The 576,716-nt window shown below is 43.3% G+C and overlaps 1 protein-coding gene across 3 annotated transcripts; it reads left to right on the top strand.

Annotated features, from left to right (window-relative positions):
* Positions 1–231,305: 231,305 nt before the first annotated feature.
* Positions 231,306–490,423, top strand: SEMA3D (semaphorin 3D). 3 transcript variants are annotated; one of them, XM_030216329.1, is made up of 18 exons: positions 231,306–231,698; positions 348,998–349,182; positions 376,009–376,169; positions 398,684–398,746; positions 401,814–401,933; positions 404,181–404,274; positions 411,756–411,884; positions 412,567–412,709; positions 438,715–438,829; positions 439,801–439,870; positions 442,627–442,771; positions 456,083–456,305; positions 463,398–463,486; positions 469,537–469,578; positions 471,478–471,635; positions 476,784–476,848; positions 477,608–477,747; positions 489,672–490,423. In XM_030216329.1, the coding sequence occupies exons 2-18, from the start codon at positions 349,026–349,028 to the stop codon at positions 490,095–490,097; spliced, it is 2,340 nt and encodes a 779-aa protein (XP_030072189.1). In that variant the 5' UTR covers positions 231,306–231,698; positions 348,998–349,025; the 3' UTR covers positions 490,098–490,423. The 3 variants fall into 3 exon arrangements, with proteins under 3 accessions (XP_030072189.1, XP_030072191.1, XP_030072190.1); XM_030216331.1 differs by lacking the exon at positions 231,306–231,698 and adding an exon at positions 289,722–289,741; XM_030216330.1 differs by lacking the exon at positions 231,306–231,698 and adding an exon at positions 316,984–317,288.
* Positions 490,424–576,716: the final 86,293 nt, after the last annotated feature.

Raw genomic sequence — 576,716 nt, 5'->3', positions numbered from 1 at the left:
ACAGTAGCAAGTCCAGAATCAAGCAGAGGTCAAAACCAGGCAGCAAATAGTAGCAAAACCAGAAGCACTGCAACTACCCAGGAAACTGAATAGAAGCCAAAGCGTGGAAGGACTGGAGGCACGGCTTTAAATAGGACAGGAATTAAGCCCAAACACATAAAGCTGTCTTCAAGATGGCTGCCCCCCACTGGAGACGCCCTCAAACCCAAATATGGGCTTCCTTCCTGAGGCTGCCCAGCTCCAAGATGGCCGCCCCATCCTAAGGCGCCCAGCTCCAAGATGGCCACCCCATCCTAAGGCGCCCACCTCTGAGATGGCTGCCCTATCCTGGAGATACCCAAATCCAAGATGGCCGCCATATCCTCAGATGCCCATACCTTGCGTAAACAGGGAACATGACACCTTGTTCTTATTTTATAGAGAGTAGCGAGTGAATATTGTTCTGGAGTTTGTTTTGTTGTTGTTGTTGTTGTTGTTTAGGAAGCTTTATCAAGTTTTTTTCTCCAGTTTGATTATCAAAGACATAGAGGGGATAACCTGCACAAAGAGGCAGGACCAACCATATTGGGGGGGGGGGGGGTTCACATGAACAGAGTGGAAGATACAAACCTAAGCAAAGGCATGGGGGGGCTATTCTGCACAGAGTGGCAGGATCAACAGTAAACAAAGGCATGGGGGGGGTTAACTTGTACAGAGTGGCAGGACCAACCATAAACAGGCGTAGAGGAAGTAGCCTGCACAGAGTGGCAAGTAGAAACCTAGTCATCTTTCGGGTCAGAGTAGATTAGTTACATTCATCTTATCTGCCATCAGTTATTATGTTACCATATATTTCTGAATTTATTTGGAATGTGCTAAAATACTTTCGCAGCTGTAGAAATTCCACTCAAGCAGTAACCTACAGATGTGAAAAATGTTATACTCTGTTTTCTTACAGAAGATACTGTTCAGGTGGAGTTTTTCTTTTCCTTTGCTATTTGAGAATATAGAAAATCGTTGTCTTAAACAAATGAGTATTTGTTTTACTGCCGCAATACGCAAATATCATTAGATCTCAACATGTCCAAATACTAGAGTGAACATACGTAAAGCATTAGCTACTCATTAATCTGCTATTCATGCCTAGATTGCTTTTTATTTATGCTTCCAAGAGCTCTCTCTTTGGCAAAGACGTGAGACCTTGATGCCAAAATAAGAGAACAGACTGGTAACAGCCAAGTCTAATGACACCTGCAGTCTGTTACCTCCTTCCACGTGTTCGATTTTAATGTAAATCTTCACAGATCTGGTATTCTCCAAGTCAGTGACATTATTAAACCCTAAAACCGTTGGGTTTAATAGTTTAAAGTTCAGCTCCAGAGAAGATGCTGGAATATGTAGAGTAGAAGAATTTATTGAGGAGCAAATTCACCCAGATTCAGGACTTTCCAGAAAAGATATATGAGTGAGAGGATATTCCTGAAGATTCTGTCAGGTCAGGAGGGGGGGAGGGAGTTTGGGTTTTTTTTAAAATTTTAGTTACATTTGTACCCCGCGCTTTCCCACTCATGGCAGGCTCAATGCGGCTTACATGGGGCAATGGAGGGTTAAGTGACTTGCCCAGAGTCACAAGGAGCTGCCTGTGCCTGAAGTGGGAATCTAACTCAGTTCCCCAGGACCAAAGTCCACCACCCTAACCACTAGGCCACTTCTCCACTCTGCGTCGCCTCAGACCTGGTGGTAAGTTATGCCCTTATGGTAGACATCAGGGTACAGCTCTGCATTGCTGTGGGGGTAATTAAGGGACTCTTTATTATACATGTTGCCTACTGCAGGAATTAACTTCTTACATACAACGGCCGCCGTTAAGAAGCTCATTAAGCAGGAGCTGCAGCAAATAGAAGCCTTCTGCATCAGCCTCTTTTGTTAAGGCAGCACAAAGGTTATCCTAACTTTATCTGCCAAGCTACTGGGCACCGGGCTGAATGTCAGCTAATGCCCAGTTAACTTCTCAGTGACCGCACTGACCTGTATGTTCAATGCCAGCGTCCAGGCATAACCCTACATTGCATATCTAGGCTAAATTCAGCCCACAACTGTCAGCAACCTCACCACTACCCATTGACCTAGCGGTAAAGTCTCACACGTTAACCGGGCAGTAATGCTCTATGCGCGAACAATGCCGATGACCTCCCAGTTAGCACAATGCGCACTTAGTGGACGCACATAAAAAATTTAATTACCACCCGGGCCACGAGGTAGCTGAGCGGTAGTTGAAAATTGACACGCGTAGGACATGTTTGCATCTGATATCAAGTTGGATTACAAATTGTTCCGATTTATGCCTGAAAGGATTATTGAACTGCCTTTTTGCAGGATCTTCAGTAATGCTTGGTTTGTTTCATATAAAACTCTGGACTGGAGTCTTTTCTTTGCATGATAGTGGGAACTTACTTACTTTCTGGTGTAAACAGAGAAAAGTGAGCACAGTGATATAAAGAGTAAAACCCCTGCTTAATACCCTATGGCCTTCCGGGTTTTTATCTGGTCCTGGTCTGCATCCGTCTCGGTGTGTGTGTGTGACTAGAAAAGCTGCAGTGCTTTTGAATGAATTGATTTCTTTGTGACCCTGGTCTCGGGTGCCTGGACTATATCTGGTAAGACCAGGGTTGAACTTAGATTACTTTTGAGTCTATCCCCCCTTCAACTTCATCTTATGCCCTCTCGTTCCAGAGCTTCTAAAACCATCATTAGATCGCCCCCCAATAGACCAAACCCCCTCTGAGAAGAACCACCCCAAACTCTCCCTCTGCTATTCCTACTACCCTCCCAGGTAGTCACCGAGGGTTTCCCTGATAATATAGTGGAAAAGGATGGGAAGGTCCCCTTCTGTTTCCATCCCATCTGCCCCTGGGAGTCAAATGGGCCCTGATGACCCCTGGCATTAATCTCACAGGCCCTTCCCAAGATAAGCGGCTAGTGTGGGAATTTTACTGCCCCGGCCGGTTTTAACCACGGTAACATTACTGCAGGGTCTGCACTGTTGTCTGTTGTGTAGTAAAACCTGTACTCCTTGCTTAACATGGTTTAATAAAAGTGTGCCTTTGCGTCTTTCAAGGGATAAAAACACGAAAAAAAGGAAATGAATTGAGCTGAAAGGTGTCAATAAAGAAACCAGTGCAGTTCCAGTAATTTAAATGGGAATCTGTTCAGGTCTTTCTGCACAATGCGCAGATGCTTGATGAAATGCGTTCTTTAACTAAAAAAAAAATCCCCTTATATGAAGAAATTAACTGCAAATCTTTATACTGCTATTTATTAGGGGAAGTGGTAAATTAAGCTGAATAAGCCATAATTCAGAGTGTCTGAGGTAGATTGTTCCAGTTCAGCTTACCTATTCCTACTTATGTTATTTCCAGCAGCACTTACTGGGAAAGAAATGCACCAGCTCTCTGTTACTCTCCCCTTCTCCTGGAAACTAAACTTCCGGGTGTTAATGCTTCGTTCTAAGCTTCCAGGGACGGGGGTGCAGGAACTTTAAAATATGCACTTTCTTTTTATCCGCAGGGGAGTACAGATGTTGTGTACCCAAGACTGAGTCTCTCCATCTTTAAGAAAGCAGGGACGACTTTTTTTGATTGGTCCCAATTCCTTGCAATGTGCCCCCTCTTCAGGTCTCATTGGGAAATAAAAGTTATTCCTCTTTCAATAAGCCTTGATTTTAATTGTGGATGGTTCTGCTTTTGTCTTATTTAGAAATGGGCATTAAGGAAGTTTCATTTTATTAGGCTACATTTTAAAAATGTTTTATTCATAGATCTTGATTAATATGGGCAAACAGTTAAAGACAGGTGGAGGGGAATTTTTGATATGACGTCTAAGTCCAACTTTGGGCGTTTTGCTAAAAACGTCCTCAATTCAAGTGGGGAATATAGCCATTTTCAAACATTTTAAATGAATATTTGCTAGATGTTTTTGTGCTCTGTGCATTTATCTTTTTGGCCCATTAAAAAAAAAAAAAAGTCCAAGTGAATATGCACAAAATCAAGCCATTGGGATGTAGGAGAAGCCAGAATTCTTAGTAGACTGGCCACACAGACATCCCGGCAGAGCAATGGGGTACCCTAGGGGGCAATGCACTGGACTTAAAATAAATGCTCCCAGGTACACATCTCACTGTTGCTCCCTTATCTTTTCTGCTGAGCCCCCCCCCCCCCAAAAAAAAACCCATTATCCCCAACTTTACACCACTACAACAGCCCTTATGGGTGAAGGGGGCACCTATATGTAGGTACAGTGTGTTTCAGGTCAGTTTTGGAGGGCTCACAGTTATGTTTTTCCTCTTTGATATATCTATATTTTTACATATATATTATTGAATGAATGAATGTTCTTTGACTTGTACTTTGTATGAGCAAAATGAACCCATTTGGGGACATTGCACAGGAGGGAAAACCACTAAAAATTTGAAGATTGTAAAATAGAGATATAGGGAAAAGTAACTGTAGGATTTCATAAAACCAAAATGATCATATTTCAACACAAGCCTGGTAGAGGTGTTTCAGATATATTATGCACAGCTTTTCCCTTGTTTGGCACTTTCCTCTTTCTGGCAAAATATGAAAGAAAAGAAACATTTCCAAAAAGGAAAAAGGTGGATGCTTGGAAGCCTTTGTTTCAGCAGTGCTGATGGAGATGCATGCCACCTGGTTGAAGGATGAAAGACTACCTTGGAAAGCCTTCAGAAAAGCTTGCTGCCGATGTTGCTCCAGGCTTGGTGTCGTTAAAGACAATCCAGTTTACTCAAACAAACTCAGGCGCATCAAGAAAGCACAGAGTTTCCCAGCCTCTGCCCTATCTTCAGTATCCTCCTCTTAAGACTCAGGATATCCTTGTAAATGAAGGGAGTTAAAAATCAAAGCCTCAGCTTCACTTTTACATTTTTATCTGCTGCAACTTGAAAGGAGCTTCAAAGGTTTTGCAATATCGAGAGTGAATATTCCATGGTGTCTCCCTTTCTGTAGAATGAATAGGTCTGTTGAGGAAAGGGTGGTAATAATGTGGCCACTACATCATGAAGATGCGGACATGCAGAAACCCTAGTAATGTTCATGCCTTATCTTATCGTGCACTGAATTAAGGCCTGTAGTAAAAAAACACTGTCTCTGTCCTCTATTTGTAGACATTGCACCACTGTTGTCAGGCAGAAGGTGAGCTTTTGACTGGAGTGTAGCTGTGGTGAATTCGGACTCTTGTCTTTCAACATTACTTCTTCAAATTGTATGAAATTTACCACTCCAGTTATAATTAAGTGTACTTCTACCCTTATCCTACTCTGTATTGCTCATTAGAAGCTGTAGTCCCATCCCCGAAGACTTATCAGCCTCATTGGGATTACTTACTGCTACTATAATCATTTACTTCTCTCTATATTGTTACTATATATTCGTCCCAGAGTTGTATTCTCTTTTCCGGAACCTTATCAGCTTCCTTGCACCTACTGTTACTCTGTTTTCCACTCTGTATATATTCCCAGAGTTGGTACTCTCCTCTCCGGAACCTGTAAGCCACATTGAGCCTACTGCTATGCGGGAAAATGTGGGATACAAAGGTAATAAATAAATAAATAAACATAACCATTTACATAAGTTCAAATTCTAGGACCTTAAGCAGAGTTTGTTTAGAAGGGTTGCAAAGGAGTGAAAGGTTGGACAGCATGAGAGGGGACATTTATTCAGGGAGTCCAGAGATCCAGAATGGACTAGATGAACCCTAGTATTCTTGGGTAACCCTCCGCTTCTGCTCTACAAGTTTCTTTTGCTTGGTTCATTCTTTCCTTCTCCGTTCTCCCCATTGCTGGATCCTTTTCCCCTTCAGCTTATTTATGGTTCGCTCTGAGTTATCACATTTCACTTCCTTCTAGTTAGGTCATCCCTTCACCTGGTTGCTTTTGCGCCAAGTACAATAGGGCCTCAACGAACCTCTGTGTTAGGTGAAACATAGGAAGTTCTGCTGTTTATTTACAGGTGTATAATGTAACTATTTATTGTATAGCTTTTTTGTTATATCATATTGTTGTGTATGTTTAGTTGTAGCTCACCATGAACCTTGACAAGTTGGTGGAAAAAGCAGGTTGATGTGCTCACATGCCCTTTTCCTCTGCAAGGACTTCCTATTAGCAAAGAAACCCTGCAGAGGGCGGGGCAAACCCAGACTTATGAGTATGCACACTTATTTATCGACCCTATGCTGGCTGTTTTATTCACTATTGCTGGAAGATTGTCATGGGGAGATGACACTGATTTGCAGCTCCAAGACAGAGGTTCGTTGAGGCCCTATTGTACTTGGCGCAAAAGCAACCAGGCGAAGTGATGACCTAACTACAATGAAGTGAAATGTGATAACTCAGAACGAACCATAAATAAGCTGCCTGTGCAGCCTGAGGACGCAGCTTGCATTGAGGTAGGGGACATGACACTGGATGACTGAAGGTGAAGATAAAAGGTTTATGCTGTATATCTGTGAATTGATTATATGCTACACATTAATTTTCTTATGATTCCCTAACCACACCCTTTCCAAAAGGCTTCACATAATGTGACACCCACCTGTGCTACTCCATCTCTAGAACAATGCCTACGTTGTGGAATACACTCCTTGAAAGGTTTCACTCACCGCAAGACTATCTCTACTTCAGGATACTGGTGAAAGCTTGGCCCATGTCCCAAGCCTTTAATGGAAGAAACAACTAATTTGCTAGTCTTACCCACAAAAGGATTAAACTGGCTGCAAATACAGTACTACAGCTTATCCACTCCTGTCCTAGCTGAGATCATGTTCATGTACTTTTCTGACTCCACGTACAACTTTCTCTAAGAGGTCCTTTTACCAAGCTGTAGTAAAAAGTGCTTTGCGGTAGCGGCAGGGGTCAATTTTGCCGTATGCCAGGGCCCTTTTTACCACAGCTAATAAAAAGCCCCTAAAATGACATGGCCAAGCGGTAAGATTATTCTTACTGCGTGGTCATGGGGGGGTGGGGGGTGGTAAGGGCTCTCGTGGTAACCAAGCATTAACTGGCCCCTTAGTCCTGTTACTGTCTTATGTGTCTATATGTTCCATCTCTGTTTAGACCCTCTGCTAAGATGTTTTTGGAGCCCTTTACATGGGACTTTCCTGTGCTCAAAGGCCAGATTTAACGTGACAATTTTTAAGTGTCTTTTCTTTTTTTTTTTTATTTGCAAGTTCTGCACTTATGTCCCCATTAGTATACAGTACCTGCAGAAAATTAAAAGTGCTCCTGCATTAACTCTATGTTAGTCGGTTAGCAGCCCCTAATGGTGACACGCTGGCCTGTTAATGTTCCACATCTATGCTTCACCCATCCTATGCCTCTCCCAAGTACAGAAGTACCACAAGCTGCCATAAGAGGTCATAGCTGTCATTTTCTCAAGACAGACACAAGGGGTAGTAGTGAGTGGGCTTCACTCCTGCCCCCCATTGCCCCAGTGGACCACCAGGATGGGGTTCTGGAGGTGAGGGTTGTACTTAAAGGCACAGTCTGGGGGAGAGGGAAGAGAAGGAAGGGGGCTCCCAGGGATTTTAGCTCTTTTATATAGTTGTACTAGCCATTGAGCCCGTAAAAACGGGCTAGTATAGGAAAGGGGGGGGGGTTGAAAGCCCCTTCCCGTCGCCGCTGCAAGGCCCCCCCGCCGCCGAGCTCGCCCCCCCGAGTTGCCGCCGCAAGGCCCCCCCGCCGCCGAGCTCGCCCCCCCCCGAGTCGCCGCCACCCCTCCACCCGGCTGGGCCCTCGCTCCGCTATTGAAACAGCGAGGGAACGCAGCACACAGCTGTGCTCTGCTGAGCTGCTGTTGGCCTTCCTTCTTCTTCTTCTCTGCCTGAGTCCCGCCCTCGTGTGATGTAACGTCGTTGAGGGCGGGACACAGGCAAAGAAGAAGAAGAAGGAAGGAAGGACGGCAGCTCAGCAGAGCACAGCTGTGTGCTGCATTCCCTTGCTGTTTCAACAGCGGAGCGAGGGCCCGGCCGGGTGGAAGGTGGGTGGCGGCGGCGACTCCGGGTGGGGGGAGCGTTAGTGACGGTGATTTCATCCCTCGCAAATGTGCAGTAGAGACCCTCTCTGTTTCGCCCCCGTCATCACGTATTGATGCGGGGGCGGGGCAGAGAGGGTCTCTACTGCGCATTTGCGAGTGAGTACGACACTCGCCATTTATATGTTTGATGGGCACTAGGTAACCATAGCTACCCCAACGACCCCATGTAACCCTCTTCACCTACCAACACAGCATGACTATGATCGAACAGGACATCACGCAATCTTCATCCATTCCGACCCTCCACTTATACCTCATACGATCACTATACAACTTTGTATTTGTTATCCAACGACTGGGCAAACGCCTTTGACGATACTATGTAAGCCACATTGAGCCTGCAAATAGGTGGGAAAATGTGGGGTACAAATGCAACAAATAAATAAATAAATCTATCTTTTTCATTGCTTCTGTCTTTTCTAATGTTGTGGAGTTCCTTTCCAACTTGTAAACTGCTTTGACCTGCAAGTTTATAAACATTTGCTTAGCTGTTCAGATTAGCTGAGGGCCAGCAGATTGCTAAGAGTTTAATAAATCCAGGCAGCAAATATAGTCTGAGGCCAGAAATTTTACAGCACACGTGACTTGCCTTTAGAAGTTGCGGCAATTGTATTCAGACGTACAAGACCTTCCTCTGTGGCAAAGGTTTCCAATACTATCCTGGGGGAACCCCAGCCATCAATGTTTTCAGGATATCCACAATGAATGTGCATGAGATTGATTTGTCTAACATTCCTGTATTGTTTTTAGATTTCCTCTTAATATTCTGTCCTTAAGGTCTTAAAAAGTGCTAAGTACATAAGTAATGCCACACTGGGAAAAGACCAAGGGTCCATCGAGCCCAGCATCCTGTCCACGACAGCGGCCAATCCAGGCCAAGGGCACCTGGCGAGCTTCCCAAACATACAAACATTCTACACATGTTATTCCTGGAATTGTGGATTTTTCCCAAGTCCGTTCAGTAGTGGTTTATGGACTTGTCCTTTAGGAAACCGTCTAACCCCCTTTTAAACTCTGCTAAGCTAACCACCTTCACCACATTTTCCGGCAATGAATTCCAGAGTTTAATTACACGTTGGGTGAAGAAAATTTTTCTCCGATTTGTTTTAAATTTACTACACTGTAGTTTAATCGCATGCCCCCTAGTCCTAGTATTTTTGGAAAGCGTGAACAGACACTTCACATCCACCTGTTCCACTCTACTATACAACTTTGTATTTGTTATCCACCGACTGGGCAAACGCCTTTGACGATACTGTGTAAGCCACATTGAGCCTGCAAATAGGTGGGAAAATGTGGGGTACAAATGCAACAAATAATATAAATAAAATAGCTAAACAGCCAAAATTAGGACGGCTCTTGTGCTATATTAATTCCAGTCACTTAGCTATGCAGGTCCCGACACTATTGCTGGCACTTGCATAACTGCCAGCTCCTTGCTAATGCTTCCCCCTGTACTGCCCCTGACCTGCCCACATTTTTTTTGAGGGGGGGGGGGGAGAGGGTACCAGACAGAGCAATATTCAGCGGCACTGCCTAGTTAAATGCTGCTGGATATTGGCAGGTGGGAGATTTGAGTGGGAACCTTAAATCGCTCTGAATATCGGCTGGCTGGTAAATCCTAATAAATAAATAAAGCATTTGAACATAAGCTTGGTGCATTCAGGATTTTATTGATTTTACAAAGCACAGACTTGAGAATAGTACAATGTGGTATTTTTGTTGTATGGATGACACCGTTCTAGGAATTTTCAGGTTTAATTTCCATTTCATACATCGTCTACAGGAAATCTAACTAAGCAAGTTCAGACTATTGGTTCAAGCTATGACCTTATCTAGATTGGATTATTGTAACATCATTTACAATGGTTGTATGAAGACACTCATTAAACATCTACAGTTAAGTCAGAACATGGTGGCATGGCTGATTTTTCCAGCCAGCAGATTTACATCAGCCACTCCATTTCTTGTGAAGTTATGTTGGCTTCTGGTCAAAGCCAGGGCTCAGTTTAACCTGTACACCATCACGTTTAAGATTATTTATGGTGTTGCTCTGCTTTACCTATGAGGTTTGGTGCAACTTTTAATCTGTGATTGAATGTTAGTAAAATTGTATTAGATTTAGGAAGCTGTTGGACTCCTCTCTTCATAACCTACAAAACCACCGCACCAAACTACCCAGTTATTAAAACACACCTTCTAAACTATCCTGCCTAACACCTTCCTTCTCTCCTCCCTTACTTAATCTTTGTACATTACTAATTGTATCTGATATCCTAGAATGACTATCCTGCTTATAATCGAATGAGAAAAACGCCCAAGTTCCGACCTAAATCGGGAGATGGACGTTTATCTCACAAAAACGAATAAAGCGGTATAATCGAAAGCCGATTTTTGGACGTTTTCAACTGTAATCCGTTGCGGATGCGGACAAAGTTGATGGGGGCATGTCAGAGGTGTGGCGAAGGCGGAACTGGGGCGTGGTTATCTGCCGAACAGAGATGGGCGCATTTCACCGATAATGGGAAAAAAGTATGCGTTTTTAGCTAGAATTTAGGACACTTTTCCTGGACCCTGTTTTTTCACGAATAAGGCCCCAAAAAGTGCCCTAAATGACCAGATGACCACTGGAGGGAATCGGGGATGACCTCCCCTGACTCCCCCAGTGGTCACTAACCCCCTCCCAGCACAAAAAATGAAGTTTCTCAACTTTTTATTTTCACCCTCAAATGTCATACCCAGCTCCCTGACAGCAGTATGCAGGTCACTGGAGGAGTTGTTAGGGGGTGCAGTGGACTTCAGGCAGGTGGACCCAGGCCCATCCCCCTTACCTGTTACAATTGTGCTGCTTAATGCTTATTAGTCGTCCAACCCCCCCAAACCCACTGTACCCACATGTAGGTGCCCCCCTTTACCCCTTAGGGCTATAGTAATGGTGTAGACTTGTGGGCAGTGGGTTTTGAGGGGGATTTGGGGGGCTCAACACACAAGGGAAGGGTGCTATGCACCTGGGAGCTCTTTTACCTTTTTGTTTGGTTTTGTAAAAGTGCCCCCTAGGGTGCCCGGTTGGTGTCCTGGCATGTGAGGGGGACCAGTGCACTACGAATCCTGGCCCCTCCCACGAACAAATGCCTTGGATTTATTCGTTTTTGAGCTGGGCGCTTTCATTTTCCATTATCGCTGAAAAACAAAAATGCCCAGCTCACACATTGTTGAATAAAACATGGGCATCTATTTTTTCCCAAAATACGGTTCGGTCCGCCCCTTCACGGACCCGTTCTTGGAGATAAACGCCCATGGAGATAGGCGTTTTCGTTCAATTATGCCCCTCCAAGTCATAACAAAAGTCTGCAAGCCACATTGAGCCTGCAAATAGGTGGGAAAATGTGGGATACAAATGCAATAAATAAATAAATAAATAAATAAATAAATTATCAGATTGTTCTACTTGCTTAAAAATACTCAATTATTTTGTAGAGCTCTCAAAATGTTTTTATTTCAGAAATATTTTGGATAATTAGAGCCTTAGGGGCCATTCTACTAAGCCACTTAAGCGTCTACTTGCGCCCAATGCATGCCAAAATGGAGTTACTGCGCAGCTACCGCGTGGCTCTTGCAGTAATTTCATTTTGGCATACGTCCAATACGCACGGCTGAAAAATAATTTGTATTTGTGGACACACAGACGCGTGCCAAGTGGCATTTGATGCGCGTAGGTCATTACCGCCCAATTACCGCGTGAGTCTTTACCACTAGGTCAACGGCTGGCGGTAAGGTCGCAGACCCAAAATGGACGCGTGGCAATTTTGCTTTTGCCACACGTCCATTTTCAGCAAAAATTTTAAAAAGGCCTTTTTTTTTAACAAGCACTGAAAAATGGATCAGCACCTGCCCAAAACCCGTGCCTACACTACCGCAAACCATTTTCAGCGCACCTTAGTAAAAGGACCCCTTAGGATTTATGCTTACAACTGTAAAATATGTTTCTCTCAGTTTTGAAAGTATGTACTTCCTGAGGTCATTTCTCGGTGCTCTTAATTTGTAACCCACAATGAACTACAGGGCCCTTTTACAAAGCGGGCTTACTGCACGCTCAATGTAAACTACCCCTGGCCCAACATGGCTGCCGGCGGTAGGCCATGTCCAGCACTCTGGAAATATTTTATTTTTTCTAGTGCGGCGCTAAGCCGATGGTAATCGGTCACCGCCACATGCTGCCCAGTTTCCACTGGGTTACTGTGGGAGCCCTTACTGTCTCCTTAATGGGTGGCGGTAAGGGCTCCCCACTGCATGGCCATTTTTTGTGGGGGCTTTTTACAGTGGCGTAGGAAGGGCGGGGCGGTGGGGGCAGTGCGCCCCGAGTGCATGCTGCTGGAGGGTGCAGAGAGCAGCTGCGCGCCTATCGGCTCCGCTGGTTCTCTGCTCCCTCTGCCCTGGAACAGGTTACTTCCTGTTCTGGAGCAGAGGGAGCCAGTGGAACCAACAGGCATGCGGCTCCTCTCTGCACCCTCCAGCAGCCAAGAATGCACCCGTGGGGGGGGGCTTGACGCACTGGGGAGGGGGATGTCATTGCACCGGGGGAGGGCTTGATGCACTGGGGAGGGGGGTGTCATTGCGCCGGGGGGGGGGGGGCGGTTGTCGTGCTGCACCCTGGGGGTCAGACACCACTGCACCCGGGGGGGGGGGGGGGGGTGTGTAGCGGCAATCCGCCCCGGGTGGCAGCCGACCTAAGAACGCCACTGGCTTTTTACCTGCTGCAGTAAAAAAAAAGGCCCTGGTGTACAGGAAAAATGGCCCCTGTCACTACCGCAGGGCACTTTCCCCCCACATCTTAGTAAAAGGACCCCTAAAATTGGCATTTGTGGACAAGAAGCCCTGTATAGCGTAACATAACATAACATAACTTTCTCATGAAATTTAAAATAGTAAGAGTGGAAGGAGAGAAGGGGAAGAGAAAGGGCAATTGACGGGAGAGAATATAATAGGGGGAATTGGTAGGGTTGAGTGTCATCGTTTTCTCATGTCATAACCTGCTGCAATCCTGTTGAGTAGAACTAACAGCAGTGAAAAAGTGAAATGTCATTATTTGTTAACGATTGTTCTTGTTGTCTTGTTACATTTTATTATTTTCTACAGCCTGTAATTGGGAGTCCTCGATGAGTGATATACATTTTTATTTCATGTTAATGCATATTTAGCACATACTAAATAACACCAAATCTTAAATAATGTGCAGTGAAATGAGAAAAAAAACATATTTTATGTTAACACATGTTCTTTGTATTACTGTGTGCTGAAATGAAACATTATGCACAAGCTGAATGAAATAAAGTGAACACAAATTTCCCTTCTGCACATTCCTATCTGTAATGCCATTTACGCCGGATGCAAAGAACAAATCATTAAGAAACTCCAAACCGCCCAAAACACTGCAGCCAGACTCATATTTGGAAAAGCGAAATACGAAAGCGCCAAACCCCTAAGAGAAAAACTACACTGGCTCTCACTAAAAGAACGAATTACATTCAAAATCTGTACTCTGGTTCATAAAATCATTCATGGCGAGGCCCCAGTATATGTGTCAGACCTCATAGACTTACCAACCAGGAACACAAAAAGATCAGCACGCACATTCTTGAACCTCCATTACCCCAGTTGGAAAGAAGTATAAATCAATATATGCATCTAGCTTCTCCTACATCAGCACGCAACTATGGAATGCACTACCAAATGCCATAAAAACAACGCACGACTTGACAGCCTTCCGGAAATTACTAAAGACCAACCTGTTCAAAAAGACATACCATAATGATCCTTCATAAATGACCTGACATCAAAACTCTACCAGAACCAGACAAAATAGAACTCTCTATACCTGTTAGATTCAATCAATTTGTCACTAATGAACGTTAATGCATTACCCCCTTATTTCCCACGCCTGAAATGTACTGTTTATCTAACTTACTTTACAATTTATTTTAACATTTATGAACTTTAAATGTAATACTACTTTGTATTTCTCTTTCCGGAAATGGCAATCGCCATTACGGCATAATGTAAGCCACATTGAGCCTGCAAAAAGGTGGGAAAATGTGGGACACAAATGCAAAAAACAAACAAACAAACAAATAAATAATAGCAGAGATAGATTGTAAACGTCATGATTTTCCTACCTCGCACTTGAAATTTGAAAACCGTAGGCCTGCATTGTTGACGATGCAGGGTGAGCTAATATTTCATTCCTTCAATGTCAGTAAGGTACAACAATCATTTTCCAGCCTGGATAAATAAACCAGAGGCAGAACATTTCTGATATCAGATCGCAGACGATTTCAGAATTAGCACAGCTGAAAAATGACCGTAAATCATTTTGAGAACCGAAGTTGTCCATTTGATCCTTTCAAAACAGCATTGGGAAGGCCTGAAAAATTTGGACACCGAACACCGTAATATATTTTATAGATTTTCCAAGTGTTGTTCTCAGCTGGTTAGGAGACGTGATGTAAAATTATAAAAAAAATGTTTTGTTGTGCCTGTTACAAGATACAGTTAAAGCTGTGAGGTATTAGATTTCCTTCAGCAGCGACCTACAGTTCAACTTAATATACACAGGCATGTTAACCGCTAACTTGCAATGTTTTTATCATGAATCAAAAAGTTTAATAAAAGACTTTAAAGAAAACACCTCCTTCCATACATTACTACAGGGGAACGGTACAGGAATTTATCACATGTAAACCATATTTTATGAAGCCATCCATCAAAATCTCACCAGAGCTCCATATTTATACTGCCTCCTAATTCGTCTTTGACCAGAACAGCTGGTTTTAAAAGACTAAAGAATTTACAATGTAAAGTAACGTTACTGAAAGCTGTCCTACAGTGAACTCTCAAAGGCAAATGTTTTATCATTCCTCTTGTGCCCACTAATATCACCTATTTATTTTGTTATTTTCATGAAGTGATAGACCGCTTCCCCAATCTAACATCTATCTAAAGAGAAGTACAACATAAATAAAAATGATAAAATACACACAAAAACAATGCAGTTCAAAGAGAGTTCAAACCTCCCTGATAACAAGTTCGCAACTCCACTTCAACTGTGGTTAGGAAACAAAGAGACTCGATCCTTCTACCTGAATACCAGGAAGGGAATCCAGAAGCATTCTGTTCGGTACCTCTGGTATAATGGTCGATAGGGTTCTGGCTTTCAGGATGATCCATTGCATAAGTCTCAGTATGAGAATCTGCAAAAAGGAGCAATGATTACTTATATATTTGTTTACCGCCTTTTTGAAGGAATTCACTCAAGGCGGTGTACAGTAAGAATAAATCAAACATGAGCAGTAGGCAATTACAGCAGTAAAAATATTCAAATAACAATACAAAGTATGGCACAATATGTAATAGCGTAATTTAGGGGGCGTAATTTAGGGGAAGCCAAAGTGGACTTCAACAGCGAGAGACATGCAGTAACGTCTAAGATAACGTCTAAGTAACGTCTAAGATAAGTCTAAGTTTTTATCATTATTCTTATTTAGAGCACGTACACTTTTGGGCACTAGTGAAGTGTGTTTGCAACAGCACTTAACAATGGTTTAATAAGGGATTCCCCGATGAAGAGAGACCACGCCACTTGGCAATAAACAATGAAGTTGCCTTAAAGTGGTATTGTCCGAGGGTTCCCGAATAGTATATTTTTATATATATATAAAAAAACAAATATATAAAACAATTAAAACAACTAAAGAAATATTAAAAAGTTTTTGTTTTATATGCTGTTTTCACACACTTAGTTCTTTTCTTTGGATATGTGAAAAGCTTGATTGTAATTACCAAAGATTGTGAGATCGGAGATTTCAGTGGTTTCAGTTTTCACAATATGTAATAGAACATTTGAATTGACATGAAGTGTATAAGCGAAGATGGAACATATAGATAGGTAAGAGAGTAAGAGGAGTTGGAAAGTAAGGCAACTAATTTAACAAAAAGTGCACATGACGTCTGAGAGATGGTTAAATATTATCTCAGCTAGGGTAGGAGGTTGGATAAACATGTCCTGCTGCAGTTTGTACAGCCTGTGTCACACCTTGTGTGTGTGAGTGAGACCAACAAGTTAGTTACTTCTTCCATTGAAGACCTGGTTGAAAAGCCAAGCTTCCACCTGCTTCCTGAAGTAGAGATTATGTTGCAAGACTCAAAAGGCTAATGCTAGAAGCTTGAATTTGGTACATTCCACCCTAGAGGGCCCATGAACATTGACTAACAATGGATGTGCATCAAAGAAATTTCAAATACAGATCATTGTAAAAACTGGCCTGGCGCATGCCAAAAACACAAGCCCACACTACCGCAGGCCACTTTTTGCCGTGGCTTAGTAAAAGGACCCCTTTATGTGGTAACTCACAGCTGGTTAAGTGCTGAATATCTCATTTAACCAGCTATGCACCAGTTGGCTCTGGAATCCTGGACATTCAATGCTGGTACCCAGACTTGACCCAGCATCAAATTTCTGGGCTTAATGTCAGCAGCGGTCAGCAAAAGGTTGATTGCCGCTGGCTGAATATTGGGACACTATTTCGCCCAATAAGACATTTGATTCTCCCAAAACTAGACTATTGCAATACAGTCTTTCTATATTTACATATAACCTATTTAGAAGATCTGCAATTGATGCAACAATATTGGTTACAGGTTATATATTACTACTACTACTTATTTCTAAAGCGCTACTAGACGTACGCAGCGTTGTACACTTGAACATGAAGAGACAGTCCCTGCTCGACAGAGCTTACAATCTAATTAGGACAGACAGACAGAACAAACAAGAGATAAGGGAGTATTAAAGTGAGGATGATAAAATAGGGGTTCTGAACAAGTGAATAAGGGTTAGGAGTTAAAAGCAGCATCAAAAAGGTGGGCTTTTAGCTTAGATTTGAAGATGGCCAGAGATGGAGCTTGACGTACCGGCTCAGGAAGTCTATTCCAGGTGTATGGTGCAGCAAGATAAAAGGAATGGAGTCTGGAGTTAGCAGTGGAGGAGAAGGGTGCAGATAAGAGAGATTTACCCAGTGAATGGAGTTCCCGGGGAGGAATGTAGGGAGAGAAGAGTGTGGAGAGGTACTGAGGAGCTGCAGAGTGAATGCACTTATAGGTCAATAAGAGGAGTTTGAACTGTATGCGGAAACGGATAGGAAGCCAGTGAAGTGACTTGAGGAGAGGGCTAATATGAGCATAACAACCCTGGCGGAATATTAGTCGTGCAGCAGAATTTTGAACAGATTGAAGAGGAGAGAGATGGCTAAGTGGGAGACCTGTGAGAAGCAAGTTGCAATAGTCTAAGCGAGAGGTGATAAGAGTGTGGATGAGGGTTCTGGTAGTGTGCTCAGAAAGGAAAGGGCGAATTTTGGTGATATTATAGAGAAAGAAATGACAGGTACATATTCAAAATATATATATATATATTTTGAACATATTACCCCTCATTTGCAGAATCTTCATTGGCTCCAAGTTCCAAGTCAGGTACAGTTTAAAGTCTCAGGGGGTCTTTTACTAAGGCATGCTAGCGTATTTTGTGTGTGCTAAAAATAGGCACACACAAAAAAACGTGCCTATGTATTCGTATGAGCATCTCTAGCATTTAGCGCGTGCCTATTTTTTTAGCACGCACTAACCCCCTTAGTTTTGATATTCTGGAATATTTGCAGTGGTTAATGAGCCCATATGTTCCTGGGTGATTTTGCTCTCTGAAGAGAAGAGACTGATGTGAGTTCCAACCTGTACAGAAGCATGGTTGTCTGTTACTTGTGTGAGGGTTCTTTTGGTATCATCAGAGACCCTTTCATGGCACAGTTGGCCCTAGGTTTTGTGAGATAAGGAGGATTTATTGGACTTTCACAAGAGTGGCCAAGTGGTTAGGGTGGTGGACTTTGGTCCTGGGGAACTGAGGAACTAAGTTCGATTCCCACTTCAGGCACAGGCAGCTCCTTGTGACTCTGAGCAAGTCACTTAACCCTCCATTGCCCCATGTAAGCCGCATTGAGCCTGCCATGAGTGGGAAAGCGCAGGGTACAAATGTAACAAAAATAAAATAGATACTATTGGAGATTCTACGTGGAATGTTGCTACTATTGGAGATTCTACGTGGAATGTTGCTATTCCACTAGCAACATTCCATGTAGAAGGCTGTGTAGGCTTCTGTTTCTGTGAGTCTGACGTCCTGCACGTACGTGAAGCAGAAGCCTGCGCGGCCACATTGGTGATCTGCAAGGGCCGACTTCTACATGGAATGTTGCTAGTGGAATAGCAACATTCCATGTAGAATCTCAAATAGTAGCAACAGTGGAGGAGTGGCCTAGTGGTTAGGGTGGTGGACTTTGGTCCTGGGGAACTGAGGAACTGAGTTCAATTCCCACTTCAGGCACAAGCAGCTCCTTGTGACTCTGGGCAAGTCACTTAACCCTCCATTGCCGCATTGAGCCTGCCATGAGTGGGAAAGCGCAGGGTACAAATGTAATAAAAAATTGAAGACTCACTTCTTTGTAAAAGTTTTTGGGGGTTAATTTGAATAGTGCTAGGAAGGGAGGGAGGCTGGATTCATGTTTTGCTGGTCTACTTTTGATTTTTATGTCTGAGCTGTGTGGTTTGATATTTGACTTTTAAGAAGAGAAGCACAGAAAATAATACCAGATAAAACTCAAAAATTGAAGAGAGAACTATGGCTATGGATGGAAGAAAAAATGGCTAAACAGGTAAAGATAAGTAGTAAGATTTTTTTCTGATATATTAGTGGAAACTTTATTATTTGGACTTTACAATTTTGGTGTTTTCCATTTCTCCATTGTTGTTCGAAAACAGAGGGTCCCTATATAGAAAAAGGATGGAATAAAGGCAAAACTTAAATGACCTTCACACTTTAAGCAGGACTCTGCGGGGTGTAAGAAGCTCAAAGCAGCAGGTATAACTCTTGTTGCCTTCTTAGGTAGTCTGGATGGACCAGACAGGTCTTCATCGGCAGTCATTTGCTATGCTTCTATGTGTGTTCATTTTTTTTTTAAATTATTGTTATCCACTGAGAGAAGGATGATATATTTTTCTGGATTGGAGGGCTATACATTTTCATTGAATATATGAATAAATAATAAATTACATTGTTTTGAGTCTTCAAATTATTAATAAATTGTATATTATCGAACATCCTCCAGATTCTGGTATCCTTGGTCGCTCTCCCACTTTTTTTACATTTCTGTTTTTACCGTGGGGTGTTTGAGTTCTCCGCTTTTCTGCCGGTTTTTCCCCCCCCAAATTACATTTGTTGGCCATAAACTCTCCACTGGTTGATTGCAAAGTCCTTACAAAATTCAGACTCTTAACACGCATTGAGCAAACATTCTTTAACAATGATGACATACTAGAAGTATCTGACATGGCTTTCATGTGGTTTTAGCATTCCTATCTATGTTTTCGGAATGACTCGGAATATGGTTGCTTCTTTCCTGGTAACTTACCTCAGTTCCCTGGGGCTTGCAGAGCTAATAGATTTCATTGGCATTTCTTTCTATATATTGCTCAGGTCAGATCTACGCTGAGCTTCTCTTATTCACTGGCATTCGTAGGAAATTACTTTCAAACGCTTTCTGGAATGGGCTTTTTTCTCTTTACAGTCAAACAGAAAAAAAAACTGATCTTAGTTGATGTGTTTTTAACTGGACGCAGCTGGGGTAGTATTGTTTCAATTCTATCCAAAATAATTTGCGCTCATAACCAATTCCATTGAAATTTCAAACATATTTTGAAACAATGCAGTGGGGATCTCTTACCCGTACCATCTTGATCGCATTTAAAACTCATCTTTTCGCCAGTTTTATTTCACTGTCCCAATGTGCCCTTTGGAAAATGGAGTAAACACCTTTGGTGAAAAAGTTAATTGAAAACGTAATTATGTTCATTATTTTATTGGGATGTGCTGGATGCTTTTATCTTACTGTGTTTATGAACTTAAAGTCATTCTTATAAAAATAAGATCTATAAATTCATACTTTAGGTGTAAACTGTCCAAAAATATATATATAGCACCTTAGTACCCCCCAATCTAAACTCATATGCAATACCGTGTCTATGGGGCACTTTACTACAGCTTAACGTGTGCTAAAAGATGTTAGCTCTTGTTAAGGGGCACTTTTACAAAGGCGTGTAAGGGCCTATGCACGTGCAGTGCACGTCAAATCGGCATTGCCGCCCGACTAGCACATGCACCTGGCAGTAATTCCGAATTTGACATGTGCCAAAAACCTACGGTAGAAAATAATTTTCTGCTTTCTATTGTGGGGTCCTTCCCGGCAGTGATCGGCAGTGGATGTTTACCGCACAGGTAACGTGTGAGCCCGTACTGCTAAGTCAATGAGTGGCATTAAGGGCTCAGGCCGTAAATAGGCGCACGCTGGTTTTCATTTTGCCATATGTCCATTTCCTGCCCCCTCCAAACCTTTTTTCCAGACATGCTGGAGAAATGGTCCAGCGCGCATTCAATACACACAACCACAGGCCAATTTTTGGTGCACCTTTGCTGAGCATCTTCTTTTACACCTGCGCGTCATGTGACACTTAGCACATGCTAGTATCCATTAGCCCATCTTATTAATTCCCTTAACCTTAGTTGCCCTGTTTGTCTGTCCTAATTAGATTGTAAGCTCTGTCGAGCAGGGACTGTCTCTTCATGTTCAAGTGTACAGAGCTGCGTACGTCTAGTAGCACTTTAGAAATGATAAGTAGTAATAGTAGTCTTTGGGATTCCGGAATCTTGCTACTCTTTGGGGTTCCGGAATGTTGCTACTCTTTGGGATTCCAGAATCTTGCTATTATCCTGTTTGTCCTAATTAGATTGTAAGCTATGTCGAGCAGGGACTGTCTCTTCATGTTCAAGTGTACAGAGCTGCGTACGTCTAGTAGCACTTTAGAAATGATAAGTAGTAATAGTAGTCTTTGGGATTCCGGAATCTTGCTACTCTTTGGGGTTCCGGAATGTTGCTACTCTTTGGGATTCCAGAATCTTGCTATTATCCTGTTTGTCCTAATTAGATTGTAAGCTCTGTCGAGCAGGGACTGTCTCTTCATGTTCAAGTGTACAGCGCTGCGTACGTCTAGCAGTGCTATAGAAATGATAAGTAGTAGTAGCCCGCACTAAGCTTGAATAATAGTGCCTCTAGGTTACCCTAGGTCAGGGGTCTTCAAATCCTGTCCTTGAGGTTCTCAACCCTGCCTAGTTTTCAGAATTTCTACAATGAATATGCATGAGATCTATTTGTATTCACTGCTTCCATTGTATGCAAATAGATCTCATACATATTCATTGTGGAAATCCTGAAAACCAGGCTGGGTTGTGGACCTCGAGGACTGGATTTGAGGACCCCTTCCTTAGGTATGTGAGCCTACAATCTTCATAAGAACGTAAGCATTGCCATACTGGGACAGACCAAAGGTCCATCAAGCTCAGCATCCTGTTTCCAACAGTGGCCAATCAAGGTCACAAGTACCTGGCAAGATCCCAAAACAGTACATTTTATGCTGCTTAACCTAGAAATAAGCAGTGGCTTTTCCCCAAGTCCATCTTAATAATGGCTTATTGACTTTTATTTCAGGAAGTTATCAAACCTTTTTTTAAACCCTGCTAAGCTAACTGATTTTACTATAGTCTCTGGCAATGAATGCTACTGAGAAACTCCAGGGCAGGCTCACCTCCCTCCAAACTGCACAGTTGGGTCTCCTGAAGCATTGGTGAAGGCATAGTACTGGCAAAGAAATGAGCTGTGTATACTGTGGAGAATGTGAAAGGGTATAAATGCTTATTGCTTCTTGTTCTTGTAATCCTTTCACCAACTTCTCTCCTTGTGAAAGTGCTTTTAATTTTAGAGAAGAAGGGACTGAAGGAGAGGAAGAGCAGAAGGAAGAGCCACTATGGAAGTCATAAGGCACATTTGCTCCTTCAGACTCCCTGCAGCCACGACAGACTCCCTGCAGCCACGACTACCTGTTCATTTATAGGGTATTAGAGTTTTGGAAGGTTAAATGGTAGATCTGGGAGTCAACAAAAGATACCTATCTATATAAAAATAATTCTCACCTGGAACATTCTGAAGCTCACTCTGTGGGAGGGAAACACTGAAGCCCTGCAGTCTTGGTAGGCTAGGCTGTCAGCAACACTCACTCTCACTCACACTCACTGTCAGTCATAGACCTGCCCTCAGCCACGCCCCATCTGCACATAATTCGCAACCCCAACGTTCTAAATGAAGCCACCACTGGAAGTTGAGGCGTTGAGATATCCCCTTTGCCCATGAGTGTTTGCCCCACCCTCGCGTCACTACATGAAGACGACAAGGGCGGAGCACTGACACTTGACAAAACGCCAACGGACCCCCCTTCCACGACCCTGTCGACCCCCCTTCTCGGCGAAAACCGTCCCCCGCCGCCATCCACTACCTGTGCTGATGGGGGACCCCCGTCAGCCGAAGTCCTGTGCTGGCCTTCGCCGTGCTCCTTCTTCAATGATCTTCGGTTCAAGTTCCTCTGCGTGCGTCTCACATCAGACGCACGCAGAGGAACTTGAACACAAAATCATTGAAGAAGCAACGCCGCAAAGGCCAGCACAGGACTTCGGCTGATGGGGGTTGGGGGTCCCCCATCAGCACAGTTACTGGACGGCGGCGGGGAACGGTTTTCACCGAGAAGGGGGGTCGACTAGGTCGCGGAAGGGGGGGAAACGGAGGGACGGCAGAGTCTGGAACAGCGAGGGAGGGTGGGGGATGGCCTTGCTAGTGCCCGTTTCCTTCCCTTTTGAAACGGGTCGTTTTTTACTAGTAGAACAGAAAGACCCAGCATCTCCAAAAATATTTTCTATTAAAGTTGTAGGCTTACGCATCTTGGAACATGAGGAGTGAGGCTTGTAGCGCTAGAGAAATGCTAAATAGTAGTAGTAAATAGTTATAATTTACAACAGCAACTTGAATTCATTATAGGCAATTTACCTGGTAGATGAAGCTAACAATATTATTAAGATCTTCTGAGGTGATAGTGCATATTAGATATAAGAACATAAGTATAGCCAGTATCCTGCTTCCAACAGTGGCCAATTCAGGTCACAAGTGCTTGGCAGAATCCCAAATACTAGCAATATTTCATGTTACCGATCCCTGTTATCGTTTCACTATAAGTCACATTGAACCGAATATCATTTGGATAATGAGGGATATAAGCATCAATAAATGAAATGAAATGTCCATCTCAATAACAGACTATGGACTTTTCCTCCAGGAACTTGTTCAAACCTTTTTTAAACCCAGATACACTAACTGCTGTAACCGCATCCTTCGGCAACGAGTTCCAGAGCTTAACTATTCATTCAGTGAAAAAAATATTTCCTCCAATTTGTTTTAAAAGTATTTCCAAGTAATTTCATTGAGTGTCCCCTAGCCTTTGTACTTTTTGAAAGAGTAAAAAATTGATTCACTTCTACTCGTTCTACACCACTCAGGAATTTTTACGTATCTCAATCGTATCTCCCCTCATCGGTCTCTTTTCCAAACTGAAGAGCCCTAACTTCTTCAGCCTTTCCTCATACGAGAGGAGCTCCATCCCCTTTCTTTGGTTGCTCTTCTTTGAATCTTCTCTAATTCCACTATATCTCTTTTTGTTTTAAATACAGTGACCAGAGCTGAACGCAGTACTCTAGGTGAGGTTGCACCATGGAGCAATACAGGTGCATTATAGTATTCTCAGTCTTAATTCCCATCCCTTTCCTAATAATTCCTAGCATCCTGTTTGCTTTGCCAGCCACATTTGTTAGCTCACATTCCTTTAAACATTTAGCACCCCTTTTATTAAGCTGCTAGTGTGGGTTTTACCACACGGTAAATATTAGCACAGATCCATGCTGATATGTAGCATGCATTAAAACCAGCAGTGCAGGCGTGTACCCATGCTAGGTGCTTAATGCTGATAGGAGTAGGGAACTGGGCATGACATCGGTAGATCAGAAGTCTGGTCTGTGGTAACAGCTAGCACACAGGTCAGTATCGGTCGCTAGCTGTCACGACTTCTGATTAGCATGACTGCACTTACTGCAAACTTAAAAGGAGGCAGCAGGTGCAATCGCACAATCATCAGTCTGGTAATAAGCTTGTTCTGTCCCAAGAAGATCTACAATGGTGATCTCCCTCCAATGCTCAATCGCTCCTGATATACTCCACACATCCGATTCCCCTATGGCACTCCCCATGATCTCCGATCCCCTCTGCTCAAACTCCTGATCTCCAATCCCTCTCTGGCTCAAATCCTCACATCCCCATCCCCTAAAAGTCCAAACCCCACCCCAGATATAAGTGCTACCCCCCTTGAGTTGCAATCCCTCTCGATCCTACCTGGGACCTAATCATGGTTACCATTGGTGATAGAGTGTAAACTGGATAGGAGCGGTACTCTTCTGCTCCCACCCAGGACTGTTCTGAGATCCAAGGTGACCACTAAGACCCCTAGCCATAGTCTTCCGATACTACTTCTAGTAAGCATTTGTCCATATAAAGCAAACTAAGGCAAAAGAAATTTAAACCTGATAAGCTATCTAATACCTATGTTTAACTATTCTAGGGCTATACCAATTACATTTAAACTAAGAGAAAAGAATTTTAGACTGTTTAAACAAGCTAATACTAACGTTTGTTTTTTAAAATGAAATTAAAACTGATTTATCAATAAACTTCAATTCTTCAAGTAAAGTAATGTTCACTTAGCTAGAGAGGCTTCCTTTTCTCTCCAAACTCCCTAAGGTGTTCCCTTCCCCAGATGGGTTTAAGGTGTGCAAGGCAATAATGTGCATTTTTAAAAGATGTACATTATTTTGGTTGTTTAAACTACTTGCAGTATGATCATACCTTCCTTTTGAAAACTGGTGCAAAATCCCTAAGTGAAAGTAATCACAGACTTGGCAGAGTTTAAAAAAGGGTTTGGACGGTTTCCTAAAGGACAAGTCCATAGACCGCTACTAAATGGACTTGAGAAAAATCCACAATTTCGGGAATAACATGTATAGAATGTTTGTACGTTTGGGAAGCTGCCAGGTGCCCTTGACCTGGATTGGCCGCTGTCGTGGACAGGATGCTGGGCTCAATGGACCCTTGGTCTTTTCCCAGTATGGCATTACTTATGTACTTCTGCTTATGCCATTTTGAAAACTGCACCAAAAATATTTTCACTTCAGTATTAGTTTTATTTTCTAACTTAAATTTTATTTGACATTTTACTTGGTGGTACAATAAAGTTGAATTCTTCAAACACATTACCCAACAATAAGCTGGTATATTCTGGGGGGGGGGTTGGGGGGGATAAAGGAGATATGTATATTTGTTAGTGAGGCTACTTCTAAAGTTCATAATATTTTATGGTGCTTCAAATCTATTTTATCTTTTTGTGGTACAAATTCTCTGTAACACTTCTAAGATTCTGATGGAAAGCATTGTCACAGAAGAGGGGGGAAAATCCCCTTTGTATTTTCCTGACCTAACGCTGAACCCAGGTGGTAGTTGGCAAGCTGATGAGCCGGAGAGTGTTGTACATATGTTATAAGCATGAGCAGTGGACAGAGATGCACAGCTTCTGCCTCCTGGGTTCATGTTTAATCACAACACACTTAACGTGAAACAGATTTTATGAGTGAAGTGGTGAATGAGTTACGGATGTTCTCCACTACGATCCATTATGAGCTAAGGGTGGGACAGCTCCTGGCCAACTACAATACTATCTGTAATTTTCCAGGTCATCATTCAGCAGGGGGGTAACATGGGATTTGCTTTTCTCCTGGGGAAGAGGTCCTGTTTATCAGTGCAAGTTATACAATCCATTTGCCGTGGAACGTTTACAATATTTGTAAAATGATCAGGACCAATGCACTGATCAACCTAAATTATGCACAGACCTTAGGGTCTGTGGACTAATCTTTCATGCATCACCCTACCTTTGTTAAAAGTACAGCTGGAACAGTCCTTTCAGATATTTTGCACTGATGACTCTGAGAAATAATGCGTCAATCCATTTTTTTAAACAAAATGTAGCCTCTTGTGGGCTTTACCATATTTTCATCATTTCACTCTTTACTTCCAAATAGACTATTGCAACGTCATCTATCTGGGTTGTCCTAAATATCCCATCTAAAAAAACTTCAAACTCTGCCGAACACCACCATCCGACTTCTCTGCCGTACATGCCATACAGATCATGTTTCTCCACTGCTCTGACAACATCATTGGCTTCCCATTGAACAACGAATTGTTTATAAAACATGTCTTACTTTCAAAGCCCTTTGTGTGGGCTACCCTGATTACTTGTCCTCCCTTACCATCCCCCTATGCTCCTTCACGCCCCCTCTTTTCTGTAAACGATCATCGCCTTGTCCTCCCAAATCCCAATCAGACAATTCTAGAATCTACCAGACATCAAACTTTCTATTTCGCAGCACCTGCCCTCTGGAATTCCATTCCTTTAACACCTCGTGCTGAATCCTCTTTAAAACACTTTAAAGTTGACCTTAAGACTTGGCTCTTCAATCTTGCGTTCCTGCTGGACTGCGAGTATACTGTCTTAATTCACAGGGAATTTTGCCTTACTTTTGTTATTTTTTTCTCCTTCTTTCTCAAACTTAGTTTATTTCTGCTTTACTACATTTTGCTATTTGTTCTCTATATTTATTTTATTTTTTTATTTTTGTTTTGTTACATTTGTACCCCACACTTTTCCACTCATGACAGGCTCAATGCAGCTTACATGGGGCAATGGAGGGTTAAGTGACTTGCCCAGAGTCACAAGGAGCTGCCTGTGTGATTATTTTGTTGTTTTTTAGGCGACCAGAATAGTGAAAGTCACAGCTTGAGGAACAGGACATTGGAAATTTCACAGGGGGTGGGGATTGGGAGAAGCAGGCAAGACTGAGCTGAAGGACAGCATCTGAGAGTCAGTCAGAGCAAAGATAATTTTGTGAGCCACGGCATAAGGAGAAATTGTCTTGTTTTCCACAACGAGTCCTTGGGAAGGAGGGCGAGTGGAGTCTTCAGTCTGCTATTTTGTATTTAATGGAACATGAGAGCGGAGCTTGGCAAAGAACAGAAGTTTACTGCCCCTCACCTCAGTTGACTGATATCTGGAGCTGAATCACTCAGGAACTAACTGTAAAATTGTATTCCATTTCTTTATTTAATTATTTTGCTAAATGTATATTTCACTTCATTCCAGAGACTCAACTAGCTTCCTAAAGCAGGAGTAATCCTTTCAGAGGGGAATTACAGTTATTCCATCGTTTATGCATATAACCACCTGCTTTTCCCAGACTCCACCCATGTGCACATCCACCTTCAGACTTCGCACCATAGCATGTAGGTGCTATGTGTATCCAGAATGTTGGCATTTACTTGGGTATCTATACACATACACACACACGCCACTTAGATTAATTCTCTGTGCTTCCTTATAGAATTAGCCCTAAGCGCTGTTAATCCAAGGATCGGAGAGGCCACCTGGATATACAAGGTTCTAGTTTTATTATAAAGATATACTTTTCCCGCCCTATGTACTGCTTTCAATGTAAGCAAATCATTTGGAACATTACCCTGGTTTCAATAAGGAACCAATGTAACTTCTTGAGATGTTGTAGGGACTTTTATTGCAGGTTGAATATACAGATTTTGCTTCTCTGGCTCATTAGAAGGAGTTTGAGGCAGTCTCCACACTCTAGCTGGGTTAGGGGGCACCCTAGAATTGGACAAGACAGTAAGGTACTTCCCTGGATTTGGGGGGTGCAATGGGGAAGGTCCTTGCACACTTAAAAACATGAGAAAAGTCCTGCTGAATCAGACCAAGGACCTTCAAGTTCAGCATCCTGCCTCTCACAGTGGCCAGTCTAGGTCACCTAATGTAGATCTGTTCCCCATAGCTCATTCCTGGGATAAACAATGATTTTCTCAATTCTACATATCTAATAATTTTTTATTGACTTTTCCTTCAGGAACTTGCCCAAACCTCTTTTGAATCCCTCTCTTTTAGTTGTCTTGGCTACTTCCTCCAGGAACAGATTCCACAGCCTAACTATCCACTTTGAAAACAAATCATAGCTTTTGTTAATTTTTTTTTTTAACAATCTGCTGGTCATAGTTTCATGCAGCGTCATCTTGTTTAACAACTTTTCCAGTTTAAGCATTCCACCCCAGTCATAATTTTATAAACTTCTCCTTGCACTGAAAAGCTCCAGTCTGGTTAGCCTTTCTTCATGATGGAGCTGTTTCAAGCCCATTATCATTTTTGTGGTGACTAGAACTGCACACAATATTCAATGTACAACCACTTGAAGAACTTAATGATACTCTCAGATTAGTTCTCCACATGTTTTCAGCTAATTCATTACACGCTAGTTTCTTTCTTAAAATCTGCAGCTTATTGAGCTGAAAATTTTAACGTGTTGTCCGCAATGACTCCAAAATCTTCTTCTTGGGTGGTGAGTCCTAACCCAGAAGCCTGTATTTATACCTCGAATTGGAACTGCTATTGGTGCCATCTTGTCAGCAGTTCAGATTGGAGCGATACTGGTCTTCAATTTTTCATGCTGTTGGTCCAGTGTTGTGGCACGTGTTGCCTTCTGAATTATAGCTCAGCTCTGATCCAGCCTCCTTTCGTAAATAGCAGAAAGACCTCTTGGAGGTTTTCCATAACTTTGTACTTAATTGAGACCATAGCTTCTCACAACTCTCAATATCTGAACACTTTGGAGGCCCTTTGACAAAGTTGCGGTAAGCACTAGCGCATGCTTACTGCAGCAAAAATGGCGTACCTTGGGATGCGTTGAGGTATTCCATGGTAATTTTGCCATGCATATGCTACCCACCTGAGGGCAGAGAGTAGACATGTACTGGGCTAATTGATAACCGCAGCTACACTGCCACGTGCTGATTAGCGCAGGTTTAGCATGTGAATCCCTACCTCCTACAAAATAGGTGGCAGTAAGAACTCACATGCTTAATGGCCTCATTCTAATCAATTCCAATCAGAGGTAACGACTATTCTTCATAGACCTCTGTATATTCCAGTACCAATAGACAGTGTTATGGTGTGAGCTGGTAAACCTCAGTAACAACGCACTGGGTTTAGTCATATAAACGCTACAAGGCGTACGCAGTCATCTATAGTCATCTATAGCGCTACAAGGTGTACGCAGCACTGCACAAACATTCCATGTAAGAGTTCTAGGCCAGACGCCGTCGCAAAGTCAGACACTAACTAAAAAAGGAAAGGCCTGCGAAAATAAATGAGTCTTAAGGAGGGCATGAAAGCAGGGATAGGGTAGTTCAACACGAAGGTTACTAGGAAGGGCATTCAAAAGTGAAAGAGCTGCACAGAAAAAGCCAAATGCTGGGTGGATTCTAGACGAGAACAGTGAACAGGGGGAGGCTTAAACAAGAGGTAAAAGCTGAGCGAAGAGGCCTAGGAAGGGTATAAGGAGAGATACGAGCAGAAAAGTAAGATGGCTTCCCTGAGTAGAGGACCTTGTGAACTAGAGTGAGGATTTTAAATTGGATACAAAAAGACAAAGGAAGCCAGTTGGGCTAACAGAGGAGAAATGTGGTCAGATCTGTGTGTGAGAGAGAGAGCAAAAAGATATCTGTGTTTTGGACAGTCTGGCGTCGTTTAAAAGTGGACTTGGGAAGGCTGGAGTAAACAACATTATAGTGATCTAAACGTGAAGACTCTAAAGCATGTAATAGGGTAGCGCATGAATTATCCTGAAGATACGTGTGAAAAGAATGGATACGACGAAGTGACTGTAAACAAGCCCTGGCCATAGAGGAAATGTGACAATTGAAAGACAATTGAAAATCCAAGTCAACACCTAAGTACATGAAAGAGGACACTAATTGGAGGGGAGTAGTAGGAAGAGAGGCCATTTTGTCTCCTGCCTCTTCTTAATGTGAGTACTGGGAGTTTTTCCCCTTTTCTAAATAGCTAACAACATTAATGTTTGTCTGCTCTCCTTGAGGGTGAGACAGGTAGGGACTTCTTCACAAAATAAATCTTCCAGAGCAGCATTTAATTTTTGAAAGCGTGAGTATGACAAAATAAAGGAAAATGTTAAAAAGAAGCTGAAAGGGTTGGCCACAAAGGCTAGGACTTTAAGTCAAACATAGATGTTGTTTAAAAATACCATCGTGGAAGCCCAGACCAGATGTATTCCACATATTAACAAAGGTGGAAAGAAGAGCAAACGTCAGCCAGCATGGTTAAAAGGTGAAGTGAAAGAGGCTATTAGAGCCAAAAGAGCAAAGAATGGAAAAAGCATTGCTAAGCTAAATGCAAAACACTGATAAAGAAGGTTAAAACAACTTGCGGTGGAGACAAAATCTCAATCTCATAGTGGCACCTTTTTCAGGTACATCAGAAGCAGAAAATCTGTGAGGGAATCTGTGGGACTGTTAGCTCATGAATGAGTAAAAGGGGCAGTCAGGAAGAGCAAGGCCATTGCGGAAAGATTGAATGAATTCGTTGCTTTGGCCTTTACGGAAGAAAATGTACAACCTCTACCTGAACCGGAAATGGTTTTCAAGGGACGGAAAGAAATCTTGGTGAACCTGTAAGACGTACTGAACAAAATTAAGAAAAAGAATGATAAATCACCTGGACTTGATGCCATATACCCAAGGGTAGTGAAAGAACTCAAACATGAAATTGCTCCATCCCTCCATCCTACCCCCCAAACATCATGACAGGCCCCCCCCCCCTTCCAAGATCCCTCCAGGTCTACCTGCCTGATCCTTGATGTTCCGTCAGGAGTGGGGCATTGCTCCTGCCTGTTCCCCTTCTAGACCACCAGGGATGGAGCACTCAGGCCTGGAGGGATCCTTGGGAAGGAGGGGGGTGAGTCAGGACATGGCCAGATACCCTTATGTGGGTCCTTGCTGATATTCAATGGCTAAGGTAGTTTTAATTAGCCCCAGATATTCAATGCCGGTACCTGGATATATCCTAGCATTCAACATCGAGGGTTAATTCTGCCCAAAGGGTCAGTGTTAAAAACCCCAAAAAACGCTGACTTGAGCAGACTGAATATCCACCAGACTGATGTCTAGTAAACATTTTGAACTATTCTTTCCCTAGTGGTCTTTCTATTGTACTTACTTTCTGTTTCTGGGATTTAAATGTGTATTCTCTGAAATACAATACTTTAGGGTTAATGTCTTACTATCATTTGGTGGGTTCTATTGATACCTATATTCCCTATCGTGAATAATATTGAGGGGACATAGAAGATGTGGCCTAATAGACATCAGAGAATCACCAGGGAAGGAATCAAAAAGATGTAAATTATAGTATGTATTAGAATAAAAAGTTTTTCATTTTTAAGTTATTTCATTTGACAAATATTTCCAAGTCTTTCTTACAACCTATTCCAACTTCAAGGACATTTTGACCATTTCATTAACGAGGGGTTATGAGGACTTACATTAGCTGCACATTTTATTTTACCAGTAATGCGGACAATAGAGCAGAAGAATCTGTTGCTCCCCCAGACCCTCTGCTATCATATGATCTCCTGGCAAATGAAACTTTCATTTAACACTCCATGAAATCACATAACTCAACGTAATCAAGAAAAGCAAAGCCTGGATAGCATTTGACTGTAGATCCTGAAAAAAAAAATCAAGACTAGGCTGAAATTTGATGTTGATAGAGCAGACCGTAAATGATCTGCTCAGACAACTCATAATTGTTTCAGCTGTTCCTCAGCCAAACCTTTTAGCACTTACATTAGACAGTTTATGAAAATATAAAGAAATGTAGACATATTCAAGGATGGAAATGCAAAACAAAAACCTGAGCTATTCCTAAAACATTTCAATCTGTTTCAGTTTCATGATTTGATCTCACTCTTTGAAATTATACAACATATTACAATGTACATCAAGATCCTACACACAAGAGCTAATTGTTTGAACGTTTTTGCCTGGATTGGGGCAAGGCACTGATCGGACTGTTTATGAATTAAAAGTACAGCTTTTTAGGAGGGTGGGTGGGGGTGGGGATGTGTAGGCTAGCTTTGGCATGGTAGACAAACTGTTCCAGGTAGGTAATGATTTCAATTACTCTTTCCATCTATCAGTCCCTCTAAGACTCATTGGAGCCGACTCTGTGGGTGCTGTGGGTGCTTGAGCACCCCCAATATTAAGACAATTCATTGTATGTGTTCAGGGAGGGGTTATTTCCATTGGGCTTAGCACCCCCAATAATTTTGAAAAGTTGACTCCTATGCAAGACTAAGATTCTGCAGAAGTTTTAGTTTGCAGTGGAAACTGGTTGAAATCTTGGCCTTCCTAGTTTTGGTTTGGGTTTAGCCTGATGTGTCTTATTCCTATTTTGAACAGGATTACTCACTTTTCAAGTTTGTAATAACTCCTGAGACTTTTTATATTTTTTCAGTGGTGGTGGTGGCTGTGCAAGGAGTTTCCAGAGTTATATCGATCTGAATTTTTTCTTATTTTACATTTCTTTATTAATTTATACGTTTCAATTATTATATTCATCAACAAATATGAATGAAATCATAATAAGAATGGAGTGGAGGAGCGGCCTAGTGCTTAGAGCACCAGTCTTGAAATCCAGAGGTGGCTGGTTCAAATCCCACTGCTGCTCCGCCTTGTGATCTTGGGCAAAGTCACTTAACCCTCCATTGCCTCAGGTACAAACTTTGGATATTTCTCTGTCCCAGGAGGGCTCACATTCTGAGTACCTGAATGTAACTCACCTTGAGCTACTCCTGAAAAAAAGGTGTGAGCAAAATCCAAATAAATAAATAAGAATAAACTGGAATTCATTATGAAACAAAGGAAAAAGAAATAACCAAAACTTAGCCCACAGCACCGGGGGTCAAGAAGAAGAAAAGGAAAATAGAAGAATTAGATTAGAACAGTTGGTAAAGAATTACAACAAGGTAATGCTCATCACAAGCTAACAGGATTTCCCCTAGAATTCAAAAACTCAACAAGCTGGTTTAGTTCGAAGAACCAAAAAAGTATTACAACCATGACATACAAAATAATAGCAAGGACATTTTAAGATAAAAGTCCCTGCAAGGGATGGACATTTTAATATAAAAGTACTTGCAAGGGCAAGAGCCTCAGTTTCTTTTTTATTTTATTTTTATTGCTTTACTTATATTACACAAGTAATAACTTGTTACATGCAACACAGGGAAATAATACAAATTCAATATGTCTTCACATACAAAGAAAGAAAGGAAAAACTTTTTGACTTCATTTTTGTGTCGTATTTAATCCTTCCTTAGACCACAAACTTGGGGAGTGACCAAAACATTTAAGGAAATCAAAGTGGAATACAATAAACAAGGAAAGGCCCAGCCCACCCTACGTTAAATCATACACCCTATTTAACAGTTGTTAATTCCCCTGATACCCTCTTTAGGTCTATGAAAGCCCTAAGCTGATCTGGTACAAAAAAAAAACCATATTTGATTCCCAAATATTTAACTATGCATTTACAAGGGTAAGCTAAAAAGAAAGTAGCCCCCAATAATTTTGTTTCATCTCTCGTATCTAAGAAACCTTTCCATTTGTCTTGAGTAGATCTAGTGACATCTGGATATATCCTTAATTTTTGACCACAAAATTTTTGGTTAACATTCTTAAAGTAGAACTTAAAAATGGCATTGAAGTCTTGTTCAAATATGAATGATACCAATAATTTGGCCCTTTTTGTTACTTCTGATAATGAGTCCTCCAAAATCAAGGAAATATTTCTTAAATCATCCAATTTCTCCTCTTCCTGGACCTGTTCCATTTCTTCATAAGAACCTACTTATCTCTTCTTTTCCGGAAAAAAGAATAGGAGAAATATTTTGACCTGAAATTTTCAAATTTTCAATAAAGTATTCTAAAGTAAGAATTCCAACAGGCCTTGGGAAGTTCAATATCCTCATATTTAGACGTCTGTTATAATTTTCAATTTGTTCTATTTTTTGACATATAAGCGTATTATCTTTCATAACTGCTGAAACATTGTCCTTAATAGTCACAACATCAGTTTGGTATTTTAGTACCTGATCATTGAAGTTCTGCTTTAATTTATCCATCGATTTGGAAAGCTGCTCCACCGTTGAAACTATTGTTGTTGTTTCCTGGGTTGATTTTGTAACAGAAAAATTCAGTTTCTCAATTGCCTGCCAGAGGGCGTCAAGGGTTACCACCATGGGAGAGTTCTATACACCCTTCTTATCCAAGGTCTCCACTTCCACTGCCGGATGCCCTGATGAGGAGCCGCTACAACAGGGCCCAACTCCAATGCCTTCTGCGTTCTTGGGACCCGTCATCTCCACCCACGACTCGGCAGGACATGGTGATATCTCGGCTTCCTGGGGGGGGGGGGGGGGGGGGGGGGGGATAATGTTGTTTTATGATCCAGGGGTGTCGAGGTTCCTCCCTTGGCACATACAGCGGAACTTCCCCTGGCTATAGTCCATGGGCACTGGAGTGCGAAGCTGCCGAGGGTTTGCTGCTTCAGGGAAGACGCAAGGACTGGAAGCGGTAAGGACCTTACAATCCCCTTTTTTTTAGTATGAGGCATAGCGGCAGTGGTAATCAATTCAATTCATAAGTACATAAGTAATGCCACACTGGGAAAAGATCAAGGGTCCATCGAGCCCAGCATCCTGTCCACAACAGCGGCCAATCCAGGCCAAGGGCACCTGGCAAGCTTCCCAAACGTACAAACATTCTATACATGTTATTCCTGGAATTGTGGATTTTTCCCAAGCCCATTTATTAGTGGTTTATGGACTTGTCCTTTAGGAAACCGTCTAACCCCCTTTTAAACTCTGCCAAGCTACCCGCCTTCACCACGTTCTCCAGAGTTTAATTATGCGTAGGTTGAAGAAATATTTTCTCCAATTTGTTTTAAATTTACTACACTGTAGTTTCATCGTATGCCCCCTAGTCCTAGTATTTTTGGAAAGCGTGAACAGACACTTCACATCCACCTGTTCCGTTCCACTCATTATTTTATATGCCTCTATCATGTCTCCCCTCAGCCGTTTCTTCAAACTGAAAAGCCCTAGCCTCCTTAGTCTTTCTTCATAGGGGCAATTCAGATTCAGGTTATTAAAGATTTAGAGGCCCTTTTACCAAACAGCGATAAAAGGTGGCCTTAGTCCGTCCTTACATAGGTCAATCCCATGCACTAACGCCATGTTTACTACTGGGGTAAAATGGCCAAAATTCTTGTTTTTGGTATTAACGGTCATGCATTAATTTTGCCATTAGTGAGTGACCATTATATAGGCCGTAAGGATTCACATGCTAAGCACACACTAATCGGTTAGCATGTGGCAATGTAACTAGTTAACTGATTAACGCAGAATATGCCCATTATTCACCCTCAGACACGCCCCATATGCCAACATTTAAAAACATATTTTAGCACGTGGGTAGCTTGCACACATGACAAAATGAATTGCGAAACGCCTCAGTGCACCCTGTGGTATGCCATTTTTTGCTGTGGTAAGCACACATTAATGCTATGGTACCTGTTTTTTTTTTTTTTTGTTACATTTGTACCCCGCGCTTTCCCACTCATGGCAGGCTCAATGCGGCTTACAAGGGGCAATGGAGGGTTAAGTGACTTGCCCAGAGTCACAAGGAGCTGCCTGTGCCTGAAGTGGGAATCGAACTCAGTTCCTCAAGACCCAAGTCCACCACCCTAACCACTAGACCACTCCTCTACTAGCATTTGTAAGTAGTTTGCACATAATTAGCATATGCTAATTAACTGATCACTTGTCTAACATCAATTCAAGAATAGGCTAAACACAACAAACTTTGCCTGAACCCAAGTAAAACCGAGCTTCTCTGGGTCCCTAACACAAGTGGATACATACCTGACATCAAAATCCCTTTTGGGAAGTATGAACTCCCCCTCAAATCACAAGTTAGAAACCTTGGAATACAGTTAGATTCAACACTTACTCTGATTCCCCAAATCCAAGCAACCTTCAAGAGCTGCTTCTACTATTTGCGACAGCTACACTGCCTCTCTCCTTACATCGAGAAGGTAAATCTTATCTCAGTTGTGCATGCCATGGTAACATCAAGACTGGAGTACTGCAATGCACTATACAATGGTCTGACTACAAAGGGCCTCCACCAGCTCCAGCTGATTCAGAATGCAGCAGCAAGACTCATAGAAGGTTGCAAGCGACGTGACCACATCACACCATTTTTGCAAAAACTTCATTGGCTACCAGTACAATACAGGGCTAAATTTAAAACTCTATGTCTGATCTTCAAGGCCCTGAAAGGAAATGGCCCCGAGTATTTGAAGAATAGGATGATCCTCCACACACTGCCAAGGACTTTCACTAACTACACCCTCTCCAAAGGACATCACACGATGTGATACCCACAAGCGAGCCTTCTCCGGAGTAGCCCCCACACTCTGAAATGCATTGCCTGAAAGGCTCCGCTTAACACAAGACTATCTGTACTTCAGGAAGCAGGTGAAAGCTTGGCTCTTCAACCAAGTCTTTAATGTAGGAAGTAACTAACTTGTTAGTCTCACTCACACACACAAGGATTGTGCAGCGGGACATGTTTATCCACTCCTAGTCTAACTGAGATAATATTTAACCATCTCTCTGACCTCATGTGCAACTTTCTTCAAATCAGTCACCTTACTTTCAAATTCTTCCTACTTTCTTACTCATCTATATGTTACAACTTTACCTTACCCTTCACTACCAATTATAATGTTCTAGTACATATTGTGTTATCATTGCAAGTAGTATACCATGCCATACTTTGTATTGTTGTTCGAATATTTTTACTGCTCTAATTGCCTATTGCTCATGTTTGATCTATTCTTACTGTACACTGCCTTGAGTGAATTCCTGCAAAAAGGCGGTAAATAAATCCTAATAATAATAATGCAGATAGGACTAGATTCTATATATAGTGCTTGAAAAATCGGCAACAGAAATATTTTTACCTAGGTGTATTCAGTAAACTGAGCCTAGATTTAGGGTTGGTTAATAGAATACATATAGTGGCCATATCAGTGCCTAACGCTAGGTGCGTCCATTTGGCGTAAATACCAGTGCCTACGTTAGAAGTGGAGCAGGTATATTCTATAACCATGCGTATAGATTTTCAGAATGCCCACAGTCCGCCCATTCCACACTCATAGCCACACCCCCTTTTTGGCAGCACACATTAGAATTAATGCGCACTGCTTTACAGAATATGCCTAGCACGTTTTGTGCGTAAACTCTAATTATTTCCAATTAGTATCAGTAATTATTCGTTAAGTGGCAATTATCAGCATTGATTGGCTTGGTAAGTAATTAATTTGCACATAGAAATCCAGAATATGACCAGATTTGCGTGTACCATTTCAGTCACGCTCTACAGAATCCGGGGGTTAATGCACAAGGACGCTGTTACCACGCAGGTGTGTGCGCTAATTTAAACGCTAACTGATGCCTTGATATGGGGTGAGAATTGGGCAGGGCAAGTGTTGGCCACACCCACCACAATTGCTGCACAGGCTTTGCAGTTCCTATGCATTAATTTGTGCAACTGACGCATAGTAATTGCAGAACTTTTCAACAACTATTTTAAGACAGAGAGGATTTGATTTGAATTGATTTACCCTCTTCTACTAACAGCATTTGTGGGGATTTAATTGTATCAGACTTTTAAAATGTCAGACATTCCCAGTTTCTCAGTGAATGACAGGCAGATTATAAATGACTTTAAATAAATAAATATCAAACGTCAGGCAACAATTGTACCGGACCCCTGGGTCTTACTGATTCATGGCAATTTTCCTAAAATCCATCTGATTGCCCAAGAAATTGATTGCAAATTCCTAGCACAACATGTAACAGCCTCACCCAGTTTCCCCATGACTCCATTTGGTTGACCCTGGATTCTTCTCCTTCATAATTTCTTTCAACATATTGCTCAGAACCTTGTATAAAGAACAAGGTTTTGAATGCATCGGAGAATGAAGCTATGCATGTTTCAAGGGTCTGCGATTTTCTGGGAGAGAAGAAAGAGTCCTAGGTACGAAATTTAGATGATACACCAACAGGCCTTTAAGACTGAGGAATGGAGTGGGGGAAGGTAACTGGAAGACTAGAGTCGTTCTCATTAGGAGTGATGAGAGCGGGGCAACAATTTTGGTTCTTTATATCTATTTTTCCATATATTTGTTTTAACAAACATTTTAAAGCATGTTACATGTTACAGCTTTTTAACACATTCTAATAATCGACATACATTTTGCCCCTATATGGTAGGCTTCCCCTAGTGGTAGTATCATGGTACTTCCACTAGGAATCAACAGGTGCAATTTTGCACTCAGAGCCAGATGACGAGGGCCAGACAGTCCTTTACATAAGGGTCTTGAAGAACATTTTCCACAGAGTTCGGTAATGGACCACTAGTATCTGTAGGAAGCCCTAATGATGTGCATTTTGGCTTGTTAAAGTACCTTAAAATCTTAGGGGCTCATTCAAAAGAGAAAAAACTTTTAAAAAGTGGCATAAACTGGCAGATGGATGTTTTTCTCACCAAAAAGTCCAAATCGATATTTTCAAAACCCATTTTAAGACATTATTCTATACAGTTCATCTGCAGTGCATCCAAATGTCAAAGGAGTGTTTCAGGGGCGTATTAAGGGCAGGATTTGGGCGTTCCTAAGACGTGGACTTATTTCAAGCAGAAAAAGAGTAGAGCAATGAAACCTTTCACAGATGGTGTTCAAAAAAATGTTTATTGATGAGGATGACCCGACACGACTCATGTTTCGGCCCTACAGGCCTGCATCAGGGGTCTAGGAAACTGCCATTCAATTTATATTCCTAGATTTAGTTGTCAGGGAATTAAACTTCCACTCATTGGTCAATCAGAGCGGGGTTACAAAAATGCAGCAATGAATGCTGTATCTGTACATTAAGAGGAAAGGGGTAGTTAGGATGCTGCCCTTATTCCAGCCTCGGATCGACCAGTTCATCATCGGGTCCTAAAGGGTGGAAAGTGGGACTATGAGTTCTGTATTGGGGGAAGGCAGAACTGTTTTAATAATGACTAATCCATGGGGAGGAGTCAAGATGGCATTTTCCTCTTTTTTCTTGATTTTATGCCACACACTAAGAGGAAAGGGGTAGTTAGAACTCTGTCCCGATTCCAGCTTCGGATCGACCAGTTCATCGTCGGGTTCTCAAGGGTTGAATCTGGGACTGCGAGATCTACACAGGGGGAAGGCAGAGGAGTGCCTCCCCAACTGGAGCATGAAACATCTCTTTCTCCCCTGGCTGCGGGTTCCCCACCATTTCCAGCAGCAAGAGCGAAGGCCCAGAGTGCACTGAGCACTGGAGATGAGGTGCCATCGGTAGCACAAGGTGGGGTTGGAGAGCTGCTGGTGGATGGGTCGCCTAGTGGCTGTTTGCAGGCCTCTGCGGTGGTAACTCTGGAGTACATGTGGAGCAGGGGCATAGCCAGACCTCACGGTGGGAGGGGGCCAGAGCCCGAGGTGGGGGGCACATTTTAGTCTGTGGCCCCGCCCCCACCACCTCATCGCTCCCCCCGCTGCACGCCACAGCAGCAAATACCTTCGCTGGCGGAGGTCCCCAAGAGCTGCCAGCAGAAGTCTTCTTCAGCGCCGGTCTCTGGCACCCCTGCTTTTGCTGCCCTTTCTTCCTCCTGACGTCATGTGCACGCTCCTTTATGTAAAATTGAGCATGCTCAGTTTCACTTAAAGGAACATGCAGGACGTCAGGAGGAAGAAAGAGCACAGGGCAGGGAATGTGGCGCGCCGGAGACCGGTGCTGAAGAAGGCTTCGGCTGGCGGGGGTTGGGGACCCCTGCCAGCAAAACTAGGGACCTGGATGAAATTTTATGGGGGCCCAGGCCCCCATGACCCCACCTAGCTACGCCACTGATTTGGAGTGCTCTGCACACTGTGAACTTTACCATAATGAAGACATCAACGGAGGTAATGACTTTGGTTGGAAAATTTGATCCCTTAAATAAGGTGGTCGAAACTTTAAAGACTGATTTTTTGGAGGCTCCTGCCCCCTTAAATTGCAGGTCAGAGGCGATACAGAGGGCAACACTGAGGAGCAGCCTGCAGTTAAGTGGGTACCAGCAATTTTCAGCCTATAGAAAATGGTTGCCATGACCTTTGGCAGCACCCTTGTGTTACTACACAAGTACCACAAGCTGCTGTGAGAGGTCATGGCAACCATTGTCTGCAGGCAGCCACAAGGGGCAGGAGCGAGTGGCCTTTGCTCTGGTCCCCATGCCCCCATGCTAAGATAGGGTGGTCTATTGGGGGCATCTTATTTAAGCCCCCCCCCCCTCATGACCATGCGGTAAGAGTAATGTGTTTTTAGGAGCTTTTTACCCCCTGCCACTACCGCAGAACCATTTTTACCACAGTTGGTGAAAGGGCCCCTATGGAAGGTTGAAGAATTCTATTGCTTGCACTGCAGACTATAGCATTCCTCTCTCTATTTTAAAAAACAATGATTTAATTCAGAGTTGTACAAATGTTGCTATTATTTTTGCTGGCTACGAATGCGGCATGCACAGTTGTCTTCATCCCTCTTCTTCCCAGTTGATGTGTGTGGGGGGGTCGGAGGTCAGTTTTGATTTCCTGGCCAGGCGTTGCTATGTTTGATCTTGAGCCGGTGGAAGGAATTTTTCTGGACTCTAAATAATTGTAAACTGGTCTATATAATTTTAGTCACATTGACAATACATCACGTCCTTTTCATATGCCTGCCACTCCGAACAGCTGCAATGACCTGAAAATTTAACGAGCATTAATGTTCAACCCAAAATTCTTCTCTTTCTATAAATGTCCTCCTAAGTCTGTTTGGGAAAATAAACACAGCAACTGTATTTTAAGGTCAAACTTTGGAAGAAAAATAAATTACCTTGTTTCTGAAATCTGAGATAAAAGACCACTTAGCAGAGAAACCAAAATAAAGATGATTTACAATTGATTTGCAATCCTAGCGCTAGGGGTCCCACCGAGTTCACAGCAAATAGACTTAATACTTCTTAGCTGAGTTTCTACAGTATTTCAGTGTAAATCACCTCGAACCTACTACTGAAAAGGTGTGAGCAAATCCAATGCCCTTTTCCTAATGCTTTCGAGTCATGATTAGTAGATTTATTCCTACGAAGAGTCAATTTCTTGATTTTATGAGAAAGACATCCGACTCTTGACAGGACAATGAAGGAGAGTTTGTGCACCAGCACTGAAAGAGATTGTGTCATGGCTCCTGGCCACGTGGTGAGGAAATGTCATGTCATGGTTTATCCCAAAAAAGACGGACAATGAAGGATCTTTCTTGCAGCATTATTATCAAGGGTGCAGTGCAGGGGTACTTAGAGGCTCTCAGGAGCCCCTTGTTAAAATGTTTGCTGAAAGCAAAGGCTGTCACACACTGAACAGAGAACAGCTGGTGGGAGACTCTTGAGAAGAATTTGGTCCAGTATCTCTGATTATTATTCTGAGAAGCTGCACCGAACGACAGTGGGATCAAGTCACCAACTGTGAGCTGATTGAGCACAGTAATGTAGAGACGGCAGACGCAGAGGAAGAATTTAATACTTTTTTAAACAGCCTAACAAGATGGTTCTAAGAAAAGGCATTTATACAGCAACAAGAGTTGTGTAGTCTTCGGCTAGAAAGAGGTTTATTGACAGATGAAAGCGCTGTTTACTGGACCTCTTAATAAAAGGAAAAATAATAAAAATTTCAAAAACATTATATTCAGTACCGACAGAAATTGATTGTAGAGATGAGCTATTTTTTTTGTAGGTAATGCATTTAAGAGAAGATAATGGACTCTTTGTAATAACGTGAGCGTTACACCAGGAAATCCAGAAATGAGAAAAGCGGGACCAACCACATTGTGAGGCCCTTTTACTAAAAGGTGGTCTGCGCTATGACTAGTGCGTGGGTTTCCCCGCATGCTGAGGCCACTTTTAACGCAGCTGTAAAATGGCCGATTTTTCATTTTCTATATTAATGGCCACGCGCTAATTCAGGTCAAATAACAAAAGATAATCCTCTAACTGAAACATAAACAAAAAAATTTTGGGGAAAAGTTTTTTGAAAAAGGAAGGAAAAAGCCTCAAACAGCTCAAAATATTAACAGATTTAGGGGCCCTTTTACTAAGGTGTGCTGACAAATGGGCTGCACTAGTGTAGGCGCGTGTTTTGGGCGTGCGCAGATCCATTTTTCAACGTGCCTGTAAAAAGGCCTTTTTAAAATTTTTGACAAAAATGGACATGCGGCATGTGGCACGTCCATTTTGGGCTTCAGACCTTACCGCCACCCATTGACAGTGGTAAAGTCTCACGCATTAACTGGGTGGTAATGGTCTATGCACGTACAATGCCAATTACTGCCCAGTTAGTGCCATGCGCCAGAAATTTTCCAGTGCGCCTAGCAGACACGCATAAAAAATGAAATTACCACCCGCGCCTCGTGGTAGCCAGGCGGTAGATCAAAACTGATGCACGTAGGATGTGCATAGGTGCCTACACGGCTTAGTAGAAGGGCCCCTTACACAGCTAAGCGAATCTAATTGATCTCCTCTTCATCATCGGCAAAAAACCTTCCGAGCAAAAAACTTTATACTTTTTAATGATCGGTTTCCGTTCTTTTATAACACAGTCTTTTGCTTTTTGAAATCTTTAATATGCAGAGTACAACAAAGCGCTTATCTCAAGAAAACTCATGTAAAGTGCAGGATCAAGCCAACATTCATCGAGCTATTCACACGCCCTCGGGCCAACGATGACCAACGTTTCGCTTAGTTGCTTCAGGGTCCCAGACAGCGAGGCATCTTTTAGCAGCACTCTTAATCCTCTTCAATTACTATAGTACTATAGCGTTAACTTACATAAGTATTGCTATACTGGGGAAGACCAAAGGTCCATTAAGCCCAGCATCCTGTTTCCAACAGTGGCCAATCCAGGTCACAAATACCTGGCAAGAAACCAAAAAAGTACAAAACATTTTACACTGCTTATCTCAGAAATAGTGGATTTTCCCCAAGTCCATTTAATAACGGTCTATGGACTTTTCCTTTAGGAAGCCGTCCAAATCTTTTTTAAACTCTGCTAAGCTAACCGCCTTTACCACATTCTCTGGCAACGAATTCCAGAGTTTGATTACACCCCATTAGTGCAGGGGTCCTTACCAATACCTATTTACTAGGAGGTAAGGGCTCCCACGCTAACCATGCGCTAATCAGTTGGCATGCGGCAATGTAGCTGCGCTAACCGATTAGCACTGAGCACGCCTACTCTCTGTCCGCAAACACCCCCCCAGCAAGCGCATATGCCAAAACTACCACAGGAAGTCTGAAGTCGCCTCATGGTAGTGCATTTTCCTGCATGGTAAGTACTTATTAGTGTAACAAAAGGACCCCTGTGTTTGCAGAAAAGCCACATCCATTTGGAAAAACGCACAAGTATCCAGGAAGCATCAAGCACAAGTCAACTAACAAAGGAATCTGTATTTCCCTGTCACTCCACTTGCCAAATGTTCCTCCCTTAGAGAAACCACAGCGTGTGTCTCTTAGCACTTCAGCCCATCTGTGCATCTCATTCCACTGATCTGTGCCTAGAATTTGGAATCTGTTGCTCCTTTTTTTTCCAACTTGCTCATAAATTTCTGCATAAATTTAATGTTTGAGATCTGTTTTTCAAATCAGATCAATATGCTTTCAAACTGTCCCCAAATGTTTCTTGACTTGGGTCCAAATTCAGGCACTTATAAAAGCAGCGACACCACTGCTGGACCCCCTTGTGCCCTGCATGTGCTTATGGCAGTGCAGAATTATGTGGATGTTGCAAACTTTATGGGTGTTTAAAATGGAATGTGGTCTAGGTATTTCCATAGCACAGGCATGGAAATACTCTGGAAAAAGCGGATGCATGTGGTTCAGTTTGGCATACGCTGCCTATAATATCACTCCACCCAAATTGAAATATGCAGTTACATTTTTATAGCAATTGCATATTTATGGAACAGAAATTCAGTATCTGAGGTACACAAGAACATAACATAAGAGCAGGGCTTTTTTGAGGGGGTACTTGGGAGTACTGAGTACTGGCACCTTTTCCATTGTCTGTTAAAATTGACCCATGGTCCCCAAGTTTTAATAAAAGAGCTCAGGCTCTACACACCAATTCTGCCTTGCCATAGATTCTGAGACTGGTTGCAGGGGGCCTGGCTATTGTGGGGTGGGTCCCTCAGTGATCTAGACAAATCCCTCCTTTCAGTACCCTTCTCCACCACCACCAACTCCAGGCTCCGCCCTTTCTGCCTCGCCTCACCTCAAGCGTGGAACAAACTCCCTGAGCACATATGCCAAGCCCCCTCCCTGCCCATCTTCAAATCACTGCTCAAAGCCCACCTCTTCAATGTCACCTTTGGCACCTAACCACCACACCTATACTCAGAAATCTAGACTACACCAACTTGACATTTTGTCCTTTAGATTGTAAGCTCATCTGAGCAGGGACCGTCCTTCTTTGTTAAATTGTACAGCGCTGCATAACCCTAGTAGCGCTCTAGAAATGTTAAGTAGTAGTAGTAGTAGAGATCACCCCATCCCTGAAGGGTGGCCTGGCAGTTGAGTACTGGCACCTTTTTTGCTAGAAAAAAAAAAACTCACTGCATAAGAGTAGCCATTTTTGAAAAAAAAAGATGGGCGTTTTTCTGTTTTGAAAATGGCTATATTCCCCACTTGAATTCAGGACATTTTTAGCAAAACATCCAAAGTTGGATTTAGACGTCATATCAAAAATTCCCCTCCACATGCTATGGGTCCATGACCACAGCATAATTTAAATACACGAGGAATTTTAGATAAACCTTTGAATTCAATAACAAATTAATCATAACTATTATAGCTCAGTTATCATGAAATAGGCACATGGCCAGTACTGTGTTTTCTCTCTCACAATGACAGCATATTGCTCTAAAGCAGGAGTTCTCAGCCCAGTCTTTGGGACAGATCTAGCCAGTCAGATTTTCCGAATACCCACTGTACTGTTCAAGGCAAAATAAAGAGTAGCTTTAACAGCCAGCTTAAATCATCCCCAAGTAGAAACTTTACCGGTAGACGCTCAATTCTTAAGCAAATCTTATTGTAGTATTCAGAATGAAGAAGGAAAAACCAACTTACGGTTCAGTTGCTGAGACAGAATTGTTGCCTTCTGCACATAGGGGGTCTTTTATAAAGGCACGCTAACATTTTTAGTGCATGGTATTGATTAGCGTCTGCTAAAAACGCTAGCGCAGCTTTGTAAAAGAGGCCCATGGAGTCTGAATCTAGCCAATCCAGAGGCAAAGAGTTGGCCAGCTCAGCTGAGAGGAAAAAGCTGTACCTCTCAAAGGAAAATAAGGGGGAAAACTCATGGAAAATGAATGGGAAATGATTTAGGGAGATGGTGAAAAATAGAGAAAGCTCACAAGGTGTCAGTCATAGGATACTGCAAACTTTTTTTTGGGGGGGGGGGGGGGAGAGCCCCAGTCCACAGTGCTATCTATACACAGACAATGCAATTGAATACAAGTAACATTCATATTAAATATACATAACAATACAGCCTACCTTTATGAATATGGGGGCTGATTGGGTCTGTTGATATCGCAACAAAACAATATTTAAGGCCTATAACCAAGGTTGCCACCATTATCATTACTGTTTTCAGTCTTTACAAAGGTCTTATATTCTTACATATTCATATGTCATCACTTGTGCATTCTTCACGCTGGATTCCCATCTTGTGTCAGAATACATTTAAGAGCTTCACTATAGTTCACTATCGACTTTTAAATACATTACGTTCACTAGGCCACAAGTTCAACCTATGTTCCTGCCTGTTCTATTGTAGTTCCTACTCAACAGAATAAAGAAATAAAATTTGCATAGTCAGCTACAGAAAGAATCTTAAAACTTATTGTTCAAACAAACTTTTATGAAATATACAAAGAAGATTTTTCAGGATTACAAAACCCACCACCACTTAGTTATCACAGGTGATCCTGATGTCAGGACTGTACTAAGTGGTCCTTTTACTAAGGAACAGTGGCGTAGCTACCTGGGGCCATGGGGGCATGGGCCCCCGTAGATTTGGCCCTGGCTCCCCCTGCCGACGACCCTCTCGACCCCCCTCCCGCCGCCGCCATCGCCTTTGGGTACCTTTGCTGGCGGGGGACCCCAACCCCCGCCAGTCGAGGTCCTCTTGTCTGGCTTGGCCGCGTTGCTGATCTGCAAGGCTTCGTTCTGTTTCTGTGAGTCTGACGTCCTGTACGTACAACGTGCAGGACGTCAGACTCACAGAAACAGAACGAAGCCTTGCAGATCAGCCAGCAACTCAGCCGCACCGGAGAAGAGGACTTCGGCTGGTGGGGGTTGGGGGTCCCCCGCCAGCAAAGGTACTCGACAGTGACGGCGATGGCGGTGGTGGGGAAGGGTTGGTGGTGGCGGGAAGGGGGCTCGAAACATCTATTTGATCTAACATATGTAGCATTCATTGATCTTGCAAAAATGGTGCTTTTGAAATGCTGTTTTTAGAGCAAATGTGCCAATCTGATTTAAGCTTACTCTTGAAACATAGTGTCTTGAAGCGTCTATTTTATGGTAAATGTACCACTCTAGTTGGAAGATTCAGGGCCAGGGGTATGCAATCATTAAAACGATATTACCTTTGACAATATGCAGCAAACATGTCAATTGTCTATTTAGTTTTGTCTGTAATTTATACTTACCCACACCAAAAGTACATTAACTACCAAGGCTCAGACAGCAAAAGCCCTGTTATATCAGATACATGAATGCCAATCCACCTCTCTCCTAGTGGCAAAACAGAATAGGTTTCTGCTGCAAGCAAAGTATACCCAACACCCCTCCCCCTGAACTGGTTCATCTGACACGGATAGGGCAAGAAAGAATTCTTCCGCTGGATTGGGAACCAGGCTATCACCCCACTCAGCAAACATCACCCACCTCCTACCCCAACCCCACTCAGCAAACTAATGTAGACGAGGCCAGGGTGAGTAACTAGCCGGCACTACTGCCAGGGTAATGTCCAAGTGCCAGCAAAGTTAGTGGACTTCCGTCATCACATAAGAGTTGCATTGGCTCCTAAAACAGAATACTCTGTTGTGCTAAGCTAATACCACAGAGAGTGAAAACTAGTTAGGTTCTCTCTATCTTCTAGAAAGCAGGATAGGCCATCTTATTTCAAAGAATGAAGTATTCTGCATGTAACTCTTTCTGTGGAGCTAGTGGTGCGATAGTTTAGTGGTTACAGCACTAGACTAACAGCTAGGGAAGCTTGGTTCTGATCCCATTCGTGTTCCTCGTGAACCTTAACCCTCCATTGTGAATTTTCAAAGGACAGGACAATACGTGGAGGGGCATAATCCATGGGCGTTTATCTCCGAGAACGGGTCCGTGAAGGGGTGGGCCGAACCGAATTTTCGAAAAAATGGACGTTTTTGAGCTGGGCGTTTGTTTGTTTTTAGCGATAATGGAAACTAAAAACACCCAGCTCAAAAACGTCCTAATCCAAGCCATTTGGTCGTGGGAGGGGCCAGGATTCGTAGTACACTGCCCCCCCCTGATATGCCAGGACACCAACTGGGCACCCTAGGTCAGTGCGGTGGACTTCAGAAAAAGCTCCCACATGCATAGCTTCCTTACCACGGGTGCTGAGCTCCCAACCCCCCTCCCCCAAAACCAACTACCCACAAATTTACAACACTACCATAGCTCTTAGGGGTGAAGGGGGCACCTATATGTGGGTACAGTGGGTTTTGGAGGCCTCCCATTTACCAGCACAAGTGTTATAGGTGGGGGGGGGGGGGGGGGGGGGATGGGCCTGGGGTCACCTGGCTGAAGTGCACTGCGGTACCCACTAAAAGTGCTCCAGGGACCTGCATACACGCAGGCCTCTAGGACTGGTTGCTGCTGTATAACATTGGCACACCAGTTGACACCTGAAGACTAATCTCTCCAAAAACATCCTTTATTGGAATAACCGCGTTTACTCACAGTTAACTGCAGATCAGAGGTTGTGCCCCACTGGCAACAAGTCTCCCTGGTACTGAGATTAGCAGTAGGTCAGAGCTGGCAGATTGCTGTACAATGCCCTCTTTCAGCCACATTCAGGGTAAGAACTAAGTTCTCTAACGTGGCTAACACAGGAAAGGGAACTAAAACTGGCTTACAAAAATGGACACTACCGCATGGACTACAACAGGAAACACAACAGGGCACACTCTGACCCAGTAGGCAGGGGGAAAAGCACCATGGGAGAAGAGCCTACCAACTACCAACATCGTGAGACTGTAACACAAGCTAATGAAATCACGGAGCTCAATACCCTACACCCACCACAATGCAATGCTGATGTGACCCTGTACTGCACCCGAGAGCCACATCTGACCCAGGGAAAGACTGTGACAGGATCAAACACATTCTGCTGTCATGGAGGTGGGTACGGCATTTGAGGCTGGCATACAGGCTGGAAAAAAGTTTTTAAACTGGGGTTTTTATTGGTAGAAGGGGGTTAGTGACCACTGGGGGAGTCTGGGGAGGTCATCCCCGATTCCCTTCAATGGCCATCTGGGCAGTTGGGGCACTTTTTTGGGACCTGTTTGTGAGAAAAAAGGGTCCAAAAAAAGTGACCCAAAATCGCGGTCAAAACGCCTTTTTTTCCCCGATTATCAGCTAAAGACGCCCATCTCTCCTCAGCTGATAACCACGCCCCAGTCCCGCCTCCACCACGCCTCCGACACGCCCCATCAACTTTATTCGTTTCCGCGACGGAGTTCAGTTGGAAACGCCCAAAATTGGCTTTCGATTATACAGATTTGGGCGCCTTTGCGAGAAAAATGCCCATCTTCCGATTTGGGTCGAAATATAGGCGTTTTTCTTTTTCGATTATAAGCTGGTTAGTGTACTTGAGGGTAAATCCCCTTGAGCAACAACTGAAAAATGGGGGTGAGCTAAATACAAGTAAGCTAACCCAGCAATGTAGCAGTCTATTCTGTTTTCTAAAACCTAGATAGTACTTCATTTTTGGATATGGACTTTGATGACTTCTCTCTTTGCCTCCCATATATAATTGTCAGCAGGAAATCTGAGGTTGATTTGATTTATTGGGGGGGGGGGGGGAGCAAGAGACCCTTATTGGGGATTTACTGTAGGAAAGTTCTTGAAACCCATGTGGTGTCCATAACTGGGAAGAACCATGTCATCTATACAGGCATTAAGTTCAAAATAGCCTCTTTGAAATTTAATTCCGAAGGATAGGTTATAACCACAAGAACATCAGAAATGAACTGGAAAGTATTACTGAAATTTAAAGCGCAGCTTAAGGTGTTTGATCTTTGGGTCACAAATCATGACTGAAATACACAAAGGAATTCAGGAAACAAGAGAATAAACTTGGAGACATGAAATTAATTTGCGGTAAAACATTTTTTTTTGTTGCCACCCATCTGCAGTACTGTAACTGAAAGGACTGTTTGCCTCGCTTGTACAGACACTGACATATTTTCTCTATGGTCTCAAACTTGCCAGATCTTTGTAAATCTGATTTTATGCACAACAAAGTTGAATGACATCAGTATGTATAAAGGCAATAAAGCCCAGGATTTGAAGCAAAGTAATACGATGGGAAATGAGTACATGAGGTAGCATTATGGCAAGGATCAGAGCTCTCAAAAAAAAGCGCCATTCCAGCTAATGAAAAAGGATGTATTTGTTTAAAAAGACTGAAACCAAAGCAGAGTGCTACCTTGAAGATACATGACGGACCTTATAGATCTGCCAATAAGAAACAAAGTCAAATCGTCAAGATCCCACCTAAAACTACACTACCCAAATTGCAAAGGACTGAAATACAAAACAACTTACGCTTCCGGCTTCTCCTACATAAGTGCAAAACTACGGCACGGCCTCCCAAAAGTTATGAAAACTATACACAACCACCTGAACTTCAGGAAATCACTAAAAACAAATCTCTTCAAAACGGCCTACACAAACGACCCCCACGTAAACCTCCCATCCAGCAACACAACAAGGCTATAATCGTACTGGACAACACGCAATCTTCATCCATTCCGACCCTCCAATTATAATTTATACGACCACTTTATAACCTTGCATCTGTTATTAACTGACTGGGCAAGTGCCTTTGACGATACTATGTAAGCCACATTGAACCTGCACAAAGATGGGAAAATGTGGCATACAAATGCAATAAATAAATAAATAAGATCAATATCATACAATATATTCAGAAGGAGTGTATGATCTACGATGTTAAATGCTGATGACATATTTATTTATTTATTTATTAGGATTTATTTACCGCCTTTTTGAAGGAATTCACTCATGGCGGTGAACAGTAAGAATAGATCAAGCATGAGCAATAGGCAATTACAACAGTAAAAATATTCGAAAACAATACAAAGCATGGCATGGTAGACTACTTGCAATGTCAACACAATACGTAATAGAACATTATGATTGATAGTGAAGGGTAAGGCAAAGTTGTATCATATAGATAGGTAAGAAAGTAGGAGGAGTTAGAAAATAAGGGGACTAATTTAAAGAAAGTTGCACATGAGGTCAGACAGATGGTTAAATATTATCTCAGCTAGGGTAGGAGTGGATAAACATATCCTGCTGCAGTATGTGCAGCCCGAGTCACTCCTTGTGTGTGTGTGTGTGAGTGAGACTAAGAAGTTAGTTACTTCTTCCATTAAAGGCCTGATTGAAGAGCCAAGCTTTCACCTGCTATCTATCTAATCTATCTAATGGGGTCAAAAGGACAAGTTTTCCCTGCTCAGTATTAGTATGAATGCACTTGGTAATGCTTGACAGTGTCAACTCTGTGAAGGAAGAAAACCAGTTTGCCTATGGCGGGGGTTTTTCAACCTAGTCTTTGTGACACATCCAGCCAGTCTGGTTTTCAGGATATGCCCCCTCATCCAAAGCTTCCTTTCAATTGAAAGAGACTCTCCTTATGTTTGAGATGATTTAATACCTATCAACGGGCTTTAGGTATTATAATACTGGCAAAAAACGGATTGATGTGATTGAAGAGTGTTTGTCTTTTCCAAAAAGTCACTTAATTGGCCAAATACTATCTTTCCAGAGAGTTTGGATATGAATGAAAGATTAGCAACGGGGCGATAATTTGCACAGGAGGTGTGACTCTGTTTGGGGTCTTTGATACGTGGAAATAAGCAAAATTTCTACCAAGAGAATCTGAATGCAGTAAAAGTTGCATCTGATGTCTAACAGACTGGGGCTTCCCTTGAAAAGCCTGTACACAGGCCTCAGGAGAGATGTGAGGTGGAAATGAAGGGCCTGGCTGTGTTAGCTTCCATTAGTATGCCAAAAAATATCCCTGGATGAATACCCTAGTTGAAGTGAAATAGGTCCGTTTTCCATTATGCATTGTCTAATCTGCTATATTTATTTGGGGATGTTTGTAAATTGAAATTATTTAAAAACTTAGGAACCTATGTTCTTAGCCACTGCCGCACACTGAGCAGAGGGTTTCAACGTATCATCAACGATGACATCTAGATCCCTTTTGTGGCCAGTGTCTCCTAATGTGGAACCATGCATTATGTAGCTATAATTTGGGTTCTTCTTTCCCACATGCATCACAGGGACAGGACATTTTTTAGATATGTTAGTGATAGGAGGAAGTGCAAAAGTGGCATTTTAAGAGTCAAAGGTGAGGGGGAGGAATACGTAGAAGCTGATAAAGATAAGGTAGAATTGCTTAACAAATATATATGTTCTGTGTTCATAGCTGAAGGGTTGGGAGCAGGACTGAAGAAGACAAAAACAAATAGGAATGTAGGGGTGGTAGTCCTTGAATGATTTTCAGAGGATTGTGTTTATGAGGAGCTGGCTAAACTAAAGGTGGACAAAGCGATGGGGTTGGAAGGCATACATCAGAGGGTACTGAAGGAACGTAGGGAAGTTCTACCGACTCCTTCGTTTGACCTTATTTAGAATATTGTGTCCACCTCTGGAGACCACACCTTCAAAAAGATATAAACAGGATGGAGTCGGTCCAAAGGACAGCTACTTAAATGGTCAGTGGTCTTCATCATAAAGTGTATGAGGACAGACTTAAAGATGTCAATATGTCTACTTTGGAAGAAAGGTGGGAGAGGGAAGATATGATACAGACATTTAAATACGTATGCAGAATAAATGCAGAGGAGGCGGGTCTCTTTCAATTGAGAGGAAGCTCTGGAATGAGAGGGCATAGGTTGAAGGTGAAAGGGAATAGACTCATAAGTACATAAGTACATAAGTAGTGCCATACTGGGAAAGACCAAAGGTCCATCTAGCCCAGCATCCTGTCACCGACAGTGGCCAATCCAGGTCAAGGGCACCTGGCACGCTCCCCAAACGTAAAAACATTCCAGACAAGTTATACCTAAAAATGCGGAATTTTTCCAAGTCCATTTAATAGCGGTCTATGGACTTGTCCTTTAGGAATCTATCTAACCCCTTTTTAAACTCCGTCAAGCTAACCGCCCGTACCACGTTCTCCGGCAACGAATTCCAGAGTCTAATTACACGTTGGGTGAAGAAAAATTTTCTCCGATTCGTTTTAAATTTACCACACTGTAGCTTCAACTCATGCCCTCTAGTCCTATTATTTTTGGATAGCGTGAACAGTCGCTTCACATCCACCCGATCCATTCCACTCATTATTCTATACACCTCCATCATATCTCCCCTCAGCCGTCTCCTCTCCAAGCTGAAGTAACCTGAGGAAATACTTCATAGAAAGGTGGTGAATTTGTGCAATGGCCTTCCAGTGAAAGTGGTGGAGATGAAAACAGTATCTGAATTCAAGAGAGCTTGGGACAACTACATAGGATCTCTAAGGGAGTGATAGGGACAGTAGATGACACGGATGGGCAGACTGGATAGGCCATATGGTCTTTATCTGCCTACATTTTTCTATGTTTCTGCTGTAAGAAGAAATCTACTTTTAGCAAAGGCATTGCGACTCAGGAGGTCTGGAGCTGGCATTAAAGAAGTGTCTTTATTTTAGCAGTCTCACTGATTCATTGTGGTATTATGGTTTAGTAATCAGAAACAGAGTTAATCTTTCCAGAAGTAGCCGAGGACGTAGAAGGAAGCAGGACCGTATCAAACAGTGGGATTCAAACATACCACCTACTATCACACATTCTATGAATGCTGAAAATGTTGTTTGGATGCCAGCATTCAAACCTCTTACATTCATTTTCCAAAACTGAAAACAGAAATGCACATTTCAACAGATATTTATCTGGATTTTAAACTTCGCCAGACCACATGAAAATATATTTCTTATGCAAGAAATATGATCTGACACCAGTAGTGCTCATTCTGTGAAGGTTGTCTTCAGACAGATTGCTTAGAGCTTCAAAAATGATCTCTTTTGTTTCAAATTAAATGCTTATTTTTTATTTATGTATTTCTACATACACACTTTTTCAGTGGAAAGTAATTTATGAGGCTTATTTTATAAAAAGGTTCTCAAAGAAAAAGTAAAAAACAAAACAAATGGAGGGATAAGATATCTATATCACTGAGATGAAGCTCTTTGGATTCCGAGGGCTAGGTGTTGACTTACTTGACCCCCTGAAACCATAAAATCTAAACACCGTTGTGACATGTTGGAAAGAAAAGGTACATTGCTGACGTCTGGATCACCAAAGGGGGATTTTCCAGCAGTGTTTTCCAGAAAGGAAGCTCTTTGGACAGCTAAGGCGTGGTGTCAGCTGATTTAGGTGTGTTCATGTGATTCTGCCTCCCCCCCCCAAGAGCTTTAAAGTCTACATGCCAATGTGGCACATGGCTGCAGGGGCTTGCCTTAAGGGGCACGCCCAAAGGGGCACACTATCCCTTTGGAGCTTTGTTGGAGTACTGATGGAGTTTGTAGTAGATTATTGGAATGTTGTCCAAATACTCCATGAGGAATGTCAAAGTGTTGACCTCTTTACTTTGGCATCGGGAAGAGCAAGAAAAAGATTGTGGATCCATGGGTCATCATCATAGCCATCTCAGCCACTAGGTGAACTAGACATCCACCTAGTGCATCAGAATCTGGGGGGAGGGGGAGAGAGAGTAGAGACATGACTATGGTGCATGCCAGAACCTTCCCTTCCTCTCTTCTCAGTGCCAAGGCTGGCTGCTGCCCCGTACCTCCTCCCAGGACATCATAAAGATTAAAGAACCATCAATGGAGTGGAGGAGTAACCTAATGTTTAATGCAATAGCCTGAAAATCTGGGCAACCGTGTTTGATTCCCACTGCAGCTCCTTGTGATTCTGAGCAAGTTGCTGATCCTTTCACGTACCTGTATATAATATGTAAACTGGTTTGATTGTGACCACAGAATGGTGTTATATCAAATCCCATCTCCTTTCCCCTTCCCCTTCAAAGCTTCATATAGCTGCACTGAAGTGTGCTTCATCCCACCCCCCTCTGACAAAAGTTTTGCCTGGGGGTAAGGGAGGGTAGACAAAGTGGAACACCAGCACGGGCCTGTGCTTACAAAGTCCCTGCAGCACTGACACTTTTTAAACCATTGCCCACAACAGCTGAATAGCACATGGATATTTGGTGATATCTGGATTTCAGCCAGTGTTAAATATTCAGGCAATGCAGCTATGTTTCCCTTTTAACTTTTTTTCAGGTAGTAGTCACCACTTACTGGATAATTCACCACTGCACCCTCATTCTAACCGGGACACTATCCATATAGTGCTAAGGAGGTCTGTGAAGATATTCGGAGACATTATCCGGATAGTAGAGAAGGAATTGTGAAAAATTACAAGAGGACCTTAGAAGACTGGGAGATTGGGCGTCTAAATGGCTGATGACGTTTAATGTGAGCAAGTGCAAAGTGATGCATGTGGGAAAGAGGAACCCAAATTATAGCTACGTCATGCAAGGTTCCACGCTAGGAGTCATGGACCAAGAAAGGGATCTAGGTGTCGTCGTTGATGATACATTGAAACCTTCTGCTCAGTGTGCTGCTGTGGCTAAGAAAGCAAATAGAATGTTAGGTATTATTAGGAAAGGAATGGAAAACAAAAATGAGGATGTTATAATGCCTTTGTATTGCTCCACGGTGTGACCGCACCTCGAATATTGTGTTCAATTCTGGTCGCCGCATCTCAAAAAAGATATAGTGGAATTAGAAAAGGTGCAGAGAAGGGCGATGAAAATGATAAAGGGGATGGGACGACTTCCCTATGAGGAAAGGCTAAAGTGGCTGGGGCTCTTCAGCTTGGAGAAAAGACAGCTGAAGGGAGATATGATAGAGGTCTATAAAATAATGAGTGGAGTGGAATGGGTAGAGATGAATCGCTTGTTTACTCTTTCCAAAAATACTAGGACTAGGGGGCAGGCAATGAAGCTACAAAGAAGTAAATTTAAAACAAATTGGAGAAAATATTTATTCACTCAATGTGTAATTAAACTCTGGAATTCATTGCCAGAGAATGTAGTAAAAGCAGTTAGCTTAGAAGGGTTTAAAAAAGGTTTGCATAGCTTCCTAAAAGAAAATTCCATAAGTCATTATTAAAATGGACTTGGGGAAAATTCACTGCTTATTTCTAAGATACTAACTGTTAAATAATTGTAGACCGTCACTCTGTCCCATGAAACAGAATAACAAAAAATATACACAGAGTGTATGAATGCAAATATAATACTCCTAAGGGCTATTTAACTAGGGTGAGGAAGAGTCTCACATGTAATACACGATGATATTTGTGCAAGTCACTTCTTTGTTAGTACAATTAGGACGGTGGAGGCTGAGTCAATGATTAAGATATGAACACGAACAATCGATTCACCTGTTGAGTGAAAGAAATATCTTCCTCACCCTAGTTAAATAGCCCTTAGGAGTATTATATTTGCATTCATACACTCTGTGTATATTTTTTGTATTTCTAAGATAAGCAGCATAAAATGTATTGTACCTTTTCTAATTCCACTGTCTTTTTTGAGATGCGGCGACCAGAATTGAGCACAATATTCGAGGTGCGGTCGCACCATGGAGTGATACAATGGCATTATAATGTCCCCATTTTTGTTTTCCATTCCTTTCCTAATAATACCTAACATTCTATTTGCTGCCGCAGCACTCTTAGCAGAGGGTTTCAAAGTACTGTCAACGATGACTCCCTTATCCTTTTCCCGGTCGGTGACTCCCAATGTGGAACCTTGCGTTTAATATACCTGTGTGTAAATTCTAATTAATGCCAATTAGTGCTGATAATTGGTTATTAACATCCAATTATCAACACTGATTAGCTTGTTAACCAATTAGCTTATGCACATTGTTATGGATCATGCTTCGATTTCTGTGTGGAAATCGAGTAACGAGCCAATCAGTGCTGATAACTGGCCAATAACAACCAATTAGTAACACTAACTGGGAATAATTGGAATTTACGTGCACGTCATTGTAGGCATATTCTAAAAAAGAGAGATGCGTAAATTCTAATGCGCTCAGCTGAAAAGGGGGCACAGCCATGGAAGGAGTGTGGGCATGTCAGGGTTATTCCTCAAATTTATGCATGCGGTTATAGAATTTGGGGGAACGTACCTAAATTTTGGTTTTCACTGGCATAAATGGTTGCACCTTAACGTAGATGAGTTCCCCAGCCCTATGCGCTATTCTATAAACCGAGCCTAAATTTAGACGCGGCTTATAGAATTATGATTTTAGACGTCATTTACAGAATCTGGTCCATTGCACCTATTTTTCAATGCTGAACATAGTAACATAGTAACATAGTAGATGACAGCAGAAAAAGACCTGCACGGTCCATCCAGTCTGCCCAACAAGATAACTCATATTTGCTGCTTTTTGTGTATACCCTACTTTGATTTGTACTTGTGCTCTTCAGGGCACAGACCGTATAAGTCTGCCCAGCACTATCCCCGCCTCCCAACCACCAGCCCCTCCTCCCAACCACCGGCTCTAGCACAGACCGTATAAGTCTGCCCAGCACTATCCTCACCTCCCAACTACCAGCCCTGCCTCCCAACCACCGGCTCTGGCACAGACCGTACAAGCCTGTCCAGCACTATCCCTGCCTCCCAACCACCAGTCCCGCTGCCCACCACCGGCTCTGGCACAGACCGTATAAGTCTGCCCAGCACTATCCCCGCCTCCCAACCACCAGCCCCGCCTCCCGATCTTGACTAAGCTCCTGAGGATCCATTCCTTCGGCACAGGATTCCTTTATGCTTATCCCACGCATGTTTAAATTCCGTTACCGTTTTCATTTCCACCACCTCCCGCGGGAGGGCATTCCAAGCATCCACTACTCTCTCCGTGAAAAAATACTTCCTGACATTTTTCTTGAGTCTGCCCCCCTTCAATCTCATTTCATGTCCTCTTGTTCTACCACCTTCCCATCTCCGGAAAAGGTTCGTTTGCGGATTAATACCTTTCAAATATTTGAACGTCTGTATCATATCACCCTGTTTCTTCTTTCCTCCAGAGTATACATGTTTAGTTCATAGTTACTTCACCTCAGCAGCTCATTATTATTCCGCTAATATGATTGCCATGATATTCTTATGCACCTTATTCTGTATCTATATTCTGAAATTCTTATTCTATTAATGTGAATGTCGTAACATTTTGTAAGCCACATTGTGAGATACAAGTGCAGCAAATAGATAAATAAATTAACTTTTGTTTTACATAACATTTTGCAGTCATAAACTTATACACATAAGGTTGCTATTTGCAAAACCAAAAAAAAAGTTGGAAAAATTGGTTTTGCATGTAAAAAGGGGTTGCAATTATGTACCCGAGACCAACATGCATGTGTGCATGTGATGTGTGGACAATTTCGTATCCTTTTCAACATCCGTCTCTCTCATGAGGTCTTTAGTATCTGGTATCTTCTAAAGCACTACATCAGATTTATAGCATAGGTCATTAAAAATCCTTGGCATTTTGAATCTATGAAGTCAAAAGCTATTTCAATCTAATTTCAGCAGTAGAGCAGTTTCAAACTCAAATGCAATGATGCCATAATCCATCTGTTGTCAGGCTCAGGATTTGATTGAATGGTTTGTTTTCTGTTTGGCTACTTTGCCTTGTTTTAATATGTATTCATTAAAAAAAATGAGACCGCGTTGGAAATAGGAACTCCAGCAGAAAGCGTGCCGTAGAAGGGACATCTGTTTTAATTTGGGGAAATAGGTACGTTTCTAATAACGTTTAAAAATAGTTTCCATCTGTGCCTCTCAGGGTTCTTGAACAGCTTTCAACTAATTTTCACTCGGTGTTTATAGTCTGAGTTAAAATGAGTTTGTGATTAAACAGTCCTTTGAAAACCTTTTTAAAAGAATGGGGCTTATTGAAATTCGAACAGTTTAAGGTTCTCTTCTGTCAACTTGTCTGCTTAATTGCACGAAGAAAGACCCTGCATGTGTAAGGATTGTTTCCATTAAGTCAGAAAGAAGGATTGTTGACAACTGCAGCTTCTAGATATAAGGTGAATTATGAATATTTGAAGACCAGTATTTATATGTTATCTTAATTAGATTATTTAAATCTATAGGCATTGGAGATACTGTTTTGAGATTTTCTCTTCATTTTCATCTCTTTATTTATTCATCTTTTGTAGCCTTCGGCACCTAACCACCTACCTCTATTCAGGAAATCTAGACTGCCCCAACTTGACATTTCGTCCTTTAGATTGTAAGCACCTTTGAGCAGGGACTGTCCTTCTTTGTTAAACTGTACAGGGCTGCGTAACCCTAGTAGCGCTCTAGAAATGTTAAGTAGTAGTAGTAGTAGCCTAATGGTTAGTGCAATGAACTAAGAACTAGGGGAACTGGGTTCAACTCCCAATGAAGTTCCTGGTGTCTCCGGGCAAGTCACTTAACCCTCAATTGCTCCATGTACAAAATAAGTACCTGTATAGAATATATAAACCGCTTTGATTGTAACCACAGAAAAGCAGTATATTAAGACCTATCTCCTATAGAAAACAGAGAAAAATGTAGGCAGATAAAGACTGTATGCCCTATCCAGCCTGCCCATTCATGTCATCTACTCTCCCCATCACTCCCTTGGAGATCCTATGTACTTGTCTCAAGCCTTCTTGAATTCATCTCTACCACCTCCACCAGGAGGCCATTCCACAAATCCACCATCGTTTCAGTAAAGAAGTATTTCCTCAGATTTTCCTTCATCCTATGCCCCCTCTGAGTCTATCCCTTTCACCTTCATCCTATGCCCCATCATTGCAGAGCTTCCTTTCAATTGAAAGAGAATCGCCTCCTGTGCATTTATGCCACTTAGGTATTTAAATGTCTCTATTATATCTCCCCTCTCCTGCCTTTCTTCCAAAGTAGACATATTGAGATCGTTAAATCTGTTCCTGTTCACTTTATGATGAAGACCACTGACCTATCCCCTCTTTTTGCCTGCAAGAAACATTTATGTTGTAAAAGCACATCAGCGAGCTTAAGCACCATACGGATTGTTTGCTCTGCTTTTTAACATCTTTATGTGCCCCCTTGGTAAGTTATTGGGTTGTTTAGGACTACATTATAAAATTTATGCCGATGATATTCAGTTTTTTGGTATTGATAAATCAGTAGGCGAGAGCATTTATTTTTTAAAGCTATGTTTACATTTTGGTTGATGTTCGATGAAAGCAAATCATTTGTAACTCAATATGGCAAAAACCCAAGTATTGGTTTTATCTAGCATGCTTATTTTTGAAGGAGAAGGGCAGTCATCTTCCGACACAAATCGGGAGATGGCCGGCCTTCTCCTAACGACAGCCAAATCGGTATAATCGAAAGCCGATTTTGGACGGCTTCAACTGCTTTCCGTCGCAGGGCCAGCCAAAGTTCAAGGGGGCGTGTCGGCAGTGTACCGAAGGCGGGATGGGGGTGTGGTTAAGAGATGGCCGGCCTCAGCTGACAATGGAAAAAAGAAGGCCGGCCCTGACGAGCATTTGGCCAACTTTATTTGCCCGAACTGACCAGATGACCACCGGAGGGAATCGGGGATCACCTCCCCTTACTCCCCCAGTGGTCACCAACCCCCTCCAACCCAAAACAAAAAAATTAAAAAACATTTTTTGCCAGCCTCTATGCCAGCCTCAAATGTCATACCCAGCTCCATGACAGCACTATGCAGGTCCCTGGAGCAGTTTTTAGTGGGTACTGCAGTGTACTTCAGGCAGTCAGACCCAGGCCCATCCCCCCCTACCTGTTAAACTTGTGGTGGTAAATGGGAGCCCTCCAAAACCCACCATTAGTTTCCATTATCGGTGAAAAACAATGGCGGCCATCTCTAATGCTGGCGATCTCTAAGGGCGGCCCAAATGTTGAGATTTGGCCGGCCCCAACCGTATTATCGAAACGAAAGATGGCCGTCCATCTTGTTTCGATAATACAGTTGGGTACGCCGCTTGAAAGGGCCGTTATCAGAGATGGCCGTCCTTATAGATGGCCACCCCCGTTTGATTATGCTCCTCTAGGTGTCCCATTCCTGATATCCCTTTTATGTTTTGCTATTGATAACATTACTATTTCTATTTACAGGGTGAGTGTGATGCTTGACTCCTCGTCATCTATGAGATGTCATGTAAAGAAAATTATTCAAATAGTTTTTCAAAAATTGAAAATAATTAGATGTTTGAAAAGCTACTTGAATTTTTAGTACAGTTCTTCAAACCATGTTGTTACTCACTTTGATTCCTGTAATGGATAGTTGAGAGGACTGCCCAAATGAATTTTGAAATCTTATCTTAATGGAATCAGTGAAGGTTAGTGGGTGTGGGCAGGCGCGATGCCCGCTGGCTCCTGTCCTCACGGGCACCCAAATCCAAAATGGTACCGATGACCCCTTGCAATAGTCTCACAGTACTTTCACTAGTGGATCAAATTTCATATTGGGGAGCTACACTGGCATTAAGGATTTCTACTATGCACTGGGACCCGGTGTGAAGATTTTTCGGATATGGTGAAAGTGCTATTACCACCCAGGTGGAGAAGCTAAGTAGAATTAATTCCTTTTCTTTTGTTAGGCTTTTTTGGCAATATGGTTGAATAGTTTAGAAGGGTCTTTGTAGTCGTCAATACTAATCCTTGTGGAGATTTTGCCGTTTATTCTGTTCTCTTGGTTTTTTTTGTTTAGCTCCAGCGAGTTTTTCTCCCAAAGTAGTAAATTTAAAACAAATCGGAGAAAAGTTTTCTTCACTCAATGTGTAATTAAACTCTGGAATTCATTGCCAGAGAATGTGGTAAAGGCAATTAGCTTAGCGGAGTTTAGAAAAGGTCTGGACGGCATCCTAAAGGAAAAGTCCATAGACCATTATTAAATTGACTTGGGGAAAATCCACTGCTTATTTCTGGGATAAGCAGCATAAAATATAGTGAACTTTTTTGGGATCTTGCCAGATATTTGTGACCTGGATTGGCCACTGTTGGAAACAGGATGCTGGGCTTGATGGACCTTTGGTCTGTCCCAGTATGGCAACACTTATGTGCTTAGGATTCTGAATGGAATCTTGCTACTCTTTAGGGTTCTAAATGGAATGTTGCAATACACTTTGAAATTCTGCATAAAATCTTGTTATTCTTTAGAATTCTAGAATCTTGCTACTCTTTGGGGTTCTACGTGGAATGTTGCTACTCTTTGGGTTCCTGCCAGGTACATGTGACCTGGATTGGCCACTGTTGGAAACAGGATGCTGGGCTCGATGGACCTTTGGTATTTAGGAGTTGTTTATCGCTGAAGTTGGTTTTCAGAGAGCAGTTTAAAACCGGTGATAAGTGCACTGGGCTATTGAAGTTTCTTTTTTTCTTGAACATATCTTTGTCTGCAATCCCTTGGGTTACTATTGTTTTTTTTTTTTTTTTTTAGCAATATTGGATGTTATTAAGTAGTATACTATGCCATACTATGGACTCCCAAAAGCTGTGAAAACAATCCACGACCACTTGAACTTCAGGAAATCACTAAAATCAACCTCTTCAAAAAGGCCTACCCCAACGACCCCACGTAACCCTCTTCACCTACCAACACAGCAACACAGGACAACACGCAATCTTCATCCATTCCGACTCTCCACTTATACCTCATATGATCACTATACAACTTTATATTTGTTATCCACCGACTGGGCAAACGCCTTTGACGGTACTATGTAAGCCACATTGAGGCTGCAAATGGGTGGGAAAATGTGGGGTACAAATGCAATAAATAAATAAATACTATGTCATACTTTGTATTGTTATTTGAATATTTGTACTGCTATCGCTCATGTTTGATTTATACTTATTGTACAAGGCGGTAAATAAATCCTAATAAATAAATCCTATATAATAAAAAGCACCTCCAACATTCTGAAGCCAGCAGCCTTGCAGTGAAGCCTGAAGTGTTCGTAGGCATCATAATAGCTCCGCCCACATTCTCAGCTGATTCCATAAAAAGCACCTCCAATGTTCTGAAGCCAGCAGCCTTGCAGTGAAGCCATCATAATAGCTCCGCCCACATTCTCAGCTGATTCCATAAAAAGCACCTCCAATGTTCTGAAGCCAGCAGCCTTGCAGTGAAGCCATCATAATAGCTCCGCCCACATTCTCAGCTGATTCCAAGGCAAGGGGAAGAATAGGGAAACTCCTCCCCCTGCCTGGGAAACAGCTGTCACTGCGCCGCTCCCTGCCACTTCAGAGCAAGTGGCAGGGAGTGGCGCAACAACCTCCCCCCCCCCCGCTCGGCGCATCAACAAAGCCGTCGCGTACCTCTGCTGAGCTGACGAATCCGAAGTTCTGTTCTCGGCTGCGGGGCTTGGCTTCATGATTGAGCATCAGTGGAAGTTTCTGTGCGTGCGTCTGATGTCAGACGCACGCACATAGTCTTCAACAGATGCTCAATCATGAAGCCACGCCCCGCAGTCGAGAAAGAACAGAACTTGATCTGTCAGCTCAGCAGAGGTACGCGTCGGCTTCAGGGGAGGTATTTCGGAGGAAAGGGTGGTGTACAAAGGGTTGCGGTAGGGGGATGCAGGGGACATTAAAGCGGAGGGGGGGTTTTGAATGTGAGGGAGGGGGTAGTCTGGAATGCGGTGGGAGGGGCTTGACGGCCCTTGAACTGGGAGGGACATATGTGTAAGTGGATGTGTGGATGTGCTTCGGGTGGGGCCCTTGAACTGGGAGGGAGGGGGGTCTGCAACTCGGGAGGGAGGGAGTTCTGCAACTCAGCAAGGAAGGAAGGAAGGGAGGGAGAGGGGTATGGAACTCGGGAGGAAAGGAAGGGAGGATGGGTGGGAATTTACCTTGCTAGCGCCCGTTTCATAGCGTTTCGAAACGGGCCTTTTTTACTAGTAAATAAATAATACAGCATCCAAAAATAATGGTGAGCAAAATGCCAAAATGGCTTAGCAGCTCTGGATCCAACACAACTTCTCCTCACACCATCACAGACAGACTCTGCAGGGAAGGCCTTACCCACCCATAAAATCAGTCTTATCTATGTTTAATTTAAACCTGTTTCTTCCCAGTCAGCTTGTTATGCTAAACATTCACCTAGTAAAAATTTTACAGAACTTTTTTTAAAGACAGACTTAGCAGTAAGAAAGGTCTGTGCATCATCAGTACAGATGTACATCTTCAACCCCAGGACTCTAACAATAAAGTCGAGGGGCTGAATGTCTACATTAAGGTTCCTTTTAATTCTTAACCCCTTATCTACCTGTTCAATACCCATATTGAGGGGCATAATCGAAAGGGACGCCCAAGTTTTGTTGAGGATGTCCTCACAAAATGTCCCGATGGAGGGGCGGGGAAACACGTATTATCGAAACAAGATGGACGTCCATCTTTCATTTCGATAATATGGTCGGGGACCCCAAATCTTGAAATTTTGGTCGTCCTTAGAGATGGTCGTCCCTAGACTTGGTCGTTTCTGATTTTCAGCGATAATGGAAACCAAGGATGCCCATACTACTACTACTACTAGTACTTGACATTTCTAAAGCGCTACTAGGGTTACGGAGCGCTGTACAATCTCAGAAACAACCAAATGCAAGCCCTATGGTCATGGGAGGAGCCAGCATTTGAAGTGCACTGGTCCCCCTCACATGCCAGGACACCAACCGGGCACCCTAGGGGGCACTGCAGTGGACTTCATAAAATGCTCCCAGGAACATAGCTCCCTTACCTTGTCTGCTGAGCCACCCAAACCCCTCCTAAAACCCACTACCCCCAACTGTACACCACTACCATAGCCCTTACAGGTGAAGGCAGACACTTAGATGTGGGTACAGTGGGTTTGTGGTGGGTTTTGGAGGGCTCACTGTTTCCTCCACAAACGTAACAGGTAGGGAGGGGGATGGGCCTGGGTCCACCTGCCTGAAGTGCACTGCACCCACTAAAACTGCTCCAGGGACCTGCATGCTGCTATGATGGACCTGAGTATGACATCTGAGGCTGGCAAGAAAATATTTTGAAAGATGTTTTTTGAGGGTAGGAGGGGGTTAGTGACCACTGGGGGAGTAAGGGGAGGTCATCCCCAATTCTCTCCGGTGGTGATCTGGTCATTTCGGCCACCTTTTTGTGACTTGGTCGTAAAAAAAACAGGACCAGGTAAAGTCATCCAAGTGCTCGTCAGAGACGCCGTTTTTTTTCCATTATGGGTCGAGGACATCCATGTGTTAGGCATGCCCAAGTCTCGCCTTTGCTACGCCTCTGATACGCTCTTTTGAACTTTGGACATCCCTGCGACTGAAAGCAGTTGGGGACGTCCAAAATCGGCTTTCCATTATACCGATTTGGACGACCCTGGGAGAAGGACGCCCATCTTCCGATTTGTTGAGAAAGATGGGCGTCCTTCTCTTTCGAAAATGAGCCTGATTGTCTTAATCATTTCCAAAATAAATGTCAAATCCTTTATTTGTCCTGTTTGTCTGTCTTGAATAGATTGTAAGCTTTGTTAAGCAGGAATGTCTTAGGTGTCTATACAGCAACAGTAGTAGCAGAATAAAACAGGAGCTAGTGGAGTCTCCATGATTTGAACATATCAACCACAATCTTCTTCCAAAACATGAGTCAAACCAGCAATCAACTTTAGAGGTAATTTGATAAAGTAGACAGGCAAGGTAGCCCCATTTTGGTCATTTTGGACAGGTTGTAGAAATAGGAATTGAGATGTGCAGGTCAGTGCACCTCAAGTTTCATCAGTTTTGTAGAATAAAATTTGGCAATCTAGAGTCTGTTCTAAAATACAGGAGAAATGGACGTTTACTCACTGGGTGCATGGAGTATACACACCCATTTCAGAAAAATAAACGTCTATGATATCTTTGGGTTCAAAACTAGCTCATAGTCAGTTAGCCTGTTATTGAGATGGACATGGAGGAAGCCACTGCTTGCCCTGGGATTGGTAGTATGGAATGTTGCTACTATTTGGGATTCTGGAACCTTGTTACTTTTTGGGGTTCCGGAATGTTGCTACTATTTGGGATTCTAGAATGCTGTTTCTAATTGGGTTTCTGCCAGATAACTTCTGACCTGGATTAGCCACTGCTGGAAGCAGGATACTGGGCTAGATGGACCACTGGTCTGACCCGGTATGGCTACTCTTATGTTCTTATGTAAGTGTTGGCACATGACGTATCTGGTTATGTTGTACAATGTTCATGGAAGAAAATCCAACAGAAGGACTTCAGTCAAAGGTATATATGAGAGTGGAGTATATATTGCATTGTTCCTGGAAGAAAGTGTCTATGAACAACTAGCAAGACTTAAAAGTGGACAAAGCCATGGGATTCGATAAGATCCATAGGAGTATATTGAGAGTAAGAAAAGTGCTGGCAAGACCAGTGGTTAAGTATTTGTTTATGCTTGATTATTATGAATGTAATTTTTATAACCCGTTCAGAGTGTTCTTGGGAGGACAGGCTTAAAAATAGAATGAATGAATTCATAAATAAACAAATAAATAAATAACTTGCAATTAGTGGGCAAAATGTTGTAAGTAACATTGCTAGACTGTTGGATTAATCATATATTGATAATATGGTATTGCTTTGCCAGATATTTTGCATTGCTGCTTTGGCACCTTGAAATTGTTTTCCTACAGACATTTGCCGAGGAGATTAAATAGCATATTCTCTCTAAGCCGCTAACTCTAGATTTCAGTGGACATTGCTTTTTGCTAATTATCTGCAGCTTTGTTCATTTTAGTGTCTCTGCGCATTGACTAATACCGGGTCTCTTGGATATGGTGTAAGGAGACACATTTCAGCTGTCGTGGAACCAGAGACATTACTGAATTTGGAGCCTGTCACTAGATTTCAGATGACTGTCTACTCCTAGAGATCAGGGGTTAGATGGAGAAGGTTCTTTAATCCGAAGTGTGGGTCAGATCAAGTTGGTAATGTTAGTTATATATTATTAGAGAATATTTGATACTTTATTTTTTGTCTAAGATATAACTAATAGTGATGTTACGATTTTGCAACAGAACTACTGTTAGGAATTAGTTTCATGCTTTTATTATTTACTAGTAAAAAAGCCCCGTTTCTGATGCAAATGAAACGGGGGCTAGCAAGGTTTTCTTCAGAGTGTGCATGTGGGAGTGTGTGTGTCCCTGCCCTCTGCCCTCTCTCCCTCCCCCTCCCCCCTTGGAGTCCAGTCCTTCAGTGTTAAGTTTCCTGCTGTTCTGTGTTACAGAGAGAGTGAGGGCATCTCTCTCCCCTCCCCCCTCTGAGTCCTTCACTGTTACAGAGAGAGGGATTTCGTGCTGTGCTGTTTTCCTTCACTCATGGGGAAACTGGATATCTCTGGCGCTTCACACTTCCGGCTGGAGGCTTCATAGAACGTTGGTCTTGCCTTTTATATATATAGATGTTGTTATGATACATTAATAGGCTCATAATCAAAAGAATAAAACATCCAAAACAGGCATAAGTGGCAGACGGACGTGTTTCTCACATTTAAACTATATAATCAAACTTTCAAACCCATCCAAAAAATGTTTGTCTGATATTCGCCAAAAATAAAACGTTTTCAGAAGGGGCGTCTCGGAGGCATGCCATGGGCGTGAGATGGCTGGCATTATGTGATGTGGATATAGCAAAAGAGAGGGAACGAAGTACAAACTAAAGTCCAAACAAAAAAACGGCACCACGGGCCTTTCAAAATGGAACACAGTTCTTTAATGAATGAGCCTTGACAAAAAGACCCGACACGCGCTGTGTTTCAGTGACTAGCACTAGGAAAGATGTCAGGAAGTATTTCTTCACAGAGAGGGTGGTGGACGCTTGGAATGCCCTCCCGCGGGAGGTGGTGGAGATGAAAATGGTAACGGAATTCAAACATGCGTGGGATATGCATAAAGGAATCCTGTTCAGAAGGAATGGATCCTCAGGAGCTTAGCCGAAATTGGGTGGCGGAGCAGGTGGGGGGAACAGGGGTAGGTGATTGGGAGGCGAGGATAGTGGAGGGCAGACTTATACGGTCTGTGCCAGAGCCGGTGATGGGAGGCGGGAAATACTGATGGGCAGACTTGTACGGTCTGTGCCCTGAATAAGGCAGGTACAAATCAAGGTAAGGTATACACATATGTTTTTCTGCCGTCATCTACTATGTTCCTATGTTACCTGCATCAGGGGTCTACATAGAATACATTATGTGATGGACATTTTTTTTTTTTGTGATAACACATATCAAAATGACTTCCTGGGGCTAGAAATAAAAACGTCATGATTTAGAGCTGCTTTAAAAGCATCCAGGTCAAGGCCAAACCTGTATTTGGACTCATTTGTGAGTTGGAGAGTGAAGAGGTGGAATTGGTGGCTTGTGAGAAATAGTGGAGGGTTGCTGAGTGGTTTGTTTCAGTCTGAACCTTTTCACGATCGCATTTCCTGCCTTGCCTCCTCTGTGTCTCACCTCCTCAAGTCCTTGCCTGCACCTGCTAGTCCCCCAGCCACACCCATCCCTTGCTCTGTATCTGGCTCCCTTCCCCCACCAAACCTTCACTGTCCCCAAACCCCCACATCTCCTATTTTACCTTCCTACCTTCTTGTCTTTTGTCTCTCATTGTTGCTCTGTTTGTCCAATCCCAGTTTGTCACTGAACTGTATGGTGCTGCTGTTTGTGTGAGGGCTGTGTGCTGTTGCTGGGAGAGTGACTGCTATGCGCTGTGTGCTGGGTCTCGCTAGGTACAGTAGGTGGAGGTGTAGATAGTGGTCTTACTGGGGTTAGTGGGTTGCATCTGTGGTAGTGTTGGGACACCTGCACGTTAATCATGGATACGCTGAATGCTTTTGTGGCTGATGTTTTTCTAAATGTGGAGGGGAATTCCTGGAGGAGATACCCCTTCCTGAGAGTATTTAGGCCCAGGGCCTGCTTTCTGGACCTCACTGACCAGGAACGCCTTACTAGGTACCGCTTTGATAGGGCTGCCATACAGCATCTCTGTGACCAGCTATAACCCCTCCTCTAGGTCAGGACACTCAGGAATAATCCAGTGCTAGTCCACGTTAAGGTCACAGCCTCCCTCACCTTTCTTGTCACTGTCGCCTTTCAGTCAGTGCCTGCAGTCAATGCAGGCCTCACCCAGCTCTCCATCTCCAACTGTCTTGCCCAATTCCTCGATGCCTTCTTCACCGACACCTCACAGTATATTATCTTCCCCATTACCAGACAGGCCCTCCAGAACAACATGGCCCAGTTCTACACCATAGACTGCTTCTCCTCAGTCATAGGCCTCATTAACTGCAGACATGTCACACTCAGCCCCTCCCTCAGGCGCATGAGGACACCTATAGGAATAGAAAATCTCCATGAACATGCAGGTTGTGCGTGATGCCCAGGGCGAGATTGTGGATGTGTGTGCTTGGTATCCAGGGTGCACCTGTGATGCCTATATTCTCTAGCACTCAGGAATCTACCGCAGGTTTGACAGAGGGGAGATCACTGGTGGCTGGCTTCTTGGTAAGGTGTATTGTAAACCCCATATCCACTCCCCCCTCTTAACATCACCACATTCTCTTCTTCAAGATGTCCACACAGCCTACACCCATGACCCAAACTCCACAAGATCCCCATACCCCACATCCCACACCCATGTCTGTGATTCCCGTACCCCCCCCCCCCCCCACAGGTGACAGAGGCTACCCCCTGCAAACCAGGCTCATGACACCCATTGTGAGGAGCAATACAATAAGGGCCACTTTTCTCTTTCTCTTTTCCTGCCTCCCCCTTGTATGTATGGTTGTATCTTTTCCTATTTTAATTGGCGTTCTATTTCTCAAGATTTTATGTGGAATTTGATATATTGTTAAATGCTTTGATCTTCCTTTTTAGAAAAGGCAGTACATCAAGTTTTATAATAAAAATAAAGATAAACACCCACACCACTATCGAACGGACCTTTGGCCAGCTCAAAATTAGGTTTCGATATCTCGATCATTCCAGAGGGGAGCTCCTCTACAGCCCAGGAAAAGTTGCCAAGATCTTCATGGCCTGCTGACCAACTTGGCACATCAAAGAAGACAACCCCTGCCAGATGACACACAGCAGCAGCAAGACCCAAAGGATGATGACTCCCCCCCCCCCCGGGACCATGACAGCTGGGGGTCTGTGCCAGGCAAACAGCCATACAGAGAAATGTGTAGTATTTATTTGTGTTCACTGTATCTTTTATATCATCCACCACCACCATCCCCATCCCCTGCACACACCCCCACATACCCAACACCCGTCCCCCCAGCACAAACCCCCTACTCTCCTCCTGCAAACCCCACCACAGCGTGTAAATTAGGTGCCTCACACCCTTACCTCATCCTCTCCATCACTGTCCCCCTCTGGGGGCCTCCTCTGCCACCCCTCCCTCTAGCTGCTGGAGATGGTCCAGGCCTTGCAGGAATGTTTGATGTAACAATGTTTTTATTTTATAGGTTTTTCTCTTCCCCACTCAGAACTGTGGATGGGCAGCTTGTAAATATTTTACCTAAATAAATAAATATGCTCTGGCTTTTTTCTCTCTTTCCTTTTTTCTTCTGCTCTACTCCTGCTTTTCTTTTTGTTTCCCAAGCTTTGTTAACTGCCTTGAAGTCTATTTTATACAGGCAATAAATAAAATCCTTGGAAGTGAATAAATAAATGGATATATTGCAATGACCTGTGGAATAAAAGATCAGAGTTGAACCCAGATCCTTCCGCAGAGCTTTGCTGAGACCCCACTGCTTCCAGTGAATTCATTCGGCCCTTTCATTTAATTTGTCAGGTGTGGAAGTCACAGTAAAGTGTACAAGCTAGCAGCATGTTTCAAGAGATCTACGGTCTACCATGTTCATTGAAGCGGAGTTCATGTGAATATTTAATCATGGTATTTACAGTGAAGCATGTGTCAAAAGATTCATCTTTACATGTCCTAGAACATGCTTCCTTCATGCAGGCACATGACCTGTGACCTTTATAAACGTTTCTATGAGACTATAAGTGCATTCACTCTGCATTCACTCTGCTCCTCAGTACCTCTCCACTCTCATCTCTCCCTACATTCCTCCCCGGGAACTCCGTTCACTGGGTAAATCCCTCTTATCTGCACCCTTCTCCGTTCCTTTTATCTTGCTGCACCATATGCCTGGAATAGACTTCCTGAGCCGGTACGTCAAGCTCCATCTCTGGCCGTCTTCAAATCTAAGCTAAAAACCCACCTTTTTGATGCTACTTTTAACTCCTGACCCTTATTCACTTTTTCAGAGCCCTTATTTTATCATCCTCACTTTAATATTCCCTTAACTCTTGTTTGTCCTGTTTGTCTGTCCTAATTAGATTGTAAGCTCCGTCAAGCAGGGACTGTCTCTTCATGTTCAAGTGTACAGAGCTGTGTACGTCCAGTAGCACTATAGAAATGATAAGTAGTAGTGGTAGTCTTTGGGATTCCGGAATGTTGCTACTCTTTGGGATTCTGCATGGAATCTTGCTACTCTTTGGGATTCCAGAATCTTGCTACTCTTTGTCCTTATCCCTTATTTGTCCTGTTTGTCTGTCCTAATTAGATTGTAAGCTCCGTCGAGCAGGGACTGTCTCTTCATGTTCAAGTGTACAGAGCTGTGTACGTCCAGTAGCACTATAGAAATGATAAGTAGTAGTGGTAGTCTTTGGGATTCCGGAATGTTGCTACTCTTTGGGATTCCGGAATCTTGCTACTCTTTGTCCTTATCTCTTGTTTGTCCTGTTTGTCTGTCCTAATTAGATTGTAAGCTCCGTCAAGCAGGGACTGTCTCTTCATGTTCAAGTGTACAGAGCTGTGTACGTCCAGTAGCACTATAGAAATGATAAGTAGTAGTAGAACTAAATTTTGCATTTGTCTGTCTCTCATCTTCTTTGTATAACAGGCCTTTATTTTTCAAACACTTTATGAGGCTCATTTCATGCTAAATTCTGTTTGCGTTCCACCTCCATGAGGTTATGTCATAGAAATCCCTCCTTCCAGCTCCAATAACACATCTCGTCATGCTGATATTGCTTTTAGCTGCTCAACGTTTTGGTCACAGGTCCCTCCTAAGGAATTTAATTGGCACTAAAGCTACAAATCAATTATGTGGAATTAAGCATCAAGTATAGGTTAACAATTCATATTGGGCATTTGCCTGAATGTATATTTATTATTCTCATAGATAATTTACAGTCATAAGAAAATACAAGCAGGAAATTTGTTTCTCTGTAGGAAGCAGTGATTTACACCATTATGTGTTTCTTCCCTTTGTAATCTCCATTCGGGCTTAGGATAATCAGTTATTTTAAAAGCTACACTGTAAGAAAACTGGATTGGAGCTCTCTGGAGTCAGGGTGTGACTGTTCATGTTGGAAAGTGCATTGTGTGTCCACCATCAAGAGCAATGCAAGAATGTTTGTTTTATTGAGCTCTATAAATTCCTTGCATAGGAGGCGGAGTCAAAAATGAAATGTGTGTTAAAACCCTGCTTTCCAATGAAATAAAGTACACTCCAGCTCTCTTCCTGTACACAGCTGCTGCTTTCTATGTGTTCCTGAATGTTATTATTGTTGAAAAATTCTGAAATCAGTGGTATCTTGGAATTCTCTACCCTTGGGAATTTGCACACATTCTAACCATTTGATACCATCAGCATCTTGGTATTGTAACCCGCATTGAACTGTTCATAAGTACATAAGTAATGCCATACTGGGAAAAGACCAAGGGTCCATCGAGCCCAGCATCTTGTCCATGACAGCGGCCAATCCAGGCCAAGGGCACCTGGCAAGCTTCCCAAATGTACAAACATTCTATACATGTTATTCCTGGGATTTGGGATTTTTCCAAGTCCGTTTAGTAGCGGTTTATGGACTTGTCCTTTAGGAAACTGTACAACCCCTTTTTAAACTCTGCTAAGCTAACCGCCTTCAGGTATATGTGGGACAGAAGGTGATGCATAACATAACACATATTAACAGTCAGCTGACCTAATGAGTTACAGACCATGGGCTGAACATAAGTCTAAGAAACTATTAATGCTTAACCTACCACCATCGAGAATGCTGTGGAGATTCACTTCCGACATGATATATATCAACATCTTGTTTCATCCTTCATTTCACTGCCTTTCCTTTGCTTCCTCTTCAATCTACGAGTTTCACCCCTAGCTACTACTACTTAACATTTCTAGGTATCGGCCTGCTTATCCGACATTGCTGCCTGGATGTCCAACCGCCACCTGAAACTGAACATGTCCAAGACCGAGCTTATCGTCTTTCCACCAAAACCCACTTCTCCTCTTCCTCCACTTTCTATCTCAGTTGATAACACCCTCATCCTCCCCGTCTCATCTGCCCGCAACCTCGGAGTCATCTTTGACTCCTCTCTCTCCTTCTCTGCGCATATCCAGCAGATAGCCAAGACCTGTCGCTTCTTCCTCTTTAACATCAGCAAAATTCGCCCTTTCCTCTCTGAACACACCACCCGAACTCTCGTCCACGCTCTCATTACCTCTCGCCTGGACTACTGCAACTTACTCCTCACCGGCCTCCCACTTAGCCATCTATCCCCCCTTCAGTCTGTTCAGAACTCTGCTGCACGTCTCATATTCCGCCAGAACCGATATACTCATATCACCCCTCTCCTCAGGTCACTTCACTGGCTTCCGATCGGATACCGCATTCAATTCAAGCTTCTCCTTCTTACCTACAAATGCACTCAGTCTGCTGCCCCTCACTACCTCTCTACCCTCATTTCCCCTTACGTTCCCGCCCGTAACCTCTGTTCACAGGATAAATCCCTCCTCTCAGTACCCTTCTCCACCACCGCCAACTCCAGGCTCCGCTCATTCTGCCTCGCCTCACCCTATGCTTGGAACAACCTTCCTGAACCCTTACGCCAAGCCCCCTCCCTGCCCGTCTTCAAGTCTTTGCTTAAAGCCCACCTCTTCAATGCTGCGTTCGGCACCTAACCCTTACCGTTCAGTGAATCCAGACTGCCCCAATTTGACTGCCCCTATCGGACCGACCGTTCACTTGTCTATTAGATTGTAAGCTCTTTGAGCAGGGACTGTCTCTCTTTGTTAAATTGTACAGCGCTGCGTAACCCTAGTAGCGCTCTAGAAATGTTAAGTAGTAGTAGTAGTAGTAGTAGAGCGCTACTAGGGTTATGCAGCGCTGTACAAATTAACAAAGAAGGACGGTCCCTGCTCAAAGGAGCTTACAATCTAAAGGACGAAACGTCAAGTTGGGGCAGTCTAAATTTAATGTCTGCTGTATCCAACACAAAACCAGCAGCCATACTTTTAAAATTCTCTCCGTAAAGGTTCTACTCAATAGTTTTAACCTTTTCTAAATATTTAAACCTCAGACTCAGGGTAGGCACAATCAGGTTAGCAACCTCCAGCCTGAACCTAGCTGAGGCTGCTATATTTCCTCTCCAGTGGGGTGGAGGATGAGCTGATTGTCGTAGACATGGCTTTGGGTTTAGATATACCCTAGTATTACTGGAATATCAAATATCGATTTTATGAGGCAAACCATCAGAAAGCATTTAGAATGATGTGAACAGAAATGAGTGGAATGTGGATAAGATACAGAGGTAACGGAGAAGGTTTGCATTACAGGAATGCAAGCCAGTATTTCTTCTAGTCAGGAAACCTACAGGGATTTGGTAGGATGGGGGGAAACAGAAAACCTTGACACTGAATTTGCTCTTAAGCTCAACGGTGCTTATCTAAGCTGTCTTTTTTTTCCAATTAGGACTATGCTATAAAAATGTTATCAATGAATGTATATTTATTTTCCGTGATTGTAGATAAAAGTCAGTGTAACTCATTTTCATGAATCCCCCAATTTGCCAAAACATTGGTCTGCTGACTAAACCCCTTACTGTTAACCTCTAACTGATGATTTCATAATTCGTTAAGGGGCCCTTTTACTAATGCGTGCCAAAAAAAATGACCTGCGCTGGTGTAGGCGTGTGTATTGGATTCGCGCAGGTCCATTTTTCAGTGAGCCTGCAAAAAAGGCCTTTTTTTTGCCAAAAATGGACGTGCGGCAAAATGAAAATCAGCACGCATCCATTTGGGACCTGAGACTTTATCGCCACCCATTGACTTTGCGGTAAGATCTCACGTGTTAACCGGGCGGTAATCGTCAGCATGCGTACACTCCCGATTACCGCTCGGTTAGTGCCACGTGGTAGAAAATAGAAATTATATTCTGCCATGCATTTTGGATATGTGTCAATATTAGAATTACCACCCAGGGCACGCAGTAGCCAGGCGGTAGCTCTAATTTGATGTGCGTTTTAGTAAAAGGGCCCCCAGTTTTCTACTCTCTTTTTACCGGTCAATATTCAGCCATTGGCAGGGAGTCTTTTTTCAAACACTGACTGTTCTTGGCTAATGAGACAAAGCCAACATGGATTTAGTGACGGGAAATCTTGCTTAGGGACCGCATCTCGAATATTGTGTTGAATTCTGGTCGCCGTATTTCAAAAAAGATATAGTGGAATTAGAAAAGGTGCAGAGAAGGGCGACGAAAATGATAAAGGGGATGGGACAACTTCCCTATGAGGAAAGGCTAAAGCGGCTAGGGCTCTTCAGCTTGGAGAAAAGGCGGCTGAGGGGAGATATGATAGAGGTCTACAGAATAATGAGTAGAGTTGAACGGGTAGATGTGAATTGTTTGTTTACTCCTTCCAAAAATACTAGGACTAGGAGGCATGCGATGAAGCTACAAAGTAGTAAATTTAAAACTAATTGGAGAAATTTTTTCTTCAGTCAACGTGTAATTAATCTCTGGAATTCGTTGCCAGAGAATGTGGTAAAGGCGGTTAGCTTAGCGGAGTTTTAAAAAAGTTTGGACGGCTTCCAAAAGGAAAAGTCCATAGATCATTATTAAATGGACTTGTGGAAAATCCACTGCTTATTTCTGGGATAAGCAGCATAAAATGTATTGAACTATTTTGGAATCTTGCCAGGTATTTCTGACCAGGATTGGCCACTGTTGGAAACAGGATGCTGGGCTCGATGGACCTTTGGTCATTCCCAGTATGGCAATACTTATGTACCTATGTCTGCCCAGCACTGACCTTAATTCCCAAGTACAGTTTTATATTGTTTTCATCTTCTTTCTACATAGGGATCGTCTATGTTTATCCCATATATTTCTGAATTCTGTCACTGTTTTTGTCTCCACCACCTCCGTCAGGAGATTGTTCGAGGCATCTAGCACCCTTCAGTGAACAAGAAGTCTAGTTGTACTACTTCTTTGTCTCTGGAAATTCCAGCCTTTGCAGCAACAGGTCTTGGCTAGGAAAACGAGCACCAGGGCTCCTTCTGGATCTCTGCAATCAAGAGCTTTAAATCCAGCCACTAGGTGTCACCATTGCACAATGACTATATAAATGCTGAGACCAGAGGCCAAACCAGAAAGTGAATGGCCAAAGCTAGAAGTCAAACCCAATTCCCTCCACATGGAAGTAAGCGGCATTACCCTGGAGTTTTCTGACCCAGCCCAATCATGCTATTTCTCCCTCTCCTTCCAAGAGCAACAAACTGGCACCGATATCAGAATTGTCTCATCAAGCTAGAGACAGTCCAATATTCGCTAGTTAAAATATCCTATATAAACAAGCAGCAGGTCCCACCTGGGTGCCTGTGGTAAGAGCGGCTGCCAAGCATTCGAAGAGTGGCTTATTGTGCTTACAGTCTGGATAGTTTTGGAGGAAACAAATAATCCCTTCTTTTATTCATGTCAAAAGAGAATGGTGAGAGAGATGCCAAGCTAATTGAAGGTTTAAGTGCATAATCATGTGATCTCATCCAACCATTCACAGTTTGGTTTACATGACTGTCAGAGAAGAACAAACTTCAGGCCAGCAGGACCCTGAAAACCATCACAAGCCCCTATATATAATTTCTTCTGGCTTCTCACAGCTTCTGCGGTCTCAATAGCTGAGGTGATGTGAGATGCACAGGAAGCATACAGGGTTGGTTTCCTTCTTACTTTATTTATTTGATGCATGCATTTTGTATCCCACTGTTATCCAAAAACATGTTCGGTTCAGAGTGACTTAGAAATTACATTCTGGTTAGCAATTACAGTGTTTGCTTACATTTACAGTTTAGTTGTGAGTAATAGTTATGCCTTACAAGTGCCTGTTTATTTGAAAACCTCAATTCAATTTACTCAAGTGCATGGGACAGCTAAGGGAGCAATTCTGTAACGCAGGGGCAAACATTTCTGTGTGTAACGTTAGCATATATATGCACATATGTGTGATCTTACATGCACACGTGCCAATTTTCCGCCTAAGCACTATTCTGTAAATACATGTCAATCTCGGATAGTGAATATTTGCAAGGGCGGTGTACATAGGGGAGGACCATGAGCTGGACCTCTACTTACATTTATAGGATGCTAAAAATTGTGCAATATCTCCAGTGCAAGCATTTACCCCAGCTTGCACCTAAATTTAATTTAATTTAATTTTGGCATTTATAATCCGCTTAACCTTTTAAGATCTAGGCAAAGAATAAATCCAGATTGGAAAGAGTTTGTACATTGAAACTGTAAGACAGATGAGATCTTTCTTACATTTGTTTGTGTGTCAAGTCCAAGTATCACTTGGTAACTGAAAAGAGAAAACAAATGATTGAAAATGGTTCTGACTCTTGGTTGTACAGAGTTTTTAATTATCTACCCAGCTATATCAGAATTCTGTTAAGGAGAGGAGGCACTTACTTTCATTCACAGAACAGGCTCCTTCCAGGCACCCCTGTTATAGAAATACCCTGCATATGCTTGAATTATTTATTTTATTTATTTGGATTTATTTACCGCCTTTTTGAAGGAATTCACTCAAGGCGGTGTACAGTAAGAATAGATCAAACATGAACAATAAATTACAGCAGTAAAAATATTCAAACAACAATACAAAGTATGGCATTTTATACTACTTACAATGTCAACACAATATTGACATGAAATCACATGAGAAACATTTCGTAATGAATAAAGGACCATGAAGTGATTAATCTAAAATGGTTTGCCCCAATACTGCCGCAACTGTCAGAGATGCCGTAACACAGAAGAAAGAAATCACAGGGTCATTATAGCACAACTGTCAATCATTTACTAATCAGACAGACCTGTTTACGCTTTCCAAATATACTAGGACAAGGGGGCATGCGATGAAGCTGCAGTGTGGTAAATTTAAAACGAATCGGAGGAAATGTTTCTTCACTCAACGCGTAGTTAAACTCTGGAATTCGCTGCCGGAAAAGGTGGTTAAGGCGGTTAACTTAGCGGACTTCAAAAAAGGGTTGGATGGCTTCCTGGAGAAAAAAGCCATAGAATGTTATTGAATGGACGAGGGAATAATACAGTATTTCTAGGATGGGCTGAACAAATTGCTTGTTCTTTTGGCCACTGTCGGTGACAGGGTGCTGGGCTCGATGGACCCTTGGTCTGTCCCAGCACGGCGATGCTTATGTACTAAAGTGATAAACCATGAGTTTATCTTGTTGGGCAGACTGGATGGACCATACAGGTCTTTCTCTGCCATTATCTACTATGTTACTCTTTGGGGTTCTACATGAAATTTTGCTACTAATTGGGATTCCAGAATCTTCAGAACTTTTAGTACAAGAACAGTGCTGGGCAGACTTTTACGGTCTGTGCCCCGAGAATGGCAAGGACAAATCAAACTCAGGTATAAAGTGTAGTATAGTAGTTAAACTCTGGAATTCTCTGCCAGAATAGGTGGTTAAGGCGGTTAACTTAGCGGACTTCAAAAAAGGGTTGGACGGCTTCCTGGAGGAAAAAGCCATAGAATGGTATTGAATGGACGAGGGAATAATACAGTATTTCTAGGATGGGCGGGACAAATTGCTTGTTCTTTTGGCCGCTGTCAGTGACAGGGTGCTGGGCTCGATGGACCCTTGGTCTGTCCCAGCATGGCGATGCTTATGTACTTATGCACCTAAATCACTAATCTGAAATGCAAGTGACTAATTACAGGGATGTTGAGATAAAATAAGCACAAAGACTATATGGGATAGGAAGTTATGGACTCTCTACTTTTAACTGAAGAAAAAAAATTAGTTTAACCCACGTACCTGCAAAAGCAGGGCCAGTTGTTCTGGCTTCCAGAACAATGGGAAATATTTCTGCATTTGTCCATCTGCCATTTGGATGCTCGGCCTTCCAGTTTCCTAAGGTCTTCCTGCAGAAATATTTCCCACTGGTTTGGCTGCCAAAGGCTTGATCAAAAAGAACTTCTAAGCATACTTGCATAAGTTACCTATACTTGATGCATCTTATGAACTCCAGAAAGAAGTTCTCTATGGCACGATGCAAGTAGTACGGCAGGCATTAGTGTTCTGCCCCTATATTCATGGAGGCAGGGTGCAATGTTATATATATATTTAATAATATGAGTATTGTTTGTATTCAATTGCATTGTCTGTGTATAGAGAGCACTGTGTGCTGGGGCTTCCCCCCCCCCCCCCTATAATTTACAGTATCCTGTGATTGACTTATTGTGAAATTTCCCTATTGGCTGTCAGATAAGGGTCAGCCCTCCCTCTCTGCCCCTGTGGGCTCTGTAACTACTACTACTTATCATTTCTATAGCGCTACTAGACATACGCAGTGCTGTACACTTGAACATGAAGAGACAGTCCCTGCTCGACAGAGCTTACAATCTAATTAGGACAGACAAACAGGACAAACAAGAGATAGGGGAATATATTTATTTTATTTATTTGTAGCATTTATATCCCACATTTTCCCACCATTTGCAGGCTCAATGTGGCTTACATTTGCCGTAATGGCTGTTGCCATTTCCAGGTAACAGAATTACAAATGGTATTGTGTTAAGAGGTGCATACATACATGGTAATATACACGGAACGTAACATACATGGAACAGATCATAATATATGTATATAACATATGCATGCATACATGGCAAAGGTTCCTGAATGGTATATTGGATTGTAACATATGTTAGGTCTTCGACTATAGATATCATAGTCAATATAGGGATTGAATTATTGATGGTTGTTCATTAATTAATTAATTAATTAGTGAATCCAGACTGCCCCACTTTGACTGCCCTATCGGACCGACCGTTCACTTGTCTATTAGATTGTAAGCTCTTTGAGCAGGGACTGTCTCTCTTTGTTAAACTGTACAGCGCTGCGTAACCCTAGTAGCGCTCTAGAAATGTTAAGTAGTAGTAGTAGTAATAGCGAAGAGGATAATCAGTCAAGTGTTAAGATTTCGTTATTATCTGGATCGTGTAGAGTCTTATTATATAGTATTTAAGATGGGTGTTTATGGTATGCCTTTTTGAACAGATCAGTTTTCAATAGCCTTCGGAAGATAAAATAAGGGTTTTGAACAAGTGAACAAGAGTTAGGAGTTAAAAGCAGCATCAAAAAGGTGGGCTTTTAGCTTAGATTTGAAGAGAAGCCCAATCTTGCTAGCATGCTTTGTGATCAGCTGCTGTTTTAGGGGGCTGATCCCTCCTTAATTTACTGTAATTCCATCAAGATTGTTCACCATCTCTCCAAGTCATTCCCCTTTTATTTACCCTGAGTTTCTCCCCCTTATTTCTTTTGAGGGTGACAGCTTTTCCTCTCAGTTGGGCTGAGGTTCTGGCCAACTCCTTGCCTCTGGAGTAGCTAGATACAGATTCTATGTGCAGAAGGAAACAATTCTCTTCTAAACAACCGAACTGTAAGTTGGATTGTCTTTGTTTATTCTGAGTACTACAATAATGAAGATTTGCTTAAGAACTGAGAGTCTACTGGTAAAGCTTCTACTTAGGATACACCATACTTTGCCTAGAATAGTACTGTCAGCAGTAAATTTGAGAGATTGAGATCATACTTCACATGCCCTGGCTTAAGAGTGAGGTTCATTCCTGTCATGGTAATACACAAAACTAACCTATCTGGAGAAATTGCCCCTAAGGGAAACCATTTGTGGCCATTCATGGTCACACTATGGAAGGGTAGTGTGTTTTGTGTCCCACTCTATTGGAGGGTTGGAGCCCAATGGTCCTAGGCTGTTACTGGTGACCAAAGGGGAGCCGGAACTAGGATTGTGGCAGCTTTCACCATTCAGGTGGGCAAAGACCTTTATTCGATATTTGGGGGTGAATAGTGCTCTGTCCTGGCAGATGTTAAGTGATTTCAATTACATACTTTTGCTACACAATACAATTTGGAAGTTATGCAGATGGAAGGGTCTCTATTTATCCTGGTTAGAAAGAGTGAATGCTGTTAAAATGTCTATATTACAGAGACTTCTGTATTTGTTTCAAACACTTCCAACTCCATGTCTACTGGTTTTATTTAAGAGATAACATCAAAACATTTATCTGGATGAAATGGAGACCAAGGGTTGCCCGTATTATCTTACAACTGTCCTGTTTAGTGGGAGGTATGGGTTTCACTAACTTTCAAATTTACTATCAAGCTGTCCAACTTTGAGCACTTAAGGCAGGGGCGTAGCTAGATGGCCAATTTTGGGTGGGCAAGAGCCCAAGGTGGGCGGGCATGGAATTCACCACCACACCACACCCCCCGGTCCCCCTCCGGTTTTCTCCTCTCTCCACCCCTCCCTGCCCATGTGTGAAAACTGAGCATGTGCAGAAGGGCCAGTTCGTTGTCAGCTCAAGGCTGACATTTGGAAGAGCGCTGGCTGCCCAAGGAGAGAAAATTTTCAGCTGGCAAGGTTTGGGGATCCCCACCAGCCACAGCAAATGTCACAATTTTGGGTGGGCCTGAGTTCAAAGTGGGTGGGCCCTGGCCCACCTGTAGCTACGCCACTGAAAAGAGTGGATCAGCCCAGGACCTAAATTATGGGTGTGTCTAGAGCAACTCTTTGAGAGATGCACAGAACTTCCTGTGCTGCTCTGGCGACCTTCCTCAGATATGGACTCTATAATAACTAAGTACCTTAGGTGTAGAAACTATTTTAGAGACACATATCGCTAGGATTTATTTGACTCCCCCCCCCTCCCCCGGGATGCATGATATTGGATTTTGGAATTGGAAAAATAAGGAGTTTAAAGTTTTGGGGCAACTTTTAGAGAATACTGAGGACAGAAATATTTGTTAAAACAAGTCCACCTGATCTTTATCAGCTTCTACATATTCATCCCCCCAATTCACCTTTGAGTCTCACAATGCCACTGTTGTACTTCCTCCTATCACTAATATATCTAAAAAAAATGACTTGTCTCCCAATTTGGCTGTTTTTCCTTCCATTTGTATCTTTGCTTTCCTGACTGTCTTTCCAGCTTCTCTGAGCTTTTTCAGGTATTTCTTTCCTCTGTTCTTTTTTCTGTGATGTCTTGTAATTTATGAAATCTAACCTCGTTTTCTTTACCATTTCAGCTACTAGTCCCTTCCCTGTGTAGCATGTGAGGAAATGCACTTTATTTTTCTGTGCTATATGTTCAGTTTACATATCGCTGAGTTTGGCGTGTGACTATGGCCTTAATGTTCCGTGTAATGGTTCCCTGAGGAAGGATTGCGAAACGGGACCGTCGGAATCTACACGTAGGAACAGGCTGTGTCCCAGGCCATCAAGATTAAGATAAGTAATGGCTGATCCTTTTGGGCACTGATGATCATACGTCTACACGCAATTCAAAAGGATAGTTGTGCATAAGTTTTATTTTGAATTAGCACAAGAAAAATTTCAATAAAATGTTTTTTCAAATGGGTTTTTTTTTTAGGCGATGATGACTTGTTGTGTGAGCAAACATAATTGAATGTCAAATGAACTTTGCAGTTGCCGCACTTGTTGAGACTTTTTCCCCCTGTTTTTGATTTTTGAATTTAGACAGTATCACGCTGCTATTGAGGTTTTTTGCTGTGCTATATGTTCAACCACTTTGGAAATGCAACAGAACTGCATCTCCTGATAATGTTGCCACATGGCATCTGTTTTTATTGCCCTTCATGCTGGAAAAAGGCAAGATCCTCCATATTCTAATTTCATCCAGAATGGTTTGTCTTGATCCAGTCAGCATGACATTTTCCCTCTGCTCAAATGCAACTTTCTCTGAGTGGAGTATTTACACTTTTCCATCAGCATGCCTAGTTTATACAATTCCTCATTTTAGACCATACTCCTTAACGAACTTCTGAAAAGGTTTCACAGATGGTACAGGAGGGGGTGGGGAGTGGGGAATTTATAAAAGAAGCAAAGTTCAAACATTATGTTTCCATCTTTCTGATTAACCGGAGAGCCATGCATCTAACACAGGTCATGAAACGTTGATTGATGACTTTTCCGAAGTATTGTCTTAACAGAATACATAATGGAGCATATTGTGCAGGTTTCGGAGTCTGCTGTCGGAAGCAGGAACAGCTGAAAGCAGTTATTTCCCCATGCCGCATTTTCGGTGAGGGAGGGGGCATTTTATCAGGAAAGTGTTTCGTGGTGAGCCTGGCTGAACTGTGTTGCCATAGCCCCCGTTGAACTGGTGTGAAGCCTCGGGCTCCTGTAACTTGTGCCCTGCAGGAGCAATAATGTATGTTTTTGACTATGCCTGTAAAAGCAGTTATCCTAGCAGGCTTCTGGAAAGAAAATCATGTGCTTTTATTGCTGTATAACTCCGGGAGATTACATTCAAATATCGGCTTAGTGTGATTTCTTCTCTCTTTGGAAAACATCTCATTTTCTACCAGGTATAGGAATGATGGATGCTCTTTCTAGTAGATGAACATGGCTTTAGCACTTCTGGGTGCATTGGTGTCTTCTTTCGCTACCAGTAATCTGGGGATTTTTTCTCAGGTTCCTTAATGACCTGCTGTGGTGAGAGTATTTATTTATTCCGCCTACAACAAAGTGGATTACAAGAGCACATACATAATCCAATTTAAACAAATAAAAATCAAATCAATACAAAACAAAAATATAACAAATTGACCTAAAACATACAAATGTAGTCTCAGCAAATTAAATAAAATAAAAACTATGTGACCGCAGCAAAGTAGGTTCTGGCTGGTTAAATCTCTTGTTTGGGGCACTTAACTGGTTATTTGGGGGGGGGGGGTAGTCTGTGGAAAAGTCAGCTCTTGGCTGATTAAGTGCCAATATTCAGCACTTAATTGGCCAAGGAAACTGCACGAATAGGACCACATAAAAGTCAGTCCTATCTTTATGCTGTTCACCATTTAATGCGTCTTAGTAAAAGGACCCCAGGATTCCGTGCCGAAAATATTCGCGCGGAACAGTATTCTATAACGAGAATTCTGGGTGCTGGTTAAGTGCTGAATATTGAACTTAACCAGCTCTGGTCTAGCCAGCTCCATAAACCTGGAGATTCAATGCTGGAGCCTGGACATGACCCGGTGTTGAATTTCCAACCAACACTCTCCCTGTTGGACAGCTCTGCACAAGTACCAAGCTGCCCCCCCCCCCCCCCCCCCCGTTTCAAAGCCCCAGCTCTGCCTGCCTGCATGGAGAAGGGGCAGAATCCTAGTTACACTGGAAAATGTGAGAGGACTATGGAACTATAACACACTCTAAGAAAGGTGTCATGGAAAAGTATTTCTTAAGTATGAATCTTCTCCATCCTTCCTAGGGTCTGCTGGAGCTCACAAGAGGATGAACCCAGGGACATAGAAATGAGACCCTAAAGGGCCAGGAAAACTTAGGAACCTGGAAAGGAGGCCAGGGTGAGAGACAAAGAGAGAAAGGGGAATTGAAATTGTTTTACAATAATTCAGTCTGAAGAAGAAGAGAGAAGACGCTCAGTGATTCAGCTCCTTGTCCAGGCCAATCCTGCCATCATTCAGACGTCTTCTCTCTTCTTCTTCAGACTGAATTATTGTAAAACAATTTCTCTCTTTGTCTCTCACCCTGGCCTCCTTTCCAGGTTCCTAAGTTTTCCTGGCCCTTTAGGGTCTCATTTCTATGTCCCTGGGTTCATCCTCTTGTGAGCTCCAGCAGACCCTAGGAAGGATGGAGAAGATTCATACTTAAGAAATACTTTTCCATGACACCTTCCTTAGAGTCTGTTATAGTTCCGTAGTCCTCTCACTTTCTCTAGTGTAAGATGGCAGGATTGGCCTGGACAAGGAGCTGAACCACTGAGCTACTAGACTATCAAGAGTTTACCAGAGTCTTGATAACATATTATGGTGTCTGTTTATTAAGCCACGTTAAAAAGTGGGCCACGGTAGTTTTGCTGCGTGAAATTGCTGCTCACCAGGCCACTTTTTACCACAGCGGGAAAAAGGCCTTTTTTTTAAAAAAATGGAGCATTAAATAGCCGTGCGCTAATATTAAAATTAACGTGCAGTCGTTTACCGCCTGAGCCTTTACCGTCACCTGTTTAGAAGGCGGGACGGGCTCACATGCTAACCCGACAGTAATCCTCTGGCAATGCCCCTCCCTCCCGCAGAACTACTGCCAGGCGCCTGGGACTGTCCGCCGGTAGTGCTGTTTTGATGAGCAACCCTTGTGGCAGCCCTACTGCGACTTCGTAAAAGGACCCCTATATTTCTAAGGGGAATTTGAGTTTCCTCAGATCTATCCAGGATACATTTGATTTTCATTCTCCTGTGGAGTGAAGGGGATGAACCGTGGCAGTAACAGTCCTGAACAATCTTGGCTTTGGCTGTATTGTTCTTTGCATTTTTTCTACCACTAAAGGCTACATAGTAACATGAGTAACATAGTAGATGACGGCAGAGAAAGACCTGCACGGTCCATCCAGTCTGCCCAACAAGATAAACTCATATGTGCTACTTTATGTGTATACTTGACCTTGATTTGTATCTGCCATTTTCAGGGCACAGACTGTAGAAGTCTTCCCAGCACTAGCCCCGCCTCCCAACCACTAGCCCCACCTCCTAAACACCGGTGCTGCCACCCAATCTCTGCTAAGCTCCTTAGAATCCATTCCTTCTGAACAGGATTCCTTTATGTTTATCCCACGCATGCTTGAATTCTGTTACCGTTTTCATTTCCATCAGCTCCTGGGGGAGGGCATTCCAAGTATCTACCACTCTCTCCGTGAAAAAATACTTCCTGACATTTTTCTTGAGTCTGCCCCCCTTCAACCTCATTTCATGTCCTCTAGTTCTACCGCCTTCCAGCCTCCAGAAAAGGTTAGTTTGTGGATTAACACCTTTCAAATTTTTGAATGTCTCTATCATATCACCCCTGTTTCTCCTTTCCTCCAGGGTATACATGTTCAAATCAGCAAGTCTCTCCTCATACGGTTTGCAACGCAAATCCCATACCATTTTTGTAGCTTTTCTTTGCACCGCTTCTATTCTTTTTACATCCTTAGCAAGATACGGCCTCCAGGTGGGGCCTCACCAAGGACTTGTACAGGGCTATTTTGTGTCTGGAATTTGTTCATAATTCTGTTCAACAGCACTTGTAGATTGTAATCCCACAGAGTTAGGACTCTGGAAAGTAGCTTCCCGCTTATTTAGAAATATCTCTAGAAAGAATAGGGTGCATGGTGGCCCTAGAAACTGCCCTGTAGCCACAATGTCAAAAAGAAATATGGTCCACTAGCTACAGGTGCATCGGCCCCTTCACGGTTATACAGGTTGATAGCAATGGCGGAATTTTCCAATGACCTGGGCATCGCTGCTTAAATAATCTGAGGAAAAGACATTGTTACAGCTCAAAGGGATGGAATACTAAGGTCAGGTCAAATGCATATTACAGCTAAAGAGAAACAGGGGGATATTTGGCTCAGATGAAACAAGTGACTGAAGTTTTTTGAGTTAGACTTGCCAGATATAACAAAGTTGTTCTTGCCAACATTTCATATTCATATAAGCCATCCTGGAGTAAAACCTGGCAGGTCCCCAATGACAACAACCAAGAGCAACCAAAGAGACTACATGATAAAGCCAAACCACTTTCAGGTCAGTTTCACAATGTCTGAGGGATACTTTATCCATGGAGCCAATGCCATGAATGATTCATGACCTTGTCAAAATGACCATAAAGATTACATTGTAGAGGCAAAGCTAAAGAAATTAACCCCATGATGAAGGGAAATCGGTACAAGATAGTGGGGCCATTGATTCTTAGCAGCATTTCAATAGATACCTGGAGAAAATTTCTCCTTACTTAATGGTGGAAACAGAGGAAAAATCAAATGGTTTCTCACTGCATCTGAATGTAGCCTCTCTTCTCAGATTTATGAGGGTGCAAAGAAATACAGTTCCCTGCTCCCCTGAGTGTGTGGGAGAACCTGGCTTGGATTCTCTGACATGGAGAAGGATGAATCCTCTTCAAGACCCAGGCTGTAGCACTTTGACTTAACAGAGATGTGTGGTGTTCCAAAATTAAGTCTTTACTGAAATACTTGTTCAAAGAAGGTTCCAATACAGTGTAGATCACAACAGTGTAATCAGATGGCAGATTTTGGGTGATCCTACAGAAATAATATGTGGATATAAAATGTCCTCTCTGACCCCTTCCCTCAGTCTCCCTCCACTCAGTTTATGAGCTGGAGACCTTCCCCTGGCAGTTCCCAGAACTCTGCAGTACTATGAACATAATATTAACATTCGCACATCGTCATTCACTTTCCCCCTCCTTCACCTAACTTCAACAAATAACAGTACCAGTGTTTCTTGCATAAATTTGGCCGCAGCTTTATTAAAATTATATAATTCTGTGATATTACTTTAACTTTAACACAATACATGAACTTCTTCCGGTAAAATGTTGGCATCCCCAGAGCGGTTTTGAACAATTCGGAGCCATTCGGTAACGAAACTACCTTATCCTCAATTACCCCCCTTCAGTCCATGTGACTCACAGAACTGTCAAGCCACAGTTCACTCATGGCGGTTCCGCCCACGAGTTACTCTTTACTCAAACATCTTTTAACCACTGCATCTGGAGCCTCTTTCTCTTCTCAAATCCCGCCGACTACAACTGCAATTGACCCCCCACCCCCAAACCCCAGATAAGAAAATTCAAACTCAACATAATACTAATCCACCCCAACCCACTACCACTCCTAACACCAGACAAAACATAACAAACCAAGACAACAGAAGTATAAGACCAATAGGGTGGGTAGGGTTGGGTAAAATTTCCTAACCACCCCAGCCACCCACACCCGCTCCTGCCCACCCAAAGATTAACAAAAAAACTGCCAAAACCTTTCAGCTTTCCCCAAGCCATCTCCATGCCAACCATCAATCAAACACCATTCATAATCCTCCAATCCGCTTCTTTCTAGTTGCTATCTTACTATAATGTACCATTAACCCTTTCAACCCTTCCTTCCCATTCCACCTTTCTTACCCACCCACCCCTCCCTCCCCACCTTTTCCATACCTATTATCCATCCATTCCTTCCTCAGGCTCAGTCAATGTTATACAACCTTACAGTCAAAACTGTGGGGTCACCAGCAGGTAAGAGACAGTTCCTGCTCGACAGAGCTTACAATGTATTCAGGATAGACAAGGAGGGCAAATAAGGGATTAGGGAGTAATTTATTATGGAAATGATTAAAACAAACATAAGTACTGTACAGGTGAATAAGGAGTAATATTTTGCTTACCGCACAGCCATTTACTGCTCCTCCTGAAAAAAGGCCCTTTTACTGACAGCAGTGAAAGGTGACCTCGGCGCACAGGAAATCCACACGCCAATGCCACCATGGACAACCTTTTACCGCCATTTTGGCAAAGGGGCCCCTTAATGCAGTCCTAACTATGCCTGGCTACCTATCCAGATATTGCACTGAATTTTAGCAGTACCCGATAACTACCAAAGGTTGATGAACACTACTACTTAACATTTCTAGAGCGCTACTAGGGTTACGCAGCGCTGTACAGTTTAACAAAGAAGGACAGTCCCTGCCCGAAGGAGCTTACAATCTAAAGGACAAAATGTCAAGTTGGGGCAGTCAAGATTTCCTGAATAGAGGTGTAGTGGTTAGGTGCCGAAGGCGACATTGAAGAGGTGGGCTTTGAGCAAGGATTTGAAGATGGGCAGGGAGGGGGGCCTGGCTTATGGGCTCAGGGAGTTTATTCCAAGTATGGGGTGAGGCAAGGCAGAAAAGGTGGAGCCTGGAGTTGGCGGTGGTGGAAAAGGGTACTGAGAGGAGGGATTTGTCTTGAGAGCGGAGGTTACGGGTAGGAATGTAAGGGGAGATGAGGGTAGAGAGGTAATGAGGGGCTGCAGATCGAGTGCATTTGTAGGTTAGTAGGAGAAGCTTGAACTGTATGCGGTACCTGATCGGAAGCCAGTGAAGTGACTTGAGGAGGGGGGTGATATGAGTATATCGGTCGAGGCGGAAGATAAGACGTGCAGCCGAGTTCTGAACGGACTGAAGGGGAGATAGATGGCTAAGTGGGAGGCCAGTGAGGAGTAGGTTGCAGTAGTCAAGGCGAGAGGTAATGAGAGAGTGGACGAGAGTTCGGGTGGTGTGCTCAGAGAGGAAAGGGCAAATTTTGCTAATGTTATAGAGGAAGAAGCGACAGGTCTTGGCTATCTGCTGGATATGCGCAGAGAAGGAGAGGGAGGAGTCGAAGATGACTCCGAGGTTGCGGGCAGATGAGACAGGGACGATGAGGGTGTTATCAACTGAGATAGAGAGTGGAGGGAGAGGGGAAGTGGGTTTGGGTGGGAAGACAATAAGCTCGGTCTTGGCCATGTTCACTGATGTAATTCTCAGCAGGGCCGCCAAGAGACTGGGCCCGCACCGGGGCAAGGCCGCCCCCGGGGCACTGCTGCCCCCCTCCGCCCACCACAGGGCCGGACCCCCCTGAATTCAAATCATAACGCCTCACCTCGACCTCGCTCCATGTGAAAGAAGCGCAGCAGCAGCAGTCTGCAGATCGCCTCCCTTTGGGCCTTCCCTCCCTGTGTCCCGCCCTCGCACAAGTTATGTCAGATGAGGGCGGGACACAGGGAGGGAAGGCCCAAAGGGAGGCAATCTGCAGACTGCCGCTGCTGCGCTTCTTTCACACGGAGCAGGGTCGAGGTGAGGCGCTATGATTTGAATTCAGAGGGGCTCGGCCCAGTGGTGGACGAAGGGGGACGGGTGGAGGGGACTGCGGCGCCAGGCCCCCCTTGGAGGCCCAAGCCAAGGGAATTTTGTCCCCTCTGCCTCCCCCCTCTCAGCGGCCCTGATTCTCAGTGATGCTCAGCTCTATCAAAAGTACTGACCAAGTGGGTTGAAGATCCGGTGGTGAATATTTCCTGCTATTTGCCCTACAGATGATTGTAAGAATTTTTGTATTACACAAATGGAAATAGATTCCATCAACCATGGTAGCACATTTTACTTCTACATCCAGTTGGCAATAATTGTGCTCAGCAACCTTAATTACTGTCTATTTCCTTGTAAATAAACCTGTCAGTAAAAATAATTGTCTAGAGCACATATGGTTTCTTTTCCTAGAGTTAAACTAGAAAAAAAAAAAGAAAAAGACCAGTAAACCATTTACAGGTGTGATTATCTTATTCGGCCAACTAAAGATTTGCAATATATTTCTTTCATCAAGTCAGTGGAAAAAGTTAATGTTGCACTGACCTCATGAAAGGAATGTACCTCTGAAAGGCTAGTTCCAAATGTAAAAGATTAGTCTTCAAAAAAGCCTTCGCTTACTGTTTGTTTATTAACCTTATTTCTATGAATTTAAGAGGGGCAAAGAAGCAGCTCTCACTTTACCTAAAAATTTGATTCCAAGGGCTCCATTATGCACTGTTGATGAGGGTAGCTATCCAAATATAGAGAGCTGCTTTTGACTTGCTAACCCTTGCCCTTCTGAATTCGTGCATAATTATGTCTGCTGTGTCAATGTTTCTGAGGGGAAGTCTTTAATTAATAGTGTCAAGCTGAAACCTGGAGCCTTTATGAAGCGAAGACCTTTCTTAACTCAGAGTTGAGCAGAGTCAAAGCACAGCAGGAAATTGTCTTTTACAGACCTGGACTTTTTCAACTTGAGCTGTTTAGGAGGAGATAATTATAACAAGTTTCATTTCAGTAGTATGTCAATCAATGACCTAACTGCCAACCTATGTAAAAACTACCGATGGTACCAAATATACAGTATACACTAACATTTCACGTAGAAAAGTACAAAGTGAGGTGCATAGGGAAGAATAACCCAAATTGGGCTGGATTCTATATATGATGCCTGAAAAATCCACATGGAGTAAATTTCCACCTAAAAGCAAACACAGCCACGGTAGTGGAAAGGACGACAATGTCCCACGAAAAGTCACAGGAGCAGGAGAAGCATGAGAACAGAACCAGGCTCTTCACAAAACAGACCAAAGGCATCCAACATAGATATAAAAATGACTCAACACGGTACCATGTCTCGGCACTAAAAGTGCAGGAGTCTTGGTAAACGTGTCAAACAATCCTTATGGAGAACAACTTTTTTTTAAAAAGCGTCTGCTTACGCTTTCCAAAAATACTAGGACTAGGGGGCATGCGATGAAGCTACAATGTAGTAAATTTAAAACGAATCAGAGAAAAGTTTTCTTCACTCAACGTGTAATTAAACTCTGGAATTTGTTGCCAGAGAATGTGGTAAAGGCGGTTAGCTTAGCAGAGTTTTAAAAAGGTTTGGATGGCTTCCTAAAGGAAAAGTCCATAGACCATTATTAAATGGTCATGGGGAAAATCCACTATTTCTGGGATAAGCAGTATAGAATGTTTTGTACCTTTTTGGCATCTTGCCAGGTATTTGTGACCTGGATTGGCCACTGTTGGAAAGAGGATGCTGGGCTTGATGGACCTTTGGTCTGTTCCGGTGAGGCAACACTTATGTACTTGGGATTCTGAATGGAATCTTGCTACTCTTTGGGGTTCTAAATGGAATGTTGCTACACTTTGAAATTCTGCATGGAATCTTGCTATTCTTTAGAATTCTAGAATCTTCCTACTCTTTGGGGTTCTACATGGAATGTTGCTACTGTTTGGGTTTCTCCCAGGTATTTGTGACCTGAATTGGCCACTGTTGGAAACAGGATGCTGGGTTTGATGGACCTTTGGTCTTCCCCAGTATAGCAATACTTATGTAAAAGTTGTTGTTCATTTACCAAGGGGTCTTTTTACTAAGATGCACTGAAAAATAGGCTGCTGTAGTGTAGGCACATGTTTTGGGTGCGCACAGATCCATTTTTCACTGCGCCTGTAAAAAAATATCTCTTTAAAATGTTTTGCCGAAAATGGATGTGCAGCAAAATAAAAATTGGCACGTGTTCATTTTGCGCCTGAGACCTTACCACCACCCACTGACTTAGTGGTAAGGTCTCACGTGGTAACCATGCGATAATCGTCTACACGTGTAGAATGACGATTACCACCCGGTTTCCGCTGCACACAGGAAAATAAAAATTATTTTCTAGTGCATGTAGTGGACGAGAGTAAAAAAAACAAAATTACCACCCAGGCATGCAGTAGCCGGGTGGTAACTCCAAATTGACAGACGCAGGGCACGTGTATGCGCCTATGTGGCTTAGTAAAAGGGCCCCCAAGACTTCTGAAGAAGGCAGTTTTAGTGCCGAAACATGGTACCCTGTTGAGTCATCCCTTAATAAATATGTCATATCTGCGTTAGACGCCTTTGGTCTGTTTTGTGACAAGCCTGATTCTGTTCCCACTCTTCTCCTGCTCCTATAAATTTTCACCTAAGCATATTCTATAAGCAGTGCCTAGATTTAGGCACGGTATAATTATGCTTAGTTGATATCCCAGCGCCTAGAACTACACGCATTCATTTACAGTAAGGAAAATGTGGCGTAAATACCGGTACACAGATGTTGCCGCAGTGGGCCATATTGTATAACAGTGTGCATAAATTTTGGAATGCCCATTTCTCCGCCTATAGCCATACCACTTTTTGGTTCCAGGCATTAGAATGTAGGTGCTGTGCGTTACAGAACAGTCTTAGTGAGTTGTGCGTGTAAATTTGAATTATTGCCAATTAGTGCTCATTATTGCTTGTTAAGTGCTGTTAAAACACTGATTGGCTTGTTAAGTCAATTAAGTTATGCACATTGTTATAGAATACGCTGGGATTTCAATGCAGAACGCTAGGCACGATATATAGAATCTGGCGGATTATGGCTACACAATAGGAATCACTACTACTTACTACTACTACTACTTATCATTTCTATAACACTACTAGACATATGCAGCACTGTACACTTGAACATGAAGAGACAGTCCCTGCTCAACAGAGCTTACAATCTACTTAGGACAGACAAACAGGACAAATAAGGGATAAGGATAAAGAGTAGCAAAATTCCGGAATCCCAAAGAGTAGCAAGATTCCAGAACCCAAATAATAGCAAGATTCCGGAACCCAAAGACTACTACTACTACTACTACTTATCATTTCTATAGCGCTACTAGACGTACGCAGCGCTGTACACTTGAACATGAAGAGACAGTCCCTGCTCGACAGAGCTTACAATCTACTTAGGACAGACAAACAGGACAAATAAGGGATAAGGACAAAGGGTAGCAAGATTCCGGAATCCCAAAGAGTAGCAAGATTCCGGAATCCCAAAGACTACTATTACTACTTATCATTTCTATAGCGCTACTAGACGTACGCAGCGCTGTACACTTGAACATGAAGAGACAGTTCCTGCTCGACAGAGCTTACAATCTAATTAGGACAGACAAACAGGACAAATAAGGGATAAGGACAAAGGGTAGCAAGTTTCCGGAATCCGAAAGAGTAGCAAGATTCCAGAACCCAAAGACTACTACTACTACTACTTATCATTTCTATAGCGCTACTAGACGTACGCAGCGCTGTACACTTGAACATGAAGAGACAGTCCCTGCTCGACAGAGCTTACAATCTAATTAGGACAGACAAACATTACAAGGTTAGCATTTTACAAATATATACAATAGGAATCCCAGAGAAATTAATTCTCCCCAAAATGGCCCAAATTTCTTTGAGAGATGCTGTCCAGCTTCCACAGTATAGAAATTAATACATAGAGGTTAGGGAATTGCTTCTTTCAAACAGCCTCTTCCCTTTTTCATCAACCAGAAAAAGAATCTAGGCATCATCGGTAAAGTCTCATGTGGTAACTGGGCGGTAATGACCTATGCGTGCCAAATGCCACGCCATTTAGAACACATCCGATAGGCGCAGCTGTACGTATTGGATGCGTGCCAAAAATGAAATTACCACAAGAGCCACACGGTAACCATGCGGTAACTCCATTTTGGCGCGAGTTGGGCGTGCGTAGATGCTTATACAGCTTAGTGAAAGGGCCCATTTGTTTGCCTGTGATTGGATAACTCTCTAATAGTTGCCAAAAGTAGTTCAGTAAATGTTTTTTTCTGAATCTTTTTTTTCCTTCTTAGGAAACTATTGTTATGAACAACTTTGTGCTGACGATATAAATTTCAGTGGAGATACTGTTTATTTTATTTATCTGGGATATTGCTCCATTGACTTCACTTTTTTTGTGGATGTTAAGAATTTATAAGCCAGCGTGACTGCAAGGATCAGAAATCTTTTATTGATTGCTTATTCTGTCAATCAATGTCATCTGACTAAAACACAGGCTTGTACCTTTTTGGCAGCTGACTGGTGGAATGGAATATAAAACCTGAAAGTATTACAGAGGTTAGAAAAAAGTTAAAAGTCTGGCTATTAAACAAGCACTTTTAATGTATGCAAATTTGGTGAAATTAAATCATTTGTTATTATTGTATGGTGAAGGATAATTATGGAGGTAGAGAACAGGGTTTTTTTTTTGCATGTGGGATGCATTATATACAAAAACAAAAAAGAAGAAACATCTCCTATGAAAGGAATGTTAAAGGACAGGAAAGTAGAGGTGGACCAATAAAGAATGAAAAATGAATCACAGAACCTTGGAGTAAAATCTGATAAAACATAAAGTTTATTGTAAGAAAAAAAGACTATAGGTCAAAAATAATATCCCCCAAAACAGTAGAAATTCAGAAGGTACATGCGACACGGTGCCATGTTTCTATTCTATTCTACTGTAGGTATTTATATCCCGCTAATATCAGTAGAATCTAAGCAGGTTACGTAAGTTAAAAAACACACAATTAAAATCCAAAAAGACCTACAAAATTATTCAGTCAAATATGAAAAAGATAGGTGTTCAATCCTTTACGAAATAACAGGTACAGAATTCCACAATTCACTGGCTTGAAAAATAAAAGAACCATCGTGAAATCTCTTATGGTGAATTTTTTTGATTGATGGAAATCTCAACAATAAAGTAGAACAAAAACAGGAACTCATTTGAAGAGCTGAGTAAGATATCATCTGCTCAGTAGGATATACGGTGCAACCACACCTTGGAAGGAATTCTGGATAGGTCGACCAAAGTTATGTGCCAGGATGATCCATGCTAAGTTAATATTCTATAAGGTAATTCATATGGAACGGCCTTTATAGAACTCTATTTAGTATACATTTCCATGCCTGTCAAAGGCTGGTGTAAATGCTCACGCCTAACTAATGGCAATTAGGTGAGGAAGTTTTCTATAACTCCGCCCCTGCTGCCCATGCCCCTCTCCTGGTCACACTCCCTTTGAAGTTGTGCGTGAGATAGGTTAGGCATTCAGATTATAAAATAGAGCCTAGGGCAGATCCATGCATCACTACTAATCACTGCCAATTGCACTTGGTAACATTAGCAATAAAATATTGTTACCTACTTAGCTAATTAGTTTACAGGCAGCTCTACGATCCATGCCCCAAATTGCCTCTCAACTTTTGGCGACCTATACAAAATCCAGGGAGTTCTGGATGCTTCATCTTAAAAAAGATATAATGAAATTAGAAATGGTACAGAAAGGGGTGGCCAAAGTGATAAAGGGGATGGAATGATTCCCTGATGAAGAAAGGGTAAAGAGATTGGAGTGCTTCAGCCTGGACATGAGACAGCTGAGGTGAGATATCGTAGAGGTCAGGAACAGGTAAACAGGTAAATGCAAATCAAATGTCCATGCTTTCAAAAAATGGAAATAGATAACACCAAAAGACAAATTGATATTCCAAGATTTATTAGTGAAAATACGTTTATAAAGAGATGGCCCCTGAAATGATCTTTTTCACTCTTATTTTTTTTTTTTTGGGGGGGGGGGGGAGAGGTAGTTTACTCATTTTGGTTTGCTTTTTGTGTTCTTAGTTTCATTTGTTGGTTATTCCACTTTGATGATAAATCTGATTTCTATACAGTAATTATATTACTATTTTAGTGCTGCTTCACTCAGTTGTACTCACTGTGGTTATTTCTGTTTTGATGATTAACTTGATTTGTGTTTTATGATTTTATTATTTGAATATAATTGTGTCATGCACTTCAGGGCCAGCTCAAGTGATTGTGGCTCACTGGATCAACTTTTCTTTTTGCGGCCCATCCACCATGCTTCCACCTCCCACCTGTCCCAACCTCTGTCTCGCCCCCTACAATTTCTCCCTTGCCCTACCCCCGAACAGCAGCTTCCATGATTCTACCCCCTCCCACCACAAAACAGCAACTTCTACGATTGCATTCCACCTCCCTCCCCTCTATGGCCACCCCAGGTTCTCTCTCCCACCCTCCTTCCCCCCAGGTTCTCTCTCTCCACTTCCCTCCCCAAGGCCATGCGAGGTTCTCTCTCCCACCCCCCATGGCCACCTGAGGTTCCCTCTCTCCCCCTCCCACCACCCACAGCCACCTGTGGTTCAGTTAACTCCCCCTGTCACTGCCCGCAGGTGGGCCGGCACCTCTCCCCACCCCCCCAAATGCCAGTGGCTCTCTTTTCCCTCCCCTTCCCACATAGTTTTATCTTTTTCCATCTTCAGCAAAATCGTTGGTTCTGCAGCTGCGGCAGCGGTACTGAAAAGCTGCCTACAGCCTGCATTGGTTCTTCCATCTGACTCATCCCAAACAGGAAGTTGCGTCAGAAGGCCAAGGGGGCATGATAGCTCAGAGAGAAGGCCCAGTGCAGGCCGCAGTAAGCTTTTGAATACTGCTGCCGAGGCTGCAGGGCTTAAGATTTTACTGAAGATGGAAAAGGTAAAATCGGGTGGGAAGAGGAGAGAAGAGAGAGCCACCGGCGGTCGGGGGGGAGAGATGCCGGACCACGTACAGGTGGGGAGGGAGGCAGGCAGAAGGCAAATTATTAATTGTGATTACATTTTTAATTGAGATTAATAATTAATGTGCAGCGCTAGTAAAAGCTAAGCTTAATATATGGGCCAGTGACATCATGGGCTTGGGTGTTTGGTGCAGTGGTGTAGCTACGTGGGACCAGGGGGCCTGGGCCCCCATAGATTTGGCCCTGGACCCCCCTGCCGACGACCCTCTCGACCCCCCTTCCACCGCCAACCCTGTCATCGCCGTTGCCTGCCTTTGCTGGCAGGGGACCCCAACCCCCGCCAGCCGAGATCCTCTTCTTCTCACAAAAGGCTTCCTTCTGTTTCTGACGTCCTGCACGTACAACGTGCACGACGTCAGAAACAGAAGAAAGCCTTTTGCGAGAAGAAGAGGACCTCGGCTGGTGGGGGTTGGGGTCCCCCACCAGCAAAGGAAAGCAACGGCGAATTGGCGGAGGGGGGGGGGTCAAGAGGGTCATCGGCAGGGGAGGGCAAAGTTGTTGTTGGTGGCGGGGGGGTCGGCAGCACCGGGGGGGGGCTAAAATGTGCCCCCTCACCTCGGGCTCTGGACCCCCCTCCTGCCGAAGTCTGGCTACGCCTCTGGTTTGGTGTCCATTAGCGCCAGTGCCCTGAACCAGAGCCTCACCTGGTCCATAGGTTAAGCCGGCCTTCTGTGCCTTGGACACGTGCCTGGGAAGGCGAGTAAGCTAGCAACAGAATACTGAGCGAGATGGATTTTTGGTCTGACCCAGTATAGCATTTCTTATGTTCTTCTGTTAGTAAATATTTTAACTGTATAGTCATTGGCTGCTGTGAACTTATCCCACATTATTTGAGTTAGCACTTCAGGCACCTCCTTCCTCTGCAATCTGGTTTATAATCATTTCACATTTATCAATACCGTTTCCCATCATATATCCATCTCCTTTCCCTTCTTCTGCAGATGCCGAGCAAAAGAGTTTATTGATTTCTGCCTTATGCCAGTCCCATTCCTCACATTTTTATGTATTTAGGGCCAGCCAGTTAAAATAATGAAATACAACCCTAAAGAATGGAATGTGCAGTGATAGGGCTAATAAACACACCCTATGAGATGTACAATTGTCTCTTTTGGACTTTGACATTTCTGTCACGCTCGTTCGTAATTGATTCAGCGGTTGTCATATGATTTATAACAGCTTAAAGCGCCTGCAGAAAGGATGGTCCAGGAAAGAACTTTATCTACGAAAATGCACACAATAAAGGAGGGATAATAGCTCAGTGAATCGTCATGGGAATACTAAGTCTGCCGATCACCTGGTAAATCAATTTAAGGTTGGATATGAGCAAAAGTTATTGCCAATGAAGAACTGCTTAATGTCATATGATGTGAGTTGTGGTCTCTGTCTACTTCCTGGGGTACATGGGAAGACCACTTCTGAAAGAACTGCATGTCAGTAGGAAGCCTTTGCAGTAAATAGACCTAAAAACTGAATTACCCTTTGACCTCCAGAAACTATTTTACTAGAAAAGGACTGAAGTATACTGGCAGTCTAATTTGTGGAGGCTTTTTAGAGGGGCTTGAAGGGGTCACCTGCAGTGGCGTACCAAGGGGGGGGAGGTGGGGATGGTCCGCCCCGGCTGCACGCCGCTGGGGGGTGCCGCGGCACGCGCCTGTCGGCTGCGAGTTCGAATCGCTACACTAAATTCTCTCGTTCGCTGCAGCTCCCTCCCTCTGCCCCGGAACAGGTTACTTCCTGTTCCGGGGCAGAGGGAGGGAGCTGCAGCGAACGAGAGAATTTAGCGTAGCGATTTGAACTCGCAGCCGACAGGCGCGCACCTCAGCACCCCCCCTAGCGGCGTGCACCCGGGGGGGTGTCATTTCGCCGGGGGGGGGGGCGCTGCACCCGGGGGGGGGGGGGCGCATCGGCGATCCGCCCCGGGTGTCGTCGAGGCTAGGAACGCCACTGGTCACCTGCCCCTGATTTCCCACTTCGAACTCCAAACCCTATGCTTATCATTTTGTTGAGCCTGGAATTGACTTCCTGAGTTGGTTTGTCACCTAAAAGTCTACCTTTCTGATAATAGTCTCGTCAATTTCTTTTTATTTCTGTATAATTGATCTCTTAAAATCTCTTGTATGGGCTGTATTTGTGTCTTAACTACTGTAGATGGTAAGCTCTGTGGAGCAGGCACTGTCTATTACATTTACCGGTACAGCGCTGAATTTTCAGGTGGCGCTAAAAAATGATAAGTCAATGTTGTTGTTTAACTCCCTTTGGTACATCTGCACTGATGAAGGGGGGGTCACTGCAGAGCTTCTGGGATCTGATGTAACCCAGTGCAAATTATAAATTCATTCTGATGCAGAGGAAGATGGTCTCTAGGCCATTAGGCTCAATCTTTGAAATTAGGCTCAGTGTTTTTCTCATGCAAATAAACTCCCCAGATTGCTGCAAGCAAGGATTGGATGATTGCAAGTGTCCTACTGGGCCTTCCTAAATGCCAGAAGGGAGCACACCTTGCCTGATGCAGGTGCTGGTGCTGGTGGGTGTGGTGGGGATAGGGCAGAGTGGAGGGAGATCACTGTGAGTAGGATGTTGGAAGTGGAGGATGACCAGGGGCAGTGGTCACTGTTTCTTTCCCTCTTTGCCCGACTGGGTGGCACCTACTGCTTTGCTGATCACTAGCCTGAGGGTGGCTTTATCCAATACAGCAGCAAGTTTGAACATATCTGTGGCTGTCAGCAGAACTGTTTACAGGAAGATGGACAGAGAGAGAGATGGTTGGACGAGATTGCACCTTTTGGGGGATTTGGATTGGGATCTCAGCATGAGGAAAGATGGATGAGAACTGATTTCCCTCTGTGAGGTGTGGGCAAGGGTTATTTGGGGATCTCTGAAAGAGGCCTGAAGGTAAATTGAAGAAAGATTGAAATCACTGGAAGGGAAAATAGACAAAAAAACACAGAAAATTACTGTTCCGTGCTGTTGAAATGAAATCAAATCTCTGCCTATCTTTATGAGGTTTTGTTTGAATACATACATGAGTATAAATCATGTGTTGTGTGCGTGAATATGTGTGAGCCCAGAGTTCCTCACATGCCTAATGGTTAGAGCAGCAAGCTGAGAACCAGGGGAGCCCAGTTCAAATTCCTCTATGACCTTGGGCAAGTCACCTAACCTTCCATTGCCTCAGGTACAACAGAGCCTTCCAGGGACAGAAAAATACCTACTATACCTCCAAGTACACTGCTTCAATAGCTTAAATAAACAGGTGCATGTTGCACTTAACTTGCCCTGGGGTTGTATGTATGCAGATATATGTGTAATATTATAGATGTGAGCCTAGGATTAAATTGATAACTGGGCTGCTCCATAATCTTGCTCTAGAAACACTGTGTCATGAAAGCTCCTGAGTTCCACAAAAAGCAACTCCCAATTAGAAAAGGTGCAGAGAAGGGCGACAAAATGATAAAGGGGATGGGACAACTTCTCTATGAGGAAAGGCTGAAGCAGCTTGGGCTCTTCAGCTTGGAGAAAAGACGGCTGAGAGGAGATATGATAGAGGTCTATAAAATAATGAGTGGAGAACGGGTAGATGTGAAGCGTCTGTTCACACTTTCCAAAAATACTAGGACTAGGGGGCAAACAATGAAGCTAGAAAGTAGTAAATTTAAAACAAATTATAGAAAATATTTCTTCACTCAATGTGTAATTAAACTTTGCAATTGCTTGCCAGAGAATGTAGTAAAAGCAGTTAGCTTACTGGGTTTTAAAAAAAGGTTTGGAAGGCTTCCTACAGGAAAAGTCCATAGACCATTATTAAATGGACTTGGGGAAAATCTACTATTTCTGGGATAAGCAGTATAAAATGTTTTGTATTTTTGGGGGATCTTGCCAGGTATTTGTGACCTGGATTGACCACTGTTGGCTTGATGGACCTTCGGTCTGTCCCAGTATGGCGATACTTATGAAATCTCTTAAATCCAAAATCCAAAACTGAAGGTACGTCTAAGCTCCCTCCCCCTGTGGGGAACTTATTTAAACAGCCAGAGGAAGTTGCCTTAGGGAGAGCGGAGTTTATAGCATTTTCATACAAAGGTTCCTTTAGACCGAGACTTGTGCAATGGAAAGATAGCCAAACTTAATGACTGCAGAAGGCATTTATCACATCATTCCTTGCTTCACAAAAGACAAATGCTAAATTCACATCCTCTGAATGACACAAGGCCTGATCTAGATCCAGAATATCATTTTACAAGGTAAAACTAGAAACTACGTGCATTTCGCTTCTTCCCTTTAACCGTGCAGACCTAAGATGTTACTTGTTTTTAATGATTTTATTGTTTGTGTATGAATTGCATTTTGTTGATGGAGTCTGTAAAACGTTATACAAGAGTTTGAGGTTTTCTTAATAAAAACAAGGATTGATGGGGCTTTTTTTTTTACAGTGTGCTATTAATGTTTCCTTTTGTTAATGTTGATTATAGAAGAGGGGAAGTACAATCCAAGCAAAAACAATGCCAAAATGAACCATTTGTAGACAGCTTTAAGGCTCAGAGAATCTCTTTCTTTTAAACTACAATTGGAAGAATGTTGAATGTTTTTGACCTTTTGTAGCTGCAGTCCTGTTTATGTCAGGAAACTGAATTTTCATGCTTATCAATCATGATTTTTCATGCGTTCCCTTCCACTGTGATCAGACATAACACGATCACATTAGAACTATGAAATACCACAGTCAGACCACAATAAAATGATAATGTTCTGATAGAAATCGATTGAGCAATAAGAGTCATTGGAACTTCTCACGAGAGATATAACGGCAATGGGGTACAGAGGGTGGATACAAGAAGCTTGACTAGATGAAGACCAGTCAATATTCAAAAGGCACAATCAGATTAACTAGGTAAATTTCGGCCAGGGGACTATTCAGCAGCCGTAACCAGAGAGAGCCGCTGAGTACAGTATGATGCTGATTATCCGGGCTATCCTCGGCTATCCTCGCCGATGACACAAAATTATTCAGGGTCGTCAAGTCGCAGGAGGAATGTGAACGATTACAGGAGGACCTTGCGAGACTGGGAGAATGGGCGTGCAAGTGGCAGATGAAGTTCAATGTTGACAAGTGCAAAGTGATGCATGTGGGTAAGAGGAACCCGAATTATAGCTACGTCTTGCAAGGTTCCGCGTTAGGAGTTACGGATCAAGAAAGGGATCTGGGTGTCGTCGTCGATGATACGCTGAAACCTTCTGCTCAGTGTGCTGCTGCGGCTAGGAAAGCGAATAGAATGTTGGGTGTTATTAGGAAGGGTATGGAGTCCAGGTGTGCGGATGTTATAATGCCATTGTATCGCTCCATGGTGCGACCGCACCTGGAGTATTGTGTTCAGTACTGGTCTCCGTATCTCAAAAAAGATATAGTAGAATTGGAAAAGGTACAGCGAAGGGCGACGAAAATGATAGTGGGGATGGGACGACTTTCCTATGAAGAGAGGCTGAGAAGGCTAGGGCTTTTCAGCTTGGAGAAGAGACGGCTGAGGGGAGATATGATAGAAGTGTATAAAATAATGAGTGGAATGGATCGGGTGGATGTGAAGCGACTGTTCACGCTATCCAAAAATACTAGGACTAGAGGGCATGAGTTGAAGCTACAGTGTGGTAAATTTAAAACGAATCGGAGAAAATTTTTCTTCACCCAACGTGTAATTAGACTCTGGAATTTGTTGCCGGAGAACGTGGTACGGGCGGTTAGCTTGACGGAGTTTAAAAAGGGGTTAGATAGATTCCTAAAGGACAAGTCCATAGACCGCTATTAAATGGACTTGGAAAAATTCCGCATTTTTAGGTATAACTTGTCTGGAATGTTTTTACGTTTGGGGAGCGTGCCAGGTGCCCTTGACCTGGATTGGCCACTGTCGGTGACAGGATGCTGGGCTAGATGGACCTTTGGTCTTTCCCAGTATGGCACTACTTATGTACTTATGTAAGAGGTGGTCCGGATAATCATAAATCAGGATGATTGGACAAACCAACATGGGCATCCGGTTGCATTGTCTGGTTCCTGTGCCTCCCTGTTTCCACACCTCTTGTAGTTCTCTCTCTCCTGTTCCCCTTACCTCCCCCATGGCCAGCAATCTGGCATCTCTCATTCTCCATCCCCTGGCGACCCTCCAAACCTGCTTTTACAGTCAGCAAGCATTGAACTCGGTGCTTCTCTCTAGCCTGGAGACTCCCTCTGTAGCGTCCAACATCATTTGATGGAACTTCCTGTTTCCTGCAGGGAGGACAACAAGATAGGGAGAAGCAGCACGAGTAGAAGGAGAGAGTGAAAGGGAGATGCCGATTCAGATAATTGGACATCCGGTTCATGGACATTCAGATAATCGGTGTTGTACTGTATTCCCTCTTTGCGCCTTATCATTATCTGGACAGTGCTTGGATGGCCCATGTACAGAGCTCGGGAAAAGCCAATCTAAATATTGCTAATTAGATAGCAGATCAGAAGTTAGGAGAGCTGCCCTGTCTTTATTCAGTTAAATATCTGGTTAGAGGTCTGAATATTGCCGCTAACTAGATAGCAATGTTGGCCAGCGCCAATTCCCAGATATTCAGTCGTGCTCAGTATTTGGATATTATACTATAGTGCGCTATACAGTATATATTTCTCTAAATATTTGTATCTGTAAGCCAGATTGAACCTAAACATTGTTTTGGAAAATGCGGGATATAAATGTCAAAATAAATAAATACTGGCCCTGCAAATCAAGTGTTTTTTCATCCAAGGCATTTGGTGCTTTAAAAAACATTGACCACTGCCACAGTCTTAATATCGACCCCATCACATTTTTCTACCAAAGGGGGAAGTTATCAACGTGAGCTTCTATGAAGATGGGTTATTTTATCACTAACTCTTATGCAATGAGACCTAGTTCCTAATAACCTGGGTTAGCAGGAAAATAATCTGTCGTAATGGTAGCCCACGTTGATAACTTTCTGGTACATGTGCTATGGGAGCTGCTCTTGAGCGCCTCAGCAGTGTCCCCTGCTGGAAATCGGAAGGGCTGCAGATTCAGATCCTGAGATCCCCAGTTAGAAAGAGGCTGAGGTTCAGTAAAGGTGAAACTGTTGCACTTGACCATTTTTTATAACTATGCTAATAAAAAATGTTTTAAAGAAACGGGAACTGTATGACTAAGATGCCCTCTGTATCCTGGAAAAGTTGCCCAAATAATTTCCCCTGGTGAGTTAGTTTTAAAAAGACAGCATGTCGGGGCTGAGTTTTTCATTGATGGCCACGATGAATTACATACATAGTAGATGACGGCAGAAAAAGACCTGCACGGTCCATCCAGTCTGCCCACGATAAACTCATATGTGTATACCTTACCTTGATTTGTACCTGTCTTTTTCAGGGCACAGACCGTATAAGTCTGTCCAGCAGTATTTCCCGCCTCCCAACCACCAGTCCCGCCTCCCATCACCGGCTCTGGCACAGACCCCGTATAAGTCTGCCCTCCCCTATCCTAGCCCCTCAACCACCAACCCCTCTTCCCCCCGCCACCCAATCTCGGCTAAGCTCCTGAGGATCCATTCCTTCTGAACAGGATTCCTTTATGCCTATCCCACGCATGTTTGAATTCCGTTACCGTTTTCATCTCCACCACCTCCCGCGGGAGGGCATTCCAAGCATCCACAACTCTCTCCGTGAAAAAATACTTCCTGACATCTTTCCTGAGTCTGCCCCCCTTCAATCTCATTTCATGTCCTCTCTTTCTACCGCCTTCCCATCTCCGGAAAAGATTCGTTTGCGGATTAATGCCACATTGAGCCTGCAAAGAGGTGGGATAATGTGGGATACAAATGCAATAAATAAATAATAAGATGTGGGAGAAACACTAGAGCCTGAAATGGTATTCAATACTGATGAATCTAAATCTAAAAAAAAAAAGAGCTTAAAAGGATATTTATATAATGATAAACTCGTATAAACTTCACAAAATATCCTTATACTTTCCTGATGTTACTAAATAATTGTTTAACGGAGGAAAAAAGCCTCATATTTTAAGAGAACACTCCATCATTGGTAAACCAATATTAGGGAGGTCTCCTAAATCATCATGGGCAAAAACCTCCTTATATTTTAATATCGTGTGTGAAAATGTGGCTGCTGCTCAAAATATTTCTACACATAAAGCCGTCTAATTATTAAATCGACGGATCAAGCACTTATCTTTTTAAATCAGCAGTCTGTTAGACACCCTCCACGGCCCGACTTCGGCCCAAGTTTCGAATCCTTCATCAGGGTCCGTGGTGTCAGACTTTCAAATTCTGTTGAAAAACAAAAAACATCAGCTAGTTTTCAAAACATGAACTTCAAAAATGACAAACTTCTTCATCTAGAAAGATCTTACAGGGTGCTCCGCAGTCTCTTTGCTCCTACATAGTATTGCTTCAAACATCGCCATGCTTTATCTAGGTTGACGTCAGACGCCATCAATTCAACTTCTCCCTCAGAGATGTCAATCACAGAGTGGGTGTGATCTGATTTGCGATCGCCTAACATCTTCAGAAAAACTGATTCCATTCAATTCTGGTATTAATGCCAAAAGGTTGTAACGTATTTAATCTACAAATCCAGCGCTGTTCTTGTCTTAATAATAGAAGTTTCCTATCACCTCCTCCTATATGCCATGTAGGACGCTGAAGCATGAAGCATTTTAAGCTCTCAAACATGTGTCCTTCTTTATTACAATGGGCTGCCAAAGATGCAGTGGTTTTATGGATATTGATATCACTCTTATGTTCTGTTAATCTCGTAGAAAGTTTATGGGAAGTCTGACCTATATATAATTTAGTGCAGCTGCATATTATACAGTAGACAACCCAATCTGATAAACACGACGTGTTTTGTTGTAAAAAAATATCTCTTTTTAGATTGGGGATCAATAAAGACTTGTATATCTAACATGATATTGCACATCCCACACTGATGAGTCAGAGAAACTGAAACAAATCTCTGTAAACCTGGAAGATGATATGGGGCAATTTGACAAATTAACGAGTAGCAAATCACCTGAACCAGATGATATATATCCAAGAGTACAGATAGACTTGAGAAAAGAACTTGAAGAGCTATTGTTAGTAATATATAATTTATTTTTTAAATTAAGTATGATACTGGAAAATTGGAGGATGACTAACGTAACACCAATTTTTTAAAAGGGTTCCAGAAGTGATCTGGAAAATTATAGACTGGTGAGCCTGATGTTGGTGCCAAGAAAAATGGTTGATACTATAATAACAAAATTACAGAGTATATACATAAGCATGGATTAAAGAGACAATGCCAACATGAATTTAAGCAAGGGGAATCTTGCCTCACCAATCTACTACATTTCTTTGAAGGGGTCAATAAGACACGTGGATAAAGGTGAGCAGCTCACTTTGAATGGGCTGTGTTGGCATTGCCATGTGGCAGTCGCTAGAGCAGGGTGGTAGGAGTCACCACCCAGGAAAAGGATTTAGGTATCATCATTGATGATATGTTAAAACCCTCTGCTCAGTGTACAGCAGTGGCTAAGAAAGTAAATAGAATGTTAGGAATTATTAGGAAAGGAATGGAAAACAAAAATGAGGACATTATAATGCCTTTATATCGCTCCGTGGTGCGACCACACCTATGTGGAAATCTGGTCACTATACCTCAAAAAAGATATAGTAGAATTTGAAAAGGTACAGAGAATGGCAACAAAATGATAAAGGGGGTGGGCCGACTTCCCTAAATCTACCGCTTCAAAAACTACATGAACAAATATCACCAAACTCTACAATTGAACACAAAAGCTGCCACTACCTTTTCCACTTCAAATCTATCTCTTCAAAAACTCTAGGAATAACCACACGAACTATAGATGCCCTCTCAACGTTGCACAACACCATTTTAACTCCACCAAAATGTAAATTGTAAGCCACTTTGAACTGAAACTAGTGGGATACAAGAATGTATAAATAAAATGGCTAGGGCTCTTCAGCTTGGAGAAGAGATAGCTGAGGGGAGATATGATAGAGATCTATAAAATAATGAGTGGAGTGGAACGGGTAGACGTGAATCGCTTGATTACTCTTTCCAAAAATACTAGGACTAGGGAGCATGCGATGAAGCTACAAAGTAGTAAACGTGTGTATTTTTGTTGGTCATGCGTTTATGTGGCCATATTCCTGCACAAATGATGAAAATGGCTCCAAAATCGGTGTTTACTTTACTTTTTAAACTATGCATCCCTCCTAGTGCACCTCAGAGCAAGTGTAGCTTTATGTACTACTTACTACTACTACTTAACATTTCTAGAGCGCTACTAGGGTTACGCAGCGCTGTACAATTTAACAAAGAAGGACGGTCCCTGCTCAGATGAGCTTACAATCAAAAGGACAAAATGTCAAGTTGGTGTAGTCTAGATTTCTGAGTATAGGTGTGGTGGTTAGGTGCCGAAGGCGACATTGAAGAGGTGGGCTTTGAGCAATGATTTGAAGATGGGCAGGGAGGGGGCCTGGCGTATGGGCTCAGGGAGTTTGTTCCACGCATGGGGTGAGGCGAGGCAGAAAGGGCGGAGCCTGGATTTGGCGGTGGTGGAGAAGGGTACTGAAAGGAGGGATTTGTCTTGACAGCGGAGGTTACGGGTAGGAACGTAAGGGGAGATGAGGGTAGAGAGGTAGAAGTTTTAGGGTGGGCCATTTAGTAAAGCTACCTGGGCATATTCATGGAAAATTCATCTCCCTGTTATTCAGATCATGCATAATTAGGAGAGGTTTGCTGGCAAGAAACCAAGAGGCTCATTTTATTACACTCTGCCTAGTTTGGGTGACAAGTCTGTGCAGAAGTTAGACCAGTTTTGAAAGGGAAAATATGCTAATACTTTCCTTTGAAAATTGTTCCACTTTGGGTCTTTATAAGCTTGAAATAAATGCCTGTTTGGCCCCCAAACCTAGGCAACCTGTCATAAAGTTGCATTCCACATGTTCTACTTTTTCTGTTGAAAAGTCAGCTAAATTCCTTCTGGTCCTTGTCAATGAGTTTACAGTGCTTTTCTCTTGCTTGGTCCCCAGAGGTTGTGACTCACTCATCCCTCTTTATTCCCGCTGCTCTCTAGCATTCAGTACAAGCAAACATTGCTCCTTTCTGTTTTTAATTCCTTCACGTGCCCTCGCCTCATGGTTTCATGCTTGCTTCATTTGCTATTTTGACAGTAAGTGCATTTTTTTAAATGCAGTTGTTTCGTTTGATCGAATAGCTCATCGCTTCTGCTTGGCAGATTTCGTTTCACCAAAACGCTTGAGCCCCTCCTGCTATTAAATGTTCCAGAACTCCATATGGAGGGGATTTCAAGTGACTTTGAAATGTCACATTATGGATTATACAGACGTAGACGCCCATAAAATTTGCTCCGTCCTTGTAAACATTGTCCATCTTTTGTACAGTATTACCAGAGACCCAGTGAAACAATGGACAGAATCCTTCATTTCAGCTGGTTATCATCAACTTTCTGTCTTTCTCTAACCAAAGCGCATTTACCATCCAAACTTTACAAACAAGGACTTTCAAACTCAAAGACAAGAAATGGCCGAACGAGAGCTTGAAAAGGACAGAGGGGTCACTTTGCTGGCAAGTGCTTGAGGTCACCTTGAGAGCACTGAGCCACCTGACCCCGAGCCCTTCTTAAGAACTATTATTTAAGAAGTGCTGTATCCTTTTAACAGTCGGTCCCTTGTATTTGCTTTGAATCCAGTCTAGTGCTGTTGAAGGGTATTACAACAAGCATTTTCCCACTAAATTTCATCTCATGCCAAGCCCAGGGGTGTCTTTACTCTGTCAAAGTTGCACCAAGTTTACAAGTATTTTTTCTTGAAAAATGAAAAACAAAATGGTTAAAATGTCATCATAACCCATCTTTGCATTTTGCCAGTATGTCACTAGTCCCACCCCAGGCTCTCTTTGCAAATACAACGCATGTTTTTCATTAGCTTTCATGTCCTTCTCAGTGGCACAAAATGTAAAATGTTTATTGAGAGGGGAAAGAATTCAGAACTGCCAAGGTGTTACATCCTATAGGTGTATCTGGTGATATTCTATATAGTGTGATATGCAGTATAAAATGTTTTGTACATTTTTGGGATCTTGCCGGGTATTTGTGACCTGGATTGGCCACTGTTGGAAACAGGATGCTGGGCTTGTGTCTTGTCCGCAAGGAAGGTGAGCCCTTAGGTCCCGTAAGGCCCCGAAGGACCTCAAAGGACAGCCGTGCAACCCCAAGTATTCACCCGCGGCGACCGCCGTTCACCAAGGGTTGAGCTCCCAGCTGCAGGCGGTCAACGGGACTTCAGGAGCCACGGGGTTGACGGACTGACCTGGACTGGACCCAGGATAGAAGCGGGCAGATGGAATAGAGAGTCCACAAACAGGCAGCAGATCTGGGCAGGCAGCTAACAACGTGGTCAGAGTTGGGCCAGAGGTCGAGGCAGGCAGCTAGCAACGTAGTCAGAGTCAGGCAAGAGGTCAAGGCAGGCAGCTAGCAGAGAAAAACAGGAAGCAGTCCAAAATCAGCAATACCAGGAAATCAACGGAACACAGGAACCACGGAGACTGGCCTCGGGTAACAGAACCTGAAGCAACCTCCTACCGCAGACTTATTCCTTAAATACTGTTCGGCAGTCAGCCGCCCAGCCCCTGTAGGCATAGCCGGCCAATCAGAACTTGGTTATCGACGGCACTCTTCTGATTGGCTCTGACCGACCTCCCAGGCGGGTCTATCGTGCTGGCCTTCCAGTCTAACTCCTCTGAGGCGGAGCTTGGGGTTCCCGCGCCCAAGAATGAAGGGAACGCCGGCCATCGCGCCTCGGCACCATTTCCCTTACTGGCGCAAACACAGCCCCCGTAGCCGGCGATCGATAGTCCGGCAGCCGCGATCGCCGGCCTCCGGCCTCGGCGGCCATCACCCCGGCGAGCCCCGGTTCCCCTCTGTGGCCTCAAGAAGGCCGGCCTTCGTCATGGAGGACGCCGGCTCCTGCTCCCCGCGGAGGAGCAGCCGGAGGGAGCGACGGATGTGACAGCTTGATGGACCTTTGGTCTGTTCCGGTGAGGCAACACTTATGTACTTGGGATTCTGAATGGAATCTTGCTACTCTTTGGGGTTCTACTTGGAATGTTGCTAGTATTTGGGTTTCTGCCAGGTATTTGTGACCTGGATTGGTCACTGTTGGAAACAGGATGCTGGGCTCGATGGACCTTTGGTCTGTTCCGGTGAGGCAACACTTATGTACTTGGGATTCTGAATGGAATTTTGCTACTCTTTGGGGTTCTACATGGAATGTTGCTACACTTTGAAATTCTGCATGGACTCTTGTTATTCTTTAGAATTCTAGAATCTTGCTACTCCTTGGGGCTCTATATGGAATGTTGCTACACTTTGAAATTCTGCATGGACTCTTGTTATTCTTTAGAATTCTAGAATCTTGCTACTCTTTGGGGCTCTATATGGAATGTTGCTACACTTTGAAATTCTGCATGGACTCTTGTTATTCTTTAGAATTCTAGAATCTTGCTACTCTTTGGGGTTCTACATGGAATGTTGCCACACTTTGAAATTCTGCATGGACTCTTGTTATTCTTTAGAATTCTAGAATCTTGCTACTCTTTGGGGTTCTACATGGAATGTTGCCACACTTTGAAATTCTGCATGGACTCTTGTTATTCTTTAGAATTCTAGAATCTTGCTACTCTTTGGGGCTCTATATGGAATGTTGCTACACTTTGAAATTCTGCATGGAATCTTGTTATTCTTTAGGATTCTAGAATATTGCTACTCTTTGGGGGTTCTACTTGGAATGTTGCTAGTATTTGGGTTTCTGCCAGGTATTTGTGACCTGGATTGGTCACTGTTGGAAACAGGATGCTGGGCTCAATGGACCTTTGGTCTGTTCCGGTGAGGCAACACTTATGTTCTTGGGATTCTGAATGAAATCTTGCTACTCTTTGGGGTTCTACATGGAATGTTGCTACACTTTGAAATTCTGCATGGACTCTTGTTATTCTTTAGAATTCTAGAATCTTGCTACTCTTTGGGGCTCTATATGGAATGTTGATACACTTTGAAATTCTGCATGGAATCTTGTTATTCTTTAGGATTCTAGAATCTTGCCACTCTTTGGGGTTCTACTTAGAATGTTGCTAGTATTTGGGCTTCTGCCAGGTATTTGTGACCTGGATTGGTCACTGTTGGAAACAGGATGCTGGGCTCAATGGACCTTTGGTCTTTCCCAGTATGATAATACTTATGTACTTATGAAATCGCATGCGCAAATCCAGTCATATGGTGGATTTGTGTGTGCAATTTAATTACTTAAAAAGCCAATCAGCACCAATAATTGCCACTTAACAAGCAATTATTGATATACTAATTGGTATTAATTAGAATTTACATGCAGAATTTGCAGATAAAGTGGTGCATGTATATTCTAATGCGCGCTGCCATAAAGGGGGTCTGGAATAGGCGGATCGGGGGCATTCCAAAAATCTATGCGCATGGTTCTAGAATGCACCTGCTCTGTACCTAACTTAGGGGTCCTTTTACTAAGGTGTGCTGAAAAATAGTCCACTCTGAACCCGGATATTCAATGCCGGGCCGTTTCCGGTGACAAGCATTGAATATCCGGGATTTTTTCAGGTGGTACCTATTACTATGTAAGCCGCATTGAGCCTGCTTTTAGTGGGAAAGTGCGGGATACAAATGTAATAAATAAATAAATAAATAACCGGCTATGTTGATATTCAGACATAGCTGGTTATCTTTGAACTGCCCAAATAACATGATAGCCAAATCCGGTTAAAAATCATCAGATAGCCGGTTATATGGTGTGATATAACTGATTATCCACCAGTCGCTAACTGTGGATATTCAGCAGAGGATAGCCAGTTATTCCCTTGCTGAATATTGGCAGATAATCGGTTAAGTGCTATTAACTGGTCAGCATCCATTCTGACCAGTTAAACAGTGTTAAATATCAGACAGACAGTCTCTGATTCTCACTCAAATATCACCTTCTCACAAAGGTGAGTCAGCAGTGTTTCAAATCAAAGACTGAACACACTTACCCCCCTTTTACAAAGTCGTGTTAGCAGCTGCCAATGAGGTAATGCTGACATAGCCCATTACAACACAGGCACCAGTTAGTGTGGCTTTGTAAAAGGCGGGGCGGGGGGGGGGGGGGGGGGTTAAGAGTCTTGGTGATCTCTCTTGCAGATGAGACAGCTCCTAAGTCTGAGACAGTTCTCTCTGGAAATCTGGTACTGAAGTGATAAAAATGGTTATACACCGACTTAGCTAAATTTCTTCAAAAAGGCGACAAATAAATCCTAATAAATAAATACATAAATAAATATACTAGTATTCTGTGATGGAATACACCCTCCTTTCTCGAATATGCTACAAATAAGCGGCCTCTAATCACCTAAATGTAGGCACCCCTTTTATAGAATCACCCTCTAGGTGTCACCATTGAGCAATGGCTGAGGCATCCTCCCTCTTAGGGCTGTGAAAGCTGTCTCTGCTCAGTTGGTCTAGGAAGCAGAAGGTCTGGTCGTAGGAAGAGCCTGAGTGCTAACCAATATGATGAGCGACCATACTAAATCAAGTACTAAAATGTAAGATATCGACTACCTTAAGGTAAAACTGGATTCCTAGGAGTAAGTTTAACAGAGGGAAAAATGAATCCAGGAAAGTGTCATGTTGTTATTTTAAAGAATGCAGCAACTTCAGTCCTTTATTTTCTACCTTAGTTAAATATTTCTGGATGGAAGTACAGAGAGAAGTCATTAGAGTGTTCTGGATTTAGGCACACTTTGTAATTAAAAGGTTTCCTGGAACTCTCCTCATGCATCGGCAGACTGCAATGCACAAATTCCTTTCTGCTTCCCTAAATTCCATCACTGAGGCTTAAAACACAGGATGGCTTATTTGGCAGCTGGGTGAGGCAAACTCTTTTGGACTGACTAGGCTAAACTTGACAAGGGCTTGTTGCTGCTGTGCTGATAAACACTGTGTGATCTCACGATTTAATGGGAATACTGGTATTGCTGCACTGCTCCTGCCCTGGAAACTGGGAAGTCTGTGCACTACAACAGTGTTTCCCAAGTCTGGTCCTACAGTATCCCTTGCATGGGCGTAGTTTGACAATTTCATTTGGGGGGGGGGGGGGCATGGCACATTAACATATTCATTTGCATACAAACATCTTATACATATTCATTATAGTTTTTCGAAACACACACAAGCCAAAACACTGAATATGAAGCCAGCATATATGTATATGTGTGTATGTGTAGATAGATAGATAGATAGATAGATAGATAGATATTTTGGAAGTATGAAGTCCCCCTAACATCACAAGTCAGGAATCGTGGGCTACTGCTAGACTCATCACTCACTCTGATCCTACAAATTCAAGCAACCTTCAAAAATTGTCTCTATCACCTGCGACAGCTACGAAATCTCTCTCCATATATAGAAAAGACGAATTTGACCACAGTGGTCCATGCCATGATAACATCACGACTAGACTACTGTAATGCCCCGTACACTGGCCAAACCCAAAAGAGTTTCTACCAGCTCCAGCTAATTCAGAATGCTGCAGCACGACTGATAGAAGGCTGCAAGTAGCGTGACCATATCACACCCTTCCTGCAAAAGCTACACTGGCTACCAGTACCTTACAGGGCTAAATTTAAAACTCTCAAGGTCCGCAGACAAAATGGGCCAGAGTACTTAAAGAACAAGTTAGCCCTTTACATACCTTTAAGACCTCTAAGGTCCTCTCAAGGATAATCACTATTTGTACCTTCGTCAAAAGAAATTGTACGATGTGATACCCGCCAGCGAGCCTTCTCAGGAGAAGCCCCCATGCTCTGGAATTTACTCGCAGAGGGGCTACATATAACTTGAGACTACCTCTACTTCAGGAAGCAGGTGAAAGCCTGGCTCTTCTCCCAAGTCTTTAATACATAGGGTGACTGAGTATACACCCATTCTGCACCTGGACTAGCTTGCTACACACATTGTAACTTAGAACAGTTCCTTATCTCTTGCTTAACTATACAACGAACTTGCCTTGAGTTTAGCCAACCATCAAATTATCTTAACTAACTCTGTAGCACGCATCTTGTTCCCATCATATATCTGCTCTTGGTCCCTCCGCCGTATTGTAGAAATTCTTTAGCATCATATCTATGTTAGTTGAATGTTTTAACGAATGCTTATTAGGTGTATCATTAGTATTATGCTAACATTGTATTATATCTCTGGTATTTGAATTCCAGTCCTGTTAAATGTGTATATTTTTGATACTGTTTCACGGTAGTTCTATTATTAGGTTTCAATTTACTGTTTTCAGGTTTACCTCATTTATTGTATTTATGTTTATTCTTGGTTATTTTACTATTGTTATGCTGTTAACAAAATTATAACTTTTATGTTAAGCTCTACCTACTGAACTCCGCTAGGGGTGAATCTCTTCATAAAGGCGGTTAATAAATCCCAAGAAATTCACAGGTGTGCGTGGGTGTGGGTGTAGGGTGTCATAACTGCATCCCTCACATGCTTGAGGTAGCTGTAATTTTATGCAGGTTCTTACATTTGCCTGCCTAATCAACCTAGCAGAGTAAAAAACTTTCTTCACAAAAAGGCAAATGCATTTTCAAGCAATATGTTCCCAGAGGACAAAGGGAGAAAGTGTAGCCAAAGACCATAATATGTGTTGAAAGACTTAAGGCTTGAAAAACATTATCACCTCCTTGCCTACCTTTTCATGGACTGTGAGCTTGGTGATCACAAAGATATTCCAAATATTTGAAGAGCTGGCATGGAGCACAGGGATTACAGTGATGTAGTATTTAGAAATATCACTTTCTCTCTATGAAGTGATTCATTTTTGAACTCCTGAGGACAGTAAATGCCTTTTTTTCCCCTTTAGTTAATTCAAAAGGGGAAAAATAATGAGTCAAATTCAATGCAATGAAAAGCTGGAGGGGCAGACCTTGCTGCCTGATGACATGGGGACAGATATCCACTGGCATCCTGTGGGCACAGCTGGTGTTTACCTGGACGGCTCTGGCAGCTGCCACATCATAAATCTTACTGCATAAGTGATAATAAAGACAGAAGCATTGAGTTTTCAGCCATCAACAAAAGATAAAATCAAAGGAGGGGGGGGGGGGGGGGGGAACCCTCTCAGAAAAGAAATATGGATAAACAGCCCAGGATATTTATTTTTTAAATTTGCTTAATAGTGCAACATTGATGGTTTGGAATCACCTCCTTCACAGAAATGTACATAAAAAAGCCAGGCAGGAATGTCAGTTGATTCTGGGGTTATTTCATTTAATATTTGCTTGGTAAGATGAGATTTCATTACCGACATCATACATTACCTGGGACTAAGAACTCCCTGAGTTGTATGAAAGCTCTCATCAGCTTGCTCTAAAGCTGGACTCCTTCGATGGGCAATTAGCCAATTCAGTTGGAGCTGTTATTTCTAGCACTAAAATTAACCAGCAAAAATAGAAGAGAAAAAAATTGACCGTCCATCTGTTTTACCTACAGCCGTTTTCAAGCTGATCCCAGAGGCTCGGCACAGCGTAGCCACTTTAAAGGAAGCAGGAATCTGAACTCAAAGGGTCGCACATGTGTGTACAGTGTGATGCGCTAAACAGGTCAGCCCAAATCCGGCAGCGCTGAGGGAAGTAGCCTTTGAAACTGAAGCAGGAAAGGAAATGATCCATGCCAGGTTGGCCCAGACCGGTGCACTTTTTATCCTGTTAAACATTCTCAGCTTGAATAACATTCTGCGTGGATTTGTATTAAAGATATAATTGTTCTTATCTGTCAGATGTGTGAAAGGTTTTCGCCAATTAGAAGTCAACATACAATCAGATATTCAATGCCAGTGCTTGGACATTAGATTGTAAGCTCTGTCGAGCAGGGACCTTCTCTCACATAGTAACATGGTCTTTGATGGCAGATAAAGACCTGTGTGGTCCATCCAGTCTGCCCAACACGATAAACTCATTACACAAGGTATGTGATACTTCATATGTATATCTGTCCTGATCTGACCTTACCATTTTCAGGGCACAGACCGTAGAAATCTGCCCAGCAATGTTCTTGTACTATAATTTCTGAAGATAGCATTAAAGCCCCTTAAAATGTACACTCCAGCCCATCCATATCTATTCAGACACGATCATGCTTCCCAATTACCAGTGTTGCCACCCAACCTCCGCTACGATTCCATGGATCCATTCCTTCTAAACGGGATTCCTTTATGTTTATCCCATGCATTTTTGAATTCTGTTACCGTTTTCATTTCCACCACCTCCCGCAGGAGGGCATTCCAAGCATCTACCACTCTCTCTGTGAAAAAATACTTCCTGACATTATTCCTGAGTCTGCCCTCTCCCCCTTCAACCTCAATTCACGTCCTCTAGTTCTACCGCCTTCTCGTCTCTGGAAGAAGTTTGTTTGCGGATTAATACCTTTCAAATATTTGAACACCTGTATCATGTCACCCCTGCTTCTCCTTTCCTCCAGGGTATACATGTTCAGGTCGGCAAGTCTCTCCTCATACGGTTTGCAATGCAAATCCCATACCATTTTTGTAGCTCTCCTTTGCACCACCTCAAGTCTTTTTACATCCATGACAAGATACGGCCTCCAAAACTGAACACAATATACAGCACTGAATATGTCTAGTAGCAGTATAAAAATCATTAGTAGTAGTAGTCTTTGGGATTCTGGAATCTTGCTACCAGGGGCGTAGCCAGACAACAGATTTTGGGTGGGCCTAGGCAAGAATTGGGTGGGCACCAGTGTTCTCCCCCCCCTCCCTCCAAAAAAAATTATCTCAGCTGGTGGGAAAACACTTCTTTCCACCTTGGCAGCAGGCATGCACTGAAAACTGAGCATGGGCAGGTGCAGGTGTTGTGAAGAGTAGCATTTTTGTTACTATCAGGGGGAAATTTTCAGCTGGCGGAGCTTGGGATTCCCATCAGTTACCACTAAACATGTGCTACTGTTGGGTGGGCCTGAGCCATAAATGGGTGGGCCCTGGCCCACCCAAGCCCACCTGTGGCTACGCCACTGCTTGCTACTCTTTAGGATTCTACATGAAATCTTGCTACTCAATGGGAATCCAGAATCTTGCTACTCTTTGTCCTTATCCCTTATTTGTCCTGCACTTAGGGAGTAGAAATCTACGGGAGATGTATGTGTTAGGCGGGGAGAGTCTGATAGGTACCGATGGGAAGAGGGATCTTGGGGTGACAGTATCTGAAGATCTGAAGGCGACGAAACAGTGTGACAAGGCGGTGGCCGTAATTAGAAGGTTGCTAGGCTGTATAGAGAGGGGAGTGACCAGCAGAAGAAAAGAAGTTTTAATGCCCCTGTATAAGTCGTTGGTGAGGCCCCACCTGGAGTATTTTGTTCAGTTCTGGAGGCCGTATCTTGCTAAGGATGTAAAAAGAATTGAAGCGGTGCAAAGAAAAGCTATGAGAATGGTATTGGATTTGCGTTACAAGACGTATGAGAAGAGACTTGCGGACCTGAACATGTATACCCTGGAGGAAAGGAGAAACAGGGGTGATATGATACAGACGTTCAAATATTTGAAAGGTATTAATCAGCAAACGAACCTTTTCCGGAGATGGGAAGGCGGTAGAACTAGAGGGCACGATACGAGATTGAAGGGGGGCAGACTCGAAAAATGTCAGGAAGTATTTTTTCACGGAGCGAGAGGTGGATGCTTGGAATGCCCTCCCGCGGGAGGTGGTGGAGAGGAAAACGGTAACGGAATTCAAACATGCGTGGGATAAACATAAAGGAATCCTGTTCTGAGGGAATGGATCCTCAGAAGCTTAGCTGAGATTAGGTGGCAGAGCCAGTGGTGGGAGGCGGGGCTGGTGGTTGGGAGGTGAGGATATTGCTGGGCAGACTTATACAGTCTGTCCCAGAGCTGGTGGTTGGGAGGCAGGGATAGTGCTGGGCAGACTTATATGGTCTGTGCCCTGAAAATGACAGATACAAATCAAGGTAAGGTATACACAAAAAGTAACACATATGAGTTTATCTTGTTGGGCAGACTGGATGGACCATGTAGGTCTTTTTCTGCCGTCATCTACTATTATGTTACTATGTTGTCTGACCTGATTAGATTGTAAGCTCTATCGAGCAGGGACTTCTCTTATATGTTTCGTGTAAAGCGCTGCATACATCTAGTAGCGCTATAGAAATGATAAGTAGTAGTAGTAACAGTAGTAGTATTATTGAATATCCAGAAATACAGCCAGCGGGGTGATTTTCAAAGACATTTTCAGCAGGTAAAACAGAACTTTTAAGAGCCTGCTCTGCTTGTTTGCAAATGTATATATATCAGGGATGTGCATTCATTTGAAATAAGATAGGAAATGTCGTTTCACATCATTTTTATCCTCAAACAACAGGAAATAATCTGAAATATCAGGGGTTTTCCTGTGTTGAAATCAGTTTGCATTCTTCCTTTCATTGCCCTTGAAACAAAAAACAAGCAAAAAAACAAAACAAAATTTCCTGTGAGCGACATGGGAATCAAAACATTTTGTGCTGTAGCTGTACACCTCAAATATACATCCAGCCCAGGTGTACACACTTATGCAACCTGTACAGGGGTGGGAATGGGAAAGGGGTAGCATTACTGCACGTGCTTTATAAGATATATTCATAAATTAAGCTGGGAAATTTGTATATACAGTAGATTCCGGTTAATCGGGGCAGCCGTTTATTTGGTCCAAAATGGGCAGCTGCGTTTGCATATCCGTGGTACTGCGGAGTGTGTCGCGTTCCACCTGTGGTGTGTGCATTTAAAACTCCTATGAAAGATCTAACACTCGCAGACAAAATTGGCTTGCTTGAGTAACTGAAAAAAACAACCGTCAAGCACCAGAGTCAACGCCAACTGGCAGAGATTACCGGAGTGCCAGATTAATGCTGTTTTCAATGAGTACCTGTATTTATCTGTGCTTTGCAACTTTTGTTTTTTTCATTATCTGGGTTGTGTTCGACTTTTGTGTTTGATAAGTTGTGTTTCAGAATAAATGAAAAATGTACTTTTATCTCATGCTTGCAGTGTGCTTATTTTTCATGATACCCTGACAACTTTATTTGGGGCAGTTGCTTAACTGGGGCAAAATATAGGAGTCCCAATGTGTCCCAATTAACCGGAATTTACTGTACTAACAAAGGGTGTGCATGTGTGTGTATTCTGTAGGGTAATTTTCAAAAGGAAGATTATGTCAGTGGCGTAGCTATACACCCAATTTTGGGTGGACCTCAGCCCAAAGTAGGCAGGCATTAGAACCCCCCCCCCCCCCTGCAGGTGATCTGGTGTCTCATAACATCCCACCAATGTACCTTTTAAACATTTCAGTTCTTCTTCGGTCTGGGTTTACCCTTTTTGAGGACGTGTCCGGGCAACCGGGCGGGTTTTGCCAATCTGCCTGTTTGTCCGGATTTCTGGACAAACGGGCAGGCTGGTGGGCGGACAAATGGGCAGATTGCTAGCCTCCCCTCCCCTTACTTACTACTGCCCTGGTGGTCTAGTGACCTCTTCCGCCTTTGGGGCAGGAAAGAGCCCCCTCTTTCCTGCCTGGAGCGCTGCCCTGCATGCAGCCTTCCTGTTGCTGATCTCGGTGCTGATTCAAAATGGCCGCTAAGAGTTGAAATGACCTCGCGAGACTTCAACTTTTGGTGGCCATTTTGAATCAGTGCCGAGATCAGCAACAGGAAGGAAGGAAAGAGGGGGCTCTTTCCTGCCCTGAAGAGGTCACTAGACCACCAGGGCAGTAGTAAGGTAAGGGGAGGGGTGATGGGGAGGGGGGGTGACAGGGTGTGTGACAGGGGGAAGGGGAAAATGTGACAGGGGGCAGAGCGAGGGCGTGAAAGGGGCGGGGCATGGTGTGTGGTGGGGCAGGGCATGTGTCCTCCTTTTGGGGGGACAAAATATGGTAACCCTATTCTTCAGCAGTAAGCCTTGGATTTGGTCATTTTTGAGATGGCCTCCTCGGTTTCCATTATCGCCGAAAACCGGGGACGACCATCTCTAAGGTTGACGATCTCAACATTTAGGTTGACTATCTCTAAAGTCAACCTAAATTTCCAGATTTGAGCGTCCCCGACTTTATTATTGAAACGAAAGATGGACGTCCATCTTGTTTCGATAATACGGGTTTCCCCGCCCCTTTGGTGGAGCATCCTTAGAGATGGACGCCCTTAAGAGATGGTTGTCCCCGTTCGATTATGCCCCTCCACGTAGCTCTGTTATTTGAATTTCAGTGCTGTTAAATGTGTGTATTTTTGATCCTGTTTCATGGTAGTCTTATTATTAGGTTTCAATTTGCTGTTTTCAAGTTTTCCTCTTTCATTATATTTATACTTGTACATTTTACTATTGTTATGCTGTTAACAAAATTGTATGTTTGATGTTAAACTGTACCTACTGTACACCACTTTGGGTGAATCTCTTCATAAAGGCAGTTAATAAATCCCAATAAATAAATAGGTATTAAAAAAAAAAAAAGGACTCCCAACTGAAGAACCCCTGAGTGCTAATAAATAAATTCTCTCCTTTGCTTTTGAGTCTCTCTTTTCTTAGTACATAAGTACATACAGTAAGTAGTGCCATACTGGGAAAGACCAAAGGTCCATCTAGCCCAGCATCCTGTCACCGACAGTGGCCAATCCAGGTCAAGGGCACCTGGCACGCTCTCCAAACGTAAAAACATTCCAGACAAGTTATACCTAAAAATGCGGAATTTTTCCAAGTCCATTTAATAGCGGTCTATGGACTTGTCCTTTAGGAAACTATCTAACCCCTTTTTAAACTCCGTCAAGCTAACCGCCCGTACCACGTTCTCCGGCAACGAATTCCAGAGTCTAATTACACGTTGGGTGAAGAAAAATTTTCTCCGATTCGTTTTAAATTTACCACACTGTAGCTTCAACTCATGCCCTCTAGTCCTAGTATTTTTGGATAGCGTGAACAGTCGCTTCACATCCACCCGATCCATTCCACTCATTATTTTATACACTTCTATCATATCTCCCCTCAGCCGTCTCTTCTCCAAGCTGAAAAGCCCTAGCCTTCTCAGCCTCTCTTCATAGGAAAGTCGTCCCATCCCCACTATCATTTTCGTCGCCCTTCGCTGTACCTTTTCCAATTCTACTATATCTTTTTTGAGATACGGAGACCAGTACTGAACACAATACTCCAGGTGCGGTCGCACCATGGAGCGATACAACGGCATTATAACATCCGCACACCTGGACTCCATACCCTTCCTAATAACACCCAACATTCTATTCGCTTTCCTAGCCGCAGCAGCACACTGAGCAGAAGGTTTCAGCGTATCATCGACGACGACACCCAGATCCCTTTCTTGATCCGTAACTCCTAACGCGGAACCTTGCAAGACGTAGCTATAATTCGGGTTCCTCTTACCCACATGCATCACTTTGCACTTGTCAACATTGAACTTCATCTGCCACTTGCACGCCCATTCTCCCAGTCTCGCAAGGTCCTCCTGTAATCGTTCACATTCCTCCTGCGACTTGACGACCCTGAATAATTTTGTGTCATCGGCGAATTTAATTACCTCACTAGTTATTCCCATCTCTAGGTCATTTATAAATACATTAAAAAGCAACGGACCCAGCACAGACCCCTGCGGGACCCCACTAACTACCCTCCTCCACTGAGAATACTGGCCACGCAATCCTACTCTCTGCTTCCTATCTTTCAACCAGTTCTTAATCCATATCTGGATAAACTCTAATTTTAGAATTCATGAACAGTATGTATGTATACTTGAAAAAAAAAAAAGATGAAGAAACCAATCTCTATCACAGTGGATCCCAAACTTGGTCCTGGAGGCACCCCAGCCACTCAGGTTTTCGGGATATCCACAATGAATATTCATGAGAGATATCTACATGCATTGCCTCCAGTCAGTGGCGTAGGAAGGGGGGCAGTGGGGCGGTCCGCCCCAGGTGCACGCCGCTGAGGGGTTTCGGCGCCTCGCTGGTTCCTTGCTCTCTCTGCCCCGGAACAGGTTACTTCCTGTTCCGAGGCAGAGAGAGCAGGGAACCAGCGAGGCGCCGACAACCCCCAGCGGCGTGCACTCGGCGGATTGGCTCTCCCGCCCGCCCCTCACCGCCTTCCAGGTATGTTCTTCTCGGGGGGGGGGGGGGGTGCGCTCCGGAGGGGGGAGGGGGCCCCGCGCCGCCCCCGGGGGGGGGGGGGGGTGCGGTGACCCGCCCCGGGTGTCAGCTGTCCTCGCGACGCCACTGCCTCCAGTCCATGCAAATCTCTGTCATGAATAGTCACTGTGGATATCCCAAAATCCTGCCTCCAGGATCAGGTTTGGGAACCACTGGTCTATCAGTTTTCAGGGCAAAGGTTACAAGTAATGTTGAATGAGCCAGAAGTTTCCAGAATCTCTGAAACATTCAAAGCCAGTGTATCAGATTCAGACACAATATTACCTTCACACCTCTTTTTCATTACTGGGGGAAAAACACTCTTGCATTATAGGAGGCTAAATAGTTTCTGAGGGGACTTTCAACACTTCAGGTATATATTGAATCATAAACTCACGAAGAAATCTTAAAGGAACCTTAAGGCAATTAATCATGCGGAGTTTCAAAATCCTTGCTTGATTCTCCAGAGCCTCTATCTTTAATTTCAAATAGTATTAACTTTAATTAAAGCACTACCCACCTCGTGCAAAGCTCTTGTATTCATCTTACATTCCTGGATAATTATATGTAAATCTCTTACTTGTAGGTCTACAGCATTTGGGGTTTTTTTTTCAATCATGCTGCTGCAGTTTATGATTTCAAGCGTTAATTGGTGTAGAGAGCGCTTGTCCCAGCAGCATAATCACAGTTCAAATCGCTGCCAAAGTAAATTGTGACTGTCTCTGGGAAAAGGTGATTAAAATAGCAGATGCAAAATGTTTAGTGTGGCTGATTTTTCATGTCATAGGCTCATAAGCAGCCTGCATAAGTTACATGTTTGAACTTCTGTAACTTTCTTATTTTTTCACGTTAAAGGATATGGTTTAGACTGTTCTATTACAAATTTTTTTTCTGGAGACTTTAGAGGCCCTTTTACTAATCCGCGTAAGTGTCTACGTGTGCCCAACGCAAGCCAAAATGGAGTTACCATACGGCTACCGCGTGGCTCTTGCGGTAATTTCATTTTTGGTGTGCGTCCGATGTGTGCGTCTGAAAAATATTTTTATTTTCGAGCGCGCAGAACGGACGTGTGCCAATTGGCATTTGGCGAGTGTAGGCCATTACCGCCCAGTTACCGCGCGAGACTTTACCGCTAGGTCAGTGACTGGCGGTAAGGTCTCAGATCCAAAATGAACGCACGGCAATTTTCATTTTGCTGCACGTCCATTTTCGGTAAAAATGTAAAAAAAAGGCATTTTTTTACAGGCGCACTGAAAAATAGATCGACACGTGCCCAAAACCCGCGCCTACACTACCGCAAGCCATTTTTCAGAGCGCCTTTGTCAAAGGACCCCCTTAGTTACCTTTTCCCAGAGATGATCACAATTCTTCAGTTCGCAGGGGCTGAAAGCTGAACTGGGGACAAATAAACAACTGACCTTGATTTAAAGTAACTAAACTCGAATGAGCTGGTAGAGATTCCATTCATAGCAGAGAAGAGATCGTGAAAGGAAAACCTGCTAGAGCCTTCCCGCGTTTGAAAGCACGGTCTGCAAGTTTCCAGTCGCCAAGGAGCTCCGTTCAAGATCCTCTCCCCAGGCCTCTCAGCAATATTGATAAGCTATTGCTCAGGTCTCACTTCATTGAGGAAGTCCCAGGTTCCTAAGGTGGTGTTCACTGAACCGGACTCAATCTGGATTCAGGTACCTAAAAGTTCAAAGCAGTGCCCGATGAAATTCACGTGGCGCAGACCCTCCGGTTCTCACAACCAGGAATACTGAAAGATCATCACGTACATTCCTGAATCTCCATTACCCCAGCTGCAAAGGACTAAAGTATAAACTAACATATGCATCCAGCTTCTCCTACATAGGCGCGCAACTGTGGAATGCATTACCAAAAGCCGCAAAAACAATACATGACATAACTAATTTCCGAAAATTACTAAAAACCAACCTGTTCAGTAAAGCATACCATAATGACCCTTCTAAATACTAGACAACAAAACTCATACCAGAACTGGACTAAACGGAACTCTCTATTCTTGAATGCCTAAGTTACTCTGTCACGATTGAACCTTAACGCATTACCATTTTATTTCTCATCACGAAAAGTGAATTCTTTTTACTTGATTGCCTAATCTACTCTTCCATCTACGAACCTTAATGCAATATAACTCTGTATTTTTCCTTCTGGAAAACAATGTAAGCCACATTGAGCCTGCAAAGAGGTGGGAAAATGTGGGATACAAATGCAACAAATAAATAAATAAATAAACTTGAGGTCCTCCATGCGTAATGCATGGAAACTGGGGCAGCACAATGAGAGAACCTGTCAGGACTAATCATGGCGTATTAATTGCAGGTACTACAAGCATTCCCCCCTCCCCCCTCCTCCCAGCAGTTTTCATGACTGCAGTATAGAAACAATGGTACATTCATTGGTGTTATTGGATGGAAAATACAGGCAGCCTGGAAGACTAAGGAGATCTGTAGCTTGCTGACTGCAATAATATGACATCTGGTATCTATTACATAATTAGTACCAAGCCCCACCACTTAATGTACATTCCAACTACTGAAATTTTGACTAGTGCAATTTCAGTTCATGGCTAATGATAATTTGAGTTGACTTTAAGGTTTGGGCAGAGTTTGACTTCTACCATTGACCACTGAGTGTGGAAAATCTGTTTGACTGTGAACCTTGTCTCTGCCCTCTTTGCCGATGCCTCATGTCCTTATTTCTAGTGTTGCAAATTTACAGCTAAATCCCTGCCGCTGTCGTTCTACTTGGGTTTTATGATTTCGGTTTTTGGCAGAAGGGGCTTTAGAGAGATCCATAAGAGAGGAAAATGCTAACACATGGACAAATGAACTATAATATTCCTTCTTATTAATAAGAAGGGCTTTGTGCTCTCTGATTCAGGCTGTTCAGCTCTTCTTCATAGGGAAGGTGTTCAATCCCTTTTTGTTATTGTTTTGGCTTTTTTTGTATAATTTCTAATTTTATTATATCTTCATTTGAAAAAGGAAACGTAGAACTATACACAATATTCAAGGTGAGTTTCACTATTTAGACAGTTATGCAGGTCCCAGATGAATATCGGCCGGGACTGGCATAATTGTGAAAACCTTTTGTAAAGCCCTCTGAGCCCTCTCTGGCCCACAGAAAGAGGCCCCTCTTCCCGTTCCCCCATCCCGTGAACTGAATGATCCCACTCCCACCACCACCCCTCGAATGGTTCCCCCCAACCCCTGAGATCTTGATAGGCCCCAAGGCCTACCTGCGAGCGTTGGTAGTCCAGTGGGGACAATGGGGGTAGAAGCGAACCCCCCCCCCTCACTCCTGCCTCTAATGGCAGCATCCTGAAAATGGCAGCCTCGTGGTACTTGGCAGGGTCAGCTATGCGGGTCCCAGAACAGGATAACACCAGTACTCAGGGCCGCCGAGAAGGGAGGCGGGGGGGGGGGGGAATTCTCCGGGCCTGGGCCTCCAAGGGGGGCTGGCGCCAGGGTCTCTCTCTCTCTCCTGCTCCTGATGGGACCCAGGTGATCACGTCCCAACAGGAGCAGGAAAGAGAAAACTCCGGCACTGGGCCCCCCTCGGAGGCTGGGGAGGACCCGGAGGAGCAGACACTGCAGGTCTTCCTTCAGCGCTGCTTTTCCTCTCAGGCCACTCATGCTCGGTTTTGAAACCGAGCATGCGCTGAGAAAAATGCAGCTGCAGGGGCAGGCAAGAACAACACTGGAGGAAGGCCTCTTCTGCTGGTGGGGCCTCAGGATCCCCGCAAGCCAAGGTAAATTTGCAGTTGTCGTGATCCGGGTGGGGGGGGGGGAGAGGGGGCAGCGGCGATTGTAGGGGGTGGCAGCGGTGATGATCATGGGAGTTGGGCCAGGCCTGGTACTTGAGTGTGTATGGCCTTGTAAGAGAAACTGCTCTTTACAAAAGCTCCTGCTAGGTGTGGAGAAGACCTGCCCATTGATGATTGAGGTTGATTTTGAGTTACTTGAGCTATCTCTTTATGCCGATGGATCCAGAGTTGCCATTTGATACAGATTCAAATAAAGTTCCAGTTATCCTTAAATCTCCTGGAGTGTTATGTGGTTCCTGGACTGAGGAGCTTCAAGGAACCAGACTATAAGCAGTGTCTACCCAAAAACCCCAGCTACTATCCGGACCAGTTTGTCTGTTCGAGAGAAAGTTGGGTGTGCATGAGAGTGTTCTTGCGTGCTGCGGGTCCGGAGTCAACCTATGTGAGACTGGGGTTGCATCTACACCCCCCAAGCAGTTGTAAAGAAAAGAAATTAAATGCGAAGCTTATATAATACCAAATAACTGCAAATTAGTGTCAATTAGCACCAATCAACTCCAATGATAACCAACTGATTTTTAACAATGATTACTGCCTAAATTGAACAATTAAGGTACTGTGCAAGTAATTTTGCACGCTAAGCACAAAACTTGAAACTCAAGGTATGGCATTTGCCTCTACACAACAGATGAATTTTAACGGGGGAGATTGATAGTGGCAACAAGCATTTCGCAAGACCAAATTTTCACAACCAGCAGCAGGTATGTTTCCTGTTCAAGCCCAAAGGAGAAATTTGACTGCTAGACGTCTGCTCCTTTTGTCTCAAGACATTTCCAGTGACCTCAGCCTTTAAGTATCTCTTAAGTATGAGAACAAGGGGGGTGTCTTCAGATCCTGAAGTAATTTGCACCATTCAAAGCCCAGTTCTGTCAGACAGAAGATGTCCAGTCTAATGTGTTATGTATCTTCATTACTGCTTGAGGGTGTCAGGGGAATAAAGTTGGATTCAGAGACAGTAAAAACAGATTTTAAGCTTTTTTTTTTTCACTTTGATCTTTCAGCAGCAGGGGGCCAGAAAGAGTTCATTACCCAGGCCCCTCACTTGCCCCATGTCAAGAATCATACTGAAAGGACTCAATATTTTAAATTGTTTCTGCTTAGATAGACTTGAAATGTCGGCATGGTTATGAGAATTCAATCAGAAAACTTAGCTTGGCAGATTAATGTCTTTGATTCACTTCCTGATGTTTCATGAACAAATAATTTCCCGGGTATTAAGAATCACAAGATTGATAGTTCATAAAACTGATGATTTTGTGTTTTATTATTAACACAATCCCGATATTCCATAGGGTTTCCCATAACAGCAGCAAGATTTTTTTTCCAGTAGGAAATACCTTGCAATATGGGCTAGATTATATATATAGCAGCTGAAAAATCCACGTGGAAAAAAATATATGCCTAGGTGTATTCTCTAAAGTACGCCTACATTTTATAGAATAGGCTTAAATTTCCGCATCGTATATACAATACGCCGAGCACTTCTCCATTAGGCCATATTTTTCTTGACGTAAATCTTGATGCCTATATTGGGTGCAGAATGAGTTGATTCTATAATAATTCACATAGTTTTTATGCCCCTTCTTCAATTGTGCGACTTGGAATTTACGCGCACAATGTTACAGAATATGCTTAGCGATTATAATGGGGCTATATGCACGGTGCAGGACTTAAGGCGTCAGAAATAGATGATCACACTACGAAGGCGCCGGAGTCGACCGGCGCTGAAGAAGACTCTTTGACTGGCAGGGATTGGGGACCCCCGCCAGCAAACAAGGTACCTGATGATGCGACGGCGGGGTGGGGGACCGGTGGCAGCGGGGCAGGAGACGGGCGGCGGCAGGGGGGGGTGTCAAATGTAGAGGGGGCCAGGCGTAATCTGTGGGGGCCCATGCCCCCGTGGCCCCACATAGCTACGCCCCTGGTGGCAAGGCTGTTGCCGCCCACCACCCTTTAGTAAAAGGGCCCCTTAATGCTGCTCCTATTACGGGGCGTGTCCAGCATTTCTTTAGCAGGTCACATGTTAAAATAGCGAATAGCATGTGGTATCCTGGTCGCAGATAGCACACCTGCACTTTACGCTCCTATTTAGGAAGTGCTAAGTGAACCCTCCCTAACTGCAAAATTTGGGGTTAGCATGTGGTAGTTGTCATTCACTAACTGCAATTTATTCTCTACACCCATATTTTCCTTAGGGCTTCTTTTACCAAATTGCAATCGCGATTCCCAGTGTGGCAATGGACTTTGCCAGTATTGCTGCGTGGTAATCGATAGCTCAGTTTGGTAAAAGAGGCCATTAGTTACTCCTTGACACAAAATTATCTACGATGAAGCCCCAGGATAGATGACAGACCTGATCGACCTAGCAACTAGAAACACATCCGAATCAACACGAACGTACCTAAATCTCCATTACCCAAGCTGCAAAGGATTCAAATACAAATCAACTTACGCGTCCAGTTTCTCCTACATAAGCACACAACTGTGGAACGCATTACCATAAGTACATAAGTAATGCCACACTGGGAAAAGACCAAGAGTCCAATGAGCCCAGCATCCTGTCCACGACAGCGGCCAATCCAGGCCAAGGGCACCTGGCAAGCTTCCCAAATGTACAAACATTCTATACAAGTTATTCCTGGAATTGTGGATTTTTCCCAAGTCCATTTAGTAGTGGTTTATGGACTTGACCTTTAGGAAACCGTCTAACCCCTTTTTAAACTCTACCAAGCTAACCGTCTTCACCACGTTCTCAAGCAACAAATTCCAGAGTTTAATTATGCATTGGGTGAAGAAACATTTTCTCCGATTTGTTTTAAATTTACTACACTGTAGTTTCATCGCATGCCCCCTAGTCCTAGTATTTTTGGAAAGCGTGAACAGACGCTTCACATCCACCTGTTCCACTCCACTCATTATTTTATATACCTCTATTATGTCTCCCCTCAGCTGTCTCTTCTCCAAGCTGAAAAGCCCTGGGCCTCCTTAGTCTTTCTTCATAGGGAAGTCGTCCCATCCCTGCTATCATTTTAGTCGCCCTTCGCTGCACCTTTTCCAGTTCCACTATATCTTTCTTGAGATGCGGCGACCAGAATTGAACACAATACTCAAGGTGCGGTTGCACCATGGAGCGATACAACGGCATTATAACATCCTCACACCTGTTTTCCATACCTTTCCTAATAATACCCAACATTCTATTAGCTTTCCTAGCTGGAGCAGCACACTGAGCAGAAGGTTTCAGTGTACCAAAAGCCTTGAAAACTACGTACAACCACCTAAACTTCCGGAAAAAAACTAAAAACTAACCTGTTTAAAAAGGCATACTCTACCGATCCAACATAAATACCTGATCTGTGCAACACAACAAAACTAAAGAACGTAATGGACATAACACAACTCTTCCGTTGAACGATTCCCTAATGTGGCCATGCTACATTAACTTTATCTTACCACAACATCACCTTGTATTTGTTCACACTGGAGTCTGCAAACGCCTCTCTGGTACTATGTAAGCCACATTGAGCCTACAAATAGGTGGGAAAATGTGGGATACAAATTTAACAAACAAACAAAATGTGTTTAATGATCAAATTAGGACATGTTAATTGTAAAATTAATGCAGTAGCAGTTACCATGTTTGTGGAGCAGCTGTTATTAATATGGCCCTTAAATTAGGCTGGCAGCGTTCAATGTTTAAAGAAATGCTGACCTCTGCCAGCTTAATATTGGTCATGTTATAATTTTTTTCCTAAATTAATCATAAACGTAAATGAGATTAAAATTGATTCCTTACTGTAGGGTTAATGTACGTAGAATAAATTAACATTGTTTTTCTAAATTTAACCTAAAGCTGCCGAGGTGCAAATTCAGCAGTTTCCAGCACCGGAAAAAATGAATTGTAAGATGTCTGGAAATAGTGGATATTTTTGTCCAAAACCAGCTATTTTCTCTTTGATGTACAAATAAGCCTTTGTATAGAATAGCCTGGGAAAGAGGAAAAATATCATTAAAAAATGGCAAAAAAATGAAAACCATCTTAGCAAAAAAGATTTGTTATGTATTTTGATATCTACTACTACTTAACATTTCTAAAGCGCTACTAGGATTACGCAGCGCTGTACAGTTTAACATGGAAGGACGGTCCCTGCTCGAAGAGCTTACAATCTAAAAAGACAAATGTACAGTTAATTATATAGGTCAGACAGATTGGGGCAACCTATATGTTCGAAAGGTTAGGTTCCGAATGCAGCATTGAAGAGGTGAGCTTTAAGCAAGGATTTGAAGATGGGTAGGGAGGGGGCTTGGCATAGGGATTCAGGAAGACTGTTCCAGGCATAGGGTGAAGCAAGAGAAAATGAGCGGAGCCTGGAATTGGCAATGGTGGAGAAGGGTACTGAGAGGAGGGATTTGTCATGTGAGCGGAGGTTACGGGCAGGAACGTAGGGGGAGATGAGGGTAGAGAGGTAGGGTGGAGCAGCAGAGTGAATGCATTTGTAAGTAAGGAGGAGAAGCTTGAATTGGATGCGGTATCTGATCGGAAGCCAGTGAAGCGACTTGAGGAGAGGGGTGATATGAGTATATCGGTTCTGGCGGAATATGAGACGTGCGGCAGAGTTCTGAATGGATTGAAGGGGGGATAGATGGCTGAGTGGGAGGCCAGTGAGGAGCAAGTTTCAGTAGTCGAGACGAGAGGTAATGAGAGCGTGGACGAGAGTTTGGGTGGTGTGCTCAGAGAGGAAAGGGCGAATTTTGTTGATGTTGAAAAGGAAGAAGTGACAGGATTTGGCAGTCTGCTGGATATGCGCAGAGAAGGAGAGGGAGGAGTCGAAGATGACCCCGAGGTTGCGGGCAGATGAGCCTTTTAGCTCCAATAAGAGACTTCAGAAACCTGTGTAAGGACTAAAGTTTGGTCAGGTTGTTGCTGGTAAACAGACGGATTTGCAATGCACTAATTAACTATATAAACTTTGAGGAGTAAATTTCAGCAGGATTTAGGGCCGTAGCTACTAACGTGGGTTACTGTTAAGCACGTGTGATTTTATTGCTAACCCCAGTTAATTAATTAGGTCTCATTGTATAAAATGGGACCTGTACTAAAATTGCATGAGTTAGTGGTAAAATAACCTGTCTCAACAGTGGCCACGTTGATAATTCCCCCCCCCCCCCCAATTAACGTGAAGAGTTTCGGTCTCTGGTAACCAGAGCTGATATTGCGATGTCATAATGCCTCATTCCACCACTAAGAGCCAACCTCATCAGTGATGTCACAATGGCTTGATTGTCCTATACTTGGTTCACGTTTATTATATATAGCCACCGGGCCGGGCCTTCTGCATTGAAATCACAGAGCCTCTCACCTCTGTGTGAAAGTGCTGCAGGCAGCAGCAGATCGCCTCCCTTCGGGCCTCCTTCCCTCCCTGTGTCCCGCCCTCGCGGAAGTTATGTGAGACGAGGGCGGGACACAGGGAGGGAAGGAGGCAGAATCCAGAAGCAGATGAAAGCCAAGGCTTACATCTAACATCTACCCTCTCTTACCTATTTATATGTTCCATTTTTGCTTATATGCTACGCTGTCTATTAAAATGGTTTATTATGTACTGTGTTGACATTGTAACGTATTGTGTTGACATTGTAAGTAGTATAGGCCATACTTTATATTGTTATTTAATATTTTTACTACTGTAATTGTCTATTGCTTATGTTTGATTTATTCTTACTGTACACCGCCTTGAGTGAATTCCTTCAAAAAGGCGGTAAATAAATCCTAATAAATAAATAAACAAGCGGAATATAAGCAAACCAACAAATGCACAGGGCTTCTTGCTGCTCCCCAGAGAAAAGCAGTGGCTCAACCAGCCAGTAGGAGTTCCCAGGACCCCCTCAACAATTACTAGGTTGTGATCACTCCCACTCTTCTTTCTTTCTTTCTGAACTGTCCCTAAGGATGGGGCGGCTTTAGGGACGGCTTTAGGGACCTCGCTCTGGGTCCCGGGACTGCTGTTACTTACTCAGCTGTGTGACTGTGTGTTTTCCTGTTATTTCGAAGGAGTTCCTTTTCCTTTTAGCACTTTAGTTTGACTTGTTTGTGTTACTAAGGTGGTATATTATTATTATTATTATTATTATTTATTGCATTTGTATCCCACATTTTCCCACCTTTTTGCAGGCTCAAAGTGGCTTACAATATATCATGGATAGTGGAAATGAGAGGGGAGTAAACATTTGGTATTACAGAAGGATTTGGGGTTACATGGCAATGGAATACATAATAGTAATATAACAGAAGGCATTATTAACATTTCTGGATAAATGTTTCACATGTTTTGATCTTTGTGGTATGTCTTGTCGAAGAGATGGGTCTTTAGTAGTTTGTGGAAGTTGGTCAGTTCATAGGTCGCTTTTAGGTTATGTGGCAGTGCATTCCAGAATTGCGTGCTCATATAGGAAAAGGTGACACATGCATTAATTTGTATTTCAGACCTTTACAGTTGGGGAAATGAAGATTAAGGAATGTACGAGATGATTTTTTGGCATTTCTGGGTGGCAGGTCTATCAGGTCGGACATATATATCAAATCCTAATAGATGATCATCCATAAACACGCAGAGCAGGGCTGAGAAGGGAAAGGGAGGGTGAGGAGGCAGAAGACCTCTATGATTAATGCTATTTTCTTGGTTGACTCTTTAACCACTATGTCCGACTTTCTTGCATCCAGATGGGGATGTTTCAGGTTATCAAACTCTCTAAGTAGAAATAGGTGTGCACATAATACCATTAATTTACACACACACACACACACACACACACACACACACACACACACACACACACACACACACACACACACACACACACACACCATTAGTCCCTCTGCCCACCCAGCCACACATCCCCTGCTACCCTCCTGAGACACCCATCATTATGGCTGTTCCAACCAAACCACCCACACAGACATTCTCTTGCCTGCAAATGGGAGGAAGGGAAGACTACCGTTGCATTACCCTGTAAGTGCACACCTTACAACTCGTTTTGTATCTACTTTCTACCTGAGATGAATAAAACATAGGGGTCCTTTTACTAAGGTGCACTGAAAAATGGCCTGCGCTAGTGTAGGTATGTGTTTTGGGTGCGCCTGTAAAAACAAGGCCTTTTTTTGGCTGAAAATGTATGTGCGGCAAAATGAAAATTGGTGTGCGTCCATTGTGGACCTGAGACCTTACCGCCACCCATTCAGTTAGCGGTAAGGTGTCAAGCATTAACTGGGCAGTAATCATCAGCATGTGTACAAGGCCGATTACTGCCACGCGGCGCACCAGAAAATAAAATCTATTTTCCGTCGCGTATAGTGGATGCATGTAAAAAATGAAATTATTGCCCGGGCCACACGGTAGCTGGGTGGTAGTTCTGAATTGGCGTACATTGGGCGCAAGTAGATGCCTACGTGGCTTAGTACAATGGCCCCATAATTATTAATAATCGCAGACTACTGAAAATGATTTTGTGGTAAAAAGTAACTGTAGGTGATCTACTTTTCAAGGAAAACACAGGGAATAGTTTTAGTTCTGCCTAAAGTCGAGGACGTGAGAAGGAAGGGAAAACCAGGTACTCTCATAAAACAGTCCCACGTAGATAACTGTGATATGGACTGACCAAACAGCCTGCCAAATCAAGAGCTGGCCCACTCCAAGAATGTTAATTATATGGAAACAGAAGCCCTAAGAAAAAAGTTCATAAGCATAAAATAGACTTGCCGCTGGCTGATTAAAAGGTCCCATTATGTCGGCTGTTAACAATGGTCCTATTTCAGTGGAAAAGACTTTTAGCGTCTGGAAGGCAAACATCTGAAAAGAATGCAAACAGCAGCTGTCATAAAAGTTGATATTTAGATTTTTGGGAGACATTATTCAAACAAGAAAAATATTTGTCACAGAATAAGAGAAATATTCTGAGAGCAAAGGAAGAGTGACCGCTATGTTGTGTGAACTCACACCATTTTCTCTTTCTTCACCCCAATGCAAACCCTCAGACATGCCTCAAGTACCGGCAAGGCTGAGCTGGGTCACTGCCACAATTCTACAGCTCTTATTACTTCTTATAGAAGAGAGGTTGGCATTTGAAATTTATTTTTTATTTTGTTACTAATCACTGCCTCAAAAACACAGCCCATAAAACTTTTTAATAAGCTGTGTTTAATTTTAAAATTAGTACTTTCAAGCTGTTCCCACGAGTGTAGAGCCTACATACATTTCGTGATACCTACAAGCTTTTACACTAATTTTCACAGGGGGACTTGATGGTGAGCAGTATACACACAAATTTACACCTAATCTTTTTATGGGTACTTTGTCCAGGTAAATGTCTATACAAATCCCTGTGCAGCGCCCCCTTGTGGACATCTCTGGTAGGAGTCCCCCTCTAGCAGGGTCTGTCAGTCCATAAAGAGATGGTTCTTAGGGCCCCTTTTACTAAGCCACGTAGGCAGCTATGCACTCCAAATTGGAGTTACCGCCCAGTTACCGCATGGCCCTTGCGGTAATTTAAATTTTGGTGCGCGTCCGCTACTTGCGTCTGAAAAAAAATGTATTTTCTGGAGAGCGTAACGGATGCATGCAGGTCATTACCACCCAGATTCTTTATCGGTAGGTCTATGGCTGGCGGTAAGGTCTGAGACCCAAAATGGACACGCAGCAATTTTTGATTTTGCTGCACGTCCAATTTCGGCAAAAAAGAGGTCTTTTTTACAGGCGCGCCAAAAAAATGGATTGGTGCGCACCCAAAACTCGTGCCCACACTACCACAAGCCATTTTTCAGCATGCCCTTTTGTAAAAGGACCCCTTAACTTCTAAGTAACAAAAAAGAATTTTTTACTACCTTATGAACCTCATCACCTAGAGAAAATTGACTATCCACCTCAATTCCTTTAATTCTGGAGGTACCCTCTAGCTTGACCTTTAAGTTGTTAGCCTGAAGCAGGTTGTCATCCAAAACCAATGGTGGACTCACCCATAACCCAAAATATAGAACAGGAAAAGTTCTCTACGATGACGAATCACAGAAGGCAAAAGTAGAGACTAATAGACGATTCACCACTGGAGACGTGAGTCCAACAGTCTTTATAATAAAGACTGTTGGACTCACGTCTCCAGTGGTGAATTGTCTATTAGTCTCTACTTTTGCCTTCTGGGACTCACCCATAAAACTCAGTTTTCTCTTTATCGTCAATGTATAAGTGAGAACCTATGAATTAACTAGATCTAAACATCTACTGAGATCAGATTAATGTACTATATATCAGTGTTTCCCAAGTCCAGTCCTAGAGTACCCCTTGCTAATTAGGTTTTCAAGATATGCACAATGAATTCACATGAACTTGATTTGTATACACTGCTTCTATGATATACAGATCTCTTCCATATATATTCATTGTTGATATCCTGAAAACCTGACTGACAAGGGGTACTCCAGTACCGGAGCTGGAAAACACTGTACTATATTACCTTTAGTAAATGGTAATAACATGGTGATGTCATTCGCATAGATATATGATTGAAACTTAGAGTTGTCTAATCATTGCGCTAGTGGCTGTGTAAAAATATTAAACGATGTCAGAGATAATGGGGAGCCCTGAGGAACCCTACAGGTTGCTCCCCAAGACTCTGCAATTTCTCCAAGCACCTCCACCCTATAAGACCTATTTCAAAAGCCCCAATCCATGTCAGAACCAGAAATACCAAAGAAATCCAACAGATGAAACAATATATCATGATCCACCAAGTCAAACATGCTCGATAAATTGAACTGAATTATAAGGGAAGTCTGACTTTGATTTAACAGGTTCTGACCTGAAGTAATTAGAGAAGTAATTACAGTTTCAGTACTGAAACCCTTAAGAAAACTGGACCAAGATTGATCTAATATCTGGAACTTTTCCAGACAAAAGACACCAGTTGCTCGATAACCCAACCTTCCATCAGCTTAACCAGTGAAGGAATAGACGCCACTGGTCCATAATTAATTATTTCTTGGGTATCTTCTTTCATATTTGTAAAAATAGGAGTAAGCACAATCTTGAACTTGTTTGAAGCTGTGAATTAAGCCAGTATGTTAATGATCTCACAAAAGATAGACTACGGTGCTCATTTTCAAAGCACATAGACTTACAAAGTTTCATAGGTTACTATGCAACTTTGTAAATGTAAGTGCTTTGAAAATACACCTCTAGGTGTTTTTAATAAATATGCTGGAGCAATATCCAATAAACAGTGAGAGGTTGCATTTTTTTTTTTAAATAGTCCTTTGATTTGTTAGGTGAAATGAGACAAAAAAAAAAAAAAAAACATCCCAGGACCCTCTGTTGGGGTGTCCAGAAAATTTGCAGGTAGATATTCATAAATTTTTCCCCATCACTTAATGTACATCTAATGGTTTCTACTTTTGTCTTAAAATAAGCAGCTAGCAGGAGCCATAACACCACTACCTATGTTTAGAAGAATCCAGTTTATCTAGTTGAATCAGGTTGGAAAAGTAGGCTCTCTTAATATTAGTCAAAGACTGTTTATACACAGAAAGTTTTGACTTCCAAAGCAGCTTATGCTCTATTGTAGGGTACTTCTTCCATTGTCTCTCTAACTTCCTTCATTCCGTTTTTAATGCTAATAATTCCCCCATGAACCATTTATCAGATTTCCTGACAAGCTTATGTTTTTCAGTTATTGGTGCTATCTCATCAAGCATGTTCTCACAAGTTTGCTCCCAATCCTCAATCCATTTCTCGCTATTGTTAGAATCAATATGCTGAGCTTCTTCCATTTTCTTCCAGAATTCCAGTAAATCCACTCTACCTCTTATGCTAATCTTTTGTTTATGTTTCACTTTAGAAAAATATTTTTGATCTTTCCAATTTAGCTTTAGTTCAAAGAGATAGTGATCGGACCAAGACACCCAATCACATAAAGTGGTTGATAAAGAGGAATTCTACGAACAAGAATAAGAAACAAGCTCAAGATGTCTTTTTTTTTCATGGGAACAACTTAAACCTGGACATGTAAAACCTAAATCTAAGACAGTTGGGTATGATGTTTGCTCTAAATGTAAATTAACCTCACCAATCAATAAATTATTCTCATACCCCCAAATATTTTTGTTAAGAAAATCCATAAAAATATCGTTTGCTAAATTCCATTTCCCAGGGGGACAATAAATGAAGGTAAAACATTGCGACCCTTTAAGAGGTTCATCCGATGCTACACATGTCAGAGTTTCCAATTGTCGAGAACTCCAGGTATCTAAAATTTTGAGGTTGAAAAAACTTGTATACAAAATTGCAATACTTCCCCCTCATCTATCCAATCTAGGCAAATGAACAATCTTGTAACCTGGTGGACATAGTTCATTCAATCTTGGATCTTCATTCAAAGACAACTAGGCCTCAGTAATAATTTAAAAAAAAGCCTGGTTGGTTTAATTAATAGAAATCCTGATCTGGAATTTATATAATAAATTGGAATGGGTGTAAATGTTGACGGGTCAGAGTATGTAGTAGCAATATTAATTAAATTCTGAATAACATTGAGCCTATTATTTCTAGGAAGGACATGATTATTTCTTCTCCAGGAAAGTAGAGGAGTGTGGTAGCCATGTTAGTCCACTCTTAAGGTTATCACTAGAAATCAAACAAAATAAAACATGGAAAAGAAAATAAGATGATACCTTTTTTATTGGACATAACTTAATACATTTCTTGATTAGCTTTCAAAGGTTGCCCTTCTTCGTCAGAACAGGTTCTACATGGAACGTTGCTACTCTTTGAGATTCTGCTGTGGAATCTTGTCACTCTTTAGCATTCCGGAATCTTGCTATTCTTTGGGGTTCTACATGTAGAGAGGTGTGGTAGCCGTATTAGTCCACTCTTAAAGGTAGTCAATAGAAATCAAACAAAATAAAACATGGAAAAGAAAATAAGATGATACCTTTTTTATTGGACATAACTTAATGTATTAAGTTATGTCCAATAAAAAAGGTATCATCTTATTTTCTTTTCCATGTTTTATTTTGTTTGATTCTCCAGGAAAAAATACTTTGAATATACTCCTTTGCATATGAGCTGAGCAGTCCACTGAGTGGGTCTTTTATCCATAGGGATAAAATGGGCCCTGCTGCAGGTAACTTGAGTTAATCTTTAGTAAAAGAACTCCTAATTTATGTTGTAAACAAAATGATCTCACATTCTCTTTTAAATGTCTGCTTGTCCCAAAACGAACATGAATAAACCACCTCCCAGCATTCTGAAGAGGGACTGTATGAGATACACCAACAATGTGAGCAACAGCAATAAAAACTTATACCAATCCATCATAGACATCAATCCTTAATCATACGCAAAACAAATAAATAACCATCCTTATTACAAGATAATCAATATTACCTCTTTAAAAACACAGAAACCTACTCGTATTCCAGACTTTATTTACTGAATTGTGTGCTAAGTTGTGCACTAAGGGGCAGGGCATGCCCCTTCAGCAAGATGCCGGAGGTACGATGCCTCAGAAACGGTGTCTCTTAAATAGAGGCTGCTGATGTCATCCACTGCGACCCCGGAAGTATGACCTTTTCTCCTACCCGACACAGATGAAATATACACAGTTCAGTTTTCTCCTGGTGCTATCCTGGGAGAAGAAACGCTGCAGTGTGCTGAGTAGAGTCGGTAGATGATGGCAGTTATATGTGTATGTTGAAAAACAACACGTCCTCTTATAACATATGTTGCTATACTCAACTTCAGTTACTTATCCAGAGAGATGACCATAAAAATGGAGGAAAAATCTCAACAGACTCCGTTATTGTATAGGCAAAACTCAGCCGTGGCGAGTCAAGGAACACTGGGCATCCACATAAGATAAGTCCCGATTCATTAAACTAAGAAATAAAGTTTTCCAGCTGTGGAGGTTTTTGTCAGTGATGACAGCGAGTATGCCATGAGAGTTAACGGCTAAACGCCTATACAATAATGGAGTTTCTTGAGGCTTTTCCCTCCATTTTTATGGTCATCTCTCTAGATAATTACATTTACACTTTGCAGAAAGAGCAGTATCACTTCCGCGTTTCTGTCTGAGCTTCGTTGGATAAAACAAAATTACGTGCTGTTAGGATTGTAAACTTTCAGGTCTTTTTCAAGACCTCACAATCTCTCAGACGTATTCCTTTTATCTTCATCTCACAGAGACTCCTGAGGCAGGCCTGCAGCCGAAACACGGATCTGTGTTGAGTCTGTAATAAAGGTTTTCTCGTTTTACCCTCTCGTCCCAGTTTCTGGAGTCATCGGTCCACTTCCCACTCCTGTTGTTTTGGAAAATAGGCACAGCATAAGCTGAGTGTGCGGCGGCTAATAAGAAAGCAAGTAGAACGTTAGGTATTATTAGGAAAGGAATGGAAAACAAAAATGAGGACGTTATAATGCCCTTGTATCGCTACATGGTGTGATTGCACTTCGAATATTGTGTTCAATTCTGGTCACCACATCTCAAAAAAGATATAGTGGAATTAGAAATGGTACAGAGAAGGGCGACAAATATGATAAAGGAGGTGGGACAACTTCCCTATGAGGCTAAAGCGGCTAGGGCTCTTCAGCTTGGAGAAAAGACGGCTGAGGAGAGATAAGATAGAGGTCTATAAAATAATGAGGTAGACGTGAATCGTTTGTTTACTCTTTCCAAAAATGCTAGGACTAGAGGGCAGACAATAAAGCTACAAAGTAGTAAATTCAAAGCAAATCAGAGAAAATATTTTTTCACTCAACGTGTAATTAAACTCTGGAATTTGTTGCCAGAGAATGTGGTAAAAGCAGTTAGCTTAGCCCATAAGCCATTATTAAAATGGACTTGGGGAAAATTCACTGCTTATTTCTAGGATAACCAGCATAAAATGGTTTGTATGGTTTTGGGATCTTGCCAGGTACTTGTAGCCTGGATTGGCCACCATTGGAAACAGGATGCTGGGCTTGATAGACATTCGGTCTGTCCCAGTATGGCAACACTTATAAGCCCCTCTGAGCTTTCCCTGCCAGGGTGCCCTGCTGTAAAATACCCTTCACAAACATGCAACTATCACCCTATCTCTCTTATCCTGCTTGAAGCCTCATTTCTCTTCCACTGGGGTGTGTTTACATTATTATGTAATCAGTGAAGGCCAGGCTGGCAGGGGAATGCAGGGCCAATTAGAACTAGGATGAAAGCTGAAAGATGTGATTTCGGAGAGCTCATGCTGCACTCCTTTCCTTTCTAATCCATGTGCAGAGGACTCTCCTGCACAAAAGTTTTGCTGTGACATTTTTTTCATGAACATAGTGGGATATTTTCACTGAGGAATGTGGAATAATTTTTGCATTGAAACAAAGAAGAGTAAGGTTTGAGAAACTCATTATTAGGAAAATAAAAAACATGAGGAGATTGAGGGGTCCTTTTACTAAGGTGGGCCGAAAAATGGCTTGTGCTAGTGTGGGTGTGTGTTTTGGAAGTGCACAGGTCCATTTTTCAGTGCGCCTGCAAAAAAGGCCTTTTTTTTTAAAGCCGAAAATGGATGTGCGGTAAAATAAAAATTGGTGTGCATCCATTTTGGGTCTGAGACCTTACCGCCACCCATTGACTTAGCGGTAAAGTCTCAAACGTTAAAGGGGCGGTAATCGTCAGTGCGCATACACGGCTGATTACCGCCTGGTTAGCGCCACGTGCCAGAAAATAAAAATTATGTTCTGGCACGCATATCGGATGTACGTAAAAATTAGATTTACCACCCGAGGCACGCGGTAGCCGGGCGGTAGTTCTAATTTGACATGTTGAACGTGCGTTGGGTTTCTACACGCCTAGTTCTCAGTACCCTCAAATCTGAAAGCAAAGTTTCACAGGAAAATGCTCTGCAGAACTTCCCTTTAAAAATCTAGTGTGATGGGAATCGCAAGTACTTGGACATTGCACGATCTCAGTAGTAGATGCAGGGATTCCAAAATGATGTAGTAGATGACGGCAGAAAAAGACCTGCACAGTCCATCCAGTCTGCCCAACAAGATAAACTCATATGTGCTACTTTATCTGACCTTGATTTGTATCTGCCATTTTCAGGGCACAGACCGTAGAAGTCTGTCCAGCACTAGCCCCACCTCCCACCACCGGCTCTGCCACCCAATCTCGGCTAAGCTTCTGAGGATCCATTCCTTCTGAACAGGATTCCTTTATGTTTATCTCACGCATGTTTGAATGCCGTTACCGTTTTCATCTCCACCACCTCCCGCGGGAGGGCATTCCAAGTATCCACCACTCTCTCCGTGAAAAAAATACTTCCTGACATTTTTCTTGAGTCTGCCCCCCCCCCCTTCAATCTCATTTCATGTCCTCTAGTTCTACCGCCTTCCCAACTCCAGAAAAGGTTTGTTTGCGGATTAATACATTTCAAATATTTGAACGTCTGTATCATATCACCCCTGTTTCTCCTTTCCTCCAGGGTATACATGTTCAGGTCCGCAAGTCTTTCCTCATACGTCTTGTAACGCAAATCCCATACCATTTTTGTAGCTTTTCTTTGCACTGCTTCAATCCTTTTTACATCCTTAGCAAGATACGGCCTCCAAAACTGAACACAATACTCCAGGTGGGTCCTCACCAACGACTTATACAGGGGCATTAAAACCTCTTTTCTTCACTTCCCTGCCTCACCCCTATTTGCTATGGCTCAAAGATCTAAGTGTTGTGACCATAGCATGAAAGCTTTTGACTGCAGACAGAAGGGCAATTCTCAGTCTAGATTATAATTTGGGGGTAGGGGGTAGGAGTACAGTAAATTTATGAATTATTTTGATCATCTCTATACTCTCGAGATGCTGTTTAAATGCATATTCTTAAATATCTCTTATCTTTTTAGTATTTAACTCGTGCCTTTCCTGTGGTAGTTCAAGGTGAGTTGCGTTCAATTATCAGCAAAGATTATAAGAAATGGAAGCCAAGTTCCACCTTGGAGAAGGAGTACAATCTTAGGATAGTGAGTAAAATGATCTTTGTAATGTATCCAGCAGACAAACCTTGAAGGAAATGCATAGTGGATAATTGCTATAAATCCTGAGATTGATACCAAGTATTAAACAGTGGGCTCTTTATTACCCGTGAAAGCAAAAATGCAATTTCAGACCATTGTTGAAATAAATGTGGGTCTGCCCTGCTGTGTTAGGAGATTTGAACAAACCGTCTCCAAAGATTAGAGACCCCTTCACAAAGAGCCTAAAGAAATGAAAGAATAAAAGGGCAGGTCGCATGAGACAAGCTAAACAGAAAACATTATCTTGCCACCCTTGATATGAGGAAGGACTGTCAACACATTTTCAGTCTTACAGAAGCAGCGAAGTCACATAGAAGCTGCGATTTGTTTCTAATTATGCCGTCTACAAAACTTCTTGATCTGTGCATTAAGCATCTAAAGGCATTTTTCAACCTAAGAGCCCAGGCACTAGAGTTTACGTTACAGCCCCCCAGTCTATAAAAATAAGAATATTTTTAAAAATAGTTCTACTGAATGTATTTTTTTTAATCAAGATATATGCAGGGCTGTACAGTGGTGATAAGCATAATTTAATTTAAACGTGTTTTTATATCCCAGGTTACAATAAAAATAGACATAAAATTGGAAAGACAAAGAGAAAGCAATGTAAACATAAAAGCAATCAAGCATAAAAACAAACTTTCTTAAATACCATATGTCTGCTCTCCAAAGAGCTAACGGTCTATATGGGCTTGTCAGTGGCTGAAGCACGATTTGATCCCTGGCTTCCTTGGTTCTTAGCCCTAAACCATTTCCTTTCCTAACTTAGGGACGCTTTTACTAAGCTGCGTAGGTACCTGTGTGTGCCCAATACGCATCAGTTTTGAGTTACACCCCAGCTACCGCTGGCCCTTGCAGTGATTTAATTTTTGACATGCGTCCACTACACTCGCTGGAAAATATTTTTTTTCTGGCACATGGGCGGTAATCTGGACACGCATAGACCATTACCACCTGGTTACCGCATGAACCCTTACTGCTAGATCAATGGCTGGCAGTAAGGTTTCAGACCCAAAATGGCAAAAATAAAAAACCCTGAAAATAAGGCTCTCTAATATTGACATAAGCTGTTGATAAATGCTCAGAGATGCCTTGAAAAGATGCTTATGCAGTGTAACCAATTCTTTTTTAAATTTTTGTTTTATATTTGAAGACCTCAGTCAAACGGAGTTGTGGACCTGTGAGATTTCTTGGCTCCCACTCTCCTTTCGTCACTGGCCTTCAGTTTTTCAACTTTGACTTTTTTTAGTTTTTGAAACTTCTCAAGTTATATTATAGAGTTCACCACAATCACTTTTAGAGATTTCAATGTTATAAAGAGATTGTATTAATCGACTGTCAGCGGCATAATCAAAAGAGAAGGACGCCCATCTTCTGACACAAATCGAGAGATGGGCGTCCTTCTCTCAGGGTCACCCAAATCGGCATAATCGAACGCCGATTTTGGGCGTCATCAACTGCTTTTCATTGCGGGGATGACCAAAGTTCACAGGGGCGTGTCGGCAGTGTACTGAAGGCGGAACGGGGGGTGTGGTTAAGAGATGGGCGTCCTCAGCCGATAATGGAAAAAAGAAGGGCGTCCCTGATGAGCATTTGGCCGACTTTACTTGGTCCAATTTTTTTCACGACCAAGCCTCGAAAAGGTGCCCGAACTGACCAGCTGACCACCGGAGGGAATGGGGGATGACCTCCCCTTATTCCCACAGTGGTCACCAACCCCCTCCCACCCCCCCAAAAAATGTAAAAACATTTTTTCCAGCCTCTATGTCAGCCTCAAATGTCATACCCCGCTCCATCACAGCAGTATGCAGGTCCCTGTAGCAGTTTTTAGTGAGTGCAGTGCACGTCAGGCAGGCGGACCCAGGTCCATCCCTCCCTACCTGTTACACTTGTGGTGGTAAATGTGAGCCCTTCAAAACCCACCAGAAACCCACTGTACCCACATGTAGGTGCCCCCATTCACCCCTTAGGGCAATGGTAGTGGTGTACAGTTGTGGGGAGTGGGTTTTTGGTGGGGTTGGGGGGCTCAGCACCAAAGGTAAGGGAGCTGTGCACCTGGGAGCAATTTGTGAAGTCCACTGCAGTGCCCCCTAGGGTGCCAAGTTGGTGTCCTGGCATGTGAGGGGGACCAGTGCACTACGAATGCTGGCTCGTCCCACGACCAAAGGGCTTGCATTTGGTCATTTTTGAGATGGGTGTCCTCAGTTTCCATTATCGGCGAAAACCGAGGTCGTCCATCTCTAAGGTCGACCATCTCAACATTTAGGTCAACCATCTTTTAGGTCGACCTAAATGTTGAGATTTGGGCATCCCCAACCATATTATCAAAATGAAAGATGGATGCCCATCTTGTTTCGATAATACGGGATGCCCCGCCACTTTGCGGGGACGTCCTCAGAGATGGGCGCCCTTAGAGAATGGCGCCCACGTTCGAAAATGCCCCTCTGTGTCACTTATCTTATGGAAGACAGTTTTCAATGGGGATTTTTATATTCGACATGGTGTCATGTTTCACCCAGCGGCTGTATCAAGAATCACCCCCAAAAAAGATTTCTACCATCCGTGCCGGCAATGTACTTTCTTGGCTTGGCCTTTTCAAGACATCATTGAGTAAAAATTTAAAAAAGGCATTTTTTACAGGTGTGCTGAAAAATGATTCTGCGCACGCCTCTACACTACCGCAGGCCATTTTTCAGCACGTCTTTGTAAAAGGCCCCCTTAGAGATCTGAGCCTACTAAACTGATTCCAGAAAATATTATTAGCTATGTACTAGAATTAACTTGGTGAGTGTGCAAACAGTGCAGGAGGAAGATTGTACCATGTTATTTTGCATACTAAAGCCTAAAATTTAACACCTGCTTTTTTAGTGAGTGTAAAAATTCTTTTAATGCACATAATATTTCAAGGGCTCAGTGCAAGGATACATTGGGAGGTATTGCCTAAGGATATTTCCCTGGGGGTGGAGTAGAGGACAGGGGTGGGACAGAGGACAGTGAGAGCAGGAGAGAGGAATTTGTAGCCTGTGGCTATATATATGAATAAATTCACTTACTCCCCACAGGTTGGCAGCTACTGAAGGCACAAGAAGAAATGTAATGCCCTGTCCATGATCACTCCCGCCTTCACTAAGGCCAGCTGAGGACAGGCAGGAAGAAGAGCAGTCCTGGCACAAGTGATAGGAAAAGAGCCACCCAAGTCAGAAATGGTGGCAGCCACAGCATCAAAAGGGGGTCAGGGCAGCAGCTGGAGTGAGGGCAGGGGAAACACCCTGCTGTGGTGACTGAAAAGAGAGCTGTGGATGTGAGAGGCTGTACAGAAGGTGACCAGTCCTGGGAAACACTAGTGTGTGGAAAAAGTGGCCTGAGTCAGCTTACAGGGGTGTGCGCAGCAGAGAATCCTAAAGGAGCAGCTGAAGCAGAGAGGTAGCCGGTAACTAAGCTGAACTGGAGAATTTCCAGAGACGCTGCTCAGAATCTCCTGGATTCTATAAACTTGAGTGCACAATTTTACGTTAACTGCACAAGGTTGTGCACTGCAAGGTATACAATAGTGTCAGTTACACACCTAAGATAATTAATAATTAGATGCTAATTGGTGTTAACAATGAATTAGTTAACATGGAAAAGAAAATAAGATGATACCTATTTTATTGGACATAACACTTCCTTCCATTTCCATGTGCACAGATGCTATCGGGATATATATATATATATATATATATATATATATATATATATATATATATACAGTACAATACAAAATAAAATCGTATATACCACCAAAAGCTTGATCAACATGGTTACATAGAAGAAAACTAGTACAAAACTAGAAATAACAAAATTAATATACTATTTCCACTATATATTTAGCCGAAATTGGGTGGCGGAGCCGGTGGGGGGGAAGAGGGGTTGGTGGTTGGGAGGCGAGGATAGTGGTGGGCAGACTTATACAGTCTGTGCCAGAGCTAGTGGTGGGAGGCGGGACTGGTGGTTGGGAGGAGGGAATAGTGCTGGGCAGACTTATATGGTCTGTGCCCTGAAAAAGACAGGTACAAATCAAGGTAAGGTATACACATATGAGTTTATCTTGTTGGGCAGACTGGATGGACCGTGCAGGTCTTTTTCTGCCGTCATCTACTATGTTAATTCTTAAGAGCTAAGGTTATCAATAGAAATCAAACAAAATAAAACATGGAAAAGAAAATAAGACGATACCATTTTTATTGGACATAACTTAATACATTTCTTGATTAGCTTTCAAAGGTTGCCCTTCTTCCTCAGATCGGAAATAAGCAAATGTGCTAGCTGACAGTGTATATAAGTGAAAACATTCAAGCATTACTATGACAGTCTGACAGGGTGGGAGGATGGGGGTGGGTCGGAGGTATGCATGGGGACATCAAAGCATATCATTGATATTCTAACAGGATGGGTGTGGATAGGTGAGGGGTGGGGTGATCAACAGAGACATACAGCTTTATGGTTTATAATGGGCTAGGAACCTCTACTTAAGAGGTAAGGAAAGGCAGAGGGAGGCCGTGTGCTAGGAACGGGTCTCTCATGCTACAAATGCTCCTGATATATGAGCATAATATAGTGAAGAACACTCATGTATCTGTTGTGGAACTGGAACACTCAGAATACTTGGGGGACTCAAAACATTCAGAACACTCATGTATATTTATAATAGAACTTGGAACCCTCGGAATGCTTATGTATCTGTTGTGGAACTCGGAATGTAGCAATAATTATTTGCAGGCCTTTCGTGAATTTCACAGAATCAAGGTCAACGCACATATTTCTTTGTTTTTCTTTTTGTTGGCTTGATTTTTTTTTGGGGGGGTGGGGGACTTTTCCATGAGGAAGCACAAACTCCCTGTCCAGAAACCTCTTAACTGGATAAGGCTTGAAGAAATGTTTCAGTGTGTACTGGAAATCATAGAAAACCAAGATAATGGCAGCTAAATGTTAAGGAAAACAAACTTTGATTTCTACAGTGTTTTTTTTTTTTTTTTAGCAGCATCAGATGACATAATTAGTCAAAGGAGGATTTGGGGAATTGCTTCTGTCTGTATGACATTAATACATGCCCCCCCTCCCACCCCGCAATAAACAGCAAGGTCAAACAGCCATGTTAAGACAGATTCTGAAGCATTCCATCTATAGGCTGAAGCAGCCTCATGTCTGGATATTCCACCGTTCACTGACCCATCACAGAGGTTAGTCAAATGTTTTGAATAAGGGGAGTAATTTTTTTTTCTTTGAATTCCAAATGTTTTTAGCCCTTATTAAGAGAAGGAAACACAGCAGAAATTAATGAACAAAGCCCACATACTTGGGGTTGCTTCTGCTGTGGTAATCCAATAATTAAATTCCATGTGGAAACTATTTAGAATTCGCCAGGACTTTTTTTTTTCTTTAAGAATTAAAAAAAACATTTACCCTGCCCTTGACACTGCTTCATGATCATTTAGTGCTGTGACTCACAGGGTAAGGAGTGTACAGTCCATTCTACCTTCTAATAGATTCCTCGACAAAAAAAATCCCAAAGGCTATCAATTTAAATTCAGTGGAATCACTTGGTCTTCACTGTTGGCCAACAGGGAGCAACCTTGGAAAACTGGATGTGGTCAAAGATAGACAGTGCATTAACTCAAAGAGCATGCAGCCTGGTTAGATGCACAGCAAACTGAATTATGCTTTCTAACATGATAAATCACTAAAGAAGTCTCTTCAGGCTCAGTTCTGTCAAATTGCAAAATAGTTTCCTCCATGAATAAATCCTGAGACGGCCCAAACCTTCTCTGCAGCATGCAAGGAAAAAAAAAATGTTCTGTCTGAATCACCACATTAGCCGTTTGTCGAGCAGTAATTAGTCATTTACACGACTTGTACATGTTTCTAGGTTTGACACCAGCGTAAGAATTAGAATAACATATAGTAACATAGTAACATAGTAGATGACAGCAGATAAAGACCTGCATGGTCCATCCAGTCTGCCCAAGACAAACTCATATGTGTATACCTTACCTTGAATTTGTACCTGTCCTTTTCAGGGCACAGACCGTATAAGTCTGCCCGGCAGTATTTCCCGCCTCCCAACCACCAGTCCCGCCTCCCATCACCGGCTTTGGTACAGACCGTATAAGTCTGCCCTCCCCTATCCTCGCCTCCCAACCACCACCCCCTCTTCCCCCCAACTGCTCCGCCACCCAATTTCAGCTAAGCTCCTGAGGATCCATTCCTTCTGCACAGGATTCCTCTATGCATGTCCCACGCATGTTTGAACTCCGTTACCGTTTTCATCTCCACCACCTCCCGCGGGAGGGCATTCCAAGCGTCCACCACCCTCTCCGTGAAGAAATACTTCCTGACATCTTTCCTGAGTCTGCCCCCCTTCAATCTCATTTCATGTCCTCTCGTTCTACCGCCTTCCCATCTCCGGAAAAGGTGCGTTTGGGGATTAATACCTTTCAAATATTTGAACGTCTGTATCATATCACCCCTGTTCCTCCTTTCCTCCAGGGTGTACATGTTCAGGTCAGCAAGCCTTTCTTTATACGTCTTGGAACGTAAATCCCATACCATCCTCGTAGCTTTTCTTTGCACCGCTTCCATTTTTTTAATTTGAAGCTGTATTGAATGAAGTTACTAGATAATTTTTAAGAATGCACAATAATTCAATTATATACTAAGGGGCCAACTTTCATAAAGAGCATACCAAAAAGACCAACCCAAGTGACTATACACTACACAACTCGCCTATTTAATTTCAGAACTGTTTCTTAAAATCTGCTTGTATGCTACCACTTTGTTTTTATCATCATACTAACCAAAATCATGCAAAACTAAATGTTTATATTACTAACACTCTTCCACTACTCATTATGTATTGCAAGCCACTTAGAGCCAGCAAAGAGGTGGGATAAGGTGGGATACAAATGCAACAAATAAATAAATAAATAAATTTAAAGTCCGTGGCATCCATTTTTACTTGCAGACTTTATTTCAAGTTTTAAACAGGAAATTTTCCATTTGAAAATTGACTCAGGAAAATTACACCCACAGATTTGCACTGGCAATATGTGAACATTCTCATGCATGTTTTTGGAAATCTGAAAAATGTGTCTAAGTGCACTCTCCACCTCGGTGCCACTCGCAGCAACATGTGCCTGCATGGTTCCTGTCCAGGTTTACAATCAGCCACTGCTGTGCTGTTCTCTTCCTGGGTAATGCTGTGCCTGTTATCGTCACAGTGGTGGATTGGTGAGCCAGGCTGTCATCCCTTATAGCCCATGCTCCAGCTGTTTGGCTGTATGAGTATGCAGATACAGAAGAAACAGCCAATCAGATGGGATACTTGGAGGGGCATAATTGAACGAAAACGCCTATCTCCATGGGCGTTTATCTCCAAGAACGGGTCCGTGAAGGGGCGGACCGAACCGTATTTTCGAAAAAAATAGACGCCCATGTTTTATTCAACAATGTGTGAGCTGGGCGTTTTTGTTTTTCAGCGATAATGGAAAATGAAAGTGCCCAGCTCAAAAACGAATAAATCCAAGGCATTTGTTCGTGGGAGGGGCCAGGATTCGTAGTGCACTGGTCCCCCTCACATGCCAGGACATCAACCGGGCACCCTAGGGGGCACTTTTACAAAAACAAAAAAAAGGTAAAAGAGCTCCCAGGTGCATAGCACCCTTCCCTTGTGTGTTGAGCCCCCCAAATCCCCCTCAAAACCCACTGCCCACAAGTCTACACCATTACTATAGCCCTAAGGGGTGAAGGGGGGCACCTACATGTGGGTACAGTGGGTTTGGGGGGGTTGGACGACTAATAAGCATTAAGCAGCACAATTGTAACAGGTAGGGGGGATGGGCCTGGGTCCACCTGCCTGAAGTCCACTGCACCCCCTAACAACTCCTCCAGTGACCTGCATACTGCTGTCAGGGAGCTGGGTATGACATTTGAGGGTGAAAATAAAAAGTTGAGAAACTTCATTTTTTGTGCTGGGAGGGGGTTAGTGACCACTGGGGGAGTCAGGGGAGGTCATCCCCGATTCCCTCCAGTGGTCATCTGGCCATTTAGGGCACTTTTTGGGGCCTTATTCGTGAAAAAACAGGGTCCAAGAAAAGTGTCCTAAATTCTAGCTAAAAACGCATACTTTTTTCCCATTATCGGTGAAATGCGCCCATCTCTGTTCGGCAGATAACCACGCCCCAGTTCCGCCTTCGCCACACCTCTGACACGCCCCCATCAACTTTGTCCGCATCCGCGACGGATTGCATTTGAAAACGTCCAAAAATCGGCTTTCGATTATGCCGCTTTATTCGTTTTTGTGAGATAAACGTCCATCTCCCGATTTAGGTCGGAACTTGGGCGTTTTTCTCATTCGATTATAAGCAGGTTGGTAACATAGTAACATAGTAAGTGACGGCAGATAAAGACCTGAATGGTCCATCTAGTCTGCCCAAGCATAAAGACACAATTTACTCCCCCCCCCCCCCCCACACTTTCAGCAGTTCTCTTTCCCAAAGCCTCAAAATGCTCTTCCCTTGAAGAGGTTGACAGGCTACCAATCCACAGCAGTGCAGAGCCCTGCAGGGCTACCACAGGAGGAGTAGAGGGAGGGACCTGGCCACCTGAGTTTGACCCCCTCCCCCCAAGGCTTAGGGAGACCACCACGGGCCTCAGCCTCCAGACATTGCAAGAGACATAGAATAAAGTTACTCCCTACCCCGAACAAAATAACAATTTATATGCTTAATTTAAAAAACAGCAGAAAAAAAAAAAAAGAGAAGACAGACTGAAGGGCTCACTCACCACCTTCCACCTGCTGGAGACAGAGAATACAGAGTCTAGTTCCAGATAGTCAGGGCTTTTATTGGCTCTATGTAGAGTCAGAGTTTTCAGTCTCCACCTGCTGGAAGGTGTGCACAACACATCAGTCACATTCTGGGCCGGACATTAAATGAATACATAAATCCCTGACACCTCATTTGAAATCTTAATTCCCAGGCGGAGGGGGGAGGGGGAGGACCAAACTGGTCTGCAGAGGGACCTGCAGTTACTAAGGCTAATGCTGATACTTTTCCCAATGTGGATAGAAGCATTTATGCAAAACAAAAGTATATTAGTTTCTTCCACTTTGAAAAATATTCAGGGAATTTGTGTTCATATACTTTCAGCCAGTATTTGACATACATAGATTTCCTGGAATGATCTGGTTTTATAAAGTATGTGTAAAATGCAAATTCCTCTACAGTTCTGACCCCAGAAAAGCCTCAAGTCAGCCCCAGTAAACTTATGTCCGTGCAGGTAGGGATGGCAGCTAGAAAACGTTCTGCAAATTTTCATTTTCTTCAGGTGTTCCCGGCCATGTTGTCAGTTTCCAGGAATAGTATGGAAAGAGGGCACGGTATTTCAGAAAGAGGGTTCACTCTTTTCCTGATAGGGTGTGCATTTATGCACAATTATGCAACAGAGAATGAAGCCCAGAAAAGTCACATAAAAATAGTTCTTTATTAAGAGCAGTACCCGATCTGGTCCATGTTTCGCCCAACAAGGGCTGCTTTGGGGTGGGGGGTTAACACACATACACTGTAAAGCAGCTGTGACAGTGCTCATCAGTACCAGTCTGACAGCAGCAACGAGAATGTTCTGTGTCTGTATTGCTCTTAGAGGCCCGTTTACTAAGCTGCGTGGAGGGGCGTAATCGAACGGGGGCGCCCATCTATAAGTTCACCCATCTCTAAGGACGGCCCCGTAAAGCAGCGTCCCCGACCGTATTATTGAAACAAGACGGACGGCCATCTTTCGTTTCGATAATACAGTCGGGGACGGCCAAATCGCAACATTTGAGTCGACCTTAGAGATGGCCGACATCGGTTTTCGCCGATAATGGAAACTAAGGGCGGCCATCTCAAAACCGGCCAAATCCAAGCCATTTGGTCATGGGAGGAGCCAGCATTAGTAGTGCACTGGTCCCCCTTGTTGGATTATTTGTAGTAAATAATTAGCAGATTTTAGTACACACAGCTTCAGCTTTAGAAATGTTAATTTCTTTCTTCATCTCTCTCTCATTCACCCCTGAATAATTCACTGCTGAGTCACTTTAAAGTTGAAGTAACAAAACATCTGTTTACTCACAGTTTGTAGTTAGATTATAATCAGACAGGCTTATATATACATATTACTATACATTTGTATTATCAGCTCCTTCCATGTGCTTAGATGGTAATGGATGCTCACACCACCATAGATCCTCTCAGGTTAGGAGAGATCATGAGCTCCATGTGCTCCATGTGCTGCATGTGCTGCATCTGCTGTGTCTAACCCCCACAGGAAGTTGCATAGCTGTGTGACCTCTCTAAGTATTTCACATCAGAGGTCACAGAGTAATCACAGAGAAATAATAGGTGACAGGCAATGCATGTAAAATACAATTACATTCCAACAAACCCCTTCTCATGCATAACTGTCATGCAATTATTTATTCATACAAAGTCCAAGCTTTATACGCAGATTCACAAAATGTTCTCTGGGTAACGGTTTGGTCATGATGTCAGCTGTCATCTCACTGGTGTGACAATAGTGTAGACTGATGACCCCTTCTTTCGCCAACTCTCGCACGTTGTGGTATTTCGTTGCGATGTGCTTGGTACGTGACTGAACCTTGTCATTCTGTGACAGTCGGATGCAGCTCTGATTATCTTCCATTATCTGGATTGGTCTCTTTTCTGCTATTCCAAAATCCAGCAAAAGTTTTTCAATCCACATCAGTTCTCTGCACGCTTCCGATGCGGCCACGTATTCAGCTTCTGTAGAAGACAGACTCACAATACTTTGTTTATGACTGGCCCATGAAATTTGTACATTTCCATACATAAACACATATCCACTTGTGGATTTATAATCAGAATGATCCCCTGCCCAATCTGATTATTGGTAACATATTAGTTTTGGATTACTATTGGCTGAAATCTTTAATTTACAATCAATGGTACCCTTTAAATACCTTACCATCCTTTTAACTGCAGTCCAATCTGATTTGGTAGGTGAGCTGACCCTTCTGCTCAAAATTCCTACTGCATTTGCTATATCAGCCCTGTATGTGGTAGCTAGATATAAAAGCTTACCTATGGCTGATCTATATTGGATGTTATCTGGTAAAGGTTCTCTTACTGTTTCATCCTTCAGAAAATCAGTGATCATGGGAGTGCTTACAACTTGGGCATCTTGCATACCTAAACTTTCAATAAGCTCATTTATTTTCTGCTTCTGGCTTAGAAGATAAGAACCATCATTTTGTTTCTCAATTTCTATACCAAGATAGTATGACACATTACCAAGTTCTTTTATCTCAACATTCTGGTTTAAACACTTTACAATGTCCTTGTACTCTTGCTCACTTTTGCTTGCAATGAGCAGATCATCAACAAAAGCTAAAATGTATGCATATTGTCCATTTGTGCACCTAGTGTACAAGCATTTATCTGCTTCACCTTGCTTAAATCCTAAATTTGTCAATATTTCATGCAATTTTCATTCCAACATTTTGCACTTTGCTTTAATCCATAAAGACCTTTGTTTAATTTACACACTAGCTGTCTTTGTTTTGTATTTATGAAACCTGTTGGCTGTTCCATGTACAAGTCTTCAGTTATATCTCCGTGAAGAAATGCTGTTTTCACATCAATGTGGTTGACTTGCATGCCTTTTGAGACTGCAATGCTCAGAAGTGTTCTGATTGTCGTGTGTTTCACTACAGGTGCAAACACTTCATCAAAATCTTCTTTTGAAGATATCCCTTTGCCACTAATCTGGCTTTATACCTCTCCACTTTTCCTTGTGCATTCCTTTTTAACTTGAATACCCATTTGCATCCTATAGCTTTCTTGCCAGGAGGTAATTTTGTAAGAATCCAAGTATTATTTTTATCCAATGCATCAATTTCTTCCTGTGCAGCTTTATGCCATTCAGCAGCTTCTTCTGCTGACATTTTCTCAATCTCATCCCATGTTAAGGGCTCTTGAGCTTCTGCTGACTTTGTTAGGTAAGACAGTCTTGGGGGTGGAACACCTTTGTTTTCCCTGGATGAGCGTCTGACAACAGGTTGGTCTGACCTTTCCGCATCCTCTAAATCTGAGAGTTCTTCTCCAATTGATTCCCCTTCTCCAACTGTACTGTCTTCTTCAATGATCCTTTCTGTGTCTGCTTCCTCTGCCTGTTCCTCGTTAGATACAGATGAGTTGCTTTCAGACATCTGCCTTGGTATGGCATTTATATACACTGGCATGTCTATTATGGTTCTAGTTTCATATTCTGGATGATAAGGCTCATCTGGGATAATCCAGCCTTTATCAACCCTTTTGTTTTCATCAAAATATGTAACATGTCTTATGCCAACAATGCCAGTTTTCAGATTCAAAATTCTATATCCTTTGTGTCCTGGAGCATAGCCAACTAAAATGCCCCTTTCTGTTGTGGAATCCAGCTTATGCCTTCTTTGTTTTGGTACATGAGCATATGCTGTACTTCCAAATGTTCTTATGTGTGACAGGTTTGGCTTCCTACCATGCCATGTCTCATGTGGTGTGCGCTCAGCGCCTTTAGTTGGCATTCTGTTTTGTAGGTACACTGCTGTGAGAATGGCTTCCCCCCATAGTCTTTTAGGGAGATTGCTATCTGACAGCATACATCTGGTCATTTCCACAATTGACCTAAATTTTCTCTCTGCAACAGAATTTTGCTCTGGTGTATAAGCTACTGTTGTGATATGCTGAATGCCTTCTTGTTCTAGAAATGTGCGCATGCTTTGTGAAGTGAACTCACCACCATTGTCGGTCTGAAGAACCTTTGGTTTTCTTTCAAATTTATTGCTCACCATGGCTACGTATTTCTTCAGCATGTCTGTGACTTGACTTTTCTCTTTCAGCAAATAGGCCACACAATATCTAGAGAAATCATCCAAGAATATTAGCACAAATCTGTTATTTCCCAATGATGGGATATTAAACGGTCCACATAAGTCACTGTGTATTAAGTCCAGCACTTTATTACTCCTATTTCCTGTGTATGCAGGAAATGAGGGTCTCACACCCTTTTGAGTAACACAGTCTATGCATTTCTCCATTTTACCAGCATCTGCACTTATCTGAATGCCAGTGGCTAGTTGCTTACTGTAAAGATCCTGGATCACCTTAGAATCACGATGTCCCAGGCGGCGGTGCCAGATTTCCAGACTACATTTACCATCATTCTTCCTTACTTGCGCCATATGTGAGGCTTCACCTGAAATGTTCAGCTTATAAACATCATTATGCATAAAAGCTTCAGCATACACTTCATCATTTTTAGAGATTGTGCACTTACTGTTTTCAAAATGAATCACAAATCCCTTCTTATCTAATGTAGATACACTAAGCATATTGCAAACTGCTTGGGGAATATACAAGACATCACTTACAGGAATTTCTTTAACTTCATTAGACACTTTGCATTTTAAGAATCCAATACCTTTTGCTTGGATCTTAGCAGTCCCTGCGTTTGCAGTTTTAAGAATACCTTCCTCTGGACACATTTCCTGAAAGAAATCTTTACAATTGGTTAAATGGCATGTGCTCCCCGAATCCAAATCCAAGTACTTTCATTTGAATTATTATTTACCATAGTCAAAGATTTTTCTGCCATTAGAAAGCCCTTGTGTTTATCTTTGTCCTTCATACATTTCCTGGTTTGAAAATTCTTTAGTTCCATTGGCTTAGGTGAGCTAGAGGGAGTGTTTTGTGTTTCCTTACACCATTTAGATACATGTCCCTCCTTTCCACATGAGTAGCAAATCAGCTTGCCCTTGGGTGGAGTTTTCCATAGCTCCGCCTTCCTCTGTTCTTTGCCAAGAAATTTGTTTCATTTCTCTCTGACTTGCTTTGAGAACACATCTCCTCAGAATCATTTATTATGCATTCCTGCCTTAGTTTTGATGTTGTCTGTTCAAAAGATTGCCCTTCAATGGCCTCATTTACAGACCTAAAAACATCAAACTTCTTTGATAGTGAGGTAAAAAGAAATGCTCTTTTCAATGCATCACACATGGGAATTCCTGAAAGTTCTAACTTTTGAAATGAAGACATAAGATGCATAATGTGATCATTACATTTACTTTTATCCCTTAATTTGGTTTCATTCAACTCTGCCAACCAAATTGGTTGCTGCTTTGCATATGTAGTTGCATACATAGTTCTCAGTTTATATAAAATGTCCTTTGGTGTATCTTTTCCCTCCACTAATATGGCTTGTTTCTCTGAGAGAGCTTCCAAAAGCATGCACTTCACATAATAGTTTGCACTGTCCCATTCAGCCATATTTTCAGCTGTTCTGTCTTGGTCTAAGCATATATTTAATCCTTTTGCTCGAAGGAGACATATGAATCTTAGTTCCCACTGCCGATAATTAAACTCAGTTAATCTAGGCACCTTGAGAGAGTAGAACAATGGTGAATTTCTTCCCTCAGCCATTTTCTTAGCCTTCTGTCTGCTGTGTGGGGGGAGAGAGAGACAGACTGAATCTTTCCTTTAAAACTTAAGAGAAAATGTGGCCTTTTTTTTCTGCCTGGTAATATTTCTCTTCTTTTTCAATTCCTGGACCCTGGGCCCATAACCCTTTTGTTGGATTATTGTAGTAAATAATTAGCAGATTTTAGTACACACAGCTTCAGCTTTAGAAATGTTAATTTCTTTCTTCATCTCTCTCTCATTCACCCCTGAATAATTCACTGCTGAGTCACTTTAAAGTTGAAGTAACAAAACATCTGTTTACTCACAGTTTGTAGTTAGATTATAATCAGACAGGCTTATATATACATATTACTATACATTTGTATTATCAGCTCCTTCCATGTGCTTAGATGGTAATGGATGCTCACACCACCATAGATCCTCTCAGGTTAGGAGAGATCATGAGCTCCATGTGCTCCATGTGCTGCATGTGCTGCATCTGCTGTGTCTAACCCCCACAGGAAGTTGCATAGCTGTGTGACCTCTCTAAGTATTTCACATCAGAGGTCACAGAGTAATCACAGAGAAATAATAGGTGACAGGCAATGCATGTAAAATACAATTACATTCCAACACCCCTCACATGCCAGGACACCACCCTAGGGGGCACTGCAGTGGACTTCACAAATAGCTCCCAGGTGCATAGTTTCCTTACCTTGTGTGCTGAGCCCCCCAAACCCACTCCCCACAACTGTACAACACTACCATAGCCCTTAAAGGGTAACGGGGGGCACCTAGTTATGGGTACAGTGGGTTTTGGGTGGGTTTTGAAGGGCTCCCATTTACCACCACAAGTGTAACAGGTGGGGGGGGATGGGACTGGGTCCGCCTGCCTGACGTGCACTGCAGTACCCACTAAAAACTGCTCCAGGGACCTGCATAGTGCTGTGATGGAGCTGGGTATGACATTTGAGACTGGCTTAGAGGCTGGCAAAAAATGTTTTTTAATTAGTTTTTTTGGGTGGGAGGGGGTTGGTGACCACTGGGGGAGTAAGGGGAGGTGATCTCCGATTCCCTTCGGTGGTCATCTGGTCAGTTTGGGCACCTTTTCGAGGCTTGGTTGTGAACAAAAAGGGACCAAGTAAAGTTGGCCAAATGCTCATCAGGTCCGGCCTTCTTTTTTCCATTATCAGCTGAGGACAGCCATCTCTTAACCACGCCCCATCCCTCCTTCGGTACACTGCCGACACACCCCCTTGAACTTTGGCTGTCCCTGTGACGGAAAGCAGTTGAAGCCGCCCAAAATCGGCTTTCGATTATACCGATTTGGGCGCCCTTGCGAGAAGGCCGCCCATCTCCCGATTTGTGTCGGAAGATGGCCGCCCTTCTCCTTCGAAAATAAGCTGGATAGGTCCCTATGCATGCCCAACATGTGCCAATTTTGAGTTACCACCCAGCTACTATATGGCCCTTGCGGTAATTTCATTTTTGACGTGCATCTGTTACGCGCACCGGAAAATAATTTTTATTTTCTGGCATGCAGCAAAAACCGTTCTGTATTTGCCATTCTTCACATGTAGATGATTACCGCATGGTTACCGCATGAGACCATACCGCTAAGTCAATGGCTGGCGGTAAGGTCTCAGACCCAAAATGGGTGTGTGGCGGTTTTTTATTTTTCTGCACATCCATTTTCGGCAAAAAATTTTAAAAGTCCTTTTTTCACAGGTGCAGAGGTTACCCCCCCCCCCCCCCCCCACCAAGACCCTGAGGGGGAGTCCCAGAACTGAACAGGTGAATCCTGAGAGGCCTGGATAACATAACCTCTGCTGGGGGGGGGGGGGGCAGAAGGGGTCTCTGGTTGGTTTCCCAGCATGGGGATTTGTGTGAAGGAATGATTGTCTGGTGGGAAAGGACACCCAAGGTGGGAGGGAAATGGGCACGGAGGAGCCCCACTCCCAGCAGTATTGGGGATCCCTGATCTGGGACGGGCTGGTCTTGTACTGATTTGGACGCACTGTATATGAACTGCATATAGGAAAAGAATTTGTTCAAATATTGACAATACTTGAATGTATTTCCCCCCCCCAAACCCACCTCCCCGCTCCCCCCGTTTTCTATTTCTGTTGATGGCTCTCTCATTCTCCCTGTCTCCTCAGCTCGAAACCTTGGGGTCATCTTTGACTCTTCTCTCTCCTTCTCTGCTCATATCCAGCAGATTGCCAAGACCTGTCGTTTCTTTCTTTACAACATCCGTAAAATCCGCCCCTTTCTTTTTGAGCACTCTACCAAAACCCTCATCCACACCCTTGTCACCTCTCGTTTAGACTACTGCAATCTGCTTCTTGCTGGCCTCCTACTTAGTCACCTCTCCCCTCTCCAGTCGGTTCAAAACTCTGCTGCCCGTCTTGTCTTCCGCCAGGGTCGCTTTACTCATACTACCCCTCTCCCCAAGACCCTTCACTGGCTCCCTATCCGTTTTTGCATCCTGTTCAAACTTCTTCTACTAACCTATAAATGTACTCACTCTGCTGCTCCCCAGTATCTCTCCACACTCGTCCTTCCCTACACCCCTTCCCGTGCACTCCGCTCCATGGATAAATCCTTCTTATCTGTTCCCTTCTCCACTACTGCCAACTCCAGACTTCGCGCCTTCTGTCTCGCTGCACCCTACGCCTGGAATAAACTTCCTGAGCCCCTACGTCTGCCCCTTCCTTGGCCACCTTTAAATCTAGACTGAAAGCCCACCTCTTTAACATTGCTTTTGACTCGTAACCACTTGTAACCACTCGACTCCACCTACCCTCCTCTCTTCCTTCCCGTTCACATTAATTGATTTGATTACTTTATTTATTTTTTTGTCTATTAGATTGTAAGCTCTTTGAGCAGGGACTGTCTTTCTTCTATGTTTGTGCAGCGCTGCGTATGCCTTGTAGCGCTATAGAAATGCTAAATAGTAGTAGTAGTAGTAGTAGAATGTAATATTTAGGAAGCAAAGGAAGAAAAGGTATGCCTGGTATCGGTGGCTGGTGGCATCGAGATAACACCCCTATCATGATCTGATCATTTTCTCATCAAATTTTCTATTAAGGACTACATAAAAAAGATGGTCCCAACCACAAAGCTTGGAAGGAAATTTGAGACACGAGAAATCTGACTTCTGATAACTTCCTAGAGGCCTTGTCCTACCCCCATGTGAATGAGAATATGATGGCAGAACAAGTCGATATCTAGAATGCTTGCTTAGCAATGTCATTAGAAAAAAATGGCCCCTTCTAAAGAAGATCCTATGCCAGTGGTTCTGGGGAGAACCTTGGAGAACATTTGAACATAGGACAATGGTTCTCAAAGCTGGTGCACCCCAGCCAGTCAGGTTTTCAGGATACCCACAATGAATATTCATGAGAGAAAATTGCATGCACTACCTCCAAGGTATGCAAATCTTTCTCATGAAAATTAATTGTGGGTATCCTTAAAAACCTGGCTGGCTGGGGTGCCACCAGCACCAGCTTTGGAGAACCACTGTCCTATGCTCAAATGTTCTCCATGGTTCTCCCCAGAACTATGGGTCCATAAGCGTGAAGGACATCAGTTTGAAAGAAAATGGCATAAATGTCACCTAGATGAAGATGGGGCTCAACTGTAAGAAACACATAACTGTGTACCGCCAGGCCTTAACAACAGCCAATATTTCTCTCAACCCATAGAACAAGCTGCAAATTCAACCAAGCAACTATTTAAATAGTAAACAGCCTACTGCAAGCCCCACAACAGGACCAGCCTTCCCAGTCACAAAAAAACACATATTATGCCAACAAAATTAAAGTTCTCCATCAGGACCTACAGACAGTCCCATCAAAGCTCCAGCGAATGAGTAGAACTCTCCCCCTCCCCCTAAATGCACTTCCATCTGGGACTCATTCAACCAGGTCACGGTGGAAGTTCTTGAAAAACTCCTGAAATGTCTATGGCCCACAACCTGTCCTCTTGATTCCTGCCCAGTAAAGATAGTACAGTGAGCGAGTATAGGCTTCGTTGAAGAGGCCACTAAAATTGTAAACTCCTTTCTTGTGGAAGGGTAGCTGCCAACAACACTAAAAGGAGCTGCGGTACGTCCCCTACTGAAAAAGAGCCCCCTGGAGCAGGATAACCTCGAAAACTACCTACCAGTCTTTAACATTCCTTTTCTGCAAAACTTATAGAACAGACAGTCTGCAATGAACTCAACGACTGGTAAACTGAAAGTTATTGGCTAGACCCATGTCAATCTGGCTTCAGACCTGGGTACTGAACAGAGGCAGTCCTTGTGTCCGTTTGTGATGATCTGCACAGAAACCATGCCAGGGGATCTGCTATTGTTATTCTGTTAACAAAATTGTAGGTTTTATGTTCAACCGTATCTGATGTATTCTGCCTTGGGTGAATCTCTTAATAAAGGCGGTTAACAAATCCCAATAATAAATAAATTAACTGTCGTCTTAAAGTCTGAGTCTGAATTTTACAGTGTGCTGCAGGAACCTAAGAGTCTGCAGCTGAGTTTCCAGTCCAGATTCAATCACTTGGTGACATTTGTCCGTTACGCAACGCAACGTAACCAGAATGACAGTGGAAGAAGCAGCCAGAATGTGTATGATGCATTCCATCCTTCGATTGCACACCAGACAAAACCCTGATAATATGAGTAAACACTTGCAGCGTCCGGTTCCTTCCCTTACTTACTTACTGGGAATTTTCAATTTGCTTTTCACAGTAAACAGAGAAGCCTGACATGTAGGCTATGGTGGCAGTATAGCAGCCTGGCTGATGTCAGGACCTCAGGTTCTTCAGGGTCCTCAGATAAGCAGAACAAACAGAACCATTTCAACCTTTCACTTCGAGCGGATTTTATTCCCAAAAGAAGAACAATTGTAGAATCTCAGAAAAGAGTCAAAACACATGACGCAAATAATGAAATTTAGCTTGTAACTTCGAGGTCCTCATATCATGTTGAACTGTACAAAGATCTTTCCTGAGTTTAGCCACCCATGTATCACCCATTTATTTATTTATTTTGGACTTTTGATATGACACTGCAAGGTCTACACATCTGAGTGGTTTCCATAAAAAGAGAAAGCAGTGTAGAAAATCAGTAACTGGCAGCATTTTACAACAATTCAAAAATAAATCAGTGTTAGAGAGAGAAGAGATGGTGCTGGGACCCTGGCTACATTGCAAGAGGACCTCCATCTCCTGCATTTGACAGGTCATTGTTTTTGACAGCCTGGACCTGTCAAAGAAGTGAGGAAGGATTTGTCGAGCAAGGACTGTCTTTTCATGTTCAAGTGTACAGTGCTGCATACGTCTAGTAGTGCTATAGAAATGATAAGTAGTAATAGTAGTCTTTGGGATTCCGGAATCTTGCTTCTCTTTGGGATTCCACATGGAATCTTCCTACTCTTTGAGGTTCCGGAATCTTGTTATTTTGGGGTCCCGGAATCTTGCTTTTCATTGGGATTCCACACGGAATCTTGCTACTCTTTGTCCTTATCCCTTATCTGGCCTGTTTGTCTGTTCTGATTAGATTGTAAGCTCTGTCGAGCAGGGACTGTCTCTTCATGTTCAAGTGTACAGTGCAGCATACGTCTAGTAGCGCTATAGAAATGATAAGTAGTAGTAGGATTTGGCACAGTCCTCCTACAATTTTCCCCCTATGATCAGAGTTAATAACGTGCCTAAATTTGCATGCTATTAGCTTTGATCATAGGGGCGTTTTAGCCTTGTGCTTTTCCGATGCTAATTTTAGAGTCTTGTTTGGAACAGCGCAGGGCCTTCCGATCATCTGATCCTCTGCACTGGGGAAAATAGGGGTCGATTTTTTAAAAGTGATGGTTACCTGGCAGTAATCGTGCAGCACCGCGTGCTACCTGCTTACCACTGGGTTAGCATGGGAGACCTCACTGCCACCTCAATGGGTGATGGTAAGTGGCCCCCCTCCCCCCGCATGGCCACATGGGCCCCCTATTTAATAAATAGACCCTGTTGACAATAATGGGGCATGTGCTAAATGGCATACATCATATTGCATTAATATGTGTTATTATGCATTAATGTGTGTTAATGTGTTCAAGAGACCTAATTGAAAATGTATGATTTTAGGTTTAATTCATGTATGCAAATATTTCTGCATGAATTGTGCAGTTTGCAGTGTGTTTTGACTTCCATAAAACAGCTGATTTAGGAAATGTACCATAGAGCTATCGAGGAATTCACATATTTCTATGGAGATGTTAGTGATGAAAGTCTACAAAGGATATTAAAAGCTGGTGTGAAATAGAAAACAAGAGCGTTCTGTCCCTCTTGTAATCTACAATGTGTATAGTAACCATTGCTTTATTGAAGTGCTAGAAGAGGACCTTAGGCCTTGTTGTTTCACTGAAATACATACGGTAATAATCTAACTTATGTAAGGTCTTCTATACTAGCATTTCTTTCATACTGTGCCTGCCAGAAAATTCCTCTAATCCATCAAGCCATGGAGTGGAGTCCTCTAGCTGTTCTGGATGATCCCAGAGCTTTCATCGGCCCTGCTCCTAAAGAAGAAACTCCATTTCTTTGATAAAGCTTTATTATTGAATGTGCTATTCCAGCTGGCGTCAATGAACTTTAACTTAGTTCATGGTAAGAAGGTGAAAATCTGAAGCAAGGGTTGCGTGTGGCACATCCTGTGGTTGAAGTTTAAGAAAGAATGAAATGTCCTTCTCTGCGTCTTGTCCAAGGACTCCAACTCTTTGCCGTCTCCGATGAAGCGTTACACTGGGAAACTCGCTCTCATGGCCAACACTGCGGTTGGTTGCTGGTAGAGATAGGCAGATGTTTTATTTTTATAAAGAGAATACAATGAATGTTATGAACAACATCTGACATTTTCCCCTCCTACCATGTGGTAAAGTTTGAGACAATCCAAGCTTCTCGCTTTAAAGTACTTCCCTGTTGCTTTGGAATAGATTCTCTTCGATATTACACTGGAAACCTCTCTTCAGAAATTTAAACATGCTACGTTACATAAGCATTGTGGGAGGCTGTGATAAAATATCCCATTGTATCACAGTGAAATTTACAGTGCAGGTCACTGATCTGTGATATCTCGGTACCAAAGGTTGGTGAGTCGCTCAATAAATTTCTTTTTCTGTTGTTGCAGTTGAGAACACTTCACATTTCTGGCTACAGCAATGCAGAGAGTCATCCCAAATCAGGCCTGCTCTTCTTTAAATGGGAGGTGGTGTAAACAGACCTACCACCTAGGTAAAGGGTCATGCATTTACCTCCTTTCTATGTATGACCAAAGAGTTTACATATATTGTATGCAGGTACTTTGTCTGTAGTGGGCTCACAATCTAAGATATTTTTTTGTACCTGGGGCAACGGAGGGTTAAGTAACTTTTCCAGGATCACAAGGAGCCACAGTGGGAATTCAACCCAGTTCCCTAGGTTCTCAACCCACTGCACTAACCGCCACTCTGGGCAGACACCCTGGAAAGTGTGAAAAACATGAAGAGGAATCTAGTGAAGTTTGAGGAATGGTCCAGAGATTGGCAGCTCACATAAGAACATAGAAACATAAGAATAGCCATACTGGGTCAGATCGATGGTCCATCTAGCTCAGTATCCTTCTTCCAGCAGTGGCCAATCCTGGTCACAAATACCTGGCAGAAACCCAATTAGTAGCAACATTCCATGCTACCAATCCCAGGGCAAGCAGTTGCTTCTCCCATGTCCATCTCAATAACAGATTATGGACTTTTCCTCCAGGAACTTGTCCAAACTTTTTAAAACCCAGATATGCTATCCACTGTCACCACATCCTCCGGCAACAAGTTCCAAAGCTTAACTATTCTTTGAGTGAAAAAATGTTTCCTCCTATTAGTTGTAAAAGTATTTCCATGCAATTTCTTTGAGTGTCCCCTGGTCTTTGTACTTTTTGAATGAGTGAAAAATTGATTCACCTCCACCCGCTTCACATCAGTCAGGATTTTGTAGACCTCAATTATATCCCCCTTAGCCATCTCTTTTCCATACTGAAGAGCCCTAAACTCTTTAGCCTTTAGGAAAGATGGGGTATAGGGTAGACCAAGGGGCAAGGGAAAAGGTAGAAATGTCATACCCTTCAGGATCACGCTGAGAGCTATCTTAGGGGATACCTTGCTGCAGAAGAGTGGGCATAAAGGAAATGTTAAGTAAAGGCATCATTAAATAGGGTTTTCAGATCAGGGATGAATTTCTCTAAGGAAGCCTGTAACCATAAATGGAGAGGTAGTGCATTCCAAAGGGTAGAGCTGGTGACAGAGAAGATGGAATGGCAAGTGGTATCATGTTTAATGTGTCTGAAAGAGGAGACCATCAGGTGATGTTTTTGTGGTGACCGAAGTGCTCGTGGTGGAGTGTTTGCTGCCAATAGATGGGACAGAAAGAGTGGGCAACCTGTGGTCTGAATTTTAACAACCAGTTAAATAATTTCGTAAGTGATTCTTTGAGAAAGGGGTAACCAGTGTGTGGCCTTTTGAAGAGGGGTGATTATGGTCAAATATCCTGGCTCCATTAATTTAATGGCGGTATTTTGTATTAATTGCAAAAGGTGCAGATCTTTTTTTGGAGACCTTTATACAATGTGTCACAATAGTGTATTTGGCTGAGTATGAGAGCTTGAATAAAATTTTGAAGGGCAGATTGTTGAAGCAAGGGTTTAATTGATCTTATCATGCATGGTTCCAGAGGAGATCCGGGAAATTATAGACCGGTGAGTCTGACGTCGGTGCCGGGCAAGATGGTGGAGGCTATTATTAAGAATAAAATTGCAGAGCATATACAAAAACATGGACTGATGAGACAAAGTCAGCACGGATTTAGTGAAGGGAAGTCTTGCCTCACCAATCTAATGCATTTTTTTGAGGGGGTAAGCAAACATGTGGACAATGGGTAGCCGGTTGATATTGTATATCTGGATTTTCAGAAGGCGTTTGACAAAGTGCCGCACGAAAGACTCCTGAAGAAATTGCAGAGTCATGGAATCGGAGGTAGGGTATTATTATGGATTAAGAACTGGTTGAAAGATAGGAAGCGGAGAGTAGGATTGCGTGGCCAGTATTCTCAGTGGAGGAGGGTAGTTAGTGGGGTCCCGCAGGGGTCTGTGCTGGGTCCGTTGCTTTTTAATGTATTTATAAATGACCTAGAGATGGGAATAACTAGTGAGGTAATTAAATTCGCCGATGACACAAAATTATTCAGGGTCGTCAAGTCGCAGGAGGAATGTGAACAATTACAGGAGGACCTTGCGAGACTGGGAGAATGGGCGTGCAAGTGGCAGATGAAGTTCAATGTTGACAAGTGCAAAGTGATGCATGTGGGTAAGAGGAACCCGAATTATAGCTACGTCTTGCAAGGTTCCGCGTTAGGAGTTACGGATCAAGAAAGGGATCTGGGTGTCGTCGTCGATGATACGCTGAAACCTTCTGCTCAGTGTGCTGCTGCGGCTAGGAAAGCGAATAGAATGTTGGGTGTTATTAGGAAGGGTATGGAGTCCAGGTGTGCGGGTGTTATAATGCCGTTGTATCGCTCCATGGTGCGACCGCACCTGGAGTATTGTGTTCAGTACTGGTCTCCGTATCTCAAAAAAGATATAGTAGAATTGGAAAAGGTACAGCGAAGGGCGACGAAAATGATAGTGGGGATGGGACGACTTTCCTATGAAGAGAGGCTGAGAAGGCTAGGGCTTTTCAGCTTGGAGAAGAGACGGCTGAGGGGAGATATGATAGAAGTGTATAAAATAATGAGTGGAATGGATCGGGTGGATGTGAAGCGACTGTTCACGCTATCCAAAAATACTAGGACTAGAGGGCATGAGTTGAAGCTACAGTGTGGTAAATTTAAAACGAATCGGAGAAAATTTTTCTTCACCCAACGTGTAATTAGACTCTGGAATTCGTTGCCGGAGAACGTGGTACGGGCGGTTAGCTTGACGGAGTTTAAAAAGGGGTTAGATAGATTCCTAAAGGACAAGTCCATAGACCGCTATTAAATGGACTTGGAAAAATTCTGCATTTTTAGGTATAACTTGTCTGGAATGTTTTTACGTTTGGGGAGCGTGCCAGGTGCCCTTGACCTGGATTGGCCACTGTCGGTGACAGGATGCTGGGCTAGATGGACCTTTGGTCTTTCCCAGTATGGCACTACTTATGTACTTATGTACTTATGATTTGAAGAAACAACATTGAACTATATAAGAGAACTGAGGGTGAAAACTAAGAGTGAAGTCTAATGTAACTCCCGGTACCCTTAAGGCAGATACCAGGGGAACTTGGAAGTCACAAAGAAGGATTGGTGATGGAAGAGTCATATCAGCTGGGTCAGAAAATAGACGAGACTTCAAGTTATTAGGATTCCGTTTCATTGAAAGGAAAGAGGATCTGGATGTTATCTACATAAATGTAGGCTATAAAGCCTATGGACTGTATGAGGGTCAAGAAGAGAGCCATAAAGACGTTAAAGAGGGTAAGTGCTAAAATGGATCCCCCTAAGGAACACCACAGGTGGTTAAATATGAGTCTGAGAACAGTGGGGAATGGGAGTGGGAATGAGATTGTGGGGTTGAGGGGAAGACATTTATTTTTTATTATTTGGCGAGGGTCAATCTGTAGTCTATGTGTGACTTTAAAATCAGTGGAATTATCTTGGGGTAGATCTGGGGATGGAGCTTGGACCCTCCAAACAAACAACATTCCACTCCCCCTGATTTAAATAACTTCAAGCTATACATTCACCTGTCAGGAGTGTCTCTCAAGAGAAAGGAACGAAATAGAGGGTAGACTCGGGAGTAATCTGAAGAAATATCTGTTATTTTACAGAAATGCTGCTGGATGCAAAGAACTGCCTTGAGAACTGTATCTGAATTCAATACAGCATGGGATTTATCTCATGCTTATTTATTGTGGATATCCTTAAAATCTGACTGGCTGGGTGAGTCCCGAAGACTGGGTCGTGAGCCCTTGGAGAGAATGAAGCCGATGCAACATCTCAAGAGCAATGCCAAGTCAACCTTACAGTCCTAAACATAGAAATGCCTTTCTAAAGGTTAGCACCCTACCCAGCCATAGTAACATGGTATATGACGGCAGATAAAGACCAATACGGTCCATCCAGTCTGCCCTAAAGATAAACTCAGAGCCTCGTAAACCATAACCTGCAATGAACAATATATTACTCTTCTTCTCTCGATTCGCTAATGTTCTGTAACAACATCACTCTGTATTTGTTTCATCATTGGAGGTGGCTAACACCTCACGGTACTATGTAGGCCACATTGAGCCTGCAAAGAGGTGGGAAAATGTGGGGTACAAATGCAACATATAAATAAATAAATAAATAAGCACCGAGGATGGGAGGGAGTTAGTGGTATATAAGAAACATATCACATCACATCATATATCACAAAGAAGGGAGTGTAGATACTGGACTGTCAATCTGTGTTGGCAGACTGGATAAGCCAGATGGTCCCTCTCTGGCATCATGTTCTCTTTTTATTCGCCAACCTGTTATCGGCATCCAAACAGAAGGATGAGACAGAAAACGAATGAATGAAATGAAGTGGAAATACTGAACAGTAATTGAATCCAAATTAGAACATGACTTATTACTGTTCATTGGGGTCCTTTTACTAAGGTGCACTGAAAAATGGCTTGCGATAGTGTAGGCGTAGGTTTTGGGCGTGCACCGATCCATTTTTCAGCTGAAAATGGATGTGCGGCAAAATCAAAATTGCCGCGCGTCCATTATGGGTCTGAGACCTTACCGCCAGCCATTGACCTAGCGATAAAGACTAATGCGGTAACTGGGTGGTAATGACCTAGGCGTGTCAAGTGCCACTTGGCGTGTGTCCGATATGCGTGTATTACTGCAAGAGCCACACAGTAGCCATGCGGTAAGGCCATTTTAGCGCACATTGAGCGCATGTAGACACTTACACGGCTTAGTAAAAGGGCTCCATTTATTTGTTTATTTAGATTTTGCTCACACCTTTTTCAGTAGTAGCTCAAGGTGAGTTACATTCATTGTTTGTTATATTACATTTGCCGCTATCCCTGTCATTGTTCATGCAAAACGTTGTATTAAATAAAGGGCTGATATTAACACATGCTGTAGTATCAGGGCCACCTTTAAATGTTCATTTCTATGTGAGAAGTATTTGAAAAAGTCTCCGAATCATTGACCTTAAATCAGTGTGGAATACAGCGTTGGGCACGAATATTTATTTTACTAGACTCCTGGAAACTTAAATATTTGCTGAAAGAATGCTCTAATGTGTTTGTAATGTCCAAGTGCCAAGATTAAACATATAAGAGCAGATCAAAACCCTCCTTTGTTAATCTTAGTTTCCCCATTTAAGTAGAAAAGTGCAGGAGAGTCCCTCATTTATTGTCCGGAGTCTGCGTCGGGCACAGGCAGCCATATACAAGCCTAGACCACACAGCCTGTCCGGAGTGTCTGCTATGACACAATGTCTGGTTCAGAAAAAAGCCCTTCATATTTCAATCTTGGAAGCTGTGCAGAATCTGGATAAGTGGGGTTTAAGCATCTCCCTCTAATCAATCCAAATAAGGTGCTAACTTTAATCTAATCTAAGCTAAAAACCCACCTCTTCGATGCTGCTTTTAACTCCTAAACCTAAACCAAACCCTTCAACTGTCCCCTATCCCTGATATGTCCTGTCTGTCCTGACCCTTATCCCTTACTTGTCATGTCTGTCTGTCATAATTAGATTGTAAGCTCTATCGAGCAGGGACTGTCTCTCCATGTTCAAGTGTGAAGCGCTGCTTACGTCCGGTAGCGCTATAGAAATGATAAGTAGTAGTAGTATTTTGCACTTACCTTGAAAGGTCTGCTGCTTATCTTGTTAGATATGTTGGGGAAAATATCCAAAGGGCAGGAGATGTTTGATCAGCTAACTGGCTAAGGGGGTCTTTTACTAAACTGTGGTAGAGTTTTCAGCTTGTGGTAAATGCCGAGATACCCATTATATTTCTATGGCGTTTACCGCTACCTGATTTCTACCGCGAGCTAAAAACGCTACCGTGGCTAAGTTTACTACCTGCTAACATCAGGAAATATCTGACTATTGCCGCTAACTGGTTAAATACTGGATCCACCCAAGCTCTGTCCTGCACTGACAGAATAGTTCAGGGGTCATTAAAGCTGACATTCAGCAGCTAAGCAGGAATGAGCTCTGTATGGCATGAAGATGAAACGAAAATATAGGGTATTTCTACTCACAGGAAATTTAGTGTCTTTGGCAAAGTATGAAGGTTTGAATTTCAAGCTGAACTGTTGAATGGGAGAAATGGTCAGGGGCTATTTTGAGGGAGGACTTGGGGATACTGAATGCCGGCACCTTTTTCGTTGTCTGCTAAAATTGACCCATGGACCCCAAGTTTTAATGAAAGAGCTCAGGCTCAACACACCAATTCTGCATTGTCATAGATTCTGTGACTGGTTGCAGGGGCCATGGCTATTGTGGGCTGGGTCCCTCAGTGATCACCCCACCCCTGAAGGGTGGCCTAGCATTTGAGTACCGGCACCTTTTTCACTAGAAAAAACGCACTGGAAATGGTACTGTTATTCCGGTTGATGATAATATGATTGAAGGTTGTTTGTTTTCTGGGGGGGGGGAGGGGGGTGTATTTTTTTATGTGTTCAAATAGTTTTTATAGAGAAAAGTAGAAAGAAAATACAAATAGGCAACAAGCCTAAAACATAACATCAGCTAAATATGTTAAATGTAATATATACAAGCAACACTATAACATAATAAGGAAAAAGAGTAAAAATAAAATTGTCCCTACAGTATTAGACACACAACAGTATACATATAACATACAAAATATATGAAGCAACAAATAAAGAATTATTAATCTTCAGAACAAAAAAGCCACAGGGTCCCACACATTTTTTTTATATCTTGATACACAATTATTTCTAGATACCAGAACAGATTCCTATTTTAAATAGTACATACAGAGTTCCACCAAAAATTAGAATTTACTTTGCTGTTATCTTTCCACACTGCAATAATAGAATTTTATCTAACTTCCCCAGCTCCCCTTCTTCCACTGTCTCTTCTCAGCTTCTTCTGTGCATCCATTTGTCTCAAACCCAGCTTTCCTTCCATATCTTGTCTCCCCAACTTATCCCTCTACCATAATGGGCCCCCTCCCCCCAACTATGTGGGGCTGAAAGAGAGATGTAGTAGCCCACCCCTCACTAAATATGTGCGGACAGTGAAATCTGACCAGTATCTCTCCCTCCTCCCCCAAGTCTGAAATAATGTCATGGGATCTTTAACTTCCACTTGAAATAAATCCCCAGAACAAAGGAACAGTAGCCTTGATGAACTTCTCAGCTGACTGACACCTCTCACAACTGCGTTGACCTTTGCCTTAACTGTCACCAAGCCTTTCGGTCTACGCTAAAAGATTCCTTCTTATCTCTGCTTCAGTTTCCTCGTTCATCTGTCGTTTGGTTTTATCGTGCATGTTACAGACCAGTTATTTTCATAGCCACATTTCAAGTGGCTCAGAAAGTTAAATGTTTTGCCATGTATAATACGTGATGACAAATGAGCTGTTAGTGTCTAATGTGGGTAAGAAGGGCATGAAAGATCTTCTGAAGTGACTTCTTGCTGTTGTGTTATCAATAATCTAATTATCCACAGCAAAACTAATCCTTCGGACTCTTCAGTTTTAAACAGGGTCTTTTCATTACCTTTTCATTACGTATTTGTTGGGAAGCTGAACATGTACCATCAAAACAGATCTCAAATAAGCCTGTTGATCCATCCCCCCTCTTACTTCCATCCACCCCAAATGTCTGTCCCAAATGTGTCTTCCCTTTTTTATTTATTTATTTGTTACATTTGTATCCCACATTTTCCCACACATTTGCAGGCTCAATGTGGCTTACATAATACCGTGAAGGCATTCGCCAAGTCCGGTACGGGATAAGTACAAAATGTTGTAGTGGGGTAGAGAAGATAAGATTCAATCAAGTTGGGTTTGAGGTAAAAGGGTTTGTCAATGTTCAATACGATCTTTGATAGTGAAATGTTGTAGGGTTGAGTCACTTAAGTTGGGTCATTTGGATATGCCTTTCCGAATAGGTGAGTCTTTAATAATTTTCTGAATTTTAGGTGATCATAAGTTGTTTTCACCACTTGTGGCAGTGCGTTCCACAGGCGCGTGCTTATGTAAGAGAAGTTGGACACATGGGTTATCTTGTATTTTAGTCCTTTGCAATTAGGGTAGTGGAGATTCAGATAAGACCGTGATGAACTGGTAGTATTTCTGACAGGGAGATTGATTATGTCAATCATGTAACCTGGGGCTACACCGTAGATAATCTTATGGACTAAGGTGCAGATTTTGAAAGAGATACGTTCCTTGATAGGAAGCCAGTGCAGTTTTTCACGGAGTGGTGTGGCGCTTTGGAATCGTGTCTTACCAAATATCAATCTGGCTGCTGTGTTTTGTGCTGTCTGGAGTTTCCTTGTGAGCTGTTCCTTACATTCCGCATAGATTCCATTGCAATAATTAATGTGGTTTAATACCATTGATTGAATTAAATTACGGAAAACATCTCTTGGGAAGAAAGGTTTTAGACGCTTGAGTTTCCACATTGAATAAAACATTTTCTTTACGGTGGAGTTGACTTTTTAAAATAAAGAAGGAAACACTACACATTTTTTTCCGATAGTGGAACATTTTTTATCGATAAGGCTGCAGCACATGTTACAGTCATGATGGACGTCTAACAGAATCAACCGCACATCATTGCAAACAAGAATGTCATATTAAATGTTCAACGAGGAGCTATTTTTTCTTTCCTACATCCTTAAATATAAGGGGTCCTTTTACTAAGGTGCACTGAAAAATGGCCTGCAGTAGTGTAGGTGCGGGTTTTGGACACACACAGATCCATTTTTCAGCGTGCCTGTAAAAAAATGCTTTTTAAAATATTTTTACCGAACATGGACATGCGGCAAAATCAAAATTGCTGTGCTTCCATTTTGGGTCTGAGACCTTACTGCCAGCCATTGACTTAGTGGTAAGGTCTCATATGTTAACCGGGCAGTAATGACCTACGCGCGTAGAATGCCACTTGATGTGTGTAGCTGACGTGCGTCAGAAAATAAAAATTATTTTTGGAATGTGTATAGTGGACATGTATCAAAAATGAAATTACTACAAGGGCCATCCAGTAGCTGTGTGGTAACTCCAAATTGGCACACATTGGGCACGTGTAGGCGCTTACGCAGCTTAGTAAAATGGCCTCTAAGTGACCTTGAGCCCCTGCATGGGGGCCACTGGCACACCTTTAACAATATTCTACACTCAAAACTCTGGGGCACAAATCATTCTGATAGGTAACGCCATAAAAGCAGCTTTTACCATTGGTGGCCAATTTCTTTGCCCTGGGTTGCTGTAATAAGCTCACCTTGCTCAATATTTATTTATTATTACATTTGTACCCCGCGCTTCCCACTTAAAGCAGGTTCAATGCAGCTTACATAGTAATAGGGATTACAAAGTATTGATAGAGAAAATATAAGTAAAGTATAGCAGAATAATAAAAGAGATAGATAGGTAGAGATGGGCAGGGGTGAAGGGAGTAGGAGAGGTATGAGCAAGGGTAGGTGAGCATTGGAGGAGGGGTAGAGGAGGCGGGAGGGGGGTGGGACACGGGATAAGCAAATGGAAATCTGGTGGGAGATGTAGTCTAGGTCATTGTCGTTGTTTCCTGGATATGTGTTGGGTAGATGGGTACATAGGATTAGTCTGAGTCTTTTGGTTAGGCTTGTTTGAACAGACTTGTTTTTAGTGATATCCCCTGACCGTCCAAGTCAAGCAGGATGTGGCAGCTTCTACAATCACCACATGCAACACTGAGTACACACAACAATAAAAATACAAAAAAGCACCAAGGGCTCTTCAGGCATGCGATAGTCAAGAGTCCTTTATTGATAGACCTGACGGAAGAGTCTATGTCTGGGATCAATAGAAATCAGTCTATTTGAAATAGTAAGCTACAGGCTCATATGTTCAGCAAACCAAAGCTGATTATAGATCTGCCATCAATAGAAAGCAAAAGCGCATCATCGCACACCAGTGTCTTCAAATTGGCACCAAACCAATGAAACATCTAATAAGTACACATTAGATTATTCAAATAGCATATATATATATGATGCTAATGCCTTTCTACAATACAGCTTATCATGTAGCTGAGGAGCCAAGTGCAGATGCATAGATGGGGACAAGATGGGTGGTACAGTTGGGATAAATAGATAGGTGGCTAAACTCAAGTTCTTTGTACAGTTAAACAAGATATATTTATTTTATTTATATTACATTTGCAACCCACGCTTTCCCACTCATGGCAGGCTCAATGTGGCTTACATGGGGCAATGGAGGGTTAAATGACTTGCCCAGAGTCACAAGGAGCTGCCTGTGCCGGGAATTGAACTCAGTTCCTCAGGACCAAAGTCCACCACCCTAACCACTAGGCCACTCCTCCACTATATAAGGAACTGATCTTAGTTACAGTGTGTGTAGCAAGGCAGTCCAGGTGCAGGATGAGTCAGTCGCCCTATGTATTAAAGACTTGGGAGAAGAGCCAGGCTTTCACCTGCTTCCTGAAGTCTCGAGTTAGATGTAGCCCCTTTGGGAGTAAATTCCAGAGCATAGGGGATACTACTGAGAATGCTCGCTGGCGGGTATCACATCGCAGAATTTCTTTTGCTGAGGGTACAGATAGTGAACATAAGAAGATAAGAACATAAGAGTAGCCATACTGGGTCAGACCAATAATCCATCTAGCCCAGTATCCTGCTTCCAGCAGTGGTCAATCCAGGCCACAAGCACCTGGCAGAAACCCAGTTAGTCAGCAGCTTGCAAATAGCCGGCTATATCGCTTCATATAACCCATTATCCGCTTATTTTTAAAGCCGGTTTAGCGGCCATATTTGTCTGTGTGAAAACGTAAGATAACTTTGACCGGTTTAAAGATAACCAGCAAAGTCGGAATATTGACATAGTCGGTTATCTTTAAACTGGCCAAAAATAAATTGCATATTCAAAGCTGGTCTCTGGAAACGACCCGGCATTCAATATCCAGGCCCAGCACCGACTGAGGGAGTTAGCTGGTTTAACTCCCAGGGTCTGAATATCGGCCCCAAGGCATTTCAGTCATCAGCAGATCTCAGAGTCCTGATAAGTTTGTACACTTTCAGAGTTGTTGATAACACTGAAGGTACTTCATTTTTTAGAATCTTAGGGGTCTTTTACTACGGCGTGCTGAAAAAACGGCCTGCGGTAGTGTAGGCATGTGCTCTGGCCATGCATAGGATCATTTTTCAGCCCACCTGTAAAAAATGCCCCTTTTTTTTTGGAGCACAAAATGGACGTGCGGCAAAATGAAAATTGAAAATTGGCACATGTCCATTTTGTGTCTACTACTACTACTACTTAACAGTGTCTGAGACCTTACCGCCAGCCATTGACTTAGCAGTAAGGTCTCATGCGTTAACCGGGTGGTAATGCCGATTACCACCCGCATGCCAGAAAATAAAAATATTTTCTGACGTGCGTATCGGATGCGTGTCAAAAATGCAATTACCACTCGGGCCATGCGGTAGCCGGGCGGTAACTTGGAATTGGAGCATGTTGGGTGCACGTAGGCGCTTATGTGGCTTACTAAAAGGGTTTGTTAAAAACTAAGAGATACATATTTTTTTGTCACAGGTAGTTTCTCCCTCTGCCTATTCATTTTCACCTTTTCAACCATTGCATTAGTGTCACGATATTTGTTTGGACACAGTATGAAGTTACAAGTTCAGCTGTCATGGGTGAACTCTGGTGGTTACTTTCCCATGCTTCAGCTGATCTCCCAGGCCTCTCATCTTCACAAATGCGGACTCGGGGGGGGGGGGGGGGGGCTTTCAAAAGTGCTTTCTCAATATCACTGTCACATATCCTCTTCAAGGAAGAAGCCTTCTTTCTGACCAGCGAGTAACTAGTCTTTTATCCACATTCCAAGAATCCATGATGTTTCCATGCATGATCTGAGCCCTGCGTGACCTGAGCAGAACTAGCCACGGTTACGCTACATCACTACATTCTCAAAGAAAGCAGTCGCTTTACACCCTCTATTAGCTTTCAAGGCAATTCCGGCGGTGAGGAAGTAACTAGGCAAAAATCTCTAAACAAAATAGAGAAATGTCTGCTATTTTGGAACATGAAGATGAACAATAAAAGTAGGTTTACGTCCCTTGCAACCAGTCCAGATTCTCTCTCTTTCTGAACATTTTCTTTTGCCAGTCAGTTTTAAAAAAGCAGCAAACGTACCAAAAGAGAGAGAACTCTGGGCTGGTTGCTAGGGACATAACTACTTTTGTGTTACTTATCATATGCCAATATAGCAGAGATTTCCGTTTTCAGAGAGGAAAAAGTGAGGATTACATAAGTACATAAGTAAGGCCACACTGGGAAAAGACCAAGGGTCCATCGAGCCCAGCATCCTGTCCACGACAGCGGCCAATCCAGGCCAAGGGCACCTGGCAAAGCTTCCCAAACGTACAAACATTCTATACATGGTATTCCTGGAATTGTGGATTTTCCCAAGTCCATTTAGTAGTGGTTATGGACTTGTCCTTTAGAAAACCTGTCTAACCCCTTTTTAAACTCTGCTAAGCTAACCGTTCTCCCCAACGAATTCCAGAGTTTAATTATGCATTGGGTGAAGAAAGTTTTTCTCTGCTTTGTTTAAATTTACTACACTGTAGTTTCAATCGCATGCCCCCTAGTCCTAGGTTTTGGAAAGCATAACAGACGGTTCACATCCACCCTGTTCCACTCCACTCATTATTTTATATACCTCTATCATATCTCCCCTCAGCCGTCTCTTCTCCAAGCTGTATAGCCCTAGCCTCCTTAGTCTTTCTTCATAGGGAAGTCGTCCCATCCCCGCTATCATTTTAGTCGCCCTTCGCTGCACCTTTTCCAGTTCCACTATATCTTTCTTGAGATGCGGCGACCAGAATTGAACATGATACTCAAGGTGCGGTCGCACCATGGAGCGATATAACGGCATTATAACATCCTCACACCTGTTTTCCATACCTTTTCTAATAATACCCAACATTCTATTCGCTTGTGACCAAATATTGTATTGTAGGTCTCTGATATATATAATATACCAGGGAACCAGGGAAATCGAATCCATATTCCTCTGCTCCACCTTGTGACCTTGGATAAGTTATGTAACTTAGATTGTGAGCCCTCCAGGGGCACAGAAATATCTACTAAACCTGAATGTAACTCGCCTTAAGCTACTACTGAAAAAAAGACATGAGGTAAATCCAGAATTAATTCCCTATAGAGAATGTGCCCTGGGGATCATCTCACCAGTCATTGTACTACCTTCATATACGAAGAACAAATCATAAAGAAACTTCAGACGCCCAAAACACAGCAGCCAGGCTTATATTTGGAAAAACGCGTTTTGAAAGCGCCAAACCCCTCCGAGAAAAACTGCACTGGCTCCCTATCAAAGAACGTATTGCTTTCAAAATCTGTACAATAGTTCATAAAATTATTTATGGCAAAGCCCCAGGATGCATGACAGACCTCATAGACCTGCCAACCAGAAACACCACAAGATCAGCACGATCATACCTAAATCTCCACTACCCAAGCAGCAAAGGACTCAAATACAAATCAACTTACGCATCCAGCTTTTCCTATTTAAGCGCACAACTGTGGAACGCACTGCCAAAAGTAGTAAAAACTACGCTTGACCACCTAAATTTCCGAAAATTCTAAAAACAAACCAGTTCAGAAAGGCATACCCCACCGAGCCAACATAAAAACCTGGGTACCTGCGACATAACGAAACCAAAGACCGTAATGGACATTTCCTAACTCTTCCTGTTTCTCTCTAAGTTCCCCAATGTATCAACCATACATGAACCTTATTCTACCACGATATCACCTTGTATTTTTTCATACCGGAAACTGGCAAACGCCGTTATGGTACTATGAAGCCACATTGAGCCTGCAAATAGGTGGGAAAATGTGGGATACATATGTAACAAATAAATAAATATATTTTATCCTCTTCTTCTGTCCAAAACCAAACTGTTCAAAAATTCATACACTAAAATCAGAATAAATAAATAAAAATATGAATAATAATATATACAAAAATATAGGTAGCCATATGGGCGTCTCTAGCATTAGCGCACACTCATTTTTATCCCGTGCTAAAAACGCTATTGCACCTTAGTAAAAGGGGCCATAACTTTGGAAGCATTAAAAGCTTGATCTTCACGGGTTAGGTTTCAGGGATTGATTGGTGGAGTTATTTTCAGTGCTCCAGATTCCTTCATTCCATCTCCTTAGTTTGAGAGTGAATTTTAAATGTAAAGGCTTATAACAATTTGATTAAAAACTTGTACATTTCATAAATGCATTACCAGTAACAAAAAAATGTTTGATTTCATTTCGAAAGGCAATCAATAGAAATAAAACAGAACAAAATACAGAAGAAAAGGAAGTTATTGCTTTCAAAAGCTAATCGAAAAAATGCATTGTTAGTCCAATAAAAAAGGTATCATCTCATTTTCTTTTTCATTTTTGTTGTTTTACTTCTATTTATTACTCATTAGGAATCACAAACGTTACAGTAATACCTACAAGTGCTGACAGCTCCGAATGCCCACAAGTCTTGAAAGCGACTTCAAAGATGAATAACTACTCGGGATGCAAAAGCAAAGCACAAGACAGGGCAGCCTGCTACGGATTATTGATTATTATTGATTCCTTTTTCAAGCCTAACACAAATTTTCAGCTCCCATGGCACAGTCTGATGATTTGGGAAGTGAGCGGAGTTAGTGATTTCATTTTGTGGTGAGCTCAAATACTTTGCAAAAAATCCTCAGTGGGTCCAGAATAGAAGAGAAAGTTTGAAATCCATTGATGAGGAATAACCACATGCCCCGACTCGCTGAGCCAATGCAATGTTTGTTTTGGAAACTCTCAACATCTATTGAAGGCCTGGTGCATCTGAATCCCTGACTCCCACATTGCCACTTCAGCTTCTACATTCTACTCCAAAATAAACCTGACATGACCGTTTCTGTATCCAGATGTAATTTACCATGTGCAACGTATCTGGGAGTCTGGACTTGGTTCTGGAGTGGAGCCAGAAGACTGAAAGCACTACAATTCCACTGTAGATCCCTGGACAGATGAAGATTATGTCCAACCCAGATGATAATCAACAATTTATAGCACAGAAGGGTCTGTTCCTTGATTTTCTTCCATCTCTCCGCTCCTTTGCATCAATGTCTCTATAATTTATATTTCCAGAAGAGGTGTAGATGGATGGACCAGCTTCACGGGGGAGGCGACAGAGGCAAAAGCCATTCCAGAATGCAGGAGAGCCCAGGACGGGAACAGACGATCTGTATTAGAGAAGAAAAGAGAAACTGGAGATGAAATTGGAATCTGTGGTATTCTGCCAGGAGGCAAAAAAGGCAGAAGATAGATTAGGTGGACATCATAGTTGAGTCTATTTACTTATATAAGTCCATAAGTATTGCCACACTGGGACAGACCAAAGGTCCATCAAGCCCAGGATCCTATTTCCAACAGTGGCCAAGCCAGGTCACAAATACCTGGTAAGGTCCCGAAAAAGCTCAATACATTTTATGCTGCTTATCCCAGAAATAAGCAGTGGATTTTCCCTAAGTCAATTTAATAATGGTCTATGGACTTTTCCTTTAGGAAGCCGTCCAGATCTTTTTTAAACCCCGCTAAGCTAACCGCCTTTACCACATTCTCTGGCAATGCATTCCAGAGTTTAATGGGCATTATCATGCTACGTCTTAATGTGGTAACCCATAGCCACTTAAGTGCTGAATACCCAGGAAATAATATGTGAAGAGCATCAGCAGGTATCTTCTTACCACTGGAAAAGTAGGTGGGATCTGGTCAGAGGAAGCAACAGTGTGTGCAGTTTTAGATGTTTATATTTTCAGAGCAATTTTCAAAGAGAAAGTAATTGCTTACTGTCCATTTGACAATTGGTACATAATCTACAAGTGAAAGAGCCCAGAGATTTGCAGCAAAACAGAAAGCTTTGAAACTTGCTATTAAAGCTGTCCCATAGGCATGAATAGCAGCTGAGTAGCTCCAGAATACTTGAAAGCTACTAATAAGCATTCAGATCTTTTTCAAAGATGGATGAAACTACAGGGAGGGAAGCTTAAGAGCAGCATCAGGAAACGCTTCAGAGAGAGGGTGGTGGATGCCTGGAATGCTGCCCATGGGACAAAACAGTGACAGAATTGAAAAAGGCATCAGATAAACAGAGAGGATCACTGTACGGAAAGAGGATGGGATCCAAGCAAAACCAATGACATAGAGGGGGTAACCTGAGCGGAGAGGCAGGTGTTGGAAACAGGATGCTGGGCTCGATGGTCCTTTGGTCTTTCCCAGTATGGCAATAGTTATGTACTTATGTACAACCCTAAACAAAGGCATAGAGGAGGGTGACCTGTATGCTCTGTACAAAGTGGAAAGTACGACTCTAGACTTTGCTGGGCAGACTAGCAGGCTTAGTTTCGAAAGAGAAGGGCGCCCATCTTTCGACACAAATCGGGAGATAGGCGTCCTTCTCCCAGGCTCACCGAAATCGGCATAATCGAAAGCCGATTTTGGACGTCCTCAACTGCTTTCCATCGCGGGGACGACCAAAGTTCACGGGGGCATGTCGGAAGCATAGCAAAGGCGGGACTGGGGCGTGCCTAACACATGGGAGTCCTCGACCGATAATGGAAAAAAGAAGGGCGTCCCTGACGAACACTTGGCCGACTTTACTTGGTCCTTTTTTTTTTTACGACCAAGCCACAAAAATGTGCTCTAAATGACCAAATGACCGCCGGAGAGAATTGGGGATGACCTCCCCCTACTCCCCTAGTGGTCACTAACCCCCTCCCACCCTAAAATAAAAACTTTTAAAATATTTTTTGCCAGGCTGTATGCCAGCCTCAACGGTCATACCCAGCTCCATCACAGCAGTATGCAGGTCCCTGGAGCAGTTTAGTGGGTGCAGTGCACTTCAGGCAGGCGGACCCAGGCCCATCCCTCCCCTACCTGTTACACTTGTGGTAGTAAGTGCGAGCCCTTCAAAACCCACCACAAACCTATTGTACCCACATGCAGGTGCCCCCCTTCACCCCTTAGGGCTATGGTAGTGGTGTACAGTTGTGGGGGTTGGGGGGCTCAGCACCCAAGGTAAGGGAGCTATGCACCTGGGAGCAATTTGTGAAGTCCACTGCAGTGCCCCCTGGGGTGCCCGGTTGGTGTCCTGGCATGTGAGGGGGACCAGTGCACTACGAATGCTGGCTCCTCCCACAACCAAAGGGCTTGCATTTGGTCATTTTTGAGATGGGCGTCCTCAGTTTCCATTATCGCCGAAAATCGGGGACAACCATCTCTAAGGACGACCATCTCTAAGGTCAACCAAAATTTTGCGATTTGGGCATCCCCGACCGTATTACTGAAATGAAAGGTGGATGTCCATCTTGTTTTGATAATACAGGTTTCCACGCCCCTTTGCCAGGGCATCCTGCGAGAACGTCCTCAGGAAAACTTGGGCGCCCCTTTCGATTATGCCCTTCCACGTGGATCATGCTGGTCTGTATCTGATGTTTGCTCTGATGTTATTGTGTTAGTCTGGGGGGGAGGGGGGAGCTGCACATCACCATTTCGGGTCAGTGTGCGAGCCCTCAGTACTTGCCTGGGGCACCGTTTTGTCCAGAAGCTGCCCGGGTGGGTTTTGGTAGTATGCTCATAAAGGACAGGCCAAATTTTGTTGATGTTATAGAGACTACAGGTTTTAGTAATCTGTTGGATATGTGTGGACAGAGAGCGAGAGAGAAGTCGAAGAGGACCCCAAGGTTACGAGCTGATGAGACAGAGAGGATGAGAAATGCTATCTACACAAACAGAATGGGGGAAGAGGAGGGGTGGGTTTAGGAGGAGAAAGGGTAATAAACTATGACAAATTCTTGTTGGGCCCCAGTTCTTTGGTCAACTTCTTTGTTGCCTACTTGAAAGGGACCATGAAATACTAACAATGTTTTTTAGTTTCACAAAACCTGCTCCAGGGACTCGTTTATTTCATCTTTTTCACATCAGTGGCTGCCGGAGACTCTCTGCACTGAATCCTCTGCTCTGTCGATATAGATCAAGGGAATGCTTCCAAAGAATGAGTTCCATTTGTTTTATCTGGATTGATTTGTACCTTAGCATCACATATTTTCTACTTCTGTTTTAAAGTCTAGCATCAGGAAAAAATTAAGATCATTATCACTTAGTTCTGTGGAGAGAGAGAGGGAGAAATATTAATTCATTAAACCTCAAACATCTTTCATCTGCATTACGTTTGTGCTGAGTATTTAATTTATGTTCCTGGACAGGACTTCCAAATGTGTTTTAATGGAGGCTTGTAGAGGTTTGGTGCTGTACATACGTCATCTAGTTCATAACCTTTCAAATTGTGCTTTTGTTATTTGGAAATTCACTTGAAATTTTTGGCACTTAGGGGGTAAATCTATAAATGAGGCGCTAATGTGTACGCAATGAATACACACAAAGATGGATAATTAACAACAGATATATGCATGAATGCTGAAACTCCAGTTCAGAGTGGAGGAGTAGCCTTGTGGTTAGGGTGGTGGACTTTGGTCCTGGGGAACTGAGGAACTGAGTTCGATTCCCACTTCAGGCACAGGCAGCTCCTTGTGACTCTGGGCAAGTCACTTAACCCTCCATTGCCCCAGGTACAAATAAATACCTGTTTATACTATGTAAACCGCTTTGAATGTAGTTGCAAAAGAAAGGCAGGTATATCACGTCCCATTCCCTTTCTCCTATGTAATAAAAGTGAGTCAAGTACAGGACAATCAAGCTATTGTGACATCACTGATGAGGTTGGCTCTTATTTTTGGAAGCCATTATTGCATTGAAGATGCGCTCGGTGTGTCCTGCACCATACCCTGACGCAACATATTTAGAAGAACCTTTTTGGATTTTTTAAAATTTTTACCACTGCAGAGTATTTTATTGACCCCGGTGTCCTTTTGCACTGAAACACGGCCCGTGTTGGGTCTATTGCATTAAAGGATTATCCATTGTTCCAGTCTTGAGGGCTCATTTGCGCTTTTGCTTGTTGTTCTGAAACATGGGCACAACACATTAATTGTAGAGGGTACTAGTCTTATATAGTGTTCAATACTTATATGCATTAAGGGTGAATAGCCACCTGTTTTCAAGGCCTCAGTTTGTGAACCAGTGAGGACAGGAAGAGCCACAACAGCTGTGGAGGGCTGAGATGCCCTGCTTTTCTTCCTATTGGTGTGCGGAGTAGAGAGTGTCCATGCAAAATAAAAAAGTTTGTGTTGTTTAGATTCCCAGGTCATTTATGATTTTTGTTCCATTTTGTATTGTTTTTTTTTTCAAAACTTTTCATTTCAGAGCAATTTTGGGGTATTCAACATGATTTAATGGCTAGAAATTGCTTCTGGCTGGTTAAATCACCTGTCTGGGACTAATAATTATTTTACAGTGGCACTGAACTGGCTAGCTCCGCTGAAAAGAAGCAGTTTAGTGCCGAACTCAATACCGGCTATTTTGGGGATGTTCAAGGGGAAGGTTAAGTGCCAATATTCATTTTATAAAATGACCCTGTGACCACTGACTAAAGCCCATTTTATAGGCAATAAGGGCTGATGCGGGATCAGTGGCGATCCTAGGTCGGCTGCCACCTGGGGCGGATCGCCGCTGCGCACCCCCCCCCGGCTGCAGCGGCATCCGTCCCCCCCCAGAGTGCAGCACAACACCCATCCCCCAGCGCAATGACACCCCCCGGCGCATCAAGCCCCCCTCCCCGGTGCATCAAGCCCCCCCACCCCCCCCCCCGGGGTGCATTCTTGGCTACTGGAGGGTGCAGAGAGCAGCCGCGTGCCTGTCGGCTCCACTGGTTCCCTGCTCCCTCTGCCCTCGAACAGGAAGTAACCTGTTCCGGGGCAGAGGGAGCAGGGAACCAGCAGAGCCAACAGGCGCACAGCTGCTCTCTGCACCCTCCAGCAGCGTGCACCCGGGGCGGACTGCCCCCACCACCCCGCCCTTGCTACGCCGCTGTGCGGGATTCCTGCGCTGATCAGTTAGTGTGGGCTAATGTAGATGTGGTAACTTTTTAGTGCAGGAGTGTCTATTCTGTACCCCCCAGCAAGCCCTCTCAATAGTTTTTACAGGACATCTGAGCGTTGTCCCACAGTAGCACCTAACGCAGCAGAGTAAAAGGACCCCTTAAAAGCAGAACTTTGCAGCTGAAGATTCATCTTAATTTAGGAACTTAAAAGTTATGCTCATAAATTTAAATCTGCCAAATTCATTTGCCTAATTTATGAGCCTAGTGCTGAAAATCAGTGTTAAGTTCCCACCTTTTCCTCCCTTCCTAAATCTGACCCTGTTGCCACCCACTTTTTACGCTACTAAATTTAGGAATTTAGTGAAATTTTGAGTATAATTGATGTACTCAGCCCTAGTAAAGTTTCAAAAAGACCAATTAGAAGCATCTCTCTCAAAGTTGGGAGCATAAATCCTTTGAACATCAGTCCTATACTACTAATACTACTAATAGTAATAATTGAAAGGCTTATAGCAAGAACCCGCTAAGTCCATATTAGTTGCATTGGACTTAATGGGCTCTGGAAATAATTCCTTCACTTATTATTAGTAGTATTATTTTAGGATTTAGCTCACAGCTTTCCAGTACTAGCTCAAGGTGAGTTACCTTCAGATACAGCAGGTATTTATCTGGCTCCAGAGGACCTTATGATCTAAGAGCTTCTTTTACAAAGCCGCACTAGTGATTCCAGCGTGGTAAATGAGAGGAAGCCTTTTCAGTTTCTATGGGCTTCCTCTCATTCGCCATGTTGGAATCATTAGTACAGCTTTGTAAACGAAGCCCTTTAAGTTTGTACATAAGTATTACTATATTGGGACAGACTGAAGTTCCATCAAGCCCAGCATCCTATTTCCAACAGTGGCCAATCCAGGTCACAAGTACCTGGCAAGGTCCCAAAAAAGTATAATACATTTTATACTGCTTATCCCAGAAATAAGCAGTGGATTTTCCCCAAATTCATTTTAATAATGGTCTATGGACTTTTCTTTTAGGAAGCCATCCAAATCTTTTTTTTTAATCTTGCTAAGCTAACTGCTCTAACTACATTCACTGGCAATGAATTCCAGAGTTTAATTACACGTTGAGTGAAGAAATAGTTTCTCCGATTTGTTTTAAATTTTCTACTTTGTAGCTTCGTTGCATGCCCCCTAGTCCTAGTATTTTTGGAAACAAGTGATTAACGTCTACCTGTTCCACTCCACTCATTATTTTATAGACCTCTACCACATCTCCCCTCAGCCATCTTTTCTCCGAGGTGAAGATCCCAAGCCGCTTTAGCCTTTTCTCATAGGGAAGTCGTCCCATCCCCTTTATCATTTTCGTTGCCCTTCTCTGTACCTTTTCTAATTCCACTATATCTTTTTTTTGAGACTCAGTAACCAGAATTACACACAATATTCGAGGTGCGGTCACATCATGGAGCAATACAGAGGCATTATAATGTCCAACTCCAGGCTCCGCTCATTCTGCCTTGCCTCACCCTATGCCTGGAACAATCTTCCTCAACCTCTACGCCAAGCCCCCTCCCTACCCATCTTCAAATCTCTGCTTAAAACTCACCTCTTCAATGCTGCTTTCGGCACCTAACCTTTCAAGAAATATAGTATGCCCTATCAGATCGACTCTACACTTGTCTTTTAGATTGTACACTTGTCTTTAAATTGTACACCTGTCTTTTAGATTGTAAGCTCCTTTGAGCAGGGACTGTCCTTCCATGTTAAATTGTACAGCGCTGCGTAACCCTAGTAGCGCTTTAGAAATGTTAAGTAGTAGTAGTAGTAGTGTTTTCCATTCCTTTCCTGAAGAGAGTAGATGATACAAGAAGTGATCTACAAAAAATTGGAATAGTCTAACGTCTGGCAGACGCTCCACATCGACCCGTTCCATTCCACTCATCTTATAGACCTCTATCATATTTCCCCTCAGCCGCCTTTTCTCCAAGCTGAAGAGCCCCAGCCTCTTCAGCCTTTCCTCATAGGGAAGTTGTCCCATCCCCTTTATCATTTTCGTCGCCCTTCTCTGCACCTTTTCTAATTCCACTATATCTTTTTTTAGATGCAGTGACCAGAACTGAACACAAAATTCGAGGTGCGGTCGCACCAGGGAGTGATACAAAAGCATTATAACATCCTCATTTTTGTTTTCCATTCCTTTCCTAATAATACCTAACAGATTAAGGGGGGGGGGGCTTTTATTTATTTTTTAGTTATTAGGATTTATTTTACAAAGGTGTGCTAGTCTTTTTAGTGCATGCTGAATGCTAGAGACACCCATATACTCCTGTGGGCGTCTCTATTGTTTAGCATGTGTTAATTATCAGTGCACGCTAAAAACGCTAGCAAGCTTTACAAAAGCACCCCTTAAAGTAAGAGCCAGTAGAGAGCCCTCAAATGCTTACGTACTGGAAGAAATTCTCCTGCTGTCTGGCTATCTAAGCACTAAAGAGCTAAAAGAAATTTAGTAAGGCCTGCTGACTGGAACGCTTTATTATGTCCTGTCTGTGAAAATGCTCCTGAGGGACACTAACTAGAAATGGAGCAATCCATCACTATGTTCTCAGACACTGCCTCACAGCTGGAGACTGAGGTGCAAGTGGCAGAAGAAAGACGTGACAGGGCGGTGGAAGAAACGCAGCCAATGCAGGACTAGATAAAGACATGAATCAAAGAGAGAGAGAAAAGGTTGGGTTACATATTTCTTTATTTATTGGGATTTATGAACTGCCCTTTAGGAAGAGATTTGCCCACAGCGGTGTACAGTATAAACAACTTTTCCTTTGAGAACCACCAGACAGGGACTTTTGGAATCCGTACACTGTCTATTCTTTTAGTTTATCCAGCCATTTATTTATTCCAACTAACTCTGTACCACCCATCTTGTCCCCATCTATATATTTGTATCCCACATTTTCCCACCTATTTGCAGGCTCAATGTGGCTTACATTGTTCCGTAATGGCGATCGCTAATTCCGGAAAGAGAAATACATAGTCATAATGCCGGTGACAGAGTGGGTTAGGCAATCAAATTAAGAGGATTCATTGTCGTAATGAGAAATAAACGAGGTATTCCGTTAAAGTTCAATCGTGATAGGTTAACTTGAGCAGTCAAGAATAGAGGGTTCGATTTTGTACAGTTCTGGTATGAGTTTTTGTTGTCTGGTATTTAGGATGGATCCTTGTGGTAGGCCTTATTGTCCAGGTTGGTTTTTAGTATTGTGAAGCGCTGCGTACGACTGTTAGCGCTACAGAAATGATTTGTAGTAGTAGTAATTTTCGGAATGTAGTTATGTCGTGTATTGCTTTTGTGGCTTTTGGTAGTGCATTCCATAGTTGCGTGCTTATGTAGGAGAAGAAGGATGCATATGTTTGTTTGTTTTAGTCCTTTGGCCCCTCAGCTGTATCGTAGAAAAGCATTTGCATCATAGCAATGTTATTTGAATGTTATAATTGTGTGCTTATTAAATACTCCATCGCTGTTATGCTTACAACATATTATATCTCTATTTGAATTTCAGTGCCGTTAAATGTGTATATTTTTGATCCTGTTTCGTGGTAGTTCTATTATTAGATCTCAGTTTGCCGCGTTCAGGTTTTCCTCATTCATTGTATTTATGTTTCTACTTATTCATTTTACTATTGTTGTGCTGTCAACAAACTTGTACGTTTGATGTTAAACTGTAGAACGAGTATAAGTCAATCGATTTTTTACTCGTTCCAAAAGTACAAAGACTAGGGGGCACTTGAGGAAGTTACATGGAAATACTCTCTGGTAGTCTTTTCTGGAGGATGTGGTAACAGCGGTTAGTGTATCTGGGTTTAAAAAAAGATTTGGACAAATTCCTGGAGGAAAAGACCATAGTCTGCTATTGAGACAGTCAAGGGAAGCAACTGCTTGCCCTGGGATTTGTAGTATAGAGTGTTGGGTTTCTGCCAGGTACTTGTGACCTGGCTTGGCCACTGTTTGGAAAACAGGATACTGGGCTAGATGGACCATTGCTCTGACCCAGTATGGCTACTGTTATATTCTTATGTACCTGCGGTACATCGCCTTGGTTGAATCTCTTCATAAAGAAGGTTAATAAATCCAAATACATAAATAAATAAGTAAATATTTGGTGTTAAAGGGTTTGTGCAATTGATCCCACTAGGACTGTAGAGGTAGATATTCAGCTGGTGACTGTGAGTGACTTTTTAGCTGTTGCCGGTGTTATTCCCAGATATTCAATGCCGAGCCATGTCCAGAGACCAACACCCTCAGGGGTCTGGTGAACCTCTGATGTTATAGTAGAAATGCTTAACAATGAGATTGTGGATGAGGTTCTTGCTGTTAAATCCTCATGATATCCTCAGTGGAACAAAAGCGCTGGAAGAGTGACCGTCCAAACGGCGAGAGTTAGTGCCGCAAATTTGGACGGCCACTTTTGTTCCGCTGAGGACATCATGACGATTTAACAGCAAGAACCTCATCCACAATCTCGTTGTTAAGCGTTTCTACTATAACATCAGAAACTCATCAGACCCCTGAGGAAGGCCCTTTTGGGGCGAAACACGGTCGTGTTGTGTCGTCTTTTAACCTGTTCTTCCAATAATAAAACTACTTGATACCCTTCTTGGATCTACCTTCCTTTTCTTGGCTTGTTGTTCATGTTCACGTAATGTTTGCTCCTCCTTTCTGTTTGTCTTTGCCCATCATTTTACTGAACTCTCCCTTCTTGGAAATACTAATTACATAGAATTGATGCTAGATGAGGGGAAGAGCATTGCTGTTTTTTTCACTAGACATGTCAGAAGCTTTTGATTTAGTGGATCATTCGATTCTTCTCTCATGCCTTAGGCGCCTGCGAATTTCTGGGCTGGTGTTACGAAGTGTCGTGTTACAAAGTGTCATGCATGCTCACTTTCACTAAAGTGCAGATGACAGCGCTGGAGAAAGGCTTTAACTGGTGGGGGATAGGGACCCCTACCAGCCAAACCAGGGGCCACGGATCCAATTTGGGGGCCAGGCCCCCAAGGCCACCCATAGCTATGGCACTGAGTTTATTTATTTAGATTTTGTTCACACCTTTTTCAGTAGTAGCTCAAGGTGAGTTACATTCAGGTACTCTGGATATTTCTCTGTCCCAGGAGGGCTCACAATCTTGTTTGTACCTGAGGCAATGGAGAGTTAAGTGACTTGCTCAAGATCACAAGGAGCAGCAGTGGGATTTGAACCAGCCACCTCTTGATTGTATGACCGGTGCTCTAACCACTAGGCCACTCCTCCACTATAGCAACATTCCATCTAGAATCTCAAATAGTGGCTACATTCCAGAATCTCAAAAAGTGGCAACATTCCATGTAGAATCTTCAATAGTTGCAACATTCCACATATTTATTTATTTAGATTTTGCTCATACCTTTTTCAGTAGTAGCTCAAGGTGAGTTACATTCAGGTACTCTGGATATTTCTCTGTCCCAGGAGGTCTCACAATCTAAGTTTGTACCTGAGGCAAAGGAGGGTCAAGTGACTTGCCCAAGATCAGAAGGAGCAGCAGTGGGATTTGAACCGGCCACCTCTGGATTGCAAGACTGCTGCTCTAACCACTTGGCCACTCCTCCACTAGCAACATTCTTTGTAGAATCTCAACTAATAGCAACAGAACCTCAAATAGTAACAATGTTACGGGACTCTTCTTCCCCCTTTCCCTCCCTAAGTTCCCCTCAATTGTACCTACCATATATGTACCTCATTCTACCACAATATCAGTTTGTATTCATTCATACTATGTATTTGTTCAGACCAGAATCGGCTAACACCGTAAACGGTTATATGTAAGCCACATTGAGCCTGCAAAAAGGTGGGAAAATGTGGGATACAAATGTAACAAATAATAAATAATAATAATAACATTCCATGTAGAATCTCAAATATTATTTAATTTAGATTTTGCTCACACCTTTTTTCAGTAGTAGCTCAAGGTGAGTTACATTTAGGTACTCTGGATATTTCTCTGTCCCAGGAGGGCTCACAATCTAAGTTTGTACCTGAGGCAATGGAGGGTTAAGTGACTTGCCCAAGATCACAAGGAGCAGCAGCGGGATTTGAACTGGATACCTCTGGATTTCAAGACCTGTGCTCTAACAACTAGGCCACTCCTCCACTCCTAAATAAATTCTTTAAAGTTAATCTTTAAAGAATTTATTTATTGGGATTTATTAATTGTTGTTTTAAAGAGATTCACTCAAGGTGGTGAATAGAGTGACCAAATGTAGCTCCCTACTGAAATTAGGTGATTATATTTTTTTTGTTTCCAAAGGCTTGACCAGTCTTCAAGCTTTTTTGGAAAGCTTTCTTTTTTAGGTACTGTACAGATAAAATGATGGATATTTGACATTAACCACTGTGAATGAAAATCATTATGCTCATTATGCTGAACCAGTCAAAAGTATTAAACACCTTTGGGATAATTCTATACATTGGTATAGCAGTTTAGATAACCCAACACCATGAGCTTAGCGTAAATTTTACAACAGCGTCTTGGCACCAAAATTCAGTTCAAGAATACTAGCATAATGTTGGCATAGTCATGTTCAGGCATGACCTCTTATGCCGTGTTAATTGCAGGCAGTAGTGCGACAAGTAACGCATGTAATTAATAGCATCTATAAGTGAGATGGCGATACTACTACTACTACTACTTAACATTTCTAGAGCGCTACTAGGGTTACGCAGTGCTGTACAAATTAACGAATAAGGACGGTCCCTGCTCAGAAGAGCTTACAATCTAAAGGACGAAATGTCAAGTTGGGGTAGATGAGATTTCCTGAGAGGAGATGTAGTGATTAGGTGCCGAAGGCGACATTGAAGAGGTGGGCTTTGAGCAATGATTTGAAGATGGGTAGGGAGGGGGCCCGGCATATGGGCTCGGGGAGTTTGTTCCAAGCATGGGGAGAGGCGAGGCAGAAGGGGCGAAGCCTAGAGTTGGCGGTGGTGGAGAAGGGTACACGCCCATAGCCTACCCAGGCTCCGCCCATGTGTACAGTCCCTTGCAGTTAGTGGTACATAAGTACATAAGTAGTGCCATACTGGGAAAGACCAAAGGTCCATCTAGCCCAGCATCCTGTCACCGACAGTGGCCAATCCAGGTCAAGGGCACCTGGCACGCTCCCCAAACGTAAAAACATTCCAGACAAGTTATACCTAAAAATGCGGAATTTTTCCAAGTCCATTTAATAGCGGTCTATGGACTTGTCCTTTAGGAATCTATCTAACCCCTTTTTATACTCCGTCAAGCTAACCGCCCGTACCACGTTCTCCGGCAACGAATTCCAGAGTCTAATTACACGTTGGGTGAAGAAAAATTTTCTCCGATTCGTTTTAAATTTACCACACTGTAGCTTCAACTCATGCCCTCTAGTCCTAGTATTTTTGGATAGCGTGAACAGTCGCTTCACATCCACCCGATCCATTCCACTCATTATTTTATACACTTCTATCATATCTCCCCTCAGCCGTCTCTTCTCCAAGCTGAAAAGCCCTAGCCTTCTCAGCCTCTCTTCATAGGAAAGTCGTCCCATCCCCACTATCATTTTCGTCGCCCTTCGCTGTACCTTTTCCAATTCTACTATATCTTTTTTGAGATACGGAGACCAGTACTGAACACAATACTCCAGGTGCGGTCGCACCATGGAGCGATACAACGGCATTATAACATCCGCACACCTGGACTCCATACCCTTCCTAATAACACCCAACATTCTATTCGCTTTCCTAGCCGCAGCAGCACACTGAGCAGAAGGTTTCAGCGTATCATCGACGACGACACCCAGATCCCTTTCTTGATCCGTAACTCCTAACGCGGAACCTTGCAAGACGTAGCTATAATTCGGGTTCCTCTTACCCACATGCATCACTTTGCACTTGTCAACATTGAACTTCATCTGCCACTTGCACGCCCATTCTCCCAGTCTCGCAAGGTCCTCCTGTAATCATTCACATTCCTCCTGCGACTTGACGACCCTGAATTTAGATGATGTACCTGGTGCAAAGAGACACCTCACTGTAAATTACTGGTACCTTTGATGCTATAAGCAGTGCTTCCCTCTAGCCATCAATTTATAGAATTTTTATATAATCCTTGGATTTTTAGAAAACTTTTGCAAATGCTGAATTATGTGGTTTCACTGAGTCGTTCAATTGATATGCAAAAAAAACCCCTTCTAGTCTAAATATAATTTTCCATTAGGTTTCCAATGCTATCAGATCTTTTGCTTAGTTTTGTTGGAGGTTGTAATGTATAATTATCTCCTTTTTTATGGTACATTAACTGAAATTGTGAGCTGGAAGCTTCACCAGAAAGGATTGTTTTCCTTTTTAAAACATGATACAAAAACAATTTTTCCTGTGGAAAGATTAATGTTATATTAGATTAATGGATTTTCTCTCTCTCCCTACAGCAATGCAGGTATATAGTCACAAGTTGGACTGAATAAAAACATCAGTTTAACAAATTCAAGCTTCTTGAAAATATTGACATTGGAACAACTATCTGTGATGATAAACCAGAGGAAGGTAGGAAGTTTCTGCAACACTTTGACCAATAAAAGCACAGAAAAATAATAATTCTTGATGCCAAGAGGGCAATCAGAGGAAATCCCCAGATCAGCATCTGCCAATTAGGATGTCACCCTATCAGAATAACCACAAATACTGATGAAGCCTAGAAATTCATTTTCAACGTTTAATTAAATGCCCACAGCTGTCTGGACTGGCAGAATATGCCAGAATGTGAACAGTCTGTAGTAGACAGCTCTCTGCGAGATCTTCAATCTGTTTCTAGTTAACGGAAATGTTTTAACCAGGATAAGCGTTTTCTGAACGCTCCTGACATGACTCTTCCACATTTTTCTACAAGGTGAACAGACATTGACTCTGTCATTTCCCTTCCAAAAAGCTCATCCAGAGTTGAAGTAGAAGGATCCCTAAATCAAAAGCCATCAGTTAAAAATGATATATCCTCAGTGGGGCAGATATCAACTAAAAAAACAGTGGTATGCAGACTAACACGTAGGAAAATAGTGCTATTGTAAAATTATTTTCTCCATATTTTGGACTTTCCATGTATCAGTACATTTGTATTGCCACACTGGGACAGACCAAAGGTCCATCAAGCCCAGAATCCTGTTTCCAACAGTGGCCAATCCAGGTCACAAATACCTGGAAAGATCCCAGAAAATAAGCAGTGAATTTTCTCCAAGTCCATTTTCTATTTTAACTTATTTTATTGAATTTTAACAAACATAAATCACAATAATGCTTGATAATACACAAATCAGAAACTTTTACATTTACATTAGGATTCAAGGAAAAATTTTAACTTAAATATCGACCACTAGTTAAAGAAATTTGGTCCAAGATGGAAGATTATATACTATAATCTAAAAGAAAATATATAGGAAATAAACAATAAATGATGCACCTATCCCGGGTAATTCCTCCTAGCTCGAATAACAGTGAACGTATGGGACTATACCTTTACATTTACTTCTTCCCTGCTGACTAGAAATTCCTCCAGCTGATTGGGGTCAAAGAATTGAAATTGTTTAGACTGTAACATTATTCTGCATATACAAGGAAATTTCAATAGGAAACTAGCTCCTATTGCCACAGTTCTCGTACGCAAAGCCAAAAAGGCCTTGCGTCTCCTTTGGGTTTCTCTCGATAAGTCCGGGTAAATTCTTATTTTAGACCCCAAAAAACTTGATTCTAAATGTCTCAATGAGAGTCTTAATACTGCATCCCTATCTAATTCCAAAGCGAATGAAACCAATAAGGTTGCCCTCTTTGTTACAACCTCCAAAGATGATTCCAAGAAGGCAGTCAGATTCATCTCTCTGCCATCCTGAGGTGTTACTCCTGCTACACGAGGTGTATCCGTTTGTAGATAAAAAGCTCGGGTTATAGGTGGCAAAGAGGAGTCTGTCATACCCAAGATTTCAACTAAATATTTCTTCACCATTTGTACCGGTGGAATCAAAGGGGAACTAGGAAAATTTATAAATCTTAAATTTAATCTTCGAGACTGATTTTCAAGGTGTTCCAACTTTCTAGAAGTAAAGTTCTTGTCTTTAAGAAATGTCTGACCCACCAGTTCCAGTTTAGAAGTTCTTTCAGCGAGAGCTTTTACTTCCATGTTTTGAGAATCAGTCTTTTCTATTAAGGTTAATGCAGTTTCAGATAAAGTCTTTATAACTATTGCATTCTTAACTATTAAAGATTGCAGGGAAGTTTGTGTTGTAAAAGTCAAGTCCCAAAGTGAGTCTAAAGTCACTAAGGCTGGTTTTTTCAAATTCCCCATTTCAAACTCAGGAAGGGGTGCTTTAGCCGCCTGTTCCAAAATACTCACTGTCTGTGGTAGCAGCACAGGAGACGATGACCCTTTCGGATTTTCCAGACTGGCAGCAACCAGATCTAAACTTGTCTCAGAAAGGCTCCCTCCCTGGTCTCTCCGAGGTCCATTCCGGGCTGGAGTACAAGGGCTCTGACCGAGACTTTGACTTCCTGGTTGCGGGGGAGCCTCACGTTCAGCAGGGCTCAAAGAAACCCCGTTTACACTGTCGGAGAGCGCTGAAGCGCCAACATCCTCGGGCGGGGAAATATTCCTCCCGGGACCCTTCGCGACTCCATAGTCTTCTATTTTCATCTGACGAAGCTGGTTTGCCCCGTCATGGAGAGAGGGATTCTCCCGGACTTTGCCTCGCCGTTTTCCCATACTGTGGGAAAGGTAAGGAACCTGCTTTGCCAAGTTAATAAGAAGAAAAGGAGGCGCGTCTGGTGGCGCGTCTCAGACCGCGGCCATCTTGTTCCCTGTCCTCTCTCCAAGTCCATTTTAAAACCCTGCTAAGCTAACCACCTTTACCACATTCTCTGGCAACAAATTCCAGAGTTTAGTTACACGTTGAGTGAAGAAACATTTTCTCCGATTCATATTAAATTTACTACTTTGTAGTTTCATTGTGTGCCCCCTAGTCCTAGCATTTTTGGAAACAGTAAACAAGCGATTCACGTCTACCCGTTCCACTCCGCTCATTATTTTATAGATTTCTATCATATCTCCCCTCAGCCGTCTTTTCTCCAAGCTAGGCAGGGCCTAATGAGCCCTGAGCACTAATAGATACCATGACGGCGTTAAAATGAACATGCACTGTCTCAGATGTTTCCTCCTTTTTAATGCTTAGAAATCTGCACTTTGTTTTAAAAGTCTGACGTGTATTAGAATGCCTCAGTTGCAATGTTTAAAAGAAAGATTTGATACTCCCGTCTGTGGTGTGTGATCTCTTTCATTTTAAAGATTTCTGATGAAGTCACAGATGTTAGCAGATGCAGAGTTAAGGACGTTATACTTCTGAATACGTTGAAAGATGCATATGGATAACATAAGCCACAGATGTCGTCAATACAGTGTTGAGTTTCCATGGTTGTCAGGGTCGACCCTATCAGTGAGTAATTGTGTTATTTGCATTTTGAACCCTGTTCAAACCTTATTGACATGGAAATGAGGCCTTTGCACATGGCCCTCCATTTCCCCAGCTAAAATATACTACTTAGATTCAGTCCAATTGGGACAGTGCCAGTACTTGTCAGAAATCGTAAACCGCTTAGGTCTAGCTGGTATATAAATACTGAAATATATAAATAAAATAAATGGCCTCATGCCCCTCCACAACCCCCTCAGGCTCTCCTTTGATGCCTCTTAACCTTTATTTCTGTGTGCTCATGTTAGACTAACATGGAAACCGTACTACTTTCTCTAAACTTGTTTAGAATCCATTTTAAATCCTTTAAAATTATTCACTTCCTCAATCAAGGTCAATATTTATCCATGGAGTTTGTACGTAAAAAGAATTTGGTAAATGATCTGCATTTAATTCCCTCATTGGACTTGAGGCACCTCCACTGGACCTACTTTTTGAGTTCAGGTTCAAAGTCAGCTTGAAATTTAAATCTAGGAAAGTTTGCTGAAAAATGCATTCACTTGTGAAAATGAACAATATAAAACTACTACTACTACTATTTAGCATTTCTATAGCGCTACAAGGCGTACGCAGCGCTGCACAAACATAGAAGAAAGACAGTCCCTGCTCAAAGAGCTATGTAATAAAAGTGAGCCAAGTATAGGACAATCAAGCCATTGTGACATCACTGATGAGGTTGGCTCTTATTGGTGGACTGAGGCATTATGACATCACAATATTAGCTCTGGTTACAAGAGACTACTACTACGACTATTTAGCATTTCTATAGCGCTACAAGGCGTATGCAGCGCTGCACAAACATAGAAGAAAGACAGTCCCTGCTCAAAGAGCTTACAATCTAATAGACAAAAAATAAATAAAGTAAGCAAATCAATTAATGTGAACGGGAAGGAAGAGAGGAGGGTAGGTGGAGGCGAGTGGTTACAAGTGGTTACGAGTCAAAAGCAATGTTAAAGAGGTGGGCTTTCAGTCTAGATTTAAATGTGGCCAAGGATGGGGCAAGACGTAGGGGCTCAGGAAGTTTATTCCAGGCGTAGGGTGCAGCGAGACAGAAGGCGCGAAGTCTGGAGTTGGCAGTAGTGGAGAAGGGAACAGATAAGAAGGATTTATCCATGGAGCGGAGTGCACGGGAAGGGGTGTAGGGATGGACGAGTGTGGAGAGATACTGGGGAGCAGCAGAGTGAGTACATTTATAGGTTAGTAGAAGAAGTTTGAACAGGATGCGAAAACGGATAGGGAGCCAGTGAAGGGTCTTGAGGAGAGGGGTAGTATGAGTAAAGCTATTGTAAAGGCAACAAAAAGGTTTGTTGCCCTTACAATAGCTCCTTTCAGTTTTGCCCTCGGCTTTACTACTACTACTACTACTACTATTTAGCATTTCTATAGCGCTACAAGGCATACGCAGCGCTGCACAAACATAGAAGAAAGACAGTCCCTGCTCAAAGAGCTTACAATCTAATAGACAAAAAATAAAGTAAGCAAATCAAATCAATTAATGTGTACAGGATGGAGGAGAGGAGGGTAGGTGGAGGCGAGTGGTTACAAGTGGTTACGAGTCAAAAGCAATGTTAAAGAGGTGGGCTTTCAGTCTAGATTTAAAGGTGGCCAAGGATGGGGCAAGGCGTAGGGGCTCAGGAAGTTTATTCCAGGCGTAGGGTGCAGCGAGACAGAAGGCGCGAAGTCTGGAGTTGGCAGTGGTGGAGAAGGGAACAGATAAGAAGGATTTATCCATGGAGCGGAGTGCAGGGGAAGGGGTGTAGGGAAGGACGAGTGTGGAGCGATACTGGGGAGCAGCATAGTGAGTACATTTATAGGTTAGTAGAAGAAGTTTGAACAGGATGCGAAAACGGATAGGGAGCCAGTGAAGCGACTTGAGGAGAGGGGTGGTATGAGTAAAGCGACCCTGGCGGAAGACGAGACGGGCAGCAGAGTTTTGAACCGACTGGAGAGGGGAGAGGTGACTAAGTGGGAGGCCAGCAAGAAGCAGATTGCAGTAGTCTAAACCAGAGGTGACAAGGGTGTGGATGAGGGTTTTGGTAGAGTGCTCAGAAAGAAAGGGGCGGATTTTACGGATGTTGTAAAGAAAGAAACGACAGGTCTTGGCGGTCTGCTGGATGTGAGCAGAGAAGGAGAGAGAAGAGTCAAAGATGACCCCAAGGTTTCGAGCCGAGGAGACAGGGAGAATGAGAGAGCCATCAACAGAAATAGAAAACAGGGGGAGTGGGGAGGTGGGTAGAATGATATGTTTTGAGCCTGAAATATGACCCATAATATGGATTAAATGGAAAAGCTGTCAATGAACTTAAATAAAATATCAGGGTGTATAATACCTTAAGCTAACACAAGCTGCACAGTTCTGAGTAGATCAAAGCAAGAAGCAGGAATATAACCTCTGCAGGATCAGCAAACTGCAAAGGGAAGCGTGGCAACCAGGGCTTTTTTTGAGGGGGGTACTTGGGGGTACTGAGTACCGGCACCTTTTCCATTGTCTGCTAAAATTGACCCATGGACCCCAAGCTTTAATGAAAGAGCTCAAGCTCTACACACCAATTCTGCCTTACCATAGATTCTGTGACTGGTTGCAAGGGGCCTGGCTATTGTGGGTTGGGTCCCTCAGTTATCACCCCACCCCTGAAGGGTGGCCTAGCATTTGAGTACCGGCACCTTTTTTGCTTTAAAAAAATGCACTGGTGACAACCAACAACGTGGCATAAAATTTTATTGAAGAAAGACTTGACTTGGCCAAGTTTCGGTAACAGTCTTCAAAAGGGAACAGAAATTATGTACACAGTCTCCCAACTCATTCCACACTGTCTCAGCTCAACTTCCTCTCTGAAAAAAAAAAAATCTGTTGTCATTCCTCCCTTGGATCACCTTTGCTGTCTTTTGGTGCAGTTCTGACTAGCTACCTGCATTACGGTGACTGATGTGGGATGATTGGTTTAGTCTGTGGTTCTTTGTATCACTGACAATGTGGATATCAAATTATCATTAGCCCAGTAAATTAGTTAAGCTTAGACAGCCATGTCTTTGATTTATGATGGACTCTTAACAAACATCCTGAACATGACTCCTTCTGTTTAAGTATTGGGGAACAATGATCTTGTCAAGGCAAAGGTTTGTTGAGAAGAAGGGAGCAAGCATTCTTCACTGTTACTTAGGTATAAATTTCCATGAGTTTGTTTAAACTCAATGTAATGTTATATTTTGAGGGAAGACAAGATTGCAAAAGCATATCTAAAACCCAAGAAAGATGAGCATTTTTGCAACAGATTAATAAGAAAGAACAATGCATGAAATGGAGGAAGGAAAATTGAGACCTTCCTTTTTTTTTTTAAATGACTTTTTATTAAACAAGACGGATGCAGTGGGGTCTATAACCACATTCAAGAAACCTTTATGCATTCTTCCAGTATTCCAAAGGATTACATTCTATCGTAACATGGGGCATGCGCATGTGTCTTCAGTTTCAAATGAGAGGATTTTTCAAGTCTTTCCATAATCTCGAACAGGAAATGCAGTTATCTGTGAGTATCCTGAACTTCTTTAAATTAAATCTGGCAACGTTACACACAGTTACTGATAAGGCCCCACTATTAGCCATCTCGGCCATTCATGCAAAGAGAAGAGCGGTAAATAACAGCATCAGCTCAGGCCATGTGTGGCCTTGTTTCATTAGGAGCAACATTAGAATTTTAATCCTAGGTCAAACTCCTGGCTTTTTTTTTTTTTTTGGCACCCACAAGAGAGTTGAACAGTTTGAATGAAAGTTTTAGTTAAGTCTTCAGTGTGTTTTAGTGACATTGTTGAAAATATCTTTTGTGGCCTCCTAACGGATGTTTCTTCTTTCATTTGTATAGCTGAGTCGCCTTTGTTTTTCACATAGAAATGTATTTTCAAAGCACTTAGACTTATGAAGTCACATGGAGGCCTATTTTCAAAGCACTTAGACTTCCTCCTCTTCCCTTTACCTTATTCTCTTCCCCTTTTCTTCCTTCCTGTCCTCCCTGCATTCTTCCCTTTTCCCCTCACACTTGCACTCATTCTGTTCCCATGTGCTCTGACTTGTACTCACTTCTCCTGCACCTCCTGGAACTTCCTTTTATCTCCTGGATCTTTTGCTCAGAGCTGTTGTGACTACAGGGTGCAAGGAAGGCAGGACACCGAAATTGTGTTCCTTCCATTGCTTCCCCTGCTTCACTGTGATGTAGTAGGTGGGACAGAGCACTAGGGGGCGTGTCATACACAGCACGTTTCCAGCTTAGAACGCTCCTGCTTCCATTCTTCTCACATGGCCAGGGGTGGCAGACTTTCTTCTTCCACTGGTGGGTCCCAAGGGCCCTGACATCGTGCTAATTCTGCCACAGCTCAGGGTGATGCTCCTCATCTTCTAGTACCAGGCCAAGAACTCTCCAAAACTATGCCACTTCTACTGTGGTCTGAGCCAGCTGCTCTTCACCTTCCATGGCAAGGCTCAGGCTTCCCACCACTTCTCTCAGGTAGCTCCTCCATCCTTTGGATGGTGGGGCCTGACCACCCTGAAGATCACTGCTCCTGGCTGTCTTTTTTTCTGTATATATGCTGGCCACACAGATCCCCCCCCCCCCCCCCCCCCCCCCCCGAATTTGATGGTCCTGTCATGCCTCATGATGACTCCTTTATGCAATAAGGTTACGTTTGTGTCCCCCAGCCATGTTGGGCATGATTTTAACTCGACTAAGTAAATTCTTCTAAAGATTTTTTTCTACTTCTCTCCATGTCTGCTACAGTTTTCTTTCTTTTTCTTCTCTTTATTCGTTTGTGTGCACATGTGCAAATAGTTATATCCAGACAGATGGACAAGAAGACGGCATACAGACAGATGAAGTGATCATGTCTTTATAGGGCGCCCAGATTTACGCTTTTATGTGAAATGCGCCTGAGAACCTAATTATAGTTATCTCATCCTATTTCAGAAAATAAGAGAATCTGTGTTGGGTCAGTCTAAGGTCCATTGAGATCATTGTCCTGCCTCAGTCTGGGTCACGAGTTCCTGGGTCCACAGATTCCCAACATGTACTATAGATCTACTTACAGCTCAATTTATAAGTCAGAATCATCTCAAGTCGAACTGGATAATATTTTTTATGGACTTTTCGTCTAGGAATTTTTGCTGTTAGATCCCTCTAGCATCAGATTAATTATACGCTGCCCCAAATAATACCCTTCTGACCCCCCTAACATGCCACCATGCCTCTGGAATAGTGAAGGCCATAGGCCCCATCTCCTACCTGAAGCCCTGCCAACATGTGGTCATTTTAATCCAGTCCCTTCTAGTACCCCCATCACCCCTGGACCTTAACCAGAGGTGATTATCGGTGGGAGTGGTCCCTTTGTGCTCCTAGCTGTCTGGCTCTGGCTCATGAAATGGCCAATATGACCATGACTACTAGGGGTCATGGTGATCAATTTGTGAGGGGGAGCTAGACGGGCAGGAGCAGAAGGGGGGTATGCTTCTAGGTCGGTGGTGGAATGTCTTGGGGAAGAAAGGGAATTGGACCTGGGGTGTTGGTGTTGGGAATTGGATATTGGGTGGAGGGGATTGGATGGGGAATTGGGTTGATTTTATTGATTGGGCTGTGGCTGTGTTACCAGACTGCCTATAACATTATTGCATGTGCTAAACTACATCCTCTTACAGTGGCTGTAACTGTAGCTACACTACCTGCAATCATGACAGCTAGTACATGGTACCAACCTACATGTTAGCTGTTAGATGGCCACACCTCTGCTTTACCTTTAAGAACATTAGAGCATAAGTGTTGCCATACTGGGACAGACAGACAGTCCATTAAGCCCAGTATACTGCTTCCAAAAGTGTCCAATGCAGGTCACAAGTACCTGGCAAGATCCCAGAACAGTAAAACGGATGCTTATCCCAGAAGTAAGCAGTGGATTTTCCCCAAGTCCATCTTAATAATGGCTTTTGGGCTTTTCTTTTAGGAAATTATCTTAACCTTTTTTTAAACCCTGCTAAGCTAACTGCTTTTACCACATTCTCTGGCAAAGAATTCCAGAGTTTAATTACATGCTGAGTGAAGAAATATTTTCTCAGATTCATTTTAAATGTACTACTTTGTAGCTTCATCGTATGCCCCCTAGTCCTAGTATTTTTGGAAAGAGTAAAGTGATTCTCGTCTACCAGTTGCACGCCACTCAATATTTTATAGACCTCTATCATATCTCCTCTCAGCTGTCTCTTCTCCAAGCTGAAGAGCCCTAGACGCTTCAGCCTTTCCTCATAGGGAAGTCGTCCCATCCCTATTTTCGTCGCTAGGTCGGAATTTTGTCATGTTGACTGTTTTCACATGTAGGTGCATACTAACGACTTACGCATGGTAAAACCCACACTAGCTGCATAACACAGTTTAGCGAACATGTAGCTTAGTTTAATTATTATTGGCATGTGACAAACTGTGCTATACGTTAATGTAATGTTTACTTCTTTAGTACCGCTAAAGCTGTACTTCACCTTTAGGGGTGGAGTCAAGTTTAAAGGGAAGCTAAAAAAATCGAGACTAATTTGGTAACTCTGGGTTCCATGACAATTCTGGTCCAGGCAGCTTGAACCAGAGCACCCCTGGCATCCCAAACAAACACTGGCCTAAGCACTCTGAATTCCCCTGGCTCCTCAGCTGAGGGACAACCTCTGACGTAAAAGCCCTCAAAAGCACCTGCCCAGGTCTCCACTGGCAGAACCGTAGTGCTCACTTGGTCTGGGGAATCGCTGTCTTTAGACACTTCTTCTGCCACCATCTTGGAAAATGAAGTCGGTTGTATCAGGTTGGGAAATTATCCAACATACTACTTATCCATAAGAAAGACCTTCAACATTGCTCTTGAAGGCAATCAAAGTTCTATAAGAGAGTGTTAACCATGCAAGTCAAGGAAAAAAATGAACATGGATTTTATTATTGATCCATAAAACTTATAAATACAAAAATGCAGCTGTTTGAGCTTGGTAATCTGCTGTCATTTTCTGTGTTTCTATGGCAAGTTATAAATGAATAATAGCAATAATCTCTCAATATATGATAAAATTAAACACTCAATATCTTTAGGGTGAAGCTAAACAGTAGATAATGCGATATCACTTTGGGGAGTGAATTTTGTATAGTATGTCTTTCTGCTTCCTAAAAAAGGACCCAAAATGACTGAACTGACAATAAAAATAAGAAGGAATGACACAAGAAGATGTCCTCCGCTGAGAACTGGAAAGATTTGATTTTTCTCCAGGGAAACAATAAAACAAATAAGTGCTTTATATGGAGGGAGGGAGGGAGGCATTTTTCTTTAATAAGATACAAGTGTACTCCCAATCCTTATAAATCACAAACAATACCCAATAGTAATCAGAGAATCAAATCAGATAGAGCTTCCATGAGCTCCAGATTTCTGTGTGTGGATGTGGCTAACCAACCATGCAGGCAAGTTAAGTCTCTAGGCTCTGTGGGCTTTAATTGCTGTTATGCGCTGTCTGCAAGAAATAAGTGATGTATACGAATGTAAGAGTTGTCTTCCTTTGCTTAAATGCAATTATACTCAACCACATAATTCAGAATAATTAGACTATGTAGATTATTTGGTAAAAAAAACAAAACATAGTTGTCACAGGACGTACAGTGCAGCTGAAACAATTAAAAGAAAAAGGTTAACATGTCAAAGGCAAGCCAAGTTTTGACACATCTCAACGTAGACTTGGAGGAAACTTGCATATTCCTCATTAGAATAAACAAATACACGAAGCTTCCCTTCTTTGCAAAACAGCTTTTCGCTCTAGAAATCACACAAAGGATGGCAATTCATGGGCTGACCTCATCACACCTGACATTATATGAACCCTAAGGCTTCCTTATATAACCCGGGTCTCACCTGTTCGGTAGCTCCGGACCCAGGCCACAGAACGGATCTCAGTTCGGTTTCACATTCAGGTCACAATCAATCAAGTCCTGTCAGGAGCAGGAGAGAGACCCTGGGGCCTGACCCCCCCTTTGAGGCATGGCCCTGGGGAATTTTTCCCCCACCCCCTCTCAGCGGCCCTATATCACAGGAACCAATTCTGTACAACCTGAACAAATATTTCCTCTTTACCTATCTCGCAGGAACCAGTTCTGTATCATCTGAGGAGGTATTTCCTTTTTCGTTATACCACAGGATCCAGTTCTGTATGACATGAGTAGGCAGAGGGCTTCCCCTTGCAGTGTCAGTTCACATGAGGGCCCGACAGTCCCTGTACAATCTGGCTTCCCATTGGAGGTCCAGTTTAAGCTATCTGAAAATGTTTCCTTAGGATCTCCTACAATGTCAGAATTCCTTTCAATCATCACATCAATAAATATAAAACAAGAATACATCACAAATAGCTGAAAAGTCAACTCCAGAGACTGCATTTTGTAAAAGCAGGATATGTTTGGCCATAATTAAAGAGAACACATTTCAGTTTTTATAAAATAGAAACAAAGCAGATTTGTGTGATAGTTACTTATGTATTGGGATTTAAATGTGCGCTAAGAGAATAATGCAAGATTTTTGCAATTTAACAAATGTTGAAAGGCAAAATCGTGCATTATTTGCTTTTAACACATGTTTTGGCAGTGCTAAAGAGATACAAAATATGCAAATGTGGCAGGTCACGGCCACCATTTTGAGAATGGACAGGAGAGACTGAGGATCACTCCTGTCCTGGAGAGGCCACTGGACCACCAGCCAGCTTATAATCGAAATAGTAAAATGCCTATATTTGTGACCCAAATCGGGAGATAGACGTTTATCTCACAAAAACGAATAAAGCGGTATAATCGAAAGCTGAATTTGGACGTTTTCAAGTGCACTCCGTCGCGGATGCGGACAAAGTTGATGGGGGCGTGGTGAAGGCGGAACTGGGGCGTGGTTATCGGCCGATCAGAGATAGGCGCCTTTCGCCGATAATGGAAAAAAAAATATGCGTTTTTAGCGAGAATTTAGGGCACTTTTCCTGGACCCTGTTTTTCCACGAATAGGGCCCCCAAAAGTGCCCTAAATGACCAGATGACCACTGGAGGGAGTCGGGGATGACCTCCCCTGACTCCCCCAGTGGTCACAAACCCCCTCCCACCACAAAAATATGCTGTTTCACAACTTTTTATGTTCACCCTCAAATGTCATACCCACCTCCCTGGCAGCAGTATGCAGGTCACTGGAGCAGTTATTAGGGGGTGCAGTGGACTTCAGGCAGGTAGACCCAGGCCCATCCCCCCCACCTGTTACACTTGTGCTGGTAAATGGGAGCCCTCCAAACCGCCCCCCAAACCCACTGTACCCACATGTAGGTGCCCCCCTTCACCCCTTAGGGCTATAGTAATGGTGTAGACTTGTGGGCGTGGGTTTTGAGGGGGATTTGGGTGACTCAACACCCAAGGGAAGGGTGCTATGAACCTGGGAGCTCTTTTACCTTTTTTTTTGTTTTTGTAAAAGTGCCCCCTAGGGTGCCCGGTTGGTGTCCTGGCATGTGAGGGGGACCAGTGCACTACGAATCCTGGCCCCTCCCACGAACAAATGCCTTGGATTTATTCGTTTTTGAGCTGGGCGCTTTCATTTTCCATTATCAGTGAAAAACAAAAACGCCCAGCGCACAAATTGTCGAATAAAACATGGACGTCTATTTTTTTCGAAAATACAGTTCGGTCCGCCCCTTCACGGACCCGTTCTTGGAGATAAACGCCCATGGAGATAGACGTTTTTGTTCAATTATGCCCCTCCAGGGCTTCTAAGATAGGTCCTGGGAGGGCCTATGGATGGCGGGAGGCCTGGGGAAGGGACCAGCTTTCTGCTGTGTGTGGGGGGGGGGGGGGGGGGGGGGGGGGGAGGAGGCTGACTGTTTCGGCTTTACTTTCAGCCAATAGCCACAGATTCAGTTTACTATGTAAATACTGGCTGATAATTAGAGAATATTGCTTAGCCAGAAAATAGTCATCAATGCAAGCAGTGCTCACACATGGGTATCAATGACTAGGATACTGCGTTTACAAGTGTTCTTCCACCTAAATTTAGACGGCCTTTTGTCATGGCCTTGAGAAAGTTACTGTCTCTCACTGCCTCAAGTTCTTAACTTGGCTTGTAAGCCCTGTGGGCAGGGACTCAAACCTATAGGTAATTTGTTTTAAAGTGCCACGATGCATTCCAAAATATATTTTATTTCTCATATTATTATCAGCGCAGAGAGAGAAAGGACACCAGGCCAATGCCAGAATTAATGGAGTCATGAAGCAGAGGAGATAATATTCTGAGTAATTAAAAGAGCACAGCTGCATGCAGTTCTGGGGTTGTCAACAGATATCTAAAGGGAGGAACTGTTACTGGTTTGTGTTAGCTGTGCTAGCCTGCAGGGACAGGAGAAGAGAGCGTTTTAATCCTTTATCTCATCAGTTCAGCCTTGTACACTGTAATTTTAACAAGAAAAGAGGGTGGGGTGGGGCAAAATGTCTTTTCACACACTTTAGCCTCAAATGGCAGGACGGGTAAAATGGAACGGTAAAGGTTTATCCGTTGATACCCTTCTCCTGCGAGATTCCGAATTAAACGGCACTCTAATGTATTTCCATGACTTGTTAGAAGGAGAATTTAACCTTTTCTCACCCTGGAACAGTCCTTCGTGCCTACAAAGGTGAGCAAATATATAGCTTATGTGCCTTCTTATGGAGCAGTTTTCAAATAATTCATATTGTGTGCAAATATGAGTGATCCCAATGAACAGACCTCTGGAACAGTTTCACAGAAAAGCTACTGCACTGGGCAAAAACCATTTGTCCTATACTAAATTCAGTGTGCGTATTCCAAATCCGAAGTCAGAATTTTGTTATGCATACGTTTGCCCAAATGAATTAAGCACATTGAATAATTTTTTACAAAACGAGTTTTACTCCAACAATTACCTGATCTACATCAAAGTTTTCGTAGTAAACAGTATATGAAAATGTAATGGAATAACAAAATTTCAAAAAAGTCTCATATTCCAGTTTAAAAGTCTTACTTCAGCAAGGCCCAGTACTGTTAAAAGTGCTTCAGGCATCTGCTTTTGCGTTTGTGACCGGTCATATAGTCCCCCATCATGTTGGGATTCCAGCGGCCTTGATATCTGTTCTCCATTGTAGAAATGTCTTTATGGAACCTCTCTCCATGTTCGTCACTTACGTGTCCCAAATTGGGTGGGAAAAAGTCAAGATGGGAATGTAAGAAATGCATTTTCAATGACATTCGGCAGCCAAGTTGTTCGTATGCTTTAAGCATGTTGTCTACTAGTTCAGCATAGTTTTCAGCTCGTCTGTTCCCAAGGAAGTTCTGCACTACTAGCACAAATGCATCCCAAGCAAATAGGCTTTGCAAGTATAACTTAAAATCTAGACGTGTCAGGCAAATTCGGAGTTCATATTTGGAATCGGTGGGTTCAATTTGGTATAAATCACATGTTTTTCTCTCAGTAGCAAAATCATTGTTGCATCAGAAGATGAATATATCTTCCGTATAGGGGGACATATTATCTGCTGGAATCTTCAGCATTTCTTCAAAAGTTCCTTGAGTGAAAACCCTGGAACTTTAAGGAGAGCTCAGTAGATGCAGATTTAAACATCTGTTATAATTCTCAAGTTGTTATACTTTCCAATGTGTTAAAGCCTTATCTTGAATAAAGGCAGACTTTTACTTCCCCCAGATCTTTCTCTAGAATGTCAATACATCCCACTTGCTCCTGGCTCCAACCATCAACCTGCTGAGAGCTTCTTAATCTCCCCAGTAAGGGTGTTCAATTCAAGGCATAAACAGCAAGAGAAGAACTCATTCTTACCTGTTTAACAGGAGCAGGCTGATCCCTTCCTTTCCCTCTCCCCTTCCTCCTCATGCTTTTTTTTTCCCTATCCAGTATGGTATATACCCTCTATTTTAGCTTTGTGCACTGCTTAGATCCTGATCTGTGGTACAGTAAATTCGAAATAAACTTGGAACCTCAGCTGATTGTGGAACACTAGAAGCTTCTAAATATCTGTCCTGCTCAGCTGAGTTAAGCTCTTGTCTAGGCATCACAGACACTCCATCATTACTCAAGTGGAACCTCCTCTAGCTCCAAACTGCAGCTTATAGACCGATGCTCAAAACTCCAGAAAAGAAATAAGGAACAGCACCGGAAAATACCGCGGAACCAGCGCACAAAAATAACATCTCAATGCTCAACGTTAACAGCATGCAAATTATATGTGGAAGGGGGAGGAACGTGCCTGGCACTTGCACAAGAGTTTTGCGGTAAGCACAGCGCTTGTGCACATGCTCATTCAAACCCTGAAGTGCAGGCACACGTCAGCACTATTCTTCTGGTCCTTAAATATAATCTCTTCGTGTTTTTTTTATCCACTTGAAAAGCTTATATTTAAGCGTAGAAAACAGGTGCCAAAATGTAATTCCACTTTTGGTTTTGCTTGAACTCCCATACATTTGTTCCTCCCACCAGTGCACAGAAGCTTGCATGGGCTACTTTTTGCTTTTAAATAAAATAAAGCCCAGCAGAAAATCATTAGAAATCCTCTCTTCTTACCCCTCAATGCAACCTCGGAGCTGGTGGTAGATTTCCAGCGTTAGGGCAGGATTTTTGTGTGCTGTTTCTCTGAGCATTGGGAATGAATAGCGAATGACCTCATTTGCATCTGTTTGCCTACATTTAAATACAATTTGTGCTTATCTTTGGTGCACGTTTCCTGCTCTAGAGTCTTCTGCACATATAAACGCTGATGATAGTCTGGCGCTAATTGCCTCCAGCTCGGACATTAGGTTTTGATCAACAGCTCATCAGTTTCCAGTCTGGGGATATGAAATCATCAACCTGCGCCAGCCTAACCATTGATGCCAGTGTATTCAATCCTCTAAAAGGCTGGGTTAACTGAGCAAGAGGGCTCTGTCTGATCTTCAAGGCCCTCAAAGGAAATGGCCCCCGAGTACCTGAAGGGTGATCTCTACTTACCACCAAGGATAATAAGGCCATATAGAATATGGGACACATTTTTCAAAATGGCATGCAGTTCTATCAGGAGCAAGTGGAATTCTAAAAGGGATGGAAAACAAACACGAGGATGTTATAATGCCGTATCGCTCCATGGTGCGACCGCATCTCGAATATTGTGTCCAATTCTGGTCGCCCCATCTCAAAGATATAAAGCAATTGGGAGAAGGTGCAGAGAAGGGCGACGAAAATGGTAAAGGAGAATGGAATGACTTCCCTATGAGGAAAGGCTGAGACGGTTAGGGCTCTTCGGCTTGGAGAAAAGGCGGCTGAGGGGTGATATGATACAAGTCTACAAGATAATGAGCGGATTAGAGCGGACAGATGTGAAGCATTTGTTTACACTTTCAAACAATAGAATCAGGGGACACAAGATGAAGCTAGAATATGGTAGATTTAAAACAAATAGGTTTTCTTTACTCAGCGTGTAGTTGGACTCTGGAACTCGTTGCCGGAAAATGTAGTGACAGCAGCTGGCCTTACGGAGTTTAAGGGGGGTTTGGATAGATTCCTGAAAGAAAAGTCCATTGAACATTATTAAAAATTAAAAAATATATATATATTTTTTTTCTTTTGGTTTTGACGGGTTCTTGAAGCCTGGATTGGCCGCTGTCGGAGACAGGATGCTGGGCTTGATGGACCCTTGGTCTTTTCCCAGTATGGTGGTGCTTATGTACTTATGTAACAGGGTGACTCATCAAATTTTGAGACTCTAAACAATGGGTTCAAGGCTGTGTTCTGTAAAGTTTGCAGTCGTTTCTGTACACTATGGGCTTCTTTGCATTCCGTTCCGCTAATCAGTAGCACAGCTTTGTAAAAGGAGCCTTTTATGTCTTTCCTTGACCACCTGACCTCACAGTGCTATGGGAGGGTAAATCAGGACAGGAGTTCATTTTTGTATCCTTCCCAGATGAGGTTAAGCAGCTCTGGCACTTTCTATACCAGAGGCTTCCTTTAGGAAATGTTCAGCTATTCTAGACTAACAGGGCTAGATTTACCACCGCAGTAAATTCTAGGAAGACTTTTTCCCATCATCCGTGAGTCCCTGTGACTGTAAATTAATCTCAGAATCATCAGGATTTACCATAGAAAGTCCTAAACAAGGTTTGCATTAAATTCATATCCATTCTGAAGCGGGGATACCTTCAATTTAATTCCATTTTTTCAGTCACAATAAATTCTGGATTAATTGAATTTGAAATAAGCCTAACCTATGTGATATGGTTCAGCTAATCCAGTTCCATCTGAGACTGACACACACTCGGAGCTTTTGGTCCGGCTCATTGAGCATGTGAAAGTAATCCTCCCACCATGGCTAGAAATAACTTCTATCAACTTCCTGTCAAACCCTCTCAGTTTGCTGGGTAAACTGGTCTGCTATTAAGTTAGCAGTTAAATTGCAAGAGGACCTGGAAGATTGACACCTAGCAGAAGTATCACAACTCCACAACTGCCATTTTACACCTGAAGCCAGCATGGGAAGGAGCGATTGGGGATTGTGCCTGAACAAACAATCCCCTAGACCACCAACAACACTAAAGAGTTTGGGGGGGGGGGTTACAGGAACATGGGGAGTCTGGGAGAGGGTTTCTCTTGGGGGGGGGGAGCAGCTTCAACCCTTCTTCCAGAAAGATGACATTATCTTGATCATTTCTAGAGGGACACCTACAGTATCATTTATGTCGAAATGTAGGCTTGATGACTCTCAAATTCCTCTTAATGTCTCAGATTTTGGCACCAAGCATACAACACACTTCCCAGAACATCATATCTTGGAGGTGCATTGGTTGCTGTTGCAACAAACATCTTCCATCTATTGGAGACCATCAGCATGATCTGACTTGATTAGAGCTCTCTCTCTTCCATACCATATCAGTTTTCTAGACAAGTACCTGGGTCCACCTCTCTCCTCTTAAAACTCTGAAGATTAGTGTCAGCAATTTGAATTTGGGGTGTGTAGCCTAAAATTTTCATTTATTAACCATAACTTGTTATACCACCTTTACTAACTTCTACAATCTAAATAAAACATACAATATGAAGAAAAGGAAAATGGAACAATAAATTGAAAGGAAAGTAGTCAACATTCAATTCCAGATAAAGTAAAAGGATACACAAAAGAGGGGGCTAGAGGTAAGGGGTAAAAGGGAATTAGGAAATGGTTTGGCAAGGAGGGGAAATAAGGGAAGTTGAATGAAGCAGCAGTGGCAAACAACAAATACCTATTCTGAGAAATTAAAGCCTTTAGAGCTGGCTTGAATTTTTTGAAGGACAGTTCTGCAAAGAAAAAGGTACAGTGTCTGGTGGATTCTAGTCAAACTATAATCATTAAATGATCTTAATAGACATAGGGGTGAGTATGGAATGGTAAGATTAGCCAGGAATTATGGGAGACCCAAACGGAAAGCCTTGAAGGTAAGAATTAGGAGTTTGTGTGTTCTTTGCTTGATGGGAAGCCAGTGGTTCTTTTGGAGCAAGGGGGAATCATGATCTGACCTTTCAGTGTGACAGAGAAGCTTTAAATGCAGTGTTTTGTAAAATCTGTAAACACTTTAAGGAATATCGAGGAGATCCTAGATAGATGATATTACAATAGTCGATTCTAGAGATAAGCAAAGAGAGGATAAACGAGTGAAATGTCATAGACAAAATACGTTCTGGCTAGCCTAAGCTGTCTAAAAATGAAGAAACCTGTTTTATATAGTTAGGATATCTGGGCAGAAAATGTAAGGTGTGAGTTCAGGATGACACCTAGGTACCGGAATGTTCTACTGGCAGGATTTGGATTCCGAAATGGTTTAAAGGGGTGTTTGGTGTCGAACATCCACACAATCAAATGGGGTTCACACTTTCCACAAAAACGAAACACAACAGCAATAGGGTGGAAAGAACCCAAAGTCAAATGATCAGTCTCCACAGCAAGGTAAGATGCTCCAAAGGAAGCCTTTATTACGACCCAACACAGTCCGTGTTTCGGCTAAAATGCCTTCCTCAAGGGTCTACAAAATTGTAAACATCTAAAAACATAAGACAAGTATATAAAATCATTCATTTACATAATTTTAAAAAACATACATTCACATAATTAAAAAAAAATGTAATATCATATATTTAGTAACTATATTAAAAAATATATACTTATATGATCATTTGACTTTGGGTTCTTTCCACCCTATTGCTGTTGTGGTGTCGAACATCCACCAGAAATCTAACATGCTATCGTCTTCTCTTTTTATTTAAAACCAGCCATGTTTATGGGAATTTTAATTTTGTTAATTTTGTTTTGTGGGCAATATTGATAGTGCTGTGCACTGTCTCAGAAAAGCACACTCTTAGTATTGCATAAATGCACAAATGATGTGCATACATCTGCACTATGGGGAAACAGTGAAAGTTCACAATTTTCTAAGTGTGCACTCTTTCAGATGACCGGCAATGTTCTGTATTAAATGAAACTTATAGGTATTCTTTGCTGGTAAACCCACATAGAGGGTATTGTTATCTAATTATACTACAACCAGTACATTATATCACCTTCTTAAATGCCTCCTTATCCAGATCTGATAAATCATCCCATAAAAATTAATTTATTATAAATAGAAAATTCACTGAACAAGAAACAAGTAAAATGTTTAAACTTTAAACCTACCATTACTAGAAGATCCAGTAACACTAGATTAAAGAAAGTCCTGGGTGATTTATATGTTCTACCCCCAAATTTATACCTGCCATGTCTTTCCACCCTCCTTATTCATTATCCTTCCTGAGCCCATACACCCTGACACGTACTCAATCACATGACCTCTGAAGCCCTCCAACAACTAAGCAAATCTTCAAACACACAATTTCCTCATAACTCAGTCTCTCTCCCCACAGAACCACCCTCCCAAAAGCTTCCAAAGGGGCAACTGTGCTGTGCTTAATCTTTTGATGAGCATCAACTGGTTTCTTCTGATGACTTTATAGAACATAGCAGAAGGTTCCTTCAATGCTGGTACTGCTCCAGGAGGTAGGAATGTCCAGGGCAGCCACTGGTCAAGTTCATTCCAGATCCCAACAGACTTGGAAGGGCAGTGCACTCCTGGGAGAAGGATGAAAGCTTTCAGCAGTGGGGTCTCCAGTTATAAATAAATAAGTAGAAGAAGAATCTTAGGGATAAAAGGGAAAGGGAAATGGGACTTGATATACCGCCTTTCTGTGGTATTTTGCAACTACATTCAAAGCGGTTTACATATATACAGGTACTTATTTTGTACCAGGGGCAATGGAGGGTTAAGTGACTTGCCCAGGATCACAAGGAGCTGCAGTGGAAATCGAACCCAGTTCCCCAGGATCAAAGTCCACTGCACTAACCACTAGGCTACTCCTCCACTCATTCCACCAATAAGAGCCAACCTCATCAGTGATGTCACAATGGCTTGATTGCCCAATACAGTTCCCCAGGATCAAAGTCCTCTGCAGTAACCACTAGGCTACTCCTCCACTCATTCCACCAATAAGAGCCAACCTCATCAGTGATGTCACAATGGCTTGATTGCCCGATACTTGGCTCACTTCTGATATTGTGATGTCATAAGGGAAGGGGGAAATGGGACTTGACATACCGCCTTTCTGTGGTATTTTGCAACTACATTCAAAGCGGTTTACATATATACAGGTACTTATTTTGTACCTGGGGCAATGGAGGATTAAATAACTTGCCCAGAGTCACAAGGAGCTGCAGTGGGAATTGAACCCAGGTCCCAAGTCTGCTGCACTAACCACTAGGCTACTTCCTTTCCCTTGCCTAAGTACAAGGCTCTGCAATAATGTAAAAGGCTGAGAATACTGAGGCCATCGTTAAAAAAAATTCATCTTTCGAGGTCCTCTACTTACCTGATGGTTATAACCAGCTTGGGAGTGCCTCCATTTTTAATTACAAATCTTGCAGCTTGCACATAACAGGAAATGATCTCATTCATAGGTTAGGGTATATTCAGTACAATCTCAAAGGGAAATTTTTCAAATTATGCTCTTGGATAAAATGGCCTAAAATTCCTCCTCCTCAAATGTGTCTAAAAGTACCTATGGGTGACATGACTTGAATACGTTTACCCCCATTAAGAAGAGGGGTCACTGTGGGAATGTTTTCAAATATACGGCTGCAATTTTATTCCTGTTGCTCTTGCAAATTATCAAGGAGAAATGACAAAAAGTGGTTTTCCTTTGAACATTTTGCACAAAGGGGGGAATTTCTATAAATGGTCTCAAAAATTGGTGCCAGAATAAATCTGCTCAAAGCACAGGTTGAGCGACCTTTACAGAATAAAACTTCGGCATTTACATCAGGTTTCAGCTGCCATAAATAGCAATGATCAACTCTGGATGTAGAAATCATCTCGTTCATCTCAAGGTATTTTGGTACATAAATGGCGCGATTCATTTTTAAATGAACAGCAAAGGAAATATGAGCGTAAGTAGACAACATTATCCAAAGGACAATAAGAAAAAGAAACATTATTTCATACATAATATCAACTCAATTGGATCACAAGTACATAAGTGTTGCCATACTGGGACAGACCGAGGGTCCATCAAGCCCAGTATCCTGTTTCCAACAGTGGCCAATCCAGGTCACAAATACCTGGCAAGATCCTGAAAAAATTCAATATATTTTATGCTGCTCATCCCAGAAATAAGCAGTGGAGTTTCCCCAAGTCTGTTTTTAATAATGGTCTATGGACTTTCCTTCAGGAAGCCATCCAAAGCTTTTTTAAACCCCGCTAAGCTAACCACATCACGAGAGGAGATAAACAGCGTAAGAAAAATGTAAAGAACTCCAAAAATAAGACTTCACTACTGCAGCACAATCAAGTCTCCTGAATGAATCTGATAAATCAGCACCATTAAGATCTTATTTTAAGATGTCGTCTTTGTTGTTTTGGGGAAGGACTGTACAAGGTCTTTCCGGATGTGTCATGGAGCAGGAAAGTTTTAAAAAGTAGATTAGCGACTCTGGGAGCCACTTGTTTTTCTTTGTTTCCCAGGTAAATGTTTGATTACGTTTCAGGAGAAACAATATGATTTTCTTTGACTCTATAAAGGTAGAAAAGTTTTTGCAAGAACACGAGACTGAATTCTTATTTTTGGAGTTCATTGAAATATCGAGCTCAGAATACTAAAGATTCTTAAACTTTTTGATAAACTCAACCAGAATAAGAAAATTTTAATCTCCTCCCATGATGTGGGCTAATTGCGTTGATATTATGTATGAAATATATATTTGTTTTCTTATTGTCCTTTGGATAAAGTTATTTGCTTTTGTTCCTACTTCCTTTGTTATTGAGAAATGTGTAATTTCTAAAAGCAAATTAAAAATGTTATTCTATAACACTGCATTGGGGGCGCCTTTTACCAAGCTGCGGCAAAAGGGGGGGGGCTGCGCTGGCATCAGGCATCAGCACATGTTTTCACATACACCGAGGCCCCCTTCTACTGCAGTGGGTAAAAGCAGGGGGGTAGCCAGACAACAGATTTTACTTGGGCCTAGACAAGAGTGGAGGAGTGGCCTAGTGGTTAGGGTGGTGGACGTTGGTCCTGGGGAACTGAGGAACTGAGTTCGATTCCCACTTCAGGCACAGGCAGCTCCTTGTGACTCTGGGCAAGTCACTTAACCCTCCATTGCCGCATTGAGCCTGCCATGAGTGGGAAAGCGCAGGGTACAAATGTAACAAAAATAAAATAGATACTATTGGAGATTCTACATGGAATGTTGCTACTATTGGAGATTCTACATGGAATGTTGCTATTCCACTAGCAACATTCCATGTAGAAGGCTGCGCAGGCTTCTGTTTCTGTGAGTCACAGAAGCAGAAGCCTGCGCGGCCACATTGGTGATCTGCAAGGGCCGACTTCTACATGGAATGTTGCTAGTGGAATAGCTTAATAAAAGGGGCCCTGAATTTGTTGGCACACCCCAACTTGTCAATATTTCTTCCGTGGCCACGCAACTTTTGAGTTGCACATGATCATAAGACGATAAGAGTAGCCATATTGGGTCAGGCCAATGGTCCACCTAGCCCAGAATCCTGCTTCTAACAGTGGCTAATCTAGGTCACAAGTACTAGGCAAAAACCCAAATTTACAGATTCTTTTACAAAGGCATGTTAGCATTTTTAGCACGTGCTAAAAATAAGCATGCGCTAAACATGAGATGTCCATATATTGCTATGGACGTCTGTAGCATTTAGCGTGCGCTAATCAGAGCACACTAAAAACTTTAGTATGCCATTGTAAAAGATCCCCTTATGCACCCAGCCAAAACCATGTGAAAATCATAATTAGTGCCAATTATTTATTTATTTATTTATAGCATTTATATCCCACAATATTCTCAGCCATGGGCAGGCTCAATGTGGCGTACAACAGTCTATAAAAACATAGAACAATTCAGCAAACAAACAATTAAGTGCTTAAGTCCAATAATTAAATCTTTGGAGCTCGTGAACTAATTATTTTGCTCATAGATCTGGGATCCATGCCCAATTTTGGGTGCATTGTATAGAATCCAGGGAAAAGCGTGTGGTTTAAAACAATCTACGCAGTTTGTAATGATGTGGGTGGATTTTAAAATCAACTCCTTTGTTAAAGCTACTGATAATGACACAAGGCCACTCATTCCTTCTATAGACAGGATATTTTCTTATGTCAGTAACCAGTGTTGGTGAATTGAAACATTTCCACTTCGATGCTTTCCTACCTCATGTCTTCACCACCCCAAAATCACAAATACTGCATGTCAAAACACTTCCTAGAGTATCTTATTGCAGTTAAAATGACTGTCATTATTATAACCGAGTGAATTTGTTTTAACGTGATCATTATTCTTACAGAATCAATTTGTTCTTAGCATACTCAAGGACAAGGGACATCAGCGATTTGGAACAGAGTTTTATTGAATAGGCAGGGCTCTTTATCTTGTTACAATTTAATACAGGGTGTAGGGTAAGTGTAATGGGGTTTGATATACTGCCTTTCTATGGTACAACCTAGTTTACATTTATTATATGGAGGTAGCTTCTCTGTCCCTAGTGGGCCCACAATCTAAGGTTTTGTAACTGGGGCTTTGGAGGGTTAAGTGACTTGGCCAGAGTCATAAGGAGCTGTAGTGGGAATTGAACCCAGTTCCCCAGGATCAATGTCTGCTGCACTAAACACTAGGCTCCTCCTCCACTAGCAATGTTCCATGTAGAATCTCAAATAGTAGAAACAGAATGTCAAATAGGAGGGAAAGGGAAATGGGACTTGATATACCGCCTTTCTGTGGTTTTTGCAACTACATTCAAAGTGGTTTACGTGGAGCGGCATTTTCGAACGGGGACGCCCATCTCTAAGGATGCCCATCTCTAAGGGTGCCCATCTCTGAGGATGTCCCTGTGAAGGGGTGGGGCATCCCGTATTATCAAAACAAGATGGGCGTCCATCTTTCGTTTCGATAATACGGTTGGGGATGCCCAAATCTCAACACTTAGCTTGACCTTAGAGATGGTCGACCTAAATGTTGAGATGGTCGACTTTAGAGATGGGCGACCTCGGTTTTCACCAATAATGGAAACTGAGGACGCCCATCTCAAAAATGACCAAATCCAAGGCATTTGGTCATGGGAGGAGCCAGCATTCGATTTGTGTCGGAAGATGGGCGTCCTTCTCTTTCGATTATGCCGCTGATGGTATATACAGGTACTTATTTGTACCTGGGGCAATGGAGGGTTAAGTGACTTGACCAGAGTCACAATGAGCTGCAGTGGGAATTGAATCCAGTTCCTCATATTCTCAGCCCACTGCACTAACCACTAATCACTAGACAGGGAAAACAATAACTAAACAGAAAAGTAGGTAATGCACATCACAAGACTCCAAAAATTAGAAGAGTGCCACCTGGTGATTTTAAAATAGATTGCAGTCTTTAATATCATAGACTTTAACTTATGGCTGTTGTATATTTCAACAACAGTAATACTTTTAGAGCTGTACTGAACATTCATCTACTATAATAAAAGTCACCCTCAACGTTCTGAAGACAACGTTCTGAAGTCACTCAGTCACTCCCTGAAGGGTTCATGGATTCATGGTGGTGAAGCCACAACACTGACCATGTCTCTCTGCCCCGCCCTCGCATGACGGTCCAATCAGAAAAAACACCCTCAACATTCTGAAACACAAAGGACCATCACAACACCGTTCCCAGGCAACACTAGGCAACGTAAGACGGACCAATCAGAGGAAACTACGTGACAATAAGGGAGGAGCATTCCCCAGCAGAATGGCTCATTATCTGTGCAGCACGGAGAGCACAGAACCACCGCTGGAATGAGAGAAGAATATTCCTGCTGTGGGTATGTGCAAAAATAGACCTGGGGGGGGAGGGGAGAAATTTTTAAATGCCTAATGCCAGTACTGAAGAGTGCCAGAGGGCCTATAGCACAGACTATATTTGGGATCGCTTGACATGGAGTCAGAGGAGCCGGAAAACAACGTGCCCGTCACCATCTGGGACGTGGGTGAACAGGACAAGCTGCGGCCCAGCTGGAAGGATTATCCGCGACCCAGCCAGCAGCAAACAGCGACCAAGGACAGCACAGCACATCCCCCAACCCCCAAGCAAAAAACAAAACAAAAAAAGACACACATCAACAACCTGCACACACACACACACACACAAAATAACTCTGTGACACATACACACACACACACACACACACACACACAAAAAAAACCACATGCTAGCGCCCATTTCATTGGTTTCGGAAACGGGCCTTTTACTAGTATTAGCTTAAATGAGAAACTTCAGAAACCAATCCTCCTAATATTGTATAACGTCAAACAGCAAGTCATACTGAAATAGTGTTCTGAGCGTAGAAACCAACACATCTTACTACACATCATATCTGAATAATGAAAGGATGAGACGACATCCACCCAAACCACAATCTCAGGGGTTGGTAGCCAAAGTATGTTGAAGGCAGAAATTGAGACTGTGCAGGCTGGTCATTTCAAATTATAGTAGCCACAGACAAGTCAGTGAATGTCTGTCTGTGGACAAATGCACGTGTTTTCAATTATGCTAAATTTAATAATTCAAGCAATTTTTAACCTAACCCAAGAGACTGTCAGGCAGCCAAAAACACCACATCTTAAGAAGCTACTCATGGAAACTCAATTAAGTTTAGTGAGCAAAGCAGCTGCTTTGTACGAATCAATATGAAAAGAATTCTAATCAATGCTGTTGAAATATTGTTATCTTTGGTGAAAAATGTGTTCAGAATTGCAAAATAATATTGACTTTTTTCCTATTTTATTGCTATACATAGCACATTGAACAGCATGTTGAAGAAGCATTTGAAATATAGGAACCTTCGAAGAACATTAAAGATTACCTAGAAGAGAGACTAATTTTAGATATATTGACTGCAAACCCCTATAGATACTAGAAACAGCCAAAAGATTGGTCTTTCCGCATCCTCTGTCTATCTAAATGATTCTAAACCAAGCTATAATTGTATTTCTGCCTGCTTTCTAATAAACCAAAGAATCTCTGGACTTTCAGAAGAGCAAGATGATGGGGCCTGTTTAATAAAGTGAATTCATGCCTTAATATAGATTTTATATTAGCATTTAAGTACGTTGATTAAAATGCAAAATGAGCTCATTTAGATGTAACACAGTTTGGGAGAATGGAAAAATCCATGTCCATTGTAAGTACAAAACATTAACTAGACCACTGGATTAAGAGAGTTTAAAAAAAACCCTTTTTGGTAGTATATTTTATAAAGACACATGGGGTACTTTTACTAAAGGGAGCTAAGCCCTTAATACCAAGTTACGGCAAAAAGGGGCCAGTGCTGGCATCGGTGTGTGTTTTACACGTGCGCTGAGGCCTCCTTTTACTGCAGCTGGTTAAAGGGAAGTCTTACTTTGCTAAAGGAAATGGCCCGGCAGCAAGTAAAGCACGTCCCGTGCGGCCATTTTGGGGAGGGGGAGCCCTTACTGCCACTCATTGAGGTAGTGGTAAGGGCTCCTGCATTAACCTGGTGGTAACTGGGCAGCATGTGGCACCTACGAATTACCACCGGGTACACTCGGGCGCTATAAAAATAAATACATTTTATTAGCATCAGAAATGATGGCGTGCTAAGGGTGGGAAGTAGCACCAGGCTGCTGCGGAACCCCGGCGGTACTTCCTGTATAGCGAGTGGTAAGCCCACATTGGGCTTACTGCCGTTTAGAAAAGGAGCACTTAGTGAGTAAGAGCAGGCTACCACACAAATATGTTAAAGCAGTTTGGGGTCCTTTTCACTCAACAAATATCTGATTTAAAAAAAGGTTTGGACAAATTCCTGGAGGAAAAGTCCACAGTCTGCTATTGAGATAGACATAGGGAAAGCCACAGCTTCCCTGGGATTTGTAGTATGGAATGTTGCTACTCTTTGAGATTTTGCATGGAATCTTCTCAGTCTTTAGGATTCCAGAATCTTGCTATTCTTTGGGGTTCTATATGGAATGTTGCTACTCTGAGATTCTGCATGGAATCTTGTCACTCTAGGATTATAGAATCTTGCTATTCTTTGGGATTCTGTATGGAATTGTCACTCTTTAGGATTCCAGAATCTTGCTATTCTTTGGGGTTAAAGCCAAACAGAGAGGGTAACCAGCATACACAAAAAGTACACAAAAAAGCAACACTGGGCTTTCAAGACTGAGACAACAGGCGTGTTTATTAGTGAATGACCCAACATTTGTTTTTGCAGAACACGAGGCTGAAACAGGTGGTTTCTGTTAAATCGCTGCTGTCCGTTGTGACAGCTTTTTTGGCTGCATAGATTCTCTCCGTTCAATCTTGGAGGCATTGGGTACATACACAGTTCACATAATTCATGCCCAAACTCTGAACCCTGAGGCAGGCGTTGTTTTACGCCGAAACACGCATTGTTTCCCGCAATAGAGAATATTTTTCTATTTTCCACTGCATTGGCATTCCTGGCAGTAATCGGCAGTGTGGACACATTGGTTGGTGTGTGTAGCACATGAGCCCTTACCACTAGGTCAATGGTGGCAGTAAGGACTCAGGCAGTAAATAGCCATGCGCTACTTTTAATTCTAGTGCACGGCTATTTACTGTCCCCATTAATAAAAGCCTTTTTCATAGCTGTGGTAAAAAATATCTTTAAAGTTCAAAGTTCAGACACAATCCTGACGTACTGAGCCAAATTCACAAGTTAAAGAATAATAAATCACCTGGACCAGATGGCATACACCCCAGGGTACTTAAAGAACTCAAACATGAAATTGCTGATCTGTTAATGATCTGTAACTTGTCGTTAAAATCATCAGTAGTACCTGAAGATTGGAGGGTAGCCAATGTAACGCTGATTTTTAAAAAGGGTTCCAGGGGTGATATGGGAAATTACAGACTGGTAAGCCTGACTTCAGTGACAGGGAAAATATTGGAAACTATTATAAAGAATAAAATTATGGAACACGGAGACATACATGGTTTAATGAGACAGTCAGCATGGGTTCAGCCAAGGGAAGTCTTGCCTCACCAAATTGCTTCATTTCTTTGAAGGCGTGAATAAACATGTGGATAAAGGTAAGCCAGTTGATCTAGTACATCTAGATTTTCAGAAGGTTTTTGACAAAGTTCCTCAAGAGAGACTCCTAAGAAAATTAGTCATAGGATAGGAGGCAATGTCCTTCTGTGGATTAGGAATTGGTTATTGGACAAAAAAGAGGGTACATAAGTACATAAGTAGTGCCATACTGGGAAAGACCAAAGGTCCATCTAGCCCAGCATCCTGTCACCGACAGTGGCCAATCCAGGTCAAGGGCACCTGGCACGCTCCCCAAACGTAAAAACATTCCAGACAAGTTATACCTAAAAATGAGGAATTTTTCCAGTCCATTTAATAGCGGTCTATGGACTTGTCCTTTAGGAATCTATCTAACCCCTTTTTAAACTCCGTCAAGCTAACCGCCCGTACCACGTTCTCCGGCAATGAATTCCAGAGTCTAATTACACGTTGGGTGAAGAAAAATTTTCTCCGATTCGTTTTAAATTTACCACACTGTAGCTTCAACTCATGCCCTCTAGTCCTAGTATTTTTGGATAGCGTGAACAGTTGCTTCACATCCACCCGATCCATTCCACTCATTATTTTATACACTTCTATCATATCTCCCCTCAGCCGTCTCTTCTCCAAGCTGAAAAGCCCTAGCCTTCTCAGCCTCTCTTCATAGGAAAGTCGTCCCATCCCCACTATCATTTTCGTCGCCCTTCGCTGTACCTTTTCCAATTCTACTATATCTTTTTTGAGATACGGAGACCAGTACTGAACACAATACTCCAGGTGCGGTCGCACCATGGAGCGATACAACGGCATTATAACATCCGCACACCTGGACTCCATACCCTTCTTAATAACACCCAACATTCTATTCGCTTTCCTAGCCGCAGCAGCACACTGAGCAGAAGGTTTCAGCGTATCATCGACGACGACACCCAGATCCCTTTCTTGATCCGTAACTCCTAACGCGGAACCTTGCAAGACGTAGCTATAATTCGGGTTCCTCTTACCCACATGCATCACTTTGCACTTGTCAACATTGAACTTCATCTGCCACTTGCACGCCCATTCTCCCAGTCTCGCAAGGTCCTCCTGTAATCGTTCACATTCCTCCTGCGACTTGACGACCCTGAATAATTTTGTGTCATCAGCGAATTTAATTACCTCACTAGTTATTCCCATCTCTAGGTCATTTATAAATACATTAAAAAGCAACGGACCCAGCACAGACCCCTGCGGGACCCCACTAACTACCCTCCTCCACTGAGAATACTGGCCACGCAATCCTACTCTCTGCTTCCTATCTTTCAACCAGTTCTTAATCCATAATAATACCCTACCTCCGATTCCATGACTCTGCAATTTCTTCAGGAGTCTTTCGTGCGGCACTTTGTCAAACGCCTTCTGAAAATCCAGATATACAATATCAACCGGCTCCCCATCGTCCACATGTTTGCTTACCCCCTCAAAAAAATGCATTAGATTGGTGAGGCAAGACTTCCCTTCACTAAATCCGTGCTGACTTTGTCTCATCAGTCCATGTTTTTGTATATGCTCTGCAATTTTATTCTTAATAATAGCCTCCACCATCTTGCCCGGCACCGACGTCAGACTCACCGGTCTATAATTTCCCGGATCTCCTCTGGAACCTTTCTTAAAAATCGGAGTAACATTGGCTACCCTCCAGTCTTCCGGTATTACACTCGATTTTAGGGACAGATTGCATATTTCTAACAGTAGCTCCGCAAGTTCATTTTTTAGTTCTATTAATACTCTGGGATGAATACCATCAGGTCCCGGTGATTTACTACTCTTCAGCTTGCTGAACTGACCCATTACATCCTCCAAGGTTACAGAGAATTTGTTTAGTTTCTCCGACTCCCCCGCTTCAAATATTCTTTCCGGCACATTTTCTCAATGGAGGAGGAGGAATTCTTGACTGCCACAGGAATCTGTACTAGGACTAACATATTTATAAGTGATGTAGAAGTGGAACGAGTGAGGTGATTACATTTGAAGATGACACAGAACTCCATGTGTATTTTGACAACTTTGAACTATTCAAAGTTGTCGAAACACATGTGGATTGTGAAAAATTGCAGGAAGACCTTGGGCAACTGGAAGACTGGGCATCCAAATGGCAGATGAAATTTAATGTGGACAAATGCAAAGTGATGCACATTGGGAAGAATAATCCAAATCATACCGTGTTTCCCTGAAAATAGGACATCCTCCGAAAGTAAGACCTAGTAGAGGTCTTGCTGCAATTTGAAAATATAAGGCCTCCCCCGAAAATAAGACCTAGCAGGGGAGGCCTTATTTTTCCGGGAAACATCGGGGTCACCCCCCCCACCCGAGATCGCCAGCTCCCCCCCTCGATCGGCGGCTCCCCCCGCCCTCAATCGCTCCCGGAACTATCCTCTTAAATGCTTCCTTTCACCTTCGCACTCGCCGCAAGCAGCAGGGCTGGCCACTCCTTCCTTCCTTCCTTACGTTACGTCAGGCGAGGGCGGGACACGGAAGGAAGGAGTGGCCTGCCCTGCTGCTTGCGGCGAGTGCGAAGATGAATGATGAAAGGAAGCATTTAAGAGGTTAGTTCCGGGAGCGACTGAGGGCAGGGGGAGCTGGCGATCTCGGGTGGGGGGGGGCGACCCGATGTTTCCCCGAAAAATAAGGCCTCCCCTGAAAATAAGGCCTAGCAGGTCTTGGGGAGCAAAATTTAATATAAGACAGTGTCTTATTTTCAGGGAAACACAGTAGTTACCTGATGCTGGGGTCCACCTTAGGAGTCAGAACTGAAGAAAAAGATCTAGTTGTCATTGTAGACAATACGCTAAAATCTTCTGCCTTGTGTGCAGCGGCTGCCAAAAAAGCAAACAGGATGCTAGGAATTTATTAGGAAAGAGAAGCAAAATAAGACAGAGAATATTATAATTCCTCTGTATCTCTCCATGGTATGACCTCACCTTGAGAATTTCATTCAATTGTGGTCACCCTATCGCAAAAAAGATTTAGCGGAATTAGGAAAGTTTCAAAGAAGAGTGACCACAGCAGAGGCATCTCCCTGGGGGTTACATGCAACAGTATCGAGCAGCATCTACATTGTTTATAAAACCAGGAAAGAGGAAAACTTAATTTTAAGATGTCATAAACAGGTCCCTTTAGCATAGCTCTCTGGGCCAGGAACACAGCATCTCTCCTTTATCATAGATGAGGCTGCCCTGCTCCTTTCTCACTACATCTCCCAGACTGCTTGTCTCCAATAAGTGCTTTTTTTCCTGCTTGACTACATCTCCCAGGATTCTCATGACCTCACTTATTTCCAGAGTTCTCCTGTGTTCTATGGAGGTTTCTCATCTAGAGCCAAACTGCTGTATACACAGTGTCATGCTACCCAGTGTGCTACAAAGGCTAGTTAGGTCAATATTTATATACCTTCCCTCTGAAGACCTTGCTCTCCAATATAAATGTTTAGTAAAATACTATTATTAATATAAATACACAGATTCCTTTACTTATCAAAGGAAACTGAACTAGGTCTTGGTTCTATTGCAGAAAATCTCCATGTGTATGAATACATAAGAACAATTGGTCATAAAGTTCAGCCACACCCTGTCCTTACGCATTCACATCATCTTCCCAAAGGACCTCCTATGCTAAGCTTAATATCCAGCAATAATTCCTAACGAAACTTATGTGTACTCAGAACTCACATTCAAAGCAGTCCTAGCAAAATCACAGATGTAAAGGTGGATTTTAGATAGAATGTAGATATCAGAATTGAGACATCTAGGTGGAGGGGACTGCGGTGCCGGGCAGGGGAATTTTGTCACCCCTGCCCCCCCTCTCGGCGGCCCTGAGCTGATTCAGTTCTGAATATCGACTTAAGTAGTCACGTGTTAGCTGGTGCTGCATGAACCGGATGTTCAATTCCAAAGCCCAGACATGACCCTGACATCATCTAACCCCCCCCCCACCCCCAATATCGCCCTTCCCCAATATCACCCATCTCTCTGACAGTTCACCCTTCCGCGACATCACTCACTCCTCTCTCAGTAAAGTCACTCCTTCCCAGAGGCCCCCACATGTGAGCATAAGCCCAACACTTGGCAGCCTCTCCCATATCCCCCCCCCCCCAGTATCAAAAGAAGGGAGCTCTGTGTTGGCGAAAGGTGATGTTATGTTGGGGGGGGGGGGTTGAATGATATCAAGGAGGGGAGTGACTTTGTGTTGGCTGTGCTGTTTGGAAGGGGAGTTGGGGAAACCCCCATTAGGATAGGGGTCACATGTATAGATTAGGCTCCTAATAGGAGATCTGTTATAGGTTAATTCTACGTGGAAATGCATGAGATAAGCGGTTGCTTTGCAGCCTTGAAACTTTGCCAGAGTATTTGAGGCAGGAGACAAAAGCACCTAAAATTGCAAAAGAAGCTTAAAACAGTACTATTGCTTGTTTATAGCTTTATTTTGGAATTTAGGTCTGTTTTGACCATGTGGTGTTTTATGTGCTTTAGATTTTAATGTTTGAATGTTGTGTATTTGTGAATGTTGGATTTCTATCTACTTTGTACTGAGTTGTCAGCAGAGTGAAATATAAATGCCACATTCAATTAAATTCAAATGGGTTTTTATCCATTGAGAAGCAGAAAGGCAACGGGCCCATAATAACATTGTAGATGACGGCAGATAAGGTTGGCCTTGTCACCTTCATCTCTGCTTGTCTGGCTAGATGACCATACAGTAAAAACAAGATTTTCAGTCCTCAACCTCTCAGCCCTCTTCCAATCACCGCACTTGCTATATCTCTCCCAAAACACGTTTAAACTCCACTTGAACGCTGATGTTTTTCTGCACCTTTTCAAAATAAAGACATTTAAGAACCCATGAGGTCGGCAAAAATGTTTATACTGCAAATGATGTTAAACATTTTTTTAAAAAGATTGAATGAATTGTTTTTATTCAGTGGTTTCCCACATCCAGAAATCAGCCAGAGTCAATGTTGAACTTAGAAATGTATTCTCCGGGAAAAGGAACCAGGAAGATGGATTTTGGTCTGGTACGGATATGGCTTCCCTGTTCTACAGATCTCAGATGTTAAAAAGCAGAAGGTGCTGAAAGTCTCTTCCGACTTCAGTGCGTTCTTTAATGGATTATTTAACATTTATTAAACATTTTTTTATTTAAGAAAGGAGGAGGAGTGGCCTAGTGGTTAGGGTGGTGGACTTTGGTCCTGAGGAACTGAGTTCAATTCCCAGCACAGGCAGCTCCTTGTGACTCTGGGCAAGTCACTTAACCCTCCATTGCCCCATGTAAGCTGCATTGAGCCTGCCATGAGTGGGAAAGCGCAGGGTACAAATGTAACAAAAAAAAAATGTGTGGGTTGATTTACAGTTTAAGATGTGTTGGATTTGTAATTGCTAGATAAATTGATCCGGTTACTGTTACTGTGATCCACATGGAGCTGTATTGTTTTTCGTGGAATATAAAACCGATATGTAATGTCATGTCATGTAAAAATGCAAATATCTGCATTTCTAACATGTTATGGCATCGGTTCCGTGAATTGGTGCTTCCTTTTGGTGGCCTGATACCGTTACAGAATACTGATGCAAACTCACACTGGTATAGCGAAAAGAGAGCGCGCCCACTTATGCCAAGTCTAGGGCAGCCATTGGAGAGCATGATGTCAATCAGTGTGCACATTGATGGGTGACAACGCCCATGTCCCGCCCATGCTCCTCCCCATGTATATCCACTTTTCCACTGCACACAAGCTTACAGAGTGCGTGTATAATGGCGCCTATTCTGCGTTTACGTCTGACAGATGTACCATATATCGAATTGCTCTCAGTATATGTTTATGTTGCATTACAAGTCATAATTCTGTTGCTGTAATCCCACCCTTTGGTTCTCAGAATCATTTCATGTCAGCAGTTAAATGGTGCGTATCGAGCAGGAGTTAGGAGTTAATCCACAAACAAACTACAGGACATGAAATTAGGTTGAAGGGGGGGCAGACTCGGGAAAAATGTCAGGAAGTATTTTTTCACAGGGTGGTGGATACTTGGAATGCCCTCCCATGGGAGGTGGTGGAGATGAAAACAGTAACGGAATTCAAAAATGCGTGGGATAAACACAAAGGAATCCTGTTCAGAAGGAATGGATCCACAGAAGCTTAGTGGAGATTAGATGGCAACACTGGTAATTGGGAAGGAAAACTAGTGCTGGGCAGACTTCTACGGTCTGTGCCCTGAAAATGGCAAGGACGAATCAAGGTCAGGTATATATATATATATATATATATAAAGGAGCACATTTGAGTTTATCTTGTTGGGCAGACTGGATGGACCGTACAGGTCTTTCTCTGCTGTCATCTACTATGTTACTATATAGAGGACAACATGTCAGCATCAAAAGCAGTTTAAAGTCTCAGCCTTTCTATCCATAACAAAAACTCCAGTAGAGGGCAGTACAGAAAGGTATCCTTCTGCGTGTCTTGAACATGTGGATTCATAGGAGCCCACTTTTCAAAATGATCGGGGGTGCTAAACTAGTGGCGTAGCTACGTGGGACCGTGGGGGCCTGGGCCCCCGTAGATTTGGCCCTAGACCCCCCTGCTGACGACCCTCTCGACCCCCCCTCCCGCCACCAACCCTCCCCCGCTGCCGCCGTCGGCTACCTTTGCTGGCGGGGGACCCCAACTCCCGCCAGCCGAGGTCCTCTTCTTCTGGCGCAAGGCTTCGTTCTGTTTCTGTGAGTCTGACGTCCTGCACATACAACGGCTGGCGGGGGTCGGTGGGGGTGGGGAGGGGGTCAAAGTTGTTGTTGGTGGTGGCGGCAATGGCAGGGGGGGTCAGCGGCGCCAGGGGGGCTAAAATGTGCCCCCTCACCTCGGGCTCTGGACCCCCCTCCCGCCGAAGTCTTGCTATGCCCCTGTACCCAATGGAAATTACCAGTCCCTGGACACTGAGTTTGCTCAATAGTGGGAGTGGCTCCTATGCATGGATTCACCTCTTAACTCCTGATGAAAAAATACACTGGGTCAGACGAAAAAATTTACAAAAAAATGTTGTTTGTACATGCCTGCTAGAAACTGGTCCATTGTGCGTGTGTGTGTTGGGGGGGGGGGGGGGGAGGGGAGATGGTGTACCTAATGTTATACATTAAACATACTATACAGATGTTATTAGGGGTCTGCAAAAGACATCACAAAACCCCACCCACAGCTGCACTCATAAAGATTCAGTTACCCAAATGTTCACTGGCCTTTTCTTTTCCTCCTGAAACTCTCACAGCTGAATCCACCAGGTCAGAGCACAACCTCTGCTAATTTTTTTGGGAATCTTTATAGCACATATCAAGCTGCTAGTTAAAAGATGGTCCTCCAGCAGGCTTCCTCTCCTCTCCTCTCTGACTTTCACCTGCCCTCCACTCTCTCTCCCCACCATGTGCCAGGCTGATCCAGGACTCTACTCCCTTTCACTCTAAGCACAGAAAGGGTATATCAAGTCCCATTTCACTTTCCCTATTTGAGATTCACTTAACCCTCCATTGCCCCAGGTACAAATAAGTACCTGTATATACTGTGTAAACCGCTTTGAATGTAGTTGCAAAAACCCCAGAAAGGCGGTATATCAAGTCCCATTTCCCTTTCCCTATTTGAGATTCTACATGGAATGTTGCTATTCCACTAGCAACATTCCATGTAGAAGACTGCGCAGGCTTCTGTTTCTGTGAGTCTGACATCACATCAGACTCACAGAAGCAGAAGCCTGCGCGGCCACATTGGTGATCTGCAAGGGCCGACTTCTACATGGAATGTTCCTAGTGGAATAGCAACATTCCATGTAGAATCTCAAATAGTAGCAACAGTGGAGGAGTGGCCTAGTGGTTAGGGTGGTGGACTTTGGTCCTGAGGAACTGAGTTTGATTCCCACTTCAGGCACAGGCAGCTCCTTGTGACCCTAGGCAAGTCATTTAACCCTCCATTGCCCCATGTAAACCGCATTGAGCCTGCCATGAGTGGGAAAGCGCAGGGTACAAATGTAACAAAAATAAAATAGATACTATTGGAGATTCTACATGGAATGTTGCTATTCCACTAGCAACATTCCATGTAGAAGGCTGCGCAGGCTTCTGTTTCTGTGAGTCTGACGTCCTGCACGTACGTGAAGCAGAAGCCTGCGCGGCCACATTGGTGATCTGCGGTATGTCAAGTCCCATTTCCCTAATTGGTTGTAAGCCTCCAATGATTGTTGGTCATTTATGGCTCATTATCCATTTAAGTTGTCTGCACACCTTGGATCAGTACCCAAATTTGGGCGTAGGAATTTGGACACCATAGATAGACTCCGAGGGATAGTCTGTGTTTAACTGCTTGAACTTTATACACTTGCCTTGCACGAGCACTTATATAAAACTCTAATGTTTTGTTATTCACTACTGCCTGGAGTTGGCAAAGAAAAACTTACAAAAGTTGGTTCTCCATGAGAGATTTGTGCAAAAGATTTTTTAAAACATTACACACTGAGCAACCAATTAGGCAACTGAGGCCCCGATGCTCAAAAGTCACCATTAAATACCAAATGCATCTATAACCGCGGTTGAAAAGACTGATTTTGAAATACTACTACTACTACTATTTAGCATTTTTATAGCGCTACAAGGCGTACACAGCGCTACATAAACATAGAAGAAAGACAGTCCCTGCTCAAAGAGCTTACAATCTAATAGACAAAAAATAAAGCAAGCAAATCAAATCAATTAATGTGTACAGGAAGGAGGAGAGGAGGGTAGGTGGAGGCGAGTGGTTACAAGTGGTTACGAGTCAAAAGCAATGTTAAAGAGGTGGGCTTTCAGTCTAGATTTAAAGGTGGCCAAGGATGGGGCAAGACGTAGGGACTCAGGAAGTTTATTCCAGGCGTAGGGTGCAGCGAGACAGAAGGCGCAAAGTCTGGAGTTGGCAGTAGTGGAGAAGGGAACAGATAAGAAGGATTTATCCATGGAGCGGAGTGCACGGGAAGGGGTGTAGGGAAGGACGAGTGTGGAGAGATACTGGGGAAATAGCAGTTAATGCTCAAAGAAAATCCCATGAAAATGAGATGCACGGAAATTCTGCAAGCAGTTCGGTAGGGAAAGCGCTTTACACTTGCGCAGAACAGTTTCTCAGTAAGCGTCGATGTTCTAGGCATGCTTAAGAAAAAAAAAGTGACAACTTTGTCATAGGTGTGTGTCCAGTGACGTCAAATGGAGTGTCCTATTTTTCTCCCCAATAACTTTTTAACGCTAATGTTACATGCGGGACACACACACATATACCCCTGGATTCTGTATAGCATGACCAAAATTACGCACGCAAACCTTTATGCGCACAAACTGCTAGGTGTATTCTGTAAAGTGGAGAGCGTAAATTCTAATGCATGCTGCTAAGAAGGGGGTGTGGCCATGGATGTGGAATGGGCAGACTGTGGGCGCTCTGAAAATCAACGCACATGATTAGAGAATACACCTGCTCCGCGTCTAACATAGGTTCCGGTATTTACATAAAATTTGACTTGGCGTAAATAGACGCACCTAGCGTTAGGCACTGGCATGGCCACTAGGCGTATTCTATAAACTGTGCCTAAATCTAGGCGCAGTTTACAGAATACGCCTAATTGGAAATATTTTCAGCGCCAATTTTTCTGGTACCATATATATAGAATCTAGTCCATAATACATACACATGATGTATTTCACACATACGTGTAGATACTATTAAAAAAATGCAAGCAGACTGCTCCACCGAGAGTCGCTCTCATGAAACGACACCTCCAGACCGGCGGAAAATTTTTTGTACATTAAAGTTAGACATTCCTTTCTGTGCATTGCATGGAATGCTCATTTTTGTTATAATATATTGGATTATCGGTAGCTGTTAGCACAAACGGTAAAAGCAACACAGAACCTCTTTGAGCATTAGACGCTGAATAATGTATGCGCTAGGCTTGAACTGATCTGAATCAAGCACGGTAAGCTTTGAGCATCGGGCCTTAGAGAGGAAGCGCTCTGTAAATTTCCGTCTGTCTGGGCTTCTGGAAGGCTGGCTTAGGCGATCTCCAGTTACTGCACACCGTCCCACCTTGCTGAGTGGCTGCAGTGTGTGTGTCTGCTGCCTGCAGAGCCTTACACACTGTAATTAGAGTCGGGGATTCCTGGGGCTGGCTGCAGTTTGTTGACAAAAGTGGATGAATGAGTTGGACGAATACCAGCCCCTGCTCACTGGGGAGACAGATGCGCGTTTGCGAGCGCTGGAGAACGACAGCAACTGCAGGACGCTGGACAACGTGCTGAACATCCAGTCAAGTCCTTATTTCACTTGGTAGTTTCAGCTTAATTTCAGAGGACGCCCAGGGACTCTCAGGCTGCAGCGCCCTCTGCACAGTTCAGTGAAATAGTCGTCAGTCTATGGAAGGGACGACTTTCACACCCAAAGACTCCTTATCTAACCCAGGACTTTTATTGCTCTGGAACTGCTTTAAGAAGAAGGTAAGGACACATTTATCTGCAGTTTTTAATTCCTTTCATTCATACAGTTTCAGCTGATGGTAAAATCCCTCATTAGAAAGTGTCTGTTTTTTTTTATTTGTAGCATTTGTAGCAATTTCTGCTTGGAGTTGTCCTGTAATACACATGGATGTGGCTCTCACTACACGTATGTGCATGCCTGATGCTTGTGTGGCTATGATCTATGCACATGGACATTTAACTGTGTAACATGTATGTTTGTTATAGACTGTCCTGTACTGGGCAGCATTGGAATAACTGCTACTGCTCTTCAAAGCTGAATGAGAGGATGGAAAAGTTGCATAATCCGATGGGGCACTTCAGTGAGGTTCTGTGTAATTCCCCAGGAATTTTCTGAGCCACTGATGTAACTTAACATTATCATATCAGAGCCCAGTTGAAAGGAGGAAAGGAATTCTTCTATCTATGGACATTTTTTTCCCCTGTAGTGTATTACAGCAGATGCAGGATATTCACTAAATAAAACTGGAGTTTAGTTTTTGTTTTTAAATTACCGCCTTTCAAATGGAGTGATGAATTCTATACAGGCAACTCGTAAATTTTATGTATGTATTTTTTATTTTATTTGTTGCATTTGTATCCCACATTTTCCCACCTATTTGCAGGCTCAATGTGGCTTACATAGTACCGTGATGGTGAACGCAAATTCCGGTATGACAGAGGTATTTAGACTATGATATGTTCCTGTTGCTCCAACAGACAACCCCCTCCAAAGGATTTCATGTGATAGACCCCTAATTCTATAAAGGTTGCTAAAATTGTGCGTGCAAATTTGGGTTCACGCAATTTATTTGAATAACGAGCTAATTAGTAGTGATAATTGGCTTGTTAACCAATTACTGGCACTAATTAGATTTAATTGAAATATACATATGTAAATTTAGGTGCGGGATCCGCGTCTAAATTTTATGCATGAGTTCAAAAAAAGGGGTGTAGGAATCAGATGGTCATGGGCGGAATGGGGGTGATTCTAACTTTTATGTGCATTGTTATAGAATGAGGGGGGAGACGCAGCTAATTTAAGTGCATACATTTGAACCATGTTTCAGTTGGCACCAATGGCTGCACCTATAGTCAGCTGTGATTCCCAGGCATAAGCGCTGTTCTATAAACTGTGCCTAACTTTATAGAATAGCACTTTTATTTTTGATGGTAGCATGTCCCAGCTCTGGGGGGGTTAATTACACTAGTGTGTATCAGGAAACTTAGCAGGAAAAGTTTTTACTTATAGGGGATTTCTGGGAGAGAGAACAAGGTGAAGTTTATCCTGGTTTCACTTCAGGCAAGGTTTGCATGTTTCCTATCGGTTATGGCAAACGTCTGATGCTATTTTTCCTAAATGTCAAAGTAAGCCAAACGTCAGTGGGAAACTTTCATGGATTTGCCACAGTGACAAATTTTCAACAATTCTTTTCCAGAAAAGGAGGCATTATTTTGCAATTAGGTGGAGGATTCGGAGTGGTTTTTAAGGCATTTCTGTTGATGCTGGGAGGTAGAAATACTGTTCCATTTCCTGGGTCTACAAATACCTTATGGTATATGCTTAGGGAAGCAGTCAAACATTTTAAATTTAGTAGGATTTATTTACCGCCTTCCTGAAAAAATTCACCCAAGGTGATGCGCAGCAAGAATAAGCTGAACATAGGCAACAGACGATTACAGCTGTAAAAATATTCAAATAACAGTCCATAGTATGGCACAGTCTGCGACTTAAATTGTCACCTTGCTCTGTACAGTCTTTACTGTGCCTTTTGTATCCCCTTTCCTCCCTCATTGCAGCATCTGTGCACACCTTCAGTGAATGAGTAGCCTAGTGGTTAGTACAGTGGGCTGAGGACCTGGGATACTGGGTTCAATTATTCAAACATCAAATTCTTTACTAAAATGCGGATATGCGATTTAGATGCTGGACTCCATCCTTGCAATATGTTCAGGGCAGAGCAATGAGTATATTGCAAGGACGGAGTCTAGCTTAGGTGTATTTTCAAAGCACTTAGACTTACCAAGTTATGTGGTAACCTATACAACTTTGTAAGTCATAGTGCTTTGATAATGAGACCCTCTGACGCTATGATGCCGCTTACTGCAAAACTGCTGGCCGCTGGAGGTAGAAGGACCAGTTGGGAACCTCTAAAGATAAGTTTCCCTCTTATTTCCTGTGAAGGTTTTTTTCAGAATTGCATTTATAATTGTGGAGGGTTTTTTTGCCAATAAAGTAAATACATAAGTCAATTCAATATACATGATGAGTTCTTGAAAGACTTCAGTTGAAATTCTGAGGCTTTTTTTCCCCCTCCACTTAAATTCAGTAGTGTGGTGTAATGCCCGTATTTTAATGGAGGATTTGATGGCTGAATAGTTTAATATACTCCACTCAGTTCAGTTCACACTGCAGCATCTTGTGATCCTGGGCAAAGCCACTTAACCCTCCTTTGCTCCAGGTACAAATTTTAGATTGTGAGCCCTCCAGAGACAGAGAAAGTACCTGCGTATTATAAATGAAAACAACTTTATTTATTACATTTGTACCTCGCGCTTTCCCACTCAAAGCAGGTTCAATGTGGCTTACATAGTAATAGGGATTACAAAGTATTGATAGAGAAAATATAAGTATAGCAGAAATAATAAGAGATAGGTAGGTAGAAATGGGCAAGGGTGAAGGGAGTAGGAGAGGTATGAGCAAGGGTAGGTGAGCATTGGAGGCGGGAGGGGGTGGGACACGGGATAAGCAAATGGAAATTTGGTGGGAGATGTAGTCTAGGTCATTGTCGTTGTTTCCTGGATATGTGTTGGGTAGATGGGTACATGGGTTATACTACAGAAAGGCAGTATATCAAATCCATGACCCCCTAAAAAAGTGGTATCTCTTGGGTGTCCCAATATCGATTCTCCTCCATCACTGTACAGGGTCTGAAGTGTGCTTGGTTTATCCTATACCCATTGCCAGTTCATGATGTAGTATGACGCTGGGCAGACAGTGAGTATGCCACGTTATCAACATTGGTGGGCACAGGGTAAGCAAGACACTCTGGGCCAGATTCTATATATGATGATTAAAAAATTCAAATGGAAAACATTTCCACTGAAGCGTATTCTATAAGCGGTGCGTAGATTTAGGTGTGGTATATAGAATATACTTGGTATCCTAGCGTCTAAAACTATGCACATCCATTTGCACCAATGAAAACGTGGTGTAAATCCTGGCAAAGATTTAGGTGCAGAGGGCCATGTTCTATAACAATGCGTGCAAATTTTGGAATGGCCACAAAATGCCCATAACCACGCCCCTTTTGCTTGCACACATTAAAATTTAGGTGCAGTGCATTACAGAAAACACTTAGGGAGTTGTGCGCATAAATTCTAATTATTGCCAATTAGTGCTCATTATTGCTTGTTAAGTGTTAACACTGATTGGCTTGTTAAGCCAATTAAATTACGCACATTGTTATAAAACATGCTTCGACTTCGGCACAGAACGCTAGACGCGCTAAATAGAATCCGGGGGGGGGGGGGGGGCTATGGGCTGGATCCAGTAAATGGGGCCAAACGATATTCTACAATGGGCATTGCAGATTTGATGCCCTTTATGTAATAGCACGTAGCACCGGGATCCGCAGCCAACTTTGGCGAAAGGATTTACATCATCTGAAAGCTAGTGTAAACTAGGCGCAGATCTCCATAAGTACATAAGTATTGCCATACTGGGAAAGACCAAAGGTCCATCAAGCCCAGCATCCTGTTTCCTACAGTGGCCAATCCAGCTCACAAATACCTGGCAAGATCCCCAAACAGTACAAAACATTTTATACTGCTTAGCCCAGAAATACTGAATTTTCCGCAAATCCATTTAATAATAGTCTATGGATGTTTCCTTTAGGAAGCCATCCAAACCTTTTTTAAACTCCGCTAAGCTAACCGCCTTTACCACACTCTCTGGCAATGAATTCCAGAGTTTAATTACACGTTGAGTGAAGAAAAAGTTTCTCCGATTTGTTTTAAATTTACTACATTGTAGCTTCATTGCATGCCCCCTAGTCCTAGTATTTTTGGAAAGCGTGGACAGACGCTTCACATCTACCCGTTCAATTCCACTCATTATTTTATAGACCTCTATCATATTTCCCCTCAGCCACCTTTTCTCCAAGCTGAAGAGCCCTAGCCGCTTTAGCCTTTCCTCATAGGGAAGTTGTCCCAGCCCCTTTATCATTTTCGTTGCCCTTCTCTGCACCTTTTCTAATTCCGGTATTCCATGCATCTTTAGTGAACACCCCTGACCAACCCATGGCTCTCCACTGGCTACAACCCTTTTGAATTGCATGCTATAAGATTTCTGTGCAGATCTTTATAGAAGAGTGCCTAGCAAGATGTGCATGCAAATCAATTGAGTGGTGTGTGCAGCATTTGTAGAATCTGGCCATTTATACACAGCGATGTGGGCAAAGCATAAGTATGGCTCACCCAAATCTTGAATAACGATGGTGATGGGGGCACCAGATAAGCAGGACATGCTAAAGACATTGGCCCTGATATTCAGACTGTGGGAGATGGACAGGCTGTCTCTCGTGGTCCGTGCTGAACCTGACTATTCAACGCCGGGCTGTTTCCTGTGACCGGCATTGAATATCTGGGTTTTTTCAGCTGGTTATAGATAACCAGCTAAGTCTGAACATTGACATAGCCAGTTATCTTTAAACTGGCCAAAGATATACCAGGGTTTGACATGACCAAATATGACCACCAAACCCGGTTTAAAAATCAGCAGATAGCTGGTTATATTGTGCGATATAAGCAGCTATCCAACAGTTGCTAACCATGGATATTCAGCAGAGGATAGTCTGTTATGAAATCAGCAGATAGCCAGTTAAGCGCTCTTTAACCGGTCAGCATCCATTCTGACTGGTTAAATAGTTCTAAATATTGAGTGGATTGTGCACTGATGACAGACAAAGGGGTTAGCATGACACACACTAAAGATATGTGCTGAAGGCAAGGCCAGGATGGACATATAGATATTGTGCAGTGATGGAGATAAGGGTAAGTAGGTTATACTGTGGACATCTTTTTAATAGACAAAATGTTTCTAATGTCCAGAGACGTTGTCACCTGTGCTCCAGAGGTTAGCAGACAGTAGTTTATAATATCAAATCCAAAGTAAAGTAGAGTTACACAATGGCCATTATTTCAACGGGTCAATACGGAGCTAATAAAAATGAGAAATAATTGTGCAGATCTAAAATGTGTGACTAATTCTAAATTCTACCCCGGGTTGAGCTCATGGTGCTTAGGTAAGCCTGCCATTGAGATGACACAACTCTAATACTCATGTGTCTTCATGTTTTTCTGTCATTATTTACTAAAACCAATTGCTGAAGTGAGACTAAATTGATAAATGTTTATGTTCCTCCGGGGACATTTCTGTGGGCTGGTCTCCAAAACCATTTGTAAAATGTTAATGTAATGTTCCAGTTAATTGATTCATCACTGAGGGTGATTTTGTTGCTTTTGGACTAAAGGGTGGAAGTTAAGAATAATCCTGAAAGAATGTAGAAGGATAGCATTGAAGCCTAGGGAAAATGAGTGTGGAAGACACTGGCAACCATGACAAGAGGGTGTAACCTTCGGTTAAGGGTGAGTTGGAAAGGAAGATACTTTTCATACACTTAATGTGGGCTATTTTAGTCTATGATGACTTTTTACTGTGTGCAATCATCCATTGAGTTTTCGCCACAGTTTGAGACTTTTCCTCCCTATCCAGTATAGACACTGTTTCACTGCGAGTGTGGTTTTTTTGAGATTATCAACATTATCTGCAGTAGAATTGATCTGTGTGGTGTATTATTCAAAAAATAACTGAACAAGTCAGAACCTGGAGATCGCCCTGACCTAACTTTACACACCCAACTGGTTGCACATGTGAAAAGTAGCATTTTCCCCAAATAAAACCCATGTTGATGGTGAGAATAGTGGAAACCTGAGATCTGCTGAAGATTTTCATACTCCCAGGTTCACTGGGCAGGTGAACTGGTGACTCTTAAGATGTGTCGAGGATGAAGAAAAGATTCCTTTACCCCACTTTTCCACAGTCTGAGGGCCTTTTGTAAGTTTTTGTCCTTGGTCCAGGTTTACAGTATCAGAAAGGACTTACTTGTTCCTCTTTCTTGCTCTTAGCATTAGTCCATGAGATTCCAAAACACCCTTAAATTAGAACTATGGGAAATTTTGCAGTGGATGGAAGCCAAGTACATCTTTCTTTCTGACACTGAGTTTGTACACGTTGTGGGTTAGATTCTATATTTGGTGTCATAAAAATCGGCACTGAAAAATTATGCCTAGGTGTATTCTATAAACTACACCTAATGTTAGGTGTGATTTATAGAATACTCCTAGGGCCCATCTGCGTGGCTAAATCTAGTTGTGAATATTTATGCCAAGTAAAACTTTGCTGTAAATACCGGCAGCTAACTTAGATGCGGAGCAGGTGTATTCTATAACAGCGCGCATAATGTTTAGAACCGCCCATGTCCAGGCCCTCTCTTCAGCAGCACGCATTTGAATTTCCGTGTATCGCTTTACAGAATATGCTTAGCAAGTTGTGCTTGTAAATTCTCCCTGAAGCCATTTAATATCAGTGGCACCATTTTAAAGCCAGTGCCAGCAAGGGGCACAAGCAACTGTGGACTAGACACCAGGGATTTTGCCAGGTGGGCCAGGGAGTCCTTTGCAAGGATAGGGGAAGATTTGGTCATGGGGGGTGGTGTCTATAGGAAGGGGCTTTTGGATCAGCTGGAGCATCAGGAGGGGGGTTTTGGATTTTGAAGGTTCTTCAGAAAGAGGAATTTGTTAGGGGGTATTTGGGGGAAAGGGGTTTCTGATTGGGGGGGGGGGGTTAATCAGCAGCTTCCTTGCCAATTTTCTGACCCTCTTAAAATGTGTCCGGGAGCATTGGACCATGGCTTGTGCCCAATGCTGTTGGCCAAGACAAATAATGCCAATTTTTTGCTGGTGTTATTTTTACAGGAAAATCTCAGCTTGCGATGTTCATGAAAGCTGTATTATTCAATTATTCAGTTGCTTTGAATTTTATTACTGATTATCCCATAGCACCTTAATTTAATGTGTGTTATGGTAATCTAATGGACGCTATTACCCTTGTGACATGTGCTAAAAGTCAGATAATGCATGTTATGGTTGTAGCACATTTTAATAATCTCAGATACCTTTGCAAGGGATGGACAAGCTCAGCAATTGTCCTGGGGATCAAGTATTAAAGGGGTTTTTTTTGTGTGTGTGTGAGGGGGAGGAGATGTTATGAGTCTGCCCTATTGGGTTACTTTGAGTATGCTGTCACATAAGCCCTTAAAGGGGGAGCTGAAAGCAACCTTTGCCCAGAGCATTGTTTTCACCATTGTCTACCCTGGATACCTGTCAGTGAGTGACCAAAAGGAGGTTGTATTGTAATGTAGTGAACTCCTTTAGGGCAATAGTGTAGGCACGTAATGGAGTCTGGATTAGAATTTGAGGTTGAAAAATTAGCAGCACTTAAAAGTACAGATTTGTTTGTTGGAATTCTTTGAAAGGGGGCAGGAAGAATTTAAATGGAGATGCCTTTAGAGACAAGGTAGAAGCTGTCATTGGAGATAGATTAGCTTTCATAATAAGAATCAGATCCTGAATTGGAAAATAGTAGAGTGAGAATGGAAAAGGGTTTCTCATGACCCATTCTTTCTCTAATCCCTCTATTTATCCTCCAAACATACTGGGGTTTGCTCACTTGAAGATTAGTGTGTGGTGGATTGGGAATGGGATTTACTCAGGAACTGCCATGTAGGTGGCAGGAATGTGCATCAGCAGACACACGGTAACCGTCACATACACCAGAACACACAATGAACCAACACATCTCTCCACTGAATTTCACATTCCCTTCACCAGTTCTCCTATCCCCTCTTAATGTTCATCCTTATTAATGGAAGCTAATGTTACAGGTGTGCGGATGTTATAATGCCGTTGTATCGCTCCATGGTGCGACCGCACCTGGAGTATTGTGTTCAGTACTGGTCTCCGTATCTCAAAAAAGATATAGTAGAATTGGAAAAGGTACAGCGAAGGGCGACGAAAATGATAGTGGGGATGGGACGACTTTCCTATGAAGAGAGGCTGAGAAGGCTAGGGCTTTTCAGCTTGGAGAAGAGACGGCTGAGGGGAGATATGATAGAAGTGTATAAAATAATGAGTGGAATGGATCGGGTGGATGTGAAGCGACTGTTCACGCTATCCAAAAATACTAGGACTAGAGGGCATGAGTTGAAGCTACAGTGTGGTAAATTTAAAACGAATCGGAGAAAATTTTTCTTCACCCAACGTGTAATTAGACTCTGGAATTCATTGCCGGAGAACGTGGTACGGGCGGTTAGCTTGACGGAGTTTAAAAAGGGGTTAGATAGATTCCTAAAGGACAAGTCCATAGACCGCTATTAAATGGACTGGAAAAATTCCTCATTTTTAGGTATAACTTGTCTGGAATGTTTTTACGTTTGGGGAGCGTGCCAGGTGCCCTTGACCTGGATTGGCCACTGTCGGTGACAGGATGCTGGGCTAGATGGACCTTTGGTCTTTCCCAGTATGGCACTACTTATGTACTTATGTAAGGTGAAAAGTTGTTTTATTGTCAAGATCATCTTGACCTATTAGGCGGCTATAGTACTGACGTTCTGAATCCGCGACCTTCTTTTTGTAGTGTCAGAAGACTGACTTCCATTTGGATTTATCAGTAGTATCTTTATTCTTGATTGCATGTAAGATCTTGTACAGTCTGAGGCTCCTCTGCTCTCCAAGCCTCTTATCTCTGGGACCTATGTGGGCCTTTGTTGTGTGACTTTTCTTCCTCACGCACAGTACAGGCACAGATTCCTCCTACCTCTTCACCTGCATGGGGCGGATGGTGCCCCCTCTAGTCTTGGAATGGGCTGGCACCATGCAAGTGCATTTTGTTAGCATTTGCAGCAGTGTAACAGTTCATTCCAGTCGATTTCAGCAAATACCTTATCAAAATTTATGTACAGATGTTATCTGATAGATTTAGTGTCAGTCCTCTTAAATCCTTTTGAATATCAACCTTACCTCTTTCAAAATATGGTTCACTTTAGCAGGAACTGCATAAATTGTTTATGCTAAAAACTCGGGGTCAACCTCATGTAACTTTTGGTTGCCATTTTGATATCTGTCAAAAAGTTATGCATTCAGGAGGGCACAGACAGGGAGATATTCTGGGCTGTAGAGCCAGTGGTTAGTTGACTAGGAGGCATATTTTCAAAGCACTTTGGGAGGCTAAGTTCCATAGGTTTCTATGGAACTTTGGGAGGCTAAGTGCTTTGAAAATGAGCCTCTAGTTCTGCTTTTCAACGCTATCCGTGTAACTTTATCCATTAAGAGTACAATTACATTTTCAGCATTTCTACTTAAGATCCAGTGAAACATGACCACTGAACAATGATCTGAAAATGTTTATCATAGCTCATTGTATTTCTTAAGCAGCACATGCGGTAGTGAAATAACACCAAAACCCAGAGCAAGAACATTTTCAAATTCCTTATTTAGTCATGCGGGTCATGCTGCATTTTTTACAGCACAAACTGCAGAAATGGAACTGAGACGACCGATTTAGAAAATCGATCTGATCGGTTAATGCGTAGCGAAGCTGTGCATGCATCACTTTTCCTGAAAGTGCTTTTATGTCGATTCATCTTTCACAGGCAGCTGTTAACAGACAGAGAGCTGTGGAAAATGTATTATAAGGTGGTTACTGGCACAAAGCCGTCATTTCTCCCAAAAAGCGAAGGAGAGACAGCAGCTTTTACCGGTGAGAAAGCTGCAAGGAAGTGGCATGTTATCTGATTGGCATTTAGCAGATATAACACCACACAATTTTAATCCTCAGTACAGCTTACAGCAGCATTTTGGGGTATTGGACCTGATTCTAGCTGACGATGAATTGACTTGCTCAAAGTTATTCGAAAATGATTACACGCAGGACCTTTATCAGGCTTGGCCTTTGTCAAGAAAATAACTCAGAAATCAGTTTGCAAGCAGTTTCTTTACAGTCACAGCAGATGCCATAATGGTATCTTTCTTACCCTGTAGCCCAGTGAGAAGACCAGACCATGTTAGCTAGTGTAAGAGCCAAAAGATGGACTGATGGAAAAAGGGAAATACGTTTGAATTGATAAGTTTTTAAAAACGTGTATTTACATGAATAGTCCTGGTTAAATCTGCAGTTCACAACTTGTTAGTAGTAACTAAGAAGAATTAACTAACTTGTTAGTCTCACTCACACACACAAGGAGTGACACGGCTGCACATACTACAGCAAGACATGTTTATCCACTCCTAGCCTAGCTGAGATAACATTTAACCATCTCTCTGAGCTCATGTGCACCTTTCTTTAAATCAGTCACCTTACTTTATAACTCTTTTTACTCTCATACCTATTTATGTGTTTCATCTTTGCTTATACCCTACACTGTCGATTAAAATCTTCTATTATGTATTGTGTTGACATTGTAAGTACCATGTTTCCCCGAAAATAAGACACTGTCTTATATTAATTTTTTCCCCCAAAAATGCGCTAGGGCTTATTTTCAGGGGCTGTCTTATTTTTCGAGGAAACATCGGGGTTGGCCAGCCCGCCCTCCGTCGCTCCCGGAACTAACCTTAAACACCTCCTTTCACCTTCGCAGCAAGCAGCAGCAGGGCAGGCCACTCCTTCCTTCCATGTCCCGCCCTCGCCTGATGTAACGTCCGCGAGGGCGGGGCACGGAAGGAAAGAGAGGTTTGCCCTGCTGCTGCTTGCTGCGAAGGTGAAAGGAGGCATTTAAGGTTAGTTCCGGGAGCGACGGAAGGTGGGTGGAGAGGGGGGCCCGGCAACTTCGGGTGGGGGGGTGGCCCGGGGGCGGCCTTGTCCGGCTCTCGGTGGCTCTGCTTTCAAACAAAAATTTGCTAGGTCTTACTTTCGGGGAAACAGGGTAGTAAACTATGATAGGGGGGGAGAGGGAGGAGGGGGAGGGGGAATGCACCACCTGTAAAAAAAAAAAAAAATTTCAGCACCCCCCAATCATTTTGAAAAGTTGGCTCCTATGACACAGCCTGCTCTAAAATACATGTGAGATGGATGTCCATTACTGGGAATGTCCAGAATGAACATCCGTTTTACAAACTGAAATGTCTAAATTATAAATGGGGGGGGGGGGGGGAACAAGAGACATGGACGTCTGTGTAGTAGCATTGGAACCTCCATTTAATAAAATGGTTACAGACATCTTGGGGCGAAGTAACCTAATGGTTTAAGCAGCCACCTGAGCTCTAGAAGTTGCTGGTTCAAGTCTCCCTGCAGCTTTTTGTAAATTTTATTTTTTTATTTTTTTATTTCTTATTCTTATTTTTTTTTTAAATTGTGAGCACTACAGGGGCAAAAAGAAAAGAAAACTACTGTGCACTGGCGTAGCAAGGGGGGGGGGGGGCGGGAGGGGCGGTCCGCCCCGGGTGTCAGCTGGGGGGGGTGCTCCCTGCCAGCTCCCCCCCGACCAGCTCCCGCACCCTACCTTTAAAAAGAATATCGGAATCCGAGGCGAGGCGCAGCGCCTCGCGCCTGCCCTGCACGTAAAAGAAATGTGGACCGTCGGGCCTTCCCTCGCTCTATCTGTCCTGCCCTCTGCTGACGCAACTTCCTATTTCCGCAAGGGCGGGACAGACAGAGCGAGAGAAGGCCCGACGGTCCACATTTCTTTTACGTGCAGGGCAGGCGCGAGGCGCTGCGCCTCGCCTCGGATTCCGATATTCTTTTTAAAGGTAGGGTGCGGGAGCTGGTCGGGGGGAGGGGGGTGTCGATGCGCCGAGGGGGGGGATGTTATCGTGCTGCACCTGGGGGGGGGGTGCAACGGCGAACCGCCCCGCCCCGGGTGGCAGCCCCCCTGCTACGCCACTGCTACTGTGACTTCTTATATGTCCATTCAGTGGAGAGTTGCTCAGTCAGAGCATCTTTCTATAACCTGGACATGACAAGTACCAGGTCTAGATAACAGCATCCATCCTTTTAGACATTAGACGTTTCTTCCCCTTCTGTGATCAGTATCAGATATCCATAATTTGGGCCCTCCCTAGTCCCACAACATGACCATTACCCTATGGTCGTACTGTAGTGTCGGATGTCCATATCCTGCCTTTGTAAAATTGGGATTTGGATGTCCATGCAATATTGATGTCTAAATGCCAGTTTTCAGATACCCAAGACACGAATAGAGCTTCTAAAATAATTATCATAGAGCCAGATTTACTTACGTGTGTTAATTGTTTGCACACTTATTAATAATGCATGTCATTCGCATTAACCAACATTAGTGTGCATTAACTTGTGTTTAATGTTTAATAAAGGCTTCATATACTGTCTTTCTTAGAAAAAAACAAAGTGGTCTACAATATTATACGCATCAAAGAAGGAAAGGAACTATAATATCAGACAGGACAGAAAGCGAGAGGAAAACAAAGAATTACTCAAACCCGAGGGCTGGTCTCCTGACCAATCACCTAAAGACTAGAGGGAAAAGCAAAGGATAATAAATGCATTTTGAGGGTCAATTGAAATGAGGTGGATTTGTTCGGTTCTAATATCAGGTGGAAGGGAAGGGCGTTCCAGACAGTTGGAGATCAGATCGGCAGAAAAATTCTCAGTGTCTTGTTGACTCAAGATGAGAGCAAAAAAGGGGTGGGGAAGATAATCGATTAGCATAGAAGGAGCGAAGCAACCAAAAAGGGGCATAAGGGATAATGACAGAAGCAAAGTAAGCAGGAGTACTTAGATGAAGCACCTTGTGAGTTATAGTTGAAATTTTATGTTGGCTACAAAACTGAATTGGCAGCCAATGATATTGAGCCAGGAGAGGAGAAGACCGTTCAAAGTGATGAGTACAAGCTAAAAAGTCTAATAGCAGTATTTTGAACTGTTTGAAGCTTCTGTAGAGAAGAAAGTTGAAGACCAGAAAAGGACGATGTTACAGTAGTCCAGACGAGAAGTGACAACGCATAGAGTAGCATAGCGCAAGAAGAATCATCCAAGTAGTAACAGAAAGAGCAAATAAGTCGTAGAAAGAAAAAACATGACTTAACTGTTGAAGAGATATGACTTGAAAAGGAAAGCTGAAAATCAAGGATGACACCAAGATATTTCATAGTGTCAACTAAGAGTAAGGGAGAACCCCTCAAGGAGTGAACAGTGAATGGGGGAGGGGAGATGCCTAGAGACCCAGAGAACCTTCGTTTTAGAGGGATTCAGAATTAATTTGTGAGAAAGCCAACAGTCTGTTGCCTCCAGACACTTCTGTACGGTGGACACGTCAAGATTGAGGGGGTTCTGGGGGAAGACTAGCAAGATTTCAGTTATACATATGTGTGAGTTATACATATAAAAGCACACCACATGTGATTAAGAGCAGCTAAAGGACTAAGGAAAAGATTAAAGAGGAGACAGCACTGAGCCTTGAGGCACCCCAGAAATCAGGTGGAAGAAATCAGAACTTGAAGAGGGTTAAAAACTTATAACGAACGATCAGAGAGAAAAGAGGAGACCCAATTCAACACGTAGCCGTGATCCCAAAAGTGAAAAATTAACATCTTAATTAATGCATATTTGTAATTCTAGCATTTGATTTAGAATCTACATAGTTTATAGCTATATGAGATATTTGAAACTTACTCCAGCAGGTTGAGCTCTTATCACTTATGAAAACTTGAATGATTGCCGAAAACCCTGAAATACAGATAAACCAGCAGAAAGCTCAGTTGAGTTTCTGGTGCAGTGCCAGAAATTCCAGTAGATATTTGGTTTTAATCTCCCTTTTTCCAGCTAGAGATACTCTGTGGTTATCGTAGGCTGTTTTGAATTCTGTTAACACTTTTGGAGGCAGTGCCATAGAAAGACACGCTAGAGGGTACTGGACTGGTGCCAGGTCTACAGCAAAAAGCCATAACCTAAGACTTAGGGACCTAAAGATGAGGAATGTGCATGGAGATATTTTGGTTCATTTTTTTAACCTTTGCTCAGCTTTTTAGACATTGTCTTGGTTTTGTTTCATAGATTTGTTTTAATAAAAAGTTTTAAACATGTTAGAGGTTTTTAATGCATATTAATTGACTTATCTTATACTAGTTCTCAGGTTAATGTGAGTTAATTGAGGGGGTCTTTTACTAAGGTGTGCTAGCGTTTTTAGCACGTGCTAAATGCTAGAGACGCCCATAGGAACACATTAGTGTTTCAAGTGTTTAGTGTGCGTCTTCATAAAAGACCCCCTCAATGCAGTAATGAATACACATCCTACTAAATATTCATATTTTATTTCGATTTTGCTCACACCTTTTTCAGTAGTAGCTCAAGGTGAGTTACATTCAGGTATTCTGGATATTTCTGTGTCCTAGGAGGGCACTGCAGTGGACTTCAAAAATTGCTCCCAGCAGTAGCGTAGCCACAGGTGGGCCTAGGTGGGCCAGAGCCCACCCACTTAGGGCTCAGGCCCACCCAACAGTAGCACACCTTTAACGGTAGCTGGTGGGGATCCCATGCTCCACCAGCTGAAGACTTTTCCTTAATGGTAGCGAAAACGCTACTCTCCATGATACTGGCACCTGTGCATGCTCAGTTTTCAGCACATGCCTGCTGTAGACTGCCAAGGTGGAAAGAAGGTTTTCCCGCTAGATGGGATATTTTTTTGGTGGTAGTGTGGAGGAAGGGAGAACACTCGGTGCCCACCCACTTCTTGCCTAGGCCCATCCAAAACCTGTTGTCTGGCTACGCCCCTGGCTCCCAGGTACATAGCTCCCTTACCTTGTGTGCTGAGCTCCCTAAATCCCCCCCAAAACCCACTCCCTACAACTGTACACCACTACCATAGCCCTTAGGGATGAAGGAGGGCACCTACATGTGGGTTGTGGGGGGGGGGGGGGGGTGGATGGCTACCATTTACCACCACAAGTGTAACATGTAGGGGGTGATGGGCCTGGGTCCACCTGCCTGAAGTGCACTGCACCCACTAAAAACTACTCCAGGGACCTGCATAGTGCTGTGATGGAGCTGGGTATGACATTTGAGGCTGGCAAAAAATGTTTCTTAATTTTGTTTTTTTGGTGGGAGGGGGTTGGTGACCACTGGGGGAGTAAGGGGAGGTGATCCCCAATTCCCTCTGGTGGCCCTCTGGTCAGTTGGGGCACTTTTTGGAGGCTTGGTCGTCAACAAAAAGGGACCAAGTAAAGCCGGCCAAATGCTCATTAGAGCCGGCCTTCTTTTTCCCATTATCGGCCGAAGCTGGCCATCTCTTAACCATGCCCCGTCCCGCCTTCCATACCCTGCTGACACGCCCCCTTAAACTTTGGCCTGCCCTGCGATGGAAAGCAGTTGAAGCCGGCCAAAATCGGCTTTTGATTATACCGATTTGGCCGGGTTTAGGAGATGGCCAGCCATCTCCCGATTTGTGTCGGAAGATGGCCGGCCTTCTCCTTTGAAAATAAGCAGGATAGTCACTTAGGAGCTCTTTTACTAAGCCGTGTAAGCGCCTACGCGTGCCCAACACGTGCCAAAATAGAGTTACCGTCCGACTACTGCGTGGCTCTTTCGATAATTTCAGTTTTGGTGCGCATCCACTACACACATCTGAAACATATTTTTTATTTTCTGGCACGCATAATGGACGCACGCCAAGTGGCATTTGGTGCACGTAGGTCATTATCACCTAGTTACCGCGCGAGTCTTAACTGCTAAGTCAATGGCTGGTGGTAAGGTCTCATTTTGCCACACGCCTATTTTCGACAAAAATTTAAATAGGCCTTTTTTTAGAGGCGCGCTAAAAATGTATCGGCACAAGCAGAAAACCTGCACCTACATTACCGGAAACCATTTTTAGCACACTTTTGTAAAAGGACCCCTTAGTAAAAGAAATATTACACAGTTGCCAGTGGGCTGTTTTTGACTACAGTTTAATAGTGAAATTTCAGCAAAAAGAGCTATTTCTTGTGAATAATTCACTAGGGAAGAGCTGTCACTTTCTGGCGTTTTTTTCACTTCTGAGGTTTAAGTCTTTAGCTGTCCACATTTGTTAAGTTTGAAATCTGTCTGGAATCTGGCACAGACTTTTGTATAACGCTGCTCGCTGGACACACCTGCCGCTTGGCCTTCAAGAAGATTCTATGGAAGTTGTGAATCAGCTTTAATCGGCACAGCAGTGGGAGGAGGGATTCTGGGTGGAAAGCAAAAACAGGACACGCCAACATAGGATAGCTCTGAAGGGGCTCTTGACTCCTGCTTTGCTGCTCATACAAGTGATTCATGTCTTGGCCAGAACCTTCCTTGTGCAGGGCACAGGGATAAACTGTAGACCAAGTCGGACCTGCAAGAGATTTTTAAAAAAACTTGGTGTTATCTGAGTTCCGCTTTTATTTCCTAGTTCTAGTCCTGTTGCACTGAAGTTTTTGCTGATCAGAATTTGTATAAATAGACATGGTGAAGCCTTTCTTCCTCCTCCTCACTGCGGTAAAAGATTTAACTTTGGCCAAAACTCATTTTGTCACTGGACCAGGTGCCCAACCTCACACTGTGATCATGGTGGGTCTTTAAACTAAGATGCATTTCTAATGACCGGACACTGTGGTTGCTGGTGTTGTTGTTTATGTTCCATAGATAAGGAACAAAGGATGTCCCATCAGAACAATCATTCCTTCTGGATTTGGTCACTTAAAAAAATAGATTCAGCTTTCCCAGAAATTCTTGTATCTGTAGCAGTACTTCTGAGAATAAGCAGATGCTGAATGAGATAGCATTTAAGTACATTCTGATATGATGCCATATTTTGGGGCTTCCTTTACAAGCAGTGCCTTTTTGGAGAACCGTTTAATACTCTTGACACCCTTACCTGCCTGTCACCTGTCACAGGTAGGGAGCACTGAGGACTGATGTGCCTTTGCAGCTGAAAGTTTTGCTGTTATTCTTGGGGGATAATTTGATAACCTTTTATACATGTAATGCATGTTTTACATGTAGGAAAAGGCTGTTATGAGTGCATTCATGCATACAGGTGCATGCGTCAAGAAGATCATGCATGCGTTTATGCTAACTAGGAGTAGATGTTGTCAGAAGTGTAATTTGGGTGGTATTGCAAAGGTATTACTAGTATATTGTGAAAGGGGTAAACGTCTACCGCTTACCTTGGGTGCCTGCCTGTCTGCGCCTGGATAAGTGAAGCCAGGGTTCACTGCCCTCAATTCTGCCGTGGGGTTCACTGACTCGGTCCCATCTGGGGTGCCATTGTGAAAGGGGTACACTTCTACCGCTAGGGTGAGGGCGCCACAAGGCGTGCTGCGCCCGAACTGCTGGAACAAACACTGCTGACACAGGAACTCAGGAACAAGATGGATTTATTAGCAGGGGAGTTCAAACCCTTAAACTAGGCTATAATGTCCCTCAGGGTAAGGCCCCCCCAGGCCTTACCCCCCCCCCCCCCCGGTTCAGAAAAATATAAACAAAGAAAAGAATAGGACAGGCAATCCTCAGGCTATAACCTCTCCTGATAGAAAACACAGTCCTTGGAATGCAGTCTTCCCAAACATTCAGTGTTAAGCAGGCCCAAACCCTCAGCAAACATGCAGCTCCCCTAGAGTTCAGGCCCCATAAGGGTTTTTAACTTCTCCCCTTTCCGCAGGACAGTTCACCATCCCACAGTCCATCCAGTCTCCCTGGCTGCTCCTTGGTTCAGGAAACAATACATCGTCCTTAATAGTCTCTGCCCCTGTTCAGAAATAGCCAGCCGCCTGCCCTTTCCTCCATCTTGGATAACTCTTGGGGTAAGTAGGGCGGGCAGTTCCTCCGCATCTCTCAAGGCCTCCTCCTGTACCTTCGGTCTCCCACTCCATGGAGGCTGCTCTAGGGCTGGACTCTTCCCTTCCTCTACATACTCCATGGCCTCTCTTTCCTCATATGTCTCTCCTTTTTTCTCTCATGACCCAAAGCCCTCCAGGAAGTCTTCCCCCCCTCCCCCGTGTCTCACAGCTGGGGGGAATCATATATTGACGGTGAAGCCAGGGAAACTGAGCTTCATCCTTCCATCTCCCTCTAGTGGGGGAAGGAGTACCTAGCTCACCCGGCCTCAAGCCCATGCTCCCCCTGCTGGGCATGGAGAGACCTTCCCCTTTTTCCGGATTTCCCTCTTCTCTGCCTCTTGCAAGGTCTTCTGGGACCTGTAGTTCAAGACTCAACTGCTTCTTTGGGGAATACAGAATGTCAGCCTTGTCACAATATGTATTTGTGTATGTTATACAATATATATTATCTACACAAATTATTGGGCCCTTTTACTAAGAAAAATGGCCTGCGCTGGTGTAGATGCGTGTATTGGATGTACGCAGGTCCATTTTTGTGCTTGCAAAAAAGTCCCCTTTTTTGCTGAAAATGGACGTACGGCAAAATTAAAATCAGCGCGCGGCCATTTTGGGCCTGGGACCTTACCCGCTACCCATTGACTTAGCAGTAAGGTTTCACGCATTAACCGGGTGGTAATCGTCAGCGCACATACACTGCCGATTATCGCCCGGTTAGTGCCATGTGGTAGAAAATAGAAATTCTTTTCTGCCGTGTGTTTTGGACACAGGTAGAAATTAGAATTACTGCCAGGGGTACACAGTAGCTGGGCGGTAGTTGTAATTTGACACAAGTTGTACGCGTGTAGGTGCCTACACATCTTAGTAAAAGGGGCCCTAAATGCAGACACCACACCTGTCTTCACGTTTGGCAGAATTATTTTGGAAGCCTATTTTAATAAAGGAACACATATTGGGGGAAATTCTAGATATGTCACCTTAAAAATCCATGCCGTAAAACCACACGCTTAGCGTGATTCTATAAACAACGCCTAAAGTTAGGTGTAGCTTATAGAATACGCTTACATGCCATTCTTGCTCCTAAAATTTAGGTGTACCCATTTAGGCCATCTAAAATCAAGCCTAAATACCTGCGCCTAAGTTAGGCGCAGATCAAGTGTATTCCATAATATTGCGCATAGTTTTATGAAACACCCACAACCCACCCATTCCATGGCCATGCCCCCTTTTTGAATAGAATTTATGCACACCACGTTATAGAATACGCCCAGAAAGTTGTGCATGTAAATTGTAATTGCCAATTAGTGCTGCTAATTGGTTAAGTACCAATTATCCACGCTGATTGATTTGTTAATGAAGTTGTGTGTGTGATTTAGCTATGTGGCCAAATTAGTATGCCCAACCAACTTAAGGCACTATATATAGAATTTGGGGGATTCCTTGCATAAAATATATGCGTTTTAAAAATGTTACTACCCCATTTCAAAATTCCCCCGTTGAGAATACTGTAAAGTCATAAGAACATAAGCATTGCCATACTGGGACACAGTGGTGAACCTAGGTCGGCTGCCACCCAGAGCGGATCGCCGCTGTGCACCCGCCCCCCCCCCCCCCCCGGGTGCAGCGGCATCTGTCCCCCCAGGGTGCAGCACGATGCCCTCTCCCTGGAGCATCAAGCGCACCCCTGGTGCATTCTTGGCTGCTGGAGGGTGCAGAGAGCACCCTCCAGCAGCGTGCACCTGGGGCAGACCGCCCCCACCGCCCCGCCCTTGCTACGCCACTGCTGGGACAGACTGAAGGTCCATCAAGCCCAGTATCCTGCTTCCAACAGTGGCCAATCCAGGACACAAGTGCCTGGCAGGATCCCAGAACAGTAAAACAGATTTTAAGGAAGCCCAAGGAATTACCTGAGGGAATATAACTTTGGCATTACTCTAGTTGAAGTGTATGCCATCTGCATAGTCCATTTATGATGTAGGATGGGATGAGGAGAGGGGGTGAAATGAAAAAAAAAAAGGATTAATGGCATGGAAATAATTTAAAGTTTATGCATGTTATAAGAAGGAAGCTTTTAATAGGACTGGGAGATCCAAGTAAAGTTAATTAATTGATTTATTTGGCGCCATTGGGTATAAAATTAAAATTATATTAAAAGAAATTGGAATTAAATTAAATACATTTAAGAAGAGGTTTGGGAAATTTAATGTGGAATTTAATTAAGGGTATTGGGAGGTGAGCTGAGAAGGAAAGGGTTAATTGGAGCTGGGATGTGATTGGAATTCTGGGAAGGAGGAAATAAAACATTGAGGATGAGGAGATATTCTGTGATGAAGGGCTAGAGCGGTGGGTGGTTGGAACGGGAACGTGGGGGTGTTAAATTTGATCATTTTGTTTCCATCCAGCCCGCCCCTTTTGGGGGGTTATTAGTTTCATTTTTGAATTTTGCTGGGGATTATGTGTTTAATAGTCTTGTTTTTTGATGTGTTTGTATTGGTGGGATTGTTTCTTTTGGGTTGGGGTTAGGGGGTCACAGCAGCAGGAAAAGACAGTGAACAATTGGCAAACGACCTGCGTTTCTGATATGAATTACTATTTTCTTTGTGGTTTGAAATACTTCTGTGTGAGACGTCCACAAGCCGAGTCAGGCCTCGTTGACACCACAGGTCTCACTGGAATAGAGACGATGAATAACTAAATATATTTTATTTATTCGTTACATTTGTATCCCACATTTTCCCACCTATTTGTAGGCTCAATGTGGCTTACATAGTACCGTAATGGCGTTCGCCAAGTCGGTTGATGGCAAATACAATGTTGTATTGTGGTGGAATGCGGTAGGTGTGTATCAGGCAACTTGAGGGTCGAAGGGAATGAAGATTGTATATTGTCCAGTACGATCATTGGTAATGCTATGTTGTTAGGTGTGGGGGTTTACGGTAGATTGGTGGGCTAAGCCTTTTTGAAGAGGTTGGTTTTTAGTGATTTCCTGAAGTTTAGATGGTCATAGATTGTTTTCATGGCTTATGGAATTTGTGCAGCTAGTTCGGTGCCAATTAGTAACTTAGATGGCAAAGTCATTTGAAGATCACTTGTTAACTAGTAGTTTGTAATTTATTTTTTGATTGGTTGATATTGAAATAAAGCTGTGGCCAAGTTTTCTTCCATGAAAGATAGCAGTTGTGTGGTTCAGTTTGCAAGTACTGAATTGGATGCGAGTGCCAGTATTATGCTGCTTATCCTAGAAATAAGCAGTGGATTTTCCCCAAGTCCATCTTAATAATGGCTTATGGACTTTTCTTTTGAGAAATTATCCAAACCTTTTTTAAAACCCGCTAAGCTAACTGCTTTCACCACATTCTTTGGCAATAAATTCCACTTTGAGTAAATAAATATTTTCTCTGGTTTGTTTTAAATTTACTACTTAGTAGCTTCATTACGTGCCCCCTAGTCCTAGTATTTTTGGAAAGAGTAAACAAGTAATTCAAGTCTATCTGTTATCCACTCTGTATTTTATACACCTCTATCATATCTCCCCTCAGCTGTCTCTTCTCCAAGCTGAAAGCCCTTCAAAAGCTAATCAAAAAATGTATTTAGTCCAATAAAAAAGGTATCATCTTATATTTTTTTATTCTATATATTATCTTTAAAAATGGACTAACATAGCGCTTCTATAGACATGTCCCTCTGTTATAAAATTACCCTTGGCTCTCGCATGTGAAATGGAACAGATATCAAAAGTTTCTTTCCTTATCCTGAATGAACACACAAGATTTCTGTTTACAGGTAGAAGGGTAAACATTGGTCCAGACAGGCATCTCACAAATGAAGTGTTCATTCGGTCTGAAGTATGCATAGCCTGGAGGCACTGGAATCTTACTCCAATTATCTATTCATTTCGAAAGAATGCACGCTGGAATATAAATACTGGAAAACAGATCTAAGCAAGATGGATAAACCAATGCCACACCTGAGAAAAGCAGCATCAAAGATTAATGCCACGATAGGCACGTTTTCATTTCATTTCTCAGGGGTTCCACCCATTGCCCTTACCTAGGGTTACCATTTCTCTGGATTTCCCCGGACATGTCCTCTTTTTGAGGGCATGTCTGGGGCGTCCGGAGGGTTTTGCCCGCACGCACGTTTGTCCGGATTTCTGGACAAGCGTGCGGGAGGGCGTGCATGCGGGAGGTCGTGCGTGCGGTTTACAATCCATCGGCGCTGTGGCTCTCCCCTCCCCTTCCTTACCATCTTCCCTGGTGGTCTAGTGACATCTTCAGGGCAGGAAAGAGCCCCCTCTTTCCTGCCCGGAGCGCTGCCTTGCCCATCCTTCTTCTCGGTCTCGGCTGGGGATTCAAAATGGCCGCCGAGAGTAGAAGTCTCGTAAGGCCGCTTCAACTCTCAGCAGCCATTTTGAATCCCCAGCCGAGACCGAGAAGGATGTAGGCAAGGGCAGGCAGCGCTCCGGGCAGGAAAGAGGGGGCTTTTTCCTGCCCCGAAGATGTCACTAGACCACCAGGGAAAATAGTAAGGAAGGGGAAGGGAGGGGAGCATGTGATGGGGGGAGGGGAGTATGTGATGGGGGGGGGGGTGCGGGGGAGGGGACTATGTGATGGGGGAGGGGAAAGGGGGTGGAATGAGGATCCGAAAGGGGCGTGGCAGTGGGCATGGCGGGGGCGGGCGGGGGTGTGACTTGTGCCCTCTTTTTCAGAGGACACAAAATGGTAACCCTAGCCCTTACCTTCTTTCACTTAGAAGTTTCTCCAGGTACCAATTTTGCCAAAATAATGCCTGAACAGTAAGGTCAAGTATGGTCAAGATGTTCTTGAGATGCAGCATCTTCTAACGGCCACCTGCATTCAGGGCAGGATTCAGATATACACAACTAGACATTGCCTAGGGTGCAGAAGTTTAGAAAGAACCTTTTCAAATATCTAATTCAGTGGCTCTCAAAGAAAATGTTTTTCATGACATGTCAACTTCTGCTAGAAGGTGGGGTGGGGGAAGATATCGATTTTTAATTTTCAGCCCTGTGAATTGTTTTCTAGTTGGCAGGATGAGTCGTCAGGCAGCAGCTTCTTACCTTTTGCTTCTTCCTCTGCTGGTTTTCCTCCTCAGTCAAGGGTCTGTTTGTGGGATCTTTAAAATGTGTTTATACATTTGATTGCCTGGGGACCACTGAAGGCTTAATCTTGCATTTACTACTCTTTCTACTTATCATTTCTATAGAGCTAGTACATATACACAGCACTGTACACTACACAGAAATAGGAATGAAAACTCATATGTAGCAGATTTTAAGCTTAAAAAACATGAAATTAACCGAGATTTCCTGGGAGAAATCCATCAAAAATTATTCCGTGGATCTGCATTTATTACTGGGGGTTTTTTTTTTCATTTTTAACTGTATTTTTTTAAAATAACAAAATTCACATGTGGTTACGTAAACATTAATCCCTCCCCCCCATAATCATGAATCTCCAATGAAAACATCAATTACATTCTTCTCATATTCACTCCATATTAACACCCAAACCTATCTCCCCACGTCCTTTCCTCTAACATAACTCACTGTGTTCATCTCTTGTACCAGCTCTGATACCTCAAAAAGTCCCGTTTCCCATGCATAATGCACCAACTCAAACTCAGGCTTCGTATCCTTAGCCAAATATATAACTTTGGTGTGTATCATGGTTTCTGGTCCCTGTCTTTTCATTCCTTTCTTGGCTGCCAGTACGGTAATAGTCACCAAATATTTAGATTTTTTTTTAAAGATATTTTTATTGAGCCTCAGAACTTTGGCTAGCTACATGCATATCAGTGACTTCAAGTGTAGCGTTGCCCATTCCTCAAAGGTCTGTTTTATCTTTTGTTACATCTTCTCAATTTCACAAATCCAAAGGAAATCTTTAATGACTCATTGTTCATATAATATTGTTAAAATAATTAAGGTGTGGGACTTAGCTTGCAAAGCATTTCTTTCAGTACTGCAAATTGGATCCTCTGCCAACATGGCCAGGTTTTGAATACTTCGTCAGGGTAGGCGTCTGTCTCAGAACACTGTATTATTACTTCTTCACAGCAGTACAATGGTGGCGGCTTCTACATATACAGCATTATGAGACGGATATCCAGTGCATTTGTTATTGCAAAAAAGGTGCCGGTACTCAAATGCTAGGCCATCCTTCAGGGGTGGGGTGATCACTGAGGGACCCATCCCCACAATAGCCAGGTCCCCTGCAACCAGTCACAGAATATATGACAGGACAGAATTGGTGTGTAGAGCCTGAGCTCTTTCATTAAAACTTGGAGTCCTTGGGTCAATTTTAGCAGACAATGGAAAAGGTGCCGGTACTCAAATGTTAGGCCACCCTTCAGGAGTGGGGTGATCACTGAGGGACCCACCCCCACAATAGCCAGGTCCCCTGTAACCAGTCACAGAATCTATGACAAGGCAGAATTGGTGTGTAGAGCCTGAGCTCTTTCATTAAAACTTGGGGACCCTGGGTCAATATTAGCAGACAATGGAAAAGGTACCGGTACTCAGTACCCCCAAGTAGTACCCCCTCAAAAAAAGCCCTGCAGATATCTACCCTGATGAAGCATTCGAAACCTGGCACTCATTAAAATTTGCATGCATCTGGCTGTGGGTATCATGCCTAACTCTACTAGTACATAACTTAAAGGGCAGTGTGGCCATGGGCTCGTCAGGGGTGTTCTGAAAAGTTGGCATGTAGTTATAGGATACAACCTTAGCACATCTGACTTGGGTGCTAGCATAAGGCACCCAAATTAGGGGTGGGAATCAGCACCATGCAATTCTATGTAGGGTGCGCGTCCTTTATAGAATTGCACACAGCGCTTAATTAATTCCAGGGCTAAATTTTGAGCACTGTTTTGTTTATTTGGATTTTGCTCACACCTTTATCAGTAGTAGCTCAAGGTGAGTTACATTCAGGTACACTGGATATTTCTCTGTCCCAGGAGGGCTCACAATCAGGGGCGTAGCCACGGGTGGGCCTGGACGGGCCCAGGCCCAGCCACTTTTGCTCCAGGCCCGCCCTGCCTCTTCTGCCCGCTCTCCCCGTCCGCGTGGTCTGCTCACTTTTACTGCCCTGAAGCGCCGTTCTCCCTCCAGCACCGGCGATTCTTATAGCCAGCCTACTCTGCAACTTCCTGCGTCCCACCTTTGCGGAAAACAGGAAGTTGCAGAGTAGGCGGGACACGCCTGAGAAGAGGCTCTGACGACGCTCGCTGGCAGAAGGCTGGCTATGGGAATCGCCGGAGCTAGAGGGAGAACGGTGCTTCAGGTCAGTAAAAATGACCAGAACTGACCATGTGCGAGGGGGGGGGGGTAGTGGGTGGAGAGGAAATGCAGCGGCGGCGGCAGGCGGATGGAGAGGAAATGCAGCGGCAGGCGGGGGGTGGTAGCGGGTGGAGAGGAAATGCGAGGCCTGTGCCCACCCAGTCCACCTCCAGGCCCATCTAAAAATTGAACTCTGGCTACACTACTGTCACAATCTAAGTTTGTACCTGAGGCAATGGAGGGTTAAGTGACTTGCCCAAGATCACAAGGCGCAGCAGTGGGATTTGAACCGGCCACCTCTGGATTGCAAGACCAGTGCTCTAACCACTAGGCGACTCCTCCACTTTGCTAGAGTGCTCTCCTTTATGTAGAGCTAATGAAATCCAGCGTGAATCTTGTAACTGCAAAGTCCCTTGGAATTCTTGTTTTTTGATAGCTTTGCCCTTTAAAAGAAGTTTAATAGACTAATTTGATAAACGTTATTATTGCAAAATAGTTTTGTACAGAAATAGAGGGTAACAAACAAAACGTGCCTTTCTTATTGGGCTCCACTGGACTCTGACAGCTCATGCTAACAAACACACAGTTTTCCTTCTATGGTAATCTTTTACCAGGGATGAAATATACGCTTGTCCTGAAGGGCTCCTCTGGACCAATTTCCAAAAGCCATTTAAAACGTTAATTGGTTCTTTATTGAAATAAAAGAACTTTTAAAAAATCAGCCTCCCTCCCCACGAGTCCAAGACACCCAAGGGTAATTCCATATGGAGGTGTCAGCAGGAAGACACATTAATGGTAGTTTTCTAGTCACTCAAAAAAGAAAGAGGAAAAAAAAACCTTCTTAAAATGTGAACACTGACAAACAACCACAAAGAATGTAACTTAACTGAAAATAGGGAGAAAATACCTCAAAAGTTGATGGCTACCACAATTAGGACCTCTTTTACCAAACCGTGCTAGCGATTCCCGCTTGGCAATGCCAATGAAGCTCACCCAAAATGAATGGGCTTTGTCAGCATTGCGGTACTGTCGCTAACATGGATTAGTAAAAGAAGCCCTTAAACTCTACTCTCACTCAGTCTAAATAAAAAATACTCCCTTGGCATCCGTAACAAACCTCTCTGTGATATTCATGTCATTTTTTGAGTGTGAATATCACACAGAAGTTTGGCGTGGATGCCATGATATTGAGCACATAACGATATCCCCTGAAGAAACCCAGTGGGTGAAATGAAAGGTCCCGTTGGGACTTTTTTGGATAATTCAATAAGATAAGCACTCATTTTTGATTGATGCATTCATGGAGAATAGTATTATTTAGTAATACTTTTGAATAAAGAGTTGTTTGATTATTAATGGAGTTTTTTAGACCAGCGAGTGAGAGCGCGGTCTAATTGTGGTACAACACGTTGAGAAATTCTACTACTACTTATCATATCTATAGTCCTACTAGATGTATGCAGTGCTGTACACTGAACATGTAAGAGACAGTCCCTGCTCGACAGAGTTTACAATGTAATTAGTAGAGACAAACAGGACAAATAAGGGATGAGGACAAAGAGTAGCAAGATTCGTACGGAATCCCAAAGAGTAGCAAGATTCTGTGCAGAATCCAAAGAATAACAAGATTCCAGAATCCCAAAGACTACTACTTATCATTTCTATAGTGCTACTAGACACGTACACAGCGCTGTACACTGGATATGAAGAGACAGTCTCTGCTCGACAGAGCTTACAATCTAATTAAGACAAACAGGATAAACAAGGGATAAGGGAATTCAAAAGTGTTGCGATAAACTTCTGAGGTCTTTTGCTCTTTCCCCCCCTATTTTTCAGCTAAGTTGCCTTCTTTGTTGTTGTTTGTCGGTTTTCTAGTCGTTGGCATGCATAAGTGGCTTCTTACAGAACACCACCTAGCAAAAAAGTGTGCAGTATCATTTGACGGTGCGTACTTTGCCAGTGGATGTGCACATGGGCATACACAAACTATAGAATTATCTGATTTATACATGTATATGTTAACATTTAGGTGTGAACATTTACACCAGTTATTTACATCAGACATTTGCTTGTATTCTATAAAGAAAAATAGGTGCTTATTTTCTTTATAGAATAGGCTTAATATAGATACCATAACTGGCACCAATCTGGGTTATCTGTGTAGATTAACCCTAATCGTCCTTAAACACACTCCTATACTGGGTCACATTAAGAGGCTTAGAACTGAGGCGCTCAGCCAGGAAGGTATGGTTCTGCCAGGGCAAATAAAAAGCCAAGGGCTGGGGAGAGAGAAAGAGGCCCAGGGAGAAGAGAAGAGAAGGGACCCCCCCCCCCCCCCCCACCCAGGACTGATCCCAGGATTACTAGGACCTACCTAAGCAGAGGTTTTCAGCTGTGTATCCAGACGACTTGCTCTACATTTGATCTTTAATCAGATGAATATTTTTTTGCCTCTGCACTGTTGTTTGGCTTTGTGTTTAAAGGCCCCCCTGGCCTTCTTTGCACACACATATTACCATACCATCCCATTCCAAAACTCAGGAGTTGGTATTCATCATGGTTTAAGCAGGCAGGAGGGCCTCAGTGGGCTGTCCTCGGATATTTAGCAGCTGTTAATCAGTACTGCCTCTGAATATTGACTCTAATTGCCTTGGCTCTGCCCAGCTAGTGCCGAGGTGATCCATGAGCAGAGTCAGGAAGGAGCAGGCACTTATGTGGGCACCAGCCATACTCAGTGTCCATGTCTGCATAGCTATAAGGGCAGATAGCATCACACAAAAGGCCAACCTATCTTTGTTTGCTTAGCTATGTGGGTGCCGGCCAGGGCCGCCAAGAGGGGGGGGACAAAATTCCCCGGGCAGTCCGGCCCACCCGCCCTCCGTCGCTCCCTGGCATTGAACAAGTGCCTCACCTTCGAAAACGCAGCAAGCAGTGGCAGACCACTCCTTCCTTCCATGTCCCGCCCTCGCCTGACGTAACTTCCGCTAGGTTGGGACACGGAAGGAAGGAGTGGTCTGCCTCTGCTTGCTGTGCTTTCGAAGGTGAGGCGCTTAAGGTCAGTGCAGAGGGCCCGGGGGTGGAGAGAGGGCCCGGTGGAGGGGGAGCCCCGGGGGCGGCCTTGTCCTGGGTCTGGCCCAGTCTCTTGGCGGACCTGGTGCCAGCACTGAAATCGGCTGAAAACTGCATAAATTCTGAGACTACAACTGAGCCAGAATTTAATTCTGCCCATGCTTAAAAGTCACTGACCATTGTGTGGGTTGAATATTAGCCCCACGTTCTTTTTTTTTTTTACCCAGAACGAGTGGTGGCTTTTCCTGGGGGCAGAGATAAGGCGGCAGGTGCAAAAATCCCATCATTTGGAATGGTTTCAATTGAAAACGGAGGCCCAGAATGAGCAAGCACAAATGTCCGTGGGTGTATTTTCATTGAGAAACTTTGCAAGCAGTCTAGACTTGTAGAATATGTGGGTGGCACATTTTTAATAATAATAATAATAATAAAAAAAACTGTCCACAGGTTAACATACCCAGCCAGACTTTGCCTTCTTTATTTTCAACACAAGATGCTCACATACTAATTAGCATCGCTGTAGAATTAAGAGCAGATTTTAAGCAGAATGACATCTGAAGTGCTTCCACCCTTGGTCTGCTGTTTCAAACCCAAAACAAACTTTGCAATTCCTACGCCATGACATGTTAAACTGCTTCTGAAAATAAAGCACAAGTGCTCAAATTACTGCAGTTGAAATAGTCCAGGACTGTCCTGTAAAATGCTCCCCTATTAGTAGCTAATTATCACTCCATTGTTTATGCGCGTTTTAGCTTTTATAACACCATCCCTGATAGACAATGGGAATTTGTTTAAACAAAAACGGTTTAACGGCTCACTACTCAGACTTTAAATGTCATCTTGGGAGTTTTATCCCAGTTCTACCGAGGATACTTTAATTACCCCATAACGTATTTGGCAAATAAATGAATTTTTACAAGCAGGATTTTTATACATTTTAATTACTTTATGAAGACCGCTAACTACACAGAGATTCAGAAGGGGCAGGAAAGGGGATTTGTTATAAAACTCAAAACTCTGCATAAAAACCTATTAAATACATCGTCCTGCTCGTTACTGCTGCAATTTTAAAATGACTGGAAAAACACAACACAATGTGTTTCCAATCCACGTTGCTGGTGAAAGAATAGGCATTTCATTTTCATCTGTTATTATTATTATTTTTTAATCAGACTGCGTGCTAATATGAAAAGTGAGTATTTCATGATACAAGTAATAAGTAGTAGTAGTAATACGGGTCAAGGTAATATTCAGCTCGTGGCACTTGGGTGAACTGAACCTCGATATTCAATGCTGAGCTGTGTTCGGGCATCGAGACGGAATATCTGGGTCACAGCAGCCCGGGCACTTGGCGGTAGTTTTGTTTTTGCCGTGCATCATTTCCTGCACCAGATAATTTTGTATTTTCTAGCACGGGGGGGGGGGGGGGGGGGGGGGGGGAGGAGGCGAGGAGTAGGTGTGCCGGGTGCCAATCGGGCAGTGCCGCATGCTGCCCGATTACCTCTGGGTTAGTGTGTGAGCCTTTACCGTCTGCTAAATAAGAGGCTTAGGCAGTAAACGGCCGTGCACCAATTTTTGTTAACGCACAGCCATTAATGACCTCTGTTTTAAAAATAAACTTTTTTTCTCACTGCAGTAAAAAGTGGCGTCTGGCAATTTCACATGCCCACAGAACTGCAGGCCACTTTTTACTGCAGATCGCTGAAAGGGCCCCTTTTTACTAAGCGTCGGTAAGCCCAATGCGGGCTTACAGCTCGCTAAACAGGAGCTACCACTGGGCTACCACAGCAGCCCAGCAGTAACATAGTAGATGATGGTAGAGAAAGACCTGTACGGTCCATCCAGTCTGCCCAACAAGATAAACTCATGTGCTGCTTTGTGTATACCTGACTTTGATTTGTATCTGCCATTTTCAGGACACAGACCGTAGATGTCTGTCCAGCACTAGCCCCACCTCCCACCACTAGCCCCGCCTCCCACCACCAGCTCTGCCACCCAATCTCCGCTAAGCTTCTGAGGATCCATTCCTTCTGAACAGGATTCCTTTATGTTTATCCCACGCATTTTTGAATTCCGTTACCGTTTTCATCTCCACCACCTCCCGCGGGAGGGCATTCCAAGTATCCACCACTCTCTCCGTGAAAAAATACTTCCTGACATTTTTCTTGAGTCTGCCCCCCCTTCAATTTCAATTCATGTCCTCTAGTTCTACCGCCTTCCCATCTCCGGAAAAGGTTTGTTTGTGGATTAATACATTTCAAATATTTGAACGTCTGTATCATATCACCCCTGTTTCTCCTTTCCTCCAGGGTATACATGTTCAGGTCCGCGAGTCTCTTCTCATACATCTTGTAACGCAAATCCCATACCATTCTTGTAGCTTTCTTTGCACCACTTCAATTCTTTCTACATCCTTAGCAAGACAGGGCCTCCAAAACTGAACACAATACTCCAAGTGGGGCCTCACCAACGACTTATACAGGGGCATCAACACCCCCTTTCTTCTGCTGGTCACTCCCCTCTCTATACAGCCTAGCAACCTTCTGGCTACGGCCACCGCCTTGTCACACTGTTTTGTCGCCTTCAGATCCTCAGATACTATCACCCCAAGATCCCTCTCCCCATCTGTACATATCAGACTCTCACCGCCTAACATATACGTCTCCCGTGGATTTCACACTCTAGCACGCCATCATATCCAGCATGTCCAGAGTATACCCGGTGGTAATCACTGCCTGGTTACCACCGGGTTAGTGTGGGAGCCCCTACCACCACCTTAATGGGTGGCGGTAAGAGCTCCCCCCCCCCCCGAAATGGCCACGTGGCAAGTGCTTTACTTGCCACATGGCCATTTCCTGCAGGAAAGAGAGACTTCCCTTTTACCCGCTGTGGGACCCGACGCCAGTACAGGTACCCTTTTGCCGCAGCTTGGTAAAAGGGGCCCTTAATTGGTTAGTGGACTGAATGTTGCTGCTGACTGTTTAAACACTGGCTCTACCCAATCTGTGCCCACAGACCCGCCCTGATACTACTACTACTACTTAACATTTCTAAAGTGCTACTAGGGTTACGCAGCGCTGTACAATTTAACATAGAGGGACAGTCCCTGCTCAAGGACTGTCTAAAAGACAAGTGAACAGTCAGTCCGAAAGGGGCAGTCAAATTGGGGCAGTTTGGATTTACTGAACGGTAAGAGTTAGGTGCCGAACGCAGCATTGAAGAGGTGGGCTTTAAGCAAAGACTTGAAGATGGGCAGGGAGGGGGCTTGGCGTAAGGGCTCAGGAAGGTACTAACTGGCAGTGCCAAGGTAGTCAGGACCAATGTTTCAAGTGCAACTGAACATCAGTTACCATTTAACCAGGTGCTGCGGGCCCCTCCCACACAGGAACAGGAAGTTTGTGTCAAAGGGGGACAGGATCGGCAAAGCCTGGAACACGATTGAGCGGAAGGGTCCTCAGAGCATCACTTGCCGAATATGATCTTTTACGCTCAAGAAAGGGTGTTCTGGGGGCTGGGGGGAAGGAAACGGAGGGGTGGAGAATGGTACACGGTGTGTTGGAGTGGGAGGCGGAAGCCCATGTTCCATTCTCTTTTGCCTCATCTACCCTTGTTTATACCTCTCGTACTCCCTTCACTCTTGCCCATCCCCTTTCGCCTCATCTACCCCCCCTCCAATTATTAACCTACCCTTCTCCTACTCCCCTCATTCTTGCCTATCTCTACCTATTTATTTCATTTATTTTCTTGATAATACTCAACTTATATTTCTTCATCGATACTAAGTAATCACAGTTACTATGTAAGCCGCATTGAACCTGCTTTGAGCGGGAAAACGCGGGGTACGAGTGTAATAAATAAATAAATTATGAAAGAGATGCAGTTTTAGCAGTTTATAGAATTCTACACAATATTCTAAATGTACCATTTTAACTTTTTAATACATCTTTATAATAACATGTGCAGCACAATGTTTTCAAAAGAAGAAAATGTCATGGAAAAATGTGTTTGGTTGCTTTTGGTAGTCCTCTGTGTAGCCAGAGGCCATGAAAGCATTAACAGTGTCACATCAGTGAGTGAAATGAGATTTGCAGCTGTCTTGCCAGGGTCAAACCTCTTAACCACAAATAATCTGTATACAGTGATAAATTGCACTCTAAATCGTATTAAGGCATTGGATGAAAAACTAGGCAGAAATGCTTTGCCTTTTTTTTTTTTCTTTCTGATAAACTCGTTTTCTTTTACTAGAGAATATAAAAAATGGATTTTAAAGGGTGGGACACACTTTTTCTAATGATGTCAGAGTAATTTTCTCTGCAAGCTGTGCAGGCATGAATCATGCAGGAAGCATAAACTGATTTCGTGTGTTAGCATGTGGGGCAAGGTTAGCTGTTAGAAATCCGGATCCTCTTTTCCAGCGGAAAACTTTGACTGTATGGCTGAAAGCTGGAAAACACTGGAAAATGGGTTTAGATCAACTTTGGAACATACCCGCCACGTTCTGCTGCAAAGAAACCTTATGCTTCTCATATTTTAACTCTTTCCTTGTTTTCAGAAAACGGTTTTAACTAACAAGTATGCAAAGGAAGGCAATGACAGAATCTTTCATTTCTTTCCTAGGTGCAAATATTAGGGGCTAATATTCAAAGGGAATTAAATGGTCAGAAATGTCTCCTGACTACTGCTTAGTGAGCAAGCAGTTAAATCATAGTAACATAGTAAGTGACGGCAGATAAAGACCTGAACGATCCATCCGACTGCGGTCTGAATATTGGCCCCAGTAAGTGCAAAGCCTCCTATAATTTGGTAAAATGACCCCTGAGTTACCAGTGCTGCAAATCGGTGTTAGCTCCTTAATTTGTCTCCGCAGACCTAACTATATCTCCAGCCCTGCCCTTTCTCTCAAATACTTAAATGTGCGCATCCTTTTAAATTAGGAAGTTGCATTTAGCTGGTCGAAAGGAGAGGGGACCAGAGGGGGCTTTTAACAATGAGACTTGACCATTTAAGTCTTGCACATTAGTAACATAAACATTGCAAAAGTTCAGCCTCAAGGCACTAATTTAATTAAGTTAATAGGACTAGCAAGGAATTGTTTAAAATAATTCTACTAATATCTAAAAGAAAAACAAAACAATTATTCCATTCAGCTTTTATTCTGTTCTTGACAAAATATTAATGTTACCTTTTTCTGACAGTACCTGTTCAAAATACCAGAGGGAAAAAAGGGCATGACATAATGTGCATGGGCTCACTTTATAGACCACTGCAGTTCTATACAGTGTGGGTGGGGGTGGGGCAGTTGATTGAGTTTGTCCTCCACTTAGACTATCAGCTTATGTACATGGCTGTACTTGGTCATGCGAGGGAAGTGAAAATTTACTGAGAGTTTACTAATCCTCCTTCACCCAAATCGAGATCATTGGCTCAAAAGGCCAGAGGTCAAATCCCAGTGACACTCTTTCCGATGTTCTCCAAGTCACTTAACCCTCCACTGCCTCAAGCGCAGACTTAAGTGTATAAGGCCTTTGGGGACAGATAAATTCATAGTGTACGTGAATGTACCTGACCTTGAACGATGGCTGAAAAGGTGTGAGTGAAAAAATGGACCAGTAGCTTTGCTTTTCATAAGAAATTCATAAATCAGGACTAGCTAAACCTGCTTCGTAGAGACGGACAGTCTCAAAGGATCCTGCGTATCCACTGGGTTTAAAACTGGAATGTATCGGAGCTGTTAAGAAGGTGGACTTAGGAATAAGGTACAGAAATGTTTCTTTATAGAAAGGTTGGCGGATATTCAAAATGGCCTCCCGGTGGAGGTGATAGAGGTGAGGACTGTGTCTGAATTAAAGAACGCATGGGTGAAATACCAAGGATCTCTGATGGAGAGGAATGGATTGTAGAGCTTAGAAGTTGGTATGGATGCTTTTTTATCTGCTTTCATTTTTATATTTTTCTCTGTTTCTGTATTAGTGTTTACAGCACATGCAGCGGTGATTTCAAATGTAGAATCTGAGCTGTAAGCTCAAAAACTCACAGCTCCACCTCTGGCCGGATGTGCTAATGTCACCAGCATTCATTCCCCCCCCCCCCCCCCCCCCCCACCAGCAGTAGTTTCAATAGCAAGGCAGGCTGAGCTTGAAGATCAAATGAAGCTAAGATCTGAATGTCAGCAGCATAGATAAATGGAGTAAAGTCAGTTATGAGGGTCACTAGTGAAACCAAAAAAATATTGAATAGGAATGTTGCCAACAAGGATCCATAGGGCACCCCAGAATGTACAGGAGAAACATCAGAGCAAGCATCACGCCATAGAACAGTAAAGGAACTGTTACTCAAATAGGATTGGAACCAAGACCGCACCATAACCACTCTAACAATATGACAAGATCCACTAGTTCGAATGTCAGAGAGATCAACTGACTGTAGCAAAACAGCTTTGTAACGGGATAGGTAATCAATAGAACTAGAATAAAATAAAACATGGAAAATTGGACTAACAATACATTTTTTTGACTAGCTTTCGAAGGTAGCCCTTCGTCAGATCAGATGACATTTGCTTATTTCTGATCTGACGAAGAAGGGCTACCTTCGAAAGCTAATCAAAACATGTATTGTTAGTCCAATAAAAAGGTATCATCTTATTTTCTTTTCCATGTTTTATTTTATTCTATTTCTATTGATTACCTTTAAAGTGGACTAACACGGCTACCACATCTCTTTTCGGGATAGGGAATTCCTCACTATATTAAGGACTATCCACTCACTTTGCACCTGGACTAGCCTGCTACACACACTGTAACTTAGACCAGTTCCTTATCTCTTGCTTAACTATTCAAAGAACTTGCCTTTTAACTAAATTATCCCAACTGACTCTAACACGCATCTTATTCCCATCATATATCTGCTTTTGGACCCCCAGCTATATAGGAAGCCGTATTGTAGAAAATCTTTAGCATCATATCTTGAGCTACTACTGAAAAAGGTGTGAGCAAAATCGAGTTACCAATTTATAGAAGGACCTCCTAAATGCTGCCTTGGGTGAATCTCTTCACCAAATTCCAATAAATAAACTAAAAGCTGGGATTTGCAGAAATGTGAATGAAATCTAATTCACTCCAGGGTACTTTTCATGGAACTTCTCACTCCTATGTGCTTTGAGTGGAAAAGTTTTCTGTACACCCAGCTCATGCTGCCCTCCTCGGAAAATAGAATAATCTCATGCAATATACTAACCGTCTCCCAACAATCTAGATGCATCATTGGTAATATTTCTTTAGTGGACTGATGACTTTGAACAGTGTGATGCCTTTTTCATCATGTCATTACACCGATATTTAAATCCATGAAATATGTAGAGGACATAGAGCAGACACCAAATCACCAAAGCCGTAACCAGCTGAGAGAAGATTCCCAATCAGCGTTCTTATTTTTCTCTAGGGTTCGCTGGTACTTGGCTTCTAAATGAGAAACCCAAATGACACTGAAAAACGCCTCCAAAACATCTGTAACCTTTTCAGAAGCAAACTTCCTTTCACTTTTTTTTTCCTCTGGGTTGCTCTGTTTCAAAGTGCCCTTGTATTCAACAGAGGGCTATTCACAGGGGTTCTGTCTGATTAGGAGAAAGGATGCAGTGCTAAGACAATATGCCCCTGATAGGAGAGTTTATTTATTACAGCCGCACGTAGGCTGCTCTTTCAAAGAACCGAAAGGAATAATACAAGATACAGTATTTTCTGTGGTCTTAGAACAATGTGCCATTAGGCAACTCTTAGCTTCATCGATCCCTGTCGCTTGTTCCCATTTCCTCTCCCGCCCCCCACCATAAACTTATTCGCATTGTTATATTCCCTGATTGAGCATAGAACATACAAAGTGACAACTGATTTTGATTGCTCTTTGAATGTTTTATTTTCAAAAGCTCTTTTAAAATCAAGCAGGGGTATGTAACAGGTGCTCTTGGTCCATAGATCAGTCTAGTTTCAGGGCAACCATGTGATACAAATTAACCTGTTTTTAATATATGCCAGTAGAGCTGATAAACATTTATTGTGGATATTCTGAATATTAGAACTGTCTGAAGTCTTGGAATACCCAAGTTCTTTCAACCCTGTCTTCAAAGATGCAATGATATTACTTAATCCAAGCATCTCAGCAGTGCATCTACTATATGATAGGGCAATAATGACTGTTCCCCCCCTCCCAAGGGTGGCTGTAGCAGAAGTTACCCTTATAGAATGGCAACATGGGTTTGAGATGAGTCCAATGGCCCGTTTATATAGTTAAGGTAAATATATTGGGCCCATGCATGGGAGGTTGTAGCCTGTCAGGGAAGGCTAGATGGGAGGTGACAAGGGGGACTGACCCTTTTGGATTCTAGTGACACAATTCCTTGAGTGTGGAGAGTGAGATAGGAATACTTAGCAACTGAACTAAAGATACATTAGCATCTCATTTGCATAGGAAGCTAGATGGTGGACATTGCTGGCCAATAAAACCTGGGAAGGGAGAAAAGGACCCTGTTGTGCCCTGAAAAAGGACAGGGGAAGGGATATTTGTTTACCCCGGACTATAAAGGACTAAAAGGCAATTGACTGCTGGGGATCCCGGATGCACCATAACTGTGAAGGGGGACCCAAGTAAAGACCCTGCAACTGGCGCGCTTAAAGAGTTGGGGGAGGGGGGGGGGGGGGATTGAGCTACTCTTTTTTAAGCTTGTTGAAGCGTTATCCAAAATTCAAAACAAAGCACAGGTTTACAAAAAATCCTCAGAGTAAACACCAAACCTGAAACACAGTAAGTGAGGCAGAGACAAAAAAAAAAAACTCTTCAAAGATTATACATCAAGAAATCAGGAACAGCAAAAACAACATTCTGTAAACCACTTCTGAGATTTAAAGGTTTTCTCATGCATCTTTTGGCATGAACCTAATACCACTTTTGTCACCCTTCTCTAGACTGCTTCAACTCTCTTTATGTCTTTGGTGAGAGAGAGTCTCCAAAACTGATCACGTTACTCCAAGTGGGACCTCACCAATGACTTGTACAAGGGCATTAACACCTCCTCTTTTTTTCTCTCTATGGAGCTTATAGCGTGTAACTGCAAGGGGTGGTGCGGACCTGGGAGGGGCACAGGTGGGTTTGGGCCATGCCTACAGGTTATAGAATGTTGTCAGTTACACACCTCCTCGACAGCAGTTAGTTGCAAGTGTTTACACCAGCCGTTGAGTTCGAATAAGTGTTCGTACCTAAAGGTAGGCATATTAATGCACATTTACACTAGTATCCCAGGAGGGAATTCACGCTTAGTGCACATCACTGATAAGACGTTGAATGCTTCTGCTCAGTGTGCTGCAGCAGCTAAGAAAGTGTACAGAAAGTTGAGCATTATTATGAAAGGGATGGAAAACAGACACGAGGATGTTATAATGACGTTGTATCGCTCCATGCTGCGACCGCACCTAGAATATTGTGTCCAATTCTGGTGCAGAGAAGGGTGACGAAAATGATAAAAGGGATGGAACGACTTCCCTATGAGGAAAGTCTGAGAAGGTTAGGGCTCTTCAGCTTGGAGAAAAGGCGGCTGAGAGGTGATATGATAGAAGTCTACAAGATAATGAGCGGATTAGAGCGGACTGATGTGAAGCGTTTGTTTACACTTTCAAACAACAACAAAACCAGGGGTCACAAGATGAAGCTGGAATATGGTAGATTTAAAACAAATAGGAGAAAGTTTTTCTTTACTCAGCGTGTAGTTGTACTCTGGAACTCGTTGCTGGAGAATGTGGTGGCAGTGGCTGGCCTTATGGAGTTTAAGGGGTGTTTGGACAGATTCCTGAAGGAAAAGTCCATTGAACATTATTGAATATATATATATTTTTTTGGAGGGGGGGGGGGGTTGCCGGGTTCTTGCACCCTGGATTGGCTGCTTTTGGAGACAGGATGCTCGGCTTCATGGATCCTTGGTCTTTTCCCATTATGACGGTGCTTATGTGCTTATCACCCCAGCACCTTGCTCTAGGTGACCAGTTGAGCATTACCCCTGTACTCTCATATTATAGAAAATATGCATGCCCATTGGAACTCCATCTTTACTTTATAATCCTCTTATGTAACCAGAACTATGGAAGCTGGTGACTGCGGGATGTCACCCCCAGTAAAAGCAAAAGTATGACAAAAGTGGGGGAAGATAATTATATGAACAAACCATCTTAGCAACTCATTTATCAGCAGCAAAGTAGAAGGGGAGACAAGGCAAAAAGCTATACAGAAAATGAGAGCCAATAAAATACAGCTGTAAAGCAATGAGCATGAACACTTTCAGTCTAAGTAACAAAGTTCAGGATCCGCAAGCACTGACGTTAGAGGCAAACTTAGATATTGTTGCTATCACAGAGACATGGTTCAGTGACTCCCATGAATGGGATAGAAGCATACCAGGCTATAATCTCTTTAGGAAAGCGAGAGATGCTTGAAAAGAGGGAGGAATAGCTCTGTATGTGAAAAGCAATATTAAAGTGGCTGAAATGCAGGGGGCCTAGCGAAATGAGGAAGCAATTTGGATAGTCATGGAAAGAGAAGATGGAATCTTTTTCCACACAGATGTGGTCTACAGATCTCCAACACAGAGAAGCTGGATAAAGATTTGGTCATGGATATCCAAAAGTTGAGAATGAAAGGGGAGGTGCTGTTGGTGGGAGATTTCAGCCTACATGTCAGACCTAATAGACTTACCACCCAGGAATGCTAAAAAATTCCTTAATCTTCACTTCCCAAATTGTAAAGGTCTCAAATACAAACTAACGCGTGCGTCAACCTTTTCCTACCTGAGTACACAATTCTGGAATGCGTTGCCGTGAAACCTAAAAACGATCTATGAACAAGCCAACTTCCGAAGTCTATTGAAGACCCATCTCTTCAACAAGGCATACAACAAGGATCAACGAATATGAACTGCTGTACACATACCCAGAACTGCCCTTACAATATCTGACTGCCAAATCACGATCATGTTTTTTCTCTATTACTAAATGCACATTTTCTATATAATTCTTATACAATTCTTAAATATTTCTTACTATGATTGCTTGCTAATATACTATCATGTTCTACCATTCATGTTACCCAAAATCCTTCTGTTATACTAAATGTATATCAGGGGCATATCTGAACTGCGGCGGTAGGGGAGGCCAGGGCCAGAGTGAGGGGGCACATTATAGCCCCCCCCCACCTCTGCTGCCATTGCCGATCCCCCTCCCCCCAGCCGCTGCCATTGCCAATCTCCCCCCGCCGTTGCTGTCGTCTACCTTCGCTGGCGGAGGAGCCCAACCCCCGTCAGCAGAGGTCCGCTTCCTCCTGCCGCTGCCGGCTGCTTTTAAAAGAATTACTTCAGCTAGCGGGGAACCCCCAACCCCCGCCAGCCAAGCCAAGGTCCTTTCATTTCTTCCACTGCAGTCTGCAAAGCTGGCGCCGAAAGTTTCTTCTGAGTCTGACGTCGCTGCACGCAGACTCAGAAACAGAAACAACGTGCAGCGACGTCAGACTCAGAAGAAACTTTCGGCGCCAGCTTTGCAGACTGCAGTGGAAGAAATGAAAGGACCTTGGCAGCGGCAGGAGGAAGCGGACCTCGGCTGGCGGGGGTTGGGGTCCCCCGCCAGCGAAGGTAGGCGACAGCAACGGCGGGGGAGGGTTGGCGGCGGTAGGGGGGGTCCAGGGCAAAATCTGCGGGGGCCCAGGCCCCTGTGGCCCCACGCAGATACGCCCCTGATGTATACTTTCTCATGCATTCTCACTATTCATGATGTATTGTAAGCCACATTGAGCCTGCAAAAAGGTGGGATACAAATGCAACAAATAATAATAACAACTAGCTAGATGCAGAAAAGGAATGTCCCATCTGCAAAATCAGAAAGAAGTAGAGATAATGGATGCCTTTCAAGGTACTCCACTCAAACAAATGGTGATGGTACCTATAAGCAGGGCTTTTTTTGAGGGGGTAATTGGGGGTACTAAGTATGGGCACCTTTTCCATTGTCTGCTAAAGTTGACCCATGGTCTCCAAGTTTTAATGAAAGAGCTCAGGCTCTACACATCAATTCTGCCTTATCATAGGTTCTATTACTGGTTGCCGAGGCCTGGCTATTGTGGGGTGGGTCACTCAGTGATTACTCCCACCCCTGAAGGGTGTCCTGCCATTTGAGTACCGGCACCTTTTTTGCTAGAAAATATGCACTGCCTATAAGGGAAATGACAGTGCTGGCTCTAGTATTTACAAATGGAGAAAGTGGGTGCTCACCTAGGTAGTTGTGATGATCACATGATATGAGTTGATGTAACAGCTAAAGTGGAGGGCTGGATTTCAAATATTTAAAATGCTGACTTTAGTAAAATGGGGTGAGGTGTGTGTATGGGAGGGAGGGGAAGGAAGGACCTGAAGAAAGAAAGAGCTGATATGATGGGAAGACTTATGAGAAGTGGAAAGACTGCAACCCAAGCTGAAAGGAGCTATAAAAATGGCTACAAATATTTATGTAAGTAAAATAAATAAAAGCAAGAGGAAAAGGAAACCAATTTGGTTTTCCAAAAAGTAGCTAAAAAATAAACACAAAACTCAAAGAAGCAAAGAGAGAGATATGGCTGGCAGAAGCAGCAGAAATAGTGGCTACAGATGTACAGATCTTTTCAAGTATGTTGGGGAAAGGAGGAAGGCTAGAAATGGAATTGTGAGACTGAAAGATGCTGAGAACCACTAAGCAGATGAGAGAAAAAAGTGAATATGCTAAACAAATTGTTCTGTGTTCATGGAAAAATCTCCCAGAGAAGATCCACAGTTGGTTGATTAGAAACTGGTTGACTGACTGACAGAGTGTGGTGGTAAATGGAATTCACTCGGAGGAAAGCAAGGCGAGTAGTGGAGTGCTTCAGGATTCCATCCTGGGCCGTCTCTATTCAATATATTTGTGACCAGTGTTGCCAAAAGGAAAGAAGGAAAAGAACATAAGAACATAAGTATTGACATACTAGGACAGACCGAAGGTCCATCAAGCCCAGCATTCTGTCTCCAACAGTGGACAATCCAGGTTACAAGTACCTGGCAAGAACCCCAAACAGTACAATATATTTTATGCTACTTATTCTAGAAATAAGCAGTGCATTTTCATCAAGTGGACTTTTCTTCTAGGAAGCTATCCAAACCTTTTTTAAACCCCACTAAGCTAACTACTTTTACCACTTCCTCTGGCAATGAATTCTGGAGTTTAATTACATGTTGAGTGAAGAAATATTTTTTCTGATTCATTTTAAATTTACTACTTTGTAGATTCATTGCATGCCCCCTAGTCCTAGTATTTTTGAAAGAATAAACAAGCAATTCACATCTAGCTGTTCCACTTCACTCATTATTTTATAGACCTCTATCATATCTCACCTCAGCCGCCTTTTCTCCAAGCTGAAGAGCCCTAGCCACTTTAGCCTTTCCTCACAGGGAAGTTGTCCCATCCCCTTTATCATTTTCTTTGCCCTTCTCTGTACCTTTTCTAATTCCACTATATCTTTTTTTGACACGTGGTGACCAGAATTACACACAATATTCGAGGTGCGGTAACATCATGGAGCGATACAGAGGCATTATAACGTCCTCATTTTTGTTTTCCATTCCTTTCCTGAAGAGAGCAGACTATACAAGAAGTGATCTACAAAAATTGGAATAGTCTAACATCTGGCAGTTAAAATGTAAAGCAAAGAAATATAGAGTGAGGTACCTGAGACATAGAAATCTAAAGAAGCTGTATGTGATAGGTGGCAAGAGGCTGATATGCAAAGATCAGGAGAGGGATCTTGGGGTGATGGTGTCTGAGGATCTCATGGTAGCAAAATAATGTGATGAAGCGGTGGTCATGGCTAGAACAATGCTAGGTTACATAGAGAGAGGAGGTGTTAATGCCCCTGTACGTCATTGATAAGGCCCCACCTAGAGTAATGTGATCAGTTTTGGAGGTTATATCTCGCCAAGGACATAAAAAGAGTTGAAGCAGTTCAGAGGAAGGTGACAAAAATGGTGTTAGGTTCACGCCAAAAGATGCAAAAGAAGAGGCTTGAATGCCTAAATATGTCTACCCTAGAGGAAAGGAGGGACACAGGAGATACAGTATGATACAGACGTTTAAATACTGGAAAGATTTTAATATACAAACAGATCTTTTTCAAGGATGGGGAAGCAGTGGAACTAGAGGACATGAATTAAGGTTGCAGAGTGGAAGACCTGGGAGTAACATCAGGAAATACCTTTTTATGGACAGAGTGATAGATACCTGGAATACCCTCCCAGTGGAGGTGGTAGGGACAAACAGTGACTGAATTCAGAAATGCGTGGGATAAACATGGAGGATCCTTATAAGGAAAGAAGTTGAAATCAGAGCAAAACTTAAATGACCTTCACGTGCTAAACAGGACATAGAAGGGTGTAACTTTCATGGGGCAGCAGATACAACTCTGACTACCTTGTTGGTCAGACTGAATGGATCACACATTTACTACGTTACTATGGGGCTCATTTTCAAAAGAGGAAAACATCCAAAACTTATCATAGTTTATAGTATATTGAGATTTGCTATACCACCAAGCCTAACTGGCAGATCTAGGTGGTGCTCAATAAATCAAAGTTATCAGAAAGGAACTATAATATTTGATAGGAAAGTAACCAGCATACAGGATGACAAGCATACTGAGGACCAACCACACCGTGTAGGGAGGGAAAAGAAAAGAGGAGATGGGGGGAGGGAGGTTAGAAGCAGAGAACAATTAAGGGGAGGGTAGGAAGGAGAAACAGTGTAAGGAAATATGGAAGGGAGGGGAGCCTCTAGCAGCTATACACCAGATGAACCAAAGGCCTGGACAAAGAGCGGGCCTTTCAAGCCGGATTTAAAAATCTTGAACAAAGGTTCTACACAGAGATATAAAGGGAATGAACTCCAATGGAAGGGAACAGCAAGGTAGAAAGCATGATGTCTCGTTGATTCTAATTGTGCTAACTTGCACAAGGTAAGACCATGCAGTGGTCATAAAGCAGCATTTGGACGTTTTTCATTTCATAACGTCCAAATCGGTATTTTCAAAACCTATTTTATAGATGTTTATATGCAGTGCGCCCGAATGACAAGGGGGTGTGTTGGGAACATTTCAAAGGCGGGCTAAGGGTGTGCCTAACACTTGGACATTTTATAGCCATAATGGAACAAAACGAAAACGTCCAAGGTGAAGATCTAAATGTTTTGGTCTAGACCTGTTTTTTTTTTTTTTTAAACAAATAAGACACAAAAAGGTGCCCTAAATGACCACTGGAGGGAATCAGAGATGACCCCCCCCTTCCTTCCTCAGTGGTCACTCATCCCTCCCACCACCCAAAATTGTGAATAAAAATATTACTTACTAGCCTCCATGACAGCCTCAGATGTTATAGCCAGGTCTATTAGAACAGCATATAGGTCCCTGGCGTAGTCTAGTGGTCACTGCACTGTAGACAGGTGGTCCCAGGCCCATTCCACCCGCTACCTGTTACACGTGGTAGAAACTGTGAGCCCTCCAAAACTCACCAGAAACCCACTGTCCCCACGTATAGGTGTCTCCTTCACCCATAAGGGTTAATATAGCGGTATACAGTTAGGGGTAGTGCATTTTTTGTGGGTTTTGAAGTGCTCAGTAGACAAGAAAGGGAGCTCTTTTTTTCCTGGCTCAAAAAAAATCAAAACAGTGCAGAAAATGGAGGGGAAGAAAACATCGGTAAGTCTTCTCCTCCTACCAAAGCTTAGTAGAAAAATTATGCCAGGCAACATACTTGATTGGTCTGCTTTAGTAACCCATATCCATTGTCTTCATCTTTTGACCAGCTCTACTGCTTGACAAATGTGTTAACTCTTCAAACATGAGCACGATCCAGTCCACTGGGAAAGCTGAGTTATAGATTCGTCATAATTTGCCTGCAGTTTTCTAGGTATCACACATGAATGCTGACACCCTCATACCTTAGCAGTGGTATGACCTGAAAATAATCAGTCAGGGCCAGATGCACTAAACTTAACGAGCCATTAAGGAGCAAGTAGTAAACCGTGGCATGCACTAAGGGCTTTTCCGAGCCATTTTCCGAACACGGTAGCAGCTAATGAAAACGGAATGCAGATGATCCAAAGGCTATTATAATGAGCTGCACTACCATTTTCCGATCCCCTTACCGTGGAAAACCTAACGGGAGGTCTACACCTCTCGTTGGGGCAAAGGAAAGAATCGAAAGAAAAAAAATGTCGTCAGGGACGTCCTTTTTGGACGTCCTTCACCTGTTTAAAAAATAAAAAAACACTCCAAAGACGTTCTTTTTGGACGTCCTTCACAATAATAATAAAAACCCACTCCAAAAAGACGTCCTTTTTGGACGTCTTTCACTCAAAACACTAACAAAAAAAGGACATCGTACTTCTCAAATTTAACAAAAAACCAGTTGGGGGAAAAAAACGTCCAAGTGCTCGTCCGGGACGTCCTTTATGAATGTCCTTCACTCAAAACAACAACAAAAAAGGACGTCGTACTTCCTAATTTTTACTCTCGCTCTTCTGTTTTAAATCTTCCTTTGAGACATTTTCCCTTCTTCATCGGCAGCTGAAGAGAGGGCTAATGGACGATTGTGAGGCCCCCCCCCCCATGGCCTCTCAGCCAATTGCAGCGCGTTTAGCTTACACCCGTGACAGCTAAATGCGCTGTGATTGGCTGAGAGAGACCTGGAGGAGGGGCATAATCGAGCACCCTTGAAGAAAAGCCCGTCCTGCTCGTCAGGGACGTCCTTTTTTTGGTTTAGTGAAGGACGTCCATGTTAGGCACTTTAGAAGGATGTCCCTAAAAAAGCCAGTTTGCCTTAGTAAAAGACCCCCCCAAATCCACACTAAGGAATCCACATCTCCACTTGCCTGCAGCCCAAGTCTGCTGCCATATTGAAACAGTTTGAGCAATTGGGGGGGGGGGAGGGGGCGGTCGGTAGGTCACTGTGGAGTCATCACTGTCTTTCACAAGTCCATGTCTTCCTACCTCTTCAGCACATCTCCCCAACCTTTGTTCTGCTGAAATGCTGCTTTAAAAATGATATATTGCTCTGTTCATCTATAACCTATTTTGTATATACTTACTGTCAACTTAGACAATAATTATGACATATAAACTTTTCACTGAAATTTCTAAAGTTGTAAACTATAGCGTAACAACAAAGATTTAACAGCTGTGGTTTCCCTTAAGGAAAAGCAAAGTAAAACAGTTTTGTACTCAGCGAAGCTCCCCCTAAGGGGACGGTAAAACCTTTTTACATTTCTGCAGTTTGCTTTCCTGGTGCTTTTAAGTAAAGAGTTGCCCAGAAGCATCCATCTTTGCAAAGTGCTTCGTCATTTGTGTTTAACCCCTTCATTCTACGTCTTTTGTCAGCTCTTTGTTACTAGGTAAGATAAGCAAACTCTCCGCAATCAGAAATGAACCAGGAGATGAGGGTTCAAGACATAAACATGATAAAATCAGGTCATTGGGGCAAAGTATTACAAAAATGAGCTACATTTCATGGATTGATACGTAAAATTCTTGGTGAAATGAGCTAGCGATGATATAGAATGGAAATGGTACAGTCCTGCTCCTGTCTGGTTTACACTAGGATCAATATTCACAAAGATATATGGGTAAGGCCATCATTATATATTCATAGAGATGTTAAGAGGTCAGTTTTCTAATGGCTCATAGATGTTTGGAGCTCCACTAGACTACTACTACTACTACTATTTAGCATTTCTATAGCGCTACAAACCATACGCAGCGCTGCACAAACATAGAAGAAAGACAGTCCCTGCTCAAAGAGCTTACCATCTAATAGACAAAAAAATAAAGTAAGCAAATCAAATCAATTAATGTGAACGGGAAGGAAGAGAGGAGGGTAGGTGGAGGCAAGTGGTTACGAGTCAAAAGCAATGTTAAAGAGGTGGGCTTTCAGTCTAGATTTAAAGGTGGCCAAGGATGGGGCAAGACGTAGGGGCTCAGGAAGTTTATTCTAGGCGTAGGGTGCAGCGAAACAGAAGGCGCGAAGTCTGGAGTTGGCAGTAGTGGAGAAGGGAACAGATAAGAAGGATTTACTAAATGAAGAGAGAGATATAACAGGCATCTCAGAAACCTGGTGGAAGGAGGACTACTACTACTATTTAGCATTTCTATAGTGCTACAAGGCGTACGCAGCGCTGCACAAACATAGAAGAAAGACAGTCCCTGCTCAAAGAGCTATGTAATAAAAGTGAGCCAAGTATAGGACAATCAAGCCATTGTGACATCACTGATGAGGTTGGCTCTTATTGGTGGCCTGAGGCATTATGACATCACAATATTAGCTCTGGTTACAAGAGACTACTACTACTACTATTTAGCATTTCTATAGCGCTACAAGGCATACGCAGCGCTGCACAAACATAGAAGAAAGACAGTCCCTGCTCAAAGAGCTTACAATCTAATAGACAAAAAAATAAATAAAGTAAGCAAATCAAATCAATTAATGTGAACGGGAAGGAAGAGAGGAGGGTAGGTGGAGGCGAGTGGTTACGAGTCAAAAGCAATGTTAAAGAGGTGGGCTTCAGTCTAGATTTAAAGGTGGCCAAGGATGGGGCAAGACGTAGGGGCTCAGGAAGTTTATTCCAGGCGTAGGGTGCAGCGAGACAGAAGGCGCGAAGTCTGGAGTTGGCAGTAGTGGAGAAGGGAACAGATAAGAAGGATTTATCCATGGAGCGGAGTGCACGGGAAGGGGTGTAGGGAAGGACGAGTGTGGAGAGACATCTAAGTGCCAGTTTTATTTCATTTTCAGGAGACACACAGGAAAAATGGTCATGGCAGGGGTATTCCGTGGCCACGAAGACAACGATTTAGGGCCCTTTTACTAAGGTGCACTGAAAAGTGGCCTGCGCAGTTGTAGGCTTGTGTTTTATACACGCGTAGGTCAATTTTTCAGTGCGCCTGGAAAAAAGGCATTTTTTTGTGGCCAAAAATGGACGTGTGGCAAAATTAAAACCAGCGCGCGTCCATTTTCGGGCTGAGACCTTACTGCTACCCACTGACATAGCGACGTGAGAGGAAGCAGGGCAGGCAATACGCAGAGAACAGTGCTGGAGAAAGGTTTCAGCTGGTGGGGGTTGGGGACCCCTGTCAGCCAAGGTATGTGGGATTGCAGAAGTGGTGGGGGTTGTGGCAGGGAAGCGGGCCAAACTTTGCCCTCCCACACTTTTGCATCCAGACTCCCCCCCCCAAACGTTGAGGTCTGGCTATGCCCCTGGACCAAACAATGGCAATATCTGTATCCCTGCTACTTACGTGGTCTGACGTGGATGGAAAAGATATAAAGGTAATAGCAGAATATCACTATTGTCTGTATAACATTAGACCCCACACCAGAATCCTTCAGGCCCCTCTTCTGCGTATATGGAGACTGTAAATTTGGGATATGTGGAGGGGCATAATCGAACGGGGCGCCCAAGTTTTCCTGAGGGCGTCCTCGCAGGACGTCCCCTCGAAGGGGCGGGGAAACCCGTATTATCGAAACATGATGGGCGGCCATCTTTCATTTCGATAATATGGTCGGGGACGCCCAAATCTTCACATTTAGGTTGACCTTAGAGATGGTCACCGATAATGGAACCCGAGGACTCCCATCTCAGAAACGACCAAATCCAAGCCCTTTGGTCTTTGGAGGAGCCAGCATTCGTAATGCACTGGTCCCCCTGACATGCCAGGACACCAACCGGGCAACCTAGGGGGCACTGCAGTGGACTTAAGAAAAAGCTCCCAGGTGTATAGCTCCCTTACCTTGGGTGCTGAGCCCCCCCCCAAACCCCACTCCCCACAACTGTACACCACTACTATAGCCCTTAGGGATGAAGGGGGGCACCTAGATATGGGTACAGTGGGTTTCTGGTGGGTTTTAGAGGGCTCACATTTACCACCACAAGTTTAACAGGTGGGGGGGGGGGGGGGGGATGGGCCCGGGTCCGCCTGCCTGAAGTGCACTGCAGTACCCACTAAAATTGCTCCAGGGACCTGCATACTGCTGTCATGGAGCTGGGTATGATATTTGAGGCTGGCATAGAAGCTGGCAAAAATATTTTAACATTTTTTTTAAGGGTGGGATGGGGTTAGTGACCACTGGGGGAGTAGAGAGCGGTCATCCCCCATTCCCTCCGGTGGTCATCTGGTCATTTAGGACACATTTTTGTGGCTTGGTCGTAATAAAAAAAGGACCAAGTAAAGTTGGCCAAGTGTTTGTCAGGGACGCCCTTCTTTTTTCCATTATCGGCCGAGGACGCCCATGTATTAATCAAGCCCCAGTCCCGCCTTCGCTATGCTTCTGACACACCCCCGGGAACTTTGGTCGTCCCCGCGACGGAAAACAGTTGAGGGCGCCCAAAATCGGCTTTCGATTATGCCAATTTGGGCGACTGTGGGAGAAGGACACCCATCTCCCGATTTGTGTCAAAAGATGGGCGCCCTTCTCTTTCAAAAATGAGCCCAGTATTATCTTATGCTCTTCCAAACATGCTCAGGTTCATCTCCAGTCCCACCTCTACTTATACAGCTAGATTTTAAATATCAAGTTATGCACATATCATTTAGATGATGGAAGAGACAAGAACTTCAAACGTCAGGGTTTGTCTGGCTAATTTCAAAAGCCGAGCAGACAAACCTTTTGAATATTGCCCCCTGAGATTTTGTAATGTAAAATTTAGGTGAATTTTCAACCAACAATGGAGGCATCTAAGTTAGAAACTGAACATGTTTGAAAAATTAACCCTTACTGAATTTTGTCATGCCTGCCTGGCCTTTCAGGTTTGCAGACAGAAATTTTTCTAAGGATGAAGAAATCTTCCTGAGTAATATGTGATCCATTTTTACGTGAGCTCCTTGGGGTTTCCTGATTTCTACTCCATACACATCATCGATCTTGCATTGTTAGCTCTGATTTCTTCTCTGTACACGGCATTGATCTTGTGTTATGAGCTCCTGTCAGGTTAGAGCATTACCTGATATGTAGCAGAGACTGGAAGAGCAGCCAGTGCTTAGAGCAGTGAACCAAGAACCAGTGATTTGAGGATTTGTATCCTTCTCCCCACTGACCTTCCTGCTGACTTTGTTCAAGTCACTTCACCCTCCATTGCCTCAGGTATAAGTTCTCTGGGCAGGGAAATAGCAACAGTATGTGGATTTCAACTCACCCTGAGCTAAGATTGGGAAAAGCAAGAAATGAAATGTTGGCATACAGACCGATCCTACAAATCATGGATGCAAGAAAGTATTTGTTTGAGGAAAATGTATATATTGAGCTACAAAACCTTACTAAGAACTACTGACAGACTATCTGGTATTCTTCCAGTGACAGACAGACACCATTACCATGGCTTTTAAAGCCTTGAATTTATTAACCTCTGAAAATATATTTTCCAGTGGATAGGTAACAATTCTTTGGCATGTCACAGAAAGCTCTCTAATTCATCCAACCACAGTCACATCTGTAACACATGCATCTGTTCCTCGGTCTAAAATGCTTGCTACATACCTACTGGAGGTCTCTTAATAGTGCATATTTTGCTAGCTTAGTTAATATATTAATTCCATATGCCATTACATGGAAGATATGTATCCAAAAAAACCTTCTGAAGAATCTGGTACATCCGTGAGGTCTCAGGAGTCTTCGTCTTGTAAGAGAAATGAAGCTTTCTCCCGAAGAGCAGGGCCAAGGTGAAGTTTTTTTTCATGCTAATTCTCATCTGCAAGGCTTTTCAGCTGAACTTCTTTCCCTTGTGCAATCCACTACCCGACATTTGCACGGCCAACAAAATGCCAGTAAAACTAAAATAAGTTTACTCTAGCAACTGCAAAATGTAACTTCACTATATCAAAGTGTGGAGCGTTCTCACAATCTGTATTAGAAACTTGCAAAATGCACAAGCCAGATGCACGCTGTTTATATAATTTATCTATCTCACTATAAACTTTAGAATTTAGTGGTTCCGTGGAGACTGTCTGGGGGTCTTCTTACTCTACCCAGCCACCCCCAGTCTCTGCTTTCGGACTGAGTCCTGATTTCCTGCTGCTTTACTCGTTGGATTACATGGTCCCTCTTTGAACAGCAGGCCTTAGCTGCTAAACTCCGAACTTTTGTTTCTTTCTTGTGTGTAGGGACTGTCCACCATGGAGAGAACTTTATAAAACATTCCCATGTGTAAAGCCTGTTTTATATACGGAAAGGGGCTCATTTAAACACTGCACTGGCTCCCAATCAAAGAACGTATTGCTTTCAAAATCTGCACCCTGGTTCATAAAATTATCTATGGCGAAGCCCCGGGATACATGACAGACCTCATAGACCTACCAACCAGAAACACAACAGGATCAACACGAACTTACCTAAATCTCCACTACCCAAGCTGCAAAGGACTCAAATACAAATCAACCTATGCATCCAGCTTCTCCTACATAAGCACACAACTATGGAACGCATTACCAAAAGCCATGAAAACAATTTATGATCACCTAAACTTCCGGAAATCATTAAAAACTAACCTGTTCAAAAAGGCATACCCTACCGACCCTACCGACCCAACCTAAACGCCTGAACCCTGCAACACAACGAAACCAAAGCTCGTAATGGATATATAATAACTCTTCCTCTCTACGATTCTCTAACGTGTCTGTACACACAAATCTTATTCTATCACATTACTGTATTTGTTCATACCGGATTTGGCGAACGCCTTTACGGTACTATGTAAGCCACATTGAGCCTGCAAATAGGTGGGAAATGTGGGATACAAATGTAACAAATAAATAAATTTCTGCAAGGGAATACATGCTTAAAAAGTGGGCACATAGAAAGAATGTGCCTATCCATGCACTCTGGTGCCAATGATTGAAAGTAAACATGGGCACTAGAGGCCATTAGCGCTGTACCAGAACCCGTATTGACCAGCGCAGAATGATCAGAGGGGTCTAGCGCAGCAAACAATGAGTGCAGAAATCATGCAGGTGCAGTCGAGCTCATTTAAATGAAGTCATTTTGTATTCCTCTCCAATGATCAGGAAAGTGTGCCCGAAACAAAGGTGCCTTAATGCTGTAAAAATAACGTCAGGTCCGAGCAGGTGTTAGGGTGTTGGAAGAGAGGATTCCCCGTGATTCTCATGCTTCTCTCACGATTCTTTCTGCAAAATCTACTGGTTCGATTGCTTTTAGAAGCAGAAGGAAGCCCATGCAAGGCCTTGATCGCTGGTTGTGAGAAACAGCAGACCCGAATGTGAAGCACACATTGGAGATTTTGACCTGCGTCTAAATTTAAAGCGGCCATGCTTTAAAAAAAAAAAAAAAAAAACACACATTGGTGTCTGTTAATTGCACCTAAATATAAGCATCCAGAAAAAAAACATTTAAAATGCTTATATTTAGGCTGCAGAAAACAGACACTAATGTGTACTTTACATTCATGTTTTACCAGGCGCATGCGCACAGGAGCTGAGTTTACTGTTGAACACTTCTGCGCATGCGTCAAGCACAATCCTCCCGCTGAACTCCCTAATGCTCAAAGCTATGAGCGTGCCTATACTTGCACCTCATTAACTTTGAAGATTAGGGCATTTTTCTTCTGCACTGTTCCAGCGATATTTTTATGGCATTATTAAGAAAAAAAATCAGATCTCTCCTTTCCTGCCTTAGACAGGGCTGAGGCAGAGTTATGATGAAGGTTCTGTAGATTCTCTGCATTGCCTGCCTTACAGGAAGATGGATTTGGAGGTTTAACCTCTGGGTTTGTTAAGCACTCGTTATATCTTGCTGCGCTATTATGATTGTATGGGTAGATATTCAGCAGAGACTGCATTGAATCAGGGCCGCTGAGAGACTGGGCCGGGCCCCCCCCCCCCCCAAGGTCGCCGCTTGCCCCCCTCCGTCTGCCACCGGTCCGGGCCCCCTGCATTGAAATCACAGCACCTCTCAACTCCGTGTGAAAGAGCTGCAGGCAGCAGGGCAGCAGATCAGTTCCCTTCGGGCCTCCTTCCTTCCCTCCCTGTGTCCCGCCCTCGTGAAACTTACATCAGAAAAGGGCGGGACACAGGGAGGAAAGGAGGCCCGAAGGGAGGCGATCTGTTGCCCTGCTACCTGCAGCGCTTTCACACGGAGGTGAGAGGTGCTGTGATTTCAATGCAGGGGGCCCGGCCCGGTGGCAGACGGTCGATGACGGAGAGCGGGTGGGACTGTGGCGCCGGGCCCCCCCTTGGAGGCCCGGGGAATTTTGTCCCTCCTGCCCCCCCCCCCCCCTCGGTGGCCCTGCATTGAATATCTCTTATGATATTCATCACTTAACCGTCTATGTGAAACTGGATAAAAACAGGACTGAGTTTTATGTGGTCCGATTTGGCCGCTTAACTTATAAGTACATAAGTACATAAGTAGTGCCATACTGGGAAAGACCAAAGGTCCATCTAGCCCAGCATCCTGTCACCGACAGTGGCCAATCCAGGTCAAGGGCACCTGGCACGCTCCCCAAACGTAAAAACATTCCAGACAAGTTATACCTAAAAATGCGGAATTTTTCCAAGTCCATTTAATAGCGGTCTATGGACTTGTCCTTTAGGAATCTATCTAACCCCTTTTTAAACTCCGTCAAGCTAACCGCCCGTACCACGTTCTCCGGCAACGAATTCCAGAGTCTAATTACACGTTGGGTGAAGAAAAATTTTCTCCGATTCGTTTTAAATTTACCACACTGTAGCTTCAACTCATGCCCTCTAGTCCTAGTATTTTTGGATAGCGTGAACAGTCGCTTCACATCCACCCGATCCATTCCACTCATTATTTTATACACTTCTATCATATCTCCCCTCAGCCGTCTCTTCTCCAAGCTGAAAAGCCCTAGCCTTCTCAGCCTCTCTTCATAGGAAAGTCGTCCCATCCCCACTATCATTTTCGTCGCCCTTCGCTGTACCTTTTCCAATTCTACTATATCTTTTTTGAGATACGGAGACCAGTACTGAACACAATACTCCAGGTGCGGTCGCACCATGGAGCGATACAACGGCATTATAACATCCGCACACCTGGACTCCATACCCTTCCTAATAACACCCAACATTCTATTCGCTTTCCTAGCCGCAGCAGCACACTGAGCAGAAGGTTTCAGCGTATCATCGACGACGACACCCAGATCCCTTTCTTGATCCGTAACTCCTAACGCGGAACCTTGCAAGACGTAGCTATAATTCGGGTTCCTCTTACCCACATGCATCACTTTGCACTTGTCAACATTGAACTTCATCTGCCACTTGCACGCCCATTCTCCCAGTCTCGCAAGGTCCTCCTGTAATCGTTCACATTCCTCCTGCGACTTGACGACCCTGAATAATTTTGTGTCATCGGCGAATTTAATTACCTCACTAGTTATTCCCATCTCTAGGTCATTTATAAATACATTAAAAAGCAACGGACCCAGCACAGACCCCTGCGGGACCCCACTAACTACCCTCCTCCACTGAGAATACTGGCCACGCAATCCTACTCTCTGCTTCCTATCTTTCAACCAGTTCTTAATCCATAATAATACCCTACCTCCGATTCCATGGCTCTGCAATTTCTTCAGGAGTCTTTCGTGCGGCACTTTGTCAAACGCCTTCTGAAAATCCAGATATACAATATCAACCGGCTCCCCATTGTCCACATGTTTGCTTACCCCCTCAAAAAAATGCATTAGATTGGTGAGGCAAGACTTCCCTTCACTAAATCCGTGCTGACTTTGTCTCATCAGTCCATGTTTTTGTATATGCTCTGCAATTTTATTCTTAATAATAGCCTCCACCATCTTGCCCGGCACCGACGTCAGACTCACCGGTCTATAATTTCCCGGATCTCCTCTGGAACCCTTCTTAAAAATCGGAGTAACATTGGCTACCCTCCAGTCTTCCGGTACTACACTCGATTTTAGGGACAGATTGCATATTTCTAACAGTAGCTCCGCAAGTTCATTTTTTAGTTCTATTAATACTCTGGGATGAATACCATCAGGTCCCGGTGATTTACTACTCTTCAGCTTGCTGAACTGACCCATTACATCCTCCAAGGTTACAGAGAATTTGTTTAGTTTCTCCGACTCCCCCGCTTCAAATATTCTTTCTGGCACTGGTGTCCCCCCCAAATCCTCCTCGGTGAAGACCGAAGCAAAGAATTCATTTAATTTCTCCGCTACGGCTTTGTCCTCCTTGATCGCCCCTTTAACACCATTTTCGTCCAGCGGCCCAACCGACTCTTTGGCCGGTTTCCTGCTTTTAATGTATCTAAAAAAATTTTTACTATGTATTTTTGCTTCCAACGCTAATTTCTTCTCAAAGTCCTTTTTTGCCCTCCTTATCTCCGCTTTGCATTTGGCTTGGCATTCCTTATGATCTATCCTGTTACTTTCAGTTGGTTCTCTTCTCCACTTTCTGAAGGATTGTTTTTTGGCTCTAATGATTTCCTTTATCTTACTGTTTAGCCACGCCGGCTGACGTTTAGTCTTTTTTCCCTTTTTTCTAATACGTGGAATATATTTGTCCTGAACCTCCAGGATGGTGTTTTTAAACAGCATCCACGCCTGATGCAAGTTTTTTACTCTGCGAGCTGCTCCTTTCAGTCTTTTTTTCACCATTTTTCTCATTTTGTCGTAATCACCTTTTCTATAGTTAAACGCTAGCGTACTTGATTTCCTAGTTTCACTTCCTTCAATGCCAATATCAAAACCGATCATATTATGATCACTGTTATCAAGCGGCCCTCGTATCGTTACCCCCTGCACTAGATCATGAGCACCACTAAGGACTAAGTCTAGTATTTTTCCTTCTCTTGTCGGCTCCTGAACTAGCTGTTCCATGAAGCTGTCCTTGATTTCATCAAGAAATCTTATGTCCCTTGCGTGCACAGATGTTACATTAACCCAGTCTATATGCGGGTAATTGAAATCCCCCATTATTATTGTGTTGCCCAGTTTGTTTGCGTCCCTGATTTCCTTTAACATTTCCGCATCCGTCTGTTCGTCCTGGCTAGAATGTTAGGAATTATTAGGAAAGTAATAGAAAACAAAAAAGAGGACATTATAATGCCTTTGTATCACACCATGGTGTGACCACACCTCAAATACTCTGTGCAATCTGGTCACTGCACCTGAAAAAAGATATAATGGAATTAGAAAAGGTACAGAGAAGAAGACAAAAATGATAAAGGGGATGGGACGACTTCCCTATGAGGAAAGGCTAAAGCGGCTACGGCTCTTCAGCTTGGAGGAAAGAGAGCTGCGGGGATATATAATAGAGGTCTATAAAATAATGAGTGAAGTGGAACGGGTAGATGTCAATCACTTGTTTACTCCTTCCAAAACTACTAGGACTAAGGGGCAACAATGAAGCTACTAAGTAGTAAATTTAAAACAAATCAGACAAAATATTTCTTCAGTCAGTAATTACACTCTGGAAATTGTTGCCAGAGAACGTGGTAAAAGCAGTTAGCTTAGCAGGGTTTAAAAAGGGTTGGATAATTTCCTAAAAGAAAAGTCCACAAGCCATTATTTAGATGAACTTGGGAAAATCCACTGCATAATCTAGGATAAGCAGCATAAAATCTGTTTTACTGTTATGGGATCTTGCGGGGCACTTGTGACCTAGATTGGCCACTGTTGGAAACAGGATACTGGGCTTGATGGATCTTTGGTCTGTTCCAGTATGGCAATGCTTATGTTCTTATGTCCAAATTTTGGCACTTAGTTGCATAATTGCTGACTCCACCTCTTAACCATGCACAAAAATTGCCGGTTTTCAGTTTAGTGGTCAGTGCTAATATTCAGCAATACCTGCTTGCAGTGGCGTACCAATGGGGGGGGGGGGGGGGTGGGGGCGGTCTGCCCTGGGTGCACGCTGCTGGGGGGTGCTGCGGCGTGCACCTGTGGGCTCCGACTTCGCTAACTTCGCTCGTTCGCTGCAGCTCCCTCTGCCCAGGAGCAGGTTACTTCCTGTTCCGGGGCAGAGGGAGCTGCAGCGAAGTTAGCGAAATCGGAGCCCACAGGCGTGCACCCGGGGGGGGGGGGAAGTGTCATTTCGCCGGGGGGGGGGGGGGTAAGGTGTCATTTTGCAGGTGGGGGGGGGGGGGGCGCTGCACCCGTGGGAACGCCACTGCCTGCTGGTTAAGTATCACTGAATATCTCAAGCGATTTAACCGGCCAGGTGCTGTTACATCACTTTGAATATCAACCCTGTTTCTCTTTCTGCTCTTTCCTTTTCCTATTTGATTTATTGTGTACAGCGCTCAGAAAATTTTCTAATGGCAGTATATGAAATAAGACATAAACATGAACCTTGATGTATACATATAGAGTGGCTTTTTAGAAAGGATGCAAGAGTCAGAATTGAAATGTCTGGGTTGGATCTATAGAGAATTACTCTATAAAGTCCGTACACATTTATACTTTGTGCAGTCTAGAATTTTTCAAATAATCTACTATTTTAGGCACACAAATTAAACAAAGAAAGTGCATAGGATCTATTTATTTATTTATTGCATTTATACCCTGCTCGGTAGCAGGCTCAGTACGCCTTACACGGTATGGAATTACATAGTATCACAGAAAGAACACAGAGATAGGTTGAGATAGGTGAAATGGGCAGGGGATGTAGAGGTAGGAGTGGTGTAGAGTGGGTTCATAGGTTAAGTCTGGTCATTTGGTCATCTAGGGAATGGGACTTTTTATACTGCTTTTCTGTAATTACATTCAAGGCAGTTTACGTGATAGTATATACAGGTCCTTATTTGTACCTGGAGCAATGGAGAGTTAAGTGACTTGTCCAGAGTCCCAAGGAGCTACAGTGGGAATTGAACCCAGTTCCTCAGGATTACAGTCTGCTGCACTAACTACTAGGCTACTCCTCCATTGGCAACACTCCATGTGGAATCTCAAGTAGTAGCAACAGAATCTCAAATAGTAGCAACATTCCATGTAGAATCTCAACTAGTAGCAACAGAATCTCAATAGTAGCAATATTCCATCTAGAATCTCAATAGTAGCAACATTCCATCTAGAATCTCAATAGTAGCAACATTCCATCTAGAATCTCCAATAGTAGCAACATTGCATGTAGAATCTACAAATAGTTTCAACATTCCATGTACAATCTTAAATAGGGAAAGGGAAATGGGACTTGATATACCGCCTTTCTGAGGTTTTGGCAACTACATTCAAAATAGTATATATAGTATATACAGGTCCTTATTTGTACCTGAGACAACGGAGGGTTAAGTGACTTGCCCAGAGTCACAAGGAGCTGCAGTGGGAATCAAACCCAGTTCCCCAGGATCAAAGTCCTCTGCACTTACCACTAGGTTGCTCCTCCACAGGGATAGTAGGTGGCATGGATGCACATCTGCCTTAATTTTTCTTTGTTTTCGTGTACCATCTTGCTGCTTACATACAATTTGCATTTCATAAAATGTGCTCAAAGTGTTATATACATAGATTGCAATGTTCTAGGTTGCCTGTAGAGTCTTAAGATGGAAGCAAAACAAAGTAGGACATTCTTGTCCAATGCCTTGTGAACTAACATTCATACTTTGAACTGTAGATGTCGGCAAACAGTTGAAATACACTGGCACCTCAAGCCCCACTCAACAACCCTGCAGGTGAATATTGGAACATGGGTATTTGTGTGCTACTGGAGCTGGTTGCAGGTCCCTATTTTAAAGAGTCTCTTACTATAGCCACCTTTTCCAACTTGGACCTAGGGTCCTTGATACTTTATTCCATTTGAAGGTAATTACAAATACAGGAAAAATTCAACCAGAGAAAGATGTCATAATAATAACATAGCATTCCCCTCTCTGTGGTTTTGTACGACATTGCCCACATGATATGCACTCATACAAATACTACTAATAATCTATCTGTATAAACATTAACATCACATTCTTCTCTTACATCACTTGTTTTTCTTTAATCATTGCAGTATATGAGGGAGTGGGTGGTACAAGGCAGGGCTTCCTTGAAAACACTACCAAACTGAGGTTCGAACTGAGCTACCCCGAGACAGGAAATAGCTTACTCAGCCTGCTGAGTCAGGAGGGTAGGGCTCAGACCGAAAGGAAGTTAAAAGCCCAGAGTAGAACAGGAACAGAACGGGGAGGTCCTAAGCAAGGATCCTCCTAGGGTGTTCTGGCTTGGCTGCAGTACCTGAGTGGAGGTCCAAGGAAAAAGACTGGCTCTAGCTCAAATGCTTTTACCCTGTGTTATAAAGAAACCTGCAAGTCTTCACCTCAAGGGATTGTACATGAGATAACTGAAACCGGCCAAGGTAGGCCAATTATCCTTTGGTTATAACTGTGAAGCCATGTCAGGGACAGTCTGTTGGAACTGTGATTATGCTTGAGAAGCTATTACGTGGAGGGGCATAATCGGACGGGGACGACCATCTCTAAGGGCGCCCATCTCTAAGGACGTCCCGGCGAAGGGGCGGGGAAACCCGTATTATCGAAACAAGATGGGTGTCCATCTTTCGTTTCGATAATATGGCCAGGGACGCCCAAATCTCAACATTTAGGTCGTCCTTAGAGATGGTCATCCCCGGTTTTTGGCCATAATGGAAACTGAGGACGCCCATCTCAGAAACGACCAAATCCAAGCCATTTGGTCATGGGAGGAGCCAGCATTCGTAGTGCACTGGTCCCCCTGACATGCCAGGACACCAACCGGGCACCCTAGGGGGCACTGCAGTGGACTTCACAAATTGCTCACAGGTGCATAGCTCCCTTACCTTTTGTGCTGAGCCCCCCAACTTCTCGAAAACCCACTCCCCACAACTGTACAACACTACCATAGACCTAAGGGGTGAAGGGGGGCACCTACATGTGGGTACAGTGGGTTTCGGGTGGGTTTTGAAGGGCTCCCATTTACCACCACAAGTGTAACAGGGGGGATGGGCCTGGGTCCGCCTGGCTGAAGTGCACTGCACTCACTAAAACTGCTCCACGGACCTGCATACCGCTGTCAGGGAGCTGGGTATGACATTTGAGGCTGGCATAGAGGCTGGCAAAAATGTTTTTTTACATTGTTTTTTTTTATGGTGGGAGGGGGTTGGTGACCACTGGGGGAGTCAGGGGAGGTCATCTGCTCAGTTCGGGCACCTTCTTGAGGCTTGGTCATGAAAAAAAATGGACCAAGTAAAGTTGGCCATGTGCTCGTCAGGGACGCCCTTCTTTTTTCCATTATCGGCTGAGGATGCCCATCTGTTAAGCACGCCCCAGTCCCGCCTTCGCTACACCTCTGACACGCCCCCAGGAATTTTGGCCATCTCCACGACGGAAAAGCAGTTGAGGGTGCCCAAAATTGGCTTTCGATTATGACGATTTGGGCAACCCTGAGAGAAGGACGCCCATCTCCCGATTTGTGTCGGAAGATGGGCGCCCTTCTCTTTCGAAAATAAGTCTGATAGTGAACTGTGGAGCCATGTCTGGGACAGGCTGTTGGAAATGTGATTATGCTGGAAGAGATTTTATTAGAAGTACAGTCTGTGAAGAAACAGGGCTGACTATTTTGCTTTGTGTACATAAATAAAGTGGTTTGACCTTTCCCTGCAACCTCTGTGTGCCCTAGCTAGCTGTGACCCTGCAGCTATCTACTAATCCATGCTACCGCAGGGTCATGTTGCATTCATGGTTGCTTACCAAAATGGTAATTTTTACATCATCCAGGCTTAGGGTTACCATATGTCTGATTTACCCGGACATGTCCTCTTTTTGAGGGCATGTCCGGGCAACCGGGCAGGTTTTGTCAATCTACTACTACTACTACTTGACATTTCTAAAGCGCTACTAGGGTTACGCAGCGCTGTACAATTTAACATAGAAGGACAGTCCCTGCTCACAATCTAAATCTAAATCTAAATCTAAATCACAATCTAGAGCTTACAATCTAAAGGACAAATGTACAGTCAGTCAAATTGGGGCAGTCTAGATTTCCTGAAAGGTATAAAGGTTAGGTGCCGAAAGCAACATTGAAGAGGTGGGCTTTGAGCAAGGATTTGAAGATGCCCATTTGTCTGGATTTCTGGACTAACGTGCAGATTGATAGCCTCCCCTCCCCTTACTTACTAGTGCCCTGGTTGTCTAGTGACCTCTTCCACCTTCAAGGCAGGAAAGAGCCCCCTCTTTCCTGCCCGGAGCGCTGCCCTGCATGCATCCTTCCTGTTGCTGATCCTTGGCACCGATTCAAAATGGCCGCCGAGAGTTGAAGTGACCTCGCGAGACTTCAACTTTCGGCGGCCATTTTGAATCGGCGCCAAGATCACCAACAGGAAGGATGCATGCAGGGCAGCGCTCCGGGCAGGAAAGAGGGGGCTCTTTCCTGCCCCAAAGAGGTCACTAGACCAACAGGGCAGTAGTAAGGTAAGGGAGGGGGGAGACGGGGAGGGGGGCGACGGGGTATGTGACAGGGGGGAGGGAAAAATGTGACAGGGGGCGGAGCGAGGGTGTGCAAGGGAGCGGGGTGTTTGGTGGGGACGGGGCATATGGTAACCCTATCCAGGCTGCTCAGGGGAAAAAAGGACCCACTAATGCCTCAGTATAGGTCATTGCTGATCCCCACCCCCCACCTGGAGGCTGGACCTATGAATACGCAGACAGAGTAAAGGCAGTGCAGAGAGAGGCTTCCAAAATCTTGCAATGTCCATACCTAAAGCGTTATGAAATGAGATCTAAAGCACTAAACATGTGTACATCCTAGAGGAGACAATACAGACTCAAAAATATAAATAGCAGAGAAAATCATTTAAAAGACATTCTAGAAAAAGAGATCATGATATGGTGCTCAAGGGAGACCAAGTCGAGGAGTAACTTTAGGAAATATTTCTTCATGGAAATTATGATGGAAGCATAGAACAGGCTCCCAGTGGAGGAGATGGAGAGAAAAACAAAAAACAGATTTCAACAAAGCCTGGGAGAAGTACAAAGGATCCTTAGTTGAAAAGAAATGAAAGGACAGCCAAGACCAGAATTACCCCTGGCAGGAAACTGGGCAGATTAGATGGGTTGCATTGCCCATATCAGCCATTATGTTCTCCGTTTCTATGGAAACACATTGGTGCATCAGATTATAACAACATTTGACTTCATTCTCTGTTCAGTACAATGATACCTCTTCTGATGTAATCTAGATATTGGAAAATTTGTTCTGCACCAGAACGCGAAATTGGTTGATTTAATTAGCTGCTCCAAACTTTTGCAGTACATGAAGTTTCCATTTTGCTAGGAAATACATCTTGAAATGTGCGAATCAAACAATTCATGTAAGGTCTGTTTCCTCTCCTAACTGTATTTAACCCTGAAGCGCATTATTCGACCCATTAACTAATTCGAGTAGTGTGTGTAAATTGGCCGCATGTACAGTTTAAGTGCGATGCTCGGCATGCCATATATAGAATCCGGGGCAGTTCTACACAGTGTCCGTGAAAAATGGGACACCTTACGTAGTTTCAAAATACTTTTCAACTGTTTAAACATTTAGTAGGTGCTTTGGAAATACATTAGTTTAATGGGTTTTTTTCTTACTTAATCCATAACTTCTGTTCCAGTTGCTCTCCTTTAATCTTGACGCATTCATGAAGCCTTTGACACCACTGAGCTGTTAGCTCAATGAATTCTGGGGTTTCATTAAGAGCTCAACTGTTTTGCGAGCTCGATGTGCTGGAGCTCCATCCTGATGAAAAATAAAGGACCCCGAAGTGTCTTGAATTTCAGGCAGATGTTTTTGCCGCAGTGGGATGTTTCTGGATTATTTGGAAAAATGTTGGAGGAGGTCCTTTTTTTCCCGACACTGTTTATAAAGTAGGGCCTAAATGTAGGCTGAACAGAGAAGCCTGCCTAGTGCCAGTTCCATAATGGTGTTGAGGCATGCCTAACCTTTAGAGAACAGTAGCTTGAAGCTGCTTTGGTGGGGAGTGGAGGAGTGGCCTAATCTTTAGTGTAGCTGGCTTTGACCCTGGCAACCTGGGTTTGATTCCCACCACACCTCCTTGTGACCTTGGGCAAATCACTTTAACCCTCTATTGCCCCAGGTACAAAAATTTAGATTCTGAGCTCTCTAGGAACAGAAAGGTGTGGTAGCCGTGTTAGTCCACTTTTAAAGGTAATCAATAGAAATAAAACAAAACATGGAAAAGAAAATAAGATGATACCTTTTTTATTGGACATAACTTAATACATTTCTTGATTAGCTTGCCCTTCTTTGTCAGATCGGAAATAAGCAAATATTGGTAGATGACAGTATATATGAGCGAAACATCAAAGCATTTCAGTGACGGTCTAACAGGATGGGGGTGGATAGGTGAGAGACAGGAAGAGGGACAGGTGAGATATGTATGGAGACAGAAGGGTGTCACTGGAATGCTTTGATGTTTCACTTATATATACTGTTATCTACCAACATTTGTTTATTTCCGATCTGACGAAGAAGGGCAACCTTCAAAAGCTAGTCAAAAAATGTATTAAGTTATGTCCAATAAAAAAAGGTCTAACAGAGAGAGGGGGAGCGAAGCACAAAAAAGCCAAGAAATAAAACAAAAAGCACCAAGGGCCTTCAAAAAAGGGGGTTAGAGTCTTTAATCATATATCTTGATGAAACAGTGCTTAAGTGGACCCATTTAAGCATTGTTTCATCAACATATATGATTAAAGACTTTCCCACTCATGGCAGGCTCAATGCGGCTTACATGGGGCAATGGAGGGTTAAGTGACTTGCCCAGAGTCACAAGGAGCTGCCTGTGCCTGAAGTGGGAATTGAACTCAGTTTCTCAGGACCAAAGTCCACCACCCTAACCACTAGGCCACTCCTCCACTCCAGTTCTTGACTCTATCCACACTCTACTACTACTTATCATTTCTAAAGCGCTATTAGACGTACGCAGCGCTGTACACTTGAAAATGAAGAGACAGTACCTGCTCGACAGAGCTTACAATCTAATTAGGATAGACAAACAGGATAATAAGGGATAAGGACAAAGAGTAGCAAGATTCCGTGCGGAATCCCAAAGAGAAGCAAGATTCCGGAAACCCAAAGTAACAAGATTCCGGAACCTCAAAGAGTAGGAAGATTCCATGCAGAATCCCAAAGAGAAGCAAGATTCCGGAATCCCAAAGACTACTACTACTACTTATCATTTCTATAGCGCTACTAGACGTACGCAGCGCTGTACACTTGAACATGAAGAGACAGACCCTGCTCGACAGAGCTTACAATCTAATTAGGACCGACAAACAGGACAAACAAGAGCTAAGGGAATATTAAAGTGAGGATGATAAAATAAGAGTTCTGAACAAGTGAATAAGGGTTAGGAGTTAAAAGCAGCATCAAAAAGGTGGACTTTTAGCTTAGATTTGAAGACGGCCAGAGATGGAGCTTGACGTACCGGCTCAGGAAGTCTATTCCAGGCATATGGTGCAGCAAGATAAAAGGAACGGAGTCTGGAGTTAGCAGTGGAGGAGAAGGGTGCAGATAAGAGAGATTTACCCAGTGAATGGAGTTCCCAGGGAGGAGTGTAGGGAGAGATAATAGTGGAGAAGTACTGAGGAGCTGCAGAGTGAATGCACTTATAGGTCAATAAGAGGAGTTTGAACTGTATGCGGAAACGGATAGGAAGCCATTGAAGTGACTTGAGGAGAGGGCTAATATAAGCATAACGACACTGGCGGAATATTCTACTACTCTACTACTATTACTACTACTTATCATTTCTATAGCACTACTAGACATACACAGTGCTGTACACTGGACATGAAGAGACGGCCCCTGCTCGACAGAGTTTACAGTCTAATTAGGACAGACAAACAGGACAGATAAGGGAATTACTAAGGTGGGAATGATAAAAATGGGTACTGAACTAGTGAATAAGGGTTAGGAGTTAAAAGCAGCATCAAAAAGGTGGGCTTTTGGCCTAGATTTGAAGACGGACAGAGATGGAGCTTACCTTCAGAAATGCCTACATTAGAATTGATTACCTCTAATCTCCCCTTATCCAGAGCAGAGTACATAAAAATGTACATAAAAACATCAAATACGATCACAACCACATAACACCAATCTACACGCACATGTGCTAAAGTATGTACCTTCTTATCATTTATTAGGCCTCAATATACCACCAGATCAGCACAGCTCAAGGTGGGTTACACAGCCAAACCAAACAGAAAACAACGACAACAACAACAAAGAACTGTAAAGCTGATAGGATAGGAGAAAGAAACAAAAGACGAGAGACTCCCCCCCCCCCCCCTCACCCATCAACAAAGACAAGGACATAGCCAACTCTCGGGTACCTCACTGCTCACAGGTGCTAATGTAAAGAACCATATACCTTAGAAAACAAAAAATGTCTTTAGAAGCACCACAAACCTTTTAAAGGCAACCTCAGACCACAAAGACCATGGGTCATTCCAAAGAGGTGGGGCCAGCCAAACAATTCACTAGCTTGACTAACACTAGGTGAGCCAAAGAAGGAGTCGGGATTACATAAGTACAAAAGTATTGCCATACTGGGTCAGACCAAAGGTCCATCAAGCCCAGCATCCTGTTTCCAGCAGTGGCCAATCCACGTCACAAATACCTGGCAAGATCCCCAAAAAAGCTCAATACATTTTATGCTGCTTATCTTAGAAATAAGCAGTGGATTTTCCCCAATCCATTTTAATAATGGTCTATGGACTTTTCCTTTAGGAAGCCGTCCAAACCTATGGGCCGATGATGACTGAAACTGCCTACCTGGAACATAAGGGGAGAGCAATTGAGCCAGATAGGGAGGAGTCGCAGAGTAGAAAGCCTTGAGCGCCAGATTAAGTACTTTATGACTTTATGATTCAATATGACTTATAACCAGAAGCCAGTGATACTGGATGTACAGTGGAGTTACATGATCATGAACGCTCACCTTCCTGAACAGCTGAATCAGGGAATTTTTGGAATGTCTGCAGACGTTTCACCACTTTCTGGCAAATACCTCATAGATTATTGCCATCACCTTCATACTTTTACACACATAAACCTGGTGTAACAGTGTTTAGCTGTGGGAAATCGATTATTACAATTATCCTCAATGGTCTTATGTGCATGATAAAAATAGCAAAGCTATGGAGAAATATCTTGCTGTTGACGTTTGCAGGAATGTTCTATGTAAATGAAGGTTTAGTGTGTTCTTATAATATAATTCTGGCTGTATTGATGGCAATTTCAGTCAGTCAGTTACTGATAAGGACATAAGAATAGCCATACTGGGTCAGACCAATGATCCATCTAGCCCAGTATCCTGCTTCCAACAGTGGCCAATCCAGGTCACAAGTACCGTATAGAATCCCAAATAGTAGTGACATTCCATAATACCAACCCCAGGGCAAGCAGTGGGTTCCCCCATTTCTGTCTCAGTAGCAGATTATGGACTTTTCCTGCAGGAAATTGTCCAATCCTTTTTTTAAACCCAGATACGCTAACCGCTGTTACCGCATCCTCCAGCAATTATTCTTTGAGTGAAGAAATATTTTCTCCTATTTGTTTTTAAAAGTATTTCCATGTAACTTCATTGAATGTTCCCTAGTTTTTGTACTTTCTGAAACAGTAAATAAATCGATTCACTTCTATTCAGTTTATACCACTCATGATTTTGTAGACCTCAATCATATCTCCCCTCAGCCATCTCTTTTCCAAGCTCGTATAAATGGGTTTGAACATTTCCTCAGGGTAAAACTTTATGCTTTGGAATTTTGCACTAAAATTTCTGTCTTGTCTGAGGGTAATGACTGGGGAAAAAAACATGTAAAAAGATAGATATGCAGCAAAAGAAGGAAGAAAATGCTTACCCATGATCTTAACGAGTATGAAGGTAGATTTGTCAGCGAAGAGTTTCCATTGAATTTCTTCACTCTGCATAGAGATGTCCACAGACTCCAAATCACCCACATTCAAATCATTTTTACTTGATCTAACAAATTAGGGAAAAAGAATAATTAGGCTAAAATTCCTCAGACTTGACAAAAGGTTTTCTTCCACATTTTGTTTCTATACAATATTTTCTCTTGCCAAAGCTGGTCAAAAGATGCCTGGGTAAGGTTTCAAACGTGCAATAGGCACAAAGGAGTTTTTAGAACTATTTGAAACTTGCAATCATCAAGGCATCAGTCCTGCCTAATGTCCATTCCTGCATCTTTTATAAGCATAATTCAATCATCTAACAGAAAACTATTTAAAGTAAACCACATCATACGCTTGAATCAGAAAGGATGGGGCATTCTAGCGACAAAGTCTAGAGTCCTTAGGAAACTGTACGTTGAGTAGGGGAAGGGGATTATAGGGGGATTATTATCCAGGGAATGAGTGGGAAGAAGGTATCAAACACATTACATAAACTGTGATGCTCTCGTAGCGATTGAGAAAAGCATTGCAAAAATCATAAACTCTGCAACATACTTAAAATTACTGCAGACGTGCAGCAATAGTCAGAAGCATCCTATTGTTGAATGCTTCTTTTTGGAATCTTTATTGTATTGGCTTTACAAATTTAATTGCAAAAAAAAAAATTACTGCAGACAAGTGATGTTCTCAGCTGCTCTGGAAATTCATTTCTTGAAATTTAAGAGTATCCTCAGCACCTATGAAGAATACACCCAACTAACGTGGAGGGGCATAATCGAACGAAAACGTCTATCTCCATGGGCGTTTATCTCCAAGAACGGGTCCGTGAAGGGGCGGACCGAACCGTATTTTCACAAAAAATAGACGTCCATGTTTTATTCGACAATTTGTGAGCTGGGCGTTTTTGTTTTTCAGCGATAATGGAAAATGAAAGCGCCCAGCTCAAAAACGAATAAATCCAAGGCATTTGTTCGTGGGAGGGGCCAGGATTCGTAGTGCACTGGTCCCCCTCACATGCCAGGACACCAACCGGACACCTTAGGGGGCACTTTTACTAAAAAAAAAAAAAAAAAAAAGGTAAAAGAGCTCCCAGGTGCATAGCACCCTTCCCTTGTGTGTTGAGGATAGTGGAGGGCAGACTTATACGATCTGTGCCAGAGCCGGTGATGGGAGGCGGGACTGGTGGTTGGGAGGCGGGAAATACTTGATTTGTACCTGCTTTTTTCAGGGCACAGACCGTACAAGTCTGCCCAGCAGTATTTCCCGCCTCCCAACCACCAGTCCCGCCTCCCATCACTGGCTCTGGCACAGACCGTATAAGTCTGCCCTCCCCTATCCTAGCCTCCCAACCACCAACCCCTCTTCCCCCCACCTGCTCTGCCAACCAATTCTGGCTAAGCTTCTGAGGATCCATTCCTACTGCACAGGATTCCTTTATGCATATCCCACGCATGTTTGAATTCCGTTACCGTTTTCATCTCCACCACCTCCCACGGGAGGGCATTCCAAGCATCCACCACTCTCTCCGTGAAGAAATACTTCCTGACATCTTTCCTGAGTCTGCCCCCCTTCAATCTCATTTCATGTCCTCTCGTTCTACCGCCTTCCCATCTCCGGAAAAGATTTGTTTGCGGATTAATACCTTTCAAGTATTTGAACTGATATTACACGCAAAAATGTACGCACACGTATTGAACACATATATTTATTTATTGGGATTTATTAACCACCTTTATGAAGAGATTCACCCAAGGCGGTGTGAATTAGGTACAGTTTAACATAAAACTTACAATTCTGTTAACAGCATAGCAATAGTAAAATAATCAAGAATAAATATAAATACAATAAAACAGTAAATTAAAACCTAATAAACAGTATCAAAAAATATACACATTTAACAGCACTGGAATTCAGATATCAGAGATATAATACAATGATACACCTAATAAGCAGGCATTAAAACATGATAACCTATACAAAAAGATGTTGAATTAGTACAAGCTGAGTCTTGATAAGTAGTGGCAGAATCAAGGCTACGACCCTGGCTACTGAATTGCAGGTTTTTTTTTTTTTTTTTTTACCGTAAGCATTTCCAGAGCATTTCACAGAACATTAGCTGAAATATGTGACTCTTTTTGCAGCTTATCTAAGATAGACATAGGAGCTGGTAAAATATCTGAGTGCCCTGTACTCCTATAGGTAAAAGCAGGTTAATCAGCACAGGCGGGTGGGTGGGATCACATTACAGCTGACTCAGGCCCCCACCCCCCCTTGGGGAGTTGAATCACTCTTTATTCTGAGACTCCTTGTCCTAATCAATTCTGACGTTTTACCAAAGCTTTGAAAACCTAGATGGTGTTGCAGGGATAGAAATGTGACCTTCTCCCCTGTTGATATTATTAAGAATTATGAGCATCAGAGCACGTTGGGGGTTCTACGAAGACATCTGTGCTAACATAAATATTGCATTTCTAATCTGTTTTACAGGGGTAACGAGCAGAGCGTCTGTTCTGAAAAGAAGTATGTCCTAGACTATAAATGCTGATCAAAATTGGGGTCCTAAATATTGAGCTGACGGAGAATGTTCTGTTGTGTGACAGAATGAGCAAGCGTACAATCTATTTTGCTCACTAGAAAGTCCCTCATGTTAATGGCTGCAGTGTTTGATGGAGCTCTGCCCTGCCAAGGACTGTTGCATTTTCAGAAGCGCTGGAAAAGGAGAAGAGAGGCAGAGTCAGACTGGGGGAAATGGTTTAAAAAATCATCTCCGTAATTCACTTGTCTGCAACAAAGCAGAGGGTTAAACAGGCACAAAGCTACACGGTGTTAAAAATAGAGAATGACATGGGGATGGGGACCTGCAACTGCAGGGATGGGGACGGGGACAGAGCCCACAGGGATGGGGGGGATGGGGACAGATTCCGTGGGGACGCGGCAGAGCCCGTGAGGACGAGGACAAACTTTGTCCCCGTGTCACTTTCTACTTTGAAGTCTGTTAATGAACTGGACTGTTGTTTATGTTTGAGGGATGCAGACAACGATATTTTGATGTTTTGGAAAAACAAGCAAACATGCTGGCCACAACTAGCAAAATTTGCATGGGGGGATCCTGTACATCCTGCTACCAGCACATCTTCTAAGAAGACAGCTTCGATCTTAGGAAGGACTGTGGAAGACAGGAGAGCTAGACTGAATCCTGAGATTGCTGATGACTTCTTATTCATCCACAGATTAAAAAATCATAACAGTGCTTCACAGGGCATATTTCTCCCCTCTAGGGCATACAGAATGGGTTGTATTTTGTGCCCCTGGACATTTTTACAGGGTGGATTAGGATTCCTTGGGGTTGTAGAAGTCAGCTATTGTTGGGGTTGGAAAGGTAGAGGGTGGTGGTGGTGAGGAAGGTTATTATAGCTGCTTGTTGTTATTATTGTTCTCTATTTGTAATTTAAACACAACAGTTGCACAGCATATTGTTCCTTTTTATACTGTAATAAAAATTTAAATATAAAATCATAAGTGTTTGAGGTTTCTGCAGATGAGAACAGAGCCCATGGAGATGGGGCGGGGATGGAGACGGGACCCGCGGGGATGGGGTGGGGATGGAGACGGGACCCGCGAGGATGGGGTGGGGATGGAGACGGGATGGAGACGGGACTCGCGGGGATGGGGTGGGGATGGAGACAGAACCCACAGAGATGGGGCGAGGATGGAGACGGGACCCACGGGGATGGGGTGGGGATGGAGACAGAACCCACGGAGATGGGGCGAGGATGGAGACGGGACCCGCGGGGATGGGGTGGGGATGGAGACGGGACCCGCGAGGATGGGATGGAGACGGGATGGAGACGGGACCCACAGAGATGGGGCGAGGATGGAGACGGGACCCGCGGGGATGGGGTGGGGATGGAGACAGAACCCACGGAGATGGGGCGGGGATGGAGACGGGACCCACGGGGATGGGGTGGGGATGGAGACGGGACCCGCGGGGATGGAGTGGGGATGGAGACGGGACCCACGGAGATGGGGCGGGGATGGAGACGGGACCCACGGAGATGGGACGGGGATGGAGACAGAACCCACGGAGATGGGGCGGGGATGGAGACGGGACCCGCGGGGATGGAGTGGGGATGGAGACGGGACCCACGGAGATAGGGCGGGGATGGAGGCAGAACCCACGGAGATGGGGCGGGGATGGAGACGGGACCCGCGGGGATGGGGTGGGGATGGAGACAGAACCCACGGAGATGGGGCGGGGATGGAGACAGAACCCACGGAGATGGGGCGGGGATGGAGACAGAACCCACGGAGATGGGGTGGGGATGGAGACGGGACCCGCGGGGATGGAGTGGGGATGGAGACGGGACCCACGGAGATGGGGCGGGGATGGGGACAAATTTTGTCCCCATGCTATTCTTTAGTTAAAAACAAAGGTAAAGCAAAGAACAGAATACCTTTTCAAACCAGGGCTGTTTTAATTCATGAGAATGTTTTGTGTGGAACCCTCTTGGGATATAAGCAGGCTATAAATTCACAAAATGTTATTTTTGGATTTAGCAAATACTTTTCAGTTGTAGCTCAAGGTGAGCTACAGTCAGATAACACATTGTAATACAGGATTTTACCATGATGATGTTCCCTACATAAGTACTTAAGAGTAGCCATTCCGGGTCAGACCAATGGTCCATCTAGTCCAGTATCCTGCTTCCAACAGTGGCCAATCCAGGTGACAGGTACCTGGCAGAAACCCAAATAGTAGCAACATTCCCTATCCCAGGGCAAGTGGTGGCTTCCCCCATGTCTATCTCTGTAACAGATTATGGACTTTTCCTCCAGGAACTTGTCCAAACCTTTTTTTTAAACCCAGACACACTAACCACTGTTACCACATCCTCCAGGAATGAGTTCCAGAGATTAACTATGTATAGCAGGTTCTTCATTAAGTTTCCCATTAGTGTGTGGTACCTGCAGAAAGTTAGAGTTAACCACAGTTTAAACACTTTAGTGAAAGGTCATTTTGGGGTCCTTTTTACTAAGCTGCGGTTAGTACCATCTCATGCTTATAGCAGCTTAAAAGGGTTTACCACGCACGTAACTGATTCTATGCTTAAGTGCTATGGGGATACCAATGGGTGGAGCATAGGTGGAGAATTTATTTATTTATTGGGATTTATTAACCACCTTTATGAAGAGATTCACCCACAGTGTTGTACAGTAGGTACAGTTTAACATCAAGCTTAGAATTTTGTTAACAGCATAACCATAGTAAAATGACCAAGTATAAACATAAATGCAATCAATGAGGTAAACTTGAAAACAGCAAATTGAAACCTGATAAAGGATTACCATGAAACAGGATCAGAAATATACACATTTAACAACACTGAAGTTCAAATAACAGAGATATGATATGATGTAAGCATAATAATAATGGAATATCTAACAAGCACACAATTAGAACTTTCAAATAACATTACTATGATGCAGGGGTGTAGCCAGACTTCGGCGGGAGGGGGGTCCAGAGCCCGAGGTGAGGGGGCTGAAAATCGAAGCCGGCCATCTCTAAACCCGGCGATATCAACATTTGATCTAAATGTTGAGATTTAGCCGGCCCCAACCGTATTTTGAAAATACGGTTGGCTCCACCCCCTCTGTGGAGCCGGCCCCGAAGATGGCTGGCCATCTATTTGGCCGGCGCCATTCGATTATGCCCCTCTACATCTCAAAAAAGATACATCAGAATTTGAAAAGTTTTAAAATGATTGACCAAAATGATAAAGGGGATGGAACTCCTGCCATATGAGGAAAGGCTTAAGAGGTCAGGACTCTTCAGCTTGGAAAAGAGAAAGCTGAGGGTAAATATGATTGAGGTCTACAAACTCCTGAGTGGTGTAGAACGAGTAGAAGTGAATCAATTTTTCGCGCTTTCAAAAAGTACAAAGCCTAGGGGACACTCAAAGAAGTTGCATGAAAATACTTCTAAAACAAATATGAGGAAATATTTTTTCACACAAAGAATAGTTAAGCTCTGGAACTCGTTGCCAAAGGATGTGATAACAGCAGTTAGTGTATCTGGGTTTAAAAAAAAAAAAAAAGGCTGGTCAAGTTCCTGGAGGAAAAGTCCATAGCCTGCTGTTGACACAAACATGGGGAAGCCACTGATTGCCCTGGGATTGGTAGCATGGAATATTGTTAGTCTTTGGGATTCTAGAATCTTGTTACTCTTGGGGATTATGGAATCTTGTTACTCTTGGGGATTATGGAATCTTGCTACTCTCTGGGATTGCAGAATTTTGTTGCTCTTTGGGGTTCTAGAATGTTGCTACTATTTGGGTTTCTGTAAGCGGACCTGGATTGGCCACTGCTGGAAGCAGGATACTGGGCTAGATGGACCATTGATCTGACCCACTATGGCCAATCTTATATTCTTACTATTATGTTAAAATTTACCCCAGTAGTCTTTCCATTAGTCTTTTTAAACGTGCCCTCATATTTCCTGGTTAAATCATGAGGAAGCCATTTTTGATCGATACTTTGCACATTATGCTATATAATAATTCTCACCTCCAATGTTCTGACTTGCCTAGGACTGTGGCTCATTCCGAGTTGGTCTGCTAGGCTCCATAGATCAGGCTGACATCACCATAGCCATTATGATGTCAACTTCAGAACACGGGGGGGGGGGGGGGGGGGGAAACATGCCTCACAGCTGAACCATGTCCAGAAGAGGGTTGCTGGACATGGTGGCTGGAGGGGGGGCAGGGGAGAGAGGAGGGTCACTGGACATGGGTGGCTGCAGTGGGCGCAGGGGGAGAGGAGGGTCGCTAGACATGGGTGGCTGCAGGGGAGCCGAGGAAAACCTTGCTAGCGCCCGTTTCATTTGTGTCAGAAACGGGCCTTTTTTATTAGTTGTAGAATAAAGCCACAATAATGAGAACTTTGATTACACATTGCATCTGTAAAGTGAGCAAGTATATCTCTCTGGTTCGTATGTTAGGTATTAATGGAGGAAAAAGACTTCAGATGCTCAACATTCTCGGTTTCCTTAAACGGTGAATAATTGAATGCCTATATCCACTAATTACAGGAATGTTTCCCGGTGTGGACAGTGCATGAGCTCCTCATTAGTCTTAAAAAAAACCTCCATTGGAAACAGAGAATGTCGAACATACGAACCAGAGAGATACGCTAGCTCATTTGGAAGTAGAACATGAGTTTATAAGCAAGCACCATACATACTTTGAATTATCATCTGTAAAGTGATGCAAGAACACTTTATTGACAGAAGCAGGTGGCACGTTACAGATTAGCTGTATTATTGAGGCAAAGCCCACTTTGTCAGATATATGAGGCTGGTAGTCAGGGTTGCTAATCCTTTGTTTATAAACAATGAGGATCTGGGTTCAGATGGATGCACCTAAGAAATAACTGCAGAGAGATACTTAAAGTATTTAGCATGTAACCCTTTGACTGCCAGATACATGTTAAATAGATATTGTGTGCATTTTCTCTGGCTAAAATTGAACCCCCACCTCCACGTCTTGAAAGGTTAGATCTCACCTTGCTAGCATTACAAAGCCTCCAGAAACCCCGACTCTCTAGTGATATCAGTTTACTCTGATTTCCGAAACGTTTAACAGCAACGTCATAAACCGTACATTTTTTTCGTAGGTTAAGTCAAGTGTTTCTTACATTGTAAAACAATGTTTTCATCTTTCCTTAACGTGCAGAAAGAAGAAAAGTTGGTTATGTTACAGCTAATTTACTTTAACACTGAGTAATCTGTGCTCCAAGGGCAAGGCTGAACAAGTTAATCAATATGCATAAACACAGCTGCCGGGGAGCTAAGCCCTGACACCAGCTCAGCCCTTCCCACCATTGTCTTTGAAGTTTTGTTTGAGAGAAGATGAGCATTTGTATTAGGAAACAGTGCATATACCTCCCTACCTTTCCCCATAAGTCCCGTGCAGTGAAATTTAGGGATCTGAATATGTATCCACTATAGGAGAGGTGAGGTGGGGGATATTGAAGTTGTAATCAGATGCTTCACAAATTGCAAACATTTACCAGTGGAAAGGAAGTTCTGAAACAGAAGGAGATGGTATGAGACTTGGGAGTAACATTAGAAAAGCTTCTTTCACTGATGGATGCACAGAGTGATTTCCCAATTAAGGGGGACATTTATCAAGCTGTGTTAGGAATTCTGAACTGTTGGGAGCAGTGGAGGATCTTCCTCTGTCTGGAACAGCCACCTGTGGTAACGATTGAGGTCCCCAGTTTCTAAATTCAAGGAGGCACGTACATTAATACAGAGGAATATTTTCAGAAAATGTTTGAAGGGGTTGACAGCACCGGGGGGGGGGGGGCGCTAAAATATGCCCCCTCACTCTGACTCTAGCCCCCCCTCCTGCAGAAGTCCAGATACGCCCCTGCATGCAGGTCCATTTTTCAGCGAGCCTGCAAAAAAGGCCTTCTTTTTATGTGGCTGGACGTGTGGCAAAATTAAAACGAGTGTGCATCCATTTTTGGCCTGAGACCTTACCGTCACCCATTGACTTAGCGGTAAGGTCTCACACATTAACCGGAAGGTAACCGTCAGCGCGTGTACACTGCCTATTACTGCCGGGTAAGTGCGTGTTTTGGCTGCACATCAAAAATTTTCTTTTCCATGTTTTATTTTGTTTTATTTCTATTGATAACATCAAAAATGGAATGACCGCCCGGGGCACGGGGTAGTTCCAATTTGATGCACATTAGATATGCATTGGCGCCTATGCGCCTTAGTAAAAGGGCCCCTGAATGAGAGAAATGCACGGCTCAACTGGTTGTGTGGTATCTGTTTCCCACATTTCTAAATACAGAACTTGTTTACAACTAATTATTATTCATTTAGACTCTCTCTGTCTGCCTCTCAGCTTTCCTTACAATGATAAGGAAAAAAGTCCCCCCACTTGCATCTTTTTTTTTTCGAGTATTTATTTATTTTATTTGTTACATTTGTATCCCACATTTTCCCACCTATTTGCGGGCTCAATGTGGCTTACATAGTACCGGAGAGGCGTTTGCCAGTTCCGGTATGAACAAATACAAAGTGATGTTGTGGTAAGATAAAGTTGCAACATGAATCGATTTGCAGAACATTGATCCAGTCCTTTTGTGGTAAAAGAAAATATTTATTTACAACTGGACAGTGCTGTGTGACATGAACAACTTGCAAATAAAGATATCCTGAAGCACCCTCTGAATAACCCCTTGTGATGGCTACAGTGAGAAGAGTGAACAATCTGATCAAAGAAAAGAATAGCCTTTTGTCTGCCTTCCAGGGCAATATTAATTCTTGTAGCTATGCAAACGATACCAATAGAACAGAGTCCTCAAAGATAACTGCAGATAAGAGTAATCTAGGATAATTAAGGAATTCAGATCTTAAGCTATCTCTAAACATTTAAGGCTTCTTATAAGAAGTGAAATTCAATGCTGTCAATGACCTGGAGACGTATAGATGGCCACTGTGATTCTTGGAAGGATATTTCTTACCCAGATGCCATGGTTCATTTTCTGTTACATTATTGGCATCATCACCTCCTCTACAGACAGGGGAAATGAGGAAAAAGAAACGGGGTACGGGAAGGATCAGGTTCTTAAAGATGATTGAATGAAATTGCTTAAGGACTGTAACAAGTCATCTTGCATTTGTGAGCACCGTGACACGACACCCGATGGTCCCAGGCCAACCTACGAAATGGATCTCATAAATTAGACCATATTTGAGTTTCACTTTTCATAATGAAGGACAGTTCCAAGGTACAGAAACCCTGCCTCACTCCGTACTAGAATATTGCAATGGGAGCTTTGGGTCTGAGCCCAAACCCCGGGGTAAGAATTGAACCGTGGCTTTAAGGCTCAGTAGAATAAATTATTCTCACAAATCAATCAGGCACATATCTGCGCAGCTGTTTTGCATAGCCATCTGTGCCCTACTTTTGCAATTAAATATGGATTAAAGTGATAATTTACTAAAATGAAATGTTCTCACCAAAGCATGATATTATCCGATATCAGCTTAATCCTTACAGTATGTGACATCGAGGAAGAAACTAATGGTTTAGCAGAGTATTTAATTACTTTAAGATGATGTTTTCTGTGGGGTAATAAAGCTGTAATTGAGCTCAGATTAAACACTGTATATGCAGCTAAAAGAGTTTAATCATTTGAAATAGAAATAAAACGGCATTCATCCAAGAAAGCAAAAGAGGTAAACATGAAAACATGTTTAGAGCAGTTCCCAGAAACATATAGATTTAAAGCTAATTGAAAAATTCATTTGCGGGAAGCCCAATGCTTCCTGACCATCGCTTGAGATTGTTCCATGTTTCCTTTGACTGTGTGCACACGTGAACAAGACATGATCGGAATCTAGTATAAGACTTAAAATGGTTTTGATAGGTCTGAGCCAGACAGGACTCAATCTAGAAAACTGGATTCTATGCCCAGCTTAATTCGGATAAGTACATTCCTGGATATGAGCCTGCAAATTGGTGGGAAAATGTGGTATATAAATGCTGCTACTACTACTACTAATAATAATAATTTTTCCAGAATTGCATATACTGTATATTTCCCTCTCTTTTTATAACCTTTAGGAGTCCTTTTACTACGGTGTGCTGAAAAATGGCCTGCACTGGTGTAGACACATGTATTGGACGCACGTAGGCCCGTTTTTCAGTGCACCTGCAAAATGGCCTTTTGTTTTTGGACTGAACATGGACAACATGCGGCAAAATAAAAATTGGCGCATGCCCATTTTGGGCCTGAGACCTTACCGACACCCATCGACTTAGCAGTAAGGTCTCACTCGTTAACCGGGCGGTAATGGTCTACACGCATAGAATGATGTTTACAGTCTGGTTTCTGGCGCGCGTAGTGGACACATGTAAAAACTGAAATTACCGCCCGGGCCACGCGATAGCCAGGCAGTATCTCCAAATTGACGCACGTTGGGTGCGCATAGGTACCTACGCGGCTTCGTAAAATGAATTCTTTCAAAAAGGCGGTAAATAAATCCTACTAGATAAAAAAATAAATAAAATCTATATAAATAAAATCCCCCCTCAGACGTTCTGAAGCTCACTCCATCTGTCCTGAACTCCTGTCCTCCTGGTAGGCTGGGCTATTCGGGCTACTCACCCTCAGTCTCAGCCACGCCCCATCTCTCTATATAAAAGGCAACACCAACGTTCTATGAAGCCTCCAGCCGGAAGTGTGAAGGGGGCGAGATATCCGGTTTCCCTATGAGTGTCTGCCCCGCCCTCTCTGTAACACAGTCAGTGAAGGAAAACAGCAGAGCACGAAATCAAATCGCTGGCTCTGTAACAGTGAAGGACTCAGAGGAGGGGAGGGGAGAGAGGCCAGAGGGCAGGGACACACACACTCCCACATGCACACAGAAGAAAACATTGCTAGCCCCCGTTTCATTTGCATCAGAAACGGGGCTTTTTTACTAGTCTGCACATAAAAAGCACCCTCAACGTTCTAAAGCACACTCTGAGGCTTCAACAGTTCGTATGTTCGAAGCTCTGTAACCATTTTTAAGCACACTACATCTCTGCCCCGCCCTGACCTATCAGAGAAGGGAGGAGTGTCACAGCTGTACCGCTCTGACCTATCAAAGGGAACTGAAACAGGAAAAGGGAGGAGCGTCACACCGAATGATGGACCTATCAGAGGGAAGTCAAATAGAAGAAGGGAGGAGCATCAGAGGCCAAGGGGACGGCCGTATCTAGTCTCATAGGTTTCCTTGCTTTCTTTTCAGTGTATTGCAGCTGCAGCCACTTAGGTAAGTCTAGCAAGCCTATCAGCTACTGAATACAGAAAGCAAAAGATAGCATGTGGGAACTTGCTCCATTTTGTTCTCTGGAATGCAGTGATTATTATACAAATGGTCTTGCTTTCATTATTTTGGTAGGGGCTGCCTTCATGACTGTCCACAGTCCCCCCAGTCCTGACACCTGACAGGGGGAACAGGGAAGGACACTCACTGTCTCTCATAAGCACTCGCACACACTCATTCTCACATACACACACGCTCTCTCACACACACACTCACACCCACTCTGTCACACACACACACTTGCACATTCTCACTCTCACACAGTCACTCTCTCAAACATACACACTCCGCGCAAAACCTTGCTAGCGCCCGTTTCATTTCAGCCAGAAACGGGCCTTTTTTACTAGTAAATAATAATGGTACTGGAGAAAATTGAAGTCGGTACTGGTTCATTACGTCAACTGAAGAACTATCTTACTGTTTTGCTACTACTAGTGTTAATGCTTAACATTTCTATAGCAACTACTCACTAAGGATCCCTTTTACAAAGCAGGACTAAAAAGTGTCCTTTGCACGCCAGTGGTGCACCTACAGGGGGTCGGGGGGGCCTGAGCCCCTCCAAAACTAGATCTGTGCCCCTGGTTTGGCTGGCAGGGGTCCTGAACCTCTGCCAGCTGAAGCGTTTTTTTTTCCAGTGCTGGTCTCCGGTGCTGCCGCATTTCCTGCCTTGCTCTCTCTTCCCCTCACATCCGGCATGTGCGTTTTAGTGAAACCGAGCACGTGCGCATTCTCAATTTCATTACAACGAGCATGCAGGACATGACATAAGGCAGTGCTTCAGCTGGCATGGGTTGCAGCCAAGGTATGTGTAGCAGCAGCGGCAGTGGGTGGGTGGGTGGGGGGTGGAGGGGAGTGGGACCAAAATGTGGCCCCTCTCTTTGGGCTCTGGCACCCTCCCACCTCAAAATCTGGCTACACCCCTGTTGCACGCCCGTACCTGGGTCTTTCCCGCACGCTAAAGCCATTTTTACTGCAGCATTAAAATGGCTGATTTTTTGAATTTTTATATTAATGGCCGTGGGCTACTGTTGCCATTAAAATAGATTAGTGCGTGAGCCCTTGTGTTGATTAGCGCAGAGACGCCCACTCTCCACCCCCTAGACACACTTCTCTGTGCTAATAAAAATAATTATTTAGCCTGTGTTGTGCACACACTAACCCAGAACTTAACGCAGGACGTCTGAACGCACCTCGCAGCTTAATAACAGGACCTTCTTAACGATGACAGAGCTTACGAGAGTTTCCATTGAGGAGCTCCATGAACTATGAAGACCACCCACCAGTCCCGTCTTCAGAAGCCTGAATTACAGAAAGAGTTAAAACCGTAAAGGGCTTTCCAAATATAAAAAGTGTTGTGATTATTTTGGGACTGACATAAAATGTTGTGAGCTCATGTTTCACAATCTCTGTAGACCTCAAACGGCAAGCGGTTTCAGCCTGTTCATCTGTCTTCAATACATTTGACAAATACTCAGCTGTAAATATTGTGGGCTGTTTGTTTGTTGCTGTTCCAGGCCCTCTCCAGGGAATAGATTGATGGTGTTCATTATAGCGTAACAAGCAAAGAGCAACAACACTAACATAAATCCACTCTTAATGGCCTTGTAATTCTAGGAAACAGCGCAGTGTTGTGTTACTTGGCCAGAAGTGTTGTTATCCTCAGATCGTTGCATAGCTGATGAGTTTGCATTTCTTGGTGGAGCAAAAACCAGATGAATCATGAACCACAGCTAGCATAAGTGTTATCGGTCCACACTTATATTAGCTGATGTAGGTTAAAAGACCAGAGATGAATGGAGGCAGTCATTGTCTTGTTGTCCTTTTCTTCCCGTTCTCTCTCATAGGTACATAAGTGTTGCCATACTGGGACAGACCGAAGGTCCATCCTGTTTCCAACAGTGGTCAATCCAGGTTACAAGTACCTGGCAAGATCCCAAAACAGAACAATACATTTTATGATGCTTATCCTAGAGATAAGCAGTGGATTTTCCCCAAGTCCTTCTTAATAATGGCTTATGGACTTTGCTTTTAGGAAATTATCCAAACCTTTTTAAACCCTGCTAAGCTAACTGCTATTACCACATTCCAGAGTTTAATTAAACCTTGAGTGAAGCAATATTTTCTCCGATTTGTTTTAAATTTACTACTTAGTATCTTCATTGAATGCCTCCTAGTCCTAGCATTTTTGGAAAGAGTAAACCAGCAATTCACATCTACCCGTTTCACTCCAGTCATTATTTTATAGACCTGTATCTTGTCTCCCCTCAGCCGTCTTTTCTCCAAGCTGAAGAGCCCCTTATCCGCTTCAGCCTTCCCTCATAGGGAAGTCGTCCTATCCCCTTTATCATTTCCGTCACCCTTCTCTGTACTTTTTCTAATTCTACTCATTGCTTTGATCTGATGAAGGGACCCTTTTGCCCTAATTCTATAAATCCTTGTTCCACAGCTTCCTTGCCATTGAAAGAAGCTTGATTCCTATGCATTTATGTCATGGTGGGGATAAATATTTAGCTGGCGATGGTGAGCATTGTTCTGACCGCTGCTAGTGTTATTCCTGGATGTTCAATGCCGGGTCATACCGGGCTTCAGCCTTGAATATCCTGCGTTTTGTGGAACCGGCTAATGTATAGCTGGTTAAGTCGATATTCAATAATTAACCGGTCATGTGCTACTGCATAAAAATAAAAGTATGTTTTATGTGGTCTCATTTATACTAAGTGCTGGATTTTGGCATTTAACTGGCCGAGTGTTGATTCCGCCTCTGGAACAAATCTTCCCCCCAAATAGCTGGTTTTCACTTATGTACTAACCACTAATTTTCAGTGGAGATAACCAGTTAGCGGCCAGTTGCCGTTTCTGGACAGTTATATTGTGTCGAATATCGATTAGGTGGTATTTAAATGCCTTAAACATGTATACCTGGAAGAGAGGCAGAAAAGGAGATATATGATATGTCTCCATACGCTTTCTGAGGAAGACACTCAACCATTTTAATAGCCACCCTCTGAACCGACTCTGATTTTTATCCTTTTTAAGGAGCAATGTCCAAAAACGCATGCACCACTCCAATTTTGCATTAATGAGTGGCCATTACAACAGATTAGTGCCTGAGCTCTTACCACCACCTATTAAGTGGGCAGTAAGGGCTCGCGCATTAAGCAGACGCTAATCGGTTAACACACAGCAATGTAACACATAACACGCTCACTCTCCACCCCCCAGACACACCGCTGCTCCAGAAAATACATTTTATTTTTTAGCATGTGGGTAGCGTGTGCATATCTTGAAATTACCACGGGATGCCTCGGCACACCCCGCGCTATGCCATTTCTTGCTGCGCTATGCAGGCATTACTACTTACCACAGCTTTGTAAAAGGGCCCCTAAGTCTGCGAAATATATACCTAGGCGTTTTGGGAGACCCGTTTATCCAGTGTGAGAACCTAGTCCATAAAATTATCTAAATCTGAGTTATTAAGCACAAAGGTGTCTGCAATTCTTCCAACAAAGGGCTCTGTAAAAGGATATCCTGCCCATAACCTCTCTCCCATAACGTGTGTGTATGTATGTGTATAGATATCTCTCCATGAGTGTATGTTTGTGTGTGTATGTATCTCTGTGAATATATGTATGTGTATGTATGTGTTTATATGTATCTCTGTGTGTATATCTCTCTCTCCATGAATGTATGTTTGTGCATGTATATGTGTGTGTATGTTTTTATGTGTGTGTGTGTATGTGTGTTTGGTATTGTAGCTCTGTGAATATATGTTTATGTGTGTGTATGTTTGTATGTATGTATGTATGTGTTTATATATCTCTCTGTGAGTGTATGTTTGTGTATGTATATGTGTGACTGTTTTTGTATCTGTGTGTAAATTTGTGTATGTTTATGTATATGTACGTATGTTTGGTGGTGGATGTGTGGAATGGCCTCCCGGTGGAGGTTGTGGACTGTATCAGAATTTAAGAAAGAGTAGGACAGGCATGAGGGACCCCTTAGGAAAGGAAGAGTTAGTTGTTACTGAGGATGGGCCATTTGGCCTTTATCTGCCATCATGTTTCTGTGTTTCTATGTGGGGGGTGTGTCTGCATCTCTCTGTGAATGTATATTTGTATATGTATCTCTGTGTATGTTTGTATGTGTATCTGTGTGTGTATATCTCGTCTGTGAATATATGTTTGTATATGTACATGTATGTGTGTATGTATGCGTCAATGAGAGCACTCTGGAACAGTGGCGTAGCCAGACAGCCAGTTTTGGGTGAGCCTGAGCCCAAAGTGGGTGGGCACAAAATTTCTCTGCTCCGCCGTCCCTCCACCACTATACCCACCATTTCTCCCCTTCCCCACCTATCCCCTCTGTATGCAGCATGTGTCCCTCCCCTCCACCTCATACACAGCCAAGACTTCTCCCTTCCTCACCCCTCCGCTGCATCTCTCCCTTTTTCCCCGTGCATCTCCCTCACCCACCAACCAAGCCTCATCTTTCCATCTTCCCTCCCCCCTGTGCAGCATCTTTCTTTCCATCTTCCCTTCCCCCTGTGCAGCTGCTGTGTCCCCCGTCTTCCCTCCCCCATGCGACATCTTTCCCCCATCATCCCTCCCCCCCATGCAGCTGCAGCATCTCACCCTCCTTGCAGGCCCGCCCAGCAGCAGAGTTCCTGATGGCGACTCTACTCGCAGGCTCCGCTCGCAGTCGCAGCGATTCCCACATGCTGCCTGCCGGCTGCCGCTCAACAATCTCCTTGCGCTACTAAGCGCTAACCCGGAAGTCTCTCCTGCAGAGGAGAGACTTCCAGGTTAGCGCAAGGAGATTGAGCGGCAGCCGGGACTGGCAGGCAGCGTGTGGGAATCGCTGCGACTGCGAGCGGAGCCTGCGAGTAGAATCGCCGTCAGGAACTTTGCTGCTGGGCGGGCCTGACCCGAAATTGGCTGGGCCCGGGCCCTCCCATGGCTACGCCCCTGCTCTGAAGTATGCGGCTCAGCTTAAATTCCTGCCAGGGAAGTCTCTTAGGAAGGGCAGAGCCTCAAGAGGAAGGGGCAGTGCTGAGTCCAGAGCACCATTCACTCTCTATTATTTTATTCTTTCTTTATTGTACTTGTTTTACTGCTTATATTGACGCAGAGTTGAGCGTTTTACATTAAAATACTCAAAGCTAAGAGACAGCAATGAAGATAATCAGCTGCGAAAACTGACTTAAAACATGTGCAGAGTTAGAAAAGATTATTTATCTTTGGGAAAGAGCTGAATAATGCAGTTAAATTAATGGAACAGCAGTAAAGTGTAGTTACACAGGATTTGTCATGTTCACTCTATCACAGAACAAATGAGGAGTGAAGAGCCATTAGGAGAAACCTAACATGTTTTATTACATAGATTTAAACCGAAATCAGAACACAATTCATCAATTAAAAAAAACAGATAAGGACCTTAGGGATGAGTTCTCCGATTATAAGTATACTGAGCAGATTAACTAGACCTGGATGAGCTGAAGAAAGGTCAAACGAAAATTAAGCTTAAAAATTCAACTTCAAAGAGGCTGATGATGAGAGAGTACAATTTATGCCTGGGTCAGAATGAGACCTGAAATTTTGTTTGACTTATTTTTACTTACGGTTTTTATTGTTTTGTGTTTTAAATATCTTTTCCTTGCCTGATGAGGGGGAGGAGTGGGAGTTCTTTGATGTGGGATCAGGGGAACTTTGGCATGGGAGGGGATTCAAGATGTGGGGAACGTTGGCATTGGAGGTGATGGTGGGATCGGGAGAGGGGGATTATAGGAAGGTGCAGCTACTTCCTGTGTGAATTCTATGCTCGGGATACATGTGTAGGTTTGCAAAATAGAAATCCTATATGTGTATTATTTGCAAATTGAAAACCTGCACTTGTAGGTGTGGACATATGAACTGATGGAGGTTCTTTTTTTTTTTTCCCAAAAATGCCTCTAAAATGTAAAATGTGTGTTGTGTTTGTTCCTTCCAGCCATTCGTATTTTTGAACAGGCTCTCTGTTCTAAAATGTTTAAATTCCATGTGTCTCTCTATATAAAAAAAGCTATAAAGTAAAATAGATATCAAAACTTAGATTTGTGCAGAGGTGGACCTCAGAAGGGCACTTTTCTGAACTTCAGTGTGTTGTGAAAAACACACCTCTCTCAACCTCAGTGTGTTCAGTTCCTTGCAGCCTTTTGTCTCTTAAACTTTCCAAATTACACTCTTCAAGTTCCCAGGCTGTCAACCCACTGCAGCTGTCAGGAGCACTTCCAAAGATTCATCATGAACCTGGATTTTCCCCAGTCCGAGATTAAAGTGACATCTCAAATGTAAAATAGAAAGTCAATATTTTTATTGGAAAAGTTAAAGGATTTTCTAATGCGGCTTTTTGCTTTAATTATTCTTTAGAAGCATATTGCATGCTTGCCAGCTTCTGAGGCTTTAGGTGTGTCTGAAGGGAAATTTCTGGATGCCTGAATATTACCTCAGTTCCAGACTCCCACAGATGTTGCAAAGCCCTCAATAACGGAAGCAGTGCAGTACAAACAGGAGAATTTGCTGCTTCCTTGTGAAAATAGTCAAATGAACAGTCCAGGAACAACAGAATTGATTGGAAGAGTTATGCTGGGAATGAAAGAATGTTCTCTGTAGATGGAAACATTGCCATAGTTTCTGGCAGGTGATATGTGACTTATTCTGAGACTCAGCAAATCCCTTAGGAAAGTCATTGCAGGAGAATGAGACCTTGCAGTTTTGTTTTTCCATTGTGCTGTGCAGATCTAGATATGTGATCAAAGCGTTGGTCCTAAACCCCTGGCATAAAAAGACTTTCAGATGGAGCACATTTTGACACAGGGAAGGGCACTGCTGGTTTTACGGTGCCTCTCTTTCTGCTGATACCAATAGATTTGTCATTTACACTGGCGTAGGCAGCAGGATGAGCTAGGCTAGGACACTCAAGGCCCAGCCAAGTTTTGATGCTTGTGTTTATTTCGCTAGCTAGTCCATCTTTCCAGGTAACAAAGTGGTTTACAAATCTTCTAGAGAGAGAAAGAGCTCCCATTGCCAATAGGACAGGGATAGGACAGTTAGAACACAGAGATATTAAATGACAAAGCAGCTACTTGAGCCAACCCACTCACCTCAGAGACATCCCAGCTGATCCTCCCTTGAAAGAAGACTCAAAGAAATGCCTTCAAGGCTACTTTGAATGTCTTGTTTTAGGATTCGGTCTGAACAGAGGATGGCTAAGAGCTCCACGGAGTGGGAGCAAGGTGGAAGAAGATAAAGACAGTAGAGTTGAGATGAACAAGAGACATTGAAGGAACCTTCACACAGATTTTCATCTTGGGAGATTAGGGTCCTAGCAGGAACATCGCGAATCATTAATGAAGACAGGTAAGCAGTACCCTGCATAAAATGAAACACGTGGAGTTAGCTTCTAGGGTGTAAGAGGGGGCAGGGGTTGAGGTTGGTTTCTTTGGAACCCCCAACCAAAAGGTGTTCTGCTGCCCTGCATATTGGGGCATTTGTTGTGGCTAAGCTAGAACTCAGATTTTTGCTGTTGATTTCAAGACTATTGGACAGACACGACAAATAATTATCAGATTTATCACTGGAATGCAAGATAAGTTGTGTTTCAGTTTCATACTCAAAAATCTAATTCTTTAACACTATTTGTAGAGAGTAGCTTAATGATTAGTACAGTGAGCTGAGATCCTGGCTGGATTTGAGTCCCACTGCAGCTCCTTGTGACTCTGTGCAAGTCACTTAACCCCTTCATTGCCCTAGGTACAAAACTTAGTCTGTGAGTCTGTTAGGGACTGGGAAAATACCTGGATATAGGGCCAGATACTATAAGTGTGACCCAAATTTGGGTGTTGAAAAAAAAGGAATGCTATTCTATAAAAGGTACTGTTTATCGAATAATGAATAGCGCTGGGATCCACGCTGAAACCTTGCATAAATCCTTATAACTAAATTAGGTGCAGATCCCTTGAAGTCTATAATATTGTCCGCATCTTTAGTGAACACCCCTGACTTGTTAGCACACAATTATTTGCATCAATTGGCTTATTAAACTGCATGCATAAATTGGGCATGTGCCCAAACTTGTCAAGGGACATCCAACTTTTGGGCTTTCCCTAGTCCCACTCACAACATGCCCCCTTGATATTTGGACAAACTGCAGTGTGACATATCCAGTTAGCAGAAAGACGTTTAAGGCATTTTGAGATGTCCGTCTGCTTGGAAAATGAGCACCACAGCTAGTCAGGTTTTCAGGATAGCCAGAATAAGTACATAAGTACATAAGTAATGCCACACTGGGAAAAGACCAAGGGTCCATCAAGCCCAGTATCCTGTCCACGACAGCGGCCAATCCAGGCCAAGGGCACCTGGCAAGCTTCCCAAACGTACAAGCATTCTCTACATGGTATTCCTGGAATTGTGGATTTTTCCCAAGTCCATTTAGTAGCGGTTTATGGACTTGTCCTTTAGGAAACCGTCTAACCCCTTTTTATTTTTTATTTTTATCACTTTACGTTTTTACATTTTCTCCCTCCCCCTCACCCACCCTTCCCCTTCCCGTATCCAGCTCTAACCCATACTTATTCTATATATCCATCTTACTACTTCACGTTACACTTGTGTTATACTTCTGTTTCAAATTATCACCAAGTACTCTGGTAGAACATAATTGGGGCTCACCCTCCTTTAAACTTACATTCCCCTCCCACCCCCTTCCTCTCCTACTTCCCTCCCCCTCCCTTCTTAACCTCCCACTCCAGTGGTATATTGTTCTATACATCCTTGTTTACTATGCACTTGTTTACAGATTTACATATTTAATATGGGTCCCTTTGCCATTGCAGGCAACGTCAACCAGAATGGAGTCCATATCTTGCAATAGTCCACCTCCTTAAAGCTGGAAGTGTAGTCCACCACTCTCCTCTCAAATCTCATTAAGCAAATCATTTGGCACCTCCATTGTGAGATTGCTGGTGTTTTATTTGTAATCCATTCGGCAAGTATTACTTTTTTTGCTATCATGGTTGCACGAATCACAAATCCCCGAAATCCTGCTGGCGTTGGAAGAGCCAATCTGGGGCTCCCAAATAGCAAATGTATGTCATATCTCCATCCGTCACCCCACATGATAGAAACGGTCTTTAATAGGGCTTTCCAAAATTTCACTATCTTGGGACAACGCCAAAACATATGCCCCAAAAGTACTCCTGGTGCGCCGCACTTTGGGCATCTAACCCCTTTTTAAACTCTGCCAAGCTATCCGCCTTCACCACGTTCTCCGGCAACGAATTCCAGAGTTTAATTACGCGTTGGGTGAAGAAAGATTTTCTCCGATTTGTTTTAAATTTACTACACTGTAGTTTCATCGCATGCCCCCTAGTCCTAGTATTTTTGGAAAGCGTGAACAGACGCTTCACATCCACCTGTTCCACTCCACTCATTATTTTATATGCCTCTATCATGTCTCCCCTCAGCCATCTCTTTTCCAAGCTGAAAAGCCCTAGCTTCCTTAGTCTTTCTTCAATGAACCGGTATAAGAGAAATCTGCATGCATTATCCTCATTGGATGCAAATCTATCTCATGCATATTCATTGTGGGTATCCTGAAAGCCTGATGTGTCGTGAGAACTGTGTTGAGAACCTCTGCTCTATAGAGTGCGAATCTATGGCAAGTGACAGATTACACAAGCATTTCAGGGGAGGAGAAACTGCAGGAACTAAACGTTGACTATCAAGGCTACAGGATAAATTATCGACCTTTAAAGTCAAGTAAATAACAGAGCATTAATAGAACTACTCTTGCTAATATTGTCAAAAGTTCCTGATGTTCAGGCAGGAAGCAAAGCAGAAGACCATAATTAGCCCAAAATGTGCTGGTATAGATACCACACCTATATAATTTGTGGTTGTAAGATGTTTACAGTTCAGTGCATATCATTTGTACTGTATTTTGCCATAATAAAGGATTTAAAACTATTTATAGCCTTCTGGAATTTTAGCTTTTGGATTGAGACAGTTCTTTTCATTCAGCAAAATTCTTGAGCGACATAAGTGTATTAGAATATCATAAAAATACGTGTACGTTACATGACCATTTGTCACCCGTATGACCGTAGTGATTTTCATTCTCTCATTCTTTCATTCTTTATGTCCCGTCAAGACTATGGCAATATTATTTACACCGGACTACCATGTACTTCATTAAAGAAACTCCAAACTCTCCAAAACACTGCTATCAGATTACTATGTCAAGCACGCCAGCCAGACCACATCACACACCTACTGAAACAATTTCGGGAGAAATGAATGTGGATAATATCAGCGTCGGGTTCACGTTCAGTGATACATGTTTTATGAGAGGAATTTGGAAAGTTGCTCGAACAGACGCTTCGATACAAATATTTGCATCATCTTTGAAAGACGAAAATAAAGATTGCTGCATTATTTGATGTAAATATAAGAAGTGAGCATCCATATGGTGAAAAGACTCCTGATGCAGGCCTGATAGGCCGAAACACAGCTGTGTCGAGTCTGACTCACCCACCTCCTTATTTTAAATTTTAATTTTTATAATTTTGTTTTATGTTCAATAAACTTGATTTTATAGTATTTATAATAGAAGCGTCGTCTTCTTGAATCTTCACTGTTCTGTTTATTCTTTATCTTACCACAACATCACTTTGTATTTGTTTACACCAGAGTCTGTAATGCCTTTCTGGTACTATCCTGCTTATAATCGAACGAGAAAAACGCCCAAGTTCCGACCTAAATCGGGAGATGGACGTTTATCTCACAAAAACGAAAAATGCGGTATAATTGAAAGCGAACTTGAACGTATTCAACTGCACTCCATCGCGGAAGCGTACAAAGTTGACGGGGGCGTGTCGGAGGCGTGGTGAAGGCGGGACTGGGGCGTGGTTATCACCCGAACAGAGATGGGCGCCTTTCGCCGATAATGGAAAAAAAGTATGCGTTTGTAGCTAGAATTTAGGGCACTTTTCCTGGACCCTGTTTTTTCACGAATAAGGCCCCAAAAAGTGCCCTAAATGACCAGATTACCACCAGAGGGAATCGGGGATGACCTCCCCTGACTCCCCCAGTGGTCACTAACCCCCTCCCAGCACAAAAAAAATGATGTTTCACAACTTTTTATTTTCACCCTCAAATGTCATACCCACCTCCCTGGCAGCAGTATGCAGGTCCCTGGAGCAGTTGTTAGGGGGTGCAGTGGACTTCAGGCAGGTGGACCCAGGCCCATCCCCCCCTACTTGTTACAATTGTGCTGCTTAATGCTTAGTTGTCCAACCCCCCCAAACCCACTGTACCCACATGTAGGTGCCCCCCTTCACCCCTTAGGGCTATAGTAATGGTGTAGACTTGTGGGCAGTGGGTTTTGAGGGGGATTTGGGGGGGCTCAACACACAAGGGAAGGGTGCTATGCACCTGGGAGCTCTTTTACCTTTTTTTTTTGTTTTTGTAAAAGTGCCCCCTAGGGTGCCCGGTTGGTGTCCTGGCATGTGAGGGGGACCAGTGCACTACGAATCCTGGCCCCTCCCACGAACAAATGCCTTGGATTTATTCATTTTTGAGCTGGGCGCTTTCATTTTCCATTATCGCTGAAAAACAAAAACGCCCAGCTCACAAATTGTCGAATAAAACATGGACGTCTATTTTTTTCGAAAATACGGTTCGGTGCGCCCCTTCACGGACCCGTTCTCGGAGATAAACGCCCATGGAGATAGGCGTTTGCGTTCGATTATGCCCCTCCACGTAACCCACATTGAGCCTACTAATAGGTGGGAAAATGTAGAGTATAAATATAACAAATAAATAAATACTACTTACAATGTCAACATAATGCATAATAGAACATTTTAATAGACAGCGTAGGGTATAAGCAAAGATGGAACATAGAGGGGGTCTTTTACTAAAATTGGGCGTGTGCTAAATGTTAGAGACGCCCATAGGATTGCATTGGCGTCTCTAACATTTAGCGCACACCCATTTTTAGCACATGCTAAAAACATGAATGCGCCTTAGTATAAGACCCCCATAGATAGGTAAGAGAGTAAGAGGAGTGAGAAAAATAAGGTGACTCATTTAAAGAAAGTTGCACATGAGGTCAGAAAGATGATTAATTAGAATTAGAAAGCTGTATAGCAAAAGTGGAATTCTAGATTGTAAAATTTGATGGTCAAGCGTGAGTACATTATCCTATAAATGATAAGAAGTCAATGCTCCTTTACAAGGAAGATGGAGACACCTTCATATTTTTTAGCACCATAAATCAATTTGACTGTGATATTTTGAACTACTTGTAGCCTGCGGAGCTTGTATTGGAGGACGCCTTAGGAAGGGAATCAGAGTGGTTAAGATATGACATAATTAGGGAGCAAACCAGTAACTAGGTCATGCCAGGTAAAGAGTGGGTGATGTATTTGTTTGAGTGTATAGAAGGACTTCTGTATCAAGGATGAAATGTGAGCAGAGAAGGTAAGGCAGTTGTCCAAAGTAACCCCTAAGTGTTTGATTGAATCCTTAAGTGGGATCTGAATGTCATGCATCTTGGGAAGGGAGGGTAGTCTAGCAGGTCCACAAAAAAGGGAGAAAACAGCTCCTGTTTTGGAAATATTCACTTTCAGGTAGTTGCAGGAACGCAAATCAGCAATAAGGTCAACATTAGGTCTGGAATGATGTTACCTATCCTTTGATTATATTCACTTGTGTTCACCCTTCCCTCAATAATCCTGACCAATTGGAAATATTTTTTCAGTCAAGGAATAGTTAAGCCCTAGAACTCTTTGCCGGAGGATGTAGTAGAAGCGGTTAGCGTATCTGGGTTTTAAAAAAGTTTGGTCAAATTCCTGGAGGAAAAGTCCATAGTCTGCTATTGAGACAGACATGGAGAAACAACTGCTTGCCTAGGATTGTTAGCATGGTGTGTTGCCAAGGCTTGGAGAAGAGATGGCTGAGGGGAGACATGATAGAGGTATATAAAATAATGAGTGGAGTGGAACAGGTGGATGTGAAGCGTCTGTTCACGCTTTCCAAAAATACTAGGCCTAGGGGGCATGCGATGAAACTACAGTGTAGTAAATTTAAAACAAATCGGAGAAAATCTTTCTTCACCCAACGCATAATTAAACTCTGGAATTCGTTGCCGGAGAACGTGGTGAAGGCGGATAGCTTGGCAGAGTTTAAAAGGGGGTTAGACGGTTTCCTAAAGGACAAGTCCATAAACCACTGCTAAATGGACTTGGGAAAAATCCACAATTCCGGGAATAACGTATAGAATGTTTGTACGTTTGGGAAGCTTGCCAGGTGCCCTTGGCCTGGATTGGCCGCTGTCGTGGATAGGATGCTGGGCTCGATGGACCCTTGGTCTTTTCCCAGTGTGGTATTACTTATGTACTTATGTAATTTGGGTTTCTGCCAGGTACTTCTGACCTGGTTTGGTCACTGTTGGAAACAGGATACTGGGCTAGATGGACCAGTATGGCTACTCATGTTCTTAGTGTCATCTTTCTTTCACAGGAACATGCTAGAAGGTTGGTGAGTAGGCATGCTTTCCTTACAAGCTCATTCATAACAACATCACAAGCACTTCCAATGCACCACAGTGCATCCTTAATAAGGAAGGATTTTCTGAAGTTTCCATAGCTATAGGGATCTTCAATGCTTACAAGCTTCTGTATGAATTCTTTGTGCTTTCAGCATTTCTTGTGACAGGTATCTCCTTTATTAAGAAAGGTACAACTAGGTGACAATAAGTGGCAAGTCATATGGTGCCACCATAGTAACATAGAAGATGACGGCAGATAAAGATTTGTACAGTCCATCCAGTCTGCCCAACAAGATACCATATGTAATGAGTTTATGCGATGAAGCTACAAAGTAGTAAATTTAATATGAATTAGAGAAAATTTTTCTTCATTCAACATGTAATTAAACTCTGGAATTCGTTACCAGAGAATGTGGTAAAAGCGGTTAGCTTAGCTTGGTTTAAAAAGGGTCTGGACGGCTTCCTAAAGGAAAAATCCATAGACCATTATTAAATTGATGAGAAAATCCACTGCTTATTTCTGGGATAAGCATCATAAAATGTATTGAGCTTTTCAGGGATCTTGCAGGTATTTATGACCTGGATTGGCCACTGCTGGAAACAGGATACTGGGCTTGATGGATCTTTGGTCTGTCCCAGTGTTGGCAATACTTATGTACTTATGATGAGATTCTTCATATGGATACCTGGTCTTGATTTGTCCTTGCCATTTTCAGGGCATAGGCCATAGAAGTCTACCTGGCACTGTCCTTGTTCTAAATTTCTGAAGTTGTCGAAGCCCCTGAAAAGCTCCACTCCAGTCCATCCAAATCTATTCAGCTACAATCAGGGCAGAGACCTTAGAAGCCTTGCCAAGCACGGGCTTTGCTTCCCAATTAGTAGTGTTGCTTTCTAATCTCCGCTAAGCTTCTTTGGATCCATTCTTTCTAATCAGGATTCCTTTGTCTTTAACCCATGCATTTTTGAATTCCATTACTGTTTTCATTTCCACTATGTCCCGTGGAAGGGCACACCAATGTTTCAGGAGGCAGAGTAGGACAGCTGTCCAGCAGCAGCAAGTCTGAAATTTTTCCAGGAGCCTAACTTGCCTGGAACGATTAAGGGTCCCGTGCACAAAATGTTTATCAAACTAGTCACTGTTATTTTCTTGTATGTCGGATATATATTAGTGACCAACGATTTGCATTCGTGTGTGCTAAGTACATTACAACATTCCAAGACAGTCAGCTTTCCTGTGCTTTTATTCATTCCACATGCTGATCTCTCATCACTGCACACAAGGGTGTTATGTGGTCAACATTAGCAGACCAATTCTATTTCATCTGTATCGTCAACTTGTTTTGCAATTAACATATGAGCAAAATATTCCACATACTTCTCTACAGCCTCATGTAGATTGGCAGATTGTTTTCAGAAAGGAAACAATAATTTTTCTGCCAGGTCACTGACCTGGAACCTTTTAGAACTCATTTCCTTTGCCCCATTGCAGTTGTTGGGGAAGGTAGAGGCTGGCACGGGTCTTGATGTGGTATCTTTTTTTGTTGTGGTTGTTTTAGAAAATTAGCACTGAAGAAGGAAATGCCACGGTGACTCAACCTTATGAAGCCAATAATCACTTTCAGTTGTAGTGTTTCACTATGAAAATATCCAGTGTTTTCTTTCAATATTAGCCCTGACACAGGCCCACGTCCCCTGTGGCTTGGGCAAATCACTCACACAGAATTCTATCCACAATTCTGAGGCCTTCATAATGTTTTGCATTTAAATATCCCCACTAGAGAGCTTCTTTCAGCAGAAAACTTAAGAATCTTGCCTTTTGGTCCTTAACTTAGAAATTGTCTTTTGTCCAAAACACAGCATTCTTGTCCTGTGTTTGGAAAATTGCTTTGTGACCGAGTCTTTTTAAGCAACTTCTCTTTCTTTAAATCTTCCTTTCACTCTTGAACTTGTTGAAGACAGCAGCTGTCTATTGATGATGGACTCGCTCCTGGACTTTGCTTTCCATACTCTCTGTTTAAGGGTATTTTGGGTCCTTTTCCGCTGGCACACCACTGTAACCACTGCAAGAGATATTGGGAATGGGAAAGGAGCAACTCTGCTGATCTGCTGTGGCTGCAATCATCATTGTCTTACGTTGTTTGTAGAACATAAACGTAATAGATCATAACACTGAGATAGTGATATTTTCCAGATAATGGATCTTTGAGTGAAAGGCACTTTACATAGTAACATAGTAGATGACGGCAGAAAAAGACCTGCACGGTCCATCCAGTCTGCCCAACAAGATAACTCATATTTGCTGCTTTTTGCGTATACCCTACTTTGATTTATACTTATGCTCTTCAGGGCACAGACCGTATAAGTCTGCCCCGCACTATCCCCGCCTCCCAACCACCAGCCCCACCTCCCAACCACCGGCTCTGGCACAGGCACAGACCGTATAAGTCTGCCCAGCACTATCCTCACCTCCCCAGCCCTGCCTCCCAACCCCGGCTCTGGCACAGACCGTACAAGTCTGTCCAGCACTATCCCCGCCTCCCAACCACCAGTCCCGCTTCCCACCACCGGCTCTGGCACAGACCGTATAAGTCTGCCCAGCCCTATCCCCGCCTCCCAACCTCCAGCCCTGCCTCCCGATCTTGACTAAGTTCCTGAGGATCCATTCCTTCGGCACAGGATTCTTTGGGAGCAGGTCTATAAATTGACAGTCTAGGTGTCCAAATGCTGTGCGCTTTGCTCCAATTCTACGATGGCATCGAGATTCCATTATAAAATATAAGCTTAAGGTCTGCATTGGTGAACTCATGTGTAGGCGCAACCCACTTATACCATGTGACATTGTCAGTCATAAGTTGGTCCAGTGGAGGGGCATAATCGAAAGGGGCGCCCAAGTTTTTCTGAGGACGTCCTCGCAGGACGTCCCGTGAAGGGGCAGGAAAACCTGCATTATCGAAACAAGATGGACGCCCATCTTTCATTTCGATAATACGGTCAGGGATGCCCAAATCTGGGAATTTAGGTCGACCTTAGAGATGGTCATCCTTAGACTTGGTCGTTTCTGATTTTCGGCGATAATGGAAACTGAGGACGCCCATCTCAGAAACGACCAAATCCAAGCTCTTTGGTCGTGGGAGGAGCCAACATTTGTAGTGCACTGGTCCCCCTGACATGCCAGGACACCAACCGGGCACCTTAGGGGGCACAAAGCACTTGAATTCTGGCAGGCACAAAGCACAACTTGGAATCCCTATGGACAGAAATTCCATGTGTAAAGGGGAAAAGGATAGTGATTGGAGTGTACCTGGGCAGGATGAACAGACAGATGTAGAAATGTTATTAGAAATTTGGGAGGCTAACAAATTTGGGAGGCTTGCAGTGGACTTCATAAAATGCTTCCAGGTACATAGCTCCCTTACCGTGGGTGATGAGCCCCCAAAACCCATTACCCACAATGGTACACCACTACCATATCCCTTATGGGTGAAGGGGGGCACCTAGATGAGGGTACAATGGGTTTGTGGTGGGTTTTGGAGGGCTCACATTTACCACCACAAGTGTAACAGGTAGGGGGGGGGGGGGTTGGGCCTGGGTCCGCCTGTCTGAAGTGCCCTGCACCCACTAAAACTGCTCCAGGGACCTGCATACTGCTGCGATAGACCTGAGTATGATATTTGAGGCTGACAAAAAATATTTTTAAAGTTGTTTTTTTGAGGGTGGGAGGGGGTTAGTGACCACTGGGGGAGTAAGGAGAGGTTATCCCCGATTCCTTCCGGTGGTCATCTTGTCAGTTCAGTCACCTTATCGTGGCTTGGTCGTAACAAAAAAAGGACCAAGTAAAGTCGTCCAAGTGCTCGTCAGGGACGCCCTTCTTTTTTCGATTATGGGTCCAGGACGCCCATGTATTAAGCACGCCCCAGTCCCGCCTTCACTATGCTTCCGACACGCCCCTGGGAACTTTGGTCATCCCCGCGACGGAAAGCAGTTGGAGACACCCAAAATTGGCTTTCGATTATACCGATTTGGGCGACCCTGTGAGAGTTACACCTAATCACATTGACCACCCTTCAACATCTTCAGTCCTTCTGTGACTGTTCTCTTGTGCTTGACTGCTTAAATATTTTAAATTTAAATGCTTTACTTTTTGTCTATTAGATTGTAAGCTCTTTGAGCAGGGACTGTCTTTCTTCTGTGTTTGTACAGCGCTGCGTACACTTTGTAGCGCTCTAGAAATGTTAAATAGTAGTAGTAGTAGTAGTAAGGACGCCTATCTTGCGATTTGTGTCGAAAGATGGGCACCCTTCTCTTTCGAAAATAAGCCTGCTAGTGTCACCACTGCTTTATAGTGTTCTATGCATGTATCTGGGAGACTTGCCCATTGTCCACTCATGCTCCGCCATGTGTACACCCCCCTCCCCTGCAATTAGGCGCTATGGCTCTTAGGTGCTACCTTATAGAAAAGCACCAGTGCACGTGGAAGCATATTTTCAAAGCACTTAGATGTACAAAGTTATGTGTAACTGGAAGAGAAATTTAGGCTCTTAGGTAGAAAGATCAAATCCAGAACCTCTAGGGTAGCATTTTCAGAAGTGCTCTCTGTTCCATGTTCAGGGCCCAAGAGACAGGCAGAGCTCCAGAGTCTCAATGTGTGGATGAGGCAATGGTGCAGGGAAGAGGGTTTTAGATTTGTAAGGAACTGGGCAACATTCTGGGAAAGAGGGAGCCTATTCCAGAATAATGGGCTCCACCTTAACCAGGGTGGGACCAGGATGCTAGCATCAGCATTTAAAAAGGAGATTGAGCAGCTTTCAAACTAGAAACTGGGGGAAGGTCAACAGTCACTCGAAAGCACATGGTTCGGAATAAGGTACCTTTCAAATATACCACCAAAACAGGGAAGTTAGAGTATCCCAATAGTGAGGTTGCAATAGAGACCAGGTGATTTTAAAGAACAAGCAGACAAAATATTGCAAATTAACACTGTCAAGTACTGAGCATCATGTAAATAGGAACAACAAACATAGTTTGAAATGTCTATATGTGAATTCCAGGAGCCTAAGAAATACGATGAGAGAGTTAGAATATATTGCATTAAATGAAAAATTAGATATAATAGGCATCTCTGAGACCTGGTGGGAGGAGGATAACCAGTGGGACACTGTCATACCAGGGTACAAATTATATCATAGTGATAAGGTGGATCGGATTGGTGGAGGGGTAGCATTGTATATTAAGGGGGGGCCTTGAATTCTGGCAGGCACAAAGCACAACTTGGAATCCCTATGGACAGAAATTCCAAAGGGATAGTGATTGGAGTGTACCTGGCCAGGATGAACAGACAGATATAGAAATGTTATCAGAAATTAGGGAGGCTAACAAACTGGGGAACACAATAATAATGGATGATTTCAATTACTCCTGTATTGACTGGGTAAATGTAACATCAGGGCATGCTAGGGAGGTAAAATTCCTTGATGGAGTCAAGGACTGTTTTATGGAGGAGCTGGTACAGGACCCAACAAGAGGGGGCACACAATGAAGCCACAAAGTAGTAAATTTAAAACGAATTGGAGAAAATGTTTCTTCACTCAGCATGGAATTAAACTCTGGAATTCATTGCCAGAGAATGTAGTAAGAGTAGTTAGCTTTAGTGAGGTTTAAATAAGGTTTGGATGGCTTCCTAAAGGAAAAGTCCATAGACCATTATTAAAATGGACATGGGGAAAATCCACTGCTTATTTCTAGGATAAGCAGCATAAAATGTATTGTACTTTTTGGGGATCTTGCCAGGTACTTTTGACCTGGATTGTCTACTGTTGGAAACAGGATGCTGGGCTTGATGAACCTTTGGTCTGTCCCAGTATGGCAATAATTATGCACTTATGTACTCATGAGAAAGAATTCTAGACCTAGTCCTTAGTGGAGGAATGATCTGGTGAAGAAGGTAATGGTGCTAGGGCCACGATAACAGTGATCTTAATATAAGAACATAAGAACTGCCATACTGGGTCAGTCCAATGGTCCATCCAGCCCAGTATCCTTCTTCCAGCAGTGGCAAATCTAGGGTGCAAGTACTTGCCAGAAACACAATTAGTAGCACCCATTCCACGCTACCAATCCCAGGGCAAGCATTGGCTCCACCCATGTCCATCTCAATAGCAGGCTATGGACCAGGGGCGTATCTGGACTCTGGCGGTAGGGGGGGCCAGAGCCAGAGGGAGGGTGCACATTTTAGCCCCCCCCCCCCCGGCGCCACCAATCCCCCCTGCCATTTCCGGACCCCCCCCCCTCGCCACCAATGACACTCTCCACCCCCTCCTGCCGCCGCCAACCCTCCCCCGCTGCTGTCACTTACCTTTGCTGGCGGGGGACCCCAACCCCCCGCCAGCCGAGGTCCTCTCTTCCATGCAGGCTGCAAGTTGCAACGCTTCCTGTTCTTCTGAGTCTGACGTCCTGCACATACAACGCGCAGGACGTCAGACTGAGTTCCAAATTCTGAGTCTGGCATCCTGCACGTTGTACGTGCAGGACGTCAGACTCAGAAGAACAGGAAGCGTTGCAACTTGCATCCTGCATGGAAGAGAGGACTTCGGCTGGTGAGGGCTTGGGGTCCCCCGCCAGCAAAGATCGGCGACGGGTTGGTGGCGGGCGTGCGGGAGGGAGGGGGAGGTGGAGAGGGTCGATGGTAGGGGGGTCCAGGGCGAAATCTGCGGGGGCCCAGGCCCCTGAGGCCCCACGCAGATACGCCCCTGCTATGGACATTTCCTCCAGGAACTTGTCCAAACCTTTTTTAAACCCAAATATACTAACCACCGTTTCCACATCCACAGCTCTGGAGTAAGTACACACAGGATGGTATTTCTGATGCATTTAAATCGCACCTGCCTCTTGGTGCTACTTTACATGATTGCCCCTTTTACTTATTAGATTACAAGGTAAATACAAATATTTTTCAGACATCTCTAGAAGTCCTTATTAAGTCCAAACCATGAAATTCATTGCATGGAGTTCTGAGCAAAGAATACACACGTACATGGATCTTCTCAACTTTGTCTGAGAGATGCTCAAGGACTTTATCCAAACGCCAGCAGTGCCCTCTGAACTCACAGACTCTCATAGGGTAGAGAATCTTGCACTGGATTCTCTCAAGTGGTCCCCCATCTATCATTGCCATAACAGTGAGACCACTAGCATCTGATTCAGGGCAGGAGGGAATCATGTGAATTCTGAAGATAGATCTAACTCTGGTTTGCTGCAGATAATTCTTTCCCCACCTGTGATGCCAAGAATACTGCCCTGGGGTTGAAGTGGCTAAACAGTCTAGTGAGTGGGCAATGGAAGAGGTTCTGAGTTGAGGAATCAAAACTCTGGTCTTCCCGTTGCACAAGAGGCAGATTAGACAACAGTGAGATACATTTTAAGAAGTGGGGTAGAACTCTTGAAGCTGTTTATTCTCTTTTAGGCACAACGGGTTTTCCACCCCCCTAACTTGAAATGTTAAATCTGAAGGGAAGTTTTTTTATCGTGAGAATAGAGCAGGATTAAAACTCTAGGAAGAATGTAAGAGCGGTGGGGAGGGGAAGCCCTTAAAGGAAGTTAAATTGGGATCCTATTCAGTACAGCTGTTTGATCCTTTCAGAATTCTTGCCAGTTGTCTATATTCAATGTATCTAAAGCTGGGCCTGAGTGAGAGCTAAAAGTTCACATCAATATATTTAGTGAAATTAGATTTTTTTTCTAGTGGTGAAACTCAGAGCCAGTCACCGTGTGATAATTGCATCGAACCTTTTAGCAACGTTTCTCCGATAATGCCCCATTACTGTCTGACTGTTCATCACATCCCTAACTTCAAATTGAGGGGCCTTTTACTAAGCTGTTTAAGCATCTACGTGTGCCCAGCGAGCGCCAAAATAGAGTTACCACCCGGGTACCGCGTGGCTCTTGCAGTAATTTCATTTTTGGCGCGTCTGATACACGCATTCAAAAAATAATTACTTTCGGACGCGTGTATTGGATGCACACCAAGTGGCATTCGATGCACGTAGGTCATTACCGCCCGGTTACCGCGTGAGACTTTACCGCTAGGTCAGTGGCCGGCAGTAAGGTCTCAGACCCAAAACGGACTAGCGGCAATTTTCATTTTGCCGCACGTCCATTTTTGGCAAAAATGTAAAAAAAGGCATTTTTTTTTACAGGTGCGCTGAAAAATGATTCTGCGCGCGCCCAAAACATGCGTCTACACTACCGCAGGCCATTTTTCAGCGCGCCTTTCTTAAAAGGCCCCTTAGCATCATCCAGGCGGGTTTTCTGTTTTTTTAGATAGTTTTACAATTTTATGAAGATGTTAAACGGATAGTTGCATGTGGTTAAGAAAACTATCAATTCTATTCCTTACATGTAATTTGATTCTTCAAGGAGACCCTTTACACAACAGTCGGGCTTTGTAAGTCTTCTATTTGTCTGCAGTGCTTGAAAGAGACCACCCTGTAGAGATGACTTCTTTAATCAGGGACCCCCGTGAAGGCAGAACGGCAGACTTATCCTACGTTATATTTTTCCACTTTCAAACATACACAGCACAAATTTACAATCTGCTTTTGTTGAACAGGGTTGTTGAGAAATAGATATGGATGCCATTTCATTTCATTATATACATTTAGGGGACAGAAAATGATTTCTCAACAGTAATATGACAGCTATTGCTGTGTCTTGTTGGCCTGAGAAACTTTCGATTGCCACTGCCGGGTAATAATAGCAGAATATTTACACCATGTATAGAATGTTCGTATGTTTGGGAAGCTTGCCAGGTGCCCTTGACCTGGATTGGCTGGTGTCGGGGTTAGGATGCTGAGCTCGATGGTCCCTTGGTCTTTTCCCAGTGTGGCGTTACTTATGTACTTATGGTTTGGCATTGGTAATTACAGTGGTGGAAATAAGTATTTGATCCCTTGCTGATTTTGTAAGTTTGCCCACTGACAAAGACATGAGCAGCCCATAATTGAAGGGTAGGTTATTGGTAACAGTGAGAGATAGCACATCACAAATTAAATCCGGAAAATCACATTGTGGAAAGTATATGAATTTATTTGCATTCTGCAGAGGGAAATAAGTATTTGATCCCCCACCAACCAGTAAGAGATCTGGCCCCTACAGACCAGGTAGATGCTCCAAATCAACTCGTTACCTGCATGACAGACAGCTGTCGGCAATGGTCACCTGTATGAAAGACACCTGTCCACAGACTCAGTGAATCAGTCAGACTCTAACCTCTACAAAATGGCCAAGAGCAAGGAGCTGTCTAAGGATGTCAGGGACAAGATCATACACCTGCACAAGGCTGGAATAGGCTACAAAACCATCAGTAAGACGCTGGGCGAGAAGGAGACAACTGTTGGTGCCATAGTAAGAAAATGGAAGAAGTACAAAATGACTGTCAATCGACAAAGATCTGGGGCTCCACGCAAAATCTCACCTCGTGGGGTATCCTTGATCATGAGGAAGGTTAGAAATCAGCCTACAACTACAAGGGGGGAACTTGTCAATGATCTCAAGGCAGCTGGGACCACTGTCACCACGAAAACCATTGGTAACACATTACGACATAACGGATTGCAATCCTGCAGTGCCCGCAAGGTCCCCCTGCTCTGGAAGGCACATGTGACGGCCCGTCTGAAGTTTGCCAGTGAACACCTGGATGATGCCGAGAGTGATTGGGAGAAGGTGCTGTGGTCAGATGAGACAAAAATTGAGCTCTTTGGCATGAACTCAACTCGCCGTGTTTGGAGGAAGAGAAATGCTGCCTATGACCCAAAGAACACCGTCCCCACTGTCAAGCATGGAGGTGGAAATGTTATGTTTTGGGGGTGTTTCTCTGCTAAGGGCACAGGACTACTTCACCGCATCAATGGGAGAATGGATGGGGCCATGTACCGTACAATTCTGAGTGACAACCTCCTTCCCTCCGCCAGGGCCTTAAAAATGGGTCGTGGCTGGGTCTTCCAGCACGACAATGACCCAAAACATACAGCCAAGGCAACAAAGGAGTGGCTCAGGAAGAAGCACATTAGGGTCATGGAGTGGCCTAGCCAGTCACCAGACCTTAATCCCATTGAAAACTTATGGAGGGAGCTGAAACTGCGAGTTGCCAAGCGACAGCCCAGAACTCTTAATGATTTAGAGATGATCTGCAAAGAGGAGTGGACCAAAATTCCTCCTGACGTGTGTGCAAACCTCATCATCAACTACAGAAGACGTCTGACCGCTGTGTTTGCCAACAAGGGTTTTGCCACCAAGTATTAGGTCTTGTTTGCCAGAGGGATTAAATACTTATTTCCCTCTGCAGAATGCAAATAAATTCATATACTTTCCACAATGTGATTTTCCGGATTTAATTTGTGATGTGCTATCTCTCACTGTTACCAATAACCTACCCTTCAATTATGGGCTGCTCATGTCTTTGTCAGTGGGCAAACTTACAAAATCAGCAAGGGATCAAATACTTATTTCCACCACTGTATTTAAAACACAAATGATCTTTCTCCTAAGGGATGAGTCTCAAGTATATAAAGACCTAGGAGGTTATTTCAGAAGAGCTTCGCATTATTTGCACATGTAAAAAGTACATTTTCCATATGTAAGTCAACATGAATGAGCGTGATTTTAGCGCAGACATTACGGAGTCAATATCCAAAAGAATTTAACTGGGCAGGATGGGCTCCTGAACAGTTGAACCGCACTGAGCTGTCTGTCTATTGATAGTCAATGGCATTTGATCAGCTAGTGCCACTGAATATTGCCACTTACCGGCCATCTCCTAGCTGGCTAGGTTAAGGGTGGGCCATGGGTGGAGTGCCACTTTAGCCAGTTAGTGGAGACATTCAGGGACCCTTTTACTAAGCCGAGTAGGCACCAACACATGTCCAACGTGCGTCAGTTTGGAGTTACCACCCAGCTACTGCGTGGCTCATGTGGTAATTTCATTTTTGATGCGTGTCTGCTACACGTGCCAGAAAATATATATTTTTTATTTTCTGGCATGCGGCAAAAATTGGGCAGTAACTCCAACTTGATGCTCGTAGGCGATTACCGTGTTGTTAACACGAGAGACCTTACTGCAAAGTTAATGGCTGGCAGTAAGGTCTCAGACCCAAAATGGACGGGTGCCAATTTTCATTTTGCCGCACGTCCATTTTTCGAAAAAAAACCCCAACAACCTTTTTTACAGGCATGCTAAAAAATTGATCTAGCACAGCCCATTTTTCAGCGCACCTTAGTAAAAGGACCCCTCAGACTGGAGGAGTAGCCTAGTGGTTAGTGCAGCGGACTTTGATCCTGGGGAACTGGGTTCAATTCCCACTGCAGCTCCTTGTGACTCTGGGCAAGTCACTTAACCCTCCATTGCCCCTGGTACAAAATAAGTACCTGAATATATGTAAACCGCTTTGAATGTAGTTGCAAAAAAACCTCAGAAAGGTGGTATATCAAGTCCCATTTCCCTTTCCCTATTTGTAGATTCTACATGGAATGTTGCTACTATTGGAGATTCTACATGGAATGTTGCTAGTGGAGGAATAGCCTAGTGGTTAGTGCAGTGGCCTTTGATCCTAGGGAACTGAATTCAATTCCCACTGCAGTTCCTTGTGACTCTGGGCAAGTCACTTAACCCTCCATTGCTACTGGTACTATGTTGCTACTATTGAGATTCTGTTGCTACTATTTGAGATTCTACATGGAATGTTGCTATTCCACTAGAAACATTCCATGTAGAAGCCTGCCCTTGCAGATCAGCAACGCGGCCGCGCAGGCTTCTGTTTCTGTGAGTCTGATGTCCTGCCCTTCAGACTCACAGAAACAGAAGCCTGCGTGGCCGCATTGCTGATCTGCAAGGGCAGGCTTCTACATGGAATGTTGCTAGTGGAGGAGTAGCCTAGTGGTTAGTGCAGTGGCCTTTGATCCTAGGGAACTGAATTCAATTCCCACTGCAGTTCCTTGTGACTCTGGGCAAGTCACTTAACCCTCCATTGCTACTGGTACTATGTTGCTACTATTGAGATTCTGTTGCTACTATTTGAGATTCTACATGGAATGTTGCTATTCCACTAGAAACATTCCATGTAGAAGCCTGCCCTTGCAGATCAGCAACGCGGCCGCGCAGGCTTCTGTTTCTGTGAGTCTGATGTCCTGCCCTTCAGACTCACAGAAACAGAAGCCTGCGTGGCCGCATTGCTGATCTGCAAGGGCAGGCTTCTACATGGAATGTTGCTAGTGGAGGAGTAGCCTAGTGGTTAGTGCAGCGGACTCTGATTCTGTGGAACTGAGTTCGATTCCCACTGCAGCTCCTTGTGACTCTGGGCAAGTCACTTAACCCTCCATTGCCCCTGGTACAAAATAAGTACCTGAATATATGTAAACCACTTTGAATGTAGTTGCAAGAACCTCAGAAAGGCGGTATATCAAGTCCCATTTCCCTAACTGGCTAAGGGGTCCTTTTACAAAGGTGCGTTAACGTTTTTAGCACACGCCACCTAAGTGCATAAAGTTTATGTGCTGAGTTAACTGGGCACTGGTATGAAAATCTGCCTGTGCCCCATTAATGTCCAGGTCAGCTCACATATCTAGATATTCAATGCCAGGAGCCCCGCATGCCCTGACCTTGAATATCTAGGGTTAGGTCAGCCTGCATCAGGAAGTGGTTTCCAAGCCACTTATCATCATGGGTTGAATATTACCCTCCGCTTATCTGCTTGAAACCCTCCTTGAGCTACTAGTGAAAGACATGAGTTAAATCTAATGAAATGAAAATAATGGCTACCGTTCAAGGATCTCATTTCACCACTACCAGAATTCTTCCAGGGTTGAGTCACTGGCTTTCAGGAGCTTCTGTTAACATGATCAGTAGAAAATCAAAATAAAATTGGAGCAGTTCACACCTCATTTCTGTTGAATGTTTGCATTTTTCAGCCATTGAATTTGGAGATGTCATTCTATCAGCTTTGCTGAGAAAATGAACGATGATTTGCCTAGTAATGTAGGGTTGAAAGACATTGAGCATGTCAATGAATCTGTATTTTGCTTCTGAAGCTAGTGAGTTTCATCTTTCATAAAAGGAACAACATTGCATTAAAAAGACAATTGTTCATCTACCTGTTCTGGAGTTGAAACTCACTAAAATATCTGTGAAAGAGTGTATGAGAGATGTCTTTCAAGGAATATCCCTTTTCAGAGAAAAATGAATGATAATACTAGAGCTTTTATCTTGCTGCACCATATGCCTGGAAGAGACTTCCTGAGCCGGTACGTCAAGCTTCATCTCTGGCCGTCTTCAAATCTAAGCTAAAAGCCCACCTTTTTGATGCTGCTTTTAACTCCTAACCCTTATTCACTTTGTTCAGAACCCTTATTTTATCATCCTCACGTTAATATTCCCTTATCTCTTGTTTGTCCTGTTTGTCTGTCCTAATTAGATTGTAAGCTCTGCTGAGCAGGGACTGTCTCTTCATGTTAAAGTGAACAGCGCTGCATACAGAAACGGAAGCCTGCACGGCCGCATTGCTGATCTGCAAGGGCAGGCTTCTACATGGAATGTTGCTAGTGGAGGAGTAGCCTAGTAGCGCTTTAGAAATAATAATTAGTAGTAGTAGTAGTAGAGCTGAATATCAGCGGTACCCGGATAACTAATTATCAGCTGCAATCAGTTCTCAGTTACTTGGACAATGAATCCTTACATACTCTATTTCATGCCTTCATCAAGTCTCACCTCGTCTACTTTAATTCTGTCTACACTGGACCCCTTAAGAGCAACTTGAAGAGATTGCAAACTCTGCAAAATATGGCAGCATGTAAATTATGCTACGCTAAATACAGAGATCACCTTTCACCGTTACTCCAATACCTTAATTGGTTACCTGTTGAATTCAGAACTGAAGTTAAAATATTCTCAATCACATATAAAGCTCTACATACCAGTATTTCTACCTATCATCTCTTACTATCACTTATGTTCCTACCTGCTTTCCACATTCTATAAATGACTTTAGACATAAGTACATAAGTACATAAGTAGTGCCATACTGGGAAAGACCAAAGGTCCATCTAGCCCAGCATCCTGTCACCGACAGTGGCCAATCCAGGTCAAGGGCACCTGGCACGCTCCCCAAACGTAAAAACATTCCAGACAAGTTATACCTAAAAATGAGGAATTTTTCCAGTCCATTTAATAGCGGTCTATGGACTTGTCCTTTAGGAATCTATCTAACCCCTTTTTAAACTCCGTCAAGCTAACCGCCCGTACCACGTTCTCCGGCAATGAATTCCAGAGTCTAATTACACGTTGGGTGAAGAAAAATTTTCTCCGATTCGTTTTAAATTTACCACACTGTAGCTTCAACTCATGCCCTCTAGTCCTAGTATTTTTGGATAGCGTGAACAGTCGCTTCACATCCACCCGATCCATTCCACTCATTATTTTATACACTTCTATCATATCTCCCCTCAGCCGTCTCTTCTCCAAGCTGAAAAGCCCTAGCCTTCTCAGCCTCTCTTCATAGGAAAGTCGTCCCATCCCCACTATCATTTTCGTCGCCCTTCGCTGTACCTTTTCCAATTCTACTATATCTTTTTTGAGATACGGAGACCAGTACTGAACACAATACTCCAGGTGCGGTCGCACCATGGAGCGATACAACGGCATTATAACATCCGCACACCTGGACTCCATACCCTTCCTAATAACACCCAACATTCTATTCGCTTTCCTAGCCGCAGCAGCACACTGAGCAGAAGATTTCAGCGTATCATCGACGACGACACCCAGATCCCTTTCTTGATCCGTAACTCCTAACGCGGAACCTTGCAAGACGTAGCTATAATTCGGGTTCCTCTTACCCACATGCATCACTTTGCACTTGTCAACATTGAACTTCATCTGCCACTTGCACGCCCATTCTCCCAGTCTCGCAAGGTCCTCCTGTAATCGTTCACATTCCTCCTGCGACTTGACGACCCTGAATAATTTTGTGTCATCGGCGAATTTAATTACCTCACTAGTTATTCCCATCTCTAGGTCATTTATAAATACATTAAAAAGCAACGGACCCAGCACAGACCCCTGCGGGACCCCACTAACTACCCTCCTCCACTGAGAATACTGGCCACGCAATCCTACTCTCTGCTTCCTATCTTTCAACCAGTTCTTAATCCATAATAATACCCTACCTCCGATTCCATGACTCTGCAATTTCTTCAGGAGTCTTTCGTGCGGCACTTTGTCAAACGCCTTCTGAAAATCCAGATATACAATATCAACCGGCTCCCCATTGTCCACATGTTTGCTTACCCCCTCAAAAAAATGCATTAGATTGGTGAGGCAAGACTTCCCTTCACTAAATCCGTGCTGACTTTGTCTCATCAGTCCATGTTTTTGTATATGCTCTGCAATTTTATTCTTAATAATAGCCTCCACCATCTTGTACTTAAATTTCACGTGGTATATAGAATATGCCGAGCATCGGTCCATGCGACTAAATTTAGTCGCAGTCAATTATGTCAACTACAACCTGGTGTAAATCACGATGCCTAGATTAGGTGCAGAGCGGGTTGATTCTATAACATTGTGCATACATTTTATAAATGCCCATGATTCCCCCATTTCACACCCCATAACCACGCCCACTTTTCATCCATGTGACTTAGAATTTAGGTGCACCTTTGACAGTAGTGTGCATAAATGCTAATTAATGCCAATTAGTGCTGATTAGCGTGTTAACTAATTAAGGGGCCCTTTTACAAAGGTGCAGGAGGGCCTATGCGCATACAGCACACACCAAATCAGCACTACCGCCTGGCTAGCATGTGAGCCGGGTGGTAATTCAAAATTTTGTGCATGCCAAATCCCATGGTAGAAAATAATGTTCAATTTTCTATCGTGGGCCGCTTACCCAGTGGTAAACAGCAGTTGGAGCGTGCTGCATGCTTACCACACAGATAGCGAGTGAGACCTTACCACTAGGTCAATGGGTGGTGGTAAGGTCTCAGGCTGAAAATGGACGCTCACTGGTTTCAATTTTAGCATATGTCCATTTTACGACCCCTTGACGTGATAAAAAAATGGCCCAGCACATGCCCAAACGATGAACTGACACTACTGGAGCCCACTTTTTACTGGAGCTTACCAAAAGGACCCCTAAGTTATACGATTCAATTTCCGTATATAAATCTCAGTCTGATATATAGATTTCCAGGGGTTATGATTATGAGGATTTACTATTACACTCATTGCAACATTTTTAAAGTATAATTACATTAACTCAAGGGATAACTTGTCCAGAATGACACAGAGGTTTTAATTCTTTTTTTAGAAAATAGATTGTACCCATGTTATAGAAACAGTGGTCATCCCGGTTTTTGAGAGGTTGGGTTAATGTTGTCGTTGGACACATAAACTTATAATCTGCTTTACCACAAAATTACACACTCCAGAAAACACCAAGAAAACAGCCTTTTAATTTAGAGACTTGTCTGTTGTCATTCCTTCATCATTTTGTCATTCTGGGGGCAATTTTTAAGGTTCCCACAGGGCTCACAGACCCATTTCCTCCTCAATTATGAGTTGAATTATTCTGGAAATGCCTGAAACTCTGGTGGACTAGACTTAACCCCTTACTTTAATTGGTCAATAGTTCATAGAGTAGGAATCCACTATTTGCATATGGAATTTATCTTTTGGCATATCAATCAGGTTGGTAACTGGCATGGATGCCTCCCTGATCAGCATGGCAAGAGTCCTGCTATGACCTCATATGTACCTGGAATTAGTTATGATCATGTTACACCCACTTCTTTGCCAAGCTCACTGGCTGCCCCTTTCACATATAACATATAAAATATTAATCTTAGGGGGTCTTTTGCTTAGACGTGATGGCGTTTTTAGCGCACATTAAAAATAGGTATGCGCTAAATGCTAAAGACACCCATAGGAATGCATTGGTGTCTTTAGCGTTTAGCACGCACCTATTTTTAGTGTGCGCTAAAAACACCAGCGTGCCTTAGTAAAAGCTCCCCTTAGTCTTTAAGGGGCCCTTTTACTAAGCCGTGTAAGCGTCTATGCGCCCAACGAGCGCCAAAATGGAGTTACCGCCCGGCTACTGTGTGGCTCTTGTGGTAATTTCATTTTTGGCACAAGTCCGATAAGCGCATCTGAAAAATTATTTTTGTATGCACGTATTGGAAATGCGCCAACTGACATTTGACTTGCATAGGTCATTACCACCCGGTTACCGTGTGAGCCTTTACCGCTAGGTCAATGACTGGCGGTAAGGTCTCAGACCCAAAATGGATCTGCGGCAATTTTCATTATGCCACTCATCCATTTTCGGCAAAAATAAAAAACAGACCTTTTGTTACAGGCGCGCTAAAAAATGGACCGGCGCATACCCAAAACCCACGCCTACACTACCGTAAGCCATTTTTCAGCGCGCCTTTGCAAAAGGACCCCTTATATTTTTGATTTTATTTATTGTAAACAGTTCAAATGGACCGCATATTCTCTGCAAGCTTGAACCCCAAATAGCTGGATATGGCTGATTTATGCAGTGTAATTCTATTGTTACCCAAGTGAAAGGTACTTAAGCCTTTGAAAATGTACCCCTTTGTGTCCCTACCTGCTCTAAGGCTATTTCTAAGGTCAAATGTTAGGTGGGAGGGTTGATTAGATAACAAAAGAATTTCCTCAGCTATTCTCCTACCTGGGAAGCAGGAAAAGCTTGAACATGCTCTACTCCAAAGGTTGATTCCAATTTGCATGACACAGTTTTGGTAGTTTTTTTTTACAAAATGTTTTAAAGCAATTTCAGCAACCTTCAAACTTCAGATCTGATTCCAAGCAATTTACTTGCAAAGTCAGAAAAACAGAAAAATAATCTGAGCTAGACTGAGTCCACAGAAGCTGCCCTGCCCAACCACAATTATGGACTCAATGCCTTTCTTTCCCTTTTTTACCTTTAAATTGCCGCTCTGACAAATTATTGTAACGTTGGAAGGCGCTGTCATAAATGATTGCATAAGTGCACCCCTCAAGGGCTCTTCCAGAATGTATCAATTCATCATAGCATGCACTGTATTTTTTTAAACTAAATCCTGCCTTTATTAAAATAAATTCTCTTGAATACATCCAATAAAATACCACAGGCAGCACAAAAGAAACATTTTCTTTCATAGAAGTAAATGTTCACTGCTTTTGCTCAACAAGGGAAAAGAGAACGTAAATGTTTTTCATCCACGTTAATAATTATTTGCAGAGTGGCCACGTGGGGTACGAGTTCAGTGTCTGAATAAATAATTCATTTGACCAGCTAAATATATTGTGCTGAACGGGTTCCAAACTAGCGAACATTAAGAAGAGAAGTGAAACAGCGCATAGAAAAAAGCTCATGCTTATTTAACCTTCACACAGAAGGGAAAGAGACCACCAGAACACTATACTACATATTAAAACCCCCCAAATGTTCTGTTCCGATGATGCCTGTATTCAGCTAACAAATGGTTGAAAACATAAATTTCCAGGCTTGGCAAGGAACCTTCCTCTGACCTAGTTCAATCTCGCCTGTTTGTTTATTTACTTTCTTTAGTTAAGGGGCCCTTTTACAAAGTGGCGGTAGAGCTACCGTTGCTTTGTCTTGCGCCAATCCGGCACTATCACCTGCTCACCTTGGGAGCCGGTGGTAGAGCTGCCCCCAACGCACGCCTTTTCCATGGTAGAAATTATTTTACGTTTTTTTTCTGCTGGGTCCTTAACAAGTGATAATTGGGCAGCGCTGCAAGCTTCCCGAGTACCAGTGGGTTAGCATAGGAACCCCTATCGCCTCTTAAATAGGAGGTGGTAAGGGGTCCCCCAGGAAATGGCTGCACAGCAAGTATATACAACTTAGATAAGAACATAAGAAATAACATATGGAATGGCCTCCCCAAAGCCCTGAAAACAATCCACGACCACCTGACCTTCAGGGAATCACTAAAAACCAACCTCTTCAAAAAGGCCTACCCCAACGACCCCACGTAAACCTCTTCACCTAGCCACACAGCTTGACTTTGACCGTACTGGACAATACGCAATCTTCACCCCTCCCAACCCTCCACATATACCTCATGCGATCACTCTTCAACCTTGTACTTGTTATCAACCAAGCGAGCAAACGCCTTTGACGGTACTATGTAAGCCACATTGAGCCTGCAAATAGGTGGGGAAATGTGGGGTACAAATGCAACAAATAAATAAGAGTAGTCAGACTGAACCCCATCAGGTAACTATGATTCAGATTATTCTTTCCAATGTGCATCACCTTAAATTTGTCCACATTAAATTTCATCTATTTGAATGCCTAGCCTTTCAATTTCCTAAGGACTTCCTGTAATATTTCACGGTCTCACGTGTTTTAACAACCTTGAATACTTTTGTATCATTTGCAAATTGAATCACCTCACTAGTCATTCCGATTTCCGTATCATTTATAACTATGTTAAATACCACCCTCCCTCGGGAGGGAGTTCCAGGCATCGACCACCCTCTCCGTGAAAAAGAATTTCCTGACATTACTCCTAAGCCTACCACCCTGCAACCTCAGTTCATGTCCTCCCTTCTCTGAAAGAGATTTGTTCCTATATTAACACCTGTATCATATCTCCCCTGTCCCTTCTTTCCTCTAGGATGTACATATTCAGGTCTTCCAGTCTCTTCTCATACATCTTTTGGTGCAAACCCCATATCATTTTTGTTGCCTTCCTCTGGGCCGCTTCTAGTCTTTTTACATCCTTAGCAAGATACGGCCTCTAAAACTGAACACAATACTCCAGGTGGGGCCTCACCAAAGACTTGTATAGGGGCATCAACGCCTCCTTTCTTCTGCTGGCTACTCTTCTTTCAATGCAACCTAGCATCCTTCTGGCTACTGCCACTGCTTTGTCACACTGTTTTTTTCACTTTAAGGTCCTTGGACACTATCACGCTCAAATCCCTCTCTCTGTCTGTGCATATCAACATCTCACCTCCAAGGACATATGGATCCCTTGGGTTTATACTCCACAAATGCATCACTTTGCAGTTCTTTGCATTTTAATTGCCAAATGTTAGACCATTCTTCTAACTTTTACAGATCCCTTTCATATTTTCCACTCCCTCTGGGGTGCCCACTCTATTACAAATCCTAGTATCATCCACAAAAAGACAACCCTTACCTTTTAATCCTTCAGCAATGTCACTCACAAATATATTAAACAGAATTGCCCAGCACCGATCCCTGAGGTACTCTGCTACTCACATTCTCTTCCTCCGAGTGAATTCCATTGACAATCACCCTCTGGGTCCTAACTCATTTATTTAAGAGCCTCCTATGGAGGACCACCAGACCCTCAACTGCCCCTGCCCTGAGCAAAGCAAAATGGGGGCTGGAGGTCCGGTGGACCTCCGTCTCCCTTATATAGTGTGAAGCCCCGCCCAGTGCATCCCAGGATACATTGGACGCTGCCATTTTGCAGGTGCCACCCTGCCACCTCCCTCCTTGAACCCAAGGTAGGGGGGTTGGGGGATTGACCTGTTTGTCCTAATTAGATTGTAAGCTCTGTCGAGCAGGGACTGTCTCTTCATGTTCAAGTGTACAGTGCTGCATACGTCTAGTAGCGCTTTAGAAATGATAAGTAGTAGTAGTAATTGACTGCAGCCTACTGGGCAACCAGGGACTTCTTTCCAATGCTAGTGTGGGGTGGGGGTTAGGGGGGCTGGAGACCCACCGGATCTCCAGCTCCCCCTGAACCTGTATTAGGGGGTCGGGGAGACTAGGGGGGCCATCGGACACCCACTGGGCCACCTGGGATGTCATACAATCCTGGGGGGGTTAGGGAGGATGGAGACCCACCTGATGTCTAGCCATCCCTGAACCTGTGTCGGGGGGGGGGGGTCATCGGTTCCTGCAGGGGGGTTGCTTCATTGGAGGGAATGGGGGCCTGCTAGCATGCAAATGCATGCTGGACAGGGCTCACCATTCCTCCCCAATGGTTTACAAACCCTAATGCCAGCTCCGAGCTGGTGCAGGGTTTGCCATGGCCAGCGATCCAATCTTTGGCGCGCTGGTCGCTGATCATTGGGGATGAATAGGTTTAGCATGCATTTGCATGCTATTTGCACTAAGAGCCCTGTTTTGCATGCATTTGCATGCTACTTGCATTCAGAGCTTAGGAAACGCAGGTGCTAGTATGACGCTAACAACCTCTAGCGCCTGCGTTTGCTTCTGATCATCGGCCTGTTATTGAAGTTCTTAGTATTTTGTAGTGTTTCCTCTCCCTTCCCATAAGTCGGTAGAACTTCAGAAAAAGCTACAGCCTGTACCAAAGGTTTTAACTCCTCCCCTACCTCCTGGAAAGCTCTCTGGGCTACAAGCAGTGTATTATTGGCTAGATCATTTGTGTCCAAATGGACAACATCAGTATTAGAACCCTTATTCTCTTCTCTGACTGTAGTCAGTATTTGTCTGGTACTTCTGCTAGCTGAGGATCCTGGAAGGCATTTTGCTTTGTTAGGCACCTTGAAATGTGTTCCAAGGTTAATGCCTTTGATAATGGTTGGAACTTTATTTGTGCTTTGGGGGCGTCTCTTCTCTTGAGCTCCCTACGCTTGTTCTGGTTCAATCTCGGCTTTTTTTTTCTTGTGCATCATAATGCTCTACTGCAGTAAAAGAATTATGTAGGGGGCAGTAATTGTGAGGGCGGATGCTGTTGTATCACAGGAGTGGTAAATAGGTATGATTCTGGGTCATGGTGGAAGCTGATTTAATTGCATCCAATCCCTGCTTAAGTTTGCTGAGCTCCTCTTTATGCTAGTAAGCTGAATGCAGATGGGGCAAGACCTAAGCTGCCAGATGGTGTGCCTTGGAGCTGAAGCACCATAATTATTACATTGAGTAAAATACATTTTGATTGGTTGTATTCACAGGTGTACTTTGATGTAGCTGAGGACTATTATTAATGGTTGTCTATATATGACTAGAAAGCCTAGGGGTGGGTGGGACTATAAGTCCTATGTGATTCAGTCAAATACCACAATTAAAATGTTCTCTGGGAGGGGCAATGAGACAATTTGAAACCAAATCCAGGTTTTGCTAGAAATCTAACTTTTCTCCTTATCCCAATAAATAATGCAGTTTCTTTAATCCCAGTGTGCAGAATCTCAATAAATATTGTAGTTTCCTTAATGTAATATCTAATTACAAATTAGACCAGTTGAAGACAAGCTACACTCTTTACCTCGGACTAGCAATGGAAACTTAGAGGTCCTTAAACGGAGCTGCGGCAACAGGGGACCTGCACTGGTGTCAGCGTCTGTTTTTGATGTGTGCTGAGGTCCCCTTTTTACAGCAGTGGGTTAAAGGCAGATGTTTTTTTGTTTTTTATTCAAGAAATGGCCACGCGGCAAGCAGGGGCGTAGCCAGACTTCGGCAGGAGGGGGGTCCAGAGCCCGAGGTGAGGGGGCACATTTTAGCCCCCCCTCCCGCCACCAACCCTCCCCCGCCGTCGCCTACCTTTACTGGTGGGGGACCCCAATTCCTGCCAGCCGAGATCCTCTTTTTCCGGCGAAGGCATCATTCTGATGTCCTGCACGTTGTACTCACAGAAACAGAATGAAGCCTTGCGCCGGAAGAAGAGGCCCCCCTGGCCCCACGTAGCTACGCCACTGGTGGCAAGTAAAGCACTTGCTGCATGGCCATTTCAGGGGAGAGCACTTTCTGCCACCCATTGAGGTGGCCGTAAGGGTTCCCGCACTAACCCAATTACCGTCGGGTACACACAGGCGCTACAAAAATTGAAATATTTTTGCAGCGCTGGAAATTCTGCTGCAGTAGCCTGGCAGTGCTTCCCTTTTAGTGAGCGGTAAGCCCACACTGGGCTTACTGCTGCTTCGTTAAAGGGCCCCTAACCTTGCAGGAAACTTCAGCAAGAGTTAAAAAAGTGATAGACCAGAAACAGTTTGAAATGCTTGTCCTCTATCAGAGCTAGGGAATTAGGCAGAGGAAGAGAAGAGAAAACTGTTTTTTTTCCCCAGGTTAGAAAGTGCATTACAGCACAATATATATACAGTCAGTACAATTTGACTAAGCAGTTGAAGTCCAGAGAATAGATAGGTAGCTAAACCTACAGCCTGACAGCTGAAATTTTAAAAATCAGAAAAGCATTTAGCAGTATTGATGAGGATCTTGATTTGCACACGCAAATCGAGAATATGATCAGATTTGTGCATGTAACTCAAGTCACACGCTATATAGAATCCAGGGGTTTATGGCTGCAGTAAAAATGGCCTTTAGCATGTTGGAAAGACCCATGTAAGGTCACGCTAAGGTCATTTTTTTGCTGTAAAAGTACCCCTAGATCTCACTGCATAAAATGGGATCTGTACACATCTTAACGGTAGCCCATTTTGATAACTGTGCCCCTAAGCATGATAAACTATAATCAAATTAAAACAATCACCACCCATCTTGTCCTGACTAAACAAAAATAGAAACGAAGCACATATAAAATAAAATATAAAATACTAGAATGTATTCATCCAACAAAAATACAAAACATAATATTAAAAAAAAAAGTTATCTGAAAGAACTGTCAACGTATATCAGATTGGAATTTTCCTTAACAAAATTTAAATCTCACCTTAAATCATATTACTTTGAATTAGCCTTTGGACTACTCAAGGTATGATTCTAAATATCTACTGAGCCTGAAAGACTGGGGACAGTCAGCCTGTCCTTCTCCCCCTTCTACTTGCTGAGTTGTGCCTTTCTGTTCCTCTAAGATAAGTACATAAGTATTGCCACACTGAAAGACCAAAGGTCCATCGAGCCCAGCATCCTGTTTCCAACAGTGGCCAATCCAGGTCACAAATACCCGGCAAGATCCCAAAAATGTACAAAACATTTTATACTGCTTATCCCAGAAATAGTGGATTTTCTCCAAGTCCATTTAATAACGGTCTATGGACTTTTTCTTTAGGAAGCCGTCCAAACCTTTTTTAAACTCCGCTAAGCTAACCGCCTTTACCACATATGAATGTTTGCTTTCCTTTTAAGAATTGGTGCTCTTTCCCTTTGTTTTAATGCATTTTTGCTTAATCTAGGCACCGATTATAGAATACGTTTAGAACTGATTTCAGCATCGATTGTTTAGGTGCCATATATAGAATCTCCCCCTATGGGGTGAATTCTATAAATGACACCTAAAATAAGCTGCAACTAAAATTAGGTGTGGTTTACAGCATAGCGCTTAAGTCCCAGGGGTCGTGCTTAAATTTAGGCGCATCCATTTACACCAACGAAATTTAGATGGGGAGCCCCATTAATCTAGAATTATGTGCGTATCCAAAAACAACACCCACAATCTGCATGCACAATGTTTGGTGAATTTTACAGAATTAGAGGGTATATACAGGTAGTTTCTCTGTCCCTACTGGGTTCATAGTCTAAGTTTTGTACCTCAGGCAACAGAGGGTTAAATGACTTGCCCAGTTTCACAGGGAGCTGCAGTGGTTTCCAGGTCACTATGCTAACCATTAGGCTACTTCTCTGCTGTAGCCTGATGTGAACTACAGGAGAAGTTTCTAGAGGTCATGATGATCAATTGTGTGGCTACTGAATATCTTTCAATTGCTTACGGTAGAAAGGAATATTGCTACTCAACCTAAGTGACCCTTTTACAGATTGGGCTTACCGCTCGCTCTTTCGGGACTGCCTCTGGCCCGAGGTCGCCGGCGGTAGTCCTGCTCCGAGTGCGCCCCATTTCCAGGGGGAAAAGGAAACACCTGGAAATGGCTTGCTTGGCAGTAACCTGGCGGTAATCGTGCATCGCCGCGTGCTGCCGGTTACCGATGGGTGGTAGTAAGGACTCTCTGTCGCATGGCCATACGGTAAGAGTTCTCTTACCGCATGGCCACGTGTGCTGGGGGCTTTTTTACCCACTGCGGTAAAAAGGACCCTGGCGCGTGGGAAAAACGGCCCAGACTGCCAGCGCAGGGTCCTTTTTCACAGCTTGGTAAAAGGGCCCTTAAGTTCTCTGAAAATATTTTTTTTTATTATTAACTATTTACGTTATATATATATAACAGTACAGACTTTTCAAAAGGTCTTTGTGCTGATTCACAATTGTATTTGTTCGGACTTATAAATAGAAATGGAAACAAGAGATTTCTAACAGAAAAATGATTTCTGTATATGAAAATTAGAACTACTAATGTTTAAAGGGGAAACAAACAGCCCCCTAAGGGTTTACTCTTGTTCCTGGTGTATAGGGGGGAAAGCATATGCAAATTAGAACCTACATTTATTCTGAAATGTTTGTTCTGAAATGTTTCCCACAGTGTAAATCGATTCCTTTGTCCAAGCCACCGTTCGCCTTGCTTTTGTAGAACGAATGAGAAAGTGTATACAAAAATAAAATAAAATAAATCATCGCTTGTATTTTTCTTTCTTTTTCAAACCCATCAAATTAGGATTGAGTGGAAAGCAGAAAGCATTTTTATGATGGGTGTAGAGAATAACCAAGAAGAGAAGACTAAAACCAGATGGTTTCAACCACATTGTGCCGCTGCCTTGTTCTCTGTGGTTCTGCTGTTGCTTCTTCCAGTCATCGGAACAATGAAACAGAATATACCAAGACTCAAGCTTTCGTACAAAGGTACAGTTAGCCCTCTCTTATTGACTGCATATTTCTCTTTCTTAATTATAACATTTGGTTCTTTCTTCTGGGAAAGCATTTGAGACCCTTGGTTTTCTGCCTCTCCACCCAAAGTTAAATACGGTTACCTAATTAGTGCACTAAATTCCATGGGTAAGAACTCATGTTGGAAAATGCATCTTAGAAGAACCTTAAAGACCTAATGTGTTCTTTGTGATGGAACAATTTCTGATTAAAGATTGCTGAGTTTAAGGTTAAGGGGCAAAGAATTTGATACATTGCCTTTCTGTGGTACAAATAGAGTGTTTTGCGTATATGCAGTTACTTTCTCTGTCTCTACACTGTGTCCAGACAAAATGGGACCCCCAACATTTTTCCAAATAACCCAGAAACCTCCTACTGTAGCAGAAACTTTATTTTTTCAACAGGATGGAGCTCCAGCGCATTGACCTCGCAAACCGGTTGAGCTCTTAATTAATGAAACTCCAGAATTCATCGAGTTATTAGCCTCAATGGCGTCATAGATTTTGTGAATGCGTCAAGGTTGAAGGAGGACACTTTGAACACAAATTATGAATCAACTAAGAATCAATTAAGAATCAATTAAGAATCAACTAAGAACCCCTCCCCCCCATTATACTAATATATCTGGAATTCGTTGCCGGAGAACGTGGTACGGGCGGTTAGCTTGACGGAGTTTAAAAACGGGTTAGATAGATTCCTAAAGGACAAGTCCATAGACCGCTATCAAATGGACTTGGAAAAATTCCGCATTTTTAGGTATAACTTGTCTGGAATGTTTTTACGTTTGGGGAGCGTGCCGGGTGCCCTTGACCTGGATTGGCCACTGTCGGTGACAGGATGCTGGGCTAGATGGACCTTTGGTCTTTCCCAGTATGGCACTACTTATGTACTTATGTACTTATATTTTCAAAAGTCATACTAAGAGCTCTGTTTACTAAGACACGCTAGAGTTTTAGCGTACGTTAATGCTAGAGACACCCATTTATTCCTATGGGTGTCTCTAGCATTAGCGCACACTAATTTTTAGCATGCTAAAAATACTACTGCACCTATAGCGCAGCTTAGTAAACAAGGCCCTAAGCAGCCCTTTTACTAGGCTGTGTAAGGGTCTACGCGCACCCAACATGTGCCAAAATGGAGTTACCACCAGGCTACCACGTGCATCTTATGATAATTTCATTTTTAACACGTGTCCGCTACGCACGCCGGAAAATAATTTTTATTTTCTGGCGCGCAGCAGAAACTGGGTGGTAATCGTAGATGATTACCGCACGGTTAACGCATAAAACCTTACCGCTAAGTCAATGGCTGGTGGTAAGGTCTCAGACCCAAAATGGACGCGCGCCAATTTTTATTTTGCTACATGTCAATTTTTGGCAAAAATTTTAAAAAGGCCTTTCTATAGATGCGCTGAAAAATGGAGCTGCGCACGGCCAAAACACACGCCTATACTAGAGTAGCTCGTTTTTTGGCGCACCTTAGTAAAAGGGCCCCTGAGTTATCTGGCTAATGCATTATTATTAGCATGTCCTAATTGGATAATGCTGTGTTAATATGCGCATGCTGATGGTTACATGAGTGTATGTCCTTCATAAAAACATATTTTTTATAAGTCTAAAACATGCTACATAAAATCTGGGCTTAGCACGGGGGAAAATCCCATGTTAAAATGTGCTACGTCCATATTTCAGTGAACTTAGGTGCCCTTTTACTAAGGTGCTGTGGGCCTACCGCGCGGTAAAAGGGCAACTACTGTACGAGACACTGAAGCATTCCATGGTAGTTTGGCCAGCAGTGTGCGCTACTCCTGAAGTAAAAAATATTTGTTATTTTTTGCCATGGAAGGCGTGTCTGGGAGTGGACAGTAGGCATGCCTAAGCTGATCAAGTAGCCTGGGCATGTTACCACGCACTACACAATTACCATAGGAGCGGCATGGGAGCCCTTAAAGCCTCCTAAATAGGTACATGAGTATTGCCACACTGGGACAGACCGAAGGTCCATCAATCCCAGCATCCTGTTTCCAACAGTGGCCAATCCAGGTCACAAATACCTAGCAGAAACTCAAATAATAGCAACATTCCATGTAGAACCCCAAAGAGCAGCAAGATTCTAGAATCCTAAAGAATATCAAGAATCCATGCAGAATTTCAAAGTATAGCAACATTCCATGTAGAACCCCAAAGGGTAGCAATATTCCATTCAGAATCCCAAATACATAAGTACATAGGATGCTGGGCTTGATGGACATCCGGTCTGTCCCAATATGGCAACACTTGTTTCCAACAGTGGCAAATCTAGGTCACAAGTACCTGGTAGAAACCCAAATAGTAGCAACATTCCATGTAGAACCCCAAAGAGCAGCAAGAATCTAGAATCCTAAAGAATAGCAAAATTCCATGCAGAATTTCAAAGTGTAGCAACATTCCATGTAGAACCCCAAAGAGTAGCAAGATTCCATTCAGAATCCCAAATACATAAGTACATAAGTGTTGCCATACTGGGACAGACCGAAGGTCCGTCAAGCCCAGAATCCTGTTTTCAACAGTGGCCAATTCAGTTCACAAATACCTGGTAAGATCCGGAAAAAGTTCAATAAATTTCATTCAGACTATATAATATAACATTTGTAATTAGCACTGGAAGCCTTGCAGCACAACTCACCCTTTTCAAATTCTTTGAACACGTGTTTTCTACAATAGGATCAATGTAGTTCCAGAACCAGACGTGCAGAGTTCTGTATATCATGAGAGGAAGACAGATGAGCTTATTTTCGAAAGTGATTACCGGCCATCTTCCTGAACCCGGCGAAATCGGTATAATCGAAAGCTGATTTTGGCCGGGTTCAACTGCTTTCCGTCGCGGAGCCGGGGCAACATCAAGAGGGCGTATCGGTAGGGTAGTGAAGGCGGGATGGGGGTGGGATGGGGGCGTGCTCACGAGATGGCCGGCTTCGCCTGATAATGGAAAAAATAAAGCCAGGCTTGACGAGCATTTTGCTGGCTTTACTTGGTCCCTTTTTTTTCACAACCAAGCTTCAAAAAGGGGCCCCAACTGACCAAATGACCACCGAAGGGAATCGGGGATCACCTCCCCTTACTCCCCCAGTGGTCACCAACCCCCTCCCACCCAAAAAAAAAATATTTTTTGCCAGCCTCTATGCCAGCCTCAAATGTCTCCCTGACAGCAGTATGCAAGTTCCTGGAGCAGATTTTAGTGGGTTCAGTGCACTTCAGACAGGTGGACCAAAGCCCATCTCCCCCCCATACCTGTTACAGGTGTGGTGGTAAATGGGAGCCCTCCAAAATCCACCCAAAACCCACTGTACCCACATGTAGGTGCCCCCCTTCACCCCTTAGGGCTATGGTAATGGTGTATAGTTGTGGGGAGTGGGTTTGGGGGGGGTTGGGGGGGGGGGGTTGGGGGGGTTGGGGGGGGGCTAAACAACCAAGGGAAGGGAGATATGCACCTGGGAGCTATTTTTATTTTTTAATTTTTTAGAAGTGCCCCCTAGGGTGCCCGGTTGGTGTCCTGGCATGTCAGGGGGGCCAGTGCACTATAAATGCTGGCTCCTCCCATGACCAAATGCCTTGGATTTCACCGGGTTTGAGATCGCCGGCACTTTTTTTCATTATGGCCGAAAACCGAGGCCTGCCATCTCAACCCCAGCAAACTCTGACATTTGGCCGGGCCCAACCGTATTAGCGAAGAAAAAATGGCTGGCCGTCTTCTTCGAAAATACAGTTGCTCCGTCTGCTTGCGGTGCCGGAGATGGCCGGCCAGCTATTTGGCTGGCGCCTTTCAATTATGCCCCTCAGAGGCTCACACATATTGTAATGTGACTCAGGATTTTCACATATTTCTGATCAGAGGGCCAGTCTGAAAATTCACATAGAGGGACCGCCTTTCTTTGGTTGAGATTTATAGGTCATCTGAGCATGACATGATCATTTTTAAGAGATAATGGTAAGAAGTAACTCTGTCAAAAACTGGGTTAAATCAAGCCTTGGATGATTTTGTTAGAGTTGCTCAATGGACGATCATTCAGATTAAATATTATGCGTTGCTTATTTAAAGTAAATATGACTACAGTTATTATACAATGGGGCGCCTGTTCCACTGACAGCGTTTGCTTTGTTTCATAAAATAATTGCAGCTATTAAAAACAATTAATAGCACATGCCAAAAAGAAATGTGAGGAAAATGATTACGCCACTTTGCAGAACAAAAAAGCTGTTTTCACTTAACCAGATTTTCTAAGAAAACCTTACAGAATAGGGCCATTGATGTTACCTCACTTAGTGATGTTCGAGCGGAGCAGTGGCCTGAGAAACAGGGAAATTGGGTTCAAAATCTCACTGTAGCTCCCTGTGATCCTAGGTGAGTTGCTAAGATGCGGAAAGCACTAATACATGCTTAGCGCAGCTAGAAATGTCGACCGTGAAGCACACTCAAGCGTCCCATGGCCCTTTTGGGATCGGTGTGCTCTACTCATGCACTAAGAAATAAAATGAGTGGGTCTGAGGTGGAGAGTGGGCGTGTTCTGGACTAATCAGTTAGCACAGCTATATTGTCACGCACTAACCGATTAGCGCATGAGCCCTTACGTATGCAAAATAGGTGTCGGTAAAGCTGAAAATGGAAAAACTGACCAGTTTACCCCTGCGGTAAAAATGGCCTTAGCATGTGGGAATGACCCGCGTAAGGGATGCGCTAAGGCTGCTTTTTAGGGGCCCTTTTAATAAGCCGCGGTAGGCTCTAGTCGCATGCAGCACAGGCCAAAATGAGACTACCGCCAGGCCAGCGCACTCTCTTGGCGGTAATTTCAAGTTCGGCATGCGCCCATAATGCCTGGATGAATTATTTATTTATTTCCTCCTGCGCGTGCCGGTTCCAGTGGTAATCGGCACTTGGCGCGCGACAACCGGTCACTGCGTGTGTAGCGCATGAGCCTTTACCGCTAGATCAATGGGTGGCGTTAAGGGCTCAGGCTGGTTTTGGGTACACACTGGTTTCATTTTTACTGCAGGCCCTTTTTCCGTCCCGTTAAAAATAAACATTTTTTGTAGATACGGAAAAACTGGCCCAGCGGGCCCAATACACGCGTCTACAAACAAAAGTACAAAACCAAAAATCTTAGATTGTGATCCCACTAGGGTACTTCTATATAATATGTAAACTACGTTATTTGTACCTCAGAAAGTCAGTGTATCAAATCCCAATCCCCTACAGTCTTCTGTTTCCTCATGTTTCCATTTTGTCTGCGTATTATCTGTTGACTGCAAATTGACTGATAAAGATACAAATAATTCCTTGGTTAATAAGTGAATACCATATAAGTAATAATCGTACTTGACTGGAGCTATAATAGTGCTGATCCTCAGTTCATGATCTGTGATTAGTAATCTCAGACTCTCTGGATTTGGAAGAGGAGACGAGTGGTTAGAACAGCTGACTCCAAACTAAGGAAGCCAGGGCTGAAATCCTGATTCCGACATGCCTTGTGACTTTGGTCAAGTCATTTGACATCCCTGTTGCTTCAGGTGTCCACTCTTAGACTGTAACTCTTTGGGGCAGAGGCCGACCACTGCTCCACAGCAGCGCATGTATCTAGTAGGGCTATTAAATAATAAGCATTATTTAATATCTTTCATATAATATGTCACGAAAGCTAGGCGGTGCCTAGTTTCCTCTTTCTGCTCTTACTCACGTACACATGAATTCATTCTGCAGCTCCTTACGGCCTCTTCTTTCTTAACTCCCCTCTTCGTGAACTCTCTTCATTGGCTGTCACTCTTATCTCTGCCTTTCTCCTCCGTTACCATCTCCCAGCTAAATTGCCTTCTACCTTTCTACACCAACGCTTTGAATACATTTCCTAAGTTCCTGCGTCATTTTCCCTCTCTGGCTTGGTTCACTTGAAGTCTAAAAACCCAACTGTTTGAGGCTGCTTTAAAATAGTCTGTTACCTTTGTCGTCTTGTTCTTTTTCACGCCACCACCTTCTCCTACCTAAGCACGCAGTTGTGGAATGCACTACCTACAGCCCTGAAAGCTATCGACGAAATACATAACTTCCGCAAATCCCTGAAGACACATCTCTTCCACAAGGCCTACAAAGAAAACCCATAGCCTGACAAAACTACCTCACCTGTCCACACAGTTATTACAGTCTATCTTGCCTAATACCTTCCCTCGTCCCTTACCAAATCTTTGAACATTACTAATTGTATCTGATATCATGGAATAACTATGTCATAACCAAACTCTGTAAGCCACATTGAGCCTGCAAATAGGTGGAGAAATGTGGGATACAAATGCAATATATAAAATAAATAAAAATCCTATTACCTTATATTTCTGGTCGAAAGTAGAGTATAAACATTTCAATTGTAATAGATTATATTACAGATATTTCAAATTTTCTCATATTGTAATCTTCTCTTGTGAGTTGTTAAATTTTGATGAAAATTATAAATAAAATAGTCTGTTACTGCTGATTGCAGCCTTATTGGAATTTATTTTCATTCACACATCACAAAGAATGTGACAAAGAAACAGACCTTGAGAATAATGTGCGAAAAAATTATAACCACAAAATGGAGCAACAATCATTCACTGTACAAGGAAAATAAGGGGGGGCCATTATATCATGGTCTGTAACTTTACCCTGTGAGAGGCCCTTTTACGAAGGTGCAACAGAAAGTGGTGTACGCTGGTGTAGGCCTGTGTTTTGGATGCACGCAGGTCAGTTTTTCAGCGCGCCTGGGAAAAGGGCATTTATTTTTGTGTGGCCGAAAATGGATGTGCGGAAAAAATTAAAACCAGCGTGCGTTCATTTTCGGCTTGAGACCTTAATGCCATCCGTTGGCTTAGTGGTAAGGTCTCACGCGTTAACCGGGTGGTAAACGGCCAGTGAACGTAAACTGCTGATTACCGCCAGGTAAGTGCCATGCGATAGGAAATAGAAAATATTTTCTACTGCGTGTTTTGGGTGCACATCAAAAATACAATTAGAGCCCGGGGATATGTGGTAGTTCCAATTTGGCGCACGCTGGATGCACATAGGTGCCTACGCACCTTAGTAAAAGGGTCCTTCAGTATTTTATAAGATGTCATATACGTGTAAACTGACTTTATAAAATTTAACTTCTATCCTTTGCAAAGAAAACAAGTTAATTTGGTCACTTAACCCTCCATTGCTTTAGGTACAAACTTAGGTGCCCTTTTACTAAGCTGCGGTGAAAGGGGTCCTACGCTAGCGGCAGTGGCCATTTTTGCTATGCACTGAGGCCCTTTATACCACATTAGGTAAAAAGCCTGAAAAAAGAAATGGCCACGCGGTAACTTTCACATACTGCATGGTCTTTTCGGGGGAGCACTTACCGTCACCCATTGAGTTGGCGGTAAGGGCTCCTGCGCTAATCCAGTGGTAACCGGGCAGCGTGCGGTGCTGCCCAATTACTGTTGGGTAACCCCCTGAGTTAATGTATTTCTGGAAATTTCCATAGCACCGGAAATGCCATGCGCTGGGGGCGGAACCAGGGCCGCCGAGAGACTAGGCTGGGCCCGGGGCAAAGCCCTCCCCCCCCCCCGCCGCTGCTGTCCCCTGTCGCTCCCCCTGTCTCTGCCGTCCCCAGTCTCACCTGCCTGCCTCCACGGCTCCGGGCCCCCTACATTCGAAGCGGCAGTCGCAGATCGCCTCTCTTCTGGCCTTCCCTCCCTGTGTCCCGCCCTCATCTGATGTAACTTCCGGTTTCTGTGAGGGCGGGACATAGGGAGGGGAAGGCCCGAAGGGAGGCGATCTGTGACTGCTGCTTCGAATGCAGGGGGCCCGGAGCAGAGGAAGCAGGCAGGTGAGACCGGGGACTGCAGTGCCGGCGGCCTGACCCCGGCGCAGGCCCCCCTTGGAGGCCCGGGAAATTTTGTCCCCCCCGCCCCCCCTCTCTGCGGCCCTGGGTGGAACTACTCCGGAGGTTGCATTAGGCCTTCAGTAGATCTGATTTGCCAAGAGTCTGTGTGGTAGACTCTTTGTATTGGCTTCTCTCTCCCCCCCCCCCCCCCCCACCACATACACACAGTGCTCCTAAATCCATGGCTGCAGATCCAGTGTATTGACCTTTTCACCATTGTGGAACCTATATGAGAACCCTTTATTAAAAGGCCCCCTTAGACTGGAAGCCCTCTGGGGTCAAGAAAATGCCTATTTTACCTGAATGTAACTCGCCTTCAGATACTCCTGAAAAAAAAAGGCAAAAGCTAAGGGTCCCTCTTACTAAGGCGTATAGTTGCCTGCGCGTGTCCAACGTGCATCAATTTGGAACTACCGCCTGGCTACCGTGAGCCCTGGGTGGTAATTCTGTTTTTTTACGTCAGTCCGATAAGTGTGGCAGAAAATATTTTATATTTTCTACCATGTGGCACTAACAGGGCAGTGTACATGCACTGACGATTACCGCCTGGTTAACGCATGAGACCTTACCGCTAAATCAGTGGGTGGCGGTAAGGTCTCAGGCCCAAAATGGACACGCGCCAATTTTTTTTTTGCTGCACGTCTGTTTTTGGCCAAAAGAAAAGGCCTTTTTTGCAGGTGCGCTGAAAAATGGACCTTGTGCGCATCCAATATATGCTTCTGCACCGGCACAGGCCGTTTTTCAGCGCACCTTAGTAAAAGGACCCCTAAATGCAAGTCCCTCCCCCTTGCAGGAGAAAACCTTATGAGGTGTAATGACAGGACAAAGAGGAATGTGAGAAATGCTGCCCTGCTGCTATGAGCCATTTTGCAATGCCACAGTGATGCTATTTTATAGAATAAGTTTTGCAAATAGGAATAATGAAACACATTTTGACAAAACTATGCCATATTTTGTGCTGTTGTTTGAACATTTTTAAGGGGCTCTTTTACTAAACAGCATAAACGTCTACGTGTGCCCAACGCATGCCAAAATGGAGATACCAAATGGCTACCACGTGGCCCTTGTGGTCATTTTATTTTTGGCATGCGTCCGCTATGCGTGCCGTAAAAATATTTTCTATTTTCTGGCGCGCGTCTGCTATGCGTGCCAAGTGGTATTTGGCGCGCGTAGGTCATTACCCGCCCAGTTACCGTGCAAGACTTTACCGCTAGGTCAATGGCTGGCGGTAAGGTCTCAGACCCAAACTGGATGCGCGGCAATTTTCATTTTGCTGCACGGCCATTTCCAGCAAAAATTAAAAGCATTTTTTGCAGGTGCGCTGAAAAATGATTCTGCACGCGCCCAAAAGACGCATCTACATTACCGCAGGCCATTTTTCAGCGCACATTAGTAAAAGAACCCCTAATTGTCTATTGCTTATGTTTGACTTATTCTTGCTGTGAATTCCTTTTAAAAGGCGGTAAATAAATAATCAAACATATAAAAGACAAGTGACTGACCGACCACTGCCTGCAGCACTTTCACATGGAGGTGAGAAGCGCTCTCATGTCAGTGCAGGGGGTCCGGCACGGAGGGAGAAGGGAGCGGCGGCGAGGAGGGTAGCTGGACATGGGGAGAGAGCAGGGCAGAGAGGAGCATTGCTGGACATGGGGGGGGGGAGGGCAGGGGAGAGAACAGGGTGGGGGGAGGCCAAGGGAAAGAGGAGGGTTGCTGGATATGGGGGGAGGGCAGGGGAGAGAGGATGGTTGGTGGATGGGGGGAGGCCAGGGGATACAGGATGGCTGCTGGACATGGGGGGGAGGGCAGGGGAGAGAGGAGGTTTGCTGGACATGGAGGTGAGAATTACAAATCTCGTCTGTTTTAACGGGCTTAACGGCTAGTAAATACATAAATAAAACTACACCCTATTGTTGCATGTTCTCTATAAATGTGTATAATACAATGAAAAATAATGAAAGAGCTTTATGTATTGGGTTGGACACAAAAGGAACATCTGATGGCGCTTGGAAGCCATGCTCTTCATCAGGTTTCATCACTTCTCAGTTCATAGAGAGCATAACTGATTTCAAAATATGCCTCCTTCATTATAAGTATGCCAATGTTAGCTGAGCTTAACACTATGCAAATTATCTTTATGACTAAAAGTGGATCAGTGCTTCCAACAGACCAATTCTTCTGAGAGCATCCTACTCAACCCCAGGGTTTCCCACACATCAATGGTTTAGGGATAAGATGGTAAACTAATTAAATGAGAAGTTAATTACGTCTTTTTATGTACAGGGGGATTAGAGGTATACTATTTGAAAGGACTTAATCCATCCAGATAATGCATGTCATCCGATCAGTATGGATATAACTAATATCTGACATGCTGAAGAACGTCTACAATCTTTTGATGCAAAGAAGACAACAACCAAGTTTTTATAAGAAGATTATTTTACCGGAAGGCAAGTTCTAGAAGTAATTAAAAAGGCACTTAAATTGCATTTGATTCCTTTTTAATTTCTTCTTAAGTCTTAAAAGGAAAAGACTGTTGAAAGCCTTTGATGACAGTTATGGAAAAAACAAGATACGTGCTAGTTCTGTTCGGCATACCAAAGCCATCCTAAAAAAAGGTTCATTCTCATTTTACTAGGAGGTCAATAATGTTACACTTTATACAGCAATGATATCTGTGTAGGTATCATTTAAGCATGACTACTTACACCAGAACACAGACTACTGTGGTCTAGGGGTTAGAACACTGGGCTGACAACCAGGGAAGTGCTGTTTAAACCCGCTGCTACTGGGGCAAGTCGCTTAACCCTCCGTTGCATCAGGTACCAACTTCCCTTAGATAGTGAGCCTGCCAGGAAAGGCAAATACCTAGTGTACCTGAATGTAACTCACCTTGAGCAGCTACTGAAGAAGGTGGGAACTAAATCGTAATAAATAAGTAAATAGGCTTAGACTGCTAAAAGGCATAAGTAAACTATGATATTCTATTAGATACCACGGAACTATACACATCACCTACGTGGACTCTAACTATGCACCATTGCATTTAGACACCGTTTTATAGAATAGTGCATAGGTGATTGTGCATATATGTGTACACATATGTGCCTGTGTTCTGGTCATTTACATGGGCTCTTGTAATGGAAGTGAATTTTAAAGATTGTTTTCAAACCTGTCTTGAACGACCAGTGCACTCGGGGTCTGTATTGTTGATTAGAAGTAATTCTGTTTAAAAATGATTGTTTAAGTGTTACCTTAAAGGATTGCTTTTCAACCCTGCTTTTGTCCGATAATACACTCTGAAATCTTGTCTTTGACCGAAAGTAACTTTTCTTGTAAATATAAAAAGCAAGTTGGGATGCAGAAGATAAGACACAGCTCTAACTAATTTGGTATGTGAAGGGGAGGATGGCACTTGTTTTTCTGGGCCCAGCTTGGCCACCTGGACTTTGGAAAGCATGTGACCATGTTCCCACAGTAAGCATTCTGTAATTTTCCATAGCTCTGAACATGAACTGAGAGCCTAATAAAAAGGGAGGGCTTGTCACAGCAGAGCTGAGGTTCATCTGTGGGCTGACGTGTCGTGCAGAAGGTTTGTTCTTGGTCAATGAGAAGACTGAGCTTTCGCTGCAACGGACCTCCCGGCTGATGAGATAAGGGCCTAGGCTTCCCGACCTGTGATGTGGTACTTATGTATTTATGTATGTATGTATATATATATATATATATATATATATATATATATATATATATATATATATATATATGTTTTATAGCTTTCTTTTAGTTAGATGGTTCAATTAGTGTACATATCTCCTAATGTGACTCAGTCAGCGTGTATATTTCTTAATCATTGTATAGACTGAAGCAATAATTTATACACTCTCCATTTGAATAAAGAGTTCTATTTAACCAATACGAATCCAAAAAGAATCTAGTATTTTATTTGGTGAACAGTCTGTGGTGGTCAAGTGAGTAGGCTGCAATACCAAAGCAATACAGTTCCTGATATGTAAATGCTGACACCCTCTTCATAGAATTACAGACACTAGGGTTATACAAATCTGTAATACAAAGAATGTGCCACACAGGAGGAATTTCTTCTCCAATAGATACAATTTTCACAATTCCTCTGTGTGGTAGACTCTTTGTATTGGCTTCTCTCTCTCCCCCCCCCCCCCCCCCCCCCCACCACATACACACAGTGCTCCTAAATCCATGGCTGCAGATCCAGTGTATTGACCTTTTCACCATTGTGGAACCTATATGAGAAGACTTTCATTGTCCTAACAACATCCTGACCCTTGACGCAGGCATTCACCGAAACACGGGCCATGATAGGTCCTCAATGAGGTGGAGCCAGGATACGGAGGAAGCAACTTTATCGTTTCATTTGTGGCCCTCTACACTATTATTGCTCCTCTTTCCCCATAAGACCAATTCTACAAAGGGGCTCCTATTTTTACTTGCCAGGAAGGCACCTACTGTTCTGTGTAGAAAAGTAGATGCCTACTTTGCTTCCTATGATAGCATAATCAGGTATATACTTGCATCTTCTATACCTGGACATGTGCACTTCTGGACACCTTGCATGTGTTAGTGCACAGAAAAGCAGCATTATACTCATAAATATATGACATGCTATTCCATAAGATAGCACATACGTGCTATAGCATGTATCTGGAAGGTGGGATAAACATGGGCAGGAGTATGCCTCTAACTTATTTGTGGCACTTATAAAATGCCATAAATTATGTACATTGCATAGTTTTCTTTGATATGCACATTTCCACGAGCCATAGACCTGGCATAAAAGGTCACACCTAAATGTAGGTGCCCCGATGTGGGTTTATGCTGGAATTCTATAAGGGAACTGGGATATCGGAGAATTATCCCCTTATGCTCACACTCTGCCCATGTGAATGCCCACTTGAAAGTATGTGACAACAGAAACCTGATGACGAGAGGACAACTCTCAAAAGTTGTCCTCTTGTCATCAACTTGAAGGGAGGTAGATTCAGGAGTAATGACAGGAAGTGGATACATGGAAGTTGGATATGTGGAATGTGCTCCAGCGGGAGGTGGTGGAAATGAAAACAGTAATGGAATGCAAACATGTGTGGGATAAACACAACGGAATCCTGTTTAGAAGGAATAGATCCACGGAATCTCAGTGGAGATTGGGTGGCAACGCCAGTAATTGGGAAGCAAAACCAGTGCTGGGCACACGTCTACAGTCTACGACCTAATCGTAACTGAATAGATGGGCTGAAGTGTTAATTTTAAGGGGCTTCTATGTTAGCTTCAGAACTTTTAGTACAAGAACAGAGCTGGACAGACTTCTACAGTCTGTGCCCTGAGAATGACAAGGACAAATCAAACTCTGGTATACATATAAAGTATTGTATACCATGTAAAATGAGTTTATCTTGATGGGCAGACTGGATGGACCTTACAGGTCCTTATCTGCTGTCATTTACCATGTTACTATCAGGGGCATTTTCGAAAGAGAAGGGCGCCCATCTTCCGACACAAATCAGGAGATGGGCGTCCTTCTCTCAGGGTCGCCCAAATTGGCATAATCAAAAGCCGATTTCGGGCGCCCTCAACTGCAGTCCATCGCGGGGATGACCAAAGTTCACAGGGGCGTGTCGGCACCCTAGCGAAGGCGGGACTGGGGCATGCTTAAGAGATGGGCATCCTCAGCCGATAATGGAAAAAAGAAGGGCGTCCCTCCCTGACGAGCATTTGGCCGACTTTACTTGGTCCATTTTTTTTCACGACCAAACCTCAAAAAGGTGCCCAAACTGACCAGATGACCACCGGAGGGAATTGCGGATGACCTCCCCTTACTCCCCCAGTTGTCACCAACCCCCTCCCACCCTAAAACAATTTTTTTTGAATTTTTTGCCAGTCTCAAATGTCATACCCAGCTCCATGACAGCAGTATGCAGGTCCGTGGAGTAGTTTTAGTGAGTGCAGTGACTTCAGGCAGGTGGACCCAGGCCCATCCCCCCTACCTGTTACACTTGTGGTGGTAAATGTGAGCCCTTCAAAACCCACCCAAAACCCACTGTACCCACATGTAGGTGCCCCCCTTCACCCCTTAGGGCTATGGTAGTGTTGTACAGTTGTGGGGAGTGGGTTTGGGGGGGGGGGTTTGGGGGGGCTCAGCACCCAAGGTAAGGGAGCTATGCACCTGGGAGCAATTTGTGAAGTCCACTGCAGTGCCCCCTAGGGTGCCCGGTTGGTGTCCTGGCATGTGAGGGGGACCAGTGCACTACAAATGCTGGCTCCTCCCACAACCAACTGCCTTGGATTTGGTCATTTTTCAGATGCGCGTCCTCTGTTTCCATTATCACCGAAAACTGGGGATAACCATCTCTAAGGTCGACCATCTCAACATTTAGGTCGACCATCTCTAAGGTCGACCTAAATGTTGAGATTTGGGCGTCCCCGACCGTATTATCGAAAACGAAAGATGGACGCCCATCTTGTTTCAATAATAAGGGTTTCCCCGCCCCTTCGCCGGGACGTCCTTAGAGATGGTTGTCCCCTTTTGATTATGCCCCTGCACGTAAAAGCTTAAGTTAGGCCAGCAAAAAGGTATTACCTGCAGTGTGGTTGTTGATTCTTACATACTAACGAGATTTCCAGAGTGGCATGTTTTGTTCACAATGCTCTAATACAACCAAACCTAAAAATAAATTAGCACATGCTTCCTACAGACTGTAAAACTGAACATTTTATATTAGTTGTTGAAGCATAACCATCAATTTAAATCATCAGTTTCGGCTGAGTCAGGAGATGTTTGCTTACTTTGGCAGAAACACAAGAAAGATAAGCCGCTTAGGAAAGAGAGAACCTGGGCAGACCCCAGATCTGTAGATCTGCTCCTTAGCAAGAACAATCTAAGCCTGCAATTCTTCAGCAATTACCATCGAGCAAGAGTGGTTTGGTTTGGCAAATGCTAATTGAGAAACTTTGCCTTCAGCTTTTTCAACACTAGTGGTAGGTCACAGTTAATCAACTACCTTCAAACGTCTTGAGCTGTCCTATTGCCAGCTAAATTATCTATAAGAAGCTGAGATAACTCCCATGAAAAGTCATATGTATATCTGTTTTCTCATAATTTATCTGGCAGTTTTACAGACGGTAAATAATCTTTTGCAGGCTGTACATGTTCTGCTCATGTAGGAGGATTTTGAGATGTTTAAAAATGCATTCAAGGATTAATTACCACAGTGAAATATCTGAAGCATGAAAAGTTTGTTTAGGGTCCCTTTTACTAAAATGCAGTAGGGAGTTAAGATGGAAATTAGTGTGTGCTGGCGCTTACCTGCATTAGCAGAAAACTCAGGGGTCCTTTTACAACGCCGTGGTAAAAAGTGGCCTGTGGTAATGTGGTTGCATCTTTTAGGCGTTCGCTGGGCCATTTTTTACCATGGAAGGGTAAAAGGCAATTGTTTTAATAAGCCAGGAAATGGGCCTGCACTAATATTAAAACTAGTGCGCACCTATTTTACCGCCACCCATTGACCTAGCGGTAGGGGCTCACGCACTACCCAGGCAGGAACTGGGGAGAACCCAAAGGCTAAAATAACCCCCTCCTCAAAAGCTGAAATAAAATATTAAAGGAAGGGGAGAAAGGACAAACCTGGAGGGCATCCCACAATTCAAGTAGATGTCTCTAGAGGTAGAAATCCCTACTTCTATCTTACAACAATGTCCAACAGGAAAGGATTTGTTCCATTCTAAAACTCTGCCTACAAGTCCTACTTGTACAGCACAACAGCAAAATGTTATCTACTAAATCAAATGCACTCATTAAATCCGTTAAATGCAAAACCCCTGGAATATTATCTTCCAAACAGTGACAGATATCATCATTTATAGCTACAAGGGCTGATTCTGTCCCCAGTGCAAGAAAAAAACCTGCCTGGCTCATATCTAACCCTTTAGTTTCCTTTTGAAAATCTGACCATGCTCTGTTGTCTATCCTTCATCCATTTTGGATCTGGACCATCATCTTAGGCCCTAAGCAATGCTGCCTGTAAGTGGAGCATGTGAGCGATTGCGCCTATGTTTTGGGAGCATCGCTCACAGATTTTACATGGTTACTCACAAAAATACCTACTCGACTTTTAAAGAAAATTAAACTATAAAAATAAAATAACAATTAATTAAACTAAATCAATTACTGACCCAATTTAAATGAGTTTCAAATAAAATTGCACTAAATGGTCTGTGCTGTTGTTTTTTTGTCACTTCCACTCTCGTGAAATGCATTGCTAATAATGGTGCTCGAAAACTGTTGGTTTTTAAAAGTTGTTGCTCACACGAAAAAAAAGTTTGCATGCACTAGGCCACCTCTTACAAGGAACATTGGTTCTAACCTCAGGCTGCTTGGTCAATTTTTGAACTTCCTGTGTGAGGCAGTTTCCAAGGTGTAGCAGAGCTTCAAGTATACCACATTCAGTGAACATTCAATCTAAAATTTTGATCACTTAATCAAAAACTTGATCAAATTTACGTGACATTCGTAAGTACATAAGTATTGCCATACCGGGGCAGACCAAAGGTCTATCAAGCCCAGCATCCTGTTTCCAACAGTGGCCAATCCAGGTCACAAATACCTGGCAAGATCCCCAAAAATACACATGCAGCTTCATCACAGGTAAAACCATGTTGCCTTGGACTCTGCAGTCCTTTGGATTGAAAAAAACCTTACTACCCAATCATTCAGAAGTTTCTCCGTTAATTTTTCTATCATTGAAAATCAGACTAACCAGCCTCCACTATTTTACCACTTTAACAAAAATATACAACCTCCACCCTTCTTCAGTCTCTGAGAACCACTTCTCTCTCCAGCTATCGTAGAAGTCTTTGTGAGCCTTACAGAACCTCCCTGACTGTGCTTAATATATTAAGGTGCACCCATTCTGTTCCCATGGCTTTGGCCACTTTCAGTTTTTCTTGTTCCACACAAACTCTCTCTTCTGTAAATGGTGAGGCTATCTACGTCACTTGTAGAAAAGTGTGATTGTGTGAAAATAACAAAGCTGAAAGTAGAAAAACCCATGGGGTTGAATGGGAAAACAGTTCCCAAATCATACAAATTGAATTACCTGCTTAAGAAGTCAGTGTGTCCTGAATTCATTAACAGTTTGGGTTTCAAGTAAAAAAGAAATCTCCTTTTCTCCTGTTGAGTGCAACTTCATGCTCATACTGAATTGTGACATTGGGTCTCTCTCTACCCCCGTTCCAGAGATGAATAAAATGAGAGCAGGATTACAAATCACAAAAACCCCATTTATATGGAAGTGCAGAGAACCATGGCTGTCCCAGAACCCTATTTATCAATTTTCAGATCCAGATGTGCCCTCAAGACCAACCAACTCCTGGCGACCACACAATGAGGGACATGTAATATGTGCATATTCCGAATCATTCCATCTCCTGAATTTTATGAGCAGTTTATGTTGCCTAGAGATATTTTGCAAATAAAAGTCCTATCCTTTGGAGATGGAAAGATATCTAATGCACGTTTTATCCAACTTTTGACTTTGCACTTGGGTAATTAGGTGTTCTCTTTGGAGCAGAAACAGTTGGAACATGAGATGTTGAGGAAATTAAGAAAGATTTACACTAAATGCTTGATAACATTATTCATTCCCATTAAGTGAATGTTTGCAATATATTAATATATAACTAAAGACACAATGCACTGGATGTTTCTTTACAAAATAAACAAATATTTAACTAGTGTTCAGTGTATACTAGACTAAAACTCAGTGAAGTAAATCGATGGTACATTTTCCTAAAAATCTGGTAGGAAGATAGCATCTAAGCTTTCTGTTTAAATTCGTACTGGTTTTATCCATACCTTTGATCATCCCGTAATCTTAGTTGTTTAGCAAATGCACCTATGAACACATACGTCTTTGAAGATGTTCCAACTTAACCCATTTACATTACTCAGTATTGATTTGCTGTTAATGTACTGTAGCTCACTCGTTGTTAAAATTCTCAGCTACATCTTACGAGGTAATGTTAGTATTAACTCTGTCATCTTATATTACCTGTTAGAGAAAATTTATAGCCTGCTTTCCTTGAACTATAAGCAAAGCAGTTCATAGTTCACACTAACAGAAAACAAATACCATAGATGCATAATTAAATAAATATATCATTAAGCATACAACAGTCAAATACAAAATTCATTACCAATCTAGAGCAGGGTATTTCATCCTAGTCCTTGGGACACATCCAGTCAGTTGAGATTTCACAATATCCATAATGAATATGCATGAAAGAGAAATTTGCATACAATTGAGGCAATACATACAAATTGCTTATGAATATTTATTCTGGATATCTTGAAACCTCACATGGTTGGGAACTGGGTTGAGAATCACTTGTCTAAAGGCATGACTCGGTTGACCCCATTCTCATTAAAGGCATCATGGCAACCCAATATCACCATGGTACTAGCGAGTTTCAATTTGATCTTGCACTCATTTTTCTCTTTCAGAATGTTTTGTATATTTTAGTAAGCAAATTCCATACTTTTACCTTTGGATGTTGTACAGATTCCCGAAGGGAAAGCCCACTTGGAAAATTGGCAAATGGAAAGAACTAGCAGACATATACACATTCTTTTTCAGCTGAAAACAATGCCCACACTTTTGAAACTACAGTGCGCCTGTTCTTGCAATCTCCACTTCACCCACTTGGACAATGCCTACCGTGAACTTGGGTAGAACTATGGACATCGCAGAACTAGAAACATAATTCTACCCAACAATTCCATGGCTAAAGTGTGGTGTTATCTGTCTGAAAGTGGCCGTCTTTTGCCCATTCTAAAATATATGTGTTTTCGCAGTGTGCACATTTTGAGGGTAGTCTAAAGAAACTATTTCTGTGTGGGAAAGGCTTCTTATAAAATTAGGTCATGCCTGCAAGCATTTGTGGTACAAGTCGATGAGTACTTTTAGAGAAAACATGTTCAAGGGAGGAGTGAGGATAGGCAGTGGCAGAGTCCTGATTTATGCATGTGTAAAGTATACTAATAGTTACATCTGTTCACACCTTCAATCCAGGTGTGATTTCTAACAAATGTTTACAAGTATTATATAAAGTCAAAAGGATGCCTATCAGGCTTATTTTCATAAGAGAATGGTGCCTATCTTTCGACACAAATCGGGAGATGGGCATCCTTCTCCCAGGGTCGCCCAAATTGTCATAATCGAACGCTCATTTTGGGCGTCCTCAACTGCTTTCCGTCGCGGGGATGACCAAAGTTCACGGGAGTGTGTCAGAAGCATAGCGAAGGCGGGACTGGGGCATGCTTAACACATGGGCGTCCTTGGCCGTTAATGGAAAAAAGAAGGGTGTCCCTGATGAGCACTTGGCCGACTTTACTTGGTCCATTTTTTCTTGCGACCAAGCCTCAAAAAGGTGCCCAAACTGACCAGGTGACCACCGAAGGAAATCAGGGATGACCTCCCCATACTCCCCCAGTGGTCACTAACCCCCTCCCACCCTCAAAAATTTTTTTAAAATATTTTTTGCCAGCCTGAAATGTCATATCCAGCTCCCTGACAGCAGTATGTAGGTCCCTGGAGCAGTTTTAGTGGGTGCAGTGTACATCAGGCAGGTGGACCCAGGCCCACCCCCCTACCTGTTACACTTGTGGTGGTAAATGGGAGCCCTTGAAAACCCACTGTACCCACATGTAGGTGCCCCCCTTCACCCCTTAGGGCTATGGTAGTGTTGTACAGTTGTGGGTATTGTTTTTTTTTTTTGGGGGGGGGGGGGTTGGCTCAGCACCCAAGGTAAGGGAGCTTTGCACCTGGGAGCAATTTGTGAAGTTCACTGCAGTGCCCCCTAGGGTGCCCAGTTGGTGTCCTGGCATGTCAGGAGGACCAGTGCACTACGAATGCTGGCTCCTCCCATGACCAAATGGCTTGGATTTGGTCATTTCTGAGATGGGCGTCCTCGGTTTCCATTATCGCTGAAAACCGGGGACGACCATCTCTAATGTCAACCTAAATGTTGAGATTTGGGCATCCCCGACGTTATTATCGAAACAAAAGATGGGCACCCATCTTGTTTTGTTAATACGGATTTCCCCGCCTGTTCACGAGGACATCCTGCGAGGACGCCCTCAGGAAAACTTGGGCGCCCCATTCAATTATGCCCCTCCACGTGTCTTTATGTTTAAATCATTTTTATTGTTTCTTCCAAAAATAATAATGGCAAATAAGACATCTCCATCTCAACCCTAGGTGCCTCTTCTAAAATGTCCTTTTTAAGCCACATTCATAAGCGATATAGGCAGTGACGGGGTAGGTTGGGTGGGGTGGTGGTCAATATGTCAAAATAGAAATTATTTTCCTAGGGTCTTTTACTAAGGCGCAGTTGTGTTTTTGGTGCATGCTGAAATTAGGCGCATGCTAAACATTAGAGACGCCAATGCATTCCTATGGGCGTCTCTAACATTTAGCACGTGCCCCATTTTAGCACACCCCAAAATCGTGAGCGTGCCTTAGTAAAAGACCCCCTCAATTTCCTGGTAAATGGAGCTGGCTACAACATAGCCAGTTAAGGGCCCCTTTTACAAAGCGGTGGTTCATGTACCGCCACTTTGCCGTGCCCCAAATTGGGACCTACCAGGCTACCGCAGGAGCCCAGTGGCATTTCCCACCCACAGCATGCACCATTTCCAGCGCAACAAAAATATTTTTTGTTTTTGCAATGCTGGGGTTTACCCGGCTGAGCTACCGCAGATCAGCAACACGGCTGCGCAGGATGTCAGACTCATAGAAACAGAAGCTTGCGCGCAGTGCCGTAGCAAGGGCTAATGACACCCGGGGCGGGTCGCCGCTGCGCACCCCCCCTCTGCGGTGCACCCCTCCTCCAGAGCGACCCCCCCCCTGGACCGCATTCTTACCTGCGGGAAGGCCGATCCGCCCCGAGTGCACGTCACTTGGAGCTGCGTCGGCCCCGCTGGTTCCCTGCTCTCTCTGCCCCGGAACAGGAAGTAACCTGTTCCGGGGCAGAGGGAGCAAACCTGTTCCGGGGCAGAGGGAGCAGGGAACCAGCGGGGCCGACGCAGCTCCAAGTCATTGCTAAGGATCTTATGTCTTTATCAAATGTTTTTTTTTTAATCGTTTTTCGCTCCAGTACCTACATTATAAGGCTCTTCTAAGCACCCACCTCTTTTTACAAAGAAATATGGTCTAATATGTTGCAGATTGAACTATTCAGTAGCCCGTAAAGAGTTATATAAGTACCACATTTCTAGTGTGCAGTGTGATCATTATGGCAGGAGAGAGTTAAAAACTGAATGTGTTAATAATTTTCCATTTGGCTTCCATCAGTTTGTTTATTAAAAGTTAGTCAGCATGACGAGGCCCATTTTACTGAGAAGTAAAAAAAAAGTAACTAACGCAGTTGGATAAGGAGAGGATTATAAGCAAATGATTCTTCCATTATTTGATTATAAAGATTTGCACATTTCCTCGTATTACTTTGCATTTGTAAACCCCTGAAATTAGACTGGCTCCATGATTTGTTCTGGGAGAAAAGCAAATTGATATTAAACAATACTTGAATGTACTATTTAGCTCACATCTCCTATTGCAACATTAAGGATGCCATTGCATGTTTCTTGGTTCCTCGGTTGACATGTTACCTGGAGCTCCTGTGTAGGAATGGCAGGGAGAGGAGTGGAGAGCAGTTCAGGGGAGGAACAGGAAATGCAAGGAAAGAAGAGAGAGAGAGAGAGAGAGAGCGCAGTGTGAGAGGGCTGAGAGATTACAGAGTGAAAGAGCCTTAAATCTTATTCCTGATCCCATAGGAGTGTGGAAGAGCAGCTCATTAGTTTCTGTTGAATTCCCAGTTTACTCCTCTGCCTCATCCTCATCCCTCTCTTCTGCATGTCTCTTTTATCTGTTTCTCTTTTATTTTATTTATTTACTAGTAAAAAAAAAAGCCCGTTTCTCATTGAAATGAAACGGGCGCTAGCAAGATAATCACCTTCTGCCATTATTGTTTTTAAGAGAATTTCCAACGTCCCCCCTCCCTCCCAGTTCCAGGATCCCCCCTCCCTCTGAGTTCCAGGGTTGTCATTCCTCCCTCCCTCTCTTCCAGTTCCAGGGTCCCCCCTCCCTTCTTCCCAGTTCCAGGGTCCCTCCCTCCCTCTGAGTTCCAGGGTTGTCATTCCTCCCTCCCTTCCAGTTCCAGGCCCCCTCCCTCCGAATTTTAAAAGTCATCCTGACTTACCTCGTCGTGGTTACGGCGGCCGGCAGCAGCGGTAAAAAGCATGCAGGCTCGGCACTTACTTCAGTTATCCCGTCTCTGTCTCTCAGCTCTGGTCCCGCCCTCATTTTCTGTTTCCACAAGGGCAGGACCAGAGCTGAGAGACAGAGAAGAGAAAACTGAAGTAAGTGCCGAGCCTGCAAGCTTTTTACCGCGCGAGGTAAGTCAGGATGACTTTTAAAATTTGGAGGGAGGTGGCCTGGAACTGGAAGGGAGGGAGGGACGATGACCCTGGAATTGGGAGGGAGGGGGATGCTGGAACTGGGAAGGAGGGGGGACGGACGACGACCCTGGAACTCGGAGGGAGGAAATGAACTTCCAGTGGGTGAATATTATATGCAGCCTTCCCTTCCCTCCGAGGGCGGGGCACTGAGAGTGAGTGCGAGGCCTGTGGTTGGTCCCTTCTCCTTCTGACGTCACGTTTCTTTCACTGGCAACTATACAGAGTTCCCTCGAGGGCAGGGTGATTATGAACCCTACAAACACTACACAGCTTCACTGCCACGGAGTCAGCTTTAGAATATTGGAGGTGCGAATTATTATATTAGATTATTATAATTTTTTTTTCACAGAGGCTCTACGTGGTCAAAGCCATTCATAAATCTTATCTCTTGTTAGAACAAACTGCAAGCCAGTTCCCTGTTCTTCCTAGAAATCAGTTTTCTGTTTGATATTATGCAGGGCTTTTTTTGAGGGGGTGCTTGGGGGTACTGAGTACTGGCACCTTTTCCATTGTCTGCTAAAATTGACCCATGGTCCCCAAGTTTTAATGAAAGAGCTCAGGCTCGACACACCAATTCTGCCTTGTCATAGATTCTGTGACTGGTTGCAGGGGGCCTGGCTATCGTGGGGTGGGTCCCTCAGTGATCACCCCACTCCTGAAGGGTGGCCTAGCATTTGAGTACCGGCACCTTTTTTGCTAGAAAAAATGCACTGATATTGTTTCATTTTTAGTGCACACAGGGGTCTTTTACTAACCTGCGGTAAAGGGGGGCCTGTGTTAGCAACAGTGCATGTGTTTGACGCATGCTGAGGCCCCCCTTTTACTGCAGTGGGTAAAAGGCTGTCTTTTTTGCTTGAAAAGAAACCGCAGTGTGGTAAGTGAACCACTTGCTGTGCGGCCATTTGGGGGGGGGGGGCAACACTTACCATTGAGGTAGCGATAATGGCTCCCACGCTAACCCAGCGGGTAAGCACCAGTGCAACAAAAAGAGAACATATTTTTGTAGTGCAGGAAATGGTGCATGCAGGGCTGGGAGCTATCTCTGGACTCCTGCAGTAGTTCTGGAATAGCGAGCTGTAAGCCGACGCTTAGGAAAAGGGTCCCACAACTTGTAAATAAAAAGGGCAAGAAGCAAAGCAAGACATCAAAAACTCATTGCTTTGTTTTTGGTTTGTTTTGAAACAAAGAGGAGGAGTGGCCTAGTGGTTAGAGTGGTGGACTTTGGTCCTGGGGAACTGGGTTCGATTCCCACTGCAGGCACAGGCAGCTCCTTGTGACTCTGGGCAAGTCACTTAATTGCCCCAGCTACAAATAAGTACCTAAGCAGCATTGAGCCTGCCATGAGTGGGAAAGCGTGGGGTACAAAAAAAAAAGTAAGATAATTTTGCTGTGTTCCAAAACTAATCCACATCCTTATGGGAACTCCTTAGCTACAGTTCCTATTAAATGCGTCCTAGCCATTCACTGTAGCTCTGAGTTTGTATATGTTAACTTGCTCAATGAGGCATTTAATAGCATTAGGACTGGAAAAGTGTAATCAATACACTTCTAGCAGAAGGGCAGTTCCTTCACACAACAGGATCAAAGAAAAGTTATTGGAAGTGATGCCTAAAGAATCGGCCGCTGTAGAGACCGTTACACTCATTTCCCCCTTTTCATTCCCATTCTTCTGTCCTTCTGACACCACATGACGCCTCGTATCTGCAGGCTGAAGGATTTCTTCCAGGCTGAATTTCTGTGAACACATTCAAGATGATTCACTCAAATTCATTTGGACTCCTGGAGGACAAATAGCAGAAAATCTTCTGGTTTTACTAAATACTGTAACCAACTCTTCAGGATCTGCACAGGGCAAGCATTGTTTTTTGTTTATTTGTGATTTTTCCCAATTTTTGGACTTATGTTCCACTCATTTGTTTTAATTAAATCATTTTAATGCTCAGAGTTATTTGTTGAATACTAATCAGCGTTAGTAAAAATTGCATGCTCAAATTTAGGCATGTGCGCCATTTGTCTGCGTAATTTAATTGAATGTGCTAATTAGCATTCATAATTGGCTTTTTTAACAATTATTGGCCCTAATTAGATTTAATTAAAATTTACACATGCACATTTAGGCACATCTAAATTTTATATGCGAGTCAAAAAAGGGGGTTTGGAAATGGGAGGGAATTATTTTAAGCTACACATGTAGTTAGAGGATGAGGGCATCTGAGCCTAAATTTACACGTGGGTTGGTGTATATGGCCATGCCTAAATTTAGGTGCAATTCCCAGCGCTGTCTACAAAATTAGTCAGTGGTCTCTGTCATAAAGCGTATGGGGATAGACTTATATACCTCAATATGTATGTATACTCTGGAAGAAAGGCAGGAGAGAGGGCATATGATAGATATGTTTAAATACCTCTGTGCCGTTAATGTACAGGAGGTGAACATTTTTCAAATGAAGGAAAATTCAGGAATGACAGGGCATAAGATGAAGTTAAGAGGTTATAGGCTCAGGACTAACCTAAGGAAATACTTTTTTTACGGAAAGGGTGATGGATAAACGGAATAGCCTCCCGATGGAGGTGGTGGAGACAAGGACTATATCTGAATTCAAGAAAGCATGGGGTAGGCACATGGGATTACTTAGGGAGACGAGGAGATAGTGGATGCTGTGGATAGGCAGACTGGATGGGCCATTTGGCCTTTATCTGCCATCATGTTTCGTTGGGTCCCTTTTACTAAGCTGCGTAGGCGCCTATGTGCACAAAACGCGCACCAAATTGGAGTTACCGCCCGGTTACCATGTGGCCCTTGCGGTAATTTCAATTTTGGCGCGCATCCGCTAAGCAATGTCTGAAAAATAATTTTTATTTTCTGTCGAGCGTAACGGACGTGTGCCAAGTGACAATTGATGCACGTAGGTCATTACTGCCCAGATTCTTTACCGCTAGGTCTATGGCTGGGGGTAAGGTCTCAGACCCAAAATGGAAGCTTGGCAATTTTAATTTTGCCACACGACCATTTTCAGCAAAACAAGAGAGGCCTTTTTTACAGGTGCAATAAAAAATGGATCGGTGCATGCCCAAAACCCGCACCTACACTACCGCAAGCCATTATTCAACACGCCTTTGTAAAAGGACCCCTGTGTTTCTAAAATGAAAAAAAAAACCAGGATTGGTTGCAGCGTTTATATTTTAGATATTCTGTAAAACTTCTTAATTGTTCTGTTGTGGCTACGGATACACAGAGGAGGACGAGTCAGTTTCTGCTTCTTTGGCCTGGTGTTTTATTTAAAATTTCCTTGTAAATGTGTCATTAATTTCGATCAGTTAAATATGTTTTCTTTGAACCTAATCAGTTACCTTCAGGAATACCCCCCCGACGGACCCTCTATTGTGTTAGGGCTGGTATTTCTATGGAGTCCTGTGGTCAGGTGCTGATACCACCTTTTCCTTCTCTTTTGGAATATTCTCTCTTTCTTTTGTTTTCTTCCCTGGAATGATGCACTTGACCTAGGGTAGTCAAGCAATGATTTTTGCCTGTTGCTTTTGCGTCCTGTATATATTTTCTTAAATACTGGCCTGCTTTTCTGTACAGGATATCTAAAAATATATCACTTTCTTTAACCCAGTTAAATATAGAAACGCATCTGTACTTTTAGCTAGAGGGAGGAGTGAAAATAGCAGACAGGCCATTTTATATGCGAGTCAAAAAGGGGGGGTTGGAAATGAGAGGGTCATGGGTGGATCGAGGGCATTCAATGGGGTCCTTTTACTAAGCTGGAGTAAAAATGGGCAATGACAAACCCTTACACGTTTCTTGCCTGCACACTAAACTCATTTTTACTATAACCATAAAATGGCCTATTTTCCATTCTTGTATTAATGGCCATGAGCTAATGTTGAGCCTGAGCGTTGTCCGGTGGTACTCCATTTTTAGCTGCGTTAGGTATCTATTAGCATCTAAAGTAGGAAAAGGACTCCTATGTAAATAAGTTTGAAAATTGCTCGTTATATTAAGTTTTACGAAAAGATTTCACCAGGCAGACTGTTCATGAAAGCATTTGCATATAAACCCTTGGCAAAAGCTATTCCGAAAATGTAAGAACTACGCTATCCTACAAAATAATTTGCACTCGTACAGGAATGGCAGACCTTATACTGCCTCATGTAGAGAAAGGTGAGGTCTAAACGCAGCACTTGGAGTAATTTGGTTGCCATCCTTAAATGTCTTACACAAAAGAAGCAGTGTGTCCAAACTATGAATTTCACACTGGGTATATCTATTTATAAAAGAAACAAGCGAGTGAAAAAGAAACATTGTGATATGAAGATTTTCTTTGCTTTCCCACAGACTTGCTGCTGTCGGACAGCTGTATCCCATTCCTGGGCTCGGCGGAGGGGTTGGACTTCCAGAGCATGCTGCTTGATGAGGAGAGAGCTCGACTGCTCCTCGGTGCTAAGGACCACATCTTTCTCCTCAGTCTGGCCGACTTAAACAAGAATATTAAAAAGGTCAGCTCGTTTCATCCATGGTTCACCTCACGAGTTTGTCTTCTACTGCTATTTTTTTCAGGGGGAGAGTGGGCTGGGGTTCAATAGCTAAAACGACAACACAGTACGTAAGATGCCATAATTAGAACATCATAACCTAATATAAGCTTTTCTCTTTATGAGGTAGATTTAAGCTGACTTATTTGACATGGGTGGTAATAAATTAATCCAACCTTCGAAAAGCCACTGGGGTTCTGCACTGTGTGATTCCAACAAGTACACATGAAATCAGTGGGGTGTCTAAGCTTTGGATTCCCGTTACTGAAAATACAATGACAGACTCCTCCTATTTTTGAATGTAAAACTAGTCTTCAAGGTGAAGTCCTAAAGAGTTATTTCTGATGGTCATTTCAGTTGCTTTATGGCCAATAAACACAACACAACTCTTCCGCTGTATGATTCCGTTATATGGCTATACAACATGAACTTTATCTTACCACAAAGTCGCTTTGTATTTGTTTACACCGGAGTCTGCAAACGCCTCTCCGGCACTATGTAAGCCACATTGAGCCTACAAATAGGTGGGAGAATGTGGATACAAATGTAACAAATAATAAATAATAATAATAATAAATAAAATTATGTTGTTTTATGTAGGTATCATCTTCAAATATTTATTGAAAAGTTTTATGTCAATGTTTATATTTGTATTTATTTGAACAATTTGATATACCGCCCTTTGAATAACCATCAAGGCAGTGTGTTGATTAGGTGTAAATTAGGGGGAGCAATAGCCAGCCCATGGCGGTCAGCATGTTTGTAAGCGCTGGCTGCCATGGGCTGATTTAGGCTCAGTATTTAGTGCCAGCACTGAATAGCCAGGTCTTCTTCAACAGTGCCCTGAATTTATCCAGGCACCATCAATATTTTGTGCCCTACCCAGATCACTAACCAGGCATAGTTAAGACAGAATTGGACGTGGTCCTACTTTCCCGGTTGCTTAGTTGAGCTGTAGCATTGATTATCTGTGGTGTCCAGATAACTTCCGGGCTCACCCTAACTACACCCCGGAATGCCCCGGCAGTAAATGGAGAGTTGCCGTGGTAGTCAGAGGGAATATTCAGCAGCGCTGTTCGATTAAGTGCAGCTCGTATGTACTCTCAATGTTGGACAACGTGGTTTCCTCATAAAGGAGTCATTCCATCTCCTTTGCTGTTGCATTTCGAATTCTACTATACAACTGTTTTGGGGTACAGCAACCAGAATCACACTAAAGGGGACCTAAAAATGTCAAGATGGCAACCTCAAAAATCATATATCTCTTCTTACATATGTGACCCCCCCCCCCCCCCCCCCACCGAAAATGCTGAAGATTTTCAGGGAGGTCACTAGGGGTAGAAAGTTGTTACTGACAGCCCCATGGTGAAATCATTGCATTGTACTATAAAGGCACTTAGGATCTTTGGCACAGGTCCCACGCAGGGGCGTAGCCAGATACCCAATTTTGGGTGGGCCTGGGCCCAAGATGGGTGGGCAAAAGAACCCCGCCTCATCCCACAGATGATGTGGTCTCTCCTCTCACCTGCATGCCATATGGTCTCTCAAATATCCTCCCTCTCCTGCATACCTTTTAAACAGCAGATTCTCACCAGCAACAGGCAGCAACTAATACACACTGCTGATGTTGGCCCCATACCCTTCCCTCTGATGCAACTTCCTGTTTCCGCCTAGGCAAAAATACATCAGAGCGAAGGCTATGAGGCCGGTGCGAGCAGTATGCATCAGTCACTGCTCACTGCAGGCGAAGATCTGCTATTTACAAGGTATGCAGGAGGGACAGTTGTTGGGAGTTTTCGGCTGGTAGGGCTTGGGGATCCCTGCCAGCCACATTATAGCTATGCTGGGCCCACCCAAGCCCACACTTGGCTACGTCACTGGTCCCACATGAAAGCTTGCCTCAGGTATCATTACTGAAATAAATAGAAAAGTATTTGTTCAACCTTATTTCCTCAATGCCCTCCCCATCCTTCCTAGGTCAATGGGGCCAATCTTTACAAATCTCTAGGATGTAGTGGTAAAGTGTTTATAGGGCAACTTGACTCCAAGCGGTAGTATCATGAGACTACTGCTAGGGGTCGCTGACGCCACTGTGAGGTTTGCAAATACAGCACAATGAAGCCCCTTGGGGTAGGGTTTCATATAGTATCATTTTATGTATAGTTTTATTTCCCATTTTGTCTGGTTTTAGAGTATGATTGAATGTCAGGATATTTTGTTTGATTACTGTTTTGATTTATGGCTTTTTAACCTTTGTTGTTATTCTGTAAGCCACCTTGAAGTCATTTGAATAAAGGCGGTATACAGTGAGTGTACTAAACATGATAAGACACCCTAAAGACTCCTATAATACTTTAAAAAGCAGGTTCTGAGACAAGAAATGCGAGCTGAGAGAGGGATTCTTTGTAGTAACAGCGGATCGGAAGTACTGTTAATTAGTCGCCATACTTAGAAAAACCATCTGTGCATGCACTCAGCCCGCTGAGCAGCTTCCCTTCAGCCGGATCCCATCTTCACCAGAGATTGGATACCTTCAAGCAGTGGCATTTTCCATCTGAATACCAGAGAGTGTCAGCTGCATTCCATTTCCCCTTAACCCTGCTGGTGTGTAACTAATTACAGAGTGCCAGTGAAAAATTACGAGAGCTGATAATGAGTTAGGAATGAGTGTTATGAACCCACGAATTACTGTGCCCTGAATTTGCTGTGACAACCAGCTATGAGTAGATCGGACAGACCTCTCGCATATGGTCATTCAAACCCTGCACTATGTCAGCTTTAGAAATCTGCTTATTAAGGAAAACTCTGTCTTCCATGCTCAGATTCAGTATGGAAATTCATTTCAAGAAGCACAGAAGGTTTGAGCTAGTAGATTTCATCTCAGTGTAATGGTTAAAATGAAATGTTTACTGTTGTTTAAATAGGAAATTCTAACAAAAAGCTGGAACCGGACGTGACAAAAACTCCTCCTGAAGCATTTTAACTGTGTGTAGAGTGTATTAAGGAGTTTATGTTATGTTACTGGTGTTTATTTTGTACTGATTTCTTTTTAATCTTCTTATGTTTTTATGTGATTATATTTTATGATTATGTATGTTTCATATATGATCTGCTTAGAGTCTAAGCAAAATATAAATTAATAAACTATAACTTCCTGAAGCCCAGATTTAACGTACAATTTAATTGCTTAACAAGCCAATTAGCATTGATAATTGGGCGCAGACATTCAATTAACAATTATTGGACTTTATGCACACATCTTTGTAGCCGTTATTCTATTAAGATGTGCATGTAAATTTTTCCGCATGGATCCAAAAAGGGAGCATGGCCATGGGAGAGGTATTAGCAGGTCGGGGTGTTTCTAGGTTCTGCGCACAGTGCTATAGAATTTGGGGGATCTGCACCTAATTTAGGTGTGCAGATTTACACCAAGGTTCAGTTGGTATAAATCCTCAGGCCCAAAATTGGGCGCAAATCCTGGTGCTAATCACTATTCTATCATAGCGCCCAACTTTGAGTTCCGTTTACAGAATAGTTGTTCTGCCCCCCCCCCCCCGCCCCCGTTTGCATGAAGGCAGATGATAGGATATATGAGAAGACTACGAATCCCCGTAATCTTGTTGTTCCCGGTAATAGGCTGTTTCAGAGCACATGTCCAGTTCCCTGTGTCTAATGGGTCTCTTTCTATTAGCTTGCCTTGTTCTATGTGCATGCTGGGCTAGTTACCCCCCTTTCTCTCTCGACCAGGTATGTAAGAGTTAGTCTGCAGCATATCTCCTCTGTGAACTAAACTGCCTATACTGTATTCTGTTGTGTGATCCTTTCAAGCTACTGTACCTCTATCAAGATTTCAATAATATAAACAGCATTGCAATTCAGCATGAGACTGAAATTCTCCCAGCCTCTCTTGCTTGAGAGAGAGCTGATGGAGAACAGACTCCCAGTTTACAAGGCAAAAACTCCTGTCCAGCACATCTGAAATAAAAAAAAAATAAAAATTGGTGCGCATCCATTTTGGGCCCGAGACCTTACCACCACCCATTGACATAGCGGTAAGGTCTCGCGTGTTAACCGAGCAGTAATCGTCAGTGTGCGTACATTGCCGATTACCACCCGGTTAGCACCATGCGGTAGAGAATAGAAATTATTTTCTGCAGCACGATTTGGACAGGTGTAAAAATTAGAATTACTGCCCGGGGCACACGGTAGCTGGGCGGTAGTTCTAATTTGATGGGCATTGTACATGCGTAAGCTCCTACACTAGCTGAGATAATTTTCTAGCAACTTTCTGCCCTCATATGCAACTTTCTTTTGAGTAGGCCCTTATTTTCTTACTCCTGTTACTCTATCTTATCATCTATCTACCGGTTCAAACAACCACTATCTACAATGACTCAGAAATATCTCCTACCAACCTTCTTAGCCTCCATGCTCTTCCCATCTTCTCCTTAATCGCTCCACTGCCTTACCTATCCCTATCCTTTTTCTCATACCTCTTCTTCCCATTTACTCCTTGTTCATTTGTCCTATCACATACCCCCTTTGTTGATTCGTTTACTATAGATTGTATTCTCTTGTTACTATGTAAGCCGCATTGAGCCTGCGATGAGCGGGAAAGCGCAGGGTACAAATGTAATAAATAAATAATAATAATAATATGTTTGATCTTTTCTTACACCCTATGCTGTCTATTAAAATGTTTTATTGACTATTGTGTTGAGATTGTAATGTAAAATACTATGTCATACTTTGTATTGCTATTTGAATATTTTTACTGCTGTAATTGTATATTGCTTATGTTTGATTTTTTTTCTTGCTGTACATCACCTTGAGTGAATTCCATTAAAAAGGCGGTAAATAAATCATAATTAAATAAATAAATAAATAAAACTAGCTTAGCATGTACATTTTTGGTGCTGAACTTTTAATTCCCTTTACAAATGATTCTCCATGCTCCTGGGATTGCTTTTGTGCACAAATGAGCCTCCAGAAAGAATTGCAACTTGCAAAGAATCTTCAGGAACAGAACGATGGCTTCTCTATGTTACTTCAAAGTAATGGCACTTTACAGCTTAAAAAATCTGCATCAATCACATTTCCCAAGGATGGTTTTCTCTCTTTTTCTTTGACTACATCATGGCATAAAGAGTGACAATTATTTCAGTGCATAAAGGAGTAATTTGAAACCCTGTAATGCTGAGAGGTTTGTGTCCGTGTTTGCCTGATGAACACTTCTACTTGGTTAGGTGCCTCCCAGCTCAGCTATAGGGAGTCAAAAGTGCCTTTTGTTCTCTTTAATAGTGGAATTATGGAAATCCCCCAAGTGGCTTACACAGACAGAGTGCAAGAAACAGCAGTGTCAAATGCTGCCTCTACTTAAACATGATTGAGGTCACTTAAGATTTTAGTTGGAGTTCAAGGTGGTCTTAGAATGTTTTCACTGTTTATTATAAACTGAACAGCAAAACCCCCTATGCTCATGTTAAACTGTAATGGTAATATTTTCAAAGGTGCTGAGAAAAACACACCCAGTTTACCCTAAAAATGTGCAGGTCTTCTTTTCATATTTCATTTATTGTAAAATCTTGAATAAAATGCACAGCTTTTTCCTTTGAAAGCAATTGTTTAGATGCGCATGAAGTGTAGGATAACAGTTTTCAAGTGCCAGTAATTGTAAGGATGGTGCCGGCCATGCGATACGAAAGGCGCAATGCTCCACACATGGAGAGGAGAACCAGTGGTGCTCTTAATATCTCAGTACTTAAGAAAATGTGGAAGTCGATCTCATAAATATTTCATTGATTTTATTTAATGTAATAAAATTGCTCTTACTTTCATATGGCTTTGAAATAAAAGACAAAAATACCATGGATGTATGCAGCCAACAGTCCATGGTCTGCCATTTTGGAACGGGAAATACTCTTCAGTTTGTCTTAATTCTGGCTCCATATCAAATGTTCGGCTTGGAATGTCATCAAATTTGCCTGTTTCCATAGGTTTCAGCATAAGTATTAACTTGAATTTTTTTAGCAGCTGTATATGAATATTCTTCTTTGCGTTCATGGTGTTTTAAAAGTAAAATATTAAAAGTATGCCTAAATGAATACCAATTATATAAATCACTTTAATTCAACGTTCAGCCGTGACCACAAACTAACAAGTCTACATAACTCGTGAAAGACCAAATTTATTCACGTAACTACTAGAATTTCTATACAAGTACCAGGTTGTCTTTACATTTAAAGTAACTAGCACATCTTGTTTTAATCCTTTTTGATACGTATTGAATGTATTCTGAGTGTGAAAAATCAACATGTGCACTAGACATAGGTATTTCAATTTTACACTGGAGTAATTCTGGAAATTCTGGGTGTGTTTAATACATGAGTGCGTATTTTATAATTGCAATGACTTAGTTGTTTCATTTTCTTTTGTTTTCTATGGATTTTTTGTTTTGTCTGATTTTATTTTGCCAAAAAGGGTCAGTTGATTTGAACTAGGCGCATGAATTTGTTAGCGTTCATTTAGTTCATTAAGGCTTCCAAAACATGAATATGTGACATGAACGAAAAAACAATCAAAATTGTGAGCAAAAGTCAAATATGTTTGGATTAATCAATGAAGCAGGGCATCATTGATTGATTATTTATTTTATTTATTACATTTGTATCCCACATTTTCCCACCTATTTGTAGGATCAATGTGGCTTACATAGTACCGGAGAGGCGTTTGCAGACTCCGGTGTGAACAAATACAAGGTGATGTTGTGGTATGATAAAGTTCATGTGGCACAGCCACACTAGGGAATCTTACAACGGGAGAGTTGTGTTATGTCCATTACGTACTTTAGTTTTGTTGTGTTGCAGAGATCAGGCATTTATGATGGATTGGTAGGTATGCCTTTTTAAACAGGTTAGTTTTTAGTATTTTTCCAGAAGTTTAGGTGGTCGTACGTGGTTTTCAAGGCTTTTGGTAATGCGTTCCACAGTTGTATTTTTATATAGGAGAAATTGGATGCGTAAGTTGATTTGTATTTGAGTCCTTTGCAGCTTGGGTAGTGTAGATTTAGGTACGTTCGTGTTGATTCGGATGTGTTTCTAGTTGTTAGGTCAATCAAGTCTGTCATGTATCCCGGGGCTTCACCGTAGATAATTTTGTGGACTAGAGTGCAGATTTTGAAAGCCAGTGTAGTTTTTCATGAAGGGGTTTTGCGCTTTCAGATCGCGTTTTTCCGAAGATAAGTCTAGCTGCCGTGTTTTGAGCGGTCTGAAGTTTCTTTAATGCTTGTTCTTTGCATCCCGCATAAGTTCCATTGCAGTAGTCTACATGGCTTAGTACCATTGATTGTATCAGGTTGTGAAATGTTTCCCTCGGGAAGATTAGTTCCATCTGTTCGAGTCATGTTCCTTAGAATATAATTTATTAGGATTTATTAACTACTTTTATGAAGACATTCACCTAAGGTGTGTACAGCAGGACCAGGTTAACATAAAATTTACAATTTTGTTAACAGCATAACAATAGTTACATGACCAGCTATAAGAATAAATACAGTCGGGGGGGGGGGGGGTCTTTTATGATGGCGGTAAACCCAACGCAGGCTTACCGCTCACTAATCCAGAACTACCGCTGGGCTACCACAGCAGTCCGGAATTAGTTGCCACCCCCAGCATGAACCACTTCCGATGTTACAACAATATTTTTATTTGTATTTTTGTAGCACCGGTGTATACTCAGCAATAATCAGGTAGTGCTGCTTGCTGCACTGTTACCACCAGGTTGGTGCAGGAGTCCTTTGGTGGGAGGGGGTCCAGAGCCCGAGGTTAGGGGGCACATTTTAGCCCCCCCCCCCCGGTGATGCCGACCCCCCCGCCATTGCCGACCCGCCGCCACCGCCACCACCAATTTTGACCCCCCCTCCTGCCGACGACCCTCTCCACACCCCTCCCGCCGCCAACCCTCTGCCGTCACCTACCTTTGCTGGCGGAGGACCCCAACCTCCGCCAGCCGAGGTCCCCTTCTTCCCGCAAAAGTCTTCGTTCGTACAGGACGTCAGAAACAGAACCAAGACTTTTGCGGGAAGAAGAGGACCTAGGCTGACGGAGGTTGGGGTCCCCCGCCAGCAAAGGTAGGCGGCGGGAGGGCAGATGGAAAGGGTCATCGGCAGGGGGTTCCAGGGCCAAATCTATGGGGGCCCAGGCCCCCGTGGCCCCACGTAGCTACGCCCCTGCTGCCCACCTCAATGGGTATCAGAAAGTTCTCCTCCCTGAAATGGCCGCATGGCAAGTAGTTCACTTGCCACACGGCCATTTCTTAAAAAAAAAAAAAAAAAAGACAGCCTTTTACTCAGTGCAGTAAAAGGGGGCCTGAGCGTGTGCCAAAAACAAATGCTGAAGCCAGTGCAGGCCCCCCTTTTCCTGCAGCTTGGTAAAAGGGGGCCTGAATGAGGTAAACTTGGAAATCAAGTTATTCAGACAAATATTAACTTTAAAAGTCCAACCCTGCCAATTGATTAACTGTTGTCCAAATAAATTATTGGTTCACTGGTAACATATGGGATAGATGAGAGCTCTGTCAACTGCACAATTATAGTTTGACTGAACAATGCTGACGTTCAATTCTAGCCAATTTAAATCCAAACAATGCTGTCAACGCAAAATAAAAGTTTTCAACATTGCTATGTCTCAAAAAGCTTCTGGTGAGCCCTCGTAAAGATTTGTATAATAAATCCTTGGAGACAGGGGAGATTCCACAGGTTGGAGAAGAACAGATGTGGTCCCCTCTCCACCAAAGTGGTGAAGAGAAGTGAGAAACCACAGACCAGTAAGCCTCACTTCGGAGGTAGGAAACATTATGGAAGCGCTACTGAACGAAAAGATAGTACAATTCCTAGAATCCAATAGTTTACAAAATGTAAGGCAACATGATTTTACCAAAGGAACATTGTGTCACACAAATCTGATAGATTTCTTTGACTGTGTCGCGTCTCTTGCGCTTGCCGCGCTCTCGGGGACCTTGGCATACTTTCAGGCTTCTTCCCCGGGAGCACGGGGTTGTGAGTCCATAGGCCACTACCGTGGAGCGGCAGTGGCAGGCAAGATCACCTTCCAGGTATAGATGAAACAAGACTGGACCGGAACCCCGGACTGGAGTTCTACACCGGAACACTCGGAACTGGAACGTACCGGACGGGTGCGCACTGGAGTGGGGCCCGCTGGACTGGACACACTGGAGTGGCCCCACTGGACTGGAACATACAGGAGTGAAACCCGCTGGACTGGAACACACTGGAGCGGAACCCGCGGAACTGGAACACCCTGGACCTAGGCTTCACCTACACTTGACTGCCTTTCCCCGAGGGTTGAGCCCTCAGGTTCTGGCAGCCGGTAGGACTTACAGGAACAGCAGGAATGAAGATCCAGGAGTGCCCCCTGGCACCTAGGCGAAGGCAAGGCAGACAAGCAGGGACTGTCCGGGTTCTGGCAGTCGGCAGGATTCAACACAATGACTAGTAAACTGTACCCAGGCTAATAGGAACGCTATTCCCAGGCAAACCAGTCATACACAGGAACATACACAGAGCAAACTCAGGAGACTTGGAAGGCTATACACCAGCTAACAACTAAGCTGTGCCCAAGCTAACAAGTCATGCACTGGAAACAACACAGAACACTAGCAAAGCTTTACACAGGCTACAAGCCACACGGTGCCTAAGCTGGCTAGTCAAGTATTAGGAACACCCCAGGGAACTAGCAAAGCTATACACAGGCTAACAAGCCACACGGTGCCTAAGCTGGCTAGTCTATCACTAGGAACAAACACAGAGAACTAGCAGAGCTATGCACAGGCTACAAGCCAGACGGTGCCTAAGCTGGCTAGTCTATCACTAGGAACAAACACAGAGAACTAGCAGAGCTATGCACAGGCTACAAGCCAGACGGTGCCTAAGCTGGCTAGTCTACACTAGGAACAATCACAGTCTCGGGATAGTGGCTAGCAAGGGCGGCTAGTCTAACACTAGGAACAAGCACAGAGAACTAGCAGAGCTATGCACAGGCTACAAGCCAGACGGTGCCTAAGCTAACTAGTCATGCACTGGAAACAAACACAGAGAACTAGCAGAGCTATGCACAGGCTACAAGCCAGACGGTGCCTAAGCTAGCTAGTCTAAACCAACATAGAAACTCACACAGAGCAAACACTGAAACCGTGTACAGAGCACTCTCTACACCAGGACCTTTAGATGAGATGCAAAGGCCAGGACTGTAGTCTCTAAGTGATTAATAAAGCCCTTCAACACCAGAGCCACAGCTGCAGCAATCACCTTGCAACCAAACAGAGGCTTGACACACAGAGCAGTCATCCCATAGGAAGGAACAGCGGGAGCCATCTTGGATACTGGCAAAGAGGAAGAGGCGGCAGCCATCTTGGAAGAGGCATAGCCCACACAGGTGAGGTTCAGTAGGGCAATCAGCACACAGAGCCAGAGAGAACCTAAGACAGACACAGACACAGAGACAAGCAGAAGCCAGCACAGACACTGACTCCCAGAAACAGGGTAAGTCTGAGGGTTGTCACGGCCACGGACGTGACAGACTGGGTGACCGGAGAACTGGATCAAAGAGATGCTCTAGATATGGTCTATTTGAACTTCAGCAAAGCCTTTCGAATGGCTCCTCATAGAAGGCTGATGAACAAATTGAATAAACTGAAATTAGGACCCAAAGTGGTGAACCAGGTAAGAAACTGGTTGATTAGCATGTGTCAGAGGGTGGTAGTGAATGGAATTCACTCAAAGGAAAGAAAGGTGCCATCTTGGATGATGGCGTTTTAGGAAGGACGCATGAACAGCAGCTCCTGCCCCTCAACTCCGAAGTTGTGTGTGGGAATCTCCCCTAGCTGTCTATGGGGAAGAGAAAGGGTAAACCCAGCTTACCTCGCTCCACGGGACGGGTGAACTCCCTTACCACCCGACAGACGACGTTAGAAGAAGCGGGAATGCTGTTGCAGAGAACTCAAGCCAGTGATTCGAGGGGCCCGAGGGATTCTTCGGACCTTAGCGTAGAGGGAGTGACGCTGAGCCCCCCTCTGATGATAACGCCCCAGAGACCCGGAGGGGAGTTGTTGTCTATGGAGAGGCAACCGACGGGGGCTTCCGGAAGTGGAGTCCCTGCGGATAGCAGTGGAGACCCCATAGCGACCTCGTCTCCGTTGGAAACAACTCCGCAAGCGGGCTTGATGCTGCAAGCTTCTATGCCCGAGCGGCAACTGAGCGAGCCCTCCGTTAGTCTCCGGAAACTTGTGAGACCACCCGTTATCTCAATGGATTCCATTTGGGAAGCGATCCAAGGATTAAACAGTACGTTACTTCAAGTGGCAGGAACTTTGCGAGGAGATGTGGGGAAGCTGTCTCAGGCTCATTTAGAGCTTTCGGGTAAGGTTACTGAACAGACGAATAGGATGGATCTTTTTGAAACCGAGGTAAATTCCATTAAAAAATCTATTTCGGCTGTTATTAAGGATAATACTGTTCAAAGGAAGAAGATAGACTATATGGAGAATCAGTTAAGGAGGAATAATCTCAGGTTTCTGAATTTTCCTAAATCCCCTTTGATTCCAGCCAAAGAAATGCTGAAAAAATACTTTATTGAAATTCTGGGGCTCCCCCCGGAAGCTTTTCCTCCTTTAACTAGAGTGCTATACATCTCTGGGGCTGGAATTGGAAATTTACAACCTCCTCAATCTGATTTGAACTTGACACAGTTTTTGGAAAGCTCTATGGAAGTTATTACGGAGAGGACAACACTGTTGGTGTCGTTTGCTTTAGAACTGGACCGTAATAACATATTTAGATTATTTTTTCGCCACATCTCCACACCTTTTTTTGGTTCAAAAATTCAAGTATTTCCTGATCTCTCGAGAGAGACGCAAAGAAGAAGGAAAGCTTTTCTATTATTGAAAGTAAGGGTCCTACAATTAGGTGGGACCTTTATACTTAAATTTCCTTGTAAATGCTATATTTCGTTGGAATCTACTAATTATATTTTCTTTGATCCAGATAAACTTTTAGAATTCATTGTCAGTAAAGAGTAATTTACTGTTTGTTTGGATTGTACGCATTATCGGCTGCCCTGACTTGATTTCTTGCCCTTCCTGTTTGCAAAATGTTTTCTGTAGATTGAAACTATACTATTTTTGTTTGAGTTCCTTGTTCTTGGATCATTTAAATGTGGACTAACAAATTTATATTTTGCCTGATTGTTTAGTTCAATTTTGTATATTTCTTTAATTCTATATTACGTTTGAGATATAAATGTAACGATAACTGAATAAATAAAATAAAAAAAAAAAAAAAAAAAAAAAAAAAGGAAAGAAAGGTGAGTAACCAAGTGCCCCAAGGATCGGTATTGGGGTCGATTTTATTCAACGTATTTGTGAGAGACATTGCCAACGGGTTAGAAGGGAACGTTTGCCTTTTTGCAGATGAAACAAAGATTTGCAACAGAGTGGACACCCCGGAAGGAGTGGACAACATGAGAAGTGATATAAAAAGATTAGAAAAATGGTCTAATGTTTGGCAGTTAGAATTGAATGTGAAGAAGTGTAGAGTAATGTGTGTGGGGTATAGCAACCCAAAAAGTCTGTATTTGCTAGGGGGTAAGAGGTTAATGAGCATAGACTGGGATAGGAACCTTGTGATGGTAGTGTCAGAGGATCTCAAGGCAGCAAAACAATGTGACAAAGCAGTGGTCAGAAGGATGCTAGGCTACATGAGAAAGGTATATCCAGTAGACGAGAGGAGGTGTTAATGCCTTTGTACAAGTCATTGGTGATACCCCATTTGGAGATGTTCAGTTTTGGAGGCTGTATCTTGCTAAGAACATCAAAAAAAATTGAGGTGGTTCAGAGGAAGGCATCAAAAGTGATATGGGACTTGTGCCAAAAGTTGTATGAGAAGGGATTTGAAAATCTCAATATGTATAGCCTAGAGGAGAGGAGGGATAGGGGATAAGATGCAGATGTTTAAATACTTCAAAGGTATTAATATGCAAACTAATCTTTTCTGAAACATGGAAGTGGAAGAACTAGAGGCCAGGAATTGAAGTTCCAGGGTCGGAAGACATAGCGGGGCATAACCGAACGGAAACGCCTATCTCCATGGGCATTTATCTCCGAGAACGGGTCTGTGAAGGGGCGGGCTGAACCGTATTTTTGAAAAAATGGACGTTTTTGAGCTGGGCGTTTGTTTTTTTAGTGATAATGGAAACTAAAAACGCCCAGCTCAAAAACGTCCCAATCCGAGCCATTTGGTCGTGGGAGGGGCCATGATTCGTAGTACACTGGCCCCCCTGATATGCCAGGACACCAATTGGGCACCCTAGGTCAGTGCGGTGGACTTCAGAAAAAGCTCCCACATGCATAGCTCCCTTACCACGGGTGCTGAGCTCCCAACCCCCCTCCCCCAAAACCCACTACCCACAAATGTACAACACTACCATAGCTCTTAGGGGTGAAGGGGGCACCTACATGTGGGTACAGTGGGTTTTGGAGGCCTCCCATTTACCAGCACAAGTGTTGCAGGTGTGGGGGGGGATGGGTCTGGGGCCACCTGGCTGAAGTGCACTGCGGTACCCACTAAAAGTGCTCCAGGGACCTGCATACACGCAGGCCTCTAGGACTGGTTGCTGCTATATAACATTGGCACACCAGTTGACACCTGAAGACTAATCTCTCCGAAAACGTCCTTTATTGGAATAACCGCCTTTACTCACAGTTAACTGCAGATCAGAGGTTGTGCCCCACTGGCAACGAGTCTCCCTGGTACTGAGATGAGCAGTAGGTCAGAGCTGGCAGAATGCTGTACAATGCCCTCTTTCAGCCACATTCAAGGTAAGAACTAAGTTGTCTAACGTGGCTAACACAGGAAAGGTAACTAAAACTGGCTTACAAAAATGGCCACTACCGCATGGACTACAACAGGAAACACAACAGGGCACACTCTGACCCAGTAGGCAGGGGGAAAAGCACCATGGGAGAAGAGCCTACCAACTACCAACATCGTGAGACTGTAACCCAAGCTAATAAAATCACGGAGCCAAATACCCTACACCCACCACAATGCAATGCTGATGTGACCCTGTAGTGCACCCGAGAGCCACATCTGACCCAGGGAAAGGCTGTGAGAGGATCGAACACATTCTGCTGTCATGGAGGTGGGTACGGCATTTGAGGCTGGCATACAGGCTGGAAAAAAAGTTTTTAAAGTGGGGTTTTTCTGGTCGGAGGGGGTTAGTGACCACTGGGGGAGTCCGGGGAGGTCATCCCCGATTCCCTCCAGTGGTCATCTGGGCAGTTGGAGCACTTTTTGGGGACTTGTTCATGAAAAAAAAGGGTCCAAAAAAGTGACCCAAAATCGCGGTAAAAACGTCTTTTTTTTTTTTTTTCGATTATCAGCTAAAGATGCCCATCTCTCCTTGGCTGATAACCACGCCCCAGTTCCGCCTCCACCACGCCTCCGTCAACTTTATTCGTTTCCGCGTTGGAGTGCAGTTGGAAACGCCCAAAATCGGCTTTCGATTATACTGATTTGGGCGCCTTTGTGAGACAAACATCTATCTCCCGATTTAGGTCGCACTATAGGTGTTTTTCTCTTTCGAAAATAAGCTGGATAGAAACATTGTCAGGGAATACTTTTTCACAGAAAGGGTAGTGGATGCCTTGAATGCCCTCCTGCAAGAGATTGTGAAGACAAAATTGGTGATGGAATTCAAGAATGCATGGGATAAACACAGAGGAACACTATATAGGAAAAAGGATGGAATCCAATTAAAGCAAAACTTAAATGACCTCATAACTAGAGTGAACTATGAAAGCAGCTTCAGAGGTAAAATAGTAGATGACAGCAGATAAAGACCTGTACAGTCCATTCAGTCTCCCAACAAGATAAACTCAAAGTTTAACGTCATGCGCCCTCCCTGCCCATCTTCAAGTCCTTACTCAAAGCCCATCTCTTCTCCCTTGCTTTTGGCGCCTAACCACCTTCCCCATTCATGATACCTACACTGACTACATAGCTTGTTACCTTTAGATTGTAAGCTCTCTTGAGCAGGGACTGTCCTTCCCCATGTTTTAACTTGTACAGCGCTGCGTAACCCTTGTAGCGCTATAGAAATGCTAAGTAGTAGTAGTAGTAGTACTTGATCTAGATTTGTCCTTCCAAAGAACAAAAGCATCAAGAGCCTTCAGAAATGGAACACTATTTTTTTTATTAATTATCATAGCTTCCCACCGCCTTACTGGAGATATTCAGTGACATTTAACTGGAGAGTGCTGCTAAATATTCCCTCAGACCACTCAAACAAAAAGTGAGCAGGTCTTGGGCAGCTCTGGGGATGGTACTGGGGAGGATCCCTAGGTTATGCAGGTGCTGACAATATTCAGTGCCGGCACCCGCATAACTAAGCGGCTTCCCCTGTCAATGTCCCCTCTTTCCCTCCCCCTCCTAGTTTGTGTCAACCCCCCCCCCCCCCACACACACACACACACAAGACAGCCCCCCCAGTCGTGTAAGCAGGTCCTCCAACCGGGCATGCCTGTATCCTTGGTGATCCAGTGGAGTTGTTAGGGTTGGCAAGGAGCAGTAGCAAGGGGACTGCGCTCCTGCCCCCAACGACCCTGCTGGACTACCAAGGATACAGATAGGCCCAGGGGGAGTCTTTTAGAGGGGTGTGTCTTGATGCGGGCTGGGAGAGGGGAGGGAAAGGAAGGACATTGCTGGGGGGTCTTGAAGGGTCTCAAGGACTTAAAAAAAAAAGTTATGTGGGTCAAGTTGGCCCCGATATTCAGCTGGGGCCGCATAAAATTATGCAGCCCTGGCTAAATATCGGCTGGGCCCGCATAAGTGCCGGGCGCCCAGCCTGCCCAAATTTATCTCACTATATTTAGTGCCAGTGCTCAGCATTGAATATTGGGGGATATTTTACCCGGGGGACAATCAGTATTTAAAAATATGCTGACTGCCACCGGCTGAATATCCAGGGGCATATGTTTTGACCAACTCAAGGCTGCATCAGGGAGGATGAAGTATAATCTGAATGTCCTGAGGAGTGGTCATTTCTCAAAGCATTTCTCAGTGATCTGGTTTGTGTTTATCTGATAGTTAAAAATGCTTTGAGAAATGAGTGGAAGAGCAGCTGACAACAACACTTGCAAGAGCTGTGGTGTGTCCCCTATTGAGATAGACATGGGGAAGCCACTGCTGTCCCCGGGATTTGTAGCATGGGATGTGGCTAGTCTTTGGGATTCCGGAATCTTGTTACTCTTTGGGGTTCTGCATGGAATGTTACTACTATTTGGGTATCTGCTGGGTTCTTGTGATCTGTATTGGCCTCTGCTGGAAACAGGGTACTGGGCTAGATGGATCATTGTTCTGACCAAGTATGGCTATTCTTATTAATTGGAAAAGAGCTCTCTTGACCAGAAGAATCTGGAAAACCTATAGAGCAGACAGACTACATTCAGCACAATGATTAGCTAAATGAAAGAAGCTAGCTAGATGTACGCCAATCTGGCTTCAGGCCTGGGTATGGAACCAGCACCATTTTTGAATCCTTGCTTAACAATCCCCCGAGAATCCATGACAGGGATCTGCCTCTTTACTAGTGATGGATTTCTCTGAGGTAGAAAAAATAAAAAAGGTGGGAATATGAGCCAGGTTATCCAAAGAATGGAACCAAATTATGTTTAAGAAAATAAAGTTTAATAATTTCCAAGTAAATGGTAATAAAACAATACATAAAAAATGACCCGACACAACGTTGTGTTTCGGCCAAACAGGCCTACATCAGGAGTCTTGTTGGTCAAGTTGGAAGTGAATAAATCTCAACTAGTGGATAAAAGATTCCAAAAATCTTACAGATAACATCTAAAAAATGGTCTTGAAAAAGACCGTAGTGCGAGTAAACCGTCTGTCTGTCGCGGCGATCATAATATCATGCTTACAAGGCTGGCAGAAACAGGGATCAGTAGCACAGTTTTTAGACAGACAGACAAAACCTAGTTCTGTTCCTCAACAGCAGATCATTACCTTGGGCACTGGACTGTGGGGTGCCACAGGGATCCATTTAATATCTACCTCAAGCCTTTGGCTGAGCTGCTTTGGTTGATGGACACAAAATTCTGTATTTATGCTGATGATGTTCAGCTTCTCATGTCCATTGAACCAGATCTATCCACAGCTTTGAGTTAATATCCCTCGTCAATATTTGCGCACTGATTCAAGTTGTGCATCTAACCAAATTGGCTTACAATCCAATTGGTACTAATTAGCACCAATTTGGAATTGCATGCGCATCTTGCTACACGCTATTCTATAACAATCAACAAATTAAGAATGGGCAACCCCCCCAACCCCCCCCCCCCCCCCCCCCTGTCTGGCTGAATCCATGTAAAACAGTAGACTGGTACCTGACTTCAAAATTCCTTTTGCGAAGTATGAACTCCCTCTAAAGTGGAGGAGTGGCCTAGTGGTTAGGGTAGTGGACTTTGGTCCTGAGGAACTGAGTTCAAATCCTGACACAGACAGCTCCTTGTGACTCTGCGCAAGTCACTTAACCCTCCATTGCCCCATGTAAGCCGCATTGAGCCTGCCATGAGTGGGAAAGCGCGGGGTACAAATGTAACAAAAATAAATAAATAAAATAAAGTTACAGGTGAGTTGGTAGCAGTTGGCATTTTTTTAAAACTCTGACCATCGCCAGCTAAGACAGACCTGAATATTCAATGCCTCTCCTACCCACTTAATCCACACTAAATACCAACCCCCTTAACTGGTTATGAAAATGTTATATTGTACCATACTGTCAAAATTTAAATTGACGTTGTAATTTAAAACAGCAGTCTCTGATAAAATATCTCTCTCTTCTAAATTTTATATCTATTATTATGCAAGCATGGAATATATCATTTTGCATGCATGATAAGAATAAGAAAATGTTTTCAAGGTTATTTAACATAGTGACACTCTAAACCACAGATACCAAACCTGCAATCATGAGATCACTGGATAGAAATACTTCACAAGAAAAATAAACTGAAGATTAAAAAAAAAAAATCAACAGTACAGGGAGATGAATTACATCTTATTAATTTGGATCGTTGTACGAGATGTGAAGTTGCAGATGGTCTTCGTTAGATATTGAGGGAAGCTGTGTGAGTCCACTTCAATACTTCCAAACACGACATCATCAAATGAGTTGTAGATGAGAACTTTTTAAGGACTAGTTTAGTTTAGTCACGCATTGGCTAAACTGCCATTAGTCCATAGGTTTCAGAGAGTTTATGAGTGTTAAAAACAAGGAAAGAAATCAAAACATAGAAAGGAATTGCATTAGAAATCTAGGGAATCCTTTTACTGGTTTACCGCTCGCTATACAGGAAGTATCGCTGGGCTACTGCAGCAGCCCGGCGGTACTTTCCACCCCTAGCGTGCCGTCATTTCCAACACTACAAAAATGTATTTATTTTTGTAACATCGGAGTGTACCCAGTGTTGCGTGCTTCCCAGTTACCGCCGGGTTAACACAGGAGCCCTTACCGACACTCAATGGGTGACGGTAAGGGCTCCCCTGGCTATTTCCTGCAGGAAGGCGAGACTTCCCTTTAAACAGCAGCTGTAAAAGGCAGCCTCAGCTCACATGTAAAACACGCAATGACGCCAGCGCCAGCCCCCTTTTGCACTACCACCAGGGCAGTGTGGGCAACTGGTGGTAGTTCTGAAGTTGGCACATGCTGTTTCTCATGCTAGAAAATCATTTTCTATTTTCTACTGCTGGAGGCGTTCAGAAATTGGCAGCGTGGCAACATTGGCGCACGCTTCATGATTACCACGCAAGTAGTGTGTGAGCCCTTACCTCTAGGTCAATGGGTAGCGGTAAGGGCTCAGGTAGTAAATTGCTTTTGTGTTACTTTTAATTTTAGCACTTGGCCATTTACTGCCCATTAAAAAAAAAGCCTTTTTTCCCCAGCTGCAGTAAAAAATGGCCCAGCAGTGACTTCCATGCGTCCCCACTACTGCAGGCCACTTTTTATCACAGCTTAGTAAAAGAGTGGAGGAGTGGCCTAGTGGTTAGAGCACAGGTCTTGCAATCCCAAGGTGGCCTATTCAAACCCCACTGCTGCTCCTTGTGATCTTGGACAAGTCACTTAACCCTCCATTGCCTCAGGTACAAACAAAGATTGTGATCCCTCCTGGGACAGAGAAATCTCCGGTGTATCTGAATGGAACTGACCTTGAGCTACTACTGAAAAAGGTGTGAGCAAAATCTAAATAAATAAAGATTCTAGAATTCTAAAGAATAACAAGATTCCATGCGGAATTTCAAAGAATAACAAAATTCTTTGGGGTGGAGGGGTGGCCTAATGGTTTGAGCAGTGGTCTTGCAATCCAGAGGTGGCCAGTTCAAACCCCACTGCTGCTCCTTGTGATCTTGGGCAAGTCACTTAACCCTCCATTGCCTCAGATACAAACTTAGATTGGGAGCCCTCCTGGGACAAAGAAATACCCAAAGTACCTGAATGTAACTCACCTTGAGTAACTACTGAAAAAGGTGTGAGCAAAATCTAAAAAATAAATACATATTAAGCTTTATAAAAAGGAACTGCTTACACAGCAATAAAATACTGTACTTACATCAAAAAATGCAAACACTGGTTTACTTGTCAATGAAATGTGAAGCTTCTGATAGTAAGGAGGAGGTTGGGAATTACAGACCTGTCAGCCTGACCTCGGTGGTGAGTAAGCTGATGGAAATGCTTCTAAAGCGGAGGATCATGAGGTTTCTCGAATGAAATGGCCTGCAGGACCTGAGGCAGCATGGCTTCATGAGTGGCAGGTCATGTCATATCAATCTGACTGTCTTCTTCGACTGGGTGACCAAACAGATGGATGTGGGAGGGGCACTTGATGTGGTATACTTGGATTTCAGCAAAGCCTTTGACACGGTTCCACACAGGCGACATAAATAAATTGAGTGCCCTCAGTGCGGGACCTAGAGTAACTGATTGGGTAAAAAATTGGTTGAATGGTAGGAGACAGAGGGTGGTGGTAAATGGAGCTTGCTCTGAAGAAAAGGAGGTCGTCAGTGGAGTACTGCAGGGATCGGTCCTAGGGCCAGCTCTTTTTAACGTCTTTGTGAGCGATATTGCGGAAGGCCTGTCTGGTAAGTTTTGTCTCTTTGCGGATGATACTAAACTCTGCAACAGTCGGACACCCTGGAGGGTTTGAATGACATGAGGAAGGACCTAGCGAAGCTGGAGGAATGGACCGATATTTGGCAACTAAGGTTTAATCCCAAAAAATGCAGGGCCATGCACTTGGGTCGCATAAATCCGAGGGAACGGTACAGTATAGGGGGTGAAGTGCTTCAGTGTACAAAGGAAGAGCGGGACTTGGGGATGATTGTGTCTGATGAACTTAAAGCTTCCAAACAGGTAGAAAAAGTGACGGTCAAAGACAGAAGGATGCTTAGGTGCATAAAGAGAGGCATGACCAGCAGGAAAAAGGAGGTGATAGTGCCGTTGTATAAGTCTCTAGTGAGGCCCCATTTGGAGTACTGCAGGCAGTTCTGGAGACTGCACCTGTGGAAAGATATAAACAGAATGGAGTCGGTCCAGAGGGCAGCTACGAAATTAGTAAGCGGTCTTGAATGCAAAAATTATAGGGACAGGCTTATGAACCTCAACATGTATACACTGGGAGAGAGGAGGGAGAGAGGCGACATGATAGAAACGTTTAAATAGCTCAAGAGCATTTATGTACAGGAAGAGAGCCTTTTCCAAATGAAGGAGAGCTCTGGAATGAGGGGGCATATGACAAAGTTAAGAGGGAATAGGCTTAGGAGTAACCTAAGGAAGTATTATTTCACAGAAAGGGTGGTGGAGGCATGGAAGGGCCTCCCGGTGGAGGTGGTGGAGTCGAGGACTGTTCCAGAATTTTAAAAAGGTGTGGGATAAGCATGTGGGATCGCTTAGGAACAGGAAGAATTAGGGGTTACAGAGGATGGGCAGACTGGATGGGTCATATGACCTTTATCTGCCGCCATGTTTCTATGTTTCTATATCACATTGTGTTGTACTAGTAAATTAGTTAGCAGTTGCTTCTGCAGTGTAAGCCCTTCTGTGTTTTTGTGGTCAACTTGATATTTCATGCCTACTTATTTATCGGAGACATTTTCAGAAATGTAGCTTGAAAATTACGATATCAAATGCAGCTGCACAAATACATACTTTAGTGTTCCAAAAAACCCATAAACAGAAACCACAGTGATGCCACACTAATTGCCAAGAAGTAAAACTGAAAAAAAATTAACATATGGATCTTATACAAGGTGTGTAAATATCCAAAAGAGGAAAACCTTTCTTTTAATATTGCCAGGCATTAGGTTGTCCTGATGTGAATTATTTTATAATCACTCATCCTGTCTACCAGGATTTTGTATTATTTTCTTCTGTATTTTTTTTTTCACATATGCATTTTAAAATGATCATAAACTTAACTGTTCCATACTAGGAACAAAACAAAGGAGAAATGGAGGAAGGTGAACGGTGGAGGGCCCCAGGGATCTGAACTGGGACTGGTGCTATTTAACATTTTTATACGTGATCTGGAAATGGGAAAGAGTGAGGTGATGAAATCTGTAGATGACCAAAAGTATTCAAAGATGTCAAAACACATGTGGATGGTGAGAAATTGCAGGAAGACCTTCGGAAATTGGAAGACTGGGAATCCAAATGGCGCTGATCCATTTTTTCAATGTGCCTGTAAAAAAGGCCTCTTTAAAATTTTTGCCAAAATTGGACGTGCAGCAAAATCAAAATTGCCTTGCATCCATTTTGGGTCTGTGATCTTACCACCAGCCATTGACCTAGCGGTAACTGGGAGGTAATGACCTATGCGTCAAATGCCACTTGGTGCATCCGATACGTGCATCCAAAAATAAAAATTATTTTTCGTCCGTGCATATCAGACGCGTGCCAAAAATGAAATGACCTCAAGAGCCACGCAGTAGCTGGCCGGGAATTCCATTTTGGCGTGCGTTGGGTGCGCATAGACGCTGATGCGGCTTAGTAAAAGGGCCCCCTGAATATTTTAACCAACCTACCCATTCCTTAGACCGGTTCATGATGAGAGCCTGTATAATTTGAAGTGCACATAAGATATGACATCAAAGTGTGAAAACTGACATCTAGAATGGACATAAGTAAACTTTGGGTCTGTTTAATAAAGCATCTCCCCCTCCTTCTGCTCTATGAGTAAAAGAAATTAAAAATCATGACCTCAGAAAGATGTTTGTGATGAGGGGCTGTTTTTATTTTAAAATGTAATATTTGTGGTCATCGAAGCTGTTGAATGCTAAGTAATATATTTGGAGGAAAGTGTGAGCATTTCCATTGACTTTTGACACATTCAATGCTTTGCAGATCTACTGGCCTGCAGCGAAAGAGAGGGTGGAATTATGTAAACTGGCTGGGAAGGATGCCCATGTAAGTACACTAACTGAAATTATAGACTGGTATGCTTTGTTGTGCAAACATAACCCAAATATAGTACTATTAATTTAAGAGCTATTTGAAAAGCTGCAGCAACATGTTAAAGATATGCCAAGAGAAGACAGGCAGCGCATTGTGCCTCTCGTCTCTCATGTACCCTGGGCTTGCAGAGAGCAGAAGCCAAAAACCAAGGGCATTCAAGGTCACTGAAACATAACCAGGTCCTTCAGAACTCATCCCGATGAACGTTTATGTTTAATAAGACTTGACACACCGCATCTTCCAAAATGACAGGACATCTGTTTAACCTATTACCTGCAATGAGTAAGAGGGAGCTGGTGCCTGTTTTGTGTTGCCGAAATCCATGGCAAATCATGACATGAGCACGGTTCACTGCATGATTCCCACAGGGGCTTGAATTTTCAATGAATGCATGCTCACATTAGAAACAAAAAGTTGACTCCTATTCGCATTCAAGCCAATTCACCGAAAAGCCCTTTTACTAAGGCGCCAACGTGTGTACAATGCACGTCAAATTGGAACTACTGCCTGGCTACTGCATGCTCTGGGTGGAAATTCCATTTAGAAATTTTCCACCGTATGACGCTTACCCAGCGGTAATTGGCAGTATCCACGTGCTGGCGATTACCGTCCGGTAAATGCATGAGACCCTACTGCATAGATATCAGGTTACACTTGTATTTTATAATGGAATCTGTGCTGATATCGGGTTGTACTAGTATTCTATAATGTAATCTGCATTGGTATCAGGATATACTAGTGGTATATAATGGATTCTAGGCCTCTAAGTTGCTACTACTCATCCTCAAGGCTCCTAAATGAAGGTCATACGGTGGAAAATTTCTAAATGGAATTTCCGCCCAGAGTATGCAGTAGCCAGGCAGTAGTTCCAGTCTTGCAATCCAGAGGTGGCCAGTTCAAATCCCACTGCTGCTTCCTTGTGGTCCTGTGCAAGTCACTTAACTCTCCATTACCTCAGGTACAAACTTAGATTGTGAGCCCTCCTGGGACAGAGAAATATCCAGAGTACCTGAATGTAACTCACCTTGAGCTACTACTGCATGAAATGTGTAATTAAACTCTGGAATTCGTTGCCAGAGAATGCTATAAAGGCGGTTAGCTTAGCGGAGTTTAAAAAAGGTTTGGCCAGCTTCCTAAAGGAAAAGTCCATAGACCATTATTAAATGGACTTGGGGAAAATCCACTATTTCTGGGATAAGCAGTATAAAATGTTTTGTACATTTTTGGGACCTTGCAGGGTATTTGTGACCTGGATTGGCCACTGTTGGAAACAGGATGCTGGCCTCGATGGACCTTTGGTCTTTCCCAGTATGGACGTCCATCTTTCGTTTCGAAAATACCATCAGAGACGTCCAAATCCTTAAATTTGGATGCCCCTAGATTTGAACGTCCTTTGATTTGGACGTATCTGACTTTCGGCGATTTTCGAAACCAAAGACGTCCATGTCAAAAACGTCCAAATGCAAGCCATTTGGACATGGGAGGAACAGCATTTCTACTGTACTGGTCCCCCTGACATGCCAGGACACCAACCGGGCACCTTAGGGGGCACTTCAGTGGACTTCATAAATTGCTCCCAGAAACATAGCTCCCTTACCTTGTGTGCTGAGCACCCCCAAAACCCACTACCCCCAACTGTGCATCACTACCATAGCCCTTACGGGTGAAGGGGGCACCTATATATGGGTACAGTGGCTTTGTGGTGGGTTTTGGAGAGCTCGCTGTTTCCTCCACAAATGTAACAGGTAGGGGGGGTATGGGCCTGGGTCCGCCTGTCTGAAGTGCACTGCAGTACCCACTAAAACTGCTCCTGGGACCTGCATGCGCTGTCATGGACCTGAGTATTACATCTGAGGCTGGCACAAAATATTTTTAAATATGCTTTTTGAGGGTGACCACTGGGGGAGTAATGGGAGGTCATCCCTGATTCCCTCTGGTGGTCATCTGGTCATTTCGGGCACCTTTTTGTGCCTTATTCTTTAAAAAAAAAAAAACACGCCGGGGTGAAAATGTCCAAGTGTTCATCAGGGACATCCTTGGGTTTTTTTCGATTATGTGTCGAGGACGTCCAAGTGTTAGACACGCCCAAGTCCCGCCTTCACTACGCCTCCGACACCCTCTTGAAATTCAGACATCCTTGCAACGGACTGCAGTTGGAGACGTCCAAAATCGGGTTTCGATTATACCGATTTGGATGTCTCTGTGAGAAGGACGTCCATCTTCCGTTTTATGTCGAAAGATGGATGTCCTTCTCTTTGTGAAAATGAGCCTGTTTGTGATCTACACTGAAGTCCTTGGGTAGTTGCGGAACATAAGAACTGATTTAACAATGTAGTGTAAAGCTCTAAAATGCACGGTGAACCAGAGCTTTATGTGCCAATTACATCTGGAAGGAACATAAACATCTTTAAATATCAATGGGCACAACATAGTTATATATGTCTGATATGCTGATATTTCAGAACATACATGTTTATGTGCTGGTTAACATGCATGTACAGGTTATCTATTTTACCTACCCATCTATGGTTTTGATACTATCAAAGACCCACTATCCTTTGGTGGTGGTGTTTGTGGGGGGTGGAGGGGTAGTAGACAGTAAATACTGCAGGATTAAGGGAGTGACCTCCCCTACCCCCCCCCCCCCCCCCCCCCCCCAGTGGAGCACTTTCCTGAAACCTAGATGTCCTGGGGAACAGATGTAGTTCTTCTGAAATGGGGAATGCATATTTAGTTTGGTCCTGTCCTAGTTCCACCCCAGACCTTCCCAGACTATGTCCCCATCCCATGTGTACATTTTGGAGATTTAGATGTGTATAACCCAGCTCTGTAAAGGCATGATTTAGGCGTTCAGGCAATACTTATTTTATGTAGATTCATACATTCGGAGAAATAAGTACCATTAGCTCTGTGTGAAACAGGAATATGTCTCTGTGCAGCATAAATGACCTGTGCAAAATCCAGTAATGTCAGATCTATTCAAAAGTGAAGTGCTGTTTTCTTCTTGTTTGAACGGTAGGCTGAATGTGCAAATTTCGTCGAAGTTCTTCAGCACTATAACAAAACCCATGCCTACGTCTGTGGGACTGGCGCTTTCCATCCTTTGTGTGGATACGTAGAACTTGGAGCTCACAAGGAGGTAACGCAATCCATCCTTTCCATGTAAGGAATGGAGCTGCCATCGTCTTGCACCTCTCTGTCTTCTAAAAGGCTTGATGTTTGTGAAAAATTAGCTGACAGCATGTGCTATAAATAAATGTGAAATGGTGTATTTTATAGATAGTCTTGCTCGCACATTTTCTATATGTAAATATAGCAAACCAGTCAGCGACACCTAACTCAGAACGAGCTATCGTAAAATAATGTTTAAAGTCACACTTCAAAAAGATTGATTATGTGTTGACTGTACCTAACCAGATATGTTCTTTATAACACCTCCTTTTGTCATATTTTTCTTGCTGATATTCATATCTTTTATCTCCTCCTCCTCTTTCTAGCTGACATTATAACATCTATCCAAAGTTCTGCCAATATATCTCTGCCTGGCTGATACAGATGCCAAGGGATGCTATATAAACAGATGTGCATTCTATCCTATTAATAAATTAAGGACAATGAGCCCGATATTCAGACGATGCTCAGATCTTGAATGTATGCTCTATTTCAGCCAGACTTAGGGGCATCACTTTTCAGCTGAAAATTCATCTTTATTTAGGAATTTAAAATTTATGATCATAAATTTAAACCTAATCCACGAATATAATCTCACTGACCACCAGATTCAATAAGTCGAATTCAGTTAATGAAGCTTAAACCCTCAGTGGTGCAACTCGCTGGCAGACTTTTAGCTGCGAGAATTTACAGCACCCACCTCCTCATCGGCGTTTCAGAAGAAAATTTTTATATTTCTAGATCTTATCCGCTATTAAATGTAATTAAATAGAATTTAAACGGGATTTCCCGTATTTCCTATGGAATTAAAAATGATTTATGTTCATAAAAGTTGTATACTCATCTCAATAGTATGATTGTATTAGTCAGATGGATAGTTTGTGGGGTCCCTCAGGGGTCTGTGCTGGGACCGCTGCTTCTTAACATATTTATAAATGACCTTGAGATGGGAGTAACTAGTGAGGTAATTACATTCGCAGATGACACAAAGTTATCGCGGGAGAAGTGTGAAAGATCACAAGAGGACCTTGTGAGACTGGGGGATTGGGCGTCCAAATGGCAGATGAAGTTCAATGTTGACAAGTGCAAAGTGATGCACGTGGGAAGGAGGAACCCAAATTATGGCTATGTCATGCAAGGTTCCGCTTTAGGAGTTACAGACCAAGAAAGGGATCTGGGAGTCATCGTGGATAGGACGTTGACATCTTCTGCTCAATGTGCTGCGGCGGCCAAGAAGGCGAACAGAATGTTGAGTATTATTAGAAAAGGGATGGAAAACAAGCATGAGGATGTTATAATGCCGTTATATCGCTCCATGGTGCGACCGCACCTGGAGTATTGAGTTCAGTTCTGGTCGCCTCATCTCAAAAAAGATATAAAGGAATTGGAGAAGGTGCAGAGAAGGGCGACGAAAATGATAAAAGGGATGGGACGACTACCTTATGAGGAGAGGTTAAGAAGGCTAGGACTCTTCAGCCTGGAGAAAAGGCCACTGAGGGGTGATATGATAGAGGTCTACAAAATTTTAAGTGGGGTAGAGTGGACAGATGTGAAGCATTTGTTTACGCTTTCTAACAACAATAGAACTAGGGGAGACAAGATGAAATTAGAATGTGGTAGGTTTAAAACAAATTGGAGAAAGTTTTTCTTTACTCAGCGCATGGTTAAACTCTGGAACTCATTGCCGGAGAAGGTAGTGACGGCAGCTGGCCTTGCTGAGTTTAAAGGGGGTCTGGACAGATTCCTGAAGGAAAAGTCCATTGATCGTTATTAAATTTGGGGATTTTGCCTGGTTCTTGGGGCCTGGATTGGTTGCTGTTGGAGATGGAGTGCTGGGCTTGATGGACCGTTGGTCTTTTTCCAGCGTGGCAGTACTTATGTACTTATGTGGACCCATCTCATAATCTTAAAGCCAAATATGAGACACTGATAACTGCAGCATGGGACAGTAAACAACAGGAAGAACCAGCAAAATGCTCATTCTATAAAACAGAACTGGAAACAATTACACATCTTGTTACTGTCCTTATTTCCTCACTCGTTTATTCCAAGCATCTGTCCGTGCCTTGTTCCTTTCTCTCTTTTAGGCAGCCTAGGAGATTTTCTCCAAGAAACACATCCCAGTGATAAAGAAATCTAATGTCTTTCCATCTGTGACCACCCTCCCCCCCACGTCCCACAACATCCCTTTAACCCTATCTCGTGTATTTTTCAGGAAATAATATTCAGACTAGACACACAGAATTTGGAGTCAGGAAGGCTGAAATGCCCCTTCGATCCTCAACAACCTTTTGCTTCAGTAATGACAGGTAAGGAAAAGAATCTAATGCTTTCCTTGAGTGTTCATAATAGTTTTAATTAATTTTATAAACTGAGATAATGGAAGACTGTCAGTCAATCCTGTTTTGCAGTGTTGGAAAAAAAACAGATCTCGTCTGGGAAAGAGAGGCTACATCTTAAGGATGGACACCCAGAAAATTTTCTTTTTCTTTTTTTTTTTCCAATCACACTGTGTTAAGATCACACACTATCCCCTGGTTCTATAAAGGTTGCCAAAAATTGTGCGTGCAAATTTAGGTGTGGCTCCATTTTATGTACACAATTAAATAGAATAATGAGCTAATTAGTGCCAATAATTGGCTTTTTAACAAGCAATTATTGGCACTAATTAGATTTAATTGGGGATTATGCGCATGACCTAAAAAAGAGGGCTTGGAAGTGGAAAAGTCATGGGTGTTTCAAGGCAGATCGAAGGCATGGTTTTGAGTTATGCATATAATTACAGAATAACGGTGTATGTAAATTTAGGTGTGGGTGTTTTTACCACGTTTTTCTTGGTGCAAATGGCAGCGCCTAAATGTATGCACAACCTGTCCACTTAAGTGTTTATTCTATAAACCATATCAAATTTTAGGCTTGGCTTATAGAATACCGCTTAAGCATTTTTTGGGGCATCATATATAGAATCATATGCGCCAGAGTGGAGTTGAATGGGTAGATGTGAAGCGTCTGTTCACGCTTTCCAAAAATACTAGGACTAGGGGGCATGCGATGAAGCTACAATGTAGTAAATTTAAAACGAATCGGAGAAAACGTTTCTTCACTCAACGTGTAATTAAATTGTGGAATTCATTGCCAGGGAAGGTGGTAAAGGCGGTTAGCTTAGTGGAGTTTAAAAAAGGTTTGGACGGCTTCCTAAAGGAAAAGTCCATAGACCGTTATTAAATGGACTTGGGGAAAATCCACTTCTTATTTCTGGGATAAGCAGCATAAATTGTTTTGTACTTTTTTGGAATCTTGCCAGGTATTTGTGACCTGCATTGGCCACTGTTGGAAACAGGATGCTGGGCTTGATGTACTTATATAGAATAACACTTAGGGCCCGATTTTATAAATGGTGCCTAAAATTAATGCACGCTAGGGAATTACGCTTAAGCGTATTCTAAATACCTCATATAAATTTACGCATGGTATTTAGAATACGCTTAAGCATAATTCATGCGACTGAATCTACATGCATCCATTTACGCCAATGAAAAGCTGGTGCAAATGCCTGTGCATAGATTTACACACACTGGCCCGTATTTTATAACAACATGCGTAGATTTTAGTGGTTTTAACGCCCAGTTCTCATGGCCTGCAACTGATCAGATTTCCAGGATATCCCTAATGTATATGTATTAGAGAGATTTGCATACAATGCAAATGATGGGATGTAAGTGCAATGCATATGCATTACAGCTATCCTGACAACCTGAGACGTTAGCAGCCCCTGAGGACTGTGAGTGAATAGCAAGGTCTTAAATGGTCTGTTGTAGATGCTAAATACATAGACAGTTAAAAAATCTGGTCCAGATAATGATGACATTTTGACTGGATAACTCCATGTATGGCCTAAATTTAGATTACGTAGGGCTAGAGGTCTTCCCAAGGTAGGGCTAGAAGTTTTCTAGATAGCAACAGTTACTGCCATTGCTAAGATAAGTTTATCCATTTTGGGGAGAGCACAACTTGCAGTCTTAACTTTACACAAATAAATTATTTAGGACTCTATGGGGCTCATTTTCAAAGCACTTAGACATGCAAAATTCCATAGGTTAGCATGCAACTTTGTAAGTCAAGCTGCTTTGAAAATATGCCTCCACATAGTCAATAGTCCATCCCAAACAGATACTACTACTATTTATCACTTCTATAGCGCTACAAGGCATATGCAGTGCTATACACCATACACGAAAAGACAGTCCCTGCTCAAAGAGCTCACAATCTAAATATGGAATGTTGCTAGTGGAATAGCAACATTCCATGTAGAATCTCAAATAGTAGCAACATTCCATGTAGAATCTCAAGTAATAGCAACATTCCAGAATCTCAAATAGTAACAACATCCCACATTCCACTGCACTAACCACTAGGCTACTCCTCCACTAGTAACATTCCATGTAGAAGCCTGCCCTTGCAGATCAGCAACGCGGCCGCGCAGGCTTCTGTTTCTGTGAGTCTGACGTCCTGCACGTACGTGCAGGACGTCAGACTCACAGAAACAGAAGCCTGCACGGCCGCGTTGTTGATCTGCAAGGGCAGGCTTCTACATTACTTCTACTTATCACTTCTATAGCGCTACAAGGCATAAGCAGCGCTATACACCATACACGAAAAGACAGTCCCTGCTCAAAGAGCTTACAATCTAAATAAGACAGATAAACGGACAGAACAATTAAGAGGTAAGGGAATTAAAGAGGTGGGGTACAGGGCAAGTGAGTAGTGGCTAGGAGTCAAAAGCAGTGTCAAAGAGGTGGGCTTTTAGCCTGGACTTGAAAACGGCCAAAGACGGGGCTAGACGTACAGGCTCGGGAAGTCTATTCCAGGCGTGAGGTGCAGCGAGATAAAAGGAACGGAGTCTGGAATTAGCAGTAGAGGAGAAGGGGACAGATAAGAGAGATTTATCCACGGAACGGAGTACCCGAGGGGGGGCGTAGGGAGAGACAAGAGTGGAGAGATACTGGGGAGCGGCAGAGTGAAGGCACTTATAGGTCAGTAAGATAGAAGTGGCCTAGTGGTTAGGGTGGTGGACTTTGGTCCTGGGGAACTGAGGAACTGAGTTTGATTCCCACTTCAGGCACAGGCAGCTCCTTGTGACAAAAATAAAATAGATACTATTGGAGATTCTACATGGAATGTTGCTACTATTGGAGATTCTACATGGAATGTTGCTATTCCACTAGCAACATTCCATGTAGAATCTCAAATAGTGGAGGAGTGGCCTAGTGGTTAGGGTAGTGGACTTTGGTCCTGGGGAACTGAGTTCAATTCCCACGTCAGGCACAGGCAGCTCCTTGTGACTCTGGGCAAGTCACTTAACCCTCCATTGCCCCATGTAAGCCGCATTGAGCCTGCCATGAGTGGGAAAGTGCGGGGTACAAATGTAACAAAAAAAAAAAGTATTATATAGCAGGGATAAATAAAAGAGAAGAAATCATCTGCTTATCTGTATATAGTGGCTGCGGCTTTGAATATTGACCTGAGATGATTGTGTTGACACCGTACATTTGTTCTGGCTAATATAATATCTGTGTATTATTTCTATTCAATATTATCATCTTTTTACTATCAGCATATATTATCTCTCTACATAAATATTAACACTCCTCATGATAAAAATAATCTGTTTGAAATTGAAAGGAGACAGTCCTCTACTCTAACGCTGTGTGGTCCAACATCTGGCGCTACGCGATATCTTTCCGGCCTCCAAATCTCAAGCAGCGTAAAGATTGATTTGTGTCACCGTTTTACATTCTTCTATTCATGGCTCTTGAGAATTATTGCGTAAGTTACCTAATAAAAGAAAAGTTCTATAAGAATACCGGAAGACTAAAGTATTGTGCACGGAAAAAATGCTACAGAGATGATGGTTGTCCAGCGTTGATCTCTGTATTCCCTCACAGAGAACATGATGTAGGGTCACCGCTTAATACAAGGGATGATCTGTGAGCACACGGGCTGTTAGTTCCTTTTTGAGCAACAGTAGATTGAGATTTTTACCCTCCGTGACGAACTCATCAGTTGTCTGATGAGAATTTGCAACACAGAACAAACGAAGTCCTCTCATTACAAAGGGAACGTGATTTAGGAGGCCATGGACTTAGGCACATTATTAACGGAGACTTCCTGTGGTCTGACAGGAGCCAAGTGTTTTCCCTCTGTGCTTCCTCTGTCTTCCTGTCCTTAAAGTCATTTTCAGGGTTTGGGCAATACATGAACCGTGAAATTTCTCTTTTTATCAAGATGTTTTATTAGGGACTCACCATTTTCCTCAATTGGTGATTAACATTTGAGCACTTTTGTGCTACTGTCGTTTGTTAAAGCATACAAATATATGAAAGCCAATAGTCAGGATGACCTTGGTAACATGGAGGGGCATTAAAAATAAAGTCTAAGCCCAAAAGAAATGTCCTGCTCATTATGTCCCCCCCAAAAAACCCCAAACCAAACCAAAAATGGCCATCTCATAGCCGTAATCAAATAGGAAAAATATCTAAATTCCCTGTTCGATTATGGCCATGAGATGAATGTCTTTGTCCTGAAAAGATCTAAAGTGAAATGTCCAGCTTTTGTACAACAAAAAATCATTAACACAAATATCTTTCAGGCATTGTTTTCAAAAATATGACCAGACAGACATCCCTGCAGAACAGAAGAGTACCTTAGTGGTTAGTGCAGTGGAACCTAAACCAAGGGACACAGGTTCAAACCTCATAATAACTTTTTTTTCTTGTAAATGTGATCCCTCCAGGACCTGAAAAATTCCTGCTGTACCTCAAAGTACAAGGCAGAGAGGGAGTGGGGAAGGTAGGCTCTTTCCAAACAGAGAGAAAGATGTATGATTAAAAGAAGTTTATTAATAACATCAAAAAAATGACTCAACACAGCCGTGTTTCTGCGCCGGAGAACCTTCTTCAGGAGTCTTATGAAGTAATATGATGTTGAGTTCCAACTAATCGTATATATACCGAGCAATATATGGTACAGTGGGACCACAGTCCTCACTATCAAGATCAAACAACTTCTGTTGAGTCATTTTTTAATGTTATTAATAAACTTCTTTTAATCATACGTCTTTCTCTCTGTTTGGAAAGATCCTATGTTCCCCACTCCTTCTCTGTCTTGCACTGGATTTTTTTTTGTGGGGATCAAATGCACCTCCACACTTTTGTGTGGTCTCTCTCCTGCTTGTACCTGAAAGTACATCACTTCAATAGCCTTCTCGCTTCGATCTGGGTCTGTTGGTTCACCTTCCACTACACTAGCCACTAGGCTACCTATCCAACCTGCTTGTTACTTTGTTCAGAATGTTCATAATATCGGAGCCTGGTTTCTGTTCCGGTTTCACTTTCGGGGGGGGGGGGGGCAGCAACCACTGGGGAAATAAGGAGGGTTCATACCTTAATCTATCCAGTGGTTAGTTGTTTAAATAGAGCAACCTTTTGTAAAGTGGACATGACTGATAAAACATCCTACTTTTTAGACATGGAGGTTTCTTCCCATTCAAAAATCACTGCTGGATGTCCTACTTTTTGGACCTCCCTAGTCCCTTCCAAAACATGCCCAGAACACACTCCCTTGCTATTTGGATGAACTGTAGTCTGAAATGTCCAAATTCTGGTGGAGGGGTAAAAGGGGCGATCAGGTAAGGCAAAGCCATAGCGGAGAGATTAAATGAATTCTTTGCTTCGGTCTTCACCAACCAAGAAAGACTTGAGAGAGATACTGGTACCAGAAATGGTATTTGAAGCTGACGAGTCGCAGAAAGTGAACGAAATCTCTATAAACTAGAGGATGTAATGGGGCAATTTGACAAATTGAAGAGTAACAAATCTCCTGGACCGGATGGTATTCATCACAGAGTACTGATGGAATTCAAAAATGAACTTGCAGAACTATTGTTAGTAATATGTAATTTATCTTTAAAATCGAGTGTGGTACCGGAAGATTGGAGGGTAGCCCATGTAACGCCGATATTTAAAAAAGGTTCCAGAGGGGATCCAGGAAATTATGGACTGGTGATCCTGATGTCAGTACCGGGCAAAATGGTAGAGACTATTATAAAGAACAAAATTACAGAGCATATTCAAAAGCATGGATTAATGAGACAAAGACAACATTGATTTAGTGAAGGGAAACCTTGCCTCACCAATCTATTACATTTCTTTGACGAGGTGAATAACATGTGGATAAAGGGGAGCTGGTTGATATTGTGTATCTGGATTTTCAGAAGTACCTCATGAAAGACTCCAGAGGAAACTGGAGAGTCATGGGATAGGAGGTAGTGTCCTATTGTGGATTAAAAACTGGTTAAAAGATTGAAAACAGAGAGTAGGGTTAAATGGTCAGTATTCTCAATGGAGAAAGGTAGTTAGTGGGGTTCCGCAGGGGTCTGTGCTGGGACCGCTGCTTTTTAACATATTTATAAATGATCTAGAGATGGGAGTAACTAGTGGGAATTTTGCCCCCCCCCCCCCAGCCCTCTTTTCGGCGGCCATGTGCTGATCACTTTTTATAGAATAGCATTTAGCACCAACTGAAAACATGTGTAAATCTTCGCACCTAAATTAGGTACAGATTCCCCAGCACACACATCTTTAGTAAACACCCCGACCCACCCATGCCCCTCCTATGGCCACCCACCCCCCATTTCAGTTGCAAGCTAAATAATTTGCATGCACTTCTTCATAGAACACCGCCTAACAAGATGCGCGTGTAAATTCAAATTGTTGCCAATTCACATCAATAATCGTTTATTAGCAGCCAATTATTGGTGCTAAGTGGCTCGTTAGTCAATGAAATTCATGCACAAATTTGGCCTGTGCCCACGCTTGTGCATTCAATTTTGAGCACTGTTTATAGAATTGTGGGGATTACTCTTATAGCTCTCTCATCTGCCCTATCTCAGGCACAAATCAGTCCTCTTTTCTGGACCTATAGCCACTTGACAAAATGGTCAGTATTGTAGATATAAAAAGCATTTAGGGGGGTCAACACTGTCACTACCTACATTTAAATATTGACCTGCTATTTGCGTGCCAGCCACCTGAGTGCTAAACAACAAATATTTGGCTCATGCCTTATCATCAGTAGCTCAAGGTGGGTTACATTCAGTCTCAGTAGGTATTTCCCTGTCCCCATAGAACTAGCATGTGTTAACATCTTAATGCACATTAAGGGGAATAATCTATAATGAAAGTGGCATTACCCACATAAATGCCAGTATTGCAGTCATGTTTAAGTGTAAGGGGCCACTTACAAGTGTAACTCAGGAAAGGGAGAAGAAAAAAGGTGAGAAGGTGAACGAAGACTAACGCGAATGAGGGAAGAATGAGTGAGAGGATACAAAGCAGTGGAAACCCTCATTTTCTTTTCTTTAACATTAGGGGCCTGGAGTTTCTGGAAAGGTTATTTAGATACTTTTTTTTTTTTTTATATTCCTCTTTCCAAAATCCTAAATCTGCTTTTCATATTAAGGCCATATGTAATTTGAAGTTTCCAGACCGAGGCAGTTGGTCTGTAATTCATCCAATGATATTTTGGCTGTGGATTTCTTTTCCTTTCTTTTCTTTAACTCTCAAATTGTATGCATGCTCTTCTATAAAAAATTAGCTACAGAGAATAAAAGATAAGTATTTGTTATTTCAGTCACAGTGACAAGTATGAAATGTGGTTAAATATGAATGTGCCGATGGTCAGTCATTAAACCTGGTGGAGATTAACTTGTTCTGTGCTCCTCGATCTGCAGATGAATATCTCTTTGCTGGAACTGCCTCTGATTTCCTTGGTCAAGAGACCACATTCACACGCTCTCTGGGGCCACCACATGACCATCATTACATCAGAACCGATACTTCAGAACATCAGTGGCTCAATGGTAGGACACTGGACTCGTATAATTCTTAGTAGAGATATGTAGAGTTGAACAAAACTGATGAATAAAGGGACAGCAACAGAATGCAAGAAAACATGGGATAAACACGGATAATCTGGTAGTAAAATAAAATGCTGCAGTCTATGGATTTGCAACAGGAAGGAAACTGGGCAGACTTTGACGTGCCTTATGGCCCTTATTGGCTGTCGTATTCCAGATTTCCCTGAATCTGAAAAAGAATCACAGTTTGCTCAAGACAGTTTGTTGAACCTCTTTAAAAAGAGACATATGCATAGGATAAAAAAGTCCGCAGGGGATCTGTGTAATCTGATGCAGATTTGTCTGTCCTTCCTTAAATTGGCATTCTATAAACGCTGAGTTCTCTGCAATTGATCTGCTTCTTTATCTTGATTTTTGAGATTTTAAAGAAAGCATTGTGCTTCTATACATTTCAATTATTGATCTTTATGGTTGTGTGTTACACTACATTGAGAAGGTTGAATTTTGGTAAATAGTCACCTTCTAGTCACTGTAAATTACTTTGACCTAAAATACGAAACTATTTTACATTGGAAAGCTTAACTTTGTAGTCCAGATGAAAACTGGTAATATATATTGCAGTTCCTAATCCTCTACTGATCTAGGCCTTAAATATGGACCTTACATGCATTCTTCTTAATTTTAGGAGCAAAATTTGTTGGAGCCTATCCCGTGTCGGATACCTACAACCCTGACGACGACAAGATCTATTTCTTTTTTCGAGAAGCGTCCCAGGACAGCAGTACCTCCAACAGAGCTGTGTTTTCTCGTGTTGGAAGAGTGTGCAAGGTGAGAAGCATTTACCACAAGGGACATGCAAAATAGGCTGTACCATATGATCTAGATGTCATTGTAGATAATACGCTGAAATCTTCTGCTCAGTGTGTGGTGGCGGCCAAAAAAGCAAACAGGATGCTAGGAATTATTAGCAAAGGGATGGAGAATACGACCGTAAATACTGTAATGCCTTTGTATCGCTCCATGATGGGACCGCACCTTGAGTATTGCATTCAGTTTTAGTTTCCGTATCTCAAAAAAGATATAGTGGAATTAGAAAAGATTCAAAGAAGAGCGACCAACATGATAAAGGGGATGGAAACTCTCTCGTATCAGGAAAGCCTAAAGTGGATAGCGCAGGCGCCCTTTTACCGCAGCTTGGTAAAAGTGGCCCTAGATGTGCAGACGTAATTTTATAGAACACTAGTTTAGAGCTCAAATTGTTGGCTCTTCGTTTTACCACCCTTTATTGAATTAATGCCTAAGGTGCTGATGATCAAAAGTAAACGCGGGTGCTAGAGGCCATTAGCGACATACTAGTGTCTGCATTTACCAGCGCAGAATGATCAGAGGGGTCTAGCGCAGCAAACAATGAGCGCAGATATCATGCAAATGTAGTCGAGCTCATTTAAATAACATAGTAGATGACAGCAGAAAAAGACCTGCACGGTCCACCCAGTCTGCCCAACAAGATAAACTCACATGTGCTACGTTTTGTGTATACCCTACTTTGATTTGTACCTGTCCTTTTCAGGGCACAGACCGTATAAGTCTGCCCAGCACTATCCCCGCCTCCCAACCACCAGCCCCGCCTCCCACCACTGGCTCTGGCACAGACCGTGTAAGTCTGCTCAGCACTATCCCCGCCTCCCAACCACCAGCCCCGCCTCCCACCACCGGTTCTGGCACAGACCGTATGAGTCTGCCCAGCACTATCCCCGCCTCCCAACCACCAGCCCCGCCTCCCACCACTGGCTCTGGCACAGACCGTGTAAGTCTGCTCAGCACTATCCCCGCCTCCCAACCACCAGCCCCGCCTCCCACCACCGGTTCTGGCACAGACCGTATGAGTCTGCCCAGCACTATCCCCGCCTCCCAACCACCAGCCCCGCCTCCCACCACTGGCTCTGGCACAGACCGTGTAAGTCTGCTCAGCACTATCCCCGCCTCCCAACCACCAGCCCCGCCTCCCACCACCGGTTCTGGCACAGACCGTATGAGTCTGCCCAGCACTATCCCCGCCTCCCAACCACCAGCCCCGCCTCCCACCACTGGCTCTGGCACAGACCGTGTAAGTCTGCTCAGCACTATCCCCGCCTCCCAACCACCAGCCCCGCCTCCCACCACCGGTTCTGGCACAGACCGTATGAGTCTGCCCAGCACTATCCCCGCCTCCCAACCACCAGCCCCGCCTCCCACCACTGGCTCTGGCACAGACCGTGTAAGTCTGCTCAGCACTATCCCCGCCTCCCAACCACCAGCCCCGCCTCCCACCACCGGTTCTGGCACAGACCGTATGAGTCTGCCCAGCACTATCCCCGCCTCCCAACCACCAGCCCCGCCTCCCACCACTGGCTCTGGCACAGACCGTGTAAGTCTGCTCAGCACTATCCCCGCCTCCCAACCACCAGCCCCGCCTCCCACCACCGGTTCTGGCACAGACCGTATGAGTCTGCCCAGCACTATCCCCGCCTCCCAACCACCAGCCCCGCCTCCCACCACTGGCTCTGGCACAGACCGTGTAAGTCTGCTCAGCACTATCCCCGCCTCCCAACCACCAGCCCCGCCTCCCACCACCGGTTCTGGCACAGACCGTATGAGTCTGCCCAGCACTATCCCCGCCTCCCAACCACCAGCCCCGCCTCCCACCACTGGCTCTGGCACAGACCGTGTAAGTCTGCTCAGCACTATCCCCGCCTCCCAACCACCAGCCCCGCCTCCCACCACCGGTTCTGGCACAGACCGTATGAGTCTGCCCAGCACTATCCCCACCTCCCAACCACCAGCCCCGCCTCCCACCACCGGCTCTGGCACAGACCGTATAAGTCTGCTCAGCACTATCCCCGCCTCCCAACCACCAGCCCCGCCTCCCACCACTGGCTCTGGCACAGACCGTGTAAGTCTGCTCAGCACTATCCCCGCCTCCCAACCACCAGCCCCACCTCCCACCACCGGCTTTGGCACAGACCGTATAAGTCTGCCCAGCACTATCCCCGCCTCCCAATCACCAGCCCCACCTTCCAACCACCGGCTCTGGCACAGACCGTATAAGTCTGCCCAGCACTAGCCCCGCCTCCCAACCACCAGCCCCTTGATTTGTATCTGTCATTTTCAGGGCACAGACTGTATAAGTCTTCCCAGCACTAGCCCCGCCTTCCAACCACCTGCCCCTCCTCCCAACCACCTGCTCTGGCACAGACCATATAAGTCTGCCCAGCACTATCCCCGCCTCCCAACCACCAGCTCTGGCACAGACCGTATAAGTCTGCCCAGCACTATCCCCACCTCCCAACCACCAGCCCTGCCTCCCACCACCGGCTGAGCTTCTGGGGATCCCTTTCTTCTGAGCAGGATCCCTTTATGTTTATCCCACGCACGTTTGAATTCCGTTACCGTTTTCCTTTCCACCACCTCCCGCGGGAGGGCATTCCAAGCATCCACCACTCTCTCCGTGAAAAAAATACTTCCTGACATTTTTCTAGAGTCTGCCCCCCTTCAATCTCATTTCATGTCCTCTCGTTCTACCGCCTTCCCCTCTCCGGAAAAAGTTCATTTGCAGATTAATACCTTTAAATGAAGTCATTTTTGTATTCCATCCCAATGATCAGAAAAGAGCGCCCAAAACAAAGGTGCCTTACCACTGTAAAAAATAACGCCAGGTCTGAGCAGGCTTTAGGGTGTTGGACGAGAGGATTTCCCCATGCTTCTCATGCTTCTCTCATGATTCTACAAAATCGACTGGGTTTGATTGCTTTTAGAAGCAGAAGGAAGCCTGTGCAAGGCTTTGAGCGCTGGTTGTGAGAAACAGCAGCCCCGAACGTGAAGCACACATTGGGAGTTTTTGACCTGCGTCTAAATTTAAAGCGGCCATGCTTAAAAAAACAAACAAAAACAAAGCACACATTGGCATCTGTTCCTTGCATCTAAATATAAGCATCCAGAAAAAAATAACACATATTTAGGTTGCAGAAATCAGACGCCAATGTGTGCTTCGCGTTCGGCTTTTACCAAGCGCATGCGCACGGGAGCCGAGTTTACCGCTGAACTCTTCTGCGCACGCACAAAGCACAATCCTCCCGCTGAAGTCCCTAATGCTCAAAGCTACGAGCGTGCCTATATTTGCATCTCATGATCTATGAGTATTAGGGCGTTGTTGTTCTTCTGTGTTATTCCGGCTCTATTTTTATGGCACTATTCAGAATAGCGCTGGAGTTTTGATCAACTGCCCCTAAATGCCTAACATCAGCAGAGCCTGGAACAGAAGATAGCTCTGCTGGGAGGAAGCAGAATTGCACTGTGAAGAACAGACCCGAGGAAGCCATTAGAGGGCTGAAAATGCTACAGTCAATTAATCGAAAGAAGTCCAGATCCAAGTCCAATGCTGATTCCACAACAGGCTCACTATTCTGCAGGACTGATTACAGATAATTTGGTGTGTTCACTGGCAATTGCCCTGCTTTAAGTGTACATTTCATTGTTTGCATTAAAAGTGATTGATGATGAAGTCAAAATCTGCTAGCTGGTAACTTCTAATTTTGTCTTGTAGTAAAAGCCTTGTATTCAGAGTTCTAAATGTACAATTTTTTGGAAGACTGGGACTATTTGATGAATCATCTCTCTCACTTGAGTTCATTGTATCTTGTTTGTATCCACTAAATCTGTCTACGTTAATCAAAACATTTTTATGGAGCCAGTGCTTCAACTGTAGTTTGTTTATATAAATCCATGTTCTGCCATAGGACTGAGCAAGCTTAATAACAAAGAACTTGTTGAACAGATTTTAACAAACCTGCAGAATATTTGTGAGTTTGACAAACTTCTTTCAAAGAGAAAGGCCCATCGCCACCCCCCACCCCCAACACAGACACACAAATCAACAGATTCATCTCAGATTTCCACAGATCACTCTGAGGTATGAGGAAGGAAGGAAAGAGTCAGATGGATTTTCCCAGTGGATCTTTGGGAAGTTTATGGAGTTTGTTAATTCAGGTGGATTTATCCCTGGACTGAATTTGTATTTGGTTTCAAACTCTGCACATTGTTCATGGAACTTATGGTTCAGATTCTATGACACCGAGAAGCAGATGTAACAAAATTAGTCTAGTTTAGAATACCCTATTAATCCACATTTTTTTTTTGCAAGCTAAAATCACTTCTATGGTGGCGACCATTGCTGCAAAAAATGACCCCCAAAGTTTTTAAAATTGTTTATGAGAGGATAAGTCATGTATAAGCCGGTGGTGGGAGGCAGGGATAGTGCTGGGCAGTCTTATATGGTCTGTGCCAGAGCGGGTGGTGGGAGGTGGGGCTGGTGGTTGGGAGGCGGGGATAGTGCTGGGCAGACTTGTACGGTCTGTGCCAGAGCCGGTGGTAGGAGGCGGGGCTGGTGGTTGGGAGGCGGGGATAGTGCTGGGCAGACTTATACGGTCTTTGTCAGAGCCGGTGGTTGGGAGGCGGGGATGGTGGTTGGGAGGCGGGGATAGTGCTGGGCAGACTTATACGGTCTGTGCCCTGAAGAGCACAGGTACAAATCAAAGTAGGGTATACACAAAAAGTAGCACATATGAGTTGTCTTGTTGGGCAGACTGGATGGACCGTGCAGGTCTTTTTCTGCCGTCATCTACTATGTTACTATCCACCTTATAATTGAAAGAGAAAAACGCCTAGATTTCGACCCAACTCGGGAGCTAGACGTTTATCTCACAAAAACGCATAAATCGGTATAATGGAAAGCCGATTTTGGACGTTTTCAACTGCACTCCATCGCGGAAACGTACAAAGTTGACGGGGGCGTGTCGGAGGCGTGGCGAAGGTGGAACTGGGGCGTGGTTATTGGCCGAGGAGAGATGGGCGCCTTTCGCCGATAATGGAAAAAAAGTATGCGTTTTTAGCTAGAATTTAGGGCACTTTTCCTGGACCCTGTTTTTTCATGAATAAGGCCCCAAAAAGTGCCCTAAATGACCAGATTACCCCCAGAGGGAATCGGGGATGACCTCCCCTGACTCCCCCAGTGGTCACTAACCTCCTCCCACCACAAAAAATGATGTTTCACAACTTTTTATTTTCACCCTCAAATGTCATACCCACCTCCCTGGCAGTAGTATGCAGGTCCCTGGAGCAGTTGTTAGGGGGTGCAGTGGACTTCAGGCAGGTGGACCCAGGCCCATCCCCCCCTACCTGTTACAATTGTGCTGCTTAATGCTTAGTCGTCCAACCCCCCCCAAACCCACTGTACCCACATGTAGGTGCCCCCCTTCACCCCTTAGGTCTATAGTAATGGTGTAGACTTGTGGGCAGTGGGTTTTGAGGGGGATTTGGGGGGCTCAACACACAAGGGAAGGGTGCTATGCACCTGGGAGCTCTTTTACCTTTTTTTTTTTTTTTTGTAAAAGTGCCCCCTAGCGTGCCCGGTTGGTGTCCTGGCATGTGAGGGGGACCAGTGCACTACGAATCCTGGCCCCTCCCACGAACAAATGCCTTGGATTTATTCGTTTTTGAGCTGGGTGCTTTCATTTTCCATTATTGCTGAAAAACAAAAACGCCCAGCTCACAAATTGTCGAATAAAACATGGACGTCTATTTTTTTCGAAAATACGGTTCGGTCCGCCCCTTCACGGACCCGTTCTCGGAGATAAACGCCCATGGAGATAGACGTTTTCGTTCAATTATGCCCTCCACGTATTTGAAACTTCAATTATAGGGAAAGTTAGTGCCAAAAAGAATTAAGACTAAGTTCTGAAATGAAAGCATCTTCAGCCTGAATTTCTGACTTACTCATGTGGTCAAGTAGTGATGGAGCAAAACCTAGAAATGTACTTTCATGCCTCCAAAATGTACACATACAGTCAGTCAACTCCCTAATCTCACTAACATCTCATCATCCCCCAAATCCACTAAGATGCCCATGCAACTCCTAAACCAATTAATGTGGGGCGTTGTTTCCCACCGTCGTTTTTACAGCTGGACGGAAGCCTATGATAGAAACCCCACTGCGGTTGCTCAAAAGTCTACGACTTTCTTCAGGGTAGTTCAGGCTTCTGTTTAGTTTAAATATTATTCCCTGCCCAGGTATCTACTTGCACAATTTCTAGAGCAAAGTTTTAAGTTATGTAGTGAAGGGGAAAATGAGCACATGGCCATTAATGGGAATAATGGAAAATGGGGCCATTTTACTGCTGCACTAAAAGTGGCCTCAGCATGCGGGAAAGACCCACGTTGAGGATAGCGCTGGCAACATTTTAGCAAAGCTTAGTAGAAGGGTCCTTAATACTTTCTTCTGAAATTCTTCTAGCCTCTTTCTGTCATTATTGAGATTCTCAAACTGAACATAGTATTCAAGAAGAGGTTCCATCAATGACCTGAACAAGGGGGCATTATCACCTCTTTTTCATGCTGGTTATGCCCCTCTCTCTGCAGCCACCGCTTTGTCATTTGTTCTGCAATCTTGAGCTCCTTTCTTATCCTATGATCTTTCTTCTGGTCTGTTCAAGTTTGACTGTCTGCTACTGTTGCATAGACCTTCTTTGAATTTCTGTACCTGAAATACGTGTAACATAGTAAATGATGGCAGATAGAGACCTGAACGGTCCATCCAGTCTTTCTAACAAGTCTGTCCAACAAGATAAACTCGTTTATATGCATACCCGAGTTAAGGAGCTAACAGAGCGGATCGTTTTACAGTGCGTCACTTTACAGTGTTCTACTTTAAAGCTTAACTGCAAAGAATTCAACGTTTTTCAATTTTTGTAGATCACTTCTTATTTTTTCTATTGCCTTGGAGTGTCTATTCTTTGGAAGATCTTTATGTTATCTACAAAAAGGCACAAAGATTCACTCTCAGGGACATTGAATAGCGTTGGCCTTAGACCTTCCACTAATTGTTTTTTCCTTTTTGAATAGAGAGGTGTGGTAGCCATGTTAGTCCACTTTTAAAGGTAATCAATAGAAATAAAACAAAATAAAACATGGAAAAGAAAATAAGATGATACCTTTTTTATTGGACATAACTTAATACATTTCTTGATTAGCTTTCGAAGGTTGCCCTTCTTCCTCAGATCGGAAATAAGCAAATCTTGGTAGATGACAGTACATATAAGTGAGACATCAAAGCATTTCAGTGACAGTCTAACAGGATGGGGGTGGATAGGTGAGAGACAGGAAGAGTTGGGTGGATGAGGGACAGGCAGATATGCATGGAGACAGGAGGGTGACAAAGCAGTACAATTTTATGGTTTATAATGGGCTAGAAAACCCAGATCTTTGTTAAGTCCTGTCTGGTGGGTGTCAAAATATTTAATCATTCTGACTTCAAAGGTCTTACGTTCCTGTATTGTTTTAAAGTTCGCTTTCAGGATTCTTACCATGAAATCACTGGTACAGTGTTCTGGTTTTGTAAAGTGCTGCCCCACAGAGGTGACATCCTGATTGGTACTAGCATTTTTCATATGGTGTCTATGTAAATTAAATCTCTTCTTTAGCATCTGACTGGTTTCTCCAATGTAGCTGCCTTCGTTGCGTTTTTTACACTGAATGATATATACCACATTGGAAGATGAGCACGTGAAAGATTCCTTAATGTTGAATATTTTTCCTTTGTGAATGACCGTAGGGTCCTGTGAAATGTTTTGGCATAGTTTACAGCTGGATATATTGCAAGGATGTGTGCCATTCTTTTCTTTTTGAGTCTGTGTTGGGAGCTTACTTCTAATTGGCTTGTGTTTTAAGTTGGGTGGCTGTCGGAAGGCCAGCACTGGTGGGGATGGGAATATCTCTTTCAGTAATTCATCCTCCTGGAGTAGCGGCTGTAGATCTTTTATGATTTTTCTTAATTTTTCTAGCTCTGGGTTGTATGTCACTATAAGAGGGATTCTGTCTGTGGCTTTTTTTTTCTTTGTACTTTAGCAGATTTTCCCTGGGTGTTTTGAGGGAGGAGGCAATATTCTTGGAGATTATTTTGGGGTTGTAGCTTTTCTGTTCGAAGGATGCAGTCAGGATTTCAAGGTGTCTGTCTCTGTCCCTTGGGTCAGAGCAGATACGGTGGTATCTTGTGGCTTGGCTGTAAATGATGGATCTTTTTGTATGTGAAGGGTGGAAACTGGAGTTGTGGAGGTAGCTGCATTTATCTGTGGGTTTCTTGTATATGGATGTTTGTATATAACCATCGCTGATTGAGACTGTGGTGTCCAAAATTTGATTTTTTTCTGGGAGTAGTCAATTTTGAATCTGATTGTAGGATGGTATGTATTGACGGAATTGTAAAATTGTTTCAGAGTTTCTTCCCCCTCAGTAAGCTCCCAACACAGACTCAAAAAGAAGAGAATGTCACACATCCTTGCAATATATCCAGCTGCAAACTATGCCAAAACATTTCACAGGACCCCACAATCATTCACAAAGGAAAAATACACAAGTGTTGCCATACTGGGACAGACCGAAGGTCCATCAAACGCAGCATCCTGTTTCCAACAGTGGCCAATCCAGATCACAAGTACCTTGCAGAACCCGAAAGAGTAGCAACATTCCATGTAGAACCCCAAAGAGCAGCAAGATTCTAGAATTCTAAAGAACAACAAGATTCCATGCAGAATTTCAAAGTGTAGCAACATTCCATGTAGAACCTCAAAGAGTAGCAAGATTCCATTCAGAATCCCAAGTGCATAAGTGTTGCCATACTGGGACAGACCGAAGGTCCATCAAGCCCAGCATCCTGTTTCCAACAGTGGCCAATCCAGGTCACAAGTACCTGGCAGAAACCCAAAGAGTAGTAACTTAACATGCTACCAATCCTTGGACAAGCAGTGGCTTCTCCCATGAATGTTAAATTATAAACATGGGTTTTGTTATTCACAACATACCATTTTCCATTTGTTATATTATGAACTTTTTAGCAGCCAAGTGATAATTTGTAGCAGCTGTAGTGTATTTATTCAATTTATGGGTCTTTCATTTCTAAACCCAGAAGTTCGCAGATTAGCTGAGGACTTCTGTCACTTGTTTTCACATGGGACAAAGTAACTCGAGTCTCTGCATGTCTCTGTGAAATCCCTCTACAAAGGATTTCTCACCCCAAGGAAGGAAATACTGATTCTGAAAGAGCTGAGGTTAGTACAGATTTGTGAGCACTCTAACTCATAAGCTCCGCACTCTAACTCATAAGCTCCGCCAATGGAAGGAACACCCTAGTCTTAAAGCAATGGACTAAGCACCAACGGCTGACTTTTCAGATCTCTATATTCTACAGACTCCTGTTGTGATTCTGGTGAGGTTCCCATATCTTCTGTTCCCTGGGGTATCCAATTAGATTTTTGAGTTTTGGGCAAAGATTAAGGGCTAGATTCTATACTTGGCACTGAAAATTCTGCACGCAAAAGAAATTCTCTAAAGTACGCCTGTATGCCTAACTTTTATAGACTAGGCTTAAATTTCCGCATGGTATATAGAATATGCTGGGCACCTCTCCGCATGACCAAATTTAGTAGTGGCCATTTACGCCACATTTTACTTGGCGTAATCCCGATGCCTAAATAAAGTACAGAGCGGGTGTATTCTATAACAACATGCATTGATTTTAGATATGGCCATGATCTGCCCATGGCCACACCCCTTTTCAATGCTGCGACTTAGAATTTATGTGCACCATGTTACAGAATTCTCTGAGGGGCCCTTTTTACTAAGGTGTGCTAAAAAATGGCCTGCACTGGTGTAGGTGCATGTTTTGGACGCAAACAGGTCCATTTTTTAGCACGCCTGTAAAAAGGCCTTTTGGGGGAGGGGGGCAAAAATGGAGGTGCGGCAAAATTAAAACCAGCATGCATCCATTTTTGGCTTGAGACCTTACTGCCAGCCATTGACTTAGCGGTAAGGTCTCACTTGTTAACTGGGAGATAATCATCACCGTGTGTACACAGCCAATTAGCGCCGGGTGTCACATGGTAGAAAATTTCTGTGTGTTTTGGATGCACATCAAAAATGGAATTACTGCCCTGGGCATGCAGTAGTCGGGTGCTAGTTCCAATATGGTGCGTATTGGACGCGCATAGGTACCTATGTGTCTTAGTAAAAGGGCCCCTTAGCGAGTTGTGTGGGTAAATCTTAATTAATGCCAATTAGTGCTGATAAGTGTTTGTTAACATCCAGTTGATGGCACTGATTGGCTGATTAACCAACTAAGTTACGTGCATTGTTATAAAATATGCTTCAGGCGCGATATATAGAATCCAGCAGTGTGTCAAATATTTTATTTAAAACAGAATCCAAAGAGTAGGGGGAGGGGGACCAAAAAAATATTAGCAGCCAGATGTGACAAACTTTATTCAGAACCACTCAAGTATTTGACCCGACCATGGGCCGTGTTTTGGCGGGACACACCTGTCTGCTTCAGGGGTCTTACAGTAGATACACAAAAAAGGTCTGTGCAGAACTTATGAACCTTGCATTTGAAAAACTACTGACTCGCAGCAGGGCCACCGAGAGACTGGTCCGGGCCTGGGGCAAGGCCACCCCCGGGGCCCCGCCCCACTGCCACCCCCCTCGAGGTTACCGCTGCCCCCCCCCCCCGAGGTCACTGTGCTACAGTTCCCAGTCTCTACCCACCGGGCCCCCTGCATTCAAATCACAGCACCTCACCTCCGTGTGAAAGCACAGCGGCAGATCACCTCCCTTTGGGCCTTCCCTCCCTGTGTCCCGCCCTTGCAGAAACAGGAAGTTACATAAGACGAGGGCGGGACACAGGGAGGGAAGGCCCGAAGGGAAGTGATCTGCCGCCGCGCTTTCACAAGGAGGTGAGGCGCTGTGATTTGAATGCAGGGGGCCCGGTGGCAGACGGAGGGGGGCTGTCGACGGAGCCAAGGGTGGGCAGGTGAGACCAGGGACTGCGTTGCTGGGCCCGGGGAATTTTGTTCCTCCTGCCCCTCCCTCTTGGCGGCCCTGACTCACAGTGAGTTTCAATCAGATGCCGTCAAGCCCGCCTTAAGTTGTTCACTATAATTAATCTGGTGAAAATACACCTAGCTTTCGAGAGGGAACATTATCGATAATACACCAGTATCAATCCTCTAACTCAGTGATTCCCAAACCTGGTCCTGGAGGCACCCCAGCCAGTCAGATTTTCTGGATATCCACAATGAATATTCATGAGAGAGATTTGCTTGCACTGCCTCTACTGCTTGCAAATCTAGCTCTTGAATATTCATTGTGTATATCCTGAAAACTGGTGCCTCCAGGACCAGGTTTGGGAATCACTGTTCTCACTTACGCTGTAAGAAGAATAGATAGTCTACCAAAGGATCCAACATTGTTTTCATGCAGACTCGACAATGATGTTCATTGAAACACAGTTTCATATCTCAGCTGGTTCACCCGACACAGCCTAAATTGTAGGAACACAGAATAATATAGACAACGAAAGCAGAAGTGCAAGTAGTATCAAAATAAGACACTACAATAACTTAACCGATTGAATTGTTAAGTTAGAATAATGACAATGCGATGAAGGGATCCAATATCAGGATAATTGCTGACGCTCAGGATATACACATGGATTACTGTGGCAGGCAGCTGAATATCAGGGGAGCCTTTTCTTTGTTTGTTCGGAACGGCAGTGATTCCGAATATGGAACGAGGAGTGCTGCCTGGTTATTACATTTATCTTTATGATCCAACTGTGACTAATTTAAAAGTAATTTATTGATATGTGCAGTGTTTATAATAAAAATCATCTGCTCGAAATATTCTGTGCTTTCCCAATAAAAATGTTGCTGGTGGGAAAGAAATCCCTTGCTAAGTCGCATTGTTTGGCTTTTAAGGGATCATACGTCATTACTAGAAATATTCACCAGACTCCATAAGCATCAGCTTTCTGCTTTCCCCTTTCATGCCAAGAATTTGCTTTGAATAATCATTTCAATCCTTGGTTTTGAAGTCCAGGTAATCTGTGCTTCTCTTAGAGCCCTTTCAATTCTCCCCAGTGTATTTAACTTTAAATTAATAACGGCCCTTAGAGATTCATCTGCCCTGTTTTGTGAGATGACCTGGTGTTTACTTATCTATACAAATGGACACTTGTTTGTTTAACCGCTGCATTTGACTCCAAATTCAACATTTCGAAAGTACAAAAATAATTGATTTTCTTTGAGTTTGTTTTTCTATCTACTGAGCCACTTACTGTAATGTCCTTAGGGCAAAGTATATGACAGATTTTATTACTGTTTCAAAGTTTACGTTAGTGCAATATTGTGAAATAGCCAGTGTCACCAAAAACTTTGCATTCTTTAGTTTGTAAGCAATAAAGAAAGGTTAAATTTATTTATTCAAGCCAAAGGATTTGCATCTTGAGATCAAGCAATCTCTCTCCACAGAATAAACAGAGTTAGTGCTGTGTTCAATACCAAAACAGGCCAAACAACCAAGAAACTCCGCTCTGCTTTTGAGTTTACAGAGACTTAGGATCAACATGCATAAAGACAGGGGTGGAATAGGGGAGAGTGGCTGAATGTGTCCTTTGCCTAAAACAGCATGTGCACAACATGGATATTTTAGCAGCTGTCATATGGGAGTTATTGTCCCGCAGTGGGGCAGGAACAGGGTACGTTGTTTGGTGCATACCTTAAAGTCTCCACCGCCAAGCGATCATGAAGTAGGAGTGTCATTTTTTATCATCTGCATATAAAACAGTGTTTGACTGAAGAAGTGTCCTTCTCAACTGGCTGGGGGGGAGGGGTATATCTGTGGGAAGACTGGCCTAATGGTTACCGCAGTGGGCTCAGAATCAAAGGAACTGGGCAGACTGGATGGACCATGCAGGTCTTTTTCTGCCGTCATTTACTATGTTACTATGTTTAATTCCCACTGCAGCTCCTTGTGACCCTGGGTGAGTCATTAAGGGGGTCTTTTGCAAAGTGGCGGAAAGCCCAATGCGGTCTTACCGCTCGCTAAAACGGAAGTACCGAAGTTCCCACCCCCCAGCACACGTCATTTCCAACTAAATGTGTACCGTGTGCCTCCCATTTAGCACTGGGTGAGTGCGGTAGCTCTTACCGCCACCTCAATGCTGGCAATAATAGGAAATGATGCACAATTAGCACGTGCTGGCAGGTGAATTACTGCAAAGCTCATTAACGCACCTAAAATAGCTAATTACTTAAGAATACAGAGCTTATTTAATAAATTCACACATAAAGCTTCTAGAAAAAGAAATGCATTTCAAAAAGATTATTCCAAAAATCAATTTTTACGATATATTTAAAAAAAATTTAAAAAACATATAAATATCACTGTAGTGTTTTGGACATATCATGGGGCTTATTTTTGAAACAGAAAAACATCCAAAAAATGGCATAACAGGCAGAAAAACGTCTAAAGCATATAATAAAATCAAGAACAAAAAAAAAACCTGTCCAAGTCTGCTATCTGTCAAAAAGGGGGCGTGACACGAGCAGTCTTACGAAATGAACATTTATTGTCGATAAAGGATAACAAAATTACTTCCTAGTGGCGGGAAGAAAACATTCTGGAATTAGACCTGCTTTAAAAGCATCTAGGGTAAGGCCAAACCTATCTTTAGACCCATTTGTGATTTGGTTGAGTTGGAGAGGTGGAAGTGGTCGTTTGTGAGAATGAGTGGAGAGTTTCCCAGTGCTTTGTTTCTTTTGTCTGTTTGCCCCAGTCTGTCTGTGAACCTTTTGGCTTTTACGTTTCCTGACCTGCCTCCTTTGAGTCTCACCTCGTCAACTCCTTGTCCACACCTGCTACTACTACTTATCATTTCTATAGCGCTACAAGGTATACGCAGTGCTAGCCCCCCCTCTCAACCACACCTATCCCTTTCTCTGTATCTCGCTCCCTTCCCTCATCCAAACCCTCACTGTCCTCCCATTCTACAGAAGAATGCACTGCAGTTTTAGACGTCCATATCCTAGGTTCATATAATCGGGATTTGGATGGCCTTGCAATATGGACGTCTAAATGCCAAGTTTCAGACATCCAAAGTAAGAATAGAACTTCGAAAATAACCAGCATAGTGTAATAGAAAAAACCATTGTCTATATAATTCAAATATTTGTTGGTAACACAACATCATATGACTTGAAAATCTGAAGCTTCTCCAAGTGCTGTCCTGCAGTGTTACCTCTTGACTACGGGAGCCTTTGATGTTGATTGATCGTAAAAAGCAGAAACTGTCTACAACTTCAGCGTCTTCACCATCTGTTCTGTATTTCCTATTTGCTCCTGTTGTCTTCACTTTAGTCTTTTTTAGATTCAGTTTTAGTTCCATTTTTTTCACAAAGTGAAAAAAAAGAGCATTACTTTTCTTAAAAAGGTACATTCAAGAAAACGTCCCAAAAAACATTGTGATCAAATAAATAAATGATCAAAACTCCCCTTCCCTCTGTGAAAGTGGTTGTTTAATTATATGATTAAAACATAAAGCAAAGGGGGGGGGGGGGGCAATTCTCTAACATGGTGCATAAAAATAGTCCGTTGACGGTGGCATCGACATGACCTGGCTGTTCCAGGTGCTATTCCTTAAGGTAGTACCTAAGTGCCATAGGGGTCCTTTTACTAAGGTGCGCTGAAAAATGGCCTCCGCTAGTGTAGGCATGTGTTTTGGATGCTCACAGATCCATTTTTCAGGGCACCCGTAAAAAAGGCCTTTTTTTGCTCCAAAAATGGACGTCCATCAAAATGAAGATCGGCACGTGTCTATTTTGGGCCTGAGACCCTACCGCCACCCATTCAGTTAGCAGTAAGGTCTTGCGCATTGACCGGGCAATAAGAATCTGCGCACGTACCAGGGGCATAGCTACGTGGGGCCACGGGGGCCTGGGCCCCTGTAGATTTGGCCCTGGACCCCCCTGCCGACGACCCTCTCGACCCCTCCTCCCAACGTGCAGGACATCAGACTCAGAAACAGAATGAAGGAAGAAGAGGACCTCAGCTGGCGGGGGTTGGGATCCCCCACCAACAAAGGTAGGTGACGGCGATGGCAGGGGAAGGTTGTCGGTGGGGGGGGGGGTCAAAGTTGTTGGTGGTGGCGGCAGCTGCGGGGGGGGTTGACAATGGCGGGGGGGGGGCTAAAATGTGCCTCACCTCGGGCTCTGGACCCCCCTCCCGCTGAAGTCTGGCTATGCCCCTGGCACGTACAATGCTGATTACTGCCCGGCTAGCGCCACGTGCTGCTAATATATTTTCCGGCACATATAGTGGACACGTGTAAAAAACAAAATTACCACCGGGGCCACACGGTAGCCAGGCAGTAGTTCCAAGTTGGCGTACGTTGGGGGTGCATAGGCACTTACGTGGCTTAGTAAAAGGGCCTCATAGTGCCTAACTGCAAGGGAGACATACACATGGACGGGCCAAGGCGTGTCTCCCAGTTAAGCACATACACCCCAATATCCGTTTTTGTAAAGCCAGCTGGCACTTGCTCAGTTAACTCGATATTCAGAGCTAACGGACCATTCGTTAGAGCATACAAATAGGACTGCTATTTATGTGGTTTGTTTTATGCACTAACACTGACCGGTTAGCTCTGAATAATGGAAGCAAACCGGGCTCCACCCCCAAAATGCCCCCCACATAGCCAGCTTGCACTTTGGTGCTAACTGCTCATTTTCAATGAAAATACCTGGTTAAGGGGTCCTTTCCCCCTTTTACTAAGCTACAACATAAGGGAGACTGCGCTGGTGTGAGCATGTGTTTTTGATGCGCGCTGAAGCTCCCTTTTACCACAGCGGGTAATTACTGACCCCCCAAATCCCAGGGATATGCGAGAGAAGAAATGGGGGAAAAGACTTGGGATGCTAACATAAGGACTTCAGAATAGAAGGTAAACAGTGTGTAAGAAGAATTAGTTAACATATTAGTGTGACTTTTAAGTCTGAAAATACATCCAAATCAATCTGATTTCTCTCTCTGCTTCAATTTAAGTAAAGTACCAGAGAGGCTATGATATGGTACTTATGTACACTGGATGGTTTGAAAAGTATCTCTTGCAATTTTACTGAGCTGATCTTCTACATTTTACAATGTCTCTGTGACAATTAAGCTTCACAAAGCCTGGCCATGTGAAGGCTTGCTTGAGCAGTTGTGTGTGCCAGGGCAGAGACGGAGTGTCTCTGTACAGCCTGTATCCCCCTCACTCCCTCAGGCGAGCAATGAAAAGGTTGGACAAACAGCATGTTCTGACAGGGACTGTTCAGTTTATGTGAGGTCGGGGCAGTTCTGCTCTAAAGGATCCATCATACCGGCCTGACAAGTTTCTGAATGGTGCAACTGTTCCTTTACCTGCAGGCTTTTTTGTCCATTCCTCTGTGTCTCTGTGGTCAGTTGGTTTACTGCAGTAGGCGTGATTACAGTATTAGGAGAGACCTTCTTTCTCCCTTTCACTAGATCTGACATGCACAAAGGTGAATCCATCGACTTTGACACTGGAGTAATAAATCTCTCGGTTTAGACATGAGGTGGTTTTATTCTCCAGGACTCTCCAACATGAGTAAGATACTTCTTGCAGGTATAACAATAAAAAAAAAACCCACTAAAAAAACAAACAAAATAAAACACTCTGGGTAGATCTGAAAAGGTGTCACCAAATGAAGATAGATGTGTTACATAGTCAACATCGTTAGCTTAGACTCCATTAATGGATGGGAATTGAGACTCTTTTTGAGGTGAACTTTGACACTGGAGGTCACCTTCTGAGATGTCACTAAATTATCAGCAAAGCACTAAATGTTTGCCATCCAGTCCCCAAAAACTCTTCAGTCCACAATCCGGATGTGTAACAGTGCTTTCGGATGTTGGATTTTACCTTTGACCTTACTTGGGGTAACCAGTGGTTGCTGTTCTGTTTGCTTTTTAATTGTATTCATCTCATCTCTCCCCGCTACTACCAACTCCCCCCCCCCCCCATGGTTTCATTACTCACCATATTCTAAAATAGTCCTACATTTTTCCTTTTATACTATTCTCCGCAATCATGCTATTTCTAAAATTAATATGTGCCACATGCAATTTGCAACATGTTTTTCCAATATAATTTTCAGGAAATGAAAATTCATTGACTTAGGATCAAATAACATTTTGCAGCAATGTGTACCGTGATTTAAATAAGCTAATGATATAGTACATGAAGATCCCTATCCACTCAACGCATAACTAGATCATGATTGCAAAATGTTCAGAAAATATTTGAAAATTAGTATCTTGTTGATATCTGTCTCATGTTTCCAACACCCCCAGCTGATTCTAACCGCTGCAAGAGAAAGATCTATTCTTTAAAATATGTTCTCAATGCAAAATGATTTATCTGGGTCTGCTGAAGGGGTTCTGCTCTTGTCTGCAGATGCTACAGAACAGTCGATAAGATTCTGTTGAGAGAGGCTATGTTGGATAGAACCACACTTAGGGGTCCTTTGACTAAGATGCACCGTAAAATGGCCTGCGTTGGTGTAGACGTGTGTATTGGATGCACACAGGTCCATTTTTCAGTGCACCTGAAAAATGGCAAAATGAAAATTGGCCTGCGTCCATTTTGGGTCTGAGACCTTACCGCCACCCATTGACTTAGCAGTAAGGTCTAATGCTTTAACCGAGCGGTAATCGTTAGCATGCATACAATGCCGATTACCACCCGGTTAGCACTGTGCACCAGAAACCTTTCTGGCGCACGTAGTGGATGCACGTAAAAAATGAAATTACCACCCAGGCCACGCGGTGGCCAGGCACTAGTTCAAACTTTACGCACATAGGATGTGCGTATGTACCTACATGGCTTAGTAAAAGGGCCCCTTAATTTATTACCATTGCATCAGCCGCCTATAGCTACCAGAGTTCAAATTGTTATGTTTGGTTTTTCAGATGTGTTTGGTCTTTAAGATGAGCTGAGGTCTCTCTATAGAATACTTTTCCTCCCAGACACAGCTGAGGATTTCTGAAAGGGCTGAAAGTAATTTGAATATGTATATGTTAAGTATCCTTATGGTCTACAATATACAGTAGGTGATCGAGTACACAAGACTTCCTAAAGGGTTGCATCTTGCTGCCGGAATGAAATTCCCTCAGAAACACAGTATTCATAGTAACATAGTAGATGACGGCAGAAAAAGACCTGCATGGTCCATCCAGTCTGCCCAAGAAATGTGCCACCTTTTTGTGTATACCTTACCTTGATTTGTACCTGTCTTTTTCAGGGCACAGACCATACAAGTCTGCCCAGCACTATCCCCGCCTCCCACCTTCGGCTCTGGCACAGACACAGTATTCATCATTTTGATAAATGTTGAAGACCTGGTTATTTATTTATTTAGAACATTTATATCCCACATATTCCCAACATAGCATGCTCTATGTGGCTAACAATTTATAAAGAATGAACATCAAACAAATGCAAGGGCGGAACAAAGAAGAAGGCACAACTTGGGGTGGGGGGGGGGGGATCAACAAGGTTTCTTAAAGATGGTGTTTAAAGGGATTTTTAGAAACCTTACCTGGGTTGGTCAACGCTCGTTAACTAGGTAAGACCTTCTCCTACCCATTTAGCATTGAATATTGACCTCATATATTTTGATACAAGGACAAAAATCTAATGCTGCATTTCTTAAGGAATTTTTCTACAGGCACACTGGTGTGCCAGGACAAAAATATAATGCATCTTTCTGCAAGTCAAGCGGAACAACTAATTCCTGTGGTTTCTTCTCTTTTTGAAAACATAAAATTTAATAGACATACAGTGCTTTAGGGGGGTTGTTATGTGGCGTGGCTGCTGCCCCATAAACCCCAGACCCCAAGGCGAGCCTAAGAGAGAGTGGGAGCTCTTTGTAAGAAAAGGGGGGGGGGGGGGGAGATTTATGATGAAGGGGCATTGGGAGAGTTGATGATGAAAGAGACTTCAGGAGAATTAAGATGGGAGGGCTTCGGGGGGAGGGAGGGATGATTTACTCTGGCTTACCAGAATGAGCGTAAGCTGTGTTATTTAATTTATTAGGATGTATTTACTGCCTTTTTGAAGGAATTCACTCAAGGCAGTGCACAGCAAGAATAAGCAAACATAAACGAAAGACAATTACAGCAGTAAAAATATTCAAAGTATGGCATAGTATGCTACATTACAATATCAACACAATCCGTAACAAAGCATTTTAATAGACAGCATAGGATGTCTTCGACTCCTCCCTCTCCTTCTCTGCACATATTCAGCAGACTTCTAAAACCTGTCGCTTCTTTCTCTATAATATCAGAAAAATTTGCCCTTTCCTTTCTGAGCACACTACCAGAACCTTCATCCACACTCTTATCACCTCTCGCTTAGACTATTGCAACTTGCTTCTTACAGGTCTCCCACTTAGCCATCTGTCTCCTCTTCAATCTGTTCAAAATTCTGCTGCACGACTAATATTCCGCCAGTGTCGTTATGCTCATATTAGCCCTCTCCTCAAGTCACTTCACTGGCTTCCTATCCGTTTCCGCATACAGTTCAAACTCCTCTTATTGACCTATAAGTGCATTCACTCTGCAGCTCCTCAGTACCTCTCCACTCTCATCTCTCCATACATTCCTCCCCGGGAACTCTGTTTGCTGGGTAAATCTCTCATCTGTATCCTTCTCCTCCACTGCTAACTGCAGCCTCCGTTCCTTTCATCTTGCTGCACCATATGCCTGGAATAGACTTCCTGAGCCGGTACGTCAAGCTCCATCTCTGGCCGTCTTCAAATCTAAGCTAAAAACCCACCTTTTTGATGCTGCTTTTAACTCCTAACCCTTATTCACTTTTTCAGAGCCCTTATTTTATCATCATTCCCTTATCTGTTGTTTGTCCTGTTTGTTTGTCCTAATTAGATTGTAAGCTCTGTCGAGCAGGGACTGTCTTCGCTGTGTACGTTTAGTAGCACTATAGAAATAAGTAGTAGTAGTAGTCTTTAGGATTCCGGAATCTTGCTACTCTTTGGGATTCCGGAATCTTGCTGCTGTTTGTCCTTATGCCTTATTTGTCCTGTTGGTCCTGATTAGATTGTAAGCTCTGTCGAGCAGGGACTGTCTCTTCATGTTCAAGTGTACAGCGCTGCTTATGTCTAGTAGCGTTTTAGAAATTATAAGTAGTAGTAGTAGGTGTAAGCAAAGATGGAATACATAGAATACATACATGTTTATTTACTCCTACCCTAGCTGAAATAACATTTAATCACCTTTCTGACCTCATGTGCAACTTTCTTTAAATCAGTCACCTTATTTTCCAACTCCACTTTCTCTCTAACCTATCTGTATGTTCCATCTTTGCTTATACCCTACGCTGTCAATGTAATAGTACCCCTATACTGTATTTGTTCACACCAGAACTATGTAAGCCACTTTGAGCCTACTAATAAGTGGGAAAAGGTGGGATACAAATGTAAAAAATAAATAAATAAAATAAATAAATACATATTCTAGTATACATTAATCTATGGGAATGAAAGATATTCTCTGTTTCTGGTTAATTCCTCCTGAGGTAGTAGCGAAACAGAAGGGACCTTTTGTCGAGGAAATGGCATGATGTTACAGCAGATATAATCGGAGCTCATCCCAGTTGAATGTTTTTCAATTGATGATTATCTTTTCCAGTAGGTATTTTTTTAGTAGTTGTAGCATTAACCTGACACATCATTATTTAAATATTTCCTCTGTTTTTTTTGCTGCAGTGTTTTCTTCTCCGTTAGGGAGTTGTTTTGCACTGTAGTTTGCTTCAGAGGTTCTATTGAAACCCGTGATGAGAGCCTACTTAAAGGGACGACCATCTCTGTAGGTGCCCTAGGATTTTGAGGTTTTCTTTATTTAAATTTATTATACATATGAGGTCCTGGGTTAAAGCCATTGGTTAGAGCATTTTTGTGATTAAGTTTCTATTTCTTGCTCTTCAACATTTTTTTGATTATTAAGTAGTATACTATGCCATACTTTGTATTGTTATCTGAATATTTTTAATGCTGTAATTGTCTATTGCTTATGTTTGATTTATTCTTATTAAGAGAGGAACAGGAGTAAGAAAATAAGGGGATTAATTTAAGAAAGTTGCACATGACATCGTAAAGGTGCTTGATTATTATCTCAGCTAGGGTAGGAGTGGATAAACACGTCCTGCTGCAGTATATGAAGCCCGTGTCACTCCTTGTGTGTGTGTGTGATAACTAAGAAGTTAGTTACTTCTTCCATTAAAGGCCTGGTTGAAGAGCCAAGCTTTCACCTGCTTCCTGAAGTAGAGATAATCTTGTGTTAAAGCTTTTCAGGAAGTGCCTTCCAGAGTGTGGGGGCTACTCCAGAGAAGGCTCGCTGGTGATTATCACATCGTATTATGTCCTTTGGAGAAGGTGTAGTTAGGGATACTCATTGGGAGGACCTTAGTGTCCTTGGAATTTGTAGAGGTTGATCCTTTTCTTCAAGTACTCTGGGCCATTTCCTTTAACGATCTTGAAGATCAGACATAGAGTTTTAAATTTAACCCTGCATTGTAAAGGTAGCAAGTGAAGTTTTTGCAAAAATGGTGTGATGTGGTCATGCAGCTTGCAATCTTCTATGAGTCTTGCTGCAGCATTCTGAATCAATTGGAGTTGATGCAGACTCTTTGTAGTCAGACTAGTGTAGAGTGCATTACAGTAATCCAGTCTTGATGTTATCATGGCATGCACAACTGAAACAAGATTTGCCTTCTCACGGTAATGAGAGAGGCAGTGTAGCTGTCGCAAATAATAGAAGCGTCTCTTGAAGGTTGCTTGGATTTGGGGGATCAGAGTAAGTGTTGAATTTAATTGTATTCCAAGGTTTCTGACTTGTGATTTGAGGGGGAGGTTGTATTGCCCACAAGAGATTTTGATGTCAGGTATGTATCCACTTGTGTTAGGAACCCATAGATGCTCAGTTTTACCTGGGTTCAGACAAAGTTTGTTGCTTTTGGCCCATTCTTGAACTGATGTTAGACAGGTAATAAGTTTATTCAGGGCTGTAGGTAAGTCAGGTTCAATGGGTATGAGTAGCTGCACATCATCCGCGTAGATGCAGAACTGAGTGTCCTTTGACCGAATCAGCTTGGCTTGTGGCTTGAGGTAGATACTGAACAGAACATGTGACAGTATCAGTCCTTGTGGTACCCCACAGGTCATTGTCCATGGTGGTGTAGAGTTGCTGCCAAACAGTATGGACTGATGCCTGTCTGATAGATGGGATCTGAACCAAGCAAGTACTGTTCCAGTGATATGGTTTCTGCCAGTCATGCTAGCATAATATCATGATCCACAGTGTCAAACGCTGCTGAGATATAACACTGAGGCAAATACCTTGTCTCAATTTCTGTGAAGATCATCTAGTAGGGATACGAGGACTTTTTCTGTTCCATAACTGAGTCTAAATCCATATTGACATGGATCTAGCAAGTTTCTCTCTTCTAGCTAATCAATGAGTTGAACACAGACTGTTTGTTCTATAAGTTTTCCTAGAAATGAGATGTCAGATACTGACTGGTAGCTTTCAAGTTTGTCCTGATCAAGGTTGTTCATCTTTAGCAAAGGTTGCATCATTGCCCTTTTTAATGCTGTTGGTGGTTGCCGTTTAGAAAGCGAGGAGTTCATAATTTTTGTGTTGTCTTCTATGAGGCCCCTGCATGCCTGCTGCACCATCTTTGAAGGGCACTCAATCTGCAGCCCCCCATTACCTCTCTACCCTCCTCTCCCCGTATATTCCCACCCGTAACCTCTGCTCTCAGGACAAATCACTCCTATCTGTACCCTTCTCCACCACCGCTAACTCCAGACTCCACCTCTTCTGCCTCGCATCACCTTATGCCTGGAACAGACTTCCCGAGCCCATACGCCATGCGCCCTCCCTGCCCATTTTCATGTCCTTACTCAAAGCCCATCTCTTCTCCCTTGCTTTTGGCGCCTAACCACCTTCCCCATTCATGATACCTACACTGACTACATAGTTTGTTACCTTTAGATTGTAAGCTCTCTTGAGCAGGGACTGTCCTTCCCCATGTTTAAACTTGTACAGCACTGCGTAACCCTGGCAGCGCTATAGAAATGCTAAGTAGTAGTAGTAGTATGGGACAAGAGAGCAGGTAGTTGGTCGAAGGTATCTTAGGGTTTTCTCAAGGCTCTCCTCTGTTATTGGGTTAAAAGAGTCCCATTTGTCTGAGTCAGGAGGGGTTGAGTATGTGTGCTCCAGGTTAGCTGATTGTTGACCGGGTGGGACTGGTAGAGACTTTTAATTTTGTTAGCAAAATGCGCAGCAAAATCACTACAGTTCAGTTTTTGACTGGGTAGGCTGGTTCTGTTGTGGGGGTTGCAGCAGACTGTTTACTATGCTGAACAGGTGCTTGGTTGAATTGGCAGCCTGTTGAATGCATTGAGAAAATTAGTTTTTTTGGTTGTGGTTAAGGCTTGGCGGTATTTTGTCATGTATTTCCAGTGCATTTTTTCTAGCAAGAAAGGTGCCGGTACTCAAATGCTAGGCCACCGTTCAGGGGTGGGGTGATCACTGAAGGGACTCACCCCACAATAGCCAGGCCCCCTGCAACCAGTCACAGAATCTATGACCAGGCAGAATTGGTGTGCAGAGCCTGAGCTCTTTCATTAAAACTTTTGGGGTCCATGGGTCAATTTTAGCAGACACTGGAAAAGGTGCCGGTAGTCAGTACCCCCTCAAAAAAAGCTCTGTGTATTTCCTACAGCTTAGCCTGTCTTCAACCAGGCAAGATTTATGCCATTTCCTTTCAGTTTCCATCCTTTGTGCCTTAAGGGACCGAAGTTCTGGAGAAAACCAAGGTCAACGTTTGTGAGTTGGGCATAAGTCTTTTTTTCAGTGGTGCCGTTTTCCCTAAGGTCTTGGCTAAGTGTGTATTGCAATTATCAACCTGTTCTGACACTGCTGTTGTCTTTTTATCCACATGTGGATAGTCCAAGGTCTCTAGGAAATTCTCAGCAGTCATCTTTTTCTTGTCTCTGATCTCCTTCCAAACTCTGGGAGGTGTCATTTGTTTCAGTTGGTCACGTGTTGAAAACTTATTTAGAAAATTCATGTACTGCAGGAGTAATTAACACCCTGTGGTACCAATGTACATAATAAAAGCAAAATTCTAAATTTACTATGAAAAGAACACCAATTATATTTAGGAAAGTAAATATTACCACTAAGACACAATCATCCTACTTTAAAAAAAAAAAATATATATATATATATATATATATATATATATACACTGGTTATCTCTCTCTCTCTCTCTCCACCCAGAAAACTCAAGTCAACTAAATAAATTACGTAGAGGGGCATAATCGAAAGGGATGCCCAAGTTTTGCTGAGGACGTCCTCGCAAAACATCGTGGCGGAGGGGTGGGGAAACCCGTATTATCGAAACAAGATGGATGTCCATCTTTCATTTTGATAATACGGTCGGGGACTCCCAAATCTTGAAATTTAGGTCGTCCTTAGAGATGGTCATCCCTAGACGTGGTCATTTTGATTTTCAGCAATAATGGAAATCAAGAACGCCCATCTCAGAAACAACCAAATGCAAGTCCTTTGGTCGTGGGAGGAGCCAGCATTCGTTGTGCACTGGTCCCCCTGACATGCCAGGACACCAACCGGGCACCCTAGGGGGCACTGCAGTGGACTTCAGAAATTGCTCCCAGGTACATAGCTCCCTTTCCTTGTGTGCTGAGCCCCCCAACCCCCCCAAACCCACTACCCACAACTGTACACCACTACCATAGCCCTTACGGGTGAAGGGGGCACCTAGATGTGGGTACAGTAGGTTTGTGGTGGGTTTTGGAGGGCTCACATTTACCAGCACAAGGGTAACAGGTAGGGGGGGGATGGGCCTGGGTCCGCCTGCCTGAAGTGCACTACACCCACTAAAACTGCTCCAGGGACCTGCATACTGTTGTGATGGTCCTGAGTATGACATTTGAGGCTGGCACAAAATATTATTAAAGATTTTTTCTGAGGGTGGGAGGGGCTTAGTGACCACTGGGGGAGTAAGGGGAGGTCTTCTGGTCAGTTTGGGCACCTTTTTGTGCCTTGGTCATAAGAAAAACAGGACTCACTGATGTGTGTGGTTACACTGCAACTCGCACACAGGAGACAGTGAAGGTGACTAGATAAAGTGATGATACCGTATGATTTATAAATCTTCTAGATCATACAGCATCATCGCTTTATTTAGACACCTTCACTGTCTCCCGAGTGTGATTTTCTCTTCGAGGTGTTTGCTCTTCTGATTACGCTGCAAACCATTGTCCCAGTTCTGTCCCAGTTTAGATTTTCACACTCAAAGGTATGTTTTTAAATTATAAAAAATGTAAGTTCTCAAAGCATGAAAAAAGTAACTATTAAAAGAACTCTTATGACTTAATGGAAACTTTTGAGTGTGATAAAAACATTGTAAATCCATAAACATACCTCATTTGTCATTATTTATCCCAATAAACACTAGTAAGCATTTAGTATGACTCGTTCAGTTTTCCTGTTTTCAAGTGAATGACGTGCTGCTCAGTTTAAAAATCCTTCTGTCTACACATGCAGGGTCCTGTCTTTTCCTTCAGTAATTATCCCTTCTCCAAAGCCTTTTATATGGCTGTAAAATGTTGAGTGAAAATGTTTAAGGTCTTCCATGTTTTTACTGACTACTTTGATCTCTCTCAGATAAAACAGACTGAGTCCTGACTACAGATGAAATGCAGGCATGCAGCACTGTAAATCATATTAACCTCTACAGCCTTGTTATTAATTCCAGTTACGCTGCTCCATAAAGCTCATAAAATAACCTGTTTCCTCTTAGAATGATGCGGGCGGTCAACGAAGCCTAATAAACAAATGGACCACGTTTCTCAAGGCAAGACTGGTGTGTTCAATCCCGGGTCCTGATGGGGGTGACACCTATTTCGATGAACTGCGTAAGTTACCTTTATGAACATTTGTAGAGCTTTTGTCTTACTTTAAACATGTTGGAGCTACTTACGTTTATGGAAACGCACGAAGGTTGACAACCCCTTTGTAACAGGATGAGCCAGAGACACCCCAGGAGTGTGAGGTATCCATGGAACAGATTTAAAAACAATTCAAAATTCAGTTAATATTATGCTGTGGTAGCAAGAAGTAGACATTGGAAACAAAAAAAACCCCCTAACAATCAATATTTATTTATTTATTGGGATTTATTAACCGCCTTTATGAAGAGATTCACAAAGACAGTGTACAGCAAGTACAGTTTAACATAAAATTTACAATTTTGTTATCAGCATAACAATAGTAAAATAACAACGAATAAACATAAATACAATGAGGGTCCCTTTTACTAAGCTCCGTAGGCGCCTATGCGTGCTCAACGCACGCCAATTTGGAACCTACCACTTGGCTATCGCGTGGCCTGGGCAGTAATTTCATTTTGTACTTGTGTCCAGTAGGCGCTCCGGAAAGTTTCCGGTGCGTGGCACTAACAGGGTGGTAATCGGCATTGTGTGCGCACTGATGATTACCGCCCGGTTAACGTGTGAGACCTTACCGCTAAGTCAATGGGTGGCGGTAAGGTCTCAGTCCCAAAACGGACAAGCGCTAATTTTCATTTTGCCGCACGTCCATTTTCGGACAAAAGAAAAAGGCCTTTATTGCAGGTGTACGATGAAAAACGAACCTGGGTGCATCCAATACACGCGTCTACACCAGCGTAGGCCACCTTTCGGCACACCTTAGTAAAAGGACCCCTAAATGAGGTAAACTTGAAAGCAGTAAATTGAAACCTAATAATAGAACTACCGTGAAACAGTATCAAAAGTATACACATTTGACAGCACTGGAATTCAAATACCAGAGGTATAATACAATGCGTTAAGGTTATTATCTGATAAATTGAAATGTCCCTTTGCAGAAGATACATTCCTACTTCCAACGAAAGATGAAAGAAGTCCACTAGTGTTTGGGATCTTCACCACCACAAGGTGTGTCTAATCTCTTGTTATACAGCTTATTATTTTTTGTGAATGGGCAGAGTAGATAGACCAAAAAGTTTGTATTCTGTTGTCATTTTCTCTGTTTCTCTGTTCATTGAGTCTTCAGGCCTGTTTCATAATGAAGAGAACTCTCTACTAGCTTTGTCATGTCTGTCTGTCCATATGTTCATCTGTAAACATAGTATGAATGCAGCCAGTGTGCAGTTCCCCATTTCTTACCACATACCAAATGCTAAGTGACCTTTGGATATGTTTATGGGTTTCGTTTCATGTCCCTGGGGACCTTTCGTTTGTACTGTTGACTTCATATCCCCTAATGGATAGGGAGGGCATCGGTCAAAGGCATTGCCACTCATAAATGTCTGCTTTATACACAGAATTGGGGCTTTCTGAAAACTTTCCACCCCCTATGTGTATTCAGGCTTATGCGGCACATATGTTTGCCTGTCTTGAGAAGGGGTGTTTTTCGGGGCAGGATTGAAGCACAGATAACAGTTATACATAAAGGGTGAGATAGTTTTTTTGCAGTTTTGTCAACAAAAGCTTGGAATTCGAACAAGAAATTTTACACACTTATTTAGTCATCATACTTACATATTACTACCCTGTTTCCCCGAAAGTAAGTCATCCCCCGAAAATAAGACCTAGTAGAGGTTTTCCTAAATTGGTAGATATAAGGCCTCCCCCGAAAATAAGACCTAGCAAATTTTTGTTTGAAAGCAGGGCCGCCGAGAGCCGGACAAGGCCGCCCCCGGGCTGCCCCCCCCACCCGAGGTCGCCGGGCCCACCCTCCTTCGCTCCCAGAACTAACCTTAAACGCCTCCTTTCACCTTCGCAGCAAGCAGCAGCAGGGCAGACCTCTCCTTCCTTCTGTGCCCCGCCCTCACGGACGTTACGTCAGGCGAGGGCGGGACACGGAAGGAAGGAGTGGCCTGCCCTGCTGCTGCTTGCTGCGAAGGTGAAAGGAGGCGTTTAAGGTTAGTTCCGGGAGCGACGGAGGGTGGGCGGGCCAACCCTGATCCAACCCCGATGTTTCTCCGAAAAATAAGACAGCCCCTGAAAATAAGACCTAGCGCATTTTGGGGGGCAAAAATTAATATAAGACAGTGTCTTATTTTCGGGGAAACACGGTATTAAGCACGTGGAGGGGCATTTTCGATATGATGTCAAAATCCAATTTTGGACGCTTTTCTGAAAATGTCTAAAAATGAAGTGGTGAACATAATGATTTTTGAACCTAAAAAAGGGCTATCTTTTTGTTTTGCTAGATGTTTTTGTGCTGAATGCATCTATCTTGTTAGACCGTTTTTTTGGAAAAAAAAAAAGGTTGAAGGGAAAAACACGCAAAAACAAGCCATTGGTATTTATTGGGGGGCAGCATTCTTAGTAGACTGGCCACACAGACATCTCAGCAGAGCGGTGGGGTACCCCAGGGGGCACTGCAGTAGACTCCATTTTAAAAATCCCAGGTATATATCTCACCATTACCTCATTAAATTATAGAGTGAGTCCTCCAAATCCCACCAAAACCCTACTGTACCAAATTATACACCACTACAATAGCTGTTATGGCTGCAGGTGTCACCTATGTATAGGTACAGTAGGCTTTTGGTGTGTTTTGGATAGCTCACACTTTCCACCACAAGTGTACCAGTTAGAGTGGGATATGGGCCTGGGTTCCCTTCTCTACAGAGCACTGTACCAACCAGTAGACTACTCCAGGAACCTGCTTGCTGCTTTAATAGGCCTGGCCATAACATCTGAAACTATCTTCCTCATGGTAGCTCTACTCACAAAATGGCTGCCGTAACCTCTTGTGGTAGCCTCACGAGATTGCTACTAGATGTCATGGCAGCCATTTTGAGAGCAGTACTATTATGGACAGGAGTGACTGGGGATCACTCCTGCCCTGACTACTCCCATAGACTTCCAGGGTTTGTAAGATAGATCTGAGGGGAACATCTACAGGTGGGCACAGGGGAGAGACAACTGCTGTTCAGAGGGAGAGGGAGAAGGACAAACAGGATAAAGCACAAATTTTCAGTTTTCACTGAAAAGACATTTTCAGTTTGGGTTGAAACAGAAACCATGCCCATAGTCTTTCGTGTGAAACTTAAACCAGGCAGAAGAATGATTTTGAGCCAGTTTCAGCACTGTAACCAAAACCAAGGAGATCAATTAAACAACAGTAAACCAAGAAAACGTGGTATTAGGTCAAAGAGTACTACTACTACTACTACTATTTAGCATTTCTATAGCGCTACACGGCATACGCAGCGCTGCACAAACATAGAAGAAAGACAGTCCCTGCTCAAAGAGGATGTTTACCAGGACTGCGTTTTTAAGCACCACTGAGTATTTGGGGGCGGCCCGCTGAGCTGCCTCTCCTGCCTGCTTAAACACCCGTTCAATATGAACGCCTTCATGTTGATACAACACAAAGCAGTATAACTAATATTAATCACTTCCTACCCTTCCACTGAAGATTCAAAGTCTCAAACCCCTACACAGCAGTTCAAGAAAAATCCTCTGTAGTGATCCCCTCCCAATTACTCTTCCCTTCCCCCTCCTTAAAAACTGTTCACTCAACGCAATGGAACTTTATTCCAGACTTTAAATGAAGAGTGATTATTACATGCTACATTTAGTTGAGTGCCAGCGTGATGGAGAAAGCAGTCCAGTTGTTCTCCACTGGCTCCTCAGCTCTGCTGAACCAACCATTGAAAAGTCTCTTCTTTTTCCAGTTCGATATTTAAGGGCTCTGCAGTCTGTGTCTATAGCTTGGCTGATATCAGAACCGTCTTTAATGGTCCCTATGCCCATAAAGAAAGCCCAGACCACCGATGGGTGCAGTATGAGGGCCGAATTCCATATCCTCGACCTGGCACAGTACGTATCCAGTTTCTAATTAACATTACTTCTCTTTCTGGTCATATATACAGGGATGGTGGGCTTGGGGCATGTTTAGCAAAGTGAATTTCCACGTGCTGTTAGTTCACAATTACCACACTAGCATGACAGTGCATGCTAACTTTATAGCGTGCTTCAAGGTGGGAAACGTGGGGGTTATGAACAGGGAAACGTTGTGGCCTGAGCACTCCCAACTTACTGCTGATGCAGATTAAGGGGCCCTTTTACTAATGCATGCCGAAAAATGGCCTGCGCTGGTGTAGACGTGTGTATCGGACACGCGCAGGTCCATTTTTCAGTGCACCTGCAAAAAAAAGGTCTGGTATTTTGGGGGCGAAAATGGACGTGCGGCAAAATGAGACTTGGCATGCATCCATTTTGGGCCGGACACCTTACTGCCACCCATTGAGTTAGCGGTAAGGTCTCACGCATTAACCGGGCAGTAATCATCAGCACACTTATAATGGCAATTACCGCCCAATTGGCGTGCGTAGTGGATGCACGTAAAAAATGAAATTACCGCCAGGGCCATGTGGTAGCTGGGTGGTAATTCAAAATTGACACGTGTAGGACATGCCTACGTGGATTAGCAAAAGGGCCCCTAAGTACTTTTCTGTGTGGTAACTATATGGGAGGGTAGTTAGTGGGGTCCCGCAGGGGTCTGTGCTGGGCCCGTTGCTTTTTAATGTATTTATAAATGACCTAGAGATGGGAATAACTAGTGAGGTAATTAAATTCGCCGATGACACAAAATTATTCAGGGTCGTCAAGTCGCAGGAGGAATGTGAACGATTACAGGAGGACCTTGCGAGACTGGGAGAATGGGCGTGCAAGTGGCAGATGAAGTTCAATGTTGACAAGTGCAAAGTGATGCATGTGGGTAAGAGGAACCCGAATTATAGCTACGTCTTGCAAGGTTCCGCGTTAGGAGTTACGGATCAAGAAAGGGATCTGGGTGTCGTCGTCGATGATACGCTGAAACCTTCTGCTCAGTGTGCTGCTGCGGCTAGGAAAGCGAATAGAATGTTGGGTGTTATTAAGAAGGGTATGGAGTCCAGGTGTGCGGATGTTATAATGCCGTTGTATCGCTCCATGGTGCGACCGCACCTGGAGTATTGTGTTCAGTACTGGTCTCCGTATCTCAAAAAAGATATAGTAGAATTGGAAAAGGTACAGCGAAGGGCGACGAAAATGATAGTGGGGATGGGACGACTTTCCTATGAAGAGAGGCTGAGAAGGCTAGGGCTTTTCAGCTTGGAGAAGAGACGGCTGAGGGGAGATATGATAGAAGTGTATAAAATAATGAGTGGAATGGATCGGGTGGATGTGAAGCGACTGTTCACGCTATCCAAAAATACTAGGACTAGAGGGCATGAGTTGAAGCTACAGTGTGGTAAATTTAAAACGAATCGGAGAAAATTTTTCTTCACCCAACGTGTAATTAGACTCTGGAATTCATTGCCGGAGAACGTGGTACGGGCGGTTAGCTTGACGGAGTTTAAAAAGGGGTTAGATAGATTCCTAAAGGACAAGTCCATAGACCGCTATTAAATGGACTGGAAAAATTCCTCATTTTTAGGTATAACTTGTCTGGAATGTTTTTACGTTTGGGGAGCGTGCCAGGTGCCCTTGACCTGGATTGGCCACTGTCGGTGACAGGATGCTGGGCTAGATGGACCTTTGGTCTTTCCCAGTATGGCACTACTTATGTACTTATGTACTTATGTTAAGAACGGCCCTGAGAGTGAACTTACTGCATGTTAATTTTTTGCATTTACAGCACGGTAAGTAGAAATCTGTCCTGCTCTTTGGTAAAGCCGTCCTTTTAATTTTATTTCATGCTAACATGGTCTCTTCATTAGTTTCACTAATGTCATGTAGGCAATATTTATTCATTTATGAAACATTTGATTACCCCACTCGTATTAAATTATGATGTGCATTGGTGAACATCCAAATTCAGGAGTACTCCAAAAACCCAAGCTGGAGTTATTTACTTTGACAACAACATTAAAACCAGAACCAGCTTCTGTCTGTTGGCTTCATTTGTATTTGTTTCACTGGCAGACCAGGAGCAGCTGGAGATTGAAATAGGGTAAGGCGATTGGGGTTGGACGGGAGAGGATTTTTCTTTTTACAGTGGTTTATTTTTTACTCCAGTGGTGGGACAATTTTAGTAACATCACAAATGCAGAGAACTGCTACCAAGAGAACCGCATTGTATGTGTCAAAATGGTTACATTTCTGGTAAGTGAAGGTTTCTCAAAGTATGAGGAAGTCTAAGCAGGGCCGCTGAGAGACTGGGCCAGGCCCGGGACAAGGCGGCCCCCGGGCCCCCCCCCACCCGAGGTCCCCGGGCCCCCCTCCACCCGCCACTAGGCCGGGCCCTCTCTCCACCCACGGGCCCTCTGCATTGAACTTAAGCGCCTCACCTTCGAAAGCACAGCAAGCAGCGGCAGACCCTTCTGTGTCCCGCCCTCGCGGAAGTTACAACAGGCGAGGGTGGGACGTGGAAGGAAGGAGTGGTCTGCCGCTGCTTGCTGCGCTTTCGAAGGTGAGGCACTTAAGTTCAATGCCAGGGAGCGATGGCAGGTGGGACGGACTGCGGCGGCAGCGACAGCCCCCCCCCCGGAGGCCTGGGCCCGGGGAACTTTGTCCCCCCTATCCCCTCTTTTCGGCGGCCCTGAGTCTGAGTGATGTAGAAACCCATCGCGGAGTGTGGAGCAAGGCATAAAGGGCAACCATGTGAGTCACAGAGTTTGGAATGGAAAGGATGTGGGCTAGAACTGCCCGGGCTCCGGGTAGCTGAGGTGAAGCCGTGGGCCTCTGCTTTCAGGATCCAATTGGAGAAAGAGGCTGGAGGATTTCCAGGAGGGACTAGGCAATCTTCAGGGGTTTGGAATGCTTCCAAGTCACTGGAATCAAGTATTTTATCTGGAGACAAAGGATACAGCCAGGTGTTTTGCTATAACTGTTTCTGTGGGAGGAAATCAACCAAGACGTTCTAAGAAGGGGGGGGGGGGGGGGGGAAGTCCCAGCATTTCTCAGGAAGCTTGAGAAGTGCTTCTATGCACATTTGCAATTATTTTCACTCTTGTATACGCCTTTTGGATATTGATTTAGGTAAGCTACCGACCATTTCCCGTGATTTTCTGCCTTCTTGTAGTATTTTTGCTGATTTTGGACCAGTAAAGTTTATTTTTCTGGTTTGGAGCATGTGAAGGTTTTCTTTGAGATACTGTATGATGGACATCCTCTTAGGACCTCACAACATGGCTGCCCCCCATCCCAGAATCCATGTTCAAGAAACTGCAACAAGTTTCCAGAACTCAACGACCTCTGAAGCTCCCTTTTTGGAATTGCAAGAAGTGTCTTAGGGGGCAGAGCTTAGACAAATAAAACATAACACACTGGACTGGTGTTCTGACTTCACCTTCTACTTAGAGGTTGATACATAGAAGTTGTTCCGCTGATCTAGTTACAGGGCAGGTTTTATCATGAATATGATACTTTTATAGGAAAGTCCAATTAAATCTCTAGTGACCTCCTACTCAATCAGTTACTTCCAACCAGTGATAGGAGCAGCTGCAAATGGATCACTTTCCTTGGTGCCCCTCTGCGTTACAAGGACCACTTGGGTATAATTTATGCCACTAGAACTGAACACTAGGAAACCAGAGTTCATATCCAACTCCTTGACATTTTTGGGGTTCAGGATCCCTTGACTCAACTACAAACTTAGGCCCTTATTGTACTAACCTACAGTAAACTAGTACCTTCTTCTGCTGTTTTACTGGGTGAAATGTTACCATGAAATTCATTAGCTTGTGGTATCTCAGTACCAAGGGGGGAGTGTTCTTTCTTAAGGGATCAGGGTGGAATGTATTTTTCTTAAGTACTGGTCCCTTTAAATTGCTCCATGAAAAGTTAACAGCACTTCTTGAACTAATTTGCTCAGTGAAATTAGGACTTCTCTTGGTCAACGCAGTTCTGTTTTTCTAGTATCTGTAGACTTGTCTTGTCTGCAGCTTTTGATCTTGTCAACCATCCCCTCCTTCTACCATGCCTTTCTGATCTTGATCTTTGTGGTTTGGTTCTTAGTTGGTTCTCTTATGGCTGCTTGTTTCCATTTCACTCTACGATCTACTACTACTACTTATCACTTCTATAGCGCTACAAGGCATACGCAGCGCTGTACATCATACATAAAAAGACAGTCCCTGCTCAGAGAGCTCACAATCAAACGATCTCCCCTAATGCCTCCCCTATTGTTCTCTAGGGTTCTCTGTTGGCCCCCAGCTCTTTTAAATGTATTCCTCTCATCTGTTCCTTATCTTGTCCAATCTGTGGGCTGTAGCCTATATTGTTATGCCATCAATTTACAAATTTTGTTAACTATTCAACTTCTTTGGATGTAATTTCCCTACAGTCCTGCTTAACAGAAGTCAGCAACTGGTATCATAAAAACAATCTTCCTCCCCTCGATCCCCATTGTACCTAAAACACTAGTACCATTATTTAACCACTATATCACCTGTATTTGTTTCTACCAGTCTAGGCGATCGCCTTCACTGTACTATGTAAGCCACATTGAACCTGCAAATAGGTGGGAAAATGTGGGCTACAAATGTAACAAATAAATAAATAAATAAACCTTTTCCTGGATGTAACCAAATGTGAGGCAATCAACTTTTCTTTGCCCCGCACACTATCCAGCTTATAATCGAACGAGAAAAACGCCCAAGTTCCGACCTAAATCGGGAGATGGGCGTTTATCTCACAAAAACAAATAAAGCGGTATAATCGAAAGCCGATTTTGGACGTTTTCAACTGCACTCCGTCACGGATGCGGACAAAGTTGATGGGGGCGTGTCAGAGGTGTGGCGAAGGCGGAACTGGGGCGTGGTTATCTGCCGAACAGAGATGGGCGCATTTCACAGATAATGGGACAAAAGTATGCGTTTTTAGCTAGAATTTAGGGCACTTTTCCTGGACCCTGTTTTTTCACAAATAAGGCCCCAAAAAGTGCCCTAAATGACCAGATGACCACTGGAGGGAATCGGGGATGACCTCCCCTGACTCCCCCAGTGGTCATAAACCCCCTCCCACCACAAAAAATGATGTTTCACAACTTTTTATTTTGACCCTCAAATGTCATACCCACCTCCCTGGCAGCAGTATGCAGGTCCCTGGAGCAGTTGTTAGGGGGTGCAGTGGACTTCAGGCAGGTGGACCCAGGCCCATCCCCCCCCCTACCTGTTACAATTGTGCTGCTTAATGCTTAGTCGTCCAACCCCCCCCCGAACCCACTGTACCCACATGTAGGTGCCCCCCTTCACTCCTTAGGGCTATAGTAATGGTGTAGACTTGTGGGCAGTGGGTTTTGAGGGGGATTTGGGGGGCTCTACACACAAGGGAAGGGTGCTATGCACCTGGGAGCTCTTTTACCTTTTGTTCTGTTTTTGTAAAAGTGCCCCCTAGGGTGCCTGGTTGGTGTCCTGGCATGTTAGGGGGACCAGTGCACTACGACTCCTGGCCCCTCCCACGAACAAATGCCTTGGATTTATTCGTTTTTGAGCTGGGCGATTTCATTGTCCATTATCGCTGAAAAGCAAAAACGCCCAGCTCACAACTTGGCGAATAAAACATGGACGTCTAATTTTTTCGAAAATACGCTTGGGTCCGCCCCTTCACGGACCCGTTCTCGGAGATAAACGCCCATGGAGATAGGCGTTTCTGTTCGATTATGCCCCTCTAAGTCTTCCACCTTCTGGGATTCCTTTTCCTTTAGTTGCTGCCATCGAGATCCTGAGTTTCCTTTTAACCTTTGCCTCACTTATAGATCACACCTCAATTTGGTTGTTTATTATTCTTCCTCTGACATATCACATTGATTAGAACTTTTTTCTTTCATGAATTGACTACTGACACTCATTACTCAATGGGCTCCCTGTGGCCTCCTCTTAATGTCTCTACATCATTCAATCCACCATAGACTTCTGTTGGGGGCACAACCCTTCCATCATGTTTCGCCTCAGTTGGCTTCTCAACATTGGTTTCTCATCTCTGTTTGCCTTACTGTAAGAGCCTGCAACTAAGTGGGAAAATGTGGGGTGTAAATGTGTTAAATAAAATTCAGTAAATTATTGCTCAAATTTGGGCACTGAAAAAAAAATGCACGCTGACAATTAACATCCGGTTAAAGCGTGAGACCTTACCGCTAAGTCAGTGGGTGGCGGTAAGGTCTCAGGCGCAAAATGGACACATGCCAATTTTCATTTTGCTGCACGTCCATTTTCGGCCAAAAAAGAGAGGCCTTTTTCGCAGGTGCACTGAAAAACGAATTTGCACGCATCCATAAGAAGATAAGAGTAGCCATACTGGATCAGACCAATGGTCCATCTAGCCCAGTATCCTGTTTTCCAAACAATAGTCCAATACATGCGTCTACACCAGCGCAGGCCACTTTTCGGCGCACCTTAATAAAAGAACTCCTAGGTAATTTACACTTGTAAAAATCTGTTTAACTTTAATTAACATACGCATGACTCCACGGAGCAGAGCGTGAAGGGGGCATTATGCTTATTTCTCATTTTCAAAACCACCTGAAAATGGAAAAGGTTTGAACTTCAGAGCTCAGGTCCTTAATTGGCTTCCCCTTGGATCACACGCACATGTATGTATGTCAGCCTTGCAGAAAATACGATCATGTTTTTGCACGTATGGACCTAGAGACCCTATAGAAATGTAGGCTGTTAACACTTAGGGGAAAATGTTACAAAAGTAACCTGAATTTGGATACCAAAATGCTGAATTCTGTGCGCATAATTTTTTAACAGCATCCGGACATCCAGATTTAGGTGCTGTGCTTATGCAATGTAAAAGGCAGGTATAAAAAAAGTGAGCTCATAAATGTTGCATTTTAGAGTGTAACATAGTATAAGATACAAGCATAAGTGCAGGACCCGCCCATGCACCTCCCCCTAGGACCACCCCCTTATAATTACATGCTATGCACCCTGCACTCTCACATTCCTGCGTATAAATGCCAGTATTCTAGAACCTTGGAATACAAATGGTTCTTACATTTAGGCGCTTAGATTATAGAATGAGGGGCTTAAAGCAAGGTGGTTATTAATAACTGTTTTGGGATCTTGCCAGGTCCTTGTGACCTGGATTGGCCACTGTTGGAAACAGGATACTGGGATTGATGGACCTTCGGTCTGTCACACTATGGCAATACTTATGTACTTGGGATTCTGAATAGAATATTGCTACTCTTTGGGCTTCTAAATGGAATGTTGCTACACTTTGAAATTCTGCATGGAATCTTGCGAGTTCTAGAATCTTGCTACTCTTTGGGGTTCTACATGGAATGTTGCTACACTTTGAAATTCTGCATGGAATCTTGCTATTCTTTAGGATTCTAGAATCTTGCTGCTCTTTGGGGTTCTACATGGGATGTTGCTACTGTTTGGATTTCCGCCAGGTACTTGTGACCTGGATTGGCCACTGTTGGAAACAGGATGGTGGGCTTGATAGACCTTTAGTCTGCCCCAGTATGGCAATTCTTATGTACTTATGTAGTAATTCACTGAAATCTAAGGGGTACTACTACTAAGGTACACTAACAGATTTAGTGCAAGCTAAATGATAATGTAATGGGCGTCTGCTAATCATTAGCCTGCGCTAAATCCATTAGCATAGAAACATGACGACAGATAAGGGCTGAGTACCCACTAACTCTTCCTTTTCCTAAGGGATCCCACGTGTCTGTCCCACGCTTTCTGGCAGTCTTCGTCTCTGCGATCTCCACCGGGAGGCCATTCCACGCATACACAGCTTAGTAAAAGGACCCCATATGCTGATACCTAGAAAGACATAAAAATGTTATGTGTCTTTCACTGAAATGCACCTCAGCATTTAAAAGGAATGTCACTGAGATGGATCGTGATTTCTTCTGCCTAAAAGCTACTACCTCTGTAATCTTCCTGTAGCTGACGACAGTAACAGAAGTGGTTCATTTCTAATTATCACCACTAGAGGGTGGCAGACGCATAGACATGAACTTCAGAAAGGCAAAGCAGCCACATTGCTTATCCAGACTTCTGAAAGAAATAGGCTTGTTGGAAGCACAGGTTCACCTGTCCTCTGGGAATCAGTACCACGATAACTATGTTAGTTCATTGAATGCATAGAAATACAGGTCGGCATACAAAAAAAAAGTGGTTCCTTTTGATTAGATTAACAATGCACATCTTGATTAGTTAGGGGTCCTTTTACTAAAGTGCACTGAAAGATGGCCTGTGCTGGTGCAGAAGTGTGTATTGGACACACGCAGGTCCATTTTTCAGCATGCCTGCAAAAAAGGGCCTCTTTTTTTGGCCGAAAATGGATGTGTGGCGAAATAAAAATTGACGCGCGTCCATTTGGGGCCTGAGACCCTACCGTCACCCATTGACCTAGTGGTAAAGTCTAACTTGTTAACTGGGCAGTAATAGGCTACACATGTACAATGCTGAGTTCTGCCTGGTTACTGCTGCGTGGCGGAAATTTTCTGGCGCGCCTAGTGGACACATGGAAAAAAATGAAATTACCACCCAGGCCACGCAGTAGCTGGATGGTAGGTCAAAATTGATGAGCATAGGATGTGTGTATGAGCCTATGCGGTTAGTAAAGGGGCCTTTAAAACATTTATTGAGTCCAGTAAAAATGTTTATGCATCTGGGATGGGATTTGCATTCATTACTGTACAATCATTTTGTTAATGAACTTTAAAAGTTGAATGTAAACTATGGGGTCCTTTTACTAAACCATGTTAAGCGCTAATGCACGCTTAATGCAGGAAAAAAAGATTATTACAAAACATGTTAAAATATTTTGTGGTAATTTGTCTGTCAGTGTGCACTAATTATATTTATTTCTTAATTTTATCAGGATGGGGTGTGTCATGAGTGGGTAATGGGGTTGGAAGCATTATCCAGCTAGTATTTTATTAATTTATTTATATATTTATTGGGATTTATTAACCGCCTTTATGAACAGATTCGCACTTAAGGTGCTAAATGTTCCCTGTTTGCAGGTCCCACATGCTAATTGAAAAATGTCAGTGTCAATACATACTTATATACCGCCTCCCTCCCAAATGGCTCTAGGGCAGTTTACAATTATCTAGAATTAAAATAATTCATAATACAATACAAAACAAAAATGCATAAAATCAATTACACTTCATCATAAACAGGATAAAGTTAAGAAAACAAATAGGTCTTAATTTTCTTCTGAAAGGAAAGATAATCAGTTACTGTGGGATAAACATAAAGGAATTCTGTTCCGAAGGAATGGTTCCTCAGAAGCTTAGCAGAGATTGGGTGGCAGCACCGGTGGTTGGGAGGCGGGGCTAGTACTGGGCAGACTTCTACGGCCTGTGCCCTGAAAATGGTAGATTCAAATCAAGGTCAGGTATACATATAAAGTAGCGCATATGAATTTATCTTGTTGGGCATACTGGATGGACCGTACAGGTCTTTTTCTGCCGACACCTACTATGTTACTATAGGAAGTGCATTCCAGATACGGATCATAACATCAGCAAAAAACATTTTTACTATCCTATGGAATCAAACTCCTTTCCAGGTAACTGGGCGGAATATCAGCAAACTATATAACCTCCCTGAAGTTCGACCGGACGTAACATATATCCAATCAGTGAGTAAGGATGAAGAGAAACCATACACGGCCTGAAAAAACAAGCAACGAGATTTATATAATATCCTCTGATGTATCGGGAGCCAGTGCAATGGAATATGATATGATGAAATATCAAATAATACTACTACTACTACTACTTAACATTTCTAAAGCGCTACTAGGGTTACCCTTATGGCCGTATTTTAAAACAATTGCATTTTTCTCACCAATTTGACAGGCAGATTCAAATAGAAGTGGTCTTTTATTAAAGCATGCTGGTGTTTTAGCACGCGCTAATATTTAGGGTGTGCTAAACGTTAGCAATGCCCAATGGGGGCGTAGCTAGACCTCGGCGGGAGGGGGGTCCAGAGCCAGAGGTGAGGGGCACTGTTTAGCCGCCTCCCCCAGCCAGCGACCCCCCCGGCCACCAAAACCCTCCCCTGTCGCCTCTACTGCCAGGTACTTTGCTGGCGGGGGTCCCCAAACCCCATCAGCCGAAGAGTCTTCTTCAGCGCCAGTCGACTCTGGTGCCTTCGCTGTGCGATGATCTGTTTTGAACTCCTGATGTCCTACGCTGTGCACGTCCTGTATGTAGCCCCGTGCATTGCAGTAATCTAAATGTGTTAGAATTAACATTTGTATTAATAAGGTGTTTGCGTATTTACTAAAGTAAGATCTTATTAGATTTAGTTGTTTCAGCTTAAAGAACGTTTTATGCCTCAAAAGTTAAAGATGAGTCTAACGCCATCCAAGCAGTTGACAGTGAATTAGCACAGGACCTGCAAAAATACATATATTTTTAAAATGGCCTCAATACTGCTGCGTTACAAATGAGTTTAGCGCAGGGGAACATGCCACATTAGCTTGCACTAAGCCTGGATTTTGTTGCATCTTGGCAAAAGGGACCCCAAAGTCAATTAACATACCTTAATCAGTTGTAACACGTCAACACATCCATGCGTTTCCCTTTGCGTTTCCCTACAGGTAGGAATTAGTAGAAAGGAGACTTGCAGTAACGGGAATTATAATTAGCACTGCCATTTCACTCAAGTCAAGCAGGGCAGGGTGGTCCTGTCCTTGCTTTGTCCATGGAAATGTAGACGTTCCTTTTGTTAGGGAAATCAGATCTAAAATGTCATGCTGCAACATAGCAAAACCAGAACCGCAGGATCCTATGTGAGATGGCGAAGACTGACCATAACACCCTTAAAGGCACTCAGGCTGAGAGGGAACTTTGAGAGTGGAACTCAAATTCATCGCAAAACTCGGAGTCTGTTTCGTCTCATAAAACATCTTCACTGTTTATCTTAAACATGTTTTGTGCAAATGAATCAACTGGAAAGCCAAAACTGTCCTGGTTCATACAGGGTCATTTTAGATGGGGGGAGGGGGAGGGTTATTCCAGAGTGACTGTTTTTTTTTTTTTTTTTTTGCAGTTGTCACCCATATCTGCAAGTTTTGTAATGAGATCAAAGCTCAGCATTCCTGTTTTGTTTATAAATTCTAACATCCGTAATCAGGAACAGTGAAAATGCTATTCTGATAATCCTGCTAGATTCACAGCTAGTTATTAAATATCCTCAAAACAGTGATTCCCATGTGACTTTCCTCTTTTTGTTTAGTTCAATGAGTAATGGAACAGTCCGGTTGATTGTAAATAAGCCTTACTACGCATACAAATTAACGCATGCCAAGATCTTCAGTGCTTTTTCATGTCATGTTTATCTTTCAGGGATGGACATTCGTTTATAGCAGTATGGGAAATGTGAACAGCAGTATTCCACATTGCTGCGTGTCATTATCAAATGAAAATAAGCAGGAAAAAAACATGAAAATGGGTAACAGTGAGCATTTTCGGAAGAGTGCACACTGTCCCTCTTATTCTACAGAGCGTGACTTAAGTTGCGTGTGCAAATCCAGTTGTATTCTGGACTTCTGCATGTGATTTAATTAGTGTCAATAATTGCTTGTTAATTGGCAATGATCAGCACTATTTGGTTTAACTAATTGGCATTAATTAGAATTTATGTGCAGAACTGTCTAAGCACATTCTACAATGTGATGCGCATAAATTCTAAGTCACGTAGTTGAAAAGGGGGTGTGGCTATGGGCGTGGAATGAGTGGGTCATGGGCATTTCTAAAATCTATGTGCGTAGTTATATAATACACCCGATCCGTGCCTAATTTAGGCGTTGGCATTTATACCAAGTTTTACTTGGCGCAACTGCCCGTGACTAAATTTATTTATTTATTATCTCATTTATACCCCACATTTCCCCAACTGTGTCAGGCCCAGTGTGGCTTACATTGCACCGCAAAGGCGGCCACCAATACAGTAAATTAAGTTAATACATCATTAAACCTGCATAAGACATAAAGGAGAGGATGGGGAAGGAAAGAAAGGAACAGGAAACCAGGGGAGAGAAGGGAAGGGTGGATGAGTCCAAAATTGCCATTATATTGATGTGACTCAAGAGGTGGAGACACATGCTGAGTCTTTGGGGTAGGCTTTCCCAAATAACAAAGTCTTTAGAGATTTTCTGAAATTTAGATGGTTGTGAATTGTTTTTATAGTTTTTGGTAAGGAGTTCCATAATTGTGAGCTGATGAAGGAGAAGGATGAAGCATATGTGGATTTATACTTTAGCCCGTTGCAGGTTGGATAATGAAGGTTAAGGTATGAACGGGATAGTCTTAATGCATTCCTGGGTGGCAGGCTGATTAGGTCAATCATGTAGTCAGGGACTGCACCATAGATAATTTTGTGTACTAGGGAGCAAATTTTAAATTTAGTCATGCCTATGGGCGCTCAGTGTATTCTATAAACCGCATGGAAATTTAGGTGCATTGTATAAAGTACGCCTAAAGTTAGGCATACTTTGTACACTATGCCTAGGTGTTTTTCATTTTGCCGCTGATTTTTGTAGGCATGATATATAGAATCTAGTCCTATTGGAAAGAGGTCACTCAATGCTTATGTGCAAACCACTGCATATGTGAGCATACCGTATACTCATTCAGAAAGCTTGTGCCATCTTTGCACCTAGGGCGCCCTCTCTTAAGAGTATGCGCTAAGGGGCCCTTTTACTAAGGCTCGTAGGCACCTACGCATGTCCAACACGTGTCAAATTGGCATTACTACCTGGCTACTTCATGCCCTGGGCAGTAATACCATTTTTGGCATGTGCCTATTTTCTACTGTGGGGTGCTTACCTAGTGGTAATCAGCAGTTGGCGCATGCTGGACTTTTACCGCCCAGTTAGTGCGTGAGATCTTACCTCTAAGTCAGTGGCTGGCGTCAAGGTCTCAGGCCGAAACTGGACGAGTGCTGGTTTTCATTTTGTCGCACGTCCATTTTTCGGCACAATTTAAAAAAATCCCTTTTTTCCAGGCGTGCTCAGGAAAGGAACCAGCATGGGTCCAAAACATGCGCCTACACCAGCGTAGGCCACTTTTGGGCGCACCTTAGTAAAAGGGCCCCTGAATGACTTTGATCCTGTGATGAAAAAAACGAGCCAACAAAAGCAAAAGAAAGGTTGCTAGAAATGGCAAAATGTTCCGGCCGTCCATCCCTAATACTTTTTTCTTCCTGCTTTCAGTGCCCGAGCAGAACCTACGACCCACTGATTAAATCTACCAAAGATTTTCCAGATGATGTTATCAATTTTGTGAAACATCATCCCCTGATGTACAAGTCAGTCTATCCCATCACCGGAAGGCCGGTGTTCACTCGGCTCAATGTAGATTACAAGTTGACACAGATCGTGGTGGATCACGTGATGGCAGAAGATGGTCAATATGATGTCATGTTTCTTGGGACAGGTAAAGGAATGACCCTCTTCTCCTCATCTCTTAAGGGCCTATAATAATGTTCAGGTATATTTTATTTGCAATTGAATCATGAAATCTCTTTAGAATAAACAATAGATGGGGAATTCAAAAGAGCTTCTACAAACAGAGGTGCAAATTCGTGGTTCTGTGAGCTGCATATTTGTTTTAATGGACTGGATTTATATAGGAGAAAATCTGCATCTACCAATCAGGTCTTCTGTTTCTGAATTAAAGAGTTAGGAAACTGATTCTTCACCTTTATATTTCTTTTTTGGAGTTTCTACAGCACTTCAGAGTTATATTCCATTGTTTCCATTAGTCCAGAGAGCAAGTAGAATCCGAGGAAGGTGCTGTAGGCATCCCCACATTTTGCTTCCACTGTCTCGGGATCCTTTTACCAAGCTGTGGGAAAAAGGTCCCTGAGCTAGTGTCAGGGACTGTTTTTCCCATATGCCGGGGCCCTTTTTACCGCAACGGGTAAAAAAGCCCCCAGACACACATGGTCATGAGGTAAGAGAAATCTTACCGTGTGGCCATGCTGCTGAGAGCCCTTACCACCACTCATTGAGTTGGTGATAAGGGCTCCCGTGCTAACCCTATAAAGTGGTGTTACATGATCCTTCCTACAAGATCTACCCAAGATGTGAATTGCTGAGTTTTGCAATGTTTGAAGCTTTGTAAACACCATGGTATTGAAAGACCTTCTCATCCACATATCGCCCACAATTTTCAGAGAGTCATGAATCCATGGCTCCACAGCCTATTCACCTGCCCAGTAAAGTCCAATTGGAAATCCAACCAGACCCCCTAAATATTTAAATTCATCGACTATAGGAATCATTTCCCCACATAGCTGGATGGAAGAACTGGGCCTAATCCACCTGCCCATTATCCAACAAGCCACAGTCTATTTCATATTTAAAATCATACGATTATGGCCCAACCACCTAGACATACCCTGCATACAATGCTGAATAGGGTCAAATCTACGTCATTAGGTGATAACCTCACCATCACCAAAATGTCATCAAGATAAATGCAAGGATTAATTCCAAAATGATCAATCAAATCCACGAATGGCCTAAAGAAAATATTAAAGAGGATCGGAGAAAGTGACAACCCTTGAGGCACCACATATAAGCTGACATGTGCAGGAACTCTCCGATTCCTTCATCACCAAAAAAACCTCCGGAACCATACAATACAGTACTTTCAAATCCTATAGCTTCAAGACGATCCAAAAGCAACGAATGATCGATAACATCAAAAGCAGAGGCTAAGTCCAATGATATAACCAGCACTATATCACCCATGTCCAATAATATTTCTCGATTCACTAAACAACGCAACCAGATTCGACTTGGTATTATATTCTCTTCGAAATGCAGCCTTTCTAGAATGCAACAAAGCATGATCCTCTGCATACTCAACTAATTGCTGTTCCGCAGTCTTTTCCATCAAAATCATCAATTGACCCTATAGTTTTCCACTTTTAATGGAACTAAAGACTTATTCTTCAACACTGGAGTCACCATCGCTTGCTTCCAATCTTGTGGTACTACACCTTCAACCGAAGTTTGATTAAACATGGCTTGTAATAATGTCAAAAAATCCAAAGGAAAAACGGGATCCGCACAACTTCCACAAAAAATACAAAATCGTGAGCTTTTTAAAAACAGTTTATTGTCAAGATACATAGATAACCAAACCACAATGATAAAAATCCACAGCGATATGAGGAGGTAACCCAATTGACCCTACACAGGTCATGATTGAGCTTAAAGCCTTCCTCATGGGTCTAAATATAAATAGGCACAATTCATGAGGGACTAATTGCCATAATAGAAACAGCAAACTGTGTATCGAAACAAGAAAGAGGTAAATGAAAAGGTGAAAAAAAAGATGTTAATGTGAAACAATGTATCATAGTGAGAGAAAATAAATAATAATGGTGAGAAAGATAAAAGTGGTAAAAATAATAATGTAATCACGAAGAAAACAAATGCTATATAATAATAGTGAATGGTTGGCAAACATCAATGTACAGATGTCTACGTCTATGTGAAGAGTGATGTACAATATAGAACGTCAAGTTACTGTGGTAAGAGATCAAAAGAAACCAAAAGGAGAAAGAAAGCTTCTTTGTATAGTGAAGTTTGGATTAAAAACTGTACTTTGCTTTAAAAGCAGTAGATGGCAGTAGAAAATTAAGTAATGTGCTAGAAGGGTCTTGTGTAATGCTTTGGAGTTCAGTTACCTTTGCAAAGCATGAAAAATGTTTCTATGATTTGGAGAACTGTGAGTAACTGACTTTGCAATCGTTTATATAAAATAACTTGACGTTATTGTAGACTTCTGTCTTGAACTAGGACATTCTGGAGTTATTTGCAAAAAATGTTGGGGGTCCCTGTTTCCTGCAGACAGTGTACATTTTATTTAGATTTTGCTCACACCTTTTTCAGTAGTAGCTCAAGGTGAATTACATTCAGGTACTCTGGATATTTCTCTGTCCCAGGAGGACTCTCAATCTAAGTTTGTACCTGAGGCAATGGAGGGTTAAGTGACTTGCCCAAGATCACAAGGAGCAGCACTGGAATTTGAACTGGCCACCTCTGGATTGCAAGACCGGTGTGCTCTAACCACTAGACCACTCCTCCACAGACACAAAGAAACACATATATATATACACAGATACTCTCAAGCACACATATATACACAGATACAGACACACATACAGAAAGACAAACATGCATATTCATATATGCATACATATGTGCACTCACACACATACAGAAACATACATACACACATGAATACACTCACATACACACATGTAGATACACACACACACACACACAGAAACATACACAAATACACACACACACATATATACACAAATACACACACACATATATACACAAATACACACACACACACAGAAACATACACAAATACACACACACATATATACACAAATACACACACACACACACAGAAACATACACAAATACACACACACACATATATACACACACACACATATATATATATATATATATATATATATATACACACTAGCACTACTGGGAGGGAGAGGGAAGTCTTGAACTTGATTGACTTTTTGAATCAGTTATGTTGTGGTGCTCTGTGAAAGCAGAGGAATTTTCTGGTCTAGTAGAGACACCTTGATAACGCTCTGTGACAAGTCATAATATCACTGGGAAGGTTACTTTGTATCACGGACAGTCCCCTAAGATAGGAAGGCATGCTTTTTTTTTTTTTTTAAATACCGGTGTCTTCAAAAGCCTACAGTCCGTTGTTACTCCAGCCAGGACCTCTTCCTATAGACCTTTCTGATTTGTGTGTGTAGAAACTCAGCAGCTCCAGTGTCTGAAAATCATTTCCATCTGCAAACAGCAAGGCAGCTAGCGTGGAATGGATCTATGGTCCCTGCCCAGTGTCCACGGGGCATTATCAAACATCTACAAATGAATGGCCAGAGATCTGCACCCTAAAAGTCCTCCTCCCCAAAGAGGTCAAGAACCATTGACCTTGAATAATTGCCCTTTCGCTCCGAGAAGTGGTTCTTCAGAAAGAAAACTGAAGCAGAGGGATGGCTCGATTGACAGTATTTATCAACTTAGTGTTCTCTGCATAAAGGGAGTATTAAGGTTTACAAGGCTGTCAATCAAACGACTTTTACAAGGATCCAATTCTTCCTATAAAGAAAGGCAGCCTCTAATTATCCCAGTCACACACGAGTGCTATTGGTCAGTGCCCAATGTTTAATTTCTGCAGAAGTCGAGGTCATGCATGCATTTGGCACTTGGTATCTCAAAGCTGCAGTCTGGCTAATGGCTACCACTGCAAACAATTTTCTAATTTGCATAAATGTGACCATTATTCTGTTGCTAAGATGTGGAAAGTATGGTTGAGCGACCCTGTGATAAAAACAAATGAGGCATATCTATGCAATAAGAAACTGAAATTAGCCCCAAAAGACACAACTTATCAATTCATGTAAAAGGCTGGAAAATAAGATGTGTCCATTTAATTTTTGGCAAAGCTTCTGGCAGATGTAAAGGAGATTTAAACATACTGGGCCAGGCACAGAGTCAGTGGTAAAAGGCTGGCGAGAGGTTAGAAGTTGGAGAGAGAGAATGAAAGAGAGTGGCTTGGAGCGATTGTGGAGGGTTGTGGTAGAAGTGGGGGAAACGGGGGGTGGGGGTGGGGAGAGCTGGAGTTGGTCAAGGCAATGCGACACTTGTATGTTCATCTATCCAAAGGGTAGAGACCCTGAGAGACAGAATCTCAAACATTTTGATTGACCGGATGGACATTTCCATGTTTCTGCAAACGACAGCCCATCCCCAATTTATGACAATGTAAGAACAGTTTAAAAATTAAGGAGGAGAAGCTTAACTAAGAATAAACAAATATCTACTGCAAAAAAAAAAGTAAATAAATATGAGGTTTAGGTATCAGGTTTATTACATTTCATTAGCCACTCAAGGAAGCAAAGTCCATCAAAGCAGGGTACATACAATCCCTCCCCCCAAACAAAACCCAAAATGCATAATAACAGAAAAGAACTCTAACATCATGATAGGATAGAAAAGAATAACCCGCCCTGTTTACTAAGCCATGCTAGCGGCTGCCATGTGGTAAATCCGACACAGCCAATTCAAAGTGAATGGGCTGAATCGGCATAAGCGCCTCTCACACCTCTCTTCCAGCGTACACGTGTTGAGATTTATAAGCCTGTCCCTATATGCTTTATGACTGAGTCCGCTTACCAATTTTATAGCCACCCTCTGGACCGACTCCATCCTATTTATATCTTTCCATAGGTGCGGTCTCCAGAATTGCACACAGTACCATAGGCGTAGCCAGAAAACAGATTTTGGGTGGGCCTAGGCAAGAACTAGGTGGGCACCAAGTGTTCTCCCCCACCCGCACCACCAAAACAAAATCTCAGCTGGTGAGAAAATGCTTCTTTCCACCATGTGCAGGTACCGGTATCGTGGAGAGTAGCGTTTTCGTTACCATCAGGGGGAAGCCTTCAGCTGGCGGAGCTTGGGATCCCCACCAGCTACCATTAAATATGTGGTACTGTTGGGTGGGCCCTGGCCCGCTCAGGCCCACCTGTGGCTACGCCACTGCTCAGTACTCTAAATGGGGCCTCACCAGAGACGAGGGCATCATCACCTCTTTCTTCCTGCTGGTCATCCCTCTCCTTATGCACCCAAGCATCCTTCTGGCTTTGACCCTTGCCTTTTCTACCTGTTTGGCCACCTTAAGGTCATCAGACACAATCACCCCCAAGTCCCGCTCTTCTTTCATACACAGAAGCATTTCACCTTCAATATTATACCGCTCCCCTGGATTCTTGTAACCCAAGTGCATGACCCAGCATTTCTCAGCATTAAATCTTAGTTGCCAGTTTCGCTAGATCCTTCTTCATGACATTCACAGCCTCCGGGGTGTCCACCCTGTTACAGAGTTTGGTATCATCCGCAAAAAGACAAACCTTACCAAACAGCTCTTCCGCAATATCTCTCACAAAGATGTTAAAAAGAGCCGGCCTGATTACCGATGCCTGCGGTATTCCACTGATATTATCCCTATCCTCAGAGCAAGGCCCATTTACCACAACCCTCTGTCTCTTGAAGTCCTATAGAAGGCTAAAATATTTATCTGACCCAGACACATGGATTTCAAATCATTATGGAAAAAACTTGGACAGCTCTGATCTAAGCCCTTTTAATCAGGTAGTTTGTTTTTTCCATAATACTTTAAATTCTGTTCTCTGGAAATCTGATTGTGCTGTTATATATTTTGTTCCTTATATGGTAATAACAAATGTTTCTATTACTTTAGTTTCATTTTTAATTAAATTTATAAACCACTTTGACTCAAGAGAATCACCCAACTCATGTACAGAAAGAAATACAAAACAAAACCAGACAAAAAAGGCTAAGGTATATCAGGGCTTTTTTTGAGGGGATACTGAGTACCGGCACCTTTTCCATTGTCTGCTAAAATTGACCCATGGACCCCAAGTTTTAATGAAAGAGCTCAGGCTCTACACACCAATTCTGCCTTGTCATAGATTCTGTGACTGGTTGCAGGGGCCTTGGCTATTGTGGGGTGGGTCCCTCAGTGATCACCCCACTCCAAAGGGTGGCCCTGGCATTTGAGTACCGGCACCTTTTTCATGAGAAAAAACACACTGAGTTATATTAAACTAAAATAAGGTGATATTTGTTCTTAACAGTTAATAATCCTTTCCTTTACTTGAATCCTGTTAGACTGGTTCAGACCTATAAGTTATGTCCCTCTACCAGCAGATGGAGGCAGAGACACCGTCAATTTAATAGATTCATTCCAGTATGCTAATGCTAAAATCACTCCACTTTGAATGGGTTTTTTTTTTTTGGAAACTTTTATGCAAGAATGGGCACTACATTGATTTTATTCCAAATTAATGCATGTAAGTTAGATTTACATATGATACGTGCTTTAATTACATTTTACATGCATTAGTTTCTGAAATAAACCAAACCATTTTTAAATATTGGCCATATACTATCTGCTACCACATTTGCTTATTTCCGATCTGAGGAAGAAGGGCAACCTTCGAAAGCTAATCAAAAAATGTATTAAGTTATGTCCAATAAAAAAGGTATCATCTTATTTTCTTTTCCATGTTTTATTTTGTTTGATTTCTATTGATAAATATTGGCCAAAATTCTCCAAAAACAGAAACAGTTTTCTGTGCACATCACTGTAAAGCAGCTAATACCCTCACAATCCAAGTTCAGGAAGAAAGGCTGTACTGTTTCCCTCAGTTGTAACAAAATAAATACATGCAGATAATTTTTTCAAAGACATTTTGCTAATCTGTGTTGGTGGAAAAAGGCCTCTTGAATGTGAGAGCACTAGGAATTTTTCTGTCTACTGCTTAAGCTTTGTAGCAGTGTTGAAATAAGTTCCCAGTCCATTCAGATAAGATAAGGGAAGCTTGGGAAGAGTGATTCTGAATTCTAATCGCTCTTCTCCCCTTGAACATCTTTGTTCCAGACATAGGGACGGTACTTAAAGTCATCAGCATTACCAAGGAGAGGAGGAACCTGGAAGAGGTGGTACTGGAAGAGCTACAAGTTTTTAAGGTAAGGGACAGGTTCTAATTTTCACACATTAGAACATAAGAATAGCTGTACTGGGTCAGTGGTCCACCTAGCCCAGTATCCTGCTTCCAACAGTGGCCAATCAGATCATAAGTACCCAGCAGATACCCGTGCTTTGCAGGTACCATGAGTTGCTGCAAGAGGTCGTGGCAGCAAATTGCAGAGGGCAGCCGAAAAGGGGCAGAGGTGAGTGGGCTTTGCTTCTGCCCTTATCACCCACACTGGACCACCAGCGCTACAGGGAGACTTAGGAGGCCTACAGAGACTGCAGGGGGGTTTGGGGAGGTTGGGGATTAAGAATGGTGTTGAGTTGGGGAAGGGGAGGGAAGTAGGTGGGCTGTGTTGAGGGGCTCGAGAAGGGGTAATTAAAAAAAAAAAAGATTTTTGCAGGTCCTAGCCAATATTCAGCTGGGTCTTAACCGGGACCCACATAAGCTGCAGCGGCCAGCGCAACACCATTTATTCCCGGGCATTCAGTGCCGAGGCCTGCACATAGCCAGCATTGAATATCCAGGGGCGAATTTAGGTGACTGTGACTGGCTGAATATCTACCGGGTATATTACCAGACCCTTATCCCTAATATATGCATCACTTTTCTTCTTGAACAGTTTTGCTGGTGTTTCTGGTAAGTGGAATTGCTAATAAAAGGTCCTTTGTGCCTGTCGGTGTCTAGATTAGTTCATTTCACTTTCCTTTATATTACACCTGGACAGATAAACATTTTATAACACTTGACTGCACTGTCCAGTCTGACTGTAGATTGTTTATTCTCGGTTCTCTGCTTGGCCTCACATTAACTGATTTTTTTTTAAAATTAATATAAGGAGCTATCGAAAGAAAAGTTGTTAGTCACGGCATTTCCTGTTCAGCGGTGCTTTTCAGAAGCAACACAGTTTTAGCTCCGATCACCCTCCCCAGTGCGTTTCCTTGAATACCTCCCGCCCGGTAGTGGAACCTGAGCGCCCTCTTTTGACCAGTTTTGAACTCAGCAGTGTTTGGCCTGTTTGCAGGACGATCAAAAGTACAAAAAGGCTCAGACTGTAGGAAAAATGTCATCCTTCATATACTCAGCGTGCCAAACCTGAGCCCCATACTCCGAGCTGGTAAATTGCAAAAGCAGAATTACCACAGGGTAACCTTGGATAAATCATTTCCCACCCTGATGTCAAATGAACCTTGGAAAGTTGCTAATTTCTCCCAAATGCACTGGGCTTCCTTCTTGCACCTTGAAAGAGCCCCAGGCACGCTGCAATTCCTGATTCTAGACAGCAAATGATCCAGCAGAGCAGTTTAAAAGCAAACAGGGACGGGTGTGGAGTGAATGTAAATGGAGGATGCATCCCGGGCAGTGTAGTGAGCAGAGGAACAGGTAAATCTCCACAAAAGAAACAAGTGCGGCCATGTAAAAACAGTGTCAGATTCTTGCACTGGAAATTGAGGAGTGGATTGTTTCAGAGGAGAGATGCCTTGTTTCAACTTTCCACTATGATGGAAAGAATCACAAATTTCTCCTCTATTTTGATGAAGTGTAGGACTTAAAACATGAAAATACTGTGACCTAGACCCATGGAAGAGAAATGAGTCCTGCTTTCACTAAGTATTGAGATGAATATCTGTCTGTCTCTCTCCTATGGTTTCATCTGATGCCCCCCCCCCCCCCCAAAGCAGCAGAGAATGAGGTACTTTAGCGCTTTGTCTGCTTCTGAGACATGTGGTGGAGGAGTCTGAAGCCCGGAATGAGGAGGCAGCGCAGTAGCACTGCTAGGAATAACTGCAGTGTGTGTAGGACACTCACCTCCTTCAGGCACCTCCGCTGCTGCCTGAGCTGGTTTTTTTTTTTAATCAGGTGCAGTTGGTTTAGTAACAGGCAGCCTCTACGAGTGCGCAGTCTTGGTGTGTCACCAGGCTTGCTCAGTGGTAGCTACGTCCCTGGTACAAAGTTGGGAATCTTAGACCTAGCTGTTTCGAAGAGATAAGTGAACACACACACACACACACACACACACTCATTCACACACACACACTGACTCATATATACATAAACATACACACATACATATTAAGGCTGAACCAAATATTTGCCCCCCTAGTGCCCCAAATGCATTATTTGTATTTGGCCAAATATAAATAATGTTTTTGGAACTATATATATATATATATATATATATATATATATATATATATATATATATATATACAGGGTCTAAGATATAGTTAACATCCCAAACACACTTTCACTTTAAATGTACCTGTAATGAAATGAAACTACCTGCTATAACACAATCTGTATCTCCATATAAGCAAAAGTACTGTTCAGAAACGCATTGATATTCATTTCAAAGCCCCTACCTGGTCTGGTAAGGATTTGGGGGAAATATGGGGACTGCCCAACTTCTCTTTCCTGCAGTTCTTGTGGGTGAAATAATGTACTGGTACATTTAGGAGACAGTAAGAACACATATTGAGACAGATTTACTAAGGTAAGCAATACTTAAGAACATAAGAATAGCCATACTGGGTCAGACCAATGATCTAACCAGCCCAGTATCTTGTATTTAACAGTGGGCAATCCAGGTCACAAGTACCTGGCAGAAACCCAATTAGTAGCAACGTTCCATGCTACCAATCCCAGGCCAAGCAGTGACTTCCCCCATATCCATCTTAATAACAGACTATGGACTTTTCCTCCAGGAACTTGTCCAAACCTTTTCTAAAACCCAGATATGCTAACCACTGTAACAGCATCCTCCAGCAGTGCGTTCCAGAGCTTAACTATTCTTTGAGTGAAAAAAATATTTCCTTCTATTTGTTTAAAAAGTATTTCCATGTAGTTTCACTGACAGGCTTATTTTTGAAAGAGAAGGGCGCCCATCTTTCAACACAAATCGGGAGATGGGCGTCCTTCTCTCAGGGTCGCCCAAATCGGCATAATCAAAAGCCATTTTGGGGCATCCCCAACTGCTTCCCGTCGCGGGGACGAACCAAAGTTCCCGGGGGCGTGTCGGAGGCATAGCGAAGGCGGGACTCGGGCGTGCCTAACAGATGGGTGTCCTTGAGTGATAATGGAAAAAAGAAGGGCGTCCCTGACGAGCACTTGGACGACTTTACTTGGTCCATTTTTACTTACGACCAAGCCTCAAAAAGGTGCCCGAACTGACCAGATGACCACCGGAGGGAATTGGGGATGACCTCCCCTGACTCCCCCAGTGGTGACTAACCCCCTCCCACCCTGAAAAAAAAAAACTTTAAAAACTTTTTTTGACAGCCTCAAATATCATACTCGGGTCCATCGCAGCAGTATGCAGGTCCCTTGGGGGGGGGGGGGGAGGTGTGTGTGTGTCAGCGGAGGCATAGCGAAGGCGTGGACGTCCTTCTTTCAAACATTTTGGATGTCCTGAACTCCCCCCCCCCAAGACACACTCACAGGGACGGCCAAATTTCAAGGGAGTGGAGGAGAGGAGTGGCCTAATGGTTAGAGCATTGGTCTTGCAATCTAGAGGTGGCCAGTTAAAATCCCACTGCTACTACTTGTGACCCAAAATCCAAATAAATAGATAAAGGGGGTGGCAAAGGCATGGACATCCTTCTCAAAGAAACACCCACATTTTGGACATCAGAGGCATAGCGAAGGCACCTAACACTTGGACGTCCTTCACCCATACTAAAAAAAAAAAAAAAAAAAAAAAAGACGTCCCTGATAAGCAAATGGACATTTTCACCTGGAGTTGCGTCTTTTTAAGGTTGTAGACGGCTATTATATACACAGCTTGTCTGCGTGTACGAAGCCGTCTTTGGCATGCGCACTGGCTTCCCCTCCTTAGGAAGGAAATCATGTGCAAATGAGCTAACAGCGAGCAGCTCATTTGCATGCGATTTCCTTCATGCAATCCCGTTCCTTTCCGAATCGCTAAGGGATCGGTAAGGGAAGGGCTTTTTCCGTTCAGTTAGTGCATCAGTTAGTCCACTGCAGTGCCCCCTAGGGTGCCCGGTTGGTGTCCTGGCATGTCAGGGGGACCAGTGCACTACAAATGCTGGCTCTTCCCACCACCAAATGAGTTGGATTTGGTCGTTTTTGAGATGGGCGTCCTCGGTTTCCATTATCGCTGAAAACCAGGGACGACCATCTCAACATTTAGGTTGACCATCTCTAAGACTGACCTAAATGTTGAGATTTGGGCGTCCCCGACCGTATTATCGAAACAAAAGATGGCCGCCCATCTTGTTTCGATAATACGGGTTTCCCCGCCCCTTCACGGGGACGTCCTGCGAGGACGCCCTCAGGAAAGCTTGGGCGCCCTGTTCGATTATGCCCCTCTGAGTGTCCCCTGGTCTTTGTACTTTTTGAAAGAGTGAAAAATCGATTCACTTCTACCCATTCAACGACACTCAGGATTTTATAGACCCGTGCAAATGTTACTGAAATTTGTACGCAGAAAAGTCCAGTAGGAAAGCAGTGCACAAAATTTGGGTGTAAGAAAGTTTTGCAAAAAGATTTAAAAAAAGCAACTCAATTTTTTTGTGTGCATGTGAAATACAGCTTAGAAAGCAAACTTACTATGTGCTAATAATAATTAATGAACTGTTTTGCATGATTTTGCACCACAGTAACTTGTTAATTAAAATAAAATTTTGCTTCATAAACCTTTCTGTCAATTTTCCTCTTTGTGAAGCTGAAGAAATGTGCAAATGAAGCTTTCTTCGCTGAAACAGAAAGTCCGGCCTTTCATTGCAAGTATCGGACATGTGTTGCTGCCTTAGCTCCCACTTAGAACATTGCCCTCCTTTAAGAACACAAGATCAACCATGCTGTGTAAAACCAAAGTCCACTGAACTTGGTGTCCTGTCTTGTCACAGTGGCCAGTCTGGGTCACAAGTGTCCAGCAGACCTCCAGAAGTAGATATTTTCTAAAAGAACCTTTATAGCAGTAAAAAAAGAGGCCCTGACAGAAACCCAAGAACACAACCTTATACCTGGGGGAGGTAGCATGGGATATTGCTAATCTTTGGGATTCAAGAATCTTTGCTGTTCTTTGTGATTCTGGAATGTTGTTATTTATTTTATTTATTTATTACATTTGTATCCCACATTTTCCTACCTATTTGCAGGCTCAATGTGGCTTACATAGTACCATAGAAGACATTCGCCAATTCCGGTATAAACAGTTACACAGTTACTCTTTGGGGTTCCGGAATCTTGTTACTCTTTAGGGTTCTGGAATCTTGTTACTTTTTGTGATTCTGGGAGTTTGTACTCTTTGGGATTCTAGAATTTTGCTGTTCTTTGTAATTCCAGAATCTTGTTACTCTTTAGGGTTCCAAAATCTTGTTACTCTTTGTGGTTCTAGAATCTTGCTACTCTTTGGGGTTCTGGAATATTGCTACTCTTTGGGATTTCGGGATCTTGTTACTCTTTGGGGTTCCAGAATCTTGCTAGTTTGGGGGGTTCTGGAATCTTTCTACTCTCTGGGGTTCTGGAATTTTGCTACTTTTTGGGGTACTGGAATCTTGCTACTGTTTGTGATTATGGGATCTTGCTACTCTTTGGGATTCTAGAATATTGCTGTTTTCTTGAAATTCCATAATCATGTTACTCTTTGGGTTCCAGAATCTTGTTATGCTTTGGGGTTCTGGAATCTTGCTGCTCTTTGGGATTCCAGAATCTTTCTACTCTTTGGGAATCTTGCAACTCTTTGGGGTTCCAGAATCTTGCTACTTTTTGGGACTCTTCCAGGTACTTGTGACCTGGACTGACCACTGCTGGAAACAGGATACTGGACTAGATGGACTCTTGGTCTGACCCAGTAGGGGTTCTTAGTTCAAGCAGCTGGTATGTCCTTATTTACCCAGATTATAGTGAGTGCAGTTGCTTTAAGCAAGGCTAGGAATTTAGACAGCTCATTTTTACTGTTTATCTGCCCACTAAGTGTGAAGGATGTTCATCTCCAAATAAAACATTGATGCTCATCACAAATGTTGATTACTGACAATGCAAGCAAAGTGTGTATGTAAATTGGGTTTATTTGTTTTTCAGCCATCAACATCAATTTCAAGTATGGAAATATCAACAAAACAGGTAATTCCTTCCATTACAATATATCAAACTATTTTAAGACCATGTGAGCCTGCTGAATCAGAGGGTATTGCAGTATGCCGCCATGCAAGAAACCCGTGGTGGATTTTTGAGTCTGATCCTGTTCCTTGGACTGGGCTAGGGTTTGAGCTGCTGTGGAGGCAGGGCTCAGAGCCCGTGGTAGAGGCAGAGGATACAACAGTGCAACAATGACCCCTTGTGGCCAGTCCTAGAAATGCGTGTGTACCAAATTCCATAGAGAGATGGTCGGGCTGGTTGGGAGGGGGAAGGGTTAACAGATGCCCCTCCTCCATGGTACCATACAGCAATAAAAGCCAGTTCAGCTTGAGATGGGACCCAAACGAGAAGGAAACAAACTACCCAAATAAATAAGGTGCCCTTTTACTAAAGTTTAGCGTGTGCTAACAGAATTAACACACACTGAATGCTGAGGAGCTGATAAGTATAAAATGGGTTTCTTAGCATTTAGCGAAAGCTAATTCCATTAGCGCATACTAAGCTTTAGTAAAAGAGCCCCTTAATAAAAAAAATATCATGTAGGTCTGCAGAATTGCCTCTGTACTGGACAATATATTACTACTACTACTTGACATTTCTAAAGCGCGACTAGGGTTATGCAGCGCTGTACAATTTAACATAGAAGGACAGTCCCTGCTCAAGGAGCTTACAATCTAAATATATTTCTCCGTTTATCTCTTCTTACTATAAAATTTGCTTCCCCCTGTGCTGAAGGCAATTCTTCTTTTTTGTTCCCATCTCTGTAAAATTATCATAATATAATTATAGAATATGTCTTTCATCAGCCATGAGCTATTTGCCTCCTAGAGTTCAGTTAACCAGCATTAAGAAGATTGACTTAATTTATAAGTTAATAAGCCATTAATTTTGCATGGAAAAGGAGGCCGCCTTGGTTCTCAAAAAGGAAAAAGAGGTTAGCCATCATAGACTACAAGTGGTCGCAGAAAGAGGAAGAGAGGCGACAATATCTGGAAAAGCTAAGAGAAGCTGGTAGAATAGTCAGGAAAGCAAAGATGCAAATGGAGGTAAAATGGGGGGACAAGACATTTTTTAGATATGTTAGTGACAGGAGGCCAGTGGCGTACCAAGGTGGGGGGGGGGCGGTGAGGGCGGTCCGCCCCGGGTGCATGCTGCCGGGGGGGGGGTGGGTGCCGCGCGCCTGTCTGCTCCGCTCGTTCCGTGCTCCCTCTGCCCCGGAACAGGTTACTTCCTGTTCCGGGGCTGAGGGAGCATGGAACGAGCGAAGCAGACAGGCGCGCGGCACCCCCCCCCCCCCCCCCAGCAGGTAAAAATGCACCCGGGGGGGGGGGCGCATCGGTGATCCGCCCCGGGTGTCAGCCACCCTAGGAACGCCACTGCAGGAGGCAGTGCAAAAGTGGCATTGTGAGACACAAAGATGAAGGGGAGGAATACGTAGAAGCTGATAAAGATACGGTAGACTTGCTTAACAATTCAAGAGAGCTTGGGACACGTATACAGGATCCCTAAGGGAGTGATAGGGAGAATAGATGGCATGGATGGGCAGACTGGATAGGCCATATGGGGCCCTGTTTACTAAGCAGCATTATATGTGCGTTAACATTTTTAACATGCATTAACCATGTATGTGCCTACAATATCCCTATAGGTGCCTACATGGTTAGCACGCGTGCTAAGTGTAAGCATGCTAAAAACAGTAACGCACCTTAGTAAACAGGGCCCTGGGTCTTTAGCTGCTTATACTTTTCTTTGTTTCTAATTGTTTTAAGGTGAGACATGGAAAAATGAATTCCTTAAAAAAAAAACATTTAACAAATTACCTCTGTCAGACAATTGCCTACAATAAGAATCTCAACCGTCACTCACTCTTTACCTGTCTTTTAGCAACAGTTGTACATTAGCTCCAGAGATGGTTTGGTGCAGCTCTCGGTGCACAGGTGCCACACCTATGGGAAGGCATGTATAGACTGCTGTCTGGCACGGGATCCGTACTGTGCTTGGGATGGAAACTCATGCTCAAGATATATACCAATGTTAAAAAGGTAAATGCAACATAGTTTTCCGCAGGGATTTGAGTTCCAGCATTCTTAGCAGCTTTGTCCTTATTTATTTATTTAGATTTTGCTCACAACTTTTTCAGTAGTAGCTCAAGGTGAGTTACATTCAGGTACTCTGGATATTTCTCTGTCCCAGGAGGGCTCACAATCTAAGTTTGTACCTGAGGCAATGGAGGGTTAAGTGACTTGCCCAAGATCACAAGGAGCAGCAGTGGGATTTGAACTGGCCCCCTCTGGATTGCAAGAGCGGTGCTCTAACCACTAGGCCACTCCTCCAGGGTTCTACATGGAATGTTGCTACTGTTTGAGATTCTGCATGGAATCTTGTCACTCTTTAGAATTCCAGAATCTTGATCTTCTTTGGGGTTCTACATGGAATGTTGCTACTCTTTGAGGTTCTGAATGGAATCTTTATTTATTTAGATTTTGCTCACACCTTTTTCAGTAGTAGCTCAAGGTGAGTTACATTCAGGTACAATGGATATTTCTCTGTACCAGGAGGGCTCACAATCTAAGTCCTTACCAAACCCACCATTTCAGGTCCAAATTCTTGAAACACAAAGGAGCCCTTTTACTAAGCTATTTGTAGCACCTGGGTTTCCCTCAACCATTGAGGCCACTTTTAGCATGTTTGTAAAATGGCCAAAATGGTTTCTTTTTCCATTTTATGGCCACACTCTAATTTCCCTATTAATACATAGCTATTAGCGTGGGAATCCTTTCCGCCACCTATTTTGTAGTCGGTAGGACTCCCAATGCTAATCTTGAGCTAATTGGTCCGCGCATGCCAATGCCCACGCTCTTGCTGATTAACACAGGGCATGCCTACTCTCCGCCTCTGAACACACCCCTCGTGCTAAAAGTAAAATCTATTTTTTAGGGTGCGGAAAGTGTGCAATTCCAAAACTCCCGTGGGGCATCCGAGTACATCCTGCAATAGTGTCTTTTTAACTTGCGGTAAACACACGCTAGTACTAACCGCAGCTTGGTAAAAGGGCCCCTTTGGTCCGTCCCATTTTTCTAGCTTTTTTACACTGCTTTCCCTTATGTTTCCTATCATAGCCCTAGTTCCCTGAAAAACAGAGAGGGGCAAGCTGAACAAGCTGGCTCTCGATATTCAGTAAATCTAATAAATGGGATTAAATTATTTAATGCGCAGGGCCCTGTAGAATATCTTAATAATTGCCCCAAGCATCTATACCCTTATACACAATGCAATAGCAAACAGTCAATTTCACATATTTGATTTCCTTCATACCATTCTCCAGTTATTATTGCGTGATTTAATAGCATCTTTTCAACGTATGAATAACATTCCTAAAAGCATCATCAGAGTTCACAGCATCAGCGTTTCTTTAACTGGATTTTTCCAGAGCAATGGCGTGTAAATCTTCATTGATCCTTTGTTATACTTTTTCAATCACCCTTCAACTTGATCATTCGCCCTTCAACTCCATAACTAACTTTTAAATATATTTTTGATTTAATTGATTTTGCTTAAAAATAGTCCAAACATTTCCAGCACTTAATCAAAACTACAATAGTACCACTTCTCACGGATCTGAAAACAGCTGTGAGCTAACATCCACCCTATACTCAGTGGCAGTTAATCCGTTAGTGTGACTGAATATAACCGCCAACCGGCCATCCCCTGACTGGATAATGTAGGGACGGGTCAGGGGCAGAGTTACGGCAGAGCAGCTGCTTAGACAGTTAAAGGCAATTTTCAGTCTGTTAACCGGCTAAATAATTGTATAAAGTTAGGACAGGAAAAAGCCTGTCCTAACTTTACAGTATGCAGAGAGTTACCCAGGGACCAGTCTGATTGTCGGCCAATTCCCTTATAATCTCCAGGTTTATTTATTACATTTCTAACCCACATTTTCCCACCTATTTGCAAGATCAATGTGGCTTACATAGTACCGGAGAGGCGTTTGCTGACTCCGGTGTGAACAAATACAGATTGATGTGGTAAGAATAAAGTTCATGTGGTACAGCCACATAAGGGAATCGTACAACGGAAGGGGTGCGTTATGTCCATTACATATTTTAGTTTTGTTGAGTAGCAGAAATCAGGCATTTATGTTGGACTGGTAGGGTATGCCTTTTTGAACAGGTAAGTTTTTAGTGTTCTCCAGAAGTGTAGATGGTCGTACGTGGTTTTCAAGGCTTTTGGTAGTGTGTTCCACAATTGTGTGCTTATGTAGGAAAAACTGGATGCGTAGGTGAATTTGTATTTGAGTCCTTTGCAACTTGGGTAGTGCAGGTTTAGGTACGTTCGTGTTGATTCGGATGTGTTTCTAGTTGGTAGGTCGATCAAGTCTGTCATGTATCCCGGTGGACATACTCCAATATTACATAGTAACATAGTAACATAGTAGATGACGGCAGAAAAAGACCTGCACGGTCCATCCAGTCTGCCCAACAAGATAACTCATGTTTGCTACTTTTTGTGTATACCCTACTTTGATTTGTACCTGTGCTTTTCAAGGCACAGACCGTATAAGTCTGCCCAGCACTATCCCCGCCTCCCAACCACCTGCCCCGCCTGCCAACCATCGGCTCTGGCACAGATTGTATAAGTCTGCCCAGCACTATCCTCGCCTCCCAACCACCAGCCCTGCCTCCCAACCATTCAATGCCAGGAGTTGCCTGTGCCAATGGCATTGAATATCCAGGTTTACTTCAGCCACAGCTGGAAGTGGCTCACTACCATGGGCTGAATATCCACCCCAAAGTTTTGTATGAACACAAGAGGGTTTTCTGTTCATCACTCGTCAGGAATTTAGAGCTTCCAAGGATGTCAGCTTCTGCTTCTAATGGCAGAAGAGAGGTCAAAGTACACACAAAAAAAAACAAGAAAAAATACACCAAAGGGCCATCAAGCTTTTGTTGCAAACGCTGAGATGCCGTTTTCCAGGCAACTAACTTCAAATCTTCACACTTCAGATTAAAAATACTGGTCACTGGTTTGAGTGAGCTGCGGCTGAATGTTTTTAACCTTCTTGGAAATAACCTTCAGGAGTCCATTTTGTTATGACCCCTGATGCAGGTGTACTAATGTCGAAACATGGTCCGTGTCGGGTCTATTAATAATGGACTCTTGATTGTCCCATACTTGATGGCTTTTGGTACTTTTTCTTCTCGACCTTCTGTGTCTAAAACATCTTCAGTCTGGAACAATTCCTCGTTTTCGTCAAGATTCTGTATGAAAGGAAAGTTCTGTAAATATACAGATCTCTTAGTTTCAATGTCACAGTTCCCCTCAGGTCCATATTCAGCCTGCAGTGGACTGCAGTATTAAGGTCACTGACATCTATGGGCTGAATTAGATGCTAATATTCAATGCCAGGCCAAGTCTAGGCATCAGCAGCGATTATCCGGGCCTTCAGCAGACCCACAAATTATGTGGAACCCTGCCGATATTCAGTGCCAGACCCACATAACTAATCGAGCAAAGATAGGACTGGTTTATATGTGGTTCTTTCTGTCCGATTAGGTATTGAGTGAATACCTCCAGCGTCTTCATGTCTCCTGATTATGCTAGGCCTCCACCCAAACTGCTCCACCTCTAATCGGACAGTGCTATGGTGCTCAAACTGGATTTTCAGCATCACTGTGCAGTTTAAATCCCACTGAAAATCTGAGAACCATCTGTCAGGAATGGTTTAAGCAAGCCTAAAAAAATTGGCGCTGAAATGAATACACCTAAGCGTATTCTAAAAAGTATGCCTTTATTTAGGCGTACATTATAGAATAAGCCTAAATTTCCACACAGTACAGTGATACCTCGATTTTCGTCAGTAATCCGAAAACAATCAGTGAAATCCGAAACCAACGAAAACCGAGGCAATTTTGAAAAGTATTTTATAGGGGTTTTTTTTTTCACCTTTCACTTTGGACGTCTCTCACAGGGGGAGAGATGTAAAGGCAGGAAGCGTCGTACTGTTGTGTGCTACAGAAGTAGAGGTTAGGCGAGAAAGAGAGAAGGGTTTTCCCTGTCTTCAGAGCACAAGTACAGTATGCACGCTGACGAAAACTGAGACAAAATTTAAAAAAAAAAAATGATGAAAACCGAAAACAACGATAACCGACGTCAATGAAAACAGAGGTTTTACTGTATATAGAATATACTGAGTGGCCATCCGCATGACTAATTATGCGCAGACCAGGTGTATTCTAGAGCCATGCACATAGATTTTAGAAATGCCCACATCCCACCCATTCCATATCCATGGCCATGCTCCCTTTCAACTATGCGACTTAGAATTTACGCGCATCTCGTTAAACAGTTCTGCGTGTAAATTCTAATTAATGCCAATTAGTGACAATTGTTTGTTAATTAGCAATGTTGGCGCAGATTGGCTTAACTAATTGAGTTGCATACGCAAATACAGAATACAACTGTATTTGCGTATGCAGCTTAGGTCATGCTAGATAGAATCCGGGGGAAACTGCTTTATGTTATTTGCCAAGTTAGTCATTATCGCTCAGTAATGACTTTCCTACTCACTGTCCGGTTCAGACCCTGCTGATTCTATGCTAAGCTGGATGTTGAATGCCTCAGTCCTTGTGTTAAACATTTAATACAGCTTTGCAAATATGCCTCTTAGTGAATAAAGCTCTTAAGGGAAGTCACTAGTGCTTGAAATAGAGAAGTCCTGACGTTAAAACGTAGACACAAGAAGGGTTAACTGAAGGATCACGCGTTGTTACACAGAAGAGAAAGCAGTGTCTGTGACACTGTAAAACTAGAATCCACCTAATTTATTTCCACAACAAGCGAGCTGCATCCAAGACAATCTCACATCACAATTCCTTATTCTGCAAGCTTTCAAGTGGCTCTCCAAAGGTCATTCAAGATTCCCTGCATATTCTTTCCCTTAATCTGCTGCCCTGATACTGCTAAATCAGATGCCAACCATTTCCTTGTTCACTTTTTTTTAATGGTATTAATTCACTCTATATCTTTACTATACTAGTACTAGAATCCTCCTGTTAAATGTACAGGCAGGAAGAAGAATTTAGTGTACACTATGGAAGTTAATTATCCCTACTAAGAGTTCATGTGACATCTTTAGATCTCATTTTGTATCATTCTAGTGATAAAAGGTTTTAATGATTTTTCCATAGGCGATCCAGAAGACAAGATGTGAAATATGGAGACCCAGTCGCCCAGTGTGGAGATGTAGAAGACTGTAAGCTTTTCTTTCTCTTTCACACATTTCTCAAATGCAAAACAGCCAGCTGGAAATACACTTGTAGAAAAAACCTAAAATGTTAAGGTCATCATGGAAGAGGAGTTTTTGTTGAGCTATTGCTTAGCAAATTCATTCAAGTAGGAAATGGGTAAAGAAATTAAGCATTAGTTCAGGAGTCCCTAAATTTTACTAGGAATGTGCAGAACAACAGTAAGGCCCACTTTCAATAGACAGGTGGAGATATTGGATCTGAGTCATTCAGTTTGGAAAATTCACATCATCTCCAAGGCATTCTTTCTTTAATTCATGTAAACCTTTTATTAAAAAGCAAAACGAAGAAAACAAAAACTTTTTAAATTCTCTTTTTTCTCTCTGACGGCCATCGTGACATTTCAGCAGATTAATACTGTTTGATGATGCCCTTGGGACCTTGTACTGACTGATCAACATAAACATTTCATCTTCTAGCACTGTGCAGACCTGTTCTATATATATAATAGTACTACTACTTATTTCTATAGCGCTACTAGACGTACGCAGCAGGGCAAATAAGGGATAAGGGAATTACTAATGTGGGAATGATAAAATATGGGTATTGAACAAGTGAGTAAGGGTTTGGAGTTAAACGCATCAAAAGGTGGGCTTTTAGCCTAGATTTGAAGATGGTCAGAGATGGAGGTTGACATATATAAAACGTTTTGTTATTGCTGCAAAAACTAGGCAAAAGTTAATTTTCATATTGTGTTTGTTGTTCAGCTGTTGCCCATGAAGAAATAGATGAAAAAGTGATCTTTGGGGTGGAGTTGAATTCAACATTCCTGGAATGCATCCCAAAATCCCAACAAGCCTCCACAAGATGGTTTATTCAGCGAGCAGGAGAAGAACATCAGGAGGAGGTGAGCCAAGGTTTGATAGATTTCAACAGTAGAGAACACTCTTTAATCTTAATTTGATGAGAGTTTAGTAGGGAAGGGGGCAAACCAAACTGGGATCTGTGCCTTTTCCTATCAGTGAATTGGGCTTCAGGAGTTGCTCCTATGATTTACTGACCACAATTTCTGATTCATGTTTGTCTGTTACTGGGTAGTAGCATCTTTAGATTTACAGAAAGTCAATATGTAGCGAGCATATGACAGGAAGGATGAAATACCTTTTGCCCTCCGAAAAAGAGGAACATTCACATTGTTCGCACTCAATAACTGCTATTGCTTGTATGTAATTACTTTATTTATTTATTTAACACATTTATATCCCACATTTTCCCACTTAGTTGCAGGCTCAGTGTGGCTTACACAATACCGTAGAGGTAGACTCCAGTTCAGTAATACAAATACATAGTACAGTAGAAAGCATGTAAAACAACAAGGAAATAAAAAGAGGGAAGTTATAAAAATTTAGTACGGTTCATATTTTGTTGTGTCGCATGAAGTGAGAGGTTAATTTGGATCAGGGAGGTAGGCCTTCTTAAACAAGTTGGTTTTCAGTAGTTTCCTGAAGTTAAGATGGTTATGGATAGCTCTCACGGTTTTGGGCAAAGCGTTCCACAGTTGTGTACTTATGTAAGGAAAGCTGGATGCATAAATTGATTTGTATCTAAGTCCATTACAGTCTGGATAATGCAGATTGAAATAAGTTCGGGATAGGCTGGTACTGTTTCTGGGTGGTAATTTTATAAGGTCCAACATGTATCCCGGAACTTCACCATAAATAATCCTGTGTACAAGAGTACATACCTTAAAGGCAATACGTTCCTTGGTGGGAAGCCAATGCAGTTTTTCCCGAAGTGGTTTGGCACTTTCAAATTTTGGTTTTCTGAATATCAGTCTGGCTGCTGTGTTCTGTGCGGTCTGAAGTTTCTTTGTTAGTTGTTCTTTGCAACCTGCATAGATTCCATTGCAGTAATCTAAATGGCTGAGTACCATAAATTGTATTAGGTTGCGAAATACGTCTCGTGGGAAGAAATGTTTTATGCGTTTGAGTTTCCACATTGAGTGGAACATTTTCTCTGTAGTGGAATTTACTTGACTTTGTGAGAGTTTACAAGTTAATCATATTCTATATATTTATTATTTAATATTGTTTATATGGTTTTATGTGTTACACTTTATGGGGGAGATTTTAGATATGGCAGTGCTGACTAAGCAAATTCTATAAGTGGCACCTAGAGTTAGTCACGATGTATGGAATACGCTTAGTTGATACATCAGTATCAAACTATGCAGATCCACTTACGCCAATGAAACACGATGTAAATCCCGGTGTGTAGATTTAGGTGCTGTAGGCCATATTCTATAACTATATGCGCAAAGTTTGGCACACCCATGAAACACCCATTTTCCTGCCTGTAACCACGCCCCTTTTTGCCTGCACATGTTAGAAATTAGGCGCATTGCATTTTTATTTATTAGGATTTATTTACCGCCTTTTTGAAGGAATTCACTGAAGGCGGTGTACAGTAAGAATAGATCCAACATGAGCATTAGGCAATTACAGCAGTAAAAATATTTGAACAACGATACAAAGTATGGCATGGCAGACTACTTGCAATAAACAAAAAGTGGAGAGGAAAATCCTCACACAAATAGAAGACAATAAAAACAAAAAAGTGAGGACAATTGTGGAGGCAATCCGAAGAACTTTATTTTGATTATCAATAAAGTTCTTCGGATTGCCTCCATACTACTTGCAATGACAACACCAATATGTACTAGAACATTATAATTGGTAGTGTGTTTAGCGAGTTGTGCAGGTAAATTCTAATTATTGTCAATTAGTGCTGATTATTGCTTGTTAAAACCTGTTATCAACACTGATTAACTTGTTAAGACAAATAAGTTACACGCATTGTTATAGAATCTGTGTCGATTCCAGCACAGTTTTCTACGTGCGCTATATAGAATCCATACATTTGTAATCATCTATATTTACTTAGGCCCAGATGCATTAAAGACATTGGTAATTCCCGTTCCCTACCGATTCCATAGCAAATCGGTAGGGAACGGGAATGCATCAATGATAGGGAATGCAAATGAGCTACTCGTTGTAGCTCACTTGCATTCTCTAGTCCTTCGGTACCTGAGTCGGAGAATCGGGACGTCCCTTTAGATTAGGCTCCTCTTCCTGGTCTCTTCAGCCAATCAAAGCGGGCTTAGCTGGCTGTTGTCAGCAAAACGCGCTCTGATTGGCTGAAGAGACCAGGAAGAGGAGCCTAATCTAAAGGGACGTCCCGATTCTCCGGCAACCAGGAAAATAGAAAAATTTCGCTGTGGAGGGGTAAGTGGCGCGGCGAAGACTCTCAATAGAAGGGGGAAGAAAAACACGGGCGCCGGCAGAACAAAAAACTGCGGAAAAAAAAAGATGTCTCTCACAAGCGCAGGGAGAGTACGTCCTTAAAGGACGCCCCTCACATGCGCTCCCTGCTTTTTTTTTTTCTTTTTTACCTTTTTTGGGGGCCCTTTTCCTTTCCGATTCCCTCACAGGAGCCCTAACAAGAGGTCAGACATCTCGTTAGGGTTCCTATGGTAAGGGAATCGGAAAAAACGGTAGTGCATCTCATTATAATAGCTTTTCAATCATTTGCATTCCGTTTTCGTTGCCTGCTACCGTGGCAGGGAAAATGCCCTTAGTGCATGCCCGGGGTGAACTACTTGCGTTTTAAACTGGCTGGAACCAGTTTAAAACGCAAGTTGTGGGGCTCGTTAGGTTTTGTGCATCTGGGCCACAGTCACTGATGCATTTTTATCAGTTATTCTAAACGCCTGAGTCATTTTTTAGCCATTACCTATAAATAAACCACTTGCTTTGGAACAGCATTTGTCTACCCCCTTCTTCTCTTTTTGTTGGCATTTCAAAGTTACTCCCATTTAGCAGAATTAGACTGAATATGTTGTGCTTTCATAAGACTGTTCTTGGGATCTCTGTATAATGCAAGTAGCAATACTCCAATCTCGAAAACCGAGAGGACTATGACAAAGGCAGGTTTATTCAAAGAAATATAAATATCTGCCAGAGCTGAAAAAAAAAAAAGCTGATTTAGCTAAAGCTGGGACCTGAGCTGAAAAGTAGAACTGTCCATTCAACAATCACCTTGGAATCTAAGCCAATGGAGTCTCTTTGCCTATCCACAGTACCTATGTCTCTTGTGGGTTTAGTTCCATTGTAGCCAGCCTGTTCCCAAACATTCATTAGAGTTGGAAATCAATTTGTCCAGGTCTGGGTCAGGAAGGGGTGGGGGGAGAGAGTGTGCAATTCTGGTCACTGTATCTCAAAAAAGATATAGCAGAATTAGAAATGGTACAGAGAAGGACAATGAAAATGATAAAAGGAATGGGTCAACTTTGCTATCAGGAAAGGCTAAAGAGGCTCTTCAGCTTGGAGAAGAAATGGCTGAGGGGAGTTGTCAATTGCTTGTTTACTAGGACTTGGGGTCATGCAATAAAGCTACTAAGTAGTAAATATAAAACAAATCAGAGAAAATATTGCTTTGCTCAATTTGTAATCAAACTCTGGAATTCTTTGCCAGAGAATGTGGTAAAAGCAGCTTAGCAGGATTAAAAAAAAAAAAAGTCTGGATAATTTCCTAAAAGAAAAGTCCATAAGCCATTATTAAGATGGACTTGGTAAAATCCACTGCTTCTTTCAAGGATAAACAGAATGAAAACTGTTTTGGGATCTTGCCAGGTACTTGTAACCTGGATTGGCCAATATTGGAAATAGGATACTGTGCTTCAAGGACCTTCGGTCTGTCCCAGTATGGCAACACTTATATTCTTATGAATATCTCTAGGAAAACCATATTGATGTTCATTAGTGTTGGTAATAAGAGAGATCCTTGTGGAAATCCATTAGATCATAGAGATGGTGATGTATATCACAGGGAGACAGTCTGAGAATGATTTTGGAGAAAGAATTTGAACCATGCTAGAACTGGACCCTGACTCCTGTAGTCAAGTAATTAGGACATCATCATCGTTGACGTCAAACACTACAGACAGGTCAAAGGAACTTTCTCCAGGCCCCACCCCAAGATTGTGAACGCTGTCTCTGTAGTATTTCCAGCCCGAAATGAGCCAGGGGAGCATCAGACCAAACTCAGGGGTCAAACACAGGATCTTCTGCATAGGCTATACAACGCTGAACCACTAGGCTAGTCAAAATAGATTTCTGAGATTTCGCTATTCTTCCATACTTTGGTTATTAGGTCACTTTTCCAGAGAAGGCAGCCTAGTATAGGCTACGCTGCTGTTTCTTATTAACTATCCTTGTAAAGTATTTCACTATATAACGGTATATTAACCTGATCCATCACTTAAGTGAAAGTCTTACTTTTGTAAGGCCCATTAAAGCTACAGCTGTGTTTACACTAATTCTCTGAGTAACTTGCTGCACTTTGAACTTACGTACTCTGGGACTGAGAATATTTTATTCTATTTTCCTTTAGCAGAAGGTGTTCCCAGTGATTGTTCAAACTTATTTCAAAGAGAGGGTAACATACTGTCCGTGACATACTGCAGCTTCCTGAGGGAAGGAAAAGGTCAGACTCCAGACTGGAAGTGGGAAGAAATTGTCCCAGCAGGACGTCTCCTGCCTTTCACCCTGAGGTCACGGTTGGGAAGTGTACTTCCAGTCCGTTGGGCCAGTGGGAGGAGGACGGGTCTCCTGTGGCACCTGGACCTGTCACCAGGTCATTCCACTGTCAGTGGGAGTGAATGTTTCACACAGACTTTGGAAGGGTTTGCAGAGGCTGGAGCTAGATTTTAATAGCACTTCTGTGTTGCTTAATTCATGCAGTCATCAAAGGTTCTCTAAGGGAGCGAAAGGGAGAGTAGATGGTATGGATAGGCCATATGGTCTTTATCTGCCTTCATTATTCTATTGTTCACTAAATAGGGATATATCATTATAGATTTATGGGAATGAGTGAATTTTTCATTTATTTAGACTTCGAGCAATGCTTCTCAATTCTCCCCCGGAGGCACACCTAGCCAAGAACACCACAATTTTATTTATTTATTATTTATTCATTAGGATTTATTTACCGCCTTTTTGAAGGAATTCACTCAAGGCGGTGTACACAATGAATATGCATGAGATTGATTTACATGTGATGACTCTCCCATAGCATGTAAGTTTATCTCATGCATATTCATTTAGGCAATCCTTAAAACCCCTCTGGCTAGGGGTGCTTCCAGAATCGGGTTGAGCAGCACTGGCCATGTTATCTGCTGATATTTCATTTGAAATACTAAAGTATGTTAGTCACTCTGAGTTTCTTTTACTAAGCTGCAAGAAAAAGGGCTGTTTTTCCCATGCTTTAAATCATGTACTGACTATCATAACCTCACTCTGTAAGCCACATTGAGCCTGCAAAAAGGTGGGATAATGTGGGGTACAAATGCAATAAATAAATGCACCAGGGCCCTTTTTACTGCAGCCGGTAAAATGCCCCCCTCCCCCAAATGGCCGCATGTGTAAGATAACCCAATGAGGCGGTGGTAAGGGCTCCTGCAGTAGCACGGCAATAACCGGGCAGCACGCAGAGATACCTGATTAACACTGGGTTAGCGCCACATGGTGACAGCAGATTCTATGACAGCCCAGATTTTGTTATAGAGTAACGTGGTATTGCACCTAACTTTTACATGCCCACCAACCAGACATAACTGTGGCACCGTAAATACAGCATGAATACGGGTAATAACAGTATTCTTCAAGTTAAGCCTGTAAGTGGGAGCCTCATCCATGTCCTACCCATGTTCATCTCATGTAGACACCCCCTTGCATTTACATACTATCTCTCGGATTTTATATATGACGCCCAAATTCGGGTGCACTTCCAAGATGCATGAACAATTTAATTGGTTAACGAGCTGGAAACCATCAAGAATTGGATGCTATCAGTTCATCTGCTCCCAGGAATGTTCTAGCAAGAAGAATTCACTGTAATTAAAAATCTCTATGAAATGGAATCCACAATATGAGTATTTATTTCTCTTCCTATAAGCCCTTCGGTCTCTGCTTCCCCTCTTTACCTTGATACTTTTTTCAGATGTTGCCTAATGGCAGGAGGTATGCTTTGAAGTTGGTTATCTCTTCATAAGCAGCTGCAATGTTTCAGCTGTGAAGGAACACGGACATGCGAATCATTCGTAATGAGGAAGTTATCTGGACATAGCATTAGAAAAGGACAAAAGGTGGTGACCTTATTAGGTGACATTATTTCCATATGTTTTGTCCACTTCCATGTAGTCAATTTATGACCCTCGAGCTCAAATGTAATTGCCCAATTTGTAACTTTCAGCTTTATAGTTAAAGTCATTCTTTTTCACAAATTATGGAAGTATCTTTAAATGCAGCAATATCTGTATATGTAGCACAACACCCAACCATGACATCTGGTAATATTTATCTAACCACACATCCAGGAGCACCTAAGTTTCCTTTAAAACGGATTAGAATACATGTACAAAAATGAGTAACTAAACAACCTTGAATTTTGAAGATCAGCCTATGTCTTTTTCTCTCATAAAAGCAGATGGATAAATATTCTGTCATAAGAACATTAGAACATAAGACTAGCCATACTGGGTCAGATCAATGATCCATCTAGCCCAGTATCCCATTTCCAACAGTGGCAAATTCAGGTCACAAATACCTGGCAGATACCCAAATAGTAGCAACATTCCAGAACCCCAAAGAGTAGAAAAAGTCCCGAATCACAAAGAGTAGCAACATTCCATGCTGCCAATCCCAGGGCAAGCAGTGGCTTCCCCATGTCTGTCTCAATAGCAGACTATGGACTTTTCCTCCAGGAACTTGTCCAAACCGTTTTTAAACCTAGTAGTGACAATAGGCTGAAGGGCTTGTGTATATGCTCACACCTAAGAGTTGTCCAGAGTTATTTCAAGACCGTTTTCATGGGTGGTGATTCCTAATATGGAACCCTAGGTGTGTTCCTAAATGTATCACTTTGCACTTTGGTGCGAAAAAAAAAGAAAAACAAATAGAGAATCAGGCAGCTGAGTGCTTGGTTCCTTGCATACCCAACTACCACACATAAGCAGTGAAGCGGCCATGATTTTCAAAGGGAAGCTGTGCAGGACCTTTGAATCTGAAAATGCAAGCCTTGGGGAAAATTTAAAAATTGCCCCAGAGAACGTTACCTAAATCAGAACCTCATGCTGAGGAAGGAGAATTGCTTATCATCATGATCATTGGGGAAACCTGCCTAGATCGTCAGGTTTGCAGCTCTAAGATGGGATCAGAGGCAATTCTGGAAAATATATACCGTATTTTTCGGACTATAAGACCCACTTTTTCCCCCCAAATTTGGGAGGAAAATGGGGGGTGCGTCTTATAGTCCGAAGGTAAAGATTTGGCTGGCCGGCTGGCAGGCCACCCGCCCTCCCTTCGAGTTCGGGATCGCCCTCCCCACAGCCCTGTCACCACTTCTCCCTATGCACGCGATCTTCCCTGGTGGTCTAGTGACATCGGGGCAGGAAAGAGCCCCCTCTTTCCTGCCCAGCGCGCTGCTCTCCATCCTCCTGTATGCAGCCTGACGGTCTTGGCAAGATTCAAAATGGCCGCCGAGACTTCAATTCTCGGTGGCCATTTTGAATGTCGCCGAGACCGTCAGGCAGCAATGCATACAGGAGGATGGAGAGCAGCGCGCTGGGCAGGAAAGAGGGGGCTCTTTCCTGCCCCGACGTCACTAGACCACCAGGGAAGATCGCGTGAGTAGGGAGAAGTGGTGACAGGGCCGGGGGGAGGGCGATCCTGAACTCGGAGGGAGGGAGGGAGGGAGGGCGGGCGGCCTGCCAGCCAGCCAACCAAATCTCTACCTTCGGAGGTAACCCTGAGGGCGATCCCGAACTTGGAGGGAGGGATTCGTACAAGACGCACCGGAGCACCTAGGTTTTAGAGGAGGGAAAAAGCAAATTTTTTTTTCCTATTTCCCTCCTCTAAAACCTAGGTGCGTCTTATAGTCTGAAAAATACGGTATTACAAAATCAAAAAATACATAATCATTGTGGTCCAAGTCACAGTACACGTTCTAATCTTATTTAAATTCACACCAATAATATCGGACGCAGATGTGATAAAAGCATTATCCAGTAACTTCTAATGGGGAAGGGGGTATGAAACAGTGGCTGTAATAGTTTAAATGGAGTGGCTAAGGATTCCTTAATTTGGAATGATTACCTCAGAGTGAATAGAGGTACACTTTTTTTTCTCTCATCAATGATTTAATTATTCCCTAAACATTCTCAGTGCTAATCACTCATTGGCATTAGGTAGCAACCTTTTCAACATCTGAGTCTCTTCTAGTGCCCTATGGTGAAGGCTGGCACTGGGGGTAAATAGCAGGCAGACAGTTGCATATTTCATAGGTCCTTATAATATTTATCTTTTGAATCGGTGGCGCTATAAAGCTGGGGAGAAAAGAGGACGTCCTGTTCTGGAATTTATAATTGTCCAAGGAAGACGAGAACAAAGTACGTGCTTGTGGTTTCTGGTAATTCATTTGGATAACATTAGCAGCATGCCACTGAAATTGAAGGCACAGCAAAATCTGCTGCAGCTAATTAGATTCTAATTAGAAAGCTATGGGGCAGGCACAATTTCATACTACTGAAAACATAATTAAGAGAGGAAACTGCTGGTTTATTAGAGTTTAAGTTTAGTCAAATCTCAGCTAAGCAGAAAATATATATATATATGGGCATGTGTGAGAATGTTTACAGCTTTATTTAAATTTAGTAGATTATAATGGGGGAATATTCAGCCCATGGAGTTAACAGTTTGCAAGACACTTCCAGACATGGCCTGAACCAATGCGAAACATTCAATGCCTGGGCATGTGCAGCTCCCAGGTATGTCCACTGACCCAGAAGCTAAGAGGCCTCCGGCCAATATTCAAAGCGGTGCGCAGTTACCTAGCCACATAAATTGAAGACGGCTGCTTTGCAGTTACTTAGGGGTCCATGCACCAAGCGGTGATAAAAGGAGGCGCACGGTGGCATCAGTACGAGAAATTGTAGCACGTCAAGGCCACCTTTCATCACAGCAGGCAAAAGGGCATTTGTCAGGGCAGTAAATGGCCATGCACTACTTAAAAAGTGGCATGCAGGAGGTGGTGAGCGCTTCGGCGGTAACCCAGCAGTAACTGGGCAGTGCCGTGCACACATACTCCCCACCCAGTGGTGCTAGAAAAATAAAAACTAGTTTCCAGCGAGCGGCAGGGGCGTATCTGCGTGGGGCCACAGGGGCCTGGGCCCCTGCAGATTTCGCCCTGGCCCCCCCTCCCGCCGTCAACCCTCCCCCGCTGCTTACCTTTGCTAGCGGGGGGCCTCAACCCCCGCCAGCCGAGCTCCGCTTCCTCCTGCCTTTAAAAATATTTCTTCCACTGGCGGGGGACCCCAACCCCTGCCAGCCGACACGAAGTCGTCATATTTCTTCTTCGTCTGACTCCTCCGTGGCCATGCTGTGACGCTGTTGATTGAATCCAGTTCTGAGTCTGACGTCGCAGCCACGGAGGAGTCAGATGAAGAAGAAATATGAAGACTTCGGGTCGGCTGGCAGGGGTTGGGGTCCTCTGCCAGCAGAAGAAATATTTTTAAAGGCAGGAGGAAGCGGAGCTCGGCTGGCGGGGGTTGGGCCCCCCGCCAGCAAAGGTAAGCAGCTGGGGAGGGTTGACGGTGGGGGTGTGTGGAGAGAGTCAGTGGCTGGGGGGGTCGGTAGTGGTGGTGGTGGTGGTGGCAGGGGGGAGGCTAAAATGTGCCCCCTCCCTCTGGCTCTGGCCCCCCCTACCGCTGGAGTCCAGATACGCCCCTGGCGAGCGGCAAAACCGGAACTAGCTCCTGGGTGAGTCCAGCAGTAGGGTTGATTTGCCAAGTGCTACCCCTGCAGTAGCCCCACCGCTCATTGATAAAAGTGCCCCTTAGCCAGTCAGTGGACTGAAAATCACAACTAACCAGCTAAGTTGATTCTCCACCCACGCTGTGCCCCCAGCCTGCCAAATGGCCGGTTAGCAGAGTTATTCCGTGGCCCTACTCAGTTAAGTGCTGTTAAATGTTTGAGACTGGCTAGCTCAGCAGAGTTTAACCCCGCAGGACCTAGGCATTGAGCTAGCGAAAGTCCAGTTAGACAAGGCCTATCCAGTCTGCCCATCCGTCATCTACTATGCAGACTTACGCTAATATTCTATACATGTAATTGCCATTTCAGAATTTGTGGTTAGCGTGTCTCAGCCTGATGCTCTTAGAGAATGACCACCTATGCACCTAATTATTTCGAACACTGGCATATACCCACATATGAGCTCATTCATGCACACATGCTAACATCCCACCTAAATGTTGTTCTTCAATATGCACTTAATTTACTTAATATGTATTTGTAAGGGGGTGTGGCCCAGGGGTGGACCATGGGCGTGGCATAGGTGAGGTTTATGCAGTAACTTACTGTAAGTTATGTGTGTCTCTGTTGCACTTAGGGGGTCTTTTACTAAGGCACGCTAGCGTTTTTAGCACGGTGCACGCTAAACGCTAGAGATGCCAATGTAATCCTATGGGCGTCTCTAGTGTTTTGCGTGCACCTATTTTTAGCACGCAGTAAAAACTCTAGCGCGCCTTAGTAAAAGCCCCCCTGAGATACTCACACACTGAATATTGTCAGTACTGCTGGACCATCCTCAACAGCACCCCTGTACCACCTCTGACCTGCTCAATTTTTTTATGGGGGGTCAGAGGCGATGTTGAGCAGCACTACCCACTTTACTGCCCCTGAACATCGGAGGTTAGGTGGTCACAGGTGATTTAAGTGGGCAGGAGCTCATTCTGCCTGCTTAAATCGCTTTGAGTATTGGGTCTATTATACTGGGTTACTCTAGCACTCTGTAAAAGAAGTGGTTTATATATGGCACTTAAAAAAATTAATGTGGAAAAATAACGCTTAAGAACTATTCTATAAGCTGTGCCTAAACTTAGGCGTAGTTTGTAGAATAGCCCTTAAGCATAGGAGTCACACGTAAATCTAGGTGCATCCATTTGCACCAATGAAAATGTGGTACAGATGCCCTCCGCATAAATTTACATGTAGAACCCCTTTATTCTACAATTGCATGCGTAATTGGAAATCACGCCCACACTCCACCCCGAAATGCCCATGACCTTCCCATTTCTATGATCCCTTTTCTAGCACGCGTGCAAAATGTAGGTGTGGATCACGCTCCTAAATGTACACGTCTACATGTTAATTGCTTTCAATAAGTGCCAATAATTGCTTATTAAAAAGTCAATTATTGGCATTAATTGGCTGATTATTCAATGTAGCAGCCCGATGGTACTTCCCACCCCTAGCATGAAGTCATTTCTGGTACTACAAAAATGTATTTATTTTAATAGTGCCAGAGTGCCACGTGTTGCCCAGTTACTGCAGGGTTAATGCAGGAGCCCTTACCGCCACCCCAATGGCCATTTCCTGCACGATGGTGAGACTTCCCTTTTACCAGCTGCGGTAAAAGGGGGCCTCGGTGCGCATGTAAAACAGACGCCAACACCAGCAAAGGGGCCCTTAATTTGCATGCACAGTTTTTGACAACTTTATAGAACTGGGGGGGGGGGGGGGGGTATGTGCACCGAAATCTGTAATTTGTCTACTTTATAAATTATGTACTGTATGTCAATGATTGTAATCCGCTTAGAAAAGTTTGAGATTCTGCAGACTATAAATGTTTTAAATAAATAAATATATACAGAATCTGAAGGCTCCTTATTTGTGGTATTGACTTTTTATTTTTCCTTTTTCAATAATTCCGTAGATACTTTCTGAGGAAAGAATCATCAGGACTGAATATGGGCTTCTCATCCGCAGCTTGCAGAAGAGGGATTCTGGAATGTACTATTGCAAAGCCCAGGAGCACATGTTCATTCACACCATAATGAAGCTCAATGTCAAGGTCATTGAGAACGAGCAGATGGAAGCTAGTCAGAAAATCGAAGACGAGGACACTCGGATCAGAGATTTAATAACAGAGTCCCGGCTCAGATACAAAGATTATATCCAGCTGCTCAGCAGCCCGAACTTCAGCCTGGATGAGTATTGTGAACAAACGTGGCACAAGGAGAAGAAGCGGCAACGCAACAAGGGTGGGGCCAAGTGGAAGCACGTTCAGGAGATCAAGAAGAGCAGAAATAGACGGCACCATGATTGGAAAAGTCCTTCTGCGAGAGCAGAGTCGACATAGTTTGTAGATATGAACAAGACTCTTGTAAAAGACCCATACAATGGCAGTATGCATACTAATCTCTGTTTGCACACTCCTCCTAAATATTTCATTCTTACACTATACGTTGGCTAATTTCTCCATACAGGACTGTACATACAGGAGACCATGCATAGTTCTTTCTTTGTATACAGCATTATAGTATTTCAAATTAAGTGTTGTGAATACCAGTTTCATAAATAATGTCCCTTTTTGGACTTCCATCGTTTGTGTATTCGATGTACCTCCTTTACATGGGTCAAGCTAATAACGTGGGTATTTGGGTGCTCTATTTATTAAAATATTCAATACTATTTGATTCTCATGTATATTTTAACATGGAATCTAGGGTAAGTCTGAATTATTTTATTTTATTTTCATAATCTAGTAGACATTGACAAGGCCAAGACGTACCTAAGTTTGCCTATTCCTAATGCCGTACCCCAGATCCTGCCCTATCCATGAGTTGTAAATGGTTGAATTCCAATCTCACATTGGTCTCACAGTTGAAAATGTTAATGGGCATGACTTACTCTACATAGGGATCAATAATTAACTAGAGAAGTTGAATATTCCTATTCAGAAATGTGCTAGTGTGCATGGTATTCAGTGGTATTTACCAAGATAATTCAACAATATTCGATAGGTTCCCGCCAACTACCAATCAAATATGGACCATCAGCTCTGTGAAGTGTTTCCCATATATACTTCAGGGAATCAAAAAGCATCAAGATCTTCATCAGTCCTCTTTGGTATTTTAAGTAATTAAAAGAGTGAAAACGTTTTTAAAAAATTGACTAAAACATATGATAAAATATTTGACAAATTCACTTATCTTGCAGGAGAAATTCAAAGGGGAATCAATGCTCATATGAAGATTTTAATGTGATATATTGGATTTTTAGGGGAATGCCTTGAAAAAGGCTTTTGGCCAAACACGGGTCAGCATTGATTCCCCTTTGAATTTCTCCTAAAAGATAAGTGTTTTTTTTTTTATTTTAAGTTATTAAAAATATAAAAAAAGTGAAAAAGTTAAATTAGAGATCTATAAAATACTGAGTGGAGTGGAATGGGTAGACGTGAATCGCTTGTTTACTCTTTCTAAAAGTACAAGAACTAAGTTGGCACACAACGAAGCTACTAAGTGGGTGTGGCTTGGATCTCTTTCAGGGAGAGAAAACTAACAACTTATTGCAGCAGCTTCAGAGAGCATTTTCCATCTCACAGATAGGCTGCAGAAAATACCTTCTCCTGATTTAGACTTAGTCCCGCCCACCCTACCCCTCTACCCACCCACCCCTAGAGTGACATGTCTTATATAACCTCCCTATCAACCCACTCATTACTTTTACCTCACCCATTTCTATTCTTCTATCACCTTCTCCCACTACTCCACCCAGAGTTACACCTAATCACACTGACCACCCTTCAACATCTTCAGTCCTTCTGTGACTGTTCTCTTGTGCTTGACTGCTTAAATATTTTAAATTTAAATGCTTTACTTTTTGTCTATTAGATTGTAAGCTCTTTGAGCAGGGACTGTCTTTCTTCTGTGTTTGTACAGCGCTGCGTACACTTTGTAGCGCTCTAGAAATGTTAAATAGTAGTAGTAGTAGTAGTAAAATTAAATACTACTACTACTTAGCATTTCTATAGCGCTGCCAGAGTTACGCAGCGCTGTACAAGTTTAAACATGGGGAGGACAGTCCCTGCTCAAGAGAGCTTACAATCTAAAGGTAACAAACTAAGTAGTCAGTGTAGGTATCATGAATGGGGAAGGTGGTTATGCGCCAAAAGCAAGGGAGAAGAGATGGGCTTTGAGTAAGGACTTGAAAATGGGCAGGGAGGGCGCATGGCGTATGGGCTCGGGAAGTCTGTTCCAGGCATAAGGTGATAGTTAAACTCTGGAAATTCATTGCCAGAGAACATGGTAAAAGCAGTTAGCTTAGCAGGGTTTAAAAAAAAAGATTTGGCTAATTTCCTAAAAGTCCATAAACCATTAATATGATAGACTTTGAAAAATCTTCTGCTTATTTCTAGGATAAGCAGCATTAAATCTGTTTTACTCTTTTGGGATCTTGCCAGGTACTTGTGACCTGGATTGGCCACTTTTGGAAAAAAAGATACCGAGACTGGTTGATGGATCTTCGGTTTGTCCCAGTATGGCAATGCTTATGTTCTTATGTTTACTCCAGTTTTGTTTCTGGCTGATTATACTCCCACCACTGGATTATAACGGGAGTGCTGTTGAGTGATCGGCTTTACAGCCAATATACCTGGCAGATATTGGCTTATATTTTAGCAAATAACACACTCGACTTCAACCATAACAAAACCAGATATATATCTGTCATTGGATTCTGGTGAAATGGATGCATCTTCCAGGCTTCACTCTTCTGGTTTGTGCTGTCACTGAAATCCCACAGTCCTTATTAGCGATAGCTGGGAATATTCTATTTCTAGAGCAGATGTCCATGTGTTAATATCTTAGAGTTCTCCAATTTTTTTAACATATGGGAAACAAGAAAGAAAATGAAAAACACCAGAGAGACTGAAAGTGAAGTTACAGCAGATAGCAGGACATTAAATTGCAAGGTTTGCATTACATCATTCTATGAAGTAAATTAAAATGGTTCATGATATTTAACTTAAATGTATCAGGAGAACTTTCCTTAGAATGACATAAGAACTGGTTAAAGATGTTGTATAAAATTACTTCCCCATTCCTTCCCCCCCCCCCCCCCACACACACACGTAGAGAGATATGCTGGTTGTTCCTAGTGAAATACGTTGGATGCAGTAGCGTGACCACAGGTGGGCCTGGGTAGGCTGGGGCCCACCCACTTAGGCCTCAGGCCCACCCAACAGTAGCACACGTTTAGCGGTAGCTGGTGGGGAATCCCAATCTCTGCAAGCTGAAGACTTCCCCCTGATGGTAACGAACACGCTACTCTCCACGATACCAGCACCTGCACATACTCAGTTTTCAGGGCATGCTTGCTACAGACTGCCAAGGTGGAAAGAAGCATTATCCCACCAGCTGAGATATTTGTTTGGTGGTAACATACATAGTAACATAGTAGATGACGGCAGAAAAAGACCTGCACGGTCCATCCAATCTGCCCAACAAGATAAACTCATATGTGCTACTTTTTGTGTATACCCTACCTTGATTTGTATCTGTCCTTTTCAGGGCACAGACCGTATAAGTCTGCCCGGCACTATCCCTGCCTCCCAACCACCAGCCCCACCTCCCACCACCGGCTCTGGCACTGACCGTATAAGTCTGCCCAGCACTATCCCCGCCTCCCGCCACCGGCTCTGCCACCCAATCTCGGCTAAGCTCCTTAGGATCCATTCCTTCTGAACAAGATTCCTTTATGTTTATCCCACGCGTGCTTGAATTCTGTTACCGTTTCCATTTTCACCATCTCCCGCGGGAGGGCATTCCAAGCATCCACTACTCTCTCCGTGGTGGTGGAGGGAGAACACTTGGTGCCCACTCACTTCTTGCCTAGGCCCACCCAAAATCTGTTGTCTGGCTATGCCCTTGATTGGGTGACCCTTGAAAATGAGTCCTAAGTGGAAGTTTGTCCACATCTCATAATCTCTGCTCAACTGTTTCAGACCAGAATACCCCCTGTGCAAAGAACTGTCACAGTTCTGGCTTAGTCCATAAGCCACCAAATTCAGTGCTGCCACACAGATTTGTATCAGTTTTGCACAAACACTGGCAAAAATAAGAAGTGAAGATTCTATTTTTCTTGATGCATTTTTAGCACTGTAGTGCATGGGTTGCCCAATGGATGTGTTTCTACAGTAGAGTCTCACTGATCTGATCTTTGCTTATCCAACATTCTGGATTATCTGACATACCTCGGTGACGTCACAGCATTGTCGTTGAGATGCGCATGAGTTTCTCCTTCTGTTCCCTGGCATCACATTTACTTAAAAGGCAGCTAGGTATGATTCTTGGGCACATTAAGGTTTAAACTTTTTTTTACTGTTTCCTCTTTTGAAACGTGCATTCAATATTCTCATCCACTTTTTCTGTATTACCCAACTTTTGTATTATCCAGCAGCCATTCACGTCAGATAATTGAGGCTCTAATGTATTTGCAAAATGAATATTTACATAATTATAATCACACTGTCCATGTGCTTTATTTCCTTTTCAGTTGGAAAAGGCATTTGGTTAAATATTTATATGCTGATTTCATTCTAGTCTGCTCTTGCACTTCCCAATATGGTAAAATGGAAGGACAAGGCATTTTTTAGATATGTTAGTTATAGGAGGAAGTGCAAAAGTGGCCTTGTGAGACTCAAAGGTGAGGGGGAGGAATATGTAGATGCTGATAAAGATAAGGCGGAATTCTTTAACAAATATTTCTGTTCTGATTACAGAACACAAATATAAAAAGGAATGGAGGGTGTGGTAGTCTGAACAATTTTCAGAGGACTGTGTTCGTGAGGAGCTGGCTAAACTAAAGGTGGACAAAGCGATGGGTCCGGATGGCATACATTCGAGGGTACTGAAGGAACTTAGGGAAGTTCTAGTGACTCCGCTGGCTGAACTTTTCAGTGCTTTTCTAGAGTTGGGAGTGTTCTGGAGGACTGGAAAAATCAGGCGTGGTCCTTCTTCACAAAAGCAAGGGAGGGGTTGGGAATAGAGAGCTGCACGGCTTCCGTCCCCGCGGGATTCCCGCGGGGACGGAGGCAGTTCATGTGGGGTTCCCGCGGGGATGGAACCAGTTCTGCGGGGTTCCCGCGGGGACGGAGGCAGTTCCTGCGGGGTTCCCGCGGGGATGGAACCAGTTCTGTGGGCTTCCCGTGGAAGTGTAAGCTGCACCTGCACCAGCCTCTCATCTACCGAATTCCAATTTATTTGAGTGCTGTCTCCTCCTCCTCTTCTTCCTTGCTTTAACAGCATAAATGTGGAAAGTCTTCCATTAAGGAGGTGGTAGAGTCACAAATGATGACGGAATTCAAAAAGGCGTGGGATGAACACAGAGGATCTCTAATTAGAAAATGGAAGTTATATAAAAGCTAACCTTAAATGGCTGCATGTGTGTGGATGTGTCAAGTGACGCTTAGATGGCGACTCTGGCTGTGATGAACTAGAGCTGATACCTGGCAGACTTGTATGTTCTGTGTCTCATACATGGCAATCTGGTGTAGGATGGGCTGGAAAGGGCTTAGACAGCAACTTCAGTGGCTGGATCATGAGGACAGTGCTGGACAGACTTTTACGGTCTGTGTCCCACAAATGAGAACATGAATAGGCTGGAGTGGGCTTCGATGGCAACTCCAGCAGTTAGAACATAAGGATGGGGCCAGATAGACTCCTATGGTCTTTGTTCCAGAAACACGAAAGAAAGACCATAATCAAGTATATAATATCACACTCGTTGATTTAATGATGAATTGATCATGAGTGTGACTATTGGGCAGAGTGAATGGACCGTTCAGGTCTATTTGCTGTCACTTACTTTGTTACTATTAATCCTCTTTGCTCCCAGGCTGGTGCACAGACCTCAGCTCTGACACAGGCACGAGAATCAGATGTCACCTGACCTACTGGCGCGTGCATGTGGCGGCCTCTCAGCACACAATCCCAGTGAATCAGAGACAAATCTTACATGTGCGCAACAGAGTGTTCCAAGTTCCAACTTCCGGTTTGTCCTTGCCTACAGTGCTGTGGCTCAAATCCAGAAAGGGAGCTGACTGGAACTTTCTTTTATGTACTATTAAATTCTTACGGGGATGGGTGGGGATGGGTTAAATTCTTGCGGGGACGGGTGGGGACGGGTTGGGATGGTTTAAATTTTTGCGGGGATGGGTGGGTACGGGTAAGATTCCAGCGGGGATGGGTGGGGACGGGTAAGATTCCAGCAGGGACGGGCGGGGATGGGTAGGATTTCTGTCCCCGTGCAACTCTCTAGTTGGGAACTACAGGCTTACCACTTGCTAAAATGGAAGTACTGTCGGGCTACTGCAGCAGACCGGTGGCAGTTCGCACCCCAAGCACTCGCTATTTCTGGCGCTACAAAAATATTTATTTTTTTGTAGTGCCGGTGTGTACCTGGCAGTAATCAGGCAGTGCCGCGCACTGCCCAGTTAGCGTGGGAGCCCTTACCGCCACCTCAATGGGTGTCGGTAAGAGCTCACCCCAGAAATGGCCATGTGGCAAGTGCTTCACTTGCTACACAGCCATTTCTTTAAAAAGCCACATTGCGCCTGCATGAGTGGGAAAATGTGGGATATAAGTAACAAATAAATAAATAAATAAATACATTTCTTTAAAAAAAAAAAAAAGAAAGACCTGCCTTTTACCCGCTGAGGTAAAAGGGGGCCTCGGCGCACATCAAAAACACCCCCTTTTGCTGCAGCTTCGCAAAAACACCCTTAACAATTTAGTTCCTCCCCATCCTGTAAAAAAATTACAGAAGGACCTTACGAGACTGGGAGACTGGGCGGCTAAATGGCAGATGATGTTTAATGTGAGCAAGTGCAAGGTGATGCATGTGGGAAAAAAGAACCCGAATTATAGCTACGTCATGCAAGGTTCCACATTAGGAGTTAAGGACCAAGAAAGGGATCTGGGTGTCGTCGTCGATAACACACTGAAACCTTCTGCTCAGTGTGCTGCTGCGGCTAGGAAAGCGAATAGAATGTTGGGTATTATTAGGAAAGGTATGGAAAACAGGTGTGAGGATGTTATAATACCGTTATATCGCTCCATGGTGCGACCGCACCTTGAGTATTGTGTTCAATTCTGGTCGCCGCATCTCAAGAAAGATATAGTAGAATTGGAAAAGGTGCAGAGGAGGGCGGCTAAAATGATAGCGGGGATGGGACAACTTCCCTATGAAGAAAGATTAAGGAGGTTAGGGCTAGTCAGCTTGGAGAAGAGAAGGCTGAGGGGAGACATGAAAGAGGCATATAAAATATTGAGTGGAGTGGAACTGGTGGATGTGAAGCATCTGTTCACGCTTTCCAAAAATACTAGGACTAGGGGGCATGCGATGAAACTACAGTGTAGTAAATTTATAACAAATTGGAGAAAAGTTCCTTCACTCAAAGCGTTATTCAAATCTGGAATTCGTTGCTGGAGAATGTGGTGAAGGCAGTTAGCTTAGCAGAGTTTAAAAAGGGGTTAGACGGTTTCCTAAAGGACAAGTCCATAAACCACTACTAAATGGACTTGGGAAAAATCCACAATTCCAGGAATAACATGTATACAATGTTTGTACGTTTGGGTAGCTTGCCAGGTGCCCTTGGCCTGGATTGGCCGCTGTCGGGGACAGGATGCTGGGCTCGATGGACCTTTGGTCTTTTCCCAGTATGGCATTACTTATGTACTTATCTCTGTAATCTCTACCCTGTTCTTTCTAGATTTTTGTTTTCTTTCTCTCTTTTTAGTTAGATTGTAAACTGCTCTGAAGACACTCGAGTCAATATGGAACTACCGCCCAGCTACCGTGAGCCTCGGGCAGTAATTCCATTTTTTATGCGCATCCTATATGCACATCCAAAATTTTTTGGTGCTAACCGGGCGGCAATCAGCAGTGTACACGCACTGACGATTACCGTCCGGTTAACTTGTAAGACCTTATCACTAACTCAATGGATGGTGGCAAGGTCTCAGGCCCAAAATGGATGCGTGCCAATTTTAATTTTGCCGCATGTCCATTTTCGGCACAAAAAAGGCCTTTTTTGCAGGCGTGCTAAACAAATGGACCTACGCATGTCCAATACACATGCCTACAACAGCGCAGGCCATTTTTCGGTGCACCTTAGTAAAAGGACCCCTGAATATCAGCCATACTCACTTAACCTTCAAATATGGTCGCATCCCTGTATATTTTTATTTATTTTACTTGTTACATTTGTATCCCACATTTTCCCACCTATTTGCAGGCTCAATGTGGCCTACATGGTACCGTAAATGCCTTCACCAATTCCGGTATGAACAAATACAAGGTGATATTGTGGATATTCAATGTCGATGCCTAGACATAGCCTGGCATTGCATATTTGGGTCTAATTTGGCTGGCAGCTGGATATTAGTCTCTAATATCTCATTCCACCATTACTAATCGTCACTTTGCTTATATAAAGTGGATGGTCATTGATCCGGTTGAGTAGCATTGGAAAGGCGAAAATCATGATGCTGCCCTTAGTTATATGGCGCAATATTGGGGATTTACAACTGATTTGAGTTCTACCTCAATGCTGATTAGCCACATTAAACTCTATTCTGAAGCAGATGTGGTGCAAGAAAGACACAAAACACAGATCCATGAAATTGTGTTGTGTATTCCTGAAGCGGAGCATTGCTTTGAAACACTGCTGTGTAGGACTTTGTGTGCTTTGGATACTGACACATTCTTTTAAGTTGTAACTCAAGACTCACCATTCTAGATAAGTATTAGTATTTTTAAATACAATAAGTACATAAGTAGTGCCATACTGGGAAAGACCAAAGGTCCATCTAGCCCAGCATCCTGTCACCGACAGTGGCCAATCCAGGTCACCGACAGTGGCCAATCCAGGTCAAGGGCACCTGGCACGCTCCCCAAACGTAAAAACATTCCAGACAAGTTATACCTAAAAATGCGGAATTTTTCCAAGTCCATTTAATAGCGGTCTATGGACTTGTCCTTTAGGAATCTATCTAACCCCTTTTTAAACTCCGTCAAGCTAACCGCCCGTACCACGTTCTCCGGCAACGAATTCCAGAGTCTAATTACACGTTGGGTGAAGAAAAATTTTCTCTGATTCGTTTTAAATTTACCACACTGTAGCTTCAACTCATGCCCTCTAGTCCTAGTATTTTTGGATAGTGTGAACAGTCGCTTCACATCCACCCGATCCATTCCACTCATTATTTTATACACTTCTATCATATCTCCCCTCAGCCGTCTCTTCTCCAAGCTGAAAAGCCCTAGCCTTCTCAGCCTCTCTTCATAGGAAAGTCGTCCCATCCCCACTATCATTTTCGTCGCCCTTCGCTGTACCTTTTCCAATTCTACTATATCTTTTTTGATAGAGAGATATTCACTGAATAAAGACTGACCAAGGCACAATGAATCAATGATTATACATACAAATGCTTAGAGCAAGCATACCAAACACATCTATTTACTGTGGTGGACCATTGAATCTTTGATTGTTAATTGTTTTATTTATTGGGATGTATTTACCATCTTTTGAAGACATTCATCCAAGGAAGATTACCTGTAATCAGGTTTCATTGTGGTCCCCCATCATCCAATAACAAATGTGAAGAAACACTTTTTCCAGTTTGTTTGAATTGTGCTATTGTGCTACCTGTTAGCTTCATGCATTGTCCTGTAGAAACCAGTGGGGCCCCTTGAAATCCAAATAAATTCAGATAGCCATGAAACAGAAAGGTGGTAACTCAAAATGATTTATAGATCAATTACCCAACTGGAAGTTCAGGAAAGTTGCATGTTGGCCAACAGCTTCTGTGGAAGGCCATTTGGAAACTGTCCTTGAATCATGAGAAAGACCACCATACTGAGCTTTTAATACACAACCTGGTATTCAACCCAAAAGAAACAACAGATGCATTGTAAACACTGCAGCCAAAACCAAAACTGAAAGGAAATAGTACCTACTAGACCAGAAAAAGAAGATTCCAAAATACTGGTTCAAGTCGCCATGTGTGTTCTGTATGCTAAATAGATACACAGATATACTACAGTCTGGAGTTTCAATTTTAATAAAAAAAATTAATCAAATATAATTCAGTGAACGTAATGAAACAAATTAATGTTCTGGAAAGATTTAATGGCAACAGATATTAAACTGATAAGTGAACTGTCAAGGTGGCCCAATATCCCCTTCAAACATGAATGAGCAACCATTGTTATGTCCGGCCTATGAATCTGATTTTTAAAGAACGCTTACATTTAACGTTGGAAATCTACTGAATTGTATAATTGAAATACTTCCAAAAATTGAGGTTAGACACAAATCACTTACTTTCTAATAGTGCCATGTCAAGCAAGCTTTTAAATCATCTTTTATTATGTATTTCTGTAAAATGGGAAATGTCTAATTTACAATTCTCCAGTTATATTATTAGTTTCTACCCTCTGCCCCTCTTTGGAAGGCTAATGCAGTTTCTTTCCTGCCTTATCTTGATATGATATTGTAAGTCTAAAATAGCAAAAAAATATATATATACAGAACATATTGACAATAAACAAGAAACAGACGGACACTTAATTGGAAATTGGAAATAATCATTTTTTTTAAACAAAATGACTCAAAATATACTGCCCCACGACCTTTAATTGTGGAATGTGCTGAACAGCTATTTGAAGTCCTGCATTTAAACAAAGAACAGATGCATGATGGGAAATAACCTTGTTTTTGTAGAAACAACCAACACACAATAACACACTTAAGGGCTCATTTGTTAAAATGCATTACAGATTTTTCAGTTACTGTACATTATTTGCAAAAATGAACATGTGTTACCTGCACAGCCTTTGCATTAACTGTTAGGGAAATGTCCAGCATCTTCCCATGCAGTTAACACAGGGAAAATACACTTATCTCCTCATATTTAAAGCCATTTAAACTACTACTACTACTTACTACTACTTAATATTTCTAGAGCGCTACTAGGGTTACGCAGCACTGTACAAATTAACAATTAAGGACGGTCCCTGCTCAGAAGAGCTTACAATCTAAAGGCCGAAATGTCAAGTTGGGGTAGTTAAGATTTCCTGAGAAGAGGTGTAGTGATTAGGTGCCGAAGGCGACATTGAAGAGGTGGGTTTTGAGCATTGATTTGAAGATGGGTAGGGAGGGGGCACGGCGTATGGGCTCAGGGAGTTTGTTCCAGGCATGGGGTGAGGCGAGACAGAAAGGGCGGAGCCTGGAGTTGGAGGTGGTGGAGAAGGGTACTGAAAGGAGGGATATAAACATTTAAACAGTCAAGAGAGACTTAAATCATGCTCTGAGGCCTGCTGCTGCTACTCAGCAGCTCTCAACTGGTCAGTGCCACTGAATATTGGCATTAATCGACCATTTACAATATGGGCCTTGAGAGGGGTGTTCGGAGGGTGAGACGTGGAGGAGCTGACAGCTGTGTGGGCTTGGACAATATTCAGTGCTAAAGCTCGCATCGCTAAGTGGCCAAATAGGATTCAAAAAGCAATCCTAACGTTGGTCTTTTAGCCTTGAGAGTGCTGACACTGAATATTGGCCAGTTCCTGCGCAGCTTCTGATTAGCTGCCAATGTTATTGGATGTGATCCCCTCTTTCCTGCTCGCCCTGTGATCAAATCCCTCCTCTTTATCCCCTGAGATTAGAACACTCCTTCCAAACCCCTCCACCAATTCAGACACCCTCCTCCTGAACCCCCACTTTGAGATCAACCATTTATAGATCAGCCCACCCCCCCAAGATTGATTCCCCATGAGACTGGTCCCAATGAGACCAGCCCCCCCCCCCCCCCCTTGAGGGCCTACTTACGTTCCTGCTGCCTAAGCTCCCACTTCACCACCAGAAACTCAGTCAGTGTTGCCTGTTCCTCAAAAACACTTGGAGCAGAAAATTTGATCAATATCCATCTACCTGCACAAGTCCTTTAGCTTATCCCAAAGAAGCATAGAGGAGATTAAGTAGGAAAGTCAGTGCTGGGCAGACTTCTACGGTCTGTGTCCTGATCGAGGCTGAGTAGATTTGGATGGGCTGGAGTGGAGCTTTTCAGGGGCTTTGACAACAGCTTCAGAAGTTTTAGAACAAGGCCAGTGCCGGGCAGACTTCTAAAAATGGCAAGGATAAATCAAGATCAGGTAAACATATGATGTATCACTTCATACCATATGTAATGAGTTTATCTTATCGGGCAGACTGGATGGACTATGCCATCATCTGCTATGTTACCATGTTATCACTAAACAGTCTGTCTTACAGACCACATATACCTGTAGTTGACCCTACTTGCACATACAAAGCTCTGCGTGATTCCTTTCTTTCTTCGTACAATGGTCTTTTCTGGTGCACATTGTGCCAAATATTGTGGGGTTTTTTTTCTGTGGTTCCATATATATTTTATTAAAAGCTCCGCATTGGAAGAGCCTTCTATGAAATACCATCACAGTTCTGCATATGTGGACCTCAACATCTGTTTTCTGACATAACTTTCCATGTAAATTTGGGCAAGAAGAAAAAGAGAAGAGTGGGGGGAAAATAGGCTCTTTCCAATCAATAGGGGAGACGTATATTTAAAAAAGTGTATTATAACAGGTTGACTCAACACAGCTGTGTTTCAGTGCTGTAGCGCCTTCTTCAGGAGTCTTCCAACAGTATTTTGAGTACTTGAATGATTAATACTCCAAGAAAAACCAATTTCAAAGAACAAATGCATACAGCACAAATAGCCATAGTAACACGTGGAGATTAAGTGCACCTCCACACTTCATGTGGCTTCCTTTTTTAGTATATAAATTTGGGCTGCATGTGAGCAGGCACTGAGAAGGTAGTTGATGCTAGGAACAGTCTACGAGCAACACTTCTGCAAGTAAAAATAGTGACAACATTCAAATGTGTCGCACAGAAAAGGTGGGTCATGATGAAAAAGAAGATAGACTGACTACACAGGGAAATGGGGCAGACTGGGTGGTCAAAGGTCCTTTAACAGCTGCTCAGATACTATGCAATTTCTGTTACTGTTTTAAATGAGAAACTTATATGCTATAGTGGATATCTTGCTTTTATGATGACAGTATGAGTTACAGATTCCTTCAAGTTCCAGATTTAGGTTTAAACATATTTGAAATTGTAACTGTTTGAAATAGAAGAAAGATCTACCAAATGGTTTATTTCTTACATGATGGCCTGGATTAAAGATGACAAATTGAACAGTCTCCCGCGAGAGAGCATATAAATTTGTGACTGCCCATTCTCCAAACCAAAAACAGTCATGAGATACTCATTCTAGTGCCACACTACATTAATTGTGATAAGACACATCTGTGGACATGGCAGGCAGTGAAATAAAACAAAAAAATTTGGTTCCTGCTTAGAAATGTGACTTAGGTAGTTTTCTGTGAGGTGCAAGAAAAAAAAGTAAGTAATCCATTAATATACTTTTGTTTATTAGGATTAGAACGGATAATAACTCCGAATGCAAGGCAAAAACTAATGACCATAACGCTATTTTTTTGTTGTTACATTTGTACCCCGCGCTTTCCCACTCATGGCAGGCTCAATGCGGCTTACATATTATATACTTATTTGTACCTGGGGCAATGGAGGGTTAAGTGACTTGCCCAGAGTCACAAGGAGCTGCCTAAATTCAACATAGCAAATGCTCATATCTCAGACATTACTGCCTTATCAAAAGGCCTAAAAATACACCAGCCTTGCTTTTAATCCTCTCAGCTCCAAAAGAAAACAGAAGAATAACAACACTGAAAAATTTCAGATTTTTGCACTATGGCGGGGGAGATGAAACTGAGCCATGAAATGATAACTTGACACAAAGACCAAAGTCATTAAAATTGTCACCCCAACTCTATCTTTACTTGTACTGAGGAGCTGCAGCCCTAGAAGTGAAAGAGTTAAATTAATTCCTGGAGTAAGAGCAACCGAGACTTGGAAACCCCAAACTGTAGCATTAGAAACCCCAGTGCTAGGAAGAGAAGGTTTGAAGTCGTTGGTGACTCCATTCTGAGCAAAGACACCTATCTGCTGACTAGACATGGTGATATGGTAGGTGTGTTGTGTGCTGTGTGCCAAGATCGGAGACACTTTGGAGGGAAGGTTGAGAATTATCAAGCCTACTGTTATCTGATGCTGTTGACAACATGAAACTGTTGGTGTCCAACGCATCAAAATCATGGCTATGGTAGAGAGGATGAAGCAGAAAAGTGTTTGGGTGATGTAGTCAAGGGTGAAGGCCAAGGCAGTGGTCCTGGTCCTGGATGCATCCCAGCCAGTCATGTCGCGCCTCACGCGCTGGACGCGCTCTCGAGGACCTTGGCATACCTTCAGGCTTCTTCCCCGGGAGCGCGGGGGTAGTGAGTCCTTAAGGCAAAATCACCTTCCAGGTAGAAAGGAGAAAAGACTGAACCGGAACTCCGGACTGGAGTTGTACACCGGAACACTCGGAACTGAAACGCACCGGACGGGTGCGCACTGGAGTGGGGCCGGCTGGACTGGACACACTGGAGTGGCCCCACTGGACTGGAACATACAAGAGTGAAACCCGCTGGGCTGGAACACACTGGAGCGGAACCCGCAGAACTGGAACCCCCTGGACCTAGGCTTCACCTACACTTGACTGCCTACCCCCTCGGGTTGAGCCTTCAGGTTCTGGCAGCCGGTAGGACTTACAGGAGCAGCAGGCATGAAGATCCAGGAGTGCTCCCTGGCACCTAGGCGAAGGCAAGGCAGACGAGCAGGACTATCCGGGTTCTGACAGTCAGCAGGAATCAACACAATGACTAGTAAGCTGGACCCAGGCTCATAGGAACGCTGTACCCGGGCAACCCAGTCATACACAGGAACATACACAGAACAAACTCAGGAGACTTGGACGGCTATACACCAGCGAACAACTAAGCTGTGCCCCAGCTAACAAGTCATACCCTGAACCCAAACACAGGAGACTAGCAAGGCTTGACACAGGCTACAGCCAGCGGGGCCTAAGCTGGCTAGTCTCACTCTAGGAACAAACACAATCTTGGAATAGTGGCTAGCAAAGGCGGCTAGTCTAACACTAGAAACGAACACAGACTTGGAAATGGCTAGCTGACACAAGGAACAAACATGGAACACTAGTAAAGCTATGCACAGGCAACAAGCCAGACGGTGCCTAAGCTAACTAGTCATACCTTGGAAACAAACATAGAGCACTAGTAAAGCTATGCACAGGCAACAAGCCAGACGGTGCCTAAGCTAACTAGTCATACCTTGGAAACAAACATAGAGCACTAGTAAAGCTATGCACAGGCAACAAGCCAGACGGTGCCTAAGCTAACTAGTCATACCTTGGAAACAAACATAGAGCACTAGTAAAGCTAAGCACAGGCAACAAGCCAGACGGTGCCTTAGCTAACTAGTCATACCTTAGAAACAAACATAGAGAACTAGTAAAGCTAGGCACAGGCAACAAGCCAGACGGTGCCTAAGCTAACTAGTCTGAACAAACATAAAACACTAGCAAAGCTATACACAGGCTATAAGCTACACGGTGCCTAAGCTAGCTAGTATACACAGGAAACAAACACAGAGAACTAGCAGAGCTGTGCACAGGCTTACAAGCCACACGGTGCCTAAGCTAGCTAGTATACACAAACATAGAAACTCACTCAGAGCAAACGCTGACACCGGGTACAGAGCACTCTATACCCCAGGACCTTTAGATGAGATGTGATTAGGTGAGATACAAAGGCCAGGACTGTAGTCTTCAGGTGACTAATAAAGCCCAGCAACACCAGAGCCACAGGTGCAGCAATCACCTTGCAACCAAACAGAGGCTTGACACTCAGAGCAGGCATCCCATAGAAAGTAACAGCGGGAGCCATCTTGGATACTGGCAGAGACGAAGAGGCGGCAGCCATCTTGGAAGAGGCATAGCCCACACAGGTGAGGTTCAGTAGGGCAATCAGCACACAGAGCCAGAGAGAACCTAAGACACACACAGACACAGAGACAAGCAGAAGCCAGCACAGACACTGACTCCCAGAAACAGGGTAAGTCTGAAGGGTGGCACGGCCACAAACGGGACAAGTCAGGTTTTCAGTATATCCACAATGAATACTCATGAGATAGGTTTCCATGCAGTGGAGGTAGTGCATGCAAATCTCTCTCTTGAATATTCATTGTGGGTATCCTGAAAACCAGACTGGCTGGGGTACCTCCAGGACTAGGTTTGGGAACCACTGCTCTAAGCTGAGTGGTGATCCTCCAACCAGTGGTGTGCTGGAGCAGGCTCTCACAGGCTCGCAAGAGCCGGTTGTTAAGATTTTAAGAATTTTGGGAGCCGGTTGTTAAAGTAAGGCCCTCCATGGCTACTTTAACAACTGGCTCCCAAAATGTGGACTTGGGCCCCCCTGCTGAATTCTCTTTTACTTTGCTGGTGGGGATGCTGAGCCCTGCCAGCCAAGTAAATAGACTACTGCTGCTCCCCGCTCCTTGTTTCCAGCTCTGGACAGCAGGCTGGGACTTCTCGAGCATGTGAGAGAAGTTCCAGCATGCTGCTCAGAGCAAGACGTTGGGAGTGGTGGCAGTCCATTTATTGGCTGCCAGCAAATGTATGCCTAGCGTGCCTGCACAAAGGGAGGGAGGGAGGGAGGATCCCCACCCCCACCCCACCCCCACCCCCCAGCCACCCCTGGCCTTTCCAACTGCAGAGCTGGCTATGTCCGGAGAAAGAGCCTGTTGTTAAAAATTTACCAGCACACCCCTGCCTCCAACTGCATTGCTGCCAGTGGGAGGTGGTGCTTCAATCTTGGGTCTCCAATCGCTAGAGACAGGCAGCTTGCTGGTCCCTCACTATTGAAAATATGATAGTGAAACAGCGCCCCCACTGTCAGGGTTGTAGGTGGAGGACTCTTGCTCAGCTTAGAGGGAACAATGCTCTCTGGGTGGTGTGTAATTGAAAGCATTTCATCAGATGGTTTTCTAAGGGCTGGTGAGTAGAGATGGTTTTCAGCCATGAAAGAAGAACAAATTAGGTAACTTACTGAAGAAGACTTGAAGATATAATTGATGAGGATGGGGAGCAAAACCCTCAGGTAAGTAAAACATTAAACAGTTCAATCAAAATGGAAAAAAGGAACACATTTTCCAATCGTATGGGAAATAAGGCCCCCAGATTCAGAAATTATAATGGAAGAGGAGAACCATGATTGAGAAATAGTTATACAGGAAGGACAGAATAAGAAGGAAGGGGAGAGGTGCTATATATAAATAGCATTAAAACAACAGAACTAGAAGGAAGAGGCAATGTTGATTCATCTGGAATGATAGTGGTGTTTAGGTTTATATTTATTTCATTTGATTGACCGCCATTTGATAAACACAGCAAAGTAGTTTATCCAGCAATACACATGTAAGAAATACCATAGAGATTCAATTAAATGTATTCACAAAATTGCTTCAGAAGAAATTGAAATTATTTTTAGAGTGCCCTTCTCCAGGGTGGAGTACAAAAGAACCCAAATAAATCAAAATAACAAAACTTATATAGAAGAAGCACTATTTCCAGTTAACTTCAATCTGTCAAATAAAGATTAGGATATCCCATGCTACATTGTCATCTAGAAGTAGGGATATCCTGGATTCTCTACAGGGGAACCTTTTGGGGAATTGGTGATAAAACCCACATGAGAAGAGTGATGCTGGTCTTGCTGCTTAGGAAAGTCTATGATGTCATAGTGGATAAGCATTGGATGGTTTAGTATTAGAGCCAGGCATTGAGGATTCATTCAAAAAGGATGATCCTAGACATCAGGAAAAGTCATTTTCTTTAGATAGGAGAGTACATTAAGGTGCATGGGAGAATCTAGAGGAAATAGAGACACAGCAAGCAAAACTGAAATGAGATAATCTAAAGGCAGTGAACCTATTGGTTTGGAAAGTACAAAAAGAAAGGTAACAGAAACATGAAACTGTTTATGGGTCTCAAAACAACTGAAAAGCTAAAGGATATGAAAGGTTGGTATTCAAAAACTCTACGACATTACAGAAAAAGGACGACAGGCAACAATGAGAACCGGTAATCTCAGTAACCTACCTCACCAACCCACTCAGTTATGAAAGCCCACCTTCTACACCTACCCTAATCACTCCCTTCCTTCTTCTCTCTTCCCTTACTTAATGTGTACACCATACTAACTGTATCTGATATCCTGGTTTGACAATGCTAACAAAAATATGTAAGCCACATTGAGCCTGCAAATAGGTGGAAAAATGTGAGATACAAATGCAATAAATAAAAAATATCTGTAAAAAGTAAGAGAATCTGGGAAAGTAGTCAAGAAAGTGAAGGTGTAAATGGAAGAGAAAATAGCTAATACAGTAAAATGAGGGAGAGCAAGAATTTGTTTTAGATATACTGGTGGCAGAAGATTGCAAGATTCAAGAGTGAAGGGGAGGAAGAGATAGAAGATGATGAGGAAACCATGAAATTGCTTATTAAGTATTTTCGTTTGATGTTCACTGAGGAGTAGGACAGGCACAATTAGGAATGGAAGTAAGGTAGAGATTTTCAGAACGCTCTGTTTTTGAGGCTACCACTACCTAGACAAAATAGCTAGCACCCACTAAAACATACATAAATGTGTTTACTTTTACTTTTCTGTCTTTTTTTTTATCAAAGTTTTTTTCAAAAGAATTTTTTTTTGTATAAGAGTACCCTCAGTAAATTCCACTGTTTACAGGCAATTAGATTTCCATTGCCCAGTGGCGTAGCAACTTCTTTCATCGGGCTACTCTTTTTTTTTCTCTTAGGAATGTAGTTTGGGCAGAGCATGGTTGAATCTCTAGAGAGTTACATACACACATTTAGTCTTCTTTTGCACCAGGTGCACATGTGAACATCGGCATTTGCACCCTATTTGAGTTGGTTCTGGGTGGCTAATTTTTAAAAACACAGTCGTCTATGTTGCCATTATAAAACAGGCTTTAAATAGCACCTTTCTAGACTTCTCACATAGGTAACCTGTTGTGAAATCAAGCTCAATATGGCAGCAAGGATATAGAAACAGAGAAATATAGAAACATGACGGCAGATAAAGGCCATATGACCCATCCAGTCTGCCCATCCTCTTTAACCCCTAACTCTTCCCTTTCCTAAGCGATCCCACGTGCTTATCCCATGCCTTCTTAAATTCGGACACAGTCCTCGATTCCACAACCTCCACCGGGAGGCCATTCCACGTCTCCACCACCCTTTCTGTGAAATAATACTTTCCTTAGACTACTCCTAAGCCTATTCCCTCTTCATCGTGTGCCCCCTCGTTCCAGAGCTTTCCTTCAGTTGAAAAAGGCTCACTTCCTGTACATTAATGTCCTAGATAGAGCAAGGCCGCACCTTTCTACTGTTTGAAGGAATGACTTTAAGCTATTGGCCTTGACATTCCAAGTGCTTAAGCTTTTGAAACCAATGTATTCAGCTAAAACAAACTTCCTGGTGGAAAACAAGTAGGACACTGAGGTCCAGCCTGGAACAATTGTTGGTCATCTCTATAATTTTATGTACAAAAAAGCAGATTAGAGAGTTAAGGATTTTTCAGTGGCAGTCCCAACATCATGACATGCATTGCCTAGAGAGATCAGAATAGAAACAAGGAAACGGAGAAAAATGAAGGCAGATAAAGACCATATGGCTATCCAGTCTCTCTTCTCGGTCTCTTGCATGCTCAGCATTCAGAGCTAATGCTGAACCATGGCCAAACCTCAATTCTTTTTCTTGGATCTGAAAAGTAAATTTTGTATAATTTAACAGTAATTCATTGTTTGCATAACATACCCCACCAAACTCTCTCCATTAAAGTTAAGGAGCTATAAAATATATAATGGATACTCCTGAGACAGGTTTCCTCTTTCAGGCATGTTGTCAGTGTTTGGTACAGTTTCCTTCTGTCTGGCATAAAGACTTTGAGCAAAACAATGTTATTCTAGAAACTTTCAGTTCAGCCCTGGAACCTTCATGCTCTGTTGCTCCCTAGTCTTCAGTCATACATACAAAACTTTGTCTCTAGATCTATTCCTTCTGTGAATCACAAGGTATTCTGGGTAAGTATTTAAAAGGATGTAACTGGGTAGGAAGACTCTTACCTGGTTACATTCATTTGAATATCAGTACAGACCAGTGTGACATATCTAGTTAGTGCTAGGGCGGTCTGGGGGCGGAGACAGGAATCAGTGATTTTAAGTCCACTAAATGAGGAGCCCTTTTACAAAGGCACACTGAAAAATGGCCTGCAGTAGTGTAGACGCCGTGTTTTGGGCGCGCACAGAGTCATTTTTCAGCGCACCTGTAAACAATGCCTTTTTTAAAATTTTTGTTGAAAATGGTCATGTGGCAAAATGAAAATTGTCATGCATCCATTTTGGGTCTAAGACCTTACCACTAGCCACTGACCTAGTGGTAAGGTCTCATGGAGTAACCGGGCGGTAAAGGTCTACGTGCGTAAAATGCCAATTACCACCCACCCACGCACCAGAAAATAAAAATATTTCCTGGTACTCTTAGCGGACGCGTGTCAAAAATGAAATTACCGCAAGGGACAGGCGGTAACTCAAAATTGACGTGCGTTGAGCGCGCAAGGGTGCCTACACGGCTTAGTAAGCGTACGTGCACCCAGGTAAGGTTAGAATATTAAAAAAGGTACTTCTGGTTTAGCGACTGGTAAGCCCGCAATGGGCTTACTGCCGATTAGTAAAAGACCCCCCTAAGTGAGGGCTTACCAGAATCTTGTACAGAAGCAATCTCACCCACTGCTTCCTTCTAGTTATACCCCTGCCTACGTAGCTTAGCATCCTTGTGGCTTTAGTCACTGACTTGTCACATTGTTTCTCTACCTTGACATTCTCAGACACTATCACCCTAAGATCTTGCTTATGGTACATGCATATCAGCCTCTCCTCTTCAATCACATACAGCTCCCTTGGACTTCTGCAGCCCAAATTCATCACTCTGCAGTTCTTTGAATTAAAGATTAACTGTCAGCTATTTAACTAGCCTTCTAGGGGTCCTTTAACTAAGGTGTGCTGAAAAATGGCTTTCGGACCGACCGTTCACTTGTCTATTAGATTGTAAGCTCTTTGAGCAGGGACTGTCTCTCTTTGTTAAATTGTACAGCGCTGCGTAACCCTAGTAGCGCTATAGAAATGTTAAGTAGTAGTAGTAAGTCAATGGCTGGTGGTAAGGTCTCAGACCCAAAATGGACGTGCGCCAATTTTTATTTCGCTGCACGTCCATTTTCGTCAAAAATTTTTAAAAGGCCTTTTTTACAGGTGCGCTGAAAAATGGATCTGCATGCATCCATGACACGTGCCTACACTACCACAGTCCATTTTTCATCACACCTTAGTAAAAGGACCCCTGAAATAATTTCATATATCCATCCACCTTACACTTGGTTGCAGTTCATTCTATTGCCAACGTGATGACTTGACTTATTTTATGACTGAATATACTTTAGAAACCACACAAATAATATCTGTTTTCAACCTTTCGGACTCTGTATAAATATTTCATTAAATTCACATGACCGTAAAACATGAGAAGATAACATAGGCAGAAAAGTGTTTAATTCTGTGGTGACAGTTTCTTAAGTTGTAAAATTAACAGTTCTTGATTATTCTAGTTAATCATGTGATCTTTGCTTTAACTTTATTAAGTTTTCTTAACATCGCAATGTTTAATTCCCTTAATTGCAAACCTGATTATTTATAGAAGGGCCTCCATCATTGCTTTAATTCAAATATCCATTAAAAGTATAAACACCACTCCAAGATAATGGCTATAATTGTGGGAAAGGTCAAAGAACACCTGATCATCTTACAAAACTGCCAAGCAGAAGTGTATCAGACTAATTTTAGGTTTTCCACCGTATGAATGCACATAAATTAGGCTTTTATTCTAGGTTTCCCTCTGACCTTTCTTGATGGATACATGACTGACATTTCAGGGGTCACCCATGCAGTACATTTGCCATTAATTGTCCAGCATTTTGGTGAAATGTACTCCAGTCCTCGAAAGTGTATACTCTACTACATTTTTTCAGAGACACTGCAATATTTCGGTATAAGTTCGATGACTAAAGAACGAATGAAGTCATATCTGTGAAGTCTGAAACAACATGTTGACTAAAATACACCAGTTCTGTTCCTTACTGAACTGAGGGGTCCTTTTACAAAGGCACGCTGAAAATGCTCTTTTAACTCTGATGAAAAATCTTTGATAAAAAAAATTATTAAAATGTTGAGAATACGTGTGTCTGATAGATACTACAATAAAACTTTATTGATCTTACTGACTGTTAAAGTGTAATATTGAGGACATTTAAGAAGTTGGGCGTGCATACGATTGATAGATCTGATTGCCCCCTTCATTTTTTGAATGTGAAATAGTGCATTGTGAATTATAGCCTACATTTTTAATAACATGCTAACAAACTAAATATTGCTACTATTGGAGATTCCACATGGAATGTTGCTATTCCACTAGCAACATTCCATGTAGAAACTCACAGTGGAGGAGTGGCCTAGTGGTTAGGGTGGTGGACTTTGGTCCTGGGGAACTGAGTTTGATTCCCACTTCAGGCACAGGCAGCTCCTTGTGACTCTGGGCAAGTCACTTAACCCTCCATTGCCCCATGTAAGCCGCATTGAGCCTGCCATGAGTGAGAAAGCGCAGGGTACAAATGTAACAAAAATAAAATAGATACTATTGGAGATTCTACATGGAATGTTGCTACTATTGGACATTCTACATGGAATGTTGCTACTATTGGAGATTCTACATGGAATGTTGCTACTATTGGAGATTCTACATGGAATGTTGCTACTATTGGAGATTCTACATGGAATGTTGCTATTCCACTAGCAACATTCCATGTAGAAGCCTGCGCGGCCAAATTGGTGATCTGCAAGGGCCGACTTCTAGTGGAATAGCAACATTCCATGTAGAATCTCAAATAGTAGCAACAGTGGAGGAGTGGCCTAGTGGTTAGGGTGGTGGACTTTGGTCCTGAGGAACTGAGTTCGATTCCCACTTCAGGCACAGGCAGCTCCTTGTGACTCTGGGCAAGTCACTTAACCCTCCATTGCCCCATGTAAGCTGCATTGAGCCTGCCCTGAGTGGGAAAGCGCGGGGTACAAATGTAACAACAACAAATAGATAGATAAACAAACAAACAATCAGTAAGCCAAGGAGCTCCTTGCCAGCCTTGCTTTCACTCTTATGAGTCTGGAGCTGATATGCGATATGGTTTCTCTGCCAGTAACATGATATCGTCTAAAGCTGGCAGAATGAGAACAGAACCAAATCTGGATTTTAGGGAACGGATTTAAGGATCAGACTCTAAAGATGCAAAGCTGCTGGCATGCTAGATCCACAGCCTTGAAATACCATATCTTTTTTCACTAAGCTTTAAAAATCCATGGTTAAGATGGTGAAGGCAGAAATGTATGTTAACACTACACAAAGCTTGTCCAGGCACAGTATTTTCTTAGAACCCTCTTTTCACTTCCAGAAGTTGAAAGAAAGTAAAGCATCAACAAAAAATGCAAAGAACCCAATGCTCTGTAATTTAAAAGTTAGAGGGAATAATGATCTTACAATTACAATAACAATTCTAGGTACAAAACACTGCCTGGAAAAAAATACATATTGTGAATAGAAGCAAAAGGTGAAATGATCTCCCACAACTTGTGAATCTGTTGGGTGAATCAATGCATAAAAGCAGTTAATAAATCCAAAGCAGTAAGTAAATACAATATGGTCAAACATTAAGAAGCTTGCTGGCAGTGAACAGAAAGTTTCCAAGTTTTATTTAAGAATTATTATCCCGCCAATTATATTGAATGCTAAGAATGAGGAACATAAAGTTGAAATATAGAGACAAAAGAACCTGTTTTGGTAGTTGGAAAGAGGAGGAAAGACATAAAAAAAAACATATTAGCATCCATGATGAGGTGAATAGAAAGTGTAGCAACATTCCATGTAGAACCCCAAAGAGTAGGAAGATTCTAGAATTCTAAAGAATAGCAAGATTCCATGCAGAATTTCAAAGTGTAGCAACATTCCATGTAGAACCCCAAAGAGTAGCAAGATTCCATTCAGAATCCCAAATACATAAGTGTTGCCATACTGGGACAGACCAAAGGTCCATCAAGCCCAGCATCCTCTTTCCAACAGTGGCCAATCCAGGTCTCAAGTACCTGTCAAGATCCCAAAACAGTAGAATACATTTTGTGCTGCTTATCCCAGAAATAAGCTGTGGATTTTCCCCAAGTCCATTTTAATAATGGTCTATGGACTTTTATTTATTATTTTATTTGTTACATTTGTATCACACATTTTCCCACCTATTTGTAGGCTCAATGTGGCTTACATAGAACCGTAAAGGCATTCACCAATTCCGGTATGAATAAATACAAAGTAATGTCGAGATAGAATAAGGTTCGTACGTGACAGACACGTTAGGGAATTGTAGAGAGGAAGAGTTATTTTATGTCCATTACGAGCTATGGTTTCATAGAGAGGAAGAGTTATTTTGTGTTTGTTCCAGGCTTTGGTTTCGTTGTGTTGCAGGGTGTAGTCATTTATGTTGGGTCGGTAGGGTATGCCTTTTTGAACAAGTTAGTTTTGAGTGATTTCCGGAAGTTTAGGTGGTCATACGTTGTTTTCACGGCTGTTAATGTAGAAAGCCATCCAAACATTTTTTGAAGAAGCTTTTAAACGTTTTATGGGAAAGGCAGTGTTCCTTTTATAGTAATGAGATTAAGTGATCAAATTTCCTTGCTCAATTTATACATTTTAACCAACACATTTCTGTCAATTGAACACCCAAATGCATAAGGACTAATGAATGGATTAAAGTTTTTTTTTTTACCGCTTTTGCTGTTAAAAATGTTTTAACTAAGTGGATGAATTTAAATTTATAAAAACATTGCCGCATGATGGTGGCAATGTGATCATGAAATGACAGATCTGAGTCAAGGACTACGCCCAAACTTTTTTTAAAGAGGAAACCATAATTATAGTGAACTCAACGAAACAGGCATTATTGGAGATTTCTAGAAAAAAAAAATACCTTTAGCTTTATCAGGATTTAATTTGAGTTTGCTTTGTAATAGCCAATTGGCAGTGGAATCTAATTTTAAGTTTGATGCATTTGTTTCTTGAGCATTCCCGTAAGAGGAAAGATGCTCTCAGACATCGGTTGCTAAGGAACCTCCAGCGTGTATTCAATAGCAGCTCACCTACACAAGTATGCAAGCAAATTTCTTGTAGCTTTCATGAAAAATTCTGAACTAAGCTTTCATTTCTATTCTCCATATGTAAACCCACCACAGTTGAAATGTTTAACGTAAGTGTGTCCTGGGCTTCTTTTTCACATGTGTTGGTTGGCTTGAGCAACCTGAGGCACAACAAACAGGGACAAAATAAGCAAGGATTACAGATAACAAGGCGGCATACACTGAGGATCAGCCAAGTGTTCCCTCATGTCAAACTGAAAATCAGCAGAAATAATCATTTTGGCATCAGACAAGAAAAGTCAAAGGCCGGGATTTAGGACCGTCATGGTCAGATTTTTCAAATAAGTTGAGCAGGTGCTTAATAAGGCGTGAGGTCTGTGGGGTTTGAACAGAGTTCAGTGCTTGGAACCAAGAGAGTAAACAGGACTTTCTCAGAGAAACAATTTTGGTAATCCTGGTAGAAACTTTACTTTTTTATACTACCAGCTACATTTGAAACATACATTTGTTTTGGGAAAATATGGAACTATATCAGCCTTTTAGTGTGAAGTGGACACGTCTTCATGGGAAAATTAAGAGATGTGCTCTTCTCATGAAAGCAAGAGGCAGATGATAGAAAAGCCGTCTGCTGTCTCCTGTGATGTGTAAAATGAGTTTATCTAGATCAAAGAGAGGGACAATGTTTAGAAAAGGTGCACAAGCCACTGACCCCTGACAGTGTTAGAACAACAAATGCCACCATCTAAACACACACACACACACTCTCTCTCTCTCTCTCTCTCTGAACCAGATGTATTACACATGCTTAACCATGTTGTGAAAAATCTTGTTTGGTAAACCATTAGTAAATTAAACCTCTAGATAGCAGAAGTACAAGAGACTTGCAAGTTATTAGGAGGAGGGTGTGTAGCAATGGTGGAGCGATGAGTGTGGTTAAGATGGCAAATCCTGGAGTACACACTATGCAGTATTATACCAAAACAGGGAAGCAGAAAGTGGAAAGCAAAGGGGACAGGACCTTTCACGTTGGCAATCCTTTCTTAGCCAGCAGTCGCCTCCATAGCCTGATAAATGGCCCAAATGTGGGTGAGATGTTAGCCATAGAAATCGGAAGGATGGCTTAGCTCCCACAGTTGATGGTGCCTCTCTCACTTCTGAGGAAAAATCCCACCATTCACTATCAGTATCAGGGGTTTCTTCCCTGGACACAAAATTATGATATCAGATGCCAATAAAGGAAAGTAAATGCTCATGCAATGGCAGTGAACAGATCCAGTGCTGCACATAAGTTTGAGGAAAGGACAATGCTACAAATGAAATGGACCACGGTAGACGTCTCTGACATAATTTTGGACTCCTTGGATAGGATAAGATCTACTGGCATGGTGAAGGAAAGGAGGAGGAGATATAGGTAGAAGATCATTGAGAGGCAGTTGGTCTACCATTTATTTTATTATTTATTTATTAGGATTTATTTACCGCCTTTTTGAAGGAATTCACTCAAGGCGGTGTACAGTAAGAATAGATCAAACATGAGTAATAGGCAATTAGAGCAGTAAAAATATTCGAAGAACAATACAAAGTATGGCATGGTATATTACTTGCAACCATCATGCAGATAAATAAAGACATGTTTTGTGGCCCAGACCAGCCTCTTTGAGTGGGACAGTTAAGCAACTCTGTGCTTCCTCTGAAGCAACAATAAATGGCTTCAAGATCTAAAGACAAATGTTATCTTAAACTTTGAGCGAGTTCAAGGTTGTGAAAATCTAGAATAACCAGGCAGTCTGATAATGATAATATTCTATTACGTATTATGTTGACATTGTAAGTAGTATACTATCTAGCTTATTTTTGAAAGGGAAGGATGCCCATCTTCCGACACAAATCGGGAAATGGGCGTCCTTCTCCTAAGGTCGCCCAAATCGGCATAATCGAAAGCCAAATTTTTGCGTCCTCAACTGCTTTCTGTCGCTGGGATGACCAAAGTTCACGGGGCATGTCAGCAGTGTACCGAAGGCGGGATAGGGGCATGGTTAAGAGATGGGCGTCCTTGGACAATAATGGAAAAAAGAAGGGCGTCCCTCACAAGCATTTGGTCAACTTTACTTGGTCCCTTTTTTTTCACGACCAAGCCTCGAAAAGGTGCCAGAACTGACCAGATGACCACCGGAGGGAATCGGGGATGACCTCCCCTTACTCCCCCAGTGGTCACCAAACCCCTCCCACCCTAAAAAAATTTAAAAAACATTTTTCCAGTATCTATGCCAGCCTCAAATTTCATACCCAGCTCAATCACAGCAGTATGCAGGTCCCTGGAGCAGTTTTTAGTGGGTGCAGTGCACTTCAGGCAGGTGGACCCAGGCCCATCCCCCCTCACCTGTTACACTTGTGGTGGTAAATGTGAGCCCTCCAAAACCCACCCGAAACCCACTGTACCCACATCTAGGTGTCCCTTCATCCCTAAGGGCTAAAGGTAGAGGTGTACAGTTGTGGGGAGTGGGTTTTAGGGGGGATTGGTGGGGGGCTCAGCATACAAGGTAAGGGAGCTATGCACCTGGAAGCAATTTGTGAAGTCCACTGCAGTGCCCCCTAGGGTGCCCAGTTGGTGTCCTGGCATGTGAGAAGGACCAGTGCACTATGAATGCTAGCTCCTCCCACAACCAAAGGGCTTGGATTTGGTCGTTTTTGAGATGGGCGTCCTCGGTTTCCATTATGGCCGAAAACCGGGGATGACCATCTGTAAAGGTCAACCATCTCAACATTTAGGTCGACCATCTCTAAGGTCGACCTAAATGTTGAGATTTGGGTGTCCCCGACCATATTATCGAAAGATGGACGTCCATCTTGTTTAGATAATATGGGTTTCCCCACCCCTTCGCCGGAATGTCCTTAGAGATGGACGCCCTTAGAGATGGTCGTTCCCGTTCAATTATGCCCCTCATGTTTGGTCTATTCTTACTATACATCGCCTTGAGTGAATTCCTTTGAAAAGGCGGTAAATAAATCCTAATAAAAAAATAATAAATAATCTGGCCTCATATCCCACTAATGCTTCACAGTTCAAAGTAGGTGACGTGAATCACAAGAGACCAGCACAGTTTTCTGGGAATAAAAAGTTAAAAAAAAAGAGAACTACAATGAGAAGTTGTGATGAAAGACAAATTTCTGAAACAAGAAAAGCATTGACCTTTTTCCTAAAAATGAGATGACAGAGGAATAAAAAATGTCAACAAGATCCTTCCAATGTCTGGCTGTCTGGAAGGCCAAAGTTAATTGAAATAAACAATCTTTTCTTCCCCCTAGCTGAAGGGAAATGAGAAGACCATATCACCCTTCCTTCTTGCAATTCTTCCAAATTAGAGACATCCTTGGGGGTAATTCTGTAAGGAGTTGACTTGTTTTAGGCACCAGGAAGCCATGTTAATGGGTGTATGTTAGTCATGTATGCATGCAAATAGCCCCTTATCAACTAGCAGAAAAGTACACATTATGATTTGATGGTGTAGATTTTGCCAGTGGGTGTACGCATGGGCAAGGTTTGGGTGAAGCATGAGCAGAATGCACAGGTATTGTGCATACAGCAAATTATTGAATATATTATCATTTCTGTGTGTATGTGTTAACATCAAGGTGTGGACTTTGTACCAGCTGATGGGAGCATTTATTTGAAGTCCACTGCAGTGCCTCCTAGGGTGACCTGGGTGACCAGTCTAGTAAAAATGTTGGCCTCCTCCTACATTCCAATGGCTTGATTTTCTACAGTTTTCACTTGGACAATTCTTTCTTTCTTTTGAAAATGGTAAAAAAAAATGTAGAAAGCAGAAAACCTTGTTCAAAATGGTATTAAAAAAAAAATGGGCATTTTCCTTTTTTCGACATTGACTTTCTTTCCTTTTCAGATTTTGGAAATTTTGTGCACAATGTCTAAATCGGACTTAGATGTTATATCGAAAATTCCCCTCCGTGTGTATATCATGTGTTCCAAATAAATAAATAAATTATTGATATAATTGGCAATGTCTTGGATTTGTGCGTATTTCATGCTAAGCGCTATTCTGTAAAGATCCGCATGCAAATCTTATAGCGTGCAACTCAAAAGGGGGTGTGGCCACAATAAGGGGCATTAACTAAAGATGCATGCAGTATTACTGAATACTAGAGATCCATATCAAACTTACACATCACGATTTACACCAGGTTCTAGTAAATCCTCGTGCCCAAAGTATGGCACAGAAATTGACTCTAAGCGCCATTCTATAAACGGCACACGAGTTGGAGTATCATTTCTTCGGCACAGATTTTTGAGTGCCATCTACTGAATCTAGTCCATACAGTCTTCTGTTTTAATTGAAAGATGCAAATGTTACCTTGTTATAGAAGCATAAAGTGTGCACGACTGACATATAACGCATACTCTTATGTGATATTCACGTAAGCATTCCTGGGAGCGGAGGTTGGGAAAAGCTGTGCTGGGTTTGTAATGTTCTCACAGACAGGAAGGAAGATTATGTCTGCCTCAGAGCTGGTGTAACTTTCTACAGGAGCTTTTGGGAAGGTTATTTTGTAAAGGAACATATTACCTTCGTAAACCAGCTGTAACATTGCTCTAAATTCACTCTCCACATGTTCAACGATAGAATTCCTTTTTCCCTGGATTCTAATGGCTAAATTTACATATTCTCTTCTCAAATTGTATCCTTCTTAGCAGAAAATAATGTAGAGAAACATCTTGAAATATAAGACTTCAGCCAACTCTATTACAGAACTTGCAGCCTCGACAATCTGTTTGAGTGGGGTGCGAACATAACATTAGTCTCTGTTGATATTGTAGTGATTCATTTTGAAAATGTTCCTTCAACTAAATTTGTTTTATTTAGCATAATTTGCCATTTTCCAAGGGCAATCTGCTTTTCCAGACTGTTTGCACCCTGTAGGCTAGATTCTTCCATTTGAGTTAATCAGCCTGTACAAATAACTCCATATAACTGAAAAAATCTGTATCTGTATTTATTGGTCTTGTATATTTACATTCCATGTCAAAGAAAAGGTTTAATTGAGAGAGAACAGCATTCCTTTTCTTTACTTTCTGAGCGATTACTCCTCTTGGTAAGATAGACAGTCGTGAGTCAAATAGAGGTCTCTGGATCATGTTCTCATTGGCTCCTTGTGCTTATCTCCATCTGTTCATTCAAGCCACTTACAGGGGTCATTTACTAAGAGTTAGTGTGCACTAAAGCTATTAAGCTTGAGCTTTCTGATGCAAGGCTCATAGGAATAAAATGGACCCTGTGGCAGATCATCCATGCTAACCGTTGGTAAATGACCTCCACTGTATATAATAGGCAAGAAATACTATAAACTGGGTTTGTACCGTGATCAATTAAAAAAACAGTGTGGTTAAGCAATAAGACTGATTACCTGATGTTAGGGTCCACCTTGGGGGTCAGTACTCAAGAAAAAGATCTAGGTGTCGTTGTACATAATACATTGAAATCTTTTGCTCAGTGTGCAGCAGTGGCCAAAGCAAACAGGATGCTAGGAATTATTAGGAAAGGGATGGTGAATAAGACAAAAATACTATAATGCTTTTGTATCACTCCATGGTGCGACCGCAACTTGAGTACGGCGTTCAGTTCTGGTTGCCGTGTCTCAAAAAAACAGAATTAGAAAAGGTTCAAGAGCAGCAACCAAAATGATGAAGGGTATGGAACTCCTTTTGTATGAAGAAAGGCTAAAGAGGTTAGGGCTCTTCCGCTTGGAAAAGAGATGGATGAGGGGAGATATGATTGAGGTCTACAAAATCCTGAGTGGTGTAGAATGAGTAGAAGTAAATCGATTTTTCACTCATTCCAAAAGCACAAAGACTAGGGGACACTCAACGAAGTTACATGGAAATACTTTTAAAACACATAAGAGGAAATATTTTTTCACTCAACAAATAGTTAAGCTCTGGAACTATTTGCTGGAGGATGTAGTAACAGTGGTTAGTGTATCTGGGTTTAAATAAAGTTTGGGCAAATTCCTGGAGGAAAGGTCCATAGTCTGCTATTGAGACAGACATGGGGAAGCAACAGCTTGCCCCGGGATTGGTAGCATGGAATGTTGCTGCTAATTGGGTTTCTGTCAGGTACTTGTGACCTGGCTTGGTCTCTGTTTGGAAAACAGGATACTGGGCTAGATGGACCATTGGTCTGACCCAGTATGGCTACTCTTATGTTCTTATATTCTAAGACTCCTATGTAATCGTCAGTCACTTAACTCAGAACTTGGCAGAAAAGTCAAATAGTCCATGGACTGTTTTGCCTAAAGGCTGTGTAAGTACCTCTCATCTTTGTTGTTATCTAGTATTAATTCTGTGATAATCAATAATATAATTAATAAAGAATGACATCTATAGGGTTTCCTTATTTAATATCCCACTAGAAACAAGATGAAGAAGAAAGGAGTAACTCAATTTGCATCAAGTGAGCAGAAAAGGCTCCAGGCAGCTGTAAGACTTGCAGATGTAGAGCTCACCGGTCAAGAGGGATTGGGAAATTCTTTCAAGTGTTCACAGTCTGGAAAATGCAAGACAGCACCAGCTGGAATTAATACAGATGTCATTGGGAAAAAGCATTAGTGTGGCTTTGAAGCAAGGAAATGCCATGAGGATATTCTGTTAGAAATCACTCTATCTAGGATGTCCATCCCCAATCTGCCCTGCACTAGCAGGAGTAGACCAGCATATCTGTGCAACTCTCTAAGAAGCTCCGTGTGTCCTATGGGCATCCATAAAAGGGTGACTAATATGAGTATATCTCACTTGTGACTTACTATTCGTACAATCCCAGTTGCCAGTGAGAGCTCTCTACATAAAGATCTATGGGTCGATATTCAAGAAATGTTCAGCTCCTAAATTTATGCTCCTGTTAGGCTCCTTAATGTGTGGCCTATTTTCAGTCAAACTTAAAAGCCTATATTTTATGCATATAAATTTAGACCTGCCATTTCTTTGCCTAGATTTAGGAACCTAATTTCTGAGCCTCATGCTGAAAATCAGTGCTTAAACTCCTAACTTTTATGAACACTCTAAATTCACCCCTTTTGCCATCCACTTTTATGCTCCTAAATTTTGGAGATTATTAAAATTTGAGTATAAATTTATGTTTTTACCTCTAATAACGTTTCAAAGAGGCCAATTATATGAGTACAGCTCTCCAGATTAGGAACATAAATACGATGGGGTCAGTATTCAAATAGCCAGGTTCTAACCGGGGATATTCAGTGGCACTTCTCTAGACAGTGTCTCCGAGTATCCCCTCTAACTACCCTTGTCAAAATCAGTTAGTGGTGCGGAAACCTAGCCGGTTAGCAAAGATTTTCAGTCTGTTTACTGGCTGAGAAACCACATAAAGTTAGGATAGAAAAAAGGCTGTCCTAACTTTATGTGGTAAAGTCAACCAGGCACAGTCTGAATATTGGCAGGTGCACAGTTAAATTCCAAATCCTGGGATGATGTTCTGCCAGTCCCCTACCTCCTTGGCACCCCCCCCCCCCATAACATCCAGAACTCCCCTTCTCCCTCCTTCCCCCACCCACCCCATAAGCACAGCAAGACCCCCTCTCTCCCACATACCACCAAATGCTTTGAAAGACCCTTCCTTTTGATGCCTGCTCTCTCTCCCACCCTACCCCAGAAATAAAGGAAGACTCCCCGCTGGATCCCTCTGCCTTCTCCTTTTCCTACCCTATAGAAATGTATGTCCTCAATGGCAGCAAACTTACCTGACCATTTCTTTGGTGGTGCAGTGGGGAAATGGGCAGGAACAATGCTCACTTACTCCTGCTTGCTCTCTGCCCATGATCTCTAGAGACAGCCTCGTGGTACTTAAGTGATAAAATGCTGCTTGAACAATACCCTTTACCTGAACTTTCTTATATGAATCCTAGGTTATACATTTGTAATATAGCTAACTGCATTCCCTTAAAGATCAGACAAGTAGGAACATCAGGCAGTAACATTAAATACTAAACTTTCAGATTTTGATAGGTTTAAAGCAAGGCAAGTAGCAATCATCCAACCTGTAGACAGTCAGGCAACCTAACTACAGCATCATTAAACACAGTATTAAACAAACAGACAAATAAATGAGTATCAGGAGGAAATATATGGTAACAGAGATTTAGCTCATGAAATTTTGACATAAAATTAAATTAGAAAGAAAAGCAGAAAGAACTGATCCCTATGGGACACCAGTACGAAGTGAATATTCAGCAGAACTATAAACATTAAGTAAAACTTGTAGTCCATGATTTGTAAGAAATGATTCAAACCAAGAATATACTGTACCCAACAAACCGAAAGATTATAAGCGCAGTAAGACAAAAGAATGGATCAATGTGTCAAGGCAGCAGATACATCCAGTAAGACCGTTAAAAAATGTGAACAATAATTGAAACCCTGCCTACCAATATTTCTAGTAGAAATAAGGAAAGATTCTGTACTATGTGTTTGCTGGAATTCATATTGATAAGGGTTCAGTAGAGTTACCTCTGTCATCATATTCATCACACTGAATACTTTTCAATCACCTTATCAAGAATTGGAAGAAATGAGATGGGGCAATAATTTTATAGGATCTGAGGGTCTAGGAATTATTATTATAATTTTTTTTAAAGAGGATATGTCGTTGCTATCTTCAAAGAATCCGGCAACTTGTCAGAAGACAGAGAAGCATTCAACAAACTGGTCAGAGGGAGCTCTGTAATACAAGCGGAGTGCAAGGGTCATACGATTATGTCCCACGATTGAATCTCTAGAAGTGTATGCATCTCATTTGCAGACAACATGTCAAATTCTGAAAAGTTAGCATCAACGTCAAGAAAAGGAGTTTCAGGTAGTAAATGTGGATCAAAAGGCATGAGATTGTCAATCTGATCATTGAATGCACAAAGACATGTATCTTGAGAAGACCTGTTGACAGCGTCAGAAAGCTTTTTTGGGTGGTTAGAAGTCATGTCTATTTTAGTTTGGAAATAGGTTCCTCATTGTATCACACATTTAAACAGACAGTACCTAGGTTTTCCTATGTGTTGACACAGACTGCTTTGATCCTTTTTATTTCATTAATGTTTTGAATAAAGTGATTTATTGAATAAAGAACCAAAATTCTCCCATTCCTCTGTAATTAGTTTGCAGCATTTTTAGTACCACTTATAGGGGGAGTTGTTTACATGGGCTACTTTTAACTACTACTACTACTACTTATCATTTCTATAACGCTACTAGATGTACGCAGCGCTGTATACTTGAACATGAAGAGACAGTCCCTGCTCAATAGAGCTTACAACCTAATTAAGACGGATTGTTTTACTGTTACTCTCGGTTATTAGTAACGAGGTCTCATTGCATAAAATGGGACCTGTGCTAAAATAGTATCAGTTAAGGGGGAATTCATCAAGCGGAGTTACGGCCTTAGCACGTGTTAAGGGAATTAGCACACAATAAATGCTAAAGCCTATAGGTATAGAATGGGTGTTTAGCATTTACCTTGCTCTAATTCCCTTAATGGAACAGATTCCATATATGACACTGTATAAACTGGTGCACAAAAAAATACGACTAGGCATATTTACATACTACACCTAAAATTAGACGTGGTTTACAGAATGCGCCAAGTGCCCGTTTGCACCACTAAATTTAGACAAGGGCAGTTACGTCAAGTAAAACTTGGTGTAAATGTTGATGCCTGAATTAGTCGTGGACTGGGTGTATTATATAATAATGATAATAGTTTTTACAAAAGCCCGTGACCCGCCCAGATTAAACCCCTTTTTCAACTATGCGCCTTAGAATTTATGTGCATTACAGAATACATTTATTTATTTATTTATTGCATTTGTATCCCACATTTTCCCACCTATTTGCGGGCTCAGTGTGGCTTATGCATGTTATGCATGTAAATTCTAATTAATGGTAATTAGTGTGAATAACTGATTTTTAAGGGGCAATTATCAGCACTGATTGGCTTGTTAAATAATTAAGTTACACGCACAAATCCAGACTATGATAGTATTTGCACATGCGATGTAAGTCATGCTATATAGAATCAGGGAGAATGCATGTTAAGTCCATAACACTGATTGATAAATTCCCCCCTTAACTGGTGCTGGGGTTATTTTACAGAGGTTTTTGATCCCTAACATGACTTGCAATGTATCACCGCAAGTCACGTTAGGGTATTCGCATTGTAATAAGATGCAAAACATGTATTTGCATGTTTTGCATCTTGTTACTATCTAACCTGTGGTGACATAAATATTGCTGCTGTATTTTTAGAAAAGCTGCGTTAGGTCTGTTTAAGTGGTGTTAAGGGCCAATTAATGCAACTTAAAGCCCTAGAGCTGCTTGATGAATCCCCTATAAATTTACAGTTTATTTATTCGTACTTGTGTCCCACAATTATCCAAAAACAAATTTCAGTTCAATGTGGTTTAATTTAACAGTTGTTAGAGATTACACTGATTCAGTTGCATTTACAAGGTTGCATGATGCTGTGTTTTACAGTGGTTGGCAAGATAACTATTAGGTCTTTTTTTTTTTCAGGAAACGGCCATGCAGCAAGTGTAGCAATTGCTTCACGGCCATTTCAGGGGGAGCCTTTACTGCCACCCACTGAGATGGTGATAATGACTCTTGCACTAACCCGGCAGTAACCAGTCCGGCACATCAACGCTACAAAAATAAAAATATATAAAATAGTTTTGTAGCGACGGGCTGAAGATAGGACCCGACGTGGTGAACTGGATTAGGAACTGGTTGACGGACAGACGCCAGAGGGTGGTGGTTAAGGGAATTCGCTCGGATGAGGGAAAGGTGAGTAGTGGAGTGCCTCAGGGATCGGTGCTGGGGCCGATTCTGCTCAATATATTTGTGAGTGACATTGCCGAAGGGTTAGAAGGTAAAGTTTGCCTATTTGCGGATGATACTAAGATTTGTAACAGAGTGGACACCCGGCAGGGAGTGGAAAACATGAAAAAGGAAGCTAGAAGAATGGTCTAAGGTTTGGCAATTAAAATTCAATGCGAAGAAATGCAAAGTGATGCACTTAGGGAGTAGAAATCCACGGGAGACGTATGTTTTAGGCGGTGAGAGTCTGATATATACAGACGGGGAGAGGGATCTTGGGGTGATAGTATCTGAGGATTTGAAGGAGACGAAACAGTGTGACAAGGCAGTGGCCATAGCTAGAAGGTTGCTAGGCTGTATAGAGAGAGGTGTGACCAGCAGAAGAAAAGAGGTTTTAATACCCCTGTATAAGACGTTGGTGAGGCCCCACCTGCAGTATTGTGTTCAGTTTTGGAAGCCGTATTTTGTATGGAAGTAAAAAGAATTGAAGCGGTGCAAAGAAAAGCTACGAGAATGGTATGGGATTTGCGTTACAAGACGTATGAGGAGAGACTTGCTGAACTAAACATGTATACCCTGGAGGAAAGGAGAAACAGGGGTGATATGATACAGGCGTTCAAATATTTGAAAGGTATTAATCCGCAAACTAACGTTTTCCGGAGATGGGAAGGAGGCAGAACTAGAGGACATGAAATGAGATTGAAGGGGGGCAGACTCAAGAAAAATGTCAGGAAGTATTTCTTTACGGAGAGAGTGGTGGATGCTTGGAATGCCCTCCCATGGGAGGTGGTGGAGATAAAAACGGTAACAGAATTCAAAAATGCGTGGGATAAACATAAAGGAATCCTGTTCAGAAAGAATGGATCCTCAGAAGCTTAGTGTCGCGCCTCACGCGCTCGACGCGCTCTCGAGGACCTTGGCATACCTTCAGGCTTCGTCCCCGGGAGCGCGGGGTTTGTGAGTCCTTAAGGCAAAATCACCTTCCAGGTAGAAAGCAGGAAAGACTGAACCGGAACTCCGGACTGGAGTTGTACCCCGGAACACTCGGAACTGGAACGCACCGGACTGGTGCGCACTGGAGTGGGGCCCACTGGACTGGACACACTGGAGTGGCCCCACTGGACTGGAACATACAGGAGTGAAACCCGCTGGACTGGAACACACTGGAGCGGAACCCACGGAACTGGAACACCCTGGACCTAGGCTTCACCTACACTTGACTGCCTTCCCCCTCGGGTTGAGCCCTCAGTTTCTTGCAGCCGGTAGGACTTACAGGAACAGCAGGAATGAAGATCCAGGAGTGCCCCCTGGCACCTAGGCGAAGGCAAGGCAGACAATCAGGAACTATCCGGGTTCTGGTAGTCAGCAGGAATCAACACAATGACAAGTAAGCTGGACCCAGGCGCATAGAGACGCTGTACCCGGGCAGCCCAGTCATACACAAGAACATACACAGAGCAAACTCAAGAGACTTGGAAGGCTATACACCAGCTAACAACTAAGCTGTGCCCCAGCTAACAAGTCATGCCCTGGACCCAAACACAGAAGACTAGCACGGCTTGACACAGGCTACACGCCAGCGGGGCCTAAGCTGGCTAGTCTACACTAAGAACAAACACAGTCTTGGAATAGCGGCTAGCAAGGGCGGCTAGGCTCACTCTAGGAACAAACACAATCTTGAACTAGTGGCTAGCAAGGGCGGCTAGTCTAACACTAGAAACAAACACAGACTTGGAAATGGCTAGCAGGACGGCTAGCTGACACGAGGAACAAACATGGAACACTAGTAAAGCTATGCACAGGCAACAAGCCAGACGGTGCCTAAGCTAACTAGTCATACCTTGGAAACAAACATAGAGGGCTAGTAAAGCTATGCACAGGCAACAAGCCAGACGGTGCCTAAGCTAACTAGTCATACCTTGGAAACAAACATAGAGCACTAGTAAAGCTATGCACAGGCAACAAGCCAGACGGTGCCTTAGCTAACTAGTCATACCTTGGAAACAAACATAGAGGGCTAGTAAAGCTATGCACAGGCAACAAGCCAGACGGTGCCTAAGCTAACTAGTCATACCTTGGAAACAAACATAGAGCACTAGTAAAGCTATGCACAGGCAACAAGCCAGACGGTGCCTTAGCTAACTAGTCATACCTTGGAAACAAACATAGAGCACTAGTAACGCTATGCACAGGCAACAAGCCAGACGGTGCCTAAGCTAACTAGTCATACCTTGGAAACAAACATAGAGCACTAGTAAAGCTATGCACAGGCAACAAGCCACACGGTGCCTAAGCTAACTAGTCTGAACAAACATAAAACACTAGCACAGCTATGCACAGGCTAAGCTACACAGTGCCTAAGCTAGCTAGTCAAACAAACATAGAACACTCACACAGAGCAAACACTGACGCTGGGTACAGCACTCTATACTCCAGGACCTTTGCATGAGATTAGATGAGGTGAGTAGAGGTTAGATACAAAGGCCAGGACTGTAGTCTTCAGGTGACTAATAAAGCCCAGCAACACCAGAGCCACAGGTGCAGCAATCACCTTGCAACCAAACAGAGGCTTGACACTCAGAGCAGGCATCCCATAGAAAGTAACAGCGGGAGCCATCTTGGATACTGGCAGAGACGAAGAGGCGGCAGCCATCTTGGAAGAGGCATAGCCCACACAGGTGAGGTTCAGTAGGGCAATCAGCACACAGAGCCAGAGAGAACCTAAGACAAACACAGACACAGAGACAAGCAGAAGCCAGCACAGACACTGACTCCCAGAAACAGGGTAAGTCTGAAGGGTGGCACGGCCACAAACGGGACAGTATCCCTTCCTCAAGACCCCCCTCTCGGTCTCCCGGAGGCGGTCGGGTATCCAGGGGTAACTATGATGAAACTTCCTGATAGGTCTCAAAAGCCAGACATAGATCACTGGGATGGAAGTCACAAGGAAGATCAAAACTGGCAGACAAAAGTAGAACTTGTGACCAGGAAGCTCCTTCGAGTCACCATGGGGCAACCTCAGGAACATGGAGACATCAAGAGGAACACAATTCAACAGTAACCCTCTCCTGAGGGAACCCCCAATGTCCTGAACCTCTTGGCAAGTCCATGAAATGACAGGAACAGGGCTGGAGTCACTACTCCAGCTGACATTAGAAGCTGGGCTGAGGCTCAAGGTGGCATTCCCATCTTGGCAGGAGCTAGAAGTCTGAACAGAAATGGATCTGGAACTAGCACCCGGGTTGGCCTCAACCCCTTGACTGGAACTGGATTCAGGAGCTTGACTGGAACGGGAACTCAACAGAAAGTCAGCCTCCTGACGGACACTGGAACTTAGGACAACCTCAACATCTTGGTCGGACTTGGAACTAGGCATGGACTCAGCCTCCTGGCTGAAACTAGAACTCGGAACAGGCTTAGCATCATGGTTAGAACTGAAACTTGGAAGAGATTCAGCTGCAGGGCTGGACGCCCCTCTCTGGCCGGACTGGGACGTCTCTCTAACCTTAGCTTCGGGCGGCCTCTGCCGAGCAGGGTTCAAGAGGAGACGGCCCTGGTATCCCCAGAGCATGCTAGCAGGCTGAAATGCAGAAAATGGGTTTCTCCGGGCTCCAAGCCGTTGAACACCCCTTCTCTCAACTATTGCTTCGGAGATCTTCTCCCAGGCTGAATCAACACAAGGTCTATCACAGTCCTCTGGGAACGTCATCTCTTCCTCAATAGCAGACTCAATTTCGTGGCTGACCTCTGCACTCGGTGCAGATTCAGCATCTTGACTGGAACTACAACTTGATCCAGACTCAGCATCTTGACTGGACTTGCAACTCGATCCAGGCTCAGCATCTTGACTGGACTGGCAACTCGATCCAGACTCAGCATCTTGACTGGACTTGCAACTCGATCCAGGCTCAGCATCTTGACTGGACTTGCAACTCGGTCCAGGCTCAGCATCTTGACTGGACTTGCAACTCGGTCCAGACTCCGCATCTTGACTGGACTTGCAACTCAGTCCAGGCTCAGCATCTTGACTGGACTTGCAACTCGGTCCAGACTCCGCATCTTGACTGGACTTGCAACTCGGTCCCGGCTCAGCATCTTGACTGGACTTGCAACTCGAGACGCCCTCTGCCTCCTGGCAGGGACGGAACTTTAACTGAGGCTTGGCCGAACACACCCTTAGGACAGGGATCGGCGGCTCGATCTGGAGCGCTCCTCGAACTGGACTCAGTGGCTTGACTGGACGGGTCACTTGAACAAGAACCGGAGACTTGACCCGAAGCGCCACTTGCACAGGAATCTGAGGCTCCATCGAAGGCTTCCCTCGGACTGGACTCGGAGACTTCAAAGGGCGTGCCATTTGAAGGAGGACTGGAGGCTCGACCCGAAGTGCCACTTGCACAGGAATCTGCGGCTCCATCGACAGCCTCCCTCGGACTGGACTCGGAAACTTCAACGGGCGTGCCCTTTGAAGGAGGACTGGAGGCTCGACCCGAAGCGCCACTTGCACAGGAATCTGAGGCTCCCTCGACAGCTTCCCTCGGACTGGACTCGGAGATTTCCAAGGGCATGCCATTTGAAGGAGGACTGGAGGCTCGACCCGAAGTGCCACTTGCACAGGAATCTGAGGCTCCATCGACAGCTTCCCTCGGACTGGACTCGGAAACTTCAAAGGGCGTGCCACTTGCATGAGGACTGGAGGCTCGACCTGGAGCGCCACTTGCATAAGAATCTGGGGCTCCATTGAAGGCCTTCCTCGAACTGGTCTCGGAGACTTAAGCCCCCTCGTTACTTGGACTGGAATAGGAGGTTCAGTATGAAGCATCCCCTGGACTGGACTCAAGCGCCTAGGAGGCCGCGCTACTTGAACTGAGGTCCGGGGCTTGGTCTGACGCCTCCGTCGGCCCGGCCTCAGCGGCTTGGCTAGAGGCTTCACTCGGAAAGGTTCCCAATGCTCCACCGGAACCCCTCCTCGAGCCGGACTTAGCATCGGTGGGCTAGGATCCCGACGACGAATTACCCCACCATAGTATGGCCGGCTACTCGGCTGAGGTGGGCGAAAAAACCCGGGCGGAGAACAGTCCCGGCTTCTTTCAAGCTCAGACTCCAGAGTATCCCACAAATCAGGGTCTTCCCGAAGTTGGCGGCGGTACTCACTGAGCGTGATGGCCGAATTCATGTCAGAAACTGGGTCATAGGGGCCAAAAACTGGGTCATAGTGGCACAGACTTCGGTAAATACGCTCCTTCTCCGCTGCTGCTTCAGGAGTAGCCATAAAGGCTGGATTCGTCAGAAGTATCTCTCGGTATTTCTCCAGGCTTGTCTTGGGATCCAAAACGGACACTAGACTGTCCTCGGAATCAAAAGAAATTTCAGAAGTTCCCCTCGGATTGTCCGTGGGGCACAAACTTATGGGCATGAAACCCACCTGGACTGATGATCTCGCCGAACTCATGGCCTTTGTATTCTGTCGCGCCTCACGCGCTCGACGCGCTCTCGAGGACCTTGGCATACCTTCAGGCTTCGTCCCCGGGAGCGCGGGGTTTGTGAGTCCTTAAGGCAAAATCACCTTCCAGGTAGAAAGCAGGAAAGACTGAACCGGAACTCCGGACTGGAGTTGTACCCCGGAACACTCGGAACTGGAACGCACCGGACTGGTGCGCACTGGAGTGGGGCCCACTGGACTGGACACACTGGAGTGGCCCCACTGGACTGGAACATACAGGAGTGAAACCCGCTGGACTGGAACACACTGGAGCGGAACCCACGGAACTGGAACACCCTGGACCTAGGCTTCACCTACACTTGACTGCCTTCCCCCTCGGGTTGAGCCCTCAGGTTCTTGCAGCCGGTAGGACTTACAGGAACAGCAGGAATGAAGATCCAGGAGTGCCCCCTGGCACCTAGGCGAAGGCAAGGCAGACAATCAGGAACTATCCGGGTTCTGGTAGTCAGCAGGAATCAACACAATGACAAGTAAGCTGGACCCAGGCGCATAGAGACGCTGTACCCGGGCAGCCCAGTCATACACAAGAACATACACAGAGCAAACTCAAGAGACTTGGAAGGCTATACACCAGCTAACAACTAAGCTGTGCCCCAGCTAACAAGTCATGCCCTGGACCCAAACACAGAAGACTAGCACGGCTTGACACAGGCTACACGCCAGCGGGGCCTAAGCTGGCTAGTCTACACTAAGAACAAACACAGTCTTGGAATAGCGGCTAGCAAGGGCGGCTAGGCTCACTCTAGGAACAAACACAATCTTGAACTAGTGGCTAGCAAGGGCGGCTAGTCTAACACTAGAAACAAACACAGACTTGGAAATGGCTAGCAGGACGGCTAGCTGACACGAGGAACAAACATGGAACACTAGTAAAGCTATGCACAGGCAACAAGCCAGACGGTGCCTAAGCTAACTAGTCATACCTTGGAAACAAACATAGAGGGCTAGTAAAGCTATGCACAGGCAACAAGCCAGACGGTGCCTAAGCTAACTAGTCATACCTTGGAAACAAACATAGAGCACTAGTAAAGCTATGCACAGGCAACAAGCCAGACGGTGCCTTAGCTAACTAGTCATACCTTGGAAACAAACATAGAGGGCTAGTAAAGCTATGCACAGGCAACAAGCCAGACGGTGCCTAAGCTAACTAGTCATACCTTGGAAACAAACATAGAGCACTAGTAAAGCTATGCACAGGCAACAAGCCAGACGGTGCCTTAGCTAACTAGTCATACCTTGGAAACAAACATAGAGCACTAGTAACGCTATGCACAGGCAACAAGCCAGACGGTGCCTAAGCTAACTAGTCATACCTTGGAAACAAACATAGAGCACTAGTAAAGCTATGCACAGGCAACAAGCCACACGGTGCCTAAGCTAACTAGTCTGAACAAACATAAAACACTAGCACAGCTATGCACAGGCTAAGCTACACAGTGCCTAAGCTAGCTAGTCAAACAAACATAGAACACTCACACAGAGCAAACACTGACGCTGGGTACAGCACTCTATACTCCAGGACCTTTGCATGAGATTAGATGAGGTGAGTAGAGGTTAGATACAAAGGCCAGGACTGTAGTCTTCAGGTGACTAATAAAGCCCAGCAACACCAGAGCCACAGGTGCAGCAATCACCTTGCAACCAAACAGAGGCTTGACACTCAGAGCAGGCATCCCATAGAAAGTAACAGCGGGAGCCATCTTGGATACTGGCAGAGACGAAGAGGCGGCAGCCATCTTGGAAGAGGCATAGCCCACACAGGTGAGGTTCAGTAGGGCAATCAGCACACAGAGCCAGAGAGAACCTAAGACAAACACAGACACAGAGACAAGCAGAAGCCAGCACAGACACTGACTCCCAGAAACAGGGTAAGTCTGAAGGGTGGCACGGCCACAAACGGGACACTTAGTGGAGATTGGGTGGCAGAGCTGGTGGTGGGAGGTGGGGCTAGTGCTGGGCAGACTTCTACGGTCTGTGTCCTGAAAATGGCAGATACAAATCAAGGTAAGGTACAGACAAGAAGTAGCACATATGAGTTTATCTTGTTGGGCAGACTGGATGGACCGTGCAGGTCTTTATCTGCCATCATCTACTATGTTACTATGTATATGATGGCTTGCCTGGGGTGGGAACTATTGCTGGGCCGCTGTGGTAGCTCAGTGGTACTTCCTTTTTAGCAAGTGGCAAACCCGCGTTGGGCTTATTGCCACTTTGTAAAAGGGTCCCTGAGCCTCTATTCTAAAGGGAATATCCCATCCTCCCCCAAGCTCCAACTCTTCAAATATGAGCCCTTTAATGTTTATCCATCTAGTGCCTCCGTTGGATCTACTGAAATGAACACTGTCGCCTTTCTGATTTGATAAAATTGCCAGTAAATCAAACTGAATGAAGTTTGAGTCACTTCAATGCTGCAAACCCTGTTATAGTTCTTTTACGGATCAAAATCATAAAGGAAATAGAAAAGTAATAAAAAAAAGAGAACATGGTATGAATTGAAGACAGACAGAAAGAAACCTGATATAGTGTTTGGACTAGGAGAGATGCCGAAAAATAAACATGAGCACGTAATAAAGCTACTGGTCTAAGGTATTCATCCGATTCCCTCTAGGGTCAAAACAATATGACTAATACTTTCAGTATGTAAGAGTTAATATGAATCCTTATAACAAGTCCTCCCTGAAATAAGAAACGAGAGTTTAGTTCTAGAGGTATCAGTTGGACTAATATAGCTGTATGTTCGTCTAGGTTTATGCCAGTAAAATGTAATTTAAAAACGGGTTGATAGTTGAATGATGTGTCCACGTAACTTTGGGATTTACAAACTGTGAACCTCAAAATTATGCCTCTCACCTACCAAAGACCAGTTAAAATTTATCCAGACAACTTAGAAAGACAAAGAGGCTTATTTTCGAAAGAGAAAAACGCCCAAATTCCGACCTAAATCGGGAGATGGACGTCTTTCTCTTGTGGGTGCCCAAATCGGTATAATCGAAAGCCGATTTTGGGCGTTTCCAACTGCACTCTGTCGCGGGAACGCATAAAGTTGACGGGGGCGTGTCAGAGGCGTGGTGAAGGCGGGACTGAGGCGTGGTTATCGGCTGAGCAGAGATGTGCGTGCTCGGCCGATAATGGAAAAAAGAAAGGCGTTTTCAGAGAGAATTTAGATCACTTTTGTTGGACCCGTTTTTTTCACGAACAGGTCCCAAAAAAGTGCCCTAAATGACCAGATGACCACCGGAGGGAACCGGGGATGACCTCCCCTGACTCCCCCAGTGGTCACTAACCCCCTCCCACCAAAAAAAAACCGAATGTTAAACACTTTTTTCCCAACTTGTAAGCCAGCCTCAAATGTCATCCCCAGCTCCATGACAGCAGTATGCAGGTCCCCGAAGTAATTTTAATTTAGTTAGTGCTGTGCGGGACCCATGCAGAGAGGAAAAATCGGAAGAAAAAAAAAAACAAGCAAGTGCAGTCAGGGACGTCTAAATTACCAGGATAGTAAAAGGGGGAATCGAACCAGCAACCTTCTGATTACAAGCTCAGTGCTCTATCCAGTGAACCATATTGCTCAGGTGCTTAGCTGTCCTTCCCTTTCCATTAAGTCCCTCCAAGTTTCTGTCAGCCAATCACTGCTGTTTAGCTGACACAGATGTCAGCTAAATGAGCTGTGATTGGCTGACAGAAACTTGGAGGGACTTAATGGAAAGGGAAGGACAGCTAAGCACCTGAGCAATATGGTTCACTGGATAGAGCACTGAGCTTGTAATCAGAAGGTTGCTGGTTCGATTCCCCCTTTTACTATCCTGGTAATTTAGACGTCCCTGACTGCACTTGCTTGTTTTTTTTTTTTCTTCCGATTTTTCCTCTCTGCATGGGTCCCGCGCAGCACCAACTAAAGTAAAATTGCTCTGGGGACCTGCATACTACTGTCATGGAGCTAGGTATGATATTTGAGGCTGGCATAGAGGCATCTCAGGGGGACCAGTGCACTACGAATGCTGGCCCCTCCCATGACCAAATGCCTTGGATTTGGTTGTTTTTGAGCTGGGACGCTTCGGTTTCGATTATCGCTAAAAAAACAAAAACACCCAGCTCAAAAAACACCCTAATCTAATGTATTTTCGAAAAAAAAGATGGACGTCCATTTTTTTCGAAAATACAGTTCGGCCTGCCCCTTCACGGACCCGTTCTCGGAGATGGACGTTTTTACAAATGGGCGTTCGCGTTCGATTATGCCCCTCAAAATGTATCCATTTTAAGAGAAGTGTGACAAGGCTGCAGTCTTACACTGAATATCAGCATTACCCCTCAGATTCTATATAGCGTGCTTAGAAATCCGTACCAGTTCTCTCCTGGCTCCCTCTCCCCCTCAAGAAGCGGTGAGTCGGATTGTGGCATAACCTCTCCTGCTGCCAACCTGGTGAATATCATCTTCCTTAATGTTGTACAAGGAGATTAATAAAATGGAGGTGAAGATGCTGAAAAAAAAAAAAAGAAATCCGTACCGAAATCCAAGCATATTCTGTAACAACGCGCGTAAGTTAATTGGCTTAAGAAGCTAATCAGCATTAACAGCACTGAACAAGCAATAATGAGCACTAATTGGCAATAATTAGAGTTTACACATACAACTCCGTAAGCGTATTCTGTAACACACTGCGCCTAAATTTTAATGCGTGCAGGCAAAAGAGGTGTGGTTATGGGTGGGGAAGTGGGCGTTTTGTGGGCATTTCAAAATGTAAATGCGTTGTTGTAGAATATGGCTCTCTGCACTTAAATCTATGCGCCAGGATTTTCGTCATGTTTTCATTGGTGTAAATGGAGGCGCATAGCCTGTCTAACATCAATTCAAGAATGGGCTAAACACAACAAACTTTGCCTGAACCCAACTAAAACTGTTACTTACCTGGATCAAGATCCCTTTTGGGAAGTATGAACTCCCCCTCAAATCACAAGTTAGAAACCTTGGAATACAGTTAGATTCAACAATTACTCTGATTCCCCAAATCCAAGCAACTTTCAAGAGCTGCTTCTACTATTTGCGACAGCTAAGCTCCCTCTCTCCTTACATCGAGAAGGTAAATTGTGTAAGGCCCAAATCCTGAAAAAACTCCAGACCACCCAAAACACGGCAGACTCATTTTTGGTAAATCATGATTTGAAAGCGCAACACCTCTTCGTTAAAAACTCCATTGGCTCCCTGTCAACGAACGAATAAACTTCAAAGTCCAATCACTGATTCACAAGATTATCTACGGAGAATCTCCAAGCTACATGACCAACCTAATTGACCTACCAGCTAGAAACGGATCAAAATCCTCTCGAACATATCTCAATCTATACCTTCCCAACTGCAGAGGTCTCAAGTACAAAACGTACTACGCATCCAACTTCTCCGTTATAGGCAGCCAACTCTGGAATGCCTTACCAAGACCCATTCGAACAGTTAGTGACCATCTACCCTTCCGGAAGTTGCTAAAAACTTACCTCTTCAAACAAGCCTACCCAAATGACCAGACTTAACTATGAACCCACTCTACACCACTCCTACCCCTACATCCAGTGGTGTGCTGGTAAATTTTTAACAACAGGCTCTCTCCCCGGTCCACCTCGGCGCCCCCCCCCGTCCACCTCTGCACCCCCCGTCCACCTCTGCGCCCCCCAAAATTGCAGAGCTGGCTTTAGCCAGTGGGGGGGGGGGGGGGGGGGGCAATGCATTACTCTCTCCAGGAAAAAAAAAATTAAATGATCCCAGGTTCCAATCTAATTCATGTTTAATGTGGGATAAAATGCCATAAATAAGTAAATAATTATAAACTTTTAATGTTGAGCACCTGATTCTCAAAGTGAACATATTCCAAACACTATAATGAAAATAAAATGATTTTTTCTACCTTTGTTGTCTGGTGACTGTTTTTCTGATCATGCTGGCCCAGTATCCAATTCTGCTGCTATCTGTCCTCCTAACTCCGTTTCCAGGGCTTCCTTTCCATTTATTTCTTTTACTTTCCTCCTTTCTTCTTCATTTCTGGTCCTCAGCTTCTGCCTATTTTCTTCATCCAAGTGCAGTTTTTCTCCTTTCTTCCTTTTCCTTTATCTTATCTCCTTCCTCGCTCTTCCCTCCCCTCCATCTATGTCCAGCATTTATTCTCTCTCCCCCTGCCCTCCATTCACCCATGGCCAGCGACCCTTCTCTCCCCTGCCCTCCATCCACCCATGGCCAGCAGCTCCCTTTTCTCTCCCCTGCCCTCCATCCACCCATGGCCAGCAGCTCCCTTTTCTCTCCCCTGCCCTCCATCCACCCATGGCCAGCAGCTCCCTTTTCTCTCCCCTGCTCTCCATCCACCCATGGCCAGCAGCTCCCTTTTCTCTCCCCTGCCCTCCATCCACCCATGGCCAGCAGCTCCCTTCTCTCCCCTGCCACCCCCTCCCGACTTGTTCTGCGAATTCTCCTGCTTCCTCCCTCCCTCCCGATCAGGTCCCTCACCGACCCTACCTTGGCCATCAAATTCTTCGGGGCAGGCAGTGTTGCCTGCCCGCTGCCATCGCTGACTTTCCTCCGCCGCCCGATCGCGCTTCAAAATGGCCGCCGAGACTTACAGAAGTCTCGCGAGGCCGCCTCTGGAAGTCTCGGCGGCCATTTTTAAAGCGCAAACAGGCGGCGGAGGAAAGTCAGCGATAGCTGCAGGCAGACAACACTGCCTGCCCCGAAGAATTCGATAGTCAAGGTAGGATCGTGAGGGACCGGATCCGGAGGGCGGAGGGAGGGAGAGCCGGCTCGCCCTTTCCAACAACCGGCTCGCAAGTCCGGCCAAAATTTAACAACCGGATCTTGCGAGCCGGAGCGAGCCGGCTCCAGCACACCACTGCCTACATCCCCAGCCCATTTCACCTATCTCAACCTATTTCCTAACAACCATATCATACCTCCACTATTGCTACAGCTGTGTTCTTTCTGTGATACTATGTAATTCCATACTATGTAAGCCGCACTGAGCCTGCTACCGAGCAGGAAAGAGTGAGGTATAAATGCAATAAATAAATAAATAAATAAATAAATAAATAAATAAATAAATCTTATCCCAGTTGTACATGCCATGATAACATCAAGATTGGATTACTGCAACACACTATACAATGGTCTGACTACAAAGGGCCTGCACCAGCTCCAGTTGATTCAAAATGCAGCATCAAGACTCATAGAAGGTTGCAAGCAATGTGACCATATCACACCATTTTTGCAAAACCTTCATTGGCTACCAGGACAATACCGGGCTAAATTTAAAACTCTACGTCTGATCTTCAAGGCCCTGAAAGGAAATGGCCCTGAGTACCTGAAAAATAGGATGATCCTCCACACACCGCCGAGGACAATAAGGTCCTCCTGAGGACTTTCACTAACCACACCATCTCTAAAAGACATTACACGATGTGATACCTGCAAGCGAGCCTTCTCCGGAGTAGCCCTCACACTCTGGAATGCAGTGCCTGAAAGCCTCCTCTTAACACAAGACTATCTCTACTTCAGGAAGCAGGTGAAAGCTTGGCTCTTCAACCAAGCCTTTACTGTGAGAAGTAACTAACTCATTAGTCTCACTCACACACACAAGGAGTACTCAGTCTGCATATACTTTTTCTTCTCCTGCTTTTTTTTTTTCCCCCATGCCATCGTTCTGATCTGGATCTACAAATGGTTTAAAGATTTGGTTTAAGGGCTTATTTATTTAGTTTCTACCTTTTCCAAGGTGGATTACAGAACGACATACTGAATCAAATGCTAATACCACAAAAAGATATAGGATCAAAACAGTTATCACACAATAAAGATATGTACAAAGCCTGAAAGGTTTTAAAACTGACTGTTCTCTGCTTCTGAGACAGATACAGAAGTACCAGCCTGTCAGAGCCCCCCCCCCCCCCCCCCCCCCCCCGCTATGTGTCTTTTATTATGAGGATTTGGTCATAGGGTTCATTTAAAGGTATATGAATCAAAAATACTCTCACTCATCACAATTTACTATTCATTTGAAAATGGATACACATCCTTAAAATGTTTGATGCTGCTTTTAATTCCTAACTTGTCACCTGCTCGTAACCTTTATCTTGTCTTCCTCTCTTCAATAGTCCCCTTTCCTTATGTGTCCTATCTGTCTGTCCTACCCTTATTTGTCCTGTCTGTCCTGATTTAGATTGTAAGCTCTTTTGAGCAGGGACTGTCTTTTCTTCATGTTCAATTGTGAAGCGCTGTGTACGATTGGTAGCGCTGTAGAAATGATTTGTAGTAGTAGTAGTAAAATGTATTACAAAAACATACATTAAGTTTAATTTAATGTCTACTGGAAACATGTTTTAACATCTGTAAAGCCACTCAAGTTTGGTTTGTTATTTAAAAAGAAAAAACAAAAAACATGTGTCTTTATCATATTCATTGATATAGATAAATAAAACCTGATTTTTCTGCCACTGATTTTGGAGTTTCCAGGGCACATAACCCCTGGAGACAATAAATCCATTTATGTCCTTTAAAACAATATAAATTACATATATATTATATATGAAGGGAGGAAAACATCAGTTTATAAGCTGAGGTTTATTAAGTTAAACAAAAAAGGGCTACCGACCCCCCCCCCCCCCCTGGTTTCAAGTTTTCAACTACCAGCGCGACTATCTCGAGATTCTTTTCATTGACCAAGCTAAGTACTTGTTTGAGTGTATTGCTTAATATATAAGGGAGGACAATATCAGTGCATAAGCAGAGGTTAACAAAGTTTAACCAAGAACTACTATCAATTTCTGTAATTGAAGTCAAAAATTGCCAGCACGTTCATCCCAAGATTCTACACATTGTCTAGCTTATTACCTGACTAGCCGTTAAGCCCGTTAAAATGGGCGCGTATTGGAATGTTTTTTTTCCCAAGGCCCCCCTCCCGTTGCAGCTGCAAGGCCCCCTGCCATCCTCCTTCCCTGCCAGCTCCAAGGACCCCTCTGTCCCTCCATCCCAGCTCCAAGGCTCCAGTCCTCCCCCCTTCCCAGCTGCAAGGCCCCCTGCCCGCCCTCCCTCCCTCCCTCCCAGTTCCAAGGCCCCAGGCCCTCCCCCCAGCTCCCAAGGCCCCCTTCCCTCCCTCCCAGTTCCAAGGCCCCCTGCTCTCCCTCACAACTGTAAGGGGCCCCCTGCCCGCCCGCCCTCCCTCCCAGTTCCAAGGCCCCCCCCCGTGCCTTCTTCCCAGCCAGCTGGAAGGCCCCCTTCAGTCCAGCCCTCCCAGCTCCAAGGCCCCCCCTCCTTCTGAGACCTCCCATGTCCCCCCCCAAGGTAGCCGCTACCGCCCCCCCCCCCCCCGGAGTCGCCCCCGCCCCCCCTTCACCCGGCCCAGACCCTCTCTTCGTTATTCAACTTACAGCAGCGCCAAAATAGCAGCAAGCAGCAGCTCCCGTTGGCCTTCCTTCACTGCCTGTGCCTTGCCCTCGTGTGATGTCACGTCGGTGAGGGCGGGGCACAGGCAGGGAAGGAAGGCCAACGGGAGCTGAAGCTGAGCTGCTTGCTGCTGTTTTCGGAGCTGCTGTAAGTTGAATAACGAAGAGAGGGCCCGGGCCGGGTGAAGGGGGGGTGGTGGCGACTCCGGGGGGGGGGGGGGGGGGCGGTAGCGGCTACCTTGGGGGGGGTGCGGTAGCGACATCAGCGGTTCCCTCCCTCCACTTCCGCGCAGTTTCCCTCTCTGTTCCGCCCCCCTCCCCTCGTCATCACGTCTTGACGCGGGGCGGGACAGAGAGGGAAGTCTCTACTGCGCATTTGCAAGTGAGTACGGTCACTTGCCTTTTATATGTTTGATTGACTCTATAGTTTGGGAAATAGATCTCAGGAATATACGCATGAGTTGACTTATTTATGATTACTAGGTAGGGGTTTGTTGGTTGGTCATTATCTGTTTTTTTTTTTAGTTAGATCCAGTCTTTAGTAATTTGGTGTTTAATGGTCTTCTGGTGCTTCTTTTTCAGGTAATTATTCAGGAGGAAAACAGCTTTTCTTTTCCAATTCACATGCTTTTCTCATTTACCATAGACCGAAACCTCACTCTCGATACCCACGTGAAGAACACGACAAAAAAGATGTTCTACTCGATGTGGAAACTCAAAAGAGTTAAGCCTTACTTCCCGAGAAGCATTTTACGTACCCTGGTCCAGTCTATGGTAATAAGTCACTTGGACTACTGTAATGCTCTGTACACCGGCTGCAAAGAACAGACTATTAAGAAACTCCAAACAGCCCAAAATACCGCAGCCAGACTCATATTTGGAAAAACCAAATACGAAAGTGTGAAATCCTTAAGAGAGAACCTTCACTGGCTACCACTCAAGGAACACATCGAATTCAAGATATGCATGATCGTACACAAGAACATTCACGCAGATGCCCCTGTCCCGTTCCGGGCCCTTACCAGGAAGCCCCCAGCGGGGGGCGAAGACCGACGGAGGCCGCGGGATCCGGAGCGGCGAAGACCAGCCGCCGACGGGGCCGGCGCTGCCGCGGGCCGCTCCGACACCGGCGATCCGCTGGAGCAAGCGCCAGTCTCGGAGGAGGGGATACGCCGGCCAAGATGGTGGCGCCGGCGTCGTCGTCTCCCTCGCTGGAGCAGACCAGCGAGCCAGCCCCGCCTCCTCGCGCCGGATTGGCGCACGAACAAAGAGACCCCGCCCGCCGGGCAAGCTGGCCAATCCCAGCCTCCCTTGCCTGTCTAGGCCGGAGGGATTGGTTCCAGCTGATCCCAGGGGCCGGCGGGCGGGGGATTTAAACGACGAAACGGAAGGGGATCAATGCTTCCGTTTCGTTCGTCAGAAGCCACGGCAGAGACTGTCTTCGCGTCAGCTAGCCGTCCTTGCTAGCCTACTCCAGAGACTGTTGCCTCTCCAGCTAGCCGTCCTTGCTAGCCTACTCCAGAGACTGTTGCCTCTCCAGCTAGCCGTCCTTGCTAGCCTACTCCAGAGACTGTTGCCTCTCCAGCTAGCCGTCCTTGCTAGCCAACTCCAGAGAACTGTATCCTCTTCAGCTAGCCGTCCTTGCTAGCCAACTCCAGAGACTGTTTCCTCTCCAGCTAGCCGTCCTTGCTAGCCTACTCCAGAGACTGTATCCTCTTCCGCTAGCCGTCCTTGCTAGCCAACTCCAGAGACTGTTTCCTCTCCAGCTAGCCGTCCTTGCTAGCCAACTCCAGAGAACTGTATTCTCTTCCGCTAGCCGTCCTTGCTAGCCTACTCCAGAGACTGTATCCTCTTCCGCTAGCCGTCCTTGCTAGCCAACTCCAGAGACTGTTTCTTCTCCAGCTAGCCATCCTTGCTAGCCAACTCCAGAGATGGTATCCTCTTCAGCTAGCCGTCCTTGCTAGTCAACTCCAGAGACTGTATTCCTTTCAGCTAGCCGTCCTTGCTAGCGGCCCTTTAGAGACTGTGTTGCTGACTCCCAGCCAGGCCGTCCGTCACACCGCAGTTCCAGCAGTCCTGCTGGCCGCCTGCAGCTGGGGGCTCAACCCCCGGTGAACGGCGGTCGCCGCGGGTGAAGATTCGAGGTGCGCGGCGGTCCTCGGAGGTCTTACCCGGCCTCAGGGAACCTAAGGGCTCACCACCACCCACCACAGGACAGGAAACGGAAGCCATGAGCTCGCCTACACAGCCTGATCTACGGGACCTGGCCAAGGTTCTTCAGCAACAGCAGGAGCAGCTGAACGCCCTGTCGGGGGCGCTCCAGAACGTATGCTCGCAACTTTCAACGCTTCAGGTACAGAACCAGGCCGCTGCGGTCCAGGGGGCCGCAGCGGCTCCCCGATCGGGAGGGTTCCGCACAGGACCTCGGTTCCCTGAGCCGACACGATATAATGGGGCCCCCGGAGGGTGCCGGGGGTTCCTCAACCAGTGCAACTTGGCCTTCCGGATGCAACCGGAGACATTTGCTACGGACCAAAGTAAAGTGGGGTATATCATGGGCCTATGTGAAGGGAAGGCCCTGGCCTGGGTGGCACCACTTAACGAGCAACAGGACCCCATTTTGGATGACTATAATGAATTTCAGCGCCGGTTCCGTATGGTGTTCGATCTTCCTGGGAGGCCATCTTCTGTGGCGTCGGAGCTGCTGCGAATCCATCAGGGGGAGGGAACGGTGGCCGATTATGCCATTCGCTTCCGGACGTTAGCCACGGAGCTCCGTTGGAACCCGGAGTCCTTGATGGCCATCTTTACGGAAGGGTTACAAGAACGAATCAAGGACGAATTGGCGGGACGAGAGGTCCCTAACCAACTGGACGCCCTAATTTCGCTCTGTATCCGAGTAGATACCCGGTTCCAGGAGAGAGCGAGAGCTCGGGCGGAACGGCAGAAGTGGGTACGGGGAACGTCCCGGACTACTAAGGGGCCGTCTCCTCGCCCGGGGAACCGGGACCCTAAGGAGAATGGGGAGGAGCCAATGGTGATGGGCCGTCAACGGTTGGCCTCCTCCAACAGGAAAAAACGCTTATGGGATGGACTGTGCCTCTATTGTGGCGAGGCCGGACATTTCATTCGAGCCTGTCCCTCCCGGGCGGGAAACGCCTCCCCCAAGGCACCTTGAGGGGAGGGGTCTTGGGGCATTCCGCTCCCCTACCGGATTCCCTGATCACCCTGCCAGTTATACTACGGTGGCACGAGACCGCGATCCAGACCCGGGCCCTAGTGGACTCTGGGTCGGGGGGCAATTTCATCGGGCACGAACTGCTACAACAGATGGGCTGGCCCACGCTCCCGCGGCGGCCGGCGCTGCAAATAACCTCCATCCAGGGAACTACATTACCGCAGTCAGTCACGGAGATCTCCTCCTTTTTGGAATTGCAAGTGGGGGAGGATCACCGGGAAGACGTCCAATTCCTGGTACTATCCCGTACCATTCATCCGGTGGTCCTGGGACTGCCCTGGCTCCGGAGGCATAGCCCTGTGATTGATTGGATCGAGGGAAGTATCCAAGCTTGGGGTAGTTCCTGTCGGGAGAACTGTGGTAAAGGCCGAACGGGCGGCTGCCCGGCACTTAATAGTATGCCCGGGGGGGGGGGCAAGGATAGAGCTGGGCTCCCTGCCCATGGACTATAGGGACTTTTCAGATGTGTTTTGTCCAGTAGAGGCGGAGATTCTGCCGCCTCATCGATCTTTCGACTGTGCCATTAACTTGATGGCAGATACCATGCCCCCGCGGGGCCGACTGTATGCCCTGTCCCGGGGGGAGTCCAAAGCTATGCAGGAGTACATCCGGGAGAATTTGCGAAGAGGCTTTATCCGGCCCGCCACGTCCCCGGCCGGGGCCGGCTTCTTTTTTGTTACGAAGAAGGATGGCTCCTTGAGGCCTTGCATTGATTATCGGGGTTTAAATGCCATCACGGTAAAGGATCGGTTTCCTCTACCACTTATTCCCGAACTCTTTGACAAACTGCAAGGAGCCCAGCTATTTACCAAGTTGGACTTACGGGGGGCCTACAATTTGGTGCGAATCCGGCGAGGGGACGAATGGAAGACGGCTTTCAACACCCACGAGGGACATTTCGAGTATCGGGTGATGCCATTTGGCCTATGTAATGCCCCTGCGGTGTTTCAGCGACTTATTAATTTTGTGCTCGAGGATTTGCTGAACTCCACGGTGATTGTTTATTTGGACGACATCTTGGTGTTTTCACAAAACCCCGCGGAACATGTGGGGCATGTTTGCGCAGTACTGCAGCGGTTGCGACAACACCGCTTGTTTGCTAAGCTCAGCAAGTGCGCTTTTCACCAGAGGTCATTACCCTTTTTGGGACATATTCTGTTACCCGGAGGGCTGCAGATGGAGCCGGACAAACTCCGGGCGATCCGAGAATGGCCACAGCCACTGGGATTGAAAGCACTGCAACGTTTCTTGGGGTTCGCGAACTACTATCGCCAGTTTATTCCCCAGTATTCACAACTGATGGCGCCTTTGACAGCGCTCACTAGAAAAAATGCGAAAGTCCGGGACTGGCCGCCCGAGGCGCAGGAGGCCTTTCGCCAGGTAAAGGAGGCCTTCAACTCGGCGTCCATTTTGTTAGCCCCGGATCCAGAAAAACCCTTTATTGTGGAGGTGGACGCGTCCGCGTTGGGAGCCGGGGCGGTCCTCTCACAAGTGAATTCCAAGGGCCGGCGCCAGCCGTGCTCTTTCTTTTCTCGTAGATTCTCCCCGGCGGAGTGTAACTATACAGTAGGGGACCGAGAGCTACTAGCATTAAAATTAGCTCTGCAGGAATGGAGACATTTGCTGGAGGGAGCGAAACATCGATTCACGGTGATCACTGACCACAAGAATCTCCTGTATCTGCAAGAAGCCCAATGACTCAATCCCCGACAAGCTCGGTGGTCGTTGTTTTTCGCCAGATTTCATTTTCAACTGGTTTTTCGAGCGGCTGCTCAAAATACCCCGGCGGACTCCCTCTCCAGAGCATTCCAGGTTCCAGAGGAAACTAAGGAGACCCATTCCATGTTGGATCCAGCATGCCTCAGCGCTGCCGTGGGGGAGATGACTCCTACTAAAGAACTAGTGCCGGCCGCTGAGCGAGCAAAGGTAATGCAATGGGGGCACTCGTCTAGATGGGCGGGACATTTTGGGTATCAAAAAACTCTGCGTCTCATTTCTCGACAATATCAATGGCCTAAAATGAGGCAGGACATCCTTCAGTTTGTTACCACCTGTCCGGTGTGCGCCCGGACCAAGCCGATGATCCCCCGTGGGAAAGCTACAACCCCTGTCCGTACCGACAGGTCCCTGGACGGAGCTTTCCATGGATTTTATCACCGACCTCCCCAGTTCCCGGGGACATACGGTGATTTGGGTGGTAATTGACCGTTTTTCCAGGATGGCCCATTTTGTTCCCCTGCCAGGACTCCCTTCGGCGGGCGTTTTGGCTGAACACTTTATCCAACACATCTTTCGACTCCATGGGCTGCCTCTTCGGATTATTAGTGACCGAGGGCCTCAATTCACCTCACGCTTCTGGAGGGCCTTGTGTACAGCGTTGGGGGTGAGGACCGAGTTCTCATCAGCATACCACCCCCAAACCAATGGCATGGTCGAGAGGGCGAACCAAACCTTAAAGGGGTTCCTACGAGCATTCGTCAACAAACACCAAGATAACTGGGCCTCCCTACTCCCTTGGGCCGAGTTTGCATATAATTACAGTGTCCACTCGGCCTCGGGAGACTCTCCGTTCTCATTGGTGTACGGACGACATCCTCGACTTCCAGCCCCTTTCCCGTCTGGATCTCCGACCCCCATGGTCAAGGTGACTCTGGCCGATCTGCAAAGAGTCTGGGAAATGGCCCGAGAACAACTGCAGAAGGCAGCCACCAAATACAAGGTCTTCGCGGATCGGCATCGGAGGACCGCCCCGGTCGTGCAACCAAAGCAGAAGGTATGGTTAAGCACGAAGTACCTCCGGCTTCGGGTACCCTCCCGGAGGTTGGGACCTCGCTATATTGGACCCTTTGCAATCCAGTCTCGATTGGGAGCGGTGACATACCGCTTGCGGCTACCTAGGACTCTGCGGGTCCATAACGCCTTCCATATTTCCTTATTGAAGCCCTTTCGAGGGTCTCAATGGCATCCGCAACGGCAAGAGACTGAAGAGCTAGAAGCGGATCCCGATCCAGAGTTTGAAGTGGACGAAGTCCTGGATGCAAAAAGACAGCGAGGAAAGCTATATTACTTATTGTCCTGGAAGAACTTTGGCCCCGAAGACAACTCATGGGAGCCTGCGGCGAACGTCCATGCTCCAAAATTGGTCAAAGCCTTCCACACCCGGTATCCTTCCAAACCCGAGCCCAGAGAAAAGGGGGCATCCGGGGAGGATACTGTCCCGTTCCGGGCCCTTACCGGGAAGCCCCCAGCGGGGGGCGAAGACCGACGGAGGCCGCGGGATCCGGAGCGGCGAAGACCAGCCGCCGACGGGGCCGGCACTGCCGCGGGCCGCTCCGAGACCGGCGATCCGCTGGAGCAAGCGCCGGTCTCGGAGGAGGGGATACGCCGGCCAAGATGGCGGCGCCGGCGTCGTCATCTCCCTCGCTGGAGCAGACCAGCGAGCCAGCCCCGCCTCCTCGTGCCGGATTGGCGCACGAACAAAGAGACCCCGCCCACCGGGCAAGCTGGCCAATCCCAGCCTCCCTTGCCTGTCTAGGCCGGAGGGATTGGTTCCAGCTGATCCCAGGGGCCGGCGGGCGGGGGATTTAAACGACGAAACGGAAGGGGATCAATGCTTCCGTTTCGTTCGTCAGAAGCCACAGCAGAGACTGTCTTCGCGTCAGCTAGCCGTCCTTGCTAGCCTACTCCAGAGACTGTTGCCTCTCCAGCTAGCCGTCCTTGCTAGCCAACTCCAGAGAACTGTATCCTCTTCAGCTAGCCGTCCTTGCTAGCCAACTCCAGAGACGGTATCCTCTTCAGCTAGCCGTCCTTGCTAGTCAACTCCAGAGAACTGTATCCTCTTCAGCTAGCCGTCCTTGCTAGCCAACTCCAGAGAACTGTATCCTCTTCAGCTAGCCGTCCTTGCTAGCCAACTCCAGAGACTGTTTCCTCTCCAGCTAGCCGTCCTTGCTAGCCAACTCCAGAGAACTGTATCCTCTTCCGCTAGCCGTCCTTGCTAGCCTACTCCAGAGACTGTATCCTCTTCCGCTAGCCGTCCTTGCTAGCCAACTCCAGAGACTGTTTCTTCTCCAGCTAGCCGTCCTTGCTAGCCAACTCCAGAGACGGTATCCTCTTCAGCTAGCCGTCCTTGCTAGTCAACTCCAGAGACTGTATTCCTTTCAGCTAGCCGTCCTTGCTAGCGGCCCTTTAGAGACTGTGTTGCTGACTCCCAGCCAGGCCGTCCGTCACCCCGCGGTTCCAGCAGTCCTGCTGGCCGCCTGCAGCTGGGGGCTCAACCCCCGGTGAACGGCGGTCGCCGCAGGTGAAGATTCGGGGTGTGCGGCGGTCCTCGGAGGTCTTACCCGGCCTCAGGGAACCTAAGGGCTCACCACCACCCACCACAGGACAGCCCTACTTTACATGTCTAACCTAGTGGACCTACCGCCCAGAAACGCCAAGAGATCAGCCCGCAAATTCCTCAATTTGAACTTCCCCAGCTGTAAAGGACTTAAATACAAGCAAGCATACGCCACCACCTTCTCGTACAGAAGCACACAGCTATGGAATGCATTACCCCCAACCTTAAAAACCATGGACAATCTAAGCAACTTTCGCAAATCCTTGAAGACACATCTCTTCAACAGAGCCTACAAAAAGAACCTCTAAAGACACAAATCACCACACAACCTATCTACACAACTAATTACACCTCCTACATCACCCTATTTAACACCTCCTTCTCTTTCTTCAAATATTTTCGTCCTACCACCGACTATATCCATTATCCTCTCATGAATATGTCATAATAACACTCTGTAAGCCACATTGAGCCTGCAAATAGGTGGGATAATGTGGGGTACAAATGTAATAAATAAATAAATATGAGTTTTTACGTCTGAAGTTTTTTTTCTCTTTTCCTCCTGATTGGAACCAATGATAGGAACGGACTCCTGATATCATAGGGTTGATTCTTATACATGTGTATTTCCCTATGTGGAGCGTTGAGGTTCCAAGTTGAATAATATATTATTATAGATTCCTGAGTTGGAATCTTTAAGGATACGTCTGAAGACACCCGCAGACTTATTTTTGTATTTTCTTTTTTCAAACTGTTTAGAGTGTTTGAATATATATTATATATACTTTTAAAGCAAACCAAGTAAAGGACACAAATGACTTTATAGCTGTAGAAAGGTGTCTCCAGTGTACTGTAAATGGCACCGAAAGCTAATCACCAGGAGAAATTCACACTCATCACTATTCTCTACAGGACACTCAGGGCTGCACCCTCTGTATGGACTGCCAAGGACTTACACCAACTGAAACATGGTATAAATCCAAGAGTAAATCTAAATAACAAAGTGAAGCTTGAAGAATACCAATATGTTCTAATAACCAATCAAATACGAGGTATCCAGGTAATCCAGGAGTGCCATGATCCACCCATGCCCATTAGCCTCGCTCCCCTTTGGGTTGCATGTAGAGGATTCGGGCATGGATCGTCATAGAACCACACACAACTAGATCCATGTGCAAATCCAAATTACAACGAATTAACATCAACAATTGTTAACATTCAAGTGTTGATTGTTAATGGCTGATTAACTCACTTATTTTCATGCAGATCTCAGGATCACGTGCAGTTTTGGTCACCCAAATTTGGGCACCATTTAGAGAATCCAGTGGCTTCCGTCTCACTAACTCCAAAGTCCGTGGCAGCTACGTTTTCAGGGTGAAATAAGAAATATTTTGAGATTGACCTGGTACAAATGAACTCACAAACCTTTCTTTACATTTTTCCTTAATAGATTTTACTTCAGTCTTATGATGGAAATATCACCACCTTGGGTGTAATTAAAGTTGTCAAGAAGTCAGCAGTAAAAAAAAAAAAAATAGGATTTGTTGAAACGTCATTACTTCACATAGTTCTCAGGATATCTACAGCTTTAATACAGGTGTTGGAACTTATCAATCATCCCACCATGCATTTCAGGTCCTCTTTCTGTGCAGGTGTTCAGTGACTTGATGACTAGGCCAGGGCTTACAGTCAGCCTCGAGCATGTGTAACTTTGGAGGAATTATTTGCAGTGGTCTTCGTTCAGCTTTGAAAATGAATACTTGTTTATTTAGATGGATTTAAGGGTGGGCTGATCTGTTATTGCTTTGCTGATTATAGGTGAGTTATGGCATCACACAATGCAAAATATTTCGACTCTCTGTGGTAAACAAATGTTTTAAGGCGGGCATCCCTTTTTGTTAGAAAATATTTAAAAACTTTGCAGTTCTCAGTTCAACTAATGAAACTAAACACGTGTAACAGAAAAACGGGCAGGAATGGGCCAGAATTGAAATACTTTTCTTAAGGTAATATTACCCTGACTACAGACTTGGCTGGCCCTTTCCAGGCCGGCTTTCTGCTAGACGTTTTTTTGTTTCATTGATTTTTTGGATGGCAATGTGTTTCATGTTTGCCAATAAAGGAGCGTTGAATAAAATAGCAACATTTATGTGGTTAAATACTGATTATATCCACATTAATGTCTTGAATACCAACCTCAGAGTGTGAGTCAGTGAATGAAGCAGTTTGTCTGGCAGTATAACTTTCCACATAATTGATGTGAACTTGAACTAATTTACAGTGGGGGATGTCAGGACCTGTTGTTTTTCTGCTTGTTACTGTTTTTCTGTTGCTCTCTTCTTCTGCCTCCCAGAAGTTGTTTCCCTGGCAAAGTTACTATTTAAACAACCATTTACACCAGCGCTGGACTACAGACCTTCCATCGCATTATGCTATTTAAAATTATTAAAGAATGGGAGACTTCAAAGCAATAGCAAGAAATAAATAAGGTTTTCTGTACACCAAAGTCAACTTCAGTTCGTAAAGAAATGTGAGCCTAGCAATTAATATCCAACCCGGAAATTAAAACATGATGTCTTGTTCTCCAAGAATACCAAAAGATTCTTCAGAAATAATTTCACTGGACTTAAGTATTTAAGTATCAGTTATTTTTATACAACATTGTCTTCTCACAAACCAATTTGTAGACTATTGAATCTCTCCTTCTTACAATTCTATGAGCCTTTCAAAACAGAAAACCACAAAGACCAATAAGCTGTCTTCCTTTTTGTTGATGTTAAATATTATGTCAGTAGAGTTAAAACTGGGGTGAAAAAATTACGAACAATAGGTTAATCGAATGAGGTGGGGTCCTTCACGTTGACAGAAAATTGATTTGAAAGCTGTCCAATTCACATGAAAATGTCTTCCAGAAAATTGATTCTCTTTACATTCTTAATCACATGGAACTAAAGAGTTTTTTTCCAGTCACTGTTTAAGAATAATGCTCGAATCTGATGCCCAGAAAAGGCTGTGGGAAGTGAGGTGTGTGAAATCCTGCTTCAGTTGCATTTAATTGTTTCTCCTGGAGCTCAACCTCATTTCAATAGAACAAGCCTACAGAGGTAGATGGATTTCCATGGCCCAGCCTGTACTAAAGCACTCATCAGTCCAACTAGTCACTGACCATCTCCAAAAGAATGATAGAAAATTAGGAATTTATGTAATGGAACAAGTCCAAACGAAAAACACAAAAAACATAATTACTGGTCTGCAAGGGCTTTGCATTAGTTCTGTTTAACAATAAAATGTGTTCTCCGCTAGCACTTTTAAGATGTTCCCCTGGAACTGATAAGCGAAGAGTTTGCTTAAGAAAATTAGATTATATTAGCAGTGGTAAGATAGTGTTTAGCATTGTTTAGTGGTGACATAGTTCAGGTGCAATGCAGCAAGAATACAAGAAATGTGAAAGATTAATATGCCTGAGTAAATTCCTTTCACAAAGAAAAGAATCAGGAAATCTAGGTTATCACAATAGAGATTACTGCAAACGACAATGCATTAGGGTCGTTTTTGGTGACAGAGAAATGTTGACCGATATAAACATGTAGATAGTATCTCTGTCAACCATCCACGCAAGTTAGTCAAAATGTCACTGTGTACCCTTAATCCAATAAGAAAACTTAGATAAGCTTGAAATAAATGGTTTCCGCCATCTGTGTGGACTCTGCTTTGCCATTCAGTCTGTGTGTTTGGTTTCCTCTTTAATCTCAAGGCATAAGATTGATTGGTGTATATGTTCTATAGTCCTTAGTCCCAGTTTTACATTGAATCTATTGATATTTCTATCACAGCTCTAGCCAAATACTACTAATGCATAGGCATTCAGGAATAGTGGCACAAATGTTGTAATTAGAAAAAAAAACAAGAATAATGGGAACTGCAAAGACCCATGTCAAGCTTGAGAAATGTTCTCCCTCCCCCTCCCCATCCCTCTGAGAAAAGGGAAATGGCTACCTGAGCATGAAACAGGCTGATTCGCAGTGAATTAGGAACGTTCTCAGCAAGAAACATTCGAGAATTTGACATGCTGGCTTCTGAGTCAGTGCTTTTTTAAAAGTAATTCTACATCATGTGTCTGATTTCTCTATGTAGCGATAAAGGCTGAATACAGCACCTGATATCAGAAAAGGATTGAGATGATAATGATTGGTTTAGAAAATGGATATTTATGGGCAATAGGCGTTCTTCTATATGGTCAGAAAGAGAGAAGCAGTGACTACAACTGTACAACTGTTTTTTGAGTAATGCATGAAAGATCTAAGCTGAACAAAACATAATACAGTGACAACTGTCTGTTACGTATTCAGTCCCAGATGCACAAAACCTAACGAGCCCACAACTTGCGTTTTAAACTGGTTCCAGCCAGTTTAAAACGCAAGTAGTTCACCCCGGGCATGCACTAAGGGCATTTTCCCTGCCACGGTAGCAGGCAACGAAAACGGAATGCAAATGATTGAAAAGCTATTATAATGAGCTGCAGTACCGTTTTTCCGATTCCCTTACCGTAGGAACCCTAACGAGATGTCTGACCTCTCGTTAGGGCTCCTGTGAGGGAATCGGAAAGGAAAAGGGCCCCCAAAAAAGGTAAAAAAGAAAAAAAAAAGAGCAGGGAGCGCATGTGAGGGGCGTCCTTTAAGGACGTACTCTCCCTGCGCTTCTGAGAGACGTCTTTTTTTCGCATTTTTTTTTTTAGCTCTGCCGGCGCTGGTGTTTTTTCCCCCCTTCTATTTTGTCTTCGCCGCCCCTCCACAGCAAAACTTTTATGTTTTCCTGGTTGCCGGAGAATTGGGACGTCCCTTTAGATTAGGCTCCTCTTCCTGGTCTCTTCAGCCAATCAGAGCGTGTTTCGCTGACAACAGCCAGCTAAGCCTGCTTTGATTGGCTGAAGAGACCAGGAAGAGGAGCCTAATCTAAAGGGACGTCCCGATTCTCCGACTCAGGTACCGAAGGACTAGAGAATGCAAGTGAGCTACAACGAGTAGCTCATTTGCATTCCCTATCGTTGATGCATTCCCATTCCCTACCGATGGAATCGGTAGGGAACGGGAATTACCAATGTCTTTAATGCATCTGGGCCTCAGTCTCATCTGTCTGGTAGGCATCAGGGATGTGCTTTAATTAGCATGGATTAACCTATAAATTGATTTATGTTCATTAAAAAGTTTTAATGCACATTCAATTTGTCTAAAATTTGAAACTTGTATTAATATTTCAACAGCACCAAGCAATACACAGACACATCCCATTAACAGATCGAAGTAACAAACGCTTGCCTTCCACTCAGGGGTGTGCTGGTAAATTGTTAACAGAGGGCTCTCTCTCTCGCCAGCAAAGTAAAAGAGAATTCAGGAGGGGCCCAAGCCCACATTTTGGGATCCATTTGTTAAAGTAGCTATGGAGAACCGGCTCCCAAAATTCTTAAAAACTTAACAAACGGCTCTCGAGAGCCTGTGAGAGCCTGCTCCAGCACACCACTGCTTCCACTACAATTTGCAAACTGAGCACCAAACAAGAAAATATGACAGAATCCTGAGCACTGTCAACTTCTCCCCTTCAGCTCCCCATCTATATTGAAGGTTAAAAAAATGTAAGCATAATTCTTTTCCTTCTGCCAAGGTGCAACGCAAAAAAGAAACATTAAACCCTCAACTTCTCAATTCATAACAATCCAAATCAGAACCCAAATATAACTCAAACCTTCATGCACCCCACACTGTCTCTCTTCTTCCATGTTGCTCCATTCCCCAACTTCTACTTAATTTTATTTATTTGTTACATTTGTATCCCACCTTTTCCCACTTATTAGTAAGCTCAAAGTGGCTTACATAGTTCCGGAGAGGTGGTTACAGACTCAGGTGTGAACAAATACAGTATAGGGGTACTATTACAGTGACAAGTACAGTAAAGAAGTATCGGTAAATAGGTTGGGGTGATTTAGACAAAATGTTAGGGTGTGATAATGCATCGGGGTTGAAAACTGACTGTTTCCTGTTTACGTCAGATAATGTGGGGTATGCCTTCTTGAACAGATGAGCTTTTAGGTTTTTTTCGGAATTCTAGATGACTATTCGTAGATTTCAGGTGTTTTGATAGAGAATTCCAAAGCTGTGTGCATATGTAAGAGAAACTTGATGCGTACATTGATTTATACTTCAGGTTTTTACAACTTGGGAAATGAAGTATGTTCTGGCTGATTCAATTGTGTTTTTAATTGGTAAGTCGATTAGTTCAGACATATAGCTCGGAGCTAGACCATATATTATTCTGTGAACAAAGGTACAAATCTTGAAGGCGATACATTCCTTGATTGGTAGCCAGTGTAGTTTTTCACAGAGGGGTTTTGCGCTTTCAAATTTCTTCAAACTTAATCATTATCCTCCCCACTCTCCCCCTCCCATTCCCTTAAATTATTCCCTACCCTGAGCCTTACATCACCTTCTGACCTCTGGTTGCTCCTTCCAGAGTCAAATCCCCCATCTTCTTCTGAAGTGTAGGCAAGTAGGTCTTGACCGTCCCTTGAAACCCCCTCCCCCTCCAATCACCACTGCTCACATCCCAGAAAAAAAACTCTTCTTTCCTCAACTCTTCCCTACTCCCTACTTTCCAAGTCTCATGTGGCCCCCTATAATTTTCAAAGCTGCTCATCGAGCGCTTGTGATAAGCTGCAATTTTTCCAATCTTTGCCATCTCTTCTAATTTTGGAATCACTGATGATCTTCCTAGGAGAAAGTCCCTATTCCAATGGTACGCTCTAACCTACACTCCGCTACCACACAATATCTTCTTAAACTGTGTTCTATTTAATGCACACTGCAGGACAGACCCCCCTCCCCCCAACAAACATTCCATCGACTCCGTTGTCATAAGTAGGTCCTCCTACTGAACTAAAAATTCAGGGTCACGTATTTGGCCTGAAAAAACCTCAAGGGTTCAGTACAGTTTAGGAGGTGAAGAACCTTTGTGCAAGAAAGAGGGGTGGGATTTGGGTATGATCGTATGTGATGAGCTTAAGGTGGTCAAATGGGTAGAAAAGGTGACAGTAAAAGCTAGAAGGATGCTTGGGTGCATAGGGAGAATGGCCAATAGAAAAAAGGAGGTGATGATGTCCCTGTATAAGACTCTGGTGAGACCACATTTTGAATAGTGTGTACAATTCTGGAGACCACACTTTCAAAAAGATATAAACAGAATGGAGTTGGTCCAGAGGGCGGCTACTAAAATGGTCAGTGGTCTACATTAGAAAGCCTATGGGGACAGGTTTATAGATCTCAATATGTATACTTTGGAAGAAAGGCAGGAGAGGGGAGATATGATAGAGGCAGCATAAATTCACAGGAAGTGAGTCTCTTTCAGTTGAAAGGAAGCTCTGGAATGAAGGGGCATAGGATGAAGGTGAAAGGGGATAGACTCAGAAGTAACCCAAGGATGCATTTCTTCATAGAAAGGGTGATGAATTTGTGGAAATCTCCCGGTGGAAATGGTGGAAACAAAAACAGCATCTCAATTGGAGAGAGCTTGGGACAAGTACATAGGATCTCTATAAGGGACTAGTAGAAAAATGTAGGAAAGACTATCAGGCTAATTTTCGAAAGGGAAGGACGTCCATCATTTGACATAAATCGTAAGATGGATGTCCATCTCACAGAGACGTCTAAATTGGTATAATCGAAACCCAATTTTGGACGTCTCCAACTAGAGTCCGTCGCAAGGACATCCAAATTTCAAGGGGGTGTGTCAGAGGCGCAGCAAAGGCAGGACTTGGGCGTGCCTAACACTTGGACATCTTTGACCCATAATCAAAAAAAGCAAGGACGTCCATGACGAACACTTGGACATTTTCACCCGGAAATGTTTTTTTTATGAATAAGTAACAAAAATGTATCCGAAATGACCAGATGACCACCGGAGGGAATCAAGGATGACCTCCTGTTACTCCCACAGTGGTCACTAACCCCCTCCCACCCTCAAAAAGCATCTTTAAAAATATTTAGTGCCAGCCTCTATGCCAGCCTCAGATGTCATACTCAGGTCCATGACAGTGCATGCAGGTCCCAGGTCCAGTTTTAGTGGGTACTGCAGTGCACTTCAGGCAGGTGGACCCAGGCCCATACCCCCCTACCTTTTACATTTATGGAGGAAACAGCGAGCTCTCCAAAACCCACCACAAACCCACTGTACCCACATCTAGGTGCCCCCCTTCACCTTTAAGGGCTATGGTAGTGGTGTACAGTTGTGGGGAGTGGGTTTTGGGGGGCTCAGCACACAAGGTAAAGGAGCTATGTTCCTGGGAGCATTTTATGAAGTCCACTGCAGTGCACCTCTAGGGTGCCCAGTTGGCATCCTGGCATGTCAGGGGGACCAGTGCAGTAGAAATGCTGGCTCCTCCCACATCCAAATGGCTTGCATTTGGACATTTTTGACATGGACGTCTTTGGCTCCGAAAATTGTCGTAAGTCAAAGACATCCATGTCTACGGATGTCCAAATCTAGGGATGTCGAAATTTAAGGACGTCCTTGTATTTGGACGTCTCTGACGGTATTTTCGAAATGAAAAATGGACGTCCATCTTGTTTCGAAAATACAGTTTTCTCCGTCCCCGGATTTTGACGTTTTGCAAAGACGTCCAAATCACAACTTGGACGTTTCTTTCGAAAACGCCCCTCCTTATGACCTATCCGCTCTGCCTGTCCATGCCATCTACTCTCCCTATGTTTCTATGGAAATGATACGTAAACAACAATTTAAAAAAATATCAGAATAATACAAGTATGATAGGAATGAGAAACATCAAGAAATTAAGCAATCGCCAAAAAGGAAAACTGTAGAAATGATAGATAAAAATATTATTTGGGGGCAAAGTAGAGAGAGTCTGCCTCTTGAAAGATTCAAGATTGGTAGTCACACTTTAAAACAAGCATGTTACCATCCCCTCCTGTGAATATTCAGCTCCAGACTGTACATAGAAGCTTTACTTCTTAAGACCTTAATGGTTTAACTGGCACAAGATCCACTAGAGATTAGCCATGTGGCTTTAGACACCTTCAACATTTCAACAAGCCTAGGAGACAAATTAAAATAAATATTTTAACAAATGTTTACAGCAAGTTGCTTTGGGGGCTTTCAATCCTTATATTTTTTTTAATTTGGTCTAGGTTGTGCCTTTTTGATAATGTATGATTTATAAAATGTATTGAAAGTTCATGCCTTAATAGGAAATGTAAGCGTTGAGACACAGAATGAGACTTCCATGGACTATGCAGATATTCTGCAGTGTAATAAAGAGCAGAGAAAGAAAAAATGTTTACGAAAAGAATTTCTAGCTTTTGCGCTAATATTAACCAGACCTAATATTTTGAGATACAGTTCTGTGGGGATAGAAAATGATGGAACACCCACATGAACTGAATGGGAGAAAGTATGAAGACATTTTCTCTACACTACAAATCTGGAAAAAAGGTTCAAAGAAGTTGTTTTTGAAATATATTAGGGCCTCACAAAAACAAGCTAGACTTGGATTTTTCATACCCTCCTCTCTCCCCCCCCCCCAAAAAAAAAAGTTTTAGGGGTCCTTTTACTAAGCTGTGTAAGCGCCTAAGCGCTCCCAAAACGTGCCTTTTTTGAGTTACCGCACAGTTACAGTGGGTGGTAATTTCATTTTTGACGTGTGTCCAATACGCATGTCAGAAAATATTTTTATTTTCTGGTGCACAGGCGGTAATCGGCATTTGGACGGCTTCCTAAAGGAAAAGTCCATAGACCGTTATTAAATGGACTTTGGGAAAAATCCACTATTTCTGGGATAAGCAGTATAAAATGTTTTGTACTTTTTTGGGATCATTGCCCCATGTAAGCCGCATTGAGCCTGCCATGAGTGGGAAAGTGCGGGGTACAAATGTAACAAATAATAAAATAAATAAAAATAAATATTTGTGTGCTCGATGGATCTTTGGTCTTTCCCAGTATGGCAGTACTTATGTACTTATGACCGTTACCACCTGGTTAACGTGTGAGACCTTACCACTAAGTCAATGGCTGGGGTAAGGTCTCTCCTTCCTCCCCTCCCCCACCCCCTTCCTGTATAATATGGTAAATTTCTACCACGTGTTTTGGATGCACATCAAAAAATAGAAATACCTCCCGGGTCACATGGTAGCTGGGCAGTAGTTCCAATTCAATGCGTATTGGATGCGCGTGGGCACCTATGTGCTTTAGTAAAAGGGCCCGTTAGTCCCCTTCTGGAATGGAGACTAGGGGGCTCATTTTCGTAACAGAAAAATGTCCTAAAAGTGGCACAAAGCAGCAGATAGGTGTTTTTTCTTGCAAAAACGTCCAAATTGCTATTTTTGAAACACCTTTTACATAGTAGATGATGGCAGAAAAAGACCTGCATGGTTCATCCAGTCTGCCCAACAAGATAAACTCATATATGTGTACCTTACCTTGATTTGTACCTGTCTTTTTCAGGGCACAGACCGTATAAGTCTGCCCAGCACTATCCCCGCCTCCCACCACCAGCTCTGGCACAGACCATATAAGTCTGCCCAGCACTATCCCCACCTCCCAACCACCATCCCCGCCTCCCACCACCGGCTCTGCCACCCAATCTCGGCTAAGCTCCTGAGAATCCATTCCTTCTGAACAGATGTTCAGATGTTTTTCTATGCAGTTTGTCTGCAGTGTGACCAAATCACAAGGTTGTGTTTCAGGGGCATTTAGAGGGCAGGATTTGGGTGTTCCCACAACTTAGATGTTTTTCTGCCATAATGGAACAAAGCAAAAACGTCCAGGGCTATAACTTAGACCTTTTGGTCTGGTCCTGTTTCAATCACGATTAAGTTACATAAAGATGCCTTAAATGACCAGATGACCACTAGAGGGATTAAAGCATGACTCCTCCGCCTTACTCCTCAAGTGGTCACTGACCCCAAAGACGTGAACGAAACAGTACATACCAGCCTCTATGGAAGAGTCAGATGTTATAGCCAGTCCTATTAGAGCAGCAAACGAGTCCCCGGAGTAACCTGGTAGTCGGTTTAGTGAACTGTAGAGAAGGGGACCCAGGTCCATATTGTACTTTGTTCCAAGTGCCCCTTTGAGAGTTATGCTCATAAATTGACTTCTTCATCCCTTAAACTTCAGAAAGATTCATATATACCTACTGTATGTCATTCTAGAGAAATGCCCATCTTGCATTGAAAATCCTCCAGTTGTGAAGATTTAACACTCTTGAAATTCCAACAAAAGATAGGATACTGGGGAAAATGTAGGACACTCTGGTCCAGAAGAGTACTTTTCATAGTATAGAATTTGAGTTTAATTCAAGTTATCGTCAAAGGAAGGGATCTGGTGTGTAAGCATTTATTTATTTATTTTATTTATTTTTGTTACATTTGTACCCCGCGCTTTCCCACTCATGGCAGGCTCAATGCGGCTTACATGGGGCAATGGAGGGTTAAGTGACTTGCCCAGAGTCACAAGGAGCTGCCTACTAATTCACTCAGGATAAAATCTCATCTGGCTGGACTTTGCTCAACTCATTTGAGCTCTACCCAGCTCGGCTCTTATTTCCATTCTTAACATGGTTCACAAGTCTGGGCAAGAGTGACTCATGAACTAGATACTGACCTAAATTTTTTTTCTGCAGTAGGAATGCTGCTAAAGGTCATAAGTTATGCATGGAGAGCTGTACCTGGAGCTGCATTGAAAAATGTTTCCTTGCATTGCAACTCTAAATTCATTTAGGTATTTAAAATTTGTTTTGTGATCACAGTTAGAATTAATTTGAAACTAAATTGACCGACATTTGAACTGTGTTTCTTTTTTCTTTTTTTTTTTGCAAATCACTAGCCCTGAAGAGCTCAAAGGCATAGCTTAACTTAAAATCAGTAGACAAACATTTACTGTCCCCTTTTAGATAGGTCGTAGAAGATGGAATTGAGACATGCAAGTCAGAAGGTCTCAAGTTTCACAAGTATTTTAGAAAAGAATCTACCAAGGTAGAGCCTGTTCTAAAATACAGGAGAAAAGGATGTTTAGAAAAATAAACGTAGGGCCCGATATTCAGGCAGCAGTGATCAGCATTTTGCTGACCGCCAACGCCATTGGTGCTTAACCTGGAAATTCAATGCTGGGCCACGTGTAGACACTGACATTGAATTTCCAGGTACACAGAGCTGGCTAACATATAGCCTGTTAAGGGCAATATTCAGCACTTAGGGGTCCTTTTACTAAGCCGCATAGATGCCTATGCACGTCCAATGTGTGCTAATTTGGAACTACCGCCCAGCTACTGCGTGGCCCGGGCGGTAATTTCATTTCTTTACGCGCGTCCACTACGCGTGCTGGGAAATTTCTGGCACCCAGTTGACGCATGAGAACTTAAAAGCTAAGTCAATGGGTGGCAGTAAGGTCTCAGGCTCAAAATGGACAACACGCCAATTTTTATTTTGCCACACATCCATTTTTGGCCCCAAAAAGGCCTTTTTTCTAAGTGTGCTGAAAATGGGCCTGCACATGTCCAATACACGCGTTTACACCAGCGCAGGCCATTTTTCAGCACACCTTAGTAAAAGGACCCCTTAACTAGCTATGGGCTACCACGTAAAGATAGGACTGACTTTTATGTGGTCCTATTTATGCCATTAACCAGCCATGCTGACTGAGCCCAGAATGCCCCCAAAATAGCCGGTTTGCAATTCAGCGCTAACAGGTTATTTTCAGAGGCGCTAACCAATTAAACGCTGCTGAAAATTAGTGGTTAACCTTGAACAGGATCCGTTTCTGGCCAGTGAAATGGCTTGGAACATTGACGCTGGGTATATAATAGTGACGTGTCCAAAGCCAGAAGATAAATTGTTGTGTACCGTCACATCACCCATATATCTTTGTGACTTTAGAAACATAGCCATCTATCATGCTCATACTGGCACTGAAACTGGTATCCCTTGCCAGTTTAGCAATTGGAAGGGAGCACAAAATCCACTAGGGGATTAAGAAGGCAACCTCCCCTAATCCCTCCAGTGAAGTGCTGCTCAATCACATCTGTTTACCAAATCTTAAACGTGCTTTGTAGGAGGTTTAACTTTTGATGTCGATCTTTAAGGACTAGATTATATACATCATGCCTAAAAATTCATCACCAAAATGAAATTCGCTTAGGTGTATTCTATAAAGTACTCTTTAATTTAGGTATACTTTATAGCATAAGCCTAAATTTCCATCGAGCGCTGGTTCATGTGACTAAATTTAGTTGTGGTCAATTAAAACCTGGTGTAAATCCTGATGCAAAGCGGGCATATTCTACATGAACGTTATAGATTTTAGAAACGCCCACGACCCACCCATTCCACGTCCATAACCACGCCCACTTTTCAAGTATACAACTTATATTTACACGCACCACGTTACAGAATATGCTTAGCAAGTAGTGTGTGTAAATTCTAATTAATGCTAATGGCATGCAAAAGTCAAACCAGAGTCCAATTTAATGCCTAAACTGTGAACTTGATCCTTTGCGGTTAAAACCGCCCCACCCCATAATAAACTAGGATTGAGTTTGGTACAATTATACCTAACGATCCAAAGAAGTTCAGCATTTGAGGGATTTAAGTAAAATCTATTCAAAATCATCCACAGCTTAATTTTTGTCATAAGTACATAAGCATCGCCATGCCGGGACAGACCAAGGGTCCATCGAGCCCAGCACCCTGTCTCCGACAGCGGCCAAAAGAACAAACAATTTGTCCCGCCCATCCCAAAAATAGTGGATTATTCCCACATCCATTCAAGTAATAATGTCCATGTCCATGTCAAGTAATAATGTAACTTCTCAGTCTGACTATCATGGGCGGACCCCAGATGAACATATAATTGTGTATCATCAGCGAAGGTATGTATGTGAATCCCAAATTCTATTGCAGCTTCCACAACAGATCTCACATAGTGATTACAAAGCAAAGGTGAACGCAAAGAACCTTGAGGAAATCCGGACAACAGAAAGATCGGGTCTCACCAAAACAGACTGGTATCTATCTTCAAGAAACGACTTAAACTAGCAAAGGGCAGTGTCTTTTACTGCAACCTTATGCCACTCTTCATATTTTGATTGATTTTTATTTCCATAGGCCAAGAAATACAAGTAGAAAGTAATTTTATAACAAATAACCTAATGTCTTTATAAAATCGACCTTCAAACCTGAAGATATTGTAGCCAAAATGAAGCCATGGATATTATTGCCTGCATGGGAGCTTTCTGAAAATCTAGAGATAGTACATCAACCGGCTCATAGGAGCCGACTCTGTGGGTGCTTGAGCACCCTCAATATTGAGAAAATTCTTTGTATGTGTCCAATAATTTTGAAAAGTTGGCGCCTATGAACCGGCTCACTTTTATCAACACGTTTATTCAACCTTTATGGACATGAATGTTTCTATGGGGAATGACTGTACATATTTTGAGCCTGCCGAAGTGTCCATAACCAAGGGACACCTACTTCATCTACCCAACTTCAGAAACATAACCTACAAATCCATCTACACAGCAGGATTTAGCTACCTGGCTTCAAAATGGTGAAACGGACTACCAAAAGCCACAAGAAACATCACTATCTTCAAGTCAGAAAAGAACTGAAAACCTACCTCTTAAAAAAATTCTATAGTTAACTGCATAAGCTACAGATGTCTCTTCCATGTTCTAACTGTAAAAAAACGATTGTGCAAATAAGTTCTATAAGTTTAAGCTGCAGATGAAAGAAAAAGGTCTAGAGTTTTCCATTTCTGATGACTAATTTTATATCCAGGAATAGAGTTTATTGCAGACTGCTCATAGTTTTTCTATAATAAAATCCAGTTCCACCAAAGGATAACGTTGACTTGACAGTTATCTTTCCAATGCGAGATTATTAATTTCAATGCCACAGAAACTAAGAAATCAAACAGTAGTATACCTTATCATATTGTGCATTAGCACATGTTGTTGGGTTTTTTTTCTCTTGTGTTAGATGTATCTTTCCAAAATCTAATAAAAATATATTAAAAAAAAAAAAAAAAACGATTGTAACATCACCAAAATGTAAATTGTAAGCCACTTTGAACCGAAACCTGTTTTTGGATAATAGTGGCACACAAGAATGCATACATAAATTAAATAAATAAATATTTTTTTTTGCCTGTCCAAGTCCCACCCAGAACATGCTAAGACCACACCCCCTTGCCAGATGTATGTTCTGTCATTTTAGACATTCATATCCTGGCTTTGTAAAATCAGGATTTGGACATCCATGAAACATACTTATCTAAACTCCAGTTTATAACCGTCCAAATCTTAAATAGTGATTGTAAAATAAGCATCATAATATTCAGGATTTGCAATAGAGTTCTCCCTTTATTGTCTTTAATCTTGGAATAGACTGGAAACCATGTGGAGTGGAGGAGTGGCCTAGTGGTTAGGGTGGTGGACTTTGGTCCTGGGGAACTGAGGAACTGAGTTGGATTCCCACTTCAGGCACAGGCAGCTCCTTGTGACTCTGGGCAAGTCACTTAACCCTCCATTGCCCCATGTAAGCCACATTGAGCCTGCCATGAGTGGGAAAGCACGGGGTACAAATGTAACAAAAATAAAATAGATACTATTGGAGATTCTACATGGAATGTTGCTATTCCACTAGCAACATTCCATGTAGAAGGCTGCACAGGCTTCTGTTTCTGTGAGTCCGTGCAGGACGTCAGATTCACAGAAGCAGAAGCCTGCGCGGCCACATTGGTGATCTGCAAGGGCCGACTTCTACATGGAATGTTGCTAGTGGAATAGTAACATTCCATGTAGAATCTCAAATAGTAGCAACAGTGGAGGAGTGGCCTAGTGGTGGACTTTGGTCCTGGGGAACTGAGGAACTGAGTTTGATTCCCACTTCAGGCACAGGCAGCTCCTTGTGACTCTGGGCAAGTCACTTAACCCTCCATTGCCCCATGTAAGCCACATTGAGCCTGCCATGAGTGGGAAAGCGCAGGGTACAAATGTAACAAAAATAAAAGCATTTACTAAAAGCAATGCGTTTGCTCATAGCATCTTCTGAACGACAAGTTTTAGACCTACAGTTACGGAGAATGAGGACAAGATGAGACTTGACGCTTTGCAGGTCACAATTATTTCCCAGTAACTTTACTTCAGAGACTGGAGGACAATTCAAAGAACTTGAGAGATGAGAGTGCTGCTGCTGCTGCTGCATGAATCTTCCCTCAAGGGCTGAAAATTAAATGCTGATGGTGGAGAAGAGAAGGACACACATAAGAAATGGATAGGATCTGACGAAAAGTCAGTTTAATGCCAGATTTGTCTGCTCAGTAGGTTTTTTCTGGCAGCGGCTATTGCTGATGAAGTCAAGGAATTTTTATGTAGAAGGTATTAAGAGTTCAGTGTACAATAACCAGTTCACTTTGAGGCTATTAGAGTGTCATCTGTGAAAGTAATGGAGAGGCAGAGAGAGAAGATAAACGCTGCACTCGTTATTCCTGTGCACAATTTATAACTGAGGATGTCAGAACCTTATTTGGCTTAGCAATTTCTGTGTCCCTCCTGAACAAATCAAAGGTGATCTGAACGGGAAAAGAGACAGAAGAACAGAACTTGCATTACACTTGACTGTTACCTGCAAAGCTGTGCACAGTTCTGTAATGTATTATTATTTTAAGTACATAAACATTATGGGGTCGATATTCAGTTATCTGGAAATTCAATGCTGGGCCATGTCCCGGCTTCAGCAAAACCATAGCCCGGGCGATACTCAGCACTTAGGGGCCCCTTTTACTAAGGCACGTAGGTGCTTACGCAGGTCCAACTTGCGTCAAATTGGAACTACCACCCAGCTACCAAGTGGCCTGGCTGGTAATTCTATTTTTGACGTACTACCAAAACACGTGGTAGAAAATATTTTCTACCACGTGGCGCTTACCCGGCAGTAATCGGCAGTCTACGTGCACTGACAATTACTGCTAGGTTAATGCGTGAGGTCTTACCGCTAAGTCAATTGGTGGCGGTGAGGTCTCAGGCTGAAAATGGACTCTTGCTGGTTTTAATTTTGCCACGCACATCCATTTTTGGCCACAAAAAAAGGCCTTTTTTTCAGGCGTGCTGAAAAATGGACCTGTGCGCTTCCAACAAGTGTGCCTATACCAGCGCAGGCCATTTTTCGGTGTGCCTTAGTAAAAGGGCCCCTTAACCAGCTATTGGGGAACCACATAAAAATAGGACTGTTTTATACAGCCTTATTTATGAAATTACCTTGGCCATTTAAATGCAGACTATCAGCGCTTAACCCACCAAGTGCTGGTCTGCCCCTAGAACACCCCCAAATTGGCTGGTTTTGAGATGAGAGTTAACCGGACATTTTCCGTTGCAATAACTGGTTAAGTGCCGTAGCGGAGAAATTAAATGAATTCTTTGCTTCGGTCTTCACCGAGGAGGATTTGGGGGGGACACCGGTGCCGGAAAGAATATTTGAAGCGGGGGAGTCGGAGAAACTAAACAAATTCTCTGTTACCTTGGAGGATGTAATGGGTCAGTTCAGCAAGCTGAAGAGTAGTAAATCACCGGGACCTGATGGTATTCATCCCAGAGTATTAATAGAACTAAAAAATGAACTTGCGGAGCTACTGTTAGAAATATGCAATCTGTCCCTAAAATCGAGTGTAGTACCGGAAGACTGGAGGGTAGCCAATGTTACTCCGATTTTTAAGAAGGGTTCCAGAGGAGATCCGGGAAATTATAGACCGGTGAGTCTGACGTCGGTGCCGGGCAAGATGGTGGAGGCTATTATTAAGAATAAAATTGCAGAGCATATACAAAAACATGGACTGATGAGACAAAGTCAGCACGGATTTAGTGAAGGGAAGTCTTGCCTCACCAATCTAATGCATTTTTTTGAGGGGGTAAGCAAACATGTGGACAATGGGGAGCCGGTTGATATTGTATACCTGGATTTTCAGAAGGCGTTTGACAAAGTGCCGCACGAAAGACTCCTGAAGAAATTGCAGAGTCATGGAATCGGAGGTAGGGTATTATTATGGATTAAGAACTGGTTGAAAGATAGGAAGCAGAGAGTAGGATTGCGTGGCCAGTATTCTCAGTGGAGGAGGGTAGTTAGTGGGGTCCCGCAGGGGTCTGTGCTGGGTCCGTTGCTTTTTAATGTATTTATAAATGACCTAGAGATGGGAATAACTAGTGAGGTAATTAAATTCGCCGATGACACAAAATTATTCAGGGTCGTCATGTCGCAGGAGGAATGTGAACAATTACAGGAGGACCTTGCGAGACTGGGAGAATGGGCGTGCAAGTGGCAGATGAAGTTCAATGTTGACAAGTGCAAAGTGATGCATGTGGGTAAGAGGAACCCGAATTATAGCTACGTCTTGCAAGGTTCCGCGTTAGGAGTTACGGATCAAGAAAGGGATCTGGGTGTCGTCGTCAATGATACGCTGAAACCTTCTGCTCAGTGTGCTGCTGCGGCTAGGAAAGCGAATAGAATGTTGGGTGTTATTAGGAAGGGTATGGAGTCCAGGTGTGCGGATGTTATAATGCCGTTGTATCGCTCCATGGTGCGACCGCACCTGGAGTATTGTGTTCAGTACTGGTCTCCGTATCTCAAAAAAGATATAGTAGAATTGGAAAAGGTACAGCGAAGGGCGACGAAAATGATAGTGGGGATGGGACGACTTTCCTATGAAGAGAGGCTGAGAAGGCTAGGGCTTTTCAGCTTGGAGAAGAGACGGCTGAGGGGAGATATGATAGAAGTGTATAAATAATGAGTGGAATGGATCGGGTGGATGTGAAGCGACTGTTCACGCTATCCAAAAATACTAGGACTAGAGGGCATGAGTTGAAGCTACAGTGTGGTAAATTTAAAACGAATCGGAGAAAATTTTTCTTCACCCAACGTGTAATTAGACTCTGGAATTCGTTGCCGGAGAACATGGTACGGGCGGTTAGCTTGACGGAGTTTAAAAAGGGGTTAGATAGATTCCTAAAGGACAAGTCCATAGACCGCTATTAAATGGACTTGGAAAAATTCCGCATTTTTAGGTATAACTTGTCTGGAATGTTTTTACGTTTGGGGAGCGTGCCAGGTGCCCTTGACCTGGATTGGCCACTGTCAGTGACAGGATGCTGGGCTAGATGGACCTTTGGTCTTTCCCAGTATGGCACTACTTATGTACTTATGTACTTATGAATATGACTGGTTAGCCCTGAACAAGTGACTTAACCGGGCAGCAGCCGTTTCTGGCTGGTTAAATCACTTTGAATATCGACCCCTAAAGTACTGCCTGCCTTAGCATACAACATGTTCAATGAGCCTAAGATCCTGAAACAGTTAAATACGACTGATGTGCTGGAGATTCAGTACTTTTTAATAGCTCTATTTCATTTACATGGATCAGCGTTTCCATAACAAGGCAATTCTTTTTCAAACTTCACCTCTTGGCATTAACAGTTAAGTTAATTTTAGAAGTGTTTTCATCTGTTATCTCTTTATGAAATCCGCTTCTTTCCATTTATCCATTTTTCCTGCAGTAATGATGTGTATATCTGAGAATACGAGTCGGCATAATCATCCTTCTCAGAGGATGTAAAGCCAGTATTCTATTCTTCACTGAGAGAAGCACCAGTGACCCTAGTTAAAATCACAGTAGTGGCTACTAAATTTTCATGTCTGAAGACAAAGAAAGAACAAAAGCCACTGATCGTCCTGGGTTTAATTAGACCTGGAGAGTCAATGCTGGGCCTCGTTCAGCACCAGCATTGATTAACCAAGTCATGAGCAGCCACCCACAGTGGCCGATGCCCAGAAGAATAAACAGATAAAGTTAGGAAAATTGTTCCTAATTAGTAAGTCCCTCCAATTTAGTGAGCATAAGAACAAAAGAGCAGCCATACTGGGTCAGACCAATGGTCCATGCAGCCCAGTATCCTGTTTTACAAACTGTTGCCAACCAGATCACAAGTACCTGAAGGAAATCCAAATGGTGGCAACATTCCATGTAGAACCCCAAAGAACAGCAAGATTCCAGTATCCTAAAGAGTGACACGATTCCATGTAAAATCTCAAAAAGTAGCAACATTCCATGTAGAACTGCAAAGAATAGCAAGATTCTGGAATCAGACTACATTTGTCAGTAAGTTCATGTTCAGAGAAGCAACAGAAACCTCCAAAAGTATGTGGCCCTATACTCAGAGTATCTTCTATTGAAAATGGCATCACTGGATTCAAATAGGCTGGTGTGGGTTTCAACAGCAGCTCTAGTAGTTGGAACCTAAGGACAGTGCTGGATGGAGTTCTATGGTCCATGTTCCTGAAATGCCAAAAAAAAAAACCACGTGATCAAGTATTTATATTTTATTTATTATTTATTTATTGCATTTGTACCCCACATTTTTCCACCTATTTGCAGGCTCAATGTGGCTTACACAGATTGGTTCTGGCGTTACCTTTCCAAGTTGTCAGATACAATTGGTGATACAAAAGAGATTAGTATGATACAAAGAGCTGATACAGAGGTTTGTTGTGGTATTGACATTATGATACAAAGAGATTAAGGATAGGAGAGAAGGTTTAAGAAAATAGATATTGAAAGATGGCTTTCAGACTGGGGTGGATTGATGAGGTGGGATATTTAAGCTATGGGTCCTCTTTGTAGGTCTTGTTGAAGAGATACGTCTTCAGAGATTTAAGAAAGTTGTATATTTCGTCGATTGTTTTCAGGTCAGCTGGTAGTGCGTTCCACATCTGTGTATTCATGTAAGAGAAGGAAGTCGCATGTGTAAGCTTGTATTCATTGTTGGTTTAATCATGAACTGATAATGAGTGTGACTGTTGGGCAGACTGGATTGACTGGTCAGGTCTTTATCTGCTGCCATTTACTATGTTATTATGATTCCCATGATTTTAGTTCAACTACTTCTCCATAAATAAATGCTTATTCTAGGACTATACTAGGGTTGTCCAGTTCTTTAAAACATGATTTACTACTACTACTTAACATTTCTAGAGCGCTACTAGGGTTAAGCAGCGCTGTACAATTTAACAAAGAGAGACAGTCCCTGCTCAAAGAGCTTACAATCTAATAGACAAGTGAACGGCCGGTCCGATAGGGGCAGTCAAATTGGGGCAGTCTGGATTCACTGAACGGTAAGGGTTAGGTGCCGAACGCAGCATTGAAGAGGTGGGCTTTAAGCAAAGACTTGAAGACGGGCAGGGAGGGGGCTTGGCGTAAGGGCTCCGGAAGGTTGTTCCAAGCATAGGGTGAGGCGAGGCAGAATGAGCGGAGCCTGGAGTTGGCGGTGGTGGAGAAGGGTACAGAGAGGAGGGATTTATCCTGTGAACGGAGGTTACGGGCGGGAACGTAAGGGGAGATGAGGGTAGAAAGATAGTGAGGGGCAGCAGACTGAGTGCATTTGTAGGTAAGAAGGAGAAGCTTGAATTGAATGCGGTATCTGATTTACACCTGGCAAAACTATTATACATGTAGAAGTTTGAACAGCAGGAAGGCCAATAGTGAAGGCTGAATGATCTTCTGCAATTGTTTTGTTTATAGTATTGCTCCGGCATGACTTGTCAACTCTTCTGCCAAGCCTTTAATACACAGAGTGACTGACTATACACCCATTCTGCACCTGGACTATCTTGCTACACTCACTGAGGGGCATAACTGAATGGGGCGCCCAAGTTTTCATGAGGGCATCCTCGCAGGATGGCCCTGTAAAGGGGCGGGGCAACCCATATTATTGAAACAAGATGGGCGTCCATCTTTTGTTTTGATAATACGGTCGGAGACACCCAAATCATGAAATTTAGGTCGACCTTAGCGATGGTCATCCTTAGGTCGTTTTTGAGATGGTTGTCCCTGGTTTTCGGCGATAATGGAAACCGAGGACGCCCATCTCAAAACCAACCAAATCCAAGCCATTTGGTCATGGGAGGAGCCAGCATTTGTAGTGCACTGGTCCCCCTCACATGCCAGGACACCAACTGGGCACCCTAGGGGGCACTGCAGTGGACTTCAGAAAAAGGTCCCAGTTGCATAGCTCCCTTACTTTGGGTGCTGAGCCCCCCAAAACCCACTCCCCACAACTGTACACTACTACCATAGCCCTTAGGGATGAAGGGGGGCACCTAGATGTGGGTACAGTGGGTTTGTGGTGGGTTTTGGAGGGCTCACATTTACCACCATAAGTGTAATAGGTAGGGGGGGATGGGCCTGGGTCCTGCCTGCACCCACAACAACTGATCCAGGTACCTGCATACTGCTGCAATGGACCTGAGTATGGCATTTGAGGCTGGCATAGAGGCTGGCAAAAAAGTATTTTTAAAGATTTATTTTGAGGGGGGGTTAGTGACCACTGGGGGAGTACGGGGAGGTGATCCTCAATTCCCTCCGGTGGTCATCTGGTCAGTTCGGGCACCTTTTTGATGCTTGGTTGTGAAAAAAAAATGGACCAAGTAAAGTCACCCAAGTGTTCATCAGGGACGCCCTTCTTTTTTCCATTATCGGCCAAGGATGCCCATCTCCTAAGCAAGCCCCAGTCCCACCTTCGCTACACTGCCGATATGCCCCTGGGAACTTTGTTCGTTCCCGCGATGGAAAGCAGTTGAGAGCGCTCAAAATCAGCTTTCGTTTATGCCAATTTGGCTAACCTTGCGAGAAAGACGCCTATCTCCCGATTTGTGTTGGAAGATGGGCGCCCTTCTCTTTCGAAAATTCACCTGACTGTAACTTAGACCAGCTCCTTATATCTTGATTAACTGTACAAAGAACTTGCCTTTAGTTTAGCCACCCATTTATCCCAACTGACTCTGTACCCCGTATCTTGACCCCATCTATATATCTGCATTTGGTCCCTCAGATGTATTGCAGGAAAGCATTAGTATCATAACAATGTTATTTGAAAGTTCTAATTGTGTGCTTATTAGATACTCCATTGCTGTTATTCTTACATCGTATTATAGGTCTATTATTTGAATTTCAGTGCTGTAAAATGCGTATATTTTTGATTCTGTTTCATGATGTGGACTCAGGTCAGACTCCAAGTTGGAACCAGAGCCGAACTAGCAGGGTGTGTGAGACCTGTCTTAGAACGACATTCATATTATGCTGTTATGTTATTATGAGGTATAGGTTTATTTTACAGTTTGGATTCTTTGTGTCTGTTATTTTCAATGAAAGTACTGAGAATCAATGAGTGTATTGGGTTTGACTATAACACCATGAGGAGAATTTCTTGGTGACTTTAGTGCAGTGGTTTTCAGGATTTGACTGTGTAAAAATAAATTGCCTTAACATACACAAACCATTCCGCTCTGACATTTTCCCTACAGATTCATGGCAGGTTCTGATGAGTATGAATTAATTCTTGCAACAAATTCCTTTCACAACAAGACCTGTAATTTGAAACGCAAAAGGGCGTGCGTGGAAGGGTCCCTTTGCTTCCTCCTCTCAACCTGCTAACATACCTATGTCAACGAATGTCTTTATCTCCAAATTCCCTCACCATTTCATCTGTTCCTCCTGAAACTCTGCTACCCATAATCTCCCAGGCATTTCCTTTAATTTATTATGTAATTGCAGGGCTGCACTCAGCCTCCCATTCCTTCAAAAGACAGCTCTATTCTGTCTTATCTCATCTTTCACTGTAAAATATGCAGGAATAAAATATCCCCTTCTGGACAGTGTATAGTGGATTTTTCAGCTAGTTGAGATATGTCATCTATAATTTCCATGTCTTGATACAAAAATTGGCTTTGCTGTAAATCATTTTAAGAGTCTTTAAATTTAAAAGACTGAATTAAATATAAAACATTGGAAGATTACAGTTTGTAATTTGGGTTTAAACCATGAAATAATGTGGCTGCACCTGGAAGAAAGAAACCTTATCCAATGAATGTCAAGGTGCCCAGAAATGCAGGTCGTTACATTGAAAAGGTTTCCCCATTCTGTCTGAATGATGAGGGTCTTGGAAATATTCCCAGTGGGCTTTAAATGCACTTTGACCTTCAATGTAAAAGGAGTGATCAGTGCATAAAGACTTGAATCCAGCCAATTCTCTTTGCTTTTCCCATTCACTACTCATAGCATTTATTGTGCAAACTGAAAATGTCTCATTAATCCCCAGAAGGAAAAAAAAAAAAAAAAAAAAGAGGCAAATCTAAATTATAATACACTAAACCGGTGGGTTTCCACCCAGTCCTCAGGGACCACCTGGCCAGTCGTGCTTTCAGGATACCCACAATTAATATGCATGAGACATATTTGCATGCAATGTATGAAATGCATGTTAGTATCTCTTATGCATATTAATTGTGCGTATCCTGAAAGCAGGTCCTAGAACGGGAGGTGAAGTGCAGCCCTACAATTACACAATAAATCAAAGGAAATGCCTGGGGGATTATGGGTAGCAGAGTTTCAGGAGGAGCTAATGAAATGGTGAGGGAATTTGGAGATAAAGACATTTGTTGACATACGTATGTTAGCAGGTTGAGAGGAGGAAGCAAAGGGACCCTTCCACGCACGCCCTTTTGCGTTTCAAATTACAGGTCTTGTTGTGAAAGGAATTTGTTGCAAGAATTAATTCATACTCATCAGAACCTGCCATGAATCTGTAGGGAAAATGTCAGAAAGGAATGGTTTGTGTATGTTAAGGCAATTTATTTTTACACAGTCAAAAGCATTTAATATTGTCAGAGGACAGGGTTCTACCTGAGAGAGAGAAGTAGATCTTATAACAACAGACAAAAATCTTAAAAGGAAAAGTGTGTGCATGCTTTCTCTTTTAAAGTCACCCCCTGGAAAGTGCATGTGTTGTGTCCTTGTCCTGGTGCTTTGAATAAAAGGATTTTCAAGCACCATCTCCTGAGTTGGCTCATCTTTTGGTTGACCTCACATCTCTCTGTTTTGCCGTTGTATTTATGAGTTTCGCTGTATATTTTATAAAATGGATGCTTATGTCCAAACCTTTTGAAAGGCTTCTGACCTGGTACAGAAAGGCTTCTGACCTGGTACAGGAAGGCTTCTGACTGCTACAGGAAGGCTTCTGACCAGGTCAGATAAATGAATGAATATACAGGTGTTTGTGGAAAGGTTTGGTGCATGTATCCTGAGCAATTTTAGAAGACCTCAATAAAGTGGAATTCAAACCTGGGTCCCCTAGTTCTCAACCCACTACCCTAACCATTAGGCTACCCCTCTGCTCAGCATGGACATCTATGAGGCCATCTTAGAAGATGGACATTCCTATGCTGCCACAAAGACTTCCATGTCCCTTGTTTTTCCCCATTCATAATTTGGACCTTTCAGTTTGTAAAATGGATGGACATCTTCAGCTTCTTTATAAATCCAACTTCGATAGAGCTACACCTTTACACTGGCTTCCTGTAGCTGTGAGAATTGAGGTTAAAGCTTTATGCTTGGTCTTTAAAATTTTGCATGGGTATATTATATATATATATATATATATATATATATATATATATATATATATATATATATATATATATAAAGAAAGAGACATTATTTATTGGAATTTATTAACCACCTTTATGAAGAGATTCACCCGGTGGTGTATAGCAGGTACTATTTAATATAGAACTTAGTTTTGTTAACAGCAGAACAATATATCTTTTTTAGTACAACTAAAGACGGGTAATTGTTCAAGTTATTCATTCACTTAAGTAAGCTTAAACTTGTTGCTTCGATATCATCAAGTATGAAATTGCTTAGTTTTGCAGTTATGTTTTTGTGGAACTCATTGGCAACAGAAATTAGGCTGGAACATAGTTACTCAAGATTTTGTAAACTATTCAAATTATAACTCTTTAAAAAATATTTGAATGTTTCCATGTTATTGATTGAGTGATAGTTAATGTATCAAAGAACGAGGGGGCTGTTTTTGTTCCTAACATGCCGAGCGATCACTTCATAAGGAGGAAGTTTTGTTGCTGCACATGGCATCTCCCTCACATCAGAACACTTTTGACCCCTGACGCAGCCATTGTGTGCCGAAACATGGCTCGTGTCGGGTCTATATTGGAAGATCAATTTTTAGTTTCACAATTGAACTGTGTCCCCTGTTTGAAGGCTCTTGGTGCTTTTTGTTGTGAAATATATTTGTGGGTGATATTGCTGAAGGGTTAGAAGGTAAGCATTGCCTTTTTGTGGATGATACTAAGAATTGTAACAGAGTGGACACCCCAGAGGGAGTAGAAAACATAAAAAGGATCTGCAAAGGTTAAAATAATGGTCTAATGTTTGACAATTAAAATTCAATGCAAAGACGAGCAGAGTGATGCGCTTAGGGCGTAGAAATCCAAGGGAGATGCATATGTTAGGTAGTGAGATGCTGATATGCACAGACAAGGAGAAGGACCTTGGGGCGATAGTATCTGAGAATCTGAAGGTGACAAAACAGTGTGAAAAGGTGGTGTCTGTAGCCAGAAGAACGCTAGGTTGTATATAGAGAGGTGTAACCAGCATAAGAAAGGAGGTGTTGATACCCCTGTACAAATCATTGGTGAAGCCCCACCTGGAGTATTGTGTTCAGTTTTGGAGGCCATATCTTGCTAAAGGTGTAAGAAGACTTGAAGTGGTTCAGAGGAAGGCAACAAAAATGATATGGGGATTGCACCAAAAGACATATGAGAAGAGACGGGAAGATCTGAATATGTATACCCTAGAGAAGAGGAGGGACAGGGGAGATATGATACAGAAGTTTAAATACTTGAAAGGTATTAATATAGAAACAGATATTTTCTAGAGAAGGGAAAATGGTAAAACTAGAGGATATGAATTGAGGTTGCAGGGTGGTAGACGTAGGAGTAATGTTAGAAAATTATTTTTCATGGAAAGGGTGGTTGATGTCTGTAATGTCCTCCCAAGGGAGGTGATGGAGAAAAAAACCCAGTGGAGAATTCAAAATGGCGTGGGATGAACACAGAGGATCTCAAATTAGAAAAAGAAAGGTATATAAAAAACAAAACTTAAAGGGTTGCATATGTGTTTGCATATCAAGTGGTGATGACAACACTGGCTGTATCAACCAAGGACAGTGCTGGGCTGGCTTGTAAGTTCTGAGTGCCGCATATAGCAATCCGGTTTAGGATGGGCTGGAGAGAGCTTCGACAGAAACTCCAATAATTTGGAACGTGAGGACAATGCCGGAAACAATTTTACAGTCTATGTCCCGCAAATGACAAGGTGGATTCTGATAGGCCGGAGTGGGCTTTGACAGAAACTCCAGTTGCAACATAAGGACAGAGCCGGGTGGACTTCTACGGTCTATGTCCCGGAAACAACATAGACAGACCATGATCAATTATACAATATCACGTTCATTGCTGATTTAATCTAGAATTGAGAATGGATATGAATGTTGGGCAGACTGGATGGACCGTTCAGGTCTTTAACTGCTGTCACTAAGTAGGTTAAGTATGGCATAAAATATTATAACTCTAAGGTGATGATAACGGTACCAAAAATGAATAGAATAGAAATATTTTCAGTTCAGTCTGGACCTACACGCATTTGGTTCATGTTTTCCCATTCATTCTGAAAAGAATACATGACTCTACTATAATCACAAACCCTCTTTCCTTGGTGAGAGCTTGGTATGTGTATACAAGTTTCTTCTCAATTTAGCACTGCAAATGTTCATGGAATTTGTCGATTGCTGACTTTTCACTTTCTAATTATAAGCAGGGAACTGCTTCTCTCCTTCAAACAGCCCAAAATGTTTAAATTCCTACGAATGACTGTGATTATAAAACCATACAATACATAAGTTATGATCATGATATAGTTCAGCTTTCATGTTGGTTTGAAATAGCATCTGGCTGTTCAAACGTCTTTGAAATCTCAACTGATATAGTATATAAACCTGTCTTTAATTACTGTCCTTGGCAAAGGTTAATATTCTGCATCGGGGAAAGAGATTGGTTTATAATTCCTGCAAATAGCAGTGGTAGAGGGGAAGCATCAGAATATGTGTTTCAGATGTATGTTAAACTTTATCTTTCATCATAAATGAAAACATACATATTACAGTCTGGAAGACACCGAGAAGTCGTCTTTACAAAGTGTACAAGAAAACCAGACTTGCTTCTGTGTTATGGAAAGAAGTTGCTTTCGTTCTTTATAGATGGAATGATGTCCGT

Source organism: Microcaecilia unicolor, chromosome 10 (assembly GCF_901765095.1).
Source record: "Microcaecilia unicolor chromosome 10, aMicUni1.1, whole genome shotgun sequence".
NCBI classification, from domain to species: Eukaryota; Metazoa; Chordata; class Amphibia; order Gymnophiona; family Siphonopidae; genus Microcaecilia; species Microcaecilia unicolor.
Note: the sequence above shows the minus strand (reverse complement) of the source record. Positions and strands in the feature narration are given on the sequence as shown.

Excerpts from the sequence above, each read along its gene's own strand:
- SEMA3D (XM_030216329.1), top strand. The coding sequence starts at position 349,026 with ATGATGGGTGTAGAGAATAACCAAGAAGAGAAGACTAAAACCAGATGG. Across the intron at positions 469,579-471,477 it reads TGGAAATATCAACAAAACAG|CAACAGTTGTACATTAGCTC; the intron begins GTAATTCCTTCC and ends CCTGTCTTTTAG. Across the intron at positions 471,636-476,783 it reads TATATACCAATGTTAAAAAG|GCGATCCAGAAGACAAGATG; the intron begins GTAAATGCAACA and ends ATTTTTCCATAG.